The sequence below is a fragment of the Cyanistes caeruleus genome, chromosome 14 (genome assembly GCF_971803275.1).
Source record: "Cyanistes caeruleus chromosome 14, bCyaCae1.hap1.1, whole genome shotgun sequence".
In the NCBI taxonomy this organism is placed as follows: Eukaryota; Metazoa; Chordata; class Aves; order Passeriformes; family Paridae; genus Cyanistes; species Cyanistes caeruleus.
In genome coordinates, this window is record NC_141714.1 from 12,878,764 (window position 1) to 13,420,329 (window position 541,566).

The following is a 541,566-nucleotide window of genomic DNA, read 5'->3' on the forward strand; positions in this document are numbered from 1 at the left end:
CTGACAAATGAGCCTGTTACCCTCTGTCCCTTAACAGATCTTGTGCCATTTATTAACTCCTGTCAAAAATGGCTCAGGGCTGATCCCCTGGGCATAATGTTCTAATTTCTAGGGGTTATGCATATGGGTCATGCAGAAGTCCAGGGCCTGGAGCACACAGTCTGTCTCTGCAGACTCTGCAGCCATCTACAGCCATTGCACAGGAAAGGGGGTCCATGAAGGGTGAAAAAAGAGCAGAGAGTGAACTCTATGAGTTTGACAATCTATGAAGCCATAGATTGTCTCCTTTTTTTCCCACTTAGAGAACCCACTGAGCCTTTCTGTGCTTGGGCTGTTTGTATATTTGCATTAACACAGGGTCAAGCTGTTACTTAGCAGGTATTCCAGAAAAAAGAAAATACCTTCAAAGTATTTTTAAATGTATTTAACAGTCTAAATCCTTCTGCTAGATTTAAGCTCAAAACTAAAACTACTCCTTCTCATTTTCTTCAGACAGTGCACACTTCCAGGATACAGAAATATCCCAGCATCCCTGTTCAACAGTTTATGAGTTGTCAATTCATGCTCATTGTGTCCTGTGTTTAGAAATCATCTAGAGCAGCAGGATGTATGTACCAGGCCCAAGAAGTCTGTTTTATTTCATACACGTCACTATTTAGACCAGCTGTGCTGGTGAGATTTCCTCACATTACTGCTATTGTGAGAAGAGCTAAAGACACTGAAATTCTCTATTTCAGAAGGCTGCTAAATGACAATGTTTGACGTCCTGATTGCAGAGCAAAGCCTCTCTAAATCAGAATTATGGACCTTTCCCTGGAGCCACGTGGATGTTTCAGGAAGTCATTCAAAGGAGCAGTTTTTGTGAAGGGAGGAGGTTCACAGGAAGATCTTTTCCTCTCAGACGTGTCTTGAGTTTTTCAGAAAAGAGACCTGTGTGTTTTAAGAGTTGTCTGCTGACTATTTTTGTACTACTTCATATGTGCCACAAGGACACCGGGGAAGGGGTTTGCAGGAGCCCACACTTGGTCCCACCCAGCAGGGAAACCCTGTGACCTTCCCTGCTGACAAATGGCCCAAGAAGATAACTCACAGAAATAACGACCATGAAAGAAGCTGGGGAAGGGGCAGGGGCAGATAAACTTGCACAGACACTGGACACCACCATCTTTTCTCCAACAGAAAAGAAGTTTTCATTTAATGTCAGCCCTGCTGGCTGTAAAAGAGACATGTACAATGAAAATATTATAATAGCCATCATATACTAATGCAGAAATAATTATTCATTGGTTATGGATCTGCTATTGAGCCAAGAAGCTCCATGCACACCTGGCTGTGGAGTTGAGCTGTGCTGCTGCCTGTCCTAAAGGATAAATCCTGCTCTGGCTACAGCTCCCCAGCCATGAGTCAGACTCCCTTGCTGCTGTGAAGGGCAAAGGAATTTGTCTCATTCAAAGCCCTTGAAACTAAAACGTCATCTTCCACAGTGTCTTGAAATATTCCAGGAAAGTTATTCTTTCATACATAATTATTCTTTCTTTTTAAAATTTGATTAAAATGGTCAGCATTTTTCAAAATCAGAAGTGAAATTGCAAAGGATGTTAAAAATGTCAGTCTATTTTCTCTAAATCTTCAAATTTGCTTGAACACAGCCATTCTCATTTTCCCAGACATCAAAATATTTCCCTAATCCTGCAATTCTCAGGAATTTTGTCTGCTTAAACTGCAAAAAACCAAATTATTTATTGTTCTTTGCTGGACAAACGAGGGATAAGCTGAGAGGCAGACTGTGCTCCAGGCAGCAGGCTGTAGATAACCTGCTAAACTGGGAGCAGAGGGATGCAGGCATATATGGAAGGGAATCAGAACTGCCCCAGAATGCTGTCACTATGTGAGCTGTGTGTCTATGTGAGCCCCAAAGCAGCTCTGGCTGTTGCATTCAGGCACCTAAAAGCAGGAGGAACAGGGCATTTCTATGCAGGGATCACCAGACATCTCCATAGGTTGTTCCCTCAGAGTGTAGATGCAGTGATGCTGTCTGCAGGCCAGAGCAGAAAGCAGCTGTCTGGAGGAAGGATGATCCCTGGGGCATTGCCTTTCACATCCAGCTCTCTGGATCTGGTAATAACCTCCAGGCAGGCAGGAACTTTTCAAGTCAGGTAGTTTGCCTGGAAATGTCCACGTGGTGTGATAGGAAGCATGTGACAACATCACCCCGACCAAGGGTGCATGCTCAGGATGTGGAGCCATGCTTAGGGATGGAGTCATCACATGGGACTCGCTCTGGAAAACCTTGCGTACCCCAAAAGCAAATAGGATCCTCATTTTCAGGCCTCTGTGAAAGGATAGCAGGAGGTGAGCTTTTCTTCCTTACCAAATACACATATTTGGGAGACCAAACCCTATCCAGTCTGGGATGGGAGCATAAGCCAAGCTGTTCATGAGGCTGTCATCATTCCTGTGTCACTCATGACATGTTATGATTACAAGTTACTAAACTAAGCTCAGCTGACTAACTAAACTAGGCTCAACTAACAGTTCCCCAGATGCTTTTCCTTCCCCTATTCCCTGCACAGCCTGTTCCCCTCCCACTGCCAGAGGTGTTCAAGGTGGGGAGCAGGAGGCAGGCGGCCCCAGCAGTGCAGGGTGCATTAGCACCCACCCCGTGCTGGGTGCCATCCCATGTCTTTCCTCCCCGCTTCTTTCTCCTCCTGCATTCTTGCAAGATCTGCAAACCAGTGTTGCCCCAGCAGAGCTGGTTTCTTTTCTGGACCCTTTTTGGGCAGGATTAAATGGGTGCGTGTGAGAGACAGCAATACGGGCTGGTTATGGAAACGCAGAGCTCTGACCCAGGAGGGGCAAAGGAAAATTGCTTTTGTTGTTTTTGGATTAGCTCACCCAGAATTTCTCTTTGTTTTTCTGCCAGGGCTGGTCTTAAATGTTTGACTGTACACTTTTCAATGCTTATTGAAAGATCATTGCTTCCCGCAGCTCAACATTTTTTCCATGCAGCTCATAAGCCCTCCAGTGCCGTGCAGCTCCCCACAAGTGCTCTGTCCCTCTGCAGCCTGGGGCTCCCGGGGGTGGGAGAATGGGCATCACTGCGAAATGGAAATGCATCCTGCTCGGATTTGATCAGCTACAGAGCTGTGGAAGTTCAGAGGGGAAAAAAATCAGGTGCTAATGGCCCTGGACTTGGTGATAACTTTGTCAGGACTGGGCGTGAGGGAGCTGCTTCCAGCTGGGAAATTGCCGTGGGGTCAATTGAAGGAAATAGCAGAGCAGAGTGTTTCGGAACACGGTGTCCTTGCAGGGGTGCTGGCAGGTGGCTGTGACAGGCTTACCCGGGGGACAGCAGCTCCGGAGCCCGCGGCACCCCAGGGAGCGCTGCCCTGGCCCCAGGGGCACAGCTGGGGGAGCTGGGGGTGCCGGGGTGCTGAGCTGGTTCCTGGTTCCTGGTTCCTGGTGCAAAACAACTTCTTCACAGCAGCCTCACCCTCAGGCTTAGCTTAGGGAAGTGGCTCAGGCCAGCAGCTTCTCCTGAAATGTGAGTTTAGGGCAAGAAGTTTTTGCGTGCTAGGAAGGTGTTTCCTTCCTTGGGCTTTCTCAAAGGCAAGGATATATAAATTGTGGGTCTGGGGGGAATATGCTGTCCTGCCACAGCTTTCTTCCTTAGCCTTAAATGCTGGATGCTCTCTTCTTTGCTGTCCCCCTCGGAGGTCCTTTAATTTTAATGGTTACAGAGAAAGCAGAGGCTCAAGCAGGGAGCAAGCTGGACATGTAAATCCTGACTGAGAACAAGTGCACCGTAATAAGGTTTGAAATCTTACTCTGGCAGATCACCTTGACCCCCATCTGTCTGCAAGGAGCACCAGCAGTGCAGAAAGGCAGCTGGGGAAATAGGATGCCACATGAAATGTGAAATGGGTGGAGGGAGCTGAGCAGCCCAGTCCTCTGGACTGGGTACCATGTCCTGTACAGCAAGGTCAGGGGTGACCCCAAATGGGGCTGAGGAGAAGCATGAGCCAGGAGCTGCTGCCCCTGTCCTGGAGGCAGTTAAACTGATGGCCTTGTGTAGCACACGGGGTCGATGTCCTTTTCCTTGCCTCTGATCGCAATTCTATTTCAAAAGTGGTTTTTTTATTTCTGATTCTCACAGGAGCAAACTGTATTCAGTCATCAAGTGAACTGGCCTCCTTTTGTTGCTATTAAGTGCTTTCAATCCATGAGCCTAGCTAGGAAAAACACTGTCTCCCGTAAGAAATACATACAGTAAATTCAGAAGCATTTTAGGCATCCCAGAAGTGCACTAAGACGTTTAAGATGCATTTGAGGAAAGCTGCCCTTTGTTGAACTGTTTCATCACACTGCTTAATGCAATTGCTGTCTCCTTGCCTTGAATAATGTATGTAATAGCCAGTGTTAGTTGTGGTCTCTGGAGTGTGAATAACAAAGAGCAGCCATGGTGGGAGGCTGGCTCTGGTGAGGAGGCTTGGTGCTTCCACGCTCATCTCCTCGGGAGAGGAAGTCAGCAAACACTGGCAGCTCTGATAAAATAAAGAATTAATGCACCCTGATGTGCACACAATGAATATTGTGCAGACATACATGCATCCGCTGTCAGTGCTCAGTATCAGCACCCAGCTGAGCTGCTGACACACACCAGGAGCTGCAGCAGCGGGGAGCAGGGCACTGAGAACACAGCCAAGGACTTGCTGCCCTGGGGAAGGCTCCTCACACTGCCAGGTATCAGGATGAGAACTGCAGGAGATGAGGTCTTTTCCCAAGTGATATTTTGTTCTAGAGGCCCCAGGAGCAAGGATCATCTAGGAAAAATGATCCATGAGGTTAGGTGAACCATGGATATTGTAGGTAACAGTGAACTGTGGTGGTGGGCTACAGAAGGAGACTGGAGCATGAGGGGCAGACTATTAAAGCAAGGACACAGGGCAAGAGAAGAAAAAGGCATTAATAAACATTTTTTTTTCCCACTACGTTGCAAAGCAGGCACTGAAATCAGTCAGGGGAAAACAGTCAATTCTGGAGGAATTGAAGATGTTTTAACAATCTCTCATCTTATCAAGGGGATTTCCCCAGTGTGTCTCAAACACTTTACCAATGAGTTGAATACCCCTTATGCCCAAAAACCAGATAAGACTGAGGCTCACCTGGGCAAAAACATCCAGCTATCAGCCACAGAGAGCTCCTGTCCCACACCAAGTTCTGTCCCCTTACACTCCCCAGTGCAGAGCTGCGTGAATCAAAATCCTCCTTCTCAAAACACATGGCCCAAAATGCTGAAAATGGCAACATTCCTCAGTTACACATTCCTAATGCTGCCATGGTCTGGCTGCCACCACCCTTGGCATCATGACCTCATAGTGTCATGAGGAAGGTGACAGTGCAACACATTGAATACACAGAGATTATTCTTTCCAGCTTTGGAGATTGAGATGTACCACGCACACAGAAATGTCCCATCTGACTTCCCTGAAACATCCCCTGAGTTATGTGTTCATCCTAAATATTACAGCTCAAGTGAAAGGTGAAAAGAGGGAAAAGAAAAGCCTGGAATCTTTCCTGTAAAACTGTTGGTTCTTCACACTGTTTTCCTCACAGGCCAGGCATGCTGTCCTGCAGATGCTCAGCCAGTTTTGCTAATATTTCATTTCCAAATGGAAGCAACATCTTGACCAGCACTGGGTCAAAAGCTGGCAGCATCCCTGATGCCAAAGACAGCATTGGCCAGTTCAGCTGGTGGGCAGCATGCTGCATCCAGCTGATCATGTCACACAGAGCAGTAAGAAACCTGTTGTGATAATTCCATCCTCTTAATCACCAGCTGCTCCTAAGTTTCTCTGTGGCAGGTTTGAAATTAGCAACTGTTTGCACAATCCTGCTGCTTGACAGCTGCAGGGAGGACAGGTCTCACCAGTTGCTACTGGGCACAGCTGTTGTGTTCACTGGTCACCCTCAGCACCCCTGGCCTAGGGGAGAAATGCTGTTCAGCCCCTCACATGGCACAGACCAGCCCCACTGGAGCCTTTGGGCACCATCTCAATGGAAATGTGCAATAACAGAAATGATGTGTTTGTGCAGACTCCAGAATCCCAAGGAAGGAGCCGTATGACACTGTGCCCTCTCTTTTATTTCTGGAGTTTCCTGCTGGAGTGCAAATCTCTTAGGCTTTCAAAGGGTCTAAACTTCCTTGAGTACTAATGCAGGAGAGAGAGAGAAGGCAGCAAAGTGCCCTACTTCTTGCTTTCATTTTCATCTTGGCTTGGGAACACATTGCTGCCACTAGCACATCTCCTTTCCCATTCTCTTTTATTAGCAAATGCACTTTGACTGGCTGAATGATTCATGCAAATAATTTACCAGGCCACATAAATCCAGCTTTTCTCTTCCTGTGTTATCCTCAGATGAACAGGTACCTTTTTATTGATGTATTTGCTGTCCAGAACTGCCCAGTGAAAAGGCTGTGAATACTTGAGTAGCTTGTGAGCTGCTGTGTGGTTGGACTGACCTGTCTCTGGGTAAGAGAAGGGAGCAGACAGGCACAGAGCGGTCTGACCCCATTTATACTGGAAAACAAGGAGTAACCATCATCCCTTCTGTCTCACAAGAGCCCTGATTTGTCAGAGCAGCAGCCACAGTGAATATTATCCTAGGCAAAGCCCTGCACCCACGAGTATTTGCACAAATGGGACAAGAAAAGGTGACACATAGTTGAACATATCATCTCAAGTGAACATTCTGCAGCACTAGGTCAGGTCAATTGCTCATCCACCATCAATTTATGCTGTAGGAGAGATTTCAGTCAAATGAAAATCACAGATTCATTGTACAATATTCAGTCATTCTGTGAAGGCAGAACTAAGACCTTCCGCATGTTTCAGCAGTCCTTGCCTCTTACCAAATCATCTAGATTTTCTCCAGGTGTCACATTTTTCTAGCAGTTCACCCATTTAATCTGGAATTTTTATTTTTAAGATGAGTTTCAGTGCTGGTTGGGCAAAATTTAACCATGTCACTGGGTCTGGAGGCTCTTGGTATTATAGAAGTAAAAGCAATTCTGCATTTGTCTATTGTAAAAGAAAAAACTTTGCTTGAAGCAGTGAAGCAGCACCAGTTCACACCAGGGAAACATTTCTAGTATATATCACAGCATCATTCAGCTTCTTTTATGTTTCTTTTATGGACATGTCGTAAGTCTTAGTTGCTGGAATGTGGTCTACTGTAAAGAGCATTTCCCATCAAGGAGGTTGTTGTACTCCAGGAGATAAAGAAAATACAGCCTGTGGTGGCTGCTAGATCCAAGTGTATCACTGAAAACAACCAGAAACCTTCAAGGGTGCTTTTGTGACAGATAGGCCCAGAAAAAACTGTGTCATGCTGTTGAAAAATAAAAGTAAAAAAAAAAGGTGCATTATAAGAAGTGCACTTTGCAATACAAAACTTTCTGTCTTGGTTTAGCTTACTGTCATGAACGTGTTGCAGTTCTTCCTATTCTTACCACATTTTTGGAATCACACCATTTTTTTACCTTACAGAAATCTTTGTACACTTTTCTCCTCACTTAGAAAAAAGTTAAAGACAGAGAGAGAAGGAGGTGATTTCATTGACTTCAGATTTTTCAGCCTTTCTAATTTTGCTCTGCTGCTGTAAATTCAGCCAGACATTAATTTTTTTTTCACAGATCCAGGTTGTATTCAAAAATTAATTCAAATTCACAACTGATTTCTGCAAGTGGGGGGGAAAAATCGCTGTTGTGCAGCAAGGTGAATGTGAGCTTTGAATTTATAGTCACTCACAGCTCTGCCCATCACTACATGCTCACAGTTTCCTGACCCTACAGACTTTCTCTGAAGAAAAATCTCCTCATATACTCCATGAACAAGTCTGACAAGGGTTGAAATTAGATTGCTGAATTCCTAAAGTTTCATTTCTGTAACCTCAGCAGTGCAAAGGAAGAAATGTTATCATACTGGAATTCATCCAAAAATCAAAATGAAGTATTCTCAAAAATGGAGATTACTGTGAAAAGGCTATAAGAAGGTACCATATTACCACTGCAAGTAATTTCCATGTATTTTGGCTCAAAAGTAAAATGAAATGAGATTTTAAATAATGGAAGATCAGTATTAACTAATCCTGCAGATGCCAGTGCACTCATCTTCTCACTAAGATGGAAAGCTTTAAAATACATTGTTAAGTAGCTAAATTCATTGGGTTTTTTTTTTAATTAACCAAGTGTGGCCCTTTTTCTGAAAGCTTATCAACCTCTTGTCTAGTTTCACTTTCCCTCAAAAACATGGGCTTTTGGAAACACCCAGAACTGTCTGTAGTTTACCCTCAACATCTGTCCTAGGCAAAAATGCGAAAGAGTAGTACAAGGAGAGTAATAAACTACTCCATCAGCACTTCCAATTCCTGAAATTTGGGAATGTAATAACAGAAGGCATTGAGCCATCAGCCCCGTTCAGCCTGGGGCAGTTGCTCCCTGCTCGTGGCCATCAGGGGGGCTGAGGCTGGAGCAGCTGAGCCCTCCCCATCCCTGAGCATCCATCACACACATGGCTGAGAACAGATTATTAGTAAAGCAGGAAAATGCTTTACTAGAGGGGCTGACAAACTGTGCTCAAGGCAGGTGATTTGTTTGACCTGGGTAATTTTAATTGTTCCAGAATTTTTTCTTGGGTAATGGGGCCAAAAAAAAGAAGAAAAAATCTAGCCAAAACCCATTCACATAGTTGAGTGCTGGTGAGTTGCTCTGGTTTGAGGGTGCTGGTACTTCCCAGCCACCTTCACGAGATGTGGTGGCCACTGTCTAGACTGATGCAAACTCAGACCTTGTGCTGGCACAGCTTGAAACCTCACTGGCAGCCTCAGGTCCTGCTTTAAAATGCTCTTCCCCTTTTTCAGTGGAAATTCCTTAGAAAACAAAATGGTTCCCTGCTAGGCATGCAACTGACAGGCAGCTTTTCTCACACAATTCATGGTAACTGGAACCTGAGATCCATGCAGGACTGGTACTTGTGAATATGGGGCAGAAGTTGGCTCTACTGGCCGAGGGAGTGGAAGAGGGAAAAACAAAACTCAGCACCTTCCATTCTGATGTAAAGATATTCCAGGATGCTCACTGCTTGGAAGAGGTTCAAGGGAATGCCACAAAAATTGCTTGCAATCTAGAAATATGCTTTCAGCATGGAGCTGAGCAGTTTGTTTATCCAGAAGGAGAGAAGAGACTCCATCAGAGTGTACCTACATGAGGATGCATTTTTAACAACAAGCACTTCTAAAATTGAGCTAAAATGGTAACATTGAAATTAAGGTGCAATTAGCTAGTAATGAAGCTAAGTAATCATTAAGATAGAAAGAAGGTAAATTTTTCCATCATATTAATAGCAATAGAAAGTGTGGCTGTTGGGCTTCTATAAAATACAGCTCAATCAGCAGTGGCAGGCTGAATGCAGGAGATGCTCAATGAGAATGTAAAGCCCACATGTTTATCTTCCAAGGGATGCCATCCCATTTCTATTTTGGGTTGGAATATAGGCATGTGTAGAATTCCCAGATGTGTGTGATGCCATCTATTTGGCTTTAAATAGCAGTATGACTTGAATCATTTATTACTATTAACATTAATGAGACTTTTCTTCATATGCCTCAAAGAGCAAGGAAGATCTCCTGTGCTTGTCCGAATTCTGCAGCACTGATGACAGATTTTTCTCTGAAGAACTTCTTAGGAGTCAGATCATCATGGGGAGGTTGTTAGAATTAGTCTACTAGAGAGAGAGAGAGAGAGAGAGAGAGAATGAGAGTATTTATTCCAGCAACCTTTCCAAGATAGTTGTCAGCTTAATTTTTCTTAATATTCAGAGTTCCTAGGGCCTGGTGACCAAAACCTGTGTGATAGTGACACAGCAAGTCTGGGATGAAATTATACAAGCAGAAGAAAAAAGTTCACGTCCCTTTGCAAAATGATGCAGCACCTCTGTCAATGTCACCCTGTGCATTTGCCATACAGCCCTAAGCTGCTTCTCTACCCCATGTTATCTGAAAAATCTCTCTATTAAAACATACTAGTTTGTGGTGACATTCTTTACAGGATTTGCTCTGTCCTTGCAAAGATAGAGCACATGTCAGGAACTGGTGACTATCTCAGATTTTGCTAATACGATTTTTCTTTATAGAATCCAGCTTCTTAAAGCTGTGTTTTCTGAAGCAGCATGTGGGATGATGGTGCTCCAAAGGATACAAGACAGCACTCTGCTGTGTGGCTGGCCTTGGAGCAGGTTCAGGCCTCACAGTGGCATTTGTGGGACCAGGAGAAGGTAGCCAGGGTATAAGGTGTAAGGGTATAAGGTCCCACTTTAGCCCAGCACCCACAGAAGCTTTGGGTGGAGCATCAGGGCTGGATGTGGCACGGGGAGCTCTTGATGGTTTATTCCTCATCCCCACACTGACATCCACAGCAACGCTGTCAGGTCAGTCCAGGCAGGCTCAGCCTGGACCCCTGGGATCCTCCAGCTCAAGGTGCTCTGGATATGGCTCAGGGTATGTTCAGCTGTGTGTCACAGCCTCAGCCATCCCTGAGAGCCATCACCCTGAGCTTCAGGCTCAGCAACACCCTCCTGCCACTGCTCTTCCTCCACAGGCACAGCTTTTCCTCTAGGACTTGCCACTGCTGATGTGGCAGTTCAGGCTCCAAACTCCAAGTGTCTTCTCTGCCAGCCAGCTTGTTTCCACTGATCCCTGAGATACCTTCCCAGAGCACTGAGAGACCAGTCCTGAAAAAACGCAGAAGTATTTTAACATTTTCAGCCTTGGTATGTGCAATGGCCAGGGTGCAAAGAATATATTAGTGTTATGCACTACACAGACTTAAATTAACCAAATTGTAACAGTTAACACGGAACCAATTGGACACAATGTCTCCACCGTGAAAAAGACGGTTCAGATATAAAAATCGTGGTTTGGTTTTAAAATAGAAAATGAAGTTCTTAGTTTGCAGTTTGTTGCCACATGAAAAGGCTCTTTTCTGCTCTTTTTAAAAAGGTTAAAAATAAAAAGTCTAGGATGCAAATAACATTTCCTGATATGGAAAGCAGAAAACACTCCTAACACATTTTCCAAGGTCAGCTCAGAAAAGGAAGCTGCATCCAGACTCTAGTTATAAAAATTAGCAAGCCAAAAGTTGGAATTCTATAATAGAATTCAATTTTTCTATAGTTAGTCTGTTCATAAAAAAAGACTGAGCACCTTGGTCCTCTCTTCACCCCAGAAACATCCTGTCTTACATCATTGGGACATTCTGGGTATTTGGTACTCCCAGAACTTGAGAAAATATCTAAATACAGACTCAGGAGCTTACATTTGAATTTGCTATGTAAAAAACCCCAAAGTCTCTCATTTCAAGCATTGAGACAGCACAATAGTAATCTATAGTTTCCACATTTCCACTTAAGTCTAAACCTATTCTCTCTCCTCTTTGTTTACTCTGCAAACTGCTTCCCCACAAAATGAAATGATCTCCCCAGTCCAAATATCACTTTATTTAAAGCAGTGGGCAAGGAGTCTGCCCTGGGAGGGGGTGAGCACACAGCAGTGCTCACTGACCTCCCCACAGGCTCCTGAACAAACAGAAACCAAAGTGCTGATTGTGGCAATGTGGCCCTGAAAGGGCTCAGGAGCAAGCTGTGTATGTTCAATATCAGCAGCCAAGCAAAGCACCATCATGAGTTTTAACTTGCATTTGCTGAGGGCTACACACTGTTTCTTGCTGTAACTCCACAGATCTGCAGTAGCTCAAGAAGCTTCCAGATGTGTCCAAGTATTTTCATCTGGATAAATAAAGGGCATATGCCCATAAACACTTCAGCTCCCCTAACAGGAGTCCACCTCAGTCAGGACGGGTCAAACCCACTGATTATTTTCCTTTGGTGCTTAGAGCAGCCCTGGGGACAGGCTCCAAACAAGATCAGCTGCTCTTCCATCATCCTTATCAGCAGAGATGCACCCAGCAGCTGCTCTGGAGGAAGAAGGGACAGGTATCTGTCTGTGGCTGGGCCTGGCATGTCAGGCACCTGCAGGTCAGAGCAATATCAAAAAACATCAAAGTGTTTTCTGTGTAACAGTACCAGGCAAAAGCAACAGTCTTTTGCCAGGGAAAAGCTCTGGGAGTCTCTGTGGATCTTCCACTCAGAGAATGGTAAAGACACTAAGAGGCAGCACAGCATATCAGACAAGGATGCATTAAAAATAACAAAAAAATGTAAAAAAAAGCGTGACTTCTTGGTGTCTTTTTGTTCTGTGATCATCCTGAAATAGCATATGTGATTCAGAAGCAAGCCTAAAGCCACAGCCACTGCCACCTCCCTCCAACCTGCTCACAGCAGCCACCAGACCCCCCTGCCCAGAGGCTTCTGTTCAGCTGCCCTGACTCCCAGTTTAAACAATCCTGGGCTGTACTTGCTGTAATGAGTATGATCAAGACTAAGAACATGGGACATAAATAATCCAAACGCAAATTGTACTCACAGCCTAATCCAGTTACAGCTCTAATTTGCACATTTCCTCTTTGAAAGCAGTTCTTTCATCTATATAGAGCTGAACCTCTCCCAGATGCCATTTGCAAGCCAGGAGAGGTGCTTTGCATCAGAGCCAAGGCAACACAGAGACCTGCAGGAGCATTTCTGACCCACCCACCATGCTCTCCATGCGAGGGGCAGGACAGACTCCTTCAGTCAGCTCTTTTCATCAGCACTTCCTCAGCCTCCCCAGCTTTGCAGAGAGCTCTGGGTCCAGATGGGAGAACTCCAGAGCTCAACAACAGTCCTTAGCTGAGCTCCCCACTCGGCCCCTTATTGCAGGCAGCGATGGCACAGAGGAGGAGGAGTACAGAGAAGCAGTACCTGTGGCTCTCAGTTATAAAACCTGCTCCTCATTTGCATCCCCAGACACCTCATGATAACGCAGAACAGGCTAGTATTGACCTCTCTTTCTAGTTCCTCCCTCAATTCTCTGCTCCTTTCCAGACTGTTGCTGTTGTATGTTAAGCTCCTGTAGGAACTGGTGTCACCCCAGCCAGCACAGGGTGTGCTCTTGGGGCTGGGATAGCCCACACACTCATCCTCAGCTTTTGCCTTTGCTTGCAGACCTTTGGCTGTACTTGTCAAACAGCAAAGTATCACAGAGGCTGTTAAGGGACCTTGTAGGTGAGGCATGTTGTCAGTGACAGCACAACACACAGCCTGTTTTTATGAAAATAGTTACTGTTTACCATTCCAGCATTTCCTGCAGTTTTGGGATGTTATGGCTCAGAGGTTTCATTAACAACTCTTTGATGAGATTATTCTCTAAGAAATCTCATGTGTACAAAAACAAAAAATCATGAGGAATACCTGCTGAAGGCCTGGCTTGGCCTTGGAAACATCTAAACCTGGCTCCAGAGAAGGGCTGTGTTTATATAATCTGAACTAGTTAAACTGCTCTGGGAGCCCAGGTGCCAGCTGAGCTCTGTCCTTGCAGCTCCTGCAGGGTGTACTGCTCCCAGAGCAGCTGTGGCTGCCCTGCAGTGTCCAAGGCCAGGCTGGATGGAACCTCCAGCAGCCTGATCAAGTGGAAGTTGTCCCCACCCATGGAAGGGGCACTGCAGCTAGAGGAGCTTTGAGGTCTCTTCCAACATAAACCATTTTATGATTCTCTCTTTCCTGATGGCAGAATTGGAAAATACTGTTACACACAGAAAAGATGTTTTTACCAACTAAGGAAAAGCTTGTATTTTCCTGTGCAGATAAGTGGAAGAATTTCATATTCACAACTGGGAAAAAAGCAAAACAAAATCCTGAAAGCGACAATTTTGTTCAAGAATAGTAAGCCTGGCTTGGCCATAAAGTTCAGCAACAAAATTTGAAACTCAAACTCCTATACTAAGATGATGTTTAGCAAGTCTATTGTTTAGAATAATCACTTTTGCTTTCTTTTTGAAAACAAATGCTGGGCAAGACTGGGGGAAAAGATTTTGTAAAAAAAAAAAGTAACAGGATAATTCAGTCATGGCCTCCCAACAAAATACGTGTTTTTGTTTGTTCAATAGAAGCAAATAATGTTCTGGATCAATATTTGGATTTTGTCCAATTTTTCATTGTTTAGCCAAGAAAGTGACAAATCCACTAAGACTTATAATTTATTTGGATATTGATAGTGTATATTAAAAGCAGCTTCAACTCTCCCTGATCTAGCATAGCATACAGCCTCTGTGATTTTTTATTTATTATCCTGAATTCCTTAAACCCATTCAGTTCCTGACCCAGTGTACCTTTCTCCACCAGGTAAATGTTGCTGAATGGCAGATGCAGGTCTTGGAGGAGCAGGGGATCAGTAAGCTTGGGGAATTAGTGGTGGTAGGTCTGTTGCTATGAGACACTTTGATTTCCCTGAGGAAAATATTCTGAGCAACTCAGTTCTGATCATTAAAGTCCCTCAAAATATTATTTCAGATAATTCTCGAGGATGCTGGCATAAATCTCTGATTAGAAGTAATTGCCATAGGAAATTTGCCCTTTCCTGTTTGGCTTCTGCAGCACATGTCATCTAAAATTTATTCTGTAGTTTGCAGCAGCAGAAAAGTGATAAGTGGATCTAAACACATACATTCAATAGAGATACACATGGCACAGCCAAAATCTTCAAGATGTACATAGAAGAAACTGGTTCCCTAGAAGAGCTGCTGGTCTGGAATTTAAGCAGTGGTCTTTATTTGCTCCTGCCCAGAAGCCCCTGTGTGACCCCAGGTGATTGGGGGCCTGGGTTTAATGGGAAACCATCCTTATTCAGCTTGTTTGAGACACAAACTTCAGCCAGAACACACTGTCTGGAGCACTTCACTGGGCCTGCTTTAGTCTGTGTTGATCACAAGGCAGAGCAGAAAGCCCAAATTGCTCTGCCCCCTGGAACCTCACACATGTTGATCCATGTGTTGGGAAAACCAAACTTTGCCTGGTACAGTTCTCACAGAGATAGCAGCAGAGTTAGAGAGGTTACAGTTTCTCTCCCACAGGAATTTGGCATTTCAGCCTTTCCAGTCTTCCTGTTTAAAGGAAGTCTTACTGGCTTTAAACAAAGTTTCCACACTAATGATGCAGTTAATACCGTGCATCTCCACCCATACAGAGTTTCCTTATTCAAGCCACGTTTGGTTCTTTCTTCAGTTCATGCTCTGACTGCAGCCCTTGGGCTCTCAGGGTGACTCTGCAGCTCCACCTGAACAACATCACCTTCCCGAGGCAAGTCTAGCATCTCCCATGCCACAAGCTGTAGCTCCATGGATCCCAAATGCCTTTGGCAAGGCAGGAAAAGCTCTTTGTACACAGAGACCTGCATCTCATGCATTATTTTCTGCCCTGGATGCTGCAGGGGCAGTGGAACACCTCCCGGCAGACCTGGCTGCTACCCGACTGCCTCCCATGGATTAGATAAATAAACTCAAGCTACTGCTGTAACAAGGCATCTGAAGACAAACAGGGCTGCCAAGCAATTAGCGTCCAAACAATGCCTAATTAGTCCCTTGGGTGCATCATATTACAGAACAAAGCAGAAGATGTCTGTCTGGGTGTTATATTGGGAGTGTGAGATTCTGATCTGATTTGGGCTGGTGCAAGGCAGGAGGAGCAGGGCTGGTGGATGATCATTCCCAGGACACATCTGGGGAGAGATCTTTTCTTGCTCTCTCTGGTGACAGTTCTGGCTCAGGGAGGCACCTCGTGCTGGCAGGGCAGGAGAACAGCTCAGTCTGCAAGGAGCACAATACAGACAGCTGCAGGTTTCATTCTGAATTAGCTGTAGTAGATAAGATAGAGATATAAAGAAGGTTTTATGTAGCTTCTTAGAGAGACACTGTAGAACTTAAGACTGATACACAGTAAATTATACAATGTAAGTAATGTAAAACATGTTCATTTGGGCAGCAGTCACAAGAAATTAAGCTTCTAATTGACAACATAAGAAATTTTTTAGTTAAAATCAGGCTTTCAAAGCTGACCAAATGTTACTGTCAAATTCTAGGTCCAGAAATAGAAAGAACTTGAATGGGGACTGAAATCCTGCTCAGTAACTGTTGGTAAATCCCAGAAAACCACACTTCTGTGTCGAAAGGAAAACACAGGCATGCACTGGTTGGCTTTGGCAGAGAAGAAACAAATTTGCTTTCCCAAATCTGCTGACATGTTCATCAGGATAACGTGAATGAATGCATTGAATTTGCCAATATAGCACACAGTGGCAGCTGAAGACAGAAAATGATTTGAAAATAAATTACAAATTATTTGGCTGCACACAAGGGGCTTTATTTGCCCTGCCTGCACAGTGAATTGCACTTCTGAGCAAAATGAGACTGAGCAGCAAAGCTGACTGTGGCTCTGGGTAAAGAGTGTTTGGGGAAGTCTGGGGAGAAAGAGGTCATTCAAGCACAGCAGCACCCAGTGGACCCCTCCAGCTGTCTCCAATGCCCTGGACCTCTGCAGAAGCTGAGAGGTCTCTGCCCTTAATGGGTATTTCTATTTTAAGAGCCTGAAAAATATTTTCAACCCATTTGTTTTAATTCTTCTGTGGAGTTTTCACTCTGCACTGCCTGGTTGGAACAGAGAACATGCAACAAAAAGGACAGGAGCTAATGATGAAAAATACCCTTTGTTTTCGGCTTTTTGTGTTTTCTGGAAAATAACAGATTTTCTTGGCAAATATCAAGAGGATATTTTTGACTGAACTTGCTCTAATGAACATGAGCTGTGCTGTGCCTCTAAGGCCTGTTTCGCTTTCAGATGATTTCACCACTTTACAATTCAGCTCTTATGATAACATTTAACATGCACTTGTTGATCCATTCAGTGCTAAGGCAGCATAAAGTCCAGCAAAGGGCAGCACTGGGCACAATCAGTTTCGAGGTGGAATCCATCTTGCAGTAAAAACTCAAGTGAACAACACAAAGGCTGAGGTGTTGTAACTTTTTAGGGCAGGGAGTAGAATTCTTTGACAGTGCTAATGTGATTTAAGCAAATAGGGCAAAATAACACATGGAACTGTCTTTTAGTGCTCTTGTATTGTGTGGGTTTTACTTTGTCAGTTGTTTTAAAAAGCAACCAGCAATTTCTGGGAATGCTGAGTTAAAAAAAAAAAGTCTGGGGGGAAGAAGAGGGGGAGAAAAAACTTATCAGGAATTTCTATAGCTTAGTAAAGATGATTAATCTGACTCAGCAAGACTGAACCAAAGAGCTCTCATTGACCAGTTGATATTCAGAAACATCTTTGTTTAAATATGGTTTAAAATGACACAAAAATTAGATCTATTCCTGGAACCCTGACACATGCAAAGTTCTTGTTGTCTGTACATCTGGGCTTATGGTCAGATCTATTTTAATGTCTTTAAAAAAAATACAAATGCTGGTAGAAAACCAGAAAGTCATCACAGTTTTTGCAGGGCTTAAAGGAATGCAGAGCAAAAACCAGTCTGAAACTAAAGTCTCTAGCCCAAAATATGTTCTGCAGGTGCCCTTTTACCTGCTCATCTGCATAATTGCATAGTCCTTGGCAGATCTGCTGCAGGCAGGATGAAGGAGGGACTCCCCTCGGGTGTCACTTCACCTGCTGAGAGACACAGGAGCCGAATGTGCTCCTCATCCATCAGCATCAGGCACCAGGTGACCCTGAGGAGCAGCAGGCACAGGAGGCTGTGGTGCTGTAAATGTGATGTGTCACTCACTTTCCACCTGAGGTGGTGCCCCCAGTCCTTCCCCTGCTCCAGGGGAGCCCCTCACTGCAGTGTGGCAGTGCAGCAGTTTGGCCCAAGTGCAGTCAGCAGCAGTTTGGGCCTGGATTGTGGAAAAGGCAGTGTTTACATGGCTGTGGGCAGAAACAGCAGTCGTTTTTGGGCTTCTCAAGGTGTCCACCCAAGTTTGGGCAGGATGAAACTCATCCCTGCTGCAAAATGATGCAGCACCTCTGAGCAGGGCCTCTCAGCCCATCCAACCCTGACAAACAAGTCACATCAACTCCTATAATTTGTTGACTATTCTTTGAAAACATTTTAAAGATTTTCTTTCACTGTGTCCAGAGTTACAGCTTACAGTTCCCAATAGCCATTGGGAAGGAGAGATGGATGCAGACAATAGTGGCTCTTGGAAGAGAGGCCTGTTATAATGGCACCTGCAAAGACTGATAGGATGTGGAAAGGAACACATAAATTGTTGAATTATTCTGGGACTTGATTTAATGTATACAAACGAATCTAAAAAAAGACTGAATGTCCTCTATCTTACCAGAACACTTCTGTTCTGGGGCAATAAATAAACCCTATAGAAATGTTTACTTCCTTTATTCCCAGCAGTGATTGCTTCTTGACAAACACATTTTCACAAAAACATTTCTGGTTCTCCTCAAGGGCAAGGGGAAAGTTCACCTGAACAGCTGAAAATGTTTGCGATCAAAATGGAATGAAATTCAGGATTCCCATTCCTGGTTCAAGGGAATGGTTCCCTGATTCCTGGTTCAAGCTGTCTTCTGTAAGGATTTTATTCATAGGTGATGGCTGCTATCCAGAGAACCAAAGGAGGGCATTCAAGGAAAAGCAGTGTTTTGCTGGCAGGTTATTGCAAGCTATCAAGTGGTGTAGTCTGTGATGAAATAACCCCCCACATCCCTTCCACCACCTCTCTCTGATGGAAACCTCTTTGGGAATCGTGAATATCTGTGAACAAACTGTTCACTAACTGTTCTGATAGCAGTTTCAGGCTCTTTCTTGGCTCTACCTCCCTCCAGATTTATGTGGTTGGAAATTGCCAGTGTGTGTGGCTGAGCAGAGCAGGACATCCACAGCTGAGATAACAGAGGATCTGCCCCTGGCCCTGAGGCAGCCAAAATCCTCAGATGAGCAGGAAATTTTCCAGTTATAAATCAGCAACCAGGCAAATATACCAAGGACACCTGGTGAGATGGAGCAAGTGCTGACCTGGAGACTTATGCAAGGGTTTTCTGCACATGGATCCGGGATGGAGTTGGGCTCTGATGGCTCCAGCACAGCAAACCCCTCTGTGGCAGCAGTCACCCTGGTGGAGTGTGACAAGACAAGCCCAGGTGGGCAGCAGCCATGGCCCTTGTGCTGTGAGCTTGATTCTGCCTCTGTCAGGACACTGCAAGCACTGTGCTGCAGCAGGGACTGCCCCTGCCCAGGGATGAGGAGCTGCTGCACAGGAGCTGGAGAGGTGAAGTCCTCACAGCTGACACAAGGATGGGTCAACAGCAGAGGAGCAGGGGGGGAGCTCACCAAAGGAGGTGAACTGTGGGCAGCAGCTGTGGTCTGTGTGCACACCATAGCAGGACAGCTCAGAAAGAGGAAAAACTCTGTCTTGGCTCTTCCTGAGCTTTGTGCAGCTGCCTGGTGAAATCCTGCCCTATCCCACCAGAATATCAGTTAGACATCAATTCATGACATTTTGAGTACTTTTTCCTGGCTGGCCCTAGAAAGGGAGCAGCTCAGCAAGGAATCAGCTTTTAATTTCAAAATAATATAAAAATGCACTTTTCTAAATACCATACCACCTTGCCTATTTTCAAGCAAAGACAACCATACATAGGAATATGTGATTGGAGGCTCTAATTAGGAGATAGAACCTTGCATTAAAGATAGATGCTGGGTGGAAGTTGCTACATTTTCATTCTGTTTGTGGTTGCATTCTGTTATCATTCTGTTTTCAACCTTCTGCAATAAGTGTCTATTTTAATGAGGACTGCTGGGGCTGATCTAACTACCAGAACATCTTGTATGCAGTAGACAGAAGTGCCTTTTCCCTTCAGAAGTGCTGGAGTGCTCATTTGCATCACAGATCCATGACCACACACACTTAACAGGATGGATCAAAGTGCTTCTAAATGCAATTACAATACAATGCCTTGTAAAATCCAGGGCATCCCCAGAATCAGCCCAGGTGTAGCTGTACCTGTCAGTCTCTTTCTGGATTGCTGTAGAAACACAACCCAAAATGCTTGGTTTTTTCCCCACTGGGGTTGCTTAGCAGGGCTTGCAGGCACGAGCTGCAGCAAGCAGGGTCATCCAAACTCCTGGGCAGGGCTGGGGATCCCCTGCCTGGGGAGACCCTGGGAACAAGGGTGTCTTTGGTGCTTGCTAACACTCAGATGCACCCTCCAGCAGTTCATAGCCATGGAGGGGTGCCAAGTGCCCCTGTCTCACCAGCTTCCTTTCTGCTGCCAGGGTTTCCTAGCCTGGGAGGAGGTGATCAGGGAGCACAGATACAAAACAGAGGCAAGCTTTGTGCCTTGAGCAAAGAAAAAACCTCTGCAGCTCCAACAGGGTTTTGTCTCTTTTCCCCTTCCTCTTGCAGTCCCTCCATCTTCCCCAGCCCTTGTCAACTGTTTGATGTTAAGATCCAAGCAGGGCACATTCCCAGTGATCCTTTCCCTTTTCATCACTATCAGCAAAAGAAACAAATGCATGTTTTTCCCCCATGGTGTAGAGCTGGTAAACTCTTAAAAGCCTGTTTTCTTCTCTAAGAACTGAAATCCCTGAGGAATCTGCCTCCCTTGCATCTTTCTTGTGTTGAGGTGGAATCGGTCACATTTTTTGCAAATTACAGCAGTTTCTCAGAAAAAAGAGCAAGTTCTGGACAATTCATAGGCTTATGCAAAAACAAAAATAGTAAATCAGTCTCTAGCTGTTTGGACTGTGCTCTTTTTTTGTTGCACACAAGCAACTTCCATCACCACTGACATGCAAATAAAGATATTTGGCCTCAATCTTTCCTACACGGAGAAAACCCTCAGCAGTGCCACGTATCCTACAGCCAAGGCTGGTCGCATGTCAGACCATGTTTTCTTCCCTAGCTTCAGTCCATGCAGGCTGAGAAACCCACAGGATCCCACAAATCCATAGACCAGAGCTCTGAAGATGTTTCAGCTCAGTCCTGCCTCAGGTGAGCTTTTCCACAAGTTATTTTTCATATCACAGAAGTGTTGTAACTACAGAACTGTAGTGATGGAAACTGAGCCTCAGCTGCTTTAGTCTGTTGTTAATATACAGCAGGCAGCTCACAGACACTGAAAATGCAGTTTAGATCCCTGTCCTTACCCAAGCATTTTCTGCATACCAAAATTAACTGTGGTCAACAAAGAAACCTTGGATTGGTCAACAGTGAAATCCTTTAAGCAAATGCACAGATGAATCACTGTGCCAGGTCTAGGGAAGGGGGAAAATCTGCATTTTTAGGGTGCATGCTCTCTGCAGGCCCAGAGGTCTCGTGAATTCCATGAGCTCCTGCAGATTCCCCCTTGGCAAGGATGACTTAGGGAGGTGCAGAAGGGGCTGGTATTAAATACTGCTGCCTTGACTGCTGGCACCATGTGGTTGTGCTCCCAGCAGAGCTGTGCTCCGTGGTGTGATCCTGAAGGGAGTAGGGAGTTGCATGAAGGTCTGAAAAATTCAAATTAGGGCTGTCCATCTAAAACAATAGCCCATCTCATGCCTCATGGGTAAGGCAACTTATTCAGCTATGGTGCGTTCAAGAATGGGATGGCAGGAGTGGGAATTTTCCATTTGTGGGTTTGAAAAAGGGATTTTAATAGGGCTTGGAGAACTGTCATGAAAGAGGACACTGCAAATGGTCAGCAAAATGCAGGCTGAGAAGGGACTTCTGGCAGCAGACTCTCCTGGAGGACACAGGGCAGTGGGGAGGGGAAAGCCATTTCAGCAGAGGATCAGGCTGCCTCAGGGACAGGCAGAGATGGCCACAAACTCCTTTGGGCTGGAAAACTGAAGCTAAAAAAAGGTCTTCAGAGCAGGCCCTTGTTTCTCCAAGGAAAGTCAATGGAAGGATAAAAAGGCAGTTCCTGCCGCTGTCAGTAACACAGTAGGCTCCAGGAGGTTTAGGAAGACTCCTGGCAAGAATGACAGAAGTTCTCTGCCTGGAGCAGCTGAAGCAGACATTTAGGTCATGGTCTTTATGGCACAGCCACAGCATTGCAAATGGACTTTTTCATACAGGAAAGCTGAGATTTTTCACCTCCTGACCTGCCTTCAGGAGCTGGGGTTTTAGCTGCACCATCTTGGGATTTCCAGTGTAATCTTAAGAGCTGGCAGTAGACCTGACACAAGTAGGAAAGAACTGCTTTAGAACATGGCTTAAGACTAAATGCTAAACTTCAGGTCTTGAAGATTCTCCAAATCTGGTTTTTCTGTTCCTCTTGCCTCCACATTTTAGCACCTTATGTTATGTTGCCTATTAAAGTGTCCAGAGTTGATCCAGATGAGCAGTGGGAATAGCACATCAGCAAATGAACCTTGCAATGGGAAAAAAGAAAAACTGTCTTGCACATGGAAGTTCAAGGCCCATTGGCTGAGCTCTGGAAGAGGGTATCCCTTTTCCAGGGTACAAAGCTTCTGAATCTAGTGCAGGGCACTGGTTCCTGGCAAAGATAATGCAGTTTTGGAACAGGGATGGCCTTGAAAATGGGGTATCCTGCCCATGGCAACACCTGAATTGGAGGGACTGGGATTGCCTGGTGCTGTCTGAGAGTGCTGTTTGTTGGTCTGGTCCTATGGGAAATGGTGGCGAATCCTTTGGGCTTGCAGCCCTTTCCTCAATCCCCTTCTCAGCCAGCACTGTGCTGAGGTAGACCTCTGGTTTGTTCAGAAATTGTATGAGATGTCTGGAAATGAGATACTTGACAAGGCACCTGCCACAGCCTGTTTCCCCTCTCCAGGCTGCTTTGCTGTCTGGGGCCCAGTTTAGGCCACCTCTGACATTTCAGTCTGGGGGTTTTCTGGTCTCCTCTTATGGATGCTGAATGCGAGAAAGCAGGCAGGGAGCACAGTGCCTGTGTGAAACCAAGTCACATAACTTTCTCACACTGGCCTGAGAAAGTGTGGCCTGAGAAATCATAGGAGTCCAAACAGTCCTTGGAGAAGGAGAACAACCTTTGCAGGTGTTATTTGGATCCTTGTCATTTACTTGCCAGAAACAGTCTAGGGGTGGTGTTCCAATTGACCAATGATGGTGATGTGTTGGTTTAATGACCAATAATGACCTCTCAGACCTTCTCAGACCTGTCTATAAAAGAAGATCTGGAATAACAAAACTTGCCCCCTTTTGCAAGCCAGAAGTGAGTACGTGTTGTGCTTCACCATTCCCAATATAAAGCAATATCTTCTCAGCCTCTTGTGGCACTTTTCTACCTGGTTGCTATTTGGAAAACGTTCTCCTTGTAGCTCAGCCTGTCCCAGCTCCAGAGGGAAGGGACTGCAGTGCCTGAGATGCTGTTTGGGTCTCAGGTTTCTGTTTAATACATGCCTGTGGTTTGTGGCTGTCTGAATGCCTCCAAGGACCCCTAAAAACCAACAACTCCTGCTGCTGACAGCAGGCTCCTCTGACACTTCTCCCTGCACCTTCCAGTCTGGGCCATGAGCTCCTGCCCTGCCTGACTCTGCTGTGCAGCCAACCTGACAAACACCAGCACCAGGAACCCCCCTCGATGTGGGGCAGAATGCCAGCCCCTGGGAGGGATTCCTTGGCTACTGCTTTGGTTCCAGGATGGAGTGGACTGATGGGTCTGCTCCAAACCACACCTGTTATTCTTGAAGCCCCTCCTGCCATGCTGCTCCTCCAAGGGCACTATTTTGGGACCCTGCCCTGTGCTAGTCTGGCAATGAGTGCCCCAGAATTCTGGGGATTAACCTGAGGTACTTCATCCACTGGTCATATGACACTGAAATCATCCAGAATCGACAAACAGAGAGGTTTGGAGTGAGCACTGGCCTTCTCTCCCATCTGTGAAGCTCATTAAAGGTGGCTTTTAGCACCAAACCAGACATCCCATGAAAAGCTAAGAAAACACTAAACGTCATCTTAGCTGTGGAAGCAGACCCTTGGGCACATCCTCTTGCAGCCAGCCTTCCTAGGAGTCCTCTCTCCCACCCATATGTGGGCTGCAACATTGGCTTCTGCAGAAAATGTTCCCTGGAAACTTGTTCCATGAAACCAAGAGAACAGTGCCTTTCCATTTCCTACTCCAAGTGGCTATTCTGGGTTAAAAAGCAACTGGAATGTTAGGAATTGTTAGGAGAGGAACAGAAAACAAAGCAGAGCCTCCCTATAAATCTGTCTCAAATGTGGTGTCTGCTTCAGCCCTGCTGTCTCAGGCTGAATTATCAGAGCTGCAGAGGTGACCAGAGGGCTGGATCAGCTTCCAGGCAGGGGACAGGGAGACACACAGAGACTCTCCTAGAACAGAGGTGAGTGAGAGAGCACACAGCACGTGTCTGTGAATTGCCAGGGGCTTAAGGGAAAGAATATTCACTGATAATACTGCATTTTAGAGGCACAGAGTCAGAAAGCAGCCTTGGTGCCCAGCTGGTGGGTGACACGGGGTTCCCGTGGAGGCTGATGCTGTGTCATTAGCGATTTGTGTTGGCTGAGCCCTGCCTGAGGGCACAGCTGGGCAGAGCCTCTCCAGCAGGGACAGACTGACAGGGACAGCACTTTCTAGCCAGGGCTGCCTTTTGCATCAGCCCCTCCCATTGCCCTGATGGAAGAGCCAGAGCAGGGAGCTGAGCTCAGGCTCTTGCTGCAGAGATGCCCTCCCCAGGGTGCAGGAGAGCTGTGCTGCAAGGCTTGCTGACCCACCAGAGACTGGGCTGGCAAGCAGGCAAGAGAGGGACAGGCCCAGGGTGGTGGCTGAAGGGAACAAGACAGGGAAAAAGCAACTTCAAGGGACAGAAAGAGGAATAAAAACCAAAAGGCCATTAAACACAGTGAGACCATATCTGGCCAAAAAGAAACAGTTTGCCAAATTCAGTGTTCGTCAAGAGAGGAACATTTGCACAACTGAACTTCTGCAGTGAAGGGACAACATTTGCAAATGAAATAACTGCTGGCCCCGCAGAGCCTGTGAACTGCATTGTGGTTTTGTGCCTTTTCCAGGCAGCACTCCAGTTTAAGGAGTGAAGCACCCCAATGTGCTGCTTGGGAGCTGCTCCCTGCAGGTGTGCCCTGGTGGCCTCTTCAGTATAGGCAGTAAGTAAGGCCATGTCAAGCTGAAAATAAACAAAAAACCAAAAAAAATCAAAAACAAAAAAAAAAAAAAAATAAAAATAAAAATTATGGTTCAGTCTCTGTCACTGTCAGACACAAAATGATTCACATGGATGCAGCTCAAGGTGTGGTGAAAGAAGAAGAAAAGTTTATTTGTTCTTTCGGTATTTATAGGTTTTTGACCATGACCAGGGATTGGATAGTCAGGCCACCACCTTCTCAACCACACTGGCCCTGAGAGACGTCCATCATAAGGCAAATCTTTAATGGAATGTATAAACACCTATGTTTATAGTTACTTTCCTGGGAAAATGGCTAGAAATTATGAAAACAACATTGAAAAGCCTGATTCTCAGGTCAACATCTCACCCTGTCTGTCTTTTTAAAAAAGAGAAAAAGAAAAGAAAAATGAACAGAGAAAACTAACAATATCTTAAACACTCAAAAGCAAAATAACAGAGAAAAACAATATTTCAAACAACAGCAGAAGGTTTTTAGATTCAGGGTGATAAGTCTCCTCTTGCCAAGTGCTAGAATGTGGGCACTTAGAATTGTTCCAGGTTACTGTGGGGTTGGCTTATGGATGTTGGAGTCACTTGTGTGTTTGTACCAAAAGGCTTTTCCCATTTCCCAGTTAATTCACAACAATGAGAGCTCAGATTGACAGGTTTCTTAATGTGAGTGTTCCTGGCTTTATAAAGAATCAGATTGGAGGAAGGCTTTTCTCTTCTATATTATTTCAAACCAAATTATGTGTTTGTCAATCTTACACAGAATAAAAATGTTAGCAAGAAATTGGAAAGATAAATAATGTAATATTAGGAAAAAATTATTTCCTTTTCTGGAATAAATTAATGTGATTCTTATATCAGTATTTATATAAATATTCTTATAATAAATTGACTTGTATTCAATTTGCAACACTGTAATCATAAATCAAGTTTTGAAGAACACTAAAATAGGAATTTATTTTTGTAGGACCTAACTGTTTTAATGAGGGCTTGGACAACAGCAATAAAATTGGAGACAATTCAGGAATCCTGTTCCTGGTTGTAAGAGAGGAGCAGCTGCCACATTTGAGTGAGCCCTTTGAATCGCCAGGCATCAGCTCAAGAAGTGGAGGAATAAGGAAGGTACAGCTGTTCCCAAATATATAGAAATCTGCTGAATTTTATGATCTTTGATCACCTCAAAGAACCATCTACACAAAAATTTTACAGACACCATCTCTTATGTGCACAAGTTTGTATGCACAGGTGAGTACAGGCACATATACCTATGGAATAGCATTTTTCCAGTTGCTTTCATGAGCTTCAGATTTGGCAGACTTTTACCAAATCGGCTCCTGTAGGGTTTTACAAAAAAACACATTTACAAAATGTACTCCTAAAAGATTTTAAACTATGTCCTTAAAAACAAATTCTATGTCATCTCACCTTACTATTACCATTTAGAGAAGGCATGTTGAAATTCACCTCTATTTGTCCTTCACCCTGAGCATTTTCCAAGGTTCAGTGAAGTCAAAAAAGAGACTGTTGGTGACTTGTCAGGGGGCTGTGGCTCAGAGGCACACTTTTCAGTAACAACTGCATACCCCATACCAGAGACACTGATTCCCAGTGCTGAGACAGCCATGTGGCAGATTGTTCATGTTCTTCAGTGTAAAATGCTTTTTCTTTTTCATTCATGGCTTTCCCTTTTTCCAGTTCAAATAATTTAAGTCTTGTCTCTGCTCAGTCACACATTAAAAATAAAAGTTTGAATATTTTCTTTTGAAAAGTACTTTTTGAATTATGTTTAAGGCTCGAGAGATAGGAAGGGATGTATATGTTCACCATTAAAGTAATTCTTCCTCTTGGGCTTTGTTCCAAGTGTTGATAATATTAGACTAGCTTGGTACAGAAGCTGGAAATTCAGCAGGTAGATGGGCCTCTGTGAGAGGTGGTTATTATTTTCTGCACTGATGAAAAGCCTTTAAATTAGCAGGTCATGTGTGCTCTGTAAGCTTTAAAAATCCTCACTATAGTGGTGAGCATGATGGCACATTGAGTGGCTTTGTCCTGGAGGCACAAATAAGAGAGCCCTAAACTGATTACACATGTGCATGGAGTGTGGTTATTCCTGAAAATAAAGACAGCCATGACTCAGGTATTGAGTGTGGCTGGGTATTAAGAGAGTAATAATCACTTGCTGGGAGGCATAATTCTGTTTAAAGCAAGGGGTTGAACACAGGAGCACACCTCAGGGGGTAGGAAGTGGTGGTGGCTGTCCCACAGAAATAAACAGGCTGGAGCCTGCAGCACCTTGTGTTTAATACATTTAATACAGGACAGACACTGCTGAGGGGCCCTCTGCTGAGCTTCAGGCTGTAGGGCTTGGACAGGCAATGTACACACAAGAGAGAATCAGTGGGCAAAAAACCTGAGCAAAGCTGTAATATCAAGAGTTTTTCCTTCCTGGAACTGGCACTTTCATGCCTGGGGATCGAGGCACGCACAGATTGCTGACAGCAGAGTAAACTGAGCCAAATGCTGAGACTACAGCAGGAAAACAGGTGGAAACATCCCAGCTGCAGATACAAAATGCATGGAAGGGACCAGGGTTTAATAGATTCAGTGAGGGAGCACTAAATACAACAGGAAAATATGAAAGAAGGGAAGGGAAGGGAAGGGAAGGGAAGGGAAGGGAAGGGAAGGGAAGGGAAGGGAAGGGAAGGGAAGGGAAGGGAAGGGAAGGGAAGGGAAGGGAAGGGAAGGGAAGGGAAGGGAAGGGAAGGGAAGGGAAGGGAAGGGAAGGGAAGGGAAGGGAAGGGAAGGGAAGGGAAGGGAAGGGAAGGGAAGGGAAGGGAAGGGAAGGGAAGGGAAGGGAAGGGAAGGGAAGGGAAGGGAAGGGAAGGGAAGGGAAGGGAAGGGAAGGGAAGGGAAGGGAAGGGAAGGGAAGGGAAGGGAAGGGAGACCTAAATGCAGAGTTCTGCTGCAGAACTGCAGAAGTTTTGCAAAAGCTAAACAGTTGGGAATAAGAATATAAGGAATGCAGAGCATACAGGACAGGGTTGAACCCCCATTGAACCAATCACAAGCAGCACTGAAAACATGTGAGAGCAGAGAGGGAATTGCTGAAGGGTCAGTAATCTCTGCCTGGACAGAGCCAAAGTAAATGATCTGGCTTTTCAGGATGCAGCAGTCAGGAGAGAGGACAGTTCAGCCACTTTCATTTGCTCCTGTTTGTGTCCCAGGAGTGTGGAACCAGTGGCAAGTTCTGAGATCTCACTGCTCTCTCAGTGCCACAGCAGCAGACAGCAGGAGGGACAGTGACAGTCATCTCCAGGCCCCAAGAGATTCAGAGCTGCCAGCACCCATCATGACCCTAGGAGAAGGTAAAATCTTGTAACTGGGCTTTTTTTGGTTTTCAGCAATTCCCTGTGCAGCTCCTGGGGTTCCCATCTTGGTGTGTGCCATCTGGGAGCAGCAAGAGCCATGAGCTTCTGCAGCATGAGAAAAATAGCCCTGGGTAGGCTGGGAAAGCACCTGGAAATAAAACAACATCATGCTCATAGTAAATAATTCAGATATTACAGTCATTTTATTTTAGAGGGCACAGGAAAATGTGACCTTTGTATTTTTATTGAAGATTTCCTCTGACACTTTGGGGAAAACATTTGAAGGGTGAAATAGCATTTACTTTTGTACATGCAAGAATTACAGACAAGCGATATGCAGAGGGAGTGAGAGCCTGCAGGAGCAGGTGCTGCACCACGGGAGCTGTGACAAAGTGCTGGGCACGGCCTTGGTCCCTGTCTTATTGGGGTCCATGTGTTCCCTGAGCTCAAAAGAAAGCCCCTTTCACATCTTTCTCTGCTCTGAACAGAGCAGGGACAGAATGACCTCCAGAGGCCCCCTCAACACAGTCTTTTTCTAAGACTTTCTTCCGTGAATTTCTAATTTTATATTTAATGAGCAGAACAAATACAAGCTGTTGTTTCATTTGAGCAGAAAAACGAGTTTGTCTGAAACTCTTTGCTGGCAAAACAACCTGCTGGAATGAACTTGGTAACACACAGGGTTTTGCAATTAGTTTTGTAGGGCTCCCACCCTACCAGCTCACCTCATTTACTTATGTGCTACTCTGGCTGGGCTGGGGATTAACCACAGGCTGGGGATTAACCACAGAATTGCTCCTGGGTTGGGTTTCACTTGTCAGCTGCCCAGACAGAGATGTTTCCAGGTCTGACTGGAGTGTGGAAGAGCACGTTGTGTTTGCAGTGTGCCTTTGTTCATCAGCTGCCTTCTCATCCTTGGTGGTTTCCCTTCTCTATGAGCATCCATCTGGTGTGAAATATTTATAAAAAAAAAACTAAAAAAAAAAAACCTACAAAAACCCACCCTTAAAGAATTAGCTCTTGGAAACAATGATTCCTTTTACAATGTTTTATCTGGTGTATCCAAAGAGCTCTTTCCTTGCATGTTTTCTAGAAATTTGCTCCATGGGGGTTTCCTGCTGGCACAGTGATCTCTATGGGGTCACTTCACTTTGCCCCACTCATGTTGCTGTGTAAGTTGCAGGGTTTATTTTTATCACCTGCTCAGATTTTAATTTACTTACTTGCCATTAAAACTGGCCTGTCCTGCAAACACTTCACTAGCAATATATATACTGTTCATGTCATTCACCTCTCCCAGCTACTTTTGGAAGCAAAGATACAACTGGGCAAAGGCTGGTAAAACTGAAGGTTTGTCACCACCAGCAGGTTGCAGAAAAATATCTCAGTCCTGACCCCTCTCTGAGTTTCTTTGGGGAATTGTGCAGGACCTGCTTTCCAACTCAATCAGCTAGAAACCACCTGACTGATGGGAAGCAACAGCAACAGCAAAGAATCCATTCTTTTTTAACAGTTTTCTTCATTTCTTACATCAAAGAAATGAAGACTAGTAATTTACCATCTGGCAGTATGTGGAGATAATTTCTTCTTATGCTTAGTTCTTTAAATGACTGCAACTTTTCTATTTGCTGGGGAAGAGCCTGAAGTTCACTGCAACTAATATCCTAATAAATACATAATTAATAAAGGAACTGAACATCTTAAATTAAATTAAACAACGGAAAACTGTTATCAAAACTACCATAAAGCATACAATTAAAGAAAGAAGAAATCCCATCTTTCTTGGGTGTTTCACAAAAAGAAGTTGTACCACAACAAATCTCATTGTTTCTCCAGTACTTAGTGTATCAAGTTTCAGAAACTCTATTCAAGAAGTTAAATCATGATAAAAGACTGGTTCATAGATTAAAACTAGCCAAGGAATCAGGAGTTCCTGGTTTAGATCCCACATCAGCTAAAAATTTCTTGTGTTACTGCTGGCAAATGACTGGCCAGCAATCAGCTTCTTTCCTAAAAATTATTCTTCCTTAAAAAACCCTGTACCAGTCCATACAGCTAAAAATTTACTGAGAGTAACAGCAGGCTCACCAGCTTTTTGGAAACGAGCACTAGAGGGTGACAAAGCTGCACGAAATGAACACAGACTACAGCAATTTCTGGCACTAATGTAACATTTATTTTTGTAGTCCAGACTGATTCAACAATCCCATGGATAGAGACATTCCTAACCCTTTTTTTATTCTAATTTGATGAAATGTTACTGTATCTGCTGCAGGTTCTTCTCTGTCCATGTGACTGAAGTTAAGATGGGATTCCCTTCCTGGAAGCATCTTTCTATTTCATGCCTTAGATGTCAACTTTCTTTTTTAATGTGTATATATAACTTATGTTCCAAGCAGGCATATCATAGGCACTGTAACAAACCCCTCTCTAGAATGTCCTTAATCTGTGTCATCAGGAATGCATTCTAGGTTTGACAGCTCTGCAAAAGGAGCCAAAATTACTACAACAAATCCTCAAAAACATTCACTTCCTGTAAACAATAGCAGGGATCCCACCTTGAAATGCCATGACACTGAAGTGAGCATAGTGAATTTCTCACTATATAATAAAAGACATTAGAAAATATTCACAAGCATTCAGAAAATCTCACAGTACTTGTAAATTAAAATAGAATGTTGATTTATAGTTCAGAAATTAGGTAATATGGAAAGAATTTCCAGAACATACACAGCTACTGTGGAAATGGGATAATGATGCCTTGCACTGACCACAGAAATCATGAATGCTGTAAAAATAATAAAAAAAGCCCTGGTCTAAGTTCCAGGTCAGTGAATAATTGTACATAGTGATTTGTGTTTATCCCTCATTTTTGAAACTCTACAATACATTACAGCTGCAATTTCAGCTCAAACACAAAGATGAAAAAACAGTAACTGAACTCAAATTTTGTGGTTCTATATTTAACTTTTTTTTTTTCTTTACTATACTGAAAATAACCTCTTTATAAGTTTACTTAGTACAATGATTCTCAATTTACCACCAGATCTCTCAGCTTTCCAATTTTCTCATTGGTCCCCCCCAAGAGCCATCACAGCAAGGTCTCCCCACTGATCCTCCTGAGTATTCCCAGCAGTGCCAAGGCCACCAGAGCATCCCTTTCACATCACCTCCCCCAGCAGTTCCACAGCCCCCACCCTTCACAGCCCTCCCCTGTCCACTGCCCATCCCCAGTGGTCACCACAGCACAGACACCACAGTCTTGAAAACCCACGAGTGGTGCTGGGCAGTGCCTGCAGATCCTCAGGGGCTGCAGGGAAAATAAAAAGATCAGGGAGGAATCTTCCATGTCAGAGCAAAGGGAATAGGAGTGAGGGAGTTGCCTTGGAATGGGTTAAGGAACACTCACTAAAGCCTCAAAGACACTACTGCTCTCGACTCAGAACACAAAAGGGGAGTGGTGAAACATAAATCAGAAGCTGGTTGCAATGTCCATGTCCAGGTCTCAGTTATCTGAATAAAATGAGGTACAATTGTTGGATTACTGGATGGAGGGGTGCTTGTGTCTGTTCCATGTGATCTGTACTTGTTGGGCGCTGCAAATTTATCTGTCAAAATTAGTCTGGAGACTTAATTAGGAAATACTGAGGAAGGGACCATAAACCTACATTTTAATACTATTGTTGTGTGTTTGATAAGTAGAATCTGCTTTTATGTATTGTTCCTCTTGAAGCTCCTTATGGATCCTTTTTTCCATGCTAAATTGGATATGTAAAGGAAATTCCTTCTATAAACAGTATGGGAGACTGGTCCTCAGTCAGTGAGAGACACCTGAGTCATTATTTGCTCAAAATAGAGGAACAGCCCTGTGATCTCTGGTTGATTTCTGTTTGGCTTTAAGAAGAAGCAGATTAGCCAGGATGAGTAAGAAGGTATCGAAGAGTGAAGAGTTTAATTCTTTGGTACCATGTGGACTTTGGGTTCACTGTGTCCTTGCAAATGGATTGTCCTTCCAGCAAAAGAGGCCCATGTGCAAAATCACCGAATCTCAGAATGTATTGGGTTGGAAGGAACCTTAAAGATCGTCTTGTTGCAATCCTCTTCCCGTGGACAGGGACACCTTCCACCAAACCAGACTGCTCAAAGCCGCATCCAACCTGCCCTGGAGCCATTCCAGGGATGGAGTTTGCAGGGGTCTCTGGGGAGCCGGTGTTAGTGCCTCGGCCGGGGCCGGCCCCGGACAAACAGAAAAAGGGATGTCAGCAAAATTAATCCACGAACGACAAAGGCTTAAGTCCGAAAAAGAGACAGTGGAGTCCTGCAATTTTATTCGAATAAAGGGAGAAAGTCCACTGGGGTACACGCCCGCGGGGTTTTCTTTCTCGAGCTTTCGGAGGGCGCAGCCTCCTTTTATCCCAAATTCCCGGCCACAGCTTTGCCCTCTTCCTTTCCCCGCTGGCTGAGGTCACCAGGAAGGTCCAACCTTCCCGAACCGCCTGCCACATATTCCACCCCTGAACCTGTCAGAAACTCCAACTCGTGCAGAGCCGTGTCTGTTTCAGGAGCCAAGCTGTCTGGACTCTGCGGGAAACCTGCTGCCCAAAGTCAGCAGAGACACTGAGACCCGTTTGAAAGATGTTAACACCCATACCTTCACCCATAGAATTGCTTGTAAAACATTAGCACGCATCTTCCGTCTCGGGGACAAAAGGACAAAGGGACAAGCGGTCCCGGCGCTGCGGCGGAGCAGCAGTGACTCTACCGACCCGTAACTTCTTCTGCTCTTCCTCCTCCTCTCCCGCTGCCGCTCTCCCGCTGCCGCTCTCCCGCTGCCGCTCTCCCGCTGCCGCTCTCCCGCTGCCGCTCTCCCGCTGCCGCTCTCTCGCCCTCTGCGGGCCCGTCCCGCTGTGCCGCCCCTCCCGGGGGATTCGCTTTCCCCCAGTCCCTCCCGGGGGATTCGCTCCCCCCAGTCCCTCCCGGGGGATTCGCTTTCCCCCAGCCCCTCCCGGGGGATTCGCTTTCCCCCAGCCCCTCCCGGGGGATTCGCTTTTCCCCAGCCCCGCCGCGGTCTCGCCCCCTCCCGGCTCTCCCCGGCCCGGCTGTGGCTCTCCCCGGCCCGGCCCGGCCCGGCCCGGCCCGGCCGCTGCCGCCGCCTCCTCTGCGGGCTCCCCGGGCCGAGCTCCGCCGCTCGGCGCCCGCTCCAGAGGGGGAAGCCGGACCCTGGCGGTCGGGGGCCGGCCCGGACCCCGGGAAGGAGAAGGCAGCGGGTGGGGTCGCTGCTGGGGACTTGGCCAAGTCAGCCGAAAGTGGCCGGAAATCCAGAATTTACTCTGGAGCGGAGGGGAAGCGCTCGGCCCGTCCTCTGCACTTCCATCAAACCAGGTTTGCACAAGGGGAAATGTCACAGCTGAGCGCAAAGGTGACCAATGACCTGAGTGCGGCCGGACAGGCCTGGGGGTGACACTGTCACCAGCCCTGAGACCAGACGGCACGGCCAGCGTGGGGGAACAGAGCCGGTGTCATCTGCGGGGACCTGGCTCGTGTCCTGCACACCTTCGGGATGCTTCTACGGCCCTGGGTTTGGAGGGGTATTGGAAGAAAGTGTGTCTTGGGGACTTGTTTGATTTTCTGGCGTTTTTTAAGGGGTGGGAGTGTTGATTTGGGTTTTGCTTTTGTTAAAGTGATGTTTCGAAAGCTGTTCGGCTGCTGAGCCCCCGCTAGCCCCGGGCGGGGGGAGCCCGGAGAGCGGCGCTGGCTGGAGCCGACACTGGGTGGCAGGAGGCTCCCGCAAACGGCGTCTGTCCGGGTCCTTCGTTCCTTCCCAGCCCGTCACCTCCAGCACGGGCTGCGCTTTGCACCCCCTGGGCTTATCCAGGACCCCTCGTGCTACCCCTGGCCCCCCACACTTAGCCCCCCGCCGCATTCACGCCAGGGCTGGGTGTGCAGCTGCGCTCATGGGCGTGCGAGATGCTCGGGGGGATGCAGGTGTGCTCCGAGGAGTGCATGCATATTCCAGGGTTACCCGGGCCAATGCTAGGGCCTGCTTTAGCGGCCACATCCCTTCTACTGTTTGAATAAACTGGGGGATGTCTGCTGTGGGGGATTAACAGCTCCAAGAACGTCTCAGAGCACAGGGACCTTCCATCTGAGAATGTCCCTGAACTGCAGCCTCCCACCAACCTCCTGCTGTTGTGTAAGAGTTCCCCTGCTCTTCTCCTTCTCCGCTGTGGATGCACAATCCTTGACCCAAACACCAAGAAGCACCCAGAGGCACCAGAAGGGGCTTTGGTCGCAATGTAAAATGTAGCTCAAGGGTGGGAAGGGAGCAGCTGGGGCTCTTGTGATGTGAACCTACCAGGAGCTGCCTGCACATCCATATTCTGAATTTATTTTTTTTTAAAGCAAATTCAGTGGGTGAGAGTCACCCATGGCTGTATTACCCAATAGTCACCCAGTATCAGCAGCAAATCTCATGTTCCCTTTTGCTGAGAGGACACTTGCAGTCACCTTTGACACCTACTCCCTGGGAACAGCCAGTCTCTGATGCTTCCACTACTCTGATTTTTTTTTGTTTTAACTGATTCTGTTTTCTAGGAAGGAAGACCAAGCAGCCTGTGACCTGTGACCAGCCACTCTGGGATGTTTGACAATGCACCACACTCTGCTTTAGGGTTCCCAGCAGCAGAAGATGGGTACTGTGGTCATGCAGTAGATGGCATGGTTGAAGCCACCTCTGCTGCTACACATCTCTACAGTCAGCAGGTTACCTCTGCACCACTGCCTTCTCATGGGATTGTGGACATCCAGTGCTGGTGCCTGGAGGAACATTTGTCAAGACGATATAAACATGATTTATGCTCCTGCCAGATCAAGAGGAACAAATAAATGTGCAATGGGACAAATAAATAGGAAAGGACTCGGGGCTGCTCTGCCAGGATAGCCTAAAGTAGTAAAGCACATGAGAAGCCCCTCAGGGCAGAGGGCAGAGTGGAGTGCCCAGGCCCTGCTTGAAAGCCTGAGATGATGGGGAAGGGTGACATTCTATTAGTAAACCACTAATGACCAGCTCTTTGGCATTTCCTGAAAACTACAGTAGGTTGGCTGGTCCCCGAGGAGCACTGTGATGTCAGCAGCCAGAAATCCTGTGGAACCGGCCAGACTGGCAAATGCATGAAAGTCAGCTAATCTGCTGTTTTATCACTCCTCCCCCCCAAATCCCCATCCACCTCAGGCATCAGAGGGAAGCTAATTGACTTGAGCTTCCTTTTTGTGCTCAAACACCTTGGTTGACTTGGTTATTTTCTTTCACTATTTTTCATACAAACAGATGGGTTTCAAAGGCAGTGCTGGCACAGGTGTTATGTGATACATATCTGCCAAACAACCGGGGAGAGGCCTTGCTTCACCAGCTGCCTCTGAGTGATCAGTTTTGCTGCCTCTCCCCACTAACTGGGGTCACAGTTACTGCTGGGAAAGGACATCAGTTGTTGTTCACATTCCCTCTTTTCCTTTACCCTCCAAAGCAGAGGAAAGTGGATACTTTTGGGCAGCAGGGCCAATGTGGAGTGGCTTTCGAGGGAATGCGACCTTAGCAGGGACATGGCACCATTCCTCGGAGTGATTTTGTAGTGAGAAGGGCAGGTGTCCGTGAAAATAGCTTCCTGGATGGGAGCTGACCCAGAAGGTGAGGTTCCCATCTTCACCTTACCTGACCCAATGAGTTTGACTCTGATCCTCATCCTCCTCCACCCTGCAGATTTCTGGATGGGCATGCTGCCAGACTGTATTTTCCCTCACCACTTAGGAGACACAGTATAAACTCGGAGGCAAGTGGGAGGTGCTGAGCTCTTGCCTTGGCAGCAACTGGGACAACCCACTTCCTCATCCCTGCCATCTTACTGGTGTGAGAAAATAGGAGCAGGTTGAAACAGAGCTCCTCAAAAGGGCCCCCATTCTTAAATGCCCAGGGAGTTTCAGGGATCTGTGCAGGGAAGGAAGCTGTAGCCCTCTCCACTGGCCTGTGCCAGGGGCATGCACTGAGCCAAGGACCAGCTGGGCATCACCTGTGTCCCTGCACCAGACACCCATGGAAGCAGCTCTCAAAAACCAGTCCAGGTCAAAGGACCTCTGTTGGACCCCAGAGGAACCACATGGGGTCTTTCTGTGCTGTGGCCTGCTCTTCAGGTCCCTCCTGGGGAAAAATTCCAGGCTGGGGGAGTAACTGGGGCAAAACCAAAAGGCTGAGGAAGCTGTACTGTAGAACACATCAGGGTGTTTATCATGGTAATGTAAAGAAGGGTCTGAAGGTCATGCACATGAATATTTGTAAGAGCATTGTTGTTTCATTTTGATGTAGAACCACAGCAATAATATCCAGCTGGAATAAATTGCTCCAAAATTCAGCTACTTGTATACTGCAGGAGTACCAGCATGGACAAGTGGAGCGAGGCAAGTTGCTAACCTGAGAGCAAGAGCATGTGGGTTAAATGGGATCCATTTATACAGGCACTTCTGGAGCACAGCAAAGCACCTACAGAAACCACCTGCACAAACCCCTGTGTGGAGTGCTGGGGAAATCCAGGGGAAGCCCTGCAGCTGCAGATGGGGTTCTGCACAGACCCTGCTGCACAGAATGGTCAGGGCTGTGCAGAGCCATGGTGGGAACAGGGAGGTGGGTGGGAAGCAGGATGCACTGCCAGTGCCTTACCTGCTCACCAAACCATGCTGTGCCAGATGGGGAGGCACCAGGAGAGGCTTCAATCTACCCCAGCTATAATTAGCCAGAAGGTGAATGAAACCATGCAAACAAGGCTGCAGGAGCTCTGTGTAACCTGATAGTGTCCTGGTGACACTGCCTGCACCAGGAACAGAAGGGTTGGGAGGGATATGGGCACAGGGGCCACTGGGATTTGGCATGAGGGAGCCCAGCACTCTGGCAAGTGCAAACCCACAGTTCCTGCAGTAGAATATCGTGGTGTGCATCTCTTCCAGGGGCCATCCACTGCTGCGGGCTGTGTCCCTGCTCCCTCTACAGGCGTACATCAGAGTAAAGCAGGTTCCCACTGCCTTTGCCAATCACGTCAGGGAGAAGGGGAAGGAAAGCACCACAGCTCAAAACATAGCCATGGTGGCTGTCCATCCCTGTGGCAGTATTTGACTTGCCAACAAATGGAAGTTCAAAATCTGCTCATTGGGTACAAGCCAGTCAGCCAGCAATACATCACTCCGAGCAGCCATAAGTCACCAAACTGCATCACTGGAAGACATGCCAGAGAAGGCATGTAGGATAATAAACTAGTCAGGTGGGACCTACCTAATCCTACTGGCACGAGGCCAAGTATCTGGTGGCTGGGCCTGCTTCTCAGGGCTTGGTGCTGCCTCTGAGCAGCTCATGGGCTCTGGGAATCAGCTGAAGCACAAACCTCTGCAGACCAGCATCATGCTGGGCCAGCTGGGCTGTGTCACTTGCCCTTCTGACCTTACACTTACAGATTGGTGATCCATCTTGCCTCAGGAGCTGGCAGAGGAGGAAGAGCACTTTGCAGGGTTTTCTTTCTGTGGCTGGATGTAGGGCAGGGGGGACATTTGAGGACACTGCCTCGCCCTGCCAGGCCGCACCCCCTTGTCAGATGCACAGGTGCAGGCAGTGTGGGCACACAGCAGTGACAGAGCTGAGACACCACTTGTACCTTCTTCACAGGACCCTCCAGCCCAGCCTAGTACCTCCTGGCACTGCAGCATTTTTCCTCTTATTTAGCCTGCTTGTGAAAAATCACTTCACTTGCTTTTTGCTTTTGCTACACCTGCCTCTATGGCCTAGCCAACCAGTTCATTCTCTTGGCTTGTGCAAGCCCTTTCAGGAGGCTGGCTTATTCCTCTTATCTGTGAGTTGATGTTTAACCAAGTCAAGCATTATTTTGTTACAATCTTTTTGCATTGGCTCTGTTGCCCATGAGCCTTCCTTCTCTTCCTGATGTTTTTGAAAAATCTGTCAAGAATCCCCCCTAACTTTCCCTGCCATGAGTACAGGCATTTTATGGTGCTGCTATGCTTCATGTCCATCCTGTTTGACTTGCACAAACTTCCAGATCACCTCTGGTCCTCTGTCCACGTTTAAACCCATTATGGGTTTAAAGTGGAAAACTCTGTTAGAGAACACTGCTGTGCATTCCCTGCTTTTCACATATGATCCATAAGCTGTCAGTGAAGCTGTAGAAACACAAAGTATTGCTTTTCTTTGGGTGCAAAGAGAAGAGGACAAGTGCAAGAGAGGAAATGGAAAGAGAAGAGATGCCCTGTTGTGCTGCACAGGAGAAATCAGACTTGGACAGTGCAAAACTACAGCATGTCAAATTTGCTCTCTCTGAATTGCAGGAAGAACAGCTATTTTTGCAAGAATATGCAGCTTTACTGTGGTTTTTTCCTCCCTAGGGTTACAAAATCTGTTCCCAGGCCCCCAGGCAACAGTCTCTGCTGCAAAGGTAAAGCCTTTCTCTGCTGGGATGCTCTCACGGCAGGAGAGCTTTCAGAGTGCTGTAACCTTCCAAAGGAAGGGTGACCCCACCTTTTCACAGTTTGGTTATGCATTTTATCCTGCCTCCTACAAATATAACTTTGGTCCATAAAATCGGTGTGTGAAATAAGGTTGATCACGGGACTTCCTGGCAGCAGCTCATAAACAAGCTTTCCTCACTTCCCTCTTATGAAAGGTCATCTCTCCCCTGCTGCACTGACTTCTTTGTTTGCCTCTTTTCCCCTTTATCCCCTGACTCCCGTTAGTATCTCAGTCAGTCTAGTAAACATTTTGCCCCGTGGCAGCCTGGTCAAACACAGCAGGAAGATTAGGCTCTGGAGCTCACTCTTGACATATCTCCTGGGGATGGATTTTGCATTTTCTGGTAGGTCATTTTGCTATCGTTCCTCATTCACACATTGAGCAAGGGGGAACCGATGGCCCAAGTATTCAGCAGCTCGTTAGCAGTGCAAGGCAATAGGGTCTGTGAAGCTTCCTCTTCCCTTCATCCCTTTCTCACTCATATCCTCCCCCTACCTTATGCTTTTTAGTGGCAGTTTCCTGGGCTGAGTCTGCTGTTCAACATCTGGTAGTAGAGGGTGATATTTAACTAGGTCTCATGATTATTTCTGTTTCTCTGAAAAATACACCCACTTTCCTGGATGCAAAGGTGGCCAAGCACTAGCACACATGAAGGATTCACCACCCATTGTGTATTTTATAGATGTAGCCTTCTAGCACACGGGTCATTCTGTCGCCATCATGGCATTTACAGTCTCACCAGTAGCCTTGCTGGCCTTGATCCACATGTTTTCATCTGACTTCCTCATCAGCACAAGGGATAAGTGTACGTAGCAGTTGGACCAGATAGAGGAGAGTTCCAAAAGCAGCCAGGGGAGATGTGTACTCATGAGTCATCTACTCTTTGGTTGCTCTTAGCTGGCAGAAAAGTAACTCTGTTGTGGAAATTTCCCTTCCTTGCTGCAGCCTCTGTCATTGAACACACTGCACTTGGATCCACACACTCACCATGCTTGCCCAGAGTTTTATTTTACCTAGCAGGCTCTGCCTGTACCGGTCTGATTGCAGGTCTGGCACTAAGAATAAAAACTGTCACTTTATCATCACCCCACTTGCCCCCTGGCATGTCACAGCTGTGATGGCAACTGGATTGATTTGCAGAATTGCTTGAGGGTTCATTTCCTGGAAACAAGAATTGTGAAGCCAGGAAAATTTTCAGATCACCCCATTTACATATTCAAACAGAGATGAAAACCTAGCAAGATTTTCTGGTAGCACTGTATTTCCTTTTTCTCTCTGTCATCCTTTTACCCTGTCCTGCTGTAAAACTGACAAAGCTCTCAACTCCTTATCTCAGGCTCAGATTGTCCCCCTTCTCCTCACTGTCCTTGCTGAAATCTTGAGCATTTCATGATTTTTTTCACCCAAGAGCCACCATCTGCGACATCTAGCAGTTCACACAAAGTTGCGTGCTTGCTGTTCGTGAGTGACAGCCCAACTGGGACACAGATGTTGAGTCTCATTTCCCACAATCCGGGGGCTTTTGGACATTTTTCCAAGAGATTTGTTCCATTCTCTCCTCTTGTTCAAGTTCCCTTTTAACAACCAACTCAACTGAGTATGTCTTTTATGCAAACAGCAATTTCCTTTTGAAGCTCTCAGTGAGGGCCATGTTTGTCACTTAGTGCTCTGAGGGGAATTTGGATAAATCGGACTGGAGACAAAAATACCTCTGTTCCCTCTCCCAGGAGGGTATCAGATTCCTGTGTTTCATGTGTATTTCTGCTCTAAGGAGCTCAGTAAAGTGGTATTATCAGACTGTCTCTTCACATTGATTCCTAGCTCAACCACACACAATTTACTCATTAAAAAGACCGCTTGCCATCATTACTAAGTTCTAACTGGAGGTTCAGGTGAGTCTCCATGACCCAAGCTGTGGTCTTTCCCCTGTTAAGACACCATCACTAAAAACAAAGGATATACATGAGAAATGCAGCACTTGCATGCACTGGCTGTGACTGCCACTTGCCTCTTTGGACTCAGCTCAATGTTGTGTCACAGTGCTGCCCCTGCAGGGATGAGGGAATGAAAAGTGAAAAAGAGAGGATTGCACTTAATGTCCCAGTTTGTCCAGGCAAAACTTGTGTGTAGAGCCATCAAACACAGGTCTCCCTGAATGGTTTCCAGGGATAAATGCTTTTCTACTTCCACATTCCACTTCTTTCTTCCTCTGCCTGCCATGGGGCAGATGGGAAGAAACTGGGGGCTGGTGTGATGAGCACACATCTCAGCCACATGGAAGGGACCATGGTGCCACCGTTTCTTCCTAGCTGCCAGCATCACTGCAGGGGCAGCGGATTTCTGAGATGTATTCCTCTAAGGGAACCATAAAGTTATTTCTAGCTTTGACCAAAGTTTTCTCTTCTGAATGTCCCCATCTGTGCTCCCCACTGGGCCGTGACCGCTCCGTCAGCCTGTTTTCAGCAGGTACTGATAGCTGTGATGTGCCAGGAGCCCTTGGAGGGCTGCCTGTGCATTTTGTGAGCCCTGTTGCCACGATACTGAATGCAGAGCAGATGTTTATTTCAATAGAGATGGCTTTGACTCCTTTTCAACTTTTCTCTCGAGCTGCCATCGTGTGTGAATACTTCTTCCCGGGAGCCAAGTGCGCTGTCAGGGCCCAACAGGCAGGCGTTGTGGTTGCAGCCAGTGAGGAGGGCAACAAGGTTGAGAAGCAAGTGACAGAGCAGCACAAAGCAGGCTGATGGTCCTGGCCTCTCAGGAAGGAGGCTGAAGCTCTGGGGACAGGGACTAAAGATGTGAAGATGTGTGTGTCTGCATTTACATGTTTATGCACACGTGTGTGTGTCTGTGTCTGTGTGTCTGGGTTTGTATATCTGTGTTTGTGTGGCTCTGTTTTGGTGCTGCAATCCTGGCAAAGCTGGGAAGAAGCAGTCTCCTCACAGCTAGTGCTCCCTAGCACCTCATTTTCCCCTCCCAGCTGCCTCAATCAGATCATCGCAGCCTTGCTGCAGATGTGGACCAGGTTAGCTGGAGGCTGAGGTGAAGAGACCATCTTCCTGAGAATAACAGAAACCAAGCACCAAAAACATTGTAGATGTGGTATGAAAGGCAAGGAGATCCCTTCCCTTAGTACAGTAATTCCGTGTGAGAATTATCAAGACGAGATAATTACTTCTTTCTGAATTTATTTTCTTACTCTTCTCCTTTACCCTTTCCTTCCCTTCCTTTTTTTTTCAGTTGGTATATTTTAAAAATTACCTGGCTTTTTTTTCTCTTTCCTCTCTGTTCTTTAACCTATTTTGTCTGTCTTTCTCTCCACCTTTTTCTTGGTGCTGGCAAAGCAACATTTATGCCTTCACAAATGTTCTGCCCAGGGCTATCAGCCTCTTTGGAAGGGTTGCTTTACTAGTGTAGGAATTTCACCAGAACCAGCTTCTTGTTATTCCCTTATATAGAAACATTTTTAATTCTATAAATACTGTATGCATTTTGCTAAAAAAAAAAACTTAGGGTAAAAAAAGATTGGACTGGCTATGTAAAGACACTGTGCTGTTGGGGCTGGCGTTTTGTTTGCCCACTGGCAGGGCCTCTCACTTCCTTCACCCTTTCCACTGTTGTGAGCAAACTATTTTTGGTATTCCAAGAGCGCAAGCTTTGCTGAAATTCTGGTTTCCTGCTTTGGGGGAAGAAATTAGAGCAGGGAAGAGTTATTTAAAATTACAAAATATATTTGCAAGCAGGAAGAAGAACATATGAGAACAATAATTTGAGAACAATGTTCTGAGATATTAAACTACTGAATTGGATACAATTACCTATCAATATATGTATGTGTGTCTCCTTGTGTGTGTATTTGGAGATGGTTTATTGTATTTGGTGTGGTTTATTTTAGAGATGGAGTGTAAATAGAGTATATTTGTAATAAAGAGGTCAGAAACAAAACACTAGCTCTGTCTCACTTATCTTGCAATCTTGGAAGCACAAAACTATCCTACAGTAGATCATCTTCTTCAAGCCAAATATTGTATTGAAACAAAAAGTTAAGTAGCACAAGGATCTTTTGTGTTTTAGGTGGAAAAGTTGCCCTTGAACTTGTGAACAGTCCATTAAATTTACCATAATCCTTAGGAACATAGTGACTCACCAATTCACCAGACTGGTACAACACATGCACTATCAGCTTAGTACCCTCATAAAGACAACTCACTGACTTTTTTTCCCTGTTATGGAAAATTAAAGATTATGTCAATGCAAAATTCCTGTGCTACAGACTCATCTAGTACCATGGGCACTGTGTAAACTGGTCCTGTTAACAAGTAGCTCTGCCTACCATTGCAGGGCAGTTCCTCCCATCTCAGCTGTGTTGGCCAGATTTTAACCCTCCAGGCTGAAACTTCTGCATGGAACAGGTCAATCATGCAAGGACAAAGCCCATCCACCACAGCAGTTCATCTGACTGGAGCTAGGGAAGGGGCTTGGGAAAATGGATGAGAATGGAGTGAGCAGGGTCAATGCTTGCACTTGTCTGAGGGCATTTGCAGCTCTCCTAATTCCTCAACCAGAGGTGCTAGTTTTATAAACAGTATTTCCCAGTGTAAGGGGTTTTTTTGTCTTTCCATGAAACAGCCCAGTCACTTTTTGCCTGTAGCAAATAGTTCACCAGCTTAACTATACCCTGTGTGAAGAAGTGCCTTCTTTTGTTTGTTTTGAACTTGGCATCCGCTTGTTTGATTTAATGGTCTTTAGTCTTTACATTGAAGGAGATGGTGAAGCAGCATCCTTTACCCACCTCTTCCATCCTAGATATTTACCTCAGCCTGGTTATTTTCCTTAAAAGTACAGGAAGTGTCAATTAAAAAATAGTTTAGGCATTTCTAAGAGGAAGATTGCAAGATGTATCATTTTGCCTTGCTAAGAAATATAATTTTGCTCCTTTTGCTTCTGAGGAAGGATGTGGAGCATCATCCTTGTGTCAAGCATGTGCTTGTCTCCTGGAGAAAATACATGGTTTTGCTATATTACATGAAAATCTCAATTTTTTAACACTTAGCTGGCACTGGCAGACTTTGGCAGCTGAATTATCTAAATAATTCATTTGTGCTGGAGGAACTGCATGCACCTGGTGTCCTACAGAACAACTGAACTGCCTCCTCTGGGGGAACCCAGAGCTGTGGAGGCTACAAGGAAGGTGGGATACTGAGAATACTAGAGAATGAGGGGAGCCAAGATGTATTCTGGGTGTGGAAATGGAAGAAGTGAATGTACTATGGTACTGTTTCTAGTCCAGCTGCAAGGATCTATAATTTTAAATAATTTATTGGATACAGAGATGTCAAAGTTGTAATAAGGGATTGACAAGGACTACATCTGTCTCCCATGTTAGAGAGTATCAGCAGCTTCTAGTGGCAGTGCTGGGTATTCTGAAAGTCATAAGCAAGTTGCATTGAAAACAAAGTGAGTCCCCTAATGCCCATGAATCAAAGACTGATTTATGTCAAAGAATTGAGAAATTATGTCCTTACAAAAACATTTTCATTCTTCCTTTGACATTCCTGATGTTCTCATTAATAAAATAAATATGTGGTTCTTTTTTCCCATAATTCCAGTCAACTTTTAATTTCCATGACATCTTTGGCAAGGTGTTTCACACTTAAAAACATGAAAGGCATTCGAAGTTGCTGGTTTGGGATGCTGTAGTCCACTTTTATAGGACAACCTTTTAGCTGTGTTGCTTGTATTGAGAGAAAGGTGCCAGGCAGGAGAATTGTGGGTGGATCACATGGGATTATCACCACAAACCCAGGTCAGTGGAAGACCAGCCAGTTAGGCTTTGCAAAGGCACTGAAGAGTTTGGAACATCCAGATATATCCTGATATATAGAAACTGGACATCTTATTTTCTAGAGAGATGTGTGAGTTTGCAACAGCTCCGCTAGAACCAGATCAGACACCTGTTCCCTCCCTCCCCCCAGCACATCACTGTGAGGAGTCCTTGGAGTCTGTAAAATGCAGTATTTTTCCACTTAGCACTCTAATTCATTTTATTCATTTATGTTTGAAAGTTTAACAGACATTTCTACCACTTTTTGTGATAGGTCTAATGCAGCTAACATGGTGCAGGCATTCTCCAAAAGCTCCATGGTTTTGATAGCTCCCTGCAGTATTCTGATGTAAAAATAATTATGTTTTCACACCAGCAACACAAAAATAGTAGTTAAAAAACATTAAACATTTGAAGGTCTGACTTGGCATCGCTACTGTGAGGCCCTGGGAGCTGTCCTAAGTGAATTATAGACACATTTTAAGTCTTGGAAAGCAGCAGCACCAGGTATTTAAAGGGCAGGCTGGGAGGGAGCAGGGAAGGTCTTTCATAGAGCAATATCAGCAACTGACCACCTGTCTTTCTTAATGCACAAACTAGAATTTGCTAATTACAGAGGGGAACACAATATTACAGCCCTTTTCTTAGATGTTATGGTGCCAGTCTACCTCATTCACAGCCTGGCTCAATGATTCAGTCATTGCATGACCAGCTGATTACTTAAGATTCCCTGACAGATTTTCCTCCCTGCTTTGCTCACCATGTCATTCCAGGACTTTCTGACCTGCCTTTTCACAGGATGTTTTTGTGCTTTTGTCACTGCAGTTCCTTTGGTCAAGTTGCCATGTGCAGGAGACAGCTACAGATAGAATTGCTGGGGAGAATACCTTATCACATGCTTCACGGTTTTCCTGCAAGAGCAGAAGCAGAACTCTCAAATAAATCTGCTGTAGTCCCTTTCATGTTATATTAAGCTGCAAGTCAGAAATGCATAAAAGGCCAAAAGTCTCAGTATATGGCCCCAAAACAGGAAGAATGGATTGACAATTAGTATTCTCTGGTACAAAATAAATAGGGAGAAAATATGTATAACATCAAGACAAGGCTGAAATAAACAGTTAGCAGGAATCTGGAGAGAAAAATTAAGGTAATTTATGGATAGAAAGAGAAAAGCAAAGCCTCAGAGCCAGAAGAAGAGCAGCAGGTCGGCAATGCAGCAGCAGCATGAAATAAAAATCATCCTGTTTCATTTGTCAGGGTTTTTTGAAGGCTCATGTTCTAAAGATTATTCAAAGGTAGAAGGAGAAGTGATTTTAGTATATTTGAGCAGAATGAATCAAGCAGGATTCAGAAGTACCATGAGTGAATATTCATTCATTTATTTGCTGAACGACTGCACTTAATTAAGAAAGTTTTTTGTCAGTAGAAATCCCCATTTCTTCCCAGAGGTTTATTAATGGAAAACATTTTTGAATTTAAGTATATGGTATTAACTTTCAGAAAATACATACCTTAAATATTCCACACATTAAAATGAACTCCAGGTAGGCTCATAAGTAACTTAGATGTGTAACTATTACACAGAAGCCTTTTAAAGTCATTCCATTTTTTTAAAAAAGGTGCAGGAGAAAGTAAATATTTTAGTAACAGTAAAGGCTTAACAAACTGGCAAATTGGAAAAAAAAAATATTCCACCATGATACACAAGCCAGTCTTTAACAAATATTACTGTTTGTTTTTTGGTTCAAACCACAGGGAGTTAAGGATGGAAAGACTGCCTAGCTTTGAAAATCTTGTCTTCAGCCTGTTTTAACACAACCTTGCCTTGAACAGAGGTGTTTTGTGTTCTTTGCCACAGTGCAACATTCCTCTAAGCCCTAAGGGAGGGGGACCGCCTGCTGTCACATCCTTTCTGAAGGGACCCACCCTCTCAGCAGGATAGCTCTGGTACTGCCAGCAATCCAACACCTCCATTTTATCTTACTTTTTCTTGGCTTTTAGACCTAGAAACCTATGAATTTGAGGGAAGCCTTCACATACCCATGAGGATATTTGATAGATCCATGTGATTTCTATACTCTCGCTCAGAGGGCTGCTGAGAGGACCAGTGCCATAAAAGATGTCAGTTTGAGCTTTGCTTTAGTAACTGGCAAAACCTACATGTATAGGAACGTGAATGACACACACTCATGCGTGACTCATGCATAAATGGGAAAAAAGTCACTTAAAAACACTGTTATTTTCCCCTCTCCAGGCCCCGGTAGAATGTTGGGGGCAGCCCACCTCACCAGGAAAGCAGGTGGTGGTGAGGGACAGAGGTACGTGTTGGAACAGCCCTGTAGCAGCTGGTGCAGGGTGGGGGAGCTGGCCAAGAAGGGGGGGACCCTCCAGGTGAGCCAAGAAAGAGCCAACCACCCCTGAACTGGAAGCTGTACCTCCAAAGACGAATTGGACTTGTCCTCACCACCTCTGCCACAGCCGGCTGCCAGGAGCACCCCCGAGACAAGAAGACACCACCACTTTTGTCACAAAAGCAAGTAAACCCCATCAAATATTCCCTCAGTTATTTGTACCCTGTTACCACCTGTGTCTCCGGGGTACAGGAGCCAGGGGTTACAGGGGTGATGGGGTGTTGGGGAGAGCTCTGTGTCTGTGCAGGAGGGACCCCTGACAGCACCAAGGGGTCGGCATTGCCACTGGTGAGGCCACACCTTGAATGCTGTGTCCAGTTCTGGGCCCCTGAGCTCAGGAAGAACACTGAGGTGCTGGACTCGGTCCAGAGAAGAGCAACAGAACTGGGTGAAGCATCTGGAGCTCAAGTGTGATGAGGAGCTCTCGAGGGAGCTGGGGGTGTTTGGCCTGGAGAAAGGACGCTCAGGGGGGACCTCAGTGCTGGGCACAACTCCCCGACGGGAGGCTGCAGCCAGGTGGGTGTCAGGCTCTTCTCACCGGGAACCAGCGATAGGACAAGGGGAAGAGGTCTTAGCTGTGCCAGGAAAGGTTTAAGTTGGACATTAGGAAGAATTTCTTCACAGAAAGGGTGATTAAACATTGGAACAGGCTGCCCGGGGAGGTGCTGGAGTCACCGTTCCTGGAGGCTTTTAAGGAAAGAATGAACGTGGCTCTCAGTGTCCTTTTCTGGTTGACAAGGTGGCGTTGGGCCATAGGTTGGACCCCATGGCCTCACAGGTCTTTTCCAACCTGTTGGTGATCCTGTGTCAGCGCGGGCAGCCGCAGCCCGGGGTCCGCTGACACTGAGGGGGCTCCGCGGCCCCTCCCTCCGCCGTGCCCGGGTCCCGGCCCGCCCGAGGAGGCGGGCACCGTGACGCCAGGGTCGTGCGGCGGCTCCGCCCCGCGAGGCCGGAGCCGAGACGGAAGCAGCCGCCGCACAGCAGCCGCCGCCTGCAGCCCGACATGGCGCTCTGAGCCAGCCCCGGCCGCGCCGAGAGCCGCCACCCCGGGGGGCCCCGAGCAGCCGCCCCCGCGCCGGGACCGGGGAGCGGGGCATGGGCAGGGCCGCTGCGGGGAGCCCGGCGGGCAGGGGACAGCGGCGCTAGCGACCCCCGCCCGCCCTTCGCGCAGCGCAGCCCCGCGGCCGCGAGGTGAGGAGCCGGCGGCGGGCGGGGGCCGGCGGGCAGGGCGGGGAGGGAAGGAGGGAGCGCGGCCCGCGCTGAAGCCGCCGCCTCCCCGCCGCTTTGTCCTTCCAGGCCCCGCCGCCGCCGCCCAGGAGAAAGAGGCCGAGATCGGGGAGCAGCGGGCGGCGCCCGCCCGGCCGCCGCAGCCCGCCATGGCCCACTCGCCCGTGGCGGTGCAAGTGCCCGGCATGCAGGTGAGCTCCGCACCGGGCCCAAAATGGAGGCGACGGGCCCGGCCCCGGCTCCGGAAGCGGCGCTTGCGGCCCGCACCGGGCGGAGCCGCCGCCGGGGCGCGGGGGGCCGCGGGTGGGCGAAGCGGGGGAGGCCGCGCTCGGGCTGGGGGGAGGCCGGGCCGGTCGCCTAGCCGGGGGAGCGAGGGAAGCAGGGGCTGCTCCGAGGTAACGGGAGGCTTCGGGGACTGCGTACCTGCACCCCGGCGGGGGAGAAGGGATTCCCCTCCCTCCCTGCCCCCTTTGTTCAGGGGTGGCCGCGCCGCATCCAGGAGCACGTAAGAGCCTCTAAAACTGATTAAAGGCGAAGTGAAGTTAATCGCAGGGTGTGTGGGTGCGCTGTAAATGACATAGCAGGCGCGCTGGCAGGCGGACCTGCTGCAGGACTTCCCCACCACCCTGGCGCTGGGCCTTTTAGTGCAGCTTCCCGGAGGACCGTGGGATTCATGGAAAGGTGTTATCTGCCAGCTCTGGTCGGGACAGAGCACTGGAGAACATAGTCTGTCAGAAACCTGCACCTCTCCTCGCCTGGGACTGGGGACTCCTGTTGTTTTTATATGTTTGTGTTACCTGCTTAGAAAACAAACAATTTGGTATGTTACTGACTTTCACAGGAAAGGTGGAATACCTCTGACTCTTCATTCTTACTCCACTGGACAATCTAATACAAATTTGGCCAGAGATCTTTATCAATGTAAAGGAGTTGAGAACCCAGCTCATTTCGGTGTTGATTTTTGCTTGTCAGACACTTTGTTGGTTTTTGCAGTTCAACCAGTGTTTTAAGCATTCTCTTCTGAGATAGTCATAACTGTATAACATCAGACGTTTTTTTCACTTCAAATAATATAGAAACATTTATGATACATATCTGGGTATGTGAGAGATACAGTGGAGAGTTCAGGAGACTTCAGAAAGTTACTATATCTGTTGGTCAGGTAACTTTATGACTTCTAGAAAATGTAGAATTGATGTATAAACAGTATTTATATATTAATTTATGCCAGTTACAGTGCTTTAGTTTAAATTACCTTTCTCATTTCTAATAATTTCTAGGCTCTCTGAAATCTGTTAAAGTCAGTCATTCACCGACTTTGTTTCTCTAAGCGGACACAAGCCACATCTTTTCAGCCTACTTGTTCTATTGTGTCAGAGTAACTGTTACATTAGAACATTCTAAAGAAATTTTGTGATAAAAGATTTAAAGACTTTAGTCTGAGCTTCTTTATTTACAGCCTCTGGGCTTTCTAGTGTGTTTGAATTTAGGAAACTTCTGTTTCAACATTCTAGTTTGTCAATTTCCTATTTTTATATCTGCTTAATGTATTGCTGTCCTATTTTCTGTAACTGCCATCCCAAAAGAACCTTGAAGACCAACACAGCAGCTGCATGGCAGTCTGAGGTAGAAGAGTTGTTTCCTTTGGATTCTTTTAACCTATCTGGACTATCAGTCAGGATCATCTAAGTGATGGTAAAAGTGTGCTTGCTTCTGCTCAGTGTTAATGTGTGGTGGTTGATTGAAGAAGGAATAAACAGGTTCTTCTGTGATGCAAGATATAATAGTTAAAACTATCAGTGTGGGAAAGTGTAATGTCAAACCTCTTGTTTTGTAATCTGTTGAGGGAAGGTTTTATTCAGTGTAAGAGTTGGAAACTGAATTTGTCAGAGAATGTCACAAGCTTGAAGTTTTCAGCTTTATTGTCATCTTATGCATTCCCTCACATTTGATTATACAAAAAGTATCAAGAAAATTCCAGAAATAAACATGTTATGTAATTCACATACTCCAAAAGCAAGGCTTAAGACTGTTTAGCACCACAGTATATCACAACCTTTTTTGACTCTTTTAAATTTTTCATCTTATGAAGAGTCAGGTCCCCTTTAAAAAAAACCTCAAACATGGAAAATTACAGAAAATCACACAGAGTTATTTTGGTGGACTTGGAGTCTGACTTTAGTCCCCTGGCAGCAATGGCAGACCCAGAGGTAGTATTATCTGTTGCCCTTATGAGTAGTTACAGAGACATTTGTTTACGTAGTGGTTATATTCTGTTTAACCTGTCTTGTGTCCCTAACAAAACCAAAATTTATACCTAACAATTCTTGCCTCTGCAAACAACTTCCTAAACACATTCATTTTCTTGCTTCTTTGGAAAGGCTCCACCTGATGCAGTTGTACAGTGTTAACTTAGCCAGCTGCCAAACTTCTACGCCCGTTCAGTAAAATCAAGGTACTCAGTGTATGTATAAAATGATGGTCTGAAGCTGAGCATGATACCCCACATTATGGCATTTTACACAGTATCCAAGATGAGATAGAAAATGGAAAGGATGGTGAGCACAGTTAAGGTGTCCTGGTTATGGGAAGAGCAGTTTGCAGTGAGCTTGATTGTCAGGTTTGAGGTTTTCTTCAGTAATGTCACAGTAACTTTGTTCCTTGGGATAAAAATATTCAAACTAGTTCTTAGTCTGGAATGCTTTGAGATCTCACAGTGAGAAACCTGTTCACCAGCACTGTCTTTAAGGAATCCAGTTGAACTCCTACAGAACATTTCTGGATACAGCCTGCAAGAGAGAGATTGTTGCTTGTGTCTTTGTGAGCCCGGGTGCTGAAAACAGCTGCAGTGAAGAAGGCGTTGGACCCCTTAATATTAGTCCTTAGTGCTTTTGTATTGCCCAGCAGAACAGAGCACATAGTTCTGAGGGTTGTTTGTTTCAAGTGATCAGAACATTTCAAGGATGTCAGTCATTTGAGATCTATGTGTTTCTGATGAACTTAGGTTCTTGACAGCATCTTACACAATGCTCCAAAACTCTTTACAAATAAAAAGGCTGGAAACTGTTCACTTGCAAATGAGTAACAATGAACCTTTCTAAGGTGAACAGGGAGGCTACTTTTCAATATGTCAGCATTTAAATTTTCTAAACTAGTATGTAAACTTGATGGAGCATCACTCAAGTAATAAATGCCATTTTTAGCTGGTAAAGTTTTAATGTATAAACTTACCCTTTTCCTATTCTAATTGGTCATGCAAAACCTTAAGTCTGTGAAATATTAACTTATTAACTGATGGAAATACTGATTATTCTCATTTGTATGTTTTTGTTAGTATGTGTGTCTTTGGAACTTGGTTTGGGGCTTTATGTCCCATTATCTCTGTTATCCTACTCACCTAAACACTTTCTGTTTCCTTTCTCATGGTTTTGTTGATACCACCTGATCCTGTATGACAGTAGTTTTGAGCACAGCCAGAAAGGTTGTTTAGAACTGCTCTCCATCTGTTTTGTTGGCATTCAGACTATCTTGCAAAAAAGAACCTAACTTCCTCTAAAAGTGGAGCAGGCAGGAGCATGTGACCTGTCAGGCAGTGTACTCTGATTCACAATTGAAGGATTACTTGATTAAATGAAAACTTGGGTGTCAAGGTGAGCTTTGCTCTCTGTGCTGCCAGTTAACAGAGTGGCTGTAGGGCACTGCTCACTGAAGGACCTGAGCCTGGCAGCTGGAGAGGCCCTCCCTGCAGGCTGCTCAAGGGCAGATCAGTTAATGCCTAGTTGCATGGGCAGAGAAAGATGAGAGGTAATGTTTAATTTTGTAAGTGGTCTTTTTCATAGCCCTAGAAAAAACCACACATTTTCTCTTAACTTAGTGCACATCTAGAAGTGTGTGGTACCTAAAGCTAGTCTGGAAGTGTGTCAGATTTCTAGTAAACCTTACTCACTGAAGTTGAAAGAATATGGCTTCTGTTAAGAGCGACCAGTCTGTTACTGTAAAATACTTAAATGTTTAGAATGTGCATGTTAGAAGAACTTAAAGCTTTGAAGAAAGATTCTTTCGAGGTTCTTTTAATTTACTCTTCTCCTAGAACTGAGCTGTATCCAGATGCTTCTACAGCGAATTTGAAAATACTTTAAACTTCTACAGTTTAGAAACTTGTAAGAGTTTAGTGTCCTACTTAAGGGAAACTGGAAAGTCTACCACTTGCAGGACACCAGGAGACTTCCACAGTGCCTAGAAAACTGATTTCTTAAGAATAAGTTGATGTGGACTGTGGTGTTTTTTCCAGTTTCAGTTCCTTGATTGGTACTTCGAGCCACAGTACAGGTAGACTGCAGGAGGACAGTATTTTTAGCTGTATGGAGAACAAGCCTCTTTTCTGCTTGAAGCAGTTCAGCTTTAAAATATTTGTGGAATTTTACACAGCAATTCTTCCTTTCCAGGTTGTGCAGCAAGCTCTCTTACATCTAATAGTAGATTGCTAAATCAGCTCAGGCTTTATTAGCTGAACTTGGTTCTTCCCTCTTAGGCCTCGTGGTAAGTTACTCTGGTGACGAGAAGTAGGGCTCAGTCATCCTTGTACTGTCTTACTAGTGTCAAAAGAGGAGAGTAGATAGAGTTCTGAAAAGTATTTGGTATGTGGGAGCTGTGCAGGTATGGTCACCTGGAATTCAGCAGATGCTTTCATCAGGGTTAAAAGAAAAAGTCCAGTCCTGTAGTAGTATTTTCTGTGCATGTTTTACAGTTTTATAGACACATTAAGTGCTTTGAGTTGGAATTCAGAGGCAAATCAGCTGAAGCTGGAGAGAGCACATAAACCAACTCACCTTAATCTCTGTGCTGTTCTGTACCGTCATATACTGTCAGTTTTGAGCAGAGAATAATGTTCCCCCAAAGGTAAAAACATTACATCTGAAAACAGAGTACTAACTTCTAAAAGGATATAATTGTGATTTTATTCTGATTTTAACATTGAATATGTTTGCACTTGTGTTTTAGTGTCTCAGCTTTACAAGTCCTGATGAAAGTTTTGTTTTGCTTTTCTCCTTTTTCTCTGAAAGGAGAATGTATAGCAAGCAGTAGCTCAGTAATATGTTGCAATTTTTTATTTAGGTATTTATTTTGAGGGTAGGAATGTTTCTTTATGTGTAGAAACTAAGAGTGTGTCTCTGCAACAGTCTCCAGTGAGACCTGTGAAATGTATTAGTGAAGATAGACAAGAGTAGTAGCCTCAGTTTTCAGTGATTTCTAAAAGTGAAAGGCTGAATTTTAGTACCAGTAGTAAAAGTACCACTTATTTTCTCTTTAGTGACTGTCATCAGATTTAGAAGTTGTGAAGTTTGGAAAATTATAAAAGACTATTGTTTTGTCTTTTGTTTATTCTTAGAGACTGAATTTAATGATTGACAGAAGGGTTCAGAAATGTGTTTTGGGAAGATGAGGTTGGAGATGAACAGTACAAAGTTGGTTTTTGAAATGTCTGTGACAAATATTTTTTGTCATGGTGTAGTGTCTGCTTGTATGTTGTCTTTGAAGAAATAAGGGGTTGGTGAGGTATCTATTGCATCAGGAGTCACTGTTCCAAAACCTGCTATTTCTTTCTTAAAATAATTGGAAATAAAATTCCTTCCTACTACTGCCTCACCAGTATTTATTTAAAGAACTGTCATTTGTTCTTTAAATTTAAACTTCTTGCAGTTCTTCTGGAACATGTCTATTCTGCTGATTAGATGAGGATCACTGAGCACAGTCCTTAGTTCTGAAAGAGAAGTTTAAATCTCCTGGGAAGTGTGCCCACCTGGTGATACTCACTAAAATCTCCTCTGCCAGAGGATTGCTAGCCAAATAGATTTGGCAAAAAGAATTAAATTAGAGAAACTATTAATACAGGTACTGACAAGGTAGCAGGAGCTTGCTTGTCTCATTCTTCCTCGTTGTGCGTGTGTTTTTGCATGGGCTATATTGATTACGTCCATAGCTGAGGAAAGAACATGGCTTCAACTTAGTTCCTTCTTCAGAAGGAAAACTTCGAAGAATTGCACAGAACTACCAATTTTTGGAAGTGTGTAGCCAAGTTTGTGTTGCTGAAGTCTTGGATTTGAATGGTCTTGATTGAGACAGCATATCTGAAAAAGCTCTGTGACAAGGTCTGTCATGCTTCTGCATGAATTCTCTATGCATCAGTGAAGGAAAAGAAGGAATGAGAAATGAGCAGAAATCTGCAGGTTTCACATTTGAACCTTGGAAAGGGGAGTCTGAGAGCCCAGGGTGGCTTCACTGTTTACATGAACCAGAATTCAACAATCATGTGTTCAGTCCTGGAGAATGGGGTTTTTTTCTCTTGTTTCATCCTGCTCCTCAATCTTTTGCAGACTTTCCTCTCAGCTGGGTACTGTTATATATTCTGAATATCTGAATAATGTTGACTGGGGGAGGATCAGAGATGTGAAGTTGTGTTTAAGTGGAGGCTTCTGTGTTGGGAGCTGAATGCAGAATAATAAAAACAATGTACAGCTTGAAGTGACCATGAGTGTTGTAGCATGCCTAAATGTAAAGGACTGAGTAAAAAAAAAGATTGAATTTCTACCGATGTAGATCAGTTAAAAACAGAATTATGAGGGGAGCAAAATGTTCTTGCTGTTGATCTCTCACCTAGGAAGGTGTCATCTGACAGCTGGTCATAGCAAGAACATTTTTACATTCCTGTACAGCTTTATTCTAGCCTAGTTGGCAAGAAGAATCTGATTCTTTTTTTTTTCTCCAGGGTGTTTCTTTTCCTCCCCTCCCCCTTCCTCTTGCCTTTTATGTAATGAGATGCTTTGCCATGCTATGAATGAGCTGCAAAGTAATTGAAAAAGGAGTTGCCTGAAACGGGCAGGTTGGTTCTGGCAGCAGAGGTTTCTTTCTTTGTAGCTCTTTTTGGAGTTGTATTTTTGGTTTTTTGTTGTGTGCTTTTTGTAGCTTGGGGTCCAGCATCATTGATATGGTCAATGTTATCCAGTTATCAAGGAGAGAGTACAGCTTTCAAGTTGGTGGTCCTCTAGCCTTGGGGAGAGGACAGGAATGTAGGATTCTAGTTGACTGGTGTTTGCCTTCCTTTTCCAAATGGTCCCTCCCAAAATTAAAGGAATGGCGATACCCTCTAAGTATGGGGTCCCACTTAGGGTTCATTGCATGCAGTCACTGTGCCTGGAGACTTATCTGTGGTAACTGAACTTGTGGCCTGCTCTTTAACCCACCCACACTGTGGTTTGGAGCCATCCTTTTTCAGCTAGCATGTTTGTGCCTTACTTTAGTTTTGTTTGGCCTGAAAATAAGTAATGATTTCTTCAGTGGAGAGATTTAGCAAAAGTACTAACATGTGCCATACTTGAGGTCTTTTTACTACTTTTTAGTTTATGAATTGGCAGGTTAAAAACATGGATTTTGTTGTTATTTGTGTTCTAGCTGGCTTATATAATTCTAATCTTATTTACAGGAGGAAGGTCTGTGTATCAAGTCCTAATTTACACAGAAGAAATGCTAAAATGGCTTTTAGAGTGAGAAGGCCTGTCAGATTTATGTAGCAGTTACCACTTAGGTGTATTTAAATACTGGGAAAATGATTGTGCTGTCATATAGGTTATAGGTTATTGCTGGCATATAGGATATAGGTTATTGCTGGCAGAGTTCTCACATGGGCATTCCTTTAAATGGGTGTGGCAAAAATTTAAAAAAATTGTTTGTGTACTGATAAGCAGGCTGGTGCTAAAAGGAAAGGCACAGTGCTAAAAGTAGGCTGCAGCCCATAAATGGTTATTTTTCCATATTCCTATTAGATGTGGCCTTCGAAATCTCTCTGCAGAGTACATTTTTCAAAGCAGTTCATAAAATGGAGAGGTTACAAGTGTTCTTTAGCAATGAGAAATTGCAGTAGTCCTTTATGTTCTGACTTCTGATTCAAGTTAGTTCATTGAGGTGGGTTAGTTACACATTCAGCAGTCACTTGTCCTGCACTGTTCAACAGAGAAGATGAAACTTGGGAAAGATCAGTTTGTTAAATTCTTAATAAATGCAGAACAGCATTGTTAGTTGAAACACTGGGACACCAGAACTTGTTGTTGATGTCTTGAACTGATTTCTGTCTTCCTTTCAGGATGTCCGTGCTTCTAGCTAGAAAACATTCAGCCACTCACATCTTTTTCAGATCATAGTAAAGATTCAATCATGTAACTTGGTATCCCCACGCCTTAATTTCTCTGATTTTTTTATTAGGCTGTGCTCCTCAGAGATGTGAACAGACTGGAGATTATGCAGCTGTATGCAATGATTTGAGGACATTTTAAAAATATACTAGGTAGTTAAAAAGTATTAAAAGTATTAAAAAGTATATAGAATAGAAGCCAAGTGGGACTCCATTTGAACTGTAGGATGTGTAGGATATCAGTTATAGAGAAACTCAACGTCATGAGAAATGTTCTCTTTGTTTCTTTTCTTCAGTGCAGAGTGTTATTTAGAAATAATTGGTGTAAATTTTTTAAATTGCCTTCTGTCAAAGACCTAATCTTTGGGACATATGGTATTAGTCTTTTTTTTTGGTGCTTATTTATGCTTTTTCCTAGGCTGCTTTATGTTGTGTGAAAGAAAAGCTAAGAATAGAGGAAATTACTTCAGTGGTTTCCATTTTCAGCATAATGTACAATTGACAGCTTGTATCTGTCACAGGTCAGAGATGGTTTGAATATGAAGGTAATTCTTTCCTTAAAATTCTGACTATAGGTGGATTAGAATGCTGATTGTAGAGTTTCTACAGTCATATACAATTTCAGGCAGCTCACCTTATAGCTAACTTGATAAAAACAAAGCCACGTATGTTTTTTCTTGCTGTTTTTGCTTTTATATGAAGTTCCCTAGGTTCTCACTAAAAATGGCAATGAGTCTTGGCCTTGTCAGATAAGAGAGATGTTTCATAAAGGGTGTAACAGAGGTCAGGTCCCATTTAAGGACAGCAAAACCCAGATCTAGTATTTAGTACCCACTGAGTAAAAAAACTTGTAGATAATATAAAAGTTTGATAAAATCAAATCAGGTGGTTTTTTTTGTTGTTAAAATAATTTTCTCTGCATATATATTATACAGTTCCAGTAAATATAATCAAATCCTGATATCTTAGTCTTGAACAAGACTGCAGGGCAGCATCAGAGTTTATTTACATGCCAGAATAACTGAAAACAAAAGTATGTATGTGTTCAAGACGGAGAAGAAGAGCTGTCTACAGGTTCCACCCTTGTCTTGAATGTCAGCAGGTTCATTTTTCTTATTCTTTGTAAGTAATAATGGATCTGCACCTGCGCCTTCATTAACTTCAAACTGTTTTAATTTTTATGTATACACGCACACACATGCCTATGGCACTGTTTCTGTGAGTAACTTCCCTTATACTGGTAAAATATGAAAATATATATAATTTATGTGAATAAATATTGTTATATGATTTAATATGCATGGTGTATAATTAGTGTATATATATATCTAAAATATCTGAAACTACATGCAGATAGTGTATGGAAAGAGATAAAGAAGAATGTATCTGTTGATTAAGACATTACTCTTAATAAGTACTGCAGCCTATCAGGTTTGTCAGTCTTACTCCCTCCTAATTTTATTTTTGGGGGGGTCTGAACAGAAGAAAAATTTAAGAACTACTTTATTATCTGAGAATAGGTAAATTCATGTGAATGGAATTGCTTGAAATGACAGTCTTAAACACAGGTAATTCTGATGGCTTCCAAAGACATCAGCACCTGTTAGACTGCCAGAGTAGTGGGTGCTTGAAAAACATAAGTAAACACTCTATGGTCTTCTCTTATCAACCTTTTATAAAGTCCTTTGAACTAATTATTATATCATTATTTAATGTATATTTGGGTAATGTAGGTGTAAGTATAGGTGAGCTGCTCTGTAGCAGTGCTACAATTCTGAGGGAACTTCTGTTCCAGATAAAGCCTGGGAAATGCTTGCAAGTCCTCATAGTGTAACAGCATTTCTCGGGATATATGTTCTCACACTGACAGACTGCTTAAAAGAAATCTCACAAGACTGTTAAAATAGCTGCTTTAGGAGTCCTAGAGGATGTTAGGTGCTTGATTTTGTTAGAATCAATGCATTAGTTCAGTCTCTGTCCAAGAGTCTTTGAAGTTTTGTTTTTTCATTCAGTTGCATTCAGTACCTTTGAATGAAATTCATCAATGAGCATTTTCAGAGGACCTGTTTCTGTAAAAGAGCTGTCCTGCACTGGCAGATCTGGACACAGCGTGACATACTGTTTCTTCTAATTTGGTTTCTGTAATTGGATTTCTGTATAATCTTGGAAGTTACATATTCAGTATGTTTTAAGTTTGTTTTAAAGGAAAGATTCAGAATTTGAAGAACAGGTACATGACAGGATCAGAGGTGAAAAGGTGAGTCAGCTAGTCAGTTTTGTAGCAGAACACAGCCAGGACATTGCTTCAGAAACATGTGTTTATTGGAATCAAAGGAAAGAGGTTATATAAGCCAGACTGGCAGAATGCTTGATGCAACAACTGGCAAAAATTACATTAAAAAAAAAAACTATGCTGGCAAAAATGATGCTATAGTGTTTTTTATTTGCTGCTTTTGATCAGGTGGTCAGACTGGATGACCTCCTGAGGTTTTTCTGGAGCCAGATTGTGTGACGCTCTGTGTGCGTATACAGATGTGTATAAACTCATGCAGTGATGGCACAAGGTTGGATAAGAGAGGAGGAGAGATTTCCTGAAGGCCCCAGGCTGTGTGGTTGTGCTGGGCTAGTGAAATGGTGCACTTGGAAGCGGTGCAGAGGGCTTGTGTTGTCACGCTCATGCTGGTGCACTTAGTCACACTGGCGGGACTGGAGCTGGCATGTGAATGTGCCTGTGCTTGTCGTACTTGTTGCTGCTTTTGTCTGTGGAACTGGGCTTAGGGAGGGAAAGAGCAAAACATTCTCTGCCTGATTTGTCCACTTACAGGTATTACCTATGGAGTCCATATACTGTCGATTGTGTTGTTACCATATGCTGTCCAGCAGACATGGCTTCCCGTAGAAACCAGTATTTATTTTTAAAAAATAATACCAGTTATTCGTGCAGGCATCTTGCAAAACTTTTTTTCATTTCAGTGAAAGATCTGTGAAACAACAAGGAATAACAATGGGTGGTTTTCTCAGGAGTGTTAATAGTGTTAAAAATCCTAATTTCTACCATATTAGAAGTTTAGCTGGCAGCTGTGTTGCAGAAATTTACTGGTATGTAATGAGGGTGTGTATACACACACATATATTTTTCTGTTTCTATAAAATATATCTCCATCCTTTTCTATACATTTGTTTATAGAGCAGTCTTTTAAAGTTTTGATTTGTTTTCATTAGTTATAGAAAAACATTCCTGTAGAACAGTAGGCTGAAAGACAAGGAAATTAAGAAAGGTAAAAGCAAATCTGTTTCAAAATGCAGTCTTTGTTCTCAGGCCATGTTTTAAGTTATGTGGTGTTACAAGTTTGAAGTCATTCCAAAGGACCTTATCTCAATGTTAGCTGTAGTTGGTCGGAAATATTTGTCCTTACCCTGGAGTGTCCTACAGTCCCTTGTCAGCCTTGGTGAGTAACAGAAGCTGTAAAGCTGACTTTGCTTGCTGTGAGAGGATTTTCTGAGAATAGAAAGATGTGACTGTTTCCTCAAGTAGTCCTGCACAGTTTGTTCTCCTCTGATGGCCCTCTGTTCTACCTCCTCCTCCCTGGGATGTACATGGAGTTCTGCAGCACTGGGAAGTCGAGCCATGACTGATCTCTCCCTATACTTCAGCACTCACACATAATGGCATCCAGAGTTGTTGGAAGATAAAATAGCCTTTAAAGCTCTGATTCACCTGAAGTAGCTTCAGGGAGAGAATTTGTAGGCCTGGTTTGTTCTGTTGATGGTAGTTAAGTGGGTGTATAGGATGGAGTGATGTGTTTTTCTACTGAGGAGCCCAGAGGAGTTTTCTGCTTAAGGTTTCTCCCCCAGCAAAATCCAAGTGTTGCCCTTTGAGGTGGTCAGACATTTGTGAAGGACTGGATTAGCTGAGTGTGCCTGTGATTAAATTGCTTTTCTTTTATCTGACTGGAAGTGTTTTAACAGGTTTAATCTCAAATCAACAATACCTCTTAGTATGAATGACTCCTGAAATCCCAGGTTCCAAGTATGTCTTAGATTGAAGCTAGTTTTTGGGGAGATGAGTATTTAAGCATCAATAAAAAGTTTTCCCAGTCATCTTTCTTAACTTGCTTCTTGGAAGTGTGTGTCTCTGTTTATTATAAATGGAGAACTATCAGTTAATTTTTCCTTATTGTAACTAATGCAGTTGAGAAACAGTTCCTGGTTAGAGGACGGTTTGGCATCTTACCTGGCAGCAGGGAAAGGCTGGATTGCAGTTGCTTCTGCTTTTGGCACACCTATCCCTACAATATATTTTTTTGGAGCACCCCTGGAAATAGATTTTAAATTCAGATTTAAAAAAAAAAGTTTTTTAGTCTTAGTGATGAAATGATGGCAGGAGCCAATGCAGTAGTGTATGGCAGTGTGACTGGTCTTTGGACAGTGAAGATTTACTGGTGTTCTTGGGACCATTTTAACTAAAATCTTTATAAGCACCTGAAGCTTTCAGTCATTTTCTTTCCTAATATAACAATATTAGTTATCCCAGGTTGCAGACCAACTAGGTCCTCTTTTTTTTTTTTCCCATTTTCTTTGATTGTGTATTTGTTCATCTTTTAGGTCTTTCACTGTCTCTATCAGCAGAAGAAAAAAATACAAGTTTTTTGTTTAACTCTTTCTAGAACTGTTTTTAATGGAGCAGAGTAACAATGAATTTACTATAGACAAGGGGGAAATTCCTCATTCCTGTTGTAATGTGCTGCTCAGGAGCACCAGTGTTTCTTGTCTGTTTGCAAAATCTAGAAATCTTACCTCCACAGATCTCTATGAATGAATGTGCTGTACTAATTCATGTTCCCTCCTCTTGTGATAGCAGAAATAACAGCATGGTATACATGAGCAGAGAACTGATCAGCTGAAAATAAACCTGGCAAATCATATGATTAACTCTTAGCTAAATCTGTTTCCTGATTCATTTCACCGTATTGTGGAATAAATTCTGGTTCTGGTCAAAGGAAGGAAGCAACAGTAAGGGCCCAGATGTAAGAAAATAGGACAGTCCATTTTGGACTAGCTTAAATCTGGGGGTTTTTTTCCCAGTAAAGATTTTCTCATGAATTTGTGTGAACACAAATATAAAGTTATTTTCTCTTTTTTCATATTGATACCCGAGTATTTGGTTGTGTAGGGTAATCTGTGCTTTATTTGTGTGTTAAATGCTTTTGAAAAAAAACCAAAACGCTTCTTTTGCTGGTTCTGACTTTTTGAGTGTGAGAGAGATGCAGAGCAAAGAATCTATTCCATATTTTCAAAACTTCTTACTGAATTAGAGGGCTTTTTCAGGCAGGGATGTTTCTTCATTCAGCACTGATTTGTGCAGTCTTTTGCCCAGTTCTGATAGCAATAAGGTGTCTAATTCTGTAGATCTGCAGAGCATGGGCTGTTCCATTTTTTGGTGTGTCTGACGTCTTCAAAACATTTCTACGTAAACTTTTGTACTCTGGTGTGAAGTTCTGTGTTCTTAAACTGTGCAGTGTGTCATCCATGTCCTTCAAAAGCCAGTGCTCTGATGTTTGGATATGCAAGGTTCTCTAAGCAGCCACATGGCATGCTTTTTCTTGAAGGGAAAGTGAGAATTTGCTTCCTTTTTGTTGCCCTCCTAACAAATTGAGTGAAGCTAAGAAATTTTAAATATTTTTATAATAACCAATCTGGAGATTTTAAGAGTAGTTTTTCAGCAGAGATTCCAAACCAGCAGTGTCCTCAGCAGTGCTCTGCTCCTCTCTGTAAGGCATGTGTGGTGATAGCATCCAGTTCCAATCGGTGCTGTGGGTTCAGTACTCCATGACAACTTCTTATTCCTTCACTGAACACCTCTCAGTCCCTTTGGCTCATCTTTCTGTCAGCACTTTTAACTGCCCTGAAGACACCTGGTCTTACCCGATCTCAGGCTCTGGCAGTCGTGCCATCCTCTCCTGAGCAGCCCTCACTGTGTTAGGTGACAGGGAGCTGTGCCTGCCCCAGGCTCTTGCCCAGGTGGGAAGCCCAACCTTTTCTGCCTGGGTGATGTTGGTGATGGTCCTATGCCAGTAATTACATTCCTCAGTCTTCTGAGTTACTGCACAGACAGGATTAATGTTAAGAACAGCTCTCTTCTTCCATTTTAAAGAGTTGCTATGTGAGGTTTGTACCTGACTCCCTCCCTGGTAAGGCTCACTTACCTTTGAAAGAATTGCATAATGTATGTTCTGTAACTAATAGCTGAATTAGAAGTTAGCGAGTAGGAAATAAATTTACCTGATGCAACTCTGCTGGTGATGATAAATCTGGATGACGTGCTTCTTGGGAAGTAATGAGGGCTAAGAACTTGGAAGTAAATTAGGCAATTCATGTGTCTTTTTTCCCTTCTTTTTTTTACTTTTTCTAGAACCACAGAGCAGACCCGGAAGAGCTATTCACAAAATTGGAACGCATTGGGAAAGGCTCCTTTGGTGAGGTCTTCAAAGGAATTGATAATCGGACACAGCAAGTGGTTGCCATAAAAATCATAGACCTTGAGGAAGCAGAAGATGAAATAGAAGATATACAGCAAGAGATAACTGTTTTAAGTCAGTGTGATAGTCCTTATGTAACAAAATACTATGGATCATATTTAAAGGTAATGTATAATATTGCACAACGATTTGCTGGAATGCTGCTAGGAAAATCATCTAAAATTAAGGAAGATTTATCATGCCAACTTGGTGTTTTTAGTAGGTTTTTATTTTTCTTTGAACAGATTTTTTTTCTCTTCATTTTTCTCTTTTTGCTCCTTGTCCTTTGGCCTAGGGTATGCACAAAATGGCTACAGAATGAGCAGAGTTGATAAAGGATTCTTTTTGCCATTGCTTTTGGACCTTGGTTTTCTCTCCTCCCTCCACAGTCCCTAGCACAATTTTGTGGCCTTTCTGAGCAAGAGAAACATACCTTCATAGTTACAGGAACAAAGCTGTTCCTGGTGTGGAAAGAAACCCTGCACCATGTAAAATGTGTTGGCAGTTATGCAGCTTAGTAGGCCTGAGACAAAGTAACACTGACATCAGCAGAGTTATGTAACCACTGTGTGAAATGTTATCTAAGGCATAATTTAACAAACAAAAATGAAAACCTACAGAAAACCAAATGTTGAGTAAAACTTTTCATGTTAAATAATTCTTAAATGTTTTGTGCTGATGACATATTTTAGGTGACTTTTAAAAAATATCCCTGAAACTATTTAATGTAAGCTTAAGTTTTAGTGATAGTTGAAAGTATATTAAGTATCTGAAAGAGGTTATTTGCTTGTGTTTGGGGTTTTTTTGTTGGTTTTGTTTTGTTTGCTTCACTTCGGGAGGTTTTTCTGGTTGGTTTTGTTTTTTGATACTTGGTCTCCCCCTCAGCATTTCTGCTTTCTTAAGGTGTAGTGGGGTTTTTTACATTTTAAAGACAGATTTCTAATAAGTGTTCCCTGTGTCACACTTGTGCTGTGTCTTTCAGTGATACGTAAAAGTATTTGCAGAATTTATTTAGTAATATTCTTAATAGATTTTGCCTTTTTTCCATTGAAATTGCAAAAGTATTCAGTCTTTTATATTTTAGTATTAAGTGGGCAAGTCATTTTCCCAATATTTCCAGTATATTAAGCATACTCTGAATACTAACTTCTCATTTTGGCTAATGTAAGATAGCTGTAGGAGCTTTGTTGTTTACTGTGAGTTCTTCACACCCAAGTAAACATACAAATTGCCATTGATAACCCATTTTTGCTTCTCTTTATTGGGCTCAATCAGTGGGATTTTTGTTTTGTTTGTGAATAAGTAATAAATGTCTGAAAAGTAGGATTTACTTTCCACCTTCACAGCATATGAGAGCAAGCAGGTTTGTCTCAAGACAACTTTGAATTCAACTCCTAAGGTTCCCCTGGAGCGGTGCACAAATGATGCTGCAGATCCAGACATGATCAGTCTTTTTTACAGTCCTTTATTTTCTGTGATGAGCTAAGTCCTAAATGATATTCTCCTTAACATCCATCATTTCAACTTTGTGCTGTAAAAGCCCAGTTGTTTGCCCTGAAGTACAAAGAGGTCAAAGTAAGACTTGGAAAGTGTTTTTACTTGAAAGTGTTTTTGCTTGGAAAAGTGTTGTGTGAAATTTCAGAACTAAACAGTGATTTCAGCAGCTATAAATGGAGGAATTAAATTTTGATTGGGTGGGGATTTGTTTTGTTTGTCCTTTGTTTTCTCAGAGGTGGGGGATGGAAAAAGCTTTAGAAGTTATAGATTGAATAGGGAAAGAAAATAGCCTTTTCATTATTTACAGCAATATAGGTGTGGAAAGTAAAGACCAGTTATTCTATCAGTGCTATAAAACTATTCAATTCTGGTTAGATTTTATTTATTTTTAAAAAATTCTTGGCAGATGTAGGATCATATTAATGCTGCAGTACTCTCCTCACCACTATGTGAGTTCTTTCCATTTCTGTTCTGAGTGGATAAATTCTGAAAGATTAATGCTGATCTCTTGTTTACTTTTCACACTTGTGAAGTTTTTGGGGAAGGAAAATTTCTGTGCATGTAGTTTGGGGAGGTGTTTGTGGAATTTTGGTTACTTTCCCATTCCTTTAAGAAATTCCTTTTTAAAAAAACCCCAAACACAAAAAAAAGCCATAAAAAGTTGTTCACAGGAATGTTTTCCATCCCAGAGTAGTGTGATAGGTAATTCTGCTGCTTGCTATTCCCCAAATAAATGAATAAAAATGTCCACAAATAAATGAATATCTTTAATTCTGAAATTAAAAATAAATGAAGCAACTTTTTAGGTAGTATCTTCTATCTAAATTGTTCTTAGACTAGATAAATCAATGGTTGCTAGTTCAAGATCTTTCAGCTTGAGACTCCTCAGGGGAAATAGGGTATTGGCTTCCTTCAGTGTGCAAAGAATCTTTTATTCTGCCTTTTCATTTTAGTAATAGCAGCTATTTTGAGAGTTATTTTGTCTACTTTTTTTGTTTGTTTTTTTTCTTAATTGCTCTAGCTGTTAACTTTTTATTAGCTATTTCTTGGAGAGTGGCTGTCAGCCTTATTGTTAAGCTGTGTAGTACTTCATTCAGGATTCATTTTTTTTTTTATACATTGTAAGTATCTCTTTGAAACAATGAAATAGGTCCAGTTGTGTACCAAATGACTGTATAATTAAAGGTTAAAGAACATTGAGGTTAAATTCTGAAAAATAAGACATTTCTTACAAAGCCAAGTCATAGGCTGCAGAGATCAGAAGCAGTTTGCCATGGAAATAACTGGTGTGAAGTTCACCTTCACAGTGGTCCCACATGTTTGTTCCTGGATACTTTGATTTGTATATAAAGATGACTGAAAAATTCCTAGAAATACTTTTTAAGATAATGGTTAAAAAGAGCATAAGCATAAGGTAAATAGGAGATGTTTCAAAATGTAAGATTTTTTTTTCTTTACATCTTTATTTACAGAGTTGAGCCAATGTGCTGCTTCAGATCATGCTGTATGGACTAGGAATAGTTTACTAAAGTGTATTATTCATACATGTAGTTCTCTCTGAAGCTGTAGAAATGCCATTAGAAATGTTTGTAGTTTTACACTGTTCAAAGAGACAGTGTTTTCCTGCCTAAAAACCAAAGCAAATCCTCAGTGAAAAGGCATTCATGTTGCCTACAGCACTTACTGGTATTTCTCTAGTTCAGTAATCTAGATCTGTCTTAAATCTTTAAATTTTATAGTTTCTACTTTGAAGAAATCACAGCTGAGACCATGTGTTGGCTTCAAGTTTATCATGTAAGCCTCAGTTCATCCAATTGAACTGTAATGGAACATCTTCTGTTGTAACTTCCTCTTTTAATCAATTTTAACTAAGCTTTGAGTAAGCAGGTTATTCTTGTCATCATTTTGTAGTTTTGGAGTTTTCCCTGCGGCAAGATAGTTGATAGCTAAAAGTTGTTATGACTAAAACATGGAAGAAGAGATGTAATTTTGAATGGGTTTGAATTGCAAACATCTCAGATGAGAGATTTTATTTTTCTACCAATGATAAGGTCTGTTCTACATATTCTGTATGTTGACAGCTGCTTTGCACTTCAGGATGCTAGGGCAGCTTTGTGGCTGATGGAGATGGAGTGGCCCAGTCCCAGGGAGCCTGGGGCCTGCTCAGCTGCATGTGGGTGCTTCCAGATGTCCCTGCTGCTGAAAGACAGAAGGAAAAAGTGTCTTTATTTCAATTACTTGACTTACTAACTTACGACATTCTGCAACCTAGCCGTTCATTAGCTACAGCTTGTATATCCAACTTGTAAATGTGATTTTTTTAGAAGTATGGACAGTCCCTTAATAGTTTCCGAGCAGTGCAATGTTACTTGTCTGTTATCAGATATTTTAGTCTTGAAAAACCTTATCATTGGTACAAGATGGCAGAGGCTGCATCCTTGAAGTTCTTGTGGTAAAATTGATGCCAGTTTTCAGTTATTGTGACACAAAAAAGTACAAAAGCCCCATATCATGGTAATGTGGGATATCTTGAAGTTCAGATGGGAGTTTCCCATTGAATTAACCTTAAAGCTTAGGTATTAGTAATTTTTTCCTAAATTTTCTTTGGGCGTCTGGCAAGATGAATAGTGTTTTCTAAACATACTGGTAGGTGATGTATAAGCATATATACAGTCAAAGAATGCATCTTAATAAACGTATTTGTGCACATTAATAAAATGTTTTATATCATGGCTTTCACTAACATGCAATATAACGTAGACTCATAGAAGCTTCAGCTGTATTGCAACTTCTGTGGCTGTAAGATAAATTTAAGTCCTGAAGGAGGTATTTGTAGATATTTCATATTTGTGGAAGGTCAGGATGTAAATTTGTTTCCTTATCACCTATTGCACTTGGATTGCAATTAACATCTCAATAAATAAACCATTGGGTGTGGAGGGTCCCCTTGATAAGTTAGGTTAGATAGCTGAAATGAGTGTTTTCCTCCTGCCTAATCGCTTGTGAAAATGCATTACTCCCCTACTAGTTCAGGCAAGAAAAAGATTAAAAGCATTAAGTTACCGTAGTTCTGGCATGATCTGGTTACACAAATGTGGGAAGTGCACTTGATGAAGTGCTTCAGCTGGACTTCCCAACAGTACCATAGAGATAAATCTCTTGATGACTGGAATTCCATTACTGTTTTCCTTTTTTGTGCTGTTTAGATCAAGGTTTTCAATATCCAGCCTTGTAACCATTACAGCCACCTGAGCTTGCACTTTTCTTTTGCAATTAAAACAAACCTGAAGTTATTCTCAGCTTTTCCAGTTCAAATATGGAGAAATTCTACAGGAGCATCCAGACACTTCCATCAGGAGTGTGCAGCACTTTGTGCAGCAAAGCTTCTGCTTGAAGCAGACAATCTAAAGATACTGGTTGTTTTGCCCCATCTATTTATACTTGGCTGACAGAAAGTAGCTAGGAAAAAGGTTGTTCATGCCTGGCTAGAAAATATCCACACCCAGTTACAGTGAATAGTAGCAATTTCTTTGAGACATTGTTTGAGAAACTGTACTTACTCATTTTCACCCTGTACTGTTTTCAAGTAATAGTCAAATCCTCCAAACATGTCTGGTAACCACAATGTTTGCCTTGAACAGAAGTTCCTTGCAGGTCTTCTGGGCTGACAAAGTTGGGCTTTATAAAAACTGCTAAAATTAGCCAGCCCTTCCCTGCTGAGATCATAATATTGGAATAGACTCTCATAAATGGTGTGGTTTTAAAATTCAGTATAAATCTAATAGAGCAGGCTTTGTTAGGATGATTGGATGTGGTGCTTTCAGAAACTGCACCTTTATTTGCTGGCTGAGTTTTCTTTAGATTTCCATCCCTGGGCAGGCCATAGGGTGGGAAAGTATACAATGGAGAATGCAAGAGGCTTTAAAGAGTACTCCTGCCCTAAGCTTGTGCTCTGTAATGAAGAACTAGCACTGGTAAATATTTGCTGGAAACTTACACAGTGTGTGTGGTACTTCACCAGATGCGATTCAGTTGAGTATTTTTAATAGCTGGGTTTTATTTTAAATAAATATATTTATTCACAGAATTTTCTAGAGTAGTACCACATAGATTCATATTTGAGTTTTGTCTTTTGAGGGGACTCTGGCAAGCAAGTAGTCTGTAGATTTGCTACCAAGTGTTTCCTGTTCTGTTTCTATGAACTAGCCACCTTTTGCAGTGACAAGCTGAGGAAAAAGTTAGCACCTAGAAATCAGTGTTAGAATAATTTGTCAGTTCTAGAGGTTGAGACATCTCCACAGAGGAAGTTCAGAAACTCACATATTCTCAAGGTCCATTTTAAATAATTACTTGTATTTAATTAAAACAAACCACTGCCTAATCAGTTTTTTCTCCTCTAAGTTCTCTTCCTTTAAGTGAAATCATTTTAGATACTATTTAGCAGAAATTCATTAGTAGTGATAGTGTTTTTTTCATTTTTTTTTTACACAGAGAAGTCAAACTTAATTAATATTTTAGACTTCACAGGAGCTGTGTGGTCATTCTACAAAAAGTAATTGCATACAACTAGGCGATGAACAAGAATCTATGTGCCTTTTCCTTTGTGCTGGTAGTCCGTTGAAATATATATAAATTTTTTATGGCAGTCTTGGCTTTTGACAACTGATGCCTTCCTTTACAGGGCACAAAACTATGGATAATAATGGAATACTTGGGTGGAGGGTCAGCTTTGGATCTTGTAAGTATATGATTTTTTTTTCATTATAAATATCAGTGAACTTTATTTCATATATATATTTTATATCACTTTATAAAAATAAGTACCTGGAGGCAGCTGATATTACATCACTGCTGTGTGGTAGTGATCCAAGAAGTGTGAATTTGAATGGTAGTTCTGTCATACTGAATTCATGTTAATTTTTCTATTTTACTCTTTGTCTCAGCATTAGGAAGCATGCATTTGTTCTCAGTCAAATGAAGCAATGGGTTTTTTTAGTCTGAGAAGTCCTTTTCTTGCTGTATGCTTGGTGGGGTTTTGGGTTTGGGGTCCTCTGTCCATCACTTCCCACCTTCTCCAAGCAGAATTCCTTACACTTCAGTAAAAAATGTTTCCTTTAGGTTTGGTCTCAGGAATGAATGAGGAGTGTGTCCACAGACAGTTAGTTTTAACTGGTTAAAAGGTGTTGAGTTTTCCATGTTCAGGTATTTTCAGTTAAGCATGAAAGTGCCTTTTACTTCAGATAGCGTGGCATTCATGGAGGGTGTAGCCTGGAGAGTGCACAAGCACAGTCCACTGAGTGTGGATGTGGTTTCCCTATGGTTTCAGTGCAGCTCTGCCTCAGCTGCAACGCTACAGACCCACCCTTTCCTGTAAGATAATATAGCTCAGTCTTTGTGTGATTCTGAAGGGAAAATACCATGTCTTCACTATTACAGAACAGTAATAATTATGTATTTGCTAACCGGGGTCCTGCCTGTCAACATTGAAGTATGTGCTTGACTTCATGAAACTATTTAAACTTCTTTATGAAATTACATCAGCTCATCAAAAGCATAGCAATTAGGTGTAACAGGTGGTAGTTTGTAGCTCTAGAACTTGGCCCTTTTGAGGAAGGGGCTGTGAGGTACTCTAACACTTTTGAGTAATTGATCATATTCTGTGGAGTGTCAGAAACAGGGAAATAGCTATTACTAGTACCAATTTAAATCACTGAACCTGTAGAAGAATAACATTTTAGAAGAATAAAATTCCAGTTTTGCCTCACTTTGCCTTACAGTAATTTCATGGTGTTCACTGTTTTGGTGCTGTGTTGTTGGTAATTTTTTTGATTGCTCACTTGAATTTATTTTGTTTTATTTGCATTGCTTTCTAATTTGCAAAGTTTACATTTGATCCATTAGCAGCTTTATAGTAACACGTTATGTTCTTGATACAAAAGCAAGCATGGAATCTAAAATGCTGGGGCACGTAAAAACTGCATCATTAAATTTAAAACTCACAGTCAACAGATTAATCGATTTTGAAATGAACTGGTTTTCTTAATTTACTTAATCTAAATTGCAAAATTCAGTCTGCTGTGTTAGCTGCCTGGAGGGAAATAAAACTTTCCACAAAGTTAGTTGTTGTTTTTCTTGCACTTTGCATGTTGAGGGGAGCACAGGCAGTTTGTCTGAGGAGTAACAGCATTTTTAGTGTATTGGCAGTAGAGGAGATGTGAAGGTCATCATTCCACTGGCACCTGTTTCAATTAGAATACTGACATATTGCGTAGAATATGTTAATTTTGGTAGTTCTTTAAACTTGAAACGTTTTTTTAAAAAGTAAGATTTAACTTTATCAAAGCAAGGCAAAAATTAGATACAAGATTAAAATTATTTTAACACATCTTTTTTCCGAAGCTGCGTGCTGGCCCATTTGATGAGTTCCAGATTGCTACTATGCTGAAGGAAATCCTGAAAGGTCTTGACTACCTACACTCAGAGAAGAAAATTCACAGGGATATAAAAGGTGTGCAACATTTCAAATGTTACTTTGTTAAAGCCTTTAAAAGCTATAAAACAGTATTCTAATTAGTTATTATGTTACTTCCCCTTGGCAGCTGCCAATGTCTTGTTATCAGAACAAGGCGATGTTAAGCTTGCTGATTTTGGAGTTGCTGGGCAGCTGACAGACACACAAATTAAGAGAAACACCTTTGTTGGAACCCCGTTTTGGATGGCCCCTGAAGTTATTCAGCAATCAGCATATGATTCAAAAGTAAGTATGAGAGTAGAACATATTTCTTTTTTTTTTGTATATGATTATCCAACAGCATTTCTTTTGATTCTTTGCTTTTAGCTCTGTCAGTATGGAGAGGAAAAAAGTAGATTTGAAATTGTAGGGTTCCAAATAATAAAATTAAAAGTACGATTAAATTGGTTTTATACAGTAGTTCCAAGTCATTCTACTCAGGTGCAAAGTCACCAAGTAAAATGATGATGTCATGTCTCTTTCAAAGCAACTTCCTGAATGTGGGGTGGTTGGTTGATTTTTTTCAATTCAATGTTTTGCATTTAATTCAAACAGTAATAAAGTGCTCACAAAGTAAAATGCTACCAGAACATGGCAGTTTATTTAAAGTCAAGATGGTAGCCAAAATGTTAATTTCTTTTCACATCTTTATACACAGCTCTGGGTGTAATTTCTCAAATGGTATTTCTGAGGATCCATGTAAAGCTGAAAATTTTAGCACAGGTCTTGAGGAGGTAAAAAGTAACTTGGTGGCTGTGGCTTAGTAGCATTATGGTACCTTGTGCCTTTCTTTGTCATGAGAGCTTTTGACGGATAGCTAATGGCAAAGGAGAGTTTCCCTATGTGAACTAGCAGTAGAAAAGCAGAGTTCTTCCATGTTTTTCTGAGAATTGAGAACTGGTGCTAGAAATGCCAATAAGGAACAGTCCCCTCTTCTGTGTATAAAACCACAAGATGTCCTAGAGTGTATGGCTAGTGAAAAAGCAATATATTTCAGTCTGGCATTGGACTTTCCACACTCTAGACAAAACCTTAACATAGGATCAAGAGAATAAAAATCTTGGTATGTGTCAAGTAATACCTTATTACTGCTTTTTCTCAAATAGTAAACATGAAACTGTACTTATGTGATGTGTATATAAAGAAAAAACTGTTGGATATCTGAAGTGTCCTGTAAACATTCACGCTCCAGGAGACTTTCCCAGAATCAGTCAGACTGGAAGGAATTTGTGTACTTGTCATAAGGGTTCTTGCTGATAAAAGAAGTTGGAATTCTGTGTGGGGTTTCAGTGGTCCCACTGTAATGTGTTCCCTAGGACAATTTGGAAAAGCTCTCTCCCTATCCTACTTTTAAAATGTGTGCTGGCCAGTCAGACTGGGACTAATTCTTCTGCTTGCCCTGTGTATAGATCAGCTTTACCATCCCTTCATTTGTATTTCCCCAATGACCCAATCTTTTGCCTTCCATATCTCTTCACTGTGTTGCAAGAGTCATGTCTTCTCCCTTTTTTTCAATGACAGTAGGCTGGTGGGAGAGCACAGAAGATACAAGCCTTTGGTTGGAGAGATGAAGGATTTGGCTAGGATACACTTCAATTTCTAGACTAATACTGATGATTTTTTGGTATCTGGACTGAATTTTATTCTTCTTTTTCTACTCCAAAAGGCTGGAAAATAAACTAGAAATTAATACATTTTAGTAGTGCCAGAGATTTGTAAGCCCCATCTCTTCTTTTAAGTAATTTTGCCTCAATACACAGTTGTTGGTTACGGTATTTCAGTAATGAACAGTGAGTTAGTTTAATTCTTTGCTATAAAGTACAGCTATTTTAGATCTTGTGAACAAAAAAGGAATATTGGAGAGATGCAAATTGTAATCCTTGTTTACTCCATGGGCAGTTTCAGTTCATGATTCTGTGCCAAGTGTAGTCGACTATTGCCAAACACTTTTTTAATGAGAAACTCCTTTAGTGATCTAGTAGCTCATCTAAAAAGATGGAATTCATAATATATTTCACTTGGGAAAAAAATCAAAATCAAAAAAGAATTTTAGACTACAAGTATTTTATATATGATATCAAAATATCATACTGTTTTGATACAAAGCCATAATTTGTTTATGATGATGCTTTTAGCTAAAATAAATAGTACTTCAGTGTTCTTCTGTGACTGACACTGTGAACTTGGTGATTCAAGTGGTGTTTCAAGTCTAACTAGTTGTCAATAATTCTCCAGCTAAATTCATCAAGCAGTCTGTTAGGAAAGAAATTAAGTGATCCCCTGCTGGATTTGATTCAGTTTTCTGCCTTATTCCTTTAGAGTGAGCTGTCAAACAAGGTTGGATACCTAAACAGACTCTGAATTACACATAGGAAATTTGTGGCAATTTGTCATTAACATAGGGGAAAAAAAAATCAAAGGAAGATCAATATTTCTGCAGCTTTTCCAAAAGCGTGTAAATTTAGGTGTCCATTTAAATTGCTGGCGGTGTTAGAGCACCAACAAAAATGATGATGTAGATGTTTGTCATTAAAGACTGATTAAGTCAGCCAGGTCTTTGTGAATCAGGTGCTCCTGAGGTGTTAGAAAGAAATGTTTTCATTATCTATTTAGGCCAACATTAATTTTATTTTGTAGATATATTGTAAGTGAATATTTCAGTTATTGAATGCTTAATTTTACTTAATACTTAATAGCCCATAATTTTGTACTAACAGTTCCTTTTCCCTCTCTCAGGCTGACATATGGTCACTGGGCATCACTGCAATTGAACTGGCCAAGGGGGAGCCTCCCAACTCGGATATGCATCCTATGAGAGTTCTGTTCCTCATTCCGAAAAACAATCCTCCCACTTTATTAGGAGACTTCAGTAAACCTTTTAAAGAATTCATTGATGCATGTCTGAATAAGGACCCAACATTTGTGAGTAGATAAGTGTGTGTATGTGTGTGTGTGTGTAGATATTTCAGTTTTGCTTTCTGCTCTTCTATGCTTATGAAGTATTTTACTGGCATTGTGCATCATCAGTGATTTAAATAATTTTAAAGACTATACTTTCCACTGTAAATTTTAGTGGTGCTTCTTAATATCTCTGTCTCTATCCTAGTTTGTTTTGTTTAAAATACTTGAGGAGGGGGAATGCTTGAAGAAATTACAGTGGCAGAGGCAGATTCCTAAAATGCACTCTAAACTAGGAAGAGAAGGCTTAACAGAGGAGAGAATCATCTGAAATCCTTTTCTTCAGCACAACTTTTGCTGTCTAAATTCAGCTTACAAGGAAATGTGGCACTGGAGAGTTTTCATTAGTCATTTTCCTGGGTGTGACCTTCTAAAGTAGAAGGATAAGCTGTATAGTCTATGGGTGACTTGGTCATATTTTTAGCGTGCTTGTAAATGTGGATTACTGGCTTTTCTGACTTCCTGTTCCACTAATTTCCTGATATTATAAAAGTTAGCTCTAGAAGTCTCTTGTCTTACTAAGCCTCCCCCATTAGCATTTAAAATCATTAAATGTTAGCATAACATTAAATATTTAAAGTGTTTCTTTCAGCGCCCCACTGCAAAAGAACTTCTGAAGCACAAATTCATTATGAAAAATGCCAAGAAGACTTCCTATCTGACAGAACTGATTGATAGGTTTAAGAGATGGAAAGCAGAGGGACATAGTAGTGATGAAAGTGATTCCGATGGTTCAGATTCGTAAGTTTATTTTCAGTACAGTCTTTTTTGGGTGTGTTTTTTGTTTAGATAATGGTCTTAAAGTGGGTTTGCTGCAGCTTTTCTGTACACCTGTCTCTATTCCTTTTTTTTTAAATTGTCTTCTTCCAAGAAGACCCCCTAAAGACTAACACATAAGTCAAGCTGTGTGCTTTTTGCCTCTTTAAACTTTCTCTCTTTAAACTCAATTTCAGTTCTGTTTAAGTGCTATTTATTTCCTAGTCTGAGGCTAGTGGTTGTACCAAAACCACTGAATCACAATTAGAGATATTGCAGAGCAAGGTTGAGGTGCATGAAGAAGTTTGCACAATGCCTGTGGAACAACATGCTTTCTGTAAGTCTCTTGTTTTTCTGGCTATCAGATAACTCTTAAATGGGATGCCATGGGAGAAGGTAAGCCTTGTAGGTAGATAACATCTTCTGTTTGCTTTTGATCACATTTCAATTTATTCAGCCTCTTTTAAAGTTCAGTTAATGTTTCAATACATGTTTTTCTTCTTATTTTAAGAAATATGCAACTAATCCTGATAGACTTGTGTATTTGGGTTACCTATCCTTGCTTGGTGTTCTGTTGTGGCTAGTCTTATGTACATCATGTCCTTTTTGTTCCAGGGAGTCCAGCAACAAAGAAAATAACTCTCACCCTGAGTGGAGCTTTACTACAGTTCGGAAGAAGCCAGATGCAAAGAAGCTCCAGAATGGGACGGTTCGTACAGACAGAGGAGTTCTTTCTAACTGCTGGTTCTGAAGCCACTTTAAGGAAGATAGTGATAAAACTTAGTAACTTCACTTTTCATAAGAACTGACTGGTTTTTTTGCAGTTCAAGAGATAATGCGTGTTAGTGGTATTTCCTATGCCATGTCAGCCTCAAATGCAAAATATACTGCAGATGCACTCTAGATCAGTATCCATTCATAGGGATGGGAATTTTAAAGTCTCTTACTAGTGAAGAAAAACTGAACTGGTTTTCTGATGCTGAATGACATTGTTTGAGATGTTTCATCTGGCATCTATTTCAACATCCTGTAATATTTGTTGATGTACTGTGTCTTTGTGGCTTTTGTAATGTATTTTAAATACTGGTAAATTTAACTCCATTTATAAAATCACACGTGTTGTGTTAAGAGGCAGTGTGTGTGTTGTATATATGCTGATGTATGTTGTAGTATGCTGACGTAATCCATATTTGTTCACTTCTAGGATCAGGATCTTGTTAAAACCCTGAGTTGTTTAACTATGATAATCACCCCTGTGTTTGCTGAGGTAAGTGTTGGCTTAAAAATCTTCTTTGAAAGTATTAGCCAAATGTCTAATAATTTTTGAATTTTAACTTTTCTGGTTTGTTCCTCAGCTCAAGCAGCAAGACACAAATAATGCTAACAGAAAGAAAGCAATTGAAGAACTTGAGAAAAGCATCAATGTGGCAGAAGCAATGTGTCCAGGGATCACAGATAAGATGGTGAAGAAACTTATGGAGAAATTTCAGAAGTAAGTAGTTTAGTGATAAGAGAAAGATCTGCTGTGTCCAGTGCTTTAAACCTTTAACTTTGTCGTTATAGGTAACACTTCTGTTTGAGACTAAAACTAATAATAACAATTACTGTATGTGGTCTTGAAGTGCTGCAGCTTTACTGTAGTTGCAATATCTTTCTTCTTTAATTTAGCCTGCAGGTTTGTCTTAAGCGTATTTACAGGCAATAGGGGAGAGAGAGAATCTTTTTCTTACCTCTTTTAGGAAGGAATGTTTTCTTGAGAATGTCACCTGGTGGGTTTTTTTACTACAAACCATTGAGTTGAAGGCACGTTCTAGTTTAGTGATGCAGAAATATTTATGTGCTGTTTGCCTGTCTGAAACAATATAATTAACAAATTTTTTAACTTGCATTTTTTATCTGTAGATTTTCTGTTAATGACTCATCCTAAGAAACTTCACACAATTGACTGCTCTTTCGTATGGACCCAGTGAAACCCACCAAAACTACTTCAAGCTTGGCAGTGCTTAGCTCATGAGCTCCTTGTGCCTTTTGGATCTTTGCAACATATTGATGGTGATTGAGGATTTGAAAGAACCTACTCAACTATTTTGTGGCAGTGCACATGGTTTTATATTTTCAGGAAATTATTTTGTAAAGAACAACTTTTAATATTGTAGTTTCACCTGTTTAATCTGATAAATGTTGAGGTGCAGTTTTGCTTTTAGAAATAACCATTACTTTAGTTAATAGAATGTGCAAGTACAGTATGTTTTGATGCTATTTTGTTCCTGTACATGGAGTTGTACAGGTCTTTTATATTCATGAGTTAAACTTTTGTAAATCACTAAGAAGCTTCAGAGAAAAATAGCTTTTTCACAAGCATATTCAAGACATGTAATGTAGTGGCAAGGGTATTGCTGTAGCACCTGCTTCAACCAGCATATAGTTATCGTGCCCTGAAAAACAAACCTGCAACAGTATCTATTTTAATTCTAAATTGGTACAGTATTTTAGGCAGCTCTATGATTAAATATATTTGAGAGCAATATGGCAATAGTTTGCAGGTGATATGTAGCAACAGGTTTATCCTGATGTACAGTCTGTGTATTACCTTTTAGAACAGGTTTTGAAGTAGTAACTCAATCTTATATCATCATGGTAGGAAAATTTAGAGCAATACAGTTGAGGGGGTGGGGCTTTCGGCAATAATGGACAAAACCTGAAGTCCAATTTAACTTAATTTAATTTTTTTTCCTCTGAGTATACATGCCTGGGTGGAAGGGAGCCAGAGAAGCCGAGCGTCGCATGTTACATACCTCACACGCAGGTATCGGTGTAACACCAGCGTTCTGTGTGGTGGTGTTGTTTCTCCTGTAAGATATTTATACACATTTTTGTTCTGAAATACATTAAGTACAGTACATCAACATAATTTGTTTATAATTTTCTGAAAGTGTATTTTAAATATGTATTTACCAGTTAATATGCAAATAACTGAGTTATAGATATTCTTTCACAAAAAGGTAGTACTGTGCAGTACGGAGTGATTTTTTTCATAAAAAGTAGGTAAGACTATAAAGTTGCTTTCAGTTATATATTTATGGTACTGCTAGATGGGTAATCTCTTCTGTTGTTTTGTTCTGATTTGGTTTTTTCCCTTTTTCAACCCAGTATGTATATTATGCTGAAGTTTTGAACTGGGATTGTTTTTCAGTACTTAGCTGTGGAACTGTTGGTGTAAATTTATTTTTGATAAAGGCTGGGTGTGTTTATTTTATGGTTCAGACCTGCACATTTTGTTTTTGCACAAAAGTCATTTTAAAGAATCTGAAATATATCTGCCAAATATTGAAAAAGTAATGGTGTGCAAGTGAATACTGCATTTTTCGTCAAATGTTGCCATTACATCGTTTTTATATAAAGGACACTTGTGAGAGATGGTGGTTAGATATGCCAAGGACAATTATTTTCAATGGTGCCTACACTGTAAAAAAAAATTACTTTTAACTCCTTGTTTTAATTTTAAAAAAAATGTTTCTGTTTAAAACTTTCATCTGCTATATAACTGAAATTCAATTAGAATTTATATCTGAGAAAAAAGTCTGGAAATAGTTTTTGAAAACAATAATGTTATGGATTAAATAAATATTTTTATAAATGTAAAAGCAGCAAAAGTTGTAAATACAGTTGATCTGAAGCTTTACAAAATAACTGCATCACAGAAACAAATTGTAGTGCTCCTCTAGCTTCTGTAGTTGTTAGTCTTGTAAATCTGTTTATAGATGAAGCTTATTTCAATGTTTTGGGGGGTTTAAAATGGTTTAAAAATAAATATTTAAGTTCTGTAAACTTTCACGAACTTGTTCTGTTGTGCATCATTTTACTCTGGATTTCAGCAGCTCTGCAGAGATGTGGACATGTCTGTCACAGACTCGTGTTGTGAGAAAGGTGTTCCCTGCACCGGTGCTTTGCCGAGTTCTGGGTGCCCCAGTCTGTCCTTGTCCCGAGGACCCCTTCCAGCTGCTACGCCCCAGGGAATGGATGGAGCAGTCCCGGGGTTCAGGTTGATTCCTTTCCTAGAGAGGAGCCTCTGGGATGTGTGAGCTCAGACATGTCCAGCAGTGCAGCTCTGTCACAGCTCTGTCACAGCTCTGTCACAGCTCTGTCACAGCTCTGTCACAGCTCTGTCACAGCTCTGTCACAGCTCTGTCACAGCTCTGTCACAGCTCTGTCACAGCTCTGACTGCCTTTGGCCTCAGCATGGGGCACTGAAGGGACACAAAGGCCTGGGCCACAGCCCTCTCACCTTTCAGCTCGGTAGCCTCAACACAAATCTCATTTTAAGGAGCTCCATATGCATTTTTCAGAATTAAAAGCATGGTCTTACTTCCATGTCACTTCCCTTAAGGTGTTCTTTTTCTATGGAAGTCTGAGGGAAGAGCTGATGGGAGTTCCACCTCGGTGTTGTAACTGGTGGTTCTGGCCCATTAACACAGGATCTTAATCTATGCAACTCTGTGAACAGTTCTGGGTAGGTGGGGTTAGCAAATGACATGGGGAATTGGAACTTGACATGTTTGAGTTACAGCTGTAATATGGTGCCTCTTCTTTTCCTGTGGAGTGGGTGGGATGTATACCTACCTCGTGGGCCAGCGTGGCAAAAACTCACCCACGTGTACAAAACAGACTCGTTCTCTTGTATTACAGTCCATTCAAGAAGGTTTTTTTATTGTGCTGCATATGCTTGAAGTCTCTGTGCATTATAAGACTATAATTAGCTCCTAAGAAGGGACATCTGTATTGCTGGTTCCAGAAATGAGCTGTCCTTTTCCCACGTGTTAGTTATTGATGAACTGTGTAACTTAATCAGCAGTATTCTGTTGCTGGCAGATAGCTAATGGAAAGATAGATCAAAATATTCATGCAGGAACTATCTTCCTGCTCTTTTGGTTTGCCAGGCTTCCTGCTCTAGGTTGAGAAGAATTGTTGCTGAAGTAATCTTATCAAAGTAGTCTGAATTGCAGAATAATGTATTTGTTCTTGGGTAGATGAGTCCTTTATCAATGTAACCATTCTTTAAGCCCTTGATCTCTGACCTCGATTAATTTCTGTGCAGTGTAGTGTCATCACACCTGCTCTTGCCTTGCAATTTTGACAGCTGAATAGGAGAGTGTGTAGGTTTTAATGTGTTTGCACAAAGTTTAGTGATTGTTAAAAGTCTGATTTTTATCACAATGTTTTATGACTTAACACTGGAATAAAATTATTTTCCTCTTTGCAAAGTTTTAGTGGTATGTTGGCTTATTTCACAGCTTTATTGATTTTGTCTCAACCATTATCTCTTTTATATAAACCTGTTACTTCTATCTGAATGCACTAAGTAGCTTAGTATTTTCCCATTGTGATGCTGCAGTGCCTTCTCCCCTTCAATAATCCTTTGTGTAAGGACTGTAACACTTTACATTTTCCAGGTTCTGCTGTCTTTCACCACCAGCAAACCAAATCTTTCCACATCCTCTCTCCATCCTTGTTTTCTTCCCTAGGGAAATAAAATTGCATAAATAGATGTCTTATCTCAGGGGTGAATAGGGCTGAGCAGGGAGTGAGGGGAAGGACTTAGTCAAGGGTTGTTTCAATTGTTCCTTGACAAGCCACTTCTTACTGGGATTGTTCCTTAATTTTAGTCAGTCCCAAGAAAGTGGTTTACGCAATGAATTTAGCTGTGAGATGACAATTTGTGTCACTTACTGATGAGTTTCTTTGTTCCTCTGCTATTGTTGACCATGTGTAGGCTGTGCTGAGGCACAGTGCCCATGCTGTGCCCTAATGCTCCCTAGTCCATGGAAAAATCCAAAAATAGTTCCCAAGTCCTTTTTTCTCCCTCCCACTGCTGCTTTCCCAGCATAGTCCCAAAGACCAGACCTGGCAGCTCCTGAAGATTTGGGCAGGGTGTTTGTGTTGTGCTGGAGCTGTGGCAGCTCTGGGACATGCTCAAGGTGTGTGTCCATACCCCTGCTGTGAGGAGCTGACAGGGATTGTGGATGTATCCCAGGGCTCTGTTTCAAACACTGCTGCTTTTTTTAACCCTCTATCAAACTGTACCCACAGACAGCCACTCTTAAGTGTTGTACTGAGCAGTGATTCTTACTCTTTCCAAGGTGCAAAGCTTTGGGAATGGGGAAGAAACAACCCTCTAGCCAGAAGGATTATCCCTCTTTTCAGTAGAACATGTGCCAGAGCAGCATGAGGGGTCTCTGCAGTTCACAGTTTCAGCACAGGGTAACTAGGAGCAGAAGCAGACCTTACAATGTACTCACTTGTTGGGCTAATGCATTTCTTTGGGCAACCAACCAAGAATGTGGCTGTTTTCAGCAGCGTTCCAGGATCTCCACAAATTTCCCCAGTTGCTGGGACAGCAAAAGCACAGAGGGAGCCAGGCAGCCGAGCAGGAGAGGGAAACCAGCTCCTTGGAGCACTGAGGAGGGAAGCTCCTGAGCTGGGAGGTGCAGGGCAAGATGTGCTGGGGGTGGAAGTGGTGCCTGCAGGATTGGGGGGTGCAGATTTTACAGGGCAGAAGGAGGAACTCAAAATTCCAGTGTGAACAACTGCTTTTTATTGTCCACCTTCTAAAACAGGACAGCAACATGTAGAGTGAGCAGGGCCCATGAACTCAGTTCTTTCTATATTTTAATCTGGGTTTTTGTGTCCCAGCTTCCTTGTTTCTGAAATCCTTCTAGCAGGCTGCAGTGGTTTCTCCACCGTGGATTTTCTGAGCTGACCCTCTGATTACAGTCATGTCCTACAAAGACTTACAGGGTTGTTCTTAAAGAAAATTATCGAGATGCCCCCCTAAAATCTTATGGAGGTGTCATTCTCAAGATTTCCAAGTAGATTTCATGGAGGTTTAGGGTAATAGTAAGTTTTTAAAAATAAAAATACTTCCAAGAAGCTGCCTGTTCCTTTCCTACCTGCTCCTGCTACCTTTTTTCCATGCTGCTTCATTGAGGACAGATTTGGGGAAGCAAAGGACCCCAAAGAACCCCCTTACACATCTCTCACCCTCAGATTGAAGCAGAGCACTGAGGTAGGGGCTGTCACGGTGCTGCCAGATGAGCCTAAGCAAAGCAGTTAAAGAGTATGAGCCCACTTCCCAGTGCTCGCCATGGGGTGCTTCTAAAAGCTTGACAAACACTACTGAGATACTTCTGGAGAAGGATAATCCTCTAAACTGGCCAGGGAGGAGACAGGCACACACAGAGCCTTGTCTTTGAGTGCCAGGTGCTCCCTGCAGCACTAGAGGGAGGTGAGGCAGGTGGAGGAGATGAGATCTGTGCTGGGGTTTTGTCCTGTCCACAGGGTATCTGCTCCAGGAGCAGCCTCCCATGGAGATCTTGTCCTTTCCAAAAGGGCCTGAACCACCCTTCCCTCCGGTGTGTTTCCCTGCAGCTGGGAAAAGGGGCAGCTGAAACTATTCTGTGAGAAGTCTCTTTTTCTCCTTCCCCCTCAATGAAGACTCCAGCAGCTGAGCTCCAGGCATCAGCCTGGGCAGGACATAGGGGCTTAGCAGGACTTCAGGAAATCCCTGGCCTCTGGCTGAGGGAAGACCTCCCCCCATCAAAGTGTGGTGGCAAAGGCAAACCAGCTTCCAAGTGTGGTGCAAGGGTTGAATACTTCTGAACACAGCCCCTGATGTCCATTAACACATCCTCTATAGCTAAGAGCACTCACACAACACAATCCCATCAATGTTTCATAAGCTGTAAGCAGACCTGCAAACAAAGAGTGTCACCGTTCTTTGACCCTGGGTCAGCACTGGCCACCTCTGCCGCCTCTGGCTGGTGTCAGGCACCTAGGTGAAATACTTGGAGGCCCCTCTGGAAATCTTCTCTTCAGCAGCACCGGTGGCGAAGGACACCTCCTCATCCTCCTCATCCAGCTGGAGGCTGCCCGAGGAGAGCCGCACGCGGGCCATGGGCGAGCGCAGCACGCGGCCGTACAGGGAGCAGTAGTCGGCGGCCAGCAGATCCGAGTCAGAGTCGCTGGACTCGGTGCTGCTGCCCAGGTAGCGCTCGGTGGAGCGCCGTGGCCCCGGAGCCAGCCCTTGCTGGGCTGGGACGTGCCAAAAAACACCCCCTTTGCGGCTGCTCAGCGTGGGGCACGGCCCCAGGGGCCTGAACTCAGAGCCGTAGGGGAAGCGGATGGTTTTCATGTCCGACTGGCTCCAGGACCGCCTCGGAGGCTGCTCCTGAAGGCCGTAATCGAAGGAGCGAGCCAGCGACCTGCTCTCCTCCACCGTGCTTGTGCTCATGGCCGTGCCTGCAGCCTCACGATGGAACTGCCCAGCCTGGGTCCCGCTCGGGCTCTGTCGGGGCGGTTTTGCTGCCACGGGGCCACTTGCACCGGCCAGTGCTGCTGTGTCCTCGCCAGGGGCCAGCGCAGGGCCAGGGGACTGCAGCGCCCTGTCCAGGTAGAAGAGCACAGGGGGGGCCGGAGCCACCACGGGCAGGGGACAGGGCACATCCGTGTACACCAGCGGCCGGGCGCTCACTTCCCGCATGTTGCCCACAGAGGTGCTTTTATTGTTCCCAGCGAACTGGTGGTGGGGCCGAAAGGATGTCAAGGGATTCCTTGCTCCGAAGAGGTCGATGGGCTCCCACGCCCGCTCCATCTCCAGCTCGGCGTAGAGCAGGGGGAAGGCAGACGAGCTTTTGGAGTGGGGCAGGAAGGTGGGGGATGCTTCGGGCTTGGAGTGCTCCAGCTCAGCGGCGAACGTCACCTCCAGGGTGGAGCTGTGGCGCCGGCTGTCCAGGGTGGGCTCGGAGCCATGCACTCCGTTGGCGTGGTAGGAGCCACGGTTGGCATAGGCCAGGCGCAGCTCTTCCACCTGGGCAGGGACAGAGGGGATGGGTGCCCAGAGCAGAGTGGAAAAGGAGCACCCAGAGCTGAGGGTCTGGCCTGGCCTCCAGCTGAGCTCCTCCAGCTGGGGCAGAAATGCCAAGACCTTGGCGCAGAACCATCGCCGGTGCCATGGGGTGAAACTTACCTGCTTTGATACATCTGTCAGGAGGTCCGGGGAGGAGCGGCACTGCCTCTCATCATAGCGGGATGTGTAGTGTTTCCTGCAGGACAAGAGCATGGGTAGGGGCATGGCCAGGAGGGTCCTTCCCCTCTCCCCAGTCCCCTCAGGCACTGCCCCCCCTCCATGCCCCCAGTACCTCTCGAAGGGCAGGCTCTTCATCTTTGCCTTCCTCCCGTGCTCCAGCAGCTGCCGCTGAGTCCTGCCACTGCAGCGTGGAGGGAGAAATGTCAGCAGCACCATCATCCCCAGCCCTGGGCAGACCTTGTGCCCCACGTGAGGGGGGCAGCAGGACCAAGGCAGGGGTATCTCCAAGAGAAGTAGCTGTTATCACCCGCTCAGATTCAGACAGGGCTGACATAAAAGGGAGGCTCAGAGCCGTCCCCAGGCCCTTCCCAGCCCCAGAAATTCAGATTTCCCCTGGGAATTTACCTGTAGCGGAAGCTGGAACCTTTGCTGCACAGAAGGGCTTTGGGCTTTGACTTGGGCTCTTCAGAGAGCCTGAAGAAGGCGTGGTACTCCACACATGTCTTCCAGAAGGCCTTGCAGGTGTCCCTGCTCACCATAGTGAACTCCAGCGTGTCCTTGCACAGCTCCTGTGTGCCAGAGACAAGACAGGCAGGGTCAGGAGCATGGGACAAGCTCTGCCATTTGCCCTCCTGATCCCCCAAGGGTCATATGGGCTGTCAGGGGCTCCAGGCAGTGCCCTGTCACCTCGCTGGGGACACAGGAGTAGCACATGTCACACTCGAGCAGGAGCATCATCATAAGCAGAAGGAAATGGATTTTACTGAAGACTGGGGACTCTGTGAGCCTGACCTTCCATCCACAGCTGTCTGCTCTGAGCCCAGCCTGCAGCATGGTACTTACAGAGATGTTTGCGTGGAGCTTGATGAGAAAATGCTTCCTCTTGAAACTCAGTTTGCGAATTTTGGACCAGTTGAAGGTATTGATCTTTGTATTGCCCTGCAAGGACAAACACAGCAATTACAGCTTGATGGGGCAACCTGTAAATACAGAAATGCAGTGGGCCAAGGCCTGAGCTCACAGGACACTGCGTGAGACTCCAATGCAGCTCTTGGAGCTGCTGGGGTCTGGGGAAAGGGTGCAGGGGTTTGGTGTTTGGCTCTCCATCAGCTGGTTCAAAAAGTAGAAACTGAGGTTCAGGGCTTAACTCTGCCTGCTGAAGCTCTTCACAAAAATCCAGGATCCCCAGACAAACCTCAGAGAGATCAAGGCAGGGAGTCCTATCTGTGCCTATCTGTGAGTTAAGGCAGAAGCAGCCCCCAAAGAAGCAATAATTCTCCCCTCCTTTGCTGGGAAGTGTAGCAGCGCTCAGCTCACCCCTGCACCTTTAGACCTGGTTTACACAGGCTGCAGGCACAATCTACCCCTTCACCATTTTGCATGACGTGAGATTCAGCCACAAAACACTGGCACCATGGCAGAACCAGGAAAAATTGGTTTAGCCCACTTTGTGGCACCAGGACCCCCTCAGCTTTCTGGGAGAGCCCAGAGTGTAATGGGCTCACAGATGCTTCAGTCATGCGTGAGGGGTGTTTATGGCTCTGAATAAATAACCAGGTCTGGCAGCACTAATTACCAACAGCAGACCTACAGCTAGCTTTTACATTTGGGTCTGTTGTGTTTTTTTTGCTGTGACAAGATGTTCCCAGGTTGAAATCAGCTGGTGTGGGAGCGGAGCGCTGCCTCATGCTGGCTGAGAGGAAATCTGTATTTACTGTGCAGCTCGGCCCTGATTACAGCGTTATGTAATTGCACAGACGTGGGGGGCTATTTTGGCTGGAAGATTACACGGTAAGCACATGTGACAGAGCCGTGGAACCTGTGCTGCTCACTCGGCCACCGCGCTCTGGGACAGGGGCCAGCTCAGCTCGGGGCACGGGGGGCAGAGTCCGGAGCATCACCTTGCCCCGCGGGGTGTGGAACACCCCCAGTCCGAGAGGCCACCCCGCCTGGGGGCTGGCAGCCCCCCCGAGCCCCGGGCTCACCCGCAGCACCAGCACCCCCATGTGTGTCACGGCCAGGTTGATCTGTGTCCCCTCGCCGTCGCTGGCGGGGTGCGGGCGGATCCCGTACATCTCCAGCTTCCTGGCCACGTCCAGCAGCTGCACGTCCGACTCGGCCGGCGTCTTCCCTCTGGAGACACAGAGGCACTCAGCAGGAGGGAGAAGGCAGAAACGGGCTGAAAAAACGCCGTTTTGTAGGTGTCCGTGCTGCTGTCCCAGCCAGCCCTCCCGCCGATGGCAGCACCCCGAGCACGGCGGGGCCGAGCAGCCCTCACCTGTGCCTCCCCCTCACCTGTGTCCCCCTCACCTGTGCCCCCCTCACCTGTGCCCCCCCCTCACCTGTGCCCCCCCTCACCTGTGCCCCCCCTCACCTGTGCCCCCTCCTCACCTGTGACTCCCCCTCACCTGTGCCTCCCCCTCACCTGTGCCCCCCCTCACCTGTGCCCCCCCTCACCTGTGCCCCCTCCTCACCTGTGCCTCCCTCTCACCTGTGCCTCCCCCTCACCTGTGCCTCCCCCTCACCTGTGCCCCCCCTCACCTGTGCCCCTCCTCACCTGTGCCTCCCCCTCACCTGTGCCTCCCCCTCACCTGTGCCCCTCCCTCACCTGTGCTCCCCCTCACCTGTGCCTCCCCCTCACCTGTGCCTCCCTCACCTGTGCCTCCCCCTCACCCGTGCCTCCCCCTCACCTGTGCCCCCCCTCACCTGTGCCCCTCCTCACCTGTGCCTCCCCCTCACCTGTGCCTCCCCCTCACCTGTGCCTCCCCCTCACCTGTGCCTCCCCCTCACCTGTGACTCCCCCTCACCTGTGCCCCCCCTCACCTGTGCCCCCCTCACCTGTGCCCCCCCTCACCTGTGTCTCCCCCTCACCTGTGTCTCCGGTGGTAGTGCATGATCTTGTTGTCCAGGTACTCCTGGTTGGGCAGGTACCTGTGCGTGGCCAGGTGCTGCTGGTCTGTCTCCTCCTGGAAGTCGCCCAGCTCGGCTTTGGGGACACGGGGAGAGCAGGGATTAGACTGTGAGGGGTCAGGGCAGGGGGACCCCCAAGCCCAGCCCGTCCCCAGGGAAGGGGGGTCCCTGCAGGCACCCGCCCCCCTTACACTGCAGCAGGTGGGAGACGAGCAGCGCCGCGCTCTTGTCACTGCAGGGCAGCCGCCCCTGGGCCAGGTCCTTCTTGATCTGCAGGGTGAAGAGGTACCTGTGGAGGGGGACAGGAGCACCTGGGGGAGCCGTGAGGGCCCTGCCTGCTCCCTTGTCTTGGATGAGCAGGCGGCCCCTGCAGAAGGCTGGGCACCACCATGACCGGCACTGTCACTGAAATGCTCATTAGTAGATCTCAAAATTAACATTCCTCTCTGTTTTGGAGGGGCATTTGCCTCTCTTGGGGCTGACATTCTGCAGAAGCACCGTCTTGGTTTTATTCTTAGTCCCAGTTTGCAATGCTTTCTCTAAAATTGTAAAAGCTAACAATGTCATTTTTAAAAATAAAACTAAAGTCGTTCTTTCAGAGCGCTGCTTGAGGCAGGAGATAAACTGAGCAGTCAGACTCTGCACAACTGCTAAAGTGTTTGGCAGTAAACAAATTGCAGCCCCATAAGACGGCTGATCCTTCAAGTGGATTGTGTTTAAAAACAGAGGATCAAGAAAAGATATTCTCTGGTTTTGTTCTGTAAAGCCTAATACTTTGGATAACCACTGCTCACAGACAGGCTGGGGTGGATAAAGATAAAAAATTAACACACTGCAAAAACACAGAACTGTGTGGTAAGAAAGTAATAAAACAAACACTGTACCTGGTCAGTTCTTCTCTCAGGTGACCGGGGTCCACTGGGAAAAATTTCACCATAAATTTGAAAAGAACCTCCTTAGGATCTTAAAACACAACATCTTCATAAGTTTTCTTCGGCATGTCTATTGAGAACATTTACAACTTTTTTCACACATGCTGCCTCCTTACAGAGTAAATTAATCTGGACCCTTACAAATCAGGGACTACAGCCTGTCCCCCCAGAACCAGCCTGCCCAGGCCTCCACTATTACCAATGGATGCAAATAGAAATTTGAATATCTGAAGAATACTAAGGAGAAAAATGCCCCAGCAATTCTTTAAATTACAAAAATCCCTGTAGAGGGGGAGTTTCCATGAAATGGTGCCAGGGAGCATGGCCAGAGCCTTGGTGTGATTGCCATCACTGGGGCTGTGTGTTAAACTCAGCCCTCCAAGCATTTGGGTTGTAACAGTTCCATAGGAGGCTGCTTGGGCAAAGGATTTTTTGTGGGATGAGTGAGAACAAGCAGCCAAGCCCAAGGAAAGGTGTGTGAAGGGAGGGAGGCAATTATGTGAGCACTGACTGTCACAGAACACCCTGGGATGGCTCAGAGGGACAGGCCAGAAGACACCTGGTAAAGAAAATAGGTGCCTGCAACAATTCCATTTGTGGTGCACCCAGAAAAGGAAGGCTCCTTATCAGGCTTTCAACTTTCAGGGAAATTCATGCAAACACTGTTCTGCAGCCTCTCCATGGCAAAGACTGGGGTCATGGCCCCGAGCTCTCAGTCACCTCCCAGCCATCGTGTATTTGGGGAAAATACTGAGGGGATGGAAAGAGGCCTGTGCTGAAAGCAGCAGCGTGTTTACACTGGTCATGGCAGAGGAGGCTGGGCCTGAATTCAGGTCAGGCTCTGCAGCATCTCCTGGGGCTGGGGAGGAGTGGCAGGGCCTGGGGGGCAGAGGGGGGACCCTGCCTCAGGCAGGTGCCTGGGCCACTCTGAGCTGCAGAGGGAAAAGGAGGGCACACAGGAGCAGTGCCTGTCACACTGCCAGCACAGCCACCACTCAGTCACCTGTCACACTGCCAGCACTCAGCCACCCCTGCTCCTCTGCCAAGCTGACAGGTTATTAACAGCTCCAGCCTAAAATGGTGCAGATACCAGATTGCAAAGGCAGAGGTATTTCCACAGAATTTTGTATGGACTGAGGTGTCCTTGCAAACAATCCTGCCCAGCTTCACCCTCTAAAATGAGGTTGGTTAAGTGCTGGAAGCCAGAGATCCTGTCCCCAAGCAACAGCACTGCATGAACACGTCTGTGCTAGACTCTCACTGATTTATAAGAATTCTATTCTTGAAATACTTACTTTTGACTTGCTTTGTTATGGGTTTTAGTGGTTCCAACCAGACCTGAAATAAGGCAATGAAGAGCTGGGTAAATAAACAGCACAAGAGATGGGGAATACAAGCAGCAGCATAATAGAATGCAACATGAAAATGTTGGCCAGCTTGGCTGCTGTGACAAGTGTCCTGCTGGGCAGCACCACACGGATGGCTGTGGGTAGACCCCATGAGCTGTAGATATCACTGGGGCTTGTGGCTCCCCTCCTAACCCTCATTTTCAGGGTTTTTCTGACATCATGGCAAAACTTTCTATTTAATTTTCCATTTGGAATTTCAGGGAGGTGCTAGAATCCCCCAGCCATGCAGGTGATGGCAGCTCCAGGGGCCCACTCACCTGGTTCCCAGCCTGGCTGTGAAACTCCAGCCCAAAATACTCCTTCTCCACAAGGTTGAGATGGCTGCAGGTGAGGTTGAAGAGCCCTTTCCCACAGGATTTTTGCTAGCAAACAAACACAGCACAGAAGCAGCAGGTTAAGCAATGCTGACAGCAGCTGTGATGGGATTTCAGAGAGATGGGGAGAAGTTTCAGCTCCCTTCCTTTACCTCCTTCCTGACCATGCAGCAGCAAAATCTTAATAAATGCTGCTGGCCTCAGCAGGTACAACAGGACAACTGCATGCTGTGTTCCCTGCTTTTGGAAATCAGATTCTTTCCCATCACTTCTCTCCTTTATTAAGAAACATAAACCAGAAAGGAGAGCAAGAGAAAATAAACTGTGTTTTGACTCACTGTTTGCAGCTATCACTGTCTGGGCAGTTCTGTCCCTGGCAAACCAATGAATGATCCCCAGGACAAGCACCTGCCTGAAGCAGGGACAGCCATGGCAAACGTGCTTAATTAAGAGCCAACGGGAGCAGACCTCAAACCTGTGCAGTGAGTCCGTGTGCCCCAGCAGCCAGGGATGAGCCACTATTATGGTTAATGGTAATTAACAGCAGACCAGAGATCCTCTGCCCTGGGCTCTGAGTCACCCATGGGCTTTAGCAATATGAATTAAGTGGTGCTACATGCTGATAAGGGAGGCCAGGCTGTAGTTATTCACAGTAAACAGAAACAATTGGAGGGTGTTTTCTTCACTTGTTGCCATGCTGTGTGACCTGGCTGGAGAACAAACCAGGAGGCTCCCAACTCTGGAAAATGCTCCAGAAAGCACCAGAAATTGAAATGGCAGTGACCCACCCCAACAAAACCCTGGTACACCTTCCTGAGCTTGTGAAAAGCAGACAACCAAAAAGAAGTATGGGTTATTGCAAAAGCAAGCTGGAGCAGAGAGGCCAGGTTAGACAGCTGCTAAATTATGGCATGTTGGGTGATGGAGGGGAAGGCAGGCTGCAGCTCCCTGTGGCTGTCCCCAGCAGGGACGGGAGGGACCTGGCTGCTGGTGGTGATGCACACTAATAACCACCTTTCAGGGCTTCTCCTGGGATGAAATTGCTGGCTCTGTGCTGAAAGGCTACAGAAAAGTGATAGCATAATAACAGCATTTGCTCTGCAGCACTCCCAGTTCTCCTCAAAATTACTGGATCACAAGGATAATTAAAAAAAAATGATAAATGTTTTTTTCCAAGCTAGAATTTTCTAGCATGAAAGGCCTTGGCCTTTGTCAGGCAGCCAGGAAAGACAAGCATTTCTTACTGGGTTATTACCTACCATATGTCTGCTGGGAGCAACCCACTCTGCTCCAAGCCCAGCAGTGCCCAGAGCAATCACCACGGGACAGGAGCAGCCCCAAACCCAGGAAAACCTGCTCACTGGGAGACACAGCCCTGCTGCTGCAGGGGATGCTTTAGAAGAAGAGCCTTTCTCTTGCAGAGTGTTGCTTGTAGGTCTCCTGTTCTGGATTTTGGGGTGCTGAGGCCAGTGCTTCCTCAAGCACTGGGGTAGTGCTCAGCAGCATCAGCCCTGCCCTGCACCAAGTGAGAGAAGTGGGGTCTGTGCTGGAGGAGCACAGTGCAAGGCAGAAACATGACATGTGGGGCTGTTTGTCCCATGTCCAAGCCTGCAGGTGCCTCTGAGAATGATGCAGGGCCAGGTGAGCACCCACAGGCAGAAACCCCAGAGCAGAAGGTGAAAAGGAGAAGCTGCACTTGCCCTTCACTCCTCAGTGAAAACATCTGGGACTGTGAGCAGAATCAGAAAGCCAGAGGCACTTCCAGAGGTAGACAGCAACAAGTGCAACACATGGGGCACACATGCCCATGTCCCCAAAGGGACTCTGGCAGCACCTGCAGCCCAACAGCAAAGCCCATTTCTGCAGCGTTCCCATAGGACAGGCTGCTACATCCAGGTCCATGGTTTGGGGGTGAGCAACAGCTCGTGGGATTTGATGTGACCTCCTCCCACCGCCTTGGGAGATGCCTGCCCTATCAGGTGAGCTGCAGCCAGCACAAAGTGTCCTGCACCAAGAGCCCTAAGGCTCTCTGTGCCCTCACTCCTCTGCCACCAAGCCCACACACCTCCTGTCAAGGAATTCCAGCTTCACAAGGGACACTCTGAGTGACCACAGAACACTCTGTTCTTCACTCAGCCTCAGAAAATAGTTTTTCTGGGCTTTTTTGGTTTGTCCAGCAGCAGGGTGGTTGGTGTTCAGCAGGGAGAACACAGTGGGGACATTCAGAGATGATCCTTCCCCTGCCCTGGGGGCTCAGACCTGTTACCCCAGGAACCACCTCCAGTGCTCAGCTGAAGGAAATCCTGGGAACTCAGTGGTCCCAACTGTCAGCAAGGATGCAGATGCATCCCTGGGTCAGCATCCAGCACCAGATGGAGAAGAACTTGTTCTCATGCAAAGCAGCCTGGAAATGAGACCTTGCTGCACGTGCCAGCAGCTGTGACACCCATGTGAGGCAGGTAGAGATATTTACACTGAGCACGAGTTGCAGGGGGAATCAGGCCCTCTGTTTTTTCTTACTTTTATCCTTTTCCCTCCCATTAAACGGAATTACTTCCATACAAAAGAGCTTTCCAAAGTCAGGAGGGGTTTAGAAAGAGTTGCTTAAAATATCTGCTCAAAACTTAGCCCAAAGCACTCCTTTTATACTGGAGAAGTCACTAATTCAGCCACTCATTTATCATACCCACACAGCATCAGCAAATGCATGAAATGCCTAAAAGGGGTTTCCAATACCATTCCATGCTAAAAAAGGAAATGACGAGGAGTTCCTCTAATGGAAGCTATCTGCTGCAATGGCATGTCGTGCAGAGCTATAGTGCTGTGTTGTGAGAAAATAAGAAAACAGAGATGTAAAAAAAATGCAGCAACATTGTACCAGAAGCATCTTTTGAATTGTGTCTCACTATGACCTGATCTAATCAATGGGGGGAGGAGGGGAAGGCATTTTAAAATTACTAGTCTCATTTTTAAGCTGACTTCTGGACTGGGATAGATTAATTAAACTAAATTAAACTATTTCCATACTGTGACAAGGAATGGAATTGCTTCATAATCCTCTTTTGTGCAAAATACTGTCATAAAGAAACAGAGCAGTGCATCTGAAAGAGCAGTTTTCAGGCTGTAAACCACAGAAGAGGACAGTATAAGAAAAGCAACAGAACTTGAAAAAAAAGAACCATTTTATATTAAACATTCTGCTCCCACAGGAGATGCAGGTAAGTACTAGAATAAATCTACTTAAATTAGCTAATTCAATTAGCTACTGTGATTATCAAGCCCTAAGCAACAGTAAATGTGCAATCAAACTTATAAAAAATGCTTCTAACACACAGTCAAGACACACCTGCTTTCAGTTATCTATACACATATGCATAAATCTAACACCATAGATATGACTACTTAACATTTTTAACCTAGTTCAGAGCTAGTATTTGTTAAATGTAAATTATTAATCATGATGTGTTGTGGGACACTGCCATGCAGAAAATAAGATAGAGTTTTTTCCTTAGCTATTCACAAAACCACACAGTTTTCTTTTTCAACTGAATGCCCAGGAAGTGTGCAGATGTTTCTCACCAGGGATAACTTGGACAAATATGCTATTTTTGTTCTGTTCCCAGACTTTACTTCCTTGCTGAATGTTTACACTGGCAGCCAGACAAAAGAGAGAACTCGGCACTTGTCAAGACCATCGCTTCATATTAACTGATTTACTAAAGATCACACCAGGTAAGTAAAAGCCATTCCTCCTTCATAAATAATGCCAGTAACAGGGAAGCGTAGGAGTGTGCTGATACCAAAAAACACTTACCAATTAATACTATAATCTTTAATTTTGAATTTGAGTTTGGTTTTCTTGTTTGCTTGCTGGGGTGTTTTTTAAAAGCTGAAAACCAGAATCTATCAGAGAACATGCAATCCTTCAGAGCAGCAATGACTTAATAATTATCACCAAAAAATCAGTAAGAATACGATAGCCACTTACATCAACTACAAAGATCTTCTGGGAATCATCCAGGAACTGGACTTTGAGGTGCAGCATCCTCGAGCACGCGGCTGGGTGTGCGGCAGGCACGGCAATCCTAGCAGTGTGAGCAGGGAGCTGGGAAGGGAGCCCTGACTCCTCTTGCACACATAATTCCCTCTCAGCTGGATGGAGAAAGCTGCAGTCACAGATGTGGAGCGGAGGCTGGAGCAAACGAGATGACTGCCTAAAAACTAATTAGAAAAAAAGCACCAAACCAATGCCTACCTTGGTTTAAATGTCACCACTGCAATAAAAGATATTTTCTGGCTGTGAATTATGGGTGTGTTAATGGGGGGAGATTGGCAGTAATGGGGCTGAGATAAACACTCAGCTCTTACAGCTGGTGGTGAGCAATGCGAGGGCAAAGCAAGCCCACGCTTGGTACCACGGGGTCGGGGGAGAAGAGCTGAGCATCTCTCCTGCCAAAGTCACCCAGCAGTGAGTGCCACCCTTGCTCTGCTCTGGTTAAGGTGCACTGGGAGAGCAGCTGGCTGGAACATGTGCTGGCTCCATGGGGTGAGCAGATCGTGTCCTGTCCACTGAGTGATGTGTGGATGTACTTCACCAGAGACTGGAAAATGTTTCCAACTGGACTCAAAACTAGCTGTGAGTCCTTCTTGGACAGGCAGAGGAGAACCTGCTCATAATTCCCAGCTCATACCCTGGCTGAACAGCTTAGAGAGGTCTCACAAGCCCTTGAGACAAACTGTCTTCCATTTCAAATCTGAAAATCCACGTTCCCACTCATCAGAGTGCCAGAGCCAGCCACCCACCCTCAGAGCCCCTCACAGCTGCTGTGTGCAGCCTTGCTTGGTGTGGTGGGGACACTTGTGCTGCTTCTCTGCCCCAGGTAGGGGCAGGAGGAGCTGTCTGACCCCTCTGGTTCCTCTCACCCATCAGAAACCGCCTCACTGAGCTTTTGGGTGAAAGCAGCCTTTGGGCAGGAGCCCCCACTTCCAGAAATAAATGCACTGAAGCAGTGACAGAGGCAGGCACTGGACTGGCACAGGAGATCATTGTTGTTGCTGCTGGAAAACGTCACAACCACACACAGTGCTGTGGGACCCAGAGTGATAGAAACATGGCTCAGCAAACCAAAAAAGCCACATTTAGTGCTGCAGAGATTTGCAGCTTGGTACCCCCATGCCTGCTTCTACTGAAACTTCCACTGTAAGTCACTCCAGACCATTTGCCATGGCCTCTCTTACACTTCCCAAAATATTGGGATATTTGGGACAGAGGCCATCAGGGCAACATAATACCTTGTCATCTCTGGTGCAGAGAGAAAGACCATAGAGCTGTTTATCCACAGAAAAAGTTTAAGTCTTCTGCTAACCAGGAAAAAAAGGAGATTAAAAGTCAAAGCCCACCTGCTTTTCCCCAAGAAGCTGCTCCACAAAGCAGCTGAGCCCATCATGCTCCACCTCCAGGAGGGGACAGCTGTGCCACGTGTGCCAGCACCATGTCAAGGACCAAATTTCCAGCACTGCTCATGGCCCTGGGGTCTGAGCTCTTTGTGTCACAGGAGAAGGGCAGCAGCACATACAAACCATCCCAGGGGGGCTGAGTGCACTTTTCCTCTGCAGTTTAAAATGTTTGTGCTGTCAAATACTGACAGGCACCAAGGAGAGAAGCAGCTCTCCTGTGAGTGGCTCTCACATCACAGGCACAGCTCTGCACTGGGAGCACAGCAGGGACGCTGGACTGGCAGGAGGGATGTATGGGGTACCATAGAAGAGCCCCCAAAGTCCAGAAGAAGCCAAGTCTCCCTGCTAGGGGCTTTCCTGGCACGCCAAGGGCACTGCCCTGGACTCCACAGATGCTGTTAGAAGCTGGGCATCGGCCAGTCGGGCTGTGGGTGGAAGAAAAGGGTTTATTTCACCACCTTGCTATGAAGGAATAAGGCTGTTTTGGGTCAGACAGGACCTCTGACCACCCTATAAATCTATCCATGGAGACAGCATGGAGCCAGCAGCAGCAAACAGGATCAAACCATGTAAACAGGAACTTTTTGGCATAGGATAAAAGGACAGCAAGAAGAGATGTGGGACAAGCAAGGCTTGCTTGGGGCATGGAGATTGTTGCTGTCTAAGCAGATGAGGAATCTGTTCTACCTCCACCTATCTCCTTCTTCTGGAGGTGACTTGGGGGCCAGCTGGAGCAGCACACCAGGGGAGCACAAGGAGTAATTCCAGCTCCTGGCCTGAGCCAATGCCAAAGTCCAGCCTGGTATGTATGTTCTCCTTATCTGCAGGGGCAGGGGATAATGTGAAAATGGTGCAGGAAAACACACAACCCATTAAGGGCAAGCACAGCCATAGAAGCAGGTGGGGAGGGGACCTCAAGCAGCAGCACCAGAGCACAGTGGGGCCAGAGCAGCAGCATGGTGGAGTGAGTTCTGCTCCAGGGCTCCTTATTCAGCCAGCTCAGCCCTTGATTTTAAATACTCTGGACCTTGCTACCACCATCCTTGCACCAGCTCTCCCAGGAAGGACTTTCTTCCACCGAGAGCCTCTGATCCCATATTAGGCTGGATGCACTGGCTCAGGGTCTTTTTCAGCCTCTCAAACACCCTGCAGCTTGCTGGAATGGACAGAGCAGAGCAAGAAATAAGAACTTGCCTTCCTCCCAAACCCCGCTGCCCCTCTCACACCAATGTTTGGGGGTTTCTCCTTTGTTCCCTGTTGGTGTTGGAGTGAGGGCAGCCCACAGGACAGGGCAGAGAGCTGAGCACTGCAGCTGCACCCTGCAGAGCCTCCTGGAATGGTGAGCCATTGTCACTGGGCAGTGAGCGAGCCAGTTCAGAGCTGCTGTCCTGGCTGGGGCTGGGGCTGGGCAAGGAAATGCCCCAAACCTCCCCACTGCCCACTGAGAGAGGAGCAGGCTGTGAGAGAACAAACTCTGGCAGAGAAGTGACATAACATGCTGCCCCTGCATCACTGCAGCTCTGTGCATTGCTGTCCCTTGGGCTTTGTCATGTTTATCTTCAAATTTGGTTGAGAGGAAAGGAAATGAAGATGAATAAATAAAGTCATTGAATAGAGATGTGCCAGATTTTAAACACCACAGTCCAAGAGGCAAGAACCCACACCCAGCTGGTTGCTGAGCAGACAGAAGTGCACACTGGAAGTGCCAGACAGGACTCACCCAGGTGGACTCTGGTCAGCTGTGACCTTTCATACACTCACATTTCACCTCCTCTTCCTCAGCTGGAGCCGCAAGGAGAACATCCACGTTCCCTCCTCACCCAGCCATAACTCCCCCAGCTGCAGGGCCAGGGAGCAATCCAGCTCTTGGCTGCATCACTGAGAGCAGGCTCTGGCACAGCCAAAGTCCTTCTGAACAGCTCCAGGCTCACAACAGGACATCCCAGCTGGTTAATGAACCCAAGGCATGGCACCAGCACTGCAAACAGGGACATTTCTTTCCAGAACAGGGTACCTGCCACACTCCAGGAGGAATGGCTTCGCTCTCAGCTGGGGTCCCAGCTTATACACAGCTGCTTTAAGCTTTTTGTACAATAAACCCCATAGGGAAAAAAACCAACAAAAAAAGCCAGAAAAAAAATTACTTTTTTTAGCTTAAAAAGAGAAGAAAGTAACAACAATCACCTGATTGATGCAGAGCCACTCCAGAAGAATGGATCAGCTGTGTTCCCAAGCTAAAGAGAAGATGAGGAGTTTGCTGGAAATTGCAGGGAAGATTTAAGTTAGGTCCTAGGAAAGACCCTTTAATTGTGAGGCAGAATACTGGAGCAGGCTGGAAAAACCACAGTTGATTAAGACATGCCTGTTGGGGATAGTCCAGGAACGTGGTCCTTCCTTTAAAAATGATCATTGTTTTATATTTACTCCACATTATATCTTGAACATATCTCAACACTTAAAGCTGACTCGCCATGTCCTGCCCTTCTAAAGACTTCTGCCCCAAAACTGTTCTATTTGTTAAATATAATAAACAATGATATTATATAACATTTTCATTAAATTCTGCTTGCCAACCATCAGCTAAATAATCTGATATCAGTGTACCAAAACTCATTACTCACAAAGTAGTTTCTGGGAAAATGGAAATAATTGCATTTTTTATTTTGTGTTTTGGTGGGGTTCACCCATTACCTTCCAACTGCAGGGTAAGACTTCTCTGAGCAGCATTTTGATATCAGAGGGTGACATTTTGCAGCAGCATTTTCCTCATTTGTCCCAAGGGAAAAGTACTGCATAATCTCATGCTCAAGGAATCATGGAATAAAATATTTTTTTTTTCTTGTGATTACATTTTTATTTCAGCTTCAGCAGCTAAAGTAAGTGCTCTTTTTACCTACCTGCAACAACAGAGCAGGAAATCCCAAATAACCTCGATAATGCACTAAAGACTCCAAGCACAACTACAATTCCAGACACCTGAGACAAATTAACCCTAGGTGCAAAACATTCTTTGAAGTCCCGAAGCCTTGAAACATAAATGTATTCCTGTTGTGTTTTCAGCCTGTGCCGCGCCGTGTTTGACTCCCAGGGCCGGAGCACCGCGCTGCTCCCAGCTGGACCATCCAGCACAAGCCACTCTCTGCTTCCACGCTCCCTCTCGTGGTGTTGGTGGTGCCCCACAACAAACCCAGGAGAGGACTCGGTGTGCAGGGATGAGCAGGTCAGCCCAGCAATCACACATTCCAGCGTGCATCAATGGGCATTGCTGACTCTTCCTCCTTTTTCAGATTTTACATGTTATGCATAAACTATTACCAGGACTGCAGAAGGCAGCTTGCTGTAAGAGAATACACAGCAATGACAGTACAAGCTGCAAAAGAAACTAAATATCACCCTGACTCTGGTGATATCCAGAGCACTTTATCTCATTTTTGATATGCCAGTTGCACTATGTTGTTGGCACAGCTTTATAAAAAGCACTCTGTGATGTTTAATTCAAACAGGTCACTTCAAAGACATGAGAAAGCAATTTATGCAGTGAGAGAAAGCCTCTGAAATGAATCAAAGGGGCACTGATGCCTCCAAGGACTTGGACATCACACAACACTCGGTGATTTCCAGCTGGGGAGAGGCACCTCACCACACACCCGTGTAGCAGTGCACAGCACTGGGCTGGTACCTTTATTTTTGCTGTCCTTTGTTTTTTTCACACTGAGCAACAGGAAGGATCCTACAGCCAATGGCTTCGTCTGAGGAAGATGCCAAGTGGAGTCAGCAATGCCAGGTGAGTCCTAGTGGAAAGGACAGGGTTCTAAGGAACTATACTGCTTATTTGCATGACAGGTGTGGTTTTCTTCTTGGCTCAAGACAAATAACTCTGGTTGAGTAAGCCCTGATTACACCTAGACAAAGAACCACACATGTTCTCCAGGTACCTCCAGGCCAATGGATCAGACACATTCTACCATATGGATCTTGATCCTGAGTTTTATTAATACTTCCCTCCCAGGTAGCCTCTGTACCCCTCACTCTTTTTTCCTTTTATTCTTTCTCAAAAGACCCTTATCACACTTTGGTCCTACCAGGGTGCACCAAATTCCAGGAATACAGCTCACAGCAGAGGGAAAGGCATGTCAAAGCCACTCCTCACACAAGGCACTGGAGGACAACAGAGCAGTATCCACTGGAAGCTGGGAGCTTGCTGCTTTTGAAGTGATCAAACGTGATTCCCACTTCATGCCTCCTCTTCCAGGGCCTTCTGGTGGCAGCTACAAGACAGACATATTTCCAAACCCAGGAAACATTCCTACATTGTGACTGTCCCAAGGTCTCAGGGGTACATTCACAAAACCTTTCCAGATTATTAAACTGGGCCCCAAGATGATCCTGTGCTGACAACTACTTCAGACACAGCCGAAAGGAAAGGAATGCAGCTGGACACCCGAGCACTTCTAACCACAGCCTGACACTGGGCAGGGCCTGCAGCTAAAAACCTTTCTTCTAACCTATTAAAACATCTGCATTACTGAGATTAGACCTAGAGCATTTGGCAAGGGAGTGCTAATTCCTGGAACAGCGAATGGAAAATGATGACAGGATCAGTAATGTGACTGTGGTCACCGAGACACGGCACTGCAAGGGACTTTAGAGATCCCACATGACAGCCCAACACACAGAGGCAGGAGCCACACACGCCTCACACACTCCTTCTTCCAGCAGTGGTTATCCAATATCATCTTAGAAAATCCTTCACCACCCCACATCGCTGCAACATGCTCCAGCACTTACGTTTGCTCTGTGAACAGCTTTCTCTCTTTTCCAACATAAATAAGCTTTCTGAAAATTCAGTTAAATTCTTTTTGGTTTTCCCACAGAAGGCAGGCTGTTGGTGATTACACAGTCATTATTAATTTGAATTTTATATATATATAAAATTATATATTCAATATATATATATTGAAATACTTATTTTTGAATAAAAGGGGTCTAAGATCTGTCCTGGCAGTAGGATGAATCCCAAGCTGATGACTGATCATTCTACCTTGCCAGTTCCCAAAAAGACAAGTAGCCCTTCAGGAATGTCACAGAGAGCAAGTGTATTTTCTCTTTTCTGGGCTGACCAAATAACTTAAACATAATGTCAAGGTAGATCTAAGCACATAAAACTGTATGAACTAGTCAGCCTAGTGGCACGAAAAAAGAAACAATTTCTGGAAAAGCCAGAAATTTCCCAGAAAGATGATTGTTTGCTTTATTGAGTTGCAGTCATAAATCAATTAAACCTTTTAGTAGAAATATGAGTCTTAAGACTGAACAAGTTACACTGTAGTCTCACAAATATATGAAATACTAATCCTTTTCATAAGTCTGAGAATTTTTCAACTTTGTTCTAGTTCTAGTCCACTTATTTATTTACATGCAAGAAGTCAAATTTCAAAATTATTCTACAACACTGGTCCATTTGATTCCAAGCAAGTCCAAGCCCCTCCACATTTCTAACACATCCTTCCCCATATGCCCACAGGAGGGAAGTGCTGCAGTTTCCATTCTCAGGCAGCAATTGAGGTCACCCAGAAACTGGCAGTGTCACGGAGTCTCAAATCCCACACAAATCTAATCACTAGAAATATGCTTAGGAGGAAGTAAGGCACTGCTACGAGAGCTGTCACAGCACACTCAGACTGAACCAGCAGAACACCAAGGAGCCACAAACCAAACAAACTATGAGTGAATATTTTACAGGTTCCGACAACATGAGAGACTCTTTCCCATCAATTATTTCAGTTATTGCTCCAGACCCTTTGGAGGGACTTAAAACAGCTTTGAAGGAGAGCACCATTGGCAAGGAAGCTGATTCCCTACACTGTTTCCAGAGAGAACAGGTTTCACCCCTTCCAGTCCTGCAGTCAGCGCTGCCACTGCAGCCAGGCTCAGTGCTGCCCTCAGCAGCACCAACACACCCCCGCCCGTGGGACATCACCTCTGAACCGAGCGCTCATTTACAGCCCAGAGTCCTCCTCGCAGCTCTATCGAACAGGCAGAGATAAAAGCGGCTACGTAAAGCACCCGAAACCCACATTATTTCACTTTCAGAGCGGAGAACATGGGGCCACGTCATCTCCTGAGAGAGGCTGCCCGCAGCTCTGGGCTCTGCTGGTCTCCTCCAGCCAGCGAGCAGCAGTGACTCACCCAGCCCCAGCAGCTCCCCGGGCTGCTGGCTCCCTGCTCAGATACCTCACACGGGCCAGCACGCCGTGCTTTGGAACCCGTATCTCATTTTAATTAAGACTAGACACTTCCACCTAGTTTCACACTGTAATTACAGCCCAGCCTCCCGGGGCAGATGCCAGCGTGCAGCTCCACACGAGGTGTGGCGGGTGGTTCACCCTGGCAGGGTCTCTCTGTCCTGGCTGTGGGCTTTGTGTGCCTGTGGGCTGTACCCCTGCACACCCAGCCGGGCTGCAGGGCCCAGCTCTGCCCTGGGCAGGGACACAGTTACGTGTCACCCGTGCTGGCTGGGGACAGGCCTCTCGCCTGTGCTGCAGCTGGCTCCTGCTCTCTGGTGGCTCTGGGGGGACATCCCTGGCCTCTGGCTGCATGGGGGAAGCAGGACACTGGGAGATTTCTGCAGGCACCTGTACAGCAAGACCTGGTAGACCAAAGAAAAAGCTGCCATGAAACACGACATAAACAGCTCCAAAACCAGACAGAGCAACATGACTTTGCCACACCTATTTAACAAAGGATGCTACAAAAGTCTGTGTTCACTCTGAGCACCAAGACTTTTGAATAATAGCCTTAAATAAGAATCTTATGTCCTTCCTTGAAATCCCCAACACAGCCTGTATTACACTGTCACCTGTAAACAAACCAGTGATGTCACAGGGGCTTAATAACGGTACCCACATCACTTCCCAACCTACAAGTGGAAATGGGAAGCAGCTTCCTTAGTTAGACAGAATGCCATAAGGAATTGGGAGTATTATTGCTGCATTCTGACTTCTTTTAAAACACGAGGTCACTCACACAGCAATGAACCCAAGAGTAACACCTCAAAGCAGACCCTAAAGTGTCAGCTCCCACCCCCAGTGACACTCATAAGAACAGGGCAAGATTCACCCTCACTTCTCAGCTAGGTTAGGGAAGCAGACATTTCACCAAAAATCACTTAGAAGTGCACCCCGCTCTTCTCTATCATTTTTCTCTCGAGATGGAAACTACTTCTCTATTTCAGCAGAGGAAGTGTGAGCAGGAAGAAGAAACAGCACAGAAATCTACTTACAAGATAGGGCTAACACTGTTTCAGCTGGAGGAGGGGTGGTGAGCAGGCTACGTGGTTTTGCCTGTTGACACACTGCTGAGGACTGAAGGTACCAAGGTACCAACTTTTTCTCAACTTGAAATCACATTTTCCATTAACACACAGCTTCAGTTACAAACACAGTACTAAAGGTCAGTGCCAAGACTGTATGGCATGAGGAAGATGCACTTTTTGTTGCAGGGCCCAGATCACAATCATTGACTTGGCAAATTCAGGGCTTTTACTGAGCATTTGAGATAATTGCTATCAAATAGGTTTGGGCACTTTGGTTTTCTGGAAAAATCTTGTGCCTCTCCTGTGGCAGAGCTCCAGGAGCACTCACTCTGCCAGGGTGGTGGAAAGATGTCAGCTCTGTCTGGCAGGCAGCTACAGACACTGCAAGGTGATGTCAGGACTTGCGGCCATCTTCACACACATAAAGCCTGTATGAAAACAAGAACGTTAAAGACTCAAGACAAACACAGGTTTCCTTTGAACAAAGCTCCATCACAATGTCCTGTGAGGAGGCTGCTCTGAACCAGCCCCCAGCTCAGGGAGTGCCTGCCTTGCACAGGAAGAGGATGCACAGCCCCTGCTCCCCCTTCTCTCTCCTCAGAGCACCCAAGACCGTGAGCTCTACACCCAGCCGGGGCACAGCTGCACACCCTGTTCCCCCACACCGATTCAGACGTGGTTACTGCATTCAGAGTAGCCAGAACCTCAAAAACAACCCACAAAACAAAAAAAAGCAGCAGCAGCTCATCAGTTCAGCCCACTCCAGAAGAAACTGAACACAGACTACTCACCCCAGTTTGGTAATACAGGTATCTATTTTATTAAAAAAGTTACAAACAGGTGGACTGTAGGGTTGTCTTACAAAATGACAAGAATGAATTCTACTGGAAAAAACTTTTTACAAAGCATTATAGGTAATTGTTCCATTTTTGCACTTGTTATTCCAGATTTCACCTATCACTGATAAAGATACAGTACATTAGATACAAGATGTTAGGTTACATTTTTATTTGTAGAGCCCTACTGCAGTGATTTGAACAACTCCTAAACAGATGCCATAGTAAAGACAATACATATTGCATTTATTATTAGCCTCTTATTCTAATAAGCAACTTCACATGCAAACTATTGAGGAAGCCTAAATAAACTTTTGGTCCCTTTTTCCCCCCAAAGTGTGCTGAAGAAACCATCTCTCATCTTCCCAGTCCTGTCACTCTAAGCTAGTTCAAGTTCAAAGGTTTTTTTTCATTTGTTTGTTTTTTGTGGTTTTTTTTTGTTTTTTTGTTTTTTTTTTTGCTGAGGTCAATGAAAATGAACACTGCTTTGAAAACTACCCATAGGAATGAACCACTGATCAATATCAACCAACTTTTTCCTTCTTAGACAGAGGAAAACTAGAAACTTTATGAATTACTTTCATATCCTATTACTTCCTTACAACCTACAAAAAAGATCAACAACCATCACTTAAAAAAAAAAAATCTACTTTGAATACAAGGTTTGGTTTAATTCTGATATTAAAGTGCAAACCTAAGTATTAGCCTCAGCCTGTTTAAAAAGTTTGTACAAACAGGAAAAAAATATTTCAAGTAACCCCACAGAAAAAGAATCAGGTGTTTCAATAACCAGGCAGAAATCCTGGTGTCCTCTTCGTTTCAGGATTCAAATTCAACACTGAATGTAGACACAGAATCTTTATTTCTGCTAATATTGTAAAGTCAGCCTGCATTATTACCAATAAAACACATTAATATTGAGATACTGTACCGGTAATCTTTTATTGTTTTAAATGCCATCATCCACAATACAATTTGTGAGTTTTCAACTGCTTAACCTCATATATCCATCACTGCTTTTACTGGAGCTTTTCTCATAGATATTTAGCTATTACAGGGAAAGAATGTACATTTCTAGAAGCATGTTCAAATGACTAAAGCTGGGCTCCTAAAAACCTAGAACTTTGGTGCAGTAGGTGAGCTGCAGTTATTAAATTTCTGCAAAAAAAATTACACATTTTAAACCACTGCTAGAAAAAGCTCTCATGTATGCAACACGTTAATAAAGATGAACAAAAAGATTTTGTCTGTTCTTTGTACATTTTCATTCTGCTCTTTATACCTGTGTTATTGTTAAAATTTTCAAGTATTCAGAGAAAATGTTGATCAGGTAAACAATAAGGAAGGCAATGGCTGTTTAAAGCACGCTTGCAGTTAGTATGACTGAAACCTGGTGCTTTTCCCCTTGTTACACCAACTTGTCTCTAATATTATACTTGTTTATTTGGGGAAAAAAAAACCAAACTAAAAAGCAATTTGTGACAGTGCAAGAAAAACTTTAACAAATATTGCTTTAAAATATTATTCAGAAAGACAAATATTAGGAACTATAAAATGTAAAGTGATCTTATTTGCATTAGATTTACATATGCAGAGGTCTACTAGATGTCTCACTGTGCCAGGCAAAGCTGAGCTGACAGAGTAGGCATAGAGCCTGTTTTGAAGGATACATTATCCCTTTTCAAAGGCATAGAGAAGCAATTTGTAAACAAGCAAGTTTAGAAACTCAGTAGAAGGAAAAGTGTGCTGCCATTTTTCAATGCTACAATTGTCATGTTCAATTCAGAAACCCGAGACTGTGAGAAACATCAGCTGGAGACTTTATATCCCGTTCCAAGTAATCCCTACTGTCAAATCCGACTGGTTACAAACACATTGTCACAGCTGCTTTTGCCAAGAAAAGGGATACTACATCCATACAACAGAGGTGCCTTCAGTATCTTTCCATGACACTGTCACACGTAAACAAAAAGTCTCAAAGAATGACCAACTACATTGTAGGAGAAAACCTTGCAAAGAGAAATAAGCACTGTTGCGAGGTAATATACAGAAGTAACCATTTGTTTAAGGCTCAATTTATTCTCCATTAAAACTCTCTTCTTTTAAAAGGCATTGAGTAGGTAATACTGAGTTTAAGTATTTAATAAATACAAGTTCAGAATTGATTAAAGAAATCAATTAAAATATTAAAAATGAACTCTTGCATATTAGCCATTATATGAACTTAGAAAGCTATAAAAGGACTGATAGATAAAGAACAGATTTTAAAACTTATGGTAAACATGCTAAGCATTCTGATTAAGGTGTGTGGATCCTGGAGGCCACCAACCTTATGCACTTAGATGTATGGCAATGTGCTGTAATAGAGACAGGTTTACCAAGGCTCAGCTCTGCAACCTGGGCTGAAAGTTCTCCAAAGCAGCATCTGTGCAAGTTTCCTCTGAGTTTTATCTGCAATTTAAACAAAAAAAAACAAAAAAGAAAAAGAAAAACTAATGAAAGCCATATTCAATACACATCCAAAGTGAACACAGCTCCTGGAATGGCCAGTTTTCCATCCTGAACTCCCAAGGGCTGTTTTCCACAGCAGCATTCTCAAATGCTCCACTAACTCTGGTAATACAAGAGGCAAGCAGATAACAACCTACTGCTATTCACTTGTAACAGCTGCAGGATATGAAAATGCATCTAAAGATCTGAAAAAGCCAGGGAATTTAAGTCCTCTTGTACATATGCACCAATGTGTCTGTAATACCCAGTAACACAGAACAAAGGCCTTTAGCACAAGTTCTGGGAACAGGCAGATGAGCCAACTAAGATTTGACATCTGTGTTCTCAGCAATCAGACCCTCTAAACGACTCCTACAAAGCCCCTTAGCATTCAGACAGCATCAGCAGGGACAGAGCTGTACACCACCCCCAGTCAAGCACATCAACACATCAACAATGTGACCAAAACATTGGTCACATTGCAAAACATTGCATTTCAGATAACTTGCCTGTAGCTCCCAGGATTTATCTGCAGATATCCTAAAAGTCTCAGGCAAAGCTCAAAGTCTGTAGAAACCTGTCATGTACATGCATGTACTTCACTCTAGCTTGAGTCATGGCTTTTCAGGGATTTTGAGGAGCCTTCTCAGTTCTTGAAGTAATATCTCCAAATGAGTCAGGACCTTATGTATCCCACTGCACCATTTCTTTTCAGCTGTTGATTTGCTCTTAGCTAACAGTTTGTCACAACAGAGTGCTCTGACATAGCCAGGATTCCCCTTCTTACCTAATAACTGGTCAAGCCCAAGATTCAGGAGCAGAACTCCTGCCCTGACAGGAGCCAACAGCCAGGTTTTTCTTGCTTGTTTGTATATTTTCCAACTAACAGCAAATTCTCTCCCAGTCATCACTCCCACTCCACACACTGTTGCTGGTCCACAAGCTTTAGACAGAGAGGGTCTCTGTACTGTCAAAAGCAGTGAACCAACATTTAGCTTCTAATGGAGATAGATTAGACCTGCTTAATGGATGTTTTACCTTTGCTTAGATCACAGAAGAGGCAAACCATTTACAGTGTAGCTCCTCATCCCATCAGAGTTAGATCCACCTCAAAAACTTAATCTAAACCCAGCATTTAATAATCTGACCAGCAAAGAATTGCTGGGAATAGTAAGAAAAATGAAGTAATGGTATTTTTCTCCACAAGGATGCCGTTCAGAATCATTGCATTGCAGGTTAGGGACCTCCCAATTCAGATTTGTCATCTCTCCATTTGTGTTTAGTTACTAAAATTAACATTACATGATACCTTATCTGGCTTCTTTTGCCTGTGATATTTTATACCACTCTCTGGTCTCTTCTGTGAACAGGCAGGAGAGAAGGGGAAGTTAGACAATATAGTATAATAAATGTCTCTGTGTTGCACAGCCACACAGACCAGAGTACACTTTCAGTTTTTATTCCTAGAGAGGATAATTCTTCTTTCAACCTTGCTAATACCAGTTACTCATGAACACAGGGGACAGGAATCACTAATCAGAATCAGTCTTTCATCCCAATGGTAAGGTGTTACCAATCCTATTAGTATCAGTAAGACTTGAGTGCATGAGCACAGTACCAGGTACCACACTTTAAAGAAAATTCAAAACACAAAACAGTGTCATACTGAAAATTCAAGAGAAATTAAGGAGCAAGGAACACTAAGTAGGTCCTATTTCTAAATGCAAGAGCAAAACTATAGAAGACCACTGCAGAAACAGGAAAGGGGAGGTGGGAAACAGGATGTGAGAACAACACACATTTTTAAAAGGAACTGTGGGTTATCCTGACTATGCAGTTATGTTCCATCCTTCATCTCATCCAAGGCAGCTGACTGGAACAGCAGTTAAGCAAATGCTTCTCAAAAATATCATGAAAGAACCTACACATCATAGCTGACAGCCCAAGGTATCAGCACCAAAAAGAGGTTAAGTGGTATCTGTAAGTTAAAACTGACACTGGAACAGCCTCAGGCAAAGCAAGGCCCAGCAAAAAAATCCACCCCTCCCATGGGTTTCTGCACCAGAACTGCAGGAACACAAACTGTTGTATGTGGTGCTCTGTGAACTGACACACCCAAGACTCCTGGACACAGCCAGGTTACAGAAATCAGATGATGATCCCAGGACACAGCTGTAATTCAAGCCCACTTCCTACACACAGATTTTCAGACAGCTGGTTTCCTTCCTCAGTTTCAATTTACCTAGGAGGGGTCACTCCTAAAGCAGAGGTCTGACAAGCAGCAATTGTTTCCTGGATCACAGATAAGCAGGATTACAAAGCTGATTAGAGCTATCACAAGACACCATCAGCACCTCTCCTACCAGAGCACATCAGACAGAAATTATCAAGCAGCAAAGGCTTATGATAAAGTTAATGAGATCCTACTCAATCAAAGAACAAGGATAGAGTGGAAGCCAGGAAAAGGAAAATACCCCAAAAGTGTTAGGTTGAAATGAAATATATAGAGCATGAAACCTGTGAAAAGCCAGAATGAGTAAAAAAAGATCCAGACATGGTGAGAACTGGACTGAACAGGAAATGCATCAGGAAGGAAAGACTTGTTTGGCACAGGTGATGAGACTATACTGGGCAGAGACTGAATTCCCCAGAAACAAGAAAGCAGTTTGCTGCTAAAGACTTGGGGTGATTGTCTAAGCCAGGCAGAAGGAAGGAGAGGAGAGGATATCTCTATTACAAAAGCTTAGATCCTCTATCTCAAGAGCTCACAAAGACCTAAGAATACAGATGTTTCTTCTGAAGCAAGAACATGTTTAGGAAACCCACCAAATCTACGCATAAGTTATCATTCAAAGGAATAACACGTGGCCCTGCCCCTTCTTCAATTTCACCTTTAAGATTAAATGTGCTATTTAGTGCTAAATCCAGAAGCAGATAGGTTACAAAGCCTCCTTTAGAAGCAATCAATTCCAGAACTATAAATTTCAAGGATGAAAGGCCTGCTTTTATCAGAGTTTAAGACAGTAAGCTGCACAGGATGAACCATCAGTAGCCAGGGGATTGCCATATCCTTTGGCATGATACTTCTAGTCCACATAATCTTGTTTGTGAAGCTGCCTTAGAAATAGCTGCAACATTGTATTGCTATCCACAATTCAGGATATTACCACTGCAGCACTAGAGTTTAAAAAAAAAAGGTATTAAATTCTTAGTTTCATTTCTTCCTAGAATTCTAGACTCTGCAGGTGTGATTAAAGTAGAATGAAAGACTGTATTTGTATTTTCCTCCGCTCCAAAACAACAAGCTTGCTCACCTTTCAACCAGCAAATCTCAAACTTACACACACCTTTTGCACAGTGACAGCAACCCTTTCTAATTTCACAGAACTGGAGATAAAAACATCATGTATTATCTCTAGCATGACAGTGCTAGGGCCATGAGCACCTAAAACTTTGTATTTACAAAGCACTTGATAACAATCTCAAAGACAAGCTTTGAGACTTCACTCTCTGACCTTGCACTCAAGATTAAAGAGGATACATGGTCCAAAGCTTCCAGTAATAACCTATTTTCCCTATTGTCACTCTGACACCAAAAGCTCCTTTGAGTTAAGCAAGTTAGTAATATGGCAGTGGGAATCTGAGCCTCAAGCAGTGCAGCTGTCAGGAGGGGAACTTCCTTCCCCTGAATTTCCACATCCTCCCTCATTACTGGGCTTGCCCTCAGAGATCACAACGAGTTGTTTGTGAAGACAGGTCCAACAGACAACTGGAGGTCTCAGGGACCAGCTGGCTGCACACAGAGCACACCAACACTGCTCTGCAGTAACATGGATTCAAGCCAGTGGTGAAACAAGATCTACAACAGCTACAAGGGAAACAGGACTATGGGGGGGGTTCAGAATCACCTCACAGGAATGCACATCAGGGAGGAACAGACCCATTCACAGGCAGGTGAAAAGGGTGCTGAAAAAACCACACATGTGAAAGGCCAAAGGCAGCTGTCCTGGAGGAAAAAAATAAAAATCAAAGCAACACCTGATACAGAGGAAGCTTTACAGAGGGCCCTCTGAATGCTGCGCTCTCATCACACCTCTTAGGAGTCACTGGGAGAGTCGTGCCTTGGGAAGCCATTTTACAGCGTGTTCTCTGCTCTGGAGATCTGACATGAAGAGCACTTCGTGCACGCCCTTGACTATTACACATGGGCTTCAATCCACTTCTCACCACTCAGGGTGGTTCTCTTGCAAGAGAAACTTATTCCACTGATAAGGCAGAAGGGTACTGTCAGTTTCTGCACTACAGAACTTTATTTCTTTTAAACAAGCTCAAAGTCTTCTCAGAAAAACTACTGGGAAACTTGGCCACAATAATCCCGCTGAACCCCAAGGTAACTCCCATTACTTGAAAATAATTCATATACCAGCTACAAGAATAAACCCACTGCAACTTCATAAAGCACTTATGCAGAGTAACATAGCATCAAATACAGCACTGACAGTCAAAATAGGTGCAGATGAGATCATTCAATTTGTGTCATTGTAAAATTACTGCAAGCAAATGCAGCGTTCCCTGACTTACCCTACCGAGGTAACACAAGAAGTCCATTTGATTCAATCGTGTGCACAAGCTCCCATCCCTTTTGGAGGAAGGCTGCCTCCAGGTTAGACTCATTTCAGACTCCCTGTCCCTTTATCTCTTACTGAAACACCATGCTCAGGCACCTCAGTTAGTTATGACTGTTCCACCAACCTGCTCTGTATGGCCATGGTTGAGGTTTTTCTGAATTTCTCTCACTGGACGATGCAAGTTGTACAACATTGATCTTGTTTTTCAGGCAGGGAGGCATAGTTCATTTGCCTGACGATCTCAGCAAACAGTTCATCCACCATTGTTTTGCTCTTGGCTGACGTCTCCATGAAGGGACAGCCCCACTCCTGAGCCAGGGCTCTGCCTTCTGCAGATAACACTTCCCTCTCCGACTCCAGATCCACTTTATTCCCCACTAGGATGAGAGGAACTTTCTCGTATCTCTTCACCCGGACAATCTGGTCCCTCATCGGCTTGATGTCCTGGTCAAACAATCCAGCTGGTTAGTACATGCAAGAAACCACATGGAATTGCTACAGAACCACCACAGAAACCCATTTTAATAACCCTCACGTACAACTGAACATTAAAAAAAACATCAGAAGACTTCTTAAACTCATAGTCACGCAGATATAGAATTCACAGAAAATTTACTACCTCTCACTAAGTTCCTTCTTCTTTTATATAAAAGCATGCACAATTTATAAAATTTCTGCGCATATAAAACCAGAAAGTGACTGCTGTGCCCTCAGACAGTTGGTTCAGCCGGAGGAGGACATGGTATGGCTGCGCTGAAGGCTGGTTTCAGCTTTCTGAAGAAGTTATCTCAAGTCTAAGGACCTGTAACCCTAGCAGGGGCATGCCATTACACAACCATTTAGGAAGTTTGTGCTTAGTTTACAGCTTGAGAAATCCATCAATTTAAATAAAGCCTTCTCAGTCCTGGAATGCTCAGAATAATTCATTGTGAACACATTTAATCACATGTAAGTAACCAAATTAGATGCTGTAAAGAGATTTTATTACCTAGAGATGCACTCATTCTAGTCTGAGCCGACATGGGGAGTTTACACTTGAAAGTCTGAGTCAGCCTCCTCTGCCCCCTGAGTCTTTTAAGTTACTATCAGTACTACAAATTCTTGCATAGTTTTGAGACAAAGCAATCCCAGCGTTTGAAGTTACCACTGTGTAAAGAACTGCAGAGTGGTTTACACCTACAGCCTTCAGAGCAAACACACTAGAGACAGACGGGAATAATTAAATATTAACAAAGTGGATTACTGTACATCCATTCCTCAAATAATGTGGGCTCACTGGAACTCAAAAATGAGTGAAAATGAGAGCAGAAGCATCCCAATGTCACTGCTGTTGTTTTCCAGAGATAAGCATGTCTTCAGCTTGCACAGGGTTGTTTCCAGCCCTCTGCTAAGATAAGGTTTAGCCTTCAGCAGAAGCAAACAGTGGGGGTGCGCAAGGTCTTGCCAAGCAGCTGGAACACACCCAGCTCAGCAGCCCAAGCCAAGCCAGGAGTTGCAAATCCCTGCGCTGTACGGAGTGCTACTAAACTCATTTATTGCCCAAAAACAAAGCCCCGTTTCTACAGGCAGCTTAGACCAGTTACTGGCTGAGACATTTCCTTTTTTTGGAGAGTTTTAATAGTAGAAATCAAATCCAGATCCACAAATTATGGTGTATAGCTAGTTCTCCTCTCCAGTACTCCACCTACGCTGTGAGAGCATCGAGCTTGTGCTGGACAGGAATATATTTTGGGGGGAGGAAGCAGAAAATAGCAGCTCACTTAACAAGTCACAACTGCAGAACAATGAGACTCTCTTCAAGAGCAACTGCAGAAACATGCCTTTTAGGAAGGAGAGGGGGTTGGAAGGGGAAGTCTCGGTTTTAATATGGAGTGATTTATTCACAAAAGGGGATTGCCAAGAGATTTCTCTTGGGGAAGTGGGAGCTAGTCATTGTTCTCCAGCACTGCGTGGGATTTAACAATGGTGGCACCCTGATAAGTACCTGCAAAGCAAGCAGTTTTCCATCGGGAAGCAGGGCTGGTAAACGCGCTTTCAAGCTGGGCATTTACACTTTTGGCCCTTCGGAGATAAAGCGCTTCTGCGCACACGTGGCTACCCCTAAAACTTCCTCCTCGGCCCGGCGCCTTCCCCCGGGCAGAGCCGGCTCCATCCGAGGACGGGACACCGGGCGAGGTTACCTGGAAGGACTGCTGGTTGACCAGGCTGTAGACGAGGATGAATCCCTGCCCGTTCTTGATGTAGAGGTCGCGCATGGAGGCGAACTGCTCGGTGCCCGCCGTGTCCAGGATCTCCAGCACCGAGGGGGACGAGTCCACCTCGATCTCCTTGCGGTAGAAGTCCTCAATGGTGGGGTCGTACTTCTCGATGAAGGTCCCGGTGACGAACTGCACCGTCAGGGCGGACTTCCCCACCCCCCCGCTGCCCAGCACCACCACCTTGTACTCCCGCATCGGGCCCCGCTCGCCGCTCCCCGCCGGGCCCGGGCCTAGGGCAGGCGGCACCGCGGCCCTCGCATAGCCCCGGCCCGCCTCAGGTGAAGGGCGAGGCCCCACTGCTTCTGTGCCGTCCTGGGGGAAGCGAGACCCCCGTCAACGCCCGGCGTGGCCCCAGCCCCGCTACGCTCCTTCACCGCCGCACTCCCGCCATCGCTGCCTCGGCCGCGGGACCCGCCCGCCAGGGCCACCCCCACCCGGAAGGGTTATGCTGAGGCACCGGAGGCGGCCCCGCCCCGTCGCCTCTCGCTCACTTCCGGCGTGCTGCGTCACGGCCCGCCCGAACTGCGCCCGGGGGGGCAGATTTGAGTGTGGCACCGAGGCAGCCGCGCTGTGACGGGGGACAGGTTTGAGTGTGGCACCGAGGCAGCCGCGCTGTGACGGGGGACAGGTTTGAGTGTGGCACCGAGGCAGCCGCGCTGTGACGGGGGACAGGTTTGAGAGTGGCACCGAGGCACTGCCCTTGCCCGACCCCCCCCAACATGGCGGCCGTAACATGGCGGTCGCGGGCGCAGCCCCTTCAAGGGCGGCTCTGTGTGGGGCGCGTTGTCTCTCCACGAGTTCCTGCTCGGTACTCGGTAGCTTGAACGCCTTAACAAACTCCTCTGAGCTCCCTGCCGGGAAGAGCCCCGCGGGGGAGGGGACCCGGGCTATGACACCGGCAGGTGTCGAGAGTGGGACACTGGCACCGCGGTTCTTCATCCCTGGAAGCCCGCTGGGCTGGTGACAAAGAGGGTCACCAAGTTGATCAGAGGGATGGAACACCTCTAGTATGAGGAAAGACTGGGAGAATTTGGATTGTTCAGCCTGGAGATGAGAAAGCTTCGGGTTCACTTTATTACCCCTTCCAGTGCCTGAAGGGAATTTACAAGAAAGGCAGAGAGGAACTGTTTACAAATACATGTAGTGACAGGAAAGGGGTAGTGGGTTCAGGCTGGAAGAGTGTAGGTTTAGATTAGACATTAGGAAGAAAATCTTTACTCAGACAGGGTGCTGAGGCCCTAGCACAGGCTGCGTAGAGGAGCTGTGGCTGCCCTGGTCCCTGCAAGTGTCCAAGGGCATCCATGGCAAGGGGTCAAACGAGATCATCTTTGAGGTCCTTTCCACTCGCTGATTCTGGGAAAGTTGTTACCTCTACCTGCAAGGTTCGTCCCGTGTCTTTACACTTCCACAGCTGCCACAAGCCTCACTGCTGGCTGCCAAGGGCTTTTCCCCGTGCCAGTCGGAGCCTTTTCCCTGGAAATCCTCGCAGAAGCGGCAGGAGTTGTCCCGGCCGAGCCGGGGATGCCGGGCTGTGGGCTCGGCAGGGCTGACAGCAGGTGTCAGCACGGCTCCAGAGCCAGCGCCGCTCCCCGCCACACAAACCCCCCTCGCTAAGAGCAACTAACTGAAAAGAATCAATGTCTGTTTTCTTTCTAAAATAAAATCCCCCAGTCACTGCAGACCCAGCTCGATGATTCCCACCCGCAGGAGAAGCTGCCTTCCAATATAACCATATTTCTTTCTGTTGCTCCCTGCGGTCTGCAGAATTTCAGCAGGCACGTGTGAGGTGCTGGATTTGTCCCTTTCCCCTCTGCATCGCCTGTTTGACTGCAAGTCCAAGGCAGACACAGCTGTCACTTTGTGTCCATCCTGGGCTTCCAGCAGCCCTAGAGAGGTGCCTGGTCAAGGCTAAAACCATCCAAAGATACTGAGGAGGTGACTCTGCTTGTGGCTGTTTTTACAAACAGCTTTATTTTATTCACTTCCTTTCCATAAAGAGAACATATCCATTATGGGAAAAGGTCAGTGAGGACTTTTATCCTCCAGAACAAATCTTACTTAAGTTACACCAAATTTGATTCACTTTTCTTTATTACATGTAAGTAAAAAGCCCTCTCCTTCCTTTGCTGTTGCCTCCAGAATTCTGTTGTCAAGTGAATTGCTGGCAGGAGGCAGACGTGCCTGGATGGAAGATTTTCATGTGGCTGGTGAATCAGCTCGAAAATGTAAAAAGGTGAGCATTAAAACAGGCTGCCTCCTACTTTAACCCCATTAGAAATCACGAGTTGTTGCAAAGTACCTTAATGCACTCCGGGTGCTTGGGATAAAGGAAAGCCGCAGTTGCTCCCAGAGGAGCTTCCCATCTAATTTTAACCATGACACAATCAGCGACAGTGACAAATGGGGGGAGGGAGAAAAGGGGCAAGGGAGGATGAGGGTGACAATAATAAGATTACACGGTCACTTAGGTTCATTATGTGCATGTCTTTGTGCCACTGCTGGCCCATTATGTTTGTGATGGGTGGAGGAATGACTGCGGGAGAGGAAGGGGCAAAGAGCACGGTGGGGGAAAAGCCAAATATATTTTTGTGCGATTGACTTTATGCACCAACGCCTCACTCATGGGCCGAGAGGAAGCCCAAGCAGGTGGACGGGATTGAGCAACTGGATTTTTTTCCCCTCCTTCAGTATTGATTTGGATTGCCAAGATTTATTTCCCAGCTCACAGCACTTTATACCTGGGCATAGATGCCTACAGCTGAAAAAAAAGGGCCAATCTCAAAGTGCACCAAGTTGTTCATTATCCTTAAGACAAGTCATTCCTTTCATTAAACAGTTTGTACAGCTCTTTCACCGCCTTGTGCCCTACCACATATCCCAAGCCACAAAAATAGCTGGTGATGTAAAAGGTTTTGAAACTCTGGATGGGAAGAGCTGCTTCTGCCATAAATGGCCAAGCCCTGAGCCAGCCATGCAGGGCACCTCCTGCCAATTCCACCTCCTTCACTCCTTCACTATCACCATCTCCTCCAGGTGAGGTGTGGCACATCCCGGGTCAAAGGCCTGATTTAATCTCTGCTGCCACTTTCTCCACGGTTCCTGCCAAAGAGAAAGGAGCTGGGCTCAGCCCTCCATGCTGCCCCAGGAGGGTTTGCCCTTTCTCAGCAAAACAACCTTACCAAATGAGCATCCGGGCAGGATTCGATTGCTGCCAGAGCTGCTCAGTGCTGTTGATGGACTCAGCTGCTCTATGCTGTGCCTGCAGCCAGCAACAATAAAGCAGGCTCTTATTAAATTAACCTGCTAAGACACAGATCCTGCAGGGATGTTCAGGGAACAGACAGATGGCACAAGCAAGGGCCAGGAATAATTGCAATCCCATCTCACCGATGTGAGAGATGAATCCTGCCTGGTGCTGTGCCCAACAGGGAGGCAGGACTATGACCAGTACCCTGAGAGGTGACAAAGGAGCATGGATGGAGTGAGGAGTCTGGAATATGTCCTGTGGATGCCAGGGTGGGACTCCACCACCCCCCAGTAGCCAAAGCCTCCCCATTATGTGGATGCTGCGTGGCTGACACCACCTCTTGTGGGCTGTCCCTGCTGCCCTCATTGATCAGCTCTCACTCCCTGTCTCTGCCCGAGCTACAAACCAGACTCTCCTCTGCCAGGAAGCCTGCAGCAAGGCTGCTGAGCCAGGGCAGCAGGGATAGCCCAGATTTCACCTCAGTTACCGTCTAGCTGGGGACATCATTTGCGTAAATACATGCAAAACCAGCTTAAGACCCAGTGTCATTTCTTCTTCGCCTCTTCCAGAGGTTTTGCTAATCCACTTATTGTGCCTTATGGTGTTCAGCATGGAAGCTGCAGGGGAGGGACCAGCTCCTCAGGGCTCAAATGGCTACTGGAACACCAGGGGCTGCTCTCACATTGTGCTCATTCAAGGAGGTCGTGTCACACCAGTCACATAACTGCAATGACAGCTTTTGATCTCAGCCCCGTCAGGGTCCAGTGAAATGTGTCTTAGGGGTCGGATGTGTCCACCTGGCCCAGACTCCTAATTCTGGGGCTGTTTCAGAACCTGCAGAGATACTTTTCTTTTTTGCCAGCTTTTCCTGCCAATGTAGAGATGACTCAGAAGCAAATCCTGAGGTCTCTTCTCAGAAATTTCTGATTTTCTGCCATCCCTCAGCTTTTAGCCATTACTTCAGTAGCAACAAAAGGCATGATAGGTGCTTCAAAAGAGGTAAAGGACATTTTCCAAAGTAATTACTGATTCTGAAGCAGAAGGAGGGTTGCACTGGAATATAATTGATACAACAAGGAGGCTGTTGGGATTTCTGGGAGAAGCATCTCTCTTTGGCTCACAGACCTGGTACCAGACCACCAGCCATTTAGAAGAGCTTGGCCCAGGAGCTGAACAGCACCACAGGGTAAGAGGCTGTTGCTACACCCTGCCACACTCATTGCCTGCAGCCCCTCCCCTCCCCTCCAGCCCTCTCTCCTGGATATCCCCTCTGATGCTGCATCTCCTGCCTGCAGGATCAGCATCTCAGCAGGTCTCTGTGTCTCTGGGTGGTGATGAGTCACTGCTCTGTGTGAGCAAGCCAGTGGTGGCGGAGCCAGAAATGTGGTTTCGCGGGTCATTCCTCTTCCTATTTTCTCCAGTAGTTGAGCTCTCTCTCCTCGTTGCCCTTCACAGTCCAAGCTGCTGTAATCCTTTCTGCAGTGCCTGGGAAGCGCCTCCAGCTATTGCTCACCAGGTCTGGGTTGGGCCCACGCTGAGCTGCTGCTCCTTGGCTCTCTGTCATCCACAGACCCAACGTGCTGCCAGCACAGCCCCCTCTCCTTGGGTACCACCTTCCACAAATTTCTGCAAAGCTGAGGGGATGGCGCTGTCCTCAGATTTGCCTTTGTTAAATCACCAACATGTGGGATTGCCTCTTCATAGAAATACATATACATATATATTTTAAAGTCTCTAACCAACAGTAGAGTAAAACTGAAAATACAGCTCCTTACGGCTAAAAAGCCAGAAGGCAACAGTGAACACATAAATCACACCTGTTGCTTTAAACTCCAAATGAAAAGAAAGAAGGGGGGAAACTAAATACTCTGACAAGATATATTTTTAAGTTTTGTAAAAATAAAGTAATTTTAAACTGATGTCTTACAGAAAGGTTCCCATTTGCTTTTAGAATTCAACATGTTTTCCTTTTTTTATCATATTCCTGCAGCATTTGCAATTCAAATGCTACAGAAATGTGTAACCTTGCTCATGAAATTTGCTGGCCAAATGAAGCAGACAACAATTAATTAGAGTGAAACCCCCTGCTTTATTCCCATTGGTGAGAACAAGAGAGAGAAAATGTAAAATTCAACTCAAATGGGGTATTGAGAAAATACTTTAATATGATGTTGATCTTAATAAGCAAAACCATTCCTTTCCTCCCTCTTTTTTAGTAAATTGCTTTTCACTTGACAATTTCCTCACAGCAAAGTGACAAGCATTATTCTGAGTTGTTAATTCCTCCATGCAGGCTCTGGCGCTGAGCTCATTAAAGCGTGCTGAGTCCCCGGGCGGGCGCTGCCAGGTTGTGCGGTGACCTGAGACCAGAACACCCACTGCCCTGTCCTGTCCCCAGCCCTGGGACAGGCGGTGTCACCGAGACAGCCGAGCACCTCGTCTTTGTGGCAGGGCCTCAGTGCCTTGGGTGGGTGACACGGGGACATTTCTGTTGGAATACTGGTGGCCCTTTCCTGGAGCATCACTCCTGGCTGGCACAGGATGCACAATATCTGGGTTCTGGCAGCACTTACGGCATATGGGAGATACACTTCCCAGGTGGGCAATGCCACTGTCACCAAATGCTGCAGGGTGGCACATCCTGCTTGATTTAGTATCATGGAATATCAAATCAGAATATCACAGACCATCTTCCTGGCATGGCCCTGTTCCCCATGCTGATGACACTCACTGTCCCATCCACCTCTTTTCCCCAGCCACAGCTGAGGATGTGCAAACACATCAGCAGAGAGTCCCTGTGCCTGGCAGGGCAAATGGCCACCCTGCAGGTGCCTCTGGTGAGGGCAGAGGGATGTCCTGGAAGAGATGCTTACGGAGGAGATCAGCCTGAGGCCAGAGGGAAAGGCTTTCCACAGCAGGGCAGTGGCAGAGCCACAGGCAGTGGATCCAGGCAGGGCTTCTCCCCAGGCTGCCTTTGCCAACAGCCAACAGACCGTCTGCAGAGCAGGAACACAGCAAGCTCTTTATGAGACACTTGACCAGCTTCCCAGTCAAGGGAGGCATATGGGACAAAGCTGTGTGTCCTCCACACCAGAGCCTGTCAGCTCTCCTGGAAAGAACACCTGGCTGATTGGAGACAATCCAGACACCAGCAAGAGTCTTCATAACACCCCAGAGAGCTGCAGCCTGGATGACATGTGGCATCCATCATCATCACCCAACGGAGCCAAACCAGCAGACCTCAAAGGCTGACTGCTCCAGGAGCCTGGGAACCAAGGGGTTAAAGTGCTTGGCCAGGGAAGGTCCTGGGAGGAGAAAAGCACCAAAACTGCTTAATTAGAGTATTCAGATTAGATGGGGTTGCAAAGCAGTTAATTTCTCAACTTGAAAAAAACAAAGTACTTGCTAGCCAGGATCAGAAGCAGTGGGAGCCATCATCAGCTTCACAGGGGCCCTGCATGCTGGGGAGGACTCCAGAGGTCTCTGCCATAATTACCTGTAGTCTTTAGTATTTTGTTCTGTAGTTTATGAACTTGCTTGAGCATTTTGTGGATAAAAGCTGGTGATCCAAACTCCAGCTGTATTTCTGCTCAAATAAGCAAAGGACTGCTGCCTGGCATTGCAGTGTGACACTTTGGCGTTTCAAAGAATTTCCTAATTTGCAGTCTGGAAAGGATCAAACCAGTGGCTGGTGGAAGCAAACTGTGGCTCTGCCAGGCTGGTGCTCCCTCCCAGCCTCCAGGACAGGCAACCACCTCCCATCCCAGCACAGATGGACCAACAAACAGCCCTGCATGGACCAAGCCACCACTCACACCGAGGGCTCACTGCCTCATTGATCCATTGCCTCACTGATCCACAGCCATGGACACCTCACTGTCACCAGCCCCTGAGCAAGTCCAGCCATGCCAGTGCCAGGGAGAGGATGCTCTTCTCTGTGCCACAGCAGACCTGGAGACAGCTCCAGTGTGGGGATGTGGACATGGGATGCTACAGGAACAGTGCCAGGGCTCATCCCTAGGTTAGTCCTTGTCTGTGGGCTGACAGCTCTTCTTGCTCTGGTCCATCTGCCTCACCCTTCAGGCTTTTCTCATCTCCTTTTTTTACTGTTCTAATATTTTCTCTAATATTTAATCCCATGCCAAATTCTTTCCCATCCTCTTAAAATTCTGCAATTCTCCTAATTTTTTCCCCCTAATCTCATCTGTGTAATTGAGAACCATCTTGAATCCCTCTGTGTTCAGTCTTCATGCTTTGTGCCGCCACTATCTTCCAATCACTTCAACATGAGATCTTTGCATATTATTCCTGTGGAGACAATTTTTTGTGTGTTCCCTAGAAAGAAAGTCATCCTCCATTGGCAAGTGTTTTGTGGTGAATGAGAGGGGATGTCACAGCAGGAGCAGAGGCAGCAGTGGAGGGTCCCACCCTGCACTGTGCCTCAGGGTGATACTGATGTCTGGGGTGAGCTGGGATTTATTTCCCAGCAATATCTTTGCTCTTCAATGGCTGTGAGTGAAAGGCTTTGACACCCTCCATCAGCACAGCACCAGGTGAGGGTTGGCACATGTTCCCTGCCACCCTCCCTCTGGCAACACAGCTGCCACTGCCCCTGGTGTCACCCACCAAGTCTCAGCACAATGGGAAGGGAAGGAAAATAGCCACTCCCCCCTGCACAGACACACTGCACCAAGAGCAGAGAAAATTGATCTCTGGCTTCTGAGTCTCTCTAGCACTTTGTGTTGCTGAAAGGAATAATCAAGCCTGGCCCTGGAAAAGGCAAAGACAGAAAGGAAATAAAAGCTTTCTCTGTCTAATGATTTCTCTCTGAGGTTGGGAACCTCCCTGGGGACCCCAGTGGTGGTTTTGGGAGAGGCACTGGGGCTGTTTTTGCTCTGAGGCCTGCTCAGCAGCAGATCCACAACAATCCCACTAAATTTTGCTTTTCCTGCTCACTTGGCAGGTCTGAGGAAAAGAGGAAGAGGCTGCCAGGGCTCCCAGCTGCGTCCCCAACCAACAAGAGGGCTGCCACATGCACTTACACTGGGCTTGCCCAGGGATGTCACTTGAGCCACAGCACAACTTCTCTCCTGTCCTTCATGTAGCAGCCATGGTCTGATGCAGAAGCCTGGATTTCTTCTTGAGGTTGTGGCCCTCACACAACTGCAGGGGTTGGAGTCTGGGGACAAGGATCAAAGTGCTGAAGTCCCACTCATGGTGCTGAGCAGGGAGAGAAGGCTCCTCACTTTTCCACAAGCCAAGGGTTGAACTTTGCCCTCCACAAGAGTGTGGGAAATTTACCAGAGCCCATCACCAGTGGCTCAGAATCTGTATTTAATACTCTGTTGCCTCAACAATCATCAGATTAAAAGAAAAATCTGCACTGAAAGTGGAGCCCAGAGGCTCCTCCTGGCTCCCGGCAGCACACTCTGAGCTGGCCCAGCCCCAGCTTCAGCTACTTACAGTCCAGGTGACACACATTTCCACAGGCTGCCCCCTCAGCCCCATCCTTGCCAAGCTGTCCAAGAGCCAGGGGTAGAGCTGTGGCATTGTGAGACACCTGCAAGCAGAGATGTGGGGGGAACATCACATCCCCACACTGCTCCAGGGAAGCTGACTGTCACCTCAGCCCCAGGTAAGTGCTGACAGAGGGATGCTCCATCATTTGGTGTCCTGTGGAAGATGCAGGTTGGTGAGGCTGCAGGTGGGGGGAGAGGCAGAGGAGGAGGAGCAGCAGCAGATCTCTCCCAGCTCCTGCTCTACAGCCCTGTGCCAGGACTGGCCAGGCTGGCTGGCTGGCGGTGGGCGTTCGTGACTCATGATCCCTGATCACCATCCGATGACACATTTACTGCCAGCAGGATGGGCCTCCTGCCAGCACAGCAGCCCTGGAGCCTCACGGGAGGGTGGCTGGGCTTTGCCAGCAGCTGTGCTGATGCAGATGGGTGGGGAGGTCACCAGCTGCAGCCCTGGGATGCACAACCTGATGAACCTCCTGTCTGGGTGGGTAATGGGGGCAGACCAGGATCCTCTGTCTCAATGTTCAGTGTGGGACCACAGGGGCAGAGATGGGACCCAGTCAGGGCCAAGCACAGCAGGCCCTGGAGCCAGCCCAGCTCCCTCACCTCCCACAGCACTCTCCCTGCCTGTCCAGAGAGCTGGCTCCCTGCAGTGGGCCCATGGTGACAAATGCCTTTAAAACATTCTTTATTAAGTGAGAAATCTCACTGTGCTCCCTATGGCAAGCCCTAATACAGTACAGACCTAAATACAGCACTAATGCAAAAGCTTAAAGGATTTCCCATAATTGAGTAAAGCTGACAGAGGGGTGAGAGTCTGTCGGGGGGAACTGCAGCCCACCTCCCTCCTCAGCATGGGCTACCCTCAGTGTAACCTCTCTGGTCCAAATGTGGCCACAGCCCCCACCCTTGGACTGTTTAGTACAGGAAATTAAAATCTTCCAAGGCCTCATCCTCCCCAGCTCAGAGCCCCAAGTTGCCCTCGTTACCCTCACCAAAATCCCTTTGATTTATGCAACAGCACAAGTAGCATCATGATGTGTGTGACCTGTGCATCACCCATCCTCCTGCTGCCAGCACTGCTGGGGCTCTGCCTGCCCCTAACCTCGCTGAGGGTCACAACAGGGCCAGGGCAGCAGGACTGGGCACATCCAGCTTCCAAAGCACAAGGGATGCTCCAGGCAGGGGAGCTGCTGAGCCAGCACCTGCTGCTCCTGCACACCCCAGCATCATGGGATGTGGGTGGCCACCAGCACCCTGCACCCCAGAGAATACATGGTCTTACCTTTGTATTTCCTCTACCTTGGCACAGCCGCATGTGGCTCTGGAACAGTGATGGGAATATCCTGTGTTTCCTTACTAGCAGGGCAGAGTGGGATCCTCAGGCAGGCTCACCCCACAGGGCAAGTGGCTGATGCCTTTGATTCAGGCTTCTGTGGGGAAAGCAAAACACAGTTTTCTTTAGTAAGTCTTCCAGGAGCTTTACAAAGCACAGGCACCTCTGTTTTGGTGCAGCCACATGCAGCCTGAAACATCTCCAGCGCCCCTTGATGTGATCACCAGGAGCTGTTCACCAGTGAGAGCTCTGCCAGACATTCAGGTACCACTGTGCTGCAGGTGTGGGGGCAAAACTGAGGGCTGGCTGGGCTGTGGGGCAGGTGGGGCCACAGCCACAAAGGCCTCATGGCCATGGGGAGCACAGGACATGCAGGAGCTGCAGCAGAAGCAGTGCCATGGAGATGGGCTGTGAAGCATTAAAGCAGAAGCTGCGTCGATTACAAACACAGCTTCGAGCACACGGTGGCTGCAGAGGGTGGGAGGCAGCAGCTCCCTGGGGAAGGCTCTGATAACATTTACGAGCAAATCATTTACATGAGCCATGGAGCAAAGCAGAAATACCTCTGTGGAGCTCAGCTGTGGCTGTGAAGAGAGAAATGATGCAGCAGCACTGTACCAGGGCCTCCTGCCTGGCAGCGGGATCTTCCTCAGGCAGGTGGTGAGGTGTCACAGTGCCATCCCCTCAGGGCTGCATTTACACCTTCAGGTCCAGGGGAAGGACAGTGGGAACAGTGGAGCAGATGCCAGGGCACGTGCCTGCTAAACAGCCTGGCAGAGCCACCCTGAAAAAGGCAACACAAGAAGGGAAGGGCAAAGCAAACATCTTGCAACTGAGCCAGGCCTTGCTGGGTGGTTGCTCCTCCAAGCCCGTTGCCATGGCCTTCAGGCTGGGGCTTTTTCTGTCTCCTTGCCTCAAAGACACCTGAGGCCTCCCAGCCCACTCACAGGGATCCTTTGTTGGCATGTGCTGCCGTCTCAGAGATGTACTCAAGGCACATCTCACCTGGGCTGGAGGAGGCACCCGAACCCATCATCTGCAGTAACAGCTCAGAGCACAAGGGAGAGGGTACAGGCTGCTCACACTGCCCTGCATTCTGATGTGACCCCTGCTGGAGAGAGTTAAGGGCTGCTTGTGTTGGAGAACATATTTTATATCCACAACTGATGATTAGCCAAACATTCCTCCATTCTCTTATTTCTCATAATAAATAGATCAAATGGATATATTTATCCAGCACTAAGACCAGAATGAATAAAAACTGGCTTTGGACCATCTAAACATGGAGCAAGTCTTGAAAAATTGAAATTTCCCCATGTTACCCACTGAAGCTTCAACAGCCAAAGAGCTGAAAGAGATTTTTGTATTAAACTTGATTTTCCTGCACAAACAAGCCCCAGTGAAAAAGCAGATGGGTCAGGTGCTGTAAGACTTCAAAATGACACATGCTGTAAATACAGCATCATGAATAATTTTGCTCAGATCCTTTAATCCAACTCCATCTCTAAAGCAGTTTGCAGCAGCTCCTCCTGTAACTTCTGCAAATGGGCCCCAGGTAAAATCCCACATCCTTGGTCCAAGTGTGCTCTTTGGCCTTGAAACACAATTTAAAGTCTCTAGTTGATGGACTACCCTCCATTTTCAGTGCCAGTGTGGGACTCCCACCCCCAGCCTCCTCCATGGGGGAGGCTTCTGAGCAGAGCTGGTGTCTCCAGCAGCCAAGGCCCAGCCCATCCCACATCTCAAGGAATGCATCACTTGAAAGCTCCCGTCTCCATCCTGCAGGGAAAGCAAGCCAGACCAAAGCTAGCAATAAAAATGATGAGTAACCATTCAGGAAGGATCCCATGCTTCTACATCAACTGCCTAGAAAAGTTTCAGTTCTACTTTTTTTTGATCTTAGAAACAATTCAGACATTTAACTGTGCCATCAGATGAGGCAGGAGTCATTTATAGAAGAAATCTCTAAGTGGCCTTGACACACAAATAGAGTCAATTAACCTGCAAGGAGAAGTCCGGGGAACAGGCTGATGAAAAAGCAGCAGTTACATAATTTGTCCTGGACTCGGTCTGTCTGTTCTCAAAGTCAGCAGCTTGTCCTGCTGGGGATGAGGAGCAGTGTCTGCCCAGCCTCCTCTGGCAGTGCCTCCTCGCCACCGCTCCTGCCCCGAGCAGCTCCACTGCACCCACATCCCCTGAAACACATTCTCAAACTCCTAATCCCTCCCCCAAGTCAGATTCTTAAACTCCTTTGGGAAAAGAGGCGAGGCTGCCTCCCCTGCTGTGAGGGACTCTCCCGTGCTGGCACCGAGCTCCTGCGGCTGCACCATCGGGGCTCACCCGTCACGGCCAGGTCTGCAGCCACGCTCCCCACGAGGGCACTTACTCACATCCTCGGGTCCCAGCGCTGTCCTCTGCTGCCCACGAGCTGAGTGATGCTGTGGCTGGGGACAGCCACATGTCCTGGCTCGGTGCCTCCAGCTTAAAGCCTTGATGGAGCAAGTGGTGGCCACCAGCCAGTTTAAGGGTCAAAGCCCCTCGGACACAATGCTATCGGTAACAAGGTGGTGACCAAGGAGGCCTCGCTGTTGAGCAGTTTTCTTATGACTAAATCTACGCAACGTTACAGAAAGGACAAACAAGCTCATCAAGAAGCAATTTTCTCTTGCAGCAGCTTAGACCCAGCTCAGCCAGGCTGGCTCCAGACCATGGTGAGAGGCAGCTCCAGCTTGTGCTGGCTGGAGGTGCGAGCCTGGCCGGGCAGCCCGGGATGAGCTGGGCACTTGGAAGAGAGCTGGGGAATCCAGGCTGCTGCCAAAGGGGAGCTCACTGTTGTATTATTGCACTGGGACATTCAAAACAGTATTTGACACCAATGCTGAAAGAGAAAAATTAATACACACAGCACTGTTCTACAAAAGCTGCAGGCCTTTGAATGGGAATTGATTCATTCTTCATGGTTATCTTCAAATGCACAGCTCTGATCTCCTCTCTAATCACATCACAGACAGGGTCAGAAGGGAAGCATGGAAAAATACAAGCTAAGCAGACCACATCACATGTGTCTCCGAAGGTCTAAGGCACAAGAGAAACCAAAAGGCAGCATCTGGAAAGTTTTACTTTTTATTTTTCTAAAATACAAATGTCTGTCTTGTGTTAGTAACTTTAATATGATAGGCCGAATGCATCCAGTAAAAAGGAGGCACTGGCTACAGAATTCAAAATACTGAAGATATTTTCTGGAAAGAAATTTATTCTGTTGATCTACACTTCAGATATAACATTGATTCAAATTCATTAGTTATTATTTTTACATCAGAATCTTTGAAGTTTGGGACTAATAAACTGGAACTTGAAAAGTTTTTAAAGTAAACTCCTATTAATGTGTAGATATGGATCCATAAAAAACATAACCAAGAATTTTATACACTTTATTAAAAGATCAAAAAATAAACAATAACAATATAGAAGTAACATACTAAAATGAGTAGCATTATGCACATTTCTAAAGCACGTACAAGCACTACAGCAATATAATGTGGCAAAAAGAAACAAATTCAAAGCGTACACCCTGTTGGTAGCAGTTGAGGGAATGAACTATCCTGTTATGGAACTGAAATACTGCATTAACCTACGCCTGTCTGGATCCAATGATATTTTAATTTCTTACAATTCCACAGGGCTAAGTGTAATCATTTGTATATATTTTCTAAACTATTCCATTAAATTTATATCTAATGTTTCCCTTACTTTGTTTTACCAGAAATGCCTATGAAAAGAAGAATGTGCTTCAAAGATCTACTTTACACAGTACAGTATAAATGTTTTTATATATTTAAATTAAAAATTGACAATTTAGGAGAACATTCTCTCTTTGATTTTAGTGATTGCCTAAAATACAATTCTCTATTTATAAAAAAAAATAGTGATCTGTTGTCAGGTGATGTAATAAAGGGTGAGGAGTCTGTTCATTTTCATGATCTAAAAAAAAAAAAAAAATTAAAACAAAGCTAATTGGAAAGAAAAAAAAAAATCCCATAATCCAGTCTAAGAATGGTCTTATCATCCCCTCATCTGCTAGGATACAAAAGCCATGGCAACAAAATCATTTGGCTTCCACCACTATCAAATAGCATCTGTGTACAGTAATAAAGAACTGGAACCTTGTAATTCGGTGTCAGGTAATTCTCTCTGTTGTGTGTTTGGAAAAATAACTTCATTTTATTTAACAGTTGTGTTATTTTGCATGTTTAAATATCTCCTTTGAGAGGCATATAGAGTTATTTTTGATGATAGAGGATGTCAGTAAAGATCACTAGCAAAGATTTTAGCAGTGTTGTCATGATCATGCTCATACCCCAACTAAGTTTGACCAGCTATGATTCATTTCACATAGTGCAAAATCTTTTTCTCTCATAATCCTAGAAATGAGAAAGAGCTTGATTATAGAAACTGATTATGGCAAAGGGAAGCCATAATCGTGTGGTGGCTTGAACTAGCTGATTATTTAGTATTAAAATCTAGGTTATTATATAACACCACGGAGAGAAGCAACATCTGATTTTTCCTCATTTTAAAGACCCTGGGGCCACTCCAGTTCAGCAAACCACCACTTGCACAGCCCCGTGGTGCAGAGTGGGCTGGCTGGGCACACACTGGCATTGCCAGGAGTCAGGAATTCTGGCCAAGGAACAGGTCTTGGGCTCAGCCCCAACCCTGGGGCATCCAGCAAAGGGTGACAGTGACATCAGATGCCACCTCCCACCAGCTCTGCGCTGGGGGACTTGAGTCACCGCTCGAGTCAGGACCAGACTCATGGCAAAACCAGCTCGAAGCAAAACTGGGGCTTGGGTTTTGCAAAAAGAAACCCCCAAAACAAACCCAAATTAAAAACCAGGGAAAAAAAAAAACCTTAAAAAAAAAATACAGCAAAAACCCGAAACTTGTTCCAATCAAAAATAAATGGGTCAACACAGGCACTTCAGCTGCTCCAAAATCCCCCAGCACTGCAGAGCCCCAGCAGTACCAACACAAACAGGAACAAGAGGCTGCTCATTGACAGGCCACAGCTTTGCTCTCCTTTGGTGGCAACTCAAAGGCGCTTGTTAGTCCCAGCCCGGAGCAGCCGGCTGGCCACGCTGCCACCAGCTCCCTGCCCCAGCAGCACCTGCAGCACGTGCCCCTCAAACAAACACCACGGCTGTCACACAGCAGAAACAACTGGTCCCAGACAATCCCAACCCATCCCTGTCCATCTATGCCTCACCAGCTCCTTCCATTTTGTTACCTTGCCCTGAAATACTAAAAAAAAAAAAATAAATCAAGAAGTTGTGACATTTCAAATTCACTCTGGGATTTAAAACACTCGCCACAATGACAGTCACCTCCCACAGACAGACACTCCCAGACAGAAATAGGATTAGGTGCTAGGAAAAATGTGTGTGTGCTGCCATGGACCTACCAGTCCTAATAGGATTCACCGAGAACACAACCTATCAGAAACATGACCTGGGGTGTGTTTGAAAATGTAGGCTGATTAAAAAAAGTAATTTGAATCTTTGCTAGTGACCTTACTAATTAATTCCACACCGTTTCCCATTCTCTGTGCTGCAGGTTGGAGCTGACCTGTTATCAGTCTGCTGTATAATAAGCTATGGCAAACTACAAAGCTTTTACAACAGCAAAGCAACATCATGCTTTCAGATAAGTTTTATAGCAAAAAACTCCTCCTTTTCAAAGCCTTAGTAATACCTATCTCTTTTACAAACTTTTCCTGTATTATTACAGACTTTTTATATTCAAAATAAGTTCCAAGGATTTCTTTCGTGGACTATGTACATAAGTGCAAAAAAGGTGTGTCTCACACATTCGTACACTAACTGAATCAGTTTAACTGCAGCATATTTGTATCTTCAACACTGTTACGGGGTCATTCCACAATATTTTTTTTTCTTATGTACAGTTTTTGCTAATATAAATTAGTATTAAAATAGCTATATGCTTAATTATTTAGCCCTGATCGTAACGTAATCGTGTGAGTGTTCCATTTCTGGAGAAAAGAAAATTGCAGGCAAAGCTACAGTACTGAAACTGATTAATTCTGAATTCCCACTGTGTGAATGGATGTGAAATGAAAGCAAGGCCGGTCACTACGTTGTAAATACAGGCTGCTGTGTTTCTGAAGTGAAAATACTGTGGAATAACCCTTGCCACACAACAATTTCTACAAGCTATAAAACCTGACTCTAAATCCATGTGTTGTAAACTTCTTGACTGAAAAAGTGACCTTAAAGACACAAATTCAGCGTTCACATGGGACTTTGGGATTTTAAAAATATTCAATCATATCTTTATCTGACAGTATCGAACTGTACCTTTAACAAGCTCATACTGTTACACATCACTTTTAATTTACATGTGAAAATTTCACAAATAATGTATACAAAGGTAGCCATGTTGTAGTTTTGTTGCCATAGCAACAACAACTTAATATAATTAGTTAACAATGAATCTATCATTGTAGGAGTTACATACAAAGTTAATTTTGTTCTTAAACTGTAAACTATACAAACTAGTTATGGACTGTATTCTATACCTTACCATGCTTCAGTGTTGGTTTAGAATATAACTAAATGGGCTGAATACATGTATTAAAAATTTTAAACTTTCTCTAACTCTCCTTCAAAATTAAATTCATTAGTTACTAAAGATATCAAAAGAAGCAATAATGAAAACCTTAAAAACTAATGGTAGAGAAATGAAAATATATGACATGAATTAATGCGTTGTAGCCTAGTAACAATGAGTTGTAGCTCTATTTACATTTGGATTAGGCTATCAACTATTTTTTTTTTTTTTTAAAGTTATTACAGTCTTTAACATACAGTATATACTCTAAGGCCTTCAACAGGCACATGGTAAAATCAGGTCAATATCAAACTAAATCCATTCAACAGGAATGGGAAATTAGATTTTCCTCATAAATTTCACCTTTTTTAATTTTCATGTCTGTGAAATGTACAAGGGATAAACAAAACGAGGACTCCAGTTTCTCAATCGTTGTGTACCCGGCGTGTCCTAGAGCTACTCCTACCGCGCCAGCGCCAGCCCGAGCCAGGCCAGGGGATGTGTCCGGCCCCGGCGTGTCCCGCTCCGGCCAACGCGCGGCCGGCTGCGGTGGCAGCTCCGCGGGGTCCCCGCTGCAGCGCGACACGGGAGGAGCAGCGGGACCCCGGCCCGGCCGCCCTTGGGGAGCGCCCGGCGCGGAGCGGGGCAGCGAGGAGAGGCGGCCGGGAGGAGAAGCGCGTCGGAGCGCTCGGGAACGGGGCCGGCGCGGGCTGCCCGGGGAGGTAACGGCTTCTAGAACGTTGCGATGCAAAAATACACAGTCAAAAATCATCAGCTAAAAATTTCCAACTAAAAAACACGGCTGATTGTGAAATCATGTTCCAAATTACTAAAAACACTGTATTTAACAAAAATAATCTTAATAGTTTTATGAATCCATTTTATTTTAAATCCCTCTTTTATTGTCTGCTTATGTTACAGTTTAGTAGTAGTACTTTTTATTGAAACTACTAACAACCTTTTTTCGTGAAAATGATCAATCTCAGCTTTCATTTTCCCTCTGCATGACCCGTTTTATCCAAGTTTCAGCATTTCTTGCATATTGTTTGCATAAGGCTGAGAGAAATGGACAAAGAGAAATAACTTTGGATAAATAAAAAATATAGGTTCATGGAAAGTGGGAACCTTATAAAAATGTCACTAAAATTATATCGATTTAAACAAACTTACATACATCTCTTGTCAAATAAAGGATGATATTCATGCTTTTATGACATTTGTTTAGAGTCACTAACTAGCTCGGTGACTTTGTAATAGTCTATTTAGGAAATTTATAGTCTGGCGACTGATTTTTTTTTCTTTTCTTTCTTGAACAAAGAAAATTAGAGCAAGTCATTGCACAACTAGTTTAAATAGTGCTACCTCAAAATGGCATTTTTGCCGAGATTGTTTTGAATTTGGTGAAGTTTAGTGCTTCAAGCTTTTCTTTCCTTAAACTCATTTACAAATTAACTCTAAATTTGCCAGCAATATAAAAACTGTTGTGGCACCTAATATAACTACCCTGAACATCCCTCATTGGACCTCTTTAATAAAAAATAATCCTTAAATGCCTTTTTTTTTTCAGTGCTTTAAATGTGACATGAAAACAGCTGTATTCTAGGTTTACATTCTATGCACATCTATGCCAGATGTTTAAGTCGATAAATAAAATAGGAGGTTACATCAAAGTTTCAAGATATACAAAAATCCATTTAGCACTGAAAAAATTTCAACCTCCTTGAACTCATAAAGCCATACAAGCTTGAATGCATCCTTTCTGGCTTAAGAAGATCAGCTCTGTTCTTTGTTGAGGCACTGGCACAGGTTGTGCAAAACCCATTTTTGATACACAAATAATTTCAAACAGGAAGTACTCAAATCCACTTTTTCCACTAACAATGTTATGGTTTTGGGAAACAGAAACACAGTGGTGAAAAGAACAGGTATGTGGTCGCCAATACAAGTGAGAGTCACTGATTTCAAGCCACCCTGCCGCTTGTGAGCACAGATGGCTGGGGAACATCCATGGACACAAGCGACTGTCAAAACTCAGGGTCCATAAAGGAGGTCTTAGCGGGGGGACATGGTTTTTCTTTCCCCCTTTCTATCAGAGTTAGGTTCAAAGTCTGCTGAAGTGAACAAAAAGACTCCTCAAGGCTTTCTTGAGCTGGGCTCCTCAAAGGTTTACGCTATGAGTGAGTCTCCACGGGCAGAGGGTCAGAGCCTGCCCTGGGGCGCACAGGCTGCGCCCTAGGCATGCCTCCATCACTTGTGGCCCATGGAGACACACATCTAGCAAACTGCCTGTGCTCATACTGCAGGAGAAGGGGCAAGGAAAATCTAACCAAGGCCAAGGAACTGGGAAAAGAGAAGAAAATCTGGTTGTCTGAATTTGGCACTCTACAGGACCACTCTGAGCTCAGGGTGGTCACCCCTCCAGACACTGAGCTGGCCTCTTGCTTGATTCTCTTTCTCCTTGTATGGAGTTTGTGGATTTACAGCAGCAAATATGGATTTGCTCTTCCATAATGTCAATGATACTGCAGAGCTATGACAGGGATGAATTTGGCGGTGTCCTCAACCAAAATGCATTTCTGCAGCCAGATTGTTCAGCAACGCAGCATAACGACAGCAGGGCTGTCCAGGGTGCACGGGCTGAAATGGTTTTATTCGTGCGTATGAAAAGGAGGTATTGAGAACTAGCCCTTGTTGTGCAGCAAACATTGCTCTTGATCAAGCAGAAGGTGCCAAAATAAATCCACTGACCGACAGGAACTTCATTAAGACGAATGTTTATCTACAGCAGAAAGCTTATGCTGAGCTTTTTGCTGCTTTGTTACTGCTGTGTTTGCTTTAAAGGGCCACAGATCACGGAGGGTGTGGGGGAATCACCCACTTATGGAAAATGGTGATTAAATAAATGGGGCATGCTGACAAAATTTCAACAAGAGACACATATAAGATTTCAGGCCAAAATGTTTCAGCATGCTTGGTGGAGACAAACCCCAGGGCTCGGTGTTACCCAGCCTGGGCTGAGCCACGGCCCCAGGCCCTCCCCAGCCAACGGCTGGCACCTGCTCCTCTCCAATGCAATGAGCTTTTGCCCAACTGAAGCTGTCTCACTCCACCACCATTTTTTGTTGTTTGTTTTGACTGCACCATGAGAACAGCGAGAGAGATTGTGCGCCGTTTGCAGCTGAGAATGCACTTCAATGGACAACAGAGCTGCAGAAATCCTTTAATGCTTACCCCTGTCTGAGCAAATTGTTCCTGTCCCCTTACTGAGCCTGGGCTTTTGTGGGGTTTTTTTTTCCTAAAGTTTCCAGAATCAGCTCATTGTATTGAAAGAAGAACCCTGAACTGGACTAAAATGATAGCTGTCTTTTCACATCACTCGTACTAAAAATTTGGAGACTATCTGAAGGCAAGTTTTAAATGATAAAAGGAGCATTTAACATAAGCAACTTTAGCTGACATTAACAGCAAAATCCAGCAAAGGGCAGAACATTCTGTGTCGTGTTTTTCAAGCACATAATTCCTGTTTCCCACAATAACATTTTTAGTAAAAAACAAACAAAACCCCATAAAACCTACAGTATATGAAAACTTAAGACATAACAATAATGAAAAAATGGTATTGAGTATACTTGATAATGATGTACACTTTAAAACAAATCAATAGACTATGATGTAAACAAAACAGTAAGATAACACTTTAAAAACAAGACAAACATTTATCCATCGATAGTATACAGTAAACCAACAGTCCGCTGTGCAGATGCACTTATCATGATGGTAGTCATAAAATGATTAAGTGTGTTAAAGTAATGTGTTATAAAAGTCTATTATAATTTCCTACTTGTATATCTCATATAACAGAGCGCTGTTTGTTAATTGTTTCTATAGTGCTTTTTTTTTTCTTTTTTTTTTTTTTTTTGACATTCCCATTGATCAGTTTTTGGTTAACATGTAGGCTGCAACAGGCTTACTGTAGAGGTGGTAGAGAATGATAGAGGGAAGAGGGGAATATATACAGAAAGGCCATGCGCAGCTTCCCACCAAGAAGTCCTGGTGCTCCATAATTTTACTGTTCAGAATTTCAACATGGTCTGCTGTAGGGGAAAGAAAATAACAACAACAAAGAAATAGTGAGAAGTTAATACATCTATATTTTAAAAGTCATTCTACTACATTTACATTCTCAGTATGTTGCCCAAGAGGTTGTCATTAGTGCGTTGCAGACAGACATTTTATCCCATTAATTCTCTGATGTAGGGAGAAACTGCCAATAACAGACTTGGCATTCTCTTAAATCTGCACTTAGGACTCTCTTTCCTATGCACTTCACCCACAATGACAGGACAAATAATGAAAGAGGGAGGTGGACAAATAATAGTCTTGATTTTTGGATGGGATGTCAAGTAAAGGGTGACTAAGGAGAGGGCCAAAGGAATCTCTGATCTGTTAGCTCTTGTTTTCTTCAGACACATTAAATCTAGTCCTAAGTCACAAGCCAAAGGCAAACTGAGCCCAGACATAAAACACAGATTCAGAAATCCTTGTGCTCAGAGGACCCTCTTCTGGGAGCAAACTGCCTCTTTGTGATGTACTCATGAAAATCCTCCACTGAAGGACCCAACAAGTTATGTCCTGCAGACCTAGACCAACCAGCCTGGCTACCAGGGCTACTTCAGACATGGAGGAAAAGACAAACAAGTGTCAGTGCAGTGAGTGTTTCAGTTACCAAAGTCCCACTCAGGGAAAGTCTCCTGAAAAAATGCTGAAAACAATCTCAAAGACTTCAAGATGAAGCTCCTCCAGTCAAATGATCTCCTTATTGGGTGGAACAGGCTGGTTTACACATGTTATGGAAATGGGTTAACATGTCAGGTGTCACATCTATCTGTCATTTGCAACAGCAGTACAATCTAAGCTGAACATTTTCACTAATGTGGGTAAGCTTGGTGTCACCCCTCATGAACAGCGTCCACAGCCACAGTTAGCAGGTCATGTATACATATGGTGTTTAATTAAGGTCAGCAGAGATAAGGGCCACCACTGAGGAAGTAGCTTCTGTTGATTGTTAATAGATATCATTACAGAATTGCTTGCCAAATTAATTTCCAGTATTTAAGGACTTGATTGTAATATGTGACCTAAGGAAGAAATTCAAGTTTTATAATTCAAGAAATTATAAGTTGCATATCTGCATGTACTAAATGGCTGCTTTGAGAAAATCCAGTGACCTCTTGTTGAATTGGCTGAACTGCTCTTTACTCTCTTGGGATAAAAAATCACAGTCAAGAACTGAAACTACACAGAGATTTTAGTTCATGAACATCAGCTAAAACTCACAAAGAAAAGCAGAGGAAAAATGGTGCTGCTGTCATGGCTGTGAAATAGTACTCTGTAAGTCCAAGGACAAATTCCTTCATTATTCCCCTCAGAGGAAACTATCATCTTAGGGAAGCCCAGGATCTGCAGGTAGGGTGAAGACTATGTTGCTTATGACATTCATTCTGGTCTTCAACCCACCATGAGCCAGGCCTTCTCTGCAGCTGACAGCATGGCTCTGCTCAGACCAAGCCAGCCTTGCAGATGCACAGCAGCTGCTGCTGACCCAATCCTGCTTACCCCAGGAAAGGAAATATGCCACTAACAGCAAAAGAGAAGTTACACCTTTTTGGCTGACTCATTACCAGAGCAGTCTTTGCCATCAACACTGCAAATCCCTGAGGCATCTGCAGGCAGCTGGGAGCTGTGCAGAGCAAGAGCAACCTGCACACAGAGCCATGGGACTGTGGGGATGAGCAGGGAGGCTGCGAACACCACAACACAGGTACTCGAGACACAGGAAACTCCTTCTAAACCACAGGGCTGGTCTGTGTCTGTGCTGCAGCTGCTGAATTCCTGTGGAGTCGGCAGAGCATGGAGCCAATGGGGGTCCCGTGGGCTCAGTCCCTCTGCCTGAGCCAGCCCTGTGTTTAGGGGATGCAATGCCCACATACAAATCAATTCACCATAAAGAGAAATACCAAAAAGGAACTTACTGTTCTATCGGGAACTTCTACATCTGTGAAACAAACATGCTGCTACTCAGTTCATCTACTGATAACTGGGATATCTACAGCAAAAAAAAACAAAGAACACAAAACATTAAAACATCGCCTTGAGATAGGGCTGTTCATTCTGTCTTCAGTATCAGGTTAATATGTACATCAGTGTCTTATAAAACAGGATCCACTCCCAAGTCTTTATTTTGCTACACATTAAGTACAATGTAGCTGCACCACTACTGATGTCTTGTGGAGTACCTGGTGATTGTTCTGGGATTATGACTCCATAGACTACAAGTAAAACAGAAATGCCCTGAAACTATCTGGCTGAAACAGGACTCACACAGCCACAGAGCAACGCTGCACAGGAATTTCTACTTTCCTCTCATGACCAACACAAGTCTGAGTAAGACCTGCTCTACCTGAAAGTAACAACAAAGCACATGAAAAGACCGGCAATTCCTACTGCGAGCAGTAAAACACTGCCTAGGACTTACGCAGGCAAAACTCCTGAAATCCACATGACCTCACACCAACAAAAGACTAGAGGATGCCCCCAGAGCTATTACTGCCACTCAGGATGGCTAACAGCCTCCTACAGAGCAAAGTGACACCCCGATTTCTTTGCAATAGCTCTAAACCTGAGAGCATGACAAATAAAAATGCTAAAATTAGTCCTGGGGGGAAAAATTTTTGAAAAGTGTTTGAAATGTCTCTGGTCTAACTGGGAGAAGTTGTGTCACACCAAATTACCAGGAAGCATCACTAGGACAGGTTGTGCATATACAGTTCAGGACTGGTGCAGAAGCAGCCATCACACTCAGTATCTTCAGAGGAAAGTTCTGGAGAGAATTATGGCTCGGCAGACATGCATGGAATCCTGTACACTTATGGCAGTGCTACAATGGCACGTACTGCACATCCAGAGTCCTTTCTGTAGGGATGGGTGACATGCTATTGGCGTAAAAAAAACTTTACACTTCACAGCCTCACCCCCAATTTTTGGGTTTCGGTTGTTTGGGGATTTTTTGGTAGTTTTTAGAGTCCAATTCTGTGGTGGGAGGAGGCCACTTTGTGTTTCCACTTCCACTTTCCAGCCCAGAGAGGACATGCCAAAATACCACAGGGAAGGATGCTCGGGGTGGTATTTCTGCTTGAGACTGAAAGCAGAAGTGCTGCAGGTCTCGCGTGACTGTACGCTCGGGAGATTCACAGCGTGTTTTCTGAGGACCCGGGGGGAGGTGTGTTTTTGGAAGAGAGCCTGTGCCCCTGCCAATCGCCCATCCCTACGCTCCGGCCGGGCTTGTGCCCGTCCCGCAGGCGGCAGGAGCGGCCCCTCTCGGATCCCCGGCCACACGCACACGCTGCCTCTGCGCGCCCCAGCCTGCGCCGAGCCGGGCGGGACAGCGCTCGACCCCGCACGGGATCCAGCCCTCGCCCGGTCCTCAAGATCTGAACACGTGAAAGAAAGCCATTGAAAGGGCCAAACCTGATTGGCGGTAGCTGTTGCAGCGAAGGGGACGCTGGTGGCAGGAGTTGTTGCTGCAGACACAGTGGTGGGCGTAGCACCGTGCATCATGGGCACTTTCGGAAGGGAACCATGGAAGCGACATACAGGAGGGTGGAGCGTATATATATTTTGTTTGTTTGGTTGGTTTTATGTAACCATGGCAACATGGCGGTGGATTTGGGGGCGTGGCAGGAATCACAGCAACAAGCCATGTGACATCGTCATGAAGGACACATCGGGGCGCAGCATGCAATCACAGTGCAAAGCAAGACAGCGTTGGGAAAAAAAATAAACAAGAGAGAAGGGGAAAAGCCAATTACAATTATAATTAAGGAAAAAACCAAAACATTCTCAACACTTAGTACATTTATAAGCAGAACAATGATGTATTAGACTCCGAGGGCCAAATTTCCAAAGGGGGGAGAGGATGGGTGTGCTAGCAAAAGCCCACGTCAGCTCGCACCCGTGGGGAGTTAGACACAGCCAGTGCACGTTCCTTTGGGTGGGGACATTTTGGCAAGCGCACCCTCCCGCCCGCCTGGGAAAGCTTGTCCCCTTCCCTCCCCATCCCATCCCCGCCAGCAACCAGAGGTACATGATGCACTTTGCAGCGGCTGCCGCAGCCCTTTCACCAGGTTTTCTCGCCTCTCTCTAGCAGGGACAATGTTTCGGCACGGGACAGAGCTGGAGGCACGGCAAACGAGCGGCTGGCGGACTGAGCTCTCTCCGTACAAATTCAGCATGCTTCCTTTCCACCCTAATTCTATAGGATTTGGCAAAACTCTCCTCTTGCAGGGTGAGGGGTGGGGGGATGGAGAGGGGAAGGGACAGAGAGGGGAAAAATACACAAAGGCATCTGAACAGCTACAATTTGCAGGAAGAGCATCCAAAAGGACAACACGGCAGCAGGGAGCTTGGCAGCCTCCTGAAGCTGCACGTCCCGCAGAGCACAGTGCTGGAAGGGATGCTCCGGTGCACACACGAGCATCCCCCAAACCCGGGGGCGAGTTTTGTGGGGCTGGGGAGCCCACAGGAAGGCCCAGCCATCCCCAAAAACATGCAGTGGGGAAGCTGACTTGCCTTCCCCTCCACCCCAGCAGCCACGGCCAGCCCCAGCAGGGAAGGAGCGTGTGCCTGTGGCTGGGCACGCTCCGGCCACGAGATGTTGGAACCTGTGGGTTGGGTTTCCTACAGGCAGAAGTGTATTTGAGGGACTCAGCTCTCTGTCATGCAAGCAATGTGTCCTCCGTGTACTATAGGGATAGGCAGGTTCAAGAGCAGTGTTTAGCCATTCATGTTAGAGCTTCCACACCTGCTCTTGGAAAGCCTTGCACAGCCCCCTCCAGGGCTCCTGCCTCTCTCCCTCTGGCTAAAGCCCGCACACACCTGGATGCTGGTAGTCTTGCATAACCTTGGCTAGAGGATGAAAGCTCAGCTTTCACCTGCTCTGCTGTGCCCAGCAGCTGTAGACAGAGGGGAAAGTCCTCAAAGGCCTGCAGAGGTTTCATCAAGACCCAGATGCTGAGCCTGAACAGAGTGGATCCCTGCAACACTAATGAGCACGTACTCACTGTGCCTCCCTGCATCCCACATGCACCTGCAGTGGTACCTCCTATGACCCCCTGTACCTGCACACCTAACACTGCCCTACAGAGATGACTCTCCAGCCAGTCCATGGTCCAAACTGTACAAGCAGCACCCTGCTCTGGCAGAGGGGCTGCCCCCAGACATGCTCCTCCTCAGCACTTAATTAAACCAGTCTCCTAAAATATCCTCAGAAGGACAACTGAAAATCCACGCTTAAGTCTGCCTATTCCTTGATACAAAATAAACCAAAAATAAGCCAACAGGATCCTCCCACTTCTATTTCCCTGTGTCAGATGACTTAAATGGGTTGTAAAGACATTTAAGTGACAGATTCTTGTCTCTGAAGTGGAACTAAATAGGGGTGGGAACACATCACCTTGGATTCTCTTATTGTAAGTCACATGAAACACTGCACTGCACAGAAATTAAAAGGGATACAACCATTTAAGCCTCAAAGAAGACAGCGGATAGACAGTCACACCACTCAGCCACCCAGGTTCTCACTGATGCATACTAACTTGCAGTCTCTTTCAGATTAGGAAAAGTTGAGAAGTTTGTGTAGAAAAACCTACCAACGCTTGCAGTGGGTGTCATGCACAGAACTGACCCTGCACACCATGCATTGAAGCGTGGAAAGATGAACAAAAGGGATATTTCATTAGTGAAGCTTCAGTGTTAGATATCACTTTAAAAAGCAGGTATTCTCTTCGCAGCATTCAGTATTTAAGCACATGCAACCCGATTCTGTATATTGGTACATCAATAGTTTAAACTCCGTTTTAAGAGACCATAGCAAACCAAATTAATTCTTTAATTCTTGGGTAGTAGAGAATAAACTCCTCCCACCTCAGTATTAAACAATATGACTGATCCCAGAAATCAGGATTGTTTGGGATGTTTTAGGTATTGGGTATGCTGATTTCTTTCTTATCATGTCAACAGAATACAAATTGCCCTTAGAAGAATGTCACACTCATGTTAAAATTGACTTTCCAAAAGCAATTTACTCCCACAAGCAGGGGCTGTGATTCAAAGTCTCCAGTTTAAGTTGAAAGAGACATTTATTTTTCTGGACTTGAAAAAATTGCAGTGGTGATGCCATTTTCAAGAGACAGCCTGACTCCCCCCTGCCATGGCAACCAACGACGCTGATCTCTCAACAACTGAACAGGAGATACTAAGAAAAGCAACAGCTCTCTTCCCCTCCCCACAGTGAGAGCTGCGACGTGCCACCTCTCTGCTTTGCTGTCCTGAGCACTGCCAAGGCTGAGCCCAGATCTGGAGTCTGATGTGTAATATAAATTCATCACAGATCTGTCCTCTGACTGGAAATCTGCTGCTCTGCCCAGTATTAATGTCTTCAGACGAGAGCAGGTGCCAGTAAGCAGCCCTGTTATGCATCAGCCCTGCGTGTAATTTCATTGCCATGCAACCAGCACCGCAGCACAGCGAGTGCTGGGCACAGCTGATTTATGGTGCTCCATCAGAAATGCGTGTCCTTATGTCAACTTTGGCAACTGCGACCTTGAGGAAGAGGAGTGTGCAGCCAGCTGGGGGACTTGGCATTCTCTAAGGTGTCCATGTTTCCTGCAGAAGTACTTCACTTGGCATCTGTCAGAGCTGTTACCACAGCTCTGAGGTCAGCTCAGCCCAGCCCAGCCCCTCCAATGCTTTGCAGAACACAAGGTAAGAGGCTACTACTCCATCTCTCCACATGAGAATCTGGAAGAACATCTTGGTAGCTGCTGAGCTCTGAGTGTTTCCAAGGGATCTCATAACCACACACGCAGAGGGTTTAGCTCCCTGCTCCCTGGACCCACACTCCACCTGAGAAAGCTTACTCTCAGGACAGGGCTGTCTAAAGTTTTTTCCCTGACCCCAAAGAACAACAGCACCAAGGTGGAGGTCCACTGTGTGCTCACCTCCAGGGGTCAGCCCAGAGAAATGCTGTATATTTTCATAAATATCATCTGGCAAGTAAATACAGCATTAAGCATTAAAAACACTGCACATTAATTTTCCTATGATGCTCTGAATGATAATAATGATACTAAAATATGAGCTATCAACTCTGGAATATTCCTAATTCAGCCACTTATAATATTTTCCACTCCAAGCAGGTTTTGTTTTTCATTCGGCTGCAGTTAATTGGCCAGTCAGAAGTCAGTCACATCTGCCACATTCATATTTCCAGTCCTGTAAGAATTATTGAACTGCATCTTTCAATTTAACACTGAGACCTAAAAGGTACAATAAAAGCTGGGAGTTAAATTGTTTTTAAAAAGCTTAAGGTATTGTACTGGTCAAAAGACAAGGAAGAGGGAAATATATGCCTCTAAAGAGGATTATATAATTTGTATTTACTAAAGACTAACCATTCCCTCTATAAACATCACAGCTGCTGTAATATGTAGGTCAGTGAGATGCAAGCTCAGGGTACCTATAGCCTCAAGAGAGCAGGCATACAGATCTGTAAGACATTTTAACATGAGTCCAAAAGAGTGCTACGCAAGAGTCAAAGAATTAATTTGGGATTAACCAGTTGAACCATAAGGAGGAAAAACAGAAAGTATGAATTCAAGAAACATGCAGATATTTTTCTTAGTTTGATTGTTTAAAAAAACCCCAAACCACACAAAAAGGGCTAAGAAGAATCTTTACATGTGAAAAGCTCTAAATTGTAGTAGGTGAAAGGACAAAAGTCAAATAAAAGATGTTACTTTTTCATCCATTTTTAACATGAAACTACAACCAATACTCTTTTGCTAAGGACTCTTACAAAAACTGCTCATTAGCTGAACACCGAGGTCATAAAATAAGCCAATGTGATGGTGGGGAAGCAAGAAGACACTTACCTGTAGGGATGAATGTAGGCTGTTGCAACTGCATGTTGGCTAGAGCCTGTTGGTAGTGGAAAACGCTTGGGTTAAAGACTGTGGTGGCACCATTGTTTTTTTCAAGTGCTGGCCTCTTTGGTAAAGGTTGAAGTGCACCAGGCGGCAGGGCCTGTGGATAAGGGAGTCATTAAAGACAAGTGGAGTAAATAAAGGGGCCCAGATGTAGGTTAAGCATGCGATAAATAATAGGGGGTCTTGGCTGCAAATCACCTGCAACACTATCAACTTAGCAAGGCAGGAAGGAGAAGAGCAGCTAAGTCACAGTACAAGTAGGAGGTGAAACAACAGCTTCACTAGGTAAGCAGTTACTAAATGCACCAGGAAGAGGGGCAGAGCTCAGAAAGAGGAGGGATACTAAGGAGCTTTTCAGCAGGACTCGGGTACAGAGGGAGAAAAAAGCATTGGGAGAAGGAAGGTGAGGGGTGATCACCTGGACAGGATGCTACAAAGAGCAGTTGCAGGCAACAAGCATTAAAAACCCCAGAACAAAAATATAGCAGATGACTATTTTAAACCCAAGAAAATTAACATAAGCAACAAATGCCATGAAAAAAAAATCGGATGCTTGCCTCTGGTTCAACACCTGCCTACATGTATGTGTGCATGTGTGGAAGCATGCACATTGTGCAGCCAACCCATGTGTCCAGATGGTAAAGCTGTAGCTGTTGCCAATTATACAGATAACATTACATTCACAGTAAAATGCATTTCCACTTGTTAGTAGAGAGGCTGAGCAACATGGTCAAGACCAGGCCTGATTCTCCACTGCTCACACCAGAGGCACAGCCCACCACCAGCAGATTTGGACCAGCTCCCACTTTACAGAAGGTGGCCTCCATCAGTCAAATACTGCTCACTCGTTATTAACAGTGGAAAAAGCCATTGACAAATCCCTTCTTTTCATTCTATCACACCACTGGGCTTCTTCCAGCCCGTCAAACCTGTTTCATGATCAGACTTGGTAAAAAGCATTAACCCAACTCAGGAACTTTTCTAAGTGAGTTACTCATCATTCATCCAAGCATGTCTCAACAGCAAAGTAGTATGTCAGGTTCTTAAGAGACAGGAATGTTTCTAATGATTTACAGCTTTTTCATTGTACCCAAGTAAGAAACCACTTTTTTTTCTCCACATTGTGATAGAAAAGGGTCCTTTTTAATTATGCCCCGCAGTCCTTTTGCACGTAAAACTCCCATTGACGTCAATGAGATTTACGCACGTGGAAGTCATGCAGAATCAGGTCATTTCTGACTAGTTGTTAGTCTGTATCATGTAGCAAAGCAATGGCTGAAAAACAGGGTTATCACTCCTACTTTTATTTTAATAGGTCACAAATGAATGGTACGTAATGGAGAGGGTTTGGCTAATGAAGGGTTAAAGCTACAAACACACAACACTTGGAAGAAAGGACACAAGTAAAGAGATTTTAAAGCGTTATGAAGATCAACACACAACATAATGTAAGTGAAAGCTTGCAACAGTTTGTCGCCATCTAGAAACAGGTTTCACTTTAATCTGCTATAGGAGACTGCTCATCTGAGAAATGTTAAGCAACATACTTCCAGGCAAAACATTACTCCATCCTATCTCTACTCACATGGTTGCTTTTGGGTGGTTTTAATATTGAAAAAGAAAATGAGAAGAAATTGTATTTGCAAAACTGCCCTCAGACATGCACACATCCTTTGCCTGTGCTAGTGGGCCTCCACTCTCAGCATTAGGATTTAATCTTCCCAGATTTCTTCTGGCTGCTACCAAAAGACAGCAGTCAAAGATAGGACAATATTCTCAGGCACAGACACCAAAATCTTTCACTTAAGATCCATATTTTAGGATGATGTACAGGTTTTCATTTCTAGGTAAGCTTTCATTGGTATCTGTGTTAAATCTGCCTGTTATGCACAACTTGTCTGTTTAATGATGGCTACGTGACTGTTCCTTCAGGCACGGGATGGATCTGCAGCTTACAGAGTCTGGAGTAGCTTCATGTACATCACAGAGGCTTTACAGCTTTACACTGACTGAAGAACTTCATACTTAAATTCATGCCCCTTATGGTACCCCATTGCTAAATAATACTTTTCAGACACTTCCAAAATCTGGCTCAGAAGAACACACTAATTATAGCAAAGCAATTGTGCCAGGCACATAATGGACTTTTGACTCCCTGCTTCCCGGCCAAAGGCTGTCACCACCCCAAACCCCACAAAGGTAGTGCCAAAAGCAGAACAGCTGAAGGCTTTGAGACCTTCCTGTGATGTCCCAGCACATCACAGGACAATTCCCAAGCCCAGCACTGCAATCAGAGGGAGCATACAGACACCAGCAGGCCCCAGGGATGTCAAGACACATCAGATTATCCCATACCTCTCCAGCATCATTGTCCCTCCTAACCTTCTACAGCCCCTTGGGAACAAGGGAAAGAAAGGAGCTATAGCAGCCTCACTGTTGCTCCCTCAACAGCAGCCAGATGGAGAAACACAAATAAATGCAGTATTTCCAGAGTGTTCTAAAGAAACAGGCACTCTGCAGCAGCTCCCATGCCACCTGATGTCCAGCTCTCCCACAAGGGCTCTGTGGGCAGGGGAGGTAGGAACCCATCTTGATCTGCTTCTGGTTTGACCCAGCCCTGTGGGTCACCCCTCCATCCCAGCAGCTGTAGTAGTGTTCACACAGGATACATGCAGATGTGCTCCTCCTGTTGCCAACTCATCTTATTTTGCATACCAAGGTGTAAGAGGGCCCAAGGAGACAGGAGGATCTGGCTTCAGCTCTTCTCCAGCCCGTGTGATGAGGTAAGAGCCCCAGGCCAGGAGCACACTCACTGAAAGGTCCATCTACAGCTCCTTGCACATGATGAAGCTGGGCCAATACAGCTTCTGCATGGGAACTGGCAGGGACACTGGATCAAACAAATGTGTCTCAGTTGACACTGGCTACAATTTTTGTATCACTCAGGACCTGCAGGAACTGTCACAGCTCATTTCTTTCTTGAACCACGTCCTGGATCTGAAGGAATCCCACAAGCAGAATATACAAAAGGCAACAGACTTCTCACCACCAAATTCTGCAGCCAGTGCCTCCCCACTGCAGCAGAGGAATTACACTAAACCCTTGTAGCAAAGAACTTACTTGATGAGTTTACCTCATCCAGCTGCTCGTGCTTTCCCTCTGGACAAGCTCTGACCACCATAAATACAGCAGCAGCTCTGGATAGTAACTGACATTATTTTTCCCCTGTGTGTTTGTGTGCACACATGCGTATGCACCCTTTGCAACAGGATCTGGTCATCTGCACCAGTGAAAGGGTTAATTCAGTTCAGTATCCATGTGATAGTCCTGCACTGATCCAAATGAACAATTTCCACTAATTAAATGCCAGGCAGCCTCCCATTTTTGGGCTGGGAAAGCCACATTCCTGCTCGAATGAGCATCTGAACAAAGAGGCTTGTGCCACTTCTCTGCATGGCATGGAAAGTAATTCTTCAGCAAGACTGACAGATAAAAACACACTGCATGCCAAAGTCAGAATTTCCCACGTGCTGGTTAACAAACTTCTCGTTATTTTTTGCAAGACAAGCACTGGATTAAACTTTTGCAACAAACTATTTAATTGCACCTCAAAGTTCCCCTCAGATCTCTATCTTCTGGGACCAGATCACACTTTCACCCTTCTGCACTCAGCAAAGAGGGGCTGTGTCTGCTGCCAGGCGTGACAAACACAGAATGATCTGAGAGAGGGCACAGGTAGCACCTGTTCCTTGGCAAGCAGCAGAAGCAAAGTGAGCAGTTTCCTCTGAAGATCATACATGCTCTTATCACTCATGAAGGGTTCAGAGGAGGTAACATTCCAATGAGCAGCTGCAAACCTTTCGATGTGTCAGAGCAGGAACACTTGTACTAGCAGCTTCTCCCGTAGGGTTTGTTCAGTTATGGGCTCTCCCACTCTGCCAGACCGTGTCTCCTCAGAGTGGTGGCTCTTGAAAAGGGCAGCAAGGCACTGTGCAGGTCCTGCCTGTGCTGGGTCAGCTGTGAGCAGGGCAAGTGAGAGGCTGGACATCAATCACAGCATCATTCCATCACTGCTGGCAGAAGCTGGGCCCTAGCAAGGCTTTGTACTGCTGAAACTCTGATAAGGAAGCCCCTTGACTACATAAACCCAAAAACAAGGCTTTGGAGAGGAAGGAGAGCAGATCAGCTTCTCCTCCCTATCTCTGGGAATGAGAAGCAACATCAGCTTAACAGCTCACAGCTCCTGTGTCCACTCTTCCCTCTCCCCACTATAGCTGGGTAACAGGAGCTCTTTCTTTTAAAATGTGTTGTATCCCTTACTTTTTGGGAAAAGAGGAAGGAGTTGTCTTCTATGGAGCCAGGACTGACTGCACTGTGAGGACGGCTTCTGCCTCACTATGAGGCATCATAAAGCCAAAACACTATTTGAGAGTCATAAAACAATCAAAGACAGCATATATGAAGACAGCTTGCAGGCAGAAGCTCAGGGAGCAGATCCCATGCTTAAGACTGAAGCAAAAGGCACCCAGAGCAAGGTCCCTTTGCTGACACTGTCCCACTGGGGAATGGGGGATGAACTACAGACAGAGCCAGCTGAAGGGACAGCCACATCCCCAGCTTACCCAACGCATGAGCCAAGTCCCACACTGCACCTGTTTCAGTTCCCGGCACAGATCCCCCAAGATGCTGGCTAGACCTCTTCCCCCTAAATCCCAGTTGTGTTCATTACACAGAACACTTTTGTGCAGGGCAGTTACCAGCATGGCACTTGCCAGGCAAGGCTGTGATGTTGAGAATACAAAGAAAAGTTACTGGATCTGTCCTGCATCCACGCAGTCCTCTGGCATTTAGAGCATACTGCAGACCTAATGAGCTAAATTCTCCCTGAAACATTGCATCTTGTGACTCCAAAGCTGCCAGTGTTTGGAAAAAACACTTCAAAAGCCAGAGCTGCCACCCCCCAAGATTATTCACTGTCTCCAAAACACATCCAGGCTTCAAGAGGCAAAGCTCAGACATTAATGGATGGTGTGTGGGGCACAGGATTGGCATGTCTGAATGCACACTGAACATTTCTGGCTGGGATGGGCAGTCTCCCCAGGCACTAACACCACAGACCAAGAGCAGAAGGCATTCATGCAGACTAAGATGGTTACGTGCAAAGCGAGAAGGTGAAAGGTCCAAGTACCAGGTCAAAGGTTGCCTCGAGCGGTCGCTTCAGTGATCTGACAGCTGTCTGAGTCTTAATTAGCAGGCAGCGAGCACATGATGGCAATGGGCCGGGGAGGGGGATCAAGCACAGTAACAAAAACAGCAAGCAGAGGTGTGTCAAGAGAGAGCAACAATTTGGGAAGGCGAAGAGAAAAAAAATTAAAAAGTGAATGCATTATACAATATATTAAAAAGACGAGGCATGCACAACATGGGGTGGCTGGGTAATTACCTGGCCTAGTGGCAAGTCAGTTATTTTGCCTCGGTAAGTTTTAAAAGTAAAGAAATGTCATCACAGGACATGTGCTTTGGAGCTTTGTCACATCAGCTGGCACAGCAGGGCAGGAGTGCCCAGGGATTAGCACCTGCACAGGGACTGGCACTGGGCTCCAGCCTTCATGCTGCAGCTATGCATCATGCAGAGGCCAGCAGAGCACTCGTGGAGAGGGAAGGACCATTGGAAAAGGAGGGAGCTTCAAGCACATGCTTAAGTGCCGTCCTGAACCGGGGACTGAGCCTTGCCCAGTTCATCCAGTGCTGCACTGACTCCAGCCAAGCAGCAGTGAGTGAAGCTACTACTTGTGCACAGAAAGTAACTGCAGGATTGGGTGCCTCAGAAATGCTGAATTTAGATTTGAAGACATTCTAAATCTGTTTTAGAATGTAGATCCATAGCCTAGCATCTGTTTTCCCCTTCCAAGAAAATGGAGAACCTTTCTTCCCTTTAATAAAGTCTTACACCTCAACAGGTACAGTAAATGCATGAAACCTTGAAAAGTCAATGAATAATGCAGGCTGTTTTGGTAGCAGGGGCGATGCAACAAGCCGTCAATAAATATTTTAAAGGTTCTAGTTAACAGCATACAAATAGGGTTAATTACATTTTTAAGAGAAGCCAGCAGGATGAATAAAACATGCATTGGCTTTGGTTAAATAGCAATGTCCTAGATAATTAGTAAAAAGGTAAAGATTCAATTGTGAAAAACACAAGAGTTTCACTGCAGAAGATTATTTTTCAACAGACCTGGACTCTTATTTCAACAATAAAAACAGTAAGAAAACTAATAAATAAACTCCACAGGACAAATAAATACTGCAGTATAAATTAATTGTTCAAATTACATTCCAGGTAATATTGATGCTACAAGGAGGGCAATTGTTTAATTTCTAGAACTGCCACGGCTCTGCATTGAATTTCATTATGAATTAAAAGCAACCTCCTTTACTATCTCAAAAAAAATAAAAAGTATTTAGAAAAATGTTAGTGGCCTTAATTCTAAATCAAAGAGGTGGCAAGAGCCTTTTTAATGTTAATTTAAAAAAAAATTGAAGAACTCATAGGAGAGATGGAAGGGACTGCTAGAGGTCAGCTAGATCAACATCCTGCTCAAAGCAGGGTCAACTACAGAGGCTTGCTTGAGACTCCATTTGGGCAGGTTGTCAGTACCTACTAGGATGGAGAATCCTGTTGTAGTATTAGACCTTTCTTTGGTAAATAAATTTTTCCTTATGTTTAAATTGAATGTCCTGATTTTCAATTTTTGCCCACTGCTTCTTATCTTTTAATTGGGCACCACAGGGAATAGCTTCCCTCCACCTTATGTCCCACATCAGGAATTTATGCACATGGGATAGGATCCCCTGGGCCTCTCCCTCCCTCCTTCCCTCCCCAGCTCTCTCATCTCTGGAATTAACAGGTCCCATTAAACCAAACTCAACAGAATGGCAAACATTTATACCAGCTAGGAGTCACCTGGTGAGTCTTCCGTGACTCATGTTCAGAACTGTAGAAGTAAGTAGTCCCAATGCAACTTAAAATTCAGGTGGGACCATCTCTACCAGGTCCAAAGCATCAAACAGGTCAAGAAGTCACCATTGTATTGTGGATTGTAATTTCAATAAGTCTTGGCAAAGGTATTGGATGTAAGTTTACTAAGTTCAAGCAACAGATATCATCTGCTTTTTGCAGAGAACAGGCCAGGGTCTCCCTGAAAAGGATATATTGTGTATTGAGGAAGCCTAACTGACCCCTATGACTCAGCCAGGGAAGGTGCTGGGTGCTGCTGCACTTGCATTCGTGTCACACCACAACGTCATGTCAGCAAATCACAGGGCTGGGCGCTGTGTCCCTACCTGGTGAGATGTACTGTGCAGTGAGGGTTTCATGCTGTGGTGAGCACAGAGACAGGACGAAGAGATGGATCTTGCACATGCTCTCAGCTCTATTTACAAAGGCAGCCATTTACAAAGCTCTCTACTTTTCCAAAAATGACACATATAACACGTGAAATCTCTTAGCAATGGAAATGCAGCTTGACAAGAGCACTACTTACCATTGCAGCTGCAGCTGTCTGGTTCACCTGGTGTTGAGCTGCCTTGATTTTGGCTTGCAGGTGTGCAGGGGGATGAAAGTACTTGCATTTCTCCCTAGAGCATCGACCTTTGATGTAATCCATGCAAACTGTAACAGTATTTTCATTTGTGTCTATCATTGCAATATCTATAGGGTGAGCATAGCGGCAATCATTCTCACCACGTGTGCAATTTCCACGCTGAAACTCTCGACAAACCTTAAAAGAAAGTCACATTGTTGAGCAGAACATTAAGTCACTTTTCATTCAGTATTTTCAACACAGAATATCAGTTCAGTTGGCCACATTAAACCATGTGTATATTCTAAATCCATGCTCATCTGGGGTAGCACATATATCAACAGACACAGGGGCAACTGGTGCTACTCACAACTGCTTCAAGAGGTGAAAAAAACCACAACGTTAATAAAGCCAATTACCAAATGCAAGTGAAGTATAGAATTTGTGCAGAATGGAAAGTGACCCCAGAAAATCAATGTCATTGTGACAAAACTTGTGTAGCTCAGGATTTCTCCCCTGCCTCTAAAGCTTAAATGTTAATAACTCGGCCATTTGTGTCTCACCTGGATTATGTATTTGTTATGAAGCACACTCTTGGGTAGGACATTTAATTCTAAATGTTACATGCTACTGCTATTTGCAGCAAGTACTTTTTCTTAAAACATAAGGTGCCTCTTTCACATAAAGAGTCTCCCTGCCCTTCACAATAAAACCCCGACCCTGGCATTACGTGACAGCACATTTGATTACACAGCAATGTGTTTGAAGGTGTTGCCAAAATTACTAGTTGTACTAGGATCCCGCAGATCCTCGTAAGTTATGACCACTGAAGCATCAGAGGCAGAGAAAAAGGTTTCACAAAAGATCTGCAAGGTTTCTTGTCTGAGGAACTGAGAGAAATTGTTGAATAATATAGCAAGTGGTGTAGCTCACATACCAATGTGTAATCAGACTGAGTGTGGGGAAAGGTGAGATGTCAGCAAGGCAAGATAAAGTACATAACACAAAACAATGTGTTTTGAAATTACACCCTTCTCTGCTATCTTCCCATGTTATAATTTACACCTGCAGGGGCCTCTGAATTCAGGTCCTCAGCCCTTATCTCCTGCAGAGTCTCTGCTTAGGGTTTGAAAGACATTTACAACTCCTCCACCAATAAGTCCCAGCATGTCCAGCCAACTGGGGAGGAAGAGCCATCTTTCCAACACCACACACTCACCACTCCCATCAGTGTAATGCTTAAAGCTTTCTGTAAAAGCTCAATAAGCCCATCTCTAGAAAAGGGAAATGTCTGTTACCTCCAAAACATCTCCTACCCAATGAAGTTTAAGGGCAGACCATCTACTTGTTTTTTTTGGAGGTTTTTTTAAGCATGGCAGATCACATACAAAAAACCAATCCCAACCATGCTCTAATACTCACTGATACCAGAAGAGTGAGTTTTCCCAAATTTCCAAGGATTTGGGAAAAGGTCCTGCAAGAGTGTCTGCTCTGGCAGAGAGCAGCAACCCTATGCTAGGAAAGCTGCAAGTTAAACTCTGTACTGTGCTGCATCAGGTCATTTCAGCAGAGAGCAACAGCTGGGAGCACATGTCCTGTCCATCCCTGTCAGCAGTATTGAATCAGACGTTCAAATACCTCCAGTTTATCCGTACGCATCAGTTTCTGCCCAGCAGAGCCTCCCGGTACTGTAACAGTAGGATTTCCAGAAACCAGGACAGGAGTATTTGGTAAAAGCTCTGCAGGAACTAAGCCCATCCCAGGAGAAACATGACTCAGGTAGGGACTAAAAGCCATTGTGGGGCTTGTTGCAAGCGATGGAGTCACAGGAAACGTTGTCTGTGTACAAAAAGAGGAAAAACAAAGTATTAGTTAAAAAGCTCTGTCTTGGATTACCCATCAAAGCCTTACATCACACTTCAATCCTTTTAGACAATTTGATTAGCCACATCAAAATGCTGTGCTCTCCAATCTATTCATCTATTGCCATTTATTTCTGATCCATTCGCTTCTCCTGACTCACAGATTTGTGACTCATCCTGAATACAAGGCATCTTTATTTGTCAGATCAAAGCATATTGATGATCTTTATAGTTTAATGACACAATTAAGGATTTCATGCCAGCAATTAGGGCAGGCCCAAATTAAACAGACTTTTCACTCCCAAATAAACGTCTCAGCTTCCTTATGCCTACACCGCAATGCTGTACAGAGACTCCAAGGTAAACTGCAGCTTCAGGACCTGGAAGCAGTAACCCCATTAGCTGCACTACTGCATCCACCATCAGCCTGCCCTGAACTCCATGTCAGCATGGCCAGTGGGCCTCAGGTTAGACCACAGGCATCATTCATTCAGGTGAGGTATCTCTGCTACAGTATGCTCGGTTAATCAGGCATCCTGCACATCTGGGGATGGTTTCAGAGTGTCAACAGACTCCAGGCAAAAGCCATTTTGCAGAAGGATCTAAGTCTGTGCTCCCTGTGAATGGCAGCAAGAGGACACCAAACTCATTAATGCCACAACATACCAAATCTCATGGCTGTGGCAAGAGCTGGTGAGTCTTGAGCTTGGAAGAGCAATGAAAGTGTACCAGATGAGATGGCTCAGGTGGACTATTGTGAGGTCCAAGACCTCATCTGTGCTACAAGGAGCCGTGTTCTCTTTGGGACAGAACAAGATGCCATAAAGATCCCGACCACTTCAGGTCCCTACATTGTGTTGGGCAGGTCCTTTGAGTGCAGTAGAGCTTCAGTGCTGGGGCCCAGAAACACTTCCCTGATATGAGCCGCTCCAGCAGCGCTCATCTGAGAAAGGAGCTGCTGTGCTGGCAGGCAGGTGAGCACAAGGCTCCTAAGCAGATGCTCAGTCTGGAACTAGCCCCTAAAACCAGGGAGTTTGTGAGGTTTGAAAGCACCAGATCCAAAGTATTCTTGGAAATGAAACCAATTCCAGCGGATGAAAAACTCCACCTGCCCCCACTGAAGATGAGTGTGTGCATGGCAGCACTCCTGCTCCTGTAGCAGGGGCTTGAGCACCCCCAGGGAAAGCAGCCTGAAACTTGCAACCATTTTTATATTCCCTCCTGACACTTACTCCACTGTGAACTCTGGGTTCCAGTTAAAGCTGCTTACACTGGCAGGTGTCTGTGATACATCCTTGGGAGCCACAGCCTCTACTTGGCAATAATTACAAGTGTGCTTACACAATGGCCTGGGGCAGTTTTTTGGCTACACACACCCTTCCCTCCTTTAGTTTTGGTACTTTTAGTCAGATGAACTTCCAAAAGAAACCATATATGGATAGTGTGTTCCTCAACAGCATCTTCATCCTGGTACTTTCATACTTTGCTTGTTGCAGTGTGGAAGAAGTTAACCCACAGTTACACCAGCCAACTGTCCTAACCCAACTCTAGCTCAATAATGCCCCTTCCTAAGGTCAGTGACAGCAAGCAGCTCCTGATCTGATGGGAAAAGGAATCACTGACAGAATATATCCCATTCTTTCCTCCTCAGTGAGGAGACACAGCTTCCTGCATCAGTGGTGCTGGATGCTTTAAGTGTAGCAGAACCAAATAATTGTCTTTCTGGGAGGGATTTCCAATTTTCCTTCTTGTGAGCCTTAGTCACCGCTTCAGCTTTTGGGAGCCTTCAGCCACTAAAGCCAGAGATCCCCCAATCCACAGCCCTTTATTAAATAATTTTCTTCTCTCTTTCAATTCTCTGTGGCTCCCAGACATTTTACTGCTAAAAAAGCTCTTTAGGATTTTTAAAGCTGTGACTCCCTGAACACTTCAGTGAGAAGGCAGCATCCATTAGACTATTTTCTTTTGTGCGAGTACCAGTAATTACAGTGGTATCTGCTGAACTTCCGGCACCATTTGCACCATAAATGCTATTTTAAGGAGTTTCTCCTGCCTGGCCAGTCTGCAGAGGTTATAGGGGGAGCCTGACACGTTGTCAGCATTTGCTTTATGTACCCATAGTAGTCCAAACCTTGCAGTTACATGTGGTTTGCACAAATGTGTGGGCAAACCCACCCTATGTTTTTCAGCACCTAATACAGCAGAAGTATCCTGACTGAGCAGGTGTGTCACAAACACTGCTCCAAAATGCCAGGAGATCCTTTAAAGCAAGCTTCTCCTGCTTGGGTTCAAACACAGCCAGCAGACAGGCCAAGGACCTCACTGGTTTCGGAGACAAAGGGAAGATGTTCCTCCCACTGCAGAAGGCAGGATTTGTGCAGACTGGAAATGCTGGGGCTTGCAACACCTCACACTGAGTGAATTCACCTGAAACATTCACAAAGAGATTATATACCAGCCTCTTCGCCAAAGCTACTACAAAGGTGGAAGCAGGACCTGCTCCCTGAAACACAATTCCCATCTCCCTCAAAAGCAGATCCTCTTCTCACTGGGAGCAATCAGCAAGGGTGAATGGATCCAAACCCAAGCAGAAGTGAGTGGAGAAAAGTTGTGCATGAGGAACAACTGTGCAGTACAATCCACTTGCGATCCTGGAAACCTGCAAAGTGACGCTTGTAGGAGCAGGATGAGATTTTATTGCTGCTGCTGTTCGTTCAGCCCCTTTCCATGCCCTGACATCTGCTCACATTCCCAAGGTTTCAGGAGCGCTCCTTCTGCCTGCCTGCACCCTGTGCCTGCTTCCCTGACTGGAAGTGACAGTTGTGCTCCACACCCTGCCCGCAGGCTGGGGCTGATGCTCGCAGCCAAGCGGGTGCAGAGCCAGGGAACAAGCAGACCTCACTCAACATATTAAACCTCCAAGAGCTGGGGTTTTAAGTCTGGAGTGCGTGAAGCACTCTGAGAACTGTGCCTTTGTGAGCTGGCACCAGGGAGCTCTGTATTTATTGTGGCTGATGAGGGGAAAAGATGGGCTGTGCTCACTGCCAGACCCGGCTGCCTGTCTTGGATTGGGAAATCCAGTCTGGCTCACGCATCAGTACCAGTAAATAGGGATGCTGCCAGCCAATTCTTTCCTCTACGTCTGTGCAGGTCCCCCATGTCCTCAGGGAATGTGAGCAGATTTCCTCCTTGCAGCCAGAACCCAAATGTAATTTTTACTCCAAACAGTACTGCCCTCCTCAACATGCCTCCTTGTCCACCTATTGTGACAGCTGTGCTGCTTTTGTCCGGGATCCAGTTGATTTTCTCCACAGTAGCTGGTGTAGGGCTGTGGTTTTGATTTGTCTTGGAAACAGTGTAGATAATTCAGGGATGTTGTTGTTGTTTCTGAGCAGTGCTTACACAGGGTCAAGGGCTTTTCTGCCTCTCACCCCACCCAACCAGCGAGTTGACTGTGGAGGACAGTACAAGGAGCTGGGAGGGGACAGAGGACAGCTGAACCCAACTAACCCAAGGGATACCCCAGATGGAATGGCATCATATTCCTGATATAAAGCTGTGGGAGGAAGAGGAAGGGAGGGACAAGAGACCTGAGGCAGCAACATCATGGCTGTACACTAAAAAACCAAACTCTCAACTTAATTGCTGGTGTGCTCTAGGGCAAAACAGAGGGACTGAAAGTATCAGCACTTACTCCTGCTGCCCTTCTTAAAGCTGTTGCTAATTCAAGAAATACAGAGACAGTGCAAATTAACTTTTGTAAATCATAGCATAGAGACACTACCAGTAACTCCTGTGCAGAGGGAAACAGGTTACAGTGCAGCAGCAAAGATTTCAGGCTGGTAGCAGCTCACAAGACTGGTTTACTGAGTATTAAAATGCTTGTAAGCATAGTAATAATTTTAAAAAGCTGAAATGACTGCTGTGAGAACACATCTCAGGGAGAGGGTTTCCAAGGACTTTGACAGCTCTGAGCTCCTCGCAGACCTCAAGCATGGATGCTGTTGAGTTGAGGGTGTGAGCAGAGAGAAGGAACTGTCCCAGGGAGGGACATTTGTTATCACTGGTGAAAACAGAACCTGGAACAGCTGATTTTGTTAACAATCTAGAAGTTGCATTCGATTTGGCTAGCAGAAAAAGCTAAAGCTAAAGCTAGAGAAGAGACACAGAGTGGGTGTGAAGAGGAAGGCAGAGAAGCGGTTGGTGTTTTGTCAAACACAAGCACTGTCTCAGCCAGGAAGTGTTGATTCTGAGTTACCTCAGACCCTAAAAAAGGGAAAGCCAGAAAATGAGAGGCCCACTGTAAATACAGAGGTGTTGATAGCCTGAAGGAGGGGAGACAGGTCACTGCTAAGCAGCTATATATGGAAAGCACACAAAAAACAATGGCAGCTTACAGTCTGGTGATAGATACTGAAGATAAAAATCACGTACTGACAAGATTGAAAACCTTGATATTAAAAATGTAATTGATGCTGTCAAAAAACCCAAAAATCTGTGTTCCCCTCCAACTTCATTGGGCTGGCTAGCTGCAAAACCACCCTCCAACATGAAGGCTGAGCATGCTGGAGTGAATCCAATGGGTCAAAGCATCCAGCTACCTACCACCACAGATGCTTATTTCTGTAATCAGACTGCAAGGACACACTCCTCGATCATAGGATCTCTCATTTGTGGGTTGCTGTAGTGTAAAAGACAGGTGTTAACACCCCACAGCATTGTCTCTTGGCAGATACCAGCTCTTGGCTGGGCCTGGGTAGTGTGTTTATTCATTCCTAGCATGCCTTTGACTAGAGGCTGAGATATAAATCAGGTTTTTGCTGCATGGAACAAATGCTTGTGCAAAGCACCTGTTGAAATCGGCACCAGCACTTGCTTCAAGCATCACTGGGCAAGAAAGTTGCTCACCCTCTGCTTTAACCCCTCCATCAGCACCAAGGAGTGGTAGCAGGATCCTCTGCCACAGACGGGGACAAAGGGCTGCCTTAAAGTCTGGGCTGTCTTCAAGGGCATGGGTGATTCAGAACTATTAAGATAGTCCTGTCTACAAAGACCTTGACACAAAGAAAAGATGAAGAGCTTGAAAACAAAGGGAGGAAACAGCTTCCCTAGACAGCAGCAGAGGCAGCTGCAGGGCAGGAGTTGTGGCAAGTGTGTCACCCCTGCCATGCTCCATCAACGAAGGGCTTGTTCAGGCACTAGTGGGGAAGCACCAGGCAAACCAGTGCCCTGCTCCACCATGTCACTTGGATCCTGGCCTGAAGCACCTCCATGGTCAGCTCCAAAGTCTGTCCCACACTGCTGCAAAGGGATAAAGCAGGATGGAGAGGGTGGGGAGAGGGCAGCACTTTTTGGGTGGTCTTGCACTGGCACACACAGGACACAAAGCAACCATATCCAAGAAACCAGACATAACATTTACCAAAGTAGCTCTGCCTATCAATGCCAGAGCCCAGCTCATAGACAGATGACATTTCAGGAAGCCTGGTGAAAAGCTGCTACGTTAAAAAAACGGATTTGGTTTTAATTTGGTGGGGTTTTTTTTGGTGGTGGGTTTTTTTTAATTAGGTAACTTTTCTCGTGAAACTGCACTTTAAAACGTCTAAACATTCAGCCATTGTTTGGAGCTATTAAGTGTGCTATTTCAAATCTCATCTCTGGCAAGCATTCCAATTAAGCAGGCATCCTGTTGATCAGCTTTCTGATCACATGGGATTTGTTCTGCTGCTGCATCAGATACAATACTTTCTACTTTGACAGATTTCATGTGTACCCAGAAGGAGGCCCCACCCTTCTCATTTAGAGAGAAAAAAGTTCTCAAAGCTAGCTTCCACTGACAGCATCTTTGGGAAATCAAAGGCAGTTGAAAGAGAAATCTCTTGTTTGTCCTGAAATTGGTGTGGAGCAAGTTGGGCAGCAGGAATCAGACCAAGAGCTTGTTTAGTCTGAGTAAAGTGTGGGAAAGCATGAAGGGAGCAGTCACTACGAATTTTTATTTTTCTTCTTTGCCCATGTCTTCCTCATGGCACAATTTAGAAACCAGGGGCCCTTCTCATCAGATAAAGCTACCTCTGAAATGACAGCACTAACCAGACAAACAGACACATTCAGTTTGAGAGGCAATTTGAAAGGCAGGAGTAAAATTTAGGAGCACACTGGACCTAAAAGATTGCAAAGTGGAAAGATGGGAACTTTCCAAAGAGGAAATCCCAAAGATACTTTGAATAGCCAGCCAAAGAGCATCCATCATGAACTCCCTACAGAGGTAAACTTCAAATAGGAAGGGTTTGTTTTTGGTACAGGACTTGGAAAGCAATGCCACTGTCTTGTGAGAATTCAGGATTTCCTTCTGATGTGGACAATACTTTCAAACTCCACAAAAAAGAGGTGCAAGATTATAGCAATTAAGAGCCTAAGGCACAGCACAACTAAGGACCTTTTCTGTGGACAATCTTCTGTCTCACCTTTCCATCTTCAAAATGGAAAGAATAGACAGCATTTTCCTAACTTACAGGGCAGGGCCAAGACAAAGCTACTAGCAGACACACAGGATAATCAGAGTGATGGCAAACATGGAAAAGCCCCCAAAACACAGGCGGATATGCCAGACTGAGGAAATGGCCCAGGCTGGTGGCAGACCAACATCATGAAGGGACACTGGCCAGTTTTCCCTGCTGAAACAGAGAAACCTCCATCACAAGCTCTTATACCAAACAACACAACAACCTTCACTGTTCTCTGGTGAGAATAAACCAGGAACACCTGAGCTTTTCAAAGCTGGGGTGACAGATGCTGTGTCCCACATGGATAGAGAGGTCAGGCAGTGCAGGTGGGACACCAGGAGACCAAGTTCAGGCTGGTTCACAGACTTGACACCTTCAGGCTAGAAGAGCTTGTCCGAAGGACCTGGCCAGTCCTCATGTGTAGCACAGCACAAGAAGCCTCACCCAACTACAGCACACTAAGTGCACATTGACCCAGGAAAGATACTCAGCCCAACTTTAAACTGAGAACTCCTAATTAACTCTCAGTGCAGCTTATTCACATCAGCACTGAAGAGCTGCTTCAAGACCTCTGACAGTTACTGAAATATACATTGTGACAGACTAAAACTCAGCTGACAAACGTCATCCCCTCCCAGATACACCAACCAGCAGACACAAGCCATCCTTTCCCTGGCATAACAGGGTTCTCCAGCCTGAAACCTGTTTTAACTGACAAGCAAAAGCAGGGACAGGCAGTGAAGGCTTCTCTGAACTACCTGCTCCACAAACACCTATCTCCCACAGGCTTCCCTTCCTACCTGAAGAGAAGCAAATCTTCCTGCTCTTACTCTAAATCAGCATTACTGTGAAAAACAAGTGACAGGGCTGTGACATTAGTACAAGTCTCTGCTGGGACAGCTGCAGTGAAATGGGTCTCACTCATAGACATGAAAAAGGATTAAAGTCTAGGTAGGATTCATCTGCCCTAGTTTTAGTCCAACAGTGCAACACATCTAGTCCAAGGGAGTCAGCATCATCTCAGTGGAAAACAGCTATCCAAAACAGGATCCACTGGAATTGAGCCACTCAAAACTTCTGGGATGTATGTCAACCAACTGGTCAAAAAAGCAGCTGGTGCAAAGACCCTTCCACTTGAAGCCCTGAATCTCGCAGCTCCTCGGTTATCAGAGGAAAAGAGACACAGCTTGCAAGGAGATGCAAAGGTAGCATCCGACCCCTCTGGAAGGACTCTGCCCAGTTCTGTGCAGCACATACAATGGCCTGAGCTCAGGCACAGGGCTGGGGCCTCTGTGAGCAAACAGGGGAGGGACAGGGAGCAGTGTGAAGCCAATGGGTCCGTGGCTATAACTCACAATTGGCTGTAGCTGCGCGCCCGGTAGCATGAACTGCATCTGCTGAGCAAACATGGCTGCGGCCGTCTTCTGCTGGATCAGGTTGTTCCGTCCATTTATTTCAAGTTGTGTTTTTAAATGTGGGGGAGGGTGGAGATATTTGCAGTTCTCTCGGGTACACCGGCCCTAAAAAACATAATGGAACAGCATTTCAGTGAATGTAACACCCAGGGCAGCCAGAGAAATTTAATTAGGGATTGTTTGGGTTACTGGAACAACACAATCATCGAGGCGGAGGCAGCTTGGTAGCTACTGTGCCTCTTTTGTGATTTTTCTATAGTAGGTGAAGAGAAGAGCAACATGACTTCTCCTGCAGTAACACTAACTGAATACTATCAAGCTAAACCAAAAAGTCAGGCTTCCTGATGTTAAAATGATTGTTGTAAGAAAAAAACCCAAACAATCTAACACAAACACCAATACTTTCAGAAGCTGGTGGCAACAATTCCAGAAACAACAACCAGAATTCCCTGTGCTCCTTGCGTGGGTTGCTTTTCCCCTCCTTCCCAACACCAGACCACTTAATTTGCCCTGATAACCAGACAGCAAGAAACAAAACTGTCTCCACCATTTCCCCAGCTGCACTGGGTAAAACTTTAAGAGGACAGCTCTGTAAGGCAGCACCTCTGTTCCACAACATGCAGGTACCCCAAGATGCTGAGAACTAGCAGTCACAGGAGGAAGAACTGAAACCGTTTTCCCCCTTCATGCTTTCATTTGTCAAAAGTGATGTGTGTTGCATCACTGACTCCTTCCCCCATGCAATAAACGTAAGCACTGGCCATGCCAGTGGCTCCTAAAAAGCAGGAGATCACTGATGTTATCCCTGCAAATCAACTGAGATCATCACTTAAAAAACATGTATAAACTGTGCCTTACTTTCATAGTGTTTGCAAGTAGACATAAGAAGATAAATATCAATAGATCACTAAATAAGAAAGCTAGTAACAAATGTTGTCATTAAGATGAAATAGTTCTTGAAAATTAAGCTTTTTCTCTCCCCCCTTTCTTATTTAATTTCTTCCTCAAGAAACAAGAGGCACACAGAAAACATAAAACACTTAATGTAACTTTATGCAAAAATGGTTACTTTTTGAGGAACAAATTCTTTTTAGCTAATCAAAGCCTATTAAAATAAGGCCAGACATGGAGGCCACAGAGCTGTTCCACGACAGATAATTAATAACAGTTCCTGCAGCCAGCAAAGGCACAAGACCATCCATTACCAAGCCTGTCCCAGGCACAGTCGTCAAGGGCTGTACACAGAGTTCTCAGTCTCACTGTAATTACATTTGCCTTCCAAAAGGGGCACACCAGATGACCCCATGTACCTGTCCCTGTTAGCAGGATTATGTGCAGCAGAGCTGTAACCCCATAACCAGGTCCACAAGGATACAGCTGTTACACACCACTCACCCAAGGCTCAGGTGAGAACCTCCTGGGATCAGCCTCTGATGCATCCAGGATACTCCCCTGGAGATTCTTTAAGGCTTTTGCAAACATACAGGTGAAATCACTGGACAGTCCAAGAACCACTGCAAAAAGTCAATGCTGTCACCCACTGCAGGAGCTGGTTTTGAATCCCCAGCCAGGCTCCCCAGCATGCCAGGTCGCTGTAGGGCAGCCTTAGATTTCCAAGCTTTACTCTGCCCCACTTCCTGGTGGGAATAACAGCACCACTGGGGAGAGGGTTGAAGAGCTTGACTGCTGCTTAAAAGGGGCTGTTTGACATTTGTCATGGGAAAAGGCTCCTCTCTTACCTGCTCTGAGGAGATCAGAATTAAACAAAAGGCAAATAATTAAATGCAAGAAGTCATGGGCTTGAGACAGTGGGACAGGAAAAAAAACACTTCCAAACTTTAGCAGCCTGGCTTGATGGAACGAAACTCTCTGGCCTGCTCCTAGAAGAGCCCAGTGGCTCCCAGCAACCCAACTAAAAACAAAAGAGGCTTTTTCATGCTATTGTTTTGGCTTCTCAGTAATCCAGCAGCCCCAGATCACCAGCAGTGAGTTAATTGCTCACAGCCCCTGAGGACACAAATCTTCATCCCCAGACACTTTTTCACATCTGTGTGAAGTGAGGGTAAAATGGCAGCTGGCTGGTGCTCAGACTGTGCCACTACAAAGGAAATAACTGCATTAATCTGCAAGGACAACACTCATCAGCACTGGGCAGATTTGGGTCATTCTTCTCATGCTGCACAGGACCAGGCCTCTCGACAGACTATCCCATCATCTGGGACCCAGCAAGAGTCCAGGGTTCAGCCTCAGAGCACACCTGCAGTGTCCCACCTCCACAGCTCCTGCAGAGCTGCTGCTGACCAGGAGCAGACCCCACTGAACCACAGGCTGTATGTGGCCGGGCAGCTGCTCGATTCTAAGCTCCAACCTCCCACGGGCTTACACATCAGCCTTAGAAATTCCTCCTGACTGTAACTTGGCACAAGTGCTTTGGGTTAGGGAAACACTTATTTCTACCAAATTTGGAATAAATCTGTGTAGATGTTTCTACACTGCAGGAATGGAGAAGATTGAAAAAAAAGAACTACTGTTTTTTGTAAACAATACTTACACAGTTGACTTCAACTTGAGAAGGACTTTGCTGTTTCAACTGAAATTGTGAATATCATTGATACCAGCAACCCCAGCTTGGTGTGAAGCTTTGTTCTACTTTTTTCTTTCTCAAAGCAGTTTGTTTAATTCCAACAGGGGGTTCTACAAACAGAATATTTTTACTACCAATAAAAAAACCACCATACAGCACAAGGCGTTGGTCTTGCAGACAGAGCCTGTAAGCTGAAACCAGTGCCCACACAGTGCTACTGGTTTCAAGGACATGTATTTGTAAGAAACAGAGCTGTGCAAACGCTGCTGCAGAGCAAAGGCTGTAAAATGCTGTCAGACAGGCCTTTGAGGGCTCAGAAAGACTAAATGAATCACTGCTACACTCAGATTCAAACCCATGTCTTTGGTCTAACTCCTCCTTGCCAACATTTTGATCCTGAGCACCACCAACCACTTTGTTTCACTGAGGCACATTGGAAGCCACGGCTGAGTTGAGCTGCCCTCTCTCCAGCACTACAGTAAGTTCTTCATCTCTCAGACAATGAATTTTAGGAACTGGTGATGTGACAGAGTGACACAAAATGTTCCCAGTTTAGACATCTTACTATGTAACAACTTTCAAGCTGTCTCGCTCTATAGTCATGGGCACCAGTAGTACCCCCTGAACTCCAACACTGGAAGGGGTGAGCCCTTCTACCCTTCCATCACAATACCCACAGCTCCTGGTACTTCCCAGGAACAAACACAGTTCTTCTAAACCAATTTTTCAGCTCTACAAAAGCTGCCAGAAGGACAAAGGAACTGCCATTTTTAACTCCTCAGTACCAGCTGCAACACAGCAGGGAAAGCAACAGGGAACTGGTAGCAAATCTGCTGTGTGGATACTGGGCTGGGGATAAATCAGGACAACTCCATTTTATACCTGGGTGGCCTAAGAATACAACATGAGAAATACAAGAGGAGTTAGGCCCCCAGTTTTAGATGAGCATATTTATGCTACGAGGCACAGTTTTCCTGCAGGGACTAGCTGTGGCTCCAGCATATTGAAAGCTCAGCATAGGGTACGGGACAGTTCCAGGGCTGCGCACTGAAGACCAACTGAGACATTCTCCAAGCTGAGTGTTGCACCAAAAAGCACCATTACAGCACCTGGAGTGGCCATTGCATGTGCTGGTAGGGGCCTAGTGCTCAGAGACTGATCTGTGCTGGTAAGCAGCACATTGAGCCTGCTGGCACCAGAAATTTGAGATTTGCTGCTGTCAATTTAGCCTGAGCACTGACTCCAGGACAGGCGCATTCCCACCCTGTCCCGGGTGGCACACAAGCCTGCAGCCAGGGAATCACCACCCAGTAACAGACTGCTGCTGGCCTTGGTAACATGCTAAATATAGCTGTATTTTCTGGCTCCTCACAAAATGGAAGGAGTCTGAAGGACCATATTCATCTGATTCTCTGCCAACTACAGCCATGAGGGAAAAGCATATGGACTGCACTTTCATAGGCTTGAAAAATGGATATTAAAAATAAATCATTAAAAGATTTTATAAGAGTATCTTCTCCCCATTTCTTCCCGCACACTCCCCCACCCTTACAGTAGGCTGCTGGCATGTGATTGACTCTGTGTTGCCAACTTAAGTCATGCTGTGATGGCGTATACTGTAAATGGCTGGCATCTGACACCAGCTAACGTGACAGCAGCTTGCATTGCAACAAAGCCAGCTGTTTGGAGTGCAGCACTGACAGCAGCACACTGAAATCCCGTAGAAAAACCTGCATTACACCTGGCTCTGTAGAGTTTGCACCTTGTCATCTGCATCCTAGCTCAGAGGGATGCAAATAAGAGCATTCTGGGTACTGCACCAGGCTGGATGAACCTTCCCTAAGCATGTTGCACAAATTCTCTCCTCCCTGGCTGCTGAAGAGAGTTGAACAGTGCTGCAGAAACAAGGCACCCAGCACAAACCCCAATGCTTGCTCACATGTGCACCAGTAATGCAGTTTGTTACGGTCTCTTTAATCCCGGACACCAGTGAGGGGGCTCCAGACACACATTTCTGGTTTTAATGACTGTACACTATGTCCCATCAATCATGAGCAGTTCTCATGTGAAAATCTTCAAGCTAATGCGGCTTTTCACACACTGGAGGCTGCAGTAGGTTGGTGCCCTGACTGTGCAGTCTTTTCCACAGACACTGATGACATAGGCAATGACTGACAGCAAAGAGAATGAAAAGAGACCAGGCAGGAAAGGATTTCCATGTTTTGCACAAAACCAGGCACCAAAACACAGCTTGTCTACATAACTTTTCTCTGCATGAAGCAGCAGATTTCCACCTCCCCAAGAGGAACTCAGTGGGGAGGCACAATCAGAGATGTGCTGGCCCTGCTTACTCAGTGCCTGTCGCTCCAGTGCTGAGGCACAAAACGCTCTCTGCTTCCCATCCCACTCACCACATGCACACAAAGGCTCTCTCCTGGCTATGGATAAGGATCCATGCTTGTGCCACAGCCTTGCATGGCTTTCTCATACACAATACAACCTCAACTCACGGTGTCTGCCCCACATTTGCAGGGCAGGCTGCAAATTCATGCCATAGAGCATGAACTGTCCTGCAACAGGGGAAGGCAAGAAGTGGGAAGTTCAGGGTTGCATCCCCATGTCCATGCACAACTAAGAACATGCACTGAGCAGCACATGCTGCTTTAGGTCTCCCTGTGTTGCCACCTGCTCTGTAAGAAAAGAGGTCCTAGGAGACAGACTTGGTACATGATGCCCAAGCTCTAAGTCCTTCACCCATCCCATAAGAACTTGCAGCTTCAAAGTTACCCTTCCAGGACAGCAAACCACCAATGCACTATTTCTACTCAAGTTCTTTGTGCTCATTGCAGTTTGTCCTTAAGCAACCAGCAGCTCCAGGGCTGAGCAAGTGGAATGCTGGCTGGATTGAATGGCTCATCCTGCCACTTCCAATGCTGCACCACGTTCCTCTTTCCACATAGGTAGAGAACTGAGTTGGAGGAAAGGAGATAGTTGTCCATCTCACTGCTGGATCAAACACCTTTCACTGGCAAACATCAAATAGCATGGAAATAGCATGTTTTCAACTGGAAAACAAAAGAGGCTGGAGCTGACAAGTCAGTCTGATCATTAGCGAGTGTTGCGTCTCAGATAGGTGCTCACGCAGCCCAGCTGTCACTCGCTGCAGTTCAAAGCCCGCCTTGAATACACCTTTATCTGCGAGTCCTTTCTACAGGCTAATGAAATTTCAGAAATTTTGCTGCCAAATGAGGAAGTGAGAACTGCAACCTCTCCTGAACATTGACCCTGGCCCAATACATCACGTAACATCTGCTTAAGAGCAATGCTTTCCTCCTAGCAGTGTTGGAGCAACTGACTTCCACAGAGAAGTTTTAATCTGTAATTAGCAGAAAACACTCCTTGAATATGTTTTCATGGAAGGGTGTTAGACCCCTACAAACATCCTGAAAAGCAGCTCTAGAAGAATATAGTTAAGTGATACATGTCCCTACTGACCACACAGATCACCTATTTTCCTTGTACCCATTACTTGTGTATTTCAACTGCAGTTTTGCTCCACTTGCAATAGAAACCTAAAACTGGTTTAGGCCAGATCAAGAATTATTCTCTTCCTCCTTGAGGAAGGACCCATACCTAAAGGCTATGGTCACATCTACCCCCTTCCTTAAAACTCTCAGCTCTAGACTACGCAAACCATGCTCTTTCAACCCTCCCAGCGCAGTCTCCATGCCTTTCCTTAGGCGACTCCCCCAGTCCCTGCTGCTGTGGGTACCTGCACGGAGCACTGTGTTCCACCTAATCCCTGACTAGTGCTGTGCAGGTACACAGATTTTTTCACATGTCCTGCAGATCACACTGCTGCTTTTACATCCCTGCATGGCATTTTCTTTCCTATTAACAATGGAATGTTCTTTGATTCACTCTCAACAAGCCTCTTCCAGAACTACTCCAGACCTAGCTATGCTGCACCCTGTATGAGGCAGCTGATTCACTCCAACGCTGTATTTCATACTGTTTTTATTGAACTCACTCGCCTTTTTATGGATTACTTTTCCAACCTGTCAAAACTATCTGCAACTCCACATCTAGTTCTCTAAAGAGTCTGTAGTTCTTTCCAGCTCAAAGCACCCTACCAATTTAACAAGCATACTCTCTCTATTCCATCATTCAAGCCATCAGAACAAAACAAAACCGAACAGTCCTGCCAAGCACATCCTTCCAGACCGCCACTGAACTCAAGTTTTCCAAGCTGTTGTGGATAGTTACATTAAAGTTTATCCAATGCTTTGTTCCCTGTCTTGTTTGGAAGTGGATTTGTGCTGCATCAAAGACTCTCAAACCTAGAGCCAGCACTCCATCCTCCCTCTCTGAAATAACTCCTATCAAAGGCTTCCCAGTTCTACTGCTTTTTCTGCTCCTTTTGGGACAGATGTTGGGATTCTGGAGAGTCCGTGCTCTGCACCCCTCCTATGCCAGCAGCCCTGCTTATACAATATTGGGTACAAAGAAACTGGTGGTCTAAAGTTACTTGTAACAGCAATAAAAAATACAGCACAGCTGGCTGCTGACATTTTCCTAATGCAGGTGTAACACCCATTTACAGAGAGCCCAGAGACTGCTGTTATGGTGAGGATCCTGCTGTGAATAGATCATAGCTGGAAAGAAAAAGCAAAATGTATGTTCTAGCCAGGAAAGGTTACAGTTCATGAATACAGAATTTGGTAGAAAGAGAATTCAAATACCCCATAAGAAGCACAAAACACAGTTCTACAATATCTCTAGGATGAGTTTTGCCTAACTTTGAAATTCCCACCTCTGAGTAAAAGGAGCCACCTCCCTGAGCCTAGGCAGACAGATGAGAAGAAAACTGCTAAAAACACCCCAGGTGTTATTTTAGCCCAGCTCAGCTCCCCTGCAGTCACTTGAGAATCGTTTGCAGATTTTATGCTGTTCTGAACGATGCTCTGAGCTGCAGCAGCAGCATGTCAGCTCTGACCCAGGGCTGCTGAGGTGAACAGGGACATGTCTTTTGTCAGGGTACAGAGGACAAGAGTCAGACCTGCCTTTCCACACAGCTTCAGTGGAAAAACCAGAATAGCTATCACAAGCTCCCAGGGCTACCAACGTTTCCTGCACTCTCAAGGCAATCCCAGCTTGTCACTAAAACAGCAACTGAATTTCATGGCTTCAATGAGTGTTAGGTCAAGCCCTTTCTAAGCAAGCCTAGACTTGATTTTGACTAAAACGAGTGAACCTTGATGTTTTGCATTATTCCAAATGAAAGCAGGTGACATTTGGCAGCTATGACAAGAGTTTTGGGTCCTTTTGAACTGAGAGCTCAAAGCAAAGCTCAGTGGCACATGCAAGTGCAAGGCAGCTTGAAAACCCTCAGAGCACACCAAGCAGACACTCTGTGTTCACCCCACTGAAGGGAGGCTGGTACACTTTGCTCAGTCTCTGTCTGCCTCTGGTGCATTTTGCACAGTCCCAGTCAACCCAGATTTCCTACAGCTGTGGGGCAGAGCCTTGAGATGCCAACCAATGCTTGGGCTTAAAAAGCCCAAAACATTCTATCCTCTGCAACTTTAAAAGAACAGGTCAGTGAAACACTACCACTTCAGTCCAGATAGAGTCTAGCTCTATGGCCATAGAGTCAGAAAAACACACAAGAAATGGAAAGCAAACTCAACAATACCTGGCTCTAAGACACTGATGCTGTTCTTTGGCCTCCCCCTGTGACTGTTCTGCTAGGATATTTTTGCTTTGCAGGGAGGATAGAAAGGACACAGAAGGTAAAAAAATACCTTTTTGCAAAAAGTATTCAAGTCCAGCAAAAAAGCTGCCAACAGCCAGCTGAGGAGACTGCTGAACAAACCGTAACAAGTCCATCTCTTTGTCGTTCCAGCCTCAGACTGTGAAAGCCAGCCTCTACCACAGACACAAAACAAGCTGTAAGGGGCTGTGTTGTGTGCCACTGGCTCAGGAGGATGTGCTGTGCTTGAAGGCTCTCACCCATCACAGGACTGGAAAGCTGCCCCTTGCCACCAACACATGATGACCAACCCCTGTGGCACGTGGCCAAGCTGACAGGGCCTCAGTCATATACCTACTGCAGAGTAGGACAGGTCACCACCAAAAGGCATATAAGGGACAGCAGCACTTTGCCCAAGCAGAGGACACTCTTCCCATCACATGGCACAAACAGTTTAGCACCTGAACAATTTCACCAGCATATTAAAAATGTACACTGAGCACATCACAGTGCTTCCCTCACACCAGGGTAAGACTGTGATCAGGTGCAAATGCTGGGAACAAACAGATGCACAGTGTGACCAAGCCCTACTGCACATGCCAGTCCTTTCAAATAATCTGTATAAAAGTGCAAAGCACTTGGACAGGGGGTTTGCAAGCTCAGATGTGCTCTGCTGGAACTCAAACATGCTTATCTAGGACTCACTTAAAATCTGTAGCCTCAAAATGCTTGTCAAGCTTGTTTTTGTTACAAAATTCAAAACAGAACAGGAGACAAAAACATAGCAGAAAGCAGAATTTCTATGTCCTCATCTCCCTTTTTGGTAGCACCTTAACTGGTGACAGCCACTCACAGCCATTGCCAATCACTTCAAACCACTGACCTCGGCAGGCAAATCCAGCCCCAGAAAGAAACGATGGCTTGTTACCACAGAGCTCAAGTACTATCACCCTGACATTTTAAAATATATTTTAATTAGGAACAGGGGGGACATGCAACTACTGCATTCCAGTAGACTCTAAGCAGCCACAGGCACTAGCCTAAATTCCCAAATCCTTATTCACCTGGCAATTAGGGAAGCTAAGAGCTGCTGTGAGTGAAGTTTTGCACATTGCTGAATACAGCAATGTTCTACTGAGTTTCCCCAGGACAGCACAAAGAGGTCATGGCTGTCCTCCTGCTTTCACGCAGGATTTTCATTCCAAGCTGTTTGTTATACTTGAAGGTTCTTAAAAACTCAGAGCAGTTATTTTGTTGGGAAAAGCCCTGTAGCTCCTTCATTATATTTTTACATCTTGACAACTCTTTCCAGCTCTGTTCCCCTGCCAAGCTCTCTTCTTTGAGGCCAATGGCACACTCTGTTATGCTCAATGAAAAAAAGTATATTGATTTTAATGTTTTTGTTTTGTGGAACATTTTAGCTTGCTCCAAGCAATGGACAGTGTTTACCAAGCCCAAAAAATATATATTAAAAGAGTATGGCACTGATAAAGTATATTTTTTGACATTTTTTATTGCTGTATAGCCACAGAGCAGAAAAACAGGTTTATCTGAGGGATTACTATTTCCAATAACAGCAATCTCATTCCACAAAAGACAGGACTAAAGACTTCATCAAGACTTTCATCAAGCTCTTTTCTTTTGTATCCACCAATACATTTTGATTATGTTACGTTTGTGAACCGTATCAGTCTGTTACCACCACATATTTGAAACAAGGTTTAAACAGAGTAGAAGTATCATCATTTAGAGTTCTGAACTGAGCCTTTTAAATGTCTTCCAACTATTATTCCACTTCTCTCCTAGGTTCAGGAATGCTAAAAGCACAATAAAATAGGCTTCTTTAGTACAGTATCAAAAACAGGCTCTCTCCAAGACAAATAAAATTTTACAGATCTGCCTGGCCACAGACCTGCTGAAGGAAATGATCGATAACAATTACAAAAGAAGGCATTTAGTGTCCAGTAAAGAGAGCACATTTAGGAGCATGTTTAGCCCTGGGACCACTACATGTACAGAGTAGGATGTGGAGTAGATGGCATCCAACAATGTTAATATTCCTGTGGGTTTCAATGTGGGACTATTTCTAAGTAAAAAAAAAAATCAATTCTATCTGAAGATAGAAACACTGGTAAGTCATTGATTTTTCTTCTATAATAAATTAAAAAAAAAAAAAAGCCCATGCCAGCTCTCTGGAACAATACTGCACAAGTACTGTATTAAAAAAAACACCACAAAATCCCAAAGAAAAACAAACAAAATTAAACTTCACATATGGCTTTTACCTTCCATCTCACTCAATTGTGTTCCTCCTGACTGCTATTACACCAGGCCAGCATTTGAAAACAGCAAGTGCAGTTTCTCTTGTCCCTTAAACCATCTTTTCATTGTAAATCCCATAATCCAATTCTATAACTTTCACCAGCTGAATCTGTCAAGGTCATATGGGAAAGTTGATGCTTCTGACCTTCCTCTACCTACAGTGTCTGTTGAATATTACAATTGCAGCAGACAAACCACACGTAGACAGAACCAAGCAAAGCACGTTAAAGCCCAGGAGAATAAATGTTAAAGTACTGTGTTCATGAATACAAATATCGGACATGTGACCACCTCTGGCAGCCTCACGTCTCAAGTTTACACAAGGGAAAAGGCAAATAGGGAAGAGCAGAGATTGGTAACTAAGAGTCTGACCCAAACACTCCCTCCTGTCCTGCAGAGGGCAAAGTCATGCTCAGAAAACCTCATTCTCACTATGCTTCAGAAAGCAAAATTAAATTGCAAATAAAAAGATATGGAGGTGGCTAGGTTGGTTGGGTTTTTCTAAGAACCTGGCAGAACACAACCATTCCCTGAGCAGGGAAGGATGTGGCTGGGCTCTGCCACTCCAGCTTTCCACAAGTCACGTAGAAACACCAAGATATGTCAGAGCCCAGTTGCACAGTCCTGTGCAATAGCTTAAGCCAACAAAGGAGATGAGTGCAGGGCAACAGCAGATGCAGCAATACAGGAGGTGATGGCCTCAGTTGCCACCACGGGATTTGCTCCCTGACATCTGTCAGAACCAGGGGTCTGATGTTCCAATGCACAGGACACCTTTCTGCTCTTGGCTAGGATTTGCCCCATGGCAGAGAGCAAAGCCAGCTTGTCCTGCTTCTCACCCTGATGGCCCACTGACATCCCCAGCTGCTTTCTCAGGCTACGGTTCAGTTCACCAAAGACCAAGCTTTGTCCTCATGCTCCTGTTTCAACTACACGTGCCAGGCATATTTGTGCACAGCAGCACGTTTCCCCTCTGCTCTGGCTTTGCAGAGAAGCTACCAAGCTATGAGAAAAGAGCTGACTGTGTGCCACCAACTCCACACATCTCCGAGCAAGGACCCCAAAGCTTTCTGGTCCTTGCCAGGCCTCAGATTTCATGCCCATGGTATAATGAACTTGCTGTTGGCCAAAGGATTAAAGGTGCAGATACAAAAAGTACCTTCGAGAGAGCTCCTGCAGCCTGCTAGGCACAGCAGGCAAGGACCACACATCTCACATGGGCCTTGGCTTCCAAAAAGGACATTCAGGCCAAGTGACATTGAATCACAGCCCTCCATCTAGGAGGCAGCATGGCTTGAAGAGAAAGGAAGAAAGAGAAAAAAGGAAAAAAACAAGCAAAAATAAGAAGAAAGCCTGCCTTGCCCTAGGCAAATATTCTACCTCGGTCAGCTTTTGCAGACTGATCAATTTAGTGAGTTGTTTATTACAGCCAGTAACATATGCACATTTAAGTCACAGAGGGGATTTTCCTCTTAAAAAAACACCTTCAGAAGTGTTCTTTAAAAACACCTGGCACTAGAAAGCAGATATGTGACCAATATTTTCTACCATCTCAAGAGACAGGGAGGTTAAGGCAGTGTAAATGTTTGTTAGGAGCTGAGCCCATGGAGAAGCATAGCAAGCTGTGGTGACAACAGGACAGACCTTTTTCCACAGAGGCAAACATGATGGGCTCACAGTGCCAAAGATAATCCACTGACATCTCTATGGGCAAAAGGAGAGTTTGGCAATGACAATTCTGGGATAAAACTGCAATTAGTGAGACATATTTAGGTGCAGTTCCCATGCACTAGTCACAAGTGCCACACAGGCAGCCAGCTTTAATGAACACGATGCCAAATTCTGTGCCAACATCTGAAAACCTGTGAATATACAATGGATTTATTACAACAACCTTGGCTAGAACAAAACTTCTACCTGTTCTAATTACAACACTACTCAAGATCCCTGCTCCCACAGTCTGTTAGGCAGTCTCTGAGGGTCTGTGCAGATTCACACTCCCAAACTCTCTTAGCCAAAGCAGATCCATGCTCTTGTCCCTAACTGAGCACACTCAGTTATGAAGCAACAAAGCCTTCACAGGAACAGTAAGCCAACACAGATGCTGCAAACCAGACTGCTCAAGGTTTCTGCAGAGGCTTTCTGCTTACCTTGCATTCCATGCTGACCTAGATAGCCAAAATTCAGGGTCTGTGGTCTCCACACTGATGTACAGCCCAAAGACACCACAATCTAGAAAGAGTGATCTGCTTTCTCCCCATGATGCCAGGAATGGGTATTAACTGATAATGTACTTTGCAGAAACCATGATTTCAGCTGCTGAGAGGTTAATTCCATGTAGCACTGTGATCTGTTCCCTTCTGTGTAACAAGAGCTGTAGGACAGAACACTGAAAAGGCTGTATGCCTAGTTAGGTGGATGTATCCATTTACTCCTGTGGGATGCAACTTTTGGTCTGACCTAAATTCTCCTCTGAGCAGCACTGGTATAAGTGCCAGAACAGCTAAGAAAGGAATGTGTCCTGCATGAGCATACATGTGTCTGTCCATCCATCTGTCCCAGCTGACCAATAAGAATGGAACTGATCAGGGCTTTCCCTTCTTTTGCTTGGTGCTTTGGAGTTCATGTTTTTAATAACTACCAGATTCACTTACTTAGGTTTGAGAGCACAAGAGAAAAGCTGGGGGAGGCAGAAGCAGCTAAAGCATATCCATGTCGATGTGCTTGCTTATTCAGACTTGAGGCACAAAAGCAAACCGATCAAATTACCATGGGGTTTTTCTGTCCTTCCCGTATTGCTGCTCTGCTTTCCAGACTTCTACCCTCAGCTACTTATCCTTGTCCAGTTCACCAAGTGCAGTACAGACTGCCTGAGATGCTCAATCTTTTGCAGATGAGGAGTGCAAGGGTGTTTTCAATTAGAAAGCCATCTTAAACAACATTACTTCCTTAGGCAGTAGACACCTGATCTCACGTATTTTGCTTTTGCTACTGGCAAGAGATAGCTTCAGATGCAGCACAATCCCTTCCTAAAAGGGCAGCAAGAAAAAGACCTTTCACTGCCCTCACCGGGCACAGTCAGGATGAGTCAGCTGCAATGCAAATGTTCATTTGTTTTTAGGTGGGATGGGCCCATATAGATGGATGGGGGTTGGAGGGATTTTTTCTGCAAGAAAGAGTGACCTTTCTTGAGGACATCTGCAGTCTCTCTGCCACGAGAGGAGTAGCTGCAGAGAAGCTCCAGGGTCATTAGCAAGTCTGGAATGCAGCAGGACCAGTGCCTACGTAAGCAAACACTCCAACACAGCCGGAAAAATGCTCCAACTGGTTTAAACCAAGATAGACAGACTTCTGATAGGGCCCAGGCAGAAATCCCTGCACAAACTTCTCTTCAAGTGCCTCTGATACAGGCCAAGATGGACAAAGTAAGAAAATTGCAAACACTTTTCTCCTGATTGGGCTAAGCACTGAAAGGATGCTTAAAATTATTCTCCAAGAATTAGCACAATCAAAACAGGAAAAAACCCCACAGTTTTGAGTAGTGCTTTTGTCCTACCTAATGTGAGCTCTATTCTAAGTAGAGACTTCTAAAGATTTTATATTACTGTGGACTCTTCAAAAACCCATGCAGAGAAACACAAAACAACAATGAAAATCCTCTTAATTCAATCTGTGCTTTATCGCACAAGGCCGCAGCAGGGGATTTCTGGCTGTGGGAATACAAATACTCATCAATGCTACAGCTCAGGGTCCTGCTCCAATTACTACCCAAACACAAAATGAGACAGTCCCAGCCTGAAGAGTTTTCAGTCTAAATACACCAGACTTGATGGAAAAACCCCAAGCAGCCAGGGGAAGCCTCAGCAACACCCAGACTGCATTCCAGCTGCTCTGTGCCGGGCTGCTGCAGCCGTGATGCCCTCGATGCCTCCCGAGCTCCTTCCTCCTCGAAGCCTGCCCAGTGTCCCACCTTTGCATCGCTAGCTAAAAGTGATCCTGCCCATTTGTCCCCCAGCCCCCAAGGGATTTCACCCTCCCTGCCCCCAACTCTCCCAAGGATGCTGCAGAGCGGTTTGGGTGGGTTCTGGTGACAGAAGTGACATGGCTGTGCTGGGCAATCTGTGCCCTGCCGTGACATGCCAGCCAGCAGATGCTGACAGAGCTGGCAGTGATGGGTGGTCGGGGTCTCTGCCACATCCCTGAGCTCCCCAGTCCTATGGGAAAGTGGCTTGGGGAGCTGCACTGCTCCCCACAGTCACCCCAACCTCCTTCCCTCGAGATCCCTCACAGCTCAGACATCCCTGTCTGATGGCTTTCCAGCTTCGAGCCCCAGAGTCACTCAGCCTGCCTGCCTTGCTCCAGCTCCCACCCTGCAGCACATCACCGAGGTTTTACAGGCAACAGGATTGACACAGCAGGGAGTCAAAGTCTGCAGGGAGGTAACTGAGATTACATCTTCATCTGCAAGGGCACCAGATGCACCGAGAAACAAAAATGACTTCTGAAGCAACAGGAGTGGAGAGCAAGAGACTTCTCAGGCTGCCTTGTACAGTCCCTGCAGACACTACAAAAAGGACAAAGAGGACAGGGGAGCTGCTCTAGGGCTTGGGGACAAATAGGCCCAGAGGGGAGAAGGAAACAGAGCATAAAGAAGAAAAAAGGCATTAGAATAAGGCTTCAATTGCTGCACCATCGGAGCAAGATTTGGGAGGGTTCCTGCATAAGCAAAAACATCTTTTAACACCTTCCCCTACAATGTTTGGGAAGGAGCAACATTCCCTACAAAGACAACTCTCTGTCTTGAAAGACCACAGGTTTATGAAACAAGATTCCCCCACAGGGAGGAAAGAGCTTTTCTTTCTACAGCTGACCTAAAACATGATCATCTCTGCCATACCTGGATGACCTTCCAAGCCCTCCTTAAAGGCTCTTCTATATGGCTGGTTTTCAACTCCCCAGGACCCTGAGCACTAAAGTGCTACTGCATGGGCTGAAATGTCCAACCCCATGAGGCTCCAGCTTTCTCCTGGCAAACTTATCCTGGGTTTGCTATCTGCAGCATCACGTGGAAGGGATTCTGGGAGCAGAGCCCAAGCACTACACGCAGCACAACATTGCACAAACCAACCATTTGGGATCAAGAGCACATAATGGCCGCAAGCCTCACCCATGCTCTGATCCTTTAGTAATGGACAGCAAGAGGAAGAAACAGATCAGTGGGATCGGCCAATATCGCTGGGATTACACACTGAGGTTTTACATTCAACTCTGCTCAGTTGAGGCAGGGCTCTTTAAGGACCTAATCTCCGTGTGACTGCTGCCAGCACCAGCCGTGCGCCTGTGGGTAACAGGGACTTAGGGAAGCACCGTCATGATGGCCACGATCTCAGGCACATGGGCTGCAACTCCACCCTGTTAGTGCTGCCCTGGCCACCTTTGAACCCCAAGATACTCCAGACTTTCCCAAATGCCCTTCTATTTAAGCATTATCTCCTCTATCCAGAGCTGATCACCCATAAGGAAAAGAAGTAATGAGTTAAAGCACCATGTTTCAGTCTGTTGGCTTAAATCCCCATCAGAACCTGGTGTGGGTACTGCTGGGCAGAGATGTGGACATCACTCATGCAACTCAACTGGACTCCAACACTCCTATTTGTAGTCATTGTTTTGGGTCTTTTTCTGACACCAGTGTAGGAAAACACTGAAAGTTAGTGCTGTGTTAATGCAGAGTATGGTCAGAGGCAAGATAAAACTCAGAGGAGACCACCCACCAGTCACCTGGGCAATGCACTGTGATACCACACCCATTCTGTATTATATATTACACATATAATATATATATATATATATTAGTATTATAATATTAATATTAGCTAAACTGCTCCTGGTTCCCATTCCCAGAATTCAGCAGAATTTGCCTCACTTATTTAATGGTGCTCTGTGTACCTACTTCAGCAATGCGTGGGAGCCAGCAGCACCCCGGCAGTAGTTCTGCTGGATGGGGTGGTGGGTCTTTCTCTCCACTCTATAGCCAGAGTAATACACAAAGTAGCTTGTTCTAAACATTCACATTGCACTGCTGCAAGAGAAAACTTCTTCACAGAGCACAGGCTGCCACCTTCCAAACAAGGTCAGACACTGACCTCCTCCCCCTCCACCAATGACCTTATTAGCACTGATCATGGTTCTAATAATATCCCGCATTGTAAGCGGGCCATCTGCCGTAACATTTCACTACAAACTTGGGGAATTGCTTGATTTGAGTATGCTCATGTCCCAGTGAGCCAATTGTGCCCTCTCAGGAAGATGCTTCTTCCTCACAGCTTTAAGCTAAACGTTGCAGAAAGGCACCTCCAGGTCTCAGTTTTCTAGCTTGGAACTGAAGCACACAGAGAACAGCACTGAGCCATTCCCAGGTGCTGGCTTCAGACAGAGGAGGTAAAAACACAGAGCTGGTGGTTAATAATCCCTACTCCAGCATCCGGCTGCTCTGACAGTGTGGACATCAAGTAACCATGTCACTGAAATCCTAAACCAAAGCCAAACACTAACCAAACGTTCAGAGAGCCAAATGCAAAACCCAGGGCTCCTGAGAGATGAGCATTACTTTTGTGCCATGTACTTTCTACTGTGTGGACAGCAGAAAGATTTTACTATCCTAACTCATTAGCTATGGTTAAGCTGAATATTTTCACTGCCATTACAGAACAGGGGGCTTTCCTATCAGGCAGGTAAGCTTACAGAACTAAGCAAGTTTGATAGCTATTCCTTTGGAAGGAGCCAGAGTTTGAAATAATTACTCAGTTAGGACACCTGTCTAAAACACCCAGAGTCTTGCTACCACAGCAGCTCAGCTACACTCAGCCCTCAAGGACTTTTTTTGGTACTGCTCCTGTGAGGTCAAAAAGTGCAATTAGGCATAGAGACCGACATTACAACACTTTGAAGCAGTTTGCATCATCACAAGGCTCTGAAAGGTGGTTTTCCAAATCCTTGGCCTTTCCTCTAATCAAAAGACTGTCATCAGACACAGCACAAGGACTATATGGGGTGAGGAAGGGGGTCATTGCCTGGGTCCCTGCTGTTTTATGAACAGTAATAAAACAGTATTAATAAGCGAGAAGTAAAACTGTGCCTGTATGGGGCAACATTCACCCAAGGTCTTCAAAGCATTTATTTTAATACCAGCAAAACAATATTTATAGGGACAGAATTTCAAAGAGCTCAGCTCCTCACTTGGAAATCTAACCACTTATTGAAATGCTCTGTGGGAGATGTCAGGCATTGGGCTCTCCAAAAAGCCTGGCACATCTTGTTTATATTTGTTTTAAAGCTTCCAAACAGCTCAATTACATAAAAGCATGTTACTGCACCCTCCTTCAGAAGGGTGAACCAAGTGGCAGAAAGCTATTGTCAGCTAAGGGATTACATCAAACTGATGCTATGCCACTGAAGAAATTCACCAATTCCACATGCTTGCTCAGTCACTTCCCCTTGAAAACATCTTTTCAGCACCTTCCCCCCAGCTAGTTTTGCTGGCTTAATGCAATCAGGAGCATGAGAAGTCCCTAGGTAGCTTCACCAACACTGCAGCAAGACAGGACATCACAGCCAAGCATCCTCTTTGCCCCAGACTCTGCCCAGGCAGAGACTCGTAGGCTTGGTGCTTCTGTTTCAATCCCAGTGTTAGCTACTGCTACACTTCAGGGCTGGAAGACATAATGCTTGAACTTCTTTCCTAGAAGAATTTGGCAGTGCCACATTTTGCAACATGGCACCATTTGAGGTGCCAGAGCTCACTGTCACACACACCCCCAACCCCCTTTTTGTACTCCCTTGGCCAACTTCTGACTCACAGCAGCAGGGGTAAACGCAACCACAGCCACCTGCAATCTGGGCCCAGCATCTCCTTTGCCCCCTCCCTGTGCAGAGGAAAGCCCTGGGGCTCACAGAGCATCCTCCAGCAGTTGTGCTGGGTCACAGGCATGGAGCTGGTGCTTGCAGATCCCAGCAGGCTTGACAAGACTGCAAACTCAAGGTGCGCGTGGAAAGAAACTCCCAAAAGCCAAAGGTGGCAGAGCAAACGACCGCGGGCAGCTGTCCCCCTTTAGAGACTGGCTGAGGAGACCACTTCCCACGCTCAAAACTCGATGCAACAGCTCACTCCAGCACAAGGAGCTCTTTGCTGCCCGCAGGAACTGTACAGCACTCAAAATCAGGCTTAAGTATTCTGCAGAACCGGAACCTTGGTCTGGAGAGCTTTGCCCTTCAAATGGGAAAGCAAGCCTCAGGAGCAGGAGGTGGCATGCCATGGCAGTGGAACATTGCAATATGCCCATAAAAGGTTCTTAAATGTATCTGCTTAAGCACACACAGAAGCTCAGAAGGGTTTAGAGTCAACATCCCAAAAGAATTTCTCTCCTGCTTTTTTAGGCAAGTGTGAGCAGCAGTCAGCATTTTACCATCATCTTCCCAACCAGAAACCCAAGGTTACTCTTGGCTAATATTAATAATGTAAATGCTGCTGGCTTTACCCTTTGAGGATGGTGGTTTGCTCATGCCACAGGGAGAAGAATGAGACAACAGGAGCTGCAGGCAGGAGCAGAGGCCCTGCATTGCCAGGGCTGGCTGGTGAGGAAAGGAGAGGCGAGGCTGGCAGTAAAACCCCACTGATGAATTTGCTTGGCCCATCTCCCTGAAGAGGCTGGCCTCCAAAATGTGCTCTCAGGATTAGTTTGTGGGCACAGATCTGCCTTCCAACACGTACAAGGGGAAAAGCACACAATTCTGAGGCCCAAGGAAAAGCTGTAATCAATTAATCAGCTGCAAGCAGACAGACAAGGATGGTGTTCCTGTCCTTGCCCCTTGCACTCCCAGCATGCCAGCCTGTGCCTGCACCTCTGCCAGCCTCCTGAACCTGTCCCAGAGACACCACACATGAGACTGGCACTCACAGGCAACAGCAAAGGCATTCGCTCCTGTGTGGGCAATCCCTCAGGAGAAATTTGGTGTCAGGAGGTCTGGGGCACAGATGGTGCTTTCCATCTACTGCACAGCAAATACCCAGTCACCAAATATCCACCCTCCACAGGAGTACGAGCAATGAGCTGAGAAGAGAGCATCCCTCCAGAGTTCCACTAGAACTAGACTATGCACCAGGAAACCTACAATTATCTCACCTTTCTTGCCATGTTGTCATGGACAATACCAAGTTTCACAAAGCACATGTCCCTGTAAATGTAGAGGCCATGGTAGCGTTTCCTGCTGAGGCTACTCAGCTACAGAAAGACCTGATAGAGATTAAGGATAAAACCAATCTCTGCTCTCCGTAACACACCTCAAAGATCACCTCCTTGCTTTAGAGCACAGACAAGAATTCCTGTCAAGGACTCTGCCTTACAACTTTGCTAACAGCTGGCAATAAATAAGACCTTTCTGCAACTCCCTGTCTATTGCTGTCTTTGCAGCACAGTCACCAGGTAACACCAGTCTGTTTCCAGTTACACAAATTCATCACCCAGCAACTCTGCAGAGAGCCAGGACCAAAGGAATTGCAGCTACTGGACTTGGTACTCAGTGCCTAAGGCACTCTGTCCTCCTGCTAACCCTGACAGCAACCGGCAACAGAGGAGCAAGGGGACAGCTCAGAGCAGCAACCTTCGAAACCATGACTGCCAAACCCACCAGAGCTCATCTGCCATGGTTCAGTGTCAGAAAGTCACAAATAAATGAAAATAAATGAAAATAAATGAAAATAAATGAAAATAAATGAAAATAAATGAAACGAGGCTACCAGGCCATCAGAAAAACCATTGCATAGCACTAAACAAATCAAACACTGTGCACAGATGTCCCACAGAAAGATCGGCCAGGGAGATTAAATAAACAAGGTGTATCCTTTCCCTGGAAAGCTGAACATGCCTAGGGAGGTCACACATCATCTTGAAGTAACTAGCCTTAACTGCAGAGAGAGCATCCTGCAGTCCAGATACTGTGGCAAGCCTGGGAGATGCTCAGCCACAGGCAGTGCCAGGTGAGCTTCTCCATCAGTGCTCTTCATCCCACAGATGTGCCAAAAATTTCTGAAGACACTACAGAGTATAGACAGTATGTATGCCAATTAAATTAAGCTGTGAAAACATGGAGCTTGTTGTTACCTATAGACAAATTATTTTTCCCCCACAAGCTCTCCTATTCCCCTTGAAATACCAATTTACTTCAGAGAGAAATACAAAGAGAAATATAGAAATTAACATAGAAAGACAGAGAAATACAGTATTAACAGTTGCTATAAATAAAAGTGAGTCTAAATACATTTTTCTCCACTTATAGTTGCTTGATTTGGTAGTTACAAAAAGCACTTATGACATGTTTTAAGACACACAAGCATCCAGAGTGGACAGAAAGCTGCTGCAAACCTACTGTTGCCAGTAAAGTGGCTTAATGACCAAGGAAAAACAGATGTTTGTCACACAGGTAACTTGGCTCAACAGTCTTCTTGTGGAATATTTACATCCCCATTACACTGAGCTGAGACATGGAGTCAGAATGTCTCCAAAAATATCACTATGGCTTTGTTTGCTTTCTTTTTCCTCTCTAAAAGTGTAACCATATGCTAAGTTTAGTTGGTGTTTTTAGTTGTTTCCTAATTTGGAGTTTATTTAAATTGAAAAAAAATAAATTTGATTGCCAACCAGTAAGTCAGCAACAATTCTAGTCAAGTCAGCACAAACCAGGTACAAATTAGCATGAAAACTGTGAGGAACAGCCTCAGGTATATCAGTTTCAAGATCATATAGTACATCCATTGCCCAAGCAGTGTGAACATTTTAGATTGCCATGGGATTTTGAATATTATTACCATGGAATAACACTTCTTTTACAAAATAAGACAATTTAGACAAAACCACTTTTAACTTCTTTTTATGCCTGTTCACAGGAAACTTTTCACCTTTTTAGAGTACTCCTTTGAAACATGCAACAGTTTAACAATGTTTTTCACATTAGACCTCCCAAAGTCAAAATTCACATTACTGAATTTTTTCACCCCACTATTTTCTGTCTCAAAATGCTCTTTGAAGCTTCAATTCACATTAATGTTCATAAAGAAAATGTAAAAACCCATAAACAGCAAAAGACCCCAGCCATACCTCACAAAGCAAATTTTTTTAAACCACAAGTCCTCAGTGCAGATACCCATACTGTGAGCAGTATAAATTAATGCCTCTGTGAACACCTGATGTGTATTGCCTACACACTTATATATAACGTCACCATCTCCTAACACCCCATCTCCCAGCTCTCTGTTCCATTAGTGACCAAAAATTATACTTTTTTACCCCTTCCTGACATCAGAAACTGAAAACCCAACCAATGACTCACTGGCCAGGAATTAAGAGTCAGACAAATTCATATCCCACCCTCCTGATCCAGCCTGAATAAGGAAGTTAATGACTTGAGGAGCAGCCCACCGAAGTCCCAAAACAAAAAAACTTTGTAGGAAGTGCCATGAGCCAGCAAACCATGTCCCAGTCCTTACAAAAAGCACTGGCTCTGCATGGGGCGGTGCACACTGAGCCTGGGAGAGAAGCAATGAACGAATCCAGAGGCCACCTGAGTTTACAGGGATGACATGACATTCCTCTCCTTTGCTCAGAACGTCCCTGAGGTGCCACAGGAACTGCCCAGGAGGTACCAGAGAGCACTGGCCACTGACCAGCATTCCTCATGGTCGCTTCTGGAAGCGGGATGGTCCAGCATAGCCAGCTCTTGTGCCTCTGGACTGCCCTGCAATCAAGCAGTGCAGATTCTCCTGCCATTCACACAAATTAATTCAGAGAACGCTGCTTCCAGAATAACAAGGAGGGATGCACGAGTAGAGTGAGAGTTCTCTTGGCATCTGATTCAAATCACAGCTTCTTGCAAGGAACTATTTTTAAGTTTTGTATCAATCTGCTTGAGAAAGGTTCCTTCTGCTGCCTACAAATGTGCAAACTCCCCCTTAGAAGAAACACAGCTCAGGACAGCAAGATCCAGCCTTGCACTTTCAACCTAATCAAGACCAGCCATTTCACGACCAAAGCATTGCTCAACACACAACGTTTCTGCAGAGAGAGTTCTGGTGACCCCCACCTGAGCATCAGTGAGGGCCCCCATTACCTTCAAGGAGTCCTGTGTTTTCTTCACAAGATTACAGGTAGCACAGAGTTACCCGTAAAACAACCCACACTGAGGCAGCCTGACAGCTTCTGGAAGCCTTACTGATTTTTCCACTGCAGCAGGCATGGAACTGCTATAGGAGATTGAGGTAAAAGGGGAAAAAGGGCGATTCAGTAAGCATATGGATGCTGTGCATGACCTGACCAGTGAGGTGAGACCATTGTTCGCTGGGTTATCAGAAGTTCCTGTATGAAGGCATTGTTCAAGCTTAAGAGGTCTGTGAGAAAAAAAAAAACCCACAAAAACAAGCAGCAGCAGCACACAATGGATGCAGATAAGCAACGTCTGAACAAAGCCCTGGGAGACAACGGGAAAACTTATTAGCCACAAGCATCCTATATCCTGCCTCCAATAAAGCAACACAGATGTTCTGCTAATGCAGGTCATGAAAAGACAAAAGAGCACTGAGCAGCTATTGAGCCTCCACAGGAGAGAGGGTCAGTGTTCCACAGCTGCTGGGCACAAAAACGTCCACAGAATAGGAACCAAAAGACTCTAAAAGGGTCTGAGAATGTATCATCTCTCTGGTGACCGGTAAGGGTCATCCTTACAGCCATGAGCCCATCCAGACCACTGCAAACTGGGCTTTGCAAGCCCAGCTCTGGCCCAGTTACAGAATGACGGCTGTTTGAGGGTTCAGTCCCCAGAGGGTGACCTCCGCTGGGAAATGTACACACACACTCCAGGTGCAGCACTGGGAACCGCAGCCCTCCATGGCACAGGGAAACAGGGCTCTGCCCAGTGACACCTGCTGGATCCATGGGTCTGATGGAAGTGCTCCAAGACCCACTTCCTTGTCTGCAAAGTGGGGTGCAGAAACAGCCCCATCACCTTTGGCCAAGTGCTTTGCACAGTCAGAGCTCTCCTCAAGTACTTCCCAAAGACAGAGCTGTCAGCACTCCATGAGGCATCCCTAAGTCCAAAAAACCTGTTCTCTGGAAAATTCAGGCCACTTAACCAGCACATACTGGGCATCACGCTGCTACTGTGCCAAGAGGAAACAGCAACCAGAACATTATTTAACAGCCAGTTACACAGGAAACACTCTGATCTGAAGATCACACCCTACTCCTTCCCCTGGGTTTTTTGCTTTTTTGTTTTCTTAACATGGTGTTCCCCATCCCATTCCCACTGCTGAAGTGGGAGAAGTATTTGCTCATACCAGTGGGTGGGACTGGAACCCCAGCTGCTCATGGACTTGGTCCTGCACATCATCCCAGCCCCAGCTGTGCAGAGAGGGGATGGCACAGAGAGCCTGGGCGTGCTGCAGGAACTGCACTGCCAACAGCACACGTGGCTAAGCGTCACACACCGGGTGACAGCACAGCTCAGAGCCCAGCCAAGCTGGGTGACTGCACAGGAACACCTCCCCAAAATGCTGCAAACACCAGCAAGGGGCACAAAACTACCCTCCACAGTGTGACAACCCTCCTTTCCATTCACAAATAAACAGTATAAAATATGAACATACTAATCTCTTCATTAAAATTATCTGCACTACCACTGGCTACAATTCAAAAGTTTCAAGGGCATAAAGAACACGATTTTTTTTCCCTCTTCAATAAAAAAAGTGTTTGTCTCTCACTGTCAGGAAACCAGCAATGTAAATGAACATTTGAAAGTCACTGTGTAACTACAAGTCATTTCATATAATCAGATTAAAAAGAGAAACCTGAATGCAAACAGAAAACATGAGCTTCTTGGAAAAAGAGAACAGAAATAAAAATATGAAGAAGCCACTAGCAGGAACAAAATGGGTAAACCAGTGTTAGTCCATATCCAGTCCTGGTCTGAACCTCTGGATATATAATTCTACCAGTTCTGTTACTCATTATGCTCATAAAAATAAACACAAATCTTTTCAAGCAACAGTTGAAATTTAAGAGAAAACTTTTAAGATTATAAAATTTTCCAGACTCTTTCTAGAAATTTTAACAGGCTGATAACTTTGGTCAAAACATTAAACACAATGTCAAGAATTCTCATTTGCTATCAGTTATCCATATGGTCTCAGAGTAAAAATAAATTTGAGGAGTCATAGATTTGGGAAGAAGAAAAAAAAAGTGGATCTTCCTTTACCCAAGAACCATAGTGAAGTGAGGCCAGAAACAGATGCCCACATCCCCCTCCTGTGAGCCCCCCCCACTCCTCACCCTGACTCACAGTCCAGATCTTTGGCATTTTTGAAAGTCACCCCTGGAACTCCTGCAGGGACAAGCAACCAAGAGCCATTTACTGCCTCCAAAACAGACTCTGCAAGGATTAGCACCAACCTCAAGACTTAGCCATAGCTCCAACAGGCCTGGCAAAGCCACTGAGTTCGTGTGTCCCTAGCAGAAAGCATTTCCCAATGGTCATTCCTGGAAATGTTCTCCAAATATTTTGGCTGGTCCTCATCTACAGGACAATCTTAAAGTGTATTTGCAACTCTGTCTCGGGGAAATACATGTAAAGTTGATTCATTATCTTAAAATGCTGCTTTCATTTCTGCTCATTAAAAGCACATTTCACATCCCTGCACCAAATGCACAGCTCATCTGATCTGGACACTCAAAACTGTGTTTCAGTTCTCTCTACTCTTCGTATTTCATTTGCTGCCCACAATCTATTTCATTCTCTGTTTCAGGAACACCTATATGAGACCAGAGCTACCACTGAAAAAATGCCCTGAATAAAATCCTCTCTCCCTGCAATGCCTGGCACTCCAGGCAGTCACACCCGATGTCAGACTCAGCCTGGATTTCAGGAGCTGCATCCTCCCTGCAGACACAGAGCAATAAACAGCTGTTCTGCACATCCCACACCCCTGCACACCGAGCCACTCGGAAGGGAAAGAAAAGCAAGGAAGCTTAGGTAATGCACGCGTTACAGTCCTCACCTTTAGGGAGTCAAAGCAGGCAATAACTCGACCATTTTCCACATGGCAACTCCGTGACGGATGGGCGAACTTGCACTCTGCATCAGACCGAGAACAAGTCCCTCTCTGAAACTCTCGACACACTTCTAACGTCAGCCATTTTGTATCACGAACCAGGGAAACGTTTACAGCCATATTAAAAAACAAAAATTAAAATGCAAGCAATCGCACCCTTCCTCAGGGTAATATTTACTGCTGATCTTCTTTTTTCTTCTTTTTTTTTTTAAAAAAAGGGTAAAAAAGTGAATTCAAGTTAAACGTGAAGAAATAACTAACTTGTTGCTTTGGTAGAACTCCTATTCATCAGCACTTAGGTTTTCATTTAAGTCAAATCGTGTTTCTTTAAACAAGAATTAAACATAAAGCCAATCATAAAATAGAAATCTTATCAGAACAACTGAAAATCAAATTAGAGGCCAGCTCCTAAAAGTGCAATTGTAGAAGTTAAAATACAAGTGTTATATTTTGTGCCACTGCCAAAGTTACTTGCAAATAACTGGCAGACTTTCAAAAGAATTCTGTGCTCTCCAGTTAATGGTTTCAATTATTCTTGCAAAAAGCATATGCTGCTGGCAGCACTTCAGTTTGTGGAATGGTCTCGGTCCTTGGGGAGAAAACTTCGGGTTTGCTTTTTTCCTTCTATTTCTTGCTTCTAAAAATTATGGTTCACGAGCATCAAAACAGGCAAAAGGATGTCTGATTTTTTTTTTTTCCTCTTTCTTTTCTTTTAAATATTTGCTACATAGTCGGGGGAAGGAAAAAAAAAATAAAATGGCTGAGCAAACTGCGTGTAAATGGGGAGCGAAAAAAAAAAAAAACAACCCAAAAAAAAAACCGGGCAAGGCTGGAGGAGCCGCCGTCAGGGCACGGACCGCAAGCAACGCCGAATTAAACAGAGAGGGGGGCGAGGGGCAGAGAGAGGCAGCCCTAGACAGAAATCCAAGCAGCGGTGGCTTCAGGAAAGGCACTTTTCAGCAACCTGCAGGAAAAAGAGAAATAGAATCAGCCAGGAGCCGGCGGCCCCGCTCGGGCGGGCGGGCGCGGGGCGGCGCCGGCGGCCATTGCGGGCACGGGGGCACTGCCCGCGCCGCGCTGCGCATGGGAGGCGGCGCCGGCCAATGGCGTTTGCCGTTACAGCAGCACCCGCGGGCAGCCGACCAATACAAGAGACCGTTTCATAGGCCCGCGGCGGGTGCCCGCCGCACGCCGCAGCCCCGGGACCGAGCCCCACAAACCCCCCCAGACTACGGGGGAATAGTCTGCTCTTCAGCGTATTTTATTTATTTTTCTAATTAATATTAACTAACCCAAACCCTCTTCTGTAGGAAACGTTCAGGCAGGAGGAGCAGCCGGTGGCTTTCTTACATACAAGGCTCCAGGTCAGCCCTGCACCGCTCCGCACTTGCAAGGTGTTCCATTAAAGCCATCCCCAGCGCAGGGCTGCTCCCGTACATGGAGACAAACGACTGCCTCGCAAAGGCTCCTCTATGGATTCAGAGCCCACTAAACTAAGAGCAAACCCGACAGGGAAAACCTAAGCCACACACACACACACACACGGAAAAAATTAACTCATTGCTCACAGCTGTAGTTTTCCACCAGACCAAAGGCAACTCGGATTACTCTGACTCCAGCAACTCGTGTTATACAACAAACAACTTTCAATGCATTCCAGTTGAAGGCTTCCTTGGCATCCACTAAAATGTTAAGCTGTCCCTAGAGTCTCCCATTCTAATATTAGCTGTACCATTGCCGCCTGATAGGACTGGGCTGTTTTTCCAAGTTCCCCAAAATCCAGCTCTTTAAGTTCCTAAAGTACGACCGTCCGCTTTTGCAAACATTTGACAGCCGCGGGATGTTGTCTGTGTGACTGTTATTAAGATTTCAAGCTTTCGTAGGAGAAGAGCCTTCAACTACAAAAAAAGGAAGCTTAAATTCCTCTTTCATTATTGGTGTGTTATTGCAATTACACTGATCAGTAACTGAAACCTACTGGAGCTGGAAACAATGGAAACAATGCTACCAAGGAAGAAGTGTGGGAAGAGGCTGTCATCAGCAGCAGGGGGTGGGGCACAGAGGCTGTTTGATTCACAGATCGAATTATTTCAATTTGGAAAAAAACAACACTCGTTAAACCTACACTGCAAGCACTTTCTAGGCTTAATTACACTCAAGTTGATAACAAAACCTGCCCAGATCCCTGCAATCCATCTTGAGGCATCAGCACAAAGCTTGGTCTGACCCATGCTTCTGGAAGGACCTTTGCATTTTTGCAGATCAGGTGGGGAACAGAGACTGCAAACGTCATATTTGCTAAGCGTGTTTTAAACTTCAAAGAGAAGGAAAAAAGGCACATCTAACCATGCTCATGTCTTTTGGATTTTGTACAGAAGAGATGCCCTAAATCAATTCCAATTTTGCAAACAGGGAAAATTTATACAGGAATCCTATTCACTAATATGTGGGCTCCCTGTTCAAACGAGCTCAGAAAGCAAAAGAAAGGAAAAGATGGGCAGAAACCTTCTGCAGGGAGCTAAGGACTAGCTGGGTGCAGCTCTTAAAAACGAGCTAGAACAGGTCAGATATGGGTGGGGATTAGAAAGAATGCACTCTCAGAAGTTCTTCCGAGCAGACTGAAATACAACCATCTTGTGGATTAAGTGCCTATTCCACAGCTTCAGACTCCCAAGGGAACTGAGGGTCTCAATGTTTGGGATAGAATATGATGGGTCTGACTTAACACACAGCTACACCAAACACCAAGATGTCCAAACACTGTAGTAACATCTGCCCTTTCCAGCCCTTCAACTTCAAGTAATCCCAATGTAACAAACCAAATGTCGATCTTGCTCTCAAAGCCATGCAGCTCAGGAGCACACACTGCCCACAGGTACATGACTGCACTAAACTGCTCAGTCCTCAAAATGTAGGGCATCATGTTAATGAAAGCCAAATCAAATGAATTCCAAAAAACATGACACTACAAGTATCAAAACATTCAGACACATGTAACACACTAGATATTCTTCTTTACAACTCATGAGGGAGGAAACAAACCCACTGATGCAAACTGCCCCTGCTCCACATCCTGCAGAAGGGCACACTCATCTGTGCAACATTCAAGAGACAAGAAATTTTCTGTGCTATGGAAACAACCCACCTCCCTGCAGAAGGATTGACTCATCTCAGACCCTGGCACTAGAGCTCCTGTACTGGAGGGAGCCAAATTAATGACTGTATTTTTCATACTGCAATTCTGCAGCCTGCGAGGCACATGGCAGAGCACAGCAACAGCACACACTGCCCCATCGCTTGTTTGCCGGGCACTTAGGAGAGCAGCTACGCACATGCTTAACTCTGAGCATGCCAACAGTCTTTCTGGAAGGAAAATCTGAAGCATGTACTTAAGTGCTTTGCTGAATCAGGGCCTAAATAAATGAATATGCTTCACAGGCTTATCAGGAGCGGGAGGCCAGCAAGCGCAGGCAGCAGTCATCGTGTTTCGGCTTACATGATCACAGCCCAGAGGAGCACGAGTTAGGCTTTTCTGCAAGTCAACAAATACAGTTCTGTCAGTGTTTGGATTGCTGCAAATCCCTCTCCGTGTGGTCACGGGGAAGGCTGGAAACGCATGCATGCAGGGCTGACATCACAGCAAGCTCTGCACACTGCTGCAGCGAGGCTCCCACGCACAGCCCAAGGACAGCGCACCTCAGACACGAACCTGCTGCTGACAGTACAGAGCTTCAGCTCTCCAGGTTTCAACTCCTGGCAGCAAATAACTGTTCTCATCAGAATGCACCCTTACAATTCCTTTGTATTACCTTGGGGGGGGGGGGCTGGTATTTTATTCCCTTTGTTCTCCTGTGTATTTCAAATGGGAGGAATTTAAAAAAAAAACATCCATGCCAAAACCAACATACAACCTACAAGGATTAAAAAGTACCTCCAGAAATCAGGGGCTTCATTAGCGTGCAGGAAATACAACAAAGGGTAGGTGCTGCCTTTTGAACCCTTCCCAGCAAGCCAGATCCGTCTGGCGGGGCTCAGCTCCTCCACTACCAGATGAGCCAATCTCATTTCAATGGCATTGCCATCAAAGCTGGAGAAAGCAGCAGAGCAGAGAGAAAAGCCTGTGGCCTTGATCCCTGTAAAGAAACTACAATATCCCTGAAACCTCTGCTCCAGGGACACTTGCTGGGCCAGGCTTTAATTGCCTGAGCTGCAGGAAGATGGGGCTTGCTCCAGATGTCAGACCCAGCCTTACAGCTACCGGAGTGCAGGGAACAAGGGCAGTGTGAAGAGCAAAGGTCACACCAGGGCTCGCCTCTGGCGGAACTAAGATGCCCTGACCGCTTGAGGTAACGTGAGGACGAGCGCATTCACTTGATGCTTGAATTCCTCCTGCTTGCCACGAAACTGATCCCCTTCCACTGACAGCCCCCATGGATGTCAACTTGTGAGGACACTTCCTGACAGCCAAGTTCAGAAATGGTAATTTATGTGACAGGATGGATTCGAGCAGCTCCCAAGTGTAAATGATGCTATTTAGAAGAGAATTTTTTTTCTTCTTTTTTTCTTTTTTTTTTTTAAGAAAAAATGACTCAGTAGAAGTGCCAAGGTGGGTTCCTCATTTAGTGTTTCTCAAGGATTTCTAGGTCACAACTGCTCAGTTGAGAAACAGAAGTGCTGTTGCCCTAACTCACAGTCCAATGAGTAAGAACAGCAGCTATTCCCTTCGCCTGAAGAAAAACATGGATACTGCAGACACACTGGAGTTTTCCCAAGGTTAAGTTCCAGTCATGCCCGTTCTTTATCATATGTGATGCTGTCCATGTTCCTCTTCCACTCAAACCAGCATGTGACCCTTGAACTGAGGACACGCTCTCCTGATTGCAAGCTCAGCCCTACACTGCCAGGCTGCACTGTGCTTTACCTAGTTTTCCAAGTTATGGCCAATGAAAGCTCAGAGGACGGATGCACGGATACCCTGAAGTCACAGCAATAGAGAAATTGTGCTTACAAAATCAAGACCTCAAATTTTATACCAATTCCACTAAAACTAAATATTGCTATTAATGTTCACTGAGTGTCTAGATTTTGGTCAGAGCCCAAAAAATACTTTTGTCTATGGGCTTTCCTCAAAGCACTAAATTCAGCTGACAGTACAAATGCCACACTCATTCATCAGTCCTTGCACTTTTGAGATGATTCTGTAATTTGGGTTTTTTATTGTATGTATAGAAGAGCTTGGTGTGACCACCACCACATCCTTGATAAGCCAGACTAGGGAACTCCTCACGCAAACAGCAGTGAGACGTTTCCATTATCAAACAATCTTCCAAATAAACAGAGTATTCCTGGAAACACTGCAAGGCAAAGACAAATGGGAACCATGAAAATAGCACATTGAACTGTTTTGTTCTGAGAGAGAAAGAAAACTGTGGAGAATACCACCATCCATCCAACAGCCTTCCTTTGTCTTCCACTTTCACAGCAAGTAGTAAAGAGCACATGAAACTATATCCTTGCTTATCAAAGGAACCAAAAAGTTATAGTCAAAGGCAAGGTTTTACTGAAAAGTGTTCTACTGTTACATTTATTGGCAGTGATGCATGAGTTAAGATAATGCACATTTGTGGGCAGCTCTCCAAGTCAGTAAGGAGGGGAAACAAAAAAGTTTAAAAATCTTCATCTAGGATCTACCAAGCCTGTAACACAGTGACATTAGTTGAGTTGGCTGACATTAGAGAAGTTAATTTTGTACCTCAGAAAAGCCCATGGCAAGTTAGGTGCTGTCACCATTGGATCACAAGGCTTTACTTGGGACTGATTCAAAAGTGCTGCTTCACGACAGCAAAAGAAACCACAAAAATAACCCCCATGAAGTCCAGGCTTGGATCCTCCATTGCTGAAACACCAATGACAATGCTCCTACCCTACCTCACATAAAACACAGCAGTGTTCAGATTCCCACAGACACGATTCCTTTGCTGGTGGAACATTGACAGTTTGCACACAGCGGGGCTGCCTCGGACACGGGCCGGCTCGGGCCCCCCGCGTTCCCAGGCTGTGCACCGGGACCGGAGCCATCTCAGCACAGGCAGCTTCTCCAGGGCTTCTCAGTGCTTATGCACTTAATGGGCTGCAGTATCAAGACCAAAGAAGGTCAATTTATTTTCTGTCACCTGCAAGAGGTATTTCTGCTTTCAAATTAGAAAATAATCTTCTATTTTTTGCTCTGGCCCTCATACTTTAAAACAAACACTTCAGGGACACAGTAGACACTTTGAATATTTCCTTTGTGAACATTCTGTACCTGGACACTTTTTCCCTCAGGGAACAGTTTACTTAATTTAAGGTAGACCTTTACAGCTAAAAGAAAATAAACCTCCTTTTGTTCTTCTACCAGTTACTCAGAAAAAGAGCAAGTTTCCTTTACCATGGGCATGCATGAAAAGTTTCTGTTCAAGGTCTAATCACAGATGTTGGGGGCTGTGAATCACCAGGGGTCACACCGTGTGCCAAAAAGTCAACTCAGCTCTGAGTGCCGTCTGTTCAGAACAGGATGGCAGAACCCAGAAATAAATAATAAACCCATGCAAGTAAAACCCCAATGCTGCTGCAATGGAAAAGCCTCGTTTTCAGGACATAAACCCACTACAGAAGTGACAGTGTGGATGTTTGAGCATGCAGGTACTGCACAAATCTGTGCTGAAGGAACACTTGTTCTTCTTTCCCCACACTCTCATTCTGCTGGCTTAGAGCAGCTTTGGAGTGGCCATTACTGGTCATGACCTCTCTGGACAGAGCAGCACAAGGAACATCCTTCTGTCCCTCAGTGGGGAAGGCTGGACATACTGTACCCCATCTCTTCAGAGGCTCACCAGCCTTGCTAAAACTCCTGGATTTATGGCACCCTGGGAGATGGCTGTGGGGCTCTGCAGGGCCAGCAGTGCTGCTGTCCTTGGGAAAATGTGTCACATATCACTGGCCTCTGGGCACTTTCCACTGCTCTTAGCTGCCCTGACACAACCTCAGCACCTCTCTTACATGCAGTGGTGGGCAACTGAAAAAAAACAAGGGGAGGGGAAAAAAAAATAAAAATATGCAAAATAAAGTAGCATGAGGGAAGGAAGCCCTTCACTGCAGAGAAGAAGAATGTATAAATACAGGGAACTTTATCCTCCCTTGTGTACATGCAGTTCTCCACACTTACACCCTGAAGCAAACAATCACCGGAAAAATTAATGCTGAGTTTAAGGAAATATTGAAAAAATCCTTTTGTTTTTGAAATCTACCATTCTTCACTGTGCACTGTGGTGCTCCTATTCCCTCAGCCACCTGAAATCTTCAGTCTGTTTTCCTTCTTCCTGAACCTTCAGCACTTCTTGTCCACCAAAGTTCAGGGAACTCTTCTCCCCTTCACTCTTAGCTCTTCAAAATGCTTCCACGGGCAAACGGCTGGGAGTTATTTCTCACTATCTGCTGGGGATTTCTAAGCCAAAAATGCACTACAAAAGCATTGCAGTTTAAGGAGCTTTTTTGTTTATTTGTTTGTCTTTGAACAGTCACAGAAGCTGCTGTGCTGGACCCACACACGTGCCTTGGCAGAGCAAATGCCTTTCCATAGGGTGTTCTGGGGCAGCATGCATTGCGGTGCTTCAAAAGGAACTTCCCCCTCTTTCACTAAATAGATTTGTTGTTAGAATAACCACACATGCACATTTCTGTTCGTTTGAGCTTTTGATTTTCTGCCATCAGCTTATTAGGAACCAGTTAGAGGTAAAGACCCCTTTCCTACTCCAGTTCTCTACTAAGACTGAGAGTGACCCACTGCCACCCCACCTCTGTGGGATCTGGAGGACGTTCTGCTGACCAGGCAGCCAAGTGGGAGTTTTGCTTGACTAAGGCCATCGCCAGTAAGAGACACATGGAGAAGGATGCTCCCTTCTATTAGGACCTGGCTGACAAATCCCTTCTGGCCTCCTACATGAGGAAACTTCCCAATGCCGAGGGCCAGGGAGCCGCCTTACAGCGGGGTGGCTGACCCGAAAGGAGCATTTCCTCTGCAGTGCAGAAGCAGCTACTGCACTTGCTGTGAAACAGTGCTAAAATCCTCTCCAGTGTCAGCACCGCTTGGGAGGGGTTAGGACCACAATTACACCAGCTGCAAACACAAAAGAAAAGGGAAAAAAAATTGTTGGCAGGGATCTCTGGAGGTCAGCTAATCCAAACCCTGTCTCAAAGCACAGCCAGCTTCAGAGGTGGATGCTTCCATATCCAAGCACAAAGAGAGCTGTCTCACACAAAGAGAGCTCAATTGAGTCAAACAAATTTACAGCAGAGACAGGAAAGGCCAAGGCTCATTAAGGCTTGTTCCCCACCAAGTAATGGTAAGAAATAGGATCAAGCAGATGTATCCCACAATCTATCTGATTATCCTACTCAGTGTTCAAGAAACCCCCAAGGTCCTTGCCAATCAGATAAATGTCTGCATATGTTTGGGACAGCTGAGGGGAGGGAATGCTTTTACCCAACTGCCCTTCCTGGGATTCTGCTGACAGGAACGACCTACAGCTATCTCCTAAGCTCCAAGCATGATCCTAGCCCTCAAGGTAGCCAATATACTCTATCAGGTAGGAGAAATACAGAAACAGGAACCCAGCTCAGACACTCACTGTGCCACAGAGGCAGCCTGGGACTTGCAGGAGGAATAAGATGTGTTCTAAACACAGATGAGACCCAACCCAGGTCTGGTGCTTCATAGATGCCTCTGCCCAGGCACACACACTTGTGCCTTGAAAACTCCCACTCCAGACCTCTCAATCACAGAGCCTTATGCTCAAAAAGACAGGCTTTTCTTCAGCAAAAAGGCACTTTCCCTGAAGGTCCCATAGTATATCTTCTGTAAGCACATGCTTCTACACACACACTACAGCTGAAGACGCTCCAGTGTTAACTGCCTTACCTGGTCACCACAGGCCTGCAAAAAGAAGAGACAGCATTTGGACTGTGGTTTGAATTCTTTCTCAGCTGGAAGAATTCAGAGAAAACAAAAAAAGGTTTTCTTTTAACATTCTTTGTACTGAGCGCTTGGATAAGCCATAAGTAACTTGGCAGCAAACCAGTTTGGTACAAACACAGCACACCAGAACACAATGCAGTCATCACAAAGCCACCGCTCTGGGCCAGACAGTAATTTTCCCCTTCACACAGGGCAGGCCTCCAAAGTCTTTGTGCTCCTACATTTGAGTCCATCTGAGTTACATGATGTGTTAAAAATGAGGACTCATGCACAGTAGGGAAAACACCTATCATTTATGGGCTACATGGAAGGGAATACAGTGCACAATGGTACTAAAAATACATTCGTCAAACAATTCAGGACTTGAGAAAAGTAAAGCCGTGACTTATTTCTCAACTCAGACCTCTAACAGCATCCTCAGGTTGCAAATCAAATACACAATGACAAAAGGAGTCTGAAAGGCTGGTAACAAAAGCATCCAGTGTATTTACAATATTTTCTTTCAGAACTAAAATAAAGAAGTGAGAACATGTAGGAAAGCAGAAAAACCTAATATAGTGGCAACTGAGAGCATATTTTCCACTTCCAGTGTAAATCCAAAGCAGCTTAGTCCCAAACCCCAAAGGCATTATCGTTGCACAGGTAGCCATCATTTTGACAGGGAAGATGCTCTACTCCTGTCAGACTGGGACTCTCTGGAAACAGGGCTCAAACACTGCTGCAGCCACAGGTGCCACAAGTGACAAGTCACTTAATCCATCTGCAAACGGGGGTTGTTACTTTCCCATCTCTCAGTGATGTCTGGCAGATAAAAGGCAGGAACTGCAATCAGGCATTAAGAAACTGCTGCGCTAAAGGCTGCACCAGCACCAGATGAACAGATCTGTTTCAGACCCCACAGCCATTACAGTGCAAAGCAGGATAGAGGAGAGAGAGCAGAACGCATGCACACGCACAGAGATCTGCCCCATTAATCCAGCAGGCTGCAACAGGATGAAAGGCACATCCAACAATTCCAATCCTGCTTGCGCAGCAGTAAACACCCTCCCAGCGTGCAAGGGAGGCACTGCTGCTGTACCTACAGGGAGCAGCCAAACCAAAAGGCACCTAAAGGTGTAAGGGCTAGTTTTGGCAGCATACTTTGATACCAAGCACCACCTACTCTACTCTCTGTCCAGTGCCCCTGTGGGAAACAGGGTTTAGGGGTGCATGCAGAGAGAAGCCAGCACAGCTAAGCCCTAAAAAAGGCAAGAGGAAGTCAAAAATCACCCTTGAGGCACTTCCCAAGCCATTCAGAGTTAGTGTGTTGGCCTCTCCTGCCTTCCATGCACCCCAAAATCTGTTACTCATTACTTTTCACCTCACTGCCAGGTGGATGAATCAACTTTTCAGTTGATTCAGTTTGAATATCCTGTTTTCCCTGGCATGATTGAGTCATTGACACCAACTGAAATCCTCAGATCTTCAATTATCTTATTACCCTCCTGCATCTGTAACACCACAACCTATAACTCCTCTGCCCCATTAAAGTCTTAGTGACCTGAATTATTTTCAATTTCCCCCCTTAATGCCTGTGGGCATGCTTTTCTTCAGAAAGCGTATGAATCAGCACAAAACCTCTGAATCAAAACCAGGAGCCCAAGAAGATAGGCAGATGTACAGATGAACAGTGTCTTCCATGTACCCCACCCTTCCTGCCACCAGTGCCCAGCCCCCAGCAAACACACAAGCACCCACCCCTGCCTGGCTGGGTGTCTGTCCAAGCTGAATTTTAAAGGCAGCAGCAAAAAAAAACAAAACAAAACAAAAAAAACCAAGTCGGGATATATTCCAGTAAACCTTGAGCACACACACTGAACCACTATCCATGCACTTCTGTCCCCCCACTCAAGAGAAGGAGCTTGGGTGATGGCAGAGGAAAGAGCAGATAGATGACAAGTGAAGTCTTTGTTTTAATTGGCTGCTGTTAAGAACATTAGAAGGATGTTTGAAGGAGAATGATTACAGGCAGAGTGCAGAGGAGGTAATCAGAGGTGTCCAACAAACTGAATTTATGATGTGGCTTAGCAATCCATCACCTGGCTATCATTCTTACGTACATGCACATACATAAGCCTCAAAATATATTTAGCTCAGGGGGTCTGGAAAAAAGAGGCTTTTCTTGCAACCCCAGCTAGCAGTACTTTGCTCCTTATAATATTACAGAAGCAATCTTTTTCCAACAAGGGAGGAAAATCAGATATAAAGGATAAATTGTTTTAAATTCTTCTTAGTGTGAAGACAACTTTGTTTACTAAACGCATATGAGGGAACATATGTGTACAGCACAAACTCAGCAGTGGAAATTTGGCTCCCTGCAATTCCCTGTTATATAGATGCATTTTTTCCAGAGGAAGTCCAATGGTCTTGTTTGTTTTCACCACTACCAGAGGAGTTCAATGAAATTTTCTATTGGGAAAGTCTAATGAGGTCAGAATAAGAGAACAGAGTAACTAGGAAGGAATGTCATTGCGTTTTATTTTTAGAAGAAGGATAAAGGTGGGGCCTCACAAGAGGCAGGGGATGGGCCTATTTTGGCACAGAGGGCCAGGCTGGAACGCTTGGTCCCGTGAGCCTGAGGGGGTTTAGAACTGGTTTTTGTTTTTTTTTTATTTACTTTTATTTTTTTTCAAAAATGAATCCCTCGCCAGAATCAGTGAATGAGTGGAGGGGTCCAGCTGGGAGAAGAGCGGGGGTGCACAGACAGCAGGGTGGCAGCAGCCCTGGGGAATGATTGAGGGGCAGTTCTTAGCCATGCTCCCTGCCCCAACCTGTTCCCCTTTCTATCCTGGGAAAGCGAGCCCCTTCAGCTGCACCACTGATCTGTGTATCTCTCTACTGCAATTTAAAGATAATCCAAGTTACAACAGAGTAAGCATGAAGTGAATCAAAAGCAAGAAAAGCTCAGTGCAGAAGTGCAGAGGGGCACATGCCTCTGCAAAGGGAACAGTCGTGACTAGGACAGAAAACAGGATTGACTGCTGTTAAGGCTGGATGTCAAAACCCAGAGAGGCAGCCTCAGGGAGAGGAGATGGGCCAGTGTAAGGCTGTGAAAATGAAAAGGAAGGAACAAAGCTAAATTAAAGAACCAAGGCAGAGCGGAAAGGGGCTTGACTGGGATAAACAGGTAAGGAGGAAAAAGGGTGCATTCAAGAGCAAGCAGGCTGTGGTCTGTTTCCTGGCATCACCTAATCTGATTGGCACAGAGATACAAGAAACAGAGGCTTAAATAGCTCATGGAAGCAGATCTTCAGCTGGAGAAAGCCATCATCACTCAGCAATTAACTCCCTCGCAGGCTCTGTCCCCAAACCCGAAGTGCAGAGCCGTCCCTGCTGAGCACTGCCAATGCAGAACGAAGGAGCACAAGAGGAAGTGCCTTTCCAAGGGTTAACAGACAGCAGAGAACAAGCTGTTCCATGCATTCAGGTCACAAAAAACAGAACTGGGACTCGCCACACGAACCATGCAGACGCTGCTCTGCCAGGATCACCAGGGCTCCAGTGCAGGAGCAGCCAACTCTGCCTGCCAGGAATGAGACTGCAAGGAGTTTCACCTTAAAAACGTGCAAGGACAGCATTAACCCAGGGGAGTATTATTTTGGGAACACTGAGGCATCTGAGAAGACCAGAGACTAGAATCTCTGTTCTGCCTCCCAATATTCTGTGTAGGAAAGGAATAAGGGAAAACTCTTTAGGGGGAAAGTGTGCAGGACCAGACATAAAGTACTCTTTCACCCTTTTTTTGTGCTGTTGAGTGCTGCAGGTTTCCCACTTGTGCTGAATACATAGGTGGAAACAACCCAGAAGACTGGAACTAGAACCCCAGGAATGGTTCAGGGAGGGCAAGAAAATGCTCCTTGACAGGGAGTCATCAGAGGCTAGACTTCCCCTCCAGCATGCAAGACCTCAAACATTGTGTTTCAGAGTGATTCACTGTTTGTGGATCCTTCCTCTGCTCGTGTCCACAGGCAGGTGTGGGCAAAGAAGGCAGGAGCAGCAGCAGGAGTGTGGGGGAATGACCCTCCTTCCAGGTGGGCTACAGCTGGTGAAATCAATCCAGCAGCCCCATAGATGCCCAGGAGTAACAGCACAGCAGACACAATCTCCCACTCTCCCACTCCTTCTGAGGCCTCCCTAAGCATGCCACTGTTCACCTGCTTGCTATTCCCCATCCACCTCCATGCCTAGTGCTTGCCCAGTCTCTGCAGCACTTTTGAAAGATTCATGTGCCCACACCACCTTTTGGCAGGGACCTGCAGAGCTCCACTATGACTCATGAGAAGGGAAAGACCTTCTCTAAGTCCCTAGCCACAGTCATGCCCTTATGTCCCTGCTATTCCCTTGGCTGGTTTTGTGATACGCTGCAGCCTGAGCATCAATCTCTTCCCATAGACACATGCTTTTTGGGGCTTCTAGTATCAGCAGTGAACTTAAAATCTACGTACATCAGTTTACAAAGCTTATTTTCCTGTTAAATAAAGAGAAGGGGCAGAGTGAAACAGAGTAATTGCAGGATGAAATGCCACAATTTCCAACCCTTTCTGGGAGCTTGACATGGCAAGTCTCATTTCCAACCCCAGGCTTGGGAGAAAGCTTGCAATTAAAAAAATTAACAGTGACCTTGAATACAATGGCTACAGTTTAACTAACCCACATTCAGGCTTTGTTAATCAAGAAGCCCTTCTGTAAACTACAGCACAAAGGCACTTTTCCAAAGATCAGGTTACCTCAGCCCAGCCACACCAGAAAATTTAGAGACCTTTATTTAAAAGCTTGGAAGAGTTCTCCACTGCTGAAACGGCCCTATTTGCTCTTCACCCTCTGCTCTGCAAGGACCAAGGTGAGCAGAAGCCTGGCTCAGCCCATGGCTAAGGCAGGGCTTGCAGTTAAGCAATAACAACCATGAAGCATTTCCAAGGCACTGATGACCAGCTGGGTGGGGTTACATCATATCCATGGACCTATTCAGCATCTCAACCTCTGGAACTGCACAGCAGAGGCTGCACCAAGATTATAAAACAAAATGAGAAGATACTTTTAAAACATGCATCTTTCAAGGCTCTGGAGAGCCTTACAGCTACATCTTCACAGATAATCACATCACAGGTGCAGGACAAAGTTAGCAAGTAAGTGCCCAGAGCTAATGAGCCAGTTTACCCATTTACCTAGCAGAGAAGTATTTTTTACCCTCCATTCCATAGTAATGTTACTTTGACAGGTGCAGTGCCCACAGTAAATACTATGTCTGTACCATATTCTGAATTACCCCTTTAGGGATGAAAGCAAAGATACATATTCAGGGAATAGATGTTTCCTGCAGCCTCCTGCACAGCTTGCAGCTTCAGAAAATTAAGATGACTGCAAGAGCAAAGGCTGATACTGCTCCTAAAGCAGAACTTATTTGGTATCATTATTCAAAGGCCAGTTAAACTGGAGAGTTGGCTACTCTGGACTCTTTCCTTCTTACTTTTTTATAGATTATAGAGCAAAATAAAAATTGCAAAGAAATGTCCTGGAAATACCATGTGGCCTAGGACACTGAGTCTAACTTTGCCCCTCTCCTTAAATTGTTACCCTTAACAAAATATCAACTGCATGTCTTTGCTCTTATTGACTAGCTGGAATACCACTGAAATGCGGTGGCAGCTGGTAATTAGTATTTTTAACTCTTGGGCAGTGTTTTTTATGGCAGTAGTTCCTGCTGGGGTTGGTTTTAACATGCTGTCCTCAATCCTCTGGAAGGCTCACCAAGACCACATAAGATGAAGACATCTGTGTATGTGGATGGACCAAGGTCTTAGAAGTGTTATCAGACTACAAAAGAGCTATGAGCTCCAAATGGTCTTGTTTCCATCCAGGCAGATGTTCAGCATTGTAGATTTGTGCAGTTTCCCCATCATTCTCCTCTCTTGGCAGTTTTAATTGCTAGATCAGCACATCCCCCAAGCTCCACACTATTTCTGCCCAGCCTGAGCTCTGCCTGCAGACAGGAAGGCTCTTTTTGTCTGGATCTTTGTTCTTTCAACATAATCTAAATATCATTCCCTTAACACCTGATTTAGTATTTCAACCCCTTTAATTACACACAGTGAGATTTTATCGGAAATCTGATTATTATTTGAAAGTCTGAGCATTTCATCCCAGCCTCAGAATTGATCTATTGACTGCCTTTAAATCTCACATTTTAATTTAACATTTAACACTTTATACCCGCATTAATTACATTTCCCATGATCGATATCAACAAACACCATCTCTGGCCCTCTCCTGACAGAGAGACCTTGGAGACCCTGCTCTGCCAAACACTCAAGACAGCTTTGCTCTTGGACATGGATATTTACGGGGCTGATCTATCCAGTGGAAGAGGAAGAGAAAGGAAAAAGTCATGAGAAACATAAGTAGTGAGTAAGTAGCAAGGTTTAGTAAGCAACACCACCGGAGGAGATGTGCAGGTGCAGAGCTGGCCATGGTGGTGGCATGGGGACTGGCCCAGCCCCAGGATGTGGGGAGCAGAGACTCCAGCCAGCTCAACATCCATCTGTCCCACTCCCACCTTGGCTGGAGGGAAACTGGGCTCTGAAGCAGGGAACCACCAAGTACAGGCTCCATTGTAATTCCTGCTCACTCCAAACAGTGGGTGAGCTGGGCTTGGCTTGTCCAAGAGCTGCACACAAGCACTAGGCCACGAGAAATTCCTGACTGGCTTGGTATCTCCTGGCATTTAACCAGCCTGCAGGTCTAGTCCTCCTGTTTGCCTCCACACAGCACAAGAGGAAGAGCAAAGTGCCCCTCTGATTTCTGAGTCTAGCAGATCTCTTATTAGCAGACACAAACTGTACAGACCAATTAAGGAAGACACCAGTCATGCTGCCTTTCTATCCAGCCACTGCCAGTCTCAAAGGTGGCTGCTAGAAGGCCCTGGATCCAGCTTTGCCAGGAGGACAGTACCAAATCTCTTTCTCTAAGCCATGGGAAGCAGAACTGGCTGTGCTTGAGGAGGGTCAGGTCCTCCTTGTACCCAGTCTGCAATGCATTTGTTTGTGTTGCGACTGGAGATAGAAGATGACATTGTCCCCAGTACCGCAGAAAACAGGAATATTTATCCCTGAATAATTTCTCTAGCATATTGAGCACAAGTCATTCTTATGCAAAGACTGCCCTGTACAGCTGCCAAGGTCAGTAAGACCTTGCTTTATTTGCTGCATAAGGGCTGGCTGCGCAAGTTTTACCTTGTACATATTTTTCCATGTGTTGTCTTAGATTTCCTTGCTGCTAGTGTCTATGCATCTTGCTGTCTGTTCAGTAGGTCATGCTACCTTCTCTGGCTGTTAATAATGACTACCCAATATCCAGTGCTCCAGAACAGTCAAAATTCCAGCAAACCAACTCTTACAGTATGTTTAATTCAAAAGACAGCAAGAACAACATTGAATAACAATTTTCAAGGAAAACATGCTCCACAGCTTTTGCTAACAACATCAATATGTTTCTCTTTTCAGGGGGTCGTGACCTGCTATCCACTCACACAGACATCACTGTTCACATTCTAGTATCTACATACAGATGATTTTTTGTGCAAGGATTGCATTCAACCACATGGCACTGCCTGCACACACAGGCTCTGGATTACAATATCAGTAAGTGCAGTCTTCAGGAAGCAGACAAGTACTGAAGAGCCTGGGCTTAAATAGATGACAGGATCTGAAAATAATTTCTTATGCTTTTTAAACTGCAGACACATTTTTACAGACTACAGCCAATAGTTATACCTAGACTAAGGATTGTCCTTCTCCCCAGTTTAGTAAATCCTGTGACATTGCAGGTACAACAGTCAAATTTAGATATTCACACAAGGAAGAAAAATAGTATTTTGAAACTGTACGATATCATGATACTGCAAAACTCAAAGTTCTTGACATTTAACCCAAGCAGCTCCTTTGCAGTAGATGAGAATTAAGTAAGCTACCTGAGGTCAGTGACAACTTAGGAAATCTTGTCAGAAGCTTGCCCTGCTCAGGAAGCACCCTGCCTCACCCCAGCCTCTGAACCCACATCAGTGGTGAGATGGCAAACAAAAAGTCTAACACAGCCCCTGATCCACCAGGAGCAATGCAGCAAAGTCTCACAGCAAGCCAAATTTCTTGCTGGTTTATCTCCCCACACCTGATCCACCACAGCAGCATTTGGTGATGAGCTCTGGCTGATTGTCTGATGCAAACAAGCTTCCAGCCAGTGAGATGATCTGGTGTGGTGGGAACAGCAAGCCAGGACCCCACACAACGGCTCATACTTCCTTCTTCCAGCTCAGAAATCAAGCTGTTTTAACTGCCTCACTTTGCCCCCCAATATTGCTTGAACCCCATTCACAGTTTACAGCTAATAACACTAATGTCACATCACCCTGAGTGCTACAAACTCCTCAGGGTAGAAACCCTCTTCCCCTTTACCCTGCAGCAGTCTCTGACCTTGCTAAAACTCCACAGCCATTTCCAGTAACACAAACCATCACTCAAACTTAAACACATCCTGGTGCCAGCAGTCTCTCAACTGGAGACAGGCAGCACTACAATGGGGCTGCACAGAGGGGTTAAGAAGCACTGCTGAAAAGGGATGCAAACAAGGACTCCAGGCTCTGAGCAAGCACACTCTGCCATACAAAAGGTGAGCATCACTTGTGAGCAAGAGCTGTCTGGCTGAGTATACTGCCTTTGTTAACAGAGAAGGCTACATGATGGAGTGGGCTAATTAACTGCATTTTACTTTGGGAAACCCAGGCTTAAATCCTGGCTCTTGTCACAGTTGAAAATGAATTTAGGGACTAGAATAAAGGCCAAGATAATTTATTTTCTACAAAATCATCAAACAGTTGCCCATCCCCTGACAGAGAGGCCCAGAATTCTATGTGAGGCTACTACTGCTTATGCAGTTCTTTCTCCAAATATGAAAGTTACTAACTGACTGATGTGAGTGGTGATCACAGCTACTCATGCTGCTTAGCTGGACTGAGCACCCCAACGTGATGAACCTTACCATTCAACATGGCCTGCACTTCATGATGCAGTGCCACACGGGTTGCAGATCCTACAGGGAGGGACATCATGCCTGACAGGATTTAAAATTCAATTTTCATACAGAGTTATTTATCCCTTAACTTTGAAGAGCTAAAGCACAGCTCTGGTGAAACTCTAGTTACTTCACTGGAAAACCACTAGGACTGGTTGTGGTCCAAGGGAGCTGAGGGTAATTTCCCCACTTCCTCCCAGTTGAAGGCAGCCCAGCAGAGCCAGGAGGGAAGTGAGTACTTTCCCCATAAAGTAATTCTCTATTTTTATCATGCTAAGAAAGTTTTTCATTTGGAAACTAAAACTCCTGCTTCAGGAAGAAGCTAAGCACCCTCTTCCTTTCTGATTTATACCACAGAAGTGTTCATCTAATCAAATCAGCCATTTTTTTCTGAAAAGCTGAAAGGAATCATTGTGGAAAAAAATCAGAACAGCAGACCAGCTCCTGAAGGTCTCCAGGCAAGAAGTACAGATGAATTACATTCCTGACTCTGGAGGTGGCATGCTCCTTCATACTACTGTTTGCAGTGTCACCTCACCCATCCCAAAGAACAGAGATCCCTGGTGGCAGAGCATTTCTGAGAACAGCATACTTAATGTGTAAGCAGCAGCTAATGATCATGAAGCACAGTTTTGGGCACAATATGCTGTTCTACCAAAGTATGGGGTTAGTGCTTCTGAAGTGCCATCATTCTCCTCTTTCCTTCTCTTTCAAAAAAGAGAGGCAGCCTCTAACAGCTCCACCAGCACAACTGAATTTGGGTAGGAAGACACAATGGAGGTCAAAAGGAGCACAGAAACATTTTCTGAAGCAGCTTCCAGCACATAATGCTGCAACATACAGCACAGCTCAGCAATACAGCACCTTTCATCTGCACCAAGCAGGAGACCCAGACACTTAACCCTCCAAAACAACAAAGCAAGGGGTGGGTGCTGTCATCACAGTAGGGTTTTACACCAAGCCAAAGGTTTGTGTGGGAGGCTTCCCTTGAACAGCAGAAGAGGAAAGCTTAAGTCAGACTTCTATCCAAAAAAGTCAGGCTCAGGGGGAAGGGATCAGTCAGAAGACACCCATGAACTGGAGCAGCAGCTGTGTCCTGGGGCTCACAGAGAACTCAGCGACCAGGAGGTTCCTGCTACCAGACACAGTGAGATTCCCAAGGCCAACCCAAATTCTGCAAGTAAGGGCCATGCATCTCCCCCCACTGTTATCTTTAAATCCTCTTTACTCTGCAGAGCTATTCTCCACCCTCCTTCCCTTTTAATCAGGCCTGACCTACAGATGTCAGCCTCATTTCAGCTAAGTCAACACAACTGCCACATCTAGGATGCTGTTACAGGAAAAACCTTACACTCTTGGCTGGATTCCAGAGTCTACTTCTTGGTCTAGACCTGACCTCGTTCCTTTTCTGCAAGCTTAATCCTATACCTTAAGGGCACAGTGAACACACAGCGACTCCAACATGGGCCTGTCTATGCTCAGTCTCCCCTTCAGCCTCGTAGAGACTCTTTTGATCATCCTACACAAATAGTAATAATTATTGACAGGAGGCTCCCTCAAAACTGATTGTTCTTAAAAACCACACATGTTCAAAAGCCAAAAAGCAAACAAAACACACAGTACTTTCTGAAAGCTGAATCTTACCCTAGAGCTCACCCAACAGGACATGAATCTTAAATCAACAGTCCCCAGAGTTTCCTCAGAAGCAGCTCTGGCCTCACACTGAAACCATAGCCAAGTTTGGTATACCCAGCTTCATCTAAAGGTTAGAATGGGGATGAAACCAACCTTAAAAATAATTTCTATCCAATGCCTCTTTCATGGGCAGTAATACCTTCCACTAAAACAGGTTGCTCAAAGCCCTATCCAACCCGGCCTTGTGCACTTATTCATCCTTTGTCAGAAACACAATTCAAAACATCAATTGAACACAAAGGACTTGAACCATCACCCCCCAACAGCACAGCTCAGTGACCTGCTGCAATGGTACAGTCAAAGAGCAAGCTGGTTCCTCTATTTTACCACACATGGCCTGGTCCCTGCTGTCCCCACCCCATGTAGCCAATATGCAGGAGGCACAGGCTAGAGATAGATGGACAACAGCTTGTCCTATCTTGCCCAAACACACCATACAAACAGGGCAGCAACACTGAGCAGGATCCAACTCCTGCACTCCATCTTGTGACCCAAAAACCTTGACCCCAGCCACACATCAGTAGCAGCAGTGGGAATATCAAACCACAAATAAGGTATTAGTAGCTAATTTGTTATCTGCTTATTCCAAGAAGGCAGCTAGCTGTGGATTCAACCTTCAGGCAACAACGCAGGTTTTTGTTAGCTCTCAAAAACATTTGCACGGTGCTTTGTTAAGTGTTTGTGGGCGATGTTCAAAACCCCAATTATCTGTATCTGACACGATGCTGAACCATTACTCTCATAATTCACAGGAGCTGTAAAAGCAAAACTCCATCAAGGCTAAGAAGAACCTTTGGATCAAATTGTCTGAGTTCTGAAAGAATCCCTGAATATGTGCTGCAAGAAATCCTCCATACAAACACACCTTTCATATCATGGGAGAAGGAGGGGAGGGAGAGAAAAAGAGATTAAAACCAAAAGCCAGATCCTCAGGTAACAGAAAAATCAGAGGTTCTCCCTCAGTTTACAGTACCACAAATTTGAGCCAAAGGTGCTTTTAAAGTCCTTTTATGAAACATTTTAATCTTTCTACCTGCTATGTGTGCAAGCTAGGCAGTGCTTTTCAGAGAAATTATTTATTCAGCTTTGCAGTGACTAACCTGAATTTCCAGACTGCTTCAAAAGAAAAACTGAAGCATTTCTTTACAAAAGGCAAACAGCATTAGACTTCTTCCCTCCTTGTTTTTCCTTCTCTTTTTTCCTCCATTCCTCAGCTGAAACATCTCTACCTCTCATCTAATAAATAAACAAATTACGTATCTTTCCATAAAAATATGTTCTTCCCTTCACCTCCATGCCAAAAATGTGCTGACAATTTCTTATTTTTTCTTTTATTTTTTTTGCTGACGCCACTCAGAATAAATTCCTTTCCTTTTATTTTAAAATGATTTTTCAGTTTAGCTACATACATGAAAAAAACAGCAAGCCTTACATCACTGGCTACAGTCTTACAACCTGGAATAAACTGATCACCATGCTGAAAAGCATGGGATTACCAAGGGTTTGGCATTAGTGGGATACCCTGGGAGAAACAGCCACAGTCAAAAGGAAATTACAGGGTCAGTGAAAGCTGCCACACTGTTGCATGAACTGCCTCAATGTTACTTCCCACTAAGTAAGAAGCATCACAACAATTACATAAAATTAAGGCTTTAATCCAAGCCATCAAATGAAGGACCAGTTCCAAAAGCCATGGACTCACCAGGATACGCTTCCCTGCAGCCAGGGTAGGTGTCCTGAGGACAGGGAGCTCAGGCAGCACACACCTCTCTTCACCATGCCTTCACTATGTGCCTGCCACAGGGGAAGCAAAGTCACAAATAGCAGGTCTGGCTTAAGGCAAGGTTTAAGGTTCTTACAACTGTATTTCACCAGGAGTAAGCTCTAACTCTGCCATGTGGAGGGCAGATGTACATTTTCTTGGGTGGAGATGCCCTCTACTCAACCCAGCCTAAGACCTTCACTTACACGGGGCAGTGATTAGGGGATTCAGGTCATAAGCAAGCAGATCTCACACTTTAATTCTCTCTCTCATTTTGGTTGCCTGGATCTCCAGGATGAGCAACATCACAATTCCTACAGAAACCTAAGGTCGTGTGCACCAGCTCTCTCCCTCAGAAGAGGGAAATGCATGAGGCTGATCGTGAAAACCTCCCACCCATAGATGTCAGATGTGCCACAGCACTCTTTCCCCACACTGAAAGCTCCAAACAACAATCCTAAAGCCAGTCTTGCCTCCTCACCTCCACAATCCAGCTAACAATACTGCATCAAATTCATCAATACCATTGCATTTGTACTGCCCCTCTGGTAAACCATCCAGAAAATTGTGCATCCAAAACCATAACAGCCTTCACCATCTCTCACTCTTTCAGCTTCCACCTAAGATCACCTTGGTGAGAATCTCTTTGGCAACACAGATTCAAAACCATCCTAAAACCACCCACAGAAGGGTATCAGATTGCAACCCTTGTTTCACTCTACTGTAAGCATCATGCAGGATTAACCCCTTGCTAAACGATCTGGGACTATGGTTACATGCTCCCAGATTTGCTACTTACTTATGGCAGCTTTCACTACCTGCTGTCCAAAAATACAGAAGAAAAATTTGTGCCCTTGGGAGCTCGTAGTCTGAAGGCACAGGTCAGGAGAAACACTCTGTTCTTATTAATGCAGGTCTACTGAGAACTGGGAAAAAAAGAAGCCATGTCTGTGTGCTTCTCAGAAGCAGATTATGTTTAATAATACAAAGATTACTGGCATTAAATGAATTTAAATTCATTCTTCTATCATTCAGAATATTAAGGATTTTTACCTTCCTCCCAGAATGACTCCCATTTGTAGTCAGCCTCACTTTCAGTCTATCACAAAGTTACTATATTTGGACAATAATTACCACAGTGGACTTCTCCCCTTTGACAGTTTTGATGTACTCGGAGTCTTATAAAAAAAAGTATTTGTAGCATTAGTTTAATCTAAAAAAAAAAAAAAAAAGGAAGATAGGATGCTTACAATTGCTGCATAAATTTCTGAAGAAGTTTCTGCAATCCTAATGGGTTCTTTGCCTATCAACAGGCAAGGGGAAAGTCTCACTTGTGCAGTAGTAGTGTCACTCCTGCAGACAGAACAAGTAGTGCCCAGCCCTGGGCTCTGCCACGGAGAGGGAGCTGACACTCACCAGCATGGAACATGCCACAACACCAGCACGTGTCACAGGCACATGGGACCAACAAAAAAGTGTCTTGCTGGTGACCAAAACTTGATTTGAAATTCAAGTTGCTCCTCACTAATATTCAGATTCAAACTAAAGACGCTGCTCTGCACCACATCACTAGGAATTTAATGGTTTTACAGCCTGCACCAAAAAACTGAAAATGGAGCACAGTAACAGCAGCAAAGCCAAACATAGATTTATTTTCATGAGAAAAAACTTCTGAAATTTAAATTTCAGTTCAACTGTAAAGTCCCTCTCCCCAGTCATTATGACACTGACAAAGAAATATCTCAGGAAGCTCAAGAGAAAGCCATCAGAAAAGCAAGTCACCAGTCATGTGTTTACTGCTGATCACAAATGATTGCTCTAAAGAAGCATCTCACAAGTGTTTGAATCTACGTTTTACTGATAAAAAGGGAACTTCATGTCAAAAAAACTGTAAATTGCTGCCAGTCAGTCCCAAATCTGGCATGCTTGGCTGGACTGTGGCATTCCCCACTTGCTCTCCTGGCCTCTACACTGGGAAGTCAAGCCAAAGCACCCCCACACCTACAAAACAGGAATAAGTGGGCAGTTGTGTGAAATGTAGTGTGTGGTGAATTGCTGCTGCATGGGATTGGTCCAACTCAGCTGCCCAGTCCTTTTGTTTCAAAAAGGGAATTACTGCTGCTAAAAAGCACCTGCCTTAGCTCACAGCCTTATGCAATGGATGCTCTGAGCATTTTTCTAATTAAATCAGTACATAATTATTAGAGGGTTTTATTGACCCAAAAAACCCCAGCACCCTGCAAAAGGCCACCAGAGACTGACTCAGCCTCACCCATGCAGACGCTCTCCTGCAGCACTGGGCACCCTCCAGCTCTGCTCTCACCACCTTTTCCAGCTGATCCAAGCACAGGCTGCATTAGCCCAGGCATCATTCCTGACCTCTCCCTCAGCCACGACAAGCTTTCATGAGACTGACAAAGCAGAGGAAAGAGGACAGCAGCAGTGAGGAAAGAGAACACACCTTTCAGTGCCAAAAAACATATGAAGTGCGTGAAGAAGCAGGCTTAGCTCCTCGTGGCACCCATGAAGCCAAGAGCACTTGGCACAGCCTGGGAGCTCAAGCAGCCAACAGCTCCGGCTTGGCAATGCCCCATTGTCAAGAGGTTTCCACCTCTTGTCCCAAATATACACATTCCCCGCAAGAGGCTCCAAGACCCTGGGGAAAACTTTATCATGTAAGCTGGCATGAAAAACGGTGTCACCACCCAACTAGGGGTACCTATTACAGTCTCTACATCTGGGCCAAATTTAGAAATCTAGGTATCTCTAGAAAATCAAGATGGGTATCACTGTACAGAAAATAAATAAATCTGTTATTAAGCACACAAGAAGCTTCCCTGTACCTTATTAATAGGTCTCAAGGTCTTGTTAGAAGGATAACTTTCCACCTAACACAGGGCACAGAATGAATTTGACATTTGGCAGCAGCATCCTCATTCCAACCTTGGTACCTGAGTGTCAGCTACTGAATGAGTCATATTACAACACAGTCACCAGAGCTGGAAAGTCCCCAACCCAGCAGGTCTCTCCCTTCAGCAAGGTTCATAAAACCTCATACAGAATTTTCCCTACAGGCCATATTCATCTCCACAGTCTCAGAAGAAACTGTGGATCACAGCTACTCAACCCACTGCTCTCCAGACCCTGAAAATCATGATGAAGGTGGCCAATCCCATGTGAGAGACACCCAAGAGAGGTGCCCTGGGCAGACTGGTCCAAGGAGTGTGCAGTTCAGGCACGAGGAGGAGTGGGGATAACCGGTCTGCACTTCTAAGCAAGAGGGAGAGGCTGGCTGCACCCAGAGGCAGCAGGGGAGGTGTCACCTCACTGCAGAGATGCAGGAGGGAATGGGCTTGCTGTTATCCTGCAGGAGAGCAGCCCGCTCTGGTTTCCTTATTTACATGACCTGAAGTGCAGCTTCCTCAAGCACCATGTGAAAGGTGCTGCTTCATTAGCCAGACCACGCCTGGGCACTTGGGACACTGCCAAAGTTAGCTCATTACCGAGGCTCTGCTTAACGAAGGGCACTGAGGTTGTCACACCAAGTGCTTCACTGAGTAATTAGTCAAGCCAAATTCATCAGTGATGGACTTGGTCTGAGGAACAAGCAGAGTACACGGAATGGAGGCGTATGTTTATGGATCCAGGAGCCAAGTGCAAACGCGAAGTGGAGATTCCAGTGCCAAAACCTGGGCAGTCTGTCCAAGGGCATGGAGGCTTCACAAAACACCTTCCTCAGTCAGACACAACTCCAGCATCCGGAGGTTTAAGAGAAAGGAGGATAAACCATCTATAACCCTGTGAACGGCTCCATGCTACTGTTTCTGTTTTGTTCATCAAAAATAATTTCACTGAAATGTATCTGAATGCAATACAAGCCCCCTGGGCCAGCACTGCTTATTACTGTTTATATAAAAATGTTCAGACTATATTTGAAAGAAGCCCACTGATACCTGGTATGGCCATAGAAAGATTTATTCACCCGGACTTGCTGGCTGCAGAATAGGAGATCCTACAACTGAGCAACTTAAGAGTGACCAGCACTGATTAAAGAGTTCTCACCAAATTTTGGGGAAACCCCAACACCTCTGCTGCCCAAGCAGCAAAGAGCTCAAAGAGCCTGGTTCTCTCTCCTCCATCAGTTCTGCACCCTATGGCCTGCAGTAACATTTTGCATGCTGTGGAATAACCTGGTGCTCTGGAGAGCACCTCCCAGCCGCAGCCCGGCAGTCAGCCACAGCGCAGAGCTTGTCCTTTACTGAGCAGGATTTCCCATCAATGGTATGGAGATGTTTTACAGCTCACTCTTCCAGCCTTTAGGACCATTTTAACAACTGGTCCATCAACCCACACAGGCTCCTCCCAGCATCACAGCTCTGCATTGCACAAACACATCTCACCACCACACAAGCCCCAGAACCTTCCACCAAAACATTACCAAACGCTTCACAAGCACTAATGAATTAAGTCCCAGCATCCCATTTAACTCCAGGAGCAGAGAAGCAGGCTGAGGTGTCCCCATCTCCCTGTGAGCCTGCTGAGGAACCAGGCATGGCAGACAGACCTGCCAGCTCCCTCCCTCTGCTCAGCTACAGACCTGTGAGATATTTCAAAGGCTCTTTCCAAAACAGAAGGAGAAAAAAATAAAAAGCTTTCTGTTTTCCTTGAAAAGCAGGTCGTGCAACAAAGAAAGCACTAATAAAGGTTTCACCATCCAAATTAAAAGTCAAAGGCAGCAATGAAGTGTCTCTGAAATATAAGAAACACGTTGTGTACGGTGTGAAATTTATTGCTGCCTAGCAGAATGAAGCCAAACATTTTAATATGGAAAAACACCGCTACTTTTGACCAAAACAGATTGGGAACAGGAAGTAAAAACAAATCACCCAGCTGCGGCCTCCCTGCTCTAAGAGGAGCAGCAGCCAGTGTTTCCTGCCCACCCTCACCCTGTCCATGGCTGCCAAGGTCTGCACACTGTTTGCTCAGGGGCCAATCCCACCTAAAACAGACAGTTTGTTATTAAAGCTGTTGTAGGCAAGACCAGGCCTTTATTGAAGGGGATTCAGCTGGGAAGAGCCAGGAAAATGAAACTGCAGGAATCACCCCAAATGCTGCATCCATTTGCAAACTGCACAGGGACAGGCTCCCCTACAAGGAGATTCCCCTTCTTTCAGTGGCTCTCTACACTTTCATCAGCCAAATTCCTGACTCAGGACAGGCATATTTCAGGAGTTAATTTTGGTTTTACTACATCATCACCAGCAAACCCTGAGAAATTAAGTCAAGCCTCAATTGGCTCAAGACATAATTGCATTTCTCTTAAATAATAGCTTCGCATTATTTCATTTTTGTTGTTTTTTTTTTTTCTTTTGAGATCGTGCATATTACATTCTAATTATATTTTAAAGCTTTTATTTGCAGCTACAGGAATAACCCAGAAAGACATACAGATGAGCTAATTTTCAAATCATCACTTATGAAGTACATGAAGCTTTAAAAAAAATGACAGATAGACCAAAGAACTTGGGAAAAAAAGAAGAAACACGCAGAACTGAAAGTCCATTATCTCTTTTGTTAAAGCCAGTAACTTAGTGCCAATGAGAACGGCTTTAAGACCTCAGCAGAGCAAATGCTGAGTATCACACATGTAATACAGCAGAAAATGCCATTTGCACAAATGCTACACACTGAACAGCAGCTCAGAACCTGGTATTCTGACTAAAATTCTGCTTTCAGCAAATCTCATAAGTACCATTTTTATCAGCTCAAGCAGATTTTTCCTACAAGATTTTAAAAGATTACATGCCAGGTGTAGAATACTTCATAAAGCAGAATTAGATTTTTGCCGTGCATGGTTTATTTTAATTTTTTTTTTTATATATATATATATAATAGCAACTAGCAAATTACAGCCATTAGTATGACACTGCCTTCACAGCAGATTTATGGCAGCATTACCAAAAGCAGAATTTCAACCAACAACACTTCTGGATAACACAGACATCTGCAGAACCAAGGGGGGGAAAAAAGCACATAAGCATGCACAACCACACATTTTGTGTATTACTATCCAAGACTTTTACAAGGATGGGTGTTTTGTGCCACTGTTCTGCAAGACAGTACCCTGAGCATGCACAAGGGTATGGTACAGCCTCCTGCACACAGCGACCTCCAGTCCTACCTCATATTCTTTTAAATCCCTCACCTTCATGCTCATAAATACAGCTTTGGCAGAGGAGCTGCACTGCAAGGAAGAACCCCACACTCCTGTTACAGTGCTACATGAAATCCTCCCTCTGCCCCAGCAAGCTCCCAGCAAAAATATCCAAGTTTATCACGCCGAGGAAGGAACAATAAGTGGGAGTCCAAGAAGGCAGTCAGAAGTACCGCCAAAAAATCAGAGCTCTTTCTCAAAAAAAGGCCCTCCCTTAGGAAGGCTGCCAATCAAGCTCGATCACGAGGCTGTTTTCCGAGGGTGAATAGAGTTCTTATTGACACAGCTTATGTCTGCAGCATGCAGCCCTCCACAAGGCTTTCAAGAGCAGATCGGATTACACAGACACATTCTCTCTGATTTTATGCATTCAGAAGCCCTCAGACATAAAATACCCGGCTCAGAAGGCCACCGCTTTTTCCGCTTGCTATCGGCCTACGTACTTTTACAGAAAAAAAAACCCCAAGCAAACAGATCCTGGCACCTTTACTTGGGCTCCCAAGGCCCTCACCCTCACACAGCAGGGCCTTATAATTTGCTGGCCAAGCCACAGATTCACCCCATGTGAATAATACAAAACGACTCATTCCCATGGTGAGTACTTAGCATCAGAATGAGAGAAGGGAAAAAACAAATAACTGCTGACACCATTTAAAATGGGAGACGATAACATCAACACTGCTCTGGGTAGACAATCCTTCCTGGAAGATGGCATGGAAAAAGGGGAGGATACACACCTTTTAAAAGAACAACACCGCTGCATAGCTTAGCAGGCAAGGGGTGACCAACCACAAGCATCACAAGCACAAATTCAGGTAAATCATCTATCCAGGAGCAGCAATTTGCACACATGGAAATCTGAAGAAAAACTAAAATGATCCCTATACTTAGGGGACACAATAAGGAATTCTATTTCAGCAGCAGACACAGATAGAAAGTCTGGGGAATCTGTGGTGTTGCCTTAGAGGTGAACAGAGAATTACAAAATGTTTTATTATAAATGCTCCAGCTTAAAGACTGAATTTCAGCAAAAGAGACAAGTCTGTGCTAAAATCGTATGATGAATTAGAACCTGAGCATTGCCCTAGAGATGGATGCATGCACTGCCCAGAGGCCTAGACGACACCAATTAAAAAGAAGCTCACAGCCTCTAAAAAACAGTCTAAAAAACAAACCAGTACATTACACACGGGTAAGTGGATCCTTATCACCTGTGCAGTGGATCGTGGATCCCTGATTCAACTCAGCCACACTGAATTGAAACTTCTCACTGAAATATTACATATGGCAAACACAGCAAATCAAGCAAGCTTGAGCTTCAGAGCTTTTAAGGGATTTTAAGAGCAAACACACCCTGGTCAATAAAGACATCCTCTCTTTCCTGCTTCCAGGCTGCAGTCGCTCCCCAACCAAGGTTTTCTAGCATTTTGCAAAAGATTTTTCTGACATTTTTCCTGATGGCTGCTGGGAGTCTGGACCTGGGCAATGGTAATGCAAGATGCCATGTCTGTCTGACATGGCAGTTCTTTGGTTGGATGTTTGCACTGTTCTCAAGGCACACCAAGAGAAACATCACTCCTAAGACTACCTTTGGATATCAAGATCTAAGCAACCTGTGCTTTTCAGTGCTCAGCCTCCCTCTCAATGAGCAGCCTCGTGTTTCTAGTACTCAGTTTCCACACGTGACTTCTAGTATGTTCATGGTCCAAAAAGCCTGTTCCTATGAATGCTCCACACTCTTTCCCAATACATCTGAGTCATGCAAAGGTTCACTCCAAAGCCAAGTTGTCACCACCAGCACAGAAGGGGGTGTCCTATGGTGGGCATCAGTCACCAAATCTCAACTGTAGATTCATCATCTTCACCTGTGCCTGCATTTGCCACAAAGAAAACCTTCATTTGTTTTCAGGCTCCTGACTGAGCTGCAGGCACTGATGACTAGGCAAGCCATGGTTTGATTTGTGCCTTTAGGAAGATCCATTTGCCAGACATTAGCAATGCAGTTATGCTGTGGCCCAGCCCCATTCTATCCTGCCTGGGCCCCCCCAAGTTCTTGGGCCAACACAACAATTTCTGTGGCCACATGGAGAAGCTGAGTGATGGCTAAAATGAGTGTAGTTTTTTCCTTGTTATTCTGCAAGATTATTCTTAAATCACGAGGATGGAAGAGTCTGGAGGAAAAGGCCAGAAGAAGCACCAGTTCCCACCACAGCACCAGCTTCAAAATTGATTGCAAGCTATGCTGCAAAAAGTAACAAATCCAGCCTCTCTCTCTGCAGTCACAAGTTTTTAAGTTGCACTTTGAGATTCCCTTAAATGTGCAGAACAGCCCCTCAAAACTTCATGTCTGATGGCATCATAAGTGCAAAATTCTAAGCTCCACATATTCCTCTTGCCAAGATGGGACAAGCCCAGGAGAAAACGTCTATGTCTGTAAAATTCTAAAGAATAACCTTTAAGGCTTATGTCAGCCATTACCAAACAGCGAATAAGAGGGGAGAGCAGGCCCCCATTGCTTGTGACATGGAACTGGGCACAAAAACCACTAGAAAATCCTCTGTGTGGATTCAGAGGGACAACTGCCCACCATCCCCACTGTCAGTAACCTTCCTGCAGCACATGGTCCAGAGCACTGAGAGGGAAGGATCTCACAGGTCAAGACCTCCCTCTTTCTCCATGTAGGTCCCTCACAGCAGTGGAAAGGATGTGGCACCCTGAATTCTGCTGACCCGGCCAAATGCTGCAGGAGGCTGAGCAGGACAGTTTACAGCATCGTGGGGCTAATTTGCTTGCTGACCACCAGGTCTGCTTTGGGCCCCTGCCAACACATCCCAAAAGGCCCATAAGGCAGCACCAGATCTGCAGCGGCCACACAGCTGTAAACAGGCTGAACCAGGTGCACACATAAAACTCAGCCGCTCCTAGAAAGGCCAACTGAGCCCAAAGTAGACTACTCCTCCTCCTGCTATCAGCACATCCCATAATACCTAGAAGCTTCAGCATAGTCCATTGTCTTTAGAATACTCAAAACACTGAAATAGTTCTCAAAACTTTTCTGGGCCATCTCTGCTTTAAAATTACTTTGTTTAAATATATACCATGTCTATATATATCCGCACACACACCGAGGGAAATTGGCACCCGTGCGCAGAGCTGGTGCCCACACGCCGTACCTCTGCACAGCCTCCCAGGTCTGCCTGTGCAGCTCCACACCAGTACAACCCTACAGCAAACCAGAGCTGCTTAAAGCCACCCCAGGAAGATCCTGCCCCACCGCCAGGAGCACTGAAAAGACCACAGCTTGCAGGCTCTCCACCAGACCAGGCTCTACACCAGACTTACTAACACTCATCTTCCTTGGGGTATGGAGAGTAATGGGGGCAGGGAAGTTTCAAGACCACATTACAAATCCTTTAAGTCCTTCACTTCTGCACAAAGTTGAACCCCCCCAAGTCCTCCCTTCAGGATATTTTTCCCTCCCAGGACCAAGATGCATGATTTGGATGTTCATCAGTAAATTAAGCTCCAAGGAGCAGGACTGTGCCATGTAAGGCTTTTCTCCAACCCGGAGAGCAGCACCATTGCAGCCCCCACATACCACCTTAACACCAAAACACCCACAAGGAGGACCCATAGGGGGAAAACATCTCTGCAACCCTATGGAAGCTGCTCTGTGGAAACTTTAACTGCATTACTTCTGCTTCTGTATAATCCCAGAATAACCAGCTTAATTCAGACTGCTCCAACTCAGACACTTGATAGTTTCAACATGGTACAGACTATAACCTCACTCTAATTACAGGATCATGTTACATGTCCAACAACTGCTGCAATTTAGTCTTGCCCGATACACCCCAGCTGAAAATTGCTCATCCCACCTCTCACTCTCTTGCTTTTTGGCAACCTTTGAATGGAGGCAGGGATACCTAGCAACACCTCAGCAACTGACACACTCGCACCCCAAGCCTCATAAAGATTAAGCCATTATTTCCTTGCAGTAACAATGGCAATGACTTCCATCAGTGCAGAATAAGCTAGTTTTAGGCAAATAGCACAGACACGACACTACTGTTCACACACTTCTCTATGCAGACACAATACAGGATTATTGCAAAGAGCCAAAACACCGCGAATTCGCACGCCGCTCCCCGAGCCCGGTGTTCATCCAACACGGAGCCTGTCTGAGCAAGAGGGGACTTTTCAGAGGCAAAACCTGCAGGACCAGGCAGTCGGACTTTCACTACCTCAAAGGCAGGGGATGTTCCTTACAGCAACGCAGTCTTGCCTTTGAGCTCAGAACGGCATCCGCGGCTCCCGGATGGATCGGGAAGGTTTTCCCCCCGCAGCAGCTCGGCCGCGCCTGAGCCGAATGTTAACAGGTCTCAGCCTCGCCGCCGCCTCATGCCCGGCCCGGGAATGTTCCGCTGCCCGAGCGGACGAGCTGTCCGGCCATGGCTCGGCGATGATTCAGCAAGGGGGTGGCTCCCGGTGAGAAGGCACACCTCCTGCGAGCTGTCACACCGCGGGGCCGGGGCAAAATGGGAGCGAGAACTTGCTCTGTCTATCATGGCTGCACTTTCCAAAATGCGTAACCTGGCCTGGCAGGGGCGAGGGGAGCGGAGGGGAGGGGGGGGTTTCCATCAGCAGGCACATGAGACTAATTGAAGGAAACATCTCGAGGCTTTTACCGATGGCACAACTAAATGAAGGAAAAGAAGAAGAATGGAAAAAAAAAAAAAAATAAAAAATAGCCAGACACTTTGGGAGCCAGCATCAACTTCGCCAGGCTGTGTTCTTTGTTTCTAGGCAGACTCTAGTGCGGTGGCAAGAATGAACAAATGCGCATGTCTTCATAAGAGTCAAAAAAAAAAAAAAAAAAAAAAAAAAAAAAAAAAAAAAAAAAGGAAAAGAAAAAATCCCCCCTCCCCTCCGGTCCCTCTCTCGCCGCTGCGGCGGCCGGAGCCCTCCGGAGAGTTTGGGCTGCTTTTCCAGAAGTAAAACTCCGCTTCCTACTGCTCCGAGCGGGGGTTTGCCAGGCTACCAGGCGTCCGGGGGTACGGCAGCGCCTGCAACACTTTCGGCTGCAAAAATTAGTTCTGGTGTGGGCTTTGCGATTTATTTTTTTTTTTCCTATTAAAGAACGGCACGTCGCCCCCGCCACGCTCCAACCGCGCCAGCCGCCCTCCGCAGCCGTCCGCCGGAGCGGAGCGGAGCCCGGGCCCGCCGCCGCCGCCAGACAAAGGAGAGATGCGGAGCCGCGCCAGCACCCGCGGCCAGCCCGCCTGCGCTCCCGGGACAGCCGCCCGCGGGACCGGGACCGGCACCAGCCACCGCCGCGCCCCCTCCCCGGAGCGCGCCCCCCGTCCCCGGGCGCCCGCGGGTCGGGGGGGCACCGAGCGTCCCCGTGGCCACCCCGGCCTTACCTCGCAGCGGCGGCGGCGCTCGCAGGCAGCGGCGGCCGCTCCGTGCCACGCGCGGCGGCGCGGGGCGAGCCACGGGGGCCGGTTTAGCGCGGGGGCCGCCTGCGCGCCGCCATTTTAACGCCTCCCGCCCGCCCTCCGCCCCCCTCACCCCCCTCTCCCCGCGGCCACGCGCGGCGTGGAAATGCCACTCAGCGTCCCCCCTCGTCCTCCCCGTCCCCTCCGCCCCCGTCCCCGCCGTTACATTGACGCAGCGGCTCCTGGTCGCCGGGCCCGCCGTGGCGGAGCTATAGCAGCAGGGCAGCAGCAGCAGCCGCCGCCGTCGTGGCCCCTCCGCCGCCGCCTCCCGCCGCCGGGCGCACATGGTACGCTCCGGGGCCGCGCCGCGCCGCGCCCCGCCGGCCGCGCGCGCCGCCCGGCTGCTGCCATGGCAACCGCCCCGCGACCCCCGCCCCGCCGCGACCCGCGGGACGCGCCCCGGGGCCGCCGCTCCGCCGCCGGCCGGGATGCCCGGCCACCTCTGCACAGCCGCCGCGATCCCGCACCGAGCCCACCTGTCCCCAAAGCCACCGCCGCCCGCCGAGCGGCTGCATCGCCACTGTCCCCAAGCCACCGTCATACCTCCCTGCCGTGCCCCTTCCACCCCCAACTATCATCACACCTCCCTGGTGTGTCCACTCCATCCCCAAAGCCACCATTGCACCTCTCTGATATGTCCCCTCTATCCTTGAAGCCACCATCACACCTCCTTGCTGGGGCCCCACTGTCCCCAAAACCACGGCGACAGCCCCCCACTGAGGGGCTACATCCCTACTGTTCCCAAATCACCATCACGTGTTCCTGCTGTGTCCCCTCCGTCCCCAAAGCCCCCATCATACACTCCCACTGTATCCACACTACTCCCCAAAGTCACTATCATATGTCCCCACGGTATCCCTGCTGTCTCCAAAACTACCATCATACCTTTTTGTTGTGTCCCCACTGTCCCCAAAAGCACCATCACATCCACATTCTAAGGGGCTGTAGTCCCACTGTCCACAAAGCCACCATGATACCTCCCCACTCTGTACCCTCAGCCACTATTCAGCCCCCTGATGAGGGGTTCAATCCCTACTGTCCCCAAACCACCATCACACCTTCTTGCGTGTCCCCACTGTCCCCAATGACACCATCACATCCACTTGCTGAGGGGCTGCATCCCCACTGTTCACAAAGCCACCATCTAATCCCCCACATTGTGTCCCTGCTGTCCCAAAGTCACAATCATATACCCCCCACTGTGTCCTCTCTGTTGCCAAAGCCACCATTACACCTTCCTCCTCTGTCTTCTCTGTCCCCAAAGCCACCATCATACGCCCCACTATGTCCCCGCTGTACCCAAAGTCACCATCACGCCTTCCCACTCTGTACCCTCTGTCCCTAAAGCGGCTCTCACATGTCCCCACTGTATCCCTGCTTTTCCCAAGACCACTATTACACCTTCCCACTCTGTTCCAGCTGTCCCCAAAGTCACCATCACCTCCCCCACTGCAGCCATCCTTATGTCCAAAGCCATCATTGCACCCTTTCACGGAGGGGCCATATCCCTGCTGTCCCCAGGCCATCATCACATCCCCCCCAAACACATCTCATTTGTCCTCAAAGCCACCAGCACAGCCTCCCATCGCCGGAGCTGCTGTCACTCCACCCCCCCAGAGGGGCCGTGTCCCCGCCAGGCTTGGCCACCCTTACCTGGGTAGTGGCACAGCTCTTCCACGCTGCAGTGCTCATTTTCACTCCTGTTTTGCAACAGAAGATTGCGTACGCCAGGACAGTCGCGAGGGAGAGTAGGCGCAATGTGAAGCAGATGAGCGAGTAAATCATGAAGCCGCCGTACATGTTCTGCATACTGCAAACGAGGAGCTGATTTCCTGGCAGCCGGCTTCAGGATGCTTCAAGTCAATCTCTGCCGATGTGGCCCTTAAAAACCTCTCAGGCTGCGGCTGCAAGCAGCCCTGCTCCTTTCTGGCATTAGCATCTAATTCCCACAAATACAGATAATTGAATTATGCATTTTGTTAGGGGGAGCGGAAAACAACCAGCAACCACTGGATCACCGAGGAAAACAAAGTCGGTCACTTTTTTTTCTTAATTCAGTATTTTTGGGGGTTTGGTGACATTTTGTCGAGCATGAACTCAAGCAGAGGCAGAGAGAAGCAGCTGAGGGTTGTTTATTGGATGCAGGGCAGCCCTCCCTGACAGCAGCACTAATGGAAATAACACTAATAAAACTGTCGTGTTCGTGGTCTGAGCAGCAAAGCGTGAGCCCTGGTTTCTGTGCCCTGCTGTTCTGACAACCGCTTCCCCAGTGACCACCAGCAGACCACTCCGGCTCCCTTCCTAGTTACCACCACTGATTCATAGTTGAGATCAATTAGTTAATGTTTGCAAAGTCAGTTGAAGATGACAAAGCGTTACATGCTGCTAATAAAACCATAATGATCCCACTGTTAAACATTAAACACACAATGAGGTGTAAAAAAAAATACCACATTTATGGAAAATTCCTCCTCCTGCAAAGACAAAGGATTAGCTCCTAAAAAAAAGGAGGATGAGCACAAATTTGCACCACAGGATTGTGTCTCAAGGGTTTGGCTTCTTCTTGGATGTTTGCTACTGATTATTTGTGTGTCTGTGGGCACACCACTTGGGACAGCCGTTGCTGACTCACCTGAACATGGCAACTTAATCCAGAGCTAACCGAAAGTCACCAGAAGGTTTCGGAAAGAGATGGTCCTTTTCGTTTTGTGCCTCTGCTTCCCAGTCTGCTAAATGGGGTGAGGATTGCAGCTGTGTAGCCTGATTTTTGCAGACAACATAATACAGCAGTTAGCAAACCCTCACAACGCGGTCATTAGAAGCCTGGGGAGCTGTGCTGCCTGTGAGACACGTCACACCACAGTGCGAGAAACAAAAGTGGGTGTGTGGGACTTTCTAGGAGATTTTTCTTGGCAATGAGTCTTGCTTTAAACATAGAACTGGTAGCTGTGCCACTGGTAGGGCCCCAGGTCGCAGTATGTAGAGCAGCGCATGTCTGATGCTCTGACCTACAGGCGAGAAGGAGGAGAGGAACCAGGAAAACCACGTTTGTCTGTAGCTCTGGGCCTGCACGGGGCCACCTTCATGGTGATGAGGCACTGGAGTTTCTGGCAGGGCAGAAGCCATGGGTGGGGATTTGCACAACAGGAACTCCAGGCAGTTTAGCTTTGGCACAGAGATCTCAGAGAGGAGAACTCCTCTCCAAAAAGAGCAGCCCTTTGATAAGGTATCCCTCACTTCCTCCATCAAACTGCCCTTTGCAAAGAGCACACCTGAGCTGCAACAGCCTACTGCATCTTCCTCCTGAAATCTGATGCTGCCCTGCTTTGATGGCGATCGGTTGATGACTGCAGAAGAGCTGAATCATGAAACAGAGGTTATAAACAAGGTTATTTTTAACGAAGGGAACAAATCCCACATCATTCAGAAGTCGGGGCAAGGGACTGCCGGCTAGGGCTTGCAGGTCTCACTTCTGCCCTGATGTTCTTTATGTCCTGGAGCAAATTAAAATCTTTCTAGCCTTTAATTTACCTCCTTGTAGCATGGACAAAGCAGCAGACTCCAGTTGTGCTTTCTTTGTACAGCAAAGCTCCTGGTGTGACAATAAAGCGATGCTGGGAGCTGTGTGATGCCAAGGGCTGGCTTGCACTGCCACCCGGCACCTTGCAGAGCTATTTTCAGCCATGCAAAACGATCACACACAGTATTTCAACAATGTTCATAGACATTTCAGATGCAGAGAGAGACTAACCAGTCTGATTCCCCTCTCCCATATTTCACAGTCTTACATTTCAATTCCCACATGAATCCCAGTAACTTCTGCTTCATTTTGCTCACTGCAAACTCAAAATAGACAAGTTTTGCAACCCAGAGACTCCTGCTGTGTCCTTCAGGCACTGGGGTGCTGCTGATGTGCTGTGGGTAGCCAGCCCAGGGGGAGGGAAGACGGGTCTGGTTCACCTACAGCTAACTGGGAAATTTCCTGAGTATGCCACTTTCTCACATTTAAATTCTTCCAAGAAAAGCATATTTCATTTTTCCTAGGAAAGATGACTCAACTTAGAGAAGCAGGAGATTGGGGCTGGGGCTGGCCAGGCTTCCATGCACTTCCCAAGAAATATGAACAATTCCATGTACAGATCCTTGCAAACCTGTCTTCTCTGCTTTGTGCCCGAATTAACAAGTGCTTTGGGTGTGTCTTACCAACATTACAGAGATAACTACCAAGGTTAAAGAACCCTAGATTTTTTGAAAATGTTTTGTAAATATACATATTTAAATATATACACACACGTATATTTACAAAAACTTTAGGAGATTGTAAACTTCCCCGCCATACTTACTTAAAATGCTTTTAAGGAGGACTTTTGCTTCTGGAGGAGCTTACCTTGTTCACTCAAGTTTTCTTTAAGTAGTGATTTCCACACAGAAAATATATAGAACCCAAAACAGAAATGGGTTGGATCCCAAGTGTCTCTTTTCCCCCGGCCCATCTTCACTTACCTGCTGTGGAAGCACTGGCTTGGGACACACAGCAGCTCCTTGGCACAGGTGCCCAAGAACCTCCAGCCTGGCTGTGAGAAGTGGAACAGGACCAACCTTGCAAGCCAGTTCCCTCTTGCTGGTGCCTGCAAGGACATGTGGCTGCGTGCCAGGAGATGGAATAACCATTGCCCCGCGCTAGTTATGGGGCAGGGATGCTGCAAGGCTGTGCTAATTAGTGCTTGAGACGCCTCTGTGATCTGTAGATGAAAGGTGATTTACAGCTGCTAATTATTGCTCTCCTTCATGTGAAGTCTATTATTTCCTGGTGTCCCTCATTTTGACTCATGCCACATCCCGTATTTGGCACAGGGCAGGTTCCTCTCTGTAGAGGTGGTGCTTTACATCTCCAGCTGCTTGCACACTGCACAAGTGTGTGATCTGCTCTCAGCACCCATTTGAGGCAGCCTGGCTGTGTCCATGCTTGGGAAACTTGGGCTGGAATTTGCACAAAGGTGGAGCTCATGAGCAGATGGCTTAGCTGCTGGATTCAGAGGGGCTGCATTCAGTGCTGTGTACTCAGCTGGGTTGTGCACTCAGCTCTGTGAACAGCCAGAGGACCAGGTGGGTGAACCAGAGAGGAGAAACAGGAATATCCCAAGCTTCTCTGCTTGGGATTGCCCCAGGGAAGGGGAAGAAGCCAGAGAGGACCAGACTGGGGCCTCTTAGTCTATGGTTTCTCATCTGTGTCCCAAACCTCCTGGGCAGGAATTAAAAAGCAGGAGAGGTTCGTGTCTCTGCTAGGTGTCTGGAGGGAAGGGATATTAACGTGGTTTTGTGAACAGCCCATGGATAGCAGAAGGAACAGGTATATTCAATGTCCTTCCCACCTTATGCCCCATGGCACACGCACATTGTCAGGTTGCAAAAGCAAGTGACATTTTGCTCTTGTTGCTAAATAAAACAGAAGAAAGTAGCACGTGGTGTAAGGTAGTTGTAACAATAGAGGAAGAAATATCCCTGATACTCTACACTAAAGCAATTCTAGCACAGAGTGGGATTTCCTTTCCCCTCACTCACCGTGCAGCTCTCCAGCTGGGAAGTAAATGGCCACTCACACAAGCTGGCACAAGGCAGCCAGGGATTTTTACAACTGAAAGAGATCTACCTCCTGCCTAGCCCACAGCAGTTTCCACCTTCTTCCCTGAAGTCCACAGGATTTTAAACCTGCAAATGATGAGAATCCCAGGCAGCCTCACGTACCAGAGAACAAGGAGAACTGGATGGGGCTTCCAGTCCCAGCACAGCACTCTCTCCATCACCCTGCCCCCTTGGCTCCACCAAGCCCTCCTGGCTGTTTGCCTACACGGTGAATTGGCCTGGGGCTGCTGTTACTCTCCCCATCACACTCTAATTCCAGCTTTGGTTTGCTATCAACAGACCCATTTGGGTCTTGTGCCACCTTCCTGGGAGCCAACGATAGCAAGAGCCCTGCTTGTCCCCTTCAAAAGCCCTGTGAATGTACACACAGGCTGCCCAGGGATGTGTAACATGAAGGAATCGGAGTGCTGAGCAGAAACAAGATTGCAGAGCTGTACCCCAGTGGCAATGCACATGCATACAGAAGGAGACTATTTCAGAAGTGTTCGTGCCAAGTGAGCTGATGAAGGCTGCAGTGGTTCTCTGGGCCAGTGTCACCCTCACACCCACCTGCAGATCCCTTTGTGGGGGCCATGAGACCCATGGGACCTGCAGCCCTTGATGGAGGAAATCAGTGCTCCAGGCTGATGTTGTGACACCTTCCCCTGCTCCACATTCCTGACGTATTGTGAATCTCTGAGGTACTAAGAAAGCCACAAGCTAATTCCTTTTCTTGCTACAAGACAATCAATGGAGTGAGCCAAACACTGCTATGGGGAGTGTGGTTACTCATTCGAAGTCCCATCTATGCTGCAAAGGGAAAACACAGGAAGATGCCCACCTTAAAATCTGCCTTCTGCTGTGTTGTATTTTTTTTCTGCAACATTTTCTTCAGAAGGTTCTGTCCTGAATTCCTCAATGTGTCTGGGCAGAGGGGCCTTGGGTCCAAAGTTGCTTTGCACATCACTCACCCTCATGGCAGTGAGACCCGGCATTTGCTGGGACAGGGTCTTGCACTGTACTCCTGCACTTCTGTATGGCTTCTACTAACTATGGGAAATGCTGAAAACAAGTCTTCAAAACCTAACCCTGCTCAAGCAGAAGCTGATTTTAATGGCTTCTGCTGAATATTAACCTTACATGTGTTACCAAGGAGTGAGCAGAGACATAGGCCATGAGCACCAGTTAGAAATTGACATTTTACATAAGAGGTTGACAAACCAGGATCATTTTGACACCTTCAATAAGATAAATCATGGTAGAGTATTAAAATTCTTTTCTTTTTAGCAGCTGAATATTCGCGAATAACAGTTTTTAATAACCATGAATGACGACACCAAACTGCCACACCCCTAATTGAAATCATCGCTCACTTCTTCTGGCAGGTAGGAAGGGATTTCTCAGCTTTCCTCCTCCTTTTAAACAACCTCTGCAGCAAAGAAACACTAAAAGGTGGAAAAAACACACAATTTTGCGTGGTGGTGACATTGACAGATGTGATGGTGCAGGCTGTACATGACGTTGTGATTTTTTATTAATAACTCTGCACTGCAGAGCTCAGTTAAGAAAAGAAGGAGTGCCTGAGTGCGTGGGGAGGACAGCTTTGTTCTTTGGACTTGCAAGAGAAAGAACGTAACGTCAAAGGTAGAAACACAGGAGGGGAACAAGACTCACAAAGGAGGCAATGGGCTGTGGGTGGCTGTGAGCATCAGGTACATGCAGCAAACGAGACCTCAGCCATCAGGTATCCGGGCTTGCAAATCAATTGTCTTGGATCAGCAACAAGAGGGCAGGAAAAGATGCTCTCTGTCTGTGGGAGCAGATAAGAGAGGTCCAGCCGTTTTAAATAAAAGGGTTTGGGAGTTTTTCTTTGCTGACTGTTATGGTGGATTACCCACAGAAAAATGCTTGGTCCTTTCCTCCAGCAAGGGAGTGTTCTTGTCCCTTCTGGCCCTCACAAATCACCCATGCAGAGCTGTGCAGAGCCGGGCAAGATGGGGAAAGAGGGATTCCCTCTCCAAAGGCAGCAAATGTCTGCAGCCGCCCCATTTTCCCCTGTCCCGAGCAGCCTCGGAGGAGCTGCTGTGCAGGGAGGACACGGGCAGCAGTGGGGCCGAGCCCGAGTGCCAGCCCGTGATGAACACACTGTCCCCAGTCACGTCCCTGCACCGCCCAGGGGAAGGAAACCAAGCTTCAAAGGGAGGGAGGCAGGAGGGGCCCGAGTTCCGGGGGCGGCTGCTCCCCAGTGTTTGTCATCATCCAAAGGAAGAGTGAAAGTTTTCGCTCTTGGGATAATTATTAAAAACATTTGGGTCTTGCTTTCACATGCCCTCTTCTTTTTTGTTTTTTTAATTAACTGTAAGCCCCGTCCTGGCTGCTAAACAGGGATCTGCGGAACTGAGGCTTGTTTAAATACAGTGATTTATGCTCCTTTGGAAGCGAGCTGGCATTTCTGAGGAACCCCACCCAAGCCTAGCAAACACCATGGGAGTGCACTGACTCACTGGCTGCTGGCATCCGCTCCTCTCCCTCGATGGCTGCAGCCTGCAGCCAGTTTGGGCACATGAGAGGCAGTCCCGGTAAGTCAACCCGGGGCCCCAGAGACACCTTACAGGGAGCCCGCGCCTGCCAAAAGCTCCTGCTCCCAGGAGAGGCTGAGAAGGGAAGAGCAGCAGCACTGCAAGGCTGAGTCAAGCTGTAATCCCCGGAGCTGGAGGAAGCAGCGTGCTGGCACAGCCTGTGCCTCCAGCGAGGGCTAAGAGCCCGCTGCCAATTAACAAGCGTTCACATCGCCCGAGGCCAGCCAGCCTTGCGGACTGGCCTGCCTGGCAAGCCTTGGCAGAAGCCCCTTTGCTTTGCTACACCGTGAGAGCAGCCGGGAGGGTAGATGAGCTTGAGGAAGCTCTTAAAAAAAAAAAAAAAAATAATAAAAAAAAGAATCCAGTGCAGAAAGATCAGGCGAGGCAGCAATACCTCCTGACACACAGCAGCCTGACTTGGGGAAATCAGCTCAGCCATTTGCAGGTGCGATCTTGGTTAGATAAATAAATAAATAGACATCACCGCATTGTTAAAATGGCCTCTGCCTACTCAGTGCTCTGCCCCCTCACACTGATGCAGTTGAGTTTGATGAATTGAGGGAGAAAAGTCCCTTTTGACTGCAGTGCTCCCAACAGGCTGCAGAGCCACCCTTACAGGCGTATATCCATACATATACAAGAAAGTATATACATGTATATTTCCCATATACAAGAAAGTCCCCTGGGACCACCTGTTCACTGCCTCACCCACGCTAAGGAGACCCTTTTCCCACGCACCCAGAGACAGCAGCACTGATCATGGGTGTGCCTGGGTGCTGCTTGCCTTGAAGAGCATGTACTGGTAGCTGTGCCACTCGTAGGGCCCCAGTGTTCCCAACTGCCATAAACTGAACCAGCTGGGCCGGTCTACCCCTGGGTGTTTTGGTTTTTTTTTTTTGCTAGCTATCCATCCAATATCTGCTGTAATAAAAAAGGCAAATCAGAAAACAATGCCGTCTGTTTGTGTGTTGTAAACTGGGAGAACAGCTGCTACTCCTGGGCTAAATGGGAAGCCTTTCCTTGAAAGCCATAAAAAGCAGAGTTTCTCCTTTCAGTTGCTGCATCATATCACAAAGAATGGCTCCTGCCAGCCTTGCTGCCTTTTTTCTAAATAAAACCAGGTACAATGCTGGGGAACAACACACAGGATGCAACTCTGCCCCTCAGCGCTCAGCTGTGCCTTTGGAGAGCCAGAGATGCATCTGAGAAGCAGAAAAATTGTTTCCTGACAATGTCCATCATGCAGGGGAACCCAAACACACACTGTCCCCGGTGTGTGAATTGTGGCATCGCCTCCAAACACAACCAGCACCATCCCCCTGGAGACTTTCCCTGCAGATGACAGCACTGAGAGACACTGTGTCTGGTGTCCATTGCAGATCACTTTGGAATAATATCTCCATCTCAGATTGAAACAAACCTCCCTGGGTCATTGGTGGACTCAGGATACGATGGTCTATGGTACCACCCTTTCCCAAGTGGGTTCTCATTTCTTCCTCCAGGGTCACTGCTCCAAGCAGAAGTGTGTGTCAGCTTCATCAGAAGCTAAAAGCTGCTCTAAATCTACTCTTGGGCTGCCTGGGCAGCCCAGCCTGCACACTCCCCACCGTCCCCAAACACACAGAGGCTTTGTTTAAGCATTACTCAGCTAATATTTCTTTTTCCATGACTTACAAAAGGTGCACTAATCACTGTGGGAGAGCAGGAGAGGCCAGGAAGGATTGCCACTCCTCACACCACCACAGCTCCAGCCCCTGACCCTCAAATGTGACAGTGTGTGTATCCCACCCACCGAGCTGTGCATCCAGCCCTGTGCCAGGGCTCGGCTGCAATCCTGGAAAGCCTTCCCAGTTAGTTAGCTAGTTATTCTCTCCCAGCCTGTTGCTGGATTTATTTACCTCGGTGCCAGGCCTTTTGGGGACTTGCAGCGTCAGGCCTAGAGCCCCTTTGAAACTTTATACAGATGGGAGTACGAAAAGAGCACAGGAGCAAGGGGATATAAATAAATGGGAGATGTTTGCTCTTGGCTGAGAATAACCCTGTTTGATGGGAGAAAACTTTTGTCCTATTTTCTGTTTTATCAGTGGAACAGCACTTGACAAGACCACTGCTCGGCTTTTCTTTTCTTGTCATTCAGAGGGAAACATTTCTGCCTTAACAGAGATGATGTTTCCTTGCAGACAGAAAAACAGCCCATACCCGAGCTGCAGCAGAGACAGCTCATCAAAGCTCCAACAAAGCTGCTGTTGTGCTGTAAGGCAGCAAAGCAAACAGCCTGTGCCTGTTATCATTTGGGCTTCACATGTGCAGCACTGTGACCACCACTAACAACTGCATGGGCTAAATTCTCATATCCCTGCTCTGATTCCAGCTGTGTTCCACTAGCAGCCCCACTCTTTTCCATAAAGCTGCCAGGGCAAATAGCCATTGTGAAAATACAGGACTTGGAGTGGCTGCATGGCTCGTCCTGGCCTCACACAGGGCATTAACCTCTTCAAGGATCCATCAGCACACAGGGATTGCATCACCAGCTCCCAATATTAGCTCTCAAAGGAGACAAAAATGAATATCTGCTATCCTAAATCATACCTTATAAACAAGCACCATTTAGCTGAGGAAAAGGGAGGCTCAGGAGGCTGTCAGAATCTGTGACTTTGCTGGTGAGCTGCAAGCTCTCTCTTTCCCTGTTTCCCAACACCAAGGGGGCTCAGGCAGAAGGAAAGCAGAGGAGCTCCCTCTCCCCCAGCCCCGAGGATTCCCCTCTCTGGGAAGTAGTATTGGGAGCACAGGAGACTTCAAGAAGAGATTAGGTGAATTTGTGGGTGGCGGGCACACAAAGGTTTGGGAAGTAGGAGAAATAAGATGGAATTTCAGATGAAACAGAATTGCAAAAATAATTTCCTGTCTCCTGAAACATTTTAATTGACTACTGGACACCTTCAACAATGGCTGTCCTCCTGAGAGTGGGATACTGTGTAAAATCATCTCCTGGATGTATAATGTTTCAACGGGGAAGAGGAATACAGGACAACATCCAAAACGACCAACATCACCTAACCTGGGACATTCTCAAAAGGCTACATTTAGATGTATTGAAATAAATGCCTTTTTCCCATTAAAATTTTGACCCCAACATCAGCATATTTAAGCAAAACACTTTACTTTCCAGAAACTGCTCCTACAGCTTTTTTTTTTTTTTTTTTTTAAGGGTTTGCTCCTCACAGACACCCATCTTCCCAAGGGAGAGGTCAGGAGCAGGCAGGGCCCGGGGCTCTGGGGAGAAAGGCAGGAGCCTGGCAGCAGACTGGGGATTGGTTTTTCCATGGCTCCCTCTAGTGTGTACAATCCAAAATGGGACTGAACGCAGACAAGGAATTTCGTGCACTTGATGCAACCTAAAATAGATTTAATACAACAGGCACTTAAAATGTATTTCCAGAGAAGATGTTTGCTCTCCTATAAATTCTGCCACTCTTGCACAGAAAAAGAGCTACAGGGGCTGCAGGAGCAGCTGATTGAATTTTGTGTGCTTGCAGTCTGATTTCTATGTTTCTGAACCAAAAATTAAAAGGTCAGAGAGACTCTTCTGTAATAGCAGCTCTGGCCTATTTTTCACCTATTTCTTTTTCATTTATTCATATCTTCCTCAGGGACTGATCTACCTATTAGAATAATAGGGTTATTTTCTGAGACTAATCTAAGAAAATAAATTAAAAAGTCTAAACCTTTCATTAGATCTCAAAGAGACAGAATTTCTCGGTCAAGGAGACCTGAGACACTCAGGAATAAATGTCCAGCAAATAACATTTATTAATTATGTATATTCATACTCACAGCCATGGACAAAGGCAGCCTCCACAAGCAGGCTCACAGGAGGCTGCCTGCAAAATAATGTGTTAAGTAAACAACTCCTTTATTGGTCTAAGTAGTCATGTAGTAAAGGAGCTCACATTTCCAAGTAGCTGTGGAGCAAAATAATAGAAAAGCTATTAAAGTCCAGAGAAAGATTGCATTATATTGCCTAAATTAAAGCCTAAATCAGTACAGATGTAAATATTAGGGTTCCCACTTTCTTCCACTTCTGAATATCAAGCAGAACTTGGCCAGAACATAGAAGTCCTTTCAATAGATGCCTCTTTTTCCCCTGGACCTGAGGTGGGGCCAGGGAGGGGAGAGCTTTGCCCTGAGGGCAGAGATCCTGGCACTGGATGATGGCCAGGATCAGGCTGGGTTGTGATGTCCAGGCATCTCTGCTGCTTGCAGGTAGGAACACCTAAAACTAAGCCCCATGATCAGTAACAAAGTCTTCCTCACACAACAGCTGATGACAAGGAGCATGCTTGGCTTTGGGGCCATGAGAAATGGGCTCTTCTCTGAGGTCTCACAAAAACATCAGCCTTGAGATGTGCTGGATAAGTCCCCTCCTATCCTGACTGCATCTTCTTTGCTCCCCTGGGTGCTGAGCCCTCCCTTGGGGAGCCAGGCTGACCATCAGACAAAGCAAAAGAAAAGAGTCACACCCCAACACTTCTGTCAAGAGAATCCAAGGTGCTGTTTAATTATTATCAGCCCTGAGAATTAACCAGAATGATTTCCCAGGACCAGAGCTACGGTGCTGCATGGAACTGCAGGGGATGCATCCAACCTCCCACACAAGGTCTGTGAGGAAGATGAACAGTGCCAGATGAGGACCACTGGCCTCTATCATGACCTGCTGCACAAAAGCAATATCTAAAATGATCAACAGGTTGCAAAGCAGGAGAGTTCTGTTCTGCAGCTGACTGATGGAAGGCAGCTTTGCCACGCTGTCACCTTCAGGGCAGTCTCCTTCCCACCCCCAAAAGCAAAGTGCTGCACCTCTCCATGCCTGGGTTTCCCTTCCAGGGAAGGCTGCAGGGCTGCACAGAATGGCCCCTGCACAGCATCCTGCAGGGGACAGAAGCCTGCAGCTACTGCACCATCCCCACAGGCACAGGGGACAGCACCACTGCCCCAGAGGCTGCTGCCAGTTGAGATATTCCTTTAAGGGGACAGAATGAACTGACCCATGAATATTCAGAATCCACATAGCAGCAGGACCTTTTCAAAGAGCATGTCACAAGAGTTAAGGGTGGCTGAGATGATTAGATTGTCTCCACTTGGCCTCTGCACTTGGTGAACAATTCAGCTAGTTGCACAGAGTGCAACTTTATCTGGCAAAAGTGTCCCTCACAGCAGCAGCCAGCCTTCATCTGGAGACAGCAGGAGCTGGAGGATCCCCTGCTCCCCTCAGTGGCTTGTTCCAGCAGTTAATCACCCTCGCTCAGAAATTTGTTCATGAACCAGAAACATAAAATTAATGAATTCTTTCATCTCCTGCCTTGGCAGCCTGCTTGGGCTGCTTGTTCTACTGACAGCAATGAGTCAGTAATCTAAAAAACATTGTACTTCATTTACAGTATTAACAGCTGAGTGTACAGATACAGAGATTGTATTTACCCTCATGGAAAGGCTGCAGCCTGCAGAAGGTGAAGAATGACTCACCTTTACATCTTAATTTCTAGTATTGCCTCTGCAACCTTTAGCTTGGCCTTCACTTTTGTGCAGAAGTGACAGAAAAGCAGCCAGGTCAAAGGGATGAGGGTTTAGGGCATGAGTTACCAGATTCAGCAAAGAAGGAGGCAGCAGTATGTGGATCCCACCCTAGCACAGCTCATGGTCTGTGCATTACAAACTCCAGCCCAAGCACTGCTGTCTTATCCACCACCCAGGTGTCCTGGGAGGGAAATCTCTGCTGACAGAGTGTGTTCTGTGAGTTCCATCCTGCTCAGGAGCTGAGCACCACTGGGAAAAAATAGAGTCCAACATTTCAGTTCTGATCTTCTTCTCCCCACCTGAAATCTGACCTGCCACTCCCAGAAAATCAATGCAGCCAAACCAGATAATGCCACCCCTCTGCCCTTCCATGGGAAAGAGAGAGATCAGCTATGACAAATGCAGAAGGCCACAAAAAGTGCACTGCCTTAAAGAGCCATCAGAGTAATTTTAAAATCAATGTGATGTTTGACAAAGAGCCAGCATGACTCCTTCCAGACTGGCAGCGACATCCCGAAAAGCCCTGGAAGGGACTTAGGATTCTGCAGGCAGTCCTTTGCACACACTGATGCCGATGCAGCATTTTCTCAGCAAGGCCATGAAAAGTGAATTAAAAAAAAAAAAAGAGGCAGCATTGCAATGGTGTGACCAGCTGGTGAGGGGAAGTGGCACCGTGTGTGAGTCAGCAGCATCACAGCGACCCTGCAGAGCCACCCACACACCACGGATGGCCAGGCAGCCACGGCCTGGAATGTGCTCTGAAGGGCACTGGAGGAAGGCAGGACGTCCTTAATTATAATTTGTGCCCTCTCCACAATGGAACCTGAGGACATGATGGAAGGCACTGTTTGGGAAAGCTGCTGCTGCAGCAACTCTTCCCCCTCTGCCTGGTGTGGTGCTGGCCCTGCCTCACATCAAATCACTGCACATCAAATCAGCCCCAGCAGGCAGCATTATTTGGGCAAAGCCTGGTGCATGTGGGCTCCCTGGGCAGGATCTGGCACAGCTGGGCTGGGGGATCCGTGAGCAATCCCAGTATGGATGCAGCTGAAGCACAGCAGAGGTACCCACGGTGTGGCAGGGCAGGGGGGCACAGGGCTGTGACAAGGACTCCCCATGGACACTGTCTGTCCTTCTCTGTGCCCCCACCCACCCTCCCTCAGCTGTCCCAGATGTGAAGTCCCAAACGTGCCTCCCTGAGGAGGGGATTAGCCCACTCACAGCTCACAAATCTTTAGTGATTTCCAGAATGATGGTCACATCCCAGGCTCCTTGGCTGGGGGAAGAACTCTCCACCATTCCTCTTGGCAACAGCTGCCCATGTGTCACCCCTTGGCTTAGCTGCCTGCCAGCAGTGGTGGCACCTGGCACCACCCTGGCCACCTCCAGGTGTGAGTCCTCCATGAGCAAACTCAGACACTGGAGCACAGGACCTGAGGGAATCGGTTCTGTGATTCCCTCCTCATTATTCCCATACATTTGTACTGCAAGAATGTCTTTTTCTGGATTTTAAAAATTCAGCATATCACTACTTTTTATTTATAATTCATTACTCCCAGGAAGCACCCATAACTTTCATACATATAAATAAGCAATACACCCAGACCTGCTCATTGCATTCATCTGTCTACCCTCCCCTCTGAGGGGCTAACTATGTGACCTTCTATTGAATCAAAATAAACACATGCCCATGAAGAAACCTCAAAGGATTACAACAAACAGGGCAAAGGCAGCAGCAGTAAATGCACTTCCCAGCTGCAGCAGAGGTTACCCCACATCATCACAGCACTGGGAACTGAGGAAAAGGGATTTCCTTACATTGGTCTTCAGTCCAGCAACAGGAGTTACTGCAGGTGTGGCTGTTCTTCAGAGGACACAAAAATCCCAGTAACAGCTGTAAATTTACAGTAATAGCTGTAAATCTGTGGCTGGTGTCTGCAAACACCTTTGGGGAGCACAGCCACGGGGCCACCGGGCACCAGGTGGTGGCACCTGGGGTCCAGCCGGGTGCAGTGGCCACTACCCGCAGCCAGCTTGCCCAGCCCTGCCGGTGCATCCCCAGGATCACCGGGGCCCAGCTGGGATGTGCAGCACACATCTCCCTGCGGGGAGAATTTTGGCTCTTTGTGTGTTTACAGCCTCATAAAACCGTGGAGCTGCTCCCGGGAGCAGAATTCCCTGCCTGGTCCAGGCTGTGAGCTACAGCCAGCCCAGGGGTTTGACAGGAGGGCTTTTTGCAGAGCTGGTGTTTGGGATGGGAGCTGGGGCTGGGGGCCCCTGTCCAGCTGTGCTTTCTCACCCAGCCATAAAATCACTTCTTACACCCCTCTCTGTCCCCAGATCCCTGCTGGGGGGCTGGCTGGGGGCCAGCTCTCAGCCACATGCAGAGCACATCTGCCAGCCACGGATGCTCCAGGAGGGATGGGCTCCTGTCCCGTGAACCCATCCCTTGTATCTCGTGTATCCTGTGAATCCCATGTATCTATCCGGAATATTCTGTGTACCCGTGAATCCCATTTACCCTGAGTATTCAGTGAATCCCTATATTCAGTGAATCCCGAGTACCCCGAGTATCCATCCTGAGTATCCATCCCGAGTATCCATCCCGAGTATCCATCCCGAGTATCCATCCCGAGTACCCCGAGTATCCATCCCGAGTATCCATCCTGAGTACCCCGAGTATCCATCCCAAGTATCCATCCCGAGTATCCATCCCGAGAATCCCCGTGTCCCAGCAGCATCTCCCCAGGGCATCCCCGCTGGCTCCCAGCGAGCTCCAGGCAGGCACAGCCCGCGGGGACAGGGACAAGGGCTGGGCCGGACCCCTGCCCTGTGCTCATCAGTAGGGCATTGACTTCAAAGAGCGATGCTGCTGAGGGTGCTGCAGCCATTCAGACAGCTTTATTCATTGGTAATTAGGCAGGCGTTGTCTGGCATCTAGATTAATCCCACTTTTAATTATTTTGAAACTGTGTGAGATTTCCCAGGCATTAAAGATTATGTACGCGCTTGCTGATTCCACAGCAATTATTCTAATGTAATGATGTCTATTAATGCGCTTCCCAGCCTGCCATGCCCAGAGGGGAAATTCCCAGTCTCCCCCTGCGGAGCACACATCTCCCATGAGGCATAACCCCCCTAATCACCTGCTTATGTGGCACAAAAGAACACTTTCCATGTGCTTCACCTAGTGTTAATAACATTGCAGAGCTGTTGCTGTAAAAAGTACCAAGCAATGACAGCAAAGGGGGGAGAGACCCATTACAGCCACAGCCCACCCCAAAACCAGCATCTTATTTTTGTAGGATGTTTTGAAAGGAAAAGGTCACAATAATTCTATTCCAAGACAGGCTAAACCATTTAACCTGAAGTCGAAGGTTTAATTCACTTGTGGATCATTTGAGATCTTTACAGATTACACTTGCAATCTAATGACAGCATTTAAAAGAATGTAGTTTCAAAACGGGACAGTGAAGTGTGAGCTGAAAACCTCAAAATACAGAGCTGTTCCAAAATCTCACCTTTCCCTTGGTATAAATATACCCTGAGCTCATCCATTTCCCGCTATAATTCTCATAATTCCCAAATTTCATGTATGAGAAAATTTACTATTCACTGGCAAAACAAGTGTGCCACTGGCCACCAGCTGATACTATGGAGCTGAGACACAGTTATCAGAATAAGGGCTCAAGTGAGTGCTGTGCCAGGACCCATTTGCATCCCTCTGCCCATGAGTGCCCATCAGAAAATACATATATTTGACATTAATCTCTGTAGCTTATACAGACGTTTATGTCCACAACTGATTGTGCACATCCCATCAAGTGAAAACCTTATTGGCAGTCATAGGAGAGAATACATAGATTAAAATAGCTGAGGATATCAAAAGGCAGTGGTTGCATTGTCCTGAAAATGAACACTCAGCCCTCACTATAACTATTTTGATTGCTTTGCATATATATTGTTTCAGCATTTCACTGCTCCCCAAACAAAAAGCTATATAACCTCTCCTGCCTGGCCTAATGTATGCTCACAGAGCTAAAGTGCATGACAGAGCTGCTGCGTGGAGACCACGGGTAATTTGGCTGATAGATCCTCTGGAAGCTCAGAGCCAAATTCGATTTCAGGCCCAAACTCGTCAGTCCGTCTCTAGAGATGGCAGAGCAGTGATATTAGCATGATGGCAACGCCGTTCACTCTGAACTCAAGAAATGGATTAAATGAAATTACACTCTTCCCTGATGAGGCTGGTGGAACAGGGAGATTGCTTTAGGAAACCCAGAATTGAATTTCATAGGTAAGAGTTCAGACGCTGTGCTATTTGCTCAGGAAGGTTTGTGCAGGCTGCTCCTCCACGCAGCCACAGCTGCCAGCGGGGCAGGAAGGACACGGTGCCAGCTGCCTCCGGAGCCTGGAGCCCACCTCATTCGGATCATGGCTTGGTTTGGCAGTGCTCCATCCACTTTGGAGGCAGGAGATCCCACGTCCCCATCCCAGCACCCCCATTCCCACTTGAGAAGGACTCTCTGCTCCTCCCCTCCCAGGCACTGCCGCCCCAGCAATAACCAAACCATCCCCAGCTCCACCCAAATCCTTTGGAGACAGGGGTATTTTTAGTAAGTGAAAGATTTAAATTTATCCCCTGCTTGGAAAATATTTCTCCTGCAGAAGACATCTCCTCTTAAGGATGACCTCTCCACCCAGAGCTGCTCTCTGTGCCTCCCTGGGAGTACTGGGCCAGCCTGGCAGCTCAGGGCTGCAGCTCAAGCTTTGCATTAGTTTGACAGGTTTCTTCAATTACCTGATATTTCTGGCTCAAATATAAGAGAGGAGATGTATCAGGTTTTTCTATCCTCTCCTCACTGATTTCATGAGCAAAAGCAGCTGAAACAGCAATTGCACAGGCATCTGTCAGGTGTTACCCATAGCTCTGATATTTTGGATAATGTGAATTTAAAAAACAAAAAAGCCCATTAGTTCATTTTTATTCAGAAATTACATCATTGGAAGCAAATGTATAACAGCACACTAAAATAGATCATTTGCATAAAGAGGATGCAAAGGTCATTGACAAAAATCAGCTGAGCAGTTCATGTCCAACATCCTTTGCATACCAGGTACCCTTTAGGAAAGCTTTAGTCCCAAACTCTAAGACCCAAACACAGCCCTTTGCAGGCCACACAGGTCGCAGTTATCAATTTTCCAATTTTTTGGAGGGCAAAAGGAACCAAGGGTTTAACATTAATTTTAGGACTACAAATCTCCATCTCTTCAACAGCCTTGGGCTCCACACTGACTGGCCCAGGTGGATGCTGGCAGTGCCGGAAGGGCTGACATCCCTTTCCATCCCTGGAAACTTAAGAAGCATCTCAGTGCTCCGAAGTGTTTTCTTAACATGTCTCCAGGCTTTTCAAAACTCGCCAGAGGATCTGAGAGCTGCTTGACTCACTGCTGTAGCTCCTCAGCTTCTGAAGTTTGTCTGTTGAAACACACCCCCCACTCCTCCATCCTCCTCTTACTGCAGTAAGAGTTTTCTCAGCTGTCAAATTACTCCCCTCAAAAGGCAGCCCCAATTGGTTTTACGCCAGACCTCACTGCTGGGTGCTTTTTTAGCTGCAGGGAGGCATCTCGCATGACCTCCATCCCATTAGCAGCTCCTGCAGCAGCTCTCAGTGCACTGACAGACCTGTCTATAAAGCCAGTCAAATACAGATCTGCTGGCAGACCCCTCCACTCCCTCTCCACAGGGCTCAAAAAGCCTCACAGAGGTAAGATGCCCCTGCAGGTACTCACAGGAGAAGGGCAGCTCTTGTCCTCACAGGGGAATTCCAGCAGATCAAGGCAAAGTCTCCCGTGGACACCGTCATGTGAACTGTCCTGCTGCAGCCTGGGCAAACTTGTGGGTCTTTAATAGCCACCAAGAAAAAAATGCCTCCATCCAAACTGTCAAAAAACATCTTTGTGGCATCTCTGGCCAAGAAGATGTTCAGAGGGCTGGAGAACCCTGCTCTGGAGACAGGCTGAGAGCTCGGGGTATCCAGCCTGGAGAAGGCTCTGCAGAGACCTCAGCCCCTCCCAGTGCCTAAAGGGGCTCCAAGAGAGCTGAAGAGGGAGTCTTGACAGGGGCCTGGAGTGACAGGACAGGGAGGAATGGCTTTAAACTAAGGAGAGAAGATACACATAAGATACTAGGAAGGAATTCCTCTCAGTGGGGGTAGTGAGGACCCAGCACAGGTTGCTCTGAGAAGCTGTGGATGCCTGGGAGTGTCCAAGGCCAGGCTGGACAGGGCTTGGAGCAACCTGGGGCAGTGGAAGGTGTCCCTGTCAATTTTTTTTGGTGTCCCCAGAAGGGATATAGTGGGATGCACTGGAAGTCAGTGGCTAGGCAGCATCCTCCAGAGTCAATGTAGAGGGTGGGTATCTCATTAAGGGTAAAAAAAAAAATCATATAGGTACACATAGAAAAAGAATTCCTTAATGCTGCAGACCACTAACAATCATATTTAAAATCACCAGAAATCACAGCTTGTTTTTCTGAGGGCTGCTCAGAAAAGAAGTTGAAACCTCTGCAGTAACTCCTGAACCAGGCAAAAGCCCAAAGTGGCTTTGCCCTTGAAAGCCATAGTTTAAATACAATTCAGAAAAGCTGTGACTTCTAATTCACATACTTGCTGTCAACTGCTATTTCACTCATGTCGGAATTACCATCCATTCTCAACTGCGCAGCTCTCAACACATTGTCAGGAAAAGAAATAATCACATCAAAATCAGAAGTCTGTAGTTAAATTTTATTTATCAGTTCTATTGTTAAATGACACAATCAAAGTCAGTGGATTGGCCTGTAAATCTACACAATAAGACAGCGTCTACGGTGGAAATCAGTAGAATTTGATATGGTTATGACAAAATGGTATCCTTATATTCGTACATCCCCTATATACAATAGACAGTATACACAAAGAAAATGCAACTAGTCTCTGTAAACCATGCACACCACAGCATAAAAACAAGATGCACCTCCTGCAACAGGCCTCCAGCTCGCCCACAGTTAAGTCCTGTTTACAGCAGTGCCTTTCAGTTTCAAGAGCGAATTATTTTCCCCCGTGAAAACCAAAATACAACTGAGACATCATATTGGCAACTGCAGTTCTCATTTAAAAAAAAAAAAATTGCTGTACATGAAGTTATTCTCTTCTCAAAGCTGCTAATGCAGGGTATTGGCTTGCTGCTGCTCTGCTCTCCCCTTGCCCTTGGCAGGGTTGCTGCCCCCAGGCTGCCACACAACATCAGATGTAAAACCACTCCCAGGTAACTTAGGCGTGGAGCCCTAAGATGTTTTTAAAGCCTTCTGCCTCATTTCCTGCCCCCTGCCTTCATGGTGTATAGAGCACATTACAGGTGAAAGGCAAGAGTGCAAGTGAGCCTTGTAAGCATCGCGTCCCTGGGGCCACAGAGGGCCCTTCCCGGGTGTGTGCTCAGTGCCAAGCTCGGGAGCACTGCAGGACAAATGTTCTGAACCTGCTGAATGTCTGGCCCAAGCCTTGCAGAGGTTTATATTTTTTTGCATAGAGATTCATAGGAGCCCCTCGCAGCACGTGCCCCGTTTGCTCTCCCTGTGGGTCTGGGGGAGGCTGGAGGGCTGCGGGGATCCCGCTGCGGCTCCGCAGCCCCAGCCCCAGCTGAGCCTGCCCGGGAGCAAGCTGCTGCACCCCATGCACCACACATCCTTCTCCTCCTGTGTAACTATGGCTATGGAAAACTGGCTTCCATCATTTTCAGTCCTCATCCGTCATCGCTATGAAGGGCTCAAGAGCACAGGAAAAAAAAAAAAAAAGCCCTGTTCTTATCTGGTGTAGCAAAGATTTACCGGAAGTAAATCCTAATTCAAGTTAAATCTACTTCCATTGAGCAATTCTCTTCATAATATTGCTGGGATTAGAGAGTTTTATGATTTTTAAAGACACTACACAAATATCGGCAACATAATTTCATCTAGTTTATACCACCAATTATTAAGGAATGATAAATTCAGCATTATGTATTCTAATGGGCAAGAAAGACTTAAAATGAGACACTGTCACAGGATTATAATTTGGAGAAGGCTTTATGAAACAAACATGAGAATGTGCTGTAACTTTTCCAGAATGGTTAAAATCATACTGCCCTGAAAAATTCTGGAAACAGTGTCTACAACGTCAGCATTGAGTTCAGAAAAGTATGTATGTCTTTTTTTTTTTATTTTTTTTTAATATGAGATAGACCAAGCTTAAAACTCTAAACAGCAGTAGGTAGAAAAAGTTTAAAATTTTAAATATTTATATAACTAGAGAAATTACTTCTATTCCTTTTAAAAGCCAATATTATACATAAAACTAGTTGACAATTTTTCTAGACCTTTATTGTTCCCTTCATCGTTCACTCATTAACTTGGTAAATATCATAAGCAGTTGGTGCCCTTGAAAACACATTATTAAAATAAAATTAAGATAAAATCAAAGGGAAAAGGTTTTTTTCTTATATTGTATTGTGAGAGTATGCTAAATGCTCGTTATTAGGAAATGAGTTTGCTTCCCAGATAGATTTCAGCCGAGCATCATGAACATTTTCCAGCATCCCATTTTGTAGTCATAACTAATTTAAGGATTTTTTTTCTTTCGCTTCTTTTAAATAAATGTCCAAGCAAACATTTCCGATGAGCCGAGACGGCTCCTGTATTTCATAAATAATCCAACAAACCTAAAAAGGACAATTTAATTACACGCTAAGATTAAGTGTTCCACGTACAGTACAACATTTACTGCAAAGGCAACTGCAAAGGCAACATTTTGACCTCATTTTGCTTCAGACCCTTGAGAAGCATCACTTGTCATCTCCGGTTTGCAGGTTGGGCTGGGCTCTGCTCCTTTTCTGTGCCTGGCAGGTGCCCCCCACTATCGCCGCCACCGCTCCACGTTCCCTGTGTAGTCAGTGCTGGAGCTGTTCTCCCCCTGCTCCCTCAGGTGCGCCTGCTTCGCCCGCAGGATCTTCCGCTGCTCCTGGCGTTTCCGCCGCGCCTCCTGGTGCTCCTTCTGCCGCATGTACTGGTACCGCTGCAAAAACAGGTCTTTTGCATAATCGTACAATTCCATGTCTAAAAAATTGAGGGCCTCGATACGCTGCTGAGTCTGCTTGTCTATCTCCACGCTGGAGGCCCTTGTGCTATTGTACTGCGTGAACGGCGAGATGAAGTTCATGTTGAAAGTCTTCTCAAAGAGATACTGAGTCTTGCGCTGGAACTCGGTCAGGCCGAAGAAGGCCATCCGCTTCAGGTTCTCCTTGGCACTGTCCAGCAGAACCTTATTTCTCTGCTCCTCGGGCATGACCGACAGGTTGTAGCATCCCACCAGGCTGAGGTCGGAGAGCATGCGGACCTGGCGGTTGTTGGCCAGGTTGTAGGGGCAATCCATGAACTCCTGCAGGGAACAGCCCGACCAGTCGTCCCCCGTGTAGCAGCTGGGCAGCTCCTCGGTGGTGGGGGAGCGGCCGTCGCAGACGTGCAGCGACGCCTTCCACGTCGCTCCGCGCTGGACGTGGCGCCATTCGCTCAGGTACCGGGACACGGGGTCACGCAGGATGGTGATGTAGTAGAAATTCCTGCCAAGGGGAGAGGAAAACAGAGCGCTTAGTCCTGCGTGCACAGAGAGCATTAACGCTCAAAATCAATACCAACAGGGAGATGCACTTAAGAGGCTTTCAGCAGCCCTGCTGCAGAGGCTCCTCTGCGAGTTCACCTCCACAGGGTGAAGGACAGCTGGACAAATCCCCAGGGAACTGTGAAGGGCTGTATCTACCTGCACACAAACACAGCTGTCTCTGTTTAACAGGTGGTGTCCCTACAGTGGCCAGGGAAGCCACGACCCCTGTCTGCACTGGGCTGTCCATGTGGGAACAGGCTTCTGCTGCTGCTCCAAGGGATGGCTGCCACAGACCTTGGGAGAATACTTCAAGCATCTCCCAGGATGTAAGCCTCAACCCAAGCAGGACACAGGTAGGTCTGGCTCTTTTAATTTCTTTGTACAACGGAGCTGCACTGACAGGTTTCCACAGACAAAGAGCTGCCCATGCTACGTTCCCTGATGAGCAGTTGTGGGTTTCAGCTGCACAAACCCCAGAGCACCATAACACCTCTGTTTCCTACAGGACCCTTCCTTTTCCAGGACACATAAATAGGGTGTGCTCAGAAGCCCCAAACCACATCCACCCTAACAAGGACCTTGGCAAAGCCCATGAAAATCCTGTTTTATACTTCTGCCTTCATCCAATACACAAATGAAATGATGAGAGAGGAGAGATAAGTGACTGACAAGAAATTAAAGGATGCATTACAGCATTTTGTAAGAGAAAACATTTTTGAGGGAAGTGCTGGCTTTGGTTTGAAGCAACAGGATAGTAGCACATGTGGGGGACATGCTGCCACAGGGAACCCATCAGGCCACCAGCTGGAAAAGCTGCAAGTTCAACCACAGAACTTGCCCAGAGTTCACTCTGGGTTGCACATTAATATCCACCATCAAACACCATGCAGTCCACCCTCACAGCCTGAAGAGGGACACAGCTCTTTGAACCTCCACTAACGTGACCACAGCCTCACCTGGATGATGCTGGAACACCATCAGGGATACCAGCCATCTGCATCAGCAAATGGAATTAAAGTAGCTCAGTAAGCAAATTGTTCTGCCAGGGAAGGCTACTCCTCCAGGAGCAGGACCCCCAAGGAGTGTGTGCCCAGGGGCCCTGAGCCCCCAGGGTGTGATTGCCATGTCCTTGGTGCTGTGTAAGGAGGAGAAGGACATTAATTTGCTTTCTCAAGTGACATTGTGACTGGCCACCTTGAAGTCAAACTTCTGTTCCCTGTATTTTCCTTTGGCAGAAAAGCCACTAGATGTCAATGTTTTACAGAAAATTGTCTTTGAATGGACTAAAAAATGAAATCACAAACACAAAAAAGATCCAACTGCACGGGGAAATAAAACCTGGAGAGTCACCATTCCTTCTCTTATTTAGAGCATCCACACTCATAAATAAGTAAGTAGAAAGTACAATAAATGTGTAAAGCCAAATAAAGCCAATGAGCCCAGTACAGCATCTGTAAACAGTGGCTGAAAACAACAGCACTCGATGCTTGGAGCTGGGACACCACAGTCAGCACCACCCCCATCCTCATGCTCATCTGGGGTGGTGCCGCTGCCACCCCCCTGCTCAGAGGGATTTGGCCACAGATTCACACAGGCAAAGAGAGCCAATGTCCTTCCCACAATCCCAAGAAAGGTCCTTTTCCACAGAAATGCCTTCAGTGGTTTCACTGGGAGAGCTGGAGGTAAGAAGGAGCAAGAATAAAGCTCACTTTTGTGAGTGAGTGGCAGCTGCTAACCCACACTGTCCCTTGCAGAGATAGGAAGAGTTTTGCTGTCTTATCCCGACAGGTCTCTGGTAGCACTGGAGAACCCAACCTGGCAAAGAGGAAGGGCTTTCCATGAGCACCACCTCAACCAGCCGCTCCAGTGAGCAGGAGCTGTCCCTGATCATGCTTGTGCCTCAGGCTCCTTGGATGCACCAGCAACACAGCCTTGTCAGGATCCCCAACACAGGGAAATGGAGCATCTCTGGGACAAACCCAAGCCCCTTCTTTACTTTCAGCCAGGACTCCTGAGCCTTGCATCTAGATTACTGGGACACTGCACTAAAATAAGGACCCAACCATATAGCACTAACTTGTACATTAACTATGGCAACTAACATACAGCAACAAACCTCTGATGACCGAGGGGCAAAAGCAAAGCCCTGCTTACCCCAGAGCCCCTTGTGTGAGCTGGTCCATGAGCAGCTCAGCTCAGGGGAGAAGGGTGCAGGCACAGGGGTGCTACCAGCTGAAGGAGAAGGCCAACCAGACTGTATGCTCTAAGGTCATCACAGAAATCGATGGGGAGTTAATGCAAGAAGGAAAACAAATCCTGAGCCAAGATCAATACAGTGAGCGTTTTATTATAGTTCAAACTCTTCAGCCACTCTTCCTTTGTGCTCTTTGGTCACAGGGAGTGACAAAACGTCTCTCTTGGCTGCTGTTGTAAAAACAAAAGAATGAATAAAAACTCGTGTGTTGGTGGGAGAGGCTGTGTTGTAACAATCACTGTCAGCCTGCATTGCCCCATCTGAGCAGGTATCTCCACCTGCTCTGGCCGGGGAAACGCCGCAGTTGAGGGAGACCGGGGGATGAGACTGAGCAAAGATGCTCACTGGACTCTGCAGTGAGCATGGAAGTGTCTGGGCTTCCCCAGCAGCCTGAGCTCAGGATGCCAGCCAGGGATACTCATGGGATCCCCCCAGGCAGGACCCATGTCCTCCCTGGCCTGAGCACAGCTCACTGAAACAGGCTCGCAGCTGTCATTATTCCACTTTGTTATTTCCCAGATGAATCCTGATTTCAGGAAATGAGAAGGGATGTCTTAGAGAGAGATACTTTATCAGTTACTGGGCCAATCTCAGCAATTTTATGAGTTTCTCTCCTTCTTAAGCCTGCCTATTAAAGTTTTACCAAAAGAGGCACTGACCCTTTTGGGCACATCAGCTTTTGCCCCAAGCCTCTCCTCTGAGTCAGGAATCACAGCAGCTCCAGGAAAGCAGTCGTGCTGCTCTGTGTTCATCTGAACTGAGCTTCAGAAAGTCACAAAAGCTTTAATGCATCCTCAAGTCAGAGCCATGCCAGAGATGAATTTGACCATCAGCACTTTGAGCATCATTCTGCTGCAACAGAGGAAGACTCAAAGCTTTGCAATTATTTTTAGCTCTGTACGTAACAGCTTGTTCTTTCTGCTGTCTTACCAAGGGGGTGTCGAGTTCCTGCCCGTTCCTTGAAGCGTGTACTTCAGAGCCTGAAACAACACATGTACAGGTAGAGCTCCACCTACTGTGAATCATCCCTCCAACTCAGAGCTGCACACACCAGAAACACGGCTTTTCTGATGAAGTTGGGTGGCCATGATGCAGAGAAAGGGAGCTTAAGGGCAACTCACAAAGTAGGTTGACCCTGGAGGCATCAGGAATGTGGGATGATGTGACAGTGACTTGCTTCTGGTATCTCCCTGAGCACTGCTGTTCCTTGAGGAATGTGGGGACTGAACAGTCCCACAATGTTGAGTTTGCTCCCCATGCTGCATCTGCTTGCTTTGAAGGATAATCCTGTGGTCACACAGGCCATTCCTTTTCCCCCTTCTGCCAAACACAGGGACAGAATCTCCCGAAGTCAGAGCACATCTCATCCCAGCCCCACTGCCCCACTGTTTAATTGCCTGTTGAGGTCGAGGGAGGCTGGAGGTCAGACAGTGGCAGCTGCCATGGCTTCAGCCTGGAAACCTGAGCCTGGCTTGATGGAGCTATGAGGTAAGGACTGGAGAGGGAGCTGAAAGCTGAACACCCACTCACCATTACATCCATTAGTGGATTAGTAGGTGAGGGACTGAGTGACCTTTTCCCATTTCTGCTGAGAAATGAGGCTGTAGCAAGAAGGGCTTTGTAGGTTACCGAGGGTGAGAAACCTACAGCCTTTGCATATGGAACACTGCAACCCCAGAAACATTCCCATGTCCCCCACAGGCTGTTCCTGGGGGCAAACTAGCATGTGAAAACACAGCTTCTGCACAGGGCTGAGGAAACAGAGCTATGATATCCAGGGAAAGTACTGGGGCAGTCCTGTTCACCATGCAAAAGTAAGGCTATGCTTTAAGCTGGCTCAAACGCACCAGTTTGTATCTAGGTCAAGCTCAGGCAGATGGCAAGCCTGGCTAGGACGACTGGAGTCACAGACAGGGCTTGTGCAGTGAATGGAAGGCAATTTTACACAAGTGTCTCCATCTCTTTCAGTGGAGATGGGAGAGGCAAGGAAATTTGTTAAGTTTCCAAATCTGTGTGGGCTTTTTTTCCTCAGTTCATGGACTTTGTGGTACGTTAACAGGGCAGTGTAAAACCATGCCCTGCTCCAGGTGAAGATGGGTATTTTGAAAGGAAAGTTCACTCTGAAGGTGCAGGGTCAAAGGGACAGACCAGATTTGTGCCATGCCCAGCAGAAATGCAAATACAACAAACTAAAACCCCGCATCAGAGATTCTGCATATGATGCAAAGGATTAAGGATGGAGCTACTGAAAAAAGAAAAATAATCATAGGGTTGGCACTTCAGCACCAGAAACAATACACAATCACCAGAGCCAGCAAGCAGCACAAGGACATCCATGTCCTTTCCCCCTCTGCACAAACTGCTCATGCTGCTGAATAAAAAGCTACAGAGCTTGCTTATAAAAGAGTAGCCAGATACTCATTCCTTCAAAAGCTGAGCAATTTGGGGTTTTTTTGAGATGGTAACTTGTCTCTTCTCACTGACCACAGGAAGATGCTCATGCGCTGTGGCCTCACTCACGAATCTGAGATCCCTTCTCCTCCACTGCTCCCAGCAAAGAAGTGAAACTGTGCTGCAGGCAATCTCCTGCACTTCTCCCTCACCCCACACCACTTGGAGAATGTCCCTGCTCAGGGTTATTGACAGCAAAGTCACAATGACAGAAGGTCAGGAATGCGAACGGTGTGAGTCTCACATTCCTTGTTCTGCTCTTAGGAGAGCATGGGCTCCAAAGCTGCTGATGGATTTTAATCTCTGGCAGAGGGTCTCCCAGCAGATCAATCATGGCCACCACATCTCTCTGAGAAGTCAAACTCAATTATGCCATGCTGGGCGCCGAGTGCTTTGCTCCCAGAAGTTGAGGTTAATTCCCATCAAGAGTGGCCCACTGAGAATTTGATTTGCTAATACCACAAATTGTTCGTCCAAGAGAAATACCGCTGCTGCCTAATTTGTTGGAGTCAGGCATCTGTTTGGAGATCACTCAGAGAGAGGCAAAGCGTTCATTTAATACTGTGACTCATCCTGATTCTTAACAAACTCTGTCATCTAGAGAAACAATCAGAAGGACAGGGGTGAGCATCCTGGTGAGAGCTTCTCCTGCCTCAACCACCCCTGCTTGGAACCTCCCCCCCCCAAAATGAGAATGCCTCTTCCCTGCCAAGAGCTGCTCCTGCAGCATAACTCACAGAGATGAGGACAAAATATTTGGCAAGCTTACTGAGGCAGCGCTGGGAATCAAATGCTTGCATCCACTCCAGATTGGTCCCAGATGCTTCCCAGCAGTGATGTGGATGGCAATGGCAGCAGTGGAGATGCATTCATTGCCCATGGGCTCCCCACAGTGCTGCTCTGCTCCAAGGTCTCCTGGCCCCACAGACAGCAGCAACAAATCCCATCTAGAAGTGGGAGAGGAGCAAGGGGAGCTCTCGAGTTCCCTGTGAGCTGCAGGGAGAAGATCTCATGCCCAGTAGTCCATGACTGCCTCCATGCCCAGGATCTGGATCTGCAGCCTGGCTGCCCATGCCACAGACTCCCCTACCACTGTCACAACTCTTTTCAAGAGGCAATCATGGAGCAGGGGTATTGGAACAGGACTGCTCCCCTTCTCTCCTGTCCTCTCCCCAAAGACCTCGGAGCAGCTCTTGCCCAGCTGGACCCTGGGCTGGCTACTACTTGTTCCTATGAGATCTCTCTTTATTTAGCCATTTAAATGAAACTAAACTTCCAGGTCCACCTGATCCAAAATTCAAGGTACAGTAAAATCTAGGTGAACAAATCCCCCCTTCATTAAAGAAGTGATGGATAAAGATTGTGGGGAGGGAGAGAAGGAGGAACAAAGACCCCTTTCCTCTGCAGCAGCCTGCAAGGCTACCTGGATTATATTCCTTTACTCTGGGTCTCAGAAGCAAATCATGCATTAGCTCTGAAAAAGGGCCTGGAAGGAAAGGAGATAAGTATTTCAGGACTGTGAATTAAAGCTGTTAGCAAAAGCAAATTTACATTTCCTCTAAGTAATCATTATGTTTTCACTTCTATCAGCACCCAATGAATCACAGAGATGTTTTGTCTAGAAACACTAATGGTGGGGGTAGGAAGCCAGCAGCCTACCCACAGCAACGGCAGCAGGAGAGGAGTGCCAGAGGAGCCCATAAAAAGGAGCTGGATTTTTCAAGAACGGCAATTACACCAGCCCATCATTGCCTGTGAAATTACCAAATACGAAAGATCTGCAGAAAAAAAAACATTTCAGGCACAGAGGAAGGCAGAGATTTAGCAGGTCGAGGTACACATTCATATATGTGCAGGCATGGCATATGCAAACAAAGATAATGAAAGTAAGGCTTCAAATAAGTAGAAAATATGCAGCCTCACACACACACATGCTCCCAGCTACCCTCACGCACAAAATAATTGTCCACAGTGCTGCCTGTGGAGGGGAAAGCAGCCCTGCAGATCTGCCAGAGTGGTATTAATTTCATAATTGCCTGTATTATTAAGATCTCTGCAGGATACCCTTGCTCACAACCAATTCAGCAAGAATAGTGGCCTTTTTAATTTTTTTTTAAAGTAGTGAATAAAAAAGGGAAGCAAGTTTCTGTTTATACTCATCAGACAGAAGAGTGACTCAGCTGCTGGTGCCAGTCCCCAGTCCTCTGCCTCCACCCTGGAGTCCGGCATGGGAAAGGGTGGCAGTGCTGGGTGGAGGGGCCCAGACCCATCCCAGCCACCTGACCTGCTGGATAAAGGACTGAGCTGCCCTTGGGAAACACCCAGCTTCCATCACAGAATGGAAGAGCAGCATCTCTAGATACTGCGGTATCCCTATCTAGAGCAGTGAAGCTTCCCACCTCATCAGCTGGGTTATATTAGAGGCGTCAGGATGGAGGGCAGCAGTGGTGTTGAGCCCCCAGGCTGGACAGGGGAGGTAAAAGCCAAGGAAAGGAGAGAGAAGGTGACAGGAGGATCAGTGTGTGCCACCCTTCCATCGTGCTGGATGACAAGCTGCAGTACGGGTGACGCCGGATTTGTGAGGTCTCGGCAGCACGCGAGGCCTTGGCTTTGGAAAGTGCCTTTCTTTCCTAGGGCAATTATAAACAGGAGGCAGAGCTGAATTTTGCTCTTAATACACACTAAGAAAACTCGAGGTCTGAGCGATATCTTTTGAAACATTGAGCTCTGACACCCACAGAGTGCCAGGAGCACCTTCCCACTCCCAGTGTGAGGAGCTGTCTCTGTCCCCTGGAGCTCCTGGAGCGCATCACACACATCTTCCAGCCGTAGCACGGCCCCGATCACAGAGCTCTTACGGATTCATTAAAAAGCATGGCAGATATCCCAAAGCGAAAAGGAGGCCACTGCAACAGAGTGGGTGAATAACCACAGGATGCTGCTATAAATCAGATCTTTACAACAGTATTTACCCCATCTAAATGCTGCTGCAGGAATTAGCTTCAACGTGTAACTGATATTTCTGCGGTGGCAAAGATCGAGGTTTGCAAAGCCTACACTCCATAAGCAGCGGTTTACAGAGATGGAATAGTGGCAGTTTTTCATTTTCCAGAGTCCACTCACCCTTCCAAGAATCTTAATGCCTCATTGATTCATAATACAGTACATAAAGATTTCATTTTTTCTTGCACACAGTGATATATTATGGAGGCAATCTATTTTGCCACTGAAAAGTTTGCTTAGTAGAGAAATTTGGAGTTTTGACATTCAGGAAATTACAGTCATCTGTAAAGCGCGATTGATATGCCAAGGCTAACATTTTCATTGCACTTATGGAGCCAGAATAACTATGCTAAAATATTTACTATATTCTAAAAAAAATCCCGACTCCTTGTTTATAAAAAGCATATATTTAGCAATAAAAACCCTTTATCCTTATATCCATATATATTTTACCTATGTCTTAAACGCACAAAGCCACATACTCTCTGAACAGATGAAAATACTTTTAATAATTGAGTAAAACTGATGATTCAGACAGGCTCTGCGTGTGCAAGCAGCGGGCACGAGCTGACACGTGGCTGCACAAAAGCAGAGAAATGAGATAGGGGCTGCCACAGCGAACCTGCCCGAGGTCCCCTGGGGCTGTGGACACTGGTCCAGCCAGCCACGGGAAGCAGGGATCACTGAACCCTGTGTGCCTCATCTGCAGGTTCTGTAGCTGACACGATCCAGGAGGAAATAGGTGAGCTCATCTCAGCTTGGCACGCACACTTGTCTCCTTTATGGATTTAGAAGTTGTGATTTATCCTATATCCCGAGCACCCATTGCAAATTCATAATCGCCGCCAACTCCTTTGAATATGGGAGTAGTTACTATTGAACATCCCCACCTCAGCCCTGGAGAAACCTTGGAGCTCTCCAGGAAAAGATCATACGATCATTCCTAAGAGCTCTGCATCTCCCACAATGGGAAATTAACTCCAGAGAGGTATTTATAAAATCATTTGTTACTATATCAGAGCTCAATCAATTCTCTTCAATAATACATAAAAGGAGGAGGTTTGGCTCACATGAAAGAATGTAATTCCTTCACAAGCCATTTGTAGATAATCTTCCGTACGCCAGTTAATACATCCCACGATAGGTTATACAAAAGTGCTTTTAAAAACTAAACGGAGGATATAGAACACATAAAAAAGGCACATTAGTGTAACTTATATTTCTCTTATCATAACTATTGTTCATACAGGAATCCAAGGAAAATCCTTCCCGGTCTTTCTAAAATTTTGTCAAAACTAAGCATCTATTTGAAAACATCTTTGCAATGTAATTAATGAACTGATGCTAATATAATTCTCAGCCTGCTGCCAAAAGAGGGATAGAGGAATGGACAGTGTATTTACAGCTGCAACTTCCACAGTTTTAATTTCAGTTCATTGATTCCATTGAGCACCATGAGACTGTATAATGAAGAAATCTGTATCAATTGAAAATACCAAGTGTGCTCCTGCCCCACCAGGGCACTACTGTAATATCATGTAATGGAAGGGGATTCTCATTTAATTGAATTGGAAATGAAACACATATTAGCTAAGAAAACTTAATCAGTGCAATAATATTAAAATGGGCCACTCAGACAAACTATACTGATTAAGTCACTTGCAAACATTTCTGTAATCATCACTGAGACTTGTGGCGTTAATGATTTAAACTCACTTTTCTACTCCAGGGAACAAAACTGCAATTTCATAGCAGACAATTAGAATACTTTAAGCCCTCTCTCACACTACAATGCAGTCTCCTGGAAGAAGCACAGGGGCTCATCCTGCAAGGATACATTTGAGCTCTGACATACTAGGTGTGCATGGATGCTGGGATGTTTGATTTAAGAGGGGAGACAGCCCTGAAAGCACCTGGCTGGCTGGGAAGTGTTTCTGAGGTACTGGCTGTGGTTCCTCCACAGGCTTCATCTTTAATCCTGGTTACTGATGGCACACTCCAATGCACCGCAACACTCCGAGCTCCAAATGGCTCCCAGCAGACCAGGATTTTAAAACTCGCATTCATACACAGTTGACATAACTGGATTTAAAATTTTCATGGAACAGCAGAGTGCATTTCTAGCAAAACTCCATGGATGCATTTGTTGAGTCAAAGCTCAGCTGGGAGGGGTTTTACATCAGCTAAGCAAGCAAGACTAAGTAAACATTACAAGATGTGCAGAACATCTTGTTTCCCACATCTGCTAGTTCCATCCCAAACATTTAGTAAAAGTATATCTTACTCAGTCTGAATCAGTGAGGACAATGCCCTTAGAAAGCCATGTTAACAGCAAATGTCACTTTAGCCTCTCATACAACAAACTCAGGGATGTGTCCATTGTGCTGTGCTCAGGACTATCCACACAGTCCAAGCTCGTGGTCTGCCTGGAAACTGGAGACTGAGCTGGCAAAACCTCATCAGATGTTTTCCTGGTGGTTAGTGACAGCACATTCAGCACTGACATCAGCTCATGCTTGCATTTTTCTGGATTTCAGATGCCCTCTATATTTCTAATTAATCTGTAGTGTTAAGACATTCAAAATCCTACTTGCAGACTGTGAAAATCAAATTCAATTTTCCCATCTTTTCAGTGCCATGAAGCAAACTCCAGCCAAAGTGACAGCTGAACTGAGGCCACCACAGAGAGGCAACAACCTGGGCTGGGCAATGAGAGGAGTCCAGCTCCTCTCTGTGCCAGCTGAAGGACTGGCACTCTGTGCAAAAAGCTCCCAGTTCCACTGCCCATGAACAGTGCTACATGCTTCACCTTTTGCTCTGGCTCTCTTGCTGTGAGGGTATCACAAGCTTGGGTCAAGATCTGACCTTTCTTTGAGCAGCTTCTCCCTACAGTTTTTGAGCCCTGAGCTTCCAGCCCTCACCACCCGCAGCCAAACAAGCAGGCAGCACTTTGAACCCTCAATGGAGGGAAGTCTTGCACAGGCTAGCTGAAAACCCCTGAAAAACCAAGCTGATTTCAGCTGAAGCCAAAGATAACCTACCCCTGCCAGAAGGGATATGATAAACCCGGTATGACAAACCTAAAGCAAAATAAACCACATGACATGTAGGGTTATTCATTAAGGTCACAGCTCCTTCCAAAAGGATCTGCCATTGCTCCCACTCCCCTAACCTCATCCTCAAAATATGAAAGGAAAAAAATAAAAAGGCAAGAAGCAAAACTCCTCTATGAGTAGCAAGAGATGGTTGAAAACAGTTTTGTTCTTATCTGTATCTCTTGAAAGATTTTCAGAAGACAGAGTTCTACTCCTCCATGGATTATTCTGGCTAAAAATGTGTGTGACATTTTAATTATCAAGTACAAATGTTACTGCAAGTAAGCAATGAAACAGATGGTGTCCTGAATTTTACAGTACAGCCACATTTTCCAGCTCAAATTTACAGTTCACCAATCATCAGCTTTAAGTTCTGTCTCTACTGAATCTCCCCTACCCATCTGAAACACCACAACCCTTCAATGCTGAGAGCGCAGCTTTGGGAAAGTTGGGAAATTTTGGGAAATTCAACCCAAGCTGTCCTTCTGCAAGCAAATGTTTCCAATGAGGAAACAAAGCGGAGCACAACTCTGTACATCCCAAAAGCATGGCAGGTAAGAAGCAGGAGAGCACTGAGGAACTGCCCTACTCAAGAGAGCAATGAGGTGATCCTGATATCTCCATGAAGGACCTGATTTGTTTATCTCATCCTCTTCCTCAGTGAACTCCACTCGTATCAGTTATAAATCCTGAGATTTCCTTCTCTACACATGTGGTGTACTCAGCAGTCCCCTCAGAGGGTGCCCCCAAGGGGAAGGGACTGAATGGAATGAGTGTCCCTTCAGGATCCACCAGTGCCAAGTCCCACATCACCAGGGAACAACAGAGTAGCAAAGCCAGAAGCTTTTCCATTAATTGTTGGTCTCCTATCCTTAAAAAAACCCCTCAATGCTTAAGATCAGAGGTGCAGTTTCACATGCTTATTTCCCCCCTCTTACAAAACAAGAAATATAATCAAGACACAGGAGCCACACATGTGGATGGGAAGAAGGAAGACCTGTGAATACTTATCTCCTGCACTGACAGAACCATGGCAAACGTGGTCCTTGCTTCAAGGAGCTTTATTATCCAGTTCAGACAACACACTAGGAGAGGGTGTGAGTCCTCTGACCCCTGGGGAACAGATGTAGCAGCATCCCCAGATTCAAGCAGCAAACACAGTGAGTTTTCAGCTGTCCCCCTCAGCTGTGTGTGGCCAGGCTGAGGAGCACATGATGCCCTCATTGAACAGGCTCTTGATTTAAGAGGCTGTGACCAAACTGAATCCTGGAAAGCTTTCCTGATACTCCACTCCATTCATCTTCACTAAAGGGGAGCTGCTGCTGGGGCTTATGGCATCAGCACTGCAATTATGACAAGGAAATGTTTTCTGGGAAAGTGTCCCAGAAAGTAACACACTGAACATTTCCTCTCACCACTTGCAGTACTGAGCAATATTGCCTTTCACTGTCAACATCAGCTTCGAGCCAGGTCTCCAAGGAAGGGCATCCCGCCTATCTTGCCCCTGTGCTGGCACAGGGCTGGGACCACCAGCTCTGCTCTCACCATCCAGCTTGTGCAGACACCCCTGGGATATGAAAGTACTCCTGCAAGAATCAGGCAATGGGAGATGCTGCACAGGCCAAGGCATGGATCTTTTGGATCCCAGACTTCTCCCATTTTGCTTTGAAATGGAGCAGAGCTTTGGAGGTGGAAGAGCCAGCGCCAGCTTTGCAGACAGGCAGCGATGCTCAGTCACAAAAGCATTTGTAATGTGGCCTCTGCCTCTTGCATGCAGGTTTGTCACTTAATCCAGCACCACCCTGGCATCCAAGGGTGAAGATCTGTGGTGTTCCTCTAAGGCCACTTGGGAACCTCTTCCTAAAGGGAATCACTTGTACATCACAAGGGCACTTGTACATCAGAAGGGATCCGAGGACTAAGCTTGTCTTGGAGCACAGCTGCTTTAACAAAACTTTCCAATGAACTCCTGAACACCCAGAGAAACACACCTGGGTGTTTTGTCCCCAGGGAGCAAAGCCAAAGCAGTGTCCAGTGCCCCCAGTGCTGGGGTACACAGCCTGGTTTGCAGCAGATCGATGCTTCTGCATTTGAACTCAGCAAACAGGTGCTCCAGAGCATGATGGAGTGCATGGCAGCAGCTCAGGCTCTGCTCTCAGTCACACTGGCAGCTGGATTGCTGCGATAAATAAACCTGAACATCAACTGTCTGAGCAGCAACAGCTTCTTCCTATGTCTTCATCCCTGGAGGGGTTAATCTAGAATAATCTAATTTATTCCCAAACTGTAGGCATTAGTGTCTTTCCCCATTTAGCAGATTTAGAAACTGTGCTCTACCAAATTTATCTGAACAATTAATTCCCACAAAATTACACTGGGTTTTGTACTGAGGTTGATATACTCCATTGTATCTGCAGGCTAAGCAATCCACTGAGGAGCCAGATTAAAGCACAGCTAAACACCACCTGAGTGGGCTTTTCTGGCAAATCATCCATGCAGGGATGGGGACAAGAGCAGCAGTTGCAAAAGGGCTCACAGTAGTGGTAATCTGGGCCAGGGCTCAGGCACAACAGCAGCATCTTCAGCTGCATCTCCCCCATCCTGTCATTAAAACAGCAGCATCCCCATAACTCATTTCAACATACTGCAAATAGGCTCCTCTTCACATTATTTTAAACAAAATGACACTTTCTCTAGACACTTAAATGCATCCTGGTCTCATCACATCAACAGAGGAAGCATATTTTTTCTGTTAATGTGAAAGGTGATATTGGATGCATCATACATTAAAATCGTTTGCTAGCTTCCTCTCTTGACATAAGTAAGGGGAAAGAAAGTCAGAGAAGATGGATTTTAAAGATGTATGCATATGTATGATCATTTTCTAACCTAGAACATTATTAAATTCTTTCACATATTCATGTGAGAACTGCAAAAGATTATGAAAGTAGAGATGCTATCACTCATACTTTCCCAGAGCAAGGATTAGGAAGGTTTTCCTCTTAATAAAAGCTATATATTTAAATACTATCTGTTTGGCCAAGCCCTAATTAGTACTGGCTAACAGAGGTATAGCTCATATCCCTGCTTTGCTGAATAAACTTGTCTGCGGGTCCAGCCCAAACACAGGGCAAGACTGCAAGAGACATCACACTGTTGTCAAAGCTTTGACCTTTTCATGGCTACTAAATGCCTTTAAATTTCCTCAGTTTCCCAGGTCTAGCATCCTCTGCCAAAAGTACACCCCACATGGCCCGTCCAGCTTCTTCCTAGCCCTCAGAGAGCTGAGCCCCACCAAACCCTGCCTGAGCCATGTTACCCAAAGGCGTTGAAGAAATCTTCTGGTTTGCAAGTGATGCTAAATTCATCTAAACAGCTTTATTTATGGGTGGTGTTACATCCCACTTCTTGGGCAGACAGATCTGCCACTAGAATTGCCTTTTCCTGCCTGCAGAAAATGTAACTCTGCATCAACATTACACAATTATATTAAAACCACTATTTAGATAGCTCCATGGTAATGGATATGTACACCAACTCCAGTGCCACAGAATTTGCATAGCAGAATTTTTTATCATGCTTCTTAAAGATTAATAATTTAAAGCAAGTTGTAACTGTGCTAAGATTTAGTCTTATGCTTTCATCATTGCTTTATATTCTCATAAATATCCAACACTCCCAAGTACACAGGAATCTGAGATGGTATTCAAGAGAAAAAACTGCAACCAATATATCTTCCATTTATGGAATTGAATATAAGATCATATTCAAAGTGCTGCACTTACTGACTGATTTGGAATACCTAAAATATATAGCAATTGCAAATCTGCCTTTCATTGCAAAGCTTTGTTCTTGTAGTGACATAACTTATTGCCAGATTAGAGCCCCAAGTGCAGCTGGGTCATTTTTCGTGCGCTCCATTCCCATATACACAACTGGGAGAGACAGGTCGTGCTCTCTATCAAAGTTGTGCTTACCACACAGCAATATTGCAACACGTCCCATTAGAGTTATGTCTGCCGAGACTGTGAGCACAGACTTGGCTGCAGGCACCTCCTAATGGAATTACATAATTGGAGGCATGTCATCTAAATCTGAACAAATTGGATTCCCTTGTCATGCACTATTGAATCAGAACAGGAAGAACACTCCATGCTGTTATCTATGGTAAACCAACAGTGGCAAATCCAGCATCACTAATATTTTGATAATGTGATGTTTATTAAAATGGGGGAGGAAAAAAAAAAAGATAAAAGTTCCATGTAAGGCATGTCAAAATCATGTTGCATGGAAAAATGAGCTCATCCGAGCTTGGTTACAGGCTGGGAATTACGTTAATGGTTTATGACGGTAGCGATGTTAAGAAGATGTAACTGCAGAACCACACGAGGTTGGTTGTCTGTAGCAGCCAGGGAAGTGCAGACGAGGATTTGAGACAGGCCCCACCACCAGCCCTGCATCTGGCAGCAGTGACAGCCACCAAGGTGCTTGCTCTGCTACAGCTCCTCCCTGCCCAGTCTGTGGCAGGTCACGACATTAACGTTCCCATCCTACAAGCGAATTCTCCAGTCCTTGCAATTCACAGACATGCCCTGCTTTTCGTTTACAAGAATATCAGCTTTAATTTGGAATTACTGGAGGAATCATAACGAGGGAGCAATAACTTTGAGCACACTGAACTGCGCATTCAGGGCGAATTTTCACTGAGCGCTGAGCTCGACCTCCAGCTCTGCACGAATGAAAGAACAGAGGCATTAATTACATTACCAGAATCACTAATCAGCTCACTGCATCTTTACATTTCATCAGCTAAATGCTGGTGCAAAATGAGAGGCTTTTTTCCCCCCTGTAATTCAGCTCTTCAAACCTCACCAGGATACTTCCATGAGCGCACGGAATGAATTCATTAATAAAAACAGCAAGAAAAAAGAAACGAAGAAATTAATTGTGAAGCCTTACAGAATTCATGGTTCTCATAGTTAATTAACTGTGGGCCAGCTCAGGCTCCTGTGTCCACACCAGGCCATCAGGGCTCCTCATGGATGGAGATGGCCACCAAAGCAGAAGTAAGTGATGAGTTGGGGGGCAGAGCAGCCAGCCACTGTCTGGTGGCGGAGGGTCTGTGAGGACAAGAGGGGCTGTTTGCAGTATGACTCTGCTGGGGCTGGCACACTGCACAAGTTCAGTTTCAGTATGCCAGCAGCACACAAGCAGCTCCACTGCCTCTGCCCCAGCAGTGCTGCAGTCCTGCAGGACTCTGCCAAACACTGATTTATATTCGATGAGAGGGAGAAACGCTGTCAAATCACCAAATTACCCCAAGTTGTTAGAGCACACAGCAGGGGGAAAAGTGTTAACTACCTAGTGAGCCTCTGCCTGTAGAGCAGCACTGGAAGGAGTCAGGTGAACATTTACTGTGAGCTCTGGGGTCTGAGCATGCCCCCAGTCACAGCACAGGATCACACCACAAGCAGCCCCTTGCAAAGAGACCCCCAAAAAGCTGTACTCCTAAAATCTGCACAACTGCCTGGTCATAAGGGCCTATATGGACAAAAGAACTGCTTGAGGAACAACTGATCCTTAAGGCTGTCCAGCATCATATTTTCGGTCAAGTGGGTTTCTCTGCCTGTGGGTTGGGACAAAGGCACCTCACTGCCAACTCAGTTGCTGAGCTCCCAAGAGTAATTGTGCTGCAGAAGAAATTGTGCCACGTCAAAAAAAATGTGATGGTGGGAATGGGGCAGCTCCCCACAGCAGGGAAAGAAGCAATGATAGGAGAGCCCATGCTCCAACTGTGACTGTTCCCAACTGTGACCACTTCTTCAATGCCACCATGTGGTCCTGCCTTGATGGCTTATCCAGCCCAAAATATTGCACTGATATTTAGTGATATTTCTAGATAAAAATGAAAAAAAGCATAAAGAAAAATAAAAAAAAACCAGCTTGGGTATTTTGCAGGAGTTGGCAATACCTGGCACATCTTCAAACTGAAGACCCTAAATTCCACTGACACTACCTGATCTCTAAGCATTGCTGAAATTGAATCCAAGCAGTTTCAATATCTCTGACAGGAGGACTGGCTGTGTGGATTGCTCAGCCTGGCACTGCCCTGCAGGAGCACAGCAGGGACCTGTACCCAAACTCTCTGCTTCCATGGTTCTCTGTTCAACTCACATCCTGGAAGCTGTGCTAAATAGATTGAAAAGGTTGTTTACCTGCTCCTATCAGGCTTGGAGTATTCATGGGGGAGATGCACAAATGCACAAACAAAACTAAATGGGATTATTGACTGCAGCACCCCAATTCTCTTACCAAACCATCTTTTGTTAATCTGCAGCTTCAGCCTTTTTGGCACCACACTGTGATCCGTCTCCTCACATGCCCATCTTCACAGAGCTCTCTTCCTTCATGGTAGTGCCTTGCTCTCCTTGACCATAATGATCCTCTGAAGCGACTGTCACATACACAAAAGACCCAGAAGCCTAAATTACATGATACACCCTTACATCTTCCCAGCAAGCGCCAGCCTGTCTTAAAGCCTCAGCACATCTGGTTACACAAATGACCTCAACCATGTTGCTAAGGCTGAGCTGTTGCGGGGCTCAATGACACTGTGCTATATCCTCAAGTGACCGACCGACCAGTCCACAAGGATTTGACACAGTCGTGCTGCAGAGAGGCTGTTCTGACAACAAACATGGAACTGAACTGCAGACCTTCAGGGATGGGCAACAACAGCTCTGTTCTGGGCACTAGAGCAGGGAACTGGGGCTGATGCAGGCTTTCAATCTGATATGACTTAGAAGGAGCCATGACAAACATCCCCCGGGGCAGAGATGTGGAGTGAGGAGGACTCACCACCTTCTGCAACACCAGTTGCAGAGCTGAGCCAGCAGAGCCCTCAAACCACCTGGGCTCATCACAGCATGACAAAACCCCCAGAGCACCACAGCCAGAAAGTGGAGGTAGGAAGGGCACACCAGGATGCTGAGCAACAGAAATGTCCTCAACACATAGGCAAGAACAACATCCACTGAGCTGGGAGACACCAGCACAGCAGCTGTGATCCTGTACATACAAACAACATCATTAAAATCAGTATTTTAATTTCCAAATTGTAGGATGCTCCTGCTAGCAGTAATGGACATAGCCACCTTTGCTACCTGGCAGGCATTTCCACAACTCTCCAGGGCACCTCCAATATTCAGAAAGAAACCTTTATTCATCCACAGAGAGGTTATGAACTACACTCTTGCATTCAGCCTCCTTTGCTTTAGAAGTATCAGCTTGCAATTAATACAACTAATTAATATCACTAATTAATGAACTGGAGCAAGGACAGGGAGCTAGAAGAACATTGTTTTTGATAGCTGTGAAATGCACTAACAAGAGCCAGCTGGATAATTACTCCTCTCTTCAGGAGTTTCTACTAGTTTGATTTTCCATCAATAAAGCTCTTGTGAATATTTAAAGAAAAAATTGTAAGAATAGAGTGAGAAAAGTGCTGTCCAGTTTTGCCAGTGTAACTCACCTTTCCCCCACAGAGATGCTGTCGGGTTTAAATGGACATGAGGGAGTCCAGATGGGAGAGGGATGGTATGTGCTCCAATTAGCAATCACACCTCTTTAAAACCAACTGACCATGAGACATAAACCCCCAAGGAGATGATCCTGCCAGTGCTCATGGGGATGGTTTGCCTGGAAAGGACTACGCTGGAGTAGGGGTTCATGCACAGGAATGATGCTGAGCTGGGAAACACTGAAAAACATCCCCGGAGTATCCACAGGATCTCATTTTCCTCCTTCATGGCCAGGGCAGCCTTGGTGTCTCCCTTGGATGCTAATTCGGGGCTGCTGGTCACCCAGTCTATAGTCATGCCATCGCTGGAAGAACCCCCAAAACTCACACCTGAGACAGTCTGGGGCTGGGCTGTGTCTGTGTGGAGGGGTGGGATACACAGTAATAACAGCTGGCTGGAATAATAAATTAGCACCTAATTAACAGGAGTGTTGGCTGCAAAACACTGAGTTAATGGAATAGAAAAAAAGAAGGCAAAGAGCTGGTGCTGTGAAATAGGGAGATTGCTTTAGAAGCTGCTTTGTCAAGGACGTCTTCGAAGTCGAGGGTTTAAAAGCTGAAGGAAGAAAAGTGCTTTTCTGGGGGAAAACTTGCCCAGCCCTTACCCAAGGTCAGGATTTGTTTCCTGAGCAGACATTAGTGGCCAGCACTCCCAGACTCTCCCTGTCAGGTAGAAAAAGGGGCTGTAATGTCTTTAAGTTGCATGCCAGAGGACAAGGTAAGCATTTGGGATGCAGACAATACAGTCAGGACAAATATTTATTGGGTCAGTAGTCACTGGTGAGAAAGAGGAGCTATAAAGTGGAGATAACAAGGAATAATGCTGCCACAATGGGAAACTGCACTAATGACTTAACAGCTCTTTGCACCTCTCCATATAAACCTCCTAAGGGAAAACTCCTATTCAGTGCAGAGGAAACAGCGGTATAAATCTGCTTCCTGCTACATCTGACCCTCTTTGCTCTCGCAGCTGCTGCCAGACCAGCTTCTGCCTTACCTTACTATGCTTCTACCCTGTTTTTGCTTCCCTTCTCCACACAAACCAACATAAATCCTCTCCCCAGCTTCATGGCAGGTCGCAGCAGCCCTGGAGGAGCAGAACAGGAGGAGAGACCCTCCCACTATTCCCCTCTGAGCTCAGGGCCAGTCCCAGAGGGAACATCAGAGCTGGCACAGCAGCAAGGCTGACCTGCACCCTCCCACACCAGCAACACCCCCCAAACCCCAGCCAGCACTTCAGGGGACTGTGTATGCAAGGCAAAAGTGTCTCTTCTAGGTAGGAGACACTAAGGACACAGTTTAAAAAAATGCCGTTTAACTGTCTTTAATTAATATTCCGAACTACACGTAAGCCTTTAACACACAGCAGGATCACGGTGAAAGATTTATGAGATTGGTTCACCTTTCACAAAGTGCTGCCTTGGGTCATCAGCACAAACTTCTCGTCAGCCCATACACCAGTGGGGAGCTGGAGCAAGAGGGGAAGGGGAACATCTGCACGAATATGATGTGACCTACTTTTACAGTAATTTGAATGCATATCTGGGAAAAAACCCCACCCTCTAAAATTTTAAGGGAGAATTATAAATCAAAGCATGACAGTAAACAAGTCGTTTGTGAAGTCGTACTGTCTACTCAGTACAAACAAGAGATTCATCAAATAATAAAATACTACTTTAGAAGAAAACAAGCACAATTATTTTATAATTATGGTTGCTCTAGTCTTCTGAGGGCAGGAAACCTTCCTGCCTCTATAGAATCATAATCAAGACTCATCAAAGTCCTGTAAAAGCAAATCAATACCTGCTCTTGGCAGGACAAGTTAATTAATACCAGAGTGCTCTCCTGCCTGGCTGTCAGGCTGATGGTGCTCAGCACAGCTCTGCTGAGATGCTCTGTGAAAAACCATCCAGCACCACTTGGCTGCTGGTGAGAAAGGATGTCATCCCTGAGGGTCTGGATGTAGGGGCACCGTGGGCTGTGCTCTGCTGTGTAAAGGACACAGACATCAGACCATTCAAATCTCTAAAATGCAATCGACTCCTCACCCCTGGATCCTTATTTCCATCAAGCAGGAGACTCAGGCAGCACCATATGGCTAATTTTATAAAGGGGAATCAAAGGCATGTCCTTTTCTCCACTACTGCCCTTGGAAAGTCGGTCCCTGGTTATGTGTGGTCATCTGAGGTACTGTGCCACCCCCATATTGGTGTGGAGGAGCTGGTTCTCGTCCCGTGACTGGCTCGTAACACCAGCAGTGGTGGCTTAACACCCTGCCAGAGACTTTGGAGGTGCCACTTCAAATACTGGCTACCAGAGTGCAAGCTTTCATCTTTCCGTGACAGATTCACTGGAGCTCTATACCATTTACTGCGTGACTTCCTTCTCTTTTTTGCTTATTATGAGACCTTTAAAATGGAAGATTTGTCTGCCCTCTGTGATTAGTAAAGATCTCACAGCCTCCCTAAAAGTGCAGAGAAAATTACAGCCAAGAACACGATAGCAGTTAGACGCCCAGAGCAGGAAGGAGTGAGACACACTCAGCAGATTGCTTTGAAGCAAAAGCTCAGTAAAACATTATTAAACTTATTTTTAGTCTCATTTTCTAAAGAAATCACCCTCTCATGAACACACTGTCCACCTCCCTCCTCTCTCACCACACTCCCCATAATTTTTTAATTGGTTCCTTTATCTGGAGACTCCTCTGTCAAATTGGGGTGGAAGATAAAAAAGCATTGAGAAGGGATCTAGGGGAAAACACCCAGCTGGCTATGGAGAGCAGGAATTGCAGGAGCTGCAGTTGGCCTGACAGCAGAAGTGCCTCCTGTCACCTGTGCCTGAGAGGAGATGGACATGCACGGTGATATTTAGCAGGGAAGGCTGGCAGATGCAGCAGGGGCAGAAAGCAGAGGTACTGCTCGATGGCTTTGCTGAAGAGCAGCATTCAGCACGTCCCAAGAGCGCCGGTGACGTTTCACAGACCTCCTGCCAAGAGTAGCTGATATGTCATCTCAAATCAGGCATAAAAACGGGACAAAGATGCAAAATGCCAGAAGAGTAGAAAAAGTCAGTTCTGCTGAGTGCCACTGCTGATGTACTTTTATTGTTGTTTAATGGTTTTCTTGGATCAAATAAGGGAGAAGATGCAAGTGTGCAGAGAGAACTGGAAGTTCCCCATCACAAGGAAAAGGCATCAAGCACGGAGAAGGGCTCAGCAACAAAAATACATATGTCAGAAGAGTACACACACAGGAGAAATGGGTGAGGAAACAGGCTGCAAGGTCACAGGAGTGCAGGAGCACAGCAGAGTGCCTGCTGTAGGTGCCAGCATTTGGCTGGGAGAAAGACTTTTTCTCTGCCCAGATAGCACAGACAGACTTCACTTGGGTCAGTGTTTTACTAAGAGGATGAGGAGACATTGCAGGCTATTAACTTGACAGAGGGCTAAGTGATGTTAAAATCCATTGCTGGAGCTCAGGTAAGTGGCTGGGTAAATACAGCCCCTGCCCAACAGCGCCTGGTCCATTATCTGGTGCTGCCGTTGTCGGAGAGCAGAAGGGACAGCAATCCATACGATGCTGCTGTTTATAACCCAGCTCTCATTTCAGTGAAGTCTCTGAGCAGACTGAAACAGACCAGGATGGTCAGGAAAAGGCTCTACCACCTACACCCTACCACCCCTTTCTTTCCATGTACCACCTCCTTCAGGGAGCAAAGGTGGGTACATTGCATACTCACATTGCTTTCAGCTTATTTTATCCCCTTCCCTCCCATTCCTTAGGTTTTGTTCTGCTCTGGGGTTTTAGTAAAAAATAAGTACAACCTCTCCAAACCTTTTGGGACCAGTGAGAGCAGCCAGTTCCCAAGAACACCCAGCACACTCACACACATTCACAGGCTTTCTATTCTTCAGAGCAGGTTCCCAACGCCGCCAGCCTGGCTCCCCACTGCCTTTGGCTGAGGAAGGAATGCAGTGGACATCACTACACCATTCAACATCTGTTAGGGACTTTGCTTCAAACACTTCTTTGGCAGATGTGTCTGAGAGGCTCACATTATCCATGAGAGAGACACTGAAGGAGCATGGCAAAGAGCCTGGGTGCAATTTGTCTGCAAACAGCTGAGCATCCCAGTGCAGAGCTGGCTGACCCAAGACAGTTTGCTATTTCTGTGTGCTGTTTTCTGTTCCAAATAAACCTCTCCATGCGGTTCTGCACCCAGACAAGGAATCTGGACACACATTCCACATCCCTGTGGTGAGCAGAGGGGGCCTCCCCACAGGTACCTGCACAAGGCAGCTTGTGAGGGATAAGCCACACTGTAGGCTCAGAGTTTATTTTAGGAGATGCTCTGTGCATTTGTGACTCTGCAATGCCCCAGGAATCAAAGGCAGGAAAAGCTGCCCCTGCAAAGCTCCAGCCTGGTAAACAGAAATCTGCAGCCACTTCCAGGTCACTGCATACAGAGATGCCCATTTGTTTTCAAAACCAAATTTTGCATGGATCTATAGAGCAAAGGCAACTTTTTGCTATCCAGGTATCTTCCTTGTCTCTGCTTTAGAGAAACAACAGCTAGAGCAAGCTGAAGGAATAGAAAGGCACAGGGCAAGTACACTTCCAGGGAAGTTACCAGAGCTGTGGGGCAGCCCCAGGGTGGGACAAGCCCTCGGGAGGAGTAGGGGAAGGAGCACTGCTCCCCCCAGTACCAGTGCAAGCTGCTCACAAGCTTGTCAGTCAAGCTCTTCCAACCAGACCATCACATCTCAGGTACAGTCTTGGTGTCCCCTGCCAAGACCCCACAACAGACCAGTGCACCACAAAACTGCACTCACACTGGAGGAAATTATCTGATTTTTTAAAGATACAAGTTCTTGGGCTTGGCAAGCCGGGCTGCCTTGTGTATACAAAGACCAGACTTTGTATTCTTGCTATTTCAGGCAAAAATTCTTCTCAGCATCTCTCCAAGCACATTACTTCCCCTTGCATCCACTGCTCCTGTCACTCTGCTGAAGGAAGTTGTGAGAATGGGAAATGCCACAGACATCCCTTTTTTTGCAAGTCTCATCTTTCCTGTGGATTTGGCAATTATTGCAAACAACATAGGATGAGTTCAATAGTAGGTGAGTGAAAAATTGGATCTGACAGCCCTAATTGAGCCTGAAGTCCCATTTACTGAAAATGATCTGGCATAATTAAAAATTCACAACTGGAGACCAGTTGTGAACACTATACATTATAGGTTCTCTGAATTACTCTGGGAAACATATGCTCTCCAGGCTTTGGTTTTGCAGCCAAAACAGCTTGAGCCACATTGATGGATTCATTTGAGAGGAGTAACTCTGGATTTCAGGAAGGGAGGGATGGCAAGAAGGTGGCTGTGCTGAACTCAAACCAAGCACAGGTTTACAAATATTCCTTCTGCTTCTAAGATTTCTTCTGCTGCAGTATGTTGCCATCCTTGCACCATGGGGATATGCTCTTCAATACCATGTTAAGGCAGTAACAGGACAGCTCCTGCTTTTCTGTTCTATTTCAAGTTTCTCGTGTGGTCTCAGTATAAAGGGACAAACTTTCCTGCTAGCACTATGGGAACAGCTCTGCAAGCTCAAGGGCTCTTGAAACCTCAGCCCTGTGCCTGCTGCTGACACACAACATCCTCGGTGCCCCAGCACAGACCCACGTGCAACTTTCCAATTGCCTTCTTCTTATTAACATAATTGGGATTTAATTCCAGCACATCATTTGCAAGCCTCACTTAGCCTGAGACAACTTAGGGGAATGTGACTGAAAACATCTTAATTTCTGCTTTTAACAAACCACCAAGATATGGCCAATAAACAGAATATCTGAACAAACACAGGCCAGGAAAGGCCTGTGTTTGTTCACCTTTCCACTGGGAAAGGGTGTGGGATGTGGGGACATGAATCCAGTCGCAGTATGTTAGGGAAATAAAAGCCTTAAAAAAGAAAGCATGTTCTGTTCTGCACACAAACATACCAATCACAGTTAAATAACAGGCTTTAGATCATTTATAAAAAGACATAACTTTGTAAGTGTTGTTTTTAGGAACAGCTCTTAACCAGGAGATTTAACTGAGCTGAACACTGAAGGTATTAATCAAATGCTCTAGTGCTGGGTCTCACTTGATAGGCAGGATACATGTGCAAAAAAACGAGAAATTACCTATCATTAGCATTTTTGAGAGCAAACATACCCACAGTTGTAATTGCATTATATTTTTATCTAGACTAGTGTAACAATCACCCCATCCTATACCAAAGGCTGTAATGGATAGAACGTGTCATTCAGTTTTCTTCTCTGTCAGGGTTTTGTTGTGGGGTGGACTTTTTTCTCCTTCTCCGTGTCAGCTGCTGAGAACCAGCACGACAACCAAAACTTTCCAATAAATCACAAGGCAGTGACTCATTTAAACCCTTCACTTCAGAGGAATGCAAGGTGTCATCCTCCCAGCAGTGCCGCAGCCATCGTTAGCAGCGCCGCTTTTCCCAGGCACGTCACCTGTGCTGCAATCCAAAAATAGGCCATCCCAAAATAGGCTGAAGAGGCAGGAGAAGGATCCGAGTGGCACATGCAGGCTTTTCCAACAGGTAATGCAAAACCTACTGCATGCCCAGGATGGAGAAAAAACCCCAAACACTGTGTTTAAATCCTGGTTAATCCTGCAGGGCATCTGGCCCTCTCTGGGCTCTGTGATGTTGATTTGAGCATCGAGGTGTGAGACAAGCATTTATGCACCAACGTGCTCATCTGCTGCCTGAGAAGAGCCTACAGCAGTCACACCTTGTCACCTTCCTGTGCTGGAAGGTGGAATGATGCAGGAGCCAGGGCTGGGCACCGCTCCACATGCTGCTGCAGCAGATACGGAGCCACTGAAGAGAATTCCACCTTGGTGGGGGACAGCAGGGCATTCCAGAGTCCACCACTCTACTTGGGGCTATGAAACATCAGGATTCACCTTTATCCCTCATTTAACCAGGGACAACTGCAAGTGGATTCTGCTTCTCTGACAGCACTGTGGGATCAAATGTGTTTTAGTGAGGGAACCTCAAACTCTGTTCCCTGTGCAGCAGATCACCAAGGGTGAAAGCGGGTGTAAGCCCTCTTGTCAAACTAATGCCCTTTTATATTTCTTTTGTGGCTTTTTTCATCACCATCTAAGGTCCCCCCAAGACAAATCCCAGAGAGGCAAACTGAAGAGAAAAGAACAGGTCTGAGATCAGATACTCCAAGGACTTGTGAAAGGATTTAGGAAAAGGCAGCAATCTGAACACTGAATTTTCATTAATTTTACCCATTTCCTGGGCTATCTACAGGCTCTGCAACCACAGATGAACCAGAAGCACTTCTGCCCATCAAGTTTGCAAAAGCCTGAACTAGCCCATCCTTAAAGTGCCTAGGTCCACCAAAGCACAATAGAGTTCAGAAGACTCCAGAAATATTAATCTGGAAGAAAAAATTACACCCAAGTACAAACTACTCTCCCTCTGCTGCTTTCAACCACAGAATCTCATTACTTTTGCTGCTGTCTTGCTGATTTTCTGGCACAACACTCAGAACACTGCAACAGACTATTTTGCACAGCATCTGCCATCACTGAGGGACTCTGCAGTCTGCAAACTTGCAGGCAATTTATTACCCATATTTCTCCCCTGGACAGCCCCTCCTTAAGCTTTATACAGAAAGCCCACTTTGATGCTCTCTGTACAAACTATAACCTCTAACCCTGTCCCCAAACAGTGACACATTGATTCCTTTTATTTTTGTACTAATTTGGTTAAAAAAGAAGTATCCCAAAGCTGCAAAACAACAACAAAAATCTCCCCATGCCTGGGTTGCTGCTGCTCTTAGCCAAGATTTCCTTCTGTCCTTTAAGGTGTCATCTGATGTTGATAGCAAAATATTCTCCTGGGATCACACACAGCCTGTCCTCATAAATTGCTGGCAAGGATCCTTCTAAGTTTGCCTGAGAAGCATCTCGCCTCAAACAAATCCATATTTATAGGCTCCAGATATGTTTTTCAGCTTGCATTTATTTATTACAAACAAGGCCAATAAAACAAGAAAATTTAGTTCTATGTGCCGTGCTGGATTCAATGAAGAGAGCAAAATTTGCATAACTTTGAAGCATAATCTTCCAAAGCAACAGCTAATCTGCTAGTGATTATCTTTCTATTTGCTTATCACTGTCTGTATTGATGGGGAGATGAAACGGGACAGCACTGCGTCAATAGAGGGGCATCCACGACAGAGTTCAAATATGAAGCTCAGGCAGCTATCCAGGTGTTTGTTTTTAGTTAGGTTAAAAGTTATTTTATCTCATAAATACCTGGCCTTTCCCAAACTGCTGGATCCCAGAGTGTTTCACAGCCTTGGGAGTCTCCAGGGTGTGGGTTCGGCTGCCAAGTGATCAACTTTCTATCTATTAAACATCTGAAACGAGCTCAAATCTGGCGAGCCGCCACTTCACAAGCCCACAGAATAACAAGCTCATTGTAAGTCCTTTTAGCATGGATTAATTGGTGCACAGAGCTAGTAGTGTGAAGAGGGCAAAAAAACAACCACCCAGCTCCCCCTCAGAAAAGGCAGAAGGCTCATCAAATTTCATTTGCTCCGGATACCGGGTGAGTAAAGACTTCCGTGCTACACGAGCAGGCACAAGCTGTCACTGAGCCTGGCCTCAGCTGTGCAGCACCCTGGTTGTCTGCTGCTATTTTAGCATTTCCTGCCATTCCAGAGGTTGTTTGGGAAAGGAAATAAATTAAAAAAGCATCTGGAAACATTGCAGCTATCATCACGGTAATTAAATGAAGGGAAAACAGCCCAAAGTGCATCTGTGAAGAAAGGAAACCAGAAATGTGAAGTTCTGTTAAGTTCTGTCTAAACTCTGTGGCTCTGTGTTCTCCAGCTCTCTCACACATTAAAAAAGAGCATTAATAGTGTCTTAACGTGCTGCAGGAGCATGGGAAAGAGGTTTATTTACATAAGGTTAGGATGCTGTCACTAAGAGTTTTTAAAAAATATTTTGTGGGGCTCTGGCTGTCACTAATCTGTTAAGAATATCCCTGGTGCCAAGACAAACACAGGAATTACCAGGTTTTCTGCAAATCACCATATCTACCTCCTTTACCCCATATCCTCCAAGGTGCACTTGCTGTCTTTCAGCCTGGATTTTGGCCATGTGAGCACCTCAGCTCAGGAGACTGCACCTGTTCTGCCAGGCAGATCTGCACTGCACAACCCTGGGCAGAGGGTTGGGGCACACTTTCTGGATGCTCAAAAACCCCCAGCGTGTTACTGCAAGCAGTGCGTGACCCCAGGAGCATCAGAGAGGAGAAAGAACTGTGACGAGAAACAGGAGGAGCATTTTGACATCCCAAGATGCATTTTTCCTGACAGTTCACTGGGCAAAGGACAGCCAAAGGATTGTGTTGTCTAATGAATCAATAATTTTTGGAGAGAATTTCATTAGCTTTGACACCTCTTGCCGATAGAGGGGTAACTGGAAGTCATTCAAGTCATTGGACCCCGTGATAGTATCTGCATACTGATGGAGTGCTAATTGTATTTGGGACATCAAAAGGTCATAAATCAAACTGGCTTCTCCCTGGGAACACAATAACTCAATTCATACACGAAGGATTTTAAAATTTAAACTCATGATCAAATGGGGAACTACACTTATTAACATTTCTTCCACTGTGTTCCAACCCCTCAGTCAAGTGGCTGAATTGTCCAAACAGGCTTAAAATTACAGTTAATCAATACTGAATGTGTTATTAAGCAGCATGCAGCCAGAAAACTGCCTGCTGGGTTGTGTCAGCCCACTCTTCCTCCAAAGACCAAATGATAGTAGCAGTCCCTTTATTCCCACTAGATGTCTGCAAAACCTCAGGACCAAACCTCAGCCGATTTTACACCTTTGCCTGCCTTAACATTTCTCTTCTGGTCAGAACTCAAAGCCTGGCTATACATCCTGTGGCTGAAAGATGCTGGCAGGAGAAGGCTGCTGGTGTCCACCTTCCCATCGAGAAGGGATCACAGGTTCTGTAAGCATTGCTTCAGAACCAGTGCACCAGCAATTAGTAACACAATATAAAACTTCTACTTTGTCCAGATGACAATTAAAAGTAGAAGATGCGAAGGAAAATAAAGGGAGAACAAAACAGAGTGCTAAACAGATTGCAACATGCAGATCTGTGTACTGCTCTGCAGTACAAAATCATGGGTCAAATTAGCCACATTATAGAAGAATTGGGCAAGTGAGTGTCAAAGAACATGAATCTGGCAGGAATATATATCCACAGTGGAGCCAACCTTAGCTACAAATGTACAAACCACACTGACACTTCAAGGGCTCCAGTGAGCAGTGGAGGAACAATGCCATGCCCTTATTTTGCAGCTGGATTTTGACTTGGTTCTCTGCTCACTGATCAGGGCCACTAAGAGGAGTGAGCTTCAAGCAAAGCACAGCACAGAATGATGCCTGTACCACTAACCAGGACACTGACAGATTGCCCAGGGAAGAGGAGGAACTTCAGCCCTTTGCAGTTTTTAAGACACCTCTTACCACATCAAAGATGGCAAAGGCACAGGAGAGCCTGCCTGGGACAGGAGGAGCACACAGGAGGAAACTCGGATCTCCAGTGAGACAGCTACAGCTTTAAAATAAAGCAAAACCTAAGAATAATGCAGCTTTTGGAGTTTGCAAATTTCCTTGCTCCCGTGCTCTGGGAAGTCCCTCCTGCTGAAAACCAGGTCCGGATAATTGGTTTTCGCACAGCACCGGCTCTGCAGCTGCCTCGCTCCCTCTCCCAGGGGTGTTTGCAGCGTCAGCAAGCGGCTCTTGCCCAGGACTGCTGGAACAGGGATCGGTGCAGGATACACAAACCCACTGCACGCTCGGCTGCCCCATCCGGGCTGAATCAGCTGTCACACAGTGTCTGCATCACAGACGAGCGCCTTCCCTTGTCTCTTACAGCGATCTCTTCTTCACTGTGCTGAGCAGCAAATATGGCTCTAAATACAGCCCCATAAAGGTCCCTGGATCCTCGTTTCAGCTCACAAATCCAAAGGAAAATTCCCACACTCTAATGACAGCTCGTGCTATCCACCCTCCTGCAGGTGGCTAAGGGCAGTGAATTAACTCTTCTGGGGTCACATAAAGCAGGGCTTTGCAAGCACATCGTGTCACAGCCAGCCTGACCAAGAACAGAGCACCAGAGCAGACCACCAGGTAGAGCAGGAGCTTTCAGAAGCTTCTGTCCTGGACCAGCGTGTGGGATGCTCCTCTCCTTCCCTAGCACATCCCTGTTCAGCACGGCAGTCTCCCAAGCTTATTGCTTGAAAACAAGGGGAAAGAATACAGGAATTACACTTTAGACAACCTCATTCCTCCCCTCTTTTCTGCAATGGTAGCCTCACTCCAAAAGGCTTTAAATTCCACATAATTTTCAGACATCTGAAAGATGGAGGAGATGAACTCCCTCCTGACCGAGACTGACTCCGAAGTAATCATGTTTAACGAAAGCGAATTTGCAGGCTGAGGACATGGAGAGCAACATGGAGTGGAGAAGCTGTGTCAGAAAGGTGAGTGCCCAGAGCTACTGACCCTAGTGAGCCCCTGAGCTCTTTATCTGCTCACTCAGGGCATGGTGCAGCCATGACTCATGCAATAAAATGCATGGAAAGCAAACACTCCTGTGTCCACTCCTGAGAGGCACCCAGATGTCCTTTAGGGACCTCAGCCCATGGTGCAGGTAGCAGTGTGCATGGGAACAAACATCAGATATGCTACACCAACAAGGTGTTTTCACTTCCCCAAGAAACATATTCACACCCAAAGATAGATAGATTCTGATCTATGTATCTTGTATAGATTATAATAAAGGCTCTGATAAATATTTTCTCTCAGCTGCTTTATTTCAAAATTTGGTTGATTTTTCTTCCCTCTCTTTGTATTTTTAATTAAACTGAACTCACACAATCTAAATGACAACATAACTTCCTGATGTCGATCTATGCAACAACAGACCCACTCAAAAGAACATTGTTTGGGTATTCCCAGACTATCCCATGTTTCTAATAGCCAGGGTAGTCAGTAGAGCATGAAATTATTATATTAATGGGTTCTAAATGTGCAGGTGTTTAACTGGAAAACTATGATCAGAGAGAGGGTGGAGAAGCTGCAGGTGCATTTATTTAACCGGCTCATTTCCAACTTCTCCCTCTGTTTCAGGACCTGCATCCTGCTGGAGGACTCTTCCATATACCTCTCATAGACTGTGTGTAGCCAAAAATCAGAATTGGCTTGCATGACCACCTCTTCCTGCCAGATTATATAGGATACACAGCACAAGGACCATTACTATCAGCGTAGGCACTCTGATGCTGAGTCTTGAGTTTAGCACCTGAAACATTGCCTACTTCTATTCCACTGCCTTATTCCTTCTGCTAGGCCCCAAGTCAAAGATCAAAGAATCATCCAACATCGATGAGCTACAAAACTCAGGCTCTCACGCTGCCTTTGGCATCTGTAGACTGATAAGGGTTAAGAATAAATGGTTGGGTTTTTTTGGGCAATCCGCAGAGAGCTCTGCTGAGATGAGACACTGGCTTATGAGGCTCATTACGATCATACTGCAGCACTGACCTTCAGCACGCAGCAAAGGAAAGCAGGATTTAGTGTTCATGTCAACAGCATAATGAAACAACTCAGGGGAAGGCCAGCCTCAGCCACAACTTTTATCCCGCTAAAGAACTTGCAAATCCGCAGCACTGAGAGGGAGTTTGCAGACAAAAATAAAAGGAAGCCTTCAGCCTTTTCATCCCAGGCTCCTGTATTACAGAAGAAGTCATAAATAAGGCAACAAAACATTTTGCTGGATAAAAAGCCATTAGAGGAAGCAATTTTCAGCCTTTCATTGGAGCTTTCCTAGCAGGGCCATTTGGGTGAGATCAGCTTCCCAGGGACCGGTGCAGGTTGGGCGCATCAGAAACTCAGCCCTGGCCAGGCCCTGCAGCACAACACACTGAGCTGAGGTGCCTGAACAGGGCTGGAGTCCCAGAACCAGCAGAGGAGGAGTCCACCAATGTCACCAGCCCCCAGAAAATCCCTTAACCCCCTGCTTTCCTTTAGAGGTGGATTGAGCTACAGTACCCTCTGGAACCTCTCACCATACCCTGAAAGCAATGTGATCAATCCATTGCATGCCGTTGAAGTCAGCAAGACTTCCCTCAGCAACATTAAAAGAGCCTGCATCCAGCACTCTGAGCCATGCAAACACACCTAAAAATGCAGCAGACCTTTTAGTTCCCTCTCACTAAACCAAACACATCCACAATCCCTGGGAACACACCGACAGGCAAACTGCCACAGATGAGGGACAGATCACAGCTTCAAATGTGCTCCACAGCTTAGCAGCCCTCTGCTCTTGAGCCCTGATGCTTTTCATCCTGCTAGTGAGAAAATACTGTGTGACAAAACAAAAAGTATTGGAGAGTCATTCACAGCCCTCCCACACATGTGAGCAGCTGCTTCTGCTGTAGTGGCTGAAGTGTCAGATGATAACTTATTTTCCATATGATTTAGCCAGCTTGCAATTATAGATTTGATTGACTTACTGCAAATCCCAGCAGACCACCTGCCTCAGAAAGAGAGTCACCCCCTTAGACTTCAAATTAGTAGCCAAATTAATCAATCCTTACATAGTGATTTCACTAATTTGATGAATTACAATCAACACTGCATTGCTGATTTATCCTGGCTTTGATACTTATTTGATAAGCACATTGCTTTGTTTCTATTTTAACACTGTTGACAGCATTGGGGGGGACACGTCTTTCTCAGAAGTGTGTTAAAACACTTTGCCAAGACAGTGGTGCACATCTGTATTGATAAATTGCACATAAGCTAAGAAGGAGGGACTTGGGCTCACCTCTCCTTATGCCCACTGCCCCTGCCTTGTCTGTTCTGCAGCCCTTGAGCAGTCCAGGACCTGAGTTTTGGGTGATGGGAATGCTCACCCTTCACCTCCCCCAGCCATCAGGTCTGCTGGATGGGGCAGGATCAGGACAGCCTAGGAACCAGCTGCAGAGGAAGGAGGATATTTTCTCCAGTTACTTACTCAAGTACGTCTGCTAAAGACCAGACCATTCAGGGCTGAGCAGCAGAACAAGGAGACAGAAGAAGACAGCTTTTGGTCTTCTGTCAGTTTATGAATGAAGATAAAATGTAAAAATTGTATGATCATGTACAATGGATGGGATAACCAGCTATGACCAGGTTTGTGTGTAACCATGAGCAGTATTTCCTTTTCCAGTAAAAGCTGAATGCAAGAAAAGAATGTTTCAAGAAATGTATCCGTTTTCCTATATATTCTCCACTTGCAAGTTACTTTACTCAATTAACACCAAATTCTAAGAAGTGACTTTCTGGAATGCCTCTTTCAACCCAAGGCAAGTGGTGAATCAAAAATCAAACCCAGTCAATTAGCTGCAAAGGTAAGACAAGGGGACCTGGGTTAGCAAGAGGTACCGAACAATCAGACCAAACCTCCCTTCAGGGACACAACCAGCACACATGAGTGGAACAAGAAAATGAAACATTGATTATTTAAACCCGAGGTACTGCTTGGCAATGCAAATCACAATTACAATCAGGAATTTAACAACCATTTTCGACTGAAGACCAGTGCATTGGGATGGATGATTAATGCTTGTTTACTTGTGGGGTGGCTGTATTGGGGGAAATCAAGTTGCAGCCCCTTCCCTGTCCTGCAGCTCTCTCTGCTGGGGGAGCAGGAGGACCTGTAACACGTCAAGGTCAAGTCCCTGTGCCAGGTTCAGCATCACGAAAGATCTTTAAACATCTGCCTAAGTAGTAACAGCAAAGCTGGAACAGAACAATGACCCAAGCAGTGCTTTTCAATTATACAGATGATACAGTCCAAATCTTAAGTACGTTTAAACACTTGCCTTGGCTGTTTCTCCTTTTGCATAATGAGAATCTGCTACTGAAATGAAAAATAGTTTATTGCAAAAAAAACCTCCCAGCAACCCAAAACTGCTGTGTTTGAGCAACAGGTGACAACTGTGCAGCCACCAGGCTTCCCAGAAGAAAGAGATGTACAAAAAAGCAGCCTGAAATGCAAATCATTATCATATCACCTGTGGTCCTTTATAACTGATTCCTAAAGACCCATAGGTCTTTTAACATACTTATCTCTACATAAAAGCAGACTTAGCACCTACCAGGATCATTTCATAAACCTGCAATGATGGCACATTTGTGAAGATGCTCATGTGCTCACAGGTTTGGATTTGCTGTTTTTGCCTGGTGAACTTTTCTGGGAAGCGAGAAAAACCCATCCATGCCAGGAGAGGCTTGGAAGAAACAATTTCTAAAACTAGGAAAGCTGATGGGCAGGCTCCAGTCTTTCTTCAAATGAAAATTTTGTTGCATCTCCCATGTTCAAGATGCTCAACGAGCCTGAATCCTCAACTGGTTTGAGCTCAGGTCTCTGGAGACTGGTGCTGGAAGGGATCACAATGCAGGATCCTGCATCTCACAGTTAATTCTCACATCCACAGATTTGCACAGGCATCATTCAGCTCCTTGCAAAGAAACCCTGGTTTGATTCCTCTGTCCTCAAGCACCACCAAACAGGTCCTCATCCTTGCAGAAGGCTCTAAGTGGTGCTGTAGCAGAGATGAAAATCCAGTTAACATTTCCTTTCAGTTTGATTAACGTGCCTTAATGCAATCCAATTAACAAAGTATTATGGTTTCTAACATCACAGCTTTTATATTCTTTTCTAACCAGGAAAAATCTATGACATATGATACAGCCATTAGAAAGGAGCAGATAGCTCTCACTCAAAACACTCCTTATCGCCTGATCCAAAGCCAGATAGGGTCAGCAGAAAGACATTTGCTGACTCCAGCAGGTCACGGATCAGGCACTAGAGAGTGAAATCTATAAATGCCCTTTCACTGGGGAAGTCACATTACTGAGGTCCATGAATTATGTGGGGGGGGAAAAAAAATCCCAGCTAAGAGCTGCAGTATTTACAGCACTGTCTCAGCTGTAAAAATCTTTCCTGAGAATCAGAGGTTGGGCAGTGGAGACTGCAAAGGACTTTGTGAGAATTATGATCAGATGGATTAGCTAAGCACCATCAGGCCGAAACTGTACAGAAACATTAGACAAGGCGTATTTGAAAGCCAGCACAAAGTCTTCCCAGGATTAAGTTCTTCCACTGTTATTCCTTTCAAAATAAGTAAAAGCAAGGTAAGATTAATTCCTTGTCAAGCCCATGAAGAACAGACTCCAGCACAGAAATAAACACAAATTGAATTTACTCTGGTGGCTTCAGATAGGTCACATCAAGCCAGAACTAATGCAGTATTGACCTGCTCTTACTCTAGGACTACATAACAAAGCAGCCAACAGCATTGCAGGCACTGCAAATTCATTTCCTTTAATAATGTCTGGGAAGCAAAGTTAGCCTGGGATACAGGCTGCATTCAATAGGCACATCCAGCAGCAGGAAGCAGGTTGAATACTAAGAACTGGACATTTAGGTGCCATCTGAGACAGCCAATGCACTGCTCACCACAGCCCTGACCACTGAATGGCCACACTGTCACTCTCACCAGTTACACCCAAGGCCTGACTGGGCAGCCACAGCCCACAGGGAAGGCAGCATCGGCAGGCACTCAGTTTACATTTTGAAGCCACACAAAACTGCCAAATTTTAAGTAGCATATCACCAAAAGAACCCCCCATCCTGTGCAGAGCCAGGTTTTGCAGTGCTGTGCTTGACCTCTGCTGTGCATTTCCTGCAGATGCTGCTGGGATTTCATCCATCTCTGCAGCCCCCAATGGAAATAAGCTGCGGTCACAACAGCTGTGCTGGGAATCCCATCTCTCTTAGGCCCTAGGAATCACAGAATGAACTAGGATGGAAAAGATCTTTGAGATCATCAACTCATAACCTAATACCTCCTCATCAACTAAACCTCATGGCACTGAGTGCCACATCCAGTGTTTTTTTAAACATGTCCAGGGATGGTGACTCCACCACCTCCCCAGGCAGGTGATTCCATTGCCCAATCACTCTTTCAGTGAAGAATTTCTTCCTGATGTCTAACCTAAACTCTCCCTGCTGCTGCCTAAGACTGTGTCCTCTCATTCTGTCAGTGGTTGCCTGCAAGAAGAGACCAACCCCCACCTGGCTACAACCACCTTTCAGGAAGTTGTGGAGAGTGATAAGGCCCCCCTGAGCCTCTTTTTTTTCCAGGCTAAACAACCCCAGTTCTCTCAGCCGTTCTTCACAGGGCTTATGTTCCAAGCCCTTCACCAGCCTTGTTGCCCACCTCTGGACACATCTCAGCATCTCAACGTCCTTCCTAAACTGAGGGGCCCAGAACTGGACACAGCACTCAAGGTGCAGCCTCACTAGTGCTGAGTACTGGGGAAAGATTGGAGGGTTCGAGTCTGATGTTTTCCTTACTGATTTTCATGCAAGGCAAGGAACATGAAGACGAACAACCACAAGAACAAAACATTAAGTAGTATCAAGATGATGCCTTAAGGAAGGTTTGAACAATCTCCCTGCCCTTGTACTGGATGACTTTACACAGATCACACAAAAACATCTCAGAATAAAATATTTATCATATTCCCCAGTAAAGAAAGCATGCAGCTTTTAATGGAAATGCCATACAAACTTCAGATGGAGCTCAGTGGACACGCACCTTCTCTGCCCTTCCATCAAACCAGGGCATTGGCCTCTCCTCTCTGTAATTAAACTATTATCAGTCATGTAACAGAATGGAAACCAGTGTGAAAAGCACAATGCACCAACAAACGCAGCTACACAAGATCCAGAACATGTCCACGCCATTGTGTACTTCAGATTGATGCTTATACATTAATTTCTGCCAGCTATAATTCCATCAAGCAGTCCTGGAGACTTTGGGTCACTCCCACTCGTTAATGAAATCCTGGGAAGCATCAAAGAGTTGCTCCCACAACTTATTCACAACCATGGTCGCCTCCAATGGGAGTTGCACGATACATCAAAGGGCAAAATAAATCACACCTGCTTGTGCAAAGTAAGGACAAGTAAGACCAAAGGTGCACGTTCCTAAGAAGTTTCCATCAGAACGCTTTTGAAGGAAAGCTGGGCTGTTGACAAAACTATTTATCACAAAGCATTTCTTTTCCTCAGGGAGCTTCCAAAGATCGGGAAAGTAAATATTTGAGACAAAACAATCAGAAAACTTTCAGCCACAAAGAGAAGCTATGCTGCCACATCTCAACAGGCAGTCCTAGAGGTGCCTTTTCTCTGCATTTTCTTATTTCTGGACAAATTGGTTTCGGCTCCATCTCTTATCAGGCTGCAGTAGCAAGAGGGGTTGTGCAGCACACGCTGGGAGAGCTCTTCTGGCCCTGCACGCCCTCGGGACACAAGCAGCAAAGGTGAGAAGGAGGATGTGAAATATGGATGCAAAACCTCTCTGCAATTCCTGTTTCATATCTTCTTGATAAAAGCTAGATTTCCAGCAGGAAACACACAGAGATTTCTTACCTGCCTTAGCTACTGCTATTCCAGGATACCAGAGTTGCTAATTTCTTCCCTTTCTTGAGTCAAGATCTCCCAGTTGGAAACGGGGAACACTCCAATAAGCAACTTCTCTCTTATTCAATCTGCAACCCCCTCCAAAGAGAGATCCATTTGGGGACCCAACTTTGTAGGAGAAAATGGCTCCATAAAAGGAGAAAAAAATTAAAAAGATGCAAGGAAGAAGCCCTTAAGATGTCTTCCCTTTTCCCTCCAATGATTTATGCCCAACTCTTCTCCTCCTCACATGTGCATTTACTACTTGTGTTACCTGCTAGCTGAGACAGGGTGGGAGAGAAAGATTAGGGGTAAGGGAGACTGGAAAACATCAGCAATAAATATCTCCAAGATCTTTCTTCCCTTTCATAAGCAGTTTGACTTCTAAGTTCCCAGTGATGAGAGAAGTACAGATTATGCCCCAAAATACCTGTTTCAAACCCATGTAGACAGAGCAGGACCTTGTTTCAGAGCAAATGATGGTACAAATGCTCCATAAGAGCATCCTCACAGCCTGATGAATTGAGCTGGTGGCTCATCTGCATTGCAAATAGGCACTGCCTTGCACAGCTCAGCTCCAGGAAGGGCTGAGGGACCCACTCACACAGCTTTACCCTTCATGCCTCTAAGCAAGCATTATTTACAGCCTCACACTCAACCTGTAATAAACTCGAATCAGATTAAAAAGCCGTTAATAGTTCATATTTATTAACAGTGCATGGAAGATACTCATAAAAATAAGTAAATTATGTTGGTGCAAGCCTGCACATTCACTTCTTTAAATGAGATTTTGGGTTCATTGCATATTAAATCATTTGGCTCTTGGATTACACAGTATTCTCATTTCAAGCAAGTCTAAAGACACTGTTTCACCCTTTTAGCCACCATGCAGTAGGGCCACCATTTAAGAGCACTCCCAACATCATATTGACGGCCCCATGATTTCAGTGGCCTGTGCTTCATGGCTCTTGTAGCAGCAGTGCTCCCTTTGTCCAGACACTATAGATGTTTGCTACTATGTAGGACAAACGTTCCACAACTAAGTTACTTTTCTCCAGCATTATTTATGAAGAAAACGCTGCATCTTAGTACAGGAAAAGACCTTTAGAGGACCTTACATTTTAGGATTGCCACCAAAAGCTTAAAAGGACCTTCTCATCCAATCACTTTTCTAAGCTGCTCATTTTTCTTCTAACTTCTCACTGCACAGACTCAACCACAGGCTCTGCAGACTTTCTTCTGATGTGGGCACACACTTGCTGCCACCAGGGAGAGACGTGCTCCTTCCTAAACACCAAGGAGAAAGTGTCCATGCAGCCCTACAGCACAAGGCTGGGCAAAAGCAGGAACGTGGTGAGATGTGCTGCCCCATTTCAGGATCAGAAAAAAACACAACTTTAAAAAAACAGTGTTTTAGTCAGGATCTAACAGCTTCCTGAGGAAGAGCCATGTACTTTTTAAAATTCCCAAATAAAGTCTACTGCAGCTCAGGATTCAGAAGACATTCAAAAATTGAATAATTCCTGTAGTTAGGTTCTTTGTCAGCCTATCCTTTGCTCCATCTTACTAACCTAGCTCTCCATCAAACTCAGGCTGTGTGGCACGAAACAGAACTCACCCAAGACCTACACTTAAATGGCTTCAAAAGGAAATGCTTCTCTCAGAGGTGGATTTCCCAGCTCCCATGATTTCCAGTGTACACAAGTGCAAAAAAGAATATAATTTTGTATGGGGTCAGTCTGGTCTTTCACACGGGCACAACCAACTTTGTACCCCATTCTCCAAAATCAAACCCAGATACGCAAATTTTCTTTTCCAAAGGTATATTTAATCATCTGGAGTGTAGGAGCAGATGAACAGGTGAAGCCAGAAAGCAAAGCAAGTCTTGTCTTTTGGCACTCACTTGGCAGGGATGCTCTAGCAAGAAGCAGGTACCCAAGGCACCACTGGTACCTTGGCTGAGCCCTCACTTCTTATGGCAACAGCAGATACAAGGATCCATTGTTGAGAGTCTGAAACACAGCCATGACTACATACATTTACATACATTTTACTGCTTAGACAGAACCTTGGGAAAAGACAAGACTATCGCAGGCGCTATGTTGCAAACACAACAAATATAATCTGGTTACAACTGACTGCAGAGCCTGTGATACCACTGGCTATGGGGAAAAAGAGAGAGGCACTCTGAGAATTAATGTTCTTCCAGTCTATAGAGAAACAAATGAGTTTCTGGTGCTGAACAATTAGTACTCCTGTTAATTATGCGTGCGGGTTAGAAATAACACCAAGCATTTGGGGCTGCTTCCATTTCAATTGTTTTCCTCCTGCATTGGATAACAAAAATATATTCAGACAGCTAAATAAATCCTTCATAACACTGATGGGACTTCTTGTTCACAGCAAGCAGTTATGCAAATTGCTAATTATGAGGCAGAGATAATCATAATCTAGCGCATTTATGCAACCACATGTACAACAGGGATAGCTAAAGCAATGGTTGCCTTATTGTCCTCACTGCATTTTTAAAAGTCATGCCAATGGCTAGCTCACTGCTTGGCAGCACAGCCTGGCGCAGTGGGTGTTACAGCCCAGAAGCAGCCACGTGCTCCTGGGATGCCACAAAATAAAAGGTTTAATATACTGGAAAATAACACAGGCACAGGAATAAAAACTCCAGGTACCTCCTAGAAAAAAAAAAATATGGGAGAGCGGGTATCAAAGCATCTCCACTGGTTTTGAATTGTCTCTTGCTGCACCCTAAGCTCAGGTACTCAGCCACTTTTCAGTGGTGCCAGGCTTCGAATCCTGGGCTCTCAGGACACCGCTGGGTCAAGTACCACCCACTCAAAACCTGTCTGAAATCCAGACCTGGTGTGTTTGGGACAGAAGCACATGAGAGGGTCAGGACCCTCAGAGTGCCCATTTTGCAGCATGAACTCTCAGGCCTGATAGGAAAAAGGCTCAGATTATCCTGGTTTACGGAGCTACCCAAAAAAGTGATCCTCCTACTGCTAATGAAGTAGGCATATGAAATGAAAGCTTCAGTGCTTATCCTGAACTGCATTTCATAAAAAGTATCAGCTTCAGGGATGTCCTTTTGTTTCACACTCGGGGAGATTGATTTAAAACACCTAACAGTCATAAAACAAAAACCAAAAACATGAGAGAAGACTGCACACAAACACAAACCTGCCCAGTCTGGAAAAGTTCCTGCTCATTTACTCTCAGCCAGCACACACTTGCCTTGCTATTTCTGTCCAGTTTCCCAGACCAGTTATTCCAATAAAACCAGCAATGCATTATCATTTTCATTTAAGGCTCCAAATTCCAAAGTCTACACCACTTACTGTAAAAAATATAGAGGTAAGAGCACAAAGCACTGCAATGCTGAGGGAAGTGTATGGTGACATCCAAAAAAAATCCTGCAAAGGAGCAGCCTGGAAGGTGGCCTGTTTCTGCCCTAATTAGCTATCGTTTTGGCAAACCCAAGGGAAATGCGGTGAAAACAACCCTGTGACTCCACATACCCAAAACACAGAGAGAAGCTCTGGATGGGCTCTGAACTGGAAATGATGGATGTGGCTCACTCTCACTGTAATTAAATCTCCTTCCACAAAATAAGAACAGTGATCTGTGTCCTGCTGCAAAAACCTGCTGCATCATGGAAATGAAAAAGACCAATCGGACAGACCTGAGAGGAATTGCCAACAATTTTGTTATGCCTGTCGGTAAGATATTAAACTCCAAAAAAGAAACAGTTTGCTCAGACCTGATTATCTCTGCTGGGTGAGCAACTAGAGCAGGACATCAGGAAAGGGGTCACGGCTGGAGAGTCCCCCTGAGCTGGCAGTGAGAAAGCAGCCACCACACCTGGGTGCTGCTGCTCTGCACAGTCCTCTGCTCACAAGGAGCTGGAGGTGAGCAGGTGAAAGAGTAAATTTGTGCAGGGCTGGATCCCCATTCATCCCACACCAGCCAACCTGCCCTTTGCCTGGTGGTGCTCATGCATGTGCCAGAACATCAGAATTGCTGGGCCTCCAGGCATCCCTCTGGGGTCATCTCAGTGCCTTGCACAGGGTGTACAACACCACCAGGGGAGAGCTGCACCTAAGCATGGATGCTGTCCAGCTAACAGCAGCAGCTTTCCAGGAGTGAAGGCTGTGCAGGAGAGCAACTCAAAACCAGCAAACCACAGTCCAGGATCAGGCCTTCAAAACCTGAGGAAAGCCCCAAGAATCCTTCAGCTACACAAAAATATCCATGCCTAGTTATCTCTATTTGGCTTCAGCGCACAGCTTTTAGATTATGGTCTTCAAGCTGTTCTTAGGAGCAGGAGGATTAGAAATTTGTTTTGCTCCTTCAAGAAGAATAATGCAAGTAAAATCTTAGTTTCTAGAGAGGAATCATCAAAAAAACAATTTCAAGAGGTTGCATTTGGTAGGTTCCTAAATGTATTACGCTGTGTTTGACATTCACATGGCCCACCAAATGCAGTTTTACCCTGGCTGGTATTTTGCAACACTAATACCTAATCACTGTGGACAGAAGGGAACGTACCACAGACTTTCCATTTCAATTGCTGACTATTTCCACCCCAAAATGTAACATAAAAGTCAGGTTAGACCAAAGATGCAAATCTACATGCATTGTGTAACAACAATGAGCTTACCTGCAGGTAGGAATTTCCAGAAGAGTTAAGATGAAAACGGGAAAATGCCAAATATCCAATAATTTCAAGTGTTTCCAATCATTGCAGGTGAAAGGCATTAGGAGAGAAACAAAAAGACACTGATTAGCATAACAATACAGTGTTTGCAACACATTTTTAACACTCTTAATTGCATTCATAATACCAGTAAGAACCAGGAGCTGTCATATCAGTTTTCCTTTATAGGATTTGCTTATATTTGAGTTTGGATTTACACCATTTTTCACAATGCTGGGCTCCAATTTACAGCCCTCACTCAGATAAAGCTCACACAACAGCCACAGAATTGCAGACGAGACAAGGAAACCTTTGCAAAACTTGGTGTGAAGGTACAGGTCCTCTAGCCAAAAAAATTCAAAAAATCACAAAAAGGTCCAGAAAGGAGATAGCTGTAATTTATACCCTGTGGCAAGCAGAATTCAAAGTCTGCTCTGCTTTTACCAAGATTTCTATCTGCAGCTCCATGGTGCATTTCAAATGCATTCTTTTTCCTTGTGGAAATCAAAACAAAGCCATAAGAACTTCATTCCAGCACCAGCGTGTTGCCCATATAACTTTATGTGATCAAGCCTCACATAACCGTAATAAAAGAACTCTGTAAAACATAGTTTTATAATACTTGAGCATACATTTAAACAGCTGAGGAGTTCCTCCAACCTGATGGAGCACACTGTTTTCCATCTATTCCTGGAGACTGAAAATTTCAGGTGGCTTTCACTGCTCCTTCGTGGCTCACATTCCTGCCCAGCAGCTAGATGGAAACTCGAAGGGCCTTACTTACAAATAACCTGGCTCTTGGAAAAGAAGAAATTCTCGTCTGAGCAGTAAGAGGAATCTACCTTTGCAGTGCATCCATAGAAAAAGACACACTGGGGGGTTGCTACATGGAAATTCTGAACGGAATATCTCTTTTTCTTGTGTTTATTTGTTGGTTTGGTTTTGGTTTTTTTCCTCCTCCTTTAAAAGCTAAGTAAAATATGTGAACTTGCATCTCAAAGATAAAATAAGAAACACAAGATAAACAGATAGAAATACTGTAAGGAACTATCTCTTTACATTTGATTACACACCGGACAACGTGAGCTCCTGCAATCATATGAAATCAGAATCTGAACTGCTATTAAACACATAAATAGTTTTTACTCCTTGATTACAAGGAAAAAGCTTGAAAATGTGATCCCCACAGGCCTGGAATAAGCAAATAAAGAAAACCCAAGTTTGGCTGTGATCCTGCAAAGCACTTAAGCACAAGCCTAGCTTTGCAGAATCAATGGGACTTTGTGAGCTTCTAGAGAACTTCAAGCTCATGAGAGATTTGTGGGATCAAACTGGGAAAAAAAAATCTAAAGGTCTTAAGTCTTAACCTAATGGTATTTCAGCTTCTCTAATGGCTAAAGTTTTAATTTAAATGCTGAGGACTAAGCTTAATATGTTTGCATAAAACTATTTACTCAGCAGTCTTTAAAAAGGTGAAAGGTCTTAGAAGACCTTTAGTGGGGGATCTGACAGAGCATCTGTGATCCACGATCCCAGTCCCTGGGTGGGATGGCAGCAGACCCAAATATGTAGAAGACAAAAATCTCCACTTACAACTATCATAATTACAGCACTTAATCCAGTGCCTTCAACATAAATATACTTCCATGCCTGTGTCACTTCAAGTCTGCACAGTCTAAAGTGGAAAATTCCTTTAAAATTGTTATTTCACTTTACTCCAAGCTGTTACAACCTTGAAAAGTAAAATAACAGAAACTGTCTAAATTTTGAAGCATTTGGAAGGAAAAAAATTAAAATGTATCAGGATTTTCCTCAAATGTCTGCCAGGCACTGCGTAGCCCAATGAGTCTTCAATCAACATGTTTGCTCATAGCAGCTAACAAGAAAGTGACTATGAGCAAGAGCTCAGAATGAGCTTAACACAGTTTTTTGTTTGTTTTTTTTCTTAAATTCAAATAATTCAGCCCTCAAAACAGACATCTTTCTGATGGGAATTCACTGGTTTAGCATCTCCCCAAGGGTCATTGCATGCAGCTACTAAGAATGGGAAAATCAAAAAATCAATGCCAGACTCAACAGCAACTTTTTCTTCTTTTACTACTGCTGTTTTTAATGAGTCTGAACTAGAATGTCAGGGGGAGGTACCTGATGACAGTGAACAGCCCTGATGGTCCCTGCAAGCAAAGGGGGAGGGAGAGGGGAAAGGTAAAGTTCCTCTCCCACCAAAGCACCCATTGTACCATCATGTCTCTTCTTCCAAAGAGCCCAAGGAGACACGTCAGCAGATCACATCAAAGCTGATACTGTACAAGAAAAACCATAAAAAAGCAACTGCACAGAATTCAAGGAGAGGAAAAAAACACCCCTGAATAAAAAGATATTGTACTGTAAAGTGAGCTGAAGTGCTTTCCACCCAGTAATGAAGTAGGCTAAACCTCTGCTATTCCCTTGTTTTAAACCTGACTATTTGCAATCAAAAACAGGATAAAGACTATACTTGAAAGCCATTAGCAAACTACATTTTGAATTATTCCTTTATAGTAGCTGTTAAACCATAAACACACATTTTGCTAATGCTCATATCTCATGTTTTCCCCCAAATGTTGTTTTTACTGCTGGATTGCAATGATAAACACCAGCAGCTCCGATATTTCTTCCACTTTCTTTGAGAATGAAGGCACATTCCCCCAGCAATGTATTCACCAAGGTACCAATCACATTTTTTAAAGTAAGTGGATTTGATGATGAGAACTGCTGAACAAATCTTCAGCAAATGGTGTTTATTGCCTATGCGAATGTTAACCGTGCCACGCCAGCTGATATACTGGTCCTTAAAGCACTCAGCTCCCTGTATTTATAGGAGCAGCTCTCCCGATCTGGAGCACGAATTAGCTGAGCAAAGCCTGGCCATTTCCATCCCTCACACACCCTCCAGTGCCAGCGTGATTTGCATTGCAGACTTCGTGCTCATCCATGCGCATCTTCCCTGTAAAATACATTTCTGCCTGAAGCTCTGCAAAGATTAAAGAGTCTTACATTCTGCAGTTGGTTTTCCTAAAGTGTTTCCTGCCTACCTTAGCAAGGGACGTTTCTAAGCAGGAGGGTTTAAATAACTTCTTTCTGATGACAGGTTATGTGATGAGTCACTTGTCCAAGTGCAGGGATATCCATGTCAACACGAGGATTTTTGCCCCAAAAGCAGAAACCCCCTTGCAATTCCTGCAGGCCACCTGACTCCACTGTGAAGCTGGCTCTGCTACAAGGGAAGGACTGAAAAGATGGCCAGAGATCCCTTTCAACTTCCCACATCCTCTGACTCCAAGCAGACACCGATGCAACTGCAGACAGCCCACACCAGCATGCAGAACCCACAGCCCAGAAAAACAGATGTGCAATTCTCTGCCCAAGCACCGTGAACAGCACCAGCCAAAGGCAGCTGCAGGGTGCTTCAATACTGCAAGCAGTGCAATATTCCCAGTTTACAGGCAGGTTCCTCCGACACAGACCAGCTATTTTGCTATCTCTGCAGCCTCTGAAGAATGCCACATCTCCCTAGAATGAACTATGGGCTAAAACAGCTCTGGATGTGCATGCTGTCCCTCGGTTTGGGCACGGGACAGAACCTGCACTCACTGTCCTCTGTAAAATCAGTTTCTCCAGAAACATAAACCTTGTATGCCACAAATCCAGGAAAAAATATTACAAGAAAATTTTAATATTAAGTATTACTAAAAGTTAGCCACTGCATACTGTAGTCTAAGCTAATTTTTAATAGCCTGAACACTTTCCAACTTGTCTGTTTTTCTCAGTCAAGAGTTTGCGTTTACAGAGATCTTGAGAAATTGGAGAAACTATGCACACAGTAAAACAGAGCAAGTCAAGGACAAAGCTACAAACCTTAGCGTCCATTTGGAGTTTGCAAGATTCTTAAGAGATATTTTTTCCCAGTCAAGCTGATTAATGCTGTTTTAATGTGCAATATTTTGTATTTAATAACCCTGGCCTTGCTTCTGAAAGGAGGAAAGGGTTTTACAGTTCAGCATTTTACAGTCGGTTTTGCAAAGGGCTACCACTAGATTGCATCCATAATTTTTTATGTTGCCACCTCCAACAGCAGATGGCAAACTGCCAAGGTGGAGTCCAACTTCCTGCCTGGAATGGCAATGTTTTCGGCAGAGTGGGACAAAATGTGGCTGCAAAAAGAAGAAATGCAAAACCAAAAGCATAGCAACATAACTTGGCCAGGGCTGCTAAAATTAATTATGCAAGTATATATTTATTTTAGTAGTCTCCATCTCACGGGAACTCCTCAAATGACAAAGAAATGGAAAAATGTTTTACTCCTCCCTCACTCACTGCCCATCCCTGCCTGAGATTATGTGCACTAATAAAAGCAGGATGGGAAGAACATTAAGCATTTGGCGAGAAAGCATTCAGGGTCAGTGTTCTGCATCACTGCTCGGAAGGAGCTGAAGGTGAAGAGGGGAGAGCTGCCCCAGGAGAGGCACTGCCCATCTGCCACTGGTGCTCATGAGAGAGATGCTACCCGGGCAAAAACCCCAGGCCAGGGGGACAGGCTATTCCTTCTATACATTTCCAAACCACCTCTTGCAGAAGCTTATGTCCAGACCCAAAGCCAGTCCCAAAATACAACCAAGAAACCTGTGCTGAAGATGATTTGCTTTAGTTGACACTTCTTTGCATCTTCACAGAGCAGAAAGACAGGGTTTTATTACAACAAACTCCCTCCATAGGAAGGGCTTCACTTTTAATTACACCATTTTAAGGTTATATATTGTTTTCTAGCCCTTAAATGTAATTAAATATAGATGTTCTCAGAGCTTAATGTCAGTTTAAATTCCAGGCCAGAGCAAGTAATTTGTTTGCATGTTCAGTGAACAAACCATTTCTTCCACGTTTCAAAGACCTGTGCTCATGCATCATGTATAAGGGTTGCTTTTCTCCAAGCTAAAAGGTCAAACAGACCTGAAATTGCACTTGGCCCTCTACAGAGGAAGTGAGGTCCCTAAAAACCAGAAATCAAAATTTTGATCTTCCTGCCTTGAAAACCTAATAGTTCCAAATTTTCTAATCCAGTTAGTGCCTGACTCACTAGTGTGATCTCAAAGGCTTCCACACTGGCTTGTGTCAGCATGAGCTGCAGACAGCTAAGGGTGCACAGCTATAGGGGTGATTGTGCAAGGGCTTGGGATTATACTTCCTGGCATTGTCTAACTCCACGCTGATGGTGAACCACAGTCCAAGACAGACCATCAGATTAGATGTAAAAATGCACACAAAATAAACACTGGTATCTCCCAACCTTTGCACTACCAATGTTTGCTCAATTACAGAGGATTAAAACTGGAAACTGGACACTGGTGAGAAATGAGCTGATGAGGACAGTTCACAGCAGGGATCCCGGGGTCTCCTCACCTCAGAATTTCCAGTTGAGCTCTGGGTGGGACAGATGGCAGCAGGATGGCACACGAGCCCTGACATCCCACACATGCAGTCACTCCCAGGACTACAGCCCTCCAAATAGCTAGGTTAAACCAACTATAGTCAAAAACCTCATTTTTGGAAAATATTCTTCTCTGAAGGCCTTGCCCACTGTTTGTTTATAAAATTTATTTAAGGTTGCTCCTCATAGACTTGTCTGAGTTGCAATGACTCCTGCACACAAGCAGCCACCACCAAAGAGGTGTGCACGTCAAGACAGCTTGCCTTGAAATTCCAGAGGAAACTTTCCTGCTCTGTAGGGAGCATTCCTTTTCCAGCATGGGGTCAAATCATGTACACATGCATGACAAGATACACTCCCTGCATGAAGCAGGCTGTGTTCTTCCTGTTCTCAAGCCAAAAGGCCTAAGAAAGCTACTCTCATGAGCAACAAGGAGTTACTAATCCCAGGTTTCGCTTATTCACTGTGAATGCATCCTTTTCTAAAAAACGTTGTTCAATCCCCTAAAAAAAGCACTGGAAAGAAACCAAAATCATTGTGTTGCAATAATTGCTAGCGATTTTGCTCAGCTTACAAGTACTGGGCTTTTATTTCAATACCACTTCAAAAGTCAGCTGGCACAGGAAGGTTGGCCCATTCCTTGACTCACTTTGCATCACTCTTGTTAAAAAAATGTTTTACAAGTCAAGTGCTCCACTGAGTCTCAGTGGTAACTTATTTATTCTCAGATGCTTCCTCCACTGGGATTACGCTGCTCTCACTAGAACTGGCAGTGAGGGCACTGGGGTGAAATCACACCTTCACAATTCTGAGACTTCCAAAGGACTGTTATTTAAAGTTTCAAAACTTTATTCAACTAGAGAGGTAAAGGGGCTGTGCAAGCAGGCAGTTCATTTCCAGCCACTATCCCCTGGGATCAGCCTCCCCTCTGGCACCAGCTCTGCACAAAACATGTCCGAAAACAATTTAGAATGTCAGAAGCCCCCCCTGAACCTGACCCCATGCAAGGCTGCAATGCTCCTGTTATTACCTGCAGCTTCTCATGCACAGCAGCACCCTGGCAAGAGAGCTGTTCTAGCCCTTTAAAAAACACACGATTCATGACTCCTTCTCCTGGTGCTCATCCTTCCTTGCCATTGTTTTATTTCCACATCTGCAAGCTTCTGCTGTGTCAGGGGCTCTGCAAACACCACCCGTCCCAGCACACACCAGATAAAATTGAATTTTATCTATTTCAATGCACAAAGAGAAAACCCTGCAGAAAAATCAGGGGCACCCTGGCAGCTCTGAGGCTGCATCAGTATTTCTTCTCTCCTCTGTTTTGCTGCATTTTTTGTACTGAGAGTTAAAACACAGCCACGCAAAGAAATCAGGCCCAGGTTATTCAGCTTCTGGCCTCTGGCTTTTGCTATGGATCCTGCACTAGATTAAAGAGCTCTTTAATAGAAGTGATTTTCTCTGCAGGAAGGTGTTTAACCACAGTCCCGCTGGCCACCTTTGTGGCAACTTGAAAAGCTCAAGGAGGTCAGCATCCCACTCCAGCTCTCACTTTTCGGTACCGTTTTTAAGGAGGTGGTCCCCAGGGCACCCTGATGTGGATGGTGGGACAGTGCAGTGGCCAGAGGGACAAAGTGCCTCCGCACTGTCCAGTGAGCCCAAGCTGCCACCAGCTCCCACATCACCTACTCTGCATCATGCTCAGCACAGGGCACAGACCATGGGGCAAACACTGAGGCTGGGGGACAAGAGGGGACTTTCATCCTGTGCAAAAACAAACAGGGATTTGATTAAGTGATTTTCTTCTTCTCATTGATGGTTTTCTGAGCCAAAATAAATTAATAAAATAAAAAAAGTCAAATCTTCTAAGAGGCTTCCTCAACCTATTTACTTTCATTTTTTTAAAAAGTATTTCCCCATCAGCTGCACAATAAATTATTTGCCATGTCATTTATTATGCATTATTTACTTAATACATGGTAATTTATGTTGTCAATGGCAATAATTCTCTGTGCTAAAGGTGCTGGATGCTGACTAGTCACCAAGGGAGATGCTGCTACCTAGGCTGAACAAAATACTTCACAGTAATTTCAAACATCGGTAGTTTGGTATCAGCTTTGAGGAGACAGAAAACAGCATAAATGTCTAAAACATCCTCCTAAAATTTCTCTCCACTGAGGTATTTCAGCACCTATTTCATCATAGGACCAACAGAACTTGGCACTACTTGATCATCTGGGGTTAAAAGGATGGAGGAAGGTAAGCGACAAGTCATACAGGAAACTCCGTATTTTGCTATCAATAGTTAATCTACTGTGTCACGTTTCTTGGAGAACTAAATGAAATGCAGCAAGTGCTGTGTAAAATTGGAGCTAGGGAGCAGAATGATTTTGTAGAGCAAATAACTGTCTCATACTGGCTGTTTTATGCCCTATTGAACAACCAGCAGTTTATGAAAACAAAGTTTCATAAATACCGATGGAGATTTCCTTCCCAGGAAGCGCTCTGTGGATTTAGAGGGGCTCAAATGAGAGTGGGAAGAGTAACCTGAGGGCTGAGGAGTGAGACTGTGGCCAGTGCTGTGGGTCTGGTGAACAGAGAGCAGCAAGAAGCTTTTGGGCAGGGAGGCTCCTTCTGCAGCAGCATCACTGCTTTGCTCCATGCTGTCACAGATGGAGAGGCTCAGCAGCTGGAGCAGCACAGGGAGCATAAAGAAACCCAGTAGTCAGAATTTTGAGCATCAGAGTCCATAAAAGATTACATATTAGAAAGAAATTAGAAATTCTTCCTTCTGGGGGTGAGGCACCCACAGGTTGCCCAAAAAAGCTGTGGGTGCCCCCATCCCTGGAAGTTTTCAAGGCCAGGTTGGATGGGACTCTGAGCAACCTGGGATAGTGGAGGGTGTCCCTGCCCAAGACAGGGGGGCTGAAATGATCTTTAAGGTCCTTTCCAACCCAAACCATTCCATGATTCTATTTTAAACCTTGCTGCTGCTGGCTGGGGTCCCAGCACCTCTGACAGAAGGGACAGAGCACAGCACTCAGCACGTGGATGCAATTGCAATGGGAGAAAAGGGACACTTTGAGGGCTCTCCTGGTCAATTCCTAGGAATAGGATGGAGGAAAACTTCTGGGAATACCCCTGGTGACTGTGAAAAGTAGGATTTTAATTTTAATTTTTTTTTCAGAAGACTGCACAGAAAACAAAAACACCCATGCAAATCACATACAGACTCACTGAGGCTTCTTGCCACATACCAGGGCTCATCCAGGAGGAGAAAACACACTGAACCTCGTAGAGCATTAAAACCCAAATGGAAAAAGCCTGGTCATTAAATGACCTGGTGTTGTGGTACACATGGCTGTTTGCATTTTTGAGCCATTTTCACATACAAGTCCCAAGCCTTCAGCCAGAGCTCTGAATGCTCTGTATCACCCACAGCACGTGACCTCAGGCCTCAGCATTGGCTGAGAGGACTTGGCAGACACAAAAATGTATTACTTTCATCTCAACTAAAAACCTCCATGACTCAGCCTCACCTACAGCGTAGGAGTAAGTCTGACTTTACTTATAAAACCAGGATTTTTGCCAGATGCTATTGCAATTAGAAATACTATTTTTAACATGTCAAGTGCAGCTAATTTTTTTTTTTTTTTTAAAGTTAAATCATGGTGAATCAAAATTAACTTCTATTAAATGAGTCAGGAACAAACACTTAATACTGCAATCAAATATTTTCATCTGCTGCCCTCTTGCCATCCTTACCTCCAAGAACGACCAACAGCATTAGCACAACACACAGACACACACCAGCTTAGTTTATGGGATACTCCAAGACACACAAAACAACTTTCTGTGTGGATTTCCCAAAGACAAACAAAGTTTAAGAAAACAAAGAAACCATTATTCTGAACCACGGTGGCAACACTTCAAAAATCTGGATTGAAGAATTACTAACCACCTCTGAAAGCCATTTTACTGTGAGAAAGACACAGTCTGAGCAACACTGGGTCTGAGGAGAAGTGCTAACTCCCAAAGTATCAAGGCCCTGAAAGCAAAGCAATAAAATGTATGTTTTATGAAGTTTCCTTCCAAGAAGGCTCCATCAGTTACAGCCCACATGGGAAGCGGCAGGCGGCCAGCACCAAGGGCTGTGTTTTTGCCATAATGTGCTAATGCTGGCTGTATTTTATACCTCTCTGGACAACACCACAGCACCCCAGCTCCCTGCTCTGCAGGATATAAGGCTGAGATTGAGCATACCATCATTTTCAAGCCTCGCTTCATCTCTCTGCTGAAGCTACACCACAAAACCCACCCCACACCCCTGTCCCCCCCTGCAGCTCTGCTGGATGCAGTCAGCAAGCATGGCTGGTGTGAGAGAGGGCAAGTCAAGGAGAACATTGCTGTCGACAGCTAACTTTCTGGCCTGACCCTCTGAGCTTTTTTTATGTTTAAATGATGTGATAAAAATCAGCAATGAATTATGCAGCATCACTTGATAAGTCCAACCCCAACAGTTCTTGAGAATCCCATTTTAAAGTTAAATTGGAGTTTGATCCTTTATCTCAAAGCTTTAATAAACTAAGTGAGCCATGTGCTGCACTCTCCACTGAATTGTTCTTCAGCAGGCTGGGGTGCTCTCTCCCTCCCCATCCACAAGCTCACAGGAAGCTCAGGGGCTCTCTGTGACCTGCACAAGAGCAACTCCTGCAAAACAAAGGTCTTGCCCTCTGTGCTGCAAGCAGTTTAATTTGCCAGCCAAGTTTTTCCAGCCTTGCATCCACCAGTTACCCCTAGGAAACACCCGTTACTGTTGCTGTCATTCCACACTAATACAAACCATCACTTTGGGAAGTGCAACCATTTTTCCTTGGCCTTTGCTTGGTTTCACCCACTCTTGAAGACATCTTTGCAGTGTCTATAAGCCAGCAAGTCTTGCCCTGATCTTTATCTCAGTTTAGCAGAGTTTCACCTAGAGAGCATCCCTGGTCCTACCCCGACACTGCTCTCCCAGTCTGGGAGAGTGATGATTCCTAACTGATTCCAGGACAACTGACCACTCTCTCCTTTGTGGGATCATCTGCAAGAAGAATGGCTGTAGCCATTAATGGGACAAGTATTTTGATGGATGAACTACTGCAGCACTGCTTGCTGTAACATTTCATATTGCAGCCAGCCCCTCTCTTGCCAAATGATGGAAGAGAAAATCTGCAAAAGTAAGGGTTTCTGTTTGTCCATCTGTTTTCCCCACTCTGGGCAGCAATTTTAAATATTCCAGCCATGAGAACTTTAGTGGAGAGGCTGAAGAGGTGCCTTGCTGGAATGTTAACCACAATTAAGGTTTCCAGACTTCTGGGACTTCCCTTTGAGCACTTTTTGGAGATGGGATGCAGAGGGTGAATTGTAAGACCCTCAGGATCCCAGCATTCAGCAAAGCAGTGCTGGAGATGCAAGCTCAAGTTTCATCTTATGGATGCAGAGCAGAACATCACTGCACAATCATTTTCCATTTGAGAGGTTGGAAAAAAGGACACTGAGAGAACAAATCCAAATGTCCAGAATGGGAACACCTGTCTTGGCCCCACTGCAGAGCTACAGCATAAATGGAGCCACCATTGAGGGAAAACAACAACACACACCTCTAACAAAAACCTTTATAAAGCTCTAAAAGGCTGTGCTAGCTCGTGCCACTCCAGGCCTTGACTTCCTGTGCCTCATCCATGACGTTACCAAAATGGACAATGTAATTAATTAATTAAATTAAAATGCATTAAGCCATCCAGCAGGAAGGCAAAGCTGCCTATTTCAGTTCTCCTGAAGTACCAATTATTACAGCAGGGGGAAAGAAAACAGCCATCATCATAGACCTGGTGCCATTAAAATAAAATCCAGGGGGAAAATAAGAATAAGGAATAGCAAAGCACAATGTGCAATTGTGGCCCAGTAAAAACTGGGAACAAGAACAGTCATTGCAGAGAAAAACAGGCAGAACCAGGAGTGAAACAGGCAAGCTGCCTGCTCCCTGCATGACTCCAGGGCAGTCCCAAACGAGCAGTGGCCAGTGGCTCATTATACTCACCCACAGACTGTGCTGGACAGCCAAGTCATGAACCCCCAAAAAGGAGGCAATCTCTCCATAATTTGAAGCCAAATTACTTCGGTGTAGTAGCCAAGAACAGAACCTGGCCTGGGAAAGGGATCAGCTTCCTCGTTAAGAATGAATTAAGAAAATTCATCTCTACACCAACAGCATTTTGACAGAGAAGGACACCTCTAGAAATACCAGAGGATGAGAGCGCCTGCATCCCAGCTGGAACACCCAAGCACCACCACCACCAGTGTCTGGCTTGGTAACAGACATGAAAATAAAACCCATCTTTGTCAACTGATGCTGCACGTAGAAGGAAACTCACTGTCCTTGCAGGAAACAGCCTTCAAATTGCAGCCAATGCTTTGAACAAGGTATTTGTTCCCGTATCTATGGCAGCAGCCTTAGTGTCTCCACAGACATTGGGACAGACCAGTGGCCTTGCATGCCAGGCCACACAGAGCCAGCCTGGAGCCAGCTGAAACTCAACAGAAGCCTGGAGGATTGTCTGCAATGAAGGAAGTCTCTTCCTGAGTAATTCTTGTGGGTGCAATTCTTTTGAGCTCTCAGCAACTAAACGGAACAAAATAAACACTAAGACACGCCCCGTGGATGTTCAGTTGGAAGGTGGCCCCTGGCTTTGTCCACAGCACATTGATCCCTTCCTTGCCCAAACCTGCCTGCCCCAAAGGACCAAGTGATTCCACTGGCTGATGCATTGTCTGAGCCAATTGTCAGAGAGAGGCTGCAGCATCCACATGCAAGTAAGGCCTTATTCTGCAATGATGCTGAGATACAATATCATCCTGAATCCTGATGCACAAGGATGAAGCACTGGGGGCCAGCAAAAGACATTTCCCATGGAAAGCATCCTCCAGTGGGTCTCTGTGCAGCAACACCATGTGTCGTGGTTTTAAACCACTAACTAAGAAAATAACTTACTTCTTGCTGTGAGATATGGATTAGAATAAGAGCAAAACAGGCATACAACTTAAAAGGGAAAAAAAAGAAAGTTTATTGACAAACCACAATAATAAGAACACCAGAATAAACTTCCAGAAAAAACCTTTCCATCCCCTATCCACCCACTATTCTCTTGTTCACATGACAACAGAAACAAAAACTCTGGAACTCTGATGGTTAAAACAGTCCCAATTCTTGCTAGTATGTTCACCAGTCTTTATAGAGAAACAAAAGTTTCTTCCTGTTAATTTATGGAGTTTCTCACAAGAAAACTATTTTTGTTATAGTTTTCTATTGCCCTAATGTTAGCTGCTCAGAGCTGCTATTATTAGAGTTCACTCCTCCCATTTTCACATCACTCTGAAGTAAGTATGGGCCATGTGTCTAGAGATAACATTTTTAAGGATAAGTTATTCAAAGGCAAAAAAAAAGTTTTCTTCATCTGTTTCTGTGAGCTTCACTAGAAAACAGTTTTCTCATGGCCTCTCAGGGCTTCAAATCTCTCAACAGTTTTCTCATGGCCTCTCAAGGCTTTTAATCTCTTAGTACTTCACTATACTATAATTACTCTTTACTCAAATTTACACTTTGAACACTATTCCTCTCTAGATCCTATATCATGAATTAAAGGAGTTCTTTTCAGGACTTCATTGTCCATCTCCATAGTTTTAACAGGGAGATATTTCAGCTTAATTAAAGCATCTTCTTAATTCTCTACCTTTCCTGAAGCTTCTTTTCTTTCTTGTCACTGGTAGTTTATAAAGTCTCTTTTCATGTTGATCTTTCTTTCTCTCTCTCTCTGGATAAAAAGATTAATCCGCAAGTCTCATCTGGGTAATGAAAGAGTTAAAATTTTGCCCAGGCTTTTGTAGATGGTTCGAGGATCTCTGCTGAACAGGAGCTGGAGCCGTCTGCGATGGAAGGTTCTTCATGGCTGCTCTGGAGCGTGTGGTCGCTGTTCCAACCTGCTGCAAGTCCAAGGCTTCCCTCTTCCTTCACTGGGCAGTTTCTAGTGAATGTAGTTACAGCAAAACCTGCAGCCGAGCCAAAGATCGGCTCGGCCCGGCCCGGGCCCGAGGAAAACCTTCCCCAGGCCCCCCCATCTCCCGGCCGGGAGACGGGGCAGGCCCGGGCCCATCCCCGCCCGGCCGCATGGCCTGGGCAGGGACGGGAGGCCTGGAGCTCCGCCACCCTCCACAGCCAGAAAACAAAGAGAACCCAGAGAGCTCTGCTTTTACATTTTAAGGTAGGGTTCACAAGTTGATCCCACTTTTCAATGGCCTAAACTGCTGTCAATTCCCAGCAATGACCGATAATTGGTCAGGAGAAAAGACTCCAAGCACTTCCCAGAAACTCCAACTCCCTTAAAGGTAAAGTAACTCCATGACACCATGCTACACTCTCATGCCAATCCACCTCAGTTTCAGCAGGACCACAGTAAAGAGAAGGCTGTATGGATTTTATTAAATCCAGACCTTCCCTGCCATGTCCAGAGATGTTGATACGCAGCATCTGCTGTTAGAACATTTATCTTCTGGCATGAGGTGTGTCATACATAGAACCCCAAGAGCCACAGGTGAGAGATGGGGGCATGAGGTTGGAATACCTTGGTGCTAATTTACTTTCACAAATAAAAACAGAGAAATGATTGCAGGCATGGGATGCCCAGCAGACAGCTGAAAGAACTGATTTGGATCGACAGCTACACATTCCTGCAGCTGCAGGAGAGAGGTTAAGACACAAAACTGTTCCCATAAAATGCCAGTTTATCACAGCCACCCTGCCAGTCCTCCTCCATCTTTCCACAAGAATAACAATAAATGGTTTCTCCATTATTTTGCTATTTCCCATGCTGCACAGAGCAAGCACCACCACCAAGATCAGAAAGTTCCTGCAAGAGATCGCAAGCCTGATTCCTCGGCTTTGTCCTGCAGACTTCTGAGAGAACCTGCAGAGCCATTATCAGGGCTGGCTCCCATCAACGAGCCTTTCATCTGCTAAAGCCTCATATTGACACTTGCTTATTTATAGCAACTGCACTGCACCATTCATTTAAACACATCAGCATTTGTGAATAAAAGATAAAGTGGACTTTGAAGCATTGGCCTCAAAACACACCAGCCAGAAACAGGAGACAAAGCCCCCTAAAGGTGAAGCTGCAATTGGTTGTTGTCCCTCAGCTCCCTGAGACCTGATCTGTACCTGCAGAGGATGCACATCCATTCCCCAAACCTACTTCTTTCCAGCCAATCTTAACAGCACCAAAAGGTTGCAAGGACTCCAGTATTTCTTGGCTTCACCCAACTCACCTTTAAATTAACTGCTCTTAATTATTTCCTTTGATTTAGTACACTCTAGGTGCAAAATGCCTGCTACAGATCTTTGCCATCAATGTTCACTGTTGGCTGTCAACATTCCCATCATCATCATAATTCTATTTAATCACCAGCTCTCATTGAGACTTACCAGCAGCAAAACAAACAGAACTGTTCACAACTTGACTGCAAAGAACAAGCCAGCTGAAAGGAGAGAAGAAAAAGGACTCTAATCCCCTCCAGCTGCAGCAAACATGATCCAAAAATATTGAAAAAATCCAGGGATAACATAAATATTTAGCGACCATGGTGTGAAGTGTGTGCACTTTTCACTTCATATCATGCACTAGTGAAGCCAATTTTTAATTAACCAAAACCAATGATAAAACTCCAAGCCTGGATCTCCGAGTGGCAGAAGGGCAAGATCGATGCCAAAGAAACTTGGATGCAGATAGAAGCATCCAAGGGCATGGCCCTTCCAAACCCTGTGCAAACATAAGAACCCACTCAGAACTCAAACAGCCTAATTCACGGCCCACCTCATGTCAGTCTGAAACAGCTGAACAGGGTTAATTTGGATTTAAGTGAGTAAAGGAGAAGAAAATCAAGCCTCCAGGATTCAGCACTGATAATCATGTGGCTTTATGACACAGCTCACAATACTGTATATCTTATAGTTTCAGCTTTTGGCATCCGGCTTTCTAACTATAAAACATTTGAGTCTTTGAAAAACAAAAAAAAACCACCAAAAATTCAGTGTTACTCAAGTGCATCCAGAGAACTCAAGATACAAAAGAAGTTGCTGCTCCCTAATTCATGTGATTTTAATGTCACAGTCAAACATATTTCACAGGGAGAAGCTGCTGCGTGTGAGCTCAGGTCATGGTTGCTGCTATGTGGAGCATCATACACACATTATTAGTCATGCAAATCGTGATCCAATTTGAGCTTAAATCCTCATAGAATTCACATCTCTTTGAGAGTAGTCCAAGAGCTCAAATAAGAGGCTGAATTTCAGCTTGGCTGAGCCCATTAACAGCTGATCAGCAGGCACCTCCAACATGCTCCTGCAATCCCAACTCTGGGTAGAGTTAACTCACAGGAGTCCAGTGGGAGCACCTCCTATAACTCTCCACAGTGCAGTCAACACTCCAGCATCCAGATGTGCATGAGCAGGTATTTATGACCTGCTATTATCAGGTACACCCTATTTTAGTGATATTTTTCTGGGTAACTTCTGAATCACAACAAATAGAAACACATTCTGCAGCAAAGAAAGTTGAGCACTAACTTTTTTAAAATCTTTGTCTTGTTACTTTGCTTCTGAAAAAAACTAGGAAGTACAAACAGGCAAAAAAGCAGAGGCACTATGCATGAACCATGGGAGCTGTGCCTTCTCTAGGCACACAGACCCCAGCCTCACACACTGGCTGCATCACCAAAACTGGGTGAGTGCCACTGACGGCATATAAGAGGAATAGTTGATTATGATAAATGTACACACATGAATCTGCATAATGGCCATGTTTAAAACCATGGCTTTTCATCAGTCTGCTTTACTCCACACCACGAGCTCAGTGCTGTCAGCTGCCTGCCTTAATTATGTCAAGAGCCTGTGGGCCAGAGAAGCATTTCTTTCTCCTTTCTCTCCTAACCCCTTTAAGACCATCATATTCTTTTCTGTAACTGGCATGTGGATGCTCTTCTTGGTAGCAGGATGCTAAATCCCTTTTCAAAAACCAGCAAAATCATGCATTTAGGCCAGTAAAAAGGAGGAAAGCTTGCTTTTTTTTTTTCTGAATTTTTTTTTTTTGCTTTTTTTTCCCTTCCTGCAGCACCATAATATGTGATAAAATGTTATACTTTTAAAAGCAGAAAGATTTCATTGGAAGCAGCATGTTCTAAAGCATCATTTTCAACACAGACAGCAGGAAAACACTCCTTTAACATGGAAAGAGCTCTCTACAGGAATAGGATAGGTTTGAGATAAACTGCTTTTCTCTGCACTGAGATGAGCAGCACTCTGGCAGCCAGAATGAGGGGCAGCAATATGATGCAGCAGTTCTGATGGTCCTACCAGACACAGAAAAATACACATCTCCCCTTTAAACATCTTCTGAACCCTCTCTCCCACAAGTGAATTGACAGCCTGCGGGAAAAAAACCTAGTTTGCTCAACACTGAGTGCACAATTTTGTGCTAATGCACAATTCTGGGTCTGCAGGAGTACCACACTCCTGTGGCCAGGCACAGCAGGGAACCACTGCTGAAATCAATATTGTTTATCAATGAAGGGAAAAATACATCCAAGTCTTTGAAGACTTCTAAGCTCATTGTAATGAAGCTTCCTGCTCTAATCTAGCCTGTGCACACAACAAAACCAGCCAGACTTCTGTTTGCAATTCCTGCATTTTAAATAATTCACAAAGAAATCAAGACAGCTTATCAGGGCACACAGGGAATCACAGTGGATGTGGTCTTGCTGCAGTGCTCTTCCCTCCGATGCCTGTTGCCCCTGGTTCTGCAGGACAGTCCTTTGGTGCCATAAATGTTTTAGGAACAGCCCAGGGCAAAAGGCCCTCTGGAGACTTCTCCCATCACTGGGGGAAACAGTGAGATTTCATACAGCACACTCCTCTAGCAAAAAAGCAGTGCTGGCAAAAAGGGTGAAACCTTCAATAGCCAAAAGAGAGGCAAAGGCAGACCTTGCCAAGTCAGGCCTTGCTGCGTTCTGCAGCCCAGTGGGAGCATAAAGTGGGGATCTCCCCAGCAGAGAGGGCTTCAGCGTTCAGAGCAGTGGGATCTGCCACAAGACCTCGGTGCTGAGCAGGATGCAGCCACCCCTGGCACTGCTGCCTGCCCCAGGTGCCCTGGGACTGGCCTTCATCACTGCCACAGCAGAGTCCTGAGCACTGCCAGCAGCCCTGCTCCTCCCTCAGCCCAGGGCAGAGAGGGGTGTCCAAGGAGAAGCCTTGGAATAACAGAAAGCAGACAACATTGGTGGGTGGGGACACGTGTGGGCACATGTGCAGGAACGGGAGGGAAGGCCAGGGAACCCCCCCAGGGAGACACAGCCTGACACCACAGTGAGAATGCATCTTCGGTGCAATGTTTTCCCCTGTTCTCTTACGCTTCAGCATTTCCACTCAACCATGTCCAGCCAAGCTGTTGTTACTGGCCACAGCATTGCTGCCCCAGGGCTGAATTAGTGCTTCTTCTGCAGCCAGCTCTGCTCTTGCCTGAAGGGCTGCCAGGGAGGGAGTGGGAGAAGGCTCCTTCCAGCAGCCACCCTCGCGGCATGGACGTGCAATACTTGTATAATTCACTTTGAAGCTCCTTGCCTCTGGGCATGAAGCAGCAACCAACATACAGTTGATCTTGCTGTAAATTCCCAGTCAACAGACAGCATTTCTCAGCACTGGTGTCTTCCCTGATGTGTTTGTCAACAGCCTTTGCCCCTCCCAAAGAACAGGTTTTTTGGAGGTGAGGACGTAGCAATCTTTTCCTGGGTTGGATGCCAGTGGTCCAGCGTGTCTGCCCATTGAGTCAGGGGCTGCTGGAAGTGTCAGGGTACCTGGCACACACCTTCTGCAGCTTCATCCCTTGCACCTCTATGTTTTGCTTTCCCATGACGAGCACTTACTGCCAGCAGCTATTTTTCATCTTCCAGTTTTAGTTTCAAAACCAGGAAAAAATCAGCTTGCTTTCCTGATAAAAATCAGGAAGCCTTAGAAGCAACTTTATCTAAAGAAGCTGTTTTTAAGTGATGAAGAACTGTGGGAAACTGTTCTCACCAGAGTTCACCTGGCTTGGAACTAATACTCTGATTCTTTTTCCACCAGAAACCTCACCAAGTGAATACGTTCATCAGCCATGTGGTAGAAGTCACATCAAAAATACCGCTGCAGGGACTCACCTACCCAGAACCTTTTCCCTGGGCCCCCCAGGGCTCCATGTCCTGAGCCCACCTGAAGAGTGGAGTGTGGTCCCGAGGCTGCTCAGCACTGGGCTACAGCCCAGAACCCCTGAGGTTCCAGGAACAACTCACTTCTCCCCAAATTGCTTGTGCAGTTGCCTCCAACTTACAGAGCACTGTGCTCCTGAAGTTCCTCATTCATTTCTGGAACCTGGAGGATGAAGAGCAGGAGATGGCACAAGTGGACTCCTGGAGCAGACCTGAGCAGGGGAGTGGGATAGGTCAGTATTTCCTGCAGGAAGCAGAGCCACCCCGTCAGGCCTTGGATGGAGGGGCAAGCAAACCCCCAGAAAAATCTGCTGACATTCTACAGCCCATTTCTTTAAATCTAGTGCATTTTCCCCTCCCCTAAGAGCCAAAGGACTTCTCAGCCACAGCTTTTTCTGATGTTCACATTTAAGTGTTCTGCTAAATAAATATTCCATTGCAAAGGTGCTGCTGGATGCCTCCCTCTCCCCTTGCCAGGGCAGGGCAGCACTGTGGAGCAATACACTGTGGAGCAGCCTGACAGTCCTGATAGCTTTGGGAATAAGATGGCACTGGTCCCAGAGAGCACCAAACCCCCACAGCTTGGGGATTATGTTACACTTCAACCTGTCATCCATCAAAACCCAGAAACCAATCTCACCCAGTGCAAGAAAAATCAATACCTTTCTCTTTCAGCACCAGGGGATGTATTTTGTCTCCTATCCCAGGGTCTTAATCAAGGGACATGATCCCAGATAACTTATCAGTGATGGTTTTGTAACAGCTAAGGACATCTAGCACATCACAGTGAGTTTTAACCATGGGCCACTTCTCTGGTTCAAACTCATTCCTGTTAAGAGAGGTTCAACCAAAGCATTAGATGGTGCAGTGCAGGTCAAGCCATGCAGGTCCCTGCTAGAAGGAGAACACCACACACTTCAGGAGCTGAGCTGGAGACAAGCACCAGTGACAATTTGGGTTCTGACTGGACAGCAGCCCAGCAGCACCCCTGTGCCAGCAGGTCACCTCACCTTGCACTATTTCTGAGATGAGGTGCAGGAGCACTACAGTACCTGGAAGCACCAGGAGGCTGAAGATGCTGAGTACTCCTTGGCAGAAAGAAAGTACCCTATCACTGAACATCCTGATGGGACTAATTGCCATGTTAGACATCTGAACAAACAATATTAATCACCACAGTAAACAACTACAATTACTGCTGTGCTGATGAGCAGTGCCACACTGCCTTCACCTCCAGTGCCCTGCATGACCACCCCAGCATCAGGTCAGCTGCAGGGTCTGAACTGGTCCAAATAATTCTGGACATTCCTACTCACCAAACCCATGGTGGGCTCATTTCCCCTGGCAGCCCATGAGCAGAGCAGCAGCACTGACCTGCTTTCCTTCTTCTGGCATGTCCTTTGCAGAGCACAGCTGCGAAGTGGGCAGAGACGTGTTGCTGAGTAGCATTTTATTTTCAAAACCTTTTGCACTTTGCTTCCTTCTTCTGGAACAGACAGGGAATGCTCTTTGAAAGAGAAAGGTGTTTTAGCACTTTGGTAGCTTCTGAGCTCCTGGAGGAAGTGCAGTGACAAGGGACAGACAAGGACATGACAGTGCTTTTGGTCCTGACATGGCACACAGAGCTGGATCCTGTTCCCACACCAACAGTGCCCAAGGCAGCTCATGGGCAGCCCCATAACTCTGCTGGGATCAGCCAGCACGACTGAGCCTCCCATCGACCAGGAGACACTAGGGAGAGCTGGACTGTTTTTAGAGCCTCTGGCTTGGCAATGAATTTAATTTCACTTATTTACAAAAACAGCATTTTTGCATCAAGCCCGGGTTAAAAGCATAAATGAAACATTTTATGTCACACTGGATTTTCACAGAAGGAATCAATAGAGTTTTGATTTAGTAATAATGAGAAGAAAGCCCTGTTTACTACCTGTCAGAAGGGCAACAAAAATCTCCAAAGACTCTCACTCCCTCTTGGCACTTTCAAGCTGCCGCTTTGCACTGGCAGTGCAGGGAGCAGCCTGTGGTATCCCGCATGGCAGGGAGAACATTCCAAACCAGGAAAAAGCAGACACAGCTCTTACATTTTTCCCCTTTTAACTTTTCCCGATGGCCTCGCTGGTTTGAGGTTTTTGGCCCTTTTCCATCAGGGTTTCCAAGTGCTCATATTGGGGGGGTTTGCATTAAAAGCACCTGAAATATCTTTGCTTCACACACAGGACCTGCAGCCAGGCATGGTAAGGAACAACTCAATCACCCCTCTGCAGCAAAGTGCCCAAATCCTACAGATTGGGCATGTTGCACTCTCCCCTGCAGATCCCTACCACCCTCCACAGCCTCTCCAAAACTCCACATCCAAGACTGAAGATCATGCTGCCAGCTAAAAAGTGGCTGGAGCACAGCACAGCAAGAGCACAGAGTTGCTAACCTCTGGGGTTCCCCCCCTGCCCCCAAAATCCATCCTGAGTTGACCAATGCCAAATCCAAAGAAGAAACAAGGCAGCAGCTCTCCAGGGGACCACAAGGCATCACTGAGCCCTTTCCCACTGAACACCTATCCACCCTTGTGCTGCTCCCGCTGGATGGAAGCAGGAATGTGGGAGAAGCCAAAGCCTTCCTGTGTTGGAGGATGTTTTGCTGCTAATTAGGCTGGAAGCACAGCATTGCCTCTCTGTGGCCCTGGCAGACGTCACTTGGTGTGACCTGGGCACAGGGGAGCGACGGGCCAAGGCAGGCACTGTCTCATTAACACAGACCCACTCCCAGCCTTGCGACATCCTCCTCCCAGGTGTCATCAGCTCCCACTGGATCCTTCTCCCTGGGACTGGAAAACACAGAGGCATGAACTTGTTTGCTCATCCCTATGTATCCAGGTGAGGAAGATGAAAGGTTGCAACCAGCCTAGAACAGCACCAAGCCCCTGCTTGGGCTTGTCCCCTCCACACCTGAGAGAGCAGGAAGCTGAGAGTGAATAAAAACCCCAATTCTCTCCACAGCACCCAGAGCGATTTTCAAATCAAGTCTGCTCACGTAACCATCATCACATACACGGGACTTCCAGTTAATTAGTTTCTAATGTTATTAATTACCTGTCTTGCAAGCATTTTACATCAGACGCACAATGTTTAATTTCATACATAAGAACCCAGAGCACTCAACTACCAATATTAATTGGGAGGACTGTTTTTAATGCCAGTCTCATTTTCACAGCACACTACTAGTACTTACATGAGGAAAGCTCTGCTACATCCCATCATCTGGCATTCGGTTATCACCAAGAAGCACAAGAACCACATGCTGTAGTTTAATTAAGTCTCTGTAGCACAAGGGGGGTTGCTGTGTTTTTCCTTATGAAAAAGACCCCCTGGGTACTCAGCACTGCTCCTGTGGTGCCCTGAGCCCCTCCACAGAGCGCAGCCCTGGGGACTCTCCAGGCAGCTTTTGTGTTTTCCTCAGATGTTTGCTCTCGCTGCCTGCCCCTGAATGGGCTTGCTTTGCAGTTTATTTTGGGAGGTTGAATATTGCACTTGGAGCACGTTTCACAGAATGCTTATACCCCACTTTGTCACGGAGTTGCATGCTGCTTCTTTCATCCGTCACTCACCCTGAGCCTGAGTGGAGGCAGGGAAGAAAGGCTGGGTGTGGGAAAACTCTGGTTTAGCACTGTCTGTAAAATAAAATGAGGCTTCTCTCCATGGGTCCATTTGCACAGAGAAAATGCCCAGCCTCATTTGCACATATTGATAATGACCACAGCCACTACTACTCCAAGCCAAAAGGCTCTGAGCTCAATGTGAGGAAGAAGGAGACTGTGCTCCTTGTAGACAGCAGCCCCATGGACCAGAGGAGCCATCACCAAGCCCACCTGGTGAGCTGGTACAGCTGAGGGTGGACCAGCAACACCAGGGGGCTCCCAGCCCTTGCCATGCTGCACCCACCTTCCTCCAAAGCAAAAGCACCCAGGGGTTCCCCTGTGCTCCATGCTGACTCCAGGCCAGCTGGGTGCTGTCTTTGCTAACTTGGTGGAAAACCCCCATGATACTTCAAGCCAAGGGCTCTCAGCTGCTTAAAACAGCTCTACAACTGGGTGAAGCAGGAGACAGTATTAGCACAATTCCGATGATGAGGCGCTGTACAAACTCTGTTTCTACGGCAACACCATATTACAACGCTATTTGGATATTCATTATGGTTTTCTAATTCTTATAAACCTATTTAGTCCATAATTCCCATTTATTTCAAGATCCTCTGTGAGATCTGTGTGACTCTGCAAACTGCAAAGCAGACCCTTGCTTTGAAAGACTCTGCTCACCAGGGAGGAGAACTTCTCTCCAGGAGTGCTGGGGCCAGCATGACTGCAGAGGGAAGTGAAAGATCCTGCTCTGTATCTGGACTAAGGGAGTCAAGAAAACCGTGGCCTTCTGTGACATTCTTTGAAACTCCTGTCATGGCACATTAAACAGTTTAAACCTTAAAATAGACTGAGAACAAAAGGATAGTATCATTAACAAAAAAACAGACAGAAAACTAAACCAAAACCAAGAAAAAACCCAGACAGTAGAAAGGCTTACAAGCATAAATCAAGAGAACAGAAGAAAAATTATCACAAAATCAACACCACTGCTTTTAGACAATTACCAAAGGACAGAGCACAGCCATCTGCTAGAACATGGATCTCGTGAATCAACAGGGCAAGCACAGCACTGCTTATGTTCCTGAACACTAGGTTCCCTTATGAACCTCAGACAGACTTGCGGAGGAAATCCTTCCCCATCACAACCAGGAAAGGAGAAGGGGCTGCATACACAGAATTCATCAAAAGGGCAACTGAAACTGGAGCCCCCACTCTTAAATGCAGAGATTCCCTTTTTCTACCACCTTCCCCCTTGCAAAGAGAGCAGACTTACAGAGGAGCCTCACGGTACATTCACAGGCACCCAGCTCAGTCTGCAGCACCTCAAGTGATGGCAGCAATGGGGTCAGCTAGGAGCAACTACAGCCCTGAAATTACAACATACTTTTATTAAATAGTAAAAAAACCCAAACAACTTTATTTCTCCTCCCAGCATCTCCAGCACATAAGGTTATAGGAGAGCTCAATGCTGCAGGCAGAGGGGAGGCAAGGATGTCCACACATCTGAGAGAGGGATCTGCCATCTCCAGGCACCAGCAGGATCTCTGGGCTTGCCACAAAATCCAGCGTCTTATCTTCCTGGGTCTAGGTTATGGTCTGTCTGCACATTCCTCTGAACCACTGTGGATCTGATCCCATTTAGCAATTCTCTGTTTACTGCTGGGCAAGCATGGGGACTGTACCATTAACACCTTGAAAACAGACAGAAAGCAACTGAAAGCTTCAGACATTAAATGATACACCAAAGGAAACCCACAATGTTATGCTGCAAACACCACAGACAGGAACCACGAGCACTTTGCTGGTTATTTAGTGTGTACAAGGCTCCAGCCCCAGCACTCACTGTTTGCAAAAAGACCCATGGCCGTATCAGCAGCACCATCTGTGACTCCATCTGAGCTTGTAAGCTAAGCCACACTGGACACAGTGCTTTCAGCTAGAGCAGCTATTCCCTGCTTCCCTGGTGTGCAATGCCAATGACAACAAATTGTGGCTGCCTATTACATCCCAGAAATGGCCCCACTGCAGCAGCAGAGCTTACTTAAAGTTAAATCTAATGTAATATGCACTTAAATATGCACATGCAAAAAAACTCATGTGGCACTCTAGGCACAAATATTACTAAGTCTAGATGTTCATTACCAATTTAAGGTATTAGTTTAAGAACAGCTATAAAAATGATCTCTGCAAACAAAATGGCCATCTCTAATAATCTTGACAAAAGTAAAAAAATTACAGCGCACTATAATTACATTTCCAAAGTTAGAGGAATCACCACGCAAAACAAGAGTTCATGAGATGCTACAAAAATCTATCACCACAGGAACACATCTCTGCTGGAGCAGGGAGTGATGGAAAGCTGTTTGCTTATTCTTAGCCTCTAGAGGTCACAGCCTCACAGTTAAATCCCTGAAGTTAGACAAGCAGTCGCTATTTTTGCTCCAATACATGATTTATAAGACCTTGCAATCTTTTAAGCAGCCCAATTTAAGGTCTCAATTTTGTGGACATCAAAAGAAACTTTGCTTTCTAGCTCCATATAATCCACAGGGTTGAGCACAGGAAGGGTGTCGCAGCAATGCTTCAGCTCCTGCAAGTTGCATGGGTCCAATTTGCAACCCATGGTGCTGAGATGACAGGAGTGGGTAAAACTGCCGAAGCATGAAATTGGTTTAAAATGATGAAGTGAAGATCTGTTTTGCTTTGAAATCAAACCACATCTGAGAACACTAACGGCAGTCTATTCTCCCCTGAAGTCTGATCCGTACCATTGTTTTTCATCCTCTGATTTTCTTGTTTGGAAACCAAAACCTACCTATACTATTACCTGTGAGCTTTTCACTTGACCAAATGTCATCAGGCTGTTTGCAGCAAGTTCTTGAAATAGAGAGGACAAAATGCCTCCTTGCCAATTCCTCCAGACCCTGAGATACAGAACACCATGACCTTTCCTGTGCCATTCTGGAGATGCTCCCCAAGCTGCTGGAAGTCAGGGCCACTCGACAGCAGCAGGGCCAGCTGAGCAGAGAAATATTTCTGGCAGTGATGGACTCCTCAATCCAATCACCCTAGTGTGGCAATTAGCTGGAGCCATTTCAACATTCCATGGAATGGTTAAAGGCGGTGTGTTCTCCTGAGGAGCAAGGAGGAAGCCGAGGATGCTCAGATGATGATGGATGCTGGGCTCCGCTGGTGCCAGATGCCTTACCCAGACACTTGAGTGCCAGACCCATGGTGCCACCCCTTCTAGACTTTGCATTATCAGAAAACACAACATAAATGCATGCTCCTAGACCTTAGACTTTCTCCCAGAGAAAAACAAGCCCTCTCTTTTCACACTGTTCCTTGCTTATAAATAGTTCAAACTCATTAATAACTTAAAAGCAGGTGATGCTCAGTGTGGTTCAATTACAGCTGCAGCATTTAGTGTACTACCACTCTCCAGCATGCCTCCATCATGTACTAGCTTGTAACCAGATAACAGGCTTCCCCAGAGGGAGCAAAACCCTGACTTCTAAGCAAGAAAACTGTTTTTTGTCTAAACCAGAAATTTTAACGTGAAAGCACTGCTGCAGGTTTTTTTCTGGACACTGAAAAGCTGTGCCAGAAAAGCAGAAGCCAAGCCCAGGCCAAAGCTGAACATACAAAATGAGGTTCCTATTTTGCAAATATCACCAGTTAGGCAGTGAGGACCTATTCTTCCTTCTGCCTCAGTGACTGCCTGCTCACATTGAAACACATCGATAGAGAAGTCAGACTTCAAATAAAACATGAAAGGACCTATCTGAGCGGTTTTTCAAATTTATCTGAGGTCTTGAACAAATGTTAGAAGCTCAGGTCATAATACAGCACTAGAATAAGCTTCATCAAGGCACCTTCATTTAAAACCTACCTTTCCTGAAATCCTTTTTCTACCATCATTCCTACAGTAAGCCAAGCTCATTCAGGCCAAACAGCCCTAAAGAACCCACTCAACTCCAATGTCTTGGAACAGCAGTCAAGAAAACACTCTGAAAGAATAAAAATCAATCTGCTCCTGCTCCCTTCAAACATTACATTTTATTGTTTGGCTGTTAAAAACCTCAACACCACACCAAACACTTCCAGACACTTCGGCTTCACTTCAAGACTCACTGTTCACTCCTCACTTCTGTATAAAACGCTGTCCCCATCCTCCTGGGAAGCACAGCCTTCTCTCCACCCCAGGCTCTCTAAGACAGCACCCACCGCCAGGCACGTTTCACAAACCCTGGCTCTACCACCAGCAATCTTCTTGCCCCGGAAAACTGGACTGGGAACAAGTAGAAGAGATATTACTTGTGATTGTCAGATAACCATGCTCTTGCCAAAATGTGACCACAGGTCCAAACCAAAACAAAACTACAGCATAACCCAGCCTATGTCACCCCACAGAACCCACAGAGACAATGGCTTCTCTTGGGAAAACTGTTTATACAGTGAACAGATTCCGAATTCTTTAATCAGTTGACTCTGAAGATTTCCATTTCTGCTTTGTCAGTCTCTTAACGACATACCTGCATTTCAAACTGCCTCAATGAAAGGTATATAAATGTAGGTAAAGCAAAGCTGACAGGTTTGTCTCCAGTTGCAACAGACCAGATTTCCAAAATTTAGTTCAGTATTTCTAATTGCAGGGTGCATTTCTTACTGGAATCAGCTGCAGTTCAGCAAAGAAATTGATGAGGCGCTCCCTGCAACTGCTCCAGAAGTCAATGTACAATTCCCACATTGAAGATGGAGCCCTGCTCCTCCTGGGTCATAGAGCCTGGGGTCAGGTCTGCTGCTCATTTTTATTACTACAAGTATGTACGAAGGGTCTGAGAGGAATATATATCACCATCACTTCCAAATTTCTCTTTTTCCCCAGCTCCTAAGCAACTTCTTAACCTCAAACAAGTACAAACTAGAAAATATCCTCTCTGTACCTGTTAGGTAGGCTAAGAAGGTGATTAAAGCAACTGGATCTCCAGGGCAAAAGAAAAAGACCATACCCTGCCTCTATCATCTCTATAACCATGGAGCTGCTAAACAGCACTGGTCCCTCTATCCACCCCAAAGGAAACACACTTGAAATAGAACCTTTAACAACTCTCCTTTGCATATGATGATCCAGCCAGTCCCCCCACCCCCATCTTGCAGTCCACCCATCTCCCTAGTCTGGCTACAAAGATGCTGTAGAAGATTACAGTCCAGCTGGCACTGACTGGTCCCACCATGAGTTCTGACAGCAGCCATTAGAGTGAGCTTCATCCACCTCCTCCCTTTCAACCTCTGCCTACAGCTTGCATCCCCTTGCTGATCCAACTTCTGATCCTGACCCATAAGCTCTCAGCAAATGTTTATAAAGCTACAAATGCCAATATAACCCATAGCAGAAACTGAAAATAACACATACCTACATATGCACAAGATATTCATGTTTATGTGGTTTGAGTTGACCCATTTTTCTTCAAATCACTGTTTAATTAAAAAGCAGTACCTCACCTCAGCACCATAAAAATCAAATCAAAACAGATTTAAACAAATCTGCATGCTGTTTGCTTAAATCAGTTTAAAAGACTGCATTCAGCCCAAGCCCATCTAACTGAGCTGGGCTAGAGTGTTGTTTCTCTGGAGGTTGGTGGTGGTATTTTTAGGAAAACATATACTAAAATCTCTATTAATAGCCACCTACAAAAATTACTAATAGCAATGAGGTCTTTTTTTTTTCTTTTTTAATGTGTGCCTTGATACAAATAACCTTCAAAAACCTGAATCATCTGCCTGCTATCAGTTTGAGCCCGATGGCTGTTATTTTGTTATTTTTGAACACTCAGGTGAATCAGAGTTAATACATGCACTTAAGACGGTGAAATCTGGAAGAATCGCATCAGGACAGACTTTTGGGAATGCTCTAAGTGCAGATTCATCAGACTGTGCCTCAAAACCAAACCATCACTCTGCTAAAAATTACTCAGTTGTACTCACCCTGTTCATTGGAAAGACGATGCTATTGTTAGGAAAACACGCTAATTAGGATTCCTGTGCTAGTTTCAGCCTGAGTTTCTCTGCAAAATCTGCCTCTAGCAAATGCTGAATCCATTGCTTTTGTTTAACTAAAACAGGCTTATAATTTCTTTTTCCTTTCCTATATTTTACAGCTGAGATTTGCGTAAGAATTTCAGTTTAGAAGCAAAAGAACTCTTGCCAAGAACACATTCCTGTAACATTGCAATTTGACGGTTTGTTTTATTATTATTTCCCCACATAGATGTTTATTTGCAAATGATTCACCATCCCATATATGCACACAATGCAAGTTAGTGTTTTTCACCTATTCTTTGTCAACAAGGGCCTAGCAACCATGAGCCAACCTGCATATTTAATGTATTTTAAAACAGTTGCATTTGCTGCGTTATTGCTTCGGAGTTTTGGATAACATCCAAGGGTACTAAGTTTAGCTACAAAACGAGCTCTTTTAAAATAATTTCCTTGTTAAGAAGCAGACTGCAGAGCCTCTGGCTGCTGCTTGGCATGGCAAAGCAGTAAGCTGGGTGCTGCCAGCACTAGGAAAAGGCAGCAGTCCACAGGCACATGTGGCATTTCTCCCCATGGGTGACATCCCGAACGGTGCATCTGAGGGAAGAAGCCCTGCTGTCCTGTCCATTCTCCACCTGTGCTGTTTGATCAAACACACAGGACTGATCACATCAATGCTGCCTGCATGGCTCTGGCACAGTGATTTACTGCTGGGCAACCTCAGGGAACCCAAATCCACCTGCAGCTGGAATGCAATTTCAGTCACTTAACAATGGTAAAGGGCAGGAAAAGCTCCCTGCAAACACTCCTTGCCCCTTCCTGCCTACCTCCAATCTTGCTGGAACACATGTGCACAGAGCACAGTGTGGCAGGATGTCACACTGGCACAGGGGGGACAGCATGCTGGCACAGACCCTCCTCCTCCTCCTCTTGGCTGCCACTTCAGGTGAACACCACACAAGAAGCCCGTCAGGGCTGGGATGCTGAAGGCCATCCCTCTGGAGCACCCCTGGGGCTTAGTGCACAGGTCAGTGAAGGCACACCTGACAGCTCCAGCAGAGACTCATGTCTGAAAAACCGTAAGCCAGTCCTAGCCAAAGGAAAAGTGAGAACAGACCTGACACCTCTTCTTGGTAGATCCCTTTGACAGACCTCCACACACTGCACAGAGCTGCTGCTGAATGCCCAGAGCATACAGATATCCTCGGCTCTTCCCTAAGATTTAACTGAATTCAGAGGAACCAATGATCTGTAAAATAGTATGCAGCTGCATCAAAAGAAGTATAGAGCTCTCTGTAATGAATTACTCAGTATGATTATTTCTTTTATGATTTCTGATTTAAATTAGTGATACTGCAAAAACACCCTACTCCTACCCTTTCTCAGATGTGACCGGCAGAAACGGAAGAGATTTCAGGATTTTTCAAAGGCTCATGTTTAGGGTCTCCTGCAAACAAATCCTTAGTAGTCTGGCCCCAATCCCAGAAAATAACACTATTCCAGGTGAGATGATCTTCAGGCCATAGAACATTATATTCAATTCTTCCTCCTCAGAAAAAACCCACTCTATAGTTACTTTCTTGGCCTCTGTGTAGAAGCAAGTTTCTCCGACTTACTTAAACTCAGCTTTTATGAATACATTTATAACTACATTTAACTTGCACACAGATCATTCTCTACTAGGAAAACTGAACACTATACTAATCCCAATTACATTTGAGAGAAAGAATAGTCTATCTCTTTAAAATTATTAAGAGAATGTATTCAATTTGCTACTTTCATCTAACAGCAATTACAACTGTTTACCAGTTCTAAAGCACATCCTTTAGGAAGGCATGAGTCATATTTCATGCTAATCACTGTTTATTTGGTATTCTCTTCCAAAAATAAAGGGATCAGCTCACAAACCCTTATACAGAAATGATAAGAGAAAAAAAAAATCTAATGAAGCAGTGTATAAGAAAGAGATAAAAAAAACTAAGATCTTCCACATGCTAAACAGTTTTACAAAGCACCCATTGTAAAATTCATCCCCAGGACAAATGCTGACTGCAAATAAGACTGTTTAAGGCACTGCTTTGAAGCTAGTTGGAAAAAATTAGCAGGCTGCTGGTACTACAAAAAAAATATCTTCCTTCAAGGAGATTAAGCTGAGTTTTAGAAGAAGAAAGATCCCAGCAAAGAGATGAGATAGCCATGAACAGACCACTAATGAATGCACTGTGTCTCTTGGGCTGTAAAACAAGTCTGTCTGCTCCCGTTTGGTACAGTCAGGGGGTAATGATTGTGCTCCTACAGCAGAGAAATACCTCCTGCTTCTGCCATCCTGAGGCATAGCAGGTTGCTGTGAGCACTTTGCATCCAGCATTTCTCCTGCTCTCTTTGCAGCCCCTCCATCAGCAGTTTTTTGACAATGCCCCTAATGCCAGAAACACACACGGAACCTCTCCTCTGCTGTTGAAATCTATAGATGTGAAAGCATCACAGAGTTTGAGCAAGAGACTGATATAACATGATTGGTGATTAGTATGGATTGAACGAGCACCTACAGGTTGTATATCTCAAGGAACAACACGGCTGTGTGGCAGGTCCATGTGTTCTGGCAGGGATGTGACCTGAGGCTGGCCTCAGCCATGGCTGCCTTCAGGCATGGAATGCTGGCCAGTCCCCCAGGATCTCTGTGTGCTGGCTGTGCAGGGGCAGAAGGTCAGAGCCCAGCCAGTGAGGATTAATTTGACCTTATCTGGAGTTGGAAAAGACCCAGCTGGGTATAGATGGAGCCCTGCTGGAGGGTCAGTGGAGCTGGTCTGCTGATGGTGACTCTCCTCACAGCCTAGGATAACTCTTCCAAGGCTGAAAGCCCTCACCTGATTGGGTGAGTGACTGTACATTCCGGGTTATGCTTTTTAAAAACAGGAGAATTCTTGAGTTAATCACATAATGAGTTTTGACATCACAAATCTGTACTCACATGTTGATAGGGCTTCAATTGGTTTAATTAGTTTATCTGGTTTAACTGGTTTATAAAGTATCTAATTTGAATATATTATTTGTCTCAATTTTATAAGGTGCTGCAACAGGTTGTCATCTCTAACTGCCTATCATGTACACACAAATCAGGAAACCAATAGCTGATGGATCAGCAGTGCCTGACAGCCCTGATCAGCTCCATGTGGCACTGTGGCCTGTTGTGCTTGTGCAAAATTTGTATTGGCTAATCTAAAACTAACGGGAAGCAAATTCCAGCTTAATCCAATTATTTGTGCTAAATTAAAATCCTTCACTAATCCTTCATCAATGCCTGGTGATTTTACAGAAGCTGGGAGTTTCTGTAACTGATGGGAAGCTGCCCAAGGTAACACAAGCACAGGACCTGCTGCATGCCAGGCATGAAAGGGTGTGAACCAGCAAGAGATCCCTGGGCTCCATCCCAGTCCTGGGCTGGACACAGGCAGAAGGTCCACACCATGAAGCAACCAGGCCCTGCTCTGCAGGCTGCACATCTGCCACAGAAAAACAAAGAAAGGGTAAACTACAGAATTACTAAGGCTGAAAAAGACATCTTAATTGAGTCCAACCATGAACCCAGCACTGCCAAACCCACCACCAAACCATGCTACCCTTTAGGCTTCCATATGCAGATGTGAGGTTGGTGTGGCACACGTAGGGCACAATTGCCTTAAATTAATAACTGTGGCTGCATCATAAAATAATGAGAAACCTCAGCACACTACAAAGATGAACAAAATCTCAGTTCTTGTCCTAATGCAAGCAGCTCCAACCAGAACCGTATGTCCAAACTGGGGTCTGAAGCCCCACCCTGGGGTCTGAGCACGCTGCTCATCCCTCTCTTTACTTAGGCCATCTGTCTCCATCTCCTCCCAGCTGTTTGTGCATCCAGCCGGGGCGATCCCGGCAGGGCAGTGTAAGCATTTCCACAAACACTGCCCGTAGTGCACTTGCTGTCGGGACACACAGACGTCAGTGCTGCCGTCTCAACAGGCTTCACAAGACAGCCATTCACACCAGCACAACCCCCCCAGCAGCCACCACCCACGTCTTTTCCACAGCACCAAAATAAACTCATTCATTAGAACATTCAACAGCATTTTCCCCGCAGAGGAGGAAGATGCATGAAGGCTTCTTCTGAAAGCAGCATTATTCAGTGCTCAAGTTGCTATTTATTTGTTAGATGATGAGCAAGAAAAGGAGACATCGATGTACAACAGTTCTCTTGAGCAGCATTTGAGTTTGTTCTGAATGCGGATGACGGCAGAGTGAAGCCAAGAGGTGCTTCTCAAACCACAGAGAGGCAGAAATCCCTACTTCCAGTGACTCCAGGACCCAGCAGATTTCCAAAGAGACTCCCTTGGTGGGTCACAGAGCCTCACAGCACACAGGCACTTCCCTCATCCACCCACACTGATGAATGACCCAAGGCCAGCAAGACAACACAAACTATGGGAACAATTCCAGGAGCCCACAGGCCAACAGCATTTTTGCTGGAATAAGGCAAACATCAAGCTTTTTTAAATAGTACCTTGCTAAATGGAGAGAAAAAAAAGAGAAGAAAAGATTATTTCAGCCACTACTGAAAAATAATATGGATTATATTTACTATGCATATCCAAAAAAGCGCTCTTCTGCTTTAGGAGATGTTGGCAAGGACATGACCTTTAATGCTGTGAGTTAAAGCAAAGGATGGATTTAGTGTCAAAGGACCATCTCCTGTGGAAAGAAGTAATTACACCAGAAACCCATCTCATGGGGATTTTTATCCAAGAAAAGGTTTTAGAATATAAACCAAAGGTGCTCCTGTTAAGTACAAGCCCTGGAAAATACCTGGAGATTTTGCTCTGATCACCATAGGTTGTGCTCAGAATTAAGAAATAGTCTCACAGTTAAAAAAGAACCTGTTGGAGGTTAGGATTTTTCTTTTTCTCTCAAGAAATTTTCTCCCATCTGTTGCTTAAGAGATAATAACAACCAGTACTGAAGAGAGACAAAAGAAATGGCCAGGGTGAAGGGAGTGCAGCTGGCTGCAGCCCCTTATCTGGGGCTTTTCTCTTGGGAAGGGCAGAGATAGTTTGACATTTTGGCTGGGGATGAGGGGCTGGGCTCAGCTCCGAGCTCTCTCTCTTGGGACCAGAGGGGAATGGTCAAGTTCTTGACACCAGAGTCTAGCCCGTTGCTGTTTCCTTCTACCGTGAGTGAGGCTTTTGCTCACGAGAACTGGGACCTTATTAACCTCACTGGAAAGTGGGTATCACTACCATCACCTACCTCACCATCTACACGGGTGCCTCGGGGAAAACCTGGGACCGTGACCCCCTCCCCTTCCCAGAGGGTGCGTCTCCCTGGCTGTGTGCAGAAACCCGGCTGCCGCTGCCCAGCCCCGGTGTTTTCTGACGCTGTCTCCAGCTTTTTCGCTATGCTTTAACCCAACACCCCATGTCTGCTGGACACCCCACAGTTCCTGCAAGGGCTGTGCAGTCTCCTGCTGTGTTTGGTTTGTCACCCTGGGTGTGCCCGCCCTGCTGCCATCACCGCCTGAGGGAGCCGCGGCCGCGCCACAGCGCCCCCTGCAGGCGCGGGGGAATCCTGGCAGCGCCTGCCCGGCCGGGAGCCAGCAGCGCCCCTGGCGGCCGGGAGCGGAACTGCAGCCAAGGGGAAGGTGCCGCAGCCCAGAGCGGCTGGGGCTGGCTTTGGCTTCTGCTCCTCGGGGCTGCCGCGCCCGCTGCTGCCTTGCCTTGCTTTACATACACACACTGGGAAAGAACTGCTGCTCCTGTCCCGTAACTGTGCCTGAAAGCCCCATCATTTCAAAGTTATAATAATTCAGAGGGAAGGAGGTAATATTTTCCATTCCAAGAGAGGTTACCGCCTTCCTTGGCAGACACCTATCTTTTAAACAAAGACACAAACCAACAGCCAAAATCAACTAGCACTGATTCATTAAATTACTAATTAATGAAATTACTAATCAAAGTGGAGAAAAAAAAAATCGTTATCTTCTAGACATCAGTAAAAGGAGGTTTTGCAAGGTCATGTGGCAAAATCTTAACATTAAAATGAGACCTCAAAAACACACCCAGGGAGAGCCATTATGAGAAATCTGTGCACACATCCCTTTCTAAAAACATACTTTTCACTGGCTCACAGATGTCAGAAGTCAAGGTATTGGCTCAAATAGCTCATGTTTCCCCTCCAAACATCTTAGGACAGAAGTCAATATTAGGGACATTCATAATTCAAGCTTTTTAAATCTCAAAATTAAATTTTCTTAATAAGCTACACATCCTGCACTTCTAAAGGGCTTCTTTTTTGAAAGATTTAATAAACCTTAAATATATAAATAAAACATTGTACATCAAGAAGTCATAAAGTTCAAATATGATAACCTTGAATTTAGTTTCCTGCACATAGTAATGAAGCTCCAGAGTATTGGAAATTCCTGCTGCTGCAGAGAAAAATAAATTGGGCAGACACAGTGAGTGCTATCCCTTAGTACAAACGAACATAAACAAGACACAAGAATGCAAAGCCAGCATGTGCGGCCAGCTATAATTTTCTGTGATTAGAGACTAAAATGAAATGTAAAACAACATCCCAGAGTGTCAAATTAGTGAAAGAAGTCATGGACAACACAAAAAGAGGATTTTTGAAAGTCTTACAACCTGTTATAAAAATGATGAAAATGAAAACCATACTCATCTTGGTATATTCACATGGGTTTTCTCCTCAGCTTCCTCTTGTACCCACTGCTGGAGTTTTTAAGAGGAGGCTTGGTGGAGTTTGAGAGGTGCAGGCAGGGTCCCAAGCATCCTCTGCTCCCCTTGGGACAAGGTGCTGGGATGGCACAGAAGCCACAGCCCTGCAGTGCCCTTGGCTGGGGCTGCCTCCCACACTCGCCCTCAGTAGCATCAAAAAAGAAAGGGATGATACATGACTGGGGTGTTTCAGGCAGAAAACACTGCAAGATGAGCCCTCACCAAAGAGCAATAAAGCAATATACTACCAAATAGAAAAAGGTCTCCAGGAAAATAACTGGAGGCTTAAGAGTGTTCCTTCATCCAAACCCAGATATCCTAGCAGATCCCAGCACCCGCAGTGCTCTGGCCGAGGTCATCAGGAACAACACCACACTCATACGAGGTGACACAGCACCTGGCCTGAACACACAATTGAATGTTTTCCATCAAAAGCATGCCACATCCAAGGCCAGAAGCACCTCATGAGCTCAGAAGAGGAGGCAGGCTCACCCATGGGAAATGCTCAGTCCAAAAGGAACAGTGGAAACACAGGGGTCAGTGTAACCTCCTCAAGCTGGCAGACAGAGCGTACAGGCAGGTAGACATGTACACATGCAAATCCTCGTTCCATTGTTTCCTCTGCAACCACAAACATGCCCAGCAAGGGCACCTTAACAATGCACAGCAGGGCAAAAAGGGCTATGGGGGCTAAGTGCCTCCCCAGCGAACTAGTCACTGTGTGCCATCTCACTGTGCCATAATCAAAATTCCCCAGGCACCTTTCACCTCACTGGATGAGCAGCCTGATGGTAAAGAAGGCTACAAGGTTTAGAACAAGAATCTTATTCTGCTGTGGGGTTCTGTAGGAAGGCTGGGACACCAGCCTGGAAACACATCCTTGCACTGAGCTCTCTCCCAGGCAGTTGCAGGGCTTCCTCTCTGCCTCTAAGAAATAAGCAAGCTCAATCCTGAAAATAAGCAGGATTTGTCTTCCCCAGGAGGCTGTGAACAACTGCTTGGTCTAATGAACATTTCGACATCCTTAATTTCTAGCCAAAATGTGTTTCTGGGCAGCTCATCCCCACAGTAATACACTGCCCATAAGCATTGAGCTTCAGGTCTGAAGCCTTGCTAGCAGATGAAGATGCATCTGCTTCCCTGCAGATAAACAGCTCTGCTGAGGAGTCTCCAGACAACACATTAATCCTTCTAAAGTCAGTTGCAATTTAAGGTCATTAAACAAATTTAAAATTAACAAACTCCATGCAGAAAGCTGGTGTAGTGGGTTCCTATGGACTGCCACATCTATCAGCACATCTGTGCATCAGGCTGCTTCCCAACATGGTTCTTCATTATCCCAAGATCTAGAGACAGCAGTCATTGAACTCGGGAGCCAGAGATGAGGGAAGGCAATATGGAAAGGTGTCTTCTCTCTCCTTCTTCCCTTCCATCCCATGCACCCCCTCTGGAGGGCAAGTGGTAGGGTATCAAAGCAGCAGGACCTTATGCCACTGATTTCTGACATTTCAGACACTTTTGCAGTATCTGCCTGTAAGATCCTGGTGAAGAGTCTAAGTGGAAACTGCAAGTACAGAGATGAAAACTTATTATTTGGCATTTCACAGAGGAAGAGGCGGCAGTAGGCTAAAAGCTGCTCCTGGGCAGCAGATGGCTGGGGTGGTGGGCCCCAAGGCACAGGAGGGTGTACCTCCTCCTTGGCTCAGATGGGCAGGCGATGCCTCAAGATCTCAAATGGAAGAAGAAGCACAAAACACAAGACTTCATCAACAAGGGTAGTTAGGAGGCAGAAAAGCGCAATACCAGGAGCCAAATCCAGTTTTCCACAGAAACATTTCTCACCCAAAAGAAGGTGAATACTTTTGCCACACTCTGAAAAGAGGTTCCAAGTCCAGCAACCTGTGCACCTGTCCTGTATTCATGGTAATCCCAAAACCAGCTTGTCCTCCCATGCCCAATTCCTAAGGACCCCCAAAAGGCTTTTGCATGTGCCCACCTATAATCAGTCCCAGCAACACCATTTCTAGCCCACAGTTCTTCATGCACCAAGGACAGACTAACTGCATGTGAAACTGCACCTCATTTACAGTGGATGAACTGTGTCAGAGTGGAGACTTCAGAGTATGTGGAGCTGAAAAAAGAAAGGTGCATCTTTATTCATTCCTTTCATCTTGGCTTCAGGAGCCAAAGGGTCTTGACAGATAACTTTTGTTAGTTTATCACCTTGAGAGGGCAAGAGGATGCAGTACAGAAATGTGTTCAGAACTGAGATCACATAGGGAGAAGAACCCTTCCTTAAAAGCAGAAGTAACCTCCAGCAGAAAATCACAGAAAATAGGGCTGAATGATCCTGTGAGGCCACCTGACTTGCCAAACTGTCAGTCCATAACTCATGGGCAATGCTTAGTCTTTCCCACCCAAGAGCACCTCTCAATTGCTAACACTTTCAGCTTTAGCTGACAGTCTCTCGTTGTTCCTTAACCTTTCATCTGGCAGCAGTATCAGTCATTACAGATTTTTCTTCTAAGACATTCAACTCCAGTACACCTAAAGGGAAAACAAAGTGGGAGGTTATGAATGCCTGGCTCTGTCATCAACCCAGTTCAAGCTACAGCAAGTCTCTAAACTTATTCTACTGCTGCCACAAGACTTTGATATGAGCTTTTCCGGACAGAACTAGTAGAACTCCAGCCAAAAAGCACAGTGCAAGAGCCCTGCACAACATGCTTGAACCAAGCACTCAGTAAATTCTTTTTGCCCTGAGGACAGACCAAGCTTTAAAGACACCCTACCACAACTACAAATCATCACAAATGCCTTTCTTGTTATCCTTGGGTTTGCCCAGGAGGCTGCACATCACTAAAGGCACAGCTTGCCTCTCTCAAGGAAGAACTCAGGGAAGAGCATGGCCGATTTCAGCAGCAAAACTGTAAAGCTTCTTTAAAACATAAAGACTGTGATACCTGTGTAGGCCAAAGATCGCTCTAGCCCAGAATCCTAAGGTGATTTAGTTGAGTCTTTGAGCTCATATAAATTTGGAGTACCCACAGTGAAGAGGAGTCATGAGGATCCACCTCCCACAGGTTGTTTGAAGTTGATGCCTGCCGGCCCTTGCACAGTGAGACAGCAGCCAGTGATCCCGTCTGGTCCCTCCAAGCCACACGTGGTTTTGCAGGTTTTGATCATATTCTCACTCCCCACCATCAGTTTTCTATGCAGCATGAGCTCTCCTTTGTGTGCAGCTCTGAAGCTCAGCCCTGCTGCTGGCGGTACAGCTGTCACAGCTGCTCCCCACGGGGTGTCACCTGTGCAGAGAGAGACTGCTGTGGTTCTGGGAGGGATGGGACATTCAGAAGTCAAAAGAAGAATTCTCCTTAACTGAGAGAGGCTTAAGGTAAGATGGTAAGATGCAAAAAAAGAATAATTAACCTGTGATCAAATCTATTCATCTTTTTTTACTTCAGTCACATAATTGAAGCCCAAAGACATGGCTGTATGAGATGCAGAGCAGCACCCTGTGGGAGGGGGAAACCAGCAGAGTTGTAACCTGTCCTTCAGGCTGGTTGCTACATAAAAAACAAGTTTTTCTCCCCTCAGACATAAAACCCACAGACTGCATCCCACACAAGCTGTAGCATAAAATCTGAGTCCTTACAAAAGCAAGGATGGTGGGACAGACAAGAACCCTCCCGTGCTGCAGCCTGGATTGGGCAGAAGCACCAGCAGGTTTTGCTTCCCACAGGTTTGCTGGGATCTCAGCCTGACCTGCAGCCAGCCTGCAGAGGGAACCACCATGAAATTCCCCCAGGGAAAAAGGCAACAGGCCTCAAATGTTTTACAAGAAAGAAATAATACCAGAAATATTGTTCCAGTCCAGTGCTTTCCACGGAAAACAGAAGACTATTTTTTGCTTAGATAGAAGATAATGAGTAAATACAGAGTGGTGGGGACAAAGGTTGTAAATAGGATTTTCCACTAATGACTTGGTATTTATAATTTCCATTTCCCACCTCTGCAGGAACATTGTCCCAGAGCCTCCTCCTGGGAAGCATCACATGATGGTGCTTGCTCAGCATCTGGCAGGGTGAAAAATCAGACCCCAGCTGAGCTCCTGACACATTACTTTTTATAAATACAAACTTTATTTGAAACTATAAACAACCCTAATTTAGAATTTTGTTTAAAATAAAAAAAATCTTGAAAGACTTTCTCCAGATAGTATTTTGCTTATAGATTTCCCCCGCAGCAATTTGGATGTGTTCTTAGTGGCTATTCATTCTTTTTTTCCTACAAGAGAATGTATTTCTCAGCCCCCAGGAAATCTGTCTACACAGAAGGGCAAAAAGAAAGGAAAATGCTTCATGGGCAAAAAAAGCAGAGCTCTACAGAAACATTTTACATTCTCTCAATAAAGGAGAATTTAAGTATTAACAAGCTACAAATGTTAGAGAACTAATTTCACATACTTTTCTTTCCTCCAAATTAGGCTGTTATTCTTGAAAATAGAAAAAATAGCATTTTGCATTGTAAATTACTTCCACTTCTGTGCCATGCAGCCTCAACAAGCTACACTGAAATTCACACACACAGAAATCTACATTTGCCGTGAGCCTGAGTATACACCCTCCTCCTTTCGAGCCCAATTCCTAGTAATTCCACAAGACTTTAAAAATGACATTCTGAGTGCAAAAATCCAGCAGCTTACTCCTGCCAGAAGGGCAACGTGGGAAATGATGTGTGTGCACAACTTTCTGAATTAATTGGGGTTCGATGGCACACGGAGCAGTGTGGTGTGCGAGGAGAGCGGGGTGTGTGACCAATTAGCATTTCCCTGCTCCTCAGGCATGGAGAGGTGTGAACTGAGCTTCCCTGCCATCCACATGGTTCCCTGAACCCAGGGCTCCCTTAATGAAACACACCGCCAGGCAGAGGCAGGGATTTGGGGGGGATTGTGACAGGAAAAAGAGAAAGGAGCCCAAAATATTGTGGTATTTCAGATTTACGTTCACTGCAACCTATACAAAATGCATCCCTAGTGGCACTAGTTGCTTGTTATTATCATACATGAAGGAATCTACATGAAAGAGCCATACTCATGGAAAACAGGTTTAAGGTCAGGTATAATCCCATCCTGAGCTACCCAGAAGAGAACAGGCAGCTGTGTCCTCTTCTGCAGTCAGTATCTTGGGATCTACTCTCCTCTTATGGGGCAAGGTGCTCCAGGCAGGCCAGAACTGAAGACTGACAGCATTTAAACAGAAAAAAACACTTTCATGCTGGTACGTCCCACCTCTTGAGTCAAACGGGCGTGGAACTTTTTTTCTATGAAAGCCTTGCATATTGAGCAAAATGTCCACTTCTTTAAAAAACAATGCTGTAAAACCATCCTGTTAGCACAGTGGGTACTCCACACATACCATCCTGGAATAATTTTCATTCATAAAGTATCTCCTTCAACCTTTAAGATGCTCCCTTGCCACAGACGCTTTCAGTGACAGCACTGTACATTACCAGTGAAAAATCAGAGTTGACATCTACATTTTAAGTTTAACAGAAAATGCAATTTACAACTTCCATACTTCCAGACGAAAGAAATCTAGTTATCTTTTATGAAAGCAATTATTTAAGCTATCAGAAATAAAACAAAGCAGCAACATATTTGACAAGCTACATGCCCCAAAACAGATGAAAAAAAGCAGGTAATACCTTTTTTCCACTAGCCTGTATTAAAAAGGAGCAAGAGAAAAGGGAAGGAGAAATGCCCCCACCTTTTCAGGCATAAATTAAATTGACACATTCAATATCATCTGCATTAGGAGTACACTTAAACTGACAAACAACTCAAGCTACGAGAGAGCCCTTCCCACTCCCCCTGTGTTCAAAAAGGCGCATTAATAGGGGACCACAACCAAAAGCCGCGATGCTCCCTATCCAGTAGCTTAGCAACTGCTTTTATTTCTTACGGCTTTTCCGAGAAAGAGGGGCAAGAGGGGGCTGAAGCAGCATGGAGGAAGCAAATGTCATGTTTGGTTTCTTTCTGAGTAGCTGACGAGAGGGAATAAGGACACGCAGTCGTTACGGACAGGAAGGACGCGGTGCTCGTGGAGGGACTCGGCAGCCGGCAAGGGGCAATCCCAGCCCAGCAGCTTGGCTGTTTCCTCATCCTCGAAGGCATGGACAAATCTCACCACGTCTAGAGCACAGTCAAAGTAGAGCAAATGCATTATTTATTACCAGAAGCTTGGGAGGAAAGAAAAAAAAAGAAAAGAAAAGATGCTCAGAGACTCCTTCCTCCCTGTAGCTCTCCAGTTCTTTGGCTACATAAAAATTCTTCCTGCTTAATCTCTGCTGCCTGCTTGAGTGGGGAAGAAAAGCTTGACTAACAAAAGCCAGAGTGTGTCCAGGCCCAGCAGGGCTCTGCCTCCAGCACAGCAGCCCACAACCACACCGTCTCTCTTCCAAAGATATACATATTATTACCAGAATACTTCACCTGAACAGCCTTAATAAAATACGAGGGGATATTAACTAAGCTGTAAAAATCTATAAAAATTCTGCTTTACAAGAGATATTTACCTATGAATCAGCAGTTGGGTTAATTCATTATTCAGTAGGCTTGTTATTTACAGTGTATTACAGCTTTGTAAATTATTTATATGTGCTTGTCTCTGTCTGTGCATGGTTTTCCCTTAAGAGACAAGAAATGTTTATTATCTCCCACACAGGGAGGTTGTTTCAGTCAGAGGTAGGATATTAAAGCATCTGAGGCTTCACTCTGGCTTTCTTCTAACCTGCATTCTGTTGTGCATGGCATGCAAACACATTGAGCACGGGGATCCCAAGGAAATCCACCCCAGCATCTGAGATGTTTCAACTCAAACCCAGCCTTTTTGCACCATGTAAGTGAGGATCCATTCAGACAGCAGCTACCCCAGGGCCACAGCCAGCCGCAGCTCCAGGAGGAAAAGACATTTTAAAATTTCTTTTTGTGTCAAAGTGCAAATACCCACCATCGAACCAGACTCCTTTCCTTAAAAGGACACTTAATTTGCTAATGGTAGGTTACGTTTTAAAATCTGTAACCTAATTTGCAATCTCCATCCTTCCAGATAGAGAGCTGGAGCATAGCTATGGGAAAGATGAGCTATGAGGAAAAAATTCATTATTCAGAGGGTGGTGAGGCACTGGAACAGGCTGCCAAGAGAAGTTATGGCTGCCCCATCCCTCAAAGTGTTCATGGCCAGGATGGGTGGGACAATGAGCAACCCAGCCAGTGGAAGGTGTCCCTGCCCAGGGCAGGGTGTTGGAATGAGATGATCTTTAAGATCCTTTCCAACCCAAATCGTTCCATGGCTCTACAAAAAGTCATTAAACACAAAAGCTCTGCAGCAGTGCTGCCCAGGGCCAGCTGCTCTGGGCACCCAGCATGAACCTGGGAACATTAAAAGCTCTCTTAGACCCAAAAAATATCAGCAGGAGCTCAGTGGATTCTTTCATGCATCCCAAAATCTGTCAGCCACCCAGCTCGCACAGATACCAGCTGCAGAGGAGACTTGCCAGTCCTCATGTAGGTCTAACAAACAGGCCTTGGCACCCATGTCCCTTGAAAAGTATTCCAGTGACTGCTCTGATCCCACCATTCCTGTCCTTAGTAAATCATGAGAAAATAATGATTAAACATGGGTCATCTAGTAAATTTAAGGCGTTTCTTCAAAAAAAAAAAAATTAAATAAAATGAAGCCCACATTCCTGTATTAATCAAATTCCAACCCCCGTGTGTAAATGCAGCTTGGTGCACATCCAAGATAAGCAGTTCATAGTAAACATGAGCCATGGCATTTGCCATTCCCAACATAAAAATATGTGCAGATGGACATGTGCTAAGCCACATATTAGCTCTGAGTGTGCTTGCCTGTTCAGCAAATGTAACAATGAATTTAGAGCAAGAATGCTAACAACTGTAAACACAACAGTTTAGTGCTCCTATCCACTGTTAAATGGGAATTACTTAATACCAATTTAACCTGGAAGTTGGAAAAATATTGACTCCAAACATTTCTCTTGCTGGCTTGAGTAGTGATGAGAGACCTTAAAACAGAGTGAATGAGGCAAAAAAGGGGTGGATGAGCTTCAGTGCAAATAAAGGTACCACTGAGGTAGGAAACATCCAGGGAGGAGCAGCCAAAAGGCCTGACAGGGCAGAGCAGAGATTAAATCACTCCTCGGGTATCTCTAATGTTGGAAGCAACCAAAGATCACATTTACTCAAACTGCAGGCAGACAAGGATGTGACAGCTCTGCAGAGGGAGAGGAGCCCTCTTTCCGTGCAGACCTGGGGCAGGCTGTGCTGAGCTGGCACGTGCCGTGCCAGCTTTGCCAGGTCTCACACCACCCCTGCTTGCAAAGGGCAGACACCAAGTGTGTTTAACTTGATTAAATATTAACAATGTTCCTATGTAAAGTCAGCAGTAAATCACTAATCGCATTACCAATTTTTTAAATACTATTGGCAACGTCTGGCTCTATTTATGTCAAGCCACTCCAACAAAGAACTACAGACTTTTCATTACCACAAAAACTACAAAATTTCTGACCTCAAAGAAGTCTGTAACATAGCTGCTGCTTCTTTTTCCCAATCTACTGATGTGAAAACTTAATGAAAGTGCTTATAGGTAACTTTCTCCCTTTTGAATTAAGTGAATGGATTTCCTTCCCATATCAGAAACCACAGTAGCCCTGAGATGGACTATTTTTCACTCTCACAGTCAGAGTTCCTGTCTTTAGGTCTCGAAGAACATTGGTTTGTTGTCTTGCAATCTTTTCCTTTTCCTAAACACTCAAAATACAGTTTATTTATTCTTACACATTTAGATGATGCTATGGTTTCTCCATTCATAACTGACTTTCAAGACAACAAAGATGTTTATTGACAGAAACTTGCTTTTCACTCAGCTGCCTGAAAAGTGAATTTATTAGAAATACTTTCAGTGGCTAAAAGCCTACACTTACATACGTGCAACAAATTTTCCAGTGGGGCTCCCATATGAAAGTAATGTCACTGCAAGACCAAGATCAGAATCTGAAGCAACAATTTGTGTCAGGAATCTGCACGGCCGTTTATTTTTTAACAAAAAAGTATTCTTAAACCAGATCACAAATATATTTTGTAATACTCTTTCACTTTCAGCTGAAGATTTCAAATACTTCTATTCATTTTTTGTTACCAGAAATGAGATTTCCAAGAGAAAACTTTTTAAAAATAGGTTTGGTGACTAAGTTTTACAGAAACCAAGCCACCAAACTAGATTAAAGAAAGTGACTTCTGTGTGCAGGGGTTCAGCAGATCTACCCTGTAAAAAGGAACCACACTAGTCCCAGACTTTTCAGACAACTTTATCCTCTCACACTTGAAAAACTAACTCGATTTAGACAAAGTGGGGAGTTGGTGGAGTCTTCTCTTATGAAGAAACAGTGAGATCCTCAGATTTTCAGAGCATGGTACAGACGGGCCATCAGACCAAATTTTTCACATTCTAAACTTGCTCATTAGAAGCACAGTCCTAATGCAAAGGATAATATTTCTTGTGTGCATCTGATATGCTTTAGATAATTATATTTCAGTACAGCTATGCAAATGCTATTTTTGTGCACAGTAATTGAATTCCAGTTTCTTTTCAAAGAGAGTTTGAGACAAAATCACAGGCAAAACAACAGTAATTAGTATATCAAGAATGCTACAAATCCTAAAACACACATATAAATCTATATAACTCATTAAATATGTATGCATGGACACTAGATTTTTTTTGTGGATAAGAAAGAGGGAACCCCAAATCCAATGTAACACAGCCTCTCTTTCTCATTATATGTTATGGCTACCAGCTCATGAGAATCACTTAAATAAATATAAATGCAAACACAAGATTCAAGTCAATTATTTAAACAAAGGCTGTTGCCTTCATTTGTTGTGACTAAATCCAGTGGTTTAAATCCATCAAGCCCAATTCTGAAGTCTTACACAAGCTTGCCCATCACTAGGCTGTTGGTGCTATGCTTTGCTCACTTTATCATTTTTAAGTAAAAGGGGTGAAATCTTGTCTCTGGAGCAATCCAGGGCATTTTAACCATCCTTTTATACGCCCATTGCGCAAGGACTGTCTGGGAAGCTGCCAACCCACCCTCGAGCCATGCACAATTCCAGCCAGCCCCTGGCAGCAAACCCCTTGGCCCTGCCATTGGGGAGGATAATTGAGTCCCATGATGGGGAGATGGATCAGCTAAAGTCACAGCTGGCCAGAGCAGGACAAAACCACAAGCATGATGATGAGGGCAAGGGGAAGGTGCCCACAGCTCCCCATGGATGCAGTTGCAAGGATTCCTGCGGATGCAGAACTGAGTGCAGCCCTCATGCCTGCCAAGGCAGAAGCACCAGAGGCACCCCAAATAACACAGTCCCCCTGACATCACTGCATGCCTGCTCACAATCCATAAACCCAAAAGCTCAGAGCCAGGCATGACAGCAGAGGACCTTTCCTGTAACTGCTTTGCTGCTTGTTAACAACCCTCTTCAACTAAAATAAAGAGGGAACCAAAATTGTGCTTTTCTCTCTGGCTTCCCTCCTCACACCTACATCCCTCATTGCAGCTCCCTGCCTAGAAGCTGTTTCAGCATTTAAACTCTGGATGGGCTCTAACAGGAATCGTTCAACTGTCCTCAGAGAAAACCTGGTTTCCCAGCTGTGTGTATCGACCGGGTATCTGCAGTGCAGAAGACTCCGTAAGCAAATAGAGAACGATGCCAGCTCTTCCCCCTGCAATCTGGTCCCTATTAATTTCGAATTATTTGAAAACTCCAATGAAATATTGAATTAAAATGTAATTGCAGGGGTTGGGAAAGGTTGTGGCACTAAAGCTCTTATGAAGCTGCTTCATCTACATGACATTTTGGCAGCGTTTACTGCCAGCTATGCAATTTAAGCGTGGAAGCTTAATAGCCAAAGGGAGAAAGATCCCAAAGCTGCACATTTTGGAGCATCACCCCACACTGTAAGATAACCATCCAGAAGCAGGATATCTCACTATACCAATCCTGAGCCTCCCCTGCTGTGAAATAGAGTACATACAAAGGAAGAAACACTCCAACAACTGCAAAAAAAAAGTGTAAAACCAGAAAAACAGCTCTTGGTTGGTTTCCACGTGCCATCTAAGACTCAAAACATGCAATGTTCTTGCTTCAACCCTGTGGGCACATTTTGGCGAGCATTTCTCCCAGTGTATGGTGTGCCATAGCTGCACTCTCTCTTCCTGCTCAGTTATTTTTACTCTGCATTGACTCCCCAGCCTAGTTCACTATAGAGCCGTGATGAGGAAAGTTGCAGAGCAGAGGCAGCTTCAGCTGATGGAGAGAAATGCTCTTTAAGCCATGGTCTGAAACAGCGTAGGCACACACTGAGTTAGATCCATGTTCTGCTGCTCCTGTTTCATATTCATTATCATCCAGCAGCAGCCACCAACGCACTCGCCCGCTCTTCTGGAGCTCAGCCACGCACGGCCACCCTGCTCCCTCCCCAGCACATGGCACGTGGCCTCTCTCTGTGCTGGGCTGTGCCTAAACTCCCTCTGAGCCCATGAGGGAGCAGAGCTGCAGGAATGACCCCACACTGCTGTCATACAACCCTGTTCCTACAGCTTGTGGCAGCCATGCCTTTCTGGTCAGACCGTGGCATTCAGAGTGAGTGCTCTGCTTCATCTAAGTCACATCCTGCACGTGCTGCAGCAAGAGCTAGCAACAGGACAGCAAATATACCAGGAATTACGTACAGCTCCACTTTGGGACGGCAGAGCATCTCTGACCTCCCCAGAATCCATCTGGCTGTTTCCTATCAGTGCAGACAACAGCTCACGCAGGAGCCCAAGAGCTTTCGCACGCCCACCATCAGCTGCATGTATAAATAGAGACTCGTCTGCTCCACAGACACTGTGTCCTGCAGCCCAAAGTAACTCAATATCCTCCCACCACGCCACCAGCCTCTCCCTCAGACGTCCATATAAAGACGCCTTTGCAGGCATCTTTTAAAAAAAAGTCCCACAACTCCAGCAGAGCAGAAGCAAGTTGTAAGTCAGCAGATCCTACACGGGCCTCACGTTTCAACCAGGATGCTCTGCCCACAGCTCCCTCCTGGCTTCCACACTGCTAAACTGGGACACGTGGAACCAGTCAGACTCCTGTGGCACTTAGCCACATCCCTAAATAAATCCTTATCACCAAGAGCATCTCACTGGAAGGCAGCAGGGTGCCACTGGGACACATAGTCCCATCAAGGCGAGGGGCTGAGGAAGCACTGCCACAGGTTTGTGCTGTCCCCAAAGGTATCCCTGGGTACCCCTCAAGAGCTGACCCAAAGAGGGCACTGAGCACCACTGACTCGGCCTCCCTGGTTGCAGGGACAAGTGCCCACGTGCTGTTACTCCACCACACTCAAGAGGGACTGGCCAGAACTTGTCATCTATGCATGTTCGCCAGAAACACTGTGGCTGTTTTATTCAGCCATGAGGAATGCAAAGACATTTGCCACAGGCATGGCAAACATACCACTTGTCCAGCTGAAAGTACCAAATGTTGTCTCTCTTCAGGAAAAAGCAGATCCAGAACACAAATTAACCCAAGTCTACTAAGGCTCTAAACAAGAGCTCCCCTCTTACCCCGTAGCTCTCCACCAGCTCCAGAAGGATGTAGGAGTCTTCACAGAGGTGGATCTTTATTTATAGACAGAGATTAGCATACAGGACTCCACTGTACAATCTGTCCCCATGAGACAGAGTCCGAGGCAACACCAGCCACAGACAGTTATTGATTACGAGTCAAAATGAAGAACGGTCTGTTTTGAACTGAACAATTTTATTACAGTCTTCGCTACCAAGACACAGTGGCTCTGAAGACTGGCTTCAGCAAGCAGATCTCCAGGCAATCTGTCAAAGGCAATGCCAGCATATTATTCTACAGGGTTATTCAAGTGACCTTAAAGCAATTGTATGGACCTCTGATATTTATGCAGGTCAAACACTGTCTTCATACATTCTGAAGACACATAGTAGATATATAGCATTGTGTTAAAAGAGGAACTTCTTTCTTTTTCTTACTAAAGTCTTTTAGCTTATTTAGTCACCAGCATGGAAAGTTGAAAAGTACCAAGACTCCATGAAAGTCACTTAAATGTTCATACAAAGAAGCTACTCTACTTCACAGCAAATACCTTACAGAGCCTAATATCCTCTCACTCTCCAAAGTGGGTTATTTCACTTCACTGGACACTAATTCCAGTTTCATTAGATGAGTATCAGCTTCCAGAGTTAAACTGAATCTGTAAAATGACATGGAAACAAAACCTAGTGAAATAACTCCCATATATTACCACTTCTAAAAACATGCTCCTGCACAGCATTAGCATGACAGCAGCTCAGCTTCAGCTCTTCATTCTCAAGTCGAGGGCATTTATTTAATGTCTGTCTTAGTTGCTTGGGTCAGTCTGTATCCACCCATACTAACAGATTTCTGCACAGCACAAAGTAGTGGTTTTCTCCTAACCTGTCAGCCTAACCTGGGCAGCAGCTACACCCAGGGAGGCAAAAAAACCACGAGCCTGCTCACCAAGAGCTCTTCCCACCTGTCAACAGATGCTTACAACACCATGATGAATATCAAACAACCAACTTGCACACCAATCTGGAGCTAAGCAGATGCTTCTTGCCTTTCTAATAAAATAGCTAACAGAGACAGTTTATTTATTTCTGGATCTGGTGGCAAACAACAGTGAGTACTCTAAATATGAAGCTTTCTACATAACACACCCACTCTGTTGTCATAATACTTCAGTAGAAAAATAATCACTTTCAGCAGAAGAATAACCACATTAATTGAAAGTCTTGCAGTTCAGGCCTAATCCAAAGCACTGACCCATGCAGGTGAGGGAACATGCACATGCAAAGGCTGGGATCTGTCCCATAGCTTAGATCATAGCAAGTGCATCCTCACTCATGGGTTAAGTAACATCCCAGTGGCATTCCCCACAGCAGACAGGCAGGAGAGCAACTTTCATCCACCCAGTGAACCTACAGAGAGGGTAGAAGCATGATTTACTCCCAAGAGGGAAATTCGTGCAACTGACCTATCCTGCAAAAGCACTCATATATCTGTCTTTTTCCAGCTACAATTACCAAGAGTTTGGTATTTAGAGAAAAGAAGGACTGCAATTAGAGCTCAGAGCCTGGAAAGGCTGTTGGATGAACTCTGCAGAAAGGACCTACTGGGATGCATGGGTTTCTCACTTAACTAGCACATAAAATAATGATCCATCAGCCATAAGAAATACACTGTTGTTTTGTTTCTGCTGTTCCCAACTGGTACATTCTCCTGCTTCAGCTACCCGCCATATTCAGAAAAGCAGATGGCATCATTCAAACAAAATTAAAATAGATAAGAGCCTGCTAACTTTTTATGCCTATGATGATCATCTTTATGATTTTGATTCAAAAGTGCGAAAACTATACCAGATCCGAGGTAGCATAAAGTGCGTCTTGGGAAAAGGATTAACAAACATCTTTCCACTCCTACAGCAAATGCAGATTCCACAGAGGTTTTACAAACCTGTAGTTTTAATATTAATGTGACTGAGGTTGGCCACAGTTCAGGAGAAGTGAATTGATAAGTGAAATGAACATGCATTTATGTACAATTATGTGCACACAGTAGGGAAAGTGTGCAACACAAACATACACTGGACTGCATCAAAAAATCCTACAGCCAAGCTGCCTTGCAAAAGTCACAGACACTTAGGGGTAAGAGAATATTAAAAGCACATTTAAAAAAAAAAATAATTAGTTGGACCTGTTTTACCAACACAGCAGTCAGCACTTTGGGAAGTGAACAGATGGACAGACTGTGGCACTTTCACCCCTCCAATATTCTGAAAAGAAGAGAGGCAAGAGTGGGTAGGGGAGGAAAGCCTGAAGAGAGAAACCTCTTCAGTTCAGACAAGAAGTTCATCCCTTTCCAAACTTGCCTAATCTGTAACACCAGTGTCACCAGAGGTGTGTTTTCATGGCTGTGTGCACCTGGTGCTCAGACTGCAGACATCCACCCCACACCAGGAGCCACAACAAGGGATATTTATGGCTCTGCAATCCTTCTCCACACCTCATCCAATGAGGCAATGTGCCAATGAGGCACCTGCAGCCTGTGGAAAGGCTCTGTGTTTGTTTTTCCAGTAACAGGGAAGTGGAGAAAGGAAAATATTCAAAGTCATTGCAAAGGCACATCTGAGAATGCAGCTTTGTGCAGAGATGTTGTGATACGTGGAAAGCAGCCGAACTCATTTTTGAAAGCATTTTTCTTCCTCTTAAAGGCTCTGCTGCCAACCTGGCAAAGTGTACCCTTGTCAGTCAGTGGCTAACCTTGTCAAGGAGAAGAAAAGGCTGGGATGTGACAGGTTTGACAACCTGTCGGATGCCTGGTGCTCTGCTCTCCTCCTGATCTGATCACTATCAAACATTAAACCATTGTTCCTCCACACAGGAGCGCAACTTGATGCTTGCAAGGCTCAGCCAAGAAAGATAGCAAGGCTGGTGAGCTGCCAAAATCCTTGCTTTGTCCCTTCCTTGCACGTTCTAGACTTCACTTTTATGATTTGACTGTTGAATGTGTCACACTGGGGGCAGTCCCACAGGAGTCCCAAAACAGGGACACTGAAATTGCCATTTCAGTGCCAATTGCCATTGGTTTTCAGGAAACTGAGCACTAGAGGTGGATGAGACTTGTAATGTATGAAAGGAGAGACATGGGTGACAACTGCCTGGTTGAAAACCAAGTCCAAAACTTGGAGAAACCCCAGATAGACCAAAATCTCTCCCCGCTATTCCCTCAGAAAAGCAAAATAGCTCTGCTCCCATGCAACATGTACTGAAAACTCTGGCACAGTGCACATCACTCAGCCTTTACACACCCACTGAATGAGATCATCTAAACATAAGGACTCTCTTTCTCTGTGTTCAGGAGGGGATAAAATATTTTAATTCATCTCTTCACTCCACACACAAAACCTCTGCTCTTCCGGAGCAGCTTTCAGGATTCACAAGCAAAAGCAGCAGCAGTGACTGTAAAACCCTGATCTTTGTGCTCTTTAATTCCACTGACATTGCAAGAGTCAAAGGCTGAATAGTCAGGAGTAAAAAGCATCCTGCAATCAGGAGCTTAGCTGTAGCAAGTGAAGCTGGAGCTCCAGTGTATATTTGAAGAGGCCATTTAACCAACAGATGCCAAGGACAGACTACAAGTAGCACTTAAATTGTTCTTTCATAAAGTTCATATTTAACTTATGGCAAGAGGGTCTGTTATCTTCCCAGCTCCCAGTGGGCTTAAGTCAGAGCTTGCATCTGGTTAATTTGTTTCATTAAGACCTTCTCAGCAACAAAAACAAGATGCCTGCTACAAAGCCCAGCTGCTTCAATGCAGCGTGGCAGTCTAACAGGTAAGTTGACTTCAGCAAAAGGCAACCTGGGGCTTCCTCAAGTCTCAGGAAGCTTGTTAACTCTTCACAACCTTCTCTGTTAAAATGCAAAGCAGGCCGGGGAGCAACATCCCCCAAAAAAGAGTTCTCAAGTTGTACCATGCTAGGACGAGGTGTGACTGGACTTCCACAGCACTCTGAAGTGTGGTCTTGCCCAATTCATCCTGACAGATCTGAAGTGGGGCAGCAGGTCCACCACTCTTCAGCCCTACTGCTGCCCCGAGACACTTGGTGGATGGGCACACAGCTGCAGCATCCCTGGGGCTGGAATGAACGGGCTGTTCCTGCTCTCAGCTGCTGGCAGGTGAGGAGATGGAAAGGTGCCAGGCTTGGAAGCACAGAGACCTGCTGGGTGGAGGCAGCGGTGCCGCTGTGTGACAGCACAGGACAGCAAGGCAGGCTCTGTAGGGAGCTGTCGTCCTTCAGATAAGACCAAACACACTAACTCAAAGGACCAGACAAGGTCTATGGAATACTCAAACCCTTTTCACGTCTTTGTAGCCTGTTTGCCTGAAGATTTGTGGATTTTTTTCCCCCTCAGTGGAACTAACTGCTGTTTGAATACTTCAGATTCTGCAGTTCAGGACGTTGCAAACACAAATGATGGGTGAAGCTGCTCCTTCCTGCTCCACTCTGCAGCCTCCTCACCTCTGCTCCCCACTGCAAACAGGTGCAGAGATCCCACACCATACATTCATTCAAGCACAATGTTTTGCTGCTCTCAGCAGAGCCAAAACCAAGATTGTACAAAGTTTAAAACACAGGTAAGAATTTGGGGAAGAAATACAACAGTGAGAATATTTTTCTCTTTATTAAAGTTCCACAACTCACATCACTTACAGATTTCCAGGGTTGCTCCCTTGCTGCAGACAGCTCACTGCTCACTTAGCTTTAAGGATCCTCCCTCTCTCTTTATGCATCAAATTTGTTTCTTTTTTTAAATAAATAAAAACTAAGGCTTTTTAAGACTGATTTCCCTTTTCAAGGCAGTGAGGAAATAGATTCCTTTTAGCATGCTTCATGCTTGAAAAGGTTACAGTGGCCTTTCAAAATACCACATGCTGTGCATTCTGTACAGCATTAATGACTGGGAGGATGCTCTGATACTTTCTAGTACATCTTAACCTTTTAAAATTGGGCCTTCATTGTCTTACCTTAATAAGCAGTTTGTTCACCTTATGTCACTTATGTCTCACAAAGGCCACCCCGGCTGAAAATATACATTAGATGTAAAACCACTTGTCTTGTGTGCATAGTTTAGCGCGTGTGGCACCAAAGCAACAGCGTCAAACAGAATATGCTTATTCTCTCCTCCCATTATTTCTCTCCACTGTGACTAAAGCTACCCAATAATCCCAGAGGAGCAGTTCCCTGGCTCCTCACAGTACTTCTTTTAAACACAGGACAAGAGGGCACCAAGAAAGGTGTAAGATTTTATTCATTGCACAAAAGTTGACAGGGCAGTGCAAGCACAGTGGCTCTCTGGGAAAAGGGAGGGCAGGGATCGATAGGAAATCAACAGTGATTAAAGCTGTTTGACAATTTTTTACATTAATCACATTGCCATGCTCTTGTGAATGCGAAGTGCAAAATCTATAGTCATAAAAGTGTAATTGGGAACACCCTATCTGCACTGAGATGTGGGAAAGAAAATCTTAAAAAAATTATTAAATTTCTAATTTTAAGTGATACACACAATAGTGCTTTCTTATGCAAAGAAAACCTGGAAAGCAAAGAGAGCACCCAGACATCCTCCCTGCCTGCTGCAACCCTGCCAGTTTAGACAACGCTGCCTTTGTCCAATCTGCCAACTCTACCATTAACAACCTGAGGAGAAAAAAAAAAAAAATCATTAAAACACACACCTAGAAGCTAAGATACAGCCACAACAAGAAGTCAATCACTCTTGCTGGAGAACAAGTTACAAGATGCCACAGAAAGCAATGATGTCTTCATTAGCTTTTACAGTAAACATCCCCTTGGAAAGCAGCCTTTATGATCCACCAAGGGCAATAAAGATGTCTTTGCAAATTGATGAGACAAATACTTTGGAGGCATAGTTTCCTCCAGAGCTAGGAAACAGAAGATAATAGCATTCTCTAAAAATCATATATAGAGGAAAAAAACTTATTCATCGTTATCATGACAAGCTCACACGTATTACAAAATTAGGGTCAAGCACAGAAAGGGCTTTAAGCACATCAACAAAGAGTTAGGGGTGTTTTTCCCCAGAGAAGGTGCACTGGAGAGGAAAGGTCTGCTTGGCTCAGCGTAAGCTGGACACCCATGGATCCAGCTGTACTCTCGAGTCTCACCTGTAACCGTGAGGACCATTCTGTGTGATGGCTTTTCATCATTAATTTGGGAACATTCCTGAGTGATAAAACAAAGGAGAAGGAGAACAGAAAGATAACAACAAGCATCTAATACACAACAGAGCAGGTCTGAGACTCTCCTTGCACTAATCGGATAGGATGCTGACCAACCACATTATACAGAAAAGCCATTTTTGAGCAAGGACTGAGTTACCAGAAGCTAAAGAAATTAAATTTCCATGTCTCAACTGGCAGTCTTAAAATTTAATTTTATCCAAGGCCTCTGCTAGCATGAAAATATGGACTGCCTCAAGTAGAATAGCTCTGTTCTTCAAAGCAGTTGTGCTTTTCAGAACGTCACTGGAAGCAACTGGAAGCCAACAGCACAGGTACATCTAAGGGGGGACAGACGAGTAAAACAGAACTAAGATTCTTCCCTTGCCTTTTTTTGCTCCAACTACACTTATTATAGATGTTTCTAAATCACATTTTGGGGCACCCTGGGCTAAGCCCCAGGGGCAGGGATGGGTAGCAATGCCCAGCCCAAAACCTGGCCACACCCAGAGCCAGCTGCAGGACCAGAGGGTTTGCCAGATAGGGAACCTTAGGAAAAGGACTGGAGGAAGAATTTCTCATTGCTTCTGTTACAGCTTTGCTGCTGAATTAAATACACTGCGCCCCAAAAAAATTACACTTGCCATAAAATCAACTCCAAGTATAGACTCCATAGACAGCTCTCCCTTGCAAGGATCTAGGGATTTGTATGCTCTCCATTCTTTCTTGCCACACTCCACATGCACTGGGTGAGCCAATCCAGTTTTGCAAGATGTATTGCTTAATTAATAATTTTGATGTTGGCAATTAAGGTGTGTTTGAAAGAAGATAATGAATATTTTTTCACATGAAAGCACCACCTTTTTAGTCTAGCAAACCTCTGTGCAAACTATAATTGATAGTTTGGTTTAACGTGGAATATTCCCGCTGCAATTATGGGGTTTTATTGCTCTTTGCTACTGCACTTTGCACAAAAAATATTTTCATTATCATAAATTCCTTTGCTAGCAGATTGCTTAGGATGGGAATGGAAAAAAGCATCAGTTTCTCCAGGGCTGGAAATCCTGGCTTGTTTCTTGTAGCACAGCAGTGGAGGAGCTCACACATGAGATGGTTGTGCCTGTCCTGAGTCCATCCTGCAGGCAAAGCAAGATTTCAGCTCTAGGGTATGGACTCTAGGGTATTTCAGTTCTAGGGTAGTCCCTGGATGGGAAATCCAAACAGGTTAGCCCAAACAGGTTTTTCAGTTCACTACTAGATATGTTTCTGCCTTAGCTCCAGGAATAAGCCTACAAGGAAGCAAAGCAGCTCCAGCTCCCTGTGTACCCCAGCACACCTTTTGGAGCTACCACTGTCCTTGGCTGGCCCACAGGACCCTGAAGGCATCTGTAATTCTCTTTGCATGAGCTGCTGTTCATGGCAGGAGACACACTCCCCTTCTCTTGGAAAAACACCATTTCTCAGACCAAAATGACATAGCACTTCACTGCCTGCCTCTCCCAGAGCTCCAACATGGTGCCACAGAAAATTCCCATTTATCTGGGGTTCCTACCTGTAAATCAGGAACATTGCTCTGCAGGACAGCAGAGCCTTGCAGGAAACCAGCTTTCCAAGCAGAAACCCATCTAGGGATCCTGACCCCAACCCGAGACCCATTTTCCAAGGGATGGCCCTGAAACAACAGGTCATGTGCTCCCACAGAGTCAGTGGTTAGGGACACCTTTTTCATCTCCCACCACCACCATGACAGCCATTTAACAACACATCTTCTGGAGCACTAATGGCTTTCTACCATGTCCTCTGCCATGATCAAACCACTGCTACCCGGAAGAAGCCTTGCCCAGATTCAATAAAAGTCATCCATCTGCTCTCAGGAGAGATGACATTTACTTAAATTGGAATAAATACAAGAAAATTCATAGTCTCAGGGCTTAGATGTGGCACACAGCATTTTCCAGAGCTCCTTGGTGCTGCCAACCAAGCCCCATTCTTGAGCTAAAGCTCTTCCTCCCCTGCTTACAAAGAGGGTTTGCCAATCAAGAGCTGCAGAATACGCTCTAATCCAGAAAGCAAACATGAACCAGCATGAGACTGACACAAAGTTATTTTAATACCAGACACAGTTCCTTGTGGAAGCAGAGCTCTGGCCACACTTGGCCACCCTGCCACGACCAGGACCAGCAGGAAGGCTGCTACAAGCACACAGCTTCTGCAGGGCATCCCAAAGCAGACTACGGAAGCAAAGCGCCCACTCAGCCAGACACTGACAGAGCCCTGTGTTCTTGCCCAGCCTCAGCAGTACAAACGTGCTTGAACATGAGGTGCACAAAGCTGCTCAAAAATTCTGCTAGACTAGCTCTAAAATAAGTCTCGGAGGAAATGGCAAACTTCACTTCATAAGCACTTAAATAAATTTAATGCTATCTATAGTTGCAGTGCTAACTATAGCTACAGCTCAGCAACCCTGCAGAGTTGCATTTTAAGACATTCCTTAACTAGAAACAATTTGCATCAAGCTGTGTAAGGTGCTGCTTCTTACCAAGAACAGAGAGGCAATTTGCACTTTCCCCCTCCTCGTGCTGTTTAATTTCCTAGGAGGCTCAAAGGCTCACCTGGCCATTCATATCACAATACCTCTTAGTCTGCAGAACTGCCAGAGACTGTGATCATTAGAACAGCTGTGCCACAACTACGAGTTTCCACAGTTCTGTCCCAAACCTCTGCTCTGCACACCTATAAAAGGACCATGACAATTTAGCAGTACTTGTGAGAGTGAATAAACCTATTGTGCATATGGCACAGCAGCCCACACCACTTATGGGGTCTGAACCTTTGCAGCCTGCACTTACAGGGCACCATGTTGTGTTGAAAAGAGATGGGTCCATGTGTCCCCTGCACACCTTGTGGAGAACGACTTCCTTTCAAATGTTCCTTTCCGTGTTACACTTGCAGCAGCAGCCCAGCTACAATTTTGCCACAGTGAATTGGGCCCTAATTACTGAACAGTTTGTGAACAACTGCCCTTAAAATGTTAACAGCTGAAATGATGATAACAATAATTCCGTTTGCAGTTATAATGGCCCCTCATTAGAGCCGCTTAATTAAATATTTTCCAAAACTATCCCGGAAAAGGAGTCTGCTCTCTCAACTGTAAAAGCAGAATCCAAAGCAGCCGCAAGGAAATGGTGGCTTTTCCAGCTGAAGTATTTCCTACGGCCAAAGACAAGGAGTGACCTCACGCACGTCCCTAACACGGCAGACGTTGCCATCATTAATCCGTTCATTCAATAGGAAAGATGCTGCAGGTCTTACTGAGCATATTCCCCTGTGAGCACTGTGCCATAAATTAGAAACACTTAAACCATTTACACTTATTTAGCCTTTATGCTGTCTCTCCACCCTGTTCACCAAATGCCTTTGGTAGGATGAAGCAATTATTTAGCATTCTCCCACAACACGTCAAAAGTAATAAATGTGCTTCCTTCAACCCAAACAGCAGAATAAAGAGAGTGTTTCTCTTAAACAAGCATTTATGGCATAAGTAGTACTGTGGCAGATGCTCTTCCACCACCCCAGCTCCCCATCATCTGCCCCCACCTTTGCAGAGCCACATCTAATCCTCTTAGCCACGCGCCAACAAATAAAGTCTTCAGGCTACCTTCCACCCCATGCAAATGAGACTAAACAGATATACTATAACACATTACCATTTGTCAGCTAATCAAGGTTTAATGGCAAACCATGACTGGTTAACTCCAGCACAACCAGCTTTTTACAAGCAGAGAGAGATGGCCTGGAAAAGCAAAGTTGCTGTTGGGGTTGAACTCAACCCCAAATGAGTTATAAGTAATTCTGGCACACAAGGTAGGCATCCTTTTTTCATCAGTGCAGTTGACAGAATCACAATGTCTTCATAGGCAATAATGTTCCTTGTTCTCCCAGGCATCTTCGCCTTCCTTCAGGTCTTTGCAAAGCTGTTAGTAAAATCCAGTTTTATCAATGAATGCTTTCCAAAGTGCTATAGATAGCAGCAGGGTTAAAGCATCCATTAAAACCTTGGAAAGTCACTTGGAGGCAATATGCAAAATGTACCATAATCCCTAAAGGGGATTACACCTTTGCAGTCCGACTCAAAACAAATTTCCACCTTGATTACGCATTACAGAGAGATCCATCCTGCCCTATTAATCTAAGGGAAAAAAAAGCCAAACAGACTAGCTAGGACATGTCTGGATTAATTTTTATTACTTCTCCAAATATAACTTCAAAATATTTAGGGCCTTTCTACCACCTACATCAGAATATGAAATAATCAACAGCAATTTTTCCAAAGTCATATTGAATTCAGACTTTAAACTAAAGCTATTTTAATAGTCAAAAACCATCAAAGCTCCAACATAAACTGCCCTTAAAGCACACCCATCTGGTTGTGAATTAAAGTGGAAGGACATTCAGCTGCAGCCAAGAGTTAAGAACAAGTACCTCCAGTGTAATTTTATTTTATCAAGATCTGTGTCAAAAGCCTTCACTGAAACCAATAAACACTTCCTGAAGTACAAGAAAGGAACAGAGTCAGGAGCCAGAAAGCAAAAGCGATGATGCTGAGAAAAAGGAAGACTGGAGAGAAGAGAAAGCTGTTGGGGCTGGAATGGGGAAGGACGTTGCAGGTAGCCCAGCACCAGGAACAGAGAGCACACCAAGCACACTCAGAGCCACTGTACAGCACACAGGAAGGGGTTCCAGGAGCCTGTGTGATACAGCCAGCTGTTAACACCTCCCCCTGAATGTGGGGCACAAACACACACATGAGCACTAACCAGATCTGAGTGTCGCTGCCTTTCCTGCAGACTCTGTCAGGCAAACATCTGTCAGAACGTCTCAGTTGTTTAATCACATAACATGTTTCCTCTTCATTTTTGGCACCTTATACTGACACAGTCTATGGCAAGATGTCTCTGTATCATGCTCCATCAGTGTAAAGCAAAAGAAAAGCTGTTTATAAATAAAGGAGGCACAGTTTGAGCCTGATATTAGGTTTTCATGTGCTTGCTAGCAGTCAAACATACATTACAGCAGAATAATGGCAAATAAAGCATGAGCATATGCACGGTGCAGGAAAAGCACCCCTGAGCAGTTCTGCACCACGCTTTAATTTCCTCAAACATTATCTCTCTAACGAACTGCGAGCATGATGAATGATCCCCTTCCTCTGCCTGGCCATGTTCAGACTGTTTCAACTGCTGTTTGTCGGTTACTGGTTCTGGACACCTGAATGTAATTTTTTTTTTTCTAAACAGCACTCATTTAATATTGATTTTAACATCAAACAAGGGAAAAAAACCCTCAAACCAAACCAAGAGCAAAACATAAAAAAGGCCCCTCCCCCCAAAAGACCCCCAAAAGCAGAATAAGGGGGAAATGCATCCCCCCAAATTACTACTGCACCTCTTCACCTGCAATTCAAGAATATTTCTGTGACTGATTATATATTGAAGATCCTGTCAAATACCAATTGCATGAATGTTAAAAGCTAACAGGAAAGCAGTTAACAATTCCCCCTACTTCTACAACTCCTATCCTATGCAGAATCTGAGACAGGAAATCACAGGATCTCTGTCTTAACAGCATTGCTAAAGGATAAAGCAGAAACAGCCAACACAAAATGGTTTCACTAACACGCTGCCAAGTTCTTTTAGAAGCCATGTCCTTTTTAAAATAAGCAAAATTTAATCAGAGGTTGATAGCAGGACATAGGAAGGAAGAACTAGTAACAGGGAGGTTGATTTGGTTTTCCAAGGAGCATCTCTCTGCTAAAGACTCCCTCTCCTGCCCACCCCAGCTGCAGCCACCACCACCACCGCAAATCAGTTCCCAAACAGCTGTGAGGCAAATTGATCATGGTATCTTAGTCATTTATTAAAGTCCTAATAAAATGCAAAAAACCAGTGAGAGGGAACAAGCAGAAAACCATCAGTGGGTCAAACAACCCTCCCTGTTAAACACTTGCCGTTCCTCTAGCCTTTTGTACAAGCACTCTGCATCCTCAGTGGCAAAGTACTAGGATTTTTGTTTCTTTTGGCAACACATTAGTTCTCCACATGTGTCACCAGAAACACAAAGTTCTGGGGAGCAGCACTGTACCCAGGGTGATGACTCCATGTACCTGTAACTCCCAGTCCACCTTTGCCCACCTTCCTACTCTCCACCTGCTTGCTGCCCTTGCCCTCCCAGGCTTGGATGCACTTGTCTCTCTAGGTGTTTTCCTCATCTTCCCTTCATCTCTATACTCATCAAACATGCTTTTAACAAACCACTTGAGATCCTCACAGCAAGCCTGAATCTAAGGATTGCTGATTCTTTCTGCAAAAGATTTAAAGAACAGTCTTAACCTATCCAGCTACTCGTAGAAGCTTCCACCCAGGGACAGCTCATTGCACAACTCAATTACAGAACATTTCTTGACCTCTGCAATGGAATCTTGTCCTGCTCATACCCACTCTTAGAGAGCTGAGGAGAAAAGTCCTTCTAGCCAGCAATTTCAACTGCATCTCCATCAATACAGTCCCCTCCATTCCTGCTTTTCTACACAACCAGCTGTTTGGCTTCAGATAAAGGAAAACCTTCCCACCTTTCCTGTCATCTCCCAGTTCTGCTGGGAAGAGCTGAATCCCACCTCCAAGCCACCCACACCATCCACAAGCCAAGCAAAACAACCAGCCTCTGAGCTTTCTTCCATAGCAAGATCATCCGTTCAGTTAAAGAAAAACACCTGGCAAGTAGCTCTGCTTCTTCTACAAGAACACTTTCAAGAAAAAAAAGTATCTTCAGGGGCCTCCAGCTCCTTTAGGTCTCTTCTGACGTTGCCAACAGACCTGGTGGTCCTGGGCTCTCCTGTATCAACTGACATCATTATGAAGGTGAGAACATCACACACCTTGGAGCACCTTCCAAAAGAATGGGAAGACCAGCTGGATCCCAAGACTTCACTGCTTTTCACCAGAAAAAAAACCAAGCAAATACCATTTGAAAAAATAATCTGCATTGCAGTGAGACCCTGACAGCCAAGCCAGGTTTTAAGATGAGCACTACTTCTTACACATCCCACTACTTTTTGGACCCTTATGCAATTTCTACTGTACAGGGTTTTTGGAGACAGGAGGAGGATGGTTGGTCACGGCACACTGGCACTGCCCAAGAATAGCCCAAATCACTCAAGTTTTGCTGTTTCATAAGGGCTCCAGCAATACCACTTATAAGTAATTCATAGCAATAGAGTCTTTTTCATCCAAGGATCCTAGAGGAATTTCCAGACCTAAAATGCTTGCATCTATTGCTAGACACAAAGTCATCTAAGTCAATGATACAAGAGAGTTTTGTAAGCACTCCTTCTGTCCATGTACATCCTCCCCACAGCCAACCTCTTTCTTCCCCTTCCTTACAAGTCCATGTGCTACATGCATACACTGGCACAGAAATTTTGAAATCCCCATCCCAGCAGCTTTTGCTTAGGGTGTGGCTGGTCGACCACACTGAATAGCAGTGGTTGAACAGAACCAGTTGCACACAGTGAACAGCAGTGTCTAAATCAGTCCACAGGTCGGTTTAATCAACGGTCTGTTTAATTACAGCAGGAAGGCTCATTTATAATTCCCTTTTCAAATGTAGTTTGTCCACTTTTGTGGGTTTTTTACCTTAAATAGTTGGTATAACTAGGTTAACATCCATGAAGAATAGGCAGTTAGTTCTATGGATGAGATTAGCTAACAAGCTTGAGCAGGTTTTATGTTTGACTATCAGCTGATCTGGGCACATTAAGTCATTTACATGGTCTTCGCTGCAGACACTCATTACCTCACTGTGTAGGATTCCTCAGAAATACTTTTCTTTTTATTTTCTTTTTAAAGTCATACTTGAAGTAACCCTTAATTATTTGTGGTCTGGCAGAAGCTGTAATACTAACCTACTAATGAGAGAAATACAGCACACACAATAATTATCTGCCACTATGTGCACTGAAATGAAAGTGAGCATGTTAACTTAAGCCTGAAAGACTGTTTTAACTCTAAATTTGAAAATAGAATTTGATGGTGCATGATTAAACCTCAAATTCTGCAATCAGGCAGGCGTTATTGGAGCAAGAACATGTTAACTTTACAACAGCGGGAAGTTTTATGAAATCTTCCTTCAAAAAAAAAAAAAGCTAAAAATAAGCACTCACTCTAAAACACCGTTTTGCTCTCCTTCTACAAATCTTTATGATTTACTTTTGAGTCAATAACTCACTAAAATTAACAAGATGAAATTATGTTTTGACAAGTTCCAGTGCTGATGAACAGATTTTTATATCACGAATTCAGCTTCACCTCATTTTTCCACCACAGCTGACAGTCGAGACGTGAATCATTCATTCCTTCTGGCCTTTGTGTATTTTATCAAATGCTACAGGGAACAACTAACTTCAATTCCCTCAAGTCATTTCATAAAATGCCAAACTTACTGTTCTTTCATACTTTGATAAAATTAAGTTCTATAGGAAAGAAAACATACATCTAGCCAAGCTCAACCATTTTGACCAGATGCTGCCATCAGACCAACCTTACCAACACAGATCTACTGTACATAATCCTGCCACTCAGTAGATATATATATGAAATACACCACTGGATAAGACTTCCACCATTCCTTGGTAGCATACAAGGTTATCTTCTTTATATGGCTTGGGCCCCACCTCACCAAACAGATGGGTGTGATGGATAAGCCTCATTTAGGAAAAATATTTGTCCCTAGAGTCAAGGAATTGAAGTAATTACAATACACCCAAGAGGACAGACACATATAGCATATGTGAGCATATGAACTCTGAGGAATTCATACAGAGGAGCTTTGGAAAGCTTCTGAAAGATGCTTAACAAGCAGGACAGCAGCCAGAGCACTCCCAAAGCATGCAGACCTGACACTCCAAGAGGAGAAAGAGCAAGGAGCATTTCTACACTGAACACTAATCAGAAAGGTTGAGCAAGGAAACTGTTTCCTCTAGTCAGTTCTCTCTTGAGTTCATCTCCAGCTTCACTAAAAGCCTCCCCTCCTTGGCTAGATAGCTCAGAGAACTCCAGATTTTGGGTACATGGTCAAAAAGGAAGTAATTCCCTTTGGACAGAAGTCAGATACTTATGCAAGCTTCTTGTTTCTCCCAGAAAACTGGAGCTGTTGGGATCCTGGCAAAGACCTGCCACACAACAAAATTCCAAGGAAAAAAAAAAGATTTGCCATAGTCACTCATAAAGGCAAATCTTAAGTAACTCTATCAAAGTCAATGGCCCTGCAGCAAAGAACATGATCCCTGTGATTACAAACCAAATCCATAAAGTCTCCATTTTCTTGTATAGACTGGATTTTTTCCATTTAAAGCATTTAAATGCAGTACCTGAGGTACTAACCTAGCCCTGCTGAAGTCAGCAATGACAGCAAGTTCCACCTGTACCCCACAAGGACATCATCCAAGGTCAGGCAGTGTGTGCAGGGACTTGAAGGATACTGCCTCCTCCTCCTCCTCCCCAAAACTGAGCATCTCCTCCTCTTGCACCTTTACCAGGAACAGCATCAACTGGAGACACCCAAGACTGTAAGAGGCTGCTCTATTTGCAGCTGCAAACATTTTATTTATTTTGAAAATTCAACCAACACAGCTGTGAGATCTGAAACACGACTTGGTGGAGTTCGTGTCTTACTGCAGGCAATCACATTTATTATAATAAATAACTATAAATAAACAATGAGGTTGCTTAACAGGGACACTGGTAACCTGTCTAGACAATTGCAGCGGTGACGTACTCTGCACTGGAATGTCCTCCACATTAACAATAAGTCTTGATTAAAAGAATTATTTTTTTTTAAGTGAGGCAATGATTGCTTATTTAAAAATACGAAAGTCTGCTTCTCAGCTCTGCCAGCAAGCACTCAGCAAGCTTAGCTAGTAACACCTCACTCCTCGCTCTCTAGCAAGCCTTCACAGAAGCAGACCCTTAGAAAAATCAGCAAAACACTTCAGCATGCAGAATTTCTTGCCACATAACCCAAATTCTCCTATTTGAAGGAGAAAATAGTGCTTCATCAATAGGCTGGTGTACCCATGGCTCAACAGCACCCTGTGACCATCACCACAGAATAATGGTGGTGCTCTGTGGAAGGGGAAACTGCTCTTCCCTTTCCTGGCATGTCACTGTCTGCTTATTGGAGAAAAGCAGTTGCCATACTAATAGCTGGGACATATAACCTTAATTAATTAGCAGACCTAGTGGAAAATGCCAGCTCTGCACTGTCACTGCTTTGCTTTCAAGGAGCCTCTGCTTGCGTCAGCAGCACAGAGACACTGGGGCCATTACCGTTTGCTCTGGGATAAGGACAGATGATGTGAGGGTGGCTTTAGCAACCTGGAATACAGAAAGAAGGTCTGAGACAAAGGAGTGACCTCCTGTGAATCTGTTTGTGGTGAATGTCTTCCCTCTCCATAGTGATGGCCCCTAGGAGAAACTCACCAAGAACAAAGCTAAGGTCAGCTGGAAGGGATGCAGAGCCGAGCAGATGGCCGCCTGCCACCTCACCAATCAGCAAAATCATTCACTTCAACTGCCTCATGAAATATTTCCTCACTTCTTCCTCTCTCTCTCTCTTTCTAGCTGTCTTCTTTCATCCATGCAATTGTGTCCATTTAGGTTACAAGACCCATTTAGCACGTAGTGGGGAACAGCTGGCAAAGCAACCAAAACAAAAAAAATCAGATCATGACCTTTTCCAATGACTCCCAAATCCTAGAGGCAACTGCAAGAAGCAACACTCTGGGAGAAACACAAAAAAAAATTTCTAACTCATTAGAAATATCCTCTGCCCTCAAAGAGGTCTGCAGTTAAAAAACATTTTGACAATAAACTTTATCAATAGTGGTCACCCCTCCTCAGGAAAATATCTTATTTTTTCCCCTAAGCCATTTGTCTGCCCTTGGAAGAAAATCACAGTGTTATGGACTTAGCAGAAATAAATTCTGCAAGCAGCAGCTTTACTAATGTTCACAAGGTGGCCACAAGAAACTTGTGGAAAGAAACCAAGGAATTGAAAGACACCTGGCTATGCCGGATAGATGTGCGTTCACATGGGCATGGTTTCATCAGTCAGGTCCTGCTGCTGACTCAAAATCTTGTGCATCACAAAAATAAAAATCACAATCATAGCTGCCTGTTGGGATTTACATATTTATTTCTATTGGTAACGTTAGGGAATACATATTGTGTAGTTTTGCAACAAAAAACAAAGTTCTGTTATTGTTATCACTTCTAAATCATTAAGGCATGTCCAGATCTGGGTTAAGCACGTTTTGAATACATGTAATAAATAAAACAAGTAGATTCCACATAGGCTACATTTTTTCAGGAAGCATGACCTTATCTAGCTCCTCCAGGACTACAGGCAGCCTTGCAATTTAGATCTGATTTCTCCCTCTAACTTCCCATCTCCTTTTTTTTAAAGCTCAAGTTCCTTCAGTATCCATTGCACGTTAGATTTATAATGCTAATCAAACTTCTCCAGGTAGAGATAGAGTTTATAAATTAATCCTGGGTAAAATAAATACATCAGCCAATCTTGGTACAAACATTCCTGCCTCTGATTAAGCTGAATTCCAGCACCATGTGGCATGCATTTCAAAAGGGTGAAGAAGCAGGAAAGATGCTCTCCCAGCACTCAGCACAGCGTATTTGTATCAATGTGACCTCAAAGCCACAATGCCTGGGCAGGTGGCAGGATGAGACTTGTAGTTATTATGCAAAAGTACAACTTGCTCTGCTGTTCCTTCACGCCTCCTTACCCAGGCAGGGAGCTCCAGGTGCACGGTGCTTGCTGGTGGCAGGGCTGGAGGGTTTGGCTCTTAGCCCTGGTACAGGAGCTGGGATGACCCAAGTCCCACACCAAGGGGCACAAACTGCGCCTTCCAAGGCTTCCTGGCTGCTCCAAGGTATTTATAAATAAGTGCCCACAATTCAAGTTGTACTTTCCTGTTTTATGCTAACTACAGACAACTATAAGAAGCGATCAATAATAGTCTGTGCCATACCCTAAGAACCCTAAAATGTTAAGTGCAGGAACCCTCACAGACAAGACATTACAGCATTTATAGAGGCTGCACTGCTGTAACAAAAGCTATTTATACACTAACTCAGCAGAGCTAAAGCATTCATCTGCTAACAAAAATTGGCTGGGTGGTTTAAACAGGACTCAGGGCCCAAAGTCTGAGCAGCTCTGTTGCCCCCTATCAAGTGTTGCTCTACACTGAGCCAGCTCCCAGAGCAACCAGTAGAAAGAAAATGCATGAAAGCTGCAACTAAGCATTCATACATGAAGAATATAAGGGCAACAGAGGTATGTCAACCCACTGGGAAGAAGAAATTTCTAACTCTGAAATCATCTCAATTTTACCATTTTACTGCAGTGCTAAGGCAAGGCTGCCCAGCTTGCCATGCAAAGCTCACAAGCACAGGAGAGGGCAGAGCTGTCCATCAGTCAAGGAGAACTCCCCCTGGACTCACCCTTCTCACTCACCCACCTGAGAGCCACAGAAGCAAAGGTTCCTCTGGCCACATCCATGCTACCCATTCCAGCCCATACCATCCTTGACATTGGCACCACTGGTTCTTCCTTGGCTGTTCCATGGCACAAAGTCTTGGTTAGTTGCTATCAATGCCCTAATTTACCATTCTTTACAGAGCATTAAGAATTATTACAGATCTGTATTATAGATCTGACGGGCTTCACTTAAGCAGACACCACTTGTGTAATAGTTTGAAGAGAAGTACTAAGTACCTTCCTCATTAAGTGAAAACACAGTGGTTCAAATCTCTGCCTTCAATTCCACAGTGAAATTCCCTCTCTTTCACCATGGACACAATACGATTGCCAATTAAAAAAGTGAAAGCAGAATTCAATGCAATACTAAAGCAATTAAACAGGAAAAAAGTCATGAGAGCAGGATGAACACAGTCTACTGGGGAAGAAAAAAGAAATTAGTCCTCTAAAAGCAACAGTAAAAAACCTGTATGTACTGGATTTGATTTTAAGAAAATGTTAGCAATAATACATATGCTCAGTTGAGTTGCCCAGAAGAATTAGTTTGAAAGAGAAAACAGAGTTTAAAAACTACACTTGAAAACAATACTGTTGTTCTGGTTTATGTACTGTCACTGCCATACACTGCTGCACTTCTGAATGCTTCAGAGATCACAAAGTGCTCCCCCATCCCCAAAATGAAGCCCAGAAAATTGCTAATGATAACAGTTAAAGCAAGACGTGGAAATCCAGTTCCAAAAATGAACCATGTCAGAAAGAGCACTCTGGTTTAACAGCCTTAACCAGGCAGCCAAGCACAGCTCACAGGCTTGTCCTCCCAGCAGATGCCTCTAAAGAGCCAGGGCAAATCAGGAATTACTAATTATGAGTATCCAAGAAGGATGCAGTGACATTTCTTTGTAAGGCTGGAGCATTTTGTGGCTATTACACTGGCTTTTAACCTCTCATCCCATCATACAATTCCCATGAGTTTTGTGGTCCCAGCATAAACCCTTACAGAAAAGAGCTGACGCTGCAAAATCCCAGCTCTTATCATTAAAGCTAACCGGATCCTGTTCTTCAAGCAATTTAAGACAGAGCTGATGCAGGGCATGAAATATCTCCTTTCCTGGCAGGCAGCCTCTCCAGGGAAAGGGGCTCTTCATGCAATCAACAGGATGAGCACCATTGTCTTTAACAGGAGTGAGTTGGGCCATGAAAGCACCACCCCTGCCAAGTCCAGGGCACACACGATGGGGAGTCTGCAGATTTCGGCTCCACAGCAGCCAGACCAGGCAGATCTGGAGATCAAATCAAGATCAGACCTGGCAGCACCCCAGGGCACAGTGTCTGCTCTGACATTTTCAATGCCCTGTGGATGCCTCCAGGAGCTAGCAGAGAATGAGCTGCCAGAGGCATAACAGCCAGTACAAACTCCTTCCCCAGGTAGTTCAAACTCACTGCAACCTTGCTGTTAACTCCCAGAAAACTTAATTTGAACACTGGAGTCCTCTATTGTTACCTCTTCTAAAAGTTTACCTTGTGCTCAAGAACAAAAGTAACATTCTAAACCCAAGGGAATGAAAGGGTTACACGATCTGTGTTTTAGACACGTCTAAAAGTGTTCTAATATCTGGGCAACTGGTAAGAAGGGGGATCTGACCTGAAATAGCTAAAAATTCCTATGTGTTTAGGAAGCTTTACTAGTAAACTCAGCTATCGATCAGAGTACTGACCCTTTCAAGCTTGCACAAACCTAGAATTTTAATATCTCCTCCTGGTATCAAGAAGAAACTCCAAACTAAGGCCACGTCTTAACCATACCAAATAATGTTCTTTTTATATGTGCCATTATATCAGTGCTATTAAACTACTGACAGTGAAGCACTTTCAGGTATCCTGTGAGCATCTCTAGCATCAGCCACTGTGGAAACAAATATTCTTGGACAACAAAGCAACCAAAGAGCTTCAGGATGCCAAACTGCACAGGCCCATCCCGTAACATAAATACTGTTCTGAGACTCTAACATGCACAAATTCAATGGGATTTGCTTGCTCATCCTCTAAATCTCAGGTTAGTTTCATTTTGACCACCTCCACCCTTGCCATAAAACTGAAGACAGAGTGCTACAACAACCTTCAGATGAACTCACTTTCAACTCGCAAACTGAGAGTGAGGAAACACTCAGTCCTGCCGGTCATAAGCCTCCCCTCAGCAGAAAACACCCAGAAAGATGCAGGTCATTCAATTCAGAGCAGTAATTCCCACCCAGGAGGTCAGAGAAGGTGCGGCTCAAGACACTGCACACAACTCCCACCTATGGGATGTGGGAACATGCAGCCAACTGCAACAAGCAGGGAGTTATCTCAGGGAAAAGCTGGTGTTTCAAAAGCAAAACAGGCAACAGCTTCCACTCTAGGGCTTTGGTTAAAGCAGATGCTATTTGATTTTTAAACCCACACCTAGATATAGTTACAGTAAGTGAAAATGTCTGTTGATACTTGTTTTATGCAAGAGTCACTCAATTATTAACTACAGCTCTACGGCCTATGGTGCCTTCTGCAAAGAACCTGCAGGAACATCTCCAGTACCATTAACAGAAATACCAGTGTTGACCTCAAGGGAACCAGCACCTTGCTGTCTGGGAGCAGCCAGAACCCTGCACCCTGCAATGCTGTGGGAAGGACACACAGGTTTGGAGCACATGGGACTGTCCTGCCCCAGCTCCATCAATCACTGCCTCCCCCTGCACCTCCCACACATGGAAATAACCACACCAACCCACTGCCACCACCAATCTTCTGGACTTCAATGAAGCAGAAAGAAAAAGGGACTCTACAGGGAAAATCTGCTTGCTGGTTTGCTTCTTACACCGAATTGTTCCTCCAGCATCAGCTTGTCCCCTCCAAATTGCTTTTGTATCTTGCCATACAAAATGTCTTTTTCTTCTCAGAGAGGCTGGAACATCTCATAGGAAAGATGACCGGATTTCACAATATGTGGTTTTGAAGGTTGGTGTTAAATTTGATACTGTAGCTCCAAAGTAATTGTGACTAACCACTAAATCAGCATGTGTAATGGATTCCTCTGAACATTTATAGCTAGTAGTTCCATTATGCTCTAATCTGGAAAACGTCTAAACGACTCTCCACAAAAATTAGATGGGAACATAAATGTCTTGATAAAAACAAGATTCCAGAGATACTCCACTTAACCACAGTGACTTCTAAAACATAATGCCTAGTGCAATAACATCCACTGGAGTGCAGTCATTTGCTATTTGATTTTTAAACCCATGCTTCAAGACATCAATCTAAAGAGCACCAAGTTTATGTGAAAGGTGAAATAATTAAGAACAAACCTCTAGGACAGTGCTGGGATCTGCAAGGAACGTGAGTGGCAGCAAAGGAAATGAGGAGTACCAAGAGGCTGCCTGGGAGCTGTGGAGGCAAACTGCTTTTCCCTGCTGCCAAAGGATAAGCTCAGAGTCATCCTGTGCTCCTGGGTCATCCCTGCACACCATTTGGATAAAAAAACCCTCAGTCCACAGGAGAACAACAGACTATAAAAACTGTCTGTCCTTGTTCAGATTCAGCCTCTTCTTAAAGCTGTGATTTCCAAAATCTGATGGTCTGGGGATAACACAATTCCTGAGGAAAAGGCACCACCTTAGAGATCTTGTCTGCTCTCTCTTATGCAGAAAATGATACCAGAAAAAGGCCTTAATGCAATCAAAACCACAATAAAAATAATACAATTAGCTAAGCATACAAGAAGCAAAAGAAGGGAAGCATTACTGATTCATTCCATTTTCCTGGAAAAGCTTAAACTGTGTTTAAGCAAAGGACAAGTTGAAATTTTCCATTAGTGGGGGAAAAAAAAAAAAAAGAAAGAAGATAAAAGAGAGAAGGACTTCTTTAAAGAGAGAAAGGGTAGACCCACTCAAGTTAGTGATTGAGTACAGCACAATAAATTTTAATATAAAATCTCTGCTAGGCAGAAACCCTGTTCCCAGCCAAAGCAGCAGTGGAGCTTACAAAAAAGCTGCTCATTTAACACAAAAACTGTGTAGAAAATAAAAGGCCAAAAGAGAATCCAAATCTTCAAGCAAGGAAGGAACAGACAACTTTTTGACAGTCCTCCCAGAAAACTTTCCTCCAGTTTCCCTGCCTGGGGGGCACCTGGGAGGGGGAATGGGTGGTGAGGAAGAGGTGGCTGGGATGTGACTGCTGCAGGTGACCCCAAAGAGCTCGACAGCACTTGCAGCCTGGGGTGATCTCATCTTACTCTGGGCCAGCAACACAGGCGTCAGTCTAAACCAGGGACTTAAAAACACTTCACCACTACATTTTCCTGAACTGTACTGTGCACTCCTACACCACAACCAAGGATCAAAGCCAAGTGACTGCAGCACATCCCAGCCCTGCTACCTGCATTAAAGTGAAGGGTTTTGCTTTTGTCCTTAACAGAAAGGGATGTTTCATCTCAGCTGCTCAAGAAAAGATGAAAAATCACTTGCAAAATAAAAGGATGTCGTCCACATGAGCTAAAACGTCTGTCTACTGCTCCTCACTTCCCCAAATACCCAGGGTTGGCTCCCAGCAGCTATCACACTGCAGATTTTAGGATCACTTACTCCAGCACAGGTCATGCCCTTGGGACACAATGTACTCTTCAGCTTCTGTAAATCCTACAGTAACCTAAATCCAGAGAAAGTACATCTCCCAAGTCCTGTAATGGAGCCCAACACAAACTTCCACAAATGCAAAAAGGTTATGACTTCTGGCAGCTCAGAACTGCAATTCCTGCCTTTATATGCATCCCAGATGCCTGCTTCCCCTTTCCACAGGAAATTAAGTCAGTCCTCTGCTGTAATCAAAATTATTAGCCATGCCTTAAAAGATACAGTCCTAGATAGCCATGCCAGCTGTAAATGCTCATGTGTCCAGTGACTTCTGTCTGCCAAGTGTTTGGTGGGAGGAAATGAGGTTCCCACCCCAAAACCATTCTCAATAAGGTTCTTGGGATGCCAAATACATGAAAGTCACAGGAAAGCATTCTGGTAACATGTGCTGCCCAAAAAGAGCAACTCCTTTCACAGATGATCAGATTTCAGCTGGAGTGCCTATCATCATGAGGTGACAGACCTCAGGTTTAACCAACCTAACCCCCTTTATAGACAACCAAAAGTACTGGGATTCCAACATGTACTGAGACATACAAGTATCTTTTAAAAGAGTTTTAATCACAAGAGTAAAGAGACCAGAGCATTTCTTATTTTGATGGACCATTTTATAAGATATTAAATATTTTTACTGTGAGGGGAAAAAATAAAGTATGGTACTGCACTTTATACCCATAACTCTTCTATGATTACAGAGGTTTATTGCAGGAAGCAATTCACCTTCCTGAAATAAGATGATATATGAGGAAAATCAGAAGCAGGAATGTTCTGCTAATTCCAGAAAAACAACATAACATGATAGGAAAAGCAAAACCAACCCTTCAGAGAAGAAACAAGAGAGCCTTAGAGTCCTTAAAAAAGTCTAGAATTGCAATTTCCAAAATACAGTTAATTTGTAACATTTAATACACAAGTTGTCATCAGCCTTAAACCTCAATTTCCAGACTCAGCTGTACCTGGGAGAGCAGCAGGATGGGCTGAGCACACAATCAAATCCTTCAGCATGACTGCTGAGCCTCTGCAGCCGAGCCAGAGAATCTGCTTATATATTTTACAAATAACCGGATCCTTCCATAATCCAGGCTCTGAGAAATTTTTATCTCACCATAAGCTCAGTTATTCTTAAGCCCTTTCTGTGTTTTTTTCTCTAGGCTGCCTGATACACTGACCAATTTTATAAAAAGGATTGGCTGATGGGAGGTCTAGATTCAGGTCAAACAGAGTTGGCCTTTTTAGTGTGCTCTTTCAGATGCTGATGGAAAAGAGACCTAAAACTCCCATTTTCACCTATACCCTCAAACAAACCTGCCTAGGAAAGGTATCTCTTCCTACAGCCTTCTCCTGCAGAGGCCTGGCTGTTACACAGAGTCTGAAACTCTGCTGCTTTTGGTTCTCCAGGTCCCCAACCCAAGGCTGATACACCAGCCAGAATGGACATCACACAGACACATCAACTTCCCCAAGCTGCTCCCCAGGTCTCTGGGTCCTGTAACAGGGAATCTCAACTTTCACTTGTCTCAGCAAGTCTCTAGACCCCGTGCCCTCTGCTCATCTTGGTGCACACACAGCTGCAGCACTGACCAGCCCCGAGGTGTAAGACAGCAAGAATTACAGCAGGGGAAAGCTGGCATCCCAAATATGAGCGAAGACAAACGGAACCCCAAGTCTGCAGAGCACAAAACTTTGCCACTCCAGGGCAACAGAACATGCTGACACCATCACTGATCCCTATTCTGCAAAGCCCCGAGCAATAAATTTAAACACTTTGAGTCTATGCTTAAGCAATACTTCAGTACTTTTGTTAACACAACAGAGCTCAGGTTTGACAAGACATAGTTTGTATGCCTCTTAAACCTAGTGATGCACAACCTCCTTCTGATCCCATCTCCAGAAATCTCAGCACCATTATATGCCTTCACTTAAATGTCCCAATAAATAAATTTAAAAATATTTATGGCGTATTTTTCCAAAAGCTGTATTGTACCAAACCCCAGGCCAGATGCAGCTAGCCGTGCTCACAGACAAGGATAGCTATTAAACACACCTTCATCCTTGCAAGCAACAAAATAGCTCAGTAATTCAAAACACAGGGCAGTGCTAACATATTTCCTGTGCAGTATTTTCTGCCAACTGCATTTCTAGCAAAACTGCAATTTCTTCTTGCACATGGTAGCATGTTAACTATGCCACAAAATACTGGGTGATAAAGCAGCTTGCAGAGCTGTTCCCCAGTCAAGACTCATGCCTAGCCACTGCCCTCTTGTTCGGCTGTTCTGCATCACTGCCAGCAAGCTGCGAGCTCCAGTCTCCAGCAGGTATTATCAGCACTACCCCATAAATCTAACTCAGTAAGGAAGTTGTCTCTACCCATAACATTCTGAGAGTGCTCGTATTCCAATCCAGAACACTGCTGACATCCAAAATGCAACTATCACATGGAAAGTGACCCAGTAGAAGGCTGGCTCATCTCAGGAAAAGCAGCTGCAGGTGCAACTACTCTTTTCATTTGTCTTCTGCCTCTTCTCTGGAACTGGGATGAAAAAAAGCTTTCATAACTCTGCTTTGCAAATTCCATTAGTTATGTTTATGGGCTCACCTGGGGTCTATCTGAAGCAGGACTGACTTAAATGGCAATACAGGATAGTTTTGCAAATTAAGAGTTTAAGAGATACAAGGAACTGACTTCTGAAGGAAGTCTCTTATCAGGGAACTGAAGTTTCTCCTACGTCTCTGCTACCATGGTGCCTTCTGATGGTCTAGTCCTCTGCACTCTGAGCAGCTGCAGCTTTGACAGCCACCAGACAAAGCAACAGCTTAAAGCACAGCAGCTTCATTCCTACTGACTTTGGTCAGGACATCTGGTGTCAGATACCCAAGGTCTCCTCTTTGGAGGGAAGGTCCTGCTTTTTTCACTACACCCTTCAGTCAGAGCACCAGGTTCACAAACACACCTTTAGAGCATGATTAGATCTTACTTCAGGACAACTGTACCAGGCTTAGGCTCTTCTTAAGTTTTCCTTTCAAAGATGAAAAGGGGTTTCATCCATGAAAAGGGGTGAAAACAAGATCATGCAAGAAGCCTGGCCTAGAAGCACTGGCTGACCCCACAGCGGCAGACATGTGGACAGGGAGCTTCCCTCTTACCTTCCTGGGAAGGGAAGGAACACCACAAGCCTCCCAGGACAGCAGCACATACACAGCAGGCTGGAGTCACCTGTCACTACAGCAACAGCTTCCCTAAGTTCAAACTGAACACAAATATTTCCAGTGCCTCTGCCTAGGACTAGTCACATTTAGGCAGCAAAACTACTAAATGCAAACTAGGAAATCCAACATCCATGAATGCTGTGTGCAGATGGAAGGAGATCCTCATGCAAAGAGCTGAATTACACAGACAAGAAAGTGGCTCAGAGGAGATGACAGACCTGGTGATGAAGATGGGACTCATCCCAGGTGTAATGTCCTGGCTTCTCAAATCCCACTCTCATTTTTATGTATCACTTTTCTTTCATGCAGACCAGAATTAAGCATACAGACCCCAGCAGCAACATGCCACCTGAAAGCCAAACAGCTGACCCTTACAGTCAGCTTTATTTGAAAGCAAAAATTCTACCCCACATTTTATTGATCTAAAGTTACTGGAAATCACCAAAGTAAAAAACCCCTAACCTACTGAAGTTTTGGCTAAAAACATGCACTTAGTAAAAGAGGAAATGGGGTTACCATGCCAAGACAAACTTTTTCTCTTACCAGAGACTGACATGCAATCAGAATTAAACACAATAATTAAAGGAGCTAAAGACTAATTTATGCCATTTATGTTTTTGCAAGTCACTCAGCTACCATCCAGCAGGCACATCCTGTTGTATCTGACATTTCCTTGAGCACTTTTGTCTTTTCCCTTCTCTGTGCTACCACTGTTCTGATTAGATCCAACACCCCCACAGGAAAAGAAACAGCTCTGTGAAAGGCAGAAGCCACACAGCTATCTTCTTCCCCTTCTGCAGCAGGGGAATTAGTTCCAGGAGGAACAAAAACTGCTGTTCTTCTGGAAATGTTGCAGGGACAGACGCCTCCTCCCACCTCCTGCCTCATTTAAGTCCTCCACAGGGAGGAGAACCCCCAAAGCACCTTCTCAATCAAGATGAGTTAACTGGTGGCAAAAAATATCATAAAACCTGGAAGGTTTTGCTTAAGCAGGACACAAGCTCACTCCAAAAAACTTTCTCTGAACCCAAAACAAAAAAATCAAAAAACCCCCACAACCTTAGAATGGCTTGGGATTGCTCCAGGGACTAACTTTCCCACAGGCAAAAGGAAATGCTCTCCCCTCAGTTACCCTGAAAAAGAAACTCTCAAAAGCAGCTTCTCTGGCCCTGACCAAGGAAACATTGTTTTGCTTAATAGGGGGGTTAAAATAGTTGCTTTTCTCTGAACCCAAGGAAGGCTGGAGAAAATAATCAGTGGCAGAGAGTGCTTTAGTCACTCGATTTGGGCGTCTGCCGAAGGATCTTGCAGTTCAAACAGCACACTGAATGAGCAGATTGCCATTGCTGCGAGCCTTGCAATGTTTTAACTTAGTCAAAAAAACAGAGTTATGGCAGAATTGATCTTCCAGCTACTTGGACCTCTAAGAGCATCAAAACTGCACAATCCTTTTGATTATGGGAAATTAGGAGAATTTGCTACAATGATCTCAAGAAAGGCATGATCTTCTTCATGCCTTTATGGAGATGTGCAAAATCATTTATGCTGCAAGATTATCTCCCTCGTAGCTGCATATATTTAGCTATATTACATCAAAAGTTTGGCTCCTTCAGAGTTGGATAAGCAGCTGAAAAGCAAGAAGTAACATGATTTGAGTCTCACCCCTAATGGATCTTATGATTTATAGGCCTTTAAAGACTAATGATTTTTTTCAAAACTAAAAAAGAGGAGATTTAACTCAAAGCTGTATATAATAGCTTAAATGGATTCTGTCTTTAAAAGCATGAACAGCTGAGAAAGAAAGCTAAAATCAGGGAAGAATAAAAAAAGCTGGTCCTAATTGCCACTTATTCAAAAACATTATCTTGTTATATGCATATATTCACTATCCACACAGAGATATGGGTGTGGATGGAAAAGTCAACAGCAAATTAAGTGTTTAGACTTTCTATTTCCACAAAACTCACCCCACTCAATGTTAAACACAGGTCCCACCCAATGAAAACATATTAAAATAATTCTACATTGGCTGTTTACATCGGCAGTATGAACTTAAATGCAAAAGAATAGATTGCTTTGGCTTCTTAGTCTCACATTAGCAAATGCAATTATCTTTCATTAATTTTACAGAGTGCTCACAGTAGAAATTAAATAATTTTTTCATGTCTAAGAAAAACTTTACCATGTTAATTATTCATAAATACCAAAGTCTCCTACTTATTACTCATCACAAATGTGATTCGTTTCAATAACGCCTGAATAATTCGGTGTTACCCTATTAGTCTCAGAACACAATGTACAACTGCCAGCACCAGCAAGTCAATCACAAACAATCATCCACGCTTGCCAGCTGCTAAGGAAGAAGAGGAGGAGGAAGAAGGAAGGCAGGAATGGCATTTTCCCTCCACCCCAGTCACCGTGCTGCCTCCATCACCCCATGGAAAAGGAACATCCCACATCTCCCGTCCTGGCCGGCTTTGCTTCCAAGATGCTGCAGACCCAGGCACTGCTCGGGTGAGAATTCCATCCCCAAGCTGGGAGCAAGGATCCAGGCTCCCGAGGGACAAAGGCAGCGGCTGGGGATGCTCCACTGCTTTTCTTCCCCGAGTATTTACATCTGGGCAGGCAGCTATCCAGCAATGGGAATTAACTGATCGAGAAGGGAAAGAGAGATTAATCCTCACAAGTATGTAAGGAGCCTACAAGGGTAATTCCAAAAATGGCTGAGCGCTGCTCGCCCACAGTAATCCCTGCAGAGTGAAACAAAGCCCAGGCACCATTGCTGCAGCAAAGTGGTTTAATAATGAATTACCCAGAGTTTTGCACCCTGGCCGCTTGGCTGCTCAGCAGGTTGAGCTTATGGGAGGGGAAGAGATGACTGAAAAGTTAATGCACGGATAAAATAAGCTGAATATGCTGGAGTTACAAGTTCTTGTATTATTTCTTCAGTGATTTTAAGAAGATAAACCTGCTCACATCACCAAAATCTCTTAGAGTTGCACTAAATCACGAATACATACATATATATATAGTTTTTTTCCCATAATAATGTTAAGAATACCTTTGACACAAGGTGCATTTGACATGGGTTCCATCCAGCCCAGCTGTCCTGCCCTTGGCATGGCTCCCAGAGGCATCCTGGACCCTGCTGCACTTCCCAAAGCCTGTGCCTTCTCAGAAAGACCCATTCCAACGTCCCATTTCCAGCCACATATTAATTGTTTTTTGCTTTCTAGCAAGTTACGTGAGCTAATTTGGGCCAATGCCATACAGAAATGCTGCCTTTATTATTACAGTTGTGGAGAAAGTAAATTAATGCAAAGGATTGCACACAGAGGCCTAATCCATTTGAGGTAAATCAATGCATTGCACATTTAAATTGCTCTGCTTTCCTTCAGAAAAGTACATTGAAGTGATTCATTAGGCACTGAACTGTTCACAGAAACAGACCAATTCTCTTAGGCATGCCAGTGCATCTCTGCTAGTTAAATTTAAAAAGCAATCAAATCTACTAATAAGTCCTTTTTGCCGACATTTACATCAGTAGAGAACATGATTCCTGACAACTCAGATTAAATAAATGAAGCACAAATTAATCTCAGTTAATATGTTTCAGAACCAATGCTTGACTTGTTAAACTTAAAAATCTGTCTTTTAATAAAAATAACTTATTGGTAACGCCTGACTTCCAAGCTCCTTTGATAACCTTTATTAAAGGTTATAAAGTTATCAAGAGGGATCACAAGGCACAATCTGTGTCTATTTTAATAAGTTGAAGCATTTATTTACAGTTTAATTTGAATATTTATAAATTCCACAAGAAAAATTACCAGAAAGGTACCCTTTTAATAAAAAGTAATCATGTCTTACTACAACAGCACCATGCCACAGTCTTAAAATTCCCACTCACTTCCTTAGGGAGGACCAATTCAGATAACATATGGAATAAGCAATTCAAGGTATAACACCTGTGCCTCATATCTTGCTCTTCTGCAATCACCAGGGTTTATTTCTGCAACAATTAATGCCTTCTCTCTCCACACAAGAAATTCTCCAAATTTAAAGTAAAAGGCAGTAGGAAACATATACTTTCAAATGACTTAAAGTCAATTTGCACTTTATTAAAGACTTAGAGGAGAACTGAAGAGACCTAATATGAAAAATTATTTTTTTTAATCCCTTTAAGAAGTCTAACACTTTATCTGCAAAACCAGCAATACCAATTTAGAGAGCTATAGAGTCCTATAGTCCAAACCTAAAAAACCCACGAACTTAAGTTTATAAGCAAGCCTTTCAAGGTTGTAATGGGATTACGTAAAGGAAACACTTGTACTTATGAAAATAATCCCTTGCCCTTCTCCTCAAACCCCCTTTTTCACTCTGGCTGATCCACTACTCCTACTGCTTTGTTCCCAACAGGTTCCATGCAGGAAAATTCAGCTGCTGGAGGTGCATGTTTGTGGGTGGCAAGATCACTGCAAATCCCACCCTGCAACCACCAGGCTGAAACAAGCAGGGTCATTAGGAAATCTTGCTGATCAATGAAGCAGCTCAGAGTCGCTCAGGCCTGGCAGCATCTCTGCAAAAGCTCTGGGTTTTGGTTGGGGGTTTTTTTTCTTGTTTGGGGGGTTTTTGATTGGTGTTTTTGGTGCTTTGTTGGTTTTTTTGTTTGTTTGTTTTTCTTTATAATTGTTGCCCAGTTTTTCCCAGGGAATTTCAAGGGCAGACACCTCTTGGTGCTCTGGCCAGAGTTCCAGTTACTGCAGGTCACCCCATCTCACTAACAGCCTCCAGCTCAGCTCTGCTGGTCCCCTCTCTCCCCCAGCAGCCCCCCAGGCTTCACCCCAAAAGCAGCAGCACTGGGGGACTCAATCCTTGGAAAGGGTGTCTGCTCCACCAGCTCCAGAGCTTTTAAATTGTCCACCTCCTGCCGTAACCTGCACTGTCCTCCCAAAGTCTTGGGGCACGACAGGACCCTAAAGCAACTCCTCTGCCTAACAAGTGCAGGGTTTAGTGCTGATTCATGGGGCTTTAACTATTCCCAGCTTCCACCACTACAGGTGAAACACAGTTCATTTGCTTGCACAGCTATATATAGCTATGTATATAACTATATAACACCTCTGCAATAGGGAGAGGCACACTCAACAGCTGCTAACAAACCCTACAAAAAATCTCCTCTCTCTGTCAGTGCTACATGAGGGTTTTCCCCCTCCACACCAAAGCAGTTCACTGGGAAACTGTCAGCAATACCTCTGTAGCTAAGTGCTCACAGCTCCATGATAAAAACTCACTTGTGGGGAAAACAAAAAACTAAACCCTCCTCAGACCCAGTTCTGCAGACCCCAGAGTACACAACTCCACATTTTCAGGAGCATGTGGATTAATCTATTCAGCCAACAGACACACACTGTTTGCTAGGAAATGTTTTAATGTGCCTTTTTTTCAGAGTTTTGTAAGACTCAGCTTGGAAGGGTTGCGTTAACAGGCAGGGACAAGATAAGAACATCCATGCATTGCCATGGGGCTTCTGCCCCACATCACAACCTGGTGCCAACATCAGGCCTCCCAAAAGCCAGCAGGCACCAACCTGGTCCGACAGGCTTGTACCAGCAGCACAAAGTTTCTTCCAATCTCAGGCTTTCTGGCTCCAGAGGCAGTTCTACAAGCTCATTCTCCTTGCAACAGGGAACATCTCCTTCCTTTAACACTACCCAGGAGCAACATCAAATACAGCCTGACCTTCAGCCACAGCCACATCTCTCGCCAGATGAGGGGACAAAGCACTTAAGAATGTTGGTACCTGTATTAGCTCCTATGTCTCATTACAATTTCCTGTCTAACCTCAAGGCCTTTTGTTCCTTGCAATGGTGCCACTGGATTTACTGCTATAGACAACTTCAGTAGACACTTCCCATAATAATTAGCCAGAGCTGAGAGAAATCTCAGTTCTGTGATGCACACTTACTTTGGATGCTGTGTTTGTTCAGTGTGCCAAAAGCTTTGAGGCTTCCACAATCAATCAAGTGACCCAAGTCAGTCATTCATGACTAGGAAAAAGCACATTTCTCCTTTCTCACCACTGATGCCAAGAAGCTGAGACAATTCCCTCCTTTCTGTCGCCACCATCGGCCCATTCCACCCACCTCCCAAGTGGCAGATCCAGAGCACTGAAAGCATCAACTTTGCCTATACCTTCCCCCTTCCTTCTTCTGTGATTTCTGGATGCTGCAGTGGTGAGCAGGACTGACGAAACAGGAGACAAACAGGAGCATACAGAACATGCACTCCAAGGGGATCCAATGAGAGAAGCCCCAAAATCCCTCCCCCCACACCCAGAGAACCATGTTCCTCCAGGGGAAGAAAGAACCAAAGAAGATGATCTATTTACCCCTGCTTGCTACTTCTTAAGGAGCACAAGCCACCATTACAAAGGAAAGGAAATTTTGGGAACTTATATGCTCACAGACAGAAAAGCACCATGGTGTTAAATCCACCTCAGGATTGTGTTACAGCACAGCAACCATCCTGAGTATTTCTGCTCCTCCAGTGAAGGAATCTGCACTCCAAACCTGCAATTCCCAGAGAAAACAGAGGCAGACTACTAATGGAACTAAGAGCAGATACTGCAGGATGACTGCTGCAGGCAGCAAGGTTCTTCAACTGTGCACCCTCCAGGCTGATCCCATCACATCCAACCACAGAGATGCTCTGTACCTGGTGCTGAGTGAGCATTGCATGGTCCAGGACAGAGTTTCCTCCACACCAACAAAGACTCAACTTTAAAAAAGGCCCCTAGAGACCAGTCCAGGTAACCAGCAATCTGACAAGTAGACTTGCCACACCTGAAAAGACAAACATCTGTGCAAAGTAATCACACATAGGTGCAAACTAAAAGGCTTGATGGAATATTTGGGTATTTCCAGACAAGGCCACACAGCCCCAAGACACTAACTATACACTGCTTGATGCAGCTGCCAAGGAGTTCAGGTCACTCTCATAAAAGACACTCACTTTTCAATCATCTCAACTATAAATGCAGGAATTTCCACCTTGTCAAGTCAAGGTTCAGTTGCAAAAATTCTTTCTGCTCCTGATTGAATCCTTCTCCCTGCCTTCATGATGCTCCCCAAATGGGCTTTGCAGTCCTCCACATTCCTTCCTCTTCTCTCAGGATCTGCACACCAGGGCTGTGACCCCCTTTCCCTTCCCACCTGCACACATGACCCAGGATGCTCCCCCTAAAAACCTCAGTTCAGGAATAGCCAGGCTGACCAGTTGGAGCCAGCACGGCTTCCTGGCTTCGACACCCCCACCCCACATCTACTGCTGCTCTGAAAGCAGCTTTTATCTGCCCAGAAAGGGTTTAGACTTTCTGTCTGTTACTGGCAGTAGGTAGAGGTGCTAATTAACCAGTTGTCAGCTGAACTGCTGCTAAATTGAGAACACAACTAAAATTAAAGATGAGGTATTAAAATGGGCAGAAAGACTTGAAAGGACTATTGTTCATTTCAGAACTTCTCTTCCTGTATTTTTAAACATTTAGAAATTGCAGTCCAAATAATTGCTTGTCAAGACATTTTTTTGGAGAATAACTGTAGCTATTCAGCCAGCTGTATAATTAGGTTATTAAAAGTATAATATCATTTTGAAGGCTTTGAGAGAGTAGACCTCTACCTAACATAAAATCATCACAGTTTCATTTTCCTCCCTCTCTCCTGGCTTCAATCCCAAGTCACAAGTCCTAGCGACCTCTCAGACTCTCAGCTGTGACAGTGTACATAGCTGTTCATAGGATGAGGAACCATCACGCTGAACTCCTGAGCAGGTACATGCACATTTCCATTCCAACTCTGGAAAGCATGTCTGCTATCCAACAAAGGAAAAAAAATACAAAGCCAAAAGCTGCAGACAAAATCCCAGCTCTCCAAGCCTGATATTCCCTTCCCCCTCAGGTGGTGGGCTCAGGACGAGGGGCCTCTCATTTTTCTGGAGGGCACAGATAAGATCAGGCACAGACAGACCTGTCTCTGGGAAAGGAAGGAAATCCCTGACCCACAGCTACAGCTTCGCAGGCCAGGCCCACATCTGGGGAAAGAGAAACACGCATCACTGGAAGCAGTACAGCAAACAGAGCACATGTTATGCGATTTACATTTCTGCTGACAAACAACATGTTTATACGACAGGTAAAATAAACTATGCAGCCTGCAAGGCTCAGCAGCCTGAAACTGGGAAGCTAACAGACCCAGAGGGCAAGGAATTGGTCCTGATGCAAGCAAATGGGATGTCACAAAAATTAGACAATTAAAATTTAAAGCAGTAGGGAAGACAAAAGAGAAGGAATCACAATAGCCGAGCCTGATGAAGAGCTGCTCCTTGGGTACAGGACCATAATGATGCTAAGCATTTTTCTACTAGATGGCAGTGTAGTGTCACACTATATAAAAGGAATTCTAGAAAGAAATTGCTTTGTATTTCAAGTGAATCTGTGCTTAGACTTGACTTCAGATAGCATGATATACAACAGTAGCCTCTTTGTAAAGGGACCTGCCATTAGTCTCACAGTGCAATAGGAGTGATACTTTAGTTTCTAATTTCCCATAAAAGAAGAGGAAAAGACACTGAAACCCTGAGCAGTTCTGCCACACGGTACAGCTGCATGCACAGCCACAGATGAGCTCCGGAGTGTTACATCCGAAGGTGGGCTCTGATCAAAGAGCTCTGGGAGAGGAGGAAGGAGGTCCTCACTGCTCAGGGGGAAAAGCCAGCTGGGCTTCTGAAAGGCAGGGGCAACTTTAAGGCAACCTCCTTGCTATGGTCAGGGGAGGTTGGCAACTTCAAAGGAAAATCCAGGGATAAAGAGAGAGCAGTGACAAAAATTCAAAATGCGAGCACAAAATAATGAAGGTTAGGGCTGAAGAACCGTGCAAATATTTACAGGTAACTCAGCCATAACAGTAACCTTTACCTTGCAAGGCCACCATCCTGAAGCCAAACTTCAGGAACCAAAAAGACACAGTAGCTCACCAACATTCCCAAAACCAACACCAATTCTTGGCGTACACTGGAGCTACAGGAGCTCAGTACAGACAAAGCTCTGGGGGCAGCTCGCAGGCAGCCGAAGCTCCCAGGTTCGGTTCGGGGGGTCCCCAAGCTGAGGGGCTGCCAGGCCTGCTCCTGTGTCACCGGGCTCATCAGCCCGAGCCTCTCCTCACCGGCGGTCACGGCCGCGGCAGCCGGCGGGACATCACTCCCATCGCCTCCTCCCTGCCGGCGGAGCGGGGCAGGTTTTGCTCGCCCTGCAGAGCTCGGGGCGCGCTGCACCCGCCGCGGTGGCCCCGGGCCGGTCCGGCTGCTCCCGGGGTGCCGGGGCCGGTGCTGCTCCCGGAGGTGCCGCCGGTCCGAGCCGGGATGCTCCGGTCACACGGCGCTCCCCTCCCTCCGCCTCCCGCAGCATCCCCGCTGCGCCCCGCGGGCCACCGCGGAGGGACCGGGGGCCACGGGGAGCCCCCCGGGGCACGGCCTCACCTGGAGGGCCGGAGCCGCACCTCCTTCTTGCTGTCCACCACGGAGGGCACGCAGTTGGTGAGCTCGGTCCAGTCGGCGTGCAGCCCGCAGCTCCAGCCGGTGGAGAAGCGGGAGAAGAGCCAGGTCTCCCGCTTGCCGGGCCGGTGGCAGGTGCACTTCTTCTGCCCGGCGCGGCACTCGCACGGCTGCTCCAGCTGGATGTTGCGGACCAGGTGCCGCCCGAAGGTGGTGCCGCCCGTCTTCTGGATGTGCAGGAACACGATCAGGTCGTCCCCCTTGATGTTGAAGTCCACCCGCCGCATCAAGTCGTCGGCGGAGAAATTGAAACGGGGAACGAAACGCGCCGGCGTCTCGTCCTCCGCCCGGTACGGGTCGGCGGCGGCGGCGGGGCTGAGGGCGCGGAGCCGCAGGAGCTGGCACTCGGTGCCCGGGCAGACGTACTGCAGCACGATCACGGCGAAGAGGAAGAGCATCACCAGCGCCAAGAGCACCTTGTGGGACCGGTCCTCCATCGTCGCCGGGAGCGCCGCGCATCGCCGCCGCCCCGCTCAGAGCCGCCGCCGCAGCCGCCGCCGCCGCCGCCGCGGGGGGACCCGCGCCGCCGCCATCGCCCGCCGCTGCCCACGGCCCTTCCCGGCAGCCCCCGCGCCCGGCCCCGCCGCGCGCCTCCGCCCGCCCCGCGCGGCCGCGCCCCCTCCTGGCCCCGCCCCCGCCGGGCCCGCCCCGCGAGACAGCACCGGGACTGCACCGGGACAGCACCGGGACAACACCGGGACAGCACCGGGACAGCACCGGGACTGCACCGGGACAGCACCGGGACAGCACCGGGACAGAACCGGGACAGCACCGGGACTGCACCGGGACAGAACCGGGACAGCACCGGGACTGCACCGGGACAACACCGGGACAGAACCGGGACAGCACCGGGACAGCACCGGGACAGCACCGGCACCGGGACAGAACCGGGACAGAACCGGGACAGCACCGGGACTGCACCGGGACTGCACCGGGACAGCACCGGGACAGCACCGGGACAGCACCGGGACTGCACCGGGACAGCACCGGGACAGCACCGGCACCGGGACAGAACCGGGACTGCACCGGGACAGCACCGGGACAGAACCGGGACTGCACCGGGACAGAACCGGGACAGAACCGGGACAGCACTGGGACTGCACCGGGACAGAATCGGGACAGAATCGGGGCAGCACCGGGACAGCACCGGCACCGAGACATTACCGGCACCGCTCCCCTCCCCGCCGGGATCGCCCAGTGCGGCCTCTGTGGCACCGACACCGAGAATGGGACGGGGAATGGGACCGGCACTGGGACTGGGGCCATACCGGCACCGCGCTCCAGTCACGGGCCGGGACTGGCACCGCACCGGGACCGAGCGTGCTCTGAGCGTGGCCAGCCCCGGGATGCTCCGTCCCGCCGTGCCCGGGGTGTGTGCGGGCCCTGTGGCCGCGCTGGCCGCACCTGGCAGCGGGCGGAGGGCGCTGCTCCGCACGGAGCATCCCCGTTAACGGCAGCGGCGCCTCCGCCGAGTCACCGCCCTGCACACACACTCCCGACACTGGCACCGAGCTTTCTCTCTGCACCTCACACCAGCTCCCAGTTCTGGGCTTGTTCTGGGCTTTTGGCTGGAGAGGTGCGCACCGAGTGTTTTTCTCGCTGCTCCGGGTGGTTTCTGTTCATTCAGGTAGCAGCACCCGCGCTGGCTCTGTCAGCATGTTTCTGAACCTCTCTGCGCAAGAGAGTTCTGTAAATAAAACAGGAACACGGACTCTGTGGATTTATCCTGTATTTGTATATAAATGATGTTTAGCCCTCCAGCTGCGGTGAGGCCGGTGGGTGGGAGCCATGGGTGCCCACCCGTGTTCACCCAGTGCCATTCCACAGGGACAACCCCCAGCACCTGCCAAGACCTGGCAGGGCCATGCAGCACAGCACAGCCAGTGAGCCCGAGGCTTTCCTTTCCCTCTTGGTGCAACTGATGTTGGGGCAATTAATGCTTGTGAGAACTGCAGCCTTGCAAGAAAAAAAAAAAAAAAATTAAAAAAATAGAGGTGTCTGGCTAAAGGAGGTTTTCACCCCATCCCCAGTGTCCTGTCGTTCATGGACCATGGGTTTGGCCACCCTCAGTTTAACTGATGTGTTCCAATGCTTAACTGATGTTACACAGAAGTGCATTTCAGGAACCCAGTCTCAGGTAGGGCTGGAAATGTCTGAGCTTTTCCTTCCTCTCCCCTCCCCACCACAGCACCTCAGGTTTTGCTTCCCTGTCCCTTGTGATGCCTCTGTTTCTCTGCCTGGCCAATCAGCCTAGAGCTGAATTTTCTAATATGCACAGCAGGCAGCAAAGAAAATAGATCGTAAACACTCTCCCAGACCTTTATTCATCATTTAAAAAAACAAAACAAAAACCAAAAAACTAAACTTGTCTCTTTTTTCCTTCTCAAGCAATTCTCTCTAAATAATTTCAAGAGGTACATGTGGTGTTTGGAGGTGATTTCTTTATGGTTTTCATCCTTCAGCAACCTTTCCTGTCTTTCCTATTTTTTCCAGCTGTCCATAATATTTTGAAAACATTTACACTCACAATAATAGGCAATTTTATCACAAAGATTCTAGGCATGAGAACTACTGAGTTCATTTTCTTCCATTTGTATCTCCAAAATGAATGGATTGCACCATTTAATGAAAGCTCTGTGTTCTGAAATTCAAGCCTTAAAATTACAAAGATATTTCTGTGCTTTATATCCATCACTCTCTCACAGTCATTTATATTAAAAAAAAAATAAATGTTTGCCTCCAGTTTTATTTATTTTATATTATGAAATAACAAAGATGTGTGGTGACTTAAAACCAATCCTGAATGCTAATACCTGGGAATTAAACAGAGAGAATAACAATGGCCTAATGCCTACACTAAATTAATATATACTATAAAAGATATGATGCATACTGGGTTGGTGCTCCCAGCAGAGCCATTATTTTGGAATGGGCTAAACAAACAATGATCATCCTTTCAGTAATGAGTGATGGTCTCCAGTCTGCTGCCTTCTCACTCACAGTATGTAAATGATGCTCTCTAGCTTTGATCCAGGGGCCCAAAACATTTGCTTAGGCACTAAAGAAATGAAAATCACTCCGAAGTAGATAAAAGTAGGACAGAGCAGAGCTGTTAAGGTTTCACAGCACGAGCAAGATTCCATGGCTGGCAGGGCAGCTCGTTTAAGTTAAGAGGTCAAGCTCTGAGTGCCTAGTAACACCAGTGAAAAAAATCTCTGCCTCCTTCTCCATCCATGGCATGCCCAGACACCCCAAACACAATCCCTGTTCCCACTCCCCACACATGACCCTTTTCTGCTGGCACAGGGGAGCTCCTCACCCCACGCCTCAGCCCATGGTCATGCCCAGATGAGCACATGGGTATGGCCACTGCTCCTCTCCCACCCACAAGTGTCCTCTGCCACTGGCCGGTCCCTTCTGCACCCACCCTGTCAGCAGCTGCCTTCCTCCAGCACAGCAGGGCCAAGCTGAACTGGGAAAGGATCTCATTTTGGGCTGACCTTCTGCAATTACCCACAGGAACGTTCAGAAAATCAGGGTTTTGTATGCAAAGGCACCGGGTGTTTGCCCAGAGACAGATCAATAAAACACCTTGTGCCTCAAGCCCTGGATTGATCTTCTCTGCTTTAGGAAACTGTTGTTAGCTCATCAGCTGGGGCTGATCATCACATCCCTGCGTACTTCTTAAAAACCTTTGTTTCCACAGCATCTGAATTTCACCTCTGCATTTGGCTGGCAAATGGTGACTGCTTGGCTCCAACAAAAAGAAAGCACACATCAGCTTTGAGATAAGCAGGCTCTTCGGTGTAAAACAGAGCTTTACCAGGAACTGAGTCCTCCAGTTTATTGAAAGGAGAAAGGTTTTGTATCAGTTCAGCCTGAGTAGGTCCCAGGGTCCACTGTTTGGTACAGGTAAGGGCAGGAGTGCAGGCAGCTTGAACCCCCTGGGCAGATGGGCAGGACTGGGCTCTGGCAGCTCTAGCCTGGGCTGAGGCACCCACAGCTGCTGGGAGGATGAAGTCTTTTTCAGATGAGAGGGGAAACCTTATTTGCACATTAGTACAATGAGAATAACTTGATTAAAAGAAATGCAAACAAGCCATTAGGTTTGCTTTATCTCCTTGTAATGTGATTCATCTTATAGTACCTGTGCAGGAAGGGAGAGAAAATAGATTAAGTAAGTACAGAAAAGCCTCCTGTGTCATGAAAATAGCATATTTATTAAAATAAGAAGCAGAATCATCACCAGCTCAACTGCTGCTTTCCTTTATGGAATTGTCAGTCTTGTCTGGAATAGCTGATGGCTAAACAGGTTTGTGGCCGGGGCATTCAAAACCACTTTTCCCATCATCTGTCCTCAAAGTGATGAAGTGGATGCTCCAGCCTTGTCCCCGGCTACCCCAAAAGAATCTCTCCTCCACCACTTCTGTAAGATGTGCAAATCAGCAACTTTGATAATTTTACTTCTCCTTTGAGACTGGGTAAAACCAGATTATGGAATCAAAAGGTGTCACCAGGAGACAGACAGGGTTGAAGATACCACTCTACTCCCTGAGGAAACAAATCCTAAAATGAATGGAAAAACACAGGGCAATAAGATGGTCATGGCATGGGACAAAAAGCATAACCAGGAGAAAGGAAATATCTGAGAAAGGGCCAAAGAAATGTTGTGGTGGGAGATAGATGAAAGCCCTGCTAGCACCTCATAGAATAAGGCCCTTATCTAGTAAAGGGTATGCAAATAACTGAAGGCATAGAGCAGTGGGGTGATGAGTAAACTAATTAGAAAATGAGCCTTGATTATTCATGGACTTGACATATCAGGGAGTAGCTAATCAAAGGAATAATACAAGTTTGCATATTCTTTGTGATGTGGGCATCAAAGTCTTCCTTCTTGTCACAACGGCATCACTGCTGCTCACTCCTAAAACCAAACACACTTGATGCAAGTGTAACATCTTGCTCCATAGTAGGAGATGGGTCTTGGAAAGGCTGAGGTGTTCAAAAAAGCTCTGTCTTTCCCAGCTATTGAACAGATCTTGCATTTATCTCTACTTATAGATCTTGCCCCCCTGAATACAAACGTTGCCCAAAGCTCTTTGGGTGTGTGGTAAACTGGGCAGCGTTTAAAAGCATGAGCCAAAGATCTTGATTCTCAAGGGACCCACCCTGCAAGATAATTGCAACATAATCCCTTGCAGTTTCTTTTTTGCTTTGGACTGCTCACTAAATAAACTTTGTCTAAATACCACATGGGAAGATGGACTTGGCAGGAGGAATTTGCACAGAACTTGCTGGGAGCAGGAAGCTTTCAGGAGTACCTCCTTCCCAACACATGGCATCAGAAACCTTCCGTCCAGGCTGTTCACTGTGGCAGATCCTGTAGCCAGACAAAAGGCAGGCTAGTTTTCAAGTTACAAGGCATCAGCAGAATTTCCATTTCACACATAGGTCTCGGTCCTGTGAAAGGTTTTAAAAGAGAACCTGATGTGGGACTGACACCTGGCCATGTACCAAGTGTCTGGGCAACAGTTGGAGGGTGAATAAATGATACTGCCCCATCACCACTGATTCTTTCCCAGCATGAAGCTGGCTGAGAAACTGCTGAAACATCAAATTCCCTTTTGATGAGGACAGCCTGGGACAACTCCAGGGAACAGGATCCATGGGGATGAAAGGGCTCTTTCAAGTATGCCTCTGAATCAGTGGGAAAAGTGAGAAGTTGGGATTGCTCCTGCCACTGTTTGCTTGTCTGGATAATTACAGTGATGGGTATATTAATACCATCTGGCATTAGATCCAAAGAGCAACCAGGCATTGACAGAGATTACTGGAGAGGTGTGTGAAGAACCCTTTTGGAGGTGCTTATGAGCAGATTAGGAGGAATTAGAAAGGGTGTGAGCCAACAAAGCCTAGGGCCGCTGACCATATGGTCCAAGGGACACTTTGTGCCCACTTTGAAGATAAAAAATGCAAAACTGGAGTATCTGACCTAGCTCAGGACAAAACCTGCAGCATTTGCCTGATTAAGGTAGGTAAGAGACTAAGATAATGTACAGTGGTCTTCAGCAGTGGTTTTACACTGAAGAAAAAGGCTGTTAAAAGACTCATACAAATATTTGTTGAATATTCCTAAAACCCAGGGGGAACCACATGGCCCTGAAAGAACAGTGAGAAAAGACATAATATTACCTCATGCTATCTCAGTAGGCAGTCCTGTGTGGAGTGAAAGAAGTGGGACTTGGTCCAAAGGCATTCAAGACATCTGAAAGGTGAAATTCGCCCTTCATGGTGAAATTTGTCTTTCACAGTGAAATTATTCCAGCTTAATAACATTGGTTTTGAAATAGATTTGGTTAAGCTGATCCCACCTTTTGCCTAGACACTCTTCAAGCCTAGAATAGTTAGTATCAATTTAACTTAATTTGGTGTCATTCTATGTACAGACTGCATCTTGGATGCTGTATAAATATTTGCTTATTGAGATTGATGCTGAATTTGCTGAATTTGGGCAACACACTGTTGTGGAATTAACCCATGTGGCAGAGGATCAGATTCAGGAGCAAAAAAAAAATCTCAGTAAGAGGTCTTAAATTTCAGATGACTTCATGTAATTACCTAGTTTTTAAAATGAACAGAAGAATAAATGAAGATGAAGCAAACATAATGTCAAGCATTACCAAATAATAATAATAAAAGAAGCTTTGAGGACAGCTTCTTCCAGCAGCAGGGCTGATGAATCTTTGGGGAGTGATCCCATAGTCCAGTGAAACAAAGAAATGCTCATTTTGCAGTGAGGTTTTGCAACTGCAGATTTACCAGGAATAGCAAATAAATAATTCACAGTTTCTGAAGATGCAAAGATAAATTTTCTTTCTTCAAATCTAGGTCTGCCAAGCTGCTAAAGAGCTATAGCAAACGTCCCACTATAAAATAGAAAATGAGGGACAAAGCAAGAGTTTCACATTCCAGTTATGTGTAAAAAGACTCCTAAAAAAGAAAAAGCTTCCTTTCCTCCATAGCCCACCCCCCCGTCCCTGCACACACGTACTGCTGCCATGAGTCCACAGGGAAACAGAATATTTGTATTATATTACACTGAAACTTCTGGAAAAGAAAACAAAAATACAATCAAACATATAAAATTCCACCACAACAGAACTGAGTAGAAAATCCCCAGCTGGACTGGATGCAAATAACAGATATTGAGTGTAGCAATTTCTTGTGGTTTCCCAAAAAAACACCCAGGGTTCATGGCATTGCAGCACTTTAACCCACAGAAAACCGGGGCAGTGTGCATTTATAAATCCTGGTCCTGAATTCTGCCATCTTGTCCGGGGCCAGCCCTGTGTTTGTATTACTACAGTCCCAGGCTGCCCTTGGAATCCCTCTCTGCGGAGATGCTGCCAGTCCTGCATGTGCCTGAGCTGCCACTTCACTGGATCAAAATAGTAGCAGCTATTTTAATCTGCTGCTGGAATACATCTGAAGAAATTCCTTGCAATCCCTTACTTCTGTTCCCAGCTTGCACAGAGCCGCGTGGCAGGGAGTGCACTTGCAGATCGTGTCCCCTGGCCAGAGCCTTCCCTCCCTGCCTTGGACAGGAGATGGATGTGGGGTGCCCAGTCTGTGCTGTGAGCACCACTGCAGCCAGTGAGGGCTGAGCAGCACCACCTGCTCACCCTGGGCTCAGCCTCCTGCTCAGCACTTTGGGAATGCTGAATCCACGGAAAGGGTGGCTGGGGACCAGCAGCAGGCTCACCACAGCCTCAACATCCCTCACCTGTCTGATGCCAGTGTGTGTTCTTCATGCCCCTGGCTGAGGGCTGCACAGTCAAACACTTGCTGTGTGTACTATAGCATCTAATCCCACACTGCTTGAATCAGAGAAGCCAGCAGATGATCTCCTTCATGTCTTGAACCTTTGCTGACTTCTCATTGATATAATCAGAAATTAAGTGGGCAGAGGAGAGGGAGTCAATGCTTTGTTTCCTGCCCTCTCACAGGGACAGGGCCCACTGCTGTGTGTGTACACTGCTACTCACAGATGTGCACTAGGTTGCTGTGCAAGAATTATCTGCCCAAAGAGATGATGAAGAGATTATATTTTTATAATGCATGGTTCTGGCTCAAATAATTTTCCTGCTCATCTTTCCCTATTAAAGATAAGCAACACATAATGCTGGCCTTGCACACTAAGGGGTGGAGGACAGCACCTCTCAGCATCAAAATTTAGGAGATTTCCTACAAGAATATGTGTCCTACTGCACAGAGCTTTTATAGACCTGCCTAAGCCCCAAATGATATAACAGTTTTCCAAGAGCTCCCTCTAACTCTGAATTTTTGAGAGACTCGGGATAATTAATCTGGCTGTGACTCTATGCAGAACACTAACAACCAGAAGAAAAATAACTTATCAAAAATATTATTTTCTTTCATGCAAAGAATCAAACTTTAAATGATTCCATCTGTCACTTTCATCTGCACCCTGTTTCATTGGCTGGATTTTGCTCATTAAGATAAATTTCAAGCCAGCAGATCATTTTTACCTTCAGGGCTTTGATGAAATGTAGTGTTTGGGACTTCCTCCCCTCCTCCATTTTTGACAGCCTTGACAGAGGAATAAGAATTTCTCTCTTATCCTGCTTTGCAATTGTATGGAATGGCTTTGACCTTCCAAAAGGGGAACAGGCTACAGTCAAATTCCTCCTGCTTTCCCCATGGGACTAGGAGCTGGCCAAACCCTTCCAATAAAAGTTTTCAACTCAGCTTTGCATCATAAAACCCTCTTTTCTTTATTACTCCATCTCCTCAAACCTTTCTTAGCAAACCTCTAGCCCTTTCAAAAGGTGAGCTGGAGAGCTTCTATGCTATGCAAATGGTTAAAACATCTTTGTTTCTTCCCTGAAAAGATGTAAAAGCAATTTGTTGGATTCCTTATCTCATAACCAAACACAACTGTACACTGTGCACTCTGTGTGCTACAGCTGCCTGTGCTTTCAGTCCCAATGACTTATTTTACTGTAAGTGTTAATTATACATTGGAATGGTTTCATGAGGGATGTGATAAATCATCTGCCACTTAAAGTCTTTAAATCAAGGATGGCTGGGTGTTTTCAGAGGGGTTCTGCTCTGTGCCTGGAGCACACAGAGGATCCCAGTGCTTTTCCAGGAGGGTATATAATCACATGGTCATGGTCAGCCATGGTATTGAGGAATTAGGGGATGGGCGGGATGGCCTTTGTCATGCAGGATGTAAGATTAGTTGGACTTAATGGTCTGTTTTGGCCTTTAAATCTATGAATAGGGAAAAGGAAAGAGGAAAAAGAAAACAAAAAAGAACAAAAGTCCCTATTATAGCCAGCATGCTTCTGCCTTCTGAAAGCAGAGCCAGAGGGAGTGCAGGCAGCTGGGGCTAGAAATGAGTTCTGGGCACTCTTTTGCATTGCCCATGCTCCCAGAGCTCCCCAAGCTCTACTAAGCTCCCCAAACAGTTCTTGCAAGCAAAGCCAGGAGCCCAAGCCCACTGGGATTTGCTGACGTCTTTCAGAAAACAACAGACATGAGCACACACACACAATGCTCAAATGGTTTTTAATTTATTTCCCCCCTTGAGGTCATTTTAGGTGTTCCAGAACTAGAAATCTAATGCTTTTTCTATTTCTAAATTAAGCTAATTAAAATTTTAATCTGGTGGACATTATCTTATTGCAAAATTAGAAGAGCTTATATTGCAATAGTTTGGTTAGTACCAATCCTTTTCACTTTAAATTGTGTTTCATTAATTGAACAGGGCTTAGATAGGCGCTTATAAGGTCTTAAGCCAATATTTTGTTCTTAACAAAATATTCAGTTCTCCCTTTCAGCTATACCTGCTCTGAGCCTGCAAGCTTTATGCTGTAATAGTTTTCCTTTAGTGAAGGGTGGGTTATTACACTCATGATCCACATGGGAATTTCAGGAGCTATAGGCACCCTCACAGATGCCATTATAGACCGACTTCCCAGAGAAAACACAAAGGACACTTGCTGGAAAATAGCAAATCCAAACCCCTACCCACTGACTTGCTGATATCATCTGCTTAACCATGGGTTATTGCATAATTAATTACTCCCAGTTCACTATTAAATCCCAAAGAATCTTTCTATAGACTAGACTGGTATTACTCTGCCATACATTTAAAAGAGATTACTGCTAATTAATTTAGCTCATCTGCATTCCTAAAATTCAGCTAAGCCCTCTATTGTGTTACCTGCTGTCATTTAAAATGTGTAGGACTTCCAAGCTCCTGTAGAAATAGAAAGGGATTAGACTCATCTATAGAGATATAAAACAATTTAAGAAGTTGCTTTTCAACACTTCCCACAGGGCCCTGTGCAGAGTAGGACCTAGGATCTGGCAGAATCCTTCCTGCTGGTTATCCATCCCACCAGGAGTCAACTTCCCTCCAGGACTTTCAACCCAGTGCTTTCCAAAGACACTAAATTTCCTGAAAGCGTAAACAACACGTTAAACCACAATTTATCTACACCTGGGGCTAAGGCACCCGAACTGGTGAACGTAAATCACTTGGAATATTTATGTACTGACACATTTCCATTCTAAAATAGGAGTCTGACACACATAAATCCTCATCAATGCTTTTCCAGAACCATCCCCACCACCAGAACCACTCACCCCAGACACGGTCACCAAAACTGCACAGGAACCTCCACAATGCCTGAGGCTGACGTAGATGGGCTGAGGGCTCTGCTTCTACCACAACAAATTAGCAAATAATTATATTAATAATGAGCCAGACCTTCCAGCTGGCCAAGTCACAGGAGCCAGGACACTTTTGCTAAACAGTTTCAGATTAAAAAGAAGCAAGCAACCTTCTGTCAAAACTAAACAGCTTCATGCAAGAGAAATCTCTTGGATAAAAACTTCTATTTCTTCATAAGGAAAGCAGAAAGCAATTCAGTATAAAAAATATTGTGGGTTTTTTTTATTGGTTTTTGGTTTTTTATTTGTTTTATTATTTTTTTAAAAACCCTCAGAAGAAGATTTGAAAACACTGATTATTCCTCAGGCAGCAGCTTCTTCTGAAAAGATGGAGAGTTTTAGTAGGAGGTTGCATCCAAAGGTTTTTTTTTTAAAAAAAGCGCAATTTCGTTAGGCTCTGTTGTCAGCTGCCCCTCATGAGCTGCTTTGGGTTGAAGGGGATGGCAGCAGCTCGGTTATCCAGCAGGGAATCGTGGATCCGTGGGGATGGCAGTGAGCCGAAAGGCACAGCACACCCGGAGCGAAGCTGCAGCTCCCAGAGCTGGCTTAGGGAGATGCTGCGAGACGGGGAAACCCGCAGAGCTGCTGTCTCACAAAGCTGAGCTCAAACATTCCCCTGCTCCTTCAGCTCCTGTTTGGAAATCAACACCAAGTTGCTCCACGGCTGCAAAACAGACAGTGCTTAAGCAGAATCCATTTCCTGACCAATAACTCATTTCCAGAGTAGTCAGTGACTCTGCCCAAGGTGAGTCCCAGCAGCCCTCTCTGCATTTAATTTGCAAGATGCAGTCCCTGCATTGCCACCTCTCCAACACTGGCATTTTCCAGGCTGACAGCCAAAGAGATGCTTAGGCAGACATTCCTGCAGACAGAAAACCAAAGCTGGTTTGCTTTATATTTGCTCCAAGAGGGGCAGGATAGAGAACAATGGTTTGCATTCAGGCAAGATATCTGATCTCATCACTCAGAGTTTGCTTGCAATGAGTGTTCCACCATGCTCAAGGCAGGGAATGGTCTCTGCTGACCAGACCCTCTATCTCCGTGCCCCCACTGGCTCTAGAGTTGTGTCTGTCACTTAGGTGATGTCAAAACTCAAGGTGTATTTGCTACGAAGACAAGGGTTCACACCCCATTGTGTCACCCCTCTTGCATTCCCTTTCAGGGATCCTGAAGAATGGGACCACAGCCCATTGAAGGGAAGAGCCTCTCATCCAGCCTCCTCCTCCAAACAGGGTTATCACCAGCACTAAATAAGCTTGGCCATGGCTTTGTCTAGCCAGAAAACCTGCCAGGCTGTGGATGCCACAATCCCACTGGGTGACCATGCATCTGTCTCACAGAGAAGTTTTCCTGATCTCCAGTTTGAGTCTCCCAAGCTGCTGTTGCCCCCTGTAACATCATTTGCCTTTACCAGGAAGAGTTTAGCTCCATCATTTCTGCAGGTGGCTGTAGGTTGGTATCAGCTCACTCCTACACCAACCCAAACTAGCCCAAGGCACATCAGCCAAAACCTTGAAGGGCATCCCAAGCCCCAAAAACCTCCCTCCTCTCCAGTTTCTTCAGTCAAACTGGGATCAGCCAGTTCTGGTAGCACAGGTCTTGGTCTGTGTTTCACAACATACATCCCAGCCCCCTCGACCCAGCCAGGCAAAGCCTGCTCAGGACACCACTGAGGGGGGCACAAAGTTCTCCCACACACATTCTCCAGCAGCAGTGCTGAGGCAGCCATGCTAAGCAGGAAGAAAAGAGAAACCATTCAGTTATTATTTGTCCTTCTGCCTGAGTTGTCTGAAAACTGTGGCTTGGGCAGGCATTAAAGCAACCACAGCCTCAGTGGCTCAGTAGATGCTCACTCTGGTGGCCTCCAGCTATTTCCTAAAGCCTTCTCAGTCTCCAGCCTGACTAAAGCCCACCCTTTCCACTTAACTTCCTAGTTTATATGGCAAAACAGCTTCCCAAAATATCCCTGTGGCACACAAAACAATCTTACTGTCAGGACTCAGATTTCAGTGTGATTGGTAATGAGTGCACCAGGCATCAGAACTAGGTTATTAAAATATCTTTCATGATGAACAATGTAAAATAAATGCGGATAAATTGTATTATTCTGGGTCATTTAATTTTAAGTGCAGCAGCCTCTGTATTTTTTTGCCACTTAAACGATATGCAGCATGAAACAGCACAAATAAATACAGATGTAGAGAACATTAGATACACTTTGTAAGAGCAAATTATGCACGTTCACATTTCATTCTACTTAGATCAAAATTAGATGGTTTTCCTTCATTATCTCAGTGGATACACTAAAAGTCAGTGATTTATGAAAGAAACCGGTGTGAATGCCATTATAATTGATTAACCTGAGAGACTGGTGACCTACTTATAGATATACAAATATGATTATAATTGTGCAGTAACTAATTGAATGTTCTGCAGGACTTCTTTATAATGTGATTGTAATGCATAAAAATAAGAGGTAGAAAAAAGGCTTCAATGCTGTGCATGCTCTGAGATCCTAGGGAGAGGTGCTGAGTGCTTCCTCTCTCCTGTTAAGGTGAATTGGTGTTGAGGCCCTGCAGAATCAACCCCCTCCTGAAAAAGTAGCATTTCCCTGAAAGAGACTGTCCTGTGGACAAAAGGCTCCACTGTGCTTTGTGGCTGGGATAACTTTGGACACCCTGAGCAGATCTCATTGTCTGGGAGATGCTGCACACAGACCCCTCCTGGGTCAGCTCCACCAGAGCCCCTTCTCAAGGACTTCCTTTGAGTCAAGAAAAGAGGACAGGTGAGAGGTCATAAAGAAATAAATGAAGGTATGGGTCCCTGTTTCTAAACCACCGCTTTGCAGTGGGACTCAGCACTGCCTGGTGGGTCTGGGAGCCTGCCAAACCTCAGGTCTCTGCCAGCCGTGACTCTGAGTCCAGCACTGTTCTAATGGTTATGAGCACCCACAGGCCTGTGCTACAGTCACAGGACATAGCAAAGAGCAAGAACACCTCCCTGCCTCCAGTGTTTTATAATCCACATACAGAACAGGGGGCAACAGATGAAGGCAGTCCCCAAGTGCTGGTAGCTCAAGGGTTGAAGCCTAAAGGCCTTACCTGGCCCATGGAAATGTCTATAGTCTGCAATCCCAGGCAGTGCTCCTTGCTTCCCCACACCTCAGCAGTGTGTATCCTGCTGGACAATGTACCAGCACCACCCAGCCCAAAGCTGCCTGGAGGCCCTCATGGCATTATTATGTGTCACAGATTTTGCTGTATCTTTTCCTGCCAGTCACTTCTTCTGACTTAATTTGTCTGAACTCCTCTGCATGGACACAGGCGGCAGAGCTAACCTCTGACAATGACACACACCAGCTCTCTGCAGAACAAAATTCTAGATTCCTAATTTGAATGACTAAATATACCAAAGCCCAGTGATGAATTATTTAAAATCCACACAAATTTTGATGCAGCATACTGAGCTAGAGACTTGAATGCACCTCTGCAATTATGAGTCCCTCTGCCTACAGCTCCATCATGGAAAAGCATCCATTTAAAGCCCCTGGGATAAATGATCTGTTACAATTCCCTGGACTGGAAACCCTGGAGATGATGTGGGAGCCAGGAGTTGCTAGGATGGGATTGAGTTAATTAGCACTGCGTCTGAAGAGAGCCGTAACAGCATAATGAAACAAATAGAATAAAAGCAGTTTAAAGTGACTCCAGTGGATTGATGGGCGGGCGCTGCTGACTGTGGAACAGTTAGATTGTACCCATGCATGCATTGCTGTGCATTTGTCACGCAATGCTCACGCTGGGGGAGAGGAATGAGGAAGAGGGTGGGTCATTGCAGCTCTGCAAGAACTTTCTGGCATGATGTGTGTTAGGGGCAGAGAGGTGGAAACCACTGCCACAGCACACCTGGCTCAGGGTCAGCCTTGCTTGTGAAGAGCCAAAGCCACCATCCCCTAAATCCTCATGCAGGATGGGGTCAGGTCCAGCACATACAGCTCCTCAGAAGCCACAGCCAGGGATGCAGTGTTGCACCAGGAATATCCCCAGGGATAACCTAGCACACAGCTCCTGCATCAGCTGTAGGTGTCCCACTGATGCTGAGGGGTCCTGGCAGGGCTGGCAGGACTCCTGTCTCCTTGCATCGTGCCACCAACTTTGTCAAGCACGTGCTGGCCATGGCTGCAGCAGAGCAGTATGTCCATCCAGCTGCTGAGCCACAGATCTTTAGAGCACATCCCACAGAAAGTTTGTATCCCACCTCCCAAGGAGCTGCCTCTGAGCTCAGCATTCAAGTGACTGGATATAGATGGCCATGTTTGACTTTGTCATCCATCCTTCCCAGTGCTGAGAGCTGCCAAGGGATGACTGACAGGTTCTGGTTTTCAGTGTGTTTTGCATTCTTTTCAATATTCAGTTGTCTGGAAGAGGAATGTGTTGGCCCCAGCAATGCTGCATTTGAGAGAGGTGCTGGCTTCTTCAGCATAAATTGTTCAGGGTATTTTTACAGTTGGCATAAAAATACTGACACTGCTGATATGGATAGCTCTGTTATCATGCCTGGGGCCAATAAAGAAAGTGTAAGGAAAAAAAAAAAGAAAGCTACAAGTTAAACCCCAGATTTACAGCAATCACACTCTTCCTTTAAATTTTTAAACTTCTCAAATTCTAGCTTCCATTAAAATGCATCAGTAAAAGATAAACAGAACTGCCAAGCTGCACTGTTTTGAAGCAGAGAGATGACTCCCAGCTTGGCCAACTATTCTGACTGCCAAATATAATATACACTAAAACGACAAAGCATAACAATGCAAAAGACCATATACTATCTCTATCTCCAGCAGAAGGAACTGGAGCTGCTCCCAGCAGTGGTTCTGAGCATTGCCTATCTACCTAAAACTAGAGAGAGCTGCTGGGGACAGGTAGCAGCTATTAACTGGGAGACTGAAATGGTGTCTGCAGCTTTGTTTAAACAAGAGGAGCATAAATAAACCCAGTCTGGCTTTCTCCTTAGCCAGTGTCCTCACTGCTGCTGCAGAGGCATTTATGTTGTGGCATTGCCCAGCTCATTATTGCCAAAGAGCCTGACCCACACAAGCCACATAGGAATTTCATTGCTCCAGCACCATGACATGTCTCTTTCTACAGAGCTGTTCCTCATTCCTACCAGCAGCAGCTGGGCCAAACCTTCAGTTTCTCCTTTTCCCCTTCACTTCAGCCCTCTCCTCCTTTCAGCTGCACTTCACAAATCTAAGCTCATGAGACCTGTGGGGCCAAACAAATCCCTTTGGGCAGTACCACTCTCATCCCTCCACATACATCAGCTGCTCTTCCTTCCTGAGAATTGCTTGGAGTGAGGATAGACCTGTGGTGAAATAATCCCAGTTTCAAGCCCATGGCAGAAATTATAAATTACTTGCTTCCAGTTGGATGCAAGGCTTACTAATTTCCCACCAGCATTCAGGTGGCAAGTTTGCCACATGAATAATTGTGTGTCCAGAAAAGTGTTCCACTGGTAGGGTTATTAGCAGGAAAACAGGAATTCAGTTGGAAAGCATTAATAAACCTTAAAGACAACAGCTGTTATGGTGATTGATCCACTATCCAAGTGTACACAACTCATACAGGATGAAGGAGCAGAGGTTATTGCACAGGGAGGATATACTGAGCAGTGGGAAAGGAGGCAGGGTTGCTTAGAGGCCAGAGATAAAAATTGGTACTATCAGATTCAAAAGCATTTAAAAACCTCACACATCCTTTCCAAACCTGACTGAAAATTAAATTTTTGCAGTTTGCAGCATTTGCTGCTTAGAATTTTACTTGCTTTCTTTTAATACACTTGGGCAATGGAAGCAGAAGAGTTTTGTGTGTGACACAGAGAAATTTGTGTTTATTCTGCAGGATCAGCAGATGCTGCAGTGTGAAGACTGCAGTTACCCTAAGGAACACATCCAAATGTGCCCAGCGCACCCATCCCTCCTCCTGAGAGGAGTGATGAAATCACCAAGCTCCTTCAAGGGCTGAAAGAAGGATTAAGGAGAGAACTGAATTGCCCATTGAAATGCCAGGAATTTCTGGCCCACTGTGTCCAATCTAGTGCAGGGCTCTCCTGCTCACAATAGCTGCATATTGGGAACATGACTCACTTCTGCTTGTGTTCATCAGGAGTTTGTCCTTTGGCACTCACTGAAGTCAGTTTTTGGTCTGTCTGGGTAAGGATGCTGGTAAGGAAAGGAGACAGTGAACCTAAGGTGGCATGTTTGGCATGTGGGAACATGCTGCACTCTTCAGCAGCTCCTTTTGCCTTCCTGGAAGCAGCGTTTTCTGCAGGGATATCACATCCATCCCAGCAGTATTGCCTTTGCAAGAGCTGGAAGGACCACCCATGGTCACAGCAGAGACAGAGCAGTGGGAATTCAGGGCCCCTCACACAGGACCATCACTAGGGCTGGGAGCAGGCTGTGATCCACCTCAAAGTGTTCAGATTGTGGCGTTTTTTTACAATTACAGGTTGTGCCAACTGCACTAGAGGGTTTTGAGCTCACTGCAGTATGTTTCCTTCCAAAAAGAAACAAAAACAAACCCTTTCCAGTTTATTATTTCAGCTAATTATATGAACCAACAGTATTTCATCCAAACCATTTTAGGAAAATAAGTGGAGAATGTTTGCAAAACCAAAGCAGCCATTTTTCTCCTGCCAGGGTGGCAGATGCAAACATAAAGAGTAACATGTCCATACATCTCCAATCTCAACTTCTTATGAAACAAAATAAAAGCAATCTGGTTGTGAACTGATCCAAAGCAAATACAATATTTCAGAACACGCCACATTTAGTTGGTGGGGCTGATTTATATGATGCAATTTAAAGACCAGTGTGCAAATATGGAGGGGAAGACTATTTCCCCTTCACACTTTCTTACCTCTCAGACATTGTTTTTGTTCTGCATGTAAGTGAGGAGCCCTTGGCCTATGCAGCAGCTGTCTATGAAGGATGAGAACTGACAGGTTTCTATGGCACTTCCAAGCAGGGTTGTTTTACAGGCCAGAGATTCCCTTTGTCATACAGAACGTTTTGCCAGTTATTGTGTGACTTGTGAGATCATCACACAGTGGTCTTCAAAATAAATACTGCCAAAAGCATCCCCTGCCCAACCTCAGTTTGCAGGCACTACCTCTATTCCCAATTTACAGCTGGAAAGAGAGGCAGGGAGAAGGCAACAGAAGGCTCCTTTGGGAAGTGGTGGAGTCATCAGCCCTGGAAGTGGTCAAAAAATGAGAGGATTTGGCACTTCACAATCTGGTTTAGTGGGAATGGTGGTATTTGCTCAAAGACTGGACTTGATGAACCTGGAGGTCTTTTCCAACCTTACTGGTTCTGTGGTTGTATGACCTTCCTCAGGGCATCCCCGTGCACTGACCATCAGTGCTGCAGCCAGCAGCCACCACTGAGCCTGGGATGGCAGGCTGGGATCCCCCCATCTCCACCATCTCCTTTGTCACACATCATCTGAGAGGCAAACAGCTCATTGTGTTTGACATTTCCACAACTCTTTTTCTGAGGAAGTGCTGCTCCAGCCATCATTTCTGTTCTGTTTTTAGATTTCATGGTCAGTTTCCAAGATTTAGTGGCTTTTCAGCAGGCAGAAGAGCACCTCGGTTGTGTGGCTCTGCAGTCCTACTTAGAGATAATTGCCGAAATAAATCAGAAACAAGGGGAGACCTAGTAAAAAAATGAAAATCACATGTTTTAAAAGTGAAATTTCAAATGAAATAAAAAGGAGGAGAAAAAAAAATATCACCAGAGTAATTGTCATTTTCATTAAGGACATTACTAAAGGATTTCCAAAACAGGTCTTGTCCTGGTTTTCAGTTTGCATTGCTAAACCTTGATCCATCATTTTGCAATGAGCCTAAGCATTCATTTGCTAGGGACCTGCAGGCTTTCTGAATGAAATCCTCCAGCCGTCCCTCAAGGGCTGGGATCAGGAAGGATGCCAAGTGCCCTGGATGGTTGCTGCTGCTGCCTTGAACAGAAGTGCTCCTGAGTCCTTCCCCAGCTCAACCTCATCCTACTCCCTGTTCCCTGGAAGAACCAAAGCTTGAAGTCTACCCATGGCCAAATCCGTGTTTTACATCCAGACACCCTCATTATTTTGGGCTGCATCAGCCCAATAGCACCACAGGCTGGTGCAAGACACCACCAGGCTGGGGCTGCTCTGAGTTACACTTCCCAGGAGAGAGGAAGGCCAACAACAGTAAATACACGAATTTAGTGCTGTCTTTGCTGCTCCCCTCTTGTTGACAGCAGTTGCATTTGGACATTTTGCACACCAGTGGTGTGAGGGGTGCTCTTGAAAAGGGCTGAATCCCAGGACTTGGACAGCCCTGATACCTGGATTTCATGAGCAAGGCAAAACAGCCACTCTGAATTAAAAGAACATCTTATGGCAATGTCAATAAACAGATTTGCTAATTAATACTAATTCAATTACATTAATTTATTACTCTGATTGCTAACCAAAGCTCTTCTTCCCTCACATCTGCAAAACTTCAAGTGAGGCTGGGCATTTCCCTCAGCTTCAGGGGGAATCTGGCAGCTCCTGGGGCAATGAGCTGCGATGTAAACTGCTGGGCTGCCCAGCCCTGCTGGTGGCTGCAGGATCCCCACCATATTCCAGGACTTTTCTGCAGTGAAATATTCCTGATATGGAGGTCAGGTAAACTGTGCTGTGCTGCAGAGCTTTTTCCAATTAGCCCTGAAGACAGTCTCCAGACTCAAAGTTCAGATACTCAGAGCCTGAGGGTTGTTAAAGGCTGAGCATGGTTGAGCTGGGCTAGACCCACATTATTTTCTAAACACTGGCTTTTCCGTCATCATTATTTATTACACTGAATACTCCCTTAATGGAGACTTTCCCCAGACTTCTTCTGGGATGTGCTATACTCCTTTTTCTTGTAATGAGAAGCATTCCCTCACCAGAACACAGCCATGACTTGATGACTCAAATCTGCTAAGTCACTTTGTTTTTTATGGAAATCTGATTATCAGTGCAAAAAGAGGCCCCTTCATTTTCATGGTAAAATGGCCTGTTCTGTTGCAGACAAAACTCTGGATGTTTCCATAATTACACACTGACCTGTGTTGAACAAGCCAGCTCAAAGGCTACTTTATCTCAGCATGACCAGACTTTATCAGATTTATTCTATCTAAAGAAAGTTACATCACAAATAAATAACTTCAATGGTAGATTGCAGTATGAGAAAAGCAAATTATTTGGCAACTATTTCCCTTCTCTTCTCCTCCTTAATCACCTGGTTTATAGGGCTATTAACAAATTCACCCTGGCTAAAAATGTAGCCTTAGATTAGAAAAGACAACCTCACCGCTCTTCCACTTCATGAAGTTTTATTTTGAGTCCCCTGTTCCTCTTGCCCTCTAGAGACTTCATGTCTCTGCAGGACTTTCTGATTCTCTGCTGCCAGTCTGGGAGGGTGGCCAGGGAGAAGAAGTGAGGGGATTTTTTGGTGCTTTCCCTGAAGGACAGCGGCTCCTTGCTGTAACTACAGCTCTGCCAGGCGTTTTGTGCATCACTGGCACCTTGCACACAACCTTCCTTCCACCCATCCTTACCCCAAATGACTCCCACGGTGGGCTGGGACCAGATGTGCTTGCAGGTGGGAAGCACAATGATGCCCTGTTGGGTGGGTCAGCCCAGACACTGCCTCTCCATGCAAGGCTTTTCCTTTTATTGCCATGGTCCCTTCTTGCTGCAAGCATGATAAATGCCAGAGCTCTTCAACCATTTTCCTACGGGAGAATTAAAGTTTTAATGATTAACCTTTATAAATTACAAGTGCAATACTCTAAATAATAAATAGTTGCTGGCCAGGTCTGAGCTATTATGCTCCAGCATGATATGCTGAGCCCCCATCTGCATTTATTTTCCATACTGTATTCAAGTCCTCTTATGTCATTGAGATAAGCAGTCAGGAGATATGTGTTTTCCAAAATGATGTCCTCATTCATCATTTCTTCCTCGCTGCTCAGCCTGATTACATTTAATTCAAGAAGAAAGAAGCCTCGCCTGGGCCCACTGAGCATATAAGGTTAAAAAAGCAATACAAATGAAGCAACGGCTTCCTGGAGAAATGGCTACAGAACACAAAATAACAGCATCCCTTATCAGCACTGATTCTGTGTATTTTCCTCCTCATTTTCAGAGAAAACTCACAGCACAAATGACCCATTCATCAAGATCAGCAGGTACAACTCTGCTTTAAACACATATGCACAAAAGCAACCACCTTCCCTGTTAACAGGGAATGAGTTGTGAGCATTAATTTCATCTGGTATTCATGCAAAGCTTAATTACAAGTAGAGATAGGAGAGCAAGAGCTTGCTGCAGCCTGAACCATTTCCAGTGGCACTTGGCTTAGGGAGTAATATCTTTTGTTTCTACAAGTTCTCCTCTGTCGCAGTATTTTGGCTGCTCCAGGATGCAGCAGGGAGAAAAAAAAAGCCAAAATGTGTCTATGCACAATGTGAGCAGCACCTTCCCAAGCCTGATGGAAGATTTCTTGTGACTTTGCACACTCACCCTCTCCATGGCAGCCTGGGATGCAGGGTCTGGGTGCATGGAGCATCCTCAGTGAGCAGAGGGGGACTGGGAGAGTGAGAGGCAGCCTCTACTGAAATGCTTGCTCATCTTCTGCAGGGATGCAGCCACTGTGAGCTGCTCTTCACCAGCCCATGCAGAACAGCACAGCCTGTGCCAGCTCTGAGCCAGGGAGCCAGCCCTGCCCTGAGTCCCAGTCCTGCAGTCTCCTGGGTGCCAGCACTGCTCATTCCCACACTGCTCAGTAGCCAAGGTGATGCTGTTGGGAAGACTTGTGTGCTGCAGGCAGAGGCTCAGCTCAGTGTGGGAGTCTGCACATGATGGGAATGGGCTCTGCAGGTCCTGGCTCATTCAAGACTGCAGTGGCAGCAACAACCCCCCCAAATCCAATCCCCCAGACAAGCCGGGCTTGCTGGCTGCTCCAGAGCCAGACTGGCACCCTTGTGTTTGTAGAAGGAATTTCCCACTAGGAAAGGTGGTTTGCATATTTGCTCTAATCAGACTTCAAAGAAATGCCAAAGGAGCCAGGGAAATGAAACAAGTACTGAGCCAGCCAAACAGGCAAATAAACACAGGAAAAAAAGCCAGAGACTCTGACCAAATGAACTCAGACCAACTCTGGATTTAAAATGAAAATTGAAAAGGACTTAAAGAGATGGGTTGCTTCCAAGCATGTCCAGTGGGCAGCAGATTCACAGCTCCAAGATCTGCCCCACAGCCACAGCTCCAGTGTAGGTGTGCAGCACCTCCAGGGCAGCACAGCTGCTCATCCCACCCCTCCAAAGGACCAAGGGCTGTGGATGCACTGGGGTCCCAGCTACCACGGACTCACCAGGGCTTAACATGTTGGCTTTTCCCCAGAGAAGTTGATGTTTGCTGTAGAAAAGTTGTAAATAAATACCTAGCTGGGATGTCCTGGGTTTCCTAAAGCTCCCCTCCTAACACTGTGACAAACAGGGTGTCAGCTGCATCACTCAGTTTTTGTGATGTTTTTCTCACAGTGCCCCATGAATGCTTTTGAAACACATCCTCAAAGGAACAGTGACACAAAATTCCCACTGAGGCATCTCTGAAGGATAATTCATTTTGTCCCTCTCCCTCAGCATGGCCAGAGCTCTGGCTAAGCTGCTCCTAGGCGTAAGGTTTTCACTCAACAGCTATGGCCCTCACTGGAAATAGTTACAATGGCAGGCCATGACCTGTCTGTCCCTTGGCCTGGACCAAGCAAGCCCGTGTTTTACCTGCTCTCACAGAGGAGCCCTGGACACATGGATGGGGTAGTGCAGCTGCTGGCACGGCTGTCCTGTATGACAGGCTGGGAGAGAAAGGCATGGAAGTTCAATTATCCCTCTGAAGCTACAAAAGCAGGCAAAATGTAATTATAATCACCCAAACTGGAGTTCTGCCAGGACATCAGGGCTAATGGTCTTGTTCTTGCAAGAAGTGCCATGGGACTTTTCTAATGATCACAAGTGGTCAGGACCTCGGTTTCACATCTCATCTGGAAGATAATGAAGAACTCTCCCATTTATTTTTGGTCCAAAGGGAGGTAAGGACAAATTGCCTGTGTCAAAGGGCGTGAGGACTTAGAGACATAGATTCTTCTACTCAAGATATCACTGGGAGCTCTGACAGCCAGGGGGGATGGCAGAGTGAAAACAAGAAGCAAGGAAGAAGTGTGTGTGATTTCATATGACTTCAGTTAGTGTTTCAACTTTTTCTGAATCTGCTGTGACTCCAGTGACATTGCTGAAAGGAAGGTGAATCTTTTTTCATATGAGCTATTCCTGCTGTAAAATATATTTGGAGGGAATGAGTTTATAAAGCTATCTTTGAGATAATTGGCAAGGATACTCTACTCTCCCATGAAGGTTATGAGTGGGTTACAAGAGGGTCTTCACTTTCAACTCAGAGCAATGAGAAATTAATAGATCTTGCAGTGTCAGTCCCAAGGCAGAGTATCATGATAAACTGGAAGCAGGCAGAGAGACTCTTTTTAAGTTATGAAGCGAGAGAAGAGAGACGTATCAAACTCCTGGGAGTTCCACGAATTCAGGCTGATACATCTGCCAAGCACAAGCGTGGTGATTGCCAATAAAAGGTCAGTGCAATTGGAGAGGACAAATATTGCCTTTTCCTCTGAGAAGAGGAAGCGTGACATCTCCAGAGACCCTGCCTGTTGCTTCCCTGGAACAGGGAGCTCTGCCCTGGGAAGTTGCACCATAATCAGCACACACAAGTGCTGCCTTTTAAAGTGAAAGCTGCTGTGATACAGATAATGATTCCCCTCTTTCCAGCCCTGATCATTTCCATACCTAAAACTTTTTGTAGAGCCCCTCTTCTTCTGCTCTGAGCACAAGAGAAAGTGGCCATAACCTAGGAAGCTGCAGAAAAGGGTTTGGACAAGAGGAAGAATTAGAAAAGGAAGGTCATTACGTGGGTATTGGCTGTTGTATAGATGGAGCTGCTGGAGTGGAGAAAGAACTGGCTGTGATATTGATGGGAATGAGTGGCTAAATGAGAGCAGTTTGGGTTGCAAAATATAGACTGCCACTGAGATCAGCACTGGAATCAGTTTAATTAATTTATATGATCAATAACCTGGAAGGGTGAAGGCACAGACCAGCAATGCAATTTGTTCTTGGTACAAAACAATCACAAAGGAGCCATCATAAGGTGGGATGATGCTCTCAGCTTGGGCTGGGATAAGGTGCATACAAAGAGCACCTGAAATGCTGGTAGGGACAGCAACCAGAGTTGGGATCTGTCTCAGTGATCTCACACAACAAAACAGAGACAAATAGTGAGCAAAGCACAGCCCTCAAGAACAGCACTTGGATGCAGAGAGTATGAAAGGCACATTGCAAGGGTGTGCCATGGGGACCTCAGACAAAAAGGGGAAAGATGGGCTGTTGTCAGAAGGGAAATGGGAAAATCCTGCAGCTATGCAGACTTTGATTTTTTCATATAGGGAAGAGCACAAATGACACATCAAAGGTAAAAACCCCTCACATTTAGACATGTTTGCATGGAGCAGAGGTTGAAGATTAGCTGGCCAGGATCTGGCACAGCAGCTGGGAGACTGACCTGTGAGGACAGGGATTCCCAAAAAATGTGATGGACAGGGCACGGTGTTGGTGGAGGAGAAGGAGGGAGAACTGGACTTCATGCTCCTCCTTTGTGTCCAAGAACATCCAACTTCAGCCTTCAGGTGAGCAGGACACTGTGTAAGGTGAAAGCACCAGCACCAGGGCTGGCTCTGGCTACGCTACAGGAGCAGCAGGAGAGCGCTCCAGAGAAGGGGTACTGCTGGTCAGGTGAATTCCTCAAAGGAATTTGGATAAAACAAGTTTTCTCCTTTTTATTCCTGTTCCTCCATACCCCCTGGAGGGGAAAGCCTGTCTTTCCCTGCCTCTGGAATAGCCAGATGCACATCTCTCCTGCCTGCACTCATGCATGCACCCTGCAGGGCTGAAACCCACCCCAGAACCATGTGAGCTTGCAGTGATGGAACAGGGGATCTCACCAACACCCTCTCAGATGGAACAGGGGATCTCACCAACACCCTCTCAGATGGAACAGGGGATCTCACCAACACCCTCTCAGATGGAACAGGGGATCTCACCAACACCCTCTCAGATGGAACAGGGGATCTCACCAACACCCTCTCAGATGGAACAGGGGATCTCACCAACACCCTCTCATCGCTGGGGCAGGCAGAGAGGGGAACATCCCTCAGCCACGGGCAGGGGACATTCATGAGGGAGTTTTGGGAGCAGAGGAAATGGAGAGAGCATACAGGAGTGTAAGCACATAAATGTCAGTCCTTGGGGAGACAGGCTGAGAATTCCCCTGTGTTTGCTGATCTGCAAACCTTGTCAGAGGCTTTCGATTCTCTCGGAGCAGAGAAAGAAAGAGACAGATGCTGAGATAATTACTACCCTGGCAGAGAACTTATTCTTGTATCCAGAAGGAGAATTACAGCCTCACAGCTGTCTTCAGGATAGAGTGAAAGCATTTTCTCCATGGTACATTGCAATGGCAATTAATTTTCTTGATAAGCTTAAACTAACCTTTATTTTAAAAAGGAAGATAACTTGTTGTGTGAAGCATCTTCTAATCTGGCATTTACCAAGGGCAATGGGATAATAATTTGAAAAGCAATTAAAGGTACCTTTTTTTAAAAAACTTTCCAGTGCCTTTTTAAGGTGCTGCAGAGCCTATGGCCTCTCTTGCTCAGGATGACTCAGTGCTTCTCCTTCTATGGCACATCTCCAAACGTGCAAAACCCAGACTTTGGGACCAAACTTTGGCACACAGACTCTCTAAAATAAGCAACAATTTATCCTGAAGTCTTGATCAGAACTTTGGACCATTTTCTTGCATAGCAGGCAAGAAACCAGGGAAGTTCTTCTAAAACATTAGTTGGAAAGCCTTTTTGAAATGTTCCAGTCTTTTAGCAGTTGGTGATAAAATGTTAAATTCTGAGAGCTGTCCCCCTGACCTCAGTGCTCTCTTCCCATTTTTATAGAAGACCTTTTCCCTAGATTAACATTGCTAAAGTGCTTCAAAGAGAAAGAATGCTACAAAAATGCTCAGCGGTGTTCTATTACAGTAAATAATACCTTTATTTGAATGGAAACAATATCTGGACTATTTTAAATAGTGAATTCTAGATTTTTAATCAACAGAACCTTTATAGCAATATATTCCAAGAACATGAGAATATCTCATTCTAAACTAAAATTTAGGAGGCAGCAACAAGCTGGGAGGTACAGTTCACAGAAAAACTATCAGCTTGGTCTTAATGGTGCTTTGCTTATGAAGCATTTAGTCAGGATTTAGCATACAAATGTGGCTAGCTCCAAAATCAAAGCAGGCATCCCCACAAGAACACCGAGATGGAGACCTTTGGGTCCAACACTATGCACATAGCAACACGTCTAAATCTAGGAGTGGGGAGGAGGAAGGGAAGGGCTCAGACAGGTTAACCCAGGAGCAACTGCTAGCCCTGAAAGCACTGTTTATTTAAAAGTTTTCTTACCATTTTGTCTTTGACGTGTAGCACGCTGAGCAACATAATAAAATATCTCCAGTGCCTCCTAATTGTTTTGTGGGATGACCTGTCAAAGCATAATTAGATCGTTCCATGCATTGTTGTTACGGGGAAGCTTTGTGATCCTTGAATGTCAAGCTGCCACGGAGATAACCTAACCTTTGAAAGAGCAGTGTGTTAAAACCAGGAGTTATTTATTATTGGCAATGCTCTTTGCACGAGGTTAGTGCAGAAGCACTGTGAGGGAAAGGCAGATCAAAAACCCAAGGCTTAATAATGACCGTGTGCAGTAATAACTACAAACGTGCAGCAAAATGGGATCTGATAATGTGGTCTCTGTACAAGTCAGCTGCACTGCAGAGAGCTTCAGAAGCCCTTGTGGTGCATCCTACTGCACCCTGACCCATCTGTTTTAATATTTGATCTTTTGTACTGCTCCAGCATGATACCTTGGTGCTTCAGATCTCCAAAAACTGTACTGCTGGATTTTAGATGAATACAGAAAGTCTGGATAAGACTGCTTACCAGAGGGAACTAGGTTACACTATTGCTTTAGGCAGAAAGACCTATGGGAAAAGAAGTGGTTTTATATAAATAACTCCTCCAAAAGTGTAAGGTGGGCCTGGGATGAATTGGTAAGAGAAAAAAAAATTGCACGCAAACAGAGATTTTAACATCTAAAAATAGCTAAGAGTCAAATCAGCCAGTGAAGGGGCCATGGTGGGGGAGATTGATGTACACTTAAGGAAGCACACAGCAAGGACAGATCTCAGCCACACCATCCCACTTCCCAGATAATCTGCTTCTGTCCCTGTGCCTACACCACCTAGCTGCCTTCCTCCAACGCATTCACTGATGGTAATTCAAAGTACTCCTCAACCTTCAGTTTATGCATGAAATGAGACAGCTCTCACAAACTCCACAGGGCAGTTTCCCAGCACTCTGATCATCCCTGTGTCTCTCCTGCAACATTTTGAAAGTTTTCTCTGTACTTTCTGAAATGTGGACACCCGAAATGAGCACAGCACCAGCAGCTGTGCACCAGTGCCAAACCCGGAGGTAATACAACCTCCCTACTCCTACTGCCTACTATACTTAGCTACATATCCAGGGAATCTCACTGGTCTTTCAGCTGCAGCCACGAGCAGGAATTCATATGTATTCCATTTTCCACAGTCCCTTTCCTGTTTTTCTCCTTCCTGAGAGCCTCCTCCTCCACAACCCAGACCTACATTCCTTGTTACTGAGTGCTTGACCTTGTATTTGCATGTCTACAAATGCATATTTGCCTGCTTGTCCTTGGCTTAGTGAGCTGCCCAGGTTGTCTATCAGTGATCCTCTCTTTGTTTACCACATTACCGATCTTCAAATCACTTGGGAACCTTATCAGTACTTTCAGAATATTTTTTCTCCATGCTGTAGATAAAAACATTACAAAAAAGCTTAGGAACAGGAGCTGATCTTTAGAAAAAAGAAATCAGAGAAACAACTTTCATTTTTGATGTTGGCTGGTCACTCTTTAAACCATTTAATGTGTGCCTTAATGACTAAATATCATTCTTGATCGATACTTAGAATTTGCAAAATCATAAATGCTTGCAGACCTCAACATATACTAGGTCAATACTATTGCTTTTATTGATCCCAGGAATAATCTAATGAGAAAACAAAATCATGTTAATGTTCTCACAGCCCTGCATTGACTGATACAAATTATCTCACCTTCCTTCAGCACTTTATTCACCAGAATTCACAGGGTCCTTGCATTGCTTTCTGACTACAAATGTCAGCTCCAGTCCGTGTCACTCACCTCCCCTGGACACTGGGCAGATGAAGGCTTTTCTCCAGGCTCTTCAACTTGTCCCTAATTTTAAGATTAATCATTTCTTTTCAGCCTAATGAATCGGGACATTTTTGAGAAAATTGCAAAATACAGCTCCTTTTAGGCCGTCCATCAGAGTGAGATGTAACTTCCACACATCCCAGCTCCTCCAGTAGAATCTTACCCTGAGGTAATCAGGAGTGCCATATTGAAGGTATCTGTGTGAAAATATTTCTCCTAAGTTTGGATCAGCACAGTAACATCACAACAGCCTCTGGTGGCCCTTCCTACACTGCAAAATTAAGCAGCCAGTCAAGCAATGGTCTCATGAAAGTTGCCCTGGTAGAGACCCTGCACCATCTCACTGCCTGCCTGTTTCTCACAGATCAGCCTTTGACCACTTCCTAGAAGAGAATTCCCTTAACATTTAGTCAGTGATGGTTATTTGGCAGGAAATCAGTTCAACATTAATAGGATGAGTATCAGACGTAGGATTGTTATTACAGTTGTCAAAATGGTTTTGCTAACTGACAGAGCACTTAGGACAAAGTTTTATCTTCCCTTCTATTGCGTAATCCCAAAGTAGTTAACAAAATGAAAAATTAAAGAGCACAGGTTTTTATCAGAGCTTCCAAACTTTCTCTTTTTATGAAGGTAAGCCACCACGCTGCATTTGGCTGGTTAGTTTTCTTCACAGTAGCTGCTATGGGGCTGTGTTCTGGATTTGTCCTGGAATCAGTGTAGATGACACAGGCATGCCTTAGTCATTGCTGGACTGTGGGAATGTACAAGAAACTGGGAGGAGATGCAGCCAGGACTGTTGACCCAAGGGATATTCCATACCCTGAGATGTCATACTCAGCAATAAAACTAGGGCAAGGTCGTCAGAAGGGTTGCCAACCAAATGGTGAGCAATTGTTTTCATTTGTTCTGCTTGTCTTTCTTGGGGTTTATTTCACTCTCTTTGTTATTTTCCTTTTCACTACAATTTCTGTTACTATTATCATCACCATTACTATTATTATAATAATATTGAAATTATTAAACTGTTCTGATTTCAACCCCTTCCAAATTCCTCCCCACCATCCTGCTGGAGGCCTGAGCAAGCAGCTGTGTGGTGCTTAGCTGCCGGCTGGGGTTAAACCATGGGAGCCTCATTTTTAACAGGTACGGTCATTACCAGCCAGTTCAAAGGCTGTGAAGGCTGTGGTGAATCCCTGACACATTGAGCTTCTACTTCAAGAGATGTCAAGTAATTTCTTAGCCAAGCACGAGAAATCTGTTTCAATGCAAGACTCAAACTAAGGATCCATCCTCTCCCTGGGATTTCCAGAGCAGGGAACTGTCAAGAGGGGTCTCATCAAAAGCCCAGGCATTTCTCAACCTTACCCACCTATTGAAAAGGGCTTCCAGACAGCTCACAGCAAGTCATGCTATGTTCTCACACCCCTCATATGCTGCATTCCTTCTAAACTTCAGTTTGCACAGGGTCAGCAGTTTTGTTTGCCTTTTATGACACTTGAGTGTACGTGACCTACCAGAGGATCAGCAGCTGGCGTTTCTCTTGCCCTTTGCACATGCAGCAACAAGGCTACGACTTTGTGCCATGTTTTTCATCCAGGAGGTTATTGATATTTATAGCAGATCATTTGGACATGGGAAAGAGACAGGAAATCAATTAGCATCGATACATGTCTCCAGACTGTTAACTTGCTCATACAAATACAAATGACCTTCCCTCTCGACACCCTGTGGTGCTCAGGAGGGGAACAGACCCTGACCATCCTCCAAAGGTGTTCAGAAATCAGGAGGAAACACAGATGGGGACTTCTGGAAAAGAACAGTAATTTCTTTACTGAGGAGTGTGACAGCCTCACTAAGCACTAAACAGAACTAACAAAGCACCAGCAGAATAACAACAGCACAAAACCACTAAAACTGAGCCATAAAAGCGGCGTTGTGGGTTCACATAGCAAGCACAGCTTTTCTCTCTCCCTTCTGCATGGTCAGGGCTGCACACAGCAGGCAGGACACAGCACCACACCTGGCTCCTCTAACCCAAACTCACTGTAGCCACTGTCCTGTGCTGAGCCTCAGGCCCAGGAAAGGCAAAATTTCCTGTCACCTGGAACCCAGAATCACGAGCTAAAATTCTTGCATGATGAAGGGGGTGGCTGAGAAGGTGGTAGGACCTCTGCTACACAGGACTGGGAGATGCTAAAGGACCCTGGATGCCTCTTGCCATCATGCTATGACACATGTGGTCACCCTTGCTACCATGGCATGGCAGTGTTTTACACCCAGACACTCCAAAAGGCTTTTTGATAGAAAATATTCCAATCTGTGGGAGTAGGGGGGCGAGATACAGGGCTTGAAGATAAATCTAGTCTTTCTAGAAGATGTAAATCCCTGCAGCTAAGCTCAGGGAGCTGCAAAAATCAAACCACCAAGGAGCTGAGTGATATAATATGAAACTAGTTCCTCCTGAGTATCACTTGAGAGTGAGAACATTCTCACTGGAGCCAGGCATAGATGGACCACCCTAGTCCATGTGGGAGGAAGAAGGAAGCAGAGCAAGCAAACACCTCCCCCCTCCATGCTATGACAGCCATAGATGTCCCTGGGCAGTGCCAGCACCCCATCCCAGCACCCTGAGCTGGAAGGAATATGGACAGTCTGAGCAGAGCATGGCCAAGGGCTCTCATCTCTATGGGGGCACTCAGCATGTGTTGAGATCAACCAACAGCTCTGACAATTTGGGTGCCACCTTCCAGCCATGGGTTTTCACCTTAGAAAGTTGCTCCCTGCTTCTCCAAGGCTCTTTCTTTGGTGAGCAGAACTCCTCCTCTGGGGTGAGGCACCTCACAGCCCCTGTGGGAAATCCCATGCTTAGACAGCCTGACTAAATCCCTCCTCACTTGGGAGCCAAGGCAGAGCTCAGCAGGAGCCTTGGCAGACACAGGAGTGTTGTGCTCTGTGCTGCTGGGCTTCCCCGGAGGAGAGACGAATCCATCCCACAGGGGCTGAGTCACGCTGGAGACACATTCCTGTCTGCTGGTTCCTGCCTTAGCTCCTGCTCTCCAAAGGCCTCATGAGATCCTAGGCACACCCAAGCCCCTGCTCCTAGATGTGGCAGTGGCATGGAGCCACACTGTTTGTTCTGAAGCAAAAAGAGGGCTGAGTCCTGGCAGGAACACAGCTGGTGGGTGTGCAGGGGCACTGCGCTGCTCTGCACACACCAAGCAGCTCAGGGAGGGACGGCACATTCCTTTTTCCTGAGCTTTTTCAGGCCACATTGCTCCTGGCATCACCACCAAGCGCTGGGGCTTGCACCCAACCCACTCCTGCTCCCCTCCCTGCAGGCGCTGCATCCACACACTTCAGACAGGTTCTGCAAAGTCCTCTGAACATGTGGTGCAGCCACCTGCCCTCAAACCAGTGGGCTTTGAAAAAATTAATAAAAAAATAAAATTTTTTAAAAATTAATGAAAGAGCTTCTTGAAAACATCTGAAGGAGACTGTGTTATCCAGGACCAAAACCCTTATCATGGTTTTCTTCCTACACCAAACCCCTTCGGGACTTTACAACCCCCTTCAAACTCAGCATCTCATCACCCCGAGCATGTGGTGATTCACCAGCCTGAGCGCACACAAGGCAATTCTGCATATGTCTGCTGCTCCTGTCAATCTGTCTCCTTGTGTACTGACAGAGAGAGAGAGAGAGCAGAGATCTCTGACAGTGGGCAGATTAATAATACATTTAATTTCTCCATGCATCATGAGGAAGAGGAAGAGCCATAATTCAAGAGCCTCCCTGAGAGCTTCGTGAATTCCTCACAATAGGAGACAAGAGCAGGAAAGGTGCTTTTGTGCTTCAACTCCTTAAAGCTAGTGGCAGTCTGTATTATAATGTAACATTTAAAAGGCACAGAAGGAACTGTGTGCACTATAAATATAAAGTGAAAATATTAAACCGGTTGATACAACCAGGACATCATTTTTCATAAACTCTCAGGATCAGGAGACAGCAGCAAAATGTGGGTCTCTGTGACACTGATGGCTCCTCAATATCTCTTAGGAAGAGTGTTTTCAGCACCCAGAAGTCCAAATCAGAGCACATCTCCATGGGGAAACACCATGGCTATGAGAGCAAGGCTGCTCTGTGGAAGGTCTGGTGGCTCTGCTCTGTCCTTTACATGGAGAAGCATCTGCTTGGAAAGTGAAACATGAACTTTGTGTAAGAAGTGCTAGGTATAAACAGCCAAGGTGGAAACCTGACAATGCCAGCAATGACTGGCATTATTTCAAAGCTTGCAGGTGTGTGGCAGCTCCTGCCTGCCTGTGCAGTGCCCTCTCCTGCCTTTCCCACCAGCCAGGTGCTCCCTGAGGCCTCCCAGCTCTCCCTCCCAAGGTGTGTTTCTGCCCCATCTCCTCTTTACCTCTTTACCTTCCTAAAGTTTCTGCAGCACCTGGATGAAATACATGAGGCAGCAAGAGCACATAATGCATTTCTTGTCTGCTTAAACACTGACATTTCCATACTGGAGAAGGAAATTGTCATTTAAAAACCCAAAGTTATTTCTTACAGTGCTTATATATATATATGCCTCGCTTATACATTCACCTACTTTCAAACAAAGGGAAAAAGAAGATGAGATTTTCTGATACTGGCGTTACTTTACATATCTGACGGGTAGGTACAAAACAGGGAGATAATAAAGGCATGTTGGTGTGTATTCATCAGAAACACACACAGAAAAGCACAGGCTGAGACAGGTAATTTATATGTCTCTTTCTTCACAGTTGCTTTTTTTTTTTTAAACATCAGGAAGAGAAAAATGTAGAGAAATCAGAATAAAAATTAGTGTTAGATGTCTGCATTTCAGACAGCAGATCTGAGCAGGTTTCCCCAAAGGTGCCAGCCCTTCAAGGTCCTGGTTTCCTTAGGGCTGTGCAAACTGGAGCAAAACCAGCAAACCAGAACAAAACCCTCAAATAAAATATGCAGACCAAGATAAGCTGGGAAAAGCTGAGCTCCTGGCTTGGCTCAGAGGCCCTCAAGCTAACTTGACTGAGAACCTGTCTTTCAAACACACACTTTGGCTGAGAGGTTGAGCAGAGCAGTATGAAGAGCACTCTTGTCCTTCCTAAAGGCCAGCTACTCACCTGAGACTACAGACATTGTCCATATAAGTACTAAAATCACTTTTCTTTTCAAAAGTAATTTTTTTTCATAAAAAAAAGCAGCAAAGCCATGCCAAGTGCCTCCCAAAGAGAAGCCTGCAGCAGGTGTCCTTGTGAGACAGTCCAAGGCCTTACGGTGTCATGCAGAAACCAGATGCCATAATGGTAGTGAAAAACAATTTGAAAGAAGCTGAATTTAGCTATGAGTATAACCCCATTTCCAACCTGCCTGCATTATCAGAAACTCTTGTGATCCTGACAGCGTTATGCAGCTTCATATATGCTTATGTTAGACACTGTTAGGTCATCCTTTGAGTCAGTAGAGCTGCTGTTCCATCAGCATTTCAATTATAAAACTCCTTTACAGAGATTAGTAACATAGCTCATGCTTTAACCCAAGAAGCAATTTTTTTCCCCTTAAAATTTCATTAAAGTCTGCTGATATAGCAAAAAGTTCAGTAACTTTCTCGTGGCTTCAGATACTACTTCTGTACTCTCACTATAAAGAAATTTCGCTGCAGGCAATTAGTTCTTTGCAGGGACTGGTCCTTCCTGACCTCTAACATTTCACAGCTAACATTGCCCAAACACCACTGCAAGAAGTCTGTGCAGCAGCAGCAGTTTTTCCACTGTAGCCATGGCCACAGCCTATACAGCAGATCTGTGTACATGTATTACTCTCAGTATTGACCATGTTTAATGCTGGATACAGCCAATTCCCAGTGAAACATCACATTAAGCCTTAATTCTGAAAATGCCAGCATGGATGTTTATAGGCCTGAGCCACACTGGGGACATGGATGGATCTAATGTGCTACCCCAGAGCACACTGGAACATTGCATTCCCTGCCTGTTTTCCATCAAAGGAATGGCTGCAGACTAGCCACAAAAAGAGCAAAACACGTTGCCACACCACTTCAGTCCACTGTTCCAACCAAGCACCACTGTGATTTACTACCCACCCTGTGTTCAAAACAATGGGAAGAAAACATCACTTGTGAGAAAGATCATTCTAGCAAGCTGTGAAAGCAGTGACTGAAGCCATGTCATGGAATCACCTCCCAGGCTGTCCCCACGATCCCTTCTTCCCACAGCCTCCTCCATATGCAGGCCATGATTCTGGGGGCCACCTCCACCCTGGTCCAGCAAACAGGCAGCAGCAGGAACTGGGTTAGAGCCTCATCTCAACCAACATGTGTGTGTAGCCCTTTACAGAAACCACCAGACTCGGGGAGACACCACCAGCATTATTTCCAAACTTCTGCTTTGCACTAAAGGGCTGCTGTTGCTCAAAGAAATACCTGTGCCTCTTCCAAACCAAATTTGTCAGGTGGGTTTGTACTATTGTCCCAATTTTATTTTTTTTTTCCTTTACGACTGCATTTTCTTTCCCTCCAAGTTTTTTCCTGAGCTTCAGTAAGCCAAGCAGCAGGATTGCAGAAACAATCATTTTTATCTGAAAAGAAATTGAATCATAACATTATAGGATTTCTGTCTGTAAGCATCCAGTTCTCAATTTCAGCATGTTTTGTCTTGCTTTGACTTAATGGTCAATAGAAAGGTTCCCTAAGACCTCAGTAGGATAAAAGAAAACTTGTTAACATAATAAGAACATCTCAGGGATTTAATTTCAAAGCCACCAAGGGTTTTCTGCTCCTTCCAAGCTGCCTCAGAGGCTTAGCCCTGAGTGCTGATGGCAAAGATCACATCTCATTCTCCCAACAGGGTCCTGCAGAACTTTATTCCAGAGCCACTTGTACATTAGAAATTCACATTATTAGGTGAAAAGATGATTGCATATGCACAAGAATACACCTGCTCCTGTTATTAGAAAAACTGCAAAGCACAGCACACAAGGAGGTTGTAGGTGGGTGGGAGTCAGTCTCTTCTCCCACGTAACAAGAGATAGGACAAGAGGAGATGGCCTCAGGTTCCACCAAGGGAGGTACAGATCGGATGCTAAAGTTCTTCACTGACAGGGCAGTCAGGCATTGGAACAGGCTGCCCACTGTCCCTGGAAGTGCTCGATGTGCTGCTTAGGGACATGGCTTAGTGGTGGACCTGACAGCATTAGGTTAATGGTTGGACTCGATGATCTTAGAGGTCTTTTCCAGCATTAATGATTCTGTGATTCTAAGGTGCTAATTCCAGGACAGGGAATTTAAGCTTCTCTTTTGCTAGCTGTTTCACACAGACTCCTGGAAAAGAGCCATCCACCTCCAGAGGGTGGCCTGGAAAATCCCATCACCCACAGCCCTCCCTCCCGATGTCCACGTGAGCTCTCAAGAAACACAGGTGCAGGCAAAGGATGCTGAACACCTAGACCACAAAATTCCCTTTTTGTTTGATGAGAAGCCTGAAGCAGAGAGCCAGCAGGGTTTGCTGTAGGCCCCAGCACAGCTCAGAGTCCCAGCAGGCTGACACAGGACACAGCCAGCTCAGCAGTGTCACAGCCCGAGCAGCTCCACGGCGCGGAGCAATCCAGCCCAGCTTTAGAAAAGACAAAACCACACCATTAAATCACAACCTGAGTGTACTTAAAAAAGTACAGTAGCTAGTTGTTTGGTTAATTAAACTATTAAATTATGCTGGAAAACAAACATTTGGAAGTTTCGAGCAAGACAAAGCCATGAATACTAAGAACTACCCAACTTAGCGTGATTGATTACACAAACAAACCGTATGTATTGGAGAAGTGTTACAGAAAAACATCGCTTTCATCAAATTTTAAGTGAACAGTTGTAGAGTGGGGAGGGGGAAATTAATTAATTACACCCTGAAACATTTTACTGATTGAATCCATGACCCCAGCACTTGTAAGGTCATCAAATGATAGATTAGTGCTGCACAGAGTATCACAAATGGCATTTGCGCTGGGAAGCTCATTATATGAGATGTCAGGTCATGTAAATCATAGGAAACAAATACAAACATCCATCAGAAAAATGCAGATAGTCATTACAGGCAGCAGAGAGGAGTTGAATTATTATGCAAAATTTATTTTGACTATTAAAATACAAAGAGGTGACACAAAATTGTCCTTTAAGCAAACATAAACTACAAGTACTCTGACAGGAGGCCTTGTTTATAAATGTTTCATCTCTTCAGTATTCCATGTCTGTAAACATTACTTGCAAAACAAAGAAATGGAGGAAAACCAGAAAAAATATAAAATCAGCGATCCACTGTTTGGGTCTTCAGAGTTTTCTTTTTTTTTTCTATTCAGGAGAGAGCTATTCTTTCCACATCTGAATAATCAATGCAAGATAGGAAGAAATAGACTGTAATTATTGCATGTGAGTCATTTGTTACAGATCCCGTCTGCTCCAAGAGAGCAGAAGCAAGCACTGCTTCTTGACAAGCAATTTTTTTTTTTTAGGGAGATGCACTAAACAATTTGTCAGAAATATGTGGATGCTCAAGAAGAGAAAACCGAGCAGCAGGAGATACTAAACCAGAGGGGATATTACCTCTCTCCAAATGGCCCAACAGGAGCCCAGCCACCTGTTCCTAACACCATCCACGACTCCAGGAGATGGACTGGCTGCTGCTGGAGTTCATTTCCTTGCTCATTAAAATAAACCCTTGGGTGCTCTCCCGATTTCTAGTTAATTTGCTTGGTGAAGCCAAATTCATACCTTTTGACAGGACAGATGATTTTTGGTTTGGATTAGGAAAGTAAGCTCTTTCTTAAGTCCAGATACAGCAGCTAAGCACTCAAACCATAAGTAATATTGATAATTTTGAAGCACTGTAAATTACACCCAAAGTATAGTTTCCTCGTGTTGAATGCACATAAAAATATATTTTTCTTTTTGAAAAGTTCAGTGACACAGTATTTAAAGGACACTATTTTACAGCAATATCATGAAAAAGTCCAGGGTGTCAGAAGGGAGTTTTGGGAGCTTTCAATCTGAATATCTTGGTTGATTCTATAAAAGATAAAATCAGGGCTGGTGGGTTTTGTTGGGTCATTTTTAAAGCCCTCAAAGGTACATCTAAGTCCCTTAGATTGCTTCAGAAAATCACACCACATCTTCCTGAGTGAAGCAGGCTCCTTCCAACAGCCTCAGGATTATGTCTAATGAGTCACATCTCTTCTTAGTCCTGTTCCATTTCTCACTATTGTAAATCACTCTAATCTCATTTTATGAACACTGCATAAGAAGGCAGGCACTGAAAATTACAAATAATAGGTCAAACTGTGATTTGTGAATAGCGAATGCAATATCCCTTCCATTACCTGGAAGCTGTTTGTATGATGGAAAGGAAGAACTGGACCTCACAATGAAACAGAATAAAGTAGATATATTGGATCTTTTACTATCTTAAAAAATGTTTACAGTGTTACTAACGTAAGACTGATTGATACCATCTGTACAGTTCTTCTATTGCTGCTCCATGGTGGGATAAATTAGTTTGCTCTGAACTTTCCTTGGGTAACAAGCCGTGAGTGCCCGAGCACTGCCAATCTCAGTACATTCAGTGCTGCCAATATAAATTGCTTAGTCCCTTTGCCATCAGACAAATGGAGTACAATTCCAGTAAAATAAATACAATTCCAGCACTGAAAGAAATTGCATCTGCTGGTGATGCCTTTTCTACTGATGTACAAAGGAGGTCGTGACAAGGAGCTAAACACAGTTGTTAAAGATGCAGTGAGCAGTTCTTCAATTCACCCAGAGACAGAAAAGAAAAATAATACTTCGGGATCCAGCTCCTCCTGGCCACATTTTTGGAAAGCTTTTGACTGACTAGAGCTTTTGCAGGGAGTCTTGTTAGCACCTGGGAAAGCCCTTGGCCTGATGGGCAGTGAGTGCAGCAAGCCTGAGCCAGCACCTGCAGGTATATGATGGTCCTGCAAAAATGCTGAGGAAATCAGAATGATATAACAAAAATGGGAAGGTTGGAGGTGGAGGATATTTAAAAACAATGCCATCAGCTGCTGTGCCATTTTGTACCAGGAAAGGCTTCTGACCTTGTTAGAGATGGTGACCTTGAAAAACCATGAACCCTGGTAAGTGTGGCTGACTGGGGCAGAACATTTCCAACTTTTAAAGAAGGGTAGGTTCCTGGAGGTCTTGTTGCATGCTGATATTTTAATTGCCAGACCTACATCTGAACCTCCCCGTGCAGGACCACGGCAGGGAGTGCTTGTACCTCAGGGCAGTGTTTAGGATTAAGTCTGCACAGAGGCTCTGGCAAGAGAGCAGATAGTGTGACCTGCCTCTGGGAAGCACAGCAAAGCCTTTCCTGGGCCCCAGCTCCCCCCAGTACCCCCCTGCACCCCGTGGCTGAGCACTGCACAGACATCCCTGCACACCTGCGATGCTCAGCTCGGGGCTGCTGAGTGTCCTCATGCTACATCATGCTGTGGCTTGATATATAATCCTCAAAGAGCTCACCTGGTGACATCTTTATCTGGAAAGAAGCAGCAGCCAGTGTGTGCTATTTTCAGCCTTGCAGGCTTGTTTTGAGCATCTCTCCTGCTGTTTTTGAGTTGAAGCCCCAGACGTGCTCATCCCAACGGGAAAAACAGCGCTGCCTCAGGTGAGCACACAGGAATGTGTTGGGATCAGGGAAGGAGCCCACTGGTCTGTCCTGACTCATTCCCAAACACCAGCAGGGAGACAGGACCCCCAGAGCTTTACCTGGTCTGGGAGCCCTCATGTCTTTGGACAGGCAGGGGTTGTACTGGGGTATGATGGAGGTAATGCCAGCTTGGAACTGGGGGCACCGTGCCCCACACCCTCTCTTCTCACCTCAGACAGGCACCAGTGACAAACTATTGCCATATCATTTTTAATAAGGGAGGTTTATTAGAATCTCCCATAAATCAGCCCTGAAATTACCACCGTGGTTTTGCAATAAGCCTGAGTCCTGCTGAACAGCTCATACAGCTTCTGCTTGAAATTCCTATTTTAAAACCACTTTTGCAACTCCCCCATGAAGGCAGCTCGATTTGTAGCTGTACACCAGGACGCAGCACGGCCCGCCAAGCTGGGAGAGGCTCTTTCCCTTTAATGACAGCCATCTGCAGGTTCCTATAACTTAGCAATGTTCCCAGCCATGATTTATGGAGGGTGCTTAGCTTTATGGTACAATCTTTACTATTTTACAGGGTTCCTTTTTTTCTCAGTTAAATGTTGTTTTCTGAATAATTCCAAGCTGCCAGTAGGTTTACAGAGGAGAAAACTGGAATGAATCTCTCCTTGCTTTTATTTACTCCTATTTGAGTACTGTGTTTCTGCATCCATTTTGGAGATTTACAGTGGTATTAAGGTTGCTTCCCTCATCCTCATTTTATAGATTTCTGCTGCAATCATTTTGAAAACCAGAAAGCTGACAGGAAAATTAGGAAATTAGATATCATGTTCCTGTTCCTTCCACTGCCCTGATGAAGAAGGGGAGAAGAAAAATCAACTGAAGGCATAATAAATAACACTATATATCCCAGAGTCCCCTCATGCTGGCACCTCCTCTGGGCATCCCACTGCATCCCATCCCACCAGCTCTGCTCTGACCCCATGAACATTGGGCTGTACCTGCAGCTGTTGAGGCAGCAGTCATCCAAGTGCCAAGTTCACAGGCTAATTGCTCATCTAATTGTAATTGCTAATGGTGGCCCATGGAGCAGCAGCTCCCTGTGCTGAAGTTATCTCAGTCTATTGTTCAAATTTATTGAAAATAATTGCCCCAGAAAAAGAAAAAAATGTGACCACCAGCTCTGGAGACAATGGTGTGGTGGTTTATCATATATGACCTGAAACACCATCTCCATTACCACCAACACCTGAGGGCAGAGGAGTGTCATTAGCCTATGGAGGACAGCAGGCAGGGGCCCTCCTGCAGCTCACTGCACACAGGAGTTGCACTAACTTCCTCCAGCATCACCAGCTCTCCAGAAAAACAACCTCTAAATCAACCTTCCAAATCATTCATGCGATTTTATGGGCCAAACTTGGGCCTCTCCTATCAAAATGAGCATGCTGAGCCTTTCAAAAAGGAGTAGCTTATCTAGTTCTGAGCAAAGGCTGGTTATCTCATGGGGAAGTTTCTACCACCAGCAGCCAGAGACAAACCTTAGCATGGGCAAAATTCACCTAGGGAAGGCTTCTGCTGGATGTGTTAGCTGTCACAGGCAAAACAAAAATTTTGAAAATCATTCCAGGTAACAAAGTGACCTATTTTTTCTGATTTCTTCCCATCTTGGGTTACAAAGACAAACTATGTAAAAACTATTCTACATAGTTTCTCCCACTCCTGCACTAGTGATGTGCTTACTAGGAAAAGGGCTTTCCTTGCTCATTTTACCCCAGATATGGGATTTTCCACCTCTCTAAAAATCTGGCTTGTCATTTTGTGCAATACATTACCCTTGATTCAGGCTGAGAACAGGGATTTTCATTTAAACAGGGAGAGCATCCATTCTGTCTTTCCTGTTCTTTATGGAAACATCTGTGAAACGAAGCAACCAAACACTGCAAAATGTTGAAATTGCCCAGGGAGTGAAATTCTGAAATTGCATACTACAAAAATGCCATTTCCATTTAGCCCAGTGAGTTAGATAAAGATTTAAATATAAAGTATCATTTTGGCTTCATGAGCTCAACCTTTGTACATCAGAAATTATGACTTTATGTTAATATGTGATATGGAATGATATACAAATAAACCCAAACCCAACTCTTTACTGTATGTATTCTTTATTTTTGTATATTTTTATACCATAAAATGCGTGTTTAAAACTCATTTAAATTATAAAATGAATTATTCTCATTGAGTGACTTGCACTTTGATTTGACACCTGATGTTCTGATGGGCAACAAGGGATTTTTTAATGCTGTAACTACATTGGATATAAAATATAAAGATGAAAATGTAGGGGAAAAAATTGTAATATAAATAGAACAACAATGGAGTAAAGAAAAATCAAATGGGCTGCTGGCTGCAGTGCAGGGGCCCAGCTGTCCCAGAGAGGCAGCCAGCTGGGCAGCAGGCAAGGAGGCCAGGCAGATGTCTGGCTTCTGCTGTTGGCTTTGATGGCATTGATGTGTTCCCACAGAGCATCGTGATACCATCGAATCAGCGTTTTCCAACAGAAAGTAGCTCGGAAAAGTGTTCTGATGGAAAACTGTCGACCCACTTTACTGGCTGCTGATCACAGAATTATTCCATAGAATCATATTGGAAGGGACCCATAAGGGCCATCGAGTCCAGCCCTTGCTCCTTGCAGGATGACCTAACGCTGAATCCCACAAGTAAGAGCATCCTCCAAATGCTCCTTGGACTCTGGCAGGCCTGGTGCTGTGAGAGCCTGTTCCAGGGTCTGGCTGCCCTCTCAGTGAAGAAGCTTTTCCTTTCCTGAACTTCCCCAGACAAAGCTTCATCCCATTTCCTCCTGTCCTATAACTGGTCAGCAGCTCTGCCCCCACTGAGGAAGATGTAGACTGTGGTGAGGTTCCCCTCAGCCTGCTCTTCTCCAAGCTGAACAAACCAAGTGACCTCAGACCCTCCTCCAAGTCTTGCCCTCGAAGCCTTTCACTGTCTTGGTTTTCCTCCTCTGGATGCACTCTGACCCGAGTGCTGCACTTCCAAATAAAATAAGAAATAAATAAACAAGCCCTCTTCCCCCCAAACAGGCCTTTGTCTTTCTCTCTCTTGCATTTCAAGCAATGTTCACCCCTACCCACCTTCGTATCACTCAGGATGGTGCAGGCCTTTCCCCTTTCCCCTTTGGTCATGGCCTTTCCAAGCAAGAGCCCTGAACATATGGAGCTTTTTGGGTCACAAAGGCTGGTTCCTGTATCCAAAAGTTTTTGCCTTCCCTTTTCCTCCTCTTGTGCTCCTGCAGCTTTTCTGCAATGGGTCACCAGACCTGCAGGCAGGGTCAGGGGTGTGGGTGGGTATGCAGGGACCTGGCACAGTGGTGCTCCTCATTCTTGGAGCCTTCCTCCATCCTCTCCATGGCCATGAGGATGGTGCCAGCCTCTGGAGAGGAGCAGCTGCAAAGGCTCCAGCACATTTTCCTGCTTAAGGGCAAGTGCTAATTCAAAGCCCATCATTCTGTGTATGTAGGCAGACCTGTTTTAACAAGGGCATTAATTTGCACTTATCAGTACTGAATTTCACCTGCCAGTTCATATCACCCTGATACTTATTTCTGTAAGAGCCTTCTGCAAACCTCTGCTTTAGGCCTGGCTACTATGGAAAAATCTGTGTCACCTGGAAACTTCACCATCCCAGTACTTGTCTCTTTGTTCCAGGTCATTTTGGAATATGCTGACAGTGTCCAGCACAGGCACCTGCAGGATTGCTCCTTCTAATTTCCACACACTGTTAAAATTGATATAGGACATTTTTCCTAGCCCTTGTTTCCTACATGTAATCAGTCCATAGAAGATTAATCTTGTGAAAATCTAGTCCCATTAAGCCCTTTCAATGATTCCCTTCTGTGCTTTAGCCCTGCTGGATGCTTTCTGGTGCATTTGCCTGCTTTTGGAAGCATTAAATAGACAATCTCTGCTTGTAGGTAGCATAGTAAAGGTCACTTGTCTTGGTTTATTTTAAACTTTTTAATTTAATCTCTTCCCATTTCATCTAAATCTGTTTCCTCATTCTCCTCTAGCTTCTTCATTTAAAATGAAATATAGCTGTGGTAGGATGGTTTTTCCATAGGGGCACTGAATTTGATGACAACAGACAGTACTACAGCAGCTCATCACTACTTACATATCAAATGAGGTGCTCAGGAATAAATCAAGAGCTGATTCTCCTCATCTGGGATCTTTAATTGGTATCCCCCCAACTAAAAAAAAGGACACTTATGGTACTTCCAAACCTGGTCTGTGAGTAATCACCCCACATGACATGACCAACTATGGTGAAAACTGGAGTCTCCCTTTCAGGGTGGGGCATTTCCTTTACACAGATTCTGAAAGTCTGGAGGATTTAAAAGATCCTGATAAAAGCCTTGGCATGAAGAAGCTGGGAAGGAGAGCTCAAATTTTCCTTTGCAAAGCCAAGCCCCCACGACACAGAGCAGGTGGGCAGGACTGTCCCACAGGTGAGTGTTCACCATTCACCTCCCAGCCAGCCTGGCAGGGCTTCTTTATATTGACCTGTTTGGGATGAGAATTGATTTTCATAGCATCACATTGTTAATCCTGCTGTTTCACTGAGTGGCTGCATTATTTTCTTCTCTGGCTGCTTGCAAACTCCTCAGCAAAGCTGGCTGTGGCTCCACTGAGTGTTTGGTTGTGTCCAGAGTTCCTGTTAAAGACCTGGGAAAGATGGGAAGGGACTATGGCACTGGGAAACAGGCAGTGAAATACTATACAAATCCTTTCTAGTAAATCAGATTTAAGACTTTTATGCTATTACAAGCTCCATTGAAAATAGTGCAAAAACTCTTAGTAAATCTGTCCCCTAGGTGCCTTATATCTGTATTTATTCCGTCTTTTGAAATTCGTCCATTTACCCAGTTCAGTTTTTGCTTCTGGGTGTTAGTTTTTATCCAATATGATTTAATTTTATACTGGGGATTGAGTTTAAAGCTTGCACCATGATATCTAAATAAGTTCATTAAATGCTCTAAGTTTTTCTGGTTACAAGTATAAATTCATCAGCATGGAAATAATGACATCTTAAACCTATTAAATTTAAAATATCTTTATGCTCAACCCCAGAGCTCAGATATGCCAGCCAATGATAATCAAATGCCACCCGACCACTCAAAAATTCCAGAGAAGAGAAAATGAGCTGGTTTGAGGATGCCTGTAAGGCAAATCAGGCTGTCAAAATCCTATCATTCTTGGGAGGAATTTACATAGCTCATATTAAACTCACCAGAGCAACTGGAAACCTGGAGTAATTAAATGCTGTGGGGGGAGGCAGGATGGTGGATGTGCCTTAGCCAGGAGGCCCCTGCAAAAGGAGGAGGTTCAGGAAGGGTCCCCAAGGAACTGGGGTGCCCTTGGGGCTGGGGAAGCTCTGAACTGGGAGGTGAAGGAGAGAGGAGCTTTGGGTGGTCAAGGTGGTGAGTGGGTAGACAGATGCCCAAGGGAGAAAGGCAGAAATCTCTCTGGTTTCAGGAAAAACCCTTGGTTTCCCACCCAACACCCTGATTCCTCCCTCTGTGTGGGCTGACAGGGTTTTACATCCTCCTGTCCTGCTGCCTCATAGCCCAGCTCTCTGCACACACATTGCTCCCGGATTTCAGAAAGAAAACATTCTGCTTTATTTACATAAAGAGAACTGGGAGCTACTCCCAGCCCACTGGTTTGTTCCTTTCTCCATGGCAGATGGCCCTGGCTCCAGCCACCCATGGCACAGGAGCAGGTGAGCCTGGAAGGCTGGAGACAAAACACTGTCTCTGATTTTCTCAGGCATCCCTGGGCTGCGATAAATGAGGGAGCATTAAATGATAAATGAAGCAGCTGCCCCAAATCCCTGGTCCCCAGCCCCAGAGCACAAGTGTACTGCAGGGTGTTTAATGGCTTTTGTTTCACTGAGGTTGGTGGCAGATAGACTCTGTCACTCCACCAAGTGTGAGGGACCTTAATCCTCCTCTTATTGACATGACATATCATAATGGCTTCTTTGGTTACCTATCAAGTCACTGTGTACTTAGAAAGCTTTAATCTGTAGATTATTTACTCAATAGACTGTAAAGGCTTCACATAATAGCACATAACAGCTTCCAGCAGTTACAGCCCATTGTGTCATGGGGAGTTTGTGTTGATTCCCCCCCTAAATCTAACACAAGGTGTCTAAGCAGCAATAAAAACAATAGGAACCCTTTTCCCCCACAAACCAGAGAATTGGATTGCACCCACCACCTCCCCCTTGGATCTCACTGTGCACCATCTCCCTTCAGGCACTCTTTTGGACTTTCTCCCTCTCCTATCTGTGAATTTTCACAATACCTGTGGAATTCTACAAACCTTGAGATCTTTGTCCCACTACCCAAAGTGGCTAAAACTGGGCAGGAATCTCACAGATACTGGAGGCTGAGTGTACAATACCCACGTCCCACTTGTGTTCAGCAAACATATTAAACCTACTTTCTTGCCCACCTTCCTTACCTGGTAGTGCAAGTGCTATGTTGCACCGTGATAAGACATAATAAAAAAGGAAAACAGTATTTTCAAATTTCTACATGCCAGGTTTGACATGGGCGTTGCATGTCTAGAAGATGTGTAAATGTTGGTTGTAGCAGACAGAGCCAAGAGGGCTCTAATTTTACTGTTGTTTTAGGAATGACAGTAAAGCCCAATTATCAGAATACTGTCCATTCTCTGAGAAAATGGAACCATGTGGATGCAATTTCTTAAAGGCATTTTTAATTTTCATTGTCTTTAAGATGTTCATAATTTAAAGGACATTCCCCACCAGGTGAAAACAACATTAATTTTGAGCTTAACTCCTCCAAATTGATTTGATTTAATTTAAAACATAGCTAATTAATTAAAACCACTTGACAATGCCCCTTTAATGTTTAAACAAAGAGCACACCGTACTCCAGCTGAGCTGCTAAATGTTTATGTTTTGTAAGTAGGTTTCCCAAAGCTTAGAGAAAAGGATTTCCACACAAGTTCTCACTCCCATCTTTTAATTACACCTAAATAACTCAGCTCATTATAATTCTACTACAAACATTGCTCTCGAGAGCATCCTGCAACATGCATTTAGCAGGTACCACCAATACTTACTCCCACACCCATACTCACATGTATTTCTCCATTTTTAAGTGGCAATTCCTCAGTGGAAGATCTCAGAAAGTCACCCTGCTCCATTTCTGGCACAGCGAGCACTTTGGAATTAATTGCTAACATGAAATAAATACAGTGTGAAGACGTGCATTAAAACCAAGTTATAATTAAGCAATATGGAGATTTGTGCCTGGTAATCAATAAGCTCAGGGAACTTGGAGGTATCTGGGGCTGTGGGCGGCATGGGGAAAGGGTGTGAACGGCTCTCCCTTGCGGGGTGTTTCACCATCTGCTCCCCAGTGTTTTCCCTGTAGAAGCTGTCCCTGAAAGCTGCTGGGTGCTGCAGTGCCCCCGCAGAGCTTGCCTCTTCCAGCCACCCCCTGCCTTCCCCCCATAGCATCACCCTGCCCAGCCACCCTGGAACACCCCACAGCCCCCTGCAGCTCCCACCCAGCGGCTCAAAGTGAGGAGCAGAGCCCTCAGAGCCACATTTCTGCATCTCTCTGGCTGCAGGGGCAAGAAGAGGCCAGAGCTGCTCTGCTAGACGAGGACGTGGCTGGACTTGGAGCATTTCCTGTGGTATTTTTCCACCGTAACAGATTCCTCCCAGCTTGCAGATGGTTAGTCATGCAAAGCAGAAATAACTTGAGATTCAGTCTTCAGGAGTCATCAGATTGGACCTCACTTCTTAACTCAGCCTGGGGACTGGGATGATAATTTGCCTGAGATTAAGGAGTCATTTTTGAAAACATAAACAACATCTTGCCATGCGCTGGCCTTTTTCTGTTTACAGGGTTTGATTTCACGCCTAAAAAACAAACCCATTGAATCATCCTGGTGGAGGGATTCTGCAAGAAAGCCTTGGCTGAGTGAGGAAAATCACTAATGCCAGCTCAGAAGTCCTAATTGCCCCAAATGAGTTACAAGCTAAAATAGTCTGGCCCAGTTACAAGCAACCATCATACCCATAAGAGTTTGGCATGGCAGCACAGAGGGAAGGCTTCATGTGAGAGACCATTCTCCACCCTCTCCCTTTCCCTGTTGCTTTTCTGAACAATCCCATTAGGATTTATACTGTTGATATGGGATTATTTCCTATAGTTCTATTTCTTGTTCAAATGTATAGAAATTAATTTTCTGGTCATAATTTCAGTTCCTCTGGGACATTAGCAGGCTGGAAGTAAAAATAGAACGTCATTACAGTGTCAGGTAATGCGGATGAGTGTGACTAATAACCTGAGTGTCATTGATTTAATAATCTAATAACGTCTCTGCACACTCAGTGCTCAGACTCACTGAGTGAAGATAAAGATTTAAGCCCGGCTGAAGCTGCAGATAAGAATCAGCACCTCGGCTTTAGGGATCAGAACCAATGATAAGCAACACACGGCTGGTATCCAAAAAATTAAAGCAGGGGAAGGAGCAGGCTGGTATCTGCAGCTCAGGCTGCACAGGAGGCAGATTTTCCATTCCCTGGGGTGACAGCAGCAGGAGGTCACAGCTGTCCACAGGAGACACTTGTCAAGCTCAAAGAGAGATGCTCACCGTCTAGCAGAGGTCTGGCAGCTCTCAAATAGCTGCTGGCCTGCCGACAGCTTGGTCTGTGGTTGTCTAAAATGCAAAGGAAAAGCCCGTTAATGTCAGCTACAACACCAGCCTGGAAAAGTCTGCTCCACAGCCTGGAAAGAGGAGGTGGAGTGAAGTGAGTGGGCTTTTGACTGGGACACAAATCTTCTGACTCAGTATAATCTGGGTTATTCATTCAGAGAAAAGCTACCAAGCTCCTTACAGAAAGCTGCAGAAAGGATCTCTTTCCCTTGAGAGCATCCCTTTAGCCAGGCCCATCCTCCACCCCCTCTGATCAGAGGTCTGGCCCCCAAACTGCTGATGGATGGTGGTAAAGGTGCTGCCTCACCCTGGCAGCCCCTGGATGAGCTGGGAGATGGATCTCACCCACAGAGTATGAAACCACACAGAAATGCCTGCTAATGAGACATGACACCAAGTTTATTATAATTTGGTTGGAACAGGGACAAATCGATCTTCTCAAACTGCCTGTGAAAATCCCATTCCCCAGCAAGGCACCTCTAGGCTTGGCTGGTTTGAGCTCCATATGCTTTATTATTAATGCAGAAAAATTTTCCTGTACCTGGGACTGTTCTGGCACAACACAGAGCAAGTGTACTTTAGGCAAAATCTTTGACTGCAGGAGCTTCAAGCCTCTTACAGTGAGGAAGGTTCTGCAAATAATTCAGCTGTTTTTTCAGATCATGCTCTGAAGGCCTCATCAGTCTTCCCCAACACCACTTCATCTTAAGTATATTTACTTGTTTCCAGTTAACTTCACCCAGATAACAGGAAAACTCCCTGGGGAGTTGCTATAGAAACACCCGATGGAGACAAGGAGAGGTTGGGGCAGCAGAGCCCGAAGATACCGTTAAGATTAAGGGAGATTTTAACTCCTGCTCTGTAAATATAATTTTCCCTGGAAAAGTTGCAAAAATAGGAGTTAAAATGGAAAATGTCCTGCATGGTTAGTGATGGGGTGACTGCTGATACCTCCACTCCCCCACGGAGATTCACCACCATGAAGCAGTTGAAAAACCTTCCCAGGGTTCCTCTCTGAAGGTTTCCAACCTCAGTGAGTCTCTGTTTAGTCTTGGAAGGTCATGTGAATCCCATCTGCAGAAAGGTGGCTAAAATGTGTCCAGATCTTTTCCAGCGCCTGGTGACATTGATAATCCTTTGAGCAAAGCAGTGTCCTTCTGCAAAATGATCTGAGAAGGAGTAAATGCAAAAAAGAAATATAACAAGAAGCCAAGGAGCTACATACCATTAGCAGCTATTTGAGTGTCAGGCAGTTTTGTTTCAGGCGATTTACCAGTGCTTTTGTCCAAGCCATTCTTTCCACAAAACACTATTATGAAAATAGATGTCATTAGAAGTACTTTTTAATATATAAAATAGTCTTTCTTTTTGAAATTCAACTGTGCATTCAATTCAATTTTTCTATTAAATTCTCTTACACTTCTGAGAGTTCAGAAAGCCTGAACAATAAGAAACAAATGTTCTGATCTTCTGCCTAAGACAAATTTTTGGGACACTTAGTGTCCTTTCTCTTATTTGATGCTCACACACATAAAAACTGAGGGCCATTTGAAATGAATTATCCCTGACTGTAAAATAGAAGAGGATTCATCAGTTATATTGATTTTTCTCATCTATGTGTATATGTGTAGCTCCTTTGGCAATCAGTCATTAACTAAACCACTGCTTCATTCCTGGGAACAAAATTTCAGTTGCAGTTTCCTTCTTTGTAACTGTAAGCTTTTCTCTGCACTGTGGATTCTTTTCTCTTGGTGTGGATTCTCAGCCTGGATTTTCAGGGGTATTTCTCTTAGAGACAGCAGGGTGCTTAATTAACACCATAAGCTCCATAAGCCAAAGGTAGAGCTGATGGGGGAGCCTAAAGAAAACAGAATCTTCATCAGGAATGGATGTGTGCCTGCCCAGGAGGCAGCCAAAAACACGTGCAAAACTATAAAACTCTTAAGGCAAGGAAAAAATAACAGTTGATGCACACCAAACACCTAAAAGAAATTGGGAAGGAAAAAAACCCCAGCAACTCAAAACCTCAGTAATTTTATAGGAAGCACAAAGACTTCAGCCAAATACCCACCTTTCATATTAATTATCATCCAGGAGATTGGCTGGACTGACTGGAATCTGTTGGGGGTTTGTGAACACGTTTATCTTAATTGCATTCATGTGGTTGTGGGTTATTTGATTTATCTTGAGATATCTGACACCTGATTTTTGTGTGCATTTCTAACAGGTTTGAAGGATGCCCAGAGCAGGGAATGGATTGTGCCTATGTGCAGAGTTGTGGAAAATTTGTAAAACACGAAGTCAGGTGTTAAATCTCATAAAGAAACAGGCAAATTCTGTATCTAATGACTTACCATGAAAACTTGTAGTCAAAGGAGATTATATCAATTTCTGTATTTTTTTGACCACCACAAAGATGTTCCTTAAAAGGAAGAATAATATGATTAAAATGAGTGTAAAACCTCATAAGAAACAGAACTTTTATGCTTCATTTTTTCCATACTGGGACTTCTAGGACTACTTAGAACACAATCACTTTAAAGCATATTGCTGTTCACTGTAACTACACACGCAGAAAAGAATGCTCATAAAAGGTAGCATTTTCCTGAACAGCAAAAACATAATTGATCACCAACCAGCTCCATCACGTGAGCAAACCCTCAGCTGAATCACTCAGCTGCTCCAGGTTCATTACTCGGTATGTTAATGCCCTATGCAATAAACACAACAAATGAAATATGGAATTACTCCAACCACAAATCATTACTAATTGATACAGCAAGAGTCAAGGAAAAGCTATCATTTGGAATAGCTTCCTGCAAAGTTATCCTTGGATATACTTTCAGGTCTGCATCTTCCCTGCCACAGAGGAGCAGGAGCTTAGTGATGTCTCTTAGGCTGTTCTTCCTATTTATCACATCTCATCCATCCTGAATTCCATCATTCCATGCTATTCCTAGTCAATTCAATTTCAGTGAACTTAATTGAAATTTTTTCTTGATTCTATTTCCCCATAGCTTATTTGTCTTTAAATTCCAGGCTGATCCACAATGATTGTTTAAAACAGGGTGCAGCCAAACTCTTCAACTCTACATTGACTGAACACCACATATTATTATGGAAAACATGGCTTAAACAATGCTTAAGTTATTCTACTTAAGCATTTAAGCATACATTTACAGGTTATCTTGCTTCTACCGTTTTCTTACTACATGCAAAAGAGCCTGGGGATTTAATAAGCTGTTTGCAGTTTCTGTTCAGTTCAGATTGTGCCCATCTCTCCTCTGCACAATCCCTGCCACACAGATCATTTGATCATTTTGAGGATGAGATGGTTGCACCAAGTGACCCATGAGGGCTTGTGGAGCAATACATCACATTTGCAAACCCCTGTGTCTTCTGTGTCTTCTGTAGAGAGTCCCCAAAACTGCTCTTACATATTTTGAAATGGCACTCTGTGGCTCCCAACAGAGTTGTTATTTAATTTCCAACTGGATTTAAATTAGCACATTTTGTTAATCAAACATTTAATTCTGAAGAAGAAATCAGCTCTTTGTAAAACTGCAGCACGGCCTGTGTGAAACTCTCCTGGCTGTGCTCACAAAAGAGGAGCAGACCTTTTTACCATCCCAGACATACTCAGAGGAAAATGAAGACAAAGCCCTAGAGAAGCACATTTGAAAGGACAAAAAATTTCTTCCACATATTAGGTACAAAATTTCAGCTTACGTAGTGCAGTGTTCCAGGCACCAATGAAGCTGACTTACAGCAGTCTTAATCTTGGTGGTGAAGTGTCTTAATGTTGAGAACATAAAAAGAGAAATTACCCATACACCTGTGTGGGCAGGATATCGGAGCCTGGCTCGACAGGGCAGTGTATAATTCTCCCATTCTCACTGAAAGGTAAAAAGCCTCACATTACAGCTCATCCAGGAATTGCTGACAGAATTTCATCTCTCTTTCCTGCTCTACTTATTCTTCCAGTAGGGAAAAAAAAAATGGGTGGAAGGGTTGAATGGAGACCTTTCCCAGAGATGCACAAGAGCTGGGTGACTATTCCAGCACAAAGGGTAGTGGATCTGCAGGGGCACACTCCTGCCAGCATAGCCCAGGGAAGGCACACAGGACTCCTGGTCTAACCTCTCTGGACTGCCCAGGTAGCTCTCTCTCTCCTTTTAAAAATATATTTCCTTACAGTAATATTTTAATTGATTTTGGTTTCTGTCACCGTTACCCACTTGATGTGATCCCCACATGAACACTGACTGCCATCCTCTTTGGATTTTAGATTTAAAAGGCACAAACAGAGACTTCTAGCTCAGCACTGTTATTCCAACATTACATCTTCCTTAGGGAAACATCAGCACACAAGATAAAAAATAACCCTTAGAAAAGTGTGGCCTTTGATTAAGCTTTTTCCTTGTCAGACCGCAGGAAGAGCTCTGCAGCTGCATACCAGCATTCCCAGTCCAGGGTGTTCCAGGGCCTCCAACCTCAGCACAAGATTGTTCCCCCATTCCTCAGACTATCCCAAGAGCTGAAAAGTCTTGTGGAACTGCTGCTACATCTTAATTGAGCAAAGCAGCTGGCCCTGGTCCCCTGCCATGGGATAACTGCTTGCCCCGAGGGTCTGGCAGGCCCGGGGTCTCCAGCTGCAGCCCAGGCCCCCAGAGCCATCGTGCTGATTGATGAAGTTGTCCCCATCATGGCTCTATCACATACATCTCTCTTCTCCCTGCCAGGACCACCTATTGCTGGTTTTGGAAAACACAGAGAGCGAAAATCTATAGTTAATGCAGTTCCCCAGAAAAGCAGAGACCCCCGCACCTTCCAAAGTAGAATAATATTAAATAAGAACGTGTTTGAGATTTGCATGCACCTGGATTTATGGAGGACCATCAACCCTAAATACAGGCATGGGATGTAGACATTTGACTGATTTCAGCTCTACTCTGATTAAATGTTTAGGAGAGTCACCAGAATCCCAAGATTCTTATCCTCATAAACCTTCTGGATTTAATAGTGACAACGTCTAGTGGGTGAATTAAGCAAGTCAATTTAATAGCAAAGGCAAATCAAAGCTGTTATAATTAATTCAAATTAACACACCCACGAGCTCCTGAAGCCTATCATTGGTAAGGTGTTGTTTCAGGGACAACTACAGAAACGTCCAAATACAAGTCATCATCAAGATCTTTAAGACTGAACATTTCCCAGGAAACCAAAAGTAACCTGCACAAAAGCATGTTGGATTATGGAAACCCAGATGTTCTCTTCCTGCAGAACTTTATTATTAACATGATCAACAAAGCAAAACAGTTTCCTGCAAATATGATTCTTTAACATTGTTTTTTTCTGTTCAATATTAAGCCTCTATGGAGAATTACTGGAGTGTATCCCATGGCACATATGGTCTATGATAGGAAAATACCTCTGGAACTCTGACTAGCCCAATGCCATTCAGGAAATGAGAAAAGAATGTGGTTTGCTGTTGCAATCTTCACTATTTCTACTATTCCTCTAGGAAAGCACAGTGTCCAGCATGTATATTTAACATGAGAGAAAATACCAAAGCAGCAGCTCTAAATTCAAAAAACCTTTTCCTTAGACAACAAAATTGCTATTTAGATGCAGAAAAGTACAATTTTGCCATTTCAATGAAACATGGCCCAACTGTTTCTGGAGAATACTGCTGGAAATGGAGCCTGGGGAGAGATTTCGGAAAATCAGGTTGTGGAAGGTGCTCATAGACCGTTGCTGGAGTACAATCAAATTTCTCTGAGCTGTCAAATGCTAAATAGTTAATTGTACTGGAAGGAAGAATAGCCAGAGAAATGCTCCTAGGTGCAGGAGAGGATATTTCTGGATGAAAACTGTGCACACACAGTGTGTGAAAACAACACCCTGATGCTCTCATGGACTGGGCTGGAGACCTCGTCTACAGAGCAGCATGCTTGACTTGCTGCTGCAAGAACACTGGTTTGGGTTTGTTCATGCAAGAATTATAGTTCTAATACAGCAAGAATGGCCACATTTTCCACTATCCAAAAAAAGATTTGGTTTTATTTGGTGATGATGTCCTGCCAGAAGCCCAGAGGGGAAGTAGACAGAAGTGAAATTGGATGGTGAGTGTCCAGAGAAACCAGTGACTGGTTGGAAACAGGAAACTTTGCCAGTAGAAAAAACACAACAGCCACACAGAGATGTTACCAGCCTTTACTCCCCTGGAAGAAATTGGCTATTTAAGCAGCAATTCACAGGAAAAAAACCTGTTGGTGTGTTAAGGCTGCACACCCAGCTCTGCTCTGTGCCAGCCTGCGTCAGCCGCTGGTTCTGCTCCACATCCCCATCCCAGGGGCAGAAACCAGTGGATCAGCAAAAGCAGGATGATGTTCCCACTCAGGTTAAGCCTCTGTGCTGACACTCCAGCCAGCCATGGAGGAGGCAGGTTTCCTTGGCCTGGGTGAACTGAGGCTGCTTTGGAGATGCTTTGCATGAGAAGAACTCCACAAGCACCAAACCACCCACTGGCACAGCAGGACTGGGCAGGCAGACGTGTGTGACAGGGCAGGGGAGCTGAGCAGAAAGGGACATGTTTTCTACAGGCTCCCTTCAGACTTAAATGGCACTTCTGTAAGAGATGCTAAACGACACCACCCTCCCTCCACCCCACACTCCCAGTTGCATACTTACATTAGCATTTACCAGCTGTCACGCTCTTGCTCAGCTCCAGTGAAATCTCCTGGATTTTCTCCTCTTTCGGTGATTATGTTGAACTGCTGGGATCAGGTCCTGGTGACACTGGAATTACCAAATAATCCTCTGCTGTTTTTTATATCTTTCTACCCTCTTCTCCTTATTAACATGAGCCAACACAGAGCCCGGCACACAATGCTCTCCAGCAGGACACAGGAATGACTCTGCCAGCCTCCTCAGTTTTGTCTCCTAATGGAGAGCTGAGGTTCTTTGTAGCAGAAACAGCTCTTAGACACACTGAGAGTTCACATCACTTACCCAAGAGATCCTACAAACATCACATCTTCAAGAGTCGTCTAAAGCCATCTCCTGCTTTATGAGAATGGTCAGGCTGGCTCTGATCACCAGTCCCTCTAGCCCTGCACCCTAAGAGCAAATAGTTGTGTATGTCTGCAGAAAACCTTAGGAGCAGGACAAACACACGGTGATTGCCTGGGCTGCTTTGATGGCCCCAGTAAATCTGGGCTTAGAGACTTTCTGCAGTCTCCTGGTATGTAACAGCCCTTGCTGCATCTCTCTGCCATGAATTCATCTAATTGTTTCTTGCACCATTTAAGCACCATTTGGCCACCTCAGCCTCCCAGAGTAATGAGTGCCACAGTGGAACAACATGATGGGAGGAGGAGCAGCTCACTGGTTTGTGCTGGTGAGGTCCCCAGCTGCAGCTGAGCTCACTCTGCTCTGCACAACCCCCGTGCACTCAGCCAAAGCACCCCTTGCCTTGCTGGTCTTCAAACTCCAAAGGAAGCCCAGCCTTGTGGCCTTCTGTATATCTACCAGGCCCAGCACAACTTTAGGACAGAAAGGTTTGTTAGATGGAAGAACAAGACCAGAACTCCAACCTGACTCACATTAAAGACTAAAAATTAGGCACATTGGTTCATATTCTACTTTCTCCTGGACCCCACAGCTGCTGCACATGCACAAAACATCTCACTTACATGAACATCTCTGAGGCACTTTGGGCTTTCAGGCTGAAATATTTTAGCATGAAAAGACATATAGATGTGAGATGTATGTAGACTTGTAGAAATTCCTCCATTCCACTCCCAGGTTCTTTAAAATCATTTTCTGCTAAAGCCCAATTTAGAAACCGCAGGAGAGACTTGATGTTTTTATGCAAATTCTTGAATTTACAGAAGTGCTGAGCTGAACTGGGATTTTAAGAGAAGGCTTCTTTGCTATTCCTCCTGCCATTTAAACACCAAGCAGGGATACACTGGTAGAGGTGGCCAGAAATAGATCCGAAACTTCAAAAGTGTCAAAATTGAATTCTGAAGAATAGGGGATTGAGAGAGAATCAGCCAGTGCAGCCTGGGTCCCAGAAATCTAAGCACTCACACAGAGCTTCAGAAAATCAGGTTTAGATAACAAACATGGCTGGTGAATGCCTTAACCTTTGCTGGAGCTCAAATTCCCTGCCAAAAGTTGTGGGCCAGATAAACTAATATTTTCTGATGAGAAATTGTTTTGCTGAAAGTTTCTGGCTATCCCTCCATATCACACAGCATCCAGGCATGCAATCTCAGCCTTAGTCAGATAAAACATTCCTGCTCTGTGACACTCAGCCCAGGCCAAACTGCAAAAGTTAATTTACTGTAAGCTACTGATAGTGTCACTGATGGTTTATCATTCCCAGGTCGGTATGTCTTTGCACTGGTTTAAACTGGTAACAGCTTGGATCTCATTTTTAATTGCACTTTGAGTCTGGCTGCCTGGTTATTGTGTAGGCAAAACTATTGGTGTGCAAATTGGGTCAAAAACCACTGCTCAGCCGGGTCATTTAGAGAAACATCTAAATGTCATGTGTGTTACTGTCACAAGCATCACTCCTAATAATTGTGTACTCCCTTAAAGAGATTTTTTTAGCAAGTTGTGTTTGAAAACCAGCCTGGAGTTCTGATATGCCCTGACCAACAAGGTATTTAACAGAGCTCCAGTGGCTCTAATGTCCTTTTTTGCATCCTTTCAGGAACAGAAATAGATTCATCACCACTGTGACATTAGAAAATGTGGAGATTGCAGAGACCTCATGAAATAAATTTGGAATGGCTGGATAAGTACTTGAATTGACAATACAGGAACCACTGGGCCTGTCACACCATTGCTGGAAGAACCCACAAAACACCTTGTCAGCTGTGAGAGCTGGAACTGGAGCTGCAGCCTCACCTCCACATAGTCCAGTTCAGGAAAAATTAAGAAACTTCAGCTATGCCTTGATGGGTGATCTTACAGCTCTGCTGCCACTCAGCCTGCAGTGAGCTTCACCTGCCATTTAAATGTGTGTTTCTCTGTAAAAGCCTCAAAAGCAGCACCAATGTGTCAGAGTGCCTTCTTGAACAGAATGACCTCCCAGACAAAAAGCTCTTGACCTGACCTTGGTCTTGATGCAAGAATAGTGAAGAAAAAAAAAAGTATACAAGACAAACATTACATGTTACTAAAAATAAAATGTGTAAAAATAATTATTTAATTTAAACAAGAAACTGGACAAATAGGCAACCTATTAATGTGTTTCTAATCTAGAGGTCAGGAAGGGAGTGCCATTTCCAGACATTTTATCTCAGCTGTGGGACAAGGTGAACCAGAAGGAAGCACGACCTTGGCATTTATCAGAACAGGCTGCAGATCCAGAGCACAATCTCCTTCACTGTCAGCTCTAACCTGCCAACCCACCCCCTCTGCTGTGAGAGGAGCAGGCTCTCAAGTTCACCCAGCAATACATTCTCTGGATTTCTGTGAAGGATGATGTCCCATCACTGCAGGAGGCACAGACCCTCTGGACAAACCATTACCTGAAAAAAGACCAGGTAAAACAACCAAGCAGTAGGTCTGCAGTCTGGCAATAAGAAGGTGGGAAGCGACCAGCAGAATTTTCAAGTAAATCACGGCAAACCAATTTGTCAAGATAATTAGCAGAGAGGCAAAGGGGAGCGGTAGATATGATACATCTTGGCTCAGGAAGGCTTGTGACACCATCCCATTTAACTTTCACATGAGCAAAATGAGGAAATGGAAGCTAAGTGAAAATTTGCCACAGAACTACACTCTCAAAATTATTATGTGCAGCTCAGTGTCAGTCACAGCCCTGTCCTGTAGCCCATGGTTTGCTGTCAAAACTGCAAATGCATGTCTGAAAGGGGCACCTCACTCAGGGAAACAGCATCACAGCTCAAGATGACCTCCCCAGACAGAAAAACTCACCCAACATCCCCATGGTGAAGGTCAATAAAACCACCTGTGGAAGTAGGTTGAGGCCCCTTAAAGTCATCCCTTTTCTCCTTGGAAGATGAGACAGTCCCTTTCCTTGTGAAACCTTCTGCCTTGAGAGATTCTCCCTGCAGTTAAAACTAAGAGAGCTTTTCCAGTGACTGCTGGGTTCATCTGTGCCTCTTTTGTGGATGGTGCTGGGCCTCACTCTGGCCCTGTGCTGCTGGTTCCTGAGGGACCTGGCTGCTTACCCTCATCCCCAAACTTGGGCCACAAACCTCTTGCAAGTGAGAACGAGTCTAGTAAACTTTAACCATACCTTTCAGTTCTTTCATTTTTGGTGAGTGCATTTTTTTACCTTTTAGCATGATACTGCCTTTAAAATACCATAAACAACATTTCCATAGATAAATAATTTAAAGAAAAGCAAAGAGGTGCTTTATGAGAGTACCCAGCTGTTCAGCCATCCAGCAGGGCTTGTAGACTGGGGATAGTGGAGGCCTGATTGCCCGTTAAAGGGACCCACATTCCACCAAGCCACAATCGAAGCTCTCTGGAGAATCAAGCATTGTGCCCACGTGTAATATGTCACTTATTTGCCAGCAGGGGAAACACTGTAAGAAGTGAATGAGTTTTACTCTTGTTCAGTGGCATTGCTAATGACTCATGCAGGATTATGGGTAACAAACCTTTGAAATGAGAGGTTGAGTTGTACACTACATTATACATCTGAATTTCATGGTATATTAGTGACAGTGATTGGTAATACAATACGATGGGGAATTGCTAACATCAGAGAGAAGTTAATATGATGCACTGCAATTTCTCAGAGTCCCATACTTTTTCTAGTGCCACCCATGATCTGCTCATTATGGTTTGGCAAAGAGCAATCCCCCTCGTGGAGCGAGCGGCACCGGCGCCCTGACAGCTGCTCATAAATTTGAATGGAAGATACAATCCGAAATGTTCATGTTTCCATGGATCGTTACCCAGCTGTATCTCCCCTAAGAAGCAGGTGATTTTTTAACATCCTGCCACAGTTTATTTCTGCTGGTATTTTCTCTCTCCAGATAAATCTGATGCCAGCTTGTGTCTTAGAGCATTTCTTCCCCATCGTCCCCTTCTTGCTCTGTTTAAAGGGCTGATACAGTCTACATGCACGTTAACTAAACACCGGTTAATGGAGCGTAACTAAGAAGAATTAATATATTTACCCCCCAAAAAAAGTATTTCTAGACCATTAAAATCAGAATCAAATGTATCACACAAGGCATTAAAATGATAAATACGACCACAGATTTATGTTTACAGACTCTGGCAAATCCCATGGCCACATGTCCCCTCAGTCACTCCTGCTGCAAACAGCATAAAAAATGTTTAATTTATGTGATAGTAACCTGGAATATTCTGTGGATGTTTTACAAGGCCTGCAAATGTCCATCTGACCTTCTCAAATTGTAGAAGATTTGGTTTTCCCTGCAGGAAGAGCCCATGAAGACAGAAGAGTCCCTTGAAGACCCAACCCCACAAATCCATTATGCAGAAACACCAAGACCATCACTTTTCCAAGGAATTTGAAATGGGAATCACTCCTAGGAAAAAGAAGTTCATTGAAAACCACAGCCAAGCAAGAACTGGATGGTAATGATGACGAGCAAATGGAAGAAAGTATCTCCCTCCAGCATTAAATTCAAGCCCTGACCTTTTCCAATGTAATGACTAACTCAACCTTTACATAATAATGTGGGTGATATTTGGAGAGTATAACATATGTGTCATTTTAATTAATTGAACAGAAATAGATTCACAGAAGAAAAATGAATTAACCAATCAGCAATCACCTTTCTATCTATTTGATGTCAGAATAATTAGTTTATTCTCATAATCTCTTGACCCCTGTAGAAATCATAACCTTGCTGACCTCCTTGAGTATGAGAGTTCATTTGAATAGCACCATAATTGTGCTCTGGGTGCATTATCATCTAGTTTCAATTTTATTAAGGTAATCCTACCCCTGTTTATTATCTCACTCTCAGAAAGGCTGACCCAAACCCTGAGAAAGAGTGCAAGACTCATCTCAGTAAAATCAGTGTACTTTGGACATCAGAATCCTTTGTCCTAGAAGGTGGGCTGGTTTTGTTAGCTGGAGGATCAGCAATAATTTTACCACTGTTGTCTGTGGGCAGCAGAATCCCAACATACTTCCTGATGTTGGCAGTTGCAGGCTGTTACCAACTAGCAAATGCTTAAACAAAATCACAGTTTGTTCCAGAATGATAAAATGACCCTACAAAGTGAATTACACTGTGAAAAATAAATGTAAAACACAGTGTAGATGCACAAATGATTATTTCATTATCTGGCCAATGTAAGAACGACAGATACAAATTGTTCCAATCATAGAGTGATGAAAGAGTAATGAACAGTGGGTTCTTGAATGAGCACAGGAACAAAATAATGAATTGCAGTTTAAATGAAATCAGGAGTCAATGGACTGGATCACAGACTGTCCTTCAGACACAGGAATTCTGCATTAGTTAAACAGTGTCATTTGGAAAAACGTCCTTTAAGAGAAGGAATCTAAATGGCTCAGAGAGACACAAACACGATGAGCCTGGACATTGGCTGGCTTTTAGCAAACTGGACTGGAGCATTTCCATTCCTGATGCCTTGATAATCGATCTACCACAAATTAGCAGCTTCCACTCTGCAAAGTTATCAAATCAATGTTACTTTTCCCTGTTTTAACCTTGCTCTTCCTCTACTACTGAGTTGCTTTGATGCAACCTCTGATGAGATCTCTACGCAGATTCTGGGTACAGAATGAAGACCAAAACTCAAAAACTTCTGGGAAAGGTGGCGTCAGTTATGCAGAAATAACACATGTGGCAAAAGTTCTGTTGACTTTTTTGTTAGAAAACTCTGCAATAGATGGATTTATATTATTTTCTTTTGTTTCATACCAATAAGCCAAGGATTTCTAATGTTATTGCCAAAGAAACATGTCACGTTTCATGTATCACAGCTATCCATCACACTGCACAGCTTTTTGTTAGCTCTGTACTGAAGCTATGTTTCAGTCAAGTGTGCAGGACTCCTGACCATTTTATCTCTCTGCACAGAATTTCTTTACACTCTATGAAGACATTTTGGAAATGAGCAGAAACTAGCTGGTGTCACAGGCAGGGCTCAAAGAGTCTCATAAACCATCTGCCCCTCCTGCTGCTCTGCCACTGCTGTGGCCAGGGCAGCACCTGCCCTCCTGCCCCTCACACAAAACCAGGTACAAAACAGAGACAGCACTTGGAGCCTCGTGTGCCTCAGCAAAGGTGGTGCCCTGGCACGAGCATCCCCAAGGGAAAGGTCATCTTTCATCCCTTGGTACTCAGTAGCCTTGAGACATTTGAAAACTAGAACGTCCCAAATCCAGCAAGCAAGAGCACTTTCAAAAGTCAGAGTGATGGCAACAAAGGGAAAAGCAGGGAAAATCAGGTTTTGCTTGCTTTGTGGGCAGAAATAAATATTTATTGGAGGAAAAAGCTGCAGGAGAGAGGTGGCATCTCTGCTGTGTAAGTGACTGAAAGGCCACCTTTCACCTGCCCTAATTCAATGACATCTGCAGAGGGTCTCTGCCCTGCAAGGTCAGGGTAAGTGTCACATGCCTGAGCCAACATCCATCAAACACTGCCTGTCCCCCTACATGGGCAGCCTGGCCTGGCAGAATCAGATCACAACCAGATGTATCACTCACAGCCCCTCTCTCCCCCTCTAATCAGATTTATGTTTCAACAGATCCTGATGCTGAGCACATCAGACCCTCAGCAAACATCCCCACAACTCCATCAGGGTGCCCAGGAGTGCTGAGATAGGCCAAGGCAGCCTCACCACAGGTACCTGCACAGCCATAAGGCACATTTAACATACAGAGAGCAGGGGTAAACACCTTCCTTCCGTGGGATTTTTCCTGGATATTCAAAACTGTGCCTTGTTGACTCAGAGAGACAGAACACTCCTCATCTGACAGCAGAATTTTACAAAACACAATGAGGTTTGCAAACTCCAGAGTATTTTGGCTGCCTCTGCAAGTCTGATAGGCAGATAAAACACAGTTTTATCCAGTGCAGTTCCATGCAGTGGGAGGGAGCACTGAGAATGGGCTCTCTTCTTCCACTGTGTTGTGTCTGAAGAGGTGCTTTAAGGCACAGGCATCTCCACCTGCCCCCGTGCCAGGGACTTTTCCACTTACAGCTCTGTCCCCAACAAAAGCTCCAAAACAAGAAGATCCCATTCAACTGGACTTTGATAAGCAACTCCCATGTGGCAGAAAACCACACCACTGGAGCCAAATTTGAGCTGATTCAATGCATTAAATTATCATGGACCTACTGCCAGATCTTTTAGGTGATTTTGGGTTTCAGATCATCTATAGCATAACATGACATGAACTTTCACAGCCAACTCCAACCCACCTGGTGTCAGAAGTTCATTCAGCCAAGTAAGATGGCACTCCAAACACCTGGTTCTAAAGAGACACCCAGCCATCAGCTTGGATCTGACACCAAACTGAAAATATTCCCTGGAGCAAACAGCAGAGAGCCCTACTCCTGTCCAAAAGTCCAGCTGCTGTCTGCAAACGTCCTGCCTGCACCCTGCCTAGGTGTTCAGAGAGGTGTCTCTTGCCCATGCCAGGGAGGTTGGAAGCAGGTGATCTTTAAGGTCCTTTCCAGCCCAAACCCATAATGTGATTCTAGAATTCTGTGACCTCTACCCAGGACTAAGCAGTTCTGGGGCACCTGGGGAAGCTTCAAGTGACACCTGCACACCCCAGCCCAGAGCCCTCCTCTTGTGCTGCTCAGACCCAGGAGGAGAAGAAACCTGATAAAAACTGTGACTCTCACAGCCAGACACTCCATCTGTTCCACAGCCCCCTGACAGGCCAAATTCTCCTGTGTGTGGTGCTTGCCAGCTCGAGAAACATCTCAACAGGCAGGAGCTGCTTGCCAAAGGTCTGGTTGCACCTCCTTGCCCACCTCCATCATTGCAGATTTTGGCAATAACCACAAATGCCTCCTTGCCTTGCTAACAGTGAGTGCTGTCCCAGGGGGCTGCCAGGAGCAACAAGGTGACAACACAGGTTGCAAAACTGTACAGAAGGGAGGGGGTGAGCACCAGGAGCCAACCTCTTCACTAGAACAATCCACTGCAGGAGAACACCTGGGAAAGAGCTCGCTGAACATTATCCAGAAGAAAAACCTCTGGTGCACAGGGTGGAGAGCACAGGGTTGCTCCTGGCAGGAGGTGCAGGGAGCAGGGAATGCTGGTGATGGGGAGGTTTGCAGGCTGAGCAGGTGCTCCTGGGCACTGCAGGGCTCTCTGGGGGTGCAGGTTTGCTTGGCTGTCTTTGCTCAGCGCGCATCACTGCACAAGTAATGCATGCTCCTATTAAAACCCAGCCAGAACATTTGTCTCTGTAGCTGGCAGAGAGGATCCACACCTCAGTGACACATTTCTGCATTTCTGTGTTTGTTCTGAACGCTCCACATGCTCGGTTCAGTGTTTTTAGACTCCAAGGCAGATGCACTGGATTGATTTCTAACGTAACTCTCAAAACCACACTTTGGAATGGTCTCTGTGTAAACACAAGGCACAGACTTTGTTGCGTTACACCACAGTTCCCATGTATTTTTCTGTGGTTGCAGAGCACGGTGCCTCACGCTGGCTCCATATCTGAGCTTCACTTACCCAGTTGTGCATCAAAGGACAAGCACATGGTCAGAAAGTGAGCACAGCTTCACTAAAGCCATCACTGCTTACATCACAATGACTTGTTTTTCAGTGTTACATTTGATTTACTGTCTCTCTCAAACTTGGCCTGTTGCAAAAAAAAATTGCATGAGATTCCAAAATTTCATTAGGAAAAAAAAAATAAAAATTCATTAATGTTTACTGCTCACAGTGCTCCATGAAGGGTCCAGTATGGCCCTCATCATTTAAAGGACTGTTAATGCAGAACTTAGAGATGATCACAGTGGTCTTTCAGTGCTTGGCATTTTCCTTTCTCATCATTACATTAACACTTCTGTGTTATGGAATATTTATGAGGCACACCACATGCTTAATGGATTTCCTCATTTATTTGCAGCTAGCCTGCATTAATACAAGACTCACAATATTCAATCTAAAATCCATCAAGGATTCCCAGGCTTAATATCACCACCACTTCTAATGAGAAAGAAAACCTGTAAATCCAACTTGCAAAAGCGAAAATAAAGCCATGTGAGAGCAGCACAAGCAGTGAAACTGCATCCTTCACTTTAAAAGCATCCAGAAGTAAACTTCCATTAATTGAACTGGTTCTAAAGCCAGGAATTACAAAGTAACTGCCTGCACTAAATCTTATCCATAATTCCCCCAAATGGCACGTATCATAGTGAATTCCTCTCCCTACTGCCCATCCTGCAACATGGGGATACATGAGCATGGTGAGAGGTCAGGTGGATTAGAGCTGGCCTTGGGACCCTGGTGGTACCCAAACCACTCCTATTTATGTACATTTGAGGGAGAAGGAGATCAGCTGAAGATCAGGCATCCATTTTGGTACATATGTTTAGATGTCTCTAGCTGGGCAGTACCTGCCTGGCCTTGTGCTGTTGCACCTTTAGGTGCAGGTGAATATTCACCATTCTTCAACCTTGTCATGTCTCAGGGCACCAGCAAACTTTGAGCACGTGTGTGGCAAAAGGAATTGTGTCTCTGGGGCTACACAGACCTTCCTCAGCAAGGGAATGCTCTGCCTGATGTGATTGATCAGCCACTGCTGCCAGCTGACATGATCTCACAGAGTTCCCTGATGTTTGTGTCTCTAGAAGCCATTCATTCTTATCAACATTGCCCCATTATTATCTCCTATACACACATGTGCACAAAAATTAGCTCTGAGTATTAACAGAGGAGACAAACCTCGCTATTAATGAGACCACTGCAACCCCATGCAAATCAATACAGCTGCATGAAATAACAGCCCAACATTTAGTGCCATTCAGCTGGGAGACATGCACTGAAAGTAAATATGAAGGTTCAAGACCAAACTGACACTTTGACAATTTAAAAACAAATAAAAAATTAGTAGGTTGTTCTTTCCTGGAAGCTTTTGAGGCCAGACTTTCTTGGATATACAACAATGCAAACCTGGTATGGTCAGCAGAACATCTCAAAATTTTCTATTGGAATATCTGAGCCTGTGTGTTTACTCTCTGTTCATGGCAAGTGTCCCTGACCTTGTGTCTGGAAAGGGACCACACACCAGCCCCTGAGTGCTGCCACTTCTCCAGCTGCTTACAGAAAAGTCTCAGCACTGGTAACAGCAAATTTGAGCTCCTCATATTCCTTCTATTGTCAGACTATTTCAGTGAGGGACCTCAGGATATGCCTAACTTCCAGCTACAGCTCTTGCCTTTGAAGATAATGGGGCACTCACACATCTAAAGTTAGATGTCTCTTCCTCTCTTGGGAAAAACCTTAATACCTCTGAATTTAAAGATGATCTGGCAATATTTCTATTCACCATCACACAAAAGGCAGAAGTTTCAGATTTAAGAGTGGAAGGCAATTTCCCCTTCTGTGCTCAGCAGCAGAGAATAGTGCCGTAGGCTTTCCAACAGCCAATCCATTTGGTACTTCCCTGACAAGGTTAAAACAGTCAAAAATTTATTGTGTCACCCTTGAAATAGGTTTTTTTTTCCTCATATGTAACTAATTTCTACTGAGATGTTGGTTAAGGAGAGAGCATTAAATAATCTGATTTTGCAACTGGTGACAGAGTCACCAGGAGGGAAACAGAAGAAATTCAAACATGAGCTAAATTGTTATTTGCCAAGCATTTGATTTCCAAGGAAATGAACACATTCAGCAAATAAAGGGGAACCTGCCAGTGCAGGAGAAGAGCTTGAGAACAGCACATAGCTTCTGGGGTGTGTTCATGAGAGAAATGGAGATTAAGGAGATATCACAGGCTGGAGACAATCTACCCTGAGAGTTCCACTCTCCTCCCTAAATCCTGGGTGCACAACTGGCCCGAAGTGGATCCACTCCAAAAGCACATCCCAAACAACTCTAGCTCTGTGCTTATCTGGAGGCCTTCAGGTTGTCTTGCAGAGCTACCACTGCCTGTTCCACTGAGGGGGAGCAGGACCCAGCGTCTGACTGAATCCAGATGGGAGCCTGAGATAAACTGCAGGGGAAACCTGATGTCTGAATCAGCACACAAAAAGAAGTAAGCAGAAATAAATAGATTACTGTGGTCTTCAGTGTTTCTGTTAAAAAAGAGGAAAAGCTGCTGCAAACTTAGACTGCAGGTGAAGGGAGAAGCCCTTAGGAAAACAGAGGGGCTCAGGATCACCACCAGGAATGGGCCCTGCTGCTCCACAAAGAAAAGATGCCAGGTTTTGAGGAAAAGCAGCTCCAGGGGAAGGTATTTTGGCAGGACAGGCTGTCCAGCAGCACACTGCGAGGAGTCCCCTGCCAGCACCACACTGCCCTCATCCAGTGCTTGGCTCTGACCATGCTGCAGCATCTGCACAGCACAGATAATGCTGCCACAGATGCCTGCCCAGCACTTTAAACCCGAGGCTTATGGCTGGACAAACCACCTCACACACAGGGACCTCCATGGAGCCACTCCCAGGGTGGCAGCACCATCACCCTGAGGAGCAGGAACCTCCCACTGCACCTGGATGTGCTGCAACCCATCCCAGTGCCGTGCCAAGGCTGTCCCACAGGCACTGCTGCTGCTCCTGGGCACGCTGGAAGCAGCACAAGTCTGTGCTGGAAACATTCAGCTTCTGGGGAAATCAGCACTCCAAACCTCACAGCTTCCTGATCCCCCCTGGGGAAGCCCAGCTCACACGCCTGGGCACATCTTGCACGTTCAGCCAAGCTTTTGTCTTGCATCTCTTAATTTTTTCCACTTTTGGAGCATGGTTAATCTTTTTCCCTCTTCCCTCCAAAGGGTAAATAATGCTGGCATTGGAAATGGGCAGGCTCAAAGGTGAAAGCACGGTCACTTGGTGTGACCTTTGGAAAAAAATTAAATAACAGCCTGGGTAGAATTTGAAAATCCTGTCCCCTTTAGGGCTGCTTGTAGTAATTGGGTCATACTGGGGCAATGCCCTGCCAGAATGTCACCCCACGTTTAACTTACCCAGGGAAACAAGGTGCAGTGGAGGTGAGAAGGGGAGGAAGGGGTGGCAGGGGCCACTGGATGGGTACTGAGCCCACAAAGGGTGTCTAAGCTCCACCAGCAAGCACAGAGCAGGGGGCTACCTCTTGCTAAAGGTGTATCCTGTATACCAGCATCTGCAGGTGGTAATACATCCAAGGGAGCCAGCTCAGCTCTGTGCAGGGGATAAAAGAGGAAAAGCAAGCCTCAGAAAGGCTCTAGGTTGGCAGAGGTCCCAGGGCAAAATGAGGCAGGGCTGGTGCTACCACCACCCCAGGGGACTTCCAGCACAAAGATGCTCTGGGAAGGGGGGAAAGCACATCAAGTGAGGGAATGCTCAGGAAATCTTGTGCAAGGGGAGACTCTGACCCACCCCACAGCTATTTAGGTTCACTGCTCTGGCTCACCATGGGTCTGTCAGGGACAGCATTGCTGTATCCCATCATCCCATCATCCATCCACACTGCTGTCAGCTGCAGTGCAGCATCTCCAGGGTCCTCCCTTCGGGGAAGACTGGGAGCTGCCTCCCTGACTTCAAGACTGATGTTGCATGACTTAAGCACAAATTAAGTGTGGAGCAGAAAAACTGTATGCAGAACAAGCATTTGCAGCCCTGGCTTTGGGCTGGCCCTGGTTGAAATTCAGCAGCTCGACAGCACCAGATTTTGTTGGTGTCTGAGACAGAAGCCCCCTGGCATTTTTAGATGACTTTGTGATAGTTATCTTCCCTTTCTAATATTTGCTTTACACTTGGAAAAAAAAAAAAAAAGTTATCTCAGGAGTCCTTTGAACATTAAAATTTATGCCATGCATGCTCCTTTCTCCAAATACTTAAAAATATTCGAAATGTAAGAACCTTGGCACAGTGCCCAGGATCCTGTCTTTTCGGATAAAAGTTTCAGATAACTGACACTTCCAATTACTGTTTCTCCCTGAAGAGGTCATCTCTGCTTCAGCTCCAGAGCGGAGCAGCGGAGGTACCGGAGGTCCCCGAATTTCACAAAAGGTTAAAAAATCTGCACGGGCGCTAATTAAAGCCAACGAACTCTGTGTCTGACCTAGTTCTGCCTTGCTTTCAGGAGGCTTTACCTGAGTATCTTTCAGACCTCTTAAAAATTAAAATGGTTAATAATGCATCAGAGCCAAACGTTACCCAGGGGCTGGCTACGTGGGGAAGCTCAGTTTTGCTTGTGGATGGCTTCGTTTGTAGTTACCGGGGGTAGGGAGCACTTCCAGCCTGATTCCCTGGTTTTACCCCCTCCCTGCACACCTTTATGCCACTTACTGATGTCCCAGCCCTTTCTTGGATGATTTCTGTAAATGTTCAATAGCACACTGGCCAAATCAGGAGGTAGAAGTTGGCTGCTCATCTGATGCATCCATCTGCACAGTCAGGCTTCCCTGTGTGTACTCCTACAATATCTCTATCACTGTCTCCTCCCAAGGTTTAATTTCCTAGGATAAACAGCAGGGCACTGCCGAGCTGAGGAAAACCAGCTTAGAAATTTTCCCTTCAGCTTCTGCACCTTGCACTGACATTTATTCAGGAAAGTTTAATTTTACCATGTTTTTTACTCGGCTGCCACTTAGTGGCAATGCAAAGTCATAGCTCGTGCAAACCCACAGCCTGCAAATCCATCTGGTATTCCAGTGACTCTTCTCAGGGCTTTTCAGGGAATTACTCACTCAGTCATTTACTTTTCACCCAACACCCTTTCCACAGGTTATGGGTAATGTTGCAAAACCCCATCTCACTGGAAAATGCATTAAAATACCTCAGCCATTATGAAGGTAGCATCTCCCTCACATTTTTCATACATAAAAGGATGGTGGTGGTGTCCAGCACCAACATCCTTTTATGGAGGGGACTGCAGGGGACTTCCAAAGGTTGGAAAAAAAAGTTGGAGTCCAAAGGGACTCCAACTCAAAGGTTGGAGGTGTTCACATGTCCTTCCTCCCCTGGTAAGGCAGACCAGCATGGCAGGCAGCTCTGCTGCTGTGGTTCCTCCTGAGAAGGGTCTGTCTTCTGGGGGAAATAAACAGCATAAATAAACTGGTTCTTGCTGGAAGGTCAAACTTGTGCAAACCAAAACGAGCTGCTCCATAAACCCCAGCACTGTTTCTCACGGGGATTCCTGGCAAGAGGTGAGGACACGTCCAAGCTCCTCCTTGCCTCCAATGTTGTGGCTGCTCCTCTGAAGCAAAACAGCTGCATTTTCAGGTTTCTGCTGAAATGTCAACATTTCCTACAGAAACAGTGAAAATAAATCAAGGCATTGTGACTTTATAGGGGGCAATAACAGCAACAGGTAATTATCACCCCAGGGCAGAATCTTAAAAAGCCAAGTGAGACTTTCAAGAGAGGAAACTTGTATGTTTTCTGCAGAGGCTCTGTGCTCAAAGCCTGGCATCCCTAAGACACACCAGCTTTCATTTCCATAAGTTTCATTTCTCTCTCCATAATTGCACTGGAGATATCAAAAAGAACTATTTTTTTTTTGGTATTCTCCATGGAGGTGAAAGAGAAGGAGCTGAAATTACAGTGTATTGGAACCTTCACATTGCAAATGCTTGAAGTTTCTCTTTTTTTCTTTTCCTTTATAACCTGCATTGATTACTGTCAAGACAAATTTCTTGCTGTGAAATAGAGGTAAGTCCTTGTAACCAGACCCTGAACTCAAAGTGACAGTCACGTTTTCTAATTAAAAGAAAAAAAAAAGAAAGTAAAAAAGCCAAGTAAAAAAAAAAAAAAAAAGGCAATATTCAAACCTCACCTAAGGCCTCAATTTCACCTCTCACTCTAATCACAATTGCTGCAGAGGTACATATTGCAAAGTCACCTGAAGGACTCTCCTGCACCTGGAAGCATCTCTGGTGCAGTAACCACAGCCCTGGCAGCAGAACTCTGTCAGGACAGGGTGGAAATGGCTCTTGCCCTTCCCTCTCACACCAAGTGGATAAAGGACACCTTGGCTCCATTTCCTTGCAGTACTTGAACTCCTTTGGATCCCTTGTCACAGCAGGACCAGGCTGCAGCTCTGCTTTGCCCTGCATAGCTTAAAATGTCATCCTGGGGAGAGGAGGATGCCCTGCCCATGCACAGAGGTGCTCTGGACCTTTAGTTCTTGCTCTCTGCATGTGTGGGGGCCCCTCTTCTTGCCCACAGGACCTCAGCAGCACCCCACAGCAAAGCCACAAACAGGTTGGAAGAAGATACTTTTTATTTTTTTTGCCATGGATTTCTTTGTTATGATTTTTAATGGTACTTCAGATTAGTTCAGCTGTTGACAGCAGTGCATCCCATTTGAACAGCTCTACCTGCACTGGCATTAAGAGGAAATGTTTATTTTTCATACCTGTGCACTTTAAGCTGTGCTGTGGGAGTCCAGCTTTTCAAAGCCTGAGCCTGCCTAGGCATTTAGATCCCTTTTCATCCGCTTTATCAATTGTCTCCTTGAAGAAGTATTTTGCCAAAGTTATGGATGATTAAAAGCTTGGGAGTTTGTGCCAGGAGTGCCACGGGACCATCCCAGGCCGACACAACGGGACCCTGAGCAGCCTGCCTTCAGGCTGTTGCCATTCCTGCCTTCAGGCTGTTGCCATTCCTGCCTGAGGGGAGATGGCACTGAAGGTGCAGGGAGATCCTCAACCCATGGGAGCAGCTGTCAGCTCCCTTTGACCCTCCCCAGGAAGCAGAATTTTGCTCAGTGCACCTTGAACAGCCCCATTTCATCTGGCAGCCACTGGTGGTCAGCTCCCACCATGCCAGCAGCCTGCAGCCCAGGGAACCGGAGCAGAAGTTGGCTCTGGAGTCCCTTTCCTCTCTGCCTTGTGACCTAGCACAGATCAACATCCAGCAGGGCCATCTGCTGATAAACAGTGCACAAAACCCCGACCTCTTCACAGCTTCCATGACTTTGCTGGACTAATTGCAACATATTTTATTCTGAACTACAAGAAAGATTCAGATGGGGTGTCTTGCCTGATGCAGCTGAACACGGCCAGATATACCTAGGAGGAAGCAGGGAAAAATCCCGTTTTTCAAACAATTACATGTAGTTTACTTGGCCTAGGAAGAACCATTTGTGAGGCAGCTTCAGGAACAGGTAATATTTAGTCTGCTCCTTAGCAAGGAAGAGAGTAATAACATGGAATCAAGAAATTTAAACACAGAATAAAACCAAATCACCCAAGTGGGGCAAAACACCAGAAAATTGTCTGATGGGACTCACTACATTGTAGACAGAACCGATTACTGGGGAGGAGGATGCTCTTGATCTAAAGATACTTTGCCTTCTTTGAGAAGATACTTCAAAACACCCCCTAGCCCTGAGGATTTTTCCTTGCCTGGGCACTGATGGGCAGAACCACTGGGACACCCTGGGAATGCACTTGCAATGCCCATTTCATGCTCCCAATGCACGTTCAAAGTTCAAGGCACTCTGTAGGTGGGAGAGATTCCCCTGGCCAGCACCCCAGAGCAACAGGCTCGGCAGGACAGCACTTTTTCCTTTGAGGTAATATATTGGGGAAAATGGGATAACTGCATTTTTGTCAAAAGAGCGGCGTTAAAATTCTGCCGTGCTCGCCTTGCCTTGCCCAGGGCAAGGAATTTTTTTGACAGGTGAATAAAATATCATTAGTTTCTCCACTGTCATCAATCATCAAAGTGAAGGCTGGGCGAGTAACCTCTCCAGACAGTCCTGGGGACTGCATTAGCCCCTGGTTTGTAAAGAAGCAGAGAGGGGCCAAGACAGGAGGCTCCCTTTATATCTAAATGCATGGGAGGCAGGCAGCTAAAACCTCTCCCCAACTTTGACGTTTTCCCCTAAGTGTTAGAAGCTGACAACAGCATAGAAATGGAGATTTCACGTTGTCACTCCAGCCTTGCCCAGCTATTTGTGGCCAGGTAGCCCAAGCTGGGCTAGATATTGTATGGAGGCAATGCTGAGAGCACAGCATAAGTTCAGGAGAGAGAATGACAAATCTGAAGCTTTTGTCTAAAGGTCACACACTTGAAGCTTCTTTCGCATTTGTGTGAGTTAATTTACTTCTAAAAAAAAGAAAAATCTTCACAACAAAGAAAAATGAACAGAAATCTGTCCCTGAGACTGCCATGGCCGTGAACTTCCAAAGCTATTGTGATTTCAATAGAAGAATAGGAGACACTGCCATCGAAAATGCCATTGATATTGTAACAGATCATTGCCTAAATAGACCATAACAGCCCCCATTTCAATGGTTACTGAGAAACGCATTAACCCCTTCCCGTCTGAGCGCCTGCACAATCTCTGCGTGACACATCAAAGGAGACACACCAGATAGTATGAATTTCACACCCTTTTTCTGCCCCTGTCAGCTCCTCTGAGCTTCCCTGTCCCTTTCCTTTTCCACACCGTATCAGAGCGAGCCGCGAGGGCAAATCCTTTTAAGCACAGGCAGAAAACCTGGGGTTAGTGCATTGTCTCATCCCCCCAGCCCCACTCCTCAAACCACCCAGGAGAAGGCAAAGCCTTCCCCAAAGGTCTGGGGCTCAGGGGCAGTTGAAATGCCAATAATTTACAAATATATATAAATAATAAAAATAAATATAAATATATATATATATTTATCTTTTAATTCCCAGTGGACCCAGCCCCAAACCTTTCCAACTCTGAAAGGGCTTTCAAGGAAAAATTAAAACCAAAACATAAACAAAAACAAAAACTAACCAAACAACACCCATCCCCACCCCCCCAAAACAAACCCAAACCAACAAACCAACCCCAACCAAAACCCCAACAGGACTTTTTTTTAACTGCAGTTCTTCTCCTCCAGACCCAGGGAGACTGTTGCAGTAGAAGCTTATTAAGCTCCTGTTTGAGTTTACTCATTTACCTTGTTCTTAAGCTCTTTGCCATGTCCTACCACTGGGACCTCCTGAAATATTAAGCTAAACATCTTTCAAAACTCGTCATGCCTCACTGTCAGCTTGACTTACAGATCCTGGGGAGATAAAAGAATAAAAGCAGGTTTCTTTTGAATAAAAGGGCTATTTCCATAATGCTTCACATTAATTAAATTCAATCATTTAATTCTTTACTGACTGAATCTGGGGCTACATTTGCCATTGCTGAGCACAGGTGATATGCCAGGTTAACCAGTGCTGGCTTGCAGAGCATCCTCCTGCCTTTCCTGTGCCACACTGCTCTGGGTTTGTGACATTCTCTCATTACTTCTCAGGCTTGTACATATAGATGCTACGTGCATGTGTATGAATAAATATAAATATAAAATGCAAAGCTCCCTAGATTTCTTCTTATTCAATCATTATCTTGAGTTTCTCCAGGCTGATTTTTTTTCTACCAAGCACTCCCCTGTTGTTCTCCAGCTGTTTATTGTTCCATAGACTTTAAAAGTTCTTTGCTTCAGTCCTGCAGTCTCTTCTACAGAGAAACATCATTCAGAAACACAAGTAATCCAGATTTCCATGGGGCATGGATATCTGGCACTGAGCCAAGATCTGTTTCCCTGCTGGAAGCCCATGGCCATGGCTCCAAATCTCTGTTCAGCAATTTGCCACCCAAAAGCACCATGGGGCCACTGCCTGCTCAGACACAGGGACCTTTCCTGGAGCTCCCAGCTGTCACCAGGCAGCTTTGAACTGCTAATTGCAAAAGGCAACTGCACTTTTGGTAAATTCTGCAAGGAGTGGAATTCCTGGGGAGGACACTGACTGAGGATTCATTAATCCTAATGAAAGGAGCAAGGGTTCTTTAATCCTGCTCATCTCCCTCGGGGTCTCCTGGGGAGCTCCTCAGCTCCTTCTGGCAGCTCAGGATGTAGAGCCTCTGGCAAGACCCTGAGCACCTTCCCCAAAGGGTCTGCAAAGGGATGAAAGCTCTTTGCAGCCACAGGCAGCTGGACTAGTGGCCTCTTGGGGAGGTGCCACGGGGTGATGAGGATGCTCCCAGCTCCTGATAAGGCAAATGCAGCACAGGGGCAGGGAAGGGTGCTCTTGGTGCCTGGCATGGCTGAGTGCAGCCCCCACACTGCAGCCACTTCACTCCTAAGTTCTGAGCAAGGTCAACAAGACATCAATTAGGACACTATTTTCTTCTTGCTTCTGGGGAGAGGTGGCTATATTTTCATTTCAATGCCATTATTCACGAGCCTTAATTACTTTTACTTTTTCATAAGATTCAAAGGCAAATAGCCATCTTGCAAACAAAAAGGCAACAGATTCAGAGAGTTGCCACAAAATGACTTCTATAACCCCCTGTCCTGTTTCATGGAGGCCTTGGGAGAACTCAGCACAATGAGAAGTAAAGCTACACTTCGCAGGGCTTCAGTGGCAATTTCCTCCCCATATGTTTCTCAAGACACTCTGTTAATTTAGTTTGTCTATAATGAATTCTGTCATTATTCCAAACATCCATTCTCATGACCTAGTCTTATAGCATATCACCACCAAGTATCTTTTTTTGGCTATACAATCTCCCTGGGGAACTGAAAATTGTCTCCGTCTGCAGCACAACTATGCTGGGGAGCAGCCTGGAAAACAGATCCGAGATTATTCCTTTCTGTGTCAGTCATTTAAGCCTCTTTGTGTTAAAGTTGACATTTGTCTCGATGCTGTCTCAATAGGCCCTGCTGGCTGGGTTTCATTCAGTGCTCTGAGCCGGGGGGAGAACTTGCCTCTTGTTTTACTTTCAGGCCATTATTGTGCCAAAGCGTGAAGGGAGGGAGCTGAATAACCACAAACAGGTGAGGCAGGGAGAGGCTTTCTGTCTCTGCTCTCAGCTTGCAAGAGCTGAGCTCTTTGGATGCCTTTCAAAGGCAGGAGAAGCCAAAAGCAATAATCCCCACCATGGGAGCAGGCAGGAAGGAAGGGTATCTGGTGTTGGCCAGGGATGTCCCAGCGCAGGGGAAGTGCATTCCCACGCGGTGACATCGGCGTGAGCCAGAGCAGCCTCTGCGGGACCAGAAATGCAGGATTTGAACAATCTCCAAGCTCCACACCCACCCTGCTGCAGCAGTGGGGCAGCAAGGAAGGCTTTTTAAAGTCTGTGCATGTGAAACAGCTGCTAGGAGTAAGGGGTCTTTTCCTCAGCCGCCGCTGCCTCTGCCTGCCCCTGCCAGCAATCTGTAGGTGCCAGATGTTGGGATTTTGGCAAACCACAGCTATTTAATCTCCCTTCTACCCCTTACCCCTTGCTTCCATTTAGTCAGCCTTGCAAAAAGAGCTGTTATTTTTGCCTTTCACATGGCTGAGGCTGGCTGGCAGTGGGTGGGTGCCCATGGGAAGCACAGGGAGGATCCCCCACGCAGGGATCAGATGTGGAACTTTTGCCACTCGTGATCTTCCCTTCACCACGCATTGCTTCCATATTTGTGTTTTCAGTACCAAGCCAGAAGGTGGCATTTTCCTGAGGCATCCCAAAAGTGCCCTCTCCAAACCATAACCAGAGCCTCTCAGAAGTCCCAAGGAGCAGGCAAAGCACATGCTTGTTCTTGGGGGCAAACGGCTTCTTCTCCCTGCTATTCCATCTGCCTTGGACTCCCAGTGGCAGCTCCAGGAGGAAAGCTTGGCTCATTCAGTCCCCCTGAGCAGGAAGGCTCCCCAAGACACGGCAGAGCACACAGCAAAGCATTCCCCCTTTGGAGAAGATCAGGCACCTGTAGGAGCACTCCAGCAGTATCGGCATCCCGGCCCCAGACAGTTCCCTGGCTCCATCCCAGCCCACGCGCACTCACTTCAGGCTCCACATCCTGGGGAAATGTAAGATGTTACGCCAGCAAGGCCCTGTAAAGAGAAAAAGGAAACAAGGGCGCGTTGTTTGGTAGCAGGCTTTAGCTCCCGCAATTGTGTGAGTTAATCAGAGGCATTACATGCGTGTCCTTGTGCGACTTCAGATGTCTCACCCCAAAAGCTCCAGTAACAAGGGATTAGGGGAGAGGCTGGGGAAGTCAAAACCTCTTCACTGGAAATTTGCTTCAAGATGTTTACAGCCTACTTCTGAAAAGAGGTTGCTTTGTCTGTGCTTTACCTCGTGAGGCCAAGGACGGTGGGTGCTCAGGACACGCCGCTGCCCTGCTCTCACCAAACAGCCCTGCAAGGATGAAAGCAACAGGCAGAAATGTGGCACCCCAGGCTGAACCCATGCCAGACTGAGGACAAAGCATCTGTACACACCACGTGCCCTCATGGTGAAAGTCCTGCTTTAATTCAGACACTTGCACAGGCATGCAGGATCCCTCAGCAGCTGCAACACCACTCAGAGCACCTTGTGATGGAAACAAGCCCATTCCCCTTGAAATACCCAGGGACCATGGTCCTGCTAGGGGGCATTGGAGGGGTTATCCCTGTCCAGGCTCAAAGGCATACCCTTGCCCATGCCCCACAAAATCCAAGTGTTCCATGAAGCAGAATGAATATCCAGGGTTTCAGTGAAAAGGTAAATAACGTTTTCAAAAAAGGGAAGAAAATACCCACAACTCACAAAATGTTGATTCAGCTTCCCTGTAGGAACTGTATGGGGCAGATAACCCAAGCAGCCCAGCACCAGTGCTGGCCCAGAGCCTTCACTCAACATTGCTCACAGTTGCAGATCCCAAGTCCTTGAGGATCCTCATTCAGCTCTTTCTCAGCACCTCTTGCCTTCTCTTAAGAGGTTTCTGGGACAGATCATGGCACTCTCTGCCTGGCTGCTCTGTGCATCCATCCCATGAGAGGCACAGCAGAACTCCAGCACCTCCAGCCAGGACCACCTTGTCACAAATAGCTGTGGTAGAAACAGCAATTTCTCTCCTCAGGACCCAGTTTGGAGCAGTGCATGAAAGGAAAGGTTTCCCAGCCAACATTAGCTGGCAGAGCTGGTTTGTAATCAGGCAGGACAGATGGGAGCACACAATGCCTTGAACCCAATCAAGAAAACATCCCAGGAATGCCTGTTAATTCGAACCTTTGGAGGGGTAAAACGGTCATTCAAATCAGAGCAGGATGATTGATCCCAACCTAAGAGAAAAACACAAATCAAACTGATTCCTATCCAGGGGGAAAAAGCCAGTCTGATCTGAGGTAAGGCTGGACAGCAAATGAATTCAAATTTTTTGGCTTCCTAGATGAAATAATATAATGGGGATCTGAATGCATAGGCACTGAGGAAAGCTGTGTTAGCAAGTCCCATTTAGGTATTTTGCAAAACTAACAGAGGGGTTACACTCAAAATGCCATGGGCTTTGCTTTCCTGCTAGGAAGCATCCTCTGCTTCCCAGCTTTCCCAGTCAGCCACATTTATCCCCCAGTATATCACTGTGGCAGTAAATAAGCATCATCTCTTTGGAGGAGCTTGGGCAGCAGCTCCAGTTTGGGCTCAAACCCTCCTCTTAAAACTTCCCTCCAATACAGAATTATAATCTCATGTGTCAGTATGAATTTTGGTTTATAAAACAGGCATGCAACACATCTAGAAGAAAAATTGCACCTGTCAAATGCCCTGCCCCATGAAATAAACCTGTGCAATTTCACTTTTCACCTAGTAAATACCCAAGCACTCTCCAGAGCAGTCTATTCCAGTATTCAAATCTGTTTCCATTAATATTAGAAGCTAGGAGGGTTTGGTAGAAAAGGAAGGAATTGATTAAAAGCAGATGGTATTCATTATCTTGCTAATCACAATCCTACAAGGATTTTTACAAAGAAAAAAGAGAAAGAAAAAGAAACATCAAGAAAAGGTCATGCTAGTACTTTTCAAATAAAACTTTAGAAAAATAACACTTCCAAGGATTTACTCCCCTCTCATGAGAAAATCAGCTTGTTTCATATCACAGCTCAGCCACGCTGGGAAAATGTCTTTGTGATACAGTCATCATTCTCACATTTTGTGCTGGGACTGCAAAATTTGCTGAACATCTGAGAAAAAAAACCTGTTGAAAGGATCATTACCACGTGCATCATCCCACAACCTCCAGTGCCACTGCTGTACTTCCCAGCCTGTTCTTTCTTTTCCCCAAAGGGAAGTCACAAATAAGCAAACAAAGCAAACAAAACAAAACAGAACTAAAATTAATAGGGAGTTTATTAGCCAGAACCAGCATAGTGGGAAAACCCAAGGATGGATTCTGTTTGAGCTGCCTGGCTGGAGTTCACTCAGAACAATTTTCTTAGGAGGATTTTTGCTCTTGGTATCTGATTCTGCTCCATTAGAGTCAGTGGAGATGTAGTTATTACCAATCCACAGCACTGCAGAAGGGTGAGATGCTTGCCTCAAAGGCCTTGACTCTTTTTCACTCCATGAAGTCACAAAATTCGAATGGGTCATACTCAGCCTTGCTTTGGGACAGCAGAGCAGGAGGAGGTGGTATTTCCCATATCCAAAATCCCAGCAGTATTTCCAACTGCAGGAGTGTAACAGTCAGTTTGTTCACCACCACCCTCTCCTCTGGCTTCTCAAAACACACCGATCCATCACAAAAACTACCCAGAAAGTGTCACACCAGCCCTGGAATGCTCCTGCTCACCTCTGGGTATCCAGGGCTGGGGATATCGGTCTCCACAAGGTAGTGGCATCTTGGGCAGGTTCAGCAAAGACAGGAAAAATCCAGTTATGATATGCTCAGCCTCCTGGAATGAGAGGCACTAGGAAACCACCGGCAGTTGTCACTGACAACAGACTTTATTCTTTTCCTATAATACTCTTTTTAAAATAGGAAGTGGTTTTACAACACACAGCCAAAATATTCCACAAGTAGACATGGTGCTACATAAGCCAAAAAAGCTATGCACTGGTGAGATTTTGTGGTCTTCAGGCTGAGATTCCTAAGCAGCTATTTATATGATAATTTATTTTTTGAACCACAATGACTCAAGGCTGCCCTGAATGGCAGCAGATTCATTGTTAACAGTCTTTCTGTGCCATCTCACAAGGTACTAAATAGCTCAGAGACAACTGAATCCCAAATATGCCTCAACACCACCCTGCTCCCTGTCTGGGAATGTACAGCACATCCATGATGATAGACTTGACCTCAGGTTTTCCTCCAGCTATCTCCAGCTTCTCCTGCTGTCATTTATTTCCCCTCAAGTCAGTCCCTTTGCAAGGCAGGGGCCTTGCCTGCAACACATCCCATTTTCAAGACAAGGTGAAAATGTGTGAAATGGAAAGAGAGAGAGATAGATGTAGGTCTGTTTGCAGGCACACATACAAGAAAAACAAGGAGACCTGTGAACAGTTCAACTTAGGAAACCCAGTCTTCTGCAGCTTTCACCTGTGGGTTTTCTGAAGGCAGCTGTAAACTCATGTGACAACCTTCTCCATCAAGGGTCCAGCTTGAGCCCTTCTCCACCATTCTGCTACTTATTTTTATAAAATTTAGAAAAGATTGGTCTCCTTGGGATAACAACCCACATGTCAAACAGGGCTGAAACCAGGCAATTGGGCTAAAAGTGTTCCTCTTTTTTATCTAAGCACTGTTTTCTTATGAAAACCAATGAAAACTCCAAGTCCCTACTTTAGACACATGAGGAAGCATCACACTGTATTTTCATGGTGTTATGGCTGGTCTCTGGACCCTGTGTGCATGCAGACCTGCCCTAGGCAGAGTGTAGAAGTCTGTCCTTGCTGCAGTGAAGAGCACCAGGAGCTGGGCACCCTGCAGGTGTTTGGCTCTCGTTGGGAACTGGGTGCTTTGGGAGGCAGGAGACACCCACACCTTTCCAGACCTGTGAGTCACTGCTCACATCAAGGCCTGGCTGTATTTAATGCCCATTTTTTCAGACCTGAGCTCTGAGCACTCCTGCTGGAAATAAACGCAGAGCACAGCTGGGGCTGCAGGAGAATCGCTGAGAAGAAAATACACGACAACAGCATCTCCTCAAGGATCTTGGCAATACTCAGAGCTGTCTTTTCCAACATCCCCGTCTTCCAAGAATCTGGTCCCCAGCCCAGAGGGTTAAACCCCACTGTGCCTGCACCAGGGCATTACAGGTGAGAGCCCAACATTCCCCCAAGCTTCACTTTGCCCATTATCTTGCCTGCAAGCCCAAGTCTCCGCGGTGTTTGCAGGAGGGGAGCTGGGAAGCGTGTATTTCTGGTTAGCAGTTACTAAACAAAAATATCTCAGATAAAAGAAAGAAGCACTGCACTAACTCTGACACTCAGAAAGATAAACAGCAGGCTGAGTCCTCGGGGGCTCGGAGCTATCTGGTTAAATAAACAGCCCCACCCCGTGTGCAGAGAACAAAGCGGGGTACGGGGTCCCGGGGCGCTGCGCGGCGCTGAGCTCAGCCTGACACCCCGCCAAGAGAGACCACCACACCCAGGAGAGGCAAAACCCTTCAGGAAACATGATTCTCCTTCACTCCAATTTTTGTTTTAATAATTCAGTTTTGTTTCCATTTAGCTTCCCTGCCCTGCCAGCAACACTGCAGGGTCAATCTTCTGTTTGCCCAAAGCCGCCGGCCAAAAGCTCCTCCTTCTCTCTCACTCCTTCCTCCATATCTATAGATTTATTTAAAGAACGAGGGGAAAACTTATAGCACAAGATCTCTTTCATTTGAACTTTACAGTCAGTATCACACACAACTATTTTGGAAAAGCACAAGGAAATACCCTGCTCCTCATACTGTTGCCACTGGACCCAACGTTCACCTCGCCCCAGGTGAACACCATGAGCCTTCAGGGTCACACAATGTGCCATAATCCTTCAGTGGAGCCAAAAAGGGATCTGGGTATGGCAAAACATCACAGCCATGGTCCCAGTCTGGCTGGGCTTTCGGGCCAGTGCCCAAGCTCAGCAAGCTCCTTGATGGTCCCAGCTGCAGATCCTCCAATGCATTAGTCTTTCTCCCTCACCCAATACTTTTGGCTGGATTTGGAATACAGTATTTTGGGTTAAAACTAAATATGGCAGAATTTCAGCCCCAAGGTCCAGCTTCTCACAGCAAAGCACACATGGCAGGCAGCCACAGAGGGAGAAGGGACATTTGTTGATTACCCACAGTGAGGACACCAAAATCTAGCCACAGGGCTTTCCTTGGCTGGAAAGACACCACCTACCAAATTAACTACTCAACATATTCTTTGCAATACTTCTTACATTTTCCCTCTATCTTTTTTAAGTGTGGTGATTTTGGGGCATGGGGAAGGCTTGCTGGTCACAGTCCTTGGGAATCCACCCTCATTACTCCTGCACATGTGGCACAACACAACCACATTATCTGCACCCAGGAGAGCATCTCTGAGCCCGGGGTGCACAGAGCACAGGAACAGCCATGGGAACTTCCAGCAGCTCCCTGGGCCTTGGGAGAGCAGCTTCACAGGAAAGGCTCCAGCTGAGCACACAAGATTTTCCTCAAGACAAAATGCCTTTCTTCTTTTATTTTTTCCCCCTCCTCACTGGGTTGATGGGAAACTGTTTGCAAAACTAGAAATATCCCCTATGGAAAAGTCTACAAGAACTCAAAATGAACGAAACAGCTGCATTTTTTAAAAGTCACTGGAGGGGAATTTGATGGAAGGTAAGGTCTACACCACAGTGTTTTCTAATGCCTTTAAGAATTCGGTTGCAGAGATCTAATTTTCTGTTAAGTTCCACAAGGAGGTTATGAACAGAATCCACTGAGATATGATACTGTTCAGTATCATATGCTTAAGTTTTTGGGGTTTTTTCCTTTCCTCCAAGATAATCAAACCTTCACCTAGATTGTAAACTGCAGAGGTTTAGCTGTAATTCTAAGATAGAGCTCACACACTGATCATGTCTTGAGCATATTCTGAAACATACTTTTAGATATTAATTCTGTTATGAAAGCATTAACATCAACCCCCAAATTCAGATGGAGCTGGCTCTCACAACAGGGTTAATCACACTGGTACATGTGAAAAAACAAAAAAGGAATACCTTCCCCAGGCATATGGCATCAGGAGCCTCTGACTGCCAGTTTGCAAGCAGGACTTGCAGGTTTGCTCATCACTGGGATAATTTAGGTGTGAATCCATTTCTGGAGATTGCTTTTATAAATGAATCATTTGTGATCAGATCTCTTTCCTCTTTAATTTTAGTGCTAGAAGGGCACAGATGTGCTCTAGCTCCCCCATTCAGAAACCCTGCATATAAGGGTGGGAGTGATGGAGGGGGACATTGTTTAGTAGCAAATGGACACTATTCCTCAGTACAAAATCATATCCATAGCAAAGCAGTGAAGTTTTTTTATCTTCTGAGAATGTTTTACACCCTTTCAGAACAGCAGAAAAGTAATGGATCACCAAAAACCAGCATAAATAAGCCTGTGCTACTAGAACAGAGGTTCTGACTGGGAAAGACCTTACTGAGAATTGCCTGAGTTAAAGAGGAAGCTTAGAGTCAGACCATTGGGAAGGGTTTCTCACCTGCTTTTCCAAATGAAGTCACATGTGGTCCTGCCAGCTCCAAGGTGAGTCTTGTCAGGAGATTTTCTCAAGCCACTGATGATGAGTAACCTGCAATGAAAGCCCAGCCTGGCAGGGTGAGGGCCAGCTGAACACTCAGGCAATTTCAATTGTAAATATGAGCGCCTCACTTGTTATTTACCTGGCAGATGAACACTACTTGGAGTGTCTGTAGTAATCAGAATGTTTGGAGACTGGCATTCCCAGTCATGCATGTGCATGACCAGCTTCTTTAATAAAGCTGAAGAATGACACGCTCTCCTACCCTCCTCCAATCACTTGTGCTTAGAGTAGTCTCTAGGATTGTGTCCATACACATTCTTCCTAATTCATCCCATTAAGAAGGACATTACAGATGCTGCTGGTTTATTTTCATTGTCTTAAAGATACAGGCTGCACTGCAGGAGGCCTGGTTTTGCACAGGGAACATAATTGGTTTGAGATCACTTAAATCTAATGAGATTTCTTTCCTATGTGAGCAGTAAAAACACACATTTCCTGTCCACCTCACAGTCACTGGTACAGATGTTTGGTTCTCTCAATACGTCCCATCACAGGTCTGCAGGAATACCAAAGAGTGAGCTGCATTTCAGGTTATTCAAAAAGTAAATTTATATACCATTTATATACCATATGCCATTATGATGGCAGAATTTTTGGCTCCTACAACAATGTTTGCCTAAAAGAGAAACAAAACTTTAATTCAGCCTAGTTTTATAATATGAACCCCCAGTTTTTGCTCAGCATCCCATGCACGAGACCTGGCACACAAGGGTGGCTCATGCTGATAGGAGAATGGCCACAATCCATCACAAATGTCAACACATGGCACAGGTGGGGCTGTTGGTGCAGGGCAGTAAATCAGAGAGTCCTGCAGCAGCACTTCCAGCTCACAGCTATCTCAGTTCTCTCTATTTTATGTCTGTACCTCTGAGGGGGTAAAAGATAGAGAGGAGTCTTGCCAAAGATCCTACAAAAAATCTCATACAAAACAAGGCATGAAACCAAGAACTGCTGACAACAGTCCTGTGCTGGCCCAAACAACACACTCAGGCCAAGTCCTCCTTCCGGAAGGCTCAAGGGAGCACAAATGCTTCATTTTCTAAGAGCAGCTCTACTCCAAGCCTTGCATCTCCCAGGCAGGAAAGGCAGCCAGGTCCTTCTCCATGGAAACTTGAATACCCAAAGTGGTGTGAGCAGCTCTCCCCACAAACAAACTCTTAGTTACACACAGAGAGAAGTATTCTGAAAGGGAAGTGTTGCATCATGGAGTCTCCCATCACTAGTTTTTAGAAAGTTCCAGTAGGAGCCAGGGTGAGATTTGCCCTGAACATTTTTCATGAGCATTTCTGCAGTGCCAGCACTGATCACGGAGCCGAGCAGCGTGGAAAGCCACACAGATACTTTGAGATGCTAACACAACACAAATAATACTTTTGCTGATCATTAGATCTGTTGGCAGCCACACACCAGTGCCCTGAAGGACACCCCAGGCAACCAAGGGAAACTCTAAATGAAAAACAAGCTGTCAGCCCGCCTGAGGACACAAGATGGAGATGGCAGACGTTTCTAAGGGAGCGTGTTCCTCACTGGCTGCCATCTGGGAAAGCAGGAACTCTGTTTTACTTGAATGCTACTCAGGATTTAGTTTTCAAGAGAAACTGCAAGGCAGGATAACAGACAATGGCACATTTGTCCCAGTGAAGCCTTGAGGCTGACACTGGCAGGGCAGGAGGTGCTCACAGTCCTGGGGCACAAGAGGGGCACCAAGCAACCCTGGCTGCTTTTCCCACACTGTTCAGCATTCCAGAGCTGCACAGTGGGGTAGATGCCCTGGAGAACCTGCCCTGGGGTGGGTTTCCTGCTTTCAGGGATATGACTGTGCTGCAGATCCAACACAGGCACTCCTTCTTGATTTTATTGACTTGGTTTGCTCTCCACAAATGGATGTAGGGCTATAAAAAAACCAGCAACATACCTTTGGCCTTTAAAAAGAAGCTCAGAGTTCAAGGAGCAAGTGACAGTTTAGAAAGGCTCTCTGGATTACAATTCCTCCATTTCTGGCATGCTTTCATGTTTTTCAGGCATTCAGTGCCAGCTGCTGTAGACAAGGAACCAGGTCACAACCCCTCAGGTGCACCCTCCTCCCACAGCTTTCTGTTCAGCTTGTGTTACTGATCCCAGCCCAGCATGCACAACCAGGGGAGAAACTGGGGCACGGAGGACAGGGGCAAGGCTCTCACTGGAGACAACAAAAGGGAATAAACAGCCTGAATGGGGAATCAAGAGGCGCTGCTGAACTGCTGATGTCCCTGGTACTCAGGTTTCTCCTTCAGATCCCACTGACCTGGCCTTTCTCATATCTGTCCACCTCATTTGCTGCTGTTGGCAGCAGCAGAGATCATTTCTTGCTGTGTGCCCAAAAGCAGGTCCCAGGCTGGAGTTCAGGACGGGCACCAGGTGGGCTCCAGCCATGTGGAGCTGCCCACCTGCGCCAGGCTCGACGGCTCCGTCCTGCTCTCCCCAACACAGAGAACTTCAGAAGTAAAAAAATCACAAATGATCAGCAGCAGCAGGGCTGAGACCCCGCCGGAGCCCACTGGGAGCCCACAGTCCCCGTAGCCAAGTTGGCAATGCCATCTAGTGCATGCAGGCAGAAATAGCACAGAGCCAGGTGGGCAGGTGTGCACGGCCCAGATGTGCGGCCCAGATGTGCCCTCAGCCATGGCACCAGGGCACCCCAGCTCTGCACATTGCCTGCTCCAGATTTTTCCCACCCAGAAAGAGCTTGGCCGTATCCAGATATCCCACTTGCCTGCAGAGGGAGGGGAAATCCTCTCCTTTCCCCAAAGGCTTTCAGCTGAATTTTTCCAGCTACATCAGCCTGTGGTCATTACTGCCAATACAGCTTCACATTTTGGCTCTCTGGCGTCACTCAAATGTAAAACATCTCCCACACAAACATTTTTTTTGAGCAAGGCAAACACTCTCTCAATAACTAGAACCATTTCTCTTAAACATGAACAAAGGGTAAGTTTCTTCAGACAAAGGAGCTGAAGGTTTCCTTTTAATGAGAGCATTCTCTGACGCAGACCAAAATCTGTGGCATTCTGGTTTTTGGGTTTTTTTCCTAAGTGCCTACTTTTAAAAAAATTATATTTAGGCTGATCATAATTTTCTTCTTGTGCAACTTTTCTGTAATTTCACCAGGGATTTAAACCTTTTTTTTTTAAAGGGGAATCATTTGGCTTTTAAAAATATTTTTAACCAAAAAATTATACGTCTTTTGCTAAAAATGTGTGACCTCTACAAGCAAAACATTTCAGCAGCTATTGAAAACAGATATTTTGTTAAGAAAATTATGAGTTATGGACTTTATGTTTTGTTGAAAAATGGGTCCATTTCCAGCTCTGTAAGATGCAGCTCATTCTCCAACTGTTATTTTAAGTTGTTCTTCAGTCTGATTTAAAGGAAAGAAATTTTTTCTCAAAGCTTTCTGTATTTTCTGTACCTCTAACAAAACATTCAAGAAGACTCTGTTCCTCATTACAAACCCTTTGCCTTCGAAGTGCTTTCTACATTTAATAGGCATAAAAAATCAGAAGAGGGGGGGAACAGGGTCTACCTGGGCTTAATTTAGAAGTAGAATTTAATATATAGACCAGGTCCAACCCACACACTGCTGCTGGGTGTAAGAGCCAGGATTGGCTCCCACGGTGATGTGGAGGTAGAGCAGAGGGATATTTCAGTGGCTACTGGTGTGCTCCAGGGGTTAAATCCACCCTGGCCATGCAGGGACATGTAAAGCCTCTCTGCAGCTGGAGCTGAAGCCGCTGGGGCTGGATGAAGCAGGACTGGAGCAGACTGAATCCGACTGCTGCTGGAGTCAGCAGGAGCCACTCTGCAGGCTTGGAGCTAAGTCAGAGCTTAAATAGGAACTGGAAGGATAAAAGCTTTTGGGATCAAGCCTTAAACCAACAGCTCCTGACTCAGTACAGCCTCGGAGAATATCTAAAATAACCAGTATCGTTACAGGCCTGCATGCTAAAATAAATGAAAATCAATAATGTTAATAGACATTAATTCATGCTAATAGAATCACTGCTCCAAAAGCAGAGTTAATAAGCCCAGTTAGACCACTACCACTGGCTACATATTAAAAAGATCCAAAATATTTAAATATTGACCACATTCCTTTGAAATTAATAGTATTTCCTTTGGATTACGCATTGATCTTGGCTGAGCCATGCTTGACATCTGGAGCAGTTAAAATAGCAACCTGAAAAGCCACAGTCTGCCACTAATTTTTAAAAGTAAAAAAAAACCAACCCAATTTTAACTTTTTTGCTCTCACTAATACCACTCTGCTGTCTCAGAGCAGGCCCCAGAGGAGGAGAGCCATGAATACACTGTGCACGGATTAGCTGAGGCACTGCCAGGGCTGGGGGTGGCTGTACCACCACAGCCTGCCCAGGTAAAGCCCCAGGGCTCCTTACACAGGTCCTGGAAATCCCTGTGTTCCTGGAGGAAAGGGACTTTGCACAGAGCCTGGATTCTCACTCTCATGCTGGAGACATCATTTCACTGCTCATTTTCACAGAAGGAGTCTGGGTTCATCACAGCCAGGACTGCTCCTGCGCTCCAAGCCATGGTCCTGTCTGCTCCTGGGGATGTGCAGCCCCAGCACAACCTTCATCACTGATGGGCTGGAGGGGTTTTGGGTGTTGGTGGGCTTTTTCATCCCTTTAATGATTTTGAAAACCAAGGGTGGAATCCACTGGTTCCTCCATTCATTGAGATAGGATAAATATACGGGTTTGGTCATGGTTTTACTCAGGTTTTCCATGCCCCTCACAACTCCTCACAGCTGGGACTCCTGATCCTTTAATGCTCCATGTGTGAGCAGCAAGGACAGGACACCAAGGAAGGCAGCAAACCACCCTATGCAATGCAATGGGGCCAAAATCATAACGGGGAGGTTTCTCCCTTCCAGAGGCTTCAAATTCATTTCTGGTTCCTGTGAACACCTGGAGGATGCAGTGCATAACCCACATACAAAACTGGCTCCTCTGGCTGGCTGCCACCTGCATCTCTCTCCCATCCAGGCTCCAAAAAAACTGCTCTGCTCCCACCCTGCAGCAGGATTAAAACTCTGTGAAAAGCCCCACGGGGTGAGCATGGCCCCGTTGGGAGTGTGACCCACAAGCACCTCTGCAATGCCGGAATATAAAGGTGGTCAAAAAGCTGAAACCCCCACTGCCTTTTGATAGAGAAAACCAGCACAGGAATGTGTGGCCAAAAGATGCTACTGCCAGCCCCTCTCAGGAAGGGAGAGGTTAATACAACACCAGGAAATGCATCTAATGCACTTTAAATAACAACAGAGTGAAAGGAAGGACAGGAAATACGGATGGACATGGCAGTGATACAGCTCAAGTGCTGCACAAGGCACTCCTCTCCTGGCTCCCTCTCATTTCTAACCATCACCTCTCAGTCCAGTCCCACAGCTCTGGAAGCTCCTGGATGATTCCCACACTGTGCCTGCACCAATAGGATGGAGCACACCTTCATGGAATGGAATTCTTGTTAATCACCAGTTTGCAGTTAAACATGGCCTCAGTGGCAGGACATTCTTGCACTGAGAAGCAGGGCAGCTCTGCCCACCCTCTGGGGGATTCACCATCGCTCTGGTCAGCACAAGGCTTCCAGCAGCTTCTCCTGCCTGTTACTGTCTGTGCAAAGAGCAGCCCCCACCTTCTCCACGGCTGCCCCCTCCCAGGGACAAAGGACAAGCTGAGGTATCTCTGTACATTATCCCTTCCCCTAGAAAGCCAAATGTCAGAACTACTTAGCATGGAGTACACCTAATTTATTTGGCTAATTAATTTCAGACAGCTAGGCTCCAGAAGCCCTCTGTCAAAGACAACAGCTTCTTTGTAACACTGACTCTCTTGGCCCCTGGCTTGCCCACACAAACACTGACCCCCAACTCTTCCTGCTCAAAACTGAAAATCCCACCACTGTTTTGTAACACAAATTCCTGTTCAATACTCAAGTGGTTTTGAATGCACAACCATCCGAAGAATTTAACAATAAATAAGGAGTGATTGTGTTTTGGGGGTTTTTTTTTCCCCCAATTTGGACTGTTTTTTTAACTATGAGAAGAAACAAAGGAAGGAGGTTGTGACACACCAGCCAAAGTCTCTGGAGACTCGCCCCAAAACATGGAAGGCCCTGGAACCACTCAGAAGTCATCGCTTTGTCTCATTTTGTGAGGCATTTTACCTGAAGCACCCTCCTGGAACACAGCATGGCCTATGTCAGCACACAGGAAATTGAAAGAAAACCTCAAAGTCACTTAGGACTGTTCAAATGAGAGCCACTCAGTCCCTTTCTTCACTCTCCATTTATAAGGGTGCTCAGCTCCTCACCTGCAAATAAGGCAGGGTGGCTGCTCACCCAAAATCAGAGGGGTGGTGTGAAGACACATTCATTGAGAGCTGCCTCCAGAGCCCTGCCACACAGGAAATGACATATTTAGGATTGCACATACCAGCTCCAATACAAACACTCTCTGTTATGAGGACACAAACTAAGGCCACCATAAAAAAAAAAAAAAAAAAAAAAAAAAAAAAAGAAAAAGAAAAAGAAGAAAAAACCACCTCTTGATTAAATCAGAATTGTCTTTCTGCTGCAGGAATCCAGTGGATATGTGCCTGTAACCTTGCTTCCATTAGAGTCCCTGGAAATGCAGATGCACCTCCTGTCAACATCAGTGAAATTCCTCTTCTGGACTTAACTGTCCTCAGATCTGTGTCTTGCACAAGACAGCAAGCGGTGTGTGGTAGTGGCATGGGGGAAATGGCTGAACATGTACAACAATTAGCTCTAAAAATGTAAGATTCCGGCTATTGTTTCGGTTGCCTGTCCCTGGGGATCCTCAGCATTACTGTATTATTGGTGATGCTAAATGGGGTTTTCAACAAAGCTGGTCTGAAGGCTTGTGAATGCCAAAACAGCATTTCAACCCATTAAACTTCACAGACGAAACAATTTCTTCTAAAAATAATCATCAGTTCTTCCCACCAGAAAAAATAAAAGTCTGGCCAATTCCTACTGTGCCAAGTTTTCAGCCAGGCCCGATTTTTATGGCAGAGCTTATTAAGCTCTGAAGCAAAGCAGGTTGATAATGGAAACAACCAACAGAGCTGAGTTATAGGTGAAGAGAAGCCACCCTACACAACAGGGCTGCCAGGAACTGCTGGCAAATGCATTCCACCTTGCTAATCCTGAATTTTCCTGTTCAGACCAAAAGATGCCTTAGCTCCTGCTAACATCCTTGCCATTATGTTGATGCAAATACAGTCACGAGGCAATTACCAGCCCAGCCAAGGGCCAGCCATTGTGGGGCTGACAATAGCTTGTCAGAGGAGAAACAAATACCCTCAACCTTCTCCAAGATTTTAAGTCTCATTAGTGTAAATCAGTAACCCAATTAATGAGGGGTTTAGCATATTGATTTGCATCGGATTACAGGAATTAATGACACAGTAGAGGGACTCACTGGGGAGATGAGCAGCTATGCAGGGGAACTGTAATGCTGCAATACATGAACGAGGGCCACAGGCACCCCAGATTTTGTGATAGCGATGAAGCTGCTCCCACTCAGCTCCTGTGAAACCATCAGGGAGACAGACATTACCTGGCTGTTGAAATAAATCATAGACTCATTAAGACTGGGAAAAACCTCTACGAATATCAAGCCCAGCTCTTAGCCTATGAATGCCAGGTCCACCACCAAACCATGTCAATGATTAACAAGTGGAGCAGATTTGTTGATGCTAGTAAGAGCTGCTTTTAAAATCAAAACTTCTGTTCCAGCAGCTGCAGCAATCCCTGGCTGGTGTTGAGTGGAGATGGCTGGCAAGGGAGATCACCAAGGTCCACGGGTGAGATACATTCCCACTCTGCTGCTGCTGGGACACAGGGAATGCACAAGAGGAACCACCACAAAGATCAAAGGTTTGGGGAAAAGGAGCCAGGGCAGCAAGGAACCACAGGGCCACTGCTCATCGTAGTGAGCAGGCTAAGAGGCAAAAGGGTCTCCTTTTGGTCAAGGCAGAGCAGGTCCAGGGAGGAAAAACATCCCCAGTTGTTACCCACCCAACAGCACAGGGAGAGCAGCACCACATCAGGACTTACCATCAGCAACCCCCAAAACCTTCTGGGTTTAGCAAAAGCTTCTTTGCCACAGCTGCCTGCTCCTCCTGCAGCCAGCTGTGTCCCCAGCTGTGCCAGGCTGTCCAGCCCCCGGGATCATGAAAAGGACAGTTGTCCCAGAGAAGAGGGACAAAGGGACCCGCGTGCCCAGGATGCCTTCCCTTCCTCCCAGGGCAGGCAGCCCCTCCTTGCTCCAACAGTTATAAAAGGGCTCTCAATCCATGTAATCCATTAGATACAAATTACAGCAATTTGAGCACACTTAACCTAAAATTACAGCAAGCCCTTAAAGAGCTGTGTCTTCCCAGGCAATTTACACTGCTACAAGCGATCAAACAAACCACAGCAGAGGATTAAGGAACAAGAAAAGCAAACCAAACCCAGAAAACCTGATTCCTGAAATTATCAAGAAATACCCAGCATTATCAAGAAATGAAAACTATTACCAGGGCTAGTTCACACTCAGGCGGTCCTAAAACCACCACTACTGCATCATCTTTTACCAACCTGCGTCTTTCAGGTATCTTAAACCATTAAATCCCAGCAATTTGAAAGATGCCATGAAGCACAGCACACTTCACCATTTGGGATCAGTACTGCAGTGTTCCTGCATCAATTTTCACCCCTTTCTACGCATTTTTATATTTATTTTTAAATTACCACCAGTCCTAGAGAACATTCTGAGGAAGAGAAGCAGCAGGGGTCAGGCAATCTTGCCAGCCTGGCCAGAACTGCAGTGCTGGTTTATGAACCACTGCAGGCAAGTGTCCCCAGGCCATCACATCTGGCAGAGACACTGCAGTTACCCCAGTGGAGCTCACATGGAAAAAGAAAGCCATCAACATTAAAAAAAAACCCATAAGTGCCAGTAATTTTCCTCCAATAAACAGATGGGTTTGTCCAAGCCCTGATTTCCTGCAGCAGCAATGCCCATCAGCTTGCACACACCCCCCAGTCCTTGGTTCTCAGGGTCCCCAGGATGCTCCAGGCTGGTCTGCACTGGGCAAAACCCAGGTGTCTGCCACTAGGCTGTGGAGATGTGGCATGGGCTTCCCCAAGGACAAGAGCAAATGCTGTGGGTTTTGTGCTGGCCAGTGAAGGGCACAAGCAGCAGCTGTCACTGATCTGCTTACTGCTGTAACTGATGGGGGAGACTGCCACATTCACACTGGGCTGCACGTAGGAGGGAAGAGAGTGACATTGTGAGAAAGGTGACAAACAGGGCTGGAAACTACTCTAGGATAAGTAACAGCATCCAAAAAGATGGAAGGGATTTTAATGTGCTGTGCTCTGAGATGCCCAACACCAGATGCTACGATGAGGAAGGAGCCAGAACCAAACCAGAGGGCTTGCCTGGTCCAGCCAGGCATCAATCAAAGCAATTAGGGGCTGGTGATGGGAACAAGAGCACGATCTGGTGTAAGAAATGACCACTGTTTTGAGAGGTTGCACGCTCCAGAATTAATACACCACCTTGCCATGAGGACAAACACAGGTTGGCTCAGCCAGGACAAGAGCAGGACCCTGCCCTGGAGTGTGGAGACTCCTCTTGTTGCTGTGGCCATTTGTCCTGACATGGGGGGGGCACAAACACAGCACAAAATCAGAGACTCTGATCACAGCCCCATCACATGCTCTCCTTTTCCCCCTCCACGTGCAACCTGTGAAGCCATTTCAGGACAGGCACTGAGCTGTTAAAACAGGTCCTAGTAAGAGCTGGATCTTTTAATTCCAGCACTTTGGGAGACAGCACCTCCCATGCTGCCAAGGACACCAACTTTCTGCTTCGTTTTGCATTTGAAGCGCACTTACCAGCTCCATTAACTTTAATAATTAATTCTATATATGGGAATTTTTCTTTAAATCATGCTCATAATGGCATTGATCACATGGGAAAAAAAACCCAACAAAAAACATATGAAAGAGGGGAGCACATGCCTTCCCCGAAGGGAGCAGCATGTCTCATCCCTTCCCGTATGGTTTAGTTTACAAGCTCATGTCAGAGAGCCAACTTCACACACAAACACAAAATAAAAGCAGGAACACAACTTTTGATCGTCCTACATTGATGTTTACTCTTGTTTCCTGCAGCCCCAGGTGACAAATCTGTCCTTTATATACTGGAAAGTCTCTTGTGCTATTAACAAAGTCAACTGGACACGCTTAAAACTGATGGGAGGTCTTTACATTGGTGGCTTGTACCAAACCAAAGAATAATACTTAGTGAGCAATTAGTTATAAAATGATAAATATAAATTCAGAAGTGTTTTTGTTTTCTGAGCAGAAATGCTCAAAACCAGAATTTACAAGGAACTTTCTTACATAAGAACACTTAGGCCAAGAAGGGAGATGTTGGAGCAGGCAGCCGCTCTGAACATAAGGGCTTTTGTTCCACCAATCTCAGAGCTCTGAAGAAGTTTTACTTTTTTTATTCTTTTTTTTTTCTTCATTTAACTCTGCTGGCCTGCCAGCTGGGTATGAGCCAGAAGGGTTATCCAGTCAGACCTTACTGCGATATATTTACAATGGTAGTGCATCTAAGGTTTGTTTATTTCAGGATTAAAATTCAAATGGCTAGAACCATTTAAATAATTAAAGGGCAATCAGAAAATGCCATGAAACCAAACAAATCAGGAAAAGTCATGGAAACCATCAGCAATATTTAATTCAGAAATTCTCTTTGTTAGGGAACTTTGCTGAAAGAAAACAGCTGGATGTAGTTCAACCCTCTAAATTAAAAACAATCTAACAAGGTCTATAGGGATAACTCTTTCAGCTACATATTGGAGACCAGATTCACTTCTACCAAGTAAATGCAATAGCACTCAAAGCTAGAAAGGAAATTCCTCAGAACTGAGGTAGTTTCTAAGTATCAGCACATTTTCCAGTTCCTCGCAAGACAACTTAGCTATTTACAATCCATTTTTTCCCACACATAAATTTATAATTTTTTCAATTTTATGGTTCCATGATTTATTTTCTAAAGAAAAATAATCTAACCAGAATATCCCTAACTCTAGTAACATCATGTTTTAATAAATAACTGGCTACTTCTAGTAAAATTAAGCCTCCAGGATTATTTATACCAGCCAAGAATACTCTGTCTTTATAGCTTTGCAGAAATTTGGTGTGAAAATAAAGTTGAGTATAATGCTGACCCTGAGCTAACAAGTAATTAATGCTTCAATATAAAAATAGAAAATTATCCTTTAGGACACATGGGTGGAATAGAGCAGACCTTTTCTCTCTGGATTGCTCTCCTGGCCAGATCCAGGCATCCAGCCAATCCTAAAGGCTATCTAAAACAGGAAGAGACGTGAAGAATAGTTTTGAGTCTTTCCAGAGACATTGCCTTCGCTAAACTTTTTCAAAAATTATTTCATCTCTTTTCTTAAAAATATACATTTCTTTTATTCATGAGTTGCTGTTCACCACAACATTGTTCCAACTCCAAAAGCACAGGTAGACAGAGGAGGGTGTCTCATGTAGTGATGAGAAGCTACAGGTGCTGGGCATCAGATCTCAGGAGACCAAGCACACCCAAAATGAGGCATCTTCAGCCCTGCCAGCTCCTGCTTCCATGTACCTGCAACAGTGCCTGCTCCTTCTCTCTTGCCCCCATCAGAGAGGGAATAAAACTTTTACAAACACAAACCCAACCCCTCCCCACCTGCCCTCCCGCACAGGATTCCTTAAAACCAGAACCGAAACCGTTAAAAATTAACCCAGCATTCAGCTAACAAACGTGCAGACAAGACACATGTTGGCATTTGGATCTGCAAGACGACAAGTTGTTTCCAACTGAACAAGTTTAATGCCTCATTCCCATGGGGGATGCACGTTGGGAACTGACCCACAGGAGTTACAGCTAATTGCAAGGATCCCGGGGAACAAACGACAACTCTTCTCAGCGTCTGCAGAATGGGAATTCTCTGTAGTCCCTTCCAATTTAACCAAACCTCCTGTAAAGCGAGCACAACCTGCTCCTGGCATGAATGCCCTATGCAAACGGGGCCCTTGGCACGATGACCAGTTCTGCCTTCACCTTCTGTTTTTACCGCATAATGAAGACAAATGACTTCCACTTCTCTCCAAATAAGGCAACTAACAAAATGTGGATAAATGGGAAGTTAACTACATGAAACATTTTCTGCTTGTTGGGCAATTATTTTTTCCTCATAAGATAACATGATAAATAAAACCTGCTTCTGTACAGATATTTCTCATTTCAGAAACACATACTTGTTACAGGCCAAGAGAAGACCCTGGGGTTTTTGTTTTCATAAGAAATACAGTAAAAGAAAAAAACAAAACAAAACAAAAAAGAAGTGATAAAGACACAAATGCAGAGCTAACTACAGGCTTGTATATACATTTTTGTTATCCACCTCTAACATGGACTCTTGGTGAACGGGATAGACTGGTACTTCCCGTTCCTGTTATTCCCAGTTTAGCAAGGGAAAAAAACAATCAGTATCTTTAAAACCAGTGGCAACATAGTAAAAACTGTACACTGTTGTCCATTAACTTAAAAAGCAAAGTCTCTAGATGGTATAAAAGTGAAAGCAGGTGCCTTCTACCTCTGATAATAAAAGTCTTTTCCCCTCCCCCTATGCTGCACAATTATCTCCATTGTCTTTGCATGGCCAAGAACAAAATGCTAAGGAGCAAGGCTGCTTGTGATAGACCGCTTCTGGTGGCAGCAGAAGTGTTCACGGTCTTGTCACTCTTGTTGGAGTTCCCAGTGACCTCGGTGGCGTTGAACTCGAACTCCGGGGAGCACTGCTGGAGTTCGCAGCCGCTGCCGCTCTCCTCCCCGCTGCTCTCCTCACCTGGGGAAACAAACACACCTGCTGTCCTCCTCTGCTGGCTGCACAAGGCAGCATGGGGAAAAGGCGAGAGTGGGGCTGTTCTGGTGTTTATGAGAGGGAAGCATGGGTCCCCTGGTTAACGTGATTTCTGTGAGCAGTCATCACGTCTGGGCGAAGGGTGGAGCCCAGAAAGTCAACCACATCCTGGGCTGCATCAAAACCACTGTGAGCAGCAAGTCAGGGGAGGGGATTCACCCCCTCTAGTCCACTCATGAGACCCCACATGGAGCACTGCATCCAGCTCTGGGACCCCCAGCACAGGAAGGATCTGCTGGAGGGAGTCCAGAGGACGACACAGAAATACTCAGAGCCTGAGCACCTTTTCTATGAGTCCAGACTGAGAGAGCTGGGATTGCTGCATTAAGACAAGGGGTAATGGTTTTAAACTAAAAGAAATTAGATTTAGATTTTATATAAGGAAGAAATGGTTTTATGATGAGGGTGGTGAAACTCTGAGGCACAGGCTGCCCAGAGAGGTGGTAGGTTCCCCATCTCTGGAGAGACTCAAGGTCAGGCTAGTGCGATGGGGCTCTGAGCAGCCTGATGCAGTAGATGATGTGCCAGCTCATTGCAGGGGTGTTGGACTAGATGACCTTTAAAGGTGCCTTCTAACCCAAACCATTCTATGGCTTTGTGGGAACACCCCTCCTCACACAGCCTGTTGGAGAGGCTGGTTCCCACCCTCTTCACTAACACGCTTACCCACAGCTGAAGCTTAACCAGCTACCCGTGTTACCATGAAATCCAATTAAAAGGGGAAAAAAGAAAAAGCAAAAGGCAAACAACAGCAAACATACTTATGTCAATGAAGTCAACATCATTCCCACTGTAGGCATTCTTCAGCTTGTTGGTCATCACCCGCAGAGCCATGATTTGCCGGCGAATCACCATGTCTGGTTTGGTAATGTCAACTTCAACCTCTGGGTTATTCACTTGACTTGCTAAGCCATTTCCAGTCACTGCAAAGTCATACCTGAAAAGAAACCATTCCTGCTGGTACCAGAGCTGCAGCTCAGCAGGGTCCCATGCTGAAGGATGACAACGTGGGAACACTGCAATGACATCCCTGCTTTCAGTCTGGGTAATATTCTGAGCCCAACAGCATCTTTCCACATGATAAACCTCACACAGCCCTTCTTACCCTATCTCCCTTCCCTGCAATCTCTACAGCATGTGGAATGAAGGACTGTTTTAATTTACACTGTGCCACAAGGGCAAGGGAATGACAATTTTCTCCCCAACTTGAAAAGAAAAATCTGGGGTTTATATTAATAATAGCTTTCAACAGCATAAATCAGCTTGCTGCTGGCTACAGAGCAATACATGGTGCTGAGATGCCTTGATGCCAGTTAGATGACACTTTTGGGAACACAACCTTTCAGACCATAGTTATCCCACAGAAACCTATAGTAACTGTTGGAGGCAAGAGTGTCATTCTTGCTTTGAGTATTGCACCTTAACCATCAAGCTGGGATATTGAATGCGTGCTTCTCACCACGCAGACGTGAGATGCAATTTCCCTAATAACCCCAGCAAGAGAAACACCTGTGATGCTGAAGATGAGATCCTGAAGCCCCACATATCAGAGAAGGGGAGAGGCAAAATGCTCAGCTTCAGAAGGTGTACATGCTCAGGTCTGAACACATATACAGCCCCCTGGTTTAAAAGAGAGACTGAGCAACAAAACCCAACAGATTGCATTTCCTGACACAGGTATTTGAAGTATCATCTTATACAGCAGGGATAAGACACATTTCCCCTCTCCTCCAATTACCTGGCTTGCTAGAAAGATCAGTTTAACAGAAGAGAACATTACTTTTCTTAGTTATAATGCCAACATCAGTATCACAGGAGAGAGAAAAGCCTTTAGCACAGTCTACTGATCCTGGACATTGGGCAGTGAGAAGTAAGCATTCTCTGAAAAGCATGCTCAAACCCTGTCCTATATATATGGGAGTGACAATGACAGTGATAATTGGTAATGACAGTTTTGTTATTATTTGTGATCAATATATGTTTCAAAGAAGTCTAAGACCAAAGAGTGGAAGACTACTGAACTTCTGCCTTATTGGAGCCATGGAGAAAACAGTAAAACAAATTATCTTGTCCGACCCACATAGGATATGCAGCCTGCCCTGTCTCCTTGCCAAGTCACCATCTCTCCTCGATACTGGTGCCCCTGCACACACTGGAGGTATCTGCTATGAAAAGACCCTAGAAGCTACTGACAAACACAATTTCAGGAGGCAAAGACATTTCTTGTCCATATACACCCAAAACATCACCCTAGCAAAGTATAGCAGAGTTTTAGGCACACACAAAACAGGGCAAAATTATGAGGTCTGGCTTAGTGCTGTGGCCCAAAACTATCAAGAGCAGAATCTACTGCTGGAAAACCCCAGACAACTGCTTTTTTTAATGGAACATCTTGGATTGTGCTTATTTCCTCAGTAAGCAAACAGGAAAAAAAAAAAAAAAAAGAGAAACTTTTATTTCCAAAATAAAAGTAAAACAGTTACATAAACCATATGACAGAAAAACTCTGGCTTACTCATGTGTTGGCAATTTCTTCCTTACAAGAAAAAAAAAAAAGAAAAAAAAGAGAGAGTTTTGTAACTCTTTTTTCCCATATAAAGTGTGAATGTAACCACTGGCCCCCTTGTGCCACTGACCTCAGCAGTGGAGAAGGTCTCCAACCTCCATCACCCCTGTCCTTGCTCAACAAAGAAACCAGTTCCTGGTGTAAACACCAACTGGGGGAACTGGGGCAACAGCACTGTCAGACAACACAAGCACCTCTGCTCTGTGGCTGCAATACAGGATTTTGTACAGATCATCTCCCCAGTTCCACACACAACTAGTAAGGGGCTTAAGTCCAAGGAGAGATGACCTATTTGGGTATCTGTGCTCTGTTCCCTCCTCTAAAAGAAACTCCCACATAGAGGTTGGACAACACTTTGGTGCTACATTCCAGCTCTCCCACCTACAAAAACTAAAGGAGTAATAGCAGCAGCCTGTCTTGGGTGAGCTGGGATCACTCCTGTAGGAGAAAAGGGCTCAGGGAGAGGTGTCAGGACACAGGGAAAGTCTGGGGTGAGAGGGAAAGAGTTAACCAGGGGCAACAGCACCACCAAACCTGCTCTTGGCGCTCCCGTTCCAGCACTCGTTCTCATTGACAGTGCCTACAGACATCTTTTCATCATTGCAAATGTTGCCAGGAAGAGATGACCAAAATTTTTTGGCTTGTTTCAGCTTCTCTTTCACATCAGTAACCTATTAAATAAAAGAAAAAAAAGAACATAAGACATAATCCAGAATACCAAATGCTCAGTAAAAGTGAAGTTGGGAAGGTATTTTTTATCACAACAGACGTGTACAGGCCAGATCTTCAGGCTGTGAGTTTTGATGGTTGATTTACTTTTTTAATACAAAATTAAACACTGCTCCTCAAACACATATTATTCATAAGCCAAGCTTTTAACACAGGCACTCCTCTGACATAGAAGCATTGAGGTAATTAATGTCTAGAACTATGGACAGATTACACCCCTTAGAGAGTTTTAAGACACCTAAGGAATATTAAGAAAGCCTATCAATTAAAAATGGTAAATTATACACTGTGGTACCTGAGTATGAAGCGCCTGTGTGGCACCAGCAGGAACAGACACTCACCAGTCGGTCCAAGCTCGTGCCAGCAGCTGTTGTTGGTCGCTCCTCTGGGTTGTAGGGTCTGAAACGAGCACTGAAACTACTTTCAGAGACAGAGCGAGCAGTCCGGCCTTGGGCAAGTGTTTTTGGCTGGCCACAGCCCTGGAAAACCTATGGGAGAGAAGGAAAGGATTTTATGAAATAAGAGGTCACAAGAGCTTCCCTCTTCCAGGGTCCAATGCAGTATCTGCCCAAAATAATACATTAGCTTTATATATATTTGAAAGGGCATTCAAGGAAATGCATATTGACAAGAACAGGGAAATAAAACACATTAAATAAAAAAGCTCAAGTGTCCTCTTGGCTCATTTACCTTCTGAGACACCTGCATGCTGTTCTCCTGCATGTTCATGATCGCATCTGAAATTTTCACATCAATGGGGTCCATGACAGACTCAATGTTGAAAGGTCCCTCCAGCCTCTCTGCTACCAGCAGCATCGAATCTAACACATAGAGAGAAAAATGAAGGTTTTTAACGGAGGAGCTTCAGGAGTAAGAGTTAAGAAGGGTAACAGTTTGAGCACATGGACATTAACCACTGCAGTGTCACCTCTGACCAGCACACATCTCCAGGAAACATTTTGCTCGGTTCCCAGAGCCTACACCTTCACCAGACACTTAGATGCTGCCAGCACCAAACCACAGGCTCATGAACATCAAAAGCCATCACAGCCTGCCAACAGCAGCCTGTAATCAGCTCCTCCCATCAGAACAAGCATTACTAACACTCTCCTTTCCATGCTCGTTTATTAAAGGTTGCCTTGTGTCATTTGTTTTTCAACACTGCTTCCAAAGCCATCATCTTCCTCATGCTGGTCTTGAGCACAAGGCACCAACACGCAAGGGTCCAAGATAATCCTTGATACCATCTTTCCCTTATGGACAGCTACAGGAATTTTCCTGCCTGGGGAAGCTAAAGGATTGCAACTCCTAGAATTATATGGACAATTTGCATAAGGGAGGGAGTCTGTGTGAGTGCAGGGTGAATGCTGTACACTCATGGTGTATTTGACACATCTCTAAGCAAGGGGAGATGGAAAGTCCCTCAGCCAACACTGGGTCACTCCTCCTGTGCTGACATGCATGTCCTCATCAAATGCATCATTAAACACAGCAGCTACTGGACCATCCACTACTTCCTCTGGGAAATTATTACTGTCATTAAGGCTTTCACCCTGCACTGCATTTAAACCCTCTCTCTGGTTCTCCCTTACAAGGTGCCTCCAGGAATACACCTGGCACTAAGCTCTTGTCTCTTCTCACCCATCGCGACTTTAATTTACTGTTAGCTTTCACTGTGGTCCCTTAACCCCAAAGTATTTGCTGGTCTCCTCTCCTGCATCATTTCATGATGCTCTGCCACAAACTCATCTTTTTCCAGTTGCATCTAATTCTTCAATTTTTCCTAGCCTGAGTGATGAGGACAGAACAGCCCCTCTGGCCCCAAGGAGCTCCTCCCTGCTCCTAAGATATGCCTGGTCCCTTCCATTAATGAGAAATGGGCGTTTCACACTCAGTCTATTAATCTTTCTCATGACATTCATCCTCCTCCTAAGTGCAGAAGGTACTTTGCACAAACAGAAAACTTCTGTGAGCTCTGGCTATCTCTTAAATCTCTATAAAGAAACTCTACATACTGAACAATTTAGTAATAGTTCTGCCTTAGTGCCCAAATCATGTTAAATAAACTATATTAAAAAACCACAAATGATGAAAAATACACAACTATTTGTGTATGTAACATTATTATTATTAATAAAAACAACAAAACCCACCAATTATAACAATAATCCAACACCATAACCCCAACATGAATTGCAGACGCCTTCCTAGCCTGTAAATCCAGTTTTTAAAGAAAACTCAGTATTCTGACGATTTGCTAGGTGTTAGTTAAAGAACTATCATTAATTAACCCCTTCTCACTCTCTCAGCTCCACCAAGGTGTGGGTGTTTAGGAAGTGAGTCCTGGTGGTGCTGGAGGCCCCAGGAAAGGCCCTCACTCTGCAGCACACACCACCAGCATCAGTGACAGAGCTCTTTGCAGGGCACGGCTGGAATTTCACCGTCAGGGACTACAAACAGGTCTGAACTAAATGCATTAAAAAAAAAAAAAAAAAAAAAGAAAGAAAAAAGGAAAAAAAAAGGGGGACGGTAATAACAAATGAAACAAAGACTCTTAGACTGTATTGTGGTGGGCTCCAATAAAGTGATGCTTCAAATCTCTGAGTAATGACTGCTAGCATGAATATACCATTGTGCCGGAGGAGAGAAAAATGCTTTTGATGTGCCACCAAATGGAGACTTTTGTAAACAAGTGGAGCACAACTTAAATGTGTTCATCATTGTCAAAGCTTTTGGGGTTTTTCACGCGCATAAAGAACATCCCAGTGTAGTGTGGAGGAAGCCGCTCATTTCAAATAAAAATATTATGAATAGACAGATAATAAAACACACAAAATGCATAGGGTTTTGGGGTTTTTTTTAAAAAAAAAAGAAAAATCATTCCATTTTGTAACTACTTAATTCTCTGAGTGGCCAGGAAAGGCCACAGATCAATAAAGTGTTTGTGAAAGACTGAAAGGAAACATAAACCCCAATTCTTCTGGCTGTTTGGCATCTTTGTAAACTTTGAGCCGGGCAGGCCATCCACAAGACCATGGGAATGTAGAGCGAATTGGGTCCTTTGTTAGCAGGGGTGCCATGGCATTCCATGTATCACAGCCCAGGAATGCAGTCTCTGCTTTGACTGCAGATAGAGAAAATGCATTCGGCCTCCAGCAGAGCTGCCAAAGCTGGCAAGAAAAGATAAGGAAAGTAGTAATTGGAGTTGGGATTGATACTGGCAAGGAACACTAAACGAAATAAACTTTCATTAGAAAGGGGTGGGGAGGAGCAAGGGCTCTGGAGGGGGGGGAGCTCTGCCTCATCCACAGTTTTGATTTTGGAAGCATCCTGCAAACTTCTACCTCCCACCAGGAGCTGGCTGGTGTCCCCACAGCAGTGGTGACGAGCAGTGGTTCTCTCTGGCAGCCCCATCTGATGTTGCTAAGGCTGGCTGGGGCTCAGGGCACTGCCAGCACTGCTGCCCAGAGGACGGGAGGCTCCTGCTCCAGGAACCTCCTCATCTCATCTGGGAGATGAGCTCTGAGCAACTCAGAATTTTTCCATTATGGGGAGGAGAGAGGAGTTGATTACAAATAACAAGAATTTTCCCCAGCTCTCGTGCAAAGTAAATGATATTCATAAGCCTCAGTGAAATGGCTCAGCTTTGCTTCACAAAATACCCAACTTTGGCAGAATGAAAAATGTACCCGGGCCACATATTACAAACACACAGCATGGCAAAGACTGTCTCTCCTCCCTGTGATGGGGAAAAAGAAGTGGATTTAGGTGAAAAAAAAAAAAACCACAACCAAGACACACCATCTAGCACCATCCCTTAAAGACCCTTTTCCTCTTGCATACATTTGTCCTTGCTACTGGCATTGAGACAATCCTTGGCAACAAAGCACCTCGCTCTCATGAAGGAAAGCAATTCTTTCTCATTGTGCCACCAATAATCAGAAACCCACATCTTCAGCCTCACTGTCTGACTTGAAGAACAAAAGGCAGTTTTCAGTCTTAACCCCAAGATCTGATTTAAAAGGGGAAGGAAGGAGGGGGAAGACCTTGACCATTCATTAACAACAATCTTTTTTCTTTTTTTTTTTTTTAGAGGGGGTGGGGGGGGTGAAAAATTCTTTGCACACAAAGTAGTACTCCAGATATGTATATGGAGCTTGAATTCGACATCTTTGAGCAGAGTAAACCTTTGTGGAGAAAAAAAAATCATGAAAAGGCACTGGAGATTAACACTGTTCATTCAGGAAAGCTCCAACCCCCCAACAGCCTGTTTGAAACAAAGTATACCCCTGTCTAATTGGTGTACAATTGTGTCAGGAATAGAGGGAGAAATAATTTAGATAGTTAAAGGGGAGAAAAGAGTACAATTCGGTCATTATTTCATACTCCTCAGCTTTAAATGGTACTTTGGAGAAATAAGGAATTACAAAGTCTTCTTGTCTCAAAAAACCTACAAACTTTACATCCCAGCTTTACATAATTGACTTACTTATAGACCCAGTACACACACAAATGAGTATTTCACATGCACCCACATTCATATAGACTTGCAGCACTTGCTACAAGTTCTCTAATTTAACTATTTTTAAATTGATTTGATAGATTCAAAATCTGCTTTTGACTCATGATAAATCATTGACATAACTTGGCACTTAAACTGATGATGTAAAATCTCAATGAGACCATGGAGATGGGTTTTTGGGATTTTGTGAGGTGGTTTGGGGGGAATTTTTTGGGGTGTTATTTCTTTAATTATTTAAACCTTTAAACACACACACACAAGATACTTGTGGCATATGCCCAGCCCTAAACACCAGATATATTTAATTTGTCTCGAGTTGCAAACTGAGAGAGAAACCAAAGTCTGGAACATAACCAGCACCTGTTCACTTACTAAATTGTCTAAAGAAAGCACAGCTTAAGTTTTCTGTATCTGTACTCCACTGCAACCATCAACACAGAGTGCAAGAACCAAGCAAATACTGCCAATAAAAGTAATGAAGCTTAATACCATACTTAAGTAATGAGTGGGCAAGAAACCTTTTGGGAAGGAAGCACCGCAAGAAGAAAGCTTTGCTTCTGACCTGGAATCACACGTATTTATTTTGTCTTGTTTAATAATCTTAATTATTGCAGGCAGTCCCTGATCAGTCTCGTGTGACAGGGCTCGCCGGCTTGTCCCGAGGTTCGTTTTTAGCTGCATACCACCTACAGCAATTAGCTGCTTGTGCTTTTGTCTGTTTTCTGGCATTATGCCCTTCCCTTTCAAGAGATTCTTCTTTTCTACTTGGACTAGATGTTTGCAAGTCTCCTGGCTTTGAGCTATTTCAGCAACAATTGTAGTTGAAATACTTAATATTCTCATGAGAAGGATGGCTGTGAGGACTGAGGCGGGGGGGGGGTGTCAGCCTCACAGAGAATTACTTGGAAACCAAACTTAGTGTCACATTTAGCTCCCTATATGGGATACACACACAAAAACATCCTGCACACATTCAGTTGGCATGGGCAGCAAAGTGAAAATCCAGTGCACAAAACAGAGGAAAGAAAGTTCTAAGACAAAAATGTAGCCTGAAATGTCAGCTAGCAGCAATTTCTTTTCTTTTTAAATCTTGCAACTTAATGAAACAAAAATCTTTTCTTTCTAACAATCTTTTTTTTTTTTTTTCCATGAGTGGAATGGGAAGAGTACCACAGCATTTTCAGTAGCAGCAGATACTTTGTATGTGCACTTCATCACACATTAACTAGAGTGAAGTGACTGCTCCCAAAGGACGCTCAATCACAGATAAATCAAAATTCCTGGAAAAGCAGCACAAATGAAAACATTTAACATTATCTATTGCCTGTGCCCCAAAATGAGATGCACTGTCAATTCTGATGAGCCTTGACCCAAGGTAGAATTTAACATTTCAGTGTAAATTTTATGTATTGAATGATAATGTGTATAAGCACAGAACAGTGTCATGCAAGACCTGCTGACATTGCAAAAGGATGGTGGACGAGCACCAAATGAGCTGTTTAAAAACAGATTCAGACATGTCCTGTTCAATTTTTAGCGTAAAATCCAGGCCTACTGGCTTTTCCCAATGCTCTTTGTGGCTGGCAAGGAGACTCCCAAGCTGCTGAAGGAGAAAACTGACTTCTAGTGACTTCAGGAAGGATAGCTGTATGGTGACAACATGGTGTAAGTAGTATAGAAAAACCAGCTTGCATACATGCTTGGTCCAGCAAGAAGAAACATTCCAAGCCTACAAGCCCATGCCACCTCCATCCTCCTAAAGCTTGATGCAACGAAAGTCAGTGGCACAACATTCTCATTTATTTAGAGGTTAATGTGAATGGCAAAATGTGTGCTGTAAAGAGAGGTGTGGAAGGAAAAGATACCCATCACAGATACCCAGATACCTGAAAAACCTGCTACAGCTCAGCACAGCCACTCACAATGCTATTCAGGTGAGGGACACAGTATCAGTGCAGACCTACATGCAGTTTTAACCCATATTGCCTTACCCATAAAGATATTCCACTCGGCATCCAAGTCCCCTTGGTTGGCCAAGCAGCCTCTCATGACATTAAAGCAGTAGTTGTAGCAGGGCTTTACTGACACTAGACCTCGGCAGTGTGGGCAGTACATCATTTTCAGCAGCGCTCGCGTACCCTGCGGCGTGGGGTTTACCTTCATGAGAGAAAAAAACAAAAGGACAAGAAAATTAGCCCTCAATCACCAAAGCAAAAAACCCCACACATTTACCCCAAGATGAATGGGACAGAGCTGTGCAGAAGAGACGTAGAGGGGTCAGCCATCGCCATCTGGTCCCTGCTTATGTGGTCCACAGATCTGGGGAACAGATGAAAGGGTCTGGCTCACCTCCTTGGGTGTATCTGCCACTCCAGGGGACATAGACAGCCCCCATCTCTGCAAAACATTATTTGTACCACGCAGTACATCCTGTATGATGTGGGACCCCTTCCAGGGCTGCAAGGACAGGCACTCTAACGGGACAGGCAACACCACTCAAGCTCAGGAAAGGCAGTAAAATACACCCAAGTCAAAAGATGTCAGACAAAGCTGCATTCTCTGAGCTCTGCTGCAAACACATGCTAAAGATGATGATGCTGGGATTTTTCAGGAAAAAGCAGTATGTCAATATGGCATGTCTGACATGATTCCTGTACCAAACCCACTGGGAGTATATGCCCACCTCCTCAGCAGGGCTGTGGCTCTTCCTGGACAATCACCCAGCAGGGCTCCCCAGCACAGAGGCCAGCTCCTTTATATCACATTCAAGTCCCTCAACACAGCATTTACATGACAGATACCCGGGTTCATTTATACTCAGCACTCATCACGCTCAGTAACGCCATTCCCCACACCCGAAGGAGGTGGCAGCTACAACCCTGCAGCTGAGGACAAGCCGGGAGGACCCCCAAAGCCGCAGCGCAGCCGCTGGGCGTGCGAGCGGAGCTGTCTGCAGCAGGCACGTCACCCCTGAGCCCTCAAAAGGGCTGATTTCCAAAGTGACTCATGGTCATTCATGTTTGATTCACTCTCTGGCCCAGCTTCAAAACATTCATTGAAACCATTTCCATCCAGCCAGTCCAAGGAGCATTAGCTCCATCCCGACCACACGGTGGGCCCATCTCAAGCACTGAATAGAGAAGGTCCCTCAAGAGTAAGTTCAAGTGTTAATTAGCCACACATGAAAACTCCTTGTAAGGTGTTTAGGGAAGTGCTCTAAAGAGGCTGTGATCCAAGACTGTGCTGGAGGAGACACAAATGGATCCCTGAGAAAGAGCAAAGTCCCTCAACACAAACAGCTGGAGATGTGGATGGCCTTCACATGTCACCTGCTGGAGGTTTGGGAACTGACTTCATGGCAGAGAGGACAATAAAACTAAGTGGAGATGAATGTACATGAGGAAGATCTGGTACCACATATAAGCTGAGGACCTTACTATTGCCCATCTCAGTGCAAGGACTGTGGAGAAACTAAGCCTAACCTTCTAGTCCAAAAACTTGTTGACAACCCATGAAATTAGGGAGGCAACAGGTTTTAACAAAAACAAATAATAATAATAAAAGAAGCATTACATAATCAGGCTGGCTTTGCCAATAACATCAGCAAATTTTCAAACCCTCATTTCTTATAGAAAGAGATGACAGATAAAGACCTGCTGAGTTTCTGACAACTCCAGAAAAAACATGGTTTCTCTTCAACAGGCAAGTGAACTGGTCAGAGAGACAGAAGAACAATTTTCTGCAGCTAATGCAGCTCAGTGCTGGATTTTGACTGGCCAGCAATGTTCATCAGATAGCACTTTACCCTTCTTTTGTCCACAAAGAGCCTGTTTGGCTGAGAAGAAGAATCCACGTAGAAAGCTGTTTGTGGTGGCTGTGGAATCTGATTCAGATGCTCCACTGCATATATACATTTTATATTTTAGATATATATATATTTGGAAGGCACAGTGGGAGCAGGAGTCCCAGCAGAAGGCTCCCTATTGGGACAGCATGGCTTTAAAGGAGAGCTGGATCAAATACTAAGAGCTCAAGCAGCAGAAACCAGCTAAATCAGATGATTTATAGTTGGAAAACTGGAAACAGACAAATGTAAAGGTATCATCTGCTATCCAGATGGTGCAGTCCTTGCACAACAAAAAAGTGGCGGGGGGAACTAAATAACATCTCGCACCCAGAGACGAGCTCTGAAGACTCTCAAGTTTAGTAGTTTAGTTGTTTCTCTGATAAAAATCCCATCCTGTGTCATTCGGCAGTAGGTGACAGGACCTCCGTGCTAAGTCCAGAGGCTTATCAGTTGATCCTGGCCATCCATAAGGCACTGTTAGCCCTCAAAGGAGTGCTCTGCATCCTCCTCAGAAAGAAAAATTAGGATAATGTTGATAGCACAAGCCAGACTAGAGCAGTTTGAAGTGGAAGAGGAGCAGGAGGATTCCCCAACCCTATTGTGGAAAGCTGCAGCCTTATGAAAGGGATTGCATGGCAGCATGCAGCAAAACCCCACCCGCAGAGCTGTGACCATCCCTTTCCCTTCTTAGGTTCCCACCTCGCCCCACAAGTGCTGAGAGGCTGCAGCCCTGCAGCATCCCCCACTTTGATATTCCATAGGGACTGATCCTAGAAAAATCCCAGCAGATGCAGGGGAAACTGAAGCTGCTTTCCTGCATTCCACAGCAGGCAATATGCAATGGTCACTTGGATTAGGTCCTTTAAGCAAAGACACAGGACGATTTTAAAGCAGGCGACGTTTCGCTTCCTTCCCCACATAGGTTTGAGTCCTGCACAGAGCTGAGCAGAGAGTGACCACAAAGGGGAGATGGAAAAGACAAACCCCAGACTGCCAAGCTGAGCCCTGCTACTGATGGATGTAACCCACAGGGAAGCTGTTAGGGTGTAATACAGTCACAGGTAAAGAGGAAGATAATGGGCAAACTGATCAGTCTAGAACAGGCATTTTATGGTGTCAAAAAGCAACAGGAAGGCACAATCAGAGATCACTCTGAGAGAGAGTTTTGGGGAAGACCATGAGCAATTACAGCTCGTTACAACAGTGATAAATGCTTAACTGCTGAGTATCACTGCAAGGAAAACCTTAACCCCTGGCACGGGCCGTACCCAGTCCAGACCAGCTCTGGCTCTGTCAGTGGGGTGTGCCATATGTTGCATTGGCAATTCTTCACAAGCTTTTAATGTTGGCCCTGCCACGCCAGGTGCAAGCTCTTAAAACGCCATTGTATGTAACAGTAAACCAAGATATGCTTTGTTCTGGGGTTGTGTTTATCTTGGAAAGCAACTCGAGTTCATTTGAACTGTACTCTAGAATGACCCTCAAACCAAGCAATCTCCTTTCTAATAAAGCAGAGTACCAAAGAAAGCTGTATTTGCTGGAGGGGATTTACTCTGGTAGATTTGAGCCCAGGTAGTAGTAGCTGCAGTGCACATAGCCTGTAAAAGCTTCTGATAGAAGTAAATGCACTCCAGTCCCCTCCTTTTATCTTGTGAAATTTATTTCCTTTCCATGGCGTTCCACGCCACTGCAGCAATCCATCACCCTGCGGTTTCATCATGTAAATTACAATTTGTCCATATCTATACGCTTTGTCAAACGTGAAGATTAAAAGCTGCTAACAGATGTGTTTTGGCACCAATCTTCATATCGAACTTGCTCCTTAAAAATACAGATTTGCACACAATTTACAAAAATTAAGTGAAAAGCAAACAACTCAGGGCTTAATGCAAACATTCTGTATCACATTTGTTGGGGGTAACGTCCCAACTTACATCGACTGGTGAAGGTAAAATCATGTTCCTGTAAAAATTACATGCTCGTGGCATAATAAAATCTGTTTTTCCTTCTACCTTGTCATACCCATCCCATTTCAGAGTTTCACATGAGGGAAACTGTTACACCCTTTGCCTTTTCCAACTTTCTGGCAATTACAGCTGGATGCATTCCTCTGGTAGAAACATCACCACTACAGTACACACCTATGGATGCAATGCCTTATTCACAGGTTACCACAAAACCACCAAAACTCAAGATAAACTGATCTGTGCAAGCAGATAAAACTCAGAGAAGCAACCAGATTCTTTTTCATCTCCTTCCCAAAGCAAGGAATAGCTGAGGAAGGATGACAGAACTCCAACCATAGACAGTCCTGCAGGGAGCCCCCACCAGCTGTCAGACAGCCAGAGCTACATTACATTCTCTCATTCTACCCTCAAGTTAACATTAAGAATGTTAATAATAACATTTAAAATCCTGTCAGCTTTAATAACTATTTATAATAACACTGATAACCCAGGCTTTCTTATTTTCCGTGCTTGCACAACAACAGCATTGCCATGCCAGCAGCACAGCTGCCAGAAAACAGAAATAAAACAATTTGAAAATAAATGTAGTGAAATTACTTTTGTTTTATACTGTGCTTTCTTTGAAAAAAAAAAAAAAGAAAAAAAAAAGAAAAAAAAAAAAGAATGACAGCAATACTGGCTAAAAGACTGAACGAGTAACTTCTCAGTGACATGGAAAGATGATTTCAAAAACACACTCTGAAGCTGCCTGTGAGATGCTCTAGGTGAGCAATTATCTTAAACAAGTGAGCAGTAATCAATTTTTGGGACCAACACAACTCTACTTGCATCATTTTTTTCCTCTCAGTGTTGTGCAAGTGGTCCTGACGTTCAGCACACTGTGAGGCAGAACATCATTTGGAAGGCTCCTGGTTTGCTTCCCCACCCCAAATATTCCAATGAAAGTGTTTTGGAATTAACTACGCATTTAACCAATTTTGCTGGCCTGATGCTAGGACATTAATAATTTAGACAGCATCTGGTTCAACCACAGATTTGGTCCTCTGAGGTCTTGCATAAGGGAGCACTTTTAGGAGTGATTTTGGGAACTGAGAGTGCCTCAACACTTGCTATCTCCAGCCATGTCTGCTGCAGTGTTATCTCATGCAAGGGAAAGTTCAAGAGTACATTTATGCTCAGTTCCCTCCTTACAGCGTGCTCCCCCCACTCCAGATGTGACAGTGGCAAGAGGAAAAGCAGAGCTCCTGAGAATCACACTCCAGCTACTCAGTCTTAACATTCACACGCTTGTCTTCCCCAACAGCAACCTCAGCCCACAAGGGGCACGAGGGACCTCAGGGTCACACCCAAGTGGGTGCCCCTCCTTCTGACCACTTACATGGCGATGCCAGGCTCAGCACCTCCTGCTCATGGTGCCCTTGGGACCAAAGGGCCTTTCACATCAAGCTTGTTCTCTGTAGAAACAAGTCTCTCCCTGCCTCAGACACCAAGCATCATGAGAAGCATTCCATTTGCTTTAATGAGCAAAGTAGCAGGGACATTTATCTGAGCATCTACAACCAAAATCATCCTTAATTATCCCTCACATTGTTTTCAAAATTAGCAGCAGAAGCAAAGCGCAGAGCAGAGAAAAAAAAAAGTCAAAACCATGTCAGTGGACTGAAGTACTCCTGCAAGACATCATCAGCTCAAAATCCACTGTCCTATCCATGCACTCCCAGCCCTAAATCTGAGCTGACTGCTGCTCCAGCATGCTTTGAAGGCCTAGCACAGGCCCACAGATGGCTGGAACTGAGGCAGATGCAGTCACATTCTTGGCAAGCCTTCTCAGGGTCATCTTTGATGTGGAGAAGTGCTTGGTATTGTTTTCTGCATTGATGTTTGCCCCTGGTATGTGGAAGGAAATGTCCTTGTGCACGGCAGCCCCTTGGTCTGGCCTCGTGGCTTGCAACCTGCTGCCTGGACAGCACTGCCTCTTTGGAGGTCCTTCTGCTACACACTAAAAGGGCTCCTTAGCTCCTCTGCTGTTTCTTAGTTACCCACACAGCAGAAGTGTTGTCCCCCCATCCCTTCCCAATGCATGCAAGCAACAAATTCCATTTCTGTCACTTGTCTGGCAAGATATTGCAGCCTTTGGATATAGGAACACAAAATACTTTCTGAAAGAGGATTATAGTTACATTCTCCTTAAGTCAAACCAAGGGCAAAAACTGCTCAGAGGGACGTCAGATCTCTGACTAAACTTTTAGATCCTCAAATGATAATTACAAGGGGCACAACTTTTACCAAAACCAGATCTTGGTGCCCTACCATTTGTGATGACACAGGCCTTAATTCTTAGTAATTAATTGTTTTATTATTTTCATCACTGCTTCTCCTAAGCCAATGGTTGGTTTACACCCATGTGTAAATCCATGCCAAAAATGACATGAGCCATAGTTCAGGTTGCTCATGCAGACCAGCAGGCCAACCAACAACTCAGCTTGTGCTCCACAGGTGCCTCATTCAAGATGAGGCAGCTCAAAGTAAAAAAGCCACCGGGCTCCCACCTGTGGGAAGGCAATCACCTGTCCCACTCTCTTCATAAACAGTTTGAAGAAAAATCCCTCCTTGGCTGCTACCATTACACTTCCTTAGGGCAGAAATGCCAATACAAAGAAAGCTGACCTCCTCCACTCACTGGGAACATCTCCAGCAGCCTCCTCTTGGTTGCTAATGTCACCAGAGGAAAGCAGATGAGGAAGCAGATGTAATCCTCATACGAAATGGCATTATTTCATATGGCTCATAACTGTGCTTCCAAACTAAACACCATTTCTTGCGTACAACTTCCAAGCTGCTGCCTTTTTCAGGGTTCCCAAGGACAGGCTGGAAGACCCCTTCCAGCAGCTCAGATGCTTTGGTAGCAGGTACATCTCATGTGGCTTTCAGCATTTTTTTCCAGCTTGTTGTGGAGGTGATTTCCTGAGCTCCCAGCAGTTCTGCCTCAAATTACACGACACAAGGGCAAGAGGGAAAAGTGGTAGAAGAATCTCAAAACATCTGTTTATCAGTATAAATTTCCTGGGGGGCTCCAGAAAACTCTTAGCACCACTGCCAAGTGCAGAAGATCACACCCCCACATCCTGTGTGCAGAGAGATGGTGACACAGACACAGGGATTCAATGCTGGGTGGCTGGCATGCTTCAGCCTTCATGTGCCTCTGCTGCTGATCTCTAGCCAGACCTCCCCTCCCAGCTCCCCCTGACCCTACAAAATGCTGTCAGGGAGCCTAGCCCTTGATTTCACTTCTTCCCCCAAAAACAGGGACCTCCACCCCATACCTGTAGCTGACCTACACCCTACATGCTCTTTGCCTTAAAGGTGTCATGACCCTCGACCAGGCTGTGGGTTTAATGGCATGCAATTATATCTCAGCAGCCTGAGAACTGCCCAGTTGCAGGTTCTCATCCTTTTTCATTCACTCATGGCTCTGGCTTGTATTTGCTCCATTTTTTCCAGCCCTGGCCAGGGCAGGAAATGTCACTGCTGGCAGCAATTTAACCCGGCTGACTTCAGTGCTCGTCCATGACTTAGGAGAGTGATTTGGGACAGGCAGATTTCCATCTCCTGAAGGCAGGGGCAGGAAGGTCAGGGAGAAAGCACCCAGCACCAGCACAGGACAGAGAGAAGCACTGGAGGCGCCCAGCCCCTTGCAGTCAACCTCAGAGGCAGGGCACATCTCTAGCATCCTGTATAAATCTGCTGTTCAGAACAGATCTAGAAAATATTGTACTTTTTGGGTCCAAAGAAGGGAATTGGAGGGGTTAAGACTTGAGCATCAAAACTGTGGGGTTTAGAGAGTTTGAAAAAAGTCTGTGCTTTCTCCCAAAACCATACAGCTTCCTCTCTGTTGTGTATTTCCGCACAGTGGTACAGCTTTTGATCCATTCAAGGCTGGATTTAAAGTCATTTTCTACCATTCTGGCTGACAAATCAAGTGTACTTGCAGCTTTTCAGTATTCTCTTGTCCTTTACCCCTTTATTCCCAAACTCATGCAAGAACAATATCCTTCTAAATGCAACTCCCTAATGAAGATGTGAAAATACCTAGGATCATTAAAAAGCCATCAAGGCCATTGCACTGTAGAGTGCTCTTTGCTCGCCTGATAGTATCCCAGGAAAGTACACAGCTGGGCCTTGAAGTTGTTTGTATTTCTCCTCCTGAAGATTTTCAGTTAAACGTTTTTAACTTACTTGTCACAAAGCACATTAAAAGTAAAACTGATTTGCATTCCTTTGGACATTTTTTCGTAAAGAAGAATGAAGATTTATCCCCCAGCTAATCCCTGGTATATGCAGGCATTCCACTACAACTCCTGAGTAAAAATAATAAGGAAGAAAAGTCAATGGAGTCATTATAGAGAGCTCAGCAAAGCTAGGCTAATCTATATGTAATGTGGGAAGCCCCAAAACACAACCACAGAGCAGCAGGCATAAAAACATCAGCTTTTAAACTCATGTCTTGGATTTCCCATTGTGTCTTGCAGAAACATGATGTTAGATTCCCACTGAAAGAGATTAAAACACTACAGAAAAGATTATTATTCCTTCTACTGCTGCAACTGAAGCTTAGGTATTCAACAGCAGGGACTTTTGTTACTGCTTGGAAAAGTCAATCCGTTGTAGGATTTCCAGTGTAACTTGTGAAATTGAAGTGGAAAGTAGAGCAACTGTGATTGTCCACAGCATGCGAGCTATTTCTGCAGCTGCGTGGGACTCTGGGTAGCTTTCACACTCAAGCAATTAATTCCAGGGTTGAAGGCAACTCTACACTCAAGGATCATCAAAAGGGAAAGAGAAATCACAACGCCACCTCAGGTTCACGACTGATTCATAACAGATGCAGGGACCACAGCCCTTGTGGTTCTGTGTCAAGTCTGGAGACGTTTTGATGAATTCTGAGCAGATGGAGCATAAACACAATCCCTCACCCATGCACGTTTACTGCCTATCAAGTAATTGCACTGTACAGGGGCTTTAATGGCCAGACCTCCCACCCGAATATTTCATCCACACTCTACAGCAGTGAAAACCCAATCCCCTGACCACAAAAGCTGCCACAGCAACAAAACAAGGGCCACCAAATCTGAAACCCCAACCAAGAGTCAACAGGTTTGGCCAGTGGCCTGGCACAGAGACATCACACTTCATCTGCGACCACCCCTCCCTTCCACTAGAACAGCATCCCTGAGGCTGAAAATTTTTGTGATCTCATAAGAGTGACCCCACATGTCACACACAGAGCTCCACACACACATCCTCAACCAGCAGCACATTAATCTAACTTGAGAGTCATCTCTATTTGGTGGGGAGTCAAGGTCTCCAAGGACCTAAACTTGTCACTGATAACTTAAAACTCACTCCTGGAGTCTGGGTATTTTTGTTAAGAAACTCCTTCCTTCATACATGTTCAGGCCTATTGCTGGCTGTTAGCCTCATTTATCTTCAAGAAAAACTAATATGGAAGCAGACTTATTTTTTTTCCCTATGCTCAAAGACAGTATTTTAATATTATCCCCATAAGTCAAAGAAATTTGACTGATTATCTCATTTAAGGATGCTGTTTGTGCTGCCTACAGAACTGCATTCTGCTTCTAATAGTATCTGAATAATTTTGTGGGGTTTTTGCCCTGGAACTTGGGGTAATTCAAACTCCTGCCTGCTCTTTCAGCCTCACGTTTTATTACTCCATAACCAGGTAGAGAGAAAGTAAACGTCTCTCTGCCCAATTAAATTATTATAATAAATCTTCCACAGCCCACAGGAAATGAGCTGAGTTTGTTAAAAGGAAATCACTGATATTTGTTATCTTACATAATCACTTCAAGGGGATTATTGACTGTTCCCTTTACCATACAACTCAGACTAAAATTAAAAACAAATCTCATGGCAAAAAAGCAGTCACCCCACTTAAACAGCTCCAAAGTGATTTATATGAAGAGAGGTAAACATTTAAGTGACCAGCACATTGCAGCTGTTTCATCCCCCCAGAAAGAGACTTTACTATAAAAGTCTGAGGTCTAACTTGTGCTGCATGTGTGGCACCAAGTACAAATGGCTTCTGCCCTGTGAAGACAGTTCTAGCTTACTGTTATCAAGAAGTGCTGCTTGTTCATGTGAACTGCCTCTCCCCCTGCCCTGCAGCGAGGAGCGAATCATCAGCTGCTCCATAATAGATGCCTGTAGCATCCCTGACTCACTGTAATTTAAAGGCAATATTAAGAAGATATGGCCATTACACAAGCAAACATGGTTATTTCCACTGCAGAAGGTATTTAATTTCCTGCTGTTGTTGTTCTCTAGACAGGAGGAAAGCATCCAGCTGGGGAACTGGGCTGCAGCACTGGGCAGTGATGTCCTCAGAATGTGACTCTAGCACACAGCCCAGCCTACACAGATGGAGCTGGGTCCGTCTGTAGCGCTCAACCACCACCACCACCTTTAGGAACAGCACAACAGGGAGAGATGCTGCCCATCACGGGTCCAAGGGACACGGGGACGAGCAGTCAGGGGACGGAGCTCACCGCAGACACTTTGCTGATGACATCCCTGGCGACGGCCAGGCCCTGCGCGAAGGTGCGGGCGGCCACGAAGGCTCGCGTCACTTGCAGCTTGAGCTTGCGCGGCACATCCCCGAAGGGCTTCAGCTGCTCCGTGTACTTGCTGACACACTCCAGGTACTCGTCCGTGAAGTGGTACTGGGGGTTGACCAGCCGGAACATGCGCTCCAGCAGGCGCGCCCAGAACTCGTTGAGCATCTCCTCCAGGTTGACGTTGCCGCCCACGTAGTAGCGCTTCAGCTCCACAAAGAGGTCCTTGAAGAGCTCCGAGTTCTGCATGTACAGTCGGCCGTACGTCCGCACAAACATGTCATTCAGAGACTTCTCAGCGTTCTCCAGGAGCTCTTTGAAGAATTCTAGGAAAGACAGAGAGAAGATATGGTAAACATGGACACTAGGTTGTATGTTCACACACTCCTACGACCACTGCTCAACTGGAGGATTGGCATCATCAAACTGAAATGGAAAATTAAAGGACTCCCTCAGAAATTTTCATCTATGTCTGTATCTCAAAATTTTTGATTACTCATCATAAACCAATCCCCAAATCTCTCTGTAGACTGAAAGACTTGTATGAATGAAATTCTCCTGATACAAATATGAATATCATGATTAAGAGTCAGCAAAAACCAATAAAAAGCACAAAAGTTTCTGATGTTCCCATTTAGGCATCTCAAAAGATGTAATTTCAAAGAACAACATATTGGAAAGAAAAAAGGTGGTTTTGTTAAACAGATGTTTTGCACAAATGAATCCTTCTTTCCAGTTCTTGACAATTCATTTTCCAAGATTATCATAAACCAGCCTCAAAACTGAACAAATTTTAATATATTTAAAAACAAATTTTAAAATCTACCTGCAGGTTCTTTCTCCCATCCTGCAAGTTCATCATCTCTCAGGGCAGGGCCTGACCACTTGCCCAATTGGTTCTGATTGCAAAAGGGGCTTCAGACGTTTGCGGCAGTGTGAAACTCCCCCCCCCAATTATACTGGAATTTGCTTAAAATCTAAGGACTAAACACTTGGCACAATAACAAAAGATTTTTCAAATGACAAAGGACAGATAGGGTTTGTGACTTTTATCACTTTCTAAAAGCAAATCCCCACTTTGGTTCACTCTCTAGGAGCACTGGACAGCCCAGAGTGGCTGCTGCCATGTCTTGGCAGTGCCACATGTGTCTCCAACACTGATAACAAGTTGACCCAATGATGATACCACTGCAGAAGCAGTTTGAAGAACACTTCCTCCAAGAACACATCACCACAACCTTGACACGTGGGTCTAAGCACAAACTACCCTGCCACAAAGCCTTTGCCTTGGAGACTTGGCATGGATGAGATAAAATAAAAAACAGGGGAGGGGTCCACTAGGCCAAAAGCATTTGGGGCACTTTGGAAAAAACTCCCTGCTCTATGGCCTTGGGGACAGCTAAGGAGAGCAAGGTAGGTGCCACTGGGACAAAGCCTCCCATGCCTGTTTGTTCCAGCCCTGCAGGGAGCATGGGCACCCTGGGGAGCGGGCACAGCTGGGTGAGGAAGGAGATTATTTTATGCATGCCACCAGCAATTGAGGATTCTGACCTCTGCTTTTCTGTGACTCATATTCAATAAATATTTTTTAATAAAACATGCCTCAGTGGTTTTCTAAATCCACAAAGGAGCAATGCTTAGAGCTAGAAGTTGTTATAAGGGGGGGGGTGGCGTGGGGGGGGGGAATATTTTGGCCCAGTGCAAATTTAAACCTTGTTAAAAGACATTAAAAGTATGCTGAAGTTCAGATTTTCGTCTTCAAAGTGCTCCAGTACAAACAAAGCCTAACACAGAAAACATTTTCTGGAAAAACTGAAACATTCCATGAGTTCCTGATGAACAAAGTCATGGGGTTCAGTGCCTGACATGGCTGTATATAATGCAGCCTCTTAGGAGCACAAGAGAAATGATCCAGGGAAGAGGAGATTGATTTCAAACACCCAACACATCCTCTGCCCAATATCAGCAGGAACCTCCACTTTCGTTCCCATGACTGGCATTTCCTCTCCAGGAAGATTTTTTTCTGTTCAGTTTATACTATAGAGATTAGCTTGGTGTATATTAATTTCTAATTCACTTAATCATTTTGAAGGCTCACTTCCTTCCTTTGCTCAGACCTTTTAGTATCACCAAGTAAGTTCTTTATTTAAATACTTCTGTACCAGGCACAAAACCAGCTAGATGTGTCAGCAAACTCTTCAAAAAGAATTAGATTTTTGAAATGATATTGATAGCAAATCTATCAGATAGCTCCAACCGTCAGTCTAAAGAACCTAAAGCAATGTTATAAGCCAAGAATGTTATCTTAAGTAATACACCCATATTACCATAATCTATTTATTCTCCTGCCCAACTCATTTTATTGGTTACACTCCAAAGTGGAAGTTTAATAAATCGTAACCAGGCTTTAGAGCTCTTCATCTCTTAACAATTTTTCATGTGGGCTAGAACCAGGCATGTTCATTAATTATCATGAAAAAAAACCTGCAATCTAATTAGCAGCAAATACCTGTGCACCTATAGCCTTCCAGCCAGCAGCTTTTCCTTGCCCAAAAGGAAGGTAAATAAAGGAAATGAAAACTTCCCACCAAATCCAGGCACTTCCAAGATCCCAATGCAGCACTCCTGAAGGAGGCAGCATGCATGCACAGTGCTGTTGTCTCTGGCTCAAGCTTCAAGAAGAAGGGGAGGAGGGTAGAGGAGGTTGTGTCTGCAGCCTGGAGTCAGCATCCACCCCTGTCAGCACATGCCTGTATCCCTGAGCATGCCAGACAGGATGCCCTGGTGACCAGCACCTGTGGCTAGGCCACTGGCTGCCACTGCTGGTACCTCGAGGCTCCTGGGGTGCAGGTGGGGTTGGATGTTGGAGAGGGGTGATGCCAAGCATGGCATTGGGAATGAAGGGCCACTAAACAAGCAGGGATGGACCCAGCAGTGGGATGTGCATGGCATCTTTCTCCATGCAACGCACAGCACTCTTAACCACCAACAATTAAATTATATCTATAGATACATTTTAGTGTAGCTATTGGCACAGTATAATTCTGCATCCTCATTTTCTATCTCCACATCTCCCAAGAAATCAGCTTGGGCACCAGAAGGAACATTAATCTTTTCTCTGTGCAAACTGTGGGCATAGATGTCGGCAAGGAAAAGAAAAAAGCCTGGAAGTCCTTCTTATGAGTTAAATGCTAATCTGACTAGTAACTCCCTATATCAAATTAGATACTAATTCTCTCCCTCCACAGAAATGAGCTGATTAGCAAACACCAACATAACCCAGCATTAACCTTGCCACCACAAGAAGAAAAATGGCAGGTTCCTCTCTTACGTCTTGACTGTTTGCTGGGTAAAATAAATGACCACCTTTCATTTGTATTAGAAGTTGACTTGTTCTCAAACAAAGCAAACACACAAAGGCCTCGGTTGCTTATTTTACAGCACTGTAAAAGCACGTTTTACAGCTGTGTTGCAAGCAATCTGTACTCATTAAATTATCACTCTGACAGGTTTCCTGTGAAAAGCTGTCAAACGCAAACATTTTTCACAGACGACAAATCATACTTTGCCGGTGCTCTCTCAGACGCTGCTATCTGGAGGGATGGCAGGCTCTCTCTTCCCTCCAGTTATCTTGTTTAAACTCCCCGGACAAGGGCTGGCCCCTCTTGTCGACAAACAGGCACACACATGGTTGGGAAGGGCTTCACAAACTGACCTGCGAGAGCAGCACATGGCTCCAAGGTCTCCCTGGTTCTCATGACTAAGAGCAGAGCCTGCAGAGAGGGCTGGGTTACACAGAGAGGATGAACCACAGACAAGGCCTTGGGATAACACAGCACAGCCAGCTCTGCTCCAACCTGACTGAGGAGCAAGGCCATGTTCTACTGCCTCAACACACCTCAACAACCAAGTCCTGCTGATGTAAAGTCACCTTCTCACTCAAGATGATGCTCAAGAGAACGAGCCCCAGGCTGAGGGAACCAGCACTGTGGGAGCAGAGCCACAAAATTTTTCTTAATATCAAGAAACAGTGTTAAAATTTGTCTGTATTGCAAAATAAATCCTGTGCATGCTACAGGCTTTGATGCTCCAAGGAGGATGACATTTCCAATACAATTAACTTTAAGAGACAGAAAAGGCAGTAATCTGCAGTCAGGCAATCTACAGCTCTGGGCTCTGTTTATTCTTTTAACATTTTTGAATTTCAGGGTAGAATTTCAATGCCCACCACTTGGTGAAAGCCTAGCGATGTCATGAAATGGTAAGAAAGACAGGATGTGATATATGTGCCATCTCTGCAATAAAAATCCTGGGGAAAAAAGTCTCTGCTTTTGAACAAATCCTTCTTTAAAAGAGCACATTGAGAAACATAACCATAGTTACTTAGCAATTTCCTTTTTTTCAAGTAATAAGATGTATTACGTCTTTGCAGCTTGAGGGCAGACCAGCCCTGCCAGTAACCCAGTGCAGGAGAGCATTGCATCTCCCCAAGGTGCTTCCACATAACACTGGATTCCACTGCCAGAATAATTCAAAACAACCTTTCTTTCAAATTGCAAATACATGAGCTAATTGAAGAAACACAATCACTCCACCCACTGCGAGACAGAGTAAATCCCACCTCCAGACAACACATCTACTTCTTTTTACTTTCAGACCCAATATATTTTTGATCTTGGATTCATAGGTGTCACCTGAACATATTATTTTTTTCTTTTTTTTCTATTTTTTTTAAGTAAGAAGAGATGCAGTGTTTTTCTATTCCTTCTGCTAACATTTTCAGATATTTCAGGAGTGGCATTTTCATACAAGAGGGCTTTTGCTGAGGAGAGCCAGTGCTGTAGGGCACAGTCCTACCTAAATCAAAGGCAGCTCCTGGAAATGAGATGAACACATCAAAGGGTCACATTTCCCTTCACCCACAGACAGGTTTGGCATTTCCACACATGCGCTGGCAACAAAGGAAAAAGCAGCAAAAACTGCCTGGTCCGAGCTGCCTCCTGCCACCACCTGCCCTGGCGTCCTCAGCCTCCCCAGCCTTGCCCCAGGCAGAGGCCTCAGGGCTGAATCCATAGCTGACCACTGCAGGAGTGCAAAGCTGTGCTTTCAATTTCTTTATCTTCAGGAGCACGACACACGTATTTCAGGGAATACTTTCACACAGAGAGGCACAATGCTGCACAGCACCACACTTACTCCTCTTGTAGCCACTGCAAAGAGTCAAATCATCAGTGACCCAGGCTCATCACCTAAAACCCCCATGTTTTATAGAACAAAGGAAACCTTAACTGCAGTGCAAAAAACGTCAACTCTTATATATGAGTTCATCAAGGCTGTTGAGCCAATGTGCTTGCTACAGACACCCATCTGTTGGCCATGCTCCTGTGTGCTGGTGCCCTTCCAAAAGGACACCAGGGCTGCCACACACTTTCTGCTCCCAAAAACCACCAGACATGCTGCATTTCCCATGCACCAGGTTTCCTTAGTTAAGAGACTAGTTTTCCATTGGCCTTACTCTTCTTGAGGTTTGCAAATGAACTAAACAAACAGATCCCAGGTAGACATGCAATTATACTCAACCACCTTAAAAAACAAATAAAACCAGGTTCAAGCATGCATATGGAACATGCTGAATTTTTATAGGCACAATTAATTAGTTTCAGATAATTTGCCACCCAGCTTTTTGAGCATACTCTTAATATATTGTCCAGATTATGCTTAATTAAGGACCGTCTGTCTAACCAAAACCTTTAATTTGCTCGTCTGTATAGACAATTATGCTTTCTAGTGTGTACAGGAAAACACTGCCACAAAGAGATTAATTATATTTTCTCCTTAAAAGGTTTATTCATAAAATGTCCACAACAGCAAGATGGATTCCCAGACAAATGCTCCTACCCAAGCCACGGCCCCGCAGGCTGTGCCGTGGAAGGACCGGCGCCAGCTCCGTCCCTGCATTTTCCAGAGGTGCATCTGCAGATGCAAACTCCACCCTGCAGCTGCTCCTACCATGTGAAGCAAAATTCAATCCAGACAGATAAATGGAATTTGGGAGAAAAGAGACATAGGTTTCACAGCTCTCTTCACCTGGAGGTTGAAGCCATCCACAACTATGCCACCTATTCCAAAGGGAGGAAAACAATTTTTTTTTTCCTAAATGTGCTTCATTATTTTTAATATGCCTTCACTTCCTTTATTGCATATACAACATTTGTAATTTCCACCAGGGAAAAACAAATCCTAGCTTAACAACCTTTTTCCGGAAGTGTTGAGAAACCGATGAACACATAGTGTTAACACATTTATTGAATATGAACTCAGAAGGGCAGGGCAGATCCACAAGCTGTTTATCTGTCCTGTTTTCAAACATGTGTTAGCACTTATTGACATGGGAAGAACTCTTTCACAGGGCTTAAAGTACAGGCTTAAATCTTGCCAGTGTCACAGCAACAGCCCCAATATGTGAACGCTGCAGAGCTGGGAGGAACAACATCTCCCCTAAACTTTGCTTGATTAGTGAAAATCAAGACAAGAAAAACTGGGCCACAGCCTCATAGGTTAAAAAAACCAAAACCACAAAAAAAAAAAAAAAGAAGATTTCTAGAAGTTCTGGTTTCTGAGGCACTGGGGGGGCTAGTAGGAGTCCAGATGAGCAGGGCAGAAGGTAACACACAGCAGCACTGGGCAGCACCATCACACTGACACTAAGCTTGTTCAAGAATAAGGAGCAATGAAGGAGGAGAACAATGTGGAGATTGCTGTCTGTGATTCAAGAAACAAACAGCAGTACATTTTGCATCCTGCTGTATGTACCAGTCATCCCATGAATTAGGAAAACAGCAAAAAATGCCCTTGGTCCCATCTTAGTCCATCCTGCTCTGCCACATCCCATGCAGCAGAATGAGCCCAAACTTTGTAGTCTCCCCTGATTTCAGGGACTGTCACTCACATCCCATTTTTGGTCAGCTATACTGAGTTTCTTCCCACTGCTTCCATGTTGGCTCCTCCCCAAGCAGCAGGTCTATCATTCCCAGCACTTCCTTGCAAAAACTTTTCCTTAATGCACCTCTCTGCAGCTGTTTTCTTCTTCCTCCATTGTTTGCTCTTCCCTCTACTCCCTCCATGTTTAATTTTCACTGCACCCATTCCTCAATCTCTTCAGACACATCTGTGATTTCTCAAGTGTGAACCTTTGCCCCACAACCATTTGGTACCAATACACCAAGTTCCCAGCTCAAACTTCACCTGGAAGTGAGCTCCTTCAGGCTGCCTCCCACATCCTCCCACCTCAAAGGAACTTTCTGGGACACTCACTAAGGTATTTCACAGATACATGTTTTCCCAAGTCTCCCTTCCTACTGCTGTCAGAGTGTAGGGAGGGCCTGCACTACTGAACAGTGGGGATTGTCTTGTTCCATTACCTCAGTTACCCTCAACTCATTACACTGGCAGGGAGAGCTCTTTCAGCTGGGGCTGCCTCTTATTTGTTCAGCTGGCATGTGAGTGGCTAGACACTAAGACATTACAGTACATTAAACACTGATAAAATAGCTCCAGCCCTGCACCAATGGGTTATCACACCCCCAGGCCCAACCACCACCACCAAATCAGGCATCCAGAGGAGCAGCTATCAGGACTATGCACACAGGCTTGGTGGCTCCTTTGTGCAGGAAGGAGGAAGAGAGAGTTAATTTTAAACAGACAAACAATAGCTCATTGACTGGTTGACAGCAATTAGTAACCAGAGAGCACCAGGCACGTTTCCTGTAGCCAAATACAAAGCCTGTTTCCCCCATCTTTGCCTTTGGGAATAAAAGCCCATAGGGTAAGAGCAGTTTACCTGTGACCATAAGAGCAGAACTGCTTTGACCTGAGATCACATGACAGTGTTTGATCCCTCCAAGCCCATATATAAACTGCTTTTTCCCCTTGCTGAAGTCTTTGCTAAGTTACAAGATCTAATATTTTTTTTTCCCCCTCCTAACCAACAGGGTTAGGAACCCCCTTCACCTCATCCCATGAGATTTCCTGCTTCTGTGGTAACTTGAACAAGACCAAAGGATCTTTCCAAGCATCCCAAAAGAGAGGTCTGGATCTCACTGCTGTCAGACAAGCATCACCCTTCTCAATGAATAAGACTAAAAGTCATGGTGGTGTATGTGCCTCCTGAAAAACCTCGAGATGGAGAGGAGCCAGCTGAACAAAAAGAAAGAATAAACAAACTTCCAAGGCACAGACAGCAGACAATTTGTTTCATTGCTGTTGCATTGAGTGGGAAAGCACAAACAAAAGCCCACAAGTGGTATTTTCAAAAGGAAACGTGTTGGTGGTTGCTCCCTCCAGCTTCTCCTCAGTCACTCCCTCCCTATTGCTCATTAAGAACCAATCTGTAACCAAGTCCAAAGGATTGCCTCTCCACAACAGCTTCTTTGAGGTATATCTTCCCAACATTTTCTGCCCTGGTTGGTATGAGGTTTGCTGCCATCCATTTCTGGAGGGGTCAGAATAAGTCTGAGCCTTCACATCAATGTGAGTGGCAGCACACATCAAATCACCCTATTAATGATGCCATGGTCATCAGTGCACTCACCTGAAGATGGGTGGCAAGGGGAGAGTTCTTCTCACCACACAGGTTTATTCAGAAGCTTGGACTCAGTGCAACTCTGGCACAGCAGAGGTCTCTACCCAGCGCTCCAGCTGTGCCAACACAGCTGGAGCTGCCTCCTGCAGATATGAATGCACTGGCAGCCAGTACTGACCCCACGGTCTTGGGTGCCACAGACACGGGGGGACCCTGCCAAAGGAGCAAGATGAGGGCCCAGGTCTCTGCTCTCACAGGCAGTTTCCAGTAAAAGAGTTAACGTGAGATGAAGGTCCCCAAAGGGCAGTTATTTTGGTAAGGCAGAGCACCATGATGGGCTGCCAAATTCTAACTATAGGAACAGCAGGCTGGGCACCTGTGGGGCTCATCTTTCACTGTTTGCCTCCACACTGCCTGAAGCAGCAGAAAGAAGACCACCAAAAGCTCTCCCTTGTCCCTTCTGTGTCCTTCCTAGTTACTAACACATCCCAGCTATGCATCCCACTGCACCAGCACACCTCCCTGAGAACTCATACCTGCAGACAGCAGCTGGAAGCAAAGGGTATCTGAACAAAAACTAAATTCAGAAATTAATGCCAGGCTTTTTCCTCCATTTTCAGCAGAGCTTGGAAGCTATTTGGCCAATGTTCTCCTGACCAGTCTCTCAAATTCAGCCACAGGCCAGTTACTGGAAGAACTTCCTGCACCCAGAAGCAACACAGAGCTCACATTAGAAGGTCAAGGGCACCCTGGGATGTTTCAAAGATGCTCATCTCATGATCACACCTTGTACCTGTAGCTACCTTGACCAATACAAACATGGAGTCCAGTCCATGGAATCTCTCTCCAGCCCCTCTGCCCGCTCCCTATACAGCAGAGGAGTTGTGTGCACCATGGACTTGGGAACCCCTGGCCAGCTCTTTCTTCTTGGATTTGGTTTTTTTCCACTTATTGTTTCCATTTATTGTTTCCTTTTACACTTCTGTATTTGTTTTATCTTAAGTGCTAATGGAAAATTCAGGGAGACTGAATCAGAAATGGAACTCTCAGCATTCAATTGCTTCCCAAATGCTGGCTTGGGCTGTACCATTTGATACAAATTCTTCTGTTGTCTGGGCATTAGGAACACCAAACCTACTGCCAACCCAGCCCAAAGACAGACCATCTCACACATTTCTCTCCTGTACAGTGAGGGTTGCAGAAGTTTGCTGCCTTGCCTAAGTCTAGAGTGCACAAAAGAAAGGGACACAAATTGGTTTAAGTGCAACAGCAAAAGTATTTGTGAAACACAAAGAGGCAGGAGAAACAAGGAGCTTGTAAGACTCAGCAGCCCCTCTATTTTTTCCCCCAGAATAGGGCTTGGCACAGCAGTTACATTTTCCAAAAAGATTCAGGATGGGTCTTTAAAAAGCAAAAAGTAAGAACATCTTATCTAGGAAGCAACGGAACAGCGGAAACACTGCAGAAGAGTTATGGGCTATGTCCTGTCCTGGCTCCAATTCCTCAAAACAGCTGAGCAGTTTCCCCAAAGCACTGTTGGCTAGCACAAACCCTGGCGTGGAAAACTTCAGCCTCAAAGGGCAAAAGAGGTGAAAGTTCAAATTTAATACATGGAACTGAGCATTTATACAGCCTTAATGTCACCATTAATTCTATTAATGTTATTAATCCCCGAGAGAGTGAAGGGGAGGGCACTAAGTTGTGAAGATAAGAAAAAGCACAAGAGATTTTATTAAAAAAAAGGGAGGGGGTGTTTAAATCCCTAACTGGTATAGCTACTTCTGTGGCATTAGATGTCACCACCGTCAGTTACAGCTTTCCCATGAACGTCATTGTTATGGAGGGAGATGCTTACATTGCCAGAAAATTTTACCCACTAATTTCTCATTGAAGCCCATAAACATATCTGAGACTAACCAGGAAATCTTCACCTCTAAAATTATTTAGCAATGGTGAATCCAACAACTCACAAAGTATTTTTTATTTTAACAAAAAAGCATTTCCCTTGCTGCTGAAAATGCATCTCTTACTGCTACACTGGCATCAGGTTAGTGGTTTAAATTACAACAGGGGAGACCTCCAGGAGCACACATACCTGTACTGTAAGCAAATATTTAGACAGGATATGTAAGATATGGGACTCCTGAACTCACAAGTTCTCCTGGTGCCTGCAAACCAAATACGCGCAGGAGGATCTGACGCTGTCACATTACGCACTGGGAGCCAAAATGACTCCTGGTTTTGGGGATGGATAATCAGCAGATTGCTCCATGCTCCTGATTAAAGAGGAGATAATCCATTTCTGTACGGCTTTGGTGTCAGATCAGAGCAATTCTGGCAACAGTTCCAACAGCACACAGCGCTCCAGCAACAGCTGATGCAAACGCTCCAGAAGCCACAGGGCATCCCAGCCTCTGTCCAAAGGACGTGCCGCCACTTGGACTGTCCTTCTGCAGCAGCAACTGCTGCAAAGGTCAAGCACATAACGGAGGCAGGACAGGTTTGCCTCTCCTCCCAGACCTGAATGTCAAGGCTGGGAGATTAGGAGCCAGAGAACCCACCACAAAGACTTCCAAAGGGCTGGAGGGACAGGGTTTGCTGTTTGGGCTGCATCCTGGAGTGGCCGATCACAGCCCGGGGATGTGTCACCCCACAAGAGAAGTGTCCACCCCACTTGAAGTAGATTTGGTGTCTGTAATAACTCATCCTGCCTACTCAGTCACTCTGCAAAGCTTTAGCACAGAGGACTTCATGTTAAACTAAGGAAGCTGTGCAGCTCATTTTTGCCAGTTTTATTTCCCTTTGAATGGATTTAGCTACAAGTGATAAGGAAGCCCTGAATAGCTGCAAATAGTAATATCAGAGCTTGGGTCCATGCAGAAGAGCAGCTCTGGAAAGATACTGTCCTTTTCCAGTCTCATCCCTAAGGATCAGCACAAATATACAGGTCTCGATTGCCTCTCCTTCCTGTAGTTTGGGTACATTAGATCAAAAAGTGTGGGATGAATTATGCTGGGCAAGAGGAACTCAAACATGCAAGATACAACTGACCACAGCTGATCTGATGACCAAGCATCAAGACCAAAGGAAGGAAACACCATCCCACAAGCAGCCAAATATTCAACAGCAGGCTCTTAAAAAACAGCAGTCTAAGGCATGGAACTCCAATATTTTTGCAGAAGAGCTTGAGGATCTCAGTAGGGAGACTCCTCAACCTGCCCAAGCAACCAGCAGGAAGGTGTGCCTTCAGCCTCCAGGTGACTGGGCTGGAGGGAGAAAGGCTGTCAAGATTAAAAGCCTCCCAAGAGGTAAATGATGGAGGGTGGTAATCAGTTCATCTCTACTTCCACCCCAGGTAAGATTTAAAAAATTCCTAAATCAGCTTTGTCTGCAGCAAATGAAGATTTAGTTCTGATACTAGCACTCAAAGACAGAGTCATTAGGCTTTGGGACAGGCTGAGGAGGTTGCCAATTCTCCTTCATTAGTTTCATATGAGGCAGAGACACACCCTTGAGGGACAGGCCAGGCACAGTAAATCCAGCTTTCAGGAACAGCTGAACAACACCATCCCCTTCCAGACTTGCCAGTCAAGCTCTTCACAGGCTAAAGTGAGAGTGAGACCAGCACAGAGGATGCTCTATGGGGCTGACAGGAGAACCACAGAGAACAGACAGAATAGTTTGTGCAGGCTCCCTTCCAAAGCTCACCTATTTTGAAGCCTTGTGCTTTGACAGGCACCCATCTCAGCTTGTCTTAATGTCCCCCTGCCCTCACACAGCCCTGCAGCCATCTCTCCCCCCACAAAGGGGCAGATGCACCTCACAAGATGTCTGATCCACGTCAGGGATGCTAATGCAGCAACCCGTGCATGCTCTTTGTTTTCCATGCAGCATTTCAAAAAGCTTTGTTGTTCATTTAAGGTGAAGCAGATGCTGTTCCTCTGGTCTCTTTGAACAAGCTTATCTATGGGCTGGATTTCATTAAGTGTCTTGTTCTGCATTTAATAAGCTTGCAAGTCTAGACACTTTAGTTCTCCCTCTATCACCCCTTTGGTGTACCAGCAGGTAGAGACAACAGAGGTTAAGAGGGAAATATTTAGCCAGCAGATTTAGATGCTATCAAGATGATTGCATAATTCTACTTTGACTCACTGCAATTTCATACCCAGGGATTTTTTCTCTCACCCTAGTGCCAATCCCTTTTGAAAGGAAAAGGTTGCAACCCACTGTAGTAGTGCAGAGGAGCTTGCTGGGAGGTTCAAGGCACAGACTTTGGGATATTCATAGAAAACTCACATTGAACCAATGGCCAAACAAGGGAACAAATGTCCAGAGGAGCTGCATGGGAGAATTGCCCTTAACCACAGAGTGTGATGGTGATGTACAAGCAGAACTGTGTGAACAACCCAGTCCACTTGAGTTGTCAGACACTTCCATATGCAAGCTGGCTGTCACCTCAGTCCCCCAGCCTACAGGGACAACGCAAGCAGCAGCCTGACATCCTGTTCCTCCTTCCCAGATGCCCAGGCAACAGGAGGCTGCAGTGTCTGGGAGCACTGAGGCACCTACAAAGTGCCACAGAAACCAACCAAGAGTTCAGAAGCAAACCAAGAAATGCCCTGAGACTTCAGCCAGGTTCTGTGCCCAGTGTCTAGGCATCAACTTCAGCTGTTTGCAGAGGTGCTCTCAAAGGAAAAGCACCTGGCTGCAAGGTGGGCAATGCTGGCTGTGTGCCAGCTACCTCCAAAGGGAGCTTCTTTCTGCAGCTCCCATGAGCTAGGCATGCCCTATGGAGAGCCAGTCTGACAGGACACACTGTGGACCCAGGGGCAATACTGAGACCAGTCATTTGCTTATCTGTCAGCAGCTAGCATCACTCAGCGATGGGAACTCAGCCGAGACTTGTTCATTATGCTTCTGACCCCGCATCACACTTGAAACCTCGGCCTCCACACAAAACCACTCTGCATTTATCTGCTGCTCTGCTTAGCCCCAAAGGCTAAAAGTGAGATGGATACAAATCCTGTGGGTTCACAACATGCTGGGAAAGATGAGCATTGTTGTGGATTGGGGCTGCAAGATGTGCATGTTACAATTACGTGCGCTGCAGGGATGTACCAACAAAACTAACTGCAATCTTACATTAGAGCAAAATAGCTTTTCAAAAGATTAATCAGAAAGAAAGATCTCTCTCTTTGGGAAACAAGCAGCCATAATCAGCAAATACTTCTCTCTCACAGGATTACAAAACAAGGCATACTCTGCCCTCTGAGCCGAGTCATGAACTTTCCCAGCAAAGGGGGAGACAGAGCAGAATAACTGCATAGAAAACAACAGGATGGGGATTTTTCACATTTTTATCCCAAGGACAGCAAGTTCAAAGTCTCTGCACTTACCATCAAACTTCTTGTATCGGGAACTAAACATGTTTTGTAGGTGATTGCTAAGCTCTACGACAGCATTTCTGAAGTCATGTTTACTCTGCTGACTGTACTTCTCCTCCATTTCTTGAGAGCAGCATGTGTAGCCTTGTGAGCAGACTTTCAAGTGGTCACCTGAAAAGCAGAGAAGAAAATATCCCAAGTTAAAAGGACTTTCTATGCCAGAGAAAAGAAGTCTCATGAGGCAGGGTGTGTGAAGATTTGCAGCACCATTTACTTGCAAGGAGATCCCCCCCACTGTGAACACTGGACCAAGCACATCAAAACCTGATTCCTTAGAGAAACTTTTTATCAATACATGTAAAAAACCTGTCTTTCCACAAGAATATTATAAAGTGTCTTCTTACTTATTCAGTTAATAAACTGATACTCAAAATAAACTGATACTCAATAAACAGATACTCCTCCTGCACAGTATAATTTGAAGAACCAGAAAATTGACCTGTTTATAGATATATTGTACATGGAAACTTGAATGAAGTTTTTGCTGAGTATTTTAAGTACTTCCAGTTCATTCAGTTACTACACAACATCAGTGGCAATGGCCCTTTTTGTCCAGATAAGTGCTTTTTTCTTCACCCCTCCCCAGTCCAATTATCAGAGAAGTAGTCTCACTCAGAAGCACAGTTGTCACTGACACTAAATTATACTTGCTTTATGCAATGGCTCATGAAAATGGTTTATATTTCCCAGCTCCGAATTTTGAAGTTTTCTGTCATCATCCTGGAGGAAACAGAGGGCTTGTTTTTGGAGACTTCAAACAGATTTTTTTTTTTCCTTAAGCTAATCCTTTCCTAAGAGTCATCTGGTTCAAGCTGGCTTGGTCAGAGGGGATCATCACCAAGTGTTTCAGTATCTGCAACAGCTTCATTTCAAAATCTCTCAGCCAATCTGGACATAGGATCTGGACCCACATAATTTGCTTTTAGATGCCTTGCAGCGGTGTGGGATGAAGCTGTCCCCTTCCAGCAGCACCCGTAAAATGCCACTGTCAAGTTTTGTGGGCCAAGATAAACCCTTGGCACAGCAATCCTCAGCTCCAGCTCTCTGACAGGCCCCACCAACACAGAACCAACACAAAGTAGGTGGGCTGATACCAAAGTGGTTCAAATTTGGGCAAATTGTGCAAATCTTTGTCAACACAGAAGATACAATCAAAACAAGCAGTCAAGATGAGAAACTCATGTTTCCAAGTCAGATGGTATTTTAGAAGACACAGCCAACATGAAAGCTGCAGCCTTCTCTCCCATTTCACACCCTGCTGCCAGACCTTATCCTTCATTCTGAGGAAACAGATGGAGAAGGGAAAGCTCTTCCCTGCCTGCTCCCACCCTGGGAGTCACCAAGGACCTCCAACCACCACGGAGGTTCAGAGACTCACTGTCAGAGCTGCAAAGGACTTGTCAGCCCTCATGCAGAAAATAACATCTTCCTGACAGGCAGTGCACCACACATTTAAGGAAGAGCCATCCATTCTACCTGCTAGAGCATCAAAACTGGATTTAGAGAAACAAAAGCAGGTTTTGGACAGTTCAAAGCCTGCCCATGGTTAACACAACAGGATGATGCTCTGCCTGCCTTGTGCAAGATTTCTCCACAATGTCTTTTGCCCAGGTTGTGAACCTTTGTATCACTTTGCATGACCTTCTAGCCCAGAAAGGTTAGTGTCTCCTTACAGACTCTTCGGGACCATCTTAAAAAAATGACACAAATATTATTTTTTTTTTCTCTCCCTCTCTATATATACAACTCGAAGAACCTCTCCTCCTAAAATCTATTTCCCTGTTGTGCTACAGGGTTTGTTTGTTTTCTGTGGCATTCCAGAGAGACCTTGACCAGCAGATAATTCTGACACAGCAAATTTATTGCACAAGACCATCCACTGCTCTTCAATTACGGAAAGCTCAAAGTCTGCTACGGGAAGCAGCACTGCTTAAGCATAGCTTTTGGAAAACACAGAAAAATCTCACTGACTCCTTATAGTTATATCTTTTTTTCACAGACTACTTCCTTCTGTCTCAGAGGAGCACCTCCAGCAGGAAAACCATAGCTCCAAGGGAGGCAACTCCAGGTAGCTTCGTAAGTCATTTAAAATGGAAGAAGGGGTGCATCCAGATTTTTAGATCCTGCCCTCTAAATTCACCCCTGAGCACGCCTGGGCACTCTTCTCTGAGCCCACCTTGCCAGCAAGCATCAAAATAAGAAAGTGCCCAAGCATCTCTGCTTTATTTCACCTTGAATCTCCACTACAATTCCAACACAGGACTAAGGACTCTGACACAACATTAACCATGAATAGCAGCAAAGCAAATTCAGACCTACTGATACCAGGATTTTATTTCCTAGTTACACTTCACAGACACTTCTGAAGTTTTTCACAGATGCTCTACAATCCCTAATACAGTGGCTTTAACAACTTCTCCAATTTATTTGTCATTAAAAAAAGCCCAGTGTATTTCACAAATACAGGTATCAAGATTCACATCTATTTACATTATTAAACTAAAGTTACCATCCTGCCTAATGTTACAAAGCAAAATCATTTCCTCTAATCCCCTTTGTCCCAGATTTGACAGTGCCTCCCCAGGACACACGTGCAAAGCCAAGCAAGAACACTACTGACAGTAAATCAAGCTTGTACAGATCTCATTTGGTTGATCATTAAGAAATAATGCTCCAAAATGTAACTCAGACATTCAAAAATGAATGACCAAGCAATCTAATTATGGAAGATATTTCTCAGTCATGTCAGCACTATGTGGTCTTGGCTCATGATCAAGAATTAGCTCTGTCTGGAACTGAAGAGCTCTGGCTACTCAGTGCTAATCATAGGAAGATGCACTCTGCTACCCAGCATTTTAAAAACAGAAAGTTTAGGTCTGTGGGCTGCTTTTCTTGCAGTTTTCTTATGCCACAGTGCGAGATGCCACTGGAAAGTCACTGGAAGACACTGGGGGGCCCCAGTTTTCCCACACAGAGGTTTGTCCCAAGCACAACAGCATCCCTAAGGATACATCCAACACCAACACTGGCACAGTGGGTGAGAAATCTCTCATCTGATGTTTTAAATCTGCTAGCAGAGCTGATCCATTCAGGATCCATCCACAGGACTCATCCAGTGCAGACAGACCCTGGTGCAAGACATCATCAAACAGCTTTCATACACCAGGGTGCTACAACCAGGTTGGTTGGTTGAATGAAAGGGATGAAGGCTGGAGAGCTCCATGTGAGCACTGACCAGTTATGCACACACAACCAGCCTGGAGCCCAGATCAAAGCCAACGCCCTTTGTCAAACTGGCAGTGAACTCCTCTAAGGAAAATGAATGAAAAATACTCTTTAATACTTGTACTTAGGTGTACTTAGCAGACATCTAATGTCTGTTACGTAGAGAACGCTCATGGTGTGCGCTCACTGTCAAGGACACATTCGGCAATAATTATTTCCCAAGTTAGAACTCCTCAAACAATGCAACTCTTCATCTACTGTTGAGTGTAAAAACCTCGGCAGCTTTTGTAATTTATCACCGTGTGAGCACAGCAAAAATATAACTGCCACAGCCTCCTTTCAAGTTAGGCTTTTTATTGAATTGTTTGGCAGGGTGTGCAATCATCACATCGGGGACTGCATGGCAAAAAGAGCTCAAGTAGCAGAGATTGACTCCAAATATCTACCACATATGCACGCCATCACCACAGCTTGACATGGATTTGCAGCAGATCTTTCTCATGGCCTGCCTGCTGCAGCAAAACTTTTCCTTATTTTATGATACATATGAGTACAGAGAGAGAAATGAGGGACCAAAAATTATGAAAGAAACTTGCTCCTTGGCTGGTTAACAGCACATCTCTGGGGAATGGAGGTGGTTGTTTAAAGACAGAAATGTAATGGTACATGACATTACCATCTGTACATCCCAGCAAATGCACTCAGAAAGGTAATCTTGCAAACTTATGATTTAAGCCATTACAGAAACACTGCATTTAGCAGACTCCAGGCACACAGAGTTTCTTCTAAATCAAGTAACTATTTTGCAATGTGTTGAAAAACAAGTTTTCATCAAATAAGTAAATGAGCAGCACAAACTCAGGAGCTACTTGATACTGAAAAGCAGTTCTCTTTACCAAGCAATTTTCCAAGACCTCTTCAAAATGTTGTTTCTGGATGTCTAGCACACCTTCCCAGTCTGTTCCTCCTCACCTTGCCCAAGTTCATACTTTAAGGACAGCTAACTGCAAAACTAGCTAAAGCTCCAGCAGCAGTTTACTGGGAGGTGGGGGGTGAGTATTTCTTTAAAAGGCTTCCCACACAGCCCAGCCCTTCACTGGAGCTCAGTAAACAAGCCAGAAGTGGTTTATGGTCTGAGATGTTACTGCTGGACTTTGCTCCCATGTGAGAAATCAGGCTGGGGTAATGTTGGGTGGTGGAAGAGCAGGAGGAAAACACTGCTGAGGACCTGAAAGCAGGACCAGCATTTCAGCCTTGTGCTCTGCCTCTCCCCTCTAGCACACATGGATCTGTGTCATCTTTAAAGGAGTTTTATGACTTCCTCTAAACCAACTACCAAAGGAATCCCGGACTGTAATGCCGGACCCTAATCCAATTTCACACTAGACTTGCCTTCTAATTATCACAGAATATTAGGCTTCCACCCATCATATATAATTGACATGCTACCGAGGCTTTACAAAACCCCCAACAAAGATGACAAGAAACACTAGCATCACCCCTGAGCATAGCTCCACTGCTCCGGCCCTGCATTAGCAAGGGGGAAGAAAAGAGAAAAGCATGAGCTCTGGCAGAGTCATCAAGTCCCAAACTGTCCACTCAATCCAGTCACCTTTGATTTACTGAAAATACAAAAAATATCCCCTTTTCCTGGCTACGCAAATTATCAGAGGATGGATGGCTCAGTACCTCTGGGAATGGGCCATGAGCTCCTGTCCATCTTTAATGGTGCTGCTGTAATCCCTACAGATGTCAGCACAGCCACAGCAAAATCACTGCTTACAATGTCATTAGATACCTGCCAACAAAGAACACTAGCAAAATGCAGAGTCTTGGCATTTAACTCTTTCCAGGTGAAATTACACTAAGCTGTGAACACCAAAGAGAGGAAAAAATATCTGTCTCTGAGGTACACTGCACCCTGAAAGCAGCCCTGCCACCTCCTCCCTGGCTGTCACACACACACACTGCTTCAAGGCATGCTTTCTTCCTGGCAGAAGCAGCAAACTTGAATTTTTAGTTGATACCTCTTATCAGAACTCTCCTTTTTCACTGGGTGGTCAGAGTTCTCCACTTGCTTTAAAGCTGTGCTGCTGTCAGCCTTGTGTTTATTTTACTGAGGAGAATACTCCTGTGGAGATGGTCGCGTGCCAGGAAGGAAGGGATGTAAAACAGCATTGAAGTCCTGCTAGCAGTGGTGACACATCCACCAAGGGCAGCAGACTTAGAATCCTACGCTCACATCCTACAAATGACACAGAGCTGCTGATCAGAGCAGGGCAAACCAGGCTGGCACACCTGGGGCTTGTACTTCCCTTGATGCTCCTGAGTGCATAGTGTTACAACCATCCCAAACCCTCATTTCAACTACACACTTCCAGGAGAAGCACTTTGTGCAGCAGCCTCCCTACACCCATCACCAGACACAAAATAACATATCCCATTTTCCAATGTGAATAATTTCCCATTCGCATTCTAAAGGCTCATGCAACCAGAGTCAGCTTTTCTTTCTTCTCTCCTCAAAACATTAGCAATTCCTATTGGGATCTCACACCTAAAAAGCACCAAAAGAAAGAACACACCCTATGTTCCTTAACTCAGTCCTCACCATGAAGGTAAACAGCCAGCACCACTCTCCATCCAGGCATGGGGCTCCAGCCCTTTCACAGTCACAGAAGATCTTGGTCCTGGATTCAACCACCATGGATCCTCATCCCCACCTGAACCTTTTTTCCCAACCACCCAGGACTTTTTAAGCCAGAAGACATCTTCACTATGTAGTCAGCTCCCAAAGCTGATTACTAGGGTTATGGAAGTACCACTGTTTGGCACCATGAGCCAGCATGCAATATATTTAATATCCCACCCAATTAGCAACTGTTTTATATAAATGGTTTATTTGCCTTATTAATGTTAAAGCCACTTGTTTCCCCTGCACTTCCACTTAGGTTATTAATCAATGTGCATTTCAGTTTTTTGCTGATTACTCTAATGGCACCAAAAAATTCCCCAGACTCACAGAGAAAGCTTATAATAGTGAAATGATTTTCTTTTTTTTTTTTTGCAAACTTGTCAAGCAGTCAAAATACACTCTTTGATACCCAAACCAAAGCCCTTTCACCTACACTTAACAACAGTGAACTATTTTCAGCTGAGCTTTACTGCATCTGTTAACTCAGCTGCTAATCCATCTTGCAGGCATGGGAATGGCAGTGCACACACAATACCTCAGTGACATACCTCCCTTCAACACAACAAATAATCCTAATTATTTCCACAGTGCGTACCTATAGTTACTTAAAATATCGTATACAACAGAGGTCTGTCTGGCTTCTATTTTTCCATTTTGCTTTGTTGACAGCTTTCGGTTCCCAAATTTACTGCCAAGAGGGTCAGGGAGTGCAGAGAACAAGAGAGATTTATATCCATGTGTGTACATTAAGCCAAATGCACATTAAGAAATTTAATTTTCTACTGGAAAGAGCAACTTAGGACATAAAGAGGCCTCTTGCAACCACCCTCCCAGGTCCAAATAACCACTGCAAAGCTCATCCTGGACCTGATGACAGAGCCAGACCCTGAAGGACCAAGTCTGGGTAAATGCTGTCTGCTGAGGTCAACTGGAGTGGTTTTGGGATATCCCTCCTGGGCAGCGATAGACCAGAAGAGCCCTTCCCACACTCCTAACCCAGCGCCTCAGTCCCAAACAAAAGACAAAGATCTGTCTCTGCTCTCCATACCAGCCCAGAGAAGCACCACTGGTCAAGTGAGATCCCATTCTGCCCAGCACTCAAACTGAGGTTGGGGCAATGGAGAGGCTCAGGTGGAAGACCCCAAGGATGAAACCCAAAAACTCTCTACAGCACATCTGGGCTGGGGACTCTGCCCTTTGCAGGTGATGTCTAAGCAAGGAGGATTCAGGATCTTGCCTTCAGTGAGGTTTAAAGAGTTCATTAAAATCTAAAACCCAGCTCACCTGAGGAAAAATACCATCACTGCTTCATTTCCACAGCACAGCCAACAATTTCCTACCCGACAGGGTGGCCCGAATACTGCAAGGTTTTACACCCTGGAAAAATATGCCATGATAGAGCCTGCTTTCATTCCAACAAACAGGATATTGAGTCAATTAGTGGCACACCAAACACAAACCAGACAGATGAAGATAATACATTTCTGCAAACATCAAAAGAGAGTGAAACCACACAAAGACCTGAATATACAAATAAGGCAAGAGGGGAAAAAAGAATATTAAAATATTACATAATTAAACTTATTATTTAAACAAATCTGAAAAGGAAATAACTCTGGCTAACTAGAGGATTCTCCCTGGCTCTAGCTAAGACAAAAACCTTCAATGAAAACCATTTTAAACCATAATTTAAAAAACAAAACCAAAAAACCCTCCTCAGTATCTCTGAGTGAGAACTTAGGAAATGCAAATTCTCTTTATTATCAACGAATTCTTTAGGCGTGAAACAGTTTTCATAACATGTCTCTGCCTACACACATTAAGTGAGTGGTGTTATACAAGGGACAAGGTATGCAGAAAATTACTGGATTTTTCCCACTTCTCTGGTGAGGAGGTTGGATACAGATAGACCAACCCATCTCTGGGATGGCTAAGCCCCTCTATCAGCTATCAATACCTGCAGTCATTAATTCTTAACCTTTACCTAAGGGTAAAAGCCACAGGAAAAAGAAGTTGCATGCAGCCAGCAACCAAGATTACAAAATTCAACAGAGACTGTCCAACAGATTTTACCAGGGTAATACAAAAATACCTCACCAAGTATAATTTCATGCAATTAAATGGGGCAAAAGGGGTGGCAGGAAAGAGAATCCATTTGGAACAGCAAATACACAGAATTACAGAAGCCTCAGGCATAAGGAACAGCAAACAGAAGAGATGTGGCTGGGAGACAGTTACTTTCGTTGTGAGACTTCTCAGTTTTTTTCCTCAAATTCCCCATTAAGAAGGCAAAACAAACACAAAAAAAAAATTGTCTGTTTGTATTTTTTTCTCCCCTAAAGCTTTCAGCTATTTGCTAGAAAAAAAGCAGCCTTTGACCAAAACTGATTCCATCACAACCAATGTAATTTAAATTGGAGTATTTTTCCTCCTTAACATTTTCTCCCTCCACTTTTGGCCTCTCTCCCTCTGCATGCCCCAGACCCTCCACCAAGCACCTCCAGGGATGCTCACACCAGTGCAGGGTGGCACCACATGTGGGCAGGCAGGAAAAAGCAGAAATATGCCACTGGCAACCACTTTTTTAGTAATTCTTTCCTTTTCAAACACAGCTGATTCCAGTGTCAATGCACAAAAACGTATTTCAGAGCCACACAGTAGGTTCTTGTGAGATGCACCCCGGCTCACCTGCTTGTGCCAGCAGACTGGTCATCCCCTGGCAAGTCCCAGATCTGGCAGCAGATGACCCTTATGATTCTGAGGATTGTGCTTTATGTGGAAAAATACCCCAAAAAATTATAAAACAAACTCAGAAGGATGTAAGACATTAATGTTTTTTTGGAGGCACTCAGTAAGACAGATCTCACCTGAGAGTTGCACTACCACAGGAAGCCACTGCTCTCCCAACTGGTGGCACTGGCACATTTCAAGGCAAGCACCACCGCCCCAAGGCACTGGAACTGTGGCTGTGTGGCCAAAACCCCTGAACATCCCCCCTTTCCAATTTTATCAGCTATGCAGGAGCTCAACAGAAATGAAGCTTTCCTGCTTGCACAAGCAAAACCACACGTGCAGCACAAGACAAAGCAAAGCTACCATTTCCATGAGCTCCATAGCAGTAAGAGCACTAAGGGCATGCAAACGGGCAGCTGTGACCCAAGCAAGAAATTTTTTAAAAACCCCAAAACCTGAAGATGTTTTTAATTCCTCAAATAAGAAACAAAGCTTGTGGAATTCAGCCACAATTTCCTGTTTTTGACTTAAAATAAAATTAAAAAAATATCCCAGGCTTTATACAAACAATAATCTAATCTATAAATTGGAACAGAAGAGAGATGTTAATTAGCTTCTAGAGGGATTAATTCCCTATTGTGGGGTCCAAAATAGGCACTGCGGAACCTGCTCCAATTCTGAAACCAATTTTACACAGAAGGGGGAAAAAAACCCAAAAAACCAAGAAACAAACAAACAAACCCAAACAAAAACACAAGAACAACTGCAAACAGCTACATTAAAGGGCAGTGTATGAATAAATACACAAATATCTGGGAAGTAGCTGGGCGATGTTTTCCACTTGTAAGGACATGCTCGTTCACCCTGCCTTGGGTAGTTTTGGACAGGCAGAAGAGTAAGCTGGATGCAGGGCTCAGCAAAGAGCCAGGACCAGCCAAAGCCACCCAAAAGTCTTAAGTACATGGACAGGAGCACTGCTTTTACTCCCTTGCTTCGACAGCAAAAGCCATGTGAACTGCTTGTCCCACGCAGCTGCCAATGGCAGAGCTCTCTTCCCAACAGCACAGGCAGCCTGGACTTCAGACCAGAGCACCAATTCCTTATCTCCTTCCTCCTGGTGCCCTGCATGCCACCAGCCACCCACACCCAGGCACCCACTGATCCCAGGAACCCCACTCAGGGAGGGAGCAAAAGTGAGCCCAAGCTCCGCACCAAGAAAAAAACCCTGTCTTCTCCATTTGCAAGAGTATTGCTTGCTTGGGGTTTTTGGAGTCAGGACTTGTGGTAACTGAAGTATAAACAAAAAAAACCAATAAGGTTTAAGGGTTCAGGTGTGGCAAAGTCCAGCTGTAATCTAATAGCTGGGAAACCAGGCACCTATTGTGTCTCTGCATACCCCCAGTGTCACTCAAGGCACCTCTGAGTGCCAAACTGAGCTTTGGACTGCTTCTATCAGGAACATCAAAATCCCAAGGCCCAAGGAAGAATGAGTTTGCTTGGGCAACTTGTCCATCCACACCCTCTGAGAATCACACCCCTGGTGCCCCCAGACCCCACTCTGATCCCCTCCCTTGACACAAGGCAAATAAACAGGGGTTTGCCTGGAGGGTCCCGCAGCCTTGAAGGGCATCATCTCTCCATGCTCTGGCCTGGACACATGCAAACTTCACTTTATTCCAGGTTGCAACAGATCTTCCCCAAAGTGCAGAAATAAAATGCGAATAATTCTTTTTGGCCTGGCTGCCCTCTAGTACCACTTGATGATGGATGGTTGGCTCCAGACAGCATTTCACACACTCTGGCTCGCTGAGGATGAAGCCTGAGGGCTTTTGCTTCTTAAATCCCCCCCTTATTCAAGCTCAGAGATACCCGTGGCCTTTCTGCAAGACCTGATAACCAGCCTGACCTACGAGGGGCGGCAGGGTCCTCTGAACACCTCCAACAACATTCATGCCATTGCTCAAAACAAACTCATTGGCACGCAAAGTCCTTCAGCAAGAGGCTCCTGCCAGCCCCAGGACGAGCAGTCAGGGGACATCGGCTCCCTGCACAGAGCAGCAGTTGTGCAAAGCCAGCAAAAACAGAGCCGAGGCACGACGAGAACCAGCACTTGGAGCATGCTTCCCACCAACTGCAGAAATATTTGCTCTAACAGCCTTGAAGTCTTTAAGGGAGAGCACAACTTTATTTTCGTTTCCAATCCACTATTTTCCATTTCTCCACACACAGCAACTAAACCAACCAAAACCTACCTGACCCTTCCACGAACAAGGCCCCAACTACCAGACCTTCCCCCTCACAGAACAGAGCTGCTCCCCGCACGGCCACATCCTGCCGCCCCTCACAGGACAATTAGCCTTAATCCTCGTTAGTTCTGTACGTTTCCTTTAAATCCTGTTACCGCATTCCTCCGTGCACTGGAGCGCGGCCCAGCCGGCCTCCTCCAGCCTCCTCCGCGGCGGTGACGGTGACCCCGCGGTGCCTCCCGGCTCCTGACCCGCCGGAGCTGCGCGGGTCCCAAGGGCTGCAATGCTCCCGGACTAATCTATCTTCACTGATTAGTTCTTAATCAGGAAGGCAGACGTGAACAAAGGGTGCAGATGAAAAGAGAAACGGGGAGGGCGGGGGTTTAAACAGGAGAAAAAACAAAGATTTTCTTCAAGGAAATGTTCCCCTTTGCTGCTTTAGAAGGCAACTCTGAAAACTTAGTCCAAAAGCAGCGTTTGAAGTCTAGCTACTTTCATATTTATAACGTTTGAGTCACTCGAGAAAACCTACGCCAAAGCAGACCAAGTTGGACTACTCCAGTAATTTATTTTGGAAGTTTATCCAAGCCTTGGTTAAAGATAAACAATGTGCCTGGATGTGAAAGAACATCAGAGCCAGGCTACCAGAGCAGTGGGGAGCTTCCACCCGATTTGATAGCACCGAGGCACGAGATGGTATCAGTACAACCCAAAATGTACTCACTCCTTCCTGGAGAGGCATGGGAAGGCCTGGGAAGTTCTCGTTTGTCCTTGGGAGGCATTCCTGCCATGCTAACGTTAAGCAAAGATTCAGCTTAGAAATCTCAGGCACAATCAAGGCATTTAGACCTGACTCATTAATGGCCAACAGTTAGTAGGCTGGAGCTGAAATTCCTCTGTCTGGGGACTTGAGGGTGTTTAAGCCAAATCCATAAAATATATATACACACACACACACACACACACATATATATATGTATGTGTGCGCGTGTGTGTGTATATATATGTATGTGTGTACAAAATACAGCTGCGCTGTTGATTTGTTACTGAAGATAGGAAGCACCTTTCCGTCCAAAACACTTTGAAAAACAAAAGTAAACCCAAACTTTTCCACTGATTTCCAAAGCCAGTGAGTGCACCAGTCTTCCTAAACCTGGGGGAAAAGTGATCAGCGGTACATTTTAGCACTATGTGTGCCCAAGGAAAATTCTCCATGAATCAAGTTTAACAGAATGTAATTACCTCAAAAGCAGCACCTCAATATCACAATTACAAATCAGTCTTTGGAGCTTGCAACCCTCCTTTCAATTCAAAGTTTAAGACAACACCAACACACCAGAAAACAGGGTCTTTCTTGTGAAAAACTGATCTGCAACACATGGCTAACATATTGCCAAATTGGAGAGACACCTCAAAAGAGTGACAATGTGAACTTTTGGGACTTCAAATAAACAAATTTGAACTAATCAATCTGGAAAGTCTGTTTTCTATTTGTGGCTTTGGGTTTGCTGTTTTATGTTTCTTTCTTTGTCTTAGCTGTTTGTTTGCTTTCAATTACGCAGGCTCCTCCTTATCCTAACCTCTGAATCTCCCTGTGCCAGCCGGGAGGAAAGCAGCAAGACACCTTAGTCGTGGAATATCAACTGTGAGCTAGAGGATGAGCCAGAAGAGGCTCCTTCTTCAAAGGCTGTTGGTTTTGCTGTCAAATCAACTTTTTTTTAGTGCATCCCCTCCACGACAAGGGTATGGCACCAGTAGTTTGGCTTCGGTTCCTCTGGAGTGGGGACTATTTGCTGTTTCACAGGTCATCAGGAGGTAGCAGGCAAAGTTTACCAGATGTGGCTTTTATCACCTCAAGTGGAACTATTTTCTTTATGGGAACCCTGGTTTTAAAGGTTTTATCAGATCACCGAGATTACAAAAGCCTCACTTACATGCTCAAAAGCTCCTATAAAACCTGTAGTTCAAGGTTTATTTGGTCTAGGTGGTTTTCAACTTGGAGGAATGACTTGCAGACACAAGTAATTTGTCCTATAAGCTTTGACTGACCAGTTGCAAAGTACGCTCAAACTGCGCCTGCCTCCTGAGCAAAATTCCATCAACTCACTGACCAAAAGATGTTCTTTTAAGAATATTTAAAAAAAAGAGGGAAAAGAAGGGGGGAAAAGGGCTCGCAGCAAAAAGGAAGTTTCAATTACTTTGTGAAATCAAGCAGAAAAATTAAGATCCAAGCAAACTTTATTAGCTCTGACAAGCAAATGCTGATGCCTTTGTTTCCTATGTGCGCAAAACTTTTACTAAGGAGGGGTGTGTGTGGTTTTGGGGTTGATTTTTCTTCTTCTTAAACCACAGAAATATGCTTTTTTTTTTTTTTTTTTAAAAACATGCTTTGCTACAACTGGGTTTCGTAACTATATTCGAACGAGGGAACTGGCACAGAGCAATCACAAAGCAGCTGATCCTTCTCTAAACATCCACCAACATTTCCATGTGTCAATAGTACTTCACAACCACCTATCTATGTAAAAACCCACATTAATAAGCCCGTCTCCTGCCTGCAGAGCATGCCAAGCAGAGTAACAATGCAGATAAGGTGAGAACTTAGAGCAGGTTAAGAGACTCCAGAAATAAAATACACAAAAAGGCCAGATTTTTCAAATTAATTTTGCATCCATGCATTTTTCAAGGCAGTTTGGCTCCTATTAAGCATTTCACATTCAGTTTGTAGTCTGCAGTCTGGGGGGCGACTGGAGGGGTCTCTGGGAGCGCAGCAGCAGTCTGAAGGTTGCAATATGAGGAGCTGTGGTCCCCTGAAAACCAAGTTTTTAGAAGGCTCACAAACTCAGTTTGAGAGAGCTGTGCTGCCCACTGCCCCAGTCAAGCCCTGCACTGCTCCTGCCGAACAAACCATTTCCTCTGCCAAAACCCCCACTGGCTCCCAGGCCCCGCAGGGCGGGTGGGCTGCAAGTTGGTGGAGCAGTTATTTCCACCGCCTCAAGGACCAGAAAGTCTCATTTGCTTAGAAAATAAAATTCAGTCCAAGAGCAGGTTCTGGGCAGACATAAATGAGACTTCAGTTCTAAGTGGAAAGTTTTCCACATTTTCATAGCAACACGGAGGCTGTTTTGGCACCAGAGGCAAGGCAGAGCACTTGTGCTGCTCCACAATTCCAGCTCCCTGGCTGTCCCCCCAGTTTAGCTTAGCGTAGGATGACTTTGTCAGCCCAGACATGGGCAATGCCCCTTCCACAGTCAGCCAGTTTGGTGCCAAATATTCTAGCTGAGCAGCTCCACTGCAGAGCAGCTTTCCAGGAGTCTGGAAGAACCACTGCCATCACCCCAGAAATGTTCCCCAGACCATCACAGCCACAACTCAATTTTGAGGAACCCATGCTACATCTCAGCACACAGCTGCACACTATGAACATCCAGTAAAGCAGCAAGCTTCTGGAATGCTGTATTTTCCAGCCTTGCCCACAAAGCCACACAAAGGCCTTTCTTGCTTCATCAATGACCCCAGGGATGCTGTCAACCCCTTGATCCAGCCTGCTTTCCTGGGAAATAAAGGTGATGCTACTCTGCCCCAGGTCTTCACTCTGCTCATGACTGTACAAACAGCTGGACCAGAAAGAGCCACCAATTAAAGGGATTTCAGAAATAATTAGCTCATATCAGCCTGATGCAAAGCAGGGTTGGGGAAACAAGCCCAGATGAAGGGCTCTGGGAGGGATAGCCAGCAGAGCTTGATCTTGCAGCAGCTCTTCCACTGCAGATGCAGAACCAAGGCACAGATCTGTGCTTCCCAGCTGATCCCCTCCCTCGGTCAGAGCTTCCAGGGACTAACTGGGGCACGCAATAGGCTCTCTGTGGCTTGCCAGGCCATCAGAAGAAAGGGTACATGGGGAATTAATGAGCAATGTGTGTATCTGATATTGCATTGGAAAAAAAAAAATCATTAAAAAAAAAATCATACTCTCCTGCCTAGAGCAGGACGCCACAATTTGATAGGACTTTCCAATTTAAACGTTAAAAAACTCACACCACGTGTTACTGCAAAAGGCAGGAAAGAAGCTCAAAGGAGATGCCAGCACTGAAAACGAGGAGGTGGGTCAGGTTTAAATCTAAACAGGTCCACCACACATCCATCCTAGGGCTGCTGTTTATAATCAGAGAAAGGCAACTTTATACACAAAGATCACACACTAGTGGTTCCTGGCTGTTCCCAGGGGAAAAAAAAAAGCTGCTTTTCAGCTGAACTTTCCGAGAACTGTTCATGTAAATAAGACAAACCTCCAGAAACACACATGGCCAAGGCTGAAGCAACACATTGAGAAAGGCAAATAAGCAGCACAACAGGAGGCAGGGGACATCCAGTGCCAAAAAGCCAAGGTGCGACTTGCCCAGGGCCTTTGAAATTCCCAGAAACTGGGCCACCATACAGAGGGAGGGTATCAGTGGAAACCTCCCTCCAGCTAGAGGCACAGCTCCAGGTTCAATACCCCTGAAAAAAAAAAATGGGATAGTGCCTGGAGAGACAAGAGGCACCAACCCCAAGCACAGGGCAGGACATTTGCCAAGAGATCCCAATTGTGGGGTCACTGCCTCCTCCCCCAGGGAGCAGCAGCAGCACTGGGACAAGAGCACAGCCTGCAGACGTTCAGAACCATCCCCTACATCTCCCACCTCCCTGCTTTTATCTCCCCTTGGACAAAACACCTCAGAGCTAAGACCACAGCTGAGTTTGTAAATAAGATTTTTTGACCTGAAAAACGTGCTTTTAAGCCCTTGACTGCTACTCCCACCAAGTGTTACTTTTCCAACAGCCAGGTATCCGTTGCAGAAGCCACCCAGCTCACACAAGCACTGCACTGTGCTCTGCTAGCACAACACGACCTACGTCCAAAAACCCATCCCACTGCTGAAACAGACTCCCAATGTATTCCCAGGTCTGGAACCACCAGCCTGCCAGTGTTTGTGGAAAAGGCGAGGCTGAGTAGTTTAACCTACCCTGGACGAAGCGAGGAGGGTGGAAGAGAGAGGAGAAAGGATTAAGATAAGGATATCACAAAATTAAGAATTCCTGCTTCTCCCCCACTCCAGAATGCCCTATCTTTCCCGCTCTCCTTGGCACAGCTGTGAACACCAGCCTTATCTGCCACCAGCTTCACACTGGTACTCCTCCTCACCGCAGCACAGATAAATCGAAACATCTCTGCAACAATTCCCAAGCCAACTTCTGTGCTGCCACCTTTGTTTGAGCAAATCCCTCCCAGAAGGGACAGCAATTACAAAAGGAGAGTGCAGGAGGCCACTTTAACCTTTGAAAATTAAAGCTTTTTGAGTTCCTTGCCCTCTTTTCAAACACGTTTCACAGTGTAAGCATGTGCCTCCTCATTGCTGCTCCACATGGGAACACGGCACAGGGTCACATTTTCTTAGGTATTTTGGAAAAAACGAGTTTTGGAGACACCTTAGCCCTGGTGTTGCACAGACTGTCCACCTGCAAACCCCAACTTTGATCCCCTGTTTGAACAGCAGCTGGGCTTGTGCAAACAGCTTTGGTGCGATAGGAAAACAACACACTGGGCTGACAGCACCCAATTGCACCAGGGGACAATTGCACTGAGGTTTTGCTGGCAGGCAGCAAAGGGATTTGTCTTCTTAAGCACAGCCCTGAGCAACCTGGGGGGAGTAGGGAGTACGAACAGGACCTGTGCCATCCACCTGCCAGGCAGGACCATCGACATCCACCAGCAGGAAGGTAAACAGCCCTGGCACTGTGAGCCCCAGGGAGAAGATGGCTGATTAGAAGGATGGGGTGGATTTACCTGTTGTGTTAGTCTTTCTGAAGCAGGAAGAGGAGCTCTCTTCCCTCCCCACAGCCACTGCTGTGCCTTGGCACCCTCCGTCAGCAAAAATACTCTATGAAATAAAGTTTGCAGCTAAAAAAAGCCTGGGGGAGCGATGGGCAGCCCCTGCAATGGGGAGGCACTGAGCAACCTGCCAGCTACATGGGGAAATCCTGGCAGCACTGAGACCAGGCTTTGGCTGGAGGGCTGCCCTCTGTGACAAACCCACGTGGGACGGGTGTCTCCAGTGGAGACCAGAACAGGTTCTCACTGTGGGGAATCGACCTGTGCTGGGATGCAGCCATACAAAATAGACCAGGCAGCACCCAGACAAAGGCCTGCAGCAAAGTGGGATGGCCATGCTGGTTCAAATCCATGTCCCTGGGGCTCAGCCAAGGAGATAAATGCAGAGAGCAGAAAGGACACAGAGGGCAGAAAACCAGGAGCCAGCAACTATCCCATGAGAGACCAAGTGCTGGCCACCACCCCATCAGTGTTTCTGTCCAAAAGCCATGACTTACTTTCCTTTTTAAACTACATCTCCTGCTTAAAATATAAAAACAAAAAAAAAAATAAAGTTCCTCATCCTTACACCACCGAAGGAAGAGGCAGGAATGGGAGAAGTGTAGCCCTCCAGCCTGGACAAAAGTTAAGCTAACACTTAAGCCTTGAAGCTACACTGGAGCCCCCAGGTAAGTGGATTTCCAGGACTGCCAGAGGTTTAGGGATAGTTCCCATCGTGCTCCTGTGCTATTTTCAAACAATGACATTTCTTCCAAAACAAAGTGTTTTGCAATCCTTGAGCAATTCTTTCCTTTACCAATAAAAAGTGAAATTCTCTTCATTCTCAGCCAGTTGAGACTCTCAACCACAGGGACAACCACCAGCTCCCTGTTCAGCTCCAAACCCATCCACCCTGCAGATGGCCACGTCAGAGACCTCACCTCAGGCTCCAGAACTGGGCTGGCTCCAGGCAGGTCTTGCTGCACCACAGCTCACAGAAGACTGGGAAAGGTTAAATTTTAACTTGAAACTCCTTCCCTAAACTGCCTGACTTGTCTTCTGAACCTCCCTCCTGTAATTGAGGGATTTCACTTAATCTATTTAACTTCCAAGTGTGCTCCTTCTGCCATAACTTGTTTCCCCAAAAAAGAAATTGCTTAATGTCTTGCAATATTAATATATATATAACTGAAAATCCATGGCGCTGAATATGACCTATTTCTCATATAAGTATTTCCAGGTCCTAGCAAAGGCACAGTAAAACTAGCTCTACAGCAAAATGAAACTGAAGCCAACGGAGAGATTTGCTTTGAAAGAAATTAATATGAATCAAATCCAAGGAAGCAGATTTCATGGCACAATCTGCCTATGTTAACTGCCCAGTAGTCTCCCAAACTACCAGTCCAAAGGCAACACACAGTAAAATTTACATTCTGTGGTCACTCAGACAGACATCTGGTGCAAAGGCTTGCACTTTAAAATAAAAACCCATTGAAAGCACTTCTTAAAGAGCTTTGCAGTTCAAAAACAACACCTATGAACTATGTGGGACTGAGCAATTTAATCGCAAAAGAAACATGGGCAGTGCCAGTGCTCATCCCTGGATCCAGCTGGGGGAACACAAGGGGTTAAACACGTGGTGGACTCCTGCAGCAGGAGCATGAAGGGCCCATTTAAAAAGAAGAACCAGAAATAAGGAATTTTGCCAGTTTTTACCCCTGATAAATCCTCATTCCAGTCTGTCAGCTATCTTGTTATCCCCAGAGCTGCTGAAGTGTCTTTGGCTGTAACTATGCATGACTCCAGCTTTGAGTAATGGAAATAAAGTATGTGCATTGTGACTGCAGCGTTCCTTTCCCAACCCCAGAAAAAGAAAGGCAGAGCAGGAGGAGATCCTAGAGAAGCTCAGGAATTTTGTACAGAGAAGTTGGAAAGCTGTTCACACCCCACATCAGCTGCCCACTGCACCAAACCTGCCTGGGGAAAGATGCCTACAGCTTGTAAAGGAGATGCCAAGTTTTAGCCTAACACAGCAGCTCTAACTGTCTGCAATAATAAACAAATAAATACTCTTCCAGATTCACAAGTCCAGTTTAGCTGGCAATTCATAGTCAGCAAACATTTGGAAGCAGTATTGTAAAATTAAACAAAGCTATCACTTACAGGAAACCCTGCCTCGAGTACAAATTATAGAGTTGTTAAGTTTATCTGGGAATGCCTTGCCCCTGAGTGCTGTATAATTATTCCTAAATCTTTCAGGAAAGAATGCAAATATTTTCAAGCCGTAATTCATTGACAAGAAGGAAGTCTCATTTAACCTTTTGTGCATATTTTGATACCTAGAAATTAACCCCTAGTTTCCACAACTATTTTTCAGGATCCTACTGAGCCAGTTGGGCAGCAAGTGGACCCACAGCCCTTGTTTTAGCAAGGCTGGACAGGAGCACCAGGCTCACCTGGCACCCTTGCCCACACCCAGACTGCTTCAACAGCAACTTCAGGGCTGGTTTGGAGCAGCACCGTGCCGGCCAGGCTGCTCCCCTCACAGAACTTTCCCCATAAGGAAGGCTGCTGAAAAGACTGGCTGTTCTCACAGCAGTTACAGCAAGAAGAGGTATAAAGGAGCCTTTAATAATGCGGAGTTTTCACTAGCAAGGCGCCTGCACCAGGATCCCTTTGGTGGGCCGGATTCAAGGGCTGGGCAGCCCTGAGCCCTGTCTCTTCCAGCCTCCTCTAGCCACCAAGCCACAGCTCTTCAACCAGCCCAGATTAACTCATGTTAATTAGCAGAAGCCACATGGCCAAAAGAAATCACACCTTTCCCAACCCCCCATCAAAGTGTTTTGTTTTGCAAAGGTGAAGAAGGTCAACTCATCCTCTGCTCAGGACCCTCCAGCAGCAGAGACCTTAATCTACCAGTGGCAATTAATCGAGACATATTTCTAAAGAAACAGTCACTTGCAGCCAAAGGGGAGAGGGCATGCATCCCCCAGGACATCTGCAAAGCCACACAAAGACCCCCACACTCCCCACAGCACCCCTGGGTAAGCACCCACTGCTCCAAGGGGACCCATTCTGCTCCAGCCCAGTGCTGTGCCAGGGTCAGCCACATCCTGCCTGCTCTGAAACCCTCATGCACCCACTAGTACACTACAAAGGAAAACACCCATCCAAACAATACCCAGCCTTACCTTTTCAAAAGGTAGCACCCACACTATTGTATTTTCCTCCAAGTGACATTATTAATTTAAAAGAGCTCAGCCATGGGTGTTATCCCCTGGTGCTCGCAGCAGCTCCTTGGCACAGCGGCTGGAGGCAGGCGCTTGCAGCCTGGGGAAAATCGCCACCACTCACAATTACTCAGACATGGAACGCAAACAAGTACGAGATCAAGGTTAGGCTGCAGCAGGTACAAACAATATCCATGATGCACATCCACTGTCACAGATCACTGCTTCTGATATGGAGGAACCGGGAGACAAAAGGACCTGGCTTCTTCCTCTGGGTGGAAGCAGGTCACTGCATTCCCGCCCTTGCAAACAAGTAAGCCCAAGAGTTTTCAGTATGAAGATGAGAGAACCTCATGCAAAATGGATTCAAACCCAACTCCGCTAAGATGCCATGATGCTCCAAACCACTTTGATGATGCTCCAAACCACCACCTGAGTGCCAGCAGTACAAAATCCATTCACCTTCTCTCCTTTCTAGTGAGCAGTTGTGAGGTTTCTTCCATGTCTGGAGCCGGGGAAGGGAGGCCAGGCCAGACACAGAGCCCTTGCACACCCTCCTCATCCCACTGCCATGCTCGGGGAACAGGGAGGCAGGAGCATGTAAAACCAAACCAGCAAGCGATTGCACTGGAAGAAAGCAATCTCATTATGGAGCTAATGAAAGCGAACCGCAATTATTATGTAAACAGCACTGAATCATTAGCAGACGCTATTAAAGCCATTTTTCCCCCCACTGAGAAGAAAAGCGTATGGCCCTATGGCACCCTCAGTTCTGTCTCTAAACCGAGCCAAAACTCAGGAGGAAGCCTGTTTGTTTTCCTCCAGTCCAAGCTAAACCAGCAGCACCACTCCGACCCCTGATCTGCATGCCCAGTGTTTGCCAGCTGCTCCCGGTGCCTCTGCCCAGGCAAAGGGATATGGGCACTGCTGCCTCGGCTCAGCAGGCACCCTGTGCTCCCCCAGGACTGCTGGCCACCACACTTTAGAAACCCTAAGGTTGGCAGGTACACAAAAAGCAATCCAGCCCACACTATTCAGAGCAAAGGCAAAGCCCGCCTGGGTGCCCATACGTAGCTGGCAAGGGATTCATTTTCCATCAGGCTTGTAATTGTGCCTGTTTCTTTGATCACATAAATGCTCTGTCCCTCCCATGGGAATGGGCCAAGGAAAGTCAAGGAAGGTGCAGGAGGTTATTTATCACCCTTATTGCATGGCATTCCCTATCACTAATTTCTTTCCGATAGCAGCACTCACCACAACTGGGTGAAGCTGCTTGCTCTTTCATCTTCCATAGGGCAAAGTTACCTTTAAAACAAACAAACAAGCCAGCTCCCTTGCAAAGAGGACACTGCCAGCCAGTTGGCTATAAAGACACTCAAACAAGATCCTCATGTTTGTAGAAGCAAAAAACTGCATTTCAGCCCAGTAAAAATCCTGGCTCCGTCTTTATGTTCCAAGAATGCTGAATCAAAACAGGCTCAACTCTTTAAAAAGAGGAGAGTACAAAGAAGCAAAAAGTTTGTATTAAAACCCATGTAATCTTTTTAAAACACCATTATTAGAACCTGTAGTACCAGCCAAGAGTGATTTATCACCCCCTGTCATCACAGCCTGCAACACAGAGCTTTTTATACCAAACTGTCAATGCTACAAAGCTAAAGCCCCAGCTCATAATTTCTTAAAGCTGGCCCTCTGCTGCCAGCAAATCCCCTAAACCCTGGGATTTGGGGGTCCAGAGCACTGCTGCTCCTCCATCAGTGCCACGCAGGGCGATGTGACCCAACACAGAGCATCCAGCACAGGTTCTGCACGGTGCTTCCAAGCAGGAGGATGTTATAAGTCAGTGTAGGTAAACAAATCAGGGCTATTTCAGCTTCTTTCAAAAGGAAAGTCAGCGGGCCATAAAGGCTTTAACTGCATTTTCCGATGCAAGAAGCGACGTACCTCGAGGTGCCTGGTTTTCACAAGGGAAGCGGTCAGAGCTCTCTGAAAACCAGACACCCTGACATTTGGGGTTTTCCTGTGAAGTTGTTACTCTAACACACCCCAAATCACCAGTAATTTCTAGAATAGCACTACAAACCACAAGAGGTTAAACTGACTGCACATTACTTAAACTAACCTAAGGGTGACCCCTGGAAAGGAACAGCTATTGGATGTTGTGGTTCTGTAGAAACTCAATTACCAAAGCCAATTTCCTATGAGCATTTTTAAAAAAGGAAAAAGAATAATAAAAAAAAAAAGGCAGCAACAATGCTGACAATGTGTAAGGGCCACATATTTTCACCTCCTGAAAGCTGCAGCCTTGCCTGTATAAGAACTGCTCCTATTCCCACAAAAATGTTCAAACATATTTTAAACATTTCATCATTGTTTGCTCCCATCTGAATTTGCTTAAAATCCAGACAATTCTCAGCTTCTAAATTGGAAACATTAAGAGAAATACTCCTTCAAAATCCTTTGCTCAGGGTAGCCCCTCTCTGCTATACATGTACCTTTCCAAGACCAAAGCTTGCAAAGGGAGAAGCCACTCAAAGGGAACTCACACAAATCCAAGTCCATCAGCCACTGGTTGTGTAAAGCCACAGAAAATATGACCATAAAGACAAGAATCTAACAGATTTTATTTCTCTGCTTAGAAGATGGACAATAAAAAAAGTATTTCTAAGAGTGGTTTTGGGGAGGTGGGGAATCTGGCAATTCTTCATACATTAGAAAAGAGGTGCTATAGCTCTAATTTCACATTGAAATCAACACTGAGTAGCCCTTAATTAAGATTGATCCTATCAGCTGGTATCCCCACACACACTTTTTAAGCACCATCTCCATCCTTTCAAGCACTTTGCCAGTGAGGTGATGCACTGCCCTTGAGGACTGTCATCCCATCCCACCTCCCTCCTCTCCCAGGACCCACAGAGACATGAGAGGTGACAGACTGCAAGGCATGAACCAGCAGGGAAGACGATTGTGCCAACCACGGCCGTTTTCAAACAGAAAACACCATCCTAAGAAAACTACCAAAGCCACATCCTCACGGGGCAAAGCCTGCCCACTGCCCACATGGCTGCCACCAGCTCTGCACACATAAAGCCTCCAACACTTTCTCACCAGGTCCCCTCTTCCCAACATGCTATTTTTATCTGAGCACCTTTCCCGGACCACAAAGATGTAAACAAGAAGAAAATTCTCTGGTACAAACATGGTGCTTCAGCCACAGCCTCTGCAAGCTGCGTGTATTCTGCACAGGCAAAGAAAAACACAAAAGTCTCTCCTAGAAAAGCAAAATAATTTAATTAAACACTTCTTTAACAAACCAGGAAGCAGGTAAGAATGGCTACAACTACAACAAAGTAGTCATCTCTTTTAATTAAAACACTTGGCAATTAAAAAAAAGAATACACACAGCAGCTTTCTTCCTGAGATGCACAAACCCCAGTGAAGAGCATGAACTGCACCTTGCAGGGCACCAGAGGGGTTTGCCATGGGGCATCTTGGAGCACACAAGGTAATTTAGGGAACAAGAGGGAAACTTACCGGGTCCTCAAATTGCTTAGCAATGGGAGAAGGAAGTTATCTTCATAATCTCAAAAGAAAGAGAAAGCAGGAGGAATGTGAGGAATGTGGGGAGGTTATTGCCCGGGAGACCAGGACTGGCAGCTCACTCTCAGCCTGGCTGCCGGCAAGGAGACACACATCCTGACCTCTCTGGCTAACAAGAATTTCCTTCCCCCCACCAAAAGGGAAAAAAAAAAAAAAGAAAAAAAAAAAAAAAAAGAAAGGAAAAAAAAAAAAGAAAAAAAAAGCAGAACAAAAGCATGTAATCAGGTCCTTGAGGATTGCTCCTCTTTGGGGAGGAGGCAAAGAATTTTGCAGCAGAATGAATAATCCTGAAGCTCCATACTGGTGCTGCCCACACCTGCAGGAGATGTCAAGGACTGAACCTGTGCAACTCAACACACATGCACATCTACAGAGGTCCATGGGAATGGCTATGTGAGAAGGGGACAGGAGATGAGAATTGCATGTCTGACACCTCTCAAAAAGCACTGACAGTCCTTCCCTATCCATGCAGCTTCCAGGGTTGGCAACCCATTGCACAGGACCAGGACAGCAGGGTCTGCACAAACTAGCACACAACACCAAGAGCAGACCACAGACATCACCACCTCAAGGAACTGGGACCTCCCCGGCCTCCTGGCACAGATCCTGGCCCTATTGGGCAGATGCTACCTGCACCTCCAAGACAGAAAGTGCTCATCTGGAACTCTCTCCCATTGGAGCCATCTCACACACACAGCAGTGATACTTCATCCTAGACTTCCTTGACTCCACAGGTACCAAGGAAATACCATGGCAGAGGGGAGACGCAGAGACCCAAAACAGTGCCTCGCTCTCATGTTGGCCTTGCTCTGCTGCTGTTTCAGTATGAATAAAAAGCCTGTTGACATACGAAAGCCACAGAAAATCTCCCTGAAACTACAAAACAGTACTGAAAACATTGTGCAGCTCAGGCCTTCTGCACAATGTACACACGTCTATTCAGCCTCTTAAAAAACAGCTACATGTCTAAGGAAACATCTGATAATTAAGGCAATTTTAACAATAGATAATAATTTGACTATGAATTGTATGGAATGTAATGACTGCTTATTCTGGCAGAAAAAACAGAACTTTCTATGAAGTGTCTGCCAAGGAAAACGATACTCCCACTCAGCCCGGACCACTGCAAGCAGTTGCTGCTAACCGCATGCTTCACGCTGCCGGCTGCTAGGACACGGTGCGCCGCTGCAGCCGAACAAAACCCGCACTGCACATTTGCACACAGAAAGCAGCGTCCCAGGCGAGCGGCGGCCGGAGCCGTGACTCAGCCGGGAGCCGCCGCCAGCTCTTGCCAACACTCACCGAGCCACACGGCCGCCAGCGCCGGACGCCAGGGCGCTCGTCGGTGGCCTACGAGCATCTCGCGCGCTGCCAGCTCCCCCCTCCCGCTGTTTCCAGTTGCTAAATGACATTAGAAGCAGCTAAAAATACTTGAAGCAATTCTCTCATTTACTTTTCCGTGCCAGCACTTGTGTTTGCTGCGGGGACGTTCTCCAACGGGCACTTCCCCACCCGCGGGTGGCCAGGCAATCACTCCAGCACCGCGTGCCAGGCCCACCAAGGACCGCTGCCTTCGCTGGACAGGAATCGTGGCAAATGGGTACAGCTGGTGGCCAGGTCACTCCACACCTTCAAACAGACCTCAGTGGATGAGGATGGCCAGGTGTTATCTGGTGCTTCTCATAACGCAGCAAGTCCAGAGCTGCCTTGTGCAAACCGACTGCAAAAGGCTCAGCAGTGCCAGACAAGAGTAACACTGGCCTGGAGGGGATCCAGAAACCCTTTCTCAGTTGGAAGAGGCCACATGGAAGAGAAGCATGTGAAAAACTAAAGAAGCATTTGCTGAACTTGACATGTAAAACAATGGGCTGGTTTTGGCTGGAGTAGAGTTAATTTTCTTCACAGTGGTTAGTATGGGACTGTGCTCTGGATTTGTGCTGAGCATAGGGTTGATAATACAGGAAAGTTTTTGTTATTGCTGAGCAGAGCTTACACACAGTCAGAGTCTTTTCTGCTTCTTGTACTGATGTGCTGACGAGGAAGTTGGAAGTGCACAGGAGATTGGGAAGAGACACAGCTGGGACAGGTGACCCCAACTGACCAAAGACAGATTCCAGACCATGTGATATCATGGTCAGGATATAAAGTGTGGGGAGAAGGAGAAAGGGGAGGACATTTGGAATTATGCTGTTTGTCTCCCCAAGTCACTGTTACATGTGATGGGGCCCTGCTCTCCTGGAGATGGCTGACACCCACCTGCCCTAGGAAACAGTTAATTCCTTGCTTTGCTTGCATGCTCAGCTTTTGTTTTCCCTGTTGAACTCTCTTTTTCTCAACCCACAAGTTTCCTACCTTTTACCCTTTTGGTCCTCTTCCTAATCCTTTTGGTGGGGAAGTGAATAAGTGACTGTGTGAGGTTTGGTTGCTGGCTGGGGTTAAAGCCCGAGAAACAGCAATGCAAACAAAGCAGCCCTCCTGACTGACCAAGGGCAGCACACCAAGGCACCCACTGATAGCCAGAAATACACTGGGGACAGGTGAGCAGCAGGACATCAGGGCACACCTGCCCTAAGTTAATTTGGACAAAGTCTCAGAAGTCCAAAAATCAAGGGTCAACCGATTTTGTCTGCCAAGGGGAAAGAACTGTTCTCACCTGCTCTCACAAATAAATGCAGCTATTCAATTAATTTGGTTTAAACAGGGATTAATTACACTGAACACTTCTCTAAGACTGAACAGTGCTGCTTGCACCCAGCTCCCTGCAAAGGCAGGCTCCAGGTTTGCTCTGTGCTCCCCAGCAGTGCAGCAAGAGCAGGGATGACACTGCTGCAAGAACTTTGCTGGTCAACAGGCAAGATGGTTTTGTTTTTTTCTTTCCTTTCCAATCCAGGAAAAGAAACATCTAGTTCTTCCAATTAGCAGGAAAAGGGAAGGAATTTCCGCCTGTTTTAACACCTGAGGGCAAGAAGCAGCCTTTTGAAAGAAAGGTTGGGTGGGGGTTTTTTGTTTTTTAAATCACAGCCACCTACTGTGGGTCTCCAGATGCCACTGCACCATCTCACTTTGCATTTCATTCTGCTGCCCCACAAGAACAACCAGGGTAAGCAGCCCCTTCAGATGGTCACCCCGGGGAGTTTTGCCCCATCACCATGACAACTCATTAGATACATGGAATCTGTAAGAACCGACACATTCTGGGTAGAGTTTGAATGAAGTCAGTGGCTCCAGGACTTCCCAAGATGTGACCTGTCCTCGGGAAACTGTCAAAGTCATCTCAAGAGCAGTTACAGGCTGGTGCTCTGCCCACACCACCTACTATCTTCACGCTATCAAGAGTCAGGTTTCACAAACCAACTATGTAGACATCAGGTCTACGAAAGCACTGACCTCTCCAGCAACAGCAAGATTGCATCTCACCACTGCCAGGAGCTTTGCCACACACACATCTCAGGGCCATAGGGGCAGCAGCCACTAAAGAACACTCAGGTACAAAGCAGCACCAAAGGGACGCAGATTATGAAAAGCTTCTATGCAGATTTATAGCAGTAGTCTATGTTTATACCTCTAACAGCAAATATACATAAAAGGAAACAAGTTCTCTATGTCCCACATCACAAATAACCCATTTTACACCTCTTATCAAGCAAGCACTGAGTTGACCAGCTGTGCGCTTCTTTCAGAAATGCCTAGCTACTTCAGCAAGATACAACCTGCTATTTATGCATACTCTTAATTAGGTCCTATACCCGGTCTAAATAAATATTAAAGTGAACTCCTGGGTAATTATAGTGAAGGAGCAGCCTTTTAATGCCACTGAAATAGCAATGATACAGATAAAACGCCTGCTGGAATGGGCATTTCCTTGAAAGAAAGGTTTGCATATCTACTGCTCCTGAAGAAAATAAATGTGGCCAAAAAATCCACCTGAGATGCTATAAAACACCAAACGACTCCCATGCCCTTCCAGTGAGGATGAGTTTCACTTGCTGTTACAAAGCCCAGTGCAGGGACACATCTGCTGGCACCACACAGCTGCTTGCATCACTTTGGCAATTCAAGGCCAACATTTTGTAGGATCTGTAATCCCTGGCAGCAAAAAAAAAAATAGTTCACTAAACAGAAACAAATTTGCCACAGCTTTTAGGACACCTTTTCACACAGATGCTAGGAAGTTTCTTTCTGTAGTGTGAACTAAAGCAACTTGCTAAGAGAATGTGAGAATAAAGCACAATCCATCAGATCAGTAAAAAAAAAATCTAACAAAGAAGTTGATGCACTTCAGGCATGAACAGCCGTGTGTCCACATATCATTCCATCAGCATTCATGTGTCCACACGTGATTCCATTCAGCCCACTGAAGCCTCCCCAACCTGTCCTCCACCAGTTCAGTGAGCAGAAAGGTGCCACCAAGCAGAAATCACCAGTTTCCACCATCACCCCAGTGGGATACTCGTCCAAGCACATGGCTCATTCCCTCACACACATTTATCTTGTTCCCAGTGATAGCCAGGCGCCCAGGTAACAGCCTGTCCAAACCACTTACTCTCCTGATGGAAAACACGCCACTTATCACCTGAAACACCAACTGAAATCAAAGCTTTGGCAAGTGACTCTTTTCTGGAGACACAATACACACCACAGACCTCTTACCCTGGTGCCAGACCTCAGCCTCCAGCGTTATCACCTGGCTCATGGGACTCCAGTCCCCTGTGCCGATCCCACCGGGGCAATGGCAGGTGAAGTTCTCCACTCTGAGAAAGTTCAGCATCAGCAGTGGGACTGCTCATCTGTGCGCGCCACCCGAGCGGCAAGAGCGGAGATCTGGAGCCTCTAAACACAGCCCACGCCAAAACCACATGAATTCACAGGGGGAACGTGAAACTGCAGCAGGTGTAGCACCCCACTCCAGGTTTAATTTTCAATTCAGTCGCACTTGAGGTACACCACACTTTAAAGCTGTACACAGCACGCCTCCTTTAAAGACTTCCACCACCCTCTCAGAAATACCCCGCACAGCAGGATTACGTTTAAAACACAACTTTGCAAGACCTGTTGCTTTCCAAGCAAGGCCAGACACAGATTCCCTGTGCCCTGGAACAGCAACATAACCCAGCTGATATTTTCAGCATGTCATTACAGAAAGCCCTTCTTTGTCAAATAATCTTACCTTGCTCATCACTTTTCTCAAACAGACAACAGCTTTAGAGCTTCAAATGGAAGCCCTGTCAGCATGATCTACTCCTGACATTCTCCAAAGCTCACCAAGTCATCTTAAACAACAATATATAAAATAAGGACTAGGTCAAACCTTCCCAACACTGGACTTAAGAGGAAGTCTGCTCACGTTCTGATCCTACACTGACGAGGGCTGGACTCAAATGCGAGACTATTTATTAGAGACCATTTTACAAAGCAGGCAGAGTGAAGGGGAGAGAGTATTTTAACTGCAACCAGTCAGACGTTTCTCATTAAAATATTTCTTGGAGAAGTAAACGGGCCTGCAATTTTATTCAAACAGATGTAGGCTAAATGCATATCATTAGTCTGACAATACAAAAGCACAAGCGACTGAAATGATTTTAATTTTGTCAGTGAAAAGGATAATGTATGCATATCTGGAGGGCACACCAATGGTAAAGATTACCCCCAGCTTCTATCTGAGCCGTCTAAAGGTATTTACTTGGGGTCTGTCTGTGTTGTGACAGTGTCCCAGACCGAAATGAATGCCTCCAACACTCCACATTTTTGAGCCATTCAGTCATGCATTTTTGTTATTGTTGAAAGTAGTGCGAAATTGCAGTGCATGAGCTGGAGTCCTTGGTGGTCTCCGAGGATTCCAGCTAAAAAGGCACTTCCTTTGTTCCGCGGAGAATGCGGTCCAGTAGGTCATTCAGAAGGGGAAATAAAAGCAGCGGCCCTGGGAGGGAGATGAAGGATGAAACAAAAAGAATAAAATGTTTTGGGTGTGAGCACATTAGCTACTATTTCCTACTACTGCCGGCTGCGAGCACTCCTGTCCCCGGGATGCGCAAGTACCTCGGGACGAAGGTGGAGGGAAGGAAGAAAGAATGAAAGAAAAATAAAGGAAGAAAGGGAAAAAAAAAAAGGGAAAAAAAAAAAAAGGGAAAAAAAAAAAAAGGAAAAAAAAAAAGGAGCCATGCCTCAGTCCCTCCGCCAGCAGCCGCCGGGCACCGGGGCGGGACGGGCCGCCCGCTCCCCGGCGGGGCGAACGGCGGCCCAAGGGCAGGAGCGCCCGCCCCGCCGCCGCCGAGCCGGGAGCGGGGCCGGCAACAGGCGCGGTCCCGCCCGGAACGGCCCGGCCCGCTCCGGCCCGGCGGCGGGCACCGCACCGGGACCCTCCGCGCGGGATGGGCGCCGAGCTCCGGGGAGCAGAACCGAACGGAGCCGGGCAGCGCGCCCCGAGCTGGGCTCCGGGGCAGGCGGGCCGGGGGCAGCCGGGCAAGGGACAGGGGGAATCAGGGCCGGGGGAATCAGGGCCGGGGGGAGCCCCGCGCTCCGCGGGGCCGGGCGGAGCGCGCACAAAGGCGGCAGCGACGATCGCGACTCACCGCTGATCTCGTGGCTGGGCGCCTCGCTCTGGCTGAAGCCTTTGGCGGCGTAGAGCCTCCGCACTTCGTAGCAACTTTTGGCGCGGGGCTCGGCAGCCAGCAGCAGCGGCAGGCTGAGGGCGGCCAGCGCGCACAGGAGGGGCGGCAGGCAGCCGCGCCGCCGCGGCATGGTGCGGCCGGGCAGGGGCCGCCGGGGCCGGGCGAGCGCGCCCCGAGGCTGGAGCCGGCGCTCCGCCGAGCCTGCCCCGCCGCGCCCCGCAGCAGCCGCGCCCGCTGCCCTGCGCCCCGCTCCGCTGCGGCTCCGCTCCGCTGGCCCGGCGTGCGGCGGCGCTCCGCGAACTTGGCCCGGCAGGAAGCACATGGGGTGGTGGTGGAGAAGGAGGAGGAGGTGGAGGGAGGCGGGGAGGGCGGCAGCCAAGCAGGATCGCGCAGGGCCGGGACAAGCCTCTGCAGCCCCCGGGAAAATCAGGAGCTGGGATCCGCCCGCCCAGCGAGGCGGAGCGGAGCCCGGGGCTGCCCGCCCGGCTGGCCCCGCGCGGGCGCTCCCTCCCGCGGAGAGCCTCGGCTCTGCCCCGGCTCGGGCACCCGGAGCGGCCCCCGGCCCGGGCTGGCAGCGCTCGGCATCGGGAGCTCCCTCCTGGCACCCACGCTCCCACCCACGGCAGCTGCGGAGTGCCCCGCCAGGGAAAGGGAGATTCCGCGGAAAGGCTGGAACGGCTGGCTGTGCTCATGAACTGGAGCTGTAGATGGTTCAGCTCTGCCCCAGGTTTAATAAGTTCGCTACGCTGATGAATTTTGACATAGCTGTGACAGGTCTGAACTATGCATGAAAGACTTGTCAAAACCGACATTTTTTCCACCAATCTTCTGTTTCCAAGAATTTAGCAGGGCAAAGGCCTCAGGAACACTGACATCAAGGTGCTCCAGTCACACTCCTTCGTACCCCAGCCCAGCACACAGACCTGTGCAGAGATGTAAACAAGCCCGGCTGAACCCTTGGACCAGAGTCCAACAGCTGCTCCTTGCTTCTGTTTACTGAAAAATCACAGAAATAGTACTGTAAGAATGACATCGTCATAATTTCACAAGGCTGCAATGCCAATTAAATGGTATTAAATGCTCAACCTTTGCTCCCTGTCTGGCACGGTGAGGTGTCCGTGTCCTTGTCCCCTGGGTGCGGGTGCTGCATGGGAAGTTCTGTCCTGCTGCAGTGTCCGTGTGTCTGTGCTCAGTGCTGTGTCTCAGCACAGATCCATTTGCCCCACGAGAGTGTAATGGCCTGGTGATAGCATCACCTAAGAAAAATAAATGTGGAGCGGTTTATGATACAATGCTCCTTTATGAGCTTCATTTCTCTCATTGCCACAGTGGGGAAGGAAAGGCTGAAACAACAGCAAAGGAAGTTGCCAGCTTTACCCCCTTGCTCCCAAGCTTTTGCTACCAAAAGTCCAGGTGGGTCAGGAGGAAAAGCTCATCTATTTCCTTCCCCTGTGAGAGCAAAGCACAGCCATGCTGTCCTGCCAGGCACTTCTCCTAGGAACAAGATGAACATCCAGCTCGGAGCTTTCCAGCAGCAGCGCTGGCAGCTCACCACAGCCTTGGGGCAGCACTGGCTGCTGCAGGCAGGAATCATACCAAAAGGGGTGATTCCACAGGGGAAAACCACATTTCCACAGCCCAGCCTGCACCAGCCACAATGGAGAGGCTTGTGCTGCAGCAGGGCTTCCCTCTGCCTGCATGCAGGGAGCATCCCCTGGCTGCACAGAGAATGGGCCCCACCATCCCCAGGGCAAAAAAAAAATGTGGAATTTGCTTTATCATGGTTTAAAAAGTCTCCATCAGCCATCCTGATGGAAAGGGGTGTAGGGATCTCAGTCATCCTGCCATCCGCTGGGGCCGCTCACACTAAGCTGGTGAGACAAGCCAGGCCAGAAGTTCTCATGAAGTTATAAAGTGTCCTGAGAGAGAATAATCCTCTAGGATCTGGCCCTGCAATGTATGACTGAGTTCTGGTTTTCAAAGCACTACCTCACCCTCCCAGCCTTTATTTGAAGAGACAATGTGAATTTTAAAGAGAACTCAGCAGGGAGCACTGCATTTTTTATTCCAAAGTGAGAGAGAAAACGAGAGTGAGAAAGTCTGTGGGGTTAGAGACAGCTTGCCATTTGTTGTTTCTCATAATCCCATACCTCGGTGGGATTTAAGAAACCTCCTGAAAAACACGGAGGGTTTTGTCAAATACTTGCTCAAGTAGTTAAATCAAAGGCTGAAGCAAAACAATGGAACTGCCTGAAAATTTTCATGAAAAACTCTTTTTCTTTTCCTTTTTTTTTTTTTTTTCTTTTTTAAGGAATGGAAAAGTAGCCTGTCTCAAAAGAGAATTTTTTCTCTGAGTTTTTTGCTTTCTCCAGCATTTTTGCACATCTGGCAGACCCTCCCCTGCCCCCTCACCCCAAACTGCTCGAGCAATTTCCCTCTCCCAGGAGAAGAAGATGGAGAAAAGCAGAGGAAAAAGCTCATGGTTTAGTTTTAAAAAGACTGAAAACTCTTGACTTCACATGTCCCCCAAAACTCTTTTCTCTCCATTAGTATTTCTGTCCTCAGACTCTGTATTTCTTTTCCAGCCCCATCTCAAGGCTTGCTGTGGTGACACAGGATGCTCCTCGATCCTGGGGCTCATCTCCCCTACCTGGCAGAGAGTGCTGCCTGCAAAACTTTTAAAGCTGCTTTGTCCCTGTCTGCTCACACTCAGCAGTGAGTCTGCTCTCTTATTTTGGGGGATCCCAACGTGTCCCTGTCGCCAGTGCAGGCACCCAGGGCTGGGCAGAGCCAGCTGCAGTGAGGACCTGCTGGCACAGACATCGCTGGCCCTGGCGCAGGAGACGGGGACGAGGTGACATCACCCACGTGGTGTCTGCACAGAGCCTCTTTCAGTGTATGCCATGGACCTTGCACGACTTGGCATTTCAAATTCCCCTCATCTCATTCAGTCAAAAAGTTGCAGCCCTGCCAGCTTTTCAGAGAGATGGAAGGGCAGGGAAGGAGAAGCCAGAGAAGACATGTTTCTCCAATTTCTTGTCACCTTCCTCCCATGTGCTGCCTCTCTTGTCCAGCTCAGACCTCCAGTCACACTGCTCCTGCCCAAGCCATCATCCACACAGCAAAGTTATGTTGGTTTAATTAAAATTGAATCCACTTTGAATCCACTCTAAAGAAATCAGCACAAACCCTCCACGGGGGTGTGGTTAAATCAGGATAAATCTTATTGGTATCAACTGAGTCCACATCAGCAACATACTGGCTTACACTAAAAACTGATACAAATAATTGCCAACTGCACAGAATTCCCAGGATCAATTGTAACTTCAAGTTGGTGGGAGTGAAGCAGTTCTCTAGCACTTGCAAATCTTGGCAGCAGAGAGGAACACCAAGCCCAGCTGCAGCACCAATTACATCCAAAAACCCCTCTGGAGTTATATGATGGCTTAAGCTTTTGGTCTGATTTAATTCTGGTCCTGGCCATAGGTCTGCCACAACCCTGCAATGTTTCCAGTCATTTGTCAGGGAATTTACTGGGGGGTTGTACTTGGATAAAGATTTCAGATGTAGCTGTTTAGGAAAACCTGGCTGAATGCTATCCTTGGCCTGGCTATCATTAAGGATTATTAAATCCTACACTCTGGTAGGAAAGTCTGGGCCACAAGGAGGTTAGAAAGTGTTGAAAGGGAACTGGACAAACATGTCTTCCCAGCTCCAGCTCATCAGCAGGAGATGGCTCATTGTAAACCAGGCGAGTTCCTGCGGCAGAGCAGCCAGGCTGGAATGAGGGATGCTCAAATGGAAACAGCCTCCTTTGATAAAACCCCAGATACCACAAATTCAGGGGTGTTTATTCCAGGGCATCTCTCATGAGGATGGGGGATCCTGCTAGTTGCAAAATGATGGTCTGAATCTGGTTTCTGAATGTCAACAGCCGATATTTTAGGGTGAGCAGTTTCAGTGTTTTGGCATGGGCTGATGCCTCTATTTATTTTTATCACTTATTTTTATCCAAGGGCTACTTCACCCTATACAGATGTACAGAAATGTCCTGCACTAACTTCTCCACTCTGGGGCACTCTGTTAGCTCCTTGTGGCCTTCTGTAGATGGGCTGATGCTAGCTGGGTGTGAAGGGTTGTGCAGACTGAAGAAAGATGGATCAATGCTGAAAGGATGAGGGGATCAGGCTGGCTGTGCAGTGAGCCTGCTGCCAGAGTATCACTCAGCTTCCCATGTCTGAAACAGCTTGCAGTGCACTGGCCTTGCCCTGCAGAGCTCAAGACCATCTCCATTTTGGAGAATGCAAGAGTTTGTCTCTTTCCCCAGAAGGACAAGAAGTCATTCCAGCCCTATCCCCAGGCACCCTGGGAGGAGACCTGGGGACACAACAGCTTTGAAGGGCACAGGAATGCACTCTGACAGATTTTCATGCCTGCACTTCCTAGCTCTCCCAAAAGTGACTGTGTGGCAGATGGCTCTGACGTGTAGCACACTCACACCCAGAGGATATAAATATTCCCCAACAGATTCCTGGTGAGTGAATGTCAGTCACCATTGCTCCAGAGCTGGCCATGGCTTCCTCCCCTCCTCTGTCCCTCATCTGAGGGTGCAGTGAGGATCCCCAGGCTGCGCGTCCCCAGTGGCATCACACAGGTGGATGCTGGCAGCAGGGCTGACATCCCAGATCCATGCTGACACACCTGCATGTCTTCCAAGGCACAGCATTCCTGGGGACATGTCCCCATCCTCCCTATCCCAGCTGGCCTTACATGTGGCTGCCGCTGAGGAGGGGTGAGAGGTGAGATGGAACCCTGAGTACCTCACCCAGGCCTTTGTGTGACAGCAGCCACGATGTTTAATTCTCCATCCACACTCACATAACCTTCCTATGGCCGTGAAGTGGGCCTGCAATGGGGGCTGCTTGAGGCAGGGAGATTGAGACAGACCAGTGGTTGTAGGGCAGAGAAGATGAGCAGCACAACTCAAGGATGACAGAGGAAACAAGTCCCCAAAAAGTGCTTTCATCCCTTCCAAGCAGGAATCCCCTGCTCAGCCCTCCCTCAGACATTCTGAGCTATATTTACAGCAGGTATTGCTGTCTGGGCCGATTTATTTTGCTTTTATTCCACTCTTAAGAGTTGGTTCAGTGCTGGTTTCAGCCTGGGATAGGGTGGGCACTGGCAGGGCTATGGGCAGAGTGAGTTTTGTGAGCGCTGTGAGCAGTGGCACGGCCAGCCCACACACTCCAGAATGTGCAGCCTCCTGGTCCACAGATAAGCTCATCACCCATCTGGAGGGGTCACAAAACTCTGGAGCTGCAGAGATTAGGACTGGAAAAAGCATCAGACACCTGATGCCTTCCTCCCTGGCCCAGAAAAACCGACCTCAAGCTGTCCTCTCCCTGTCTGTTCTCAAAATCCCTCCTCAATCAAGACTGTGCAGTCTGTCCCAGCTACTGACTCGGTATTTCATTGCACAAAAACATTTCTTAATGGCTAACCTGAACCTCCCTGGCCACAATTCAAGCTGGCTATCTTTTTCCTCCTATCTCCTGTACATGGAGAAAACACACCCCGCTATCGGGATGATGCCAAAGCTCTTGGCACACGTGGCTGGCCAGCATGGCTGGAGATGGCCCCTGGTGCTGTTGGTGGTCCCATCAGCTCTGGGCCTTGGCCCCTGCAGACCTGGGGCAGTGGGAACATCCCCAAGTACTATCCAGAGAAGCAGGAAATACTCTCCAACATGGAAAGGAGAAAGAGAGGAAGAGGCATGTTCAGGGCAACAGATAACCCAGCCAGCTGGCACTACTTAAAAATGAGTAATAGCTACAGATCACCTGAACTCCCTGTGCCAGCTAAAACACTGGAGCAGAGCCAGAAGAAGAGGGAGCCTATTGCCCCAGTCCCCTCTGATGCTGGGCATCACCACTCATGGCAGTTGCTAGCTGTGGGCAGGCAGTTGGTTTCCATACTCCAGGCCATGCTGTGCTTGTTCAGGGATGGAGCTGCACTGTGATGGTCAGCAGAGAGGTCAGAGCTGGCTTTTGAGAACTTGGGAAGATCAATGTGAGCTTACCAGGGGAGCTCCAGAGGTCTTAATTACTGCAAACAGCACTTGGTCTGGGGCCTTTCATTCCCCTCAAAGCACTTCCACCTGGGCACCAGTCCAGCAAGAGTTTGGTTTGTAGACATCTGCCTCGTTCCAGCAGGGATGCATGTCACTGCCTTTGAGGTTTTTGTTAGCAGAGGGGAGCAGAAGTGGTCTTTGATATCACCTGGGATGCAGAAGGTAAAACAGGTCAAAGGAGAGCAGAGGGAGCACCAGCTCTGAGTGGGACATGACCCAGTCCTGCTCTGCACCAGGCTTCAGTACCAATAAAATAATGATATATAAAAAAAAATAATGATGAAACTTTTTTTTTTTTTTTACCCTTAGGCACTCTTTTAATTCTGTTTATAGGCTATTCCAAAAGAATTTGTAAACACAGAGTGGAAAATGTGTGTGCTACACAGGTGGAAGTAAACAAAACCTGTTTTAAACACCCATTGCTGCAGGCAGAAGGTACTTGGCAGCACACACTGCTCACCCTCTGGATCACCTGGCTGGACAGGCTGATGTGGCTCCTCTTCCCAACAGTGCACTGCTGGAAGCAAGACACATGAAGGAGCAAGCTGGGAGGATGGGATGCAGGACGAGAGTGCTACTGCTTGAGAGGCCTTACTTTGCCTTGGACCTAAGTGATCACAGCTCCTGTCCCCCTCCCAGGTTTGATGCCCATCAGAGGGTATAATGTGGGTCTCAGAGGGTGCAACCCTCCTCACCATCCCAGCCCCTAAATGGATTAAGCACCATCCATACCACAGCAGGGATGTACAAGCCTTGCCTTTGGCTCCATCCTTCTTGTCCAGCAGGGCTGGGGCAGCACACTGGCTGTTGGACATTCATGGTTATATCATTGCTGCTTGAAATTCTTTTTATTTTTAATCTCCTTTTTTCGTTCTCCTCCATTCTTGCCCCTCACCCCCCATGGTTTAAAGTTTTCAAATGAAAATATGCAAGTTGTGACTTGTGGGTAGTGAGTCGGGGCTTGCAAGGAAAGCGGGAGGGAGGAGGGAGGAAGAGAAAGAGTGATCGGCTCAGAGTGCCAGCAATTGTTTTTATCCTTTCCAGATGAAGGAAAAAGATCATGTTATTTGTTCAGCATACAGTTCCAGATTTTCAGGAATGAAATCTGAGAGCAACATGTCAACGGTCTGTCTTGAGAGCTGGGGTGGATGGCGGCCTTTGTGCTCCCAAACACCAGCGGGGCCAGTACGCTCAGCTGAGGGAAAAAAAAGGCTCCATTCTCACACTCTGAAGTGGTGGCATTAGATATCAGCAAGATAATGGGCCCAAGGCCTGGCCCTATTTCTTCTCCCAGCCCAACGGCCCCGGGCTGCTGGCTTTGATGTACTCATTTATTTGTCTTTTCCTCTCACAGATGATATTTCTAACCGATATTGCGGTTTGGGCATAGACTGGGGAGAACAGAGGGGGAAAAAAAATGAAAGTCATTTTATTTCAACAGCTGATCAGGAGAGAAGGAAGGAAAAATAAAAGATGAAAACTGCCCCCAGGCATTGGTTACCCTGCAGGTCGATGTTTCCTGCTGTAAATCAGGCCGGACACGGTGGTCTCGCAGCCGGAGGGAGATCCACATCAGCCTGGGCAGACATGGAGGGCTGAGGCCAGTGCTAGGGACTGTACAGCCCACGGCCCAGGGCATTTGCACTTGAATCCCAAGGGAACAGGAGGGAGATAGTGGGGTCAGGGAGGTGGCCAGTGGTGAGATTCAGGCAGGGCTGATTGATGTGCGGGGCGGTGTGGGTGGTCCTGCGCCACGGCGTGCCCCGCATGGGATGGGGACGGCGGGAGCACCACTGTCCCTTTGATGTGTGGCCTTCCCCTGGAAATCCAACAGGCAGGTTGGGAGCACCCATGGCCTTCAGACACATCCAGGGCAGGATGAGTGATGAATTAAGAGGGACAAAGTGAAAAAAATTAAAAGAAGAAAGGACTTTCCTTGATACCTTATTCGACTTCCCACAGCCTATGTGGGAGCAATGCTCTGCATCCCCATGTGCACAGGTTGGGAAGCTCCCAGGGTGACCAGTGCAGGGCTGGGCACAGCCCCACATCACCTTCCTCTGGAAAAAGGTGTATTGGAGGAGGTGAAGACTCTGCAAAACACCTTCTGAGACCTTCACTGGAGGACCTGGCATCCCACTGGTGTTTATGTCCACAATTTGCACTGTCTTGGCTCCATCTTGGTCTGAAAGAGCAGCTCCAGGGATGTCCACTCTGTGCTGTGCTCAGGCCTCGCTTCCAAAACTGCCTCTGTGCAAAATCATCATCTCTCCTCCTTGCAGCACCATCCCCTTCCTGTCCCACCCCCAAAACAACCAGCTCTTGTGGATCCTGTGGTGCAGATGCTCAGCATAGATTCTTGTACAAGAGGGGAAAAAAAACCACTCAGCAGTTTTTGCTGTTGATGGGCAAAAAAATATTCCCTGTGGAAAATTTCCTTGTGACTCACATCTTTGTTTCAGTTGAGAAAGCAAAGCATCAGGTAGGTAGCTGTGTGCCTGCTCTTCTCCTGTGACATGGGTCTTTCTGCCTGAAAGTAACCGTAAGCACTGCTGAGATCCTGCAATTTAGGTTTCACAATACTTAATGTAAGTGCCCAGCACTTAAAATTGTTGTCTCAGCTCTTTAAAGAAGTTGTTGGGTTTTTTTCCCCAAGTCCCACAGCTACAGTGGGAAAACTGAAAACTCACACCCAAATCATGCAAAAAACAGATGGCAGGAATGGAAATTCAAATTAATTATTTCTTAATTTAAAAATTCTTTAAAATTTAATTTGGTTTCTAAGGCAGGCCTGGCTCATTCACCAAGCTCTGACACTGCTGGGGTAACAATACTGTGACATTTACAATGACACCAGCTCCCGTGGGTGTTTTTTTCCCAGAGCCTGTTAGCTGGCATACATGTCCCAGAGACACAGACATGCTCCAAAGTCACTTAAGCCACATCTCAACTGCAGGACCTGGTGTAGAATGGGCTCCTCCTTTGCTGGGACATGGTGCAGCCTCAGTCTGTGTCTTGCCAGAGGTGGAAGAAAGGTGTGCAGAAAGGTGTGCCCCTGTGATAGCTGTGCCGGGGCAGGGGATGTTCTCGGCCCCCAGAAGAAGTATGCTTCAAAAGCAGGAGCATCTGGCCTCTGTCAAAGGGACACTTTCAAGTGGGAATAAAAGTACAAAATCAAAGGGTTTAACTAACCTGGACATCACCATTTGTATGTCCCTGCTCAGGACCTCATGGAAGAGTGGTGGCTGGGGGGAAGAAGCATGAAACATGACAGGAGGTGAAGCATCAGCACCTTCCCACTTTGTGAGCACCTCAGGGCTCATCACACTCAGGAACACTGAGCAAATTATGTTTTAACACTTTGTCTAACCATGACTATCTTGGGATGTAGCCCCGCAAACTGTACAAATCCCTTGGCCAAACACTACCCAGGGACAGGTAACACTGGTGGAGACCCCTTAAAAAAGGCAGAGCAGGTTTGGCTGGACTGACATGCAGAGCATTCCCTCATCCCTCCTGCATGCTCCTGACGCCCTCTGAAAAACACTCTGGCCATGGCTTGCTCTGCCCTTCCTTTGTACCTCTGGTAGCAGTGATTTCATTGCCTGAGCTCGGGCAGCCAGCTCTTCCCTCGGGTTTCACAGTGATAACAGGAACAAGCCAGGGCTCAGGAGCAAGTAGCCCAGAGCAGTAGTCCAGCAGCCCAGAGACCATCTAGGCACCCCTGACAGCCCTGCAAACCATCCACACACCCATCCCACGCTGTCAGGAACAAGATCAAGAGCAGAACTTAACCAAAATGCCATGTGAGGCTGTGTAAAAGAGGTGGTAAAAGGGGATCCACTTATCCCACAGTCAGCAGACAGGAACATCAGGATCTTGAGTTACTACTTTAGAGATTGGATTAGTAGGTCAAAACCACAATGACCAGGAGCTTCTGCCAGACAGTCACCAGAGATGGAGTCTGGCAGCCCATCAGGCAGTGGGATCAATCAGTCTACTTAAAAATAATTAAATTATCTGTCTATATCATGCTTGAAATGATCACTCTTCAAAGGCTGTAAAAACAAGTTTCAGGCAAGAAGCATGGAAAATGCACAGAGGATTGAGTGAGTGTGCAGGATGAGCTACAGAGCAGTGATTGCTGTTATAATTACTATTACGCTTATCATTATCATGCCCTCACATCCAAGGGCTCTTTGCCCCCCTAGGAGTGAGTGCCTGTTGTGGAGGTCTCTGCAGAGGGAGGTGACACCAAAACCATCCAAGAGCCACACACAGAGCAGGGAGTCCCCTCTTTCCCTCAGTGCTCACATCCTACCTGCACTCTGTGCTGAAACCTGCCAGTGCTCTTGCCTCTCTCTCATCCCTTGCTTGGCCTCCCAAAACTGGGGACTTCAGCTCATGCCACCTACAGCACCCACTGCCACCTCCCCTCTGTGCCTGTCACCCCCAAAGCAGTGGCCCCACTGGAGAATGAGTTAGTCCCCAGCTTCAGTGGGCTTTTTTTTCCTTGGAAAATACATAAATTATTAGTGGTGAAACCCTTCAGCCTTGTGACGCAGCAACAGCATGAGGGGAAGCAATAGCTTCCTCTTGAGCATCCCCACAGGGCTGGAGCTGGGACACTGGTGACGAGAGCTTTTCTCCACTTTTCTGCTCTTTTTTACATTTTTTTAATTTTTTTTTTTTTTTTTTGCGGTCACACATTTGGTGTCTGCAGGGTGGTTTCCATAAACGTGGCACAGCTTTTACAATACTAAATAAAGCAGCATGCAAATCCCATCTACATTTGCAGACTGGGAGTGTTTAAAAGGTGCAAGACCTGTGTCTCTGGTTATTCTTTCACCAGCAGATATGCTGCTGCTGCACATTTGTCTCCAAGCTGTGTGACACAGCCACCCTGTGCAGCCAGGCTCATTTCCCTGTTCCATCTTTCTGCTGGATCACCTCCAGCTTTAAGGCAATCCCTGTTATGTTAACGAAATTTCTCCCTCCCAAAGCAGCTTTGTGTTATGGCCCTCTGGACTGCTCAAGCCCCCAGCATCATCCTCATATGCTAGAGCAGAGTCTGGTGCCACAGATTTCCCCACTTTGTGACTCTCAGAAAGGCATTACCTCTGCCATGGCCTGGAAAGTGGGTCACCATTTCCTGGCCCAGGCCTCGGTGTCCCTTGCTCTGTGTGGGGCATCTCAAGGCAGTGAAAGGACAAGAACCTGAGCACACACAGCTGCTATTGCCCCTCACCCCAGTGCCATGGGGAAGCAAGACAGGGCTGCCCTGTGCCTTGGGCACTGAAATGCATCCAGCTTAGAGCAAAACATCTCCTGGTTCCCCAGGCCCAGCCAGGCTGGCTGGTGGGAGCTCAGGGCAGCAGCACTCTGGATCCTTTCAGAGCTGTGCCTCGGGAAGAGGCAGCAATTAAGGAAAGAGCTGCTGGTCACAGGCACAGAGCATCTCCCTTGCTGCCATTGGCCCTTTATTAACAAACCAGTGTCACCTCACAGGCCTGATCTGACCCTCTCTGCAATTAACCAGGCCAATTAGCACCTTTACTTCTCCATAAGACAGCATCTCCCTGCCCCACACTGCCTGGCCTGGCACTCTGAGGCCCCAGCACTTGCTGGAAACACTGGCAAGGGCTTCCATGGCACTCAGGGGCAGTGCCCAGCCTGGGCTTGCAGTATCAGCAACCTGATGAGCAGATCCTTTGTGGGGGGTTTCACACCGCCAGAGCTGGTGACACCAGTGGAAAAAATCCCCTTCCCCTGCCCTCCTGTTCTGTCATCCTTGTTACGAGCAGTACAGTCGAGAATCTGGAGCAAGGGCCCTGCTAGAATGAGTCAAGAAAGCAAGCTACTGGTACTCTGGTGGGCTGGAAATGGTATTCCCCTCCTCTGACGTGGTCACAGGAGGCTGAGCACGGCAAAGCCATCCCTGATGCCCCTGTGGAACTGCCATGGCAAAGTGTCCATGCTGGTTATCACATTTGGGAGATGTTTATCCCACACACAGTGACAGGCAATAGCACCATGGGTCTGGCACCCTGGGCCAAATCCTGGATTGTTCCACAAGTTTCAGTTCAACATCATGAGTCATTAATGCCACCATTCTCCCTTTTTTTTTTTTTCCCCATAAAACTTTGTTTATCCATCAAATGGGAACAAATACACCCAATACCAGGAATTTTGCTAGATGGAGTCCAGATGACAAGTTCTCAGAAAACTCTGTCAGCTGCTGAGATTCAGATTCAAGAGACATCATCCAATGTTAACCATAAACAACAGGGGCAACAAAATGTCTGGCAGATCTTGAAGTGACACGGGATGCCTGCGCTCCACAACAAACTCGTTTCACACCACAGGAAAGGTCACCACTTTAATCCACTTCTGGGTGGAATGTACACAAACGTCATTCTTCTTCACATCTGTAATTAAACAGCCTCTTGCTTTGCTATCCAGCCCATGTTTATTTTCCCATTTGCTAACATGGTGGATGGTAATATAATATGACACTGAAGGGATACAGGCTGCTACAAGCAGGCTTTCCTCTTCTTTCTAGTGATTTGCCTGCAGAGAGCTGGAGTGAAGGGTGGTTGTGCTGCTTGGATCCAGCAGTGATTTCCTTTCTGGATGTGCAGCATCTTTGCACATTGAAACAATAATAGCAGAGAAGACAGTGAAAGGAAACAAAAACAAATGGCAGAGATCCCTAAATGCGTTGAGTCGTTGCAAGAAGTTGCTGAGGTCTCTGCTGGGCTCCTACAAGGGAGAAGATAGCAAGTAAACTGGAGGTTGAGGCTAAATCTGTACTTCTGCTATGAAAAATCTGGTTTTCAACACTGGTAATGTGCTGGATCACTTGGGAGAACTCTTCCTTCTCCCTGTGGCCTAAAATGAGCATCTAAAATAACACTGGATAATCTCTAAGGGGGCCCTTCCTTCCCCACAAAATGCTCTCAGGTCCCAGTGCCAGCTCCCATCCCACCACACAGCACCCAGGAGGAAGAACCCCACACCAGCAAGAATGGTTTTTCCCCTCTCCAAACCTTTTGGGCTGCAGTGCTGGCACATGGTTCACAGGGAGCCTCAGCAGGAGCTGGAGATGAGGGCTTTGCAGGGAATGGCATTATCTGTCAGGAAGGACTGTGGGACACGTCACTCTGCAGCCCCAAGGCATGGCCGTGTACTTCAGATCTTAGCACGCTCTCAGCAAAACAACACCAAGATGTTTATTTTCAAAAGGATATAATGTTTGACAAAATAAATTATATTTGATTAATACCCACTGCTTTTCTGGGGGTTTTTTTGAAGGCAGTAAATTTGCTGATTGTATAAACATGCCACAGTGCTTCATCTTCCTATGACAAAATTTCAGTTACCTCATCTACATGGAATGCCCTTAGAAAAATTTTGACAAGCCTATTTAGGGGGTTGCTTGTGGGTTTGGCTTGCTTTTTTCCCCCCACTTTTATTTCTTAGGGAGGTCTCCCATGAGCAAGCCACAGGCTGGAGCTGAACAAAATCCACCCCTTCTCTAATATAGGGACCTTCACCATGTCCCTAAGAGAAAACCCAAATTCCCACACTAAGGACCAGTGAGCATCCTTCAATGTCATAGTTTCACCCCATTCCCTTCTGGCTGCAGATTTCATTCCCCCAGTACCTCCATACTTAATTCCTTTCTAAAGGAACAAATAACATACTGGGAAAATTTGTGATTTTGCTGGTGCCTAGCTGAGTCACTCACAGATGTGGAGTTCAAACTTTAAAATCTCTGGGTCTCTGGGAATGGACATCTGCTTCTAGGGGGTGTGGTGCGTGATCTGGTGAAGTTTTAGCAGCATTTGTCAATCATTAAGCTGCAGTGCTGCTGGAAAGGTCACAGAAATTCTCACCAAGGCACCCAAGTGTTTGGGAACCAAAGGATGTTTCTGGGCTGTTTTAGCTTAGGTGAGCTGGAGAGCCTGCAGGGCAGGACTTGTCTGGTGGGCTTGGCCAGTCCCAACACTGAACTATGTGCTCCAACATGGGAAGGAGGCATCTCAGCAGCTCACCTGGCTGTTTGGAGCATTTTCAGTGTGTGGTTTCATGTATTTTACTTTAGAGACTTATCCAACATCCCATATGCAGTCCCTGCTGCAGCTGCTTCTCTCCCTGCTCCTTTGGTGCTTCTTGCCCACCACCACCACCTCCTACCCATCTCACCATGGACCAGCAGCTGCCAGCAAAGCAGAGCAAGACAGTCACCTCCTCCTGTCCAGCACAGCCTC

General features: G+C 45.5%; 6 protein-coding genes and 6 long non-coding RNA genes across 39 annotated transcripts; 5 read left to right on the plus strand and 7 right to left on the minus strand.

Moving 5' to 3' along the window:
• Nucleotides 1-15,644: 15,644 nt before the first annotated feature.
• On the plus strand, nucleotides 15,645-19,759 carry LOC147650568 (uncharacterized). Its single transcript, XR_015276298.1, has 2 exons — nucleotides 15,645-15,936; nucleotides 16,066-19,759. It is a non-coding gene; the product is annotated as an uncharacterized LOC147650568 (long non-coding RNA).
• A 4,410-nt stretch (nucleotides 19,760-24,169) lies between these two features.
• LOC111928639 (uncharacterized) lies at nucleotides 24,170-36,875 on the plus strand. Of its 2 annotated transcripts, none has more exons than XR_002864228.2 (4): nucleotides 24,170-24,295; nucleotides 26,073-26,350; nucleotides 28,330-28,470; nucleotides 35,068-36,875. It is a non-coding gene; the product is annotated as an uncharacterized LOC111928639 (long non-coding RNA). The 2 variants fall into 2 exon arrangements; XR_002864227.2 differs by lacking the exon at nucleotides 35,068-36,875 and adding an exon at nucleotides 30,749-32,291.
• Nucleotides 36,876-47,498: 10,623 nt separating this feature from the next.
• On the plus strand, nucleotides 47,499-78,749 carry STK26 (serine/threonine kinase 26). Of its 2 annotated transcripts, none has more exons than XM_086850965.1 (12): nucleotides 47,499-47,779; nucleotides 48,560-48,681; nucleotides 63,088-63,318; nucleotides 69,372-69,428; nucleotides 71,090-71,198; nucleotides 71,290-71,447; nucleotides 73,938-74,123; nucleotides 74,752-74,900; nucleotides 75,531-75,624; nucleotides 76,120-76,182; nucleotides 76,271-76,407; nucleotides 76,818-78,749. In XM_086850965.1, exons 1-12 carry the CDS (start codon nucleotides 47,677-47,679, stop codon nucleotides 76,840-76,842), a joined length of 1,434 nt encoding a protein of 477 aa, XP_086707091.1. In that variant the 5' UTR covers nucleotides 47,499-47,676; the 3' UTR covers nucleotides 76,843-78,749. The 2 variants fall into 2 exon arrangements, with proteins under 2 accessions (XP_086707091.1, XP_086707092.1); XM_086850966.1 differs by lacking the exon at nucleotides 47,499-47,779 and adding an exon at nucleotides 48,254-48,454.
• A 2,735-nt stretch (nucleotides 78,750-81,484) lies between these two features.
• FRMD7 (FERM domain containing 7) lies at nucleotides 81,485-93,710 on the minus strand. The gene is given in 13 exon segments (XM_086850967.1): nucleotides 81,485-83,778; nucleotides 83,938-84,013; nucleotides 84,110-84,178; nucleotides 84,403-84,566; nucleotides 84,841-84,936; nucleotides 85,983-86,130; nucleotides 86,869-86,986; nucleotides 86,989-87,076; nucleotides 87,079-87,196; nucleotides 87,792-87,870; nucleotides 89,135-89,177; nucleotides 89,506-89,610; nucleotides 93,551-93,710. Coding segments are annotated over 13 exon segments (2,196 nt in total). The 5' UTR covers nucleotides 93,608-93,710; the 3' UTR covers nucleotides 81,485-82,743.
• A 9,420-nt stretch (nucleotides 93,711-103,130) lies between these two features.
• Nucleotides 103,131-113,056, minus strand: RAP2C (RAP2C, member of RAS oncogene family). The gene is made up of 3 exons (XM_023948574.2): nucleotides 112,469-113,056; nucleotides 110,413-110,732; nucleotides 103,131-105,621 (listed from the first exon to the last, which is right to left on the minus strand). The coding sequence occupies exons 1-2, from the start codon at nucleotides 112,739-112,741 to the stop codon at nucleotides 110,454-110,456; spliced, it is 552 nt and encodes a 183-aa protein (XP_023804342.1). The 5' UTR covers nucleotides 112,742-113,056; the 3' UTR covers nucleotides 103,131-105,621; nucleotides 110,413-110,453.
• Nucleotides 113,036-121,182, plus strand: LOC111928638 (uncharacterized). Of its 2 annotated transcripts, none has more exons than XR_015276519.1 (5): nucleotides 113,036-113,174; nucleotides 114,686-114,779; nucleotides 116,656-116,979; nucleotides 118,087-119,814; nucleotides 120,757-121,182. It is a non-coding gene; the product is annotated as an uncharacterized LOC111928638 (long non-coding RNA). The 2 variants fall into 2 exon arrangements; XR_015276518.1 differs by having other exon boundaries at nucleotides 113,055-113,928.
• LOC147650569 (uncharacterized) lies at nucleotides 117,934-127,365 on the minus strand. The gene is made up of 4 exons (XR_015276521.1): nucleotides 123,654-127,365; nucleotides 123,212-123,432; nucleotides 122,598-122,745; nucleotides 117,934-121,466 (listed from the first exon to the last, which is right to left on the minus strand). It is a non-coding gene; the product is annotated as an uncharacterized LOC147650569 (long non-coding RNA).
• Nucleotides 127,366-130,138: 2,773 nt separating this feature from the next.
• Nucleotides 130,139-218,061, minus strand: MBNL3 (muscleblind like splicing regulator 3). 25 transcript variants are annotated; one of them, XM_086850969.1, is made up of 10 exons: nucleotides 217,942-218,061; nucleotides 184,438-185,455; nucleotides 158,623-158,787; nucleotides 150,541-150,741; nucleotides 148,864-149,100; nucleotides 141,266-141,416; nucleotides 138,983-139,018; nucleotides 136,803-136,897; nucleotides 135,308-135,381; nucleotides 130,139-133,369 (listed from the first exon to the last, which is right to left on the minus strand). In XM_086850969.1, the coding sequence occupies exons 2-9, from the start codon at nucleotides 184,609-184,611 to the stop codon at nucleotides 135,325-135,327; spliced, it is 1,116 nt and encodes a 371-aa protein (XP_086707095.1). In that variant the 5' UTR covers nucleotides 184,612-185,455; nucleotides 217,942-218,061; the 3' UTR covers nucleotides 130,139-133,369; nucleotides 135,308-135,324. The 25 variants fall into 25 exon arrangements, 16 of the variants coding, with proteins under 16 accessions (XP_086707095.1, XP_086707094.1, XP_086707099.1 ...); XM_086850968.1 differs by lacking the exon at nucleotides 217,942-218,061 and adding an exon at nucleotides 217,701-217,853; XM_086850970.1 differs by lacking the exon at nucleotides 217,942-218,061 and adding an exon at nucleotides 217,701-217,841 and having other exon boundaries at nucleotides 133,073-133,366.
• On the plus strand, nucleotides 217,971-219,995 carry LOC147650570 (uncharacterized). Its single transcript, XR_015276520.1, has 2 exons — nucleotides 217,971-218,062; nucleotides 219,490-219,995. It is a non-coding gene; the product is annotated as an uncharacterized LOC147650570 (long non-coding RNA).
• An 18,329-nt stretch (nucleotides 219,996-238,324) lies between these two features.
• On the minus strand, nucleotides 238,325-367,760 carry HS6ST2 (heparan sulfate 6-O-sulfotransferase 2). The gene is made up of 2 exons (XM_086850257.1): nucleotides 367,136-367,760; nucleotides 238,325-241,183 (listed from the first exon to the last, which is right to left on the minus strand). Exons 1-2 carry the CDS (start codon nucleotides 367,645-367,647, stop codon nucleotides 240,481-240,483), a joined length of 1,215 nt encoding a protein of 404 aa, XP_086706383.1. The 5' UTR covers nucleotides 367,648-367,760; the 3' UTR covers nucleotides 238,325-240,480.
• On the minus strand, nucleotides 255,787-259,965 carry LOC147650571 (uncharacterized). Its single transcript, XR_015276260.1, has 4 exons — nucleotides 259,559-259,965; nucleotides 258,340-258,481; nucleotides 256,987-257,147; nucleotides 255,787-256,756 (listed from the first exon to the last, which is right to left on the minus strand). It is a non-coding gene; the product is annotated as an uncharacterized LOC147650571 (long non-coding RNA).
• Nucleotides 367,761-460,423: 92,663 nt separating the features above from the next.
• Nucleotides 460,424-527,500, minus strand: GPC4 (glypican 4). The gene is made up of 9 exons (XM_086850024.1): nucleotides 527,125-527,500; nucleotides 496,931-497,089; nucleotides 482,888-483,279; nucleotides 472,499-472,664; nucleotides 466,676-466,806; nucleotides 466,327-466,473; nucleotides 465,791-465,927; nucleotides 463,452-463,627; nucleotides 460,424-462,615 (listed from the first exon to the last, which is right to left on the minus strand). Exons 1-9 carry the CDS (start codon nucleotides 527,483-527,485, stop codon nucleotides 462,407-462,409), a joined length of 1,878 nt encoding a protein of 625 aa, XP_086706150.1. The 5' UTR covers nucleotides 527,486-527,500; the 3' UTR covers nucleotides 460,424-462,406.
• Between the last annotated feature and the right edge of the window lie 14,066 nt (nucleotides 527,501-541,566).

Bases quoted from the DNA above. Each gene is read 5' to 3' on its own strand.
- STK26 (XM_086850965.1), top strand. From the start codon at position 47,677: ATGAGGAGCTCTCGAGGGAGCTGGGGGTGTTTGGCCTGGAGAAAGGAC. The intron at 69,429-71,089 runs GTAAGTATATGA...TTTTTTCCGAAG, and splicing joins GAGGGTCAGCTTTGGATCTT to CTGCGTGCTGGCCCATTTGA. The intron at 71,199-71,289 runs GTGTGCAACATT...TCCCCTTGGCAG, and splicing joins AATTCACAGGGATATAAAAG to CTGCCAATGTCTTGTTATCA.
- RAP2C (XM_023948574.2), bottom strand. From the start codon at position 112,741: ATGCGGGAGTACAAGGTGGTGGTGCTGGGCAGCGGGGGGGTGGGGAAG. The intron at 110,733-112,468 runs GTAACCTCGCCC...TTGTTTGACCAG, and splicing joins TCAACCAGCAGTCCTTCCAG to GACATCAAGCCGATGAGGGA.
- MBNL3 (XM_086850969.1), bottom strand. From the start codon at position 184,611: ATGGCTGTAAACGTTTCCCTGGTTCGTGATACAAAATGGCTGACGTTA. The intron at 141,417-148,863 runs GTAAGTAGTGCT...CCTTATCCACAG, and splicing joins AGACAGCTGCAGCTGCAATG to GCCCTGCCGCCTGGTGCACT. The intron at 139,019-141,265 runs GTAAGTGTCTTC...CATGGTGTGCAG, and splicing joins GCCTACATTCATCCCTACAG to GGTCAGTTCTGTGCATGACA.
- HS6ST2 (XM_086850257.1), bottom strand. From the start codon at position 367,647: ATGGAGGACCGGTCCCACAAGGTGCTCTTGGCGCTGGTGATGCTCTTC. The intron at 241,184-367,135 runs GTGAGGCCGTGC...TCCCCTTGGCAG, and splicing joins GTGCGGCTCCGGCCCTCCAG to GAATTTCTACTACATCACCA.
- GPC4 (XM_086850024.1), bottom strand. From the start codon at position 527,485: ATGTGCTTCCTGCCGGGCCAAGTTCGCGGAGCGCCGCCGCACGCCGGG. The intron at 497,090-527,124 runs GTGAGTCGCGAT...TCTGCTTTTCAG, and splicing joins GCCCAGCCACGAGATCAGCG to GTGACCACTTGAAAGTCTGC. The intron at 462,616-463,451 runs GTATGTTTGCTG...TTGTTTCCCCAG, and splicing joins TGTTGACTTCATTGACATAA to GTGAGGAGAGCAGCGGGGAG.